We start from the raw sequence: 576,716 nt of genomic DNA, 5'->3' as shown, positions 1-576,716 counted from the left end.
AAGAAAATATCCATGAGTACTTATATTCCTATATTCATAGAATGATAAAATGGTTTGGATTGGAAGGGACCTTTAATGATCATCTAGTCCAACTACCCTGCAATAAACAGGGCCAATTTCAATTTTTCATTCATTCTCAGGGCCCTGTCCACCTTGGCCTTTGATGTTTCCAGGGGTGGTGCACTCACCTCCTTCTGGGCTGCCTGTTCCAGTGTATTAACACTCTCATTATAAAAAAAGATCCATGTATTTCCAGACATTAATTCCGACTGCTGTCCATGAGAGCAGATTTATTTATTTACTGGAAGTCTAAATTACTCTGTCTTGGTTTGCTGTATGTACCATACAGGATGTGAAATGTTAGCAGGGATGGAAGATCCATAGTAGGTTTTAAGAGATTCATAGAGCACAGAAAGCATCTAACCTGAGTTATTGCCAAACACACATAGTTCTTATCTCACAATTTAATTAAAATGGAGCATCTAAAAACCTGCAATACAGACAAAAGGTTTCAAGAGCTGGATGCTTCTTGAAAAAATGACAAGCCAATTCAGCAGAGTTTCTACATGGAATTCAGCTCTCACTTGGTAGCTTATTCTCTGAGGACATAGCTAAACATTACAAAGTTAGTCTTGAAACACTGCCATGAGAGCAAGGTTTAAATAGTGCTAACTGCATTTGCTCACAAAATTATCGTTAATCATGCAGATGCCATCTGCAGAGATACTAACATGGACAGATCTCAGCATGCTTATTTTGATGCCAATGTTCTTCTGAAGTTGACCCATTGAATTGCATTGGCAGAAGGCCTGGACAAAGTAAGAGTTTATCCTGTGAGCAAAAGCATATTGAGAATATTCATGACATTATTGTGAAACGAAATGGGAATATTATAGAATTAAATTGTGATTTAAGTTGTACTCTTGATCAGAAATAAGATAAATTGCAGTAGCTTTTGTGTTTCAAATACAGTATGAGTAAAAATTACTAAAAACTTGAAAAAGAGAAGTTACACTGATGAATAAAAATATTGGAAACAAATCCAACTAGTTGAAAGTTTATCTGGCTGAATATCCTTTCTCTGGACACCATCCTATAATGGAAATTTCAAAGACTTTTTAAACAATGGCAAAAAGAAGTTTGTATAGATGGAGGAATGCTCTCTAAACCATAAGAATATTACCATTAGTATACTCTTTTAGTCCAAAGATCAGCCTGGGCCAGTAGTACCCATCTTTTAACCATGAGTAAGTAGCAGGAGATCCTTTGGAGAAGGGAACAGGTGTATGTGAAAATTACTTTCATTATCAGTTGTTATTCTGGTCTTCAGTCCTTTGCTGTTCTTGAGCCAGAACTTTTTTCCCACAGAATTAGTAACCTCCTTTTACTAACCTCCTTTTACTGTTCCCATTCAAATCTGTTCAATCCTTTAGCATACTTAAGAGTTTCTGACAAAAGAGCTAGAATGAAGTTTATAGTAGAATATTTTAATAATTTATCTCCTATCCCATTTTTATATGTCAGTTCATCTTAGTTTGAGGGGGAAACTATGACAAAATGTTTACAGAATGAAGATTCAAATACACGAATATAAAATAAAGCTTACATGAATACTAATTTGTGTGATCTTTACTTTTGTTTGCTATTAAATATTTCTCCACTGCCATCTGATAACTCATCATTGGTAAACTAAAACAGAAAGCAGATGTTCGTGGACATTGAGCTCTTTCATGGGTGAGTATATAATTTCACTGGCTGGAATTTAACATGGTCCTTCCATGAGAGGAATTTGCAATCTAGCTTTCAATAAAACACCATTCATAGAATAAAATGCTGAGCTTACTATGCATATCACTTTAATAATTATCAATTTGGAAAGGTGGGGGACCAATTACATTAAATTATACTTAGAATAACATCATCTACTTAATCTTGCAAACATTTTGAAAGGACTTGAAAAGTATTTTGATAAACTGATTTAGGTTAAAAATGGCAATGGGTTGTGTTAGGATTGCAGGCAAATGATTATGGCACATTCTTGTCCCTGTCTGGAAGCCGAACTAACTGGCTTGGGCATGGAAAACTACTGGATATGAAACTGTTGGCCATAACAAATAAACCAGGGATGTTCTGACATAAGATATAGTTAGTACCACAAGGGCTGGCTGGAATTCATAGGTCAAAGGGAGATGCAGTCATACTGCACAGGTACTTGAACAGAAGAATTGTGGACCTGTTGGGGGGGAAGTGTTGCAAGACCAGCTGGCCAAGTAAGTGTACCAACAAGGCCATATAAGAGAGGGATTACCTAGGCAATGTTGTCAGAAGTAACAAATTTAGGCACTGTTGCAGCACAGCTGGGAAAATAACAAAAAAGTAAGCATGGCTAGATTTTAACTGGGAGGACACAAAGGCATAGAAAGAGGGTTAGAGCTACAGTGAAAATCAGGTCAAGAGATGTGAGAAAGGAACAACAAAGTATGTAGCCACATGACTGGACCTGTCTGAGAGTACCTGTGGGGCAGCCGTGTGCAGGAGACTGGAGGAATGGTTCACTGGCTCAGAACAGCCACATAGGAAGTGATAGGGGAACAGGGTGAGCTCTGCACACGTGGGATGGTGCTGGGCCTCCTCCCTTCCCCCTTGAGCCCTCTCACATGGTGCTATGTAGCGCTTGTGCGTTTGAGAAGTCAGACACTGGTTGGCATTGTAACTGGGGATAGACCTCATGGACCTGCCAGGAACATTCTGGCTCTGTGTAAAATTCAAGCACAAATTAGGCTTTGCCAAGTGCATTATCCTATCAGAATGTTCTAAATTTTGCAAATAAAGTTGTTATTGAACCCCCTGAGGCTTCTGTTGCTTTTCCTGCAATAGTCCAAAGTAAATCCAACTACCTTCCCCTAAACACACCAAACTGAGCAAGGCATTACACTTCAAGCTTAATCACCACACTTGGAGCAAGACAAGAAACCAAACCTGTTCTTCTGTACGCATAGCACAAGTGAAAAATCTTCCTGCTAACCAGAGAATGGGATTGGGAGTAGTGTGAAGGATTTCCCTGACCACAGAAAAAACATTGTGAGAGACAGTGGAATAACCAGCTACCACTGTGCTGATTGCCATTCCATGGCATTGTCTCATGGTATCAGTGGCTACTTCTTGCTTAGACTATTACCTTGTCTGTATCGCAAAGAAGAAAATAATGGGGAAAACAGTCATCTGCCCAGGTATCCATTTAGCACAGTCTCCTATCTGACTGTGACCACTGACACCAAACAGAGAAAAATTTTAAGAACAGGTCAGGAAGAAGTGTTGTTTCCTCCACTAAGCCTACTTCTCCATTTATACCTTACTTGAAAATAATATCTGCATTTCAGCTGTGAACAACCCCATTTGTGTATTAACTGTCCATCATATTGTGTGACCAAGAATCTGAAAGCTTAGCTGTGCATTGCACAAAAACCATCTTGACTTGCACAACTCGATTATCTTGATTATTGCTTCTTCAAAAAATTAAATTATGGGGATCACATTATACTGACATCTTTACTCCTATTCACATTTTTTATTGTATTTGAACGTTTTTGTATTAGAAACAAGCAAGATGTGATAGTGGTTATTTCAGATCTATCATGTGTGGAGCAATGCACTGAAGCCCACATTTGACTCCTAAAAAACTAGCCCAATTATTATCCACCAAAATCTGTAAAGAATAAGGAAACTGCTCTTTAAAAAAATCAGTAAAATATCATTTAAAACTGTGATATTTATATGTGAAAAGAGAAAATTAAATGTATCTACTTTTACATAAAGAATGAGGATGAATTACTATTTTCGGCCTAAATTAAAGCCCAGAAGACTAATTTGAAAAAAATTGATTTCTAAGACTAGAACAAAAATAATATGTATCAGACTCTTTATAAACTGAAAATAAAATACATGGTATTAGTCAATGAAGAGATTTCTCATACATGTTCAGTTTCTGGAATAATGGGAGAAAAAAGTGTGTAAATGGTGCAAGAATGTCATTATATCTGTCTGTTCCCACAGCCTCAAAATGATCAAATCTTTTTGTTGCAATATTACAGAATATGAAATGAGAAGAGAGGAACTGCAGTTATAACATCCCACAGACTTCAAGCAACTGGCTCACCAGTTTATATAAGGAGCAGCATTACAAAAAATATCAGAATATATGATGTGCAATTGTTATTACTGTCTGATAACCTTATATAAAAAGAATAGAAGTAAATCTAAGTAATTGGCAGTCAGTATATTAAAAATAATCCCAATCCCAACAAAACAAAAGTCTGCTATATGCCAAGTTTTTTTTAAAAAAAACAAAAACCAAAGAAGTAAATATCAAAGAATTTTAATTTTGCCTTCCTGACATACAACATTGATGTTAAACAAGACTTGAAGTCCATCCATACACAGAAGGAGTCTAGCTTACAAGTTAAATAGGAATATCTTTTAAAATATAATTTAGACTATTTCTCTGAGTTGTAAAGGACTGACAATGGTCTTCCCATGGCAGAAGAGCCAGTGATAAAATAAAAATGTTGCTCATGAACAACATTTCTAGTTGTGAAGTAGTGAACAGAGTTTTGACATCATTAAAAATTTAGAACTATGGTAAAATTGTAAAATATTTCAAGGAAATTTTCTTCTTATAAATATGAACAACATTATTAAAATTTAAGAGTTGTACACTAAATAAAGAGATAAGGAGAGAGACTGAGTCCTTCCAGTAAATCCTAACTCATATTCTGAAAGACAAAGAGACAGAGAGCCGACTTGTATCACTGAGAAAAAAGGATGTGAAAAGGAGCACTGCATCAAAATAGCAAAACTTATGAAATAAAATGAATTAGGGTTATTAAGTGAATATTATTAACTAGAATGCACACAAGTCAGCTTCCATATACAGCAAGGAAACAGGTAAACAAGACTGAAGTGCAGAGATGAGAATCAAAACACTCAGAGCATGAAGTCAGCCCTTCCATTTGAAACACGCAAGACTGAAAGTAACTCAAGCTGCACAATCTTATCTACGGCATGTGTCAAGCTCTGTCACCTGCTGCACGGTTTTCAGGATATTAACATATTTGCTCCTAGGAGGATGAGCTCTGAGAAAAGATGGGCTGGGTCTTGGAAAATCACTGTAATTCTGATTGAATAAAGTCCTGGCATGAGGAGAGAGTAGAAAGTACTGCATACAATTGCCACCTCTTCTCACTGTTACATCTAATTCTGTATTAGTAAAGCAAAAAAGCAAATGAAGTATTTAGAAAATAATTTCTTGTATGCTTGTTTGTAAGGGAAAGAGGCATGTATTACAGCTTCAGAGGAAGCCACAGATATTTAGAAATTCTGAAAAATTATTCTCTCCATATTTATACTTACATCTTAAAAATAATCACAAATTAACTAAAGACTAAGCAAAATTAAATCAGTTAAACAGATCCTGCAATTTGTGATCTGCAAAAGAAATTGTTTCATTTAATTCATTTCAGCTAAAATGCTTATTCTCCACCTTATGCCAAACTTATGCTAATAGCCTCTTTCAGTCCATTTCTGATCCAATCCCAAACTAATTTTCTATCTTTTATTATTCAGAATAACATCGAAAATTCAGCTATTGCCCTCAAAATAAGCTCACCTGTATCATTATCAGGCTCATAGAAGTCCTCCAAATCAAGTCTCCCTACCATTTCTTCACTGGGTTTTATAAATCTTTTTAATTTACTAGTTTCAACATCCTTAGTGCTTTGAGTTTTGAATGGTCTGTAATTCTCCCCAAGTCCTCTTACATTCTGGAATCTAGTTCCTTTTAGGTTTCTGGCAACCCTTTCTTTGCAAGCAGGAGTCTTTATTCCTGAGGTTTTGATTTTCTAGAGTTACATCTTTTGAAATGGATAAAAATAAATGGGAAGATACCTGTATTTATTTCAGTTTGCTCCTAGATGAATACATTGGGGGGGGGTGGATTTTTGATTTTTTTTTATTTTGTTGATTGCTTTGAGGGTTTTTTAGTTTGGGGGTTTTTTTGTTTTGGTTTTTTTTTTTTAGACTCTCAATTACCTTCCTTAATCATTTGTTTTCTTATTCTGTGGAGTGATTGATTCTCAGAGCTCACATGTAAAAAGTGTCATTGGTCTGAATGACCTGGGACACAGAAACAACTCAAATTCACCAAATAGGTACATGTCTGCAAAAACCTTACTTCAGAATATTATTTATTACTGTTTGATCCTATCTATCATTCATTGTTTGAAGTCTGAAACACATTTTCTTTCCCAAAAAAGCAAAACAGTTAGGGAAAAAACTGCCAGAGATGTACCTTGTTTCCTGATTACTTTGTACTGTTTAATGCCTTTCTGCAAATTTATAAGAAATCCAATAAAATATAAATAAATCTCTCAATTCCAAAATTTAGTTCACGGCCCCAGATTTCTTTGGCATATCAACACCATAGTTTTTGTCTTGTGTTCCACATGTGAAAGGTTAATAATTCTTTCAGATGTTTTATAATAAACTGGCCTTTTTTTTTCCCTTTCCATCTGGAAAACACATAATAAATTCTTCTAGAGGTTAAAAAGCCCTTGAAACTGAAGCACAAGGAGAACACAGAACACTGAGGCAGTGAAGATCTCAATGGGATATAGAACACTACAGTATGCAAATCCATATGCCTTGATTTAAATAAGATATTAGCATACTAGTTCGGCATAAGTATATAAATCAAAGAAAACTGACCCTTAACTTTATCTATTACCCTTGAATACTACAGAAACAAAACAGATGCCCTTGCAACTCCCTTTCCCAATTCCCACACACTCTTTACAAAAAGATAGAATTTTGTAAAGCAGTTAAATTTAAGACCATTCAGAGCTCAGCTACCTGGGGCTAAGCTCTGTCAGATATCAGAATTAAGCTCATTAAGTTGCTTGTAAAAGCCCTTTTCTCCTCTAGTAGGATGGTGGTGATAAATGCTTGTGTCAGAGGAACTGCAAGTGCCTTTGATAGACAGCCTGCTTCAAACGAGTTGAAGTTCTCTCTTTCTTTCCTTACCCTTCCGGCTGCTAGGGAGAACGGTGTTACAAAATGCACTCTCCTACTATTTTTTCCCATTGAAAAAACTCCTAGAAAGTGGCCTTTTTCATTTTTTAAATTTCATTTTTATGTAGGATCAGATTAAAATTAAGAATCAGCATCCTCAGACTACAAATTATATCTGAAAACATAGAAAATATGTCAAAAAAACAAGTTTCATACTGTGTATTTAAGCAAGAAAGTTTGCTTTGATCACAAGTAAGAAAAATTCATATTCTCCATTCTGGACCCATAAAGTTAAATATATTTTTGGTAATTTTCACAGCATCTCCAAATGAATGTACGTATATATACACTTAGTCCTTGAGTGCTATTAGTCTGTCAAGGCACCAGCTGTGTTTGTACAATATATTTATTTGGACAAAAAAATCTGCTTTACTTTCAAAGTCATACTATGACTTGACCGAGGAGAAATTTCAAATATGTTTTCTGAGATAAAAATGCTCTTTAGAGAAGAAGTTTTGTTTTATGAAATTTTATAAGCAAAAATGTACAAAACCAAAATTACCCTGTCTTTTTTCCAGTACTGAAAATTCACAATATGAAGGGCTGTTGGTGATGTATTACAGCCAACCATGAAACAGATTTACACAACATGATTCTAATAATGTATTTGTGAAAAAAACAAAAAAGGAGTAATAAAAGCTTAGTTTTTGGATTCCAATTTAAATTTATAACAATGGATGAAGGCAGATGGGACAGTGAAATATTTGAAGATTCCAACTACCATCTGTCCATAATTTATTATCCATCTGATTGTAGGTTATTATTGTTTTCCTGCCATCATTAAACACTTGTTATTTATCTTGTTACACCACTTCTGCATTTAACATTGAGACCTTCAAAGATTTGAGTGCTGTTATCTCCAGTGACCTATAATTTATGTAAGTCCTTTTGGTGTCCTTACTTCTATTCACCAGGCATCTAAAAGCGAATATTGCTCTCAACTTAGATTGCTGATTAATTAATTTCTACCTTCTATATCCCTGCATTGCAGCCTTGGGTTATGAGTTTAAAGTAATAATTCACCATTGCTTATATTTTGTGAAGTTAAATTCTGCAAACTTCTGAGAGAGTCCAATTTCCATGCTACATTTAATAGCTGGTCCCTTAGAAATTAATCCCTTTCTATTTGTGATTTATTTTTTCTTCTGCTTAGTGACAAAAATGGATTTCTCCCCCCAATCTGCTGTGACCTGGCTGCCTTTCCTGCAGTGTTCAGTGTAAGTGACATGACTCCATCTGCTATTTTTTTATTCCCTTGTGGAGTTCTAGCTCTGAAGATTACAATGCAAGTTGGAATGCCATAGCTATGGGTGGCAAAACTACATCAGCTCTAAATAGAGACTGGTAGCAGTGGCAAAGTTTCAGTACAAACCTAAACACTCCCTATACTTATGCAGATATGAAATCCCTCTTCCAGTCCCTAGACACAGTGTGTCCACATATCACCCAAAAGCCAGCTTTATTACTATTTTCAGTAGCTCAGTAAACTTTATTCTCATACTACTGAGCCTTTGCAATTAATTATGAATACAACGTAACCCACTACTTTCCCCTTACCACTAACATGTACAGTAAAGGTGAGCCATAAGTCCTCTAGAAATTATTCTCATTTGCTTATAATTAACCTTCCAACTTTTCCATACTTATAATAAGGGCCATAACTAAAGATCCGGATTTAAAGTACTTCTACTAACTGTGGAAGTATTTTACTTTTCAAATACTAAAGCTAATGACTGCTCTAAGAGAATGGTGTACTCAGGAAAATGAATAAACTTCGGAATATTTTGTTTGTATTTTTTGAATGAACTCTGAATACCACTACAAGCTGGACATCCTCCCAGGTTTCCAGGGTCTCAAAAGTCTCTCTCATAGAGTGATTAATCTCATTTCCCATGGTTCACTACAATAATTTCAATAAGGATAATATCACAATGAAGGAGACTTCTTTGTAACCTTCAAGCCTCATTTTCTTACTTTCAAGTCTAACAATTTTCTTGTTCCATCTTATAAACTGCTGCTTCTGTCTGTCAGCACAAACCCTTTCCCTCAAGCTTTCCATTCTTTCCCTCTAGTTCTCATTTCCATACCTCATTGCCACTCCTGATCTTCCTGTCTTCCTTTCCAAAAATGAAAACTGTCTCATTCTGCGCCAACTTCAAACAACTAAACAAGGAAAATTTCTGACCTCAATGTGCAGCACATCAGTATGCTAACATTTTTGGAACACTAAATAGAAATAGAATATAATTGTATTTGTAGACTACTGATCTTCAGATTTGATTTCTTGTCTACATTTTGCAAAAGTGAATTCTTTCCCCCAGAATTTTCTTTCTTAATTTAAAGAAAACTTCAAATGATGTTTATTCATTAACTATCAAAGTACTGACTTCAGCAGTCAGTGGCTAGTATCCCAAGCTTCATTTATTATTGTAAGGTAGGAAACTGGTTCTAAACAATTTATAACCTATCAGAGCCAGTAGACATAATGAGACTTCCCAAACCACCACACAGATTAATTCTTTAGCTAAAAATAAAGTCCTTGTTTGCTGGTAAAGTTAGGACATTTGGCAGCCAGGACTTCAAAAACCACAGAGACAGGAAAAGTTAAGAAAAGCAACAGTGATCCAAATGTTACAGCCTTTGGTTGTGGATCTCCATGCTTCTCAATCCTTGTTCCAAGATTAGCATAATTTTAACCCAATATAAATTATGTTTATACACATAGGAAGAGCTTCTAACTACATAAACCTAAACAGCTTTTGAAAAGTTGATCCTTTTATGTCTTGGTTTGGAATAGAATATAGTTTGCTTGGCAAATTATATTCTATTTTTATACAACATATTACTTGTATATATAGAGCGTTTCTATCCTCTTGCAGTTTGCAGAAAGCACACCAAGATCAAGTGATGTCAATGCAATAATGTATTGCAGTGATAATATGATGTCAGCTGTAGCGAGCATTTATGGAATACTGAGCTGAAGACTAAAATACCCTGAAAATTTGCCACTGTTTATCACAGAGTCATGGAATCATAGAAATGGTTTGGGTTGGAAGGGACCTTAAAGATCCTATAGTTACTCATGCCATGGGCAGGGACATTTCCATAGAGCAGGTTGTTCAATGCTCCACCCATCCTGGCCTTGAACAGCTCCAGGGTAGGGCAGCTACACCTTCTCTGGGCAACCTGTTCCAGAGAGTCCTGGTTTCAGCTAGGCTAGAGTTACTTTCTTCTCAGTAGCTGTTACTGTGCTGTGGTTTGGATTCAGAATGAGAATGGTGTTGATAACACACTGATGTTTTCGTCTTTTGCTAAATCATGTTTCTCCTAAGTCAAAGACTTTTTTTCCTTGCATCATGGTCTGTCAGTGAGGAGGTGTACAAAAGAAACTGGGTAGGAGCACAGCTGGGACAAGTGACCTGAAGTGATCAAAGGGATGTTCCACACCATAGAATGTCATGCCCAGTATATAAACTGGGGGGAGTCACCCAGAAGAGGGGACTGACCTCGGTTCAAGAAGAGGAGTCTGGCATCAGTGAGCAATTGCATTGTGAATCTTTTTTTTTTTTCCTGTGTAGAGGATCAACTGCACCACCCAGTTTGATGTCATACACAAATTTACTAAGGATTAATTCAATCCCACTCAGTCTCTCATGTGGAACTCTTTTATTCAATCTCCTTTTTCCCCATATTTTAATTTCTGCTTCCTCAGTCTAACCTCTCTGTTACAGTCTGTATTTCTCTTAAAATGTTGAGGTTGTTTTAGAATATCTGTCCTTGGGAATGTTCAAGAATGCCTACTGCTGGAGGTTTTCAAGGATCAAATATAGCATTCACCATACTAAATCCTGATGATTTTCAAGACCATAAATAAACTGTTCTATTTTAGGAAGCAGGTAACTGCAGGAATCCAAATACTATTTTTTTAATGCTATAAATTAAAATTGTGTTATTTTAGCCAAGTATTATAGAGCTATCTTATTTAACTCTTTTTCTGTCGTGCAATTTTTGAGCTACATTGTACATTCAGGTTCATTCAAGGTTGATTCAAGACTAATTCAGCAGCATAGGCCCATTTTACACATCCATGAAGCTTCCTTGGTTTGAAAGAACCTACTCAACTAGTACAGAATATGACAGCAAAAGGGTTACACTCTCCAGTCCTTTGGCAAAGCTGTTTCAGTTTAGATTTTTCTATAATGAAAAAATACATTCTTTTATTTCACTTTAATCTATGGCATGTATTAGTGGGCTTCTACTTTATGCTACTCTGTGCAGTTGGGGAACACTTTATATTAATAACAATTATAATAATACAGAATGGTGAAGTGTGCTTGGGGATCCATATTATGTATTCTCTGGGAAACAAATTGCAGACAGAATGGAGTCTCTCCTTGGAAAGCACTTGAGCAAATGGTGAAAAACGCTGCATTCTGGAAATAAATACAAAGCAGGTGGATGGGGCAGCAGGAAGCCCTATTGAGGAGAAATGGGCAGCTTCAGTCTCTCATTGCATATTCATCAACTCCACCTGTTTATGCAAATGACAGGCAGATATTAATACATGAATGGAAAGACTGACTTCCCATTGAAACAAAGATGCTGTTTTGAAGTTGTATATGAAATTTCCAACTCTTACTGGTAAAGATCTCTTATTTCCCTACAAAATATTTATTTTGAAGAAGAAGAAGCATGACTGCATTGTAAGGTAAACACTAAGCTATGGAAATAGTACTCTGCTGAAGCCTAGCTAAAGATCCTGTTGCTTTTTACTCTTGGCCACATTTCTCCCTTCCTTTTGCCAGGGGCAATCTGTGCTGAAATTTAGTAGGGGTGATGATATTTAACTTGTTACCACCAGTGATCTGATTGCCTTTCAAGCCTTTCCTAATCTGCATATTCACTGCATGAGTGGTATTCTTCCTGGCACAAACTTTTAGAGCAGCTGAAGCACTGGCTTCCTGAGTGCTGGTATCTCAGATTAGATTTAACTGAGCTCTGTTTACATTTAGAGTTAGGCTTTATCATTAGTCAATTAAACCAGCAGACATGGATTAGAACTCTGTATATATGTCAATTTATCCACACAGTACAGTCATTTTGTTTGTCTGCTGGTAGAGGGTTTATTCCATTTCTCACCTGAGACACCTGCTTTGCCAGTTAATTAGACAGTTATTTTAGATTAGTTTTTAAGCCACAGACATTACTTTCAACTTTCGTTAATCCAAGTTGTTTGCTTCAAAATTTTTCTAGTAAGAGATCCTAGAGTTTTCTTGGAGATTTATCCCACATCTAATTAAGAAGGTTTATGATTAATTTCTCAAGGCTGAAACACAAACAACTCTACATCAAAAATACCTTCTGGGGGAAAGTGAGGCCAAATTCCACTTACTCAGCTGAAAGAATGACTTACTAGTAACTTGGTCTGGCAGAGAAATAAAATAGGCTTAATTCTCTCAGAGCCTGGAATCAAATATTTCTGTTGTCTAGAGGCATGTTATTAATTACCCTAAATCATTAATATTTAAAAAAAAAGTCTATAAATCACCTTAAAAACCCTCAAATTAAATGATGTATAAAAGGACAACAACAAATTTTCCTTTCCTTTGGTCTTCTAGCCAAGACTTAGAGACTTCAGTGCATAGTAAGGCATTAAACCACAATCCTGAAGTCAGTTCTAATCCCATTCCTGTACCAGCCTTACCTGACCCATCTCAAGTAAATTGTACCACCCAGACTCTTGCCCCATAAACGAATTGCATGACTGAGGAAGTAAGATCAGTCTACACACCTGGCAATTTCTCAGGTATTTGAATAGAAATTAAAACATACACCATCAGAAGAAGAAAAAGTTAATAATAGAAGAAGGAAAACACATTTATTCTGCCCCACAGGCAGATGCACTCTGTGGAGGGATAGAATGTAAGAGAATAGTGCAGAAGGCAGTCTCACACCTGAGGAGTTGCAGCTGTACCGATCACCAAAGATTAGGGACAGGCTGCCCTTAACAGGCCACAGCTGTGCCCAATAAGGATGAGTGCCACAAAAGAGTTGGTTGGTTGTGCTGTGAGGAACTGTCCGTGAGAAATCACTGAGACGGTATGGAGCTTTTGCAGTAAGATGACAGCATTCCCAAGGACAGATGAAGTTCTTGTAGAAATTTGCTATTCTCTGAAAGAGGAAAGCATAATTTTTTTCTTAAATGCCATCAAAATTCCCAATGAGACCTTGAATTAAGCATATATTTTGTCATTTACAGAAACTCTATCAATTATCCAGATAAAAATAGCTAATGAGCGCTGAGGGAGGGATTCCTTTTGATATCAATTTTTCTAATAACTTCTTTCTTGTTAGGGCTAACACTATGAGACTTTCACAGAACCTGTATGTAAAATCAGTAGGAACCTTGTCTGAACTTGATGACTAAGATCAAACCTTAAGTATCTCCTTCTCTTGAAGAGCAGTATCTAAAACTACTCATTGATTTGTTTTTACCAGTCAGTAAATTAGTTATTGTATCATGATGTGCTGCCATCAGTCATTATTTAAATGAAGCTGGGTCTCTTTTATTTTTCCCTGAAGTCTATTTCTATTGCTTAGAACAATATTATATGTCATATTAACACAGCACCTTTTCTCAGTGAGAATGTCAAAGTCATGTGTATACTTTACATACAGAATATTTAATCAGATGAAGACACCCACCTTTTGAAAGTAAGGAAAGCATACCACATTCTTAATAACATTTGACATGCGAAGCTAAGAAGCTACCCTGTCAAATGGCAAGTATAGGAAAATTTACGACATTCTAGTGGGTTACAAGTTAGTAGAATTCTTGGGTTTATGAAAAATTATGAGATTTCTTATCAAGGCAATTGATAGCTCTCTTTTAACTTGCTTTCAAAAGTAAAAGACCTTAGAATTATTATCATTGTCATTACTATTATTATTGAAAATATTCTCTCACGTATTGTTTTGGTCTTATAATATGAGAAGAAACAGTGCCAGATCTGATAAATTATGAGGTAACTCTCTATTTAAATTTCTGTTTGATGGTCTTAAGTCTAAAACAGAATGTCACAGTTACTACCTGGACATGCAAGTCTAAGCATATTCATGTTTTCCTCAATGTTTCTGAAAGGTTTTCACAAAACTTCTTTTTCTGCCGAGTTCAGAAATAGAAAAGTTACCCACAGGCTGGGTCAGTTTGGAAGGAATGGCAGTGGTCATCTGGTCCAACCTCCCTGCTCAAGCGGGGTCATCCTAGAGCACATTGCACAGGATCGCATCCAGAAATTTCTTGGACAATTCCTGTAAGGGAGACTTCACACCCTCTCTGGGCAACCTGTCCCAGTACTCAGTCACCCACACAATAAAGGAATTCTTCCTCATAGTCAGGTGGAACTTCCTGTACATCAGTTTCTGCCCATTGCTTCTTGTTATTCCTTGAAACCACCAAGAAGATCTTGGCTCCATTCTCTTGGCAGAGAGAGAGTATCTTACCATTAGATACTTACAAACATTGATGGGTTCACCTCGAAGTCATCACGTCTTGAGACTGAACTGATCCAACTCTCTCAGTCTTTCCTCACAGGAGATATTCTCCAGTCTCTGAATCATCTTTGTTGTCCTCAACTGGCCTTGCTCCAGGAGCTCCATATCTCTCATTTTGAGGAGCACAGAATTAGATACAGCACTCCAGATGTGACCTCACTAGGGTTGAGTAGAGGGGGAGGATCAGTTCCTGCATTCATTGGCATCAAGATTTCATTGTCCCTGCACAAATCAATTCTTTGCTGGTATTGATGACCTGAGAAGCTTAACCCTTCTCAGCTCCCATGAGTGGCAGGAAGCTGTAAGAATATTTTTCTTAGCCATGCCAAGACCATGCACACCCATGTAACTTTGCTTATGGTAAGAAAAGGAGTTCTGGACATTAGGAGTTTTGATCATTTAAAGATCATCTTTTAAAAACAGTCTGATCCACTGTCAGATCAACTACCTTCTGTAATTTGCAATGCATTTATATTACTTGTCAGAAGTCAGTTGTTCATATGGAACTATTTATATTCTCTCAAGACTAATCCAGTACTTCCTTCTTTGTTTAAAAGATGTTACATTCCTTTTTCAAGGGGTTTATCTCAGGCTGTATTGTGTCACATCTTGTTAGATGGCACTGAACCACTTCAGTTTTACAAAATTTGGTTTTCTTAAAATTCCAAAGGTGACTGAAGAGGGTTTGTTTTTTTTTTTAATTGATGTTGGGTTTTGCTTTATATTACTCAGGAAACATATTTTCAGTTAATCCTTTATTTAAAATCCTCTCCCCCACCCCAATTTATAAGTTTCTGGGGTATTTTCATCTGATTTTTATAGTAGATAATCTCAAAAACATTCACCGAATTCGATTTGTACTTTCCAGTCTCACTTTAAACAGAAATACATAAAGCATTTTGCCTTTGAATTTTTCCATATCTATAAAATCTTTATTGTGTATTGTTATTGCAGTAATTAAATTCTGAGTCAGGTTTAAATTAAAATATTTAAAACATGGAAGGAGATGGAAAAGGAAAAAATATCACCCTTTCCTACTTAATTTAATTTTTTAGCATATGTAGCAAACACTATGTAGAATCCAAGTCCAATGTTTCAGCAAGCACCATAATGAGACTTTCTGTCCAAATGGAGTCATAATATTTTGTTCTTTTCATTTCTGGCTCAGTAAACTTGAAAATAAATAACTAGTTTTGAAAAGCAGAAAATAGTGCTTGGTTTGAATGAGCTTTTAAAAGTCTTTTTTTCTATCATGACTAACTATACTTTTCTAGCATGGCTCTTTTCCTAACTTGTGAAAAACTATTTTATAAGTTTTATTATTAACAAGGAAATACTCATATTGGTTTCAAAGAAAGCAGAGAGAAAAACTTTATGACTTAAAGATTTTAAAATCCTCATTTTTTAAAGCTTGAACTTGTATATGTAAGTGGTTATGCCAAAAACTATTCTTTAATATTCTCCCTGGCCATAAATCTCAGCAACTTTTGATATCGACAAATGGAATAATGAGGTATAATATTAGTGACTTTCATAAAATGTTTCTGTACAGAAAATTACAAACTTTCATTTTTTTCTCTTTGAACAAACAATAAAGGAAGTTTACCATTTTCATTTTTTTTTTTACACTGGCAATGAGCAATCTAAAGCAGATGGAAGCAGATAAAAATGTCCCCTCCACTGATCTATTGAAGGATCTAGACAGGGGAGAGCAAGTGGTTTAGCTTGGCTTGGTTGGCCTTGGGGTTCTTCTAGAGCCTGGGCTGCCAACATCTGCCCAGGATGTGACACCCACATTCTGATTTCCCAGAGTGAATTCAGACTTCATCTGAGTCTGCTTGTACTTCCCATCTGATCTTGAGCAGGTTACATCCAAGCCTCTGCGGCAAAGTCATCACAGCATCTCCAGGAGGGAATCAGAAATTGCTTATTGCACCCACAAAGCAGACTGATGACTAAAGTTCAATAAAGACTTTGTGGATACAGGAGCTGTGTTAGCAGTCAAAACTAGCCATGAATACATTCCTGTGGAAAAGTGATATGCAAATTTGGCTAACCTGGCCTGGAGCACTTCCTTTGAGCTGTGTGCATAGCATGACAAGCAGGGAATGGCTGATAAAAGTGATCTTATAGAAACTTCTAATAGGAAATCTGTCTTCATTCAGCTCAGGTTTTGGTAGAAAAACACAATTTCAAATGAATGTCAAAAACAAAACTGAAATAATTCATAAACTGAATGTTTCTACAGATGGTCAGAACACCCATAATTACAGAGAAAACAGAAAGAATAAGAAATAATTCTAAGCAAAACTTCCATACTTATTGACTCAATACTGCCACAATCCAAATATTTGGCAACCTGTCCCTGTTCCCCTCTCATCCCTTGTAGGGAGTTCATTTACCATCTCTCCTCTAATATCTTTCACTGAGGCAACTGATGTGTGTCACAAAAGATGAAATGATGCCCGGCTGCATGGTTCACACATCTGAGCATCAAACAATCAGTACTGTCCAACCATAATCATAGATGCCTCTGGAATGGACTCTAGAGGTCCTATAACACATCAGACTGGAAAAAAACCTACTCCTCCCACTGGAAGTAAAATTGAATAAAAAATAGTAACTGTGACTGTTCTGATGGGTAATTAAACTTTTTAAGAAAAAAATCATAAACACTTTCTTAAGCTTACAGTTTTCTACAAAACGCTTATTTTCAGGGCCTTAAAAAATATCTTTCATTACATCTAGAATTTATGTCTGCTGATATTTATTTAAGATCAAGTGGGAGAAAAAATGGACATTATGCCACAAGTAACAGATTGCATGAGTTTTTTCCAACTCTTGTCTACCCCTGACAATGTGTTGGTGGGTTTTGATTATCATATCAGTAACAGTGATCTTAACAGAAGAACAGGTACTACTCATTTTAATTGATCTCCTCTTGATCTTTTGTGTTTCTGTCTATTTTTCTGCTGAACCCATCGTTTGGTCCTAAGGTGCCTACTTATGTGATCAATAGAACATACTTCTGTTTTGGGAAGAGGCAGATAAAGCCATTTTATAACCCCAACTGTGTTTATTTTTCTGGAATCATCTGAGATGTTACAAACCTGGCAACCTGTGGCAAGTTTACTCAGAAGGTAAGAGTTCCGCTGCATATTGAATCAAATTGAGAAAGGAAATGAGTGAAAAATTGGAATTTTGAGGCTACAGAGGGAGCTTACAACACTATAATATATTTAAAATAAATATACAGTACCTGTTTGCAGTATTTGTGGTGGTTTACCACCAGCTGGGATTTAAACTCCAAATTTTTAAACTCCTTTCCCCCACCCAGCTCTGGTGAGAGAGTGCAAAGGCAGAGACTATGGGTTGAGACAACCATTTTCTGAAAGCCAACAGCAATGGAATAAGGAACTCATAGCAACAGCAAAAATATTAACAACGAAAGAACAAAAAAGAGAAGGTGCTTTTCACACAAAAGGTGTTCACCACTTTGACTTAGTTCTGCATGGCTGCTGAGACAAACACAAGACTACAGGTGCTCCTGTGGGTACCATTTCCCATCCCCAAGCTCCAGACCATGACAAACAAGGATGTATGAAGCCCCAGAGAGCTGGATCATCCACGACACATGGCACCGCTGCTTTGGAGTGCTCTGCTTGGCTGGGCCCAGGCTCAGCCTGGCTTGGCTCTTCTCACCTTGGTTTGCTGCTCTGTTTTTTCTGGAGCTGCAACTTGGATAGATTTTATAAATCTCAGAGCCACATTTTAGAGGCATGGGGAGGTCAGGGTGGCAGCAGTGGAGGAACAGAGTCTGCAGTGCTGGTCCTGAGAGTCCGCAGTGCTACCACACTTACCTTTCCTGATTGAGAGGGTGAATAAAATGCTGCACCTCTGGGGATAAGTTCCTTTGTTCTTCCCTCCAAAATCATTGCCCCCAGCTATGAGGTAAGTGGTACAGGACAGCAATCTGGCCCTGCCCACGGAGCAAATTTTGGACAGCATCTGAATGTGGTTTACTGAATATGTAAGGTTTGTTCTTGTCCCAGTATTAGCAATCTCATACCAAAAAGTCTGCAAGACCAAATAGTCTTATGAAATATTCTACTACTGGGCCTCTCATACAGTACAGTTTCCACACAAAGCCCCTGACATTAGAGATAAGCAGTAAGACTCAGATAGAATAGGATGTGGCTAATCCAAAGTCATTTAATAATTTTGACACTGCAACTCCCCAGAGTATGACTAACACAAAAATAATTTAAATTTCTCATGGTTAAGTGTACAGGCCTTGCAACTGTTAGGAAGGAATGACCTGAAACTACTGCATTTAGCCTTTCTCTCTCTGACCTGTTATCAGTGCTAAAATGAGGCAATAAAAAGTCAAGAGTGGAGTTCATTTGTGCTCAACCATTGGGCAGAGTATATCAGCTGCTTTTCTGCAGTGAACTGCCTGGTTGGAAGAAGCTAAGGCAAGATTGCCAATTTATTTTTCTTTTTTTTTTTTTTTTTTTTTTTTTGGAGTAGAAATATGGAACAGAGTATTAACTGAATTTCTTTCAAACATCTCTTGGCTGCTTTAAGTATACTCCCTGGACTCACCTTGGATCTCCACTTTCACTCCCTCCTTTCTCTTAAAGTACAAAACTGATCATTTCAAAACAATGATTTATATTCAAACCATTAATTAATTACTGTATTACAGAAGCCTTAGCTTTGCCTAAGCCCTTTTTCCAGCAGCTATTAACTTCACTCAAGTTTAAAAACATTCTTGGTTTGCATTTTCTTTGGTCACTTATCACTTTTTGGGAAAGTAGGTTCCTACCAAGAAAAGCTGCTTTGCATTGCCCGGTCAAATGCCTAATCCTTTTTCAGGAACATTACATGAGGCTCAAAGTGAGACAGCAGAAAGAGATCAAGTCAGAGAAAAGACTTGCATCTTATAATTACAAGGGGATGGTAAATAAAATTTCATTCTAAGTAGCTGGGACACTACTTAGATTATAGATTGTTTTGTTAAAGAGACATAACTGTAAACATTTTAAGGGGATCTGGACCATTCAGAAGTCAAAAGGTATTTGGGAAATCATATCGATGAATCTGAGGCCTGGCTCTTTTCACCCTTTGATATTGCTGTTTAGTTAGCTTGCTCTCTTCCTTCTGTTATTAAATTATCTGAGAGGTGAAAATGTACTTTTCACAATGCTTTTTCTTCTTTCTATCTCCTCATGCATTGCATGCAGGGTTAGATTTTATTTAGGAGTAATGGGTTTAGCCCCCACCAGAAATTTATATCCTTTGCCTCTGAGTTTTAATTCACTCTTGCAGAAGCATTAGAGCTGCTGCTGCCTGCAGGCATGTTTAGCTTCATTTTCACCAGTGTACTAACTCTTGAATCCCTGCAGTCCTTCTTCCCCTCATTACTCTGTGTTTCTCTTCTACAGCTGGTTTCAGAACTGCTGGGTTATGCATAACGATATGAGGTCCTTCCTCCTGGAAAACTAGGTCACTGGGATGTAAAATGAGTCCCTTCTACTCTTATGAGAACTCCATATGTTGAAAAATACAGCAGAGCTACTTTAAAACATTTGTTTATGGTAAACAGGATGGAAGCCTGCATTTTTATTAGTTCTGCTCTATCCCAGTCACACTTCCTTCTCCCTAGCTCTTATTTTATGGAGCAGAATCTGCACAACTGTAAAGCAGTATTTTGGTAGCAACCACAACATTTCTTCAGTTGTAATTTTAGGTTAATGGGAAATGTAGCAGCTAAGGAAATTCTGGTCAGCCCAATTACTATTAAGGTGAGACTTCAAGAAAAAAGGGGTCTCTGCAGGCCTTATCTGGCTACATGTAAACATATGTATATATATGTATGTTTGTGTATGTGATTGTGTGCATATATACCTATATATATTTATATATTCACACATAGAAATGCTGAGAACTTCCTGGAGCTGAGAATTTATCGCTTGTTTCAGACTGTCACCATGATTGCAGAAGGGCCCTAAGAGTAAAGAAAAATCTTATTCAAAGTAAATATTTTTGTCCTTTCGTGTTCATTTCCTTATAATTCACACTGTAAAATCATCCCATGCTGAGTCCATCCAATGCTCCAGGGCAGCAGTCAGCTTGTATTCTACTTAAGAGTTTCCAAGGTAGTTAGAAACACTGGCACTGCAGATTTCAGTCTAGCTCAGCACTGCAAAACCTTTAAGCACAAATAATCTTGGAAACATTATTTTCTTGCATTTAAAGATATTTTTAGTTTGTAAATCATGTGTTAAGTTTGATAGAATACTGTGAACAATGAAGAAAGCATGCCTGGAAAGTTAATAAACAACACACCTAGAAAACCTCCTGCTCTTGAAACACAATTCACGCTGATGTTTATTTACAATGGTTTTACCTCTTTCTTGTACTTTTTAGAATAGATGATCTTCTAATCAATAGCAAGACTGTCCAATGACAGAATTATCACTGCTCTAAATTCCCATCTGATTGTTGCATGGGTCAGGACTTCTTCACTTACCAACATAAATACTAGCACATAACTGTCTCTGTGAATATTAAGGGGGCTTTTCCTGTAAAACTTATTAAATCATGTAACTTGAGAAGCAAAACAACTGCTTTAACAGTTCTGCTCTCTAATACGAGACAGCAAATCCTAGCTTTCTTTGACATTTTTCAGCTTCCAAGAAAAAACTATTAATAGTCAAAAAACCAGTAATTTTTATAAGATATATAGTTGTATGGTCAGTTGTTGTAGCTGGTTTATGGTAAGAGAAAATCTAAAGAACTTCATAATACGCAGTTCTGAAGTAATATAACAAAAAGAAATTTTTCTGCTAACTTCATAAATCTGTGATAGAAGAAAAGACAAATTATTCGGGAATTTTAAAAGAATTAGTGGCAATAGGATATTCACCATAAAATCTTGTACTTTCTTTTAATTTGCAAAGCTTTTAGAAGCTACTATTGATAGATCTTGCTCCAGAATTTGCTTCTACTATTATCATAATCAAAGCTTTTCTCTCTGCTGTGGTTGAATGTTGGAACGTTTTATCTTTCCTTCTGCTCCAGCTAGGAGTTGTCTTATCTATATTTGACTAATATAAAAGAAGCTGTCTCTTAAAGAAAGGTTTTATGAAAGTGTGTATTGTTGCTCCATAACCTCTAAGCCTTAGCTACTGTAAGTTTAATAAAAGAAAATGTGGAAAAATTACTGATAAAGGTAAATTTAAGCTATGTTTACAGCTCAGCATGTAGTCATCTTCATTCACAATGCTTTTGACTTATTACTTGAACTTTACCAGAAATTATCTGTAACGTTTCTTAGAGAATTGTGGAGTTGATTTGCTGTCATCTCAAATTTCCACTGCAAGTTGGATGAACAGGAATGGTGCTCTAATTGATGCCTGCTACTCTGAAGAAGTGGTATACATACCAGGATTCATCAACTGAAGGGCCATGCTGTTATTCTTCCTAAAATAGTTGAACAGGAAAACCAAAAAGAATTTAAATTATTTATAGTTTTTAGTGCAATTGCAAGGGTTTGAGCTAATTTTTCAGCAACTAGTGAAAGTTTCTCCTTCCCTCTGAAATAGTATGAGATAACTAATAGACACTTCTGGTTAAGATGTCATCTAAATGTGCAGTGGTATCAGTATCTAAGGGATCTAGTTTCAGTGATTTCTCACTTACTGGAAATTCTGACTTTGCTAAAAGAATAAAAAATTCTTCAGTGCTCCACAACTTCATGGGAAGTGTTGCATGTGTAACATGGAGATTTTGACTTACATTACCACTCTTGTCAGCATAAATTGAAATGTGGAATATTGCATCTGTCATGTCTCTGAATCCTGTGCTCTAGGCATAAGAGTGTGTATAAGTTGTTTGGTTTATTTCTTTTTTTATTGAGTATAAAATCTCATGGGAAAATCTATGCACTGAGTTTTAATTTTCACGTAAATGTTTTTTAATGCTTGCTTTTATTCCAGTCTGTAATTTAAAAAATGTCAAAGTCTTGAATGTTACTACAAAACAGAACTGGCAAATTCTGCCAAAGTCTAATCTGGCATATTCTGTTTAAATTATGTGCAGAGGCTGGATAGTTTGGCAATAATAATCACAAAATTTTAATGGAACCAATATCTACATCTGCAGATATTTCCCAATGATAAGCCACATTTAGACCCTTAACTGTATACCAGTGTTCTGAGAAGTAACAGTCCAGGATTTATAAAACATTCATAATACAAAATTATGCATATGCTTATTATAGAGAATGTGATTTAACCATAAAAATAAACATAATCTTTTTCAACTGATCATACTGATAAAATATAAACATAGTTTTGCTTTGTATTTGGCAAAATCCTTTATTACTCTGTTGACTTACAAGTACAGTAACATATTGGAACTTGCTACAGTTTCTCACTTCATTTGACTGGATGTGAGGAGGCTTAGATAGGTTGAAAAAGTATTATAGTTATAATCCATTCAAATGTAGTATTTAATTGCTTGGGTTTAATGTCCTAATTGAATCTTGTTTATACAGTAAACAGGATAAACAGGAAAAACATGTATTTCATAGACAGAAAAATGGTATAAAAGTTAAATTAAAAAATGAGATAAATAGTATTAGTGGCCAGGGTAAATGCATCCTACACATTTTCTTGGTAACCAGACCTCTCTAAGGAGGACACACCACCTGAGAAAGTAGGAGAAGAAGCTCCTGGGATGGAATTGAGTCCTGAAAGGAAAAAGGGTTCAGACTTCCAAAGTGTTGCAAAGGAACGCCCTTCTGGAAGCCCTAGAGGAAACAGGGGAGCTGTTCATCATCTGAGAGCTGCACTGGAGAAAGTTGTTCTGAAAGGATATATGAGAGATAGAGATGTGGTGATTTATAAATGTTCTATATCTATTTGGTCTCCTTGAATTTCCTGTTATTTTACAATGTTAAATGTTTTAGTTTCTGTTCTGATGAAATCTAATCTAATTTAAAGACTCTGCCTGAACAGTCTATCCCTTCATAAGTATTTCTGGTTTTGCTTGCATGCTGGAGCCCAGATTAACATTCCCATTTTGTGGATGAGACTGTCCTTTATTGTGGATTAATACCAGTGTATCTAAGAAAGAGGAAGGAAGGAATCATCATTCTCCTTCCTTGTAATCACTTATTATGTTCACGTCTCAGGCAGTTACTAAAATCATTATATAATGAGTGTCATAATTTACACCACCACTATATTTCTGAAGTAGTTAATGAATGTTCTCTTAAATGGTTTTAACTGTTCTTAGGTGAACTAACTTGAGCTACCTGCAAAAGAGTATTCTGGAACCAGTCATTCATGGCTGCTTGTTTAAAAATCCTACTGAAACCCAATCATTAGATATCACTGTGAAGTTTTATGTTTAGCCTTCTTTTTTTCCTTTTTTTTTAAGATGCAGAAATTTTTCTACTAAAAAGTTGCAATTCCTTTTAAAATTATTTAATTATGACAGTGGAGTAGAACAGAGCAAGAAACAGAAGTGATACTACACAAAAAATCAAAAATAATACCACAAAAATTCTGTAGAGGGATTCACATAACAGTATGTTCAATATTTACCTAAAGATACAAATTAATTTGAAGGATTTGAGTGAGTGTAGTTTGAAAGTTCAGTAGCTAAAGAATTAATATCAATTATTCATTTTCAGTTACCCACATTTCTGGTTTGACACTGGAGTATTATAACTCACACTAAGTTATAATGCAATGGACTCAGTTGTCTATCTCTAGAGAGACAGCTTTACAGTCAGAGACAAGCTGATACTATTTTGACAGACAATGGAAAAGTCCAGCATACTTACTTTTAATGGGCTCAATTTTTCGTTTTTATTCTATATTATGGATATATACCATTTAATGGATAGGTTTCATATACATAGAATCCTGCAAGTTTGTTTTTCTTTTCCCCTCAAAATCTTAGTTTTGAACAATTGGTAAAAAAAACAAAAAATTCTTTTCTATCCTAAGTATGCAGGAAAAAGTTATCTTTCTGCTCTGTGAGGCATCTCATTTTCATTGGTTAATATCAACTGGAATCCATTTTACCTTGACATTTTTCAATGGATTTTGACAAAAGATAGTGGCAATAAATTACAAGCTTTCAGAACTAGGACCTTATGCAGTAGCAATAGCGTGCTTTGTATTAAACTTCAAAAAACCAAAACTCCACTTGGTATTAGTGAGGAATTCTGCAACCTCACTAATGTATGTTAGAACAATTCACCAATTCATACACACCCACTGAACTTTGTCCCTGAAAATTATCTATACATATGGACACACTGGTCACTGAGGGAAGGGAATGAATTTGGCATTGTCTTGTGCAGATTTAACTTCTCTTGCCTAAATGTTCCTCAGAAAGTTGTGCTCCTGAAAATTCATGCTTTTTTTTTCTCTTAAAAAGATTCCTTTTATTAAACTGATACTTTTAAACAAATGCTTATTTCAGACCCATCTCTTCAATTTATTTTCCCCTCCCAGCTCAATTTCTCAACCCAACCAACATCTTAAATGACTTTAAAATTCATTTGGTTTCCATGGTATTTTAAAGCAAAAGTAATGGAATATACACAAATATTTGGTATCTAATGTGAAACTTTTGTAACTTTTTTCTAATTATTTCTTATTAGCTCCCTCTGGAATCCTACTGCTCGTTGCTGTGAAGTTAAAAAGCTCAGCTTTCCAACAGGACCTAAGTAGGTAAAGACTTCACCCCTTTCAAAGACAGTATGAACTGAGCACACAGCTGAATTCATGTAGGGAGGCAACAAACTTTTTCATTAGCAATCAACCATTACTTCTGGTTATACTTCACTCATCATTTCAGCATTTCTGTTCACTCTAGCTTTAGCTAGTACTAAAGTTCACATTTGTATTCTATCAAACTTTGTCATGTATGCAGTTCAAATGCTTAATGCACAGGGTTTACTGTGATGGTGTTAGGTTACCAGAGAGCCTGTTCTGTAGCAGGTAAAAATGTTGGCAGATGTATGAGAATTTTGATGAAAATTTTCTGCTGCAATTAAAATATTTTTGAATATCTTTCAATGGCTTCCTTTAGGTATAATAAAAAAAATTAAAATAGAAGAAAAAAAAAAAAAAAAAGGTGCATTTTCATTCCAAGAGCAAAAACATTGCAGTAAAAGTTCCCAGTCATTGGTCAGCAAAAGGCTGAAGCAGAATTACTGTCCCTAGACAATTGCCCACCATGAGTTGTGCTTCTTTAAACTACGGTGAAAGCAAATCTCCTTACTCCTTGCCTTAGCCAGCATTGGTAGCACCCTCATCAGTGTTTCTTACATGCATCACTGGAAGAAGATGTAGGATCATATGCTTCTTCTAAGGATATTAATAATTTTTCTTAGCTCAACTGCTTATGTAAACCTTGGGGCTTGTCAGAACTAACGATGAAGAAGTTGATATAGGCCTGAATCTGCCTGGTAAAAAGTTCTCTGGTCACTGACAAGGTCATTCATCCAGAAAAAAAGAACAAGGGCTAGCAATGTACTTAATGGAGACAGATTGAAGTAGCTGAGGTGAGAAAAGTTGAAGATGATGTTTTTTCACGCAGGCCCAGTAAATCAACTCCTGTTTTCAGCTGATTCAGAGCAGACATTTGTATCTACTTACCAACAAGTTGGATGAATACCCTTATTGCTAAGCTGCTGAATAGAAATTTTTGGATCTGTCCTGTCTCCCTTTGTTTTTATCTCATATGCCTGAAAAATAGTAAAAAAAGGCACCTTTCTAATGGAGCTTATTTTGTTTGGCAGTCAAACTGAACCAGTACCATTTGTAGCACACATGCTGCTGATCCCTGTTGGAAGAGTTCAGATTTTTTGACCCTTCCAAGAGAGGCAATGTGAGCACATTAAGACAAGGCTCTTGCTGCAGGAATGAAGCTGTTCCACTCGCAGTAGAATAATGGGTCCAGCTGTTTGTTTATTGCAGCCCCATGTCAGAGCAATGAGATTGACAAGAAATGGAAACAGCAGGCAGTGATAAGAATTGTGTTTTTAAAAGACAGTGGTGGTAGTTGAGTTAGAAGAGAGAAGAAATTAGTCATTAGTTTTCCCACCTGTTCCTGTGCTAAATATTGGCATTAATTTGCTAGTTCCAAAATGCCAAGCAGCTGAGCACAGGAGGTTCAGTCTAAGTGGTTTAAAGTGCTACCTGGAGTTTTATAATGTTTTTCATTCAGTAAGACAGGAAACTTTATTAGGAACACTCTAAAACATACTTAGAGTTTGGTCTCTCAGTCCCATATCTTCATTAAGAGAGGATTTTCCTACTCCATGCTTTTTTGCTTTGGCTGGATTGTTTTTCACCAAATTGGCTGTCAGATTCATGATCTCTAACAAATGTGATATTTTCTTTTAATTTTATACAACGAATAATTGTTTTTGAACAAAAGCGAAATTAGCAAGAGAGTATCTCTCTTTCCCCATCATAATTCCATGTGCTTTCAATTTGGCTTACCAAAAAAGTTTTGTTGTGGTTTGTTTGGGTTTTTTTTTCCTCTGTAATTAGATTTAAACTTTTTTATTTTTGTTTTTCCCTACAAAAAAACATAAGCTGAATATCTCAAATAAGAACTTTCTCTGATCTAACTGTTATTAGTTTACAGCAGAACTCCCTCTGGCTGTTAGTCTTTCAGTATTGCATTTCTTTTCAGCGATGTTTGAAACTGAGCAATAGTCAGAGCAATAAGGATTTTCTATTCCTGACCTGAATTAAATCAATTTTTAAGTGGTTGAAATGTCATTGTGACAACACAGATGGAAATCCGCAACCCAAATTATTTGGATGAAATGCAAACAAAAAATCCTAATTGTCTAGCTTTTTCTTTATATTAAACAGAATTCAAATCTATAGGTTTTATTTCCAGAGATGTAAACTGGCACCGTTTGCATCAGACATGAATGACCTCATAATGTTGTACAGGTGCACAGACTCCCAGTATCAGTAACTTCAGAGACCAATAGACCCTACTGCCATATTTAAGCTGTGCAAAGCAGTTGTTTGATTGAATTGTGCATCTAGTGCTGCTTTCAGGAGGACACAGGGGAGTTGGGTTTTTTTTGCCACCCCTCTGTTGTTGTCATCTTTGAGTTTGCTGCTAACAAGTCTCTCATACTGAGGCACAAGTACAAAGAAATTATATATTAGTGAACAAGAAGAGGAAATAAGGAGCAACCAACCATGAATCAAAGTACTTTCTTTCCATTGTACCATAAGTGGCATACTTGGATTTGTCCTTCTAACAGATCTAGGAATTTATTAATCTGCTCTAGATGGCTTTCCTGGTTTTTTAATATTTTTTGGTTGCTTGGATGGTTGGCTCTTTGGACACCACCTGTCCAGAGAGGAAAACATTTGCTTCTACCTCCTTTGATTTTCCTTGAGGAGTGGCCATACTGCCCTACAAATACAGTGGTTATATCTGACCTCTGGGCATCAGGTAATTGTTATTTGAGGAAGAACCAATAGTTTATAATTTTCTAAAAAAATGTCCTGCCCCCACTAGTTTAATTTCTCCTGACAGTGATACAAGGAAATAAGCCATTGGAGTAGTCATTATCACGATTCATGCTGATGCTTTCAATTTTTTATTAGGCCTTTTCCCCCCAGAAAACCATATAGCCTGCCTAAAAATTATTTTATATTTTCTGCAGTGTGAGGCATGTTCATCAATGTTTGAATTAGAAGTGCAAACCTATAATTACTGTTTCCACAGACAGAAAAAGTGAAGTTTCATTTGTGATGATGAATATGCAGCTCTTTTAAAATGTTCCTCAGTTTATTTTTAGAAAATGAAGGAAAGAAAGAAACAGAGGGGGATTTGTCTGACATTTATACTAGGGAAATGGCAGTTATATTGAGACATTTTTGTCCCTTTCAGCAGCAAAACATCAAAGACTTTATATCTTTTCTTCAATGTATAGGGCATGAGAAAAGAGAGTATATATAATCTACTTATGATAACTTCATTATAAAGAACCTACCATCTATATGAAATAAAAGTGTATTAACAGCATTGAGATGTGCATTTATGTTTTTATACAGAAAATAGGAGCGTGCTTCTGTGTAAGAGTATGTTCTATCCATTGGCTAGGACTAGGAAGTTTTTAGGCATCAAGTGTGTCCAGCTTTGGGATTTGCCTTAGAGTTTTAATGTTCTGAGTGGTCTAAAGGAAGAACTATACTTCAGAGAGCTCCAGTTTCATGCTCCCATTTTCAGCTCAGAGCCTCCCTCAAGGAGGCTGCACCAGGTCTGCCCCTCACTATTGCATCCTTGATTTCAGCCAGCCAGAAGCCTTTGCAAAGCTTTGTGCTTCTCTGCCTGATCTGACAACATTGAAGTTGTTCATGCTGTACCACAGCATAAGAGATACTTTTAGACCTCAGCCATTGGGCACTGTTCTTGATTTGATCTAGAAATGAAAGCACTTAGACCACAGGTTGTCTCCATCACTCTCAGGCCCAAGCTCTGCTAAGAATTAGAATCCTCTTTGCCTGCCTTCCTTTTCTAAATCTATGCTAAGTATAACTCCAGTGACTATTCTTTTCTGGTATCCAGGAACAAGAGGTACATCTTGTTGATTTCTTCTTTGACACTATCAGTTTCAGAAATTCTGTATTAATTGTTTCCAGTATGGTGTAGTCTATTTTGTACATTTATATTTATATTTTATGTACATAAGACAGGACAAGGGGAAATGGCGCAAGTTTTTCCAGGGGAGATTTAGATTAGATTGGAACATATTGCCCAGGGAAGAGTAATGATTCTATGATTCTACTTAAATTTTATTCTGCAAATAAAAACTAAGCTGTGACCAAGCACATCCAAGATGTAGCCAAAATGAGATAGTGGAGAAAGGCTGTAGCAGAACAGGTGTGTATAGAAAATAATGCTGGTTCTACAGAGAAATTCACAGTTCACAACAGCCAGGTATGCCTGACTCCCGTGCTGTTTCCTAGTCGGCCTCTGTTAAATATGATCTGTAAGTTTCTGCTGCTTGTGATATAATGGGGAGTATGTGGGACTGAGAGGTTAATAAACAAAATGCAGTGGAAAATTAAGGTTACTGAGTAAAAAGAGTCATTGTCAACTAGGTTTATAAAAGAAAAGTTGCTGTTCATAAATAAGTGGCAGGTCCTACATCTCAGTAGGTGGAAAAGACTGTTGAAAGGGTGGACCACAATTCTTATTCATAAATTCAGAATAGTTGGAAGTCAGGCAGAAATAAACCTTGCAAAGGCAATTATAACAAGTGAGAAAGATTTTCTAGTAAATAGGGAGAAAAGTGGAATAGCAATGTGTTAAAAGTGGGTATTATCCTAAAGATAATATGGATCTGGCTCAAAAATTGAATGTTTCATCTCTGTTTTCAATATAGAGTACTCTATAATGCAGTGGCAAAAGCAGAATGGCTAATAAGAATAACTATATAGAAATGCAAATTACAATAGCTGAGGTTAAATAAAACTCAGATGACTGTTGGTGTCAGGAAGATTGAATAACCTTTATCAGAAATACTGAATAATTGACAAATGAAACTGAGATCAGTAGCATGAATTCCTATTAAACCTATCAACAAGTTTTATACTTAATTATTGAAGAAAGGCAAAATTAGTATTTGCAATTCCTCTTTTGCAATTTGCAATTGGAGAGGAATAAAATGTGGGACAGGAACTATAGAAGAGGAGCTATAAACAATTTTGGTTTGATAAAATGTGAGAGGAAGAGTATGTTAAGGAAACAATCTATTTGGCTGTAGCTATTAAAATAAATCCTGATTTACCCAAAGTGGATTTTATCCAACCATTCTGGCATTTTCCTTCAAGTTTAAATATTTGTCTTAATGAGGTTCTCAATATTAGAGCTGAATATAAAAATATAAAAATATTTTTATGAATAATCATGTAGTTTTAATAGATTTTCCCTAGTCATAACCAACATGAATAACCACCCTTATTTTATTGGCATTAACATATCACACTTTTCAACTGTACTTTTCAGCAGGCATTTTCCTCTTTGTAAACACTACCACCTCTACTCCTTTAACATTAACAGATTGTAAACTCACAGCAAAATTATAAGTATAGGAGGGAGACACCATTTCAATTTTGGAGACAACAGGCGAATTATCACAAGGTGTATAGGGAGAGATAAGAATAAGCCTAAGAGAATGGGCAAGGAAATTTCCTATGAAGAAGGATTTGAAAGAAAGATTCACTCTACTCAGTTTCTTCTCTTCTAAATCCTGCCTTCTTGCAATTGTCATACAGAAGAAGAAAGAAAACATTCTCTCCCAGTACCTTTTTTTAATTCCAAACTGATGACTTCAAAACAGCTGTATTTTTTTTTCCACTTGGGTTTGGGTACAGCAGCACTACAGTCCTCTTCTGCCAGAACTATCTGCGGATATGTACTTAGCTTCAAACTAATTCTAGTACTAATCACAGAGCAGCTGGGGAAACATAGCACTGATTCAAACACCACCTGAGAAGCTGGATTTATACTAATTTACTAATACTTCAGTGATTTCAAAAGTATCATTGTAAAGAAAAATTGAGATCACCTAAAATGAGGTTTCCACACATAGGCTAAAGTTCCACACATAGGCTACACTATCCTAAATGTAGATGTTCTGGAGTATCTTGGTTTCTAGTTGTCAGTCCAGAAGGAAATTGACATCTTAATATGTTTCATGCAAGAAATACTATTTTTTTAAATTTGCAATTTAAAATTAAATTTTTCCTTATTTATAAAATACAGAATTTGTTTCATCAGACTTGGTTCTCAAACTCACTAACACTCTCCAATTGATAACATGAGCATACTAGACATTTCTTCTATAGAAGACCAATAGAAGAAAAGCAAGTACAGAATTCTGGGAATAAATTTAGTTGAAAAATCTGCTTAAAATTTTGTAAATGGCAGTTAAACTCCTCAGAATTGTTGGGGTCTTTTCCTCAGAATTCTGAACATTCAGGGAAAATTCTAGATCTGAAATTTTGACATTTTCCAAGTAGAATACTACTTAAACTTAGGCTTGCAATTCTGCCCAGTTTGTTTTGATATTTTGAGTGTTCATTCTGAGTGTATGAGTTTTCATTTTGAAACCTGAGTACTGGAGAGTAGTGGTTAGTAACTTGAAAGCATGAAAACTGCTTACTTAAAAGGGCTGCTTTGAAAAGTTCTGTTATTCCTCTTACACTGCTTCTTACTCTTTTCCCAGATGAGGGTCTCTCGTGTGTGTGTGTGTGTAAGGGGATGTGACTGCAGCCCGGCCACAGGTTGGAGGGCCTGTGTGTCTGTGGTGGCAGCAAATGCCAAGAGCCCAGTGGATGGGTGCCAGAACCTGGAGTGGGACAGATGCCTGTGGTGCCAGCCACCGGAGCAAGCGTGTAAATTGAGTGTGTGAGTGCCAGCAAAGATCAAACCAGGCAAGCCACAACGTGAGTGTTGTGATCTGGGAGCCTGGGGGTGAATGGTTCTCTAGGAGTGAGACCACAGGGATGTGGGACAATTGTTGGGAGCCAGGAGAGCCCAAGTTCACTCCATGTGTGAAAGCATTTGTGCCAGCAGCTGGGCAGACTGGGAGTCAAGGCCCAGCTGTGGGCTTAGTCTGAACTCTGAACACGTGCAAATTTACGTTCTCCCAGTAGCAGATCTCCATCCTGCTCAGCAGAGAAGGGAGCAGGATGAGGCCATTCACATCATTTTGCTCAAGTGACTTCTCTTTCAATTTGTTGTGTTGGTATGTGTGGCCAGACCTGTAGACCTCTGCTTTTTACTTGTGCTCCACAAACCTGCACGTGTATATTCTGGAAATGAGCTCAGCCTTGCTACCTTTGAAACCTGACAACAGGGAGCTGAGAAAGCCTTGTCTCCCTCAGGCTTGCAGATCTAGTCTAATTTTCCCCTAACCAAACAAAAAAACCACCAAGTCCTACTTTTTGAAGAAATGGAAGTTTTCTTTGGCATAAGACTGAGGCTTTTCTTTTCCACAGATTAATTTGTTGTACCTGAAGTCAATACATGTGCTGCACTTGCTAATAAATAACTTTTAATTTCAATGTTGAGCTCTTCCCTTTTGTTGGTGGCTGCTTGGCATTACCAGCTGATGGAAGTGATCTTTCATTGGGCCTCTGTCTGCACCAGCACTAAAACCACAGACCAACATTAAAAGACAATAATCATACGCCAAGTGCACTTTATTTCAGTCATGTCTGGTCTCAATCAGTCAATTTTGTGCAACTAAAAGGTTGAGATTGCTGATCCCTAACCCCTTCCTTGTAAATGTATTACAACTTCTATTCTTCTTCCTAATTGCATTCTAAAAATGCAACTTTAAGTTTTGCAAGAACTTACAAACAAATGAGGAGGTTTGAAATCAAAAGACCATCAGCTGATGACAGAGCAGGCAAGTTGTTTCACCAGAACCCTTCCAGAAGAGTGTAGCAGTTGGTGGAGGTGAAAGGTTAGCATTTACTGCTCAATGCTTTTACATCTTCCTTCTTTGACATGTCAAATAGATATCACATTTACTGCCAACACACGGTGCTGGTGTTAACGGTGAAAGACTGTAGACCTAAAAGGACGTCTTCGGCTTCACTGACTGGAATGGAAATATGGAATATTTTTACAGAGTCCATTGGTATTCCAAATGGATTCAAAATATAAATAGTGTTTCTGCCACACTAGTGTCTGATTATTAAAGTAAATTTTATCTCATCTTTGCTTTTCAGAGACCTGGAATTTACAATTTGCCTTGGCTTGTTGGCAAATGCCACACCACGTTTAGAATGGATTGCAATTTTATCTTTAGAGAATTTCTTAACTGAAAAAGGGACATTTGGTATATATGGTTCAGTGGTGTCATTTTGAAGCTGCAATGTCCTTTTGAGTCTGAAATGGTTTTATATGAAAGGATTTTCAAATGGGCTCATTTATACCTCACATGCCCAATATTCTGGATTTATGCTAAGAGAGAGCCAAGGTTTCTGACTTTATAAATCTCTGTCATGGCCTTAAAATGCCAAATAGAATTCACCAGTCAAAACCTTGATTCTTCAAGACCTAGAGAATGTTTGCCATTGAGTTTAATCAGCCCCAAACTTAATCCTCCATAATATCAGCTTTCTGTTTTATGACTACATATCAAAGGTTAACAACACATTCATGCAGCAATGTTGTGTTCCATGAATATTGTTCTGAGCTATAAATTTTTCAGTTTTAAAATTATTTCTCTGCTATGTGACAGAGTAGAAAGTAAGCAGAGAAAGGAGAGAGGCAGAGAGTGCCACTTCATCAAGGGAAGATGTGTTCTAAAAAAATTCAGACTATCTCCTCTTCTGCCATAATTAAATTTACGGGACTAACAGGTACCCGTTCAGCACATATTTATCAAATTCTCAAAGTCAATTTTCATAGTTCTTTCACTCACTCAGACTCTAAAGTTCACATTTAACTTTTAATTAAATCTAGAGAATATAATATTGAATAAAAGTTACATTTATCAGTTTAATTTTGAAATGCTTACTGAATATACATTATTGCTCTGTGTTTGAATTGAATTTCATTTAAAGACCCTTTATTCCTGCTGTAACTACTTAGATTCCCATGGCTTCATGATTTCTTCAAAAAAAGGGGAGTTGATTATGTAAGCAGTAAGTGGTCTTCATTCCAACTGTAAAATATATGCTAAGATTTCTTTGACAGACTAGCCATTTTTTGTTCTATAGCTGTTCACCTGTAGACCTCTGTTGATAATAAGTTGGTCCCACTGCAATGAGAAACACATTTATGTTTTTCAAATAATTGCCACATTATCGAATAACAGACCCCCATTTTTTTGTAACATGTACTGCTGGAATCAGTAAATTAGTCATTACTGACCAGAGTTTGTAGAGAATTAGGAATGGAAATGGCAACATATAGATAAATTGTTTGCATATTTAATATTTATATTTTGTTATTTTGTATTGACTGCAGGAATGCACGGCAGCTTGCATGTATGCTATCTAGGTGAATGAAGAATGAAAAGCTAATGTTGTGCAATGGAGCATCTCTGCTGAGCAAAGAGGTACCTGAGATGCTCTAGGCTGTTGTTTTCTCTGGGCTCCACTGCATATCTCTTCTGAGACCTGTGCTGTCTTTCTCTATCTTTGCAATTTCCTTTAATAGTCGATGTACCTAAGATAAATAGAAAGATAATACTAACCAACAATAAGTATATTTCATTTTGGTCTTATGTGGAAACAAATTGGATTGTTGAAAATTACCCATATTTTGACATCACTTTCATCTTTGATGAAGTTCTGAAATTCAGTCTGAAGGTCTCTGTTGCACTTCACTCACAATACAGAATCTGCCCTGTGCTTCTGGACAAAAGCTTTGGGGAAAGAAAATAAAATTATCTTTACATCTATGTCAACAGGCTTTTTCATTTTTACCTTCTTTCCCTTTTCAAGGGCATTAAGTTCTCTCAGTACCCTTTGAATCAGAATGCCAGGTTTCATGGAAACAAATGGGATGACTTCACTCAAGTAATACCAGACTCAACCCTCTAGTCATGCTCTATTGATTAACACCCTTCTTACCTGCAGTCTCAGTGTTGCTATGAATTTGTTTCTATCAGACGTTGAACTGTGTTTATGGTTATTCCTGGTCTTTACATGTCCATAACCAAAAAGGAGGGGAAAAAAAATTGCAAAGGAAAACACCCCCAAAAAAGGCCAATGAAACAGAAAGACTACAAAAATCATGAAAGTTGCTTTTAGAGATTTTTCAATTGTCTTTTCTAAGTTACTGTTTTCAACAAAACAACAATTTAGTATCATATCCTGTACTCCAAACAGAAAATGAATGAGTCATTGTAACTCAACTGCAACAGCAGAAAGATCTGCTTCATTGAAGACTATGAAAATAGTTGAGGTAAAGAAAACAAAAGATCATCCATCCAGAAACACGTTTTCAAGGAAATAGAAAGTAAACAAAGTAGAAGAATATGTGTTCTCTGGCTGAATCTCCTCCAGATTTTAAGAATGTCTTCAGACGTGTTTTATAGATAAGAACTTTCATAATGTTTTCAATTTTTTTTTTATTTATTTTATCTCATCTTGTTCTCTAAAAAAACTATGGAAATGACTTTTGCAATAAGAAAACTGCCCACAGCAAACAAATACTCCAGAGATAGGAGGGGGTTTTTTTTTCCTTTTGGTGAGAAATGAATTTTTGTTATCCTCTGTAAATACTGAAATTGAGATCTTCATAACCTATGTGTTCAAGCTTCCTAAAATTTTAGGGTCATGATAGATGTTCAATACTAAGAACACCATAGTCAAACCATAATAACAAATCTAAATTGGTATAATTTCCACAACAAGATGTGAAGGAAAATAATTGTTTGATCAGGTCAACAGTCTTTTCTTTCACAATAAACACACAAAACACAGAAATAATGAACACTCAGTTTTCGTTGTCCCCCGCTTCTGTTTCTCCACAATTTTTTCAGTTAGTCAGGACTGGCACCAGTACATTCATGATACTTAATTTTCTGTTGCTCTGCAATATTTTGATTAGAGGAGTCATTTGTCAGCTAGCAGTTGTGAAGTCATATCTACTCTCTGCCTTGTGTTTTTGTGCTTTTCGAAAATTTAATTATTAACAAAACAAAAAAACCCTAAGTCACCTAACAAAAAAAAACCCATCAACAAAAAAACACCAAAAAACTTTCCACCACACTTTTAAAATCTCTGGCTTTGTTCATCTGTGTAATAGTAAAACTTCAGATTTTGCAAAGTGACAAAGGATAGGAAAATATTTTTTCCTATACTGCATGTTGCTGAATTTGTGGGTATTTTAACTTGTAATTAGAAGACAAAATATATCACAAAATGGACCATTAATTACTTGACTATCCACTGAAATCAGTCAGTACGTGCAAATATTCTGTCCTGCCCTACTTGAATTTTACCAGTTCCAATAGACACCCAGAGGATCTCCCTCTTTTTTTCTTTTTACACTTCAGTAACATTTCTACTTCTCATCACACCAATAAAATCCATGAATTTGAAATATGGCGTTTTAACACACATCTTCCTTTGAAGTATAAAATGATGACATTGAAAGTAACAGATAACTGGAGAAAGATGGCCAAACTATTTAGAAGTTTTGTATAATGCTGTCTTTTTTTTGTTTCTGCTTGATAAAATATGAAACACTTCTGTATTATAATCTGTCAATCACCTACTCATTGAGGGGGATTTAAATTATGTCCTTTGGAAGATCAAAAAATGTTTGCATGAGTAAAAAATACATGCTCTTAGTAATTACAGCCTAGCATATACCTCATTACTTCACCAATATTTCCTAAAAAAGTAGTTTGATTAATTAGCGTTTTTTATATTTCTTTGTTACTTATTTTTATCCTATTTGCTGATTGGATTTTTGAGGGAGTTATTGTCTTAAATGATAAATGAAGTTTTACTATTTATAATCAATACACTCACTAGTTTTCCTTAAGATTCCAGAAAACACTAAAATGACCAAGTTTTCCTCTTATTTGCATCCAGACATGTTTCTATCTAGAATAATTTTTGAATTACTTACTCTTTTTTAAAAAAATATATATTTACAGGGATGTAAAAAAGATTGTAGGCAAGATCAATTAAATCACACAACAGAAACAGACTGGCTGGAAGAATATGATAAGGGTAAAGACAGGTCTTGAGCAGCTTGACAGGTCATCATTTACCCATTCGCACACTCTTCAGACTTCATAACAGCTTTGCATGTTAACTTTTACTGAAATACATAACTCATTAAATCAGTTTTATCCAGCAGGAAGAGTTTTCCATATTAGCTGTAAGCATTGAAATCACTGACACAGTAAGTTAAGATCAGTAAAAACATTAAGGCCTTTTTGTTTGGTTTGTAATTTGGATTTTTTTTTAGTTTAATAGATTCTACTTTAAATAATAATAAATAAATAAAAATTAATTACAAATTATAAATTATAAAGAATAAATAATAATGAAAAATAATTTAGACTTTAAATAATTGTAAAATTTTTAAGCTTCTCAATATATGTTCTTTCTGGAAGAAAGGAGAAAAAAGAAAAGAGAATTAATGAACCAGCCATCACCAAGTTTTGTTTTACGTCTTTCCTAGTCAAGATAACCAAATACACTGATAGGCAGCTATAGGGAAAGCAGAAACAAACACTTTTACCAGGTGCCTGGAAAAAAATCTTTAGGAAAGCTATGATATCTGCCTCAACAAATGTATCCAAAAGGCAAAGTGGGGATGACAACTTCCAAGGCACTTGCCATTTTTCCTACTGTAGGTACTTCCCATTAGGGGGATGAGAAGAGAAAGATAAGAAATAAGCAAGCACATGTTTTATTCTTGTGACCTGAAATATATTAGTGATGAGTGGGTTGGTTGTTTTTTTTTTTTTTTCAGTTATTCAGGCCAGTTTTATGGTTCTCTAGATATTTTCAGTTCTTTCTATTCAGACCTAACCAAGTTTGTACCCTTTGATTTCTTTTACAATACAAAGGAAAAAAGTGAATAATTAAGTATTGATATTAATACGGAAAGTAAGATTTTGCTCCAAAATGTAAAAAAAAACATAGCCGTCCCTCACGTGGGTCATTTAGAACACAATTTTTGCATTTGACTAGTTGTGGTCTTTCATATATTCTTCATAAAGTTATTTCTATTCTGAAAATAAAGGGATCTGGGTCATATTTTTCCCAGTCCTTTTTTTCTGTGAATTGCTCCATTTACTGTTCCTCATCTAAAATAAGAATTTAAGTAAATTATTCCTTTTGTTCTTGTAAACTTTTAAAATAATTGCCTAATAAAATTAGTAATTATGTTTGCTTTTAACAAGTTCCTATCCTCCATGCTTAGGCCTCCTTTTAGTTTCACTTCTGTTAACACAGTCTATTAAAAAGTTATTTTCTAAAATACCGCCATGTACAAATTCCAAATATTCAGGTGATTGGTTTCCAGTTGCAGTAGCATTTTTTTGTGATTTGACAATCTAATTATTAGAGTGTTTTGAGAAAGAAAAGGAACAAAAAACACACTACTTAAATTTGTAGCTAATAATGGCTCTACCAACATGAGCAATGAAAATAAAATTTACTTGCAGAAGCATAGCTAAAGAAAATATACCACAATTTGTATTTAGGAGCTAGATGGAAGGTAGGTCATAGCTTTGAAGCAGAATTTAAAGTGAGCATAATGAAAAAAATAATTCACTTCCCATCTCTAAAGCTGCAGCATAAATACCCAAATGCAAAGGAAACCCAGCTCTTCACAAAGGACCTCCTGACCCCAGAGGATTTGGCTTCCACCTCAGCTTTGCTATGGCCCCTGTGTGATGCCTTCCCATTGAACTCTCCAAGCACATTCATGCCAGGAAAATGGAAGACCAATGGCTTAAGTCTCCTAAAGTAATTCTCATACCATGAGAAGGTGATGTTGGGTTCTTTCAAACAGTTACTCTTGAAAAGATTATAACAAATGAGAAATTTGTAATGCACGTAAAATGTAGAATTTGTTTTTATAGTTTGGGGGTTTTCTTTGATTAACTTTAAAAATCCTTCCTGCTAAAGAAGAGATTTTATGTATTATCTGGACATCTCTTAATGGCACATGACACATAAAAGGCGCAAAGGAAATATTTGCACTTACAACTTAACCTTTTTTTGACTATTAAAGCACATTTTTTCTGAAGCACTGTTATGTGAAATCTGAATTAGATCAATTGGAGCAAAATCATTATTATTATTCCATTGAATATTTTCTTATGCTATTTGAATGATGTAATTGGAGTTTCATATTCAAATGTTTTTTAAAAAATTCAAAGTTTATAGATGTTAATTGTCTTATAGAATGACCAAACTAATCAGGTATAAAACATCTGAAGTGATAAAATCGGAGGGAATAGATTATAATAGCAATTTGACAGGGATACATAGTTTTCAAACATCAAATGCAATAGTTTTCAAACATCTGCTGAAAGAACAAAACCACACCTCCACACTTGGCACACTATAAATTCATTAATTGAGAGATTAAGAACATTAAAAATTACTGCTGGATGTGACTCGCTGCTTATATTATTTTTATAAAATTTGACACTTTAAAAGCTCATGGCTTTGTGATTATTTATTAGTACTCCATGGAAACTACTGAACTAAGAAAGATATTTTTGCTGCTAATCTTAACTGTAGAGTAAACCAAGATATCTAGTAAAATTAATTTTTTCCTTTCAAAAAATAACTAAAAGTTAAATACCTGAAGTGTTCAACCAAAAAGAATACAACCTATAATCTACAACATTGCAAAAAGGAGGAAAAAATTATGCATTACTGTTAATGGAGAAAATTTTATCTTGTACTGAGTGTATTTTTGATGAAATGATAAAAGGGGGTGATAGTACTTGTGCAAGACTTCACACAGACAAAGGAAACTAAATGTAGAGTGCATCTAAGCCTTCCTCAATCTATCATCAATTTTGAATAATTTTGTGAAAACCTGCTATGAACAAAGGCACACAAAGAATGTTTGATTACATGACAGAAGGGAAGGGAGTGAGAGGAAAGCATGGAATACTTGCTTTGTTGAGAGAGAGTTAAAGGCTATTTGTGAACAAAGGAACAAAAGTGAAAAAGGTCCAAAAGAAAAAATAACAAAAACACTCACATACAAAATTGAACAAATGTAGTACCAAGACATACTTAAAGCAGCAAGTTCTTTTCCTATCATCCAGTCAATAAAGAAGGGGAAGCTGCATGAAAACCAAAAATATGCATCAGCAAGACATTTTACAGACAGATTCTGGAGATTTATTTATACCAGTTTCCCAGGCCAGGCTTCAAAGCATGTATTAGATTTGCCCTCATCCTTCTCCCTCTCTCACTCTCTCCCAACAGAACACATATTGAGGTGAATTCTTAGTACTTTTTTGTCCACCCTCACAAGTGATTTTAGTTGAGGGTCTTCTGACATTAGCGAAGAGACACTACAAGCAGGATCTAAATAACTCAAGTGAACATAGTAGGTATTTTTGGTAAACACAGGAGCTTGCTGAGACGTCAGCATGTCAGTAAGGAAGACATTAATAATCTCCATTTACCAGTGAGACAGGTGATAAGACTGGGTAGGGTTGTCAGCTGTCATTCAGGATTGAAAGAGTTGATTTTCCTTGTACTGGACTGATCTTTCATGTTGATGTAATGCTCTTTTTTGAATCACTGTTTTTCTTCTTAGGAGTTTGCTTCTTCTCATGCCAGTATTTACCTTGTGAATCCATCTGCTAACAATTCCCAACTTAGCAATTACACTTCTGTGGTTTTACTTTTCTTATACTGTGTGGTATAGTTCATGTATGCTTACAAATTTTTTTCACAATAAAACTGAGCCATGGACATATAACCATGCTTTAACAAAAAGGGGTTTGGAGCACAGACAGCTGAACTCCTGAGATGAAGGATACATGAAGAAGCCTTGCTCTGTTCCCACGTCTGTCTCCACGCTGCTGTGTAACCACTGGGGCTCAATCGCAGAAGGCTTCTTCAGTATTGAAGCTCAGACTTTGATGCTTTTAAATAAAAACATTTTACAATAACTTCATTCCTTTGGTTGTCCCATAGATTCAAAAATCCTCGGGTTCTTTATTTTTCCTGCATTTTACAGAAGCTAGCTCTGAAGGACTGAGATATAAATACATACATATTGGGTTTCACAGCCCGCTTATGATATGATTGACAGAAAACCATTCATCATTCATTTCAGAGAGCTCTTCTGACTTGCAAATGTGATAGTGCATTGGAACTGAATGCCTAGCAGATACCTAGGCTGATTTTCTAGCACTGGGGAAAGATTTATGGTTTCTAATGGAAACCAAATAGAAATCAGCGAACTTGACTCCCTGTCCTGCCATAACAGCGTCTACAAAATTACACTTGAATAAATTCAAGACATCAGGGTGGAGGATCCACCTCTATGGGTTACACTATAGTTTTCTTTGATTATCTTCTAAACACAAAGTGAAATATGAGGAAAGACCTACAAATGGAGTCCATGCAGGTCAGAGTAATAAAAGTCACAAGAAGCACCAGTGAATGTAGATTAGCAGGTTCAACATGTCTGTCATCTTGAGCTGAAAATAGTTTTTCTCCTGTATTAAATAGTATAATAGCCTCTTTTTTATTAAAAAAGAGGCAGAAAAATCTATGCGTATCAAAGAAATGTAAGTAGTGTAGTTATCTTCATATCACCTCTGAGCTTTCTCAGACTTTAGCTATAAGTTTTATATTAACAGTCACATATTTAATTTTCACTTAAAATAGCTTTAAGGAGAATTTTAGTCCCACCTTTCAATACAGGAGTAAGAGAGATTAAGAAGCAGTTATAAAATAAAGAGTTCATTACTATAAAGTACACAGTCTGCTCACAAAATAATAATAAGAAACAATCACTTCCATTTTCAGATGCAACCACTCAGTTGAAGTCTACACTTTGTTTTAGTTGGATAATATAGGTGGAAGATGCAGCATAGTTATTAAACATTTCCAGATTTAACACACACACACACATATTTTCTGAAATATTAACAGTAGTTTATACTTTGTTGTATAATCCTTTCTAAAAGTAGAGCTTGTGATCTTGAGAGTTATCATCATCGTTAGATTTCTTTTTTCCTTTCAGTTACATTACAAGAGTGTTTCCTTAAAGGTTTTTGCAAGGAATTTAATGGCTATATAATTAATTTAGCATTATAAAATATGATAGTTTATCTGACTGGAATAATAGTGTGAACAAATTGTCTAAGACACTACAAAAACATACTCTTCATCACAGAAAACTTTGAGTTCATTCCATAATAGTTGTCATCAGTGCATATATTTTCCTCTATGGAACAACTTAGAAAAGGTCTACCCTTAAAGTAGCATGTTTTAATTTCATGTTCTAAAGAACTAGGTACTTTCCGTTTCCAAAAAGAATTGTGTAGCATAACATTTTTATTCAGTGGTCTATAAGCTGATATAATTAAAACGCTGCATATTGAAAAAAACCACATGAGATGTCGGTTTCTAGAGAATAGAAGAAAAAGATTCATATCCTTGATAATTCTAATATTTTTCATATTGCAACATATTCTAGAAAAAAGAATATATGTGATGTTTATGCACAAAGAATTCCTGCAACATCTCATTTCGTCAAGTAATAATTTAGTTTTGCTGTTGATGCCAGAATGGCATTTTGGGAGGTAAGATATAGAGTCTTATCGGTATCACGTTCTCACAGGGTGTAAGATATTGCTGAAACAATCCTAAGTTATCCCAATGACCCATGTGGCTCTTTCTTGTCTCCTTCTTCCTTCAGAAATCTCATCAGTCTAACACAAAAGGAATTGCTGCACCAGCCAGTTGGTAATTTTTCTTCTTTTCTGTTACTGAATCTCTTTTTGACAGGCATCTCAGGAATCTGTGAATTCTTTTTTTAATTTTAACATATGCAGCATACCTCTGAAACTAGGATCAAAACATTTAAAATGCAGAGCACATCAATATTGCAGCAAAGTTGATATTATTGTATGAAATAAATAAGCTCTGTTATGTATATTTGAAGTCTGAGCTTATGACTTTGCATTTTTTTATACAGCACCATACCCACTTAAGAACTTTTCTTACAACACTGCCAATTATGAAATGATATTCAAAGCATAAAGTATAAAAAAGAAAAGTATTGCATGAATTTCACAAAATGTACCTATCATCATTGAAACAGAAAACTAAAGGAAGTCAAGGGTACACATACCTAGTAATTTTATAATGAATTTAAATTAAAGTATTAATTCTGGATGTTCTACATCCACATCCTCTTTAGGAGCTTCCAACAGTAGTCCAGTGCCAAAGCCAAACCACTGGACTGTTTTTATCAGATGAGCAAGATCCTAAGCCTGATCAAACCTGGTTGTCTCTATTTTATTCAGTACAAATGCATTTAGACAAAAAATTGTTCTTCACTCAGCCTCCTTAATGAACAGAGCTATCCTGACATACATGTTTAAGGCAAATCCAGGAGAAGCTCTTACCCTTGGAAGAATGGATGCACACTCCACCTGAACTTTATAACTCACATTAAAATCTTTTTCTTGTTTTTATAGTGACATGAAGGGGGCATACAATGCAGTGGAGGTTTAAGCAAAAAATATTATACAAAATAAGAACATGAATTATTCATTGTTGATATAACACTAACAGCAGAAGACTATGTACTTGCTGCTTACTGGGAAAAAACAAAATGGCCAATACTTGGTCAAGGACTTTGTAACTTTCTGGCTTCTGTTTCCCTCTTTCTGTGGGCCTTGGAATAGCAATTTTTTGCCTGGAGGGTAATGCAAAAGATAAGAACTATTTTAATTTCCTGTTCTGTAGCATTTGTTCCCTAAAATTATTTTGGCAGTATGTAAACAAACAGACATAATTAACTTATTCAAAAAAATGTTATCCTCTAAAGAAAGCAGTGTTTGGTTATTAGAAGATAAAATTTTACAAGCAGTAAAATTATTCTAATATGTCAAGGTATTTGAAATGGTGTCATTCTCTGTTATTCAAGTTTCTTTGGTCAAGTCTATTGCCCCAAGTGGCAATGTCCTAAAATTGAAGAACATAACTGTATTAGGGAAATTGAATGCAAAGAAAGCCCATAAAATGTCTATGGAACCATTATATTTCATTGGCTCACTATTAGCAATAATGCTTATTACTCCTAACCTGTTCTCACCACCTCTATTTACTGGTAACACATTCTGGGTGAATGTGACTGACAGGAGAGCTAATACTGTGCTGAGAATGTAACATGAGATTTACCGAAGAGTTTAAAATTCAAGCCTCTAGCTCCCTCAAAGCAATCACAGAAGGGTAGGAAACAATTACACTGCAATATAAACTGGATTTTTTCTCTGTATGTTGCCTTCAATTCTCCTCCAGAAGATTTGGGTCACTTTATTTCCATGTGAGACTTAAAAGCATAGAAAACAAAACAAAACTAATTTTCTGGCATGCAGGCTATGAGTGACTTAATAAAACCCAAAAGCTATGCGTTTGCTTTCGGGGTATGTCTTTAAAGCTTTTCTTTCCAGCCAGAAAATAAAATATGAGAGTATTATTTTGAAAGCAATTCATATATGTGCTGGAAAAATCATCTGAAATAAAACAAGGCTATGCAAAGAAAAGAGCTTTTCTGAATCACACAAGCCTAATGCAGAACTGTGAGAACTGCCATCTAACACAGTAAACTCTGAATTACAAAATGATTAGTTAGGATACTTCCAGTTAAAAAGAGGGAAGAGGGAATTCACAATAAACTCCTGGAAAGCAAACAAACAAAGAAAAAACACCCCACCCAAAACAAGTTCTGTTTAAAAAGTGAGGTTTTTTAAATACTTCAGCTATTTGGTTCATAGATGTGAACTCTAACTACATAGAAACATAAAGAACATTCATCACACTGGAATTTCAATCTGTCCTGCTCCAGCAGGGCAAATTCAGAATTTGCACAATGTCTTTACCCCCCTCCCTCCCTTATGTGGCTACTAATATGATATTACATTACTTACTGTGCTCAGAAAAGTCTTACAGTAAATGAAAATGCAATAATGGTAGTAAAGGTCATAGACATCATGGTAATACATGTTATGGAAAGAGCTCCAAAGAAAGACAATCAAAATAGAAAAAGGAAAGAAAAGGGAAGGAATGGGACAACAGGTACCACAAGTAATACATATCTGCATAGAAGACATTGAAACTCAAGAGGCACAGTATCAGCACTCAAGAGACAATAATCCCTAATTGCAGTGCTGCCAGTCATACTGAAATGACTGACCATTGTTAGAACAGTCTGTAAAAAACAAATACTCAGCTAAGGAAACATATCAGTGCCTCACCAGGCATTTAAATAAAACATCTATATCTGGTGAACTCACAGCAATTGTAGATAATTATATGCTCAAGTCACATGCAATTCTGCATTCAAAACTTGTGTCACGAAACATGTTTTATTCACAGACAAGGATTTTAATAAACAAACAGGCAAATAAATAAGGGAGCAATAAGTATTGTCGTTAAAATATACAGTAATAAATAATACTAAAAGATCCTCTAGTGGTATAATCCACCCTCCCACGCTTTCCAGGCCACACTGCATCTGAGAAATGATCCTTAGGCCCAGGCCTTGACAAACAGCTCCTGGGCTCACATCTTCCAGAGCTTATCAGAAACATTGTCCGCTCCCAGAAACTGCTGTCCTGGGACCCGTGCTCTCCTTATGAACAGCCTTGGAAAATATTTTCCTTGCCTAAACAGCACAACATTCCCATTTGTTGTGGTGTGTCGTTCAATTTCCCCAGTTATTTCCCCATTTTATGTATTCTCCCCCCAGTTTTCTGTAAAATGGTTCCTCCCTCCCCTGACTTTCCCGCCACTGCCTCCCTTCACAATTAGTTTCCATGGCGACCCCCTTCCCCCCCTCAACAGTCAATCTTCCCTGTTATGTAATTACCCCTCCTTCATTCTCCTTATAAGTAAGTTTTTCCTCCTCCCTGGGCCCAGTCAATCACCCCCCACTCCTCCCAGGTTTCCAGAATCTGGGGGTTGTGGTTGGCTGTGGTCCCGGGGCCCCTCCTTTATGTTGTATTTATTGGTTCATTCCCTTTGTCAGTTATGTTTGCACTCTTTCTCGATTGGCTAGTTGGGCTCCCCTCCTCTCTCCACCCCTTGTTTTTAAAACTGTACCTCCCCCCTCATTCCGGGCCACTTGCTGGTTGGCACCCTCCCTTCCTGTTCCAGCCATCGAACCCTCAATAAACTGGAGTTAGCCCCCAGCCTGTGGTCACCTCTTCCTTCGTTCCACCGCGCTTCTGTCCACACCGCGCATCCAGCTCAGCCTGAGGCCAAGACGCCGAAGGGGGCTGGCAGTGTATGCGCCGGGGGTGTCGGCCACCTCCCTCCTAACATCAGCCGGACACTTGGGCCAAATACGCCCTCGCGCACCCATTCTCACTCTTGCAAAGAAAGTGCCAATCCAAACTGTGGCCAGGATGAAACAATGTTGTAATTAAAGCCTCTCTTGTCACCCTATAAACAGCAGTCCAAAACGGGCCTGCAACCAGCAACCTCCCTCTGAGGGAGACACCTCTCAGAGTCAGCAGACTCCCACATTTGCCACGCTTGCAGCATCACCAAACAACGACAAGTCCTGGGCTGATACCCTCACATCACAGCGTAGGTCGCAGCTGAGATGGCCATGATACACAGAGTATCATCACACAATTTTAGAAACTTCAGCCCATACAGAGTAACACCATACTACATCAGAAGGCTTCAGGAGTCTGCCCATACAGAACAACATCGTGTCACCTCAGAAAGCTGCAGGTGTCCACCCTTCTTGCTCTTTAGCCCAACATTTATTCCCCTCATGTTGATGCACTGCCCTGTGTGCCCTCTGTTCCCTTTGGTGTTGGTCAGTGCCCTGGGCACTCCCTGGCTCATTGCTGTCAGTGCTGCTCACCTGCTGCTCACAGCTGTGCCCGCTGGGGATGGGCTCAGCCACAGCCCCATCCCAATCACTACCAACTGTGCACCAACACCTTCACACCTCCAGGCCCAGCCCTTCGTCTACTGGGAGATGCAAAGGCATCCAAAGTGAGTATTTCACCAACTTTCAGGGGAATTTTTCACAGATTTCTTTCTTGCACTGATTCTTTATGTCTCTGTGTGTGCACATGTGCATATGCTGCAGCAAATCTGGGAGAAATGCTGTTCTCTTACATATTAAGTACTTTAGATGTCTAAGTAAATTAGACCTCTAAGCTTGTGGCTTAAGACTTAATCTTACTTAAATGCTGCAGTCATTTTTTCCCTAGGCAGCTAAGTTTAAAGTTATTGAGTTAAGTTAAATGCTAGTAATGTTAGTTGTATGTTGTATTGTTACAGTTAAGTTATAAAATTAGGGTAGGAATTAAGTTAGATATAAGTTAGATGTTGTTCAGTTGTTAAATTATTAGGTTTAAGGTGTAAGTTATGTTAAAATACTGTTAATTTTGAGCGTTATTAAACTTTAACGCCAAATTTCTTTTTATCCCTGGCCTCACTGTCTTTTTGTCTCATGAGGCTCCTGAACACACGCAGATACAAACACACACATAGACCCACTAAATTGTCCTCAGTGCATTTCTGTTTTAATTGTGTGGATTTTGTTTGGTATTGCTGTTGCTTGTTTTTCCTTAGTAAACTTTGACTGTTTTGTAAGTAGCGGAGTGAATCTTGCCAACAAACTTTGTCTTGCTGTCACTTAATATTAAATCTGTTTTTCAGCTTATACCCTTGATTTTGTAAGCAATCTTGGGCACTCATTTGGAACAGATGCAATAGGGCAAAACACAACAGTTACCTGGCTTTTGGTTAGAAATAAACCAATCTTTGAAATTTTTAGAAAAAGAGAATTTATTATTTCTAGTATTCATCAGTCACCAACAAATAGTGATCCTTCTGCTTGCAGATCTTCAGGGTTTTTAGAAGGCAACATTTTGTGAAAGTTTTATCTTGGTGATTTTTTCTGAAAAATGGACTAGTTTTACTTTTCTCTTTGTGACCAGGCAATTATTATAGAGAAACCACATAATTTTGGCCTCAATTTCAGTTTATTGTTCCATAATTTATTATAATTACAGCCTACCATTCAGAGATTTTCAATTATTTCATTTCTACTACTGTAGTGAAGAAAAATTCTCTGTAATATTCTGTGAGCTCTACAAACTATGTAAATTATTTAATTTCTACATTTTAGCTTGATTGTATACATATCAAATATGCATACAGACATATCCAGCTCATCAAGACAGAATATACACTAAGAGGGGTTATACTAATATCATAGTGATGTTAATACTACTGGCAGCATATTCGAGTAATAAAAAATGGTGAAGAACTTTTAATAGCACACTATAATTTCTCTAAACTCTTGTTAAAATTATATAGTGGTGAGACCAGAAACATTTTGAACATCCAACTTTTGCAGCCATCTCAAACTACCTTTTTCATTGTAGGAAGCGGCTGAGGAAACCAAACTTAAGTCCTCAATATAATTTCAAACTAGGTATTTACCTTAAAGCAAGCTATTTGGGAAGAAGTGTAGGAGAGTAAGTTAGGCACTTAATTCTTCCTAAATTTCAGTCATTTTTAACTGTTTTTAAAGTCTCACAAAGAAATTCCATTCTGTTCTATGTATTACTATACAGCACCGTAGTTTTCAAAGTCTGAATGCATTGAGTACTTTTTATTCACACAGAATACTTTCAGTTCTGCAGTGAAGGAAATGGTAAACAAAATCTTCACTTTCAGCTGTTTCTTTCTTTGCTTTCACTGCAGCTTGTCATTCGTACTTATGGCCAAAATGCTCATGAAAAATTTACATGACTAATGCACAGCTTATTCAAGCAGGCATATAATATGCAAATTGTGCCTGGTGACTGATGGACTGACTAGGCCAGGATGTAAAATTAAAAATCCTTCTGCAGGTTTAAATTTTATTTATTTAAAATCAAGATCAAGAATAAACTGTTAGAATACACATACTGAACCCTTTTTGAAGAATATGCATTTATTTACTCTACACTTCAATTTCTACCCCATGCTTTGGAGCCTGGTAGATAATTGCATGAGTAGTCCTCAATCATACAAGCCTTGTAATTGAGATTTGTAAGGTGAGTTTTCCTGATTAAACTGTATTCACAGTCATTAGAGGTACATCATATTGAAAGGTCCTCTTGAAGAAAAATGCTTCCTGAAGTTAGCTGATGATTTTACTTTTTGGAACTTCCACACTGATGGTTTGGTTGTCTAAACAAACTGAAGATTTGACCTGTCATGTATATAATAAACCATGTGATTCGGAGGGAGATAGGTTCCATCTTTTGTGCAATGATTCCCAAGCTCTTGGCTTTTAACTTTCCAAAGCTTAGGTTACTTTCTATCCAGGAATCCTTGAGTGATGGCAAAAGCTGGGAGATTTTGATTAACTTCCTCACCCAGCAAAATAAGAAAGCAAGATAACATATTTATAAATAATAAATGCATTTTAAACTGAGATGGTGGCTCCCTCCTCTCTATGATAGTCAAGACTGTGGATGACTATGTGCAAAACTCTTCAGGTTTAAAGGTTTAACTGTGTTTTTTTTCAGAAACTACAAAACACCCCAAAATAACTTTCTTTCTAGCCTCTTTAGTCTTTCGAGAAGTATCTAGAGAAGACTGAAAACAAAGACTATATTCCATATCTAATTTATGCTAGCATGATAGATCATTCCCATTTCAATCAATTCAGCTATATTGCAGTAACAGGTCTTATGGGCTAAATAACACTCTAACTATCTCAAGATAAATATGGTGTAAAGAACGAAGCTAATGAGATAATGATTTTATATTACTTTATCAGACAGAAAAAGTTCCCCCATGGGTTATATTTTATCATTAATTTATTTCATTTGCTTTTGCTTTGAGTCAACTTACTTCTCTCCCTGAAAGAGGGGAAAAAATCCCTTTTGAATATGAAGAGGTAAGTACAATATTATGAGACACCATTTAAAGACACAATATGATTTTATTCAGTGAATTTCATTTGTTATGATTCTACATTTCTTTATAGATACAATAAATAATAATAAATAACTTTTCTCTATTTTCTTCTCATCTTCATCCCTCTATTGCTGCACACGAATGTCCAGAAGAGCAGAAGTTGATTTGTAAATATTGAGCAAAATCACTATTAGGCTTAGGAAAGAAAATGCAAAAGATAATTAATGTTGAGGATTTAAGAAGTTTCTTTAGTGAATGAAAAAATTATTGGGGAGAATATGTGAAGATTTTTTCAGCTAGAAGTAAAATGTCCCCATTACATATGAGATTATTCCAACACTTACTGTAACTAATATGCATTCATGATGAAGTAAAACTCAAAATCTAATTTTAAATTAAGAGATCAAAAGATATACAACACAGTATATTCTGACAGTATTCATTTTATCACTCCTTAGATAAATGCTTGGAGGTCTCTTATGTACATATATTTTCATACAGATTGATTCAAACTGTTAATTTCTTATATTCCTCTGAATATTTTGCACTGTGAGTTTTATATTACTCACCTAGAGTATGAGTTTGCAGCTTTCCATAATGTTTAAAAATTGAGATAAGTTGCCCTAAGTGATTCATACACAGGAAAAAAAAATCACCAATACAGATGGAGCAATAATATCTAACATTAACAAATTGCTGCCCCCTAGATTGAAAAATTTATTAGTATAAGATTTAGAGCAAAAGTATTTACTTTCTTCTGTGTTTGTTTTTCAGTGCATTGTAAATAAATTACTTCATATCACTGATTTTTATTCATTAAAATGTCATTAATTTATGGCAAGCATCCATTCTATTAACCTACTGTCTCCATTGCAAAACAATCTAGTTTGGAAAGAAGATTTACATTTTAAGACTTTATGTTTGTATATGCAAACTTTAAGTATGATGAATGCAGATTTTAATATCATACAGGCACAAAGATCAAATAATAAGTGCAAATCTGTACTGTTTTGTAGAGCTGGAATAGCTGAATCCAGAAGAGCAATTTCACTGAGTGCAGTTCTCAGAGACTTTGGTGTAACATGTCACTTCCATCTGCTTTCATGAAGTATCCACTTTTCATTTAGGGGAGCCATAAAGCATTGGTAAGGAAAGAACAAATCCTACATTAAAAGGAGTATCACACTTTTTCATTCAATATTTACCAATGCCATTCCAGGGACAAGGCTTTTTCCTCACTATAGGCAGGTGATTTTGTAATCATAGCAGCTGCAGACTAGGTCTAAGTCCTGCAGTATATATTTTCTTCCTTATGGATTTACCTCACCCTAAGACTGCTTAACCTATAGCAGCCCTTTATCCCTTGAGCAACTCCATGACTTTTTTTTATCCTGTGAAGCTGTTCAGCAATGGCACATTTCAAAGCATCATTTTGAGAATAAAAGAGCACTCAGATATCATTTTATTTAGGAACCATTGATTTTTCATTTTTCTTGTAGCAGTTTGCTAAGAAAGTAAACAAAACAAGAGGAGCAACAAAGTAAATGAGATGCCTTACATCCATTACCTTTATATATATATAAATATATGTATATATCACACATAACCTTAATATATGTATCAGATATATATATATGGTTTTTCTAAAAATTAAAACCACAAAACAATGAAACAGTATAGAGATACAGGTTAACTTCAAGCTTTTCAAAGGATGACTAAATGAAGTTACATTACAATTCTTTGGATACTTGAAGAATAGATTGAAAGTTTCTAAAATAAATATCATTCTCAAAATCTAACTGCAAAAAAAGCTTGAAATATTTTTTAAAAATCAGGACTTCTCTGCTGTCATTATAGGAAAAGACTCCAAAACCTTACTGTCTTCTAAGTGTGAAGAAGTATTTGGTATTATAGCAAATTTGTAGATTTTTCTTTGTTCTTTCTTAGCATTGCTGTCTACTATTTGTGTATAATGACAACATTAACAGCAAACAAGTAATTTTTTGTTCCAAGTAATGCAATATTTGGCAGTACTCCCAAAAATTCCTTTTCCTTTTAATTCTTCCACTATCCCCACCATACTGGTGATGGGCCGATTGTTTGTTTACACAAGATGAAAGAGTCAATAAGTGAGTTTTCAAATCTGCAAGCAGAGACATTTGTCATTTAAATAGGAAGTTCTGTGCCTGCAGCAGAATTCAGTTTGATCTGCTAAGGAAAAAAACTCTATTTGGTTAAATATGCTGCTGAGGATGCACATTGCCTCAGCAGAGGGAATAGATTAAGAACAGATATACACTTCAGCTCATCTGAAAATTTCAGAAAACATTATGACATATATTCTAGCAAAATACAGTCTATACGATATTTCAAGTGAAAATATTACAGAGCTCAACATTAGCATGCATCAAACACATCCTTTAAAATGGAAACAGAATGAACAGAATGGTTTTTGGTTTGATTTTTTTCCTGATGAACATATTGTCTTGAGCACTATATTTAAATTTAAGGAGATTCAGTGCTGTTCCTAAAGGAGCCAGTACTGAATCTCCATTTAAGAAAACCAGCTGCAGATTTGATTAGAACAATAAATATTGTAGTGAAGCATTGTAAATAAAGTAATGTGTTGCCTTAAACAGCTTAAATAGTACAACAGAAATCAAGCAGGGAAAATAATAGCACTCAAACCTAACTCTTGTGGAACAATATCATTCTATTTTCATTTGCATTTTCTTCAAACTGAAGTCCCATATTTCAACTTAGCATATATTTAGACTTTTTACAATCTGAGAGATTTTTCAAATACATTTAATAACACTGTTGGCTTCCAAGTGTCAGATTTAATAGAAAATATGAGGAATGTAACACCTTTTCAAGGAGATCCAAACCCCTTATTTTATCTCTTAGATTCCCTCTAGTTTACATGAAAATTAAATTAGAATGGTATTACATTAGGATTTGTGGTGTACTGTAGCATCCCATGTACAAAGCTACACAGGTGGTGTAGGTGTTTGCACAGTATTCTGTGAGTAACAAGCCTTTTGGGACTGAGGAAGACTTTAGTGTGTTTTTTGGCCATGATCTGAGTGTAGGGCTCCTCAGAAAATTCAATATTAGATTAGTAGTAAATGTGAAATAGATGTCCCTTTACATGGTTACAGAAATATACTAAAAAATGATCAATGACTACAAAATTTTAGTCTCATCCAGCCTTAGAAACTGAAATGCAAGTTTTCAGTATGCAGTTTGAAATAAGCTGCCTCTTCTCATTTACAGGTAGGGCTTAAGATTTTTATGTTTTGATATCAAAGTTAACAAAGGAGCTTTACCTACAAAGAGATCTTGAGAAGAAATTTCAATTTTCTAACTTGTGAGGAGGCATGGAAGTTGAACTCAGGGGTGTTGGGAGGGAGCAGGGAACATAAAGAAAAAGTGAGAAAAAGCCCATAGAGCTACAAACCTGAATTTCTGCTTTTCTCAGTTTTGAGATATTAGAAATAAATGCAGGAGGAAGTGACTAGTGATCTCTTCCTTTTAAATAGAAAAATGTCACTGAAGCATCATAATTTTGAAAGCTGTTTCTCCCTCAGAAAGGTCTGTAAAAATTTTTCTTGTCAGATTTACTGTCATGATCCCACAGATTAGTATGAGGGGCCATGCAGCTTCCTGGATTTAGTCCTATAGAACTCGGTATTGATCCAAAGGTGAAAAGTGATGTCTTGAGAAAAATGTACCCTGGATTTCAGTAATAACTAGGGTGATTACATCGATTGACTTCCAACCTATACATGTAAACAATAAAGCTGATGATAGTTTGAGACTAAGTAATGAATATCACTGTGATTGCTTCTGTAAAATGTAAGTGATCCCCGAACAGATAATAAAGGTCTCCACTTTGCTGGCAACTCTGCTCTCAACTGCTCTAAATTGAAATTTTGATCAAGGGAACAGAGGAAAAATACATCTTACATTTCTGTTTCTTAAAATCTGAAGCTGACCATGGAACCCTTAATGGTCTTCTTATTTTGTGTTAAACAAGGTACATCCCATCTTTAACTCTTTTTAATACCTTAAAGGAACATGGGACAGTTCAGTAAGAACTTCTCTACACATGTCATCAAAACAAGTTTAAATTAGCTAATTTAATTAGTTAATTGAAATGAACTAATGTCAATTGAAATTAAATAATAAATTATATGAAATTAACAAATGAGTTTTTCTCTTAGCTTGGAAACACTGTGTCCTGAAATCTTCACTCCCTGAAAATTCTAATAGGAAACATCTATCAGTGAATAGAATAAGACATAAACCTTGATAAATGACCCATATTTTATTTTAAGACAGTAGCATCTAAGTTTGATAAGTTTTATTGACGTGAAAAGGGGAAAACCATTAGGATGACCACCCAGTTGACCGAATCAACATGGAATAAACTAAACACAAAAGAGAAAAAATAACAATAATTTAGCTCTGAATATAAATGTCAAGAAGAATTTCACTATGTCACTATTACACGTGAAAACAATACGATATTTCATGTCCTATATATCTGCCAAGAGACTGGCTTTTAACCAGTGAGAATTTTAGCTCATAAATTGCTTATTTATGAGCATAAACTCAGTCGTGTTGATATAACTGAAAAGTAGTAGATAGAATCATATTATAAGAATATCAAAATCACAAACTAGAAATCATTTAAGAAAGCTTAAACCAAGAAAATGAGAAACAAAATAAATGTTGGGCCTTAACTTATCAACAGTTGAACTTGATGGTCTTAGAGGTCTTCACTAACCTTAATGATTCTAGTTTGGTGTAGCCTAGTCTAGTGTAGTATATCATCACCTTAACCAAAACTCAGTTCCAAATATTCTTGGATACTCACAGATTGCTACTGTAGTGGGTAAAACTGAAGCTGTGCTAAAGAAGGTGTGTGCTAAAGACCACAGCATCCCATTAGGAAAGAGATGTGCTCATTAAATACTCTTGATGAAGCAGAGTAAAAAAGCCATGAGGAACTTTAGTCTGGTAGAAGCCTGGGGTTACTGGTTCAAAGCTGCTCTTTGCAATTTGTAAATGCTTACATCAAATAATTGCTACATCTGAGGAGAATTGAGGATCTGCATACTCTGTGACTTCAATTTTACCTCAAACTTCATTCCATGAAACATAGGAATCAGATCACAGAACTATAAGTTAGTTTTTGATTGGTTCCATGGGGCTGTAACTTGTCTACATTTGCAAAGAGCCTGAAGTGCCTGTTTTATACTCTGGGGAAAATGTGCTAGTTTGTTTGCTTTAAACTCTAGGATGCTGTGACGGTTTCATAAAGTGGAAAACATAAAATAATAAGGCAGTCACACTGAGAAAGAAGATAAAACCCACCAATATAATTAATATTTGGGCGCTACTTAAAAGATTTTATTAGATTCCCCAAAACCTTCATTTTTTTCTGGTATAAATCAGCTTTTACTAAAAGACAAAGAGGAAAAAATCCAGTAAACTTCAATAAAGAGAGAACTGGAAGTACTTAGATAAAAATTTCAGAAAGCTCATAAGGAGAAAATACAGACAACTCTATGGCCAGCAGAGTAAGAGAGGATGGTGAGAATTTTACAGAAACCATTATCAATGGCTAATTACCAGATAGAAATAGGCAATTGCATCTAATAATATAATTCAATAAATGTTTTTGGGTTTTTTTTGGTAGCTGATGAAAATTCTGATTATATATGTGTGTGTGTGTGTATGTTATAAGTATTTGGAAAAGATTTCAATGTAGCAGTAATTAAGAACATGTTGAACAGCAACTATTGAAGCTGGCCATCTCTTGATCAACAAAATTGAATAAGTTTGATGTAAGAGTTTTAAACAATTGGATTATGTCTGGAAAATTAACGTTGCATTTTCAAACAAATGTCTTCAGATAATGGTGTATAGATTTCATTTATAAGTGAAAGAAACTCTGACCTTTAAACACCTATTTTTTCTCCATTTTATAAAGTGAAAAATTTGTATATTTCAAAAATATAAATAATTAAAATTACCTGCAGTAATGTCCATAGGTTTTGCTTAAATCCTTCAGTTTGCTCTTTAGTACACCTGAAATCAGTCATTAGCTAAGTTGTGATTGCTGCACTGGGAACAATGGCTTAAATAAAAGGTAGAGCACTTATCATTTTACAAACAAAAATTTCCACCAAAATCATTGTTTGGTGAATGATAAAGAATGTAGATAATCTTTTACATCTTTAAAAGATATTATTCAAAACATTTTTTAAAGAATGCATAAATAGCTTTTGGAATCTTTCCATTCAAAATTAAAGTTAATTCTGGGCAATCAGTAACTTCAGATCATAAATATGTATGCTGGTGTTAGTAAAATATAAACAGCTATGTTCTCTTTTCCAATTTAATTCTGAGGTAAGTTTTTCTCGACAGCCTGACTCTTTCTGGAGGTACCTACATTCTTCTGGTGAGTTTACTCTGAGAGTAACTTGCAGTTTCCATCTGACAGCATAGACTGAAATTAATTATAATTTTAGCAGATGCAGGTTTTGCATTGTGCAACATCTGACCTTTTCAGATGTCGACATAATTGCCTGCCATGTTTAGAACCCTTCTACATTTCATTAACAAAAATGGATGTTCAACTTTTACATTTGAGCTGCCCTGCTTCTAATTTGCTGTCTCATTTCAGATGGCCACAGTCTTACTGGCAGAACCGATAAAAACTCAAAGTTATTTTGTGTATTCATTGCATCTAAGATGCCTTAAACATGGGAATTAGCATATCACTGCAATTAATTATTACAATAAAAGATATCTTTCACATAATGAATTTTGATGTCATAAGATTCCAGACTGTAATGTGTAGCTGTGCCAATGTAGTGATACCCCAAATAAACACCAGTAGCTGCTTTAGCATGCTGAAAGTACAGCTAGCTAGATATTACTGTATCAACTTCAGCTTTCTGCTTTTTTAAATCTTGGCTTTCTTTTGTTTCTACAGTTTTCCTGAGCAGATTATAAATTTATTCCAACAGAATATTTAATATATCAGCTGCTAAATTCCTAGAAGCTTCCCCAGAACTAGTGGCCCTTTTATATTACATATTTCACAGGCTGTGGAACTTGGTAATAGCTATTGTTCTTGAGTGAGATGAGTGCATCACAGATGGCTTGTGCACCTGCAGCAAATATTTATCTCAGGCTACTCATAGTTGGACTGTTTTGTACTGAAAAAAGAATTGTGTAATGGAAGAAAGCATGCCTGACAATACCAAAGTATCACTTAATAGACTCTTTCATCTTGGAGTTTGGTGCATGCTTCTGAAAAGGGACTTTATGGGATGAGTGATATTTTTACCCTACAAAAATCTCTTGCAGAATGTAACTGAAGTTTACAGTAATTTTCTTGCAATGTTTTCCACAATTATGCATTAGAAATAACCCCTTAGTTGGATTGTAAGAGATAGTATAATAGGGAGAAACGAGAGGGGATTCATAAATGCTGCCAGATTTTTAATTTCTGCAGAATTTTACATTTCAACCTATGAGTAGATTTACGTAGTTTAAATTATGAGTTTGTGCTTGCCAAAACATGACAATGTGGTTTCTACAGATACGGATTTAGACACTGATGGTGAAGTGTTGTACAGTGTCAATTAAAGATGAGGAGCTATAACACCAAAAGAAGTTCTCTGAACACATATCCCACGGCACAATTGATGCCCTGACCTTCTGGACTGACAGATGACTTACATGATATTGTATTTATTGAGCTAAGAAAAACACAAACAAACAAATACCACAACAAAACAAAACAAACAACTACAAAAACAAAACCACAAACAAACAAACAAAACCAGAAAAAAACCCTGAAAACAACACAAAACAAAACCCAATGAAAAGCTCCACACAAAAAAATTTTGCTTACATGTTTCTGACAATTAATAAGCTTAAAAGCTCTTTAGCAAAAATCTTATTTAAGTGTAACAGAGGTTTGCCTAAGTAGAGCCAGTATAAAACAGAACACAGGTTAATTACATCCCTAAAAGTAGGTAATAAAATGGAAAGTGAAGCTCAATTGTATTGAGTGTTGGATCATATTCATATTTAGGAGTAACATATATTATTCTACAGTATTAATAATTCTAAATTTTATGTAAGAAACTATATAACTGTTCCATTAAAAATTGAAATTTTGAAAATCAGTTGTTTATCTCAAAAACACGCACAATAGTTCATTTAAAGAACCTTAAAATTATCATAATTGAACACTTATCAAATTATATTCTTTTTTCTAGTGGGGGAACTACATCAAGACTGACCAGACCAGCCTATGTATTCAATGATTTTTTTAAAATTACAATTTAAAACAAATCATGTCCCTTATCTATTTCCTTGGTATGCATCTGTGAAACAATGTTTCCTCTGGAGAATAGTGACTTACCCTGTGTAGGCTTAAATAAATTTGCACTGCTACTCAGAACTACTAAAATTATGCATCTGTATTTATTGATGCCTGTGTTAAAAGATGTTAATTTCTTTCACTATGACAGATAGTTTCCCAGAAATACAAAGATGTTCAGCTTTCACACAGTTATTGAAAAGCAAAACCAGACTGATGCAAGTTTCTTTTTTTTTTTTCATGTAATACTCACTAGTCTAGTGGACTTCAAAACTTCTAGAGGCATAAATACATGGAAGCCTTCAATTAGGAAGACCAAGAGCTCCACCACTGGAAATTTTGCTAACTTTTCATTACACCTCAAGTTTTAATAGTTCCTCTGTGACCTGTTAAAGGTATAAATCTAATCTCAGAGATTAAGTACTTTCAGAAGATTATTTCAGACAGAGATGGAAATTAAATGCTTGGCTCCAATATAGGAGAACAAAAGCTCTGCTGTAGAGACTTACAGAAAAAATATACTACATTAAGTTTCAAGAAATTTCTGTATAGGTCTGACATTCAGAGCTAAGCAAAATTTATCTCTAATATTCACTTCATTAAAGTGCATCTATTCTGTGATTCAAGCATAATTTGGATTTAGATCAGATCCCCTCGCAGTCAATTAATTTTGATACATCGGAACATAGAAACCAGGTCTCTGTCTTCTCAAAGTAACCAAGTGGCATTGCTGCTGACACAGGTTCTGTCTTGAACTTCCTCTCCAAAACAATATGTCTTGAACTCTTTTGTAACTGAGCAGGACATGGATAAGGGAAGTGCCAATGCAGGCATTATTGGGGATTGAGAAATAGATTTGCATTTACTTTAGCAGCGTAGAGCCTACAGGGAAATGGCTTCTGTCTAAATGTGTGTAATATATATATATATATATATATATATATATATATATATATATATAAGCAGAAAATCTCCTCCTTTGACTTTATTTTATCAGAAAACATTGGATTCTTCTCTTCTTGAAAGGTTGCCTTGTATGCACATCTCAAATATATGGATGTGCCCCGTAGCCTGAAGTAAATACCTAGAAATATATTAGAAATTGCTTTTAACCTCACTCTTGTGAAATGTCGTGTGCCAGGTTTTAGGTACTGACTCTTCTGAATTTCAAATGAGACTTTGAAGTCCTTGTAATGAGACAGTATCTCAAATGAGACTTTGAAGTCCTTGTAACTTATGATAATGTTTTGATCCCAACCACTGGTCATCATCTAAATCTTAGGATCATCTAGTTTAACTATTAAATATTTTATTGACCTTTATGAAATCATTACTTCCAGAAGAAGACACACACACACATATATTAAATATGATATTTAAGGACCTTTTCACGGCTAACCTTCTGACTTGTTCATTTTCATAGAACGGCTATCTCAAAAAAAACCTAATCATGGTCAGAATCTGACAATTCACCTCATCATATTTAAGCAGTTGTAAAACTTAAAAAAAGAAGAAAAACCCAGAAAATCTATTCAAACCCAGAAAATCTATTCAAATTAAGAAGGGTTTGTTCAAGGCCTTGACATGGAATGATGGTCTGACAGATCCGCTGTTATCACACTGCATTAGTGCATAGGATACAGTGAAATGTTTGTTTATTCCTGACTCTCCTAAATCCTCCTGAAGTAGCCATTTTGAATAATGATTAATAGTGTATGGGAAAGGAGCTTCTCCAGAGTGCTTTCTTTGTACTAATAACACTGCAGCTCCACTAACAATTCAGTTTGTAGCAATAGCACAAAATTTGAGTAAGTCCCTTAGCTACACCCAGTTCTGACACAGCACTTCAGTGTAGTAGACATTTTAATGTGCTCTAGCTAAAGTTCTTCAAGAAGATATTAAATGAGAGGTTTCTCTCTACCAAATGCTTTCTGTCACCCTACTCATTTTGGCTGGGGCAAGAGTTAAATTTCCTCATAGTAGCTGGTATGGGGCTGTGTTTTTGATTTGTGCTGCCAAGTTTTGATAAAAGAGATGTTTTCTTTACTGCTAAGAAGAGTTTACACAGAGTCAAGGCCTTTCATGCTTCTTACCACACCTCACCAGCAAGGAGACTGCAGGTGCAGGAGTTGGGAAGGGACAGAGCTGGGACAGTGACCACTACTGACCCAAGGGATACTCCAGAGCACATGGCATCACACTCAGCCTATAAAGGTGGAGAAGAAGAAGGAAAGAGCCAATATCTGGAGTGGAGATGTTTATCATCCCAAGTAACCATGATGTATATATAATGGAACCCTGCTCTCCTGAGGATGGCTGGACACCTGCCTGCCCATAGAAAATGATGAATTAATTCCAAGTTTTGCTTTACTCATGTGCAAACTTTTTGGTTTCCCTATTAAACTTTTTTTATATCAACAGAAAACTTTTTACCCACTATTACCCTTCTAATTAATTTCCCCATTACACTGAGGGGAGTGAGTGAGTGAGTGAGTGAGTGAGTGAGTGAGTGAGTGAGTGAGTGAGTGAGGGAGTGGCTTGTTGGCTTGGTGTCAACACATCAATCTTTCTTTTGACTTTATCAGCCACCATAAGGAGACTTTAGTCGACAGCACTAGACTGAGGATTGGCACATTTGGATGCAGACTGCCAGTAGGCATTGACTGTTTTGCTTGCCATTGACCAGGAAATTGTAGATAACAATGAAGATGTGATCTTAACTATGCATGTGTGTGAACATGTTCACAGGGGTCCCAGGATGAGGGAAGAGAGGAGAATGTTGACTCCATGTTTCAGAAGGCTTGATTTATTATTTTATGATATATGTTATATTAAAACTATACTAAAAGAATAGAAGAAAGGATTCCATCAGAAGGCTAGCTAAGAATAAAAAAGGAATGATAACAAAGGCTTGTGACTGACTGAGACAGTCTGGACAGCTGGGCTGTGATTGGCCATTAATCAGAAACAACCACATGAGACCAATCACAGATGCACCTGTTGCATTCCACAGCAGCAGATAACCATTGTTTACATTTTGTTCCTGAGGCCTCTCAGCTTCTCAGAAGAAAAAATCCTAAGGAAAGGATTTTTCATAAAACATGTCTGTGACATACGTGCATGAATATAGCAATAAAAAGGGTATTCAAAAGTTTTTCTTAAAAATGTAATCACAGGCTTATACTGTATGTTTCTATGACCTAAATGTAATAATTTAATCTATTACATTTGGAAGTCATAAAAGTAAATTTAAACTAACAGTAGGTAATTATTCACCTTACAGAGACATTATAAGTGAAAGAAACAGTTTATTTCATAGAAATAATGAGCTAAGACTACCTACCTCCTTTAAATCAGTACAATAGCTAATATTCAGCTATTTTGATTAGAATCACAGCCAGCACCATTCAGGAACTTCTTAACCTAATGGTGAAAGGTTAAAGTTATTAAAAATAAAAATAACTGTATGGATAAGCTGATTCTTGGGAATTATTTCTTCCTGTAATAAAGGAGCAATAGTTTGCTTTGACTAACTTTTCTACCTGATTTGTAGATGGAAAATAACTCTTAAAAATATTGCTTTCACTTCTTACTGACATATCGTGCAAGGACTGTTACATGTAACTGCATTACAAGTTGGAGTTCTTTTGTTTGTTGGGAAAGTTGTTACCAGAATCATTGGCAACAGGATGTCATAAGAATTAATAGAATCTTGTGAACAGTTTAAGGGAGTCATTAACTCTGTTTGTTAACCCCGTGGGAAATTTCCTGGTTCAAATAGTAGGAAAGGATAACATGGATTATAACATGGAAAATATTCTCTCTACTGTGTGATTGTTTGCTGTCATATGCAAATAATCATGAATACATCAATCTACTAATTGCTAATCAGCCCCCACGCTGTTTTAATAAATTCATCTACTAAGGTTGTTCTGTCAATATTTAATTAATGCAGTTTAATATAATGACTGTTCTTGTTAACATCTGTTCATAGCAAAAGTGCAATTCAGACATTTAGCAACACAGCATTGCTTTTCTTCACAGGCAATTGCTGTTTAAACAGTGTTTTCCTTTACGTAGCAAATATTATCTAAGATATACAACAGTTTATGACACCATCCATTTTTAATGTAGCAGGAGCTTTTATAGCAGCCTTGAAGCTGCACCATTTTGGGTACTATAAGCATACTTTTAAATCATTGATTTAGAAGTTAAGTTTATCACAAAACTTATGTTACAAGTTACATAACAAAATTATATAACAAAGAACAAGGTATTCCATGGCATAATGCAACTGTCTGAAAATGTGTGCCCATTGTTCAAAGTGCTTGTTATTTTGTCACATGGTGACCCCCCAGTTTAAATGTTCAAATAAAGCCAAATAAAAGCAAACTTTTTGTGATGTGGAATACACCAACTGACATTGGATTTACTATTTTTTTTTTAATTCACTGTGCGTCTCTTACAGTGTAATTATGCAATATCTCAGGCTATATGTATATTTGTCTATTGACCGCATTAATTCTCCACCATATGTAAGATCCTTGGGATTTTATTAATTATATTGTAAATTGGCTGGCAAACCATCAGTAAAAAGTATCAGATGTAGTTCAGTTAAAGCATATAAATGCAATTAATAGCACTTTATTGACTCCAAAGATAAGTGACCACAGGAAATCTTAAGGAATGATCATGATTTAGTTTCATTAAAAGTTTAACAATTGGAGAGCTCACAACATCTAGCACATTCAGCAGTTATTTTTGCTCTGCTAATAGAAATAGGAGTGTCTTTTGAAAATTAAGTTTGTATTTTTTCAAATACTCATAATTATAGGTGTTGTTTTTATTTAAGTACATCACCAGATTTTAATAAAGTCATAGACTATATTGTTGTTGTTATATATTCATTTTTATAAACTGATGAGACTTCATCGACCCTATGTACATGGGACCTCATCCCTCTATTTCCACATCCAGTTTCTATAAACTTTATCTTCTTTTTTATTTCTCAGTTTCAAAATAATTTGTATTCAATTTACTTTATATTGATAATGGGTATTTATTTTGTTTTTACTACAGAGTTGTTTGTTTTTTAGAACCAAGTCACAGTGCACAAATCACAGAGAAATTCCAACTTGTTTTATTTGGAAACAGGGTAGGAAAATTTCACAGAAAAACTTCTTTAAATTGTTGTTCAGACAGATGTCTGTGGAAAATTTAGACAGGCAGAAAAATAACTTTGTTACAGTTTGATAAGGGGCACAGCTGTTTGTGTTTTGCTCTGTTTTGGTTTTTTACCCTAAAGCAAGTACAATATAAAAGGTAATGAACTGACTAGGGTGCTAGTGAATGAAAGGGTAAATGAGAATATGGTTCTGCTGCCAAAAATGTCGAGTCACACAAACGCCTGTTACCCTTATCATGTGTATGCAAAATAAATACTTTCTCTGTTATATTATGTATAAAATGCTGTGTCAGTCTTGAAAAGGTGAATTGCAAGCCCTGTTAGACTCTGAAGAATCAACTAAACCAAACACATAAATAAAAGAGTCATGTCTCAGAAAAGCCTTCTGGGAGACAAAATGCCCTTTCTTCAACATTTAATTGAATTAACTGAGTTAAAAGTAAAAACAGGTAAGTTAGAGATGCTATGAAGTTCTCTGAAACACAGAAGGAGGGACGATTTGTTCTTGGAAATCCGAGCCTCCTCGGTCTCAAGTAGCAGTTCCCCTCATAGCTAGTTAAGTCACTGGACCAAGTAAAGAAGCACTGCAGGTCTTTGCTATTTTGCTTGTGGTAAGTCATTCTAATTTTGTAATAAAAAGTTAATTAAATACTGGGATAGACTTCTTCCATAAATTTAGCTGGTGTTATGTGTGATAACAGAGGTTAATTTGGGAGAATAGTGCACAGCATCTGTTCAAAACAAAGCATGAATTGAAATCAAATGTTGTTGCAGGTTAGCCTGAGATGTCTGCAATTAATTCCTTACTTGGGTGTCTCAGGAAGCACTATTTGTTTCACATCCTTTTGCAAGTGAGGATCAAGCTGTATCAACTATTAAGCTCTCCTAATAAACGTTATTCACTGGGTCAGATTAAGACAACTCAAGCAGGATATGAATGTTCAAAGAGAGATTGTATTTTTATATACATTGTGTAGGAAGCTCAGCTAGAATAAATCCTACCCCTACTCACTACATGATGACACACAGACATTTCTTCAGCTTTTCAGTTCTGCAGTCTGAGAAGTACTCATTTTAAGGCAGTATAACTTAGAATACTAACTATAGTCTCTCATGTTAAAACTTGTTAGGATTTAGCGATTTAGATGCATTTTTGAAGTAAATTTCCCAATCAACCTCTCTAACCAGATTCACAGCAAGAAATAACTTCAAAAGGTATAAGTAGGATTTCTTTCAGAGTAAACAGAGCCAGAACATGAGCTACTGGAATACAACCAGTGCATGCAAGCTTCTATGGGCTGGCATATCAGGCTGGCATGAAGAGCTAGACTTCTAGGCTATGTTCTGACAGTTTAGGATTGAAGTATGCCAGGTGTGAATCAACAGGATGTGCAAGAGCCAGAAACCCACAGGGGTTTGACTCCTAATGTATGGAAATGTTATTTTCTAATCATATGCCTGTGACCAGACACTGTCCAGTCAGAGTATTTAGTTCTATAGAGTCTCAAGAGTCAGGAAGTTTGAAGCAAATCTAAAAGCCTTTTCTTCTGTTATACTCCCATCACTGTTCTCTCTTCTTTCATCTACCATTCGTAGACATGAGAAAACATGTGAATCATATTCTTTTAAGAGAGACAAAAGAGAGAAGATTTTTTCATTAAAAAAGAAGAAGCTACTGTACACGGCCACCAGAGATGGCACAAACATTAGAACAGTCTCTTCTGCCGATATGGATGACAGCTTGCTACTCATTCAAACACAAATCTAGCAGTCCAAATTTTTTTACCTTCATCCTTTAAATGATTCTGCTTGTTCTGTTTGCTTCTCTACCTCAACCATTTTCATCTTGACATCTTTTGTTCTTTCAGAGTAGTCAACAGTAATGTGGAAGAAGAGAAAAGCTTAATTCTATGATTTTTCTATAGTTTTTTCCTTGAGCCACCACTGAAGCAAGAAAACCAGTAATTTCTCAAAGTACTTTTTTTCCCCTTTCTGAAAGAATTTTGAAGGTCTTTCTTGTTTGGTTTTGATTATTTCTTAAATCAAAGAAGCTCTAGAAGGTAGTGATAATAAAATCTAGGACTTTTCCTCTTGATGAAGGCTATCACAAGCAAAATCTTGTAGTTACAATAGCAGCCATTGGCAAGCTCTAAAGTCACTTTAATTACTAATCCTCAAGGATTGTATATAGATGAAAAGGACAAAGGACAAGTTGTACCTGTCTGCTCTCCCTGAGATCCAGTAAAATGACATCTGGCTGTGTGAAACCAGTACATAACCTCAGTACTCAGCTCATTTATATACTGCTATCAGGAAAAAAGCTTTTGGTCCCTTTGAAGTGAATCTTCTGAGATAGTGGCAGTTGATAATGCAAATTGAGGTTTCCACATACTTTTCTTCTGTGACCTGCTCATCTTTTTTTATCACCTGGAGTTATCAAGGCTGATTTTTCAAAATGTGTTTTCCTATGGTTTTTGACAATAATGAAAGCCCATAAATTAAAAGACAGAGGTTAAAAATGCAAAGAGGGCATGATTCTTAGGCAACCTAGGATGTTAATGATAGATTTAAACGTCTTTATACCTGGAGATCTTTGAGTTGATATACGACCTTGAAAAAGAGCAATTCATTACAGTTTTTCCAATGGCAGCTTCAAAAAAGTCATGCAGAACTTCTTGGCTATTAACACAAAACAGTTAGAAGAGACAGCAGATAGCATGATCTTGCAGTCAAGGAAACACTGGAAAACATGCAAGTTTCTCTCAGGGATACATATTCAATTCTGAACCAATTATCTATTCAAAGACAATTAAATAATAAAACTATTGTATTCATCTAGAGAACAAAACAATTTCTTTGACACTACCTCTGTATTGCATCTGTTACTCATATACTGTATGAAGGATGAAGTACTTCCATCTCCATTTAAATGTTCCAGGTCATTGGAATATTTGCTTAATTAGGACATCTCCTAGAGAAAGTATTTGGATGAAAGGTAAAGTGTTCTACTTAATTCTTGATATGGCTGCAACCAAAACCATATTTTTCTCACTGAAGGAAAAATTCCAGTGATCTCACTTCTTGAAGAAATGTTTATAAAGTTGATTGGGAGTGACATAATTATGAAGATTCTGTACCAAAAGAAAATGCAGGGTACTATTCAGTCAACGGACTCTTGTTTCCACTGTTGTTAGCTCACTAAATCTGATTTTTTTTCCCTGCTGAGTGAAATGATTTTGAAAATAGAAGAAAGTGTGTATCTGTGTCTGTGTGAGTTGGTTTTAGTTCTGTCATTTTTTTCTCACCATCTTTCCTTTTTTTTTTTAACAAATTAGATTAATTTCCTCAAGTCAAGTACTTTTTTACCAGTGACTGTGATTGGTAAGCAATCTCCCTTATCTCAATCCATGATGCTGTTCATCTCATTTTCTCTCTGCCCTGTTGAGGAGGGGGAGTGAGACAGTGACTGTCTGGTCATTAGCCAAGGTCAATCCACCACAAGAACAGCTAATCAAACACCTTAAAACCTGCAAGCTAAAAGAGGAGGTGATGTGAATCACCTTTTCTCCAGACTCTACCATGTGGTCTCAGGATTGCGCCCAAGGTTGTCTGGAAGTGAACCAGCTCTTCCTATCAAGCAGTCTTTTACTCAGTGTCATTGCAGACTTCATATAGGAGCTACTCTTGATATCCAATCTACCATTTAGATATTGCATTCTGAAACGTGGGACAGTTATTCAAAAAGCTCTGTGCATTAGAGATAAATTAGCTTGTAGTCCAAAGATTAGCAGTTCTCAGGTAATATTTAATTCTCACACAACTTAATTTTAAAATATCTAAGCCCATATTCCTAGAGTTACACTTTACTCATTTTCTCATTCATAGTATATCAGTGAATAACTACTACCCAGTGCCAGAGAGGACCTTGAATCAAATTTCCCAACCTAAACTGCCCTTTCTAATAAACTTCAAGCACGTCTCCATCTTACCAAGCTGTTTGCCAATTTGTCAGTTTTCCAGTTTGCCAATTGGTTTATTTGTCAAGTTTTTTTTCTCAATTTGTTCATTTGTCAATTTGTTAATTGCTTGCCACTTTCACAGTACTTACCCAGTTGAATTAATGTCTTCATTCTAGTGATTGCAGTGGAAAAAAAGCACAGATACTGGGTTCAGCCCAATACCTTAGAGTTCTGTTTAGAAGGGTATGATATTGACATGTAGTATTTTAAAAACCTCATGCTGTATGAATTTGTAAATATTTTCAGAAATGTATTTTAGTTTTTACTTTATATGAAGTTACCCAAATACACCACACAAGCAATTATTAAATCTATGACTTCTGTATATTTGCATTTTATAATTCTATATGCTTTGGCCAGTCCATTGTATGCCTCCATAGAAACTGAACTGAATCTATATTAAAAAAGAAAAATATAGAAACAAAACAACACGCTTATGACTGTAGTTATAAGACAGAATACCAAGTCGCCAGGAAATTTTAGTTTTCAATGAAAGACCCACTTTGATGTTTAGGAGAAGTAACAACAGTATAAATATTCAAAACAGAACAAGAAAGCATAGGGGAGAAGCAGAATCATTTCCTGAACATACTTGTCCAGTACTATAGATTCCAAAGCACTATTTTGTTTTTTTAAGGATAAACATTCACATCTCCTGACTCTTAAAAATGTGCTCTTGAGTTGCTCTGTTATTGTGGCATTATCAAGTTAGTCTGCTGAAGGCAGTTTCTTTGCAGAAAACAATTTAAGATTTATTGGACTTGAAAAAGCGAGTTTTACTCTATAGTGCACCAGTTATAGCCCTTGCTGTGAAAAAAAGAGATCATGGTCTGATATCTGTGCTCCCAGTCCTTGTTCTTCTGAAAAAAAAGTAAAATCCAATAATGTTTAAGTACTGTTGTGACATGTGCTTTTAGTTTTTTCTTGTTATTACTCTTTCCTTCATGTAGTGTCAATTTTTCTGAACACAGCTGTTACTCAAACTGTCTTGGCAGAAAACCTGTTTTTCATCTCATCTCAACATGACGGTCAATTTGATGACTTAAGACATTGAAACTGAGAAGCAAGATGGTTAAATTTATCGTCCTTTAATTGGTGCCTTCTGATGTCATGGCATGTAACATAGACATGCCTGGGACTGTTAGTCTTTGATGAAACAGACAATCACAGCTTAAAATTCCCCCAGATGCCTGTTTATAAGATCAAAACACCAATAAAAAGAGGGAATTAGGTAACTGTATAAGGGAGGGCTTGATATAATTTACTAATTTTTAATGAATGTTTCAAGGTTTATTAGTTACATGAAGATTAATAATCACATAAAAATTTCTGAAAAAATTAATTTTGTACACTGAAGGTAGAATGAGTGTGACAATCTTCAAATGCTCAGTCTGAGAAAAACTGCAGAACATGGCTAACCACCTTCTATTTTGTCCCTATGAATATATTATTTATATTTATATATACTATATTGTGTGGGAACAAGGAATTGATTCTTCATTGTGAATACACCAGGTTACACCTTAATTTATTGGTTTTGTTTCCTGTCCAATAATACATATGCTTATTGAATTTCTACAAAGGATATTTTCTTAATTCTGGACCATTTTTTCCCAGAAAAAAATGGCCTAGTACCTTTCTCATAACTGTAGAAATTTGATACTGCATTATTTTTTGTAGAAGATTGATTTTTCATTCCAGAATGTATTTGACATATTTAGAGAAGTACAGTCATACATATTAAGCTGTCAGATCACTTTTATCATCTGTTTGTATTCTATTTATTGCCTCTGCTCCCTTCCCTGATGCCTATTGTATGTGCAATTTACTATTTCCTTTTTAGCCTTATATTTTCAAATAATTTCCAATAATCATAAATGAGAAACACACAGCAATATTAGGTAGCAGTGCAATGACACCTGTCAGAAGAGGCTATTTTTGCAGACATAATTATCTTATTTTATGAAGGTGTGGACAAACTGTCCAATCGGTCAGTCGGCAGTCAAAGAGAAATAATCCAGTTTCTCAGAAAAGACATCACAAAGTGGGCCAGTGAGGTGAGAAAAAAGATTCTCATCATGTCCTTTAGTTCTAAGTTCCCTAGGTGTACTGTTCAAAAAGTAACACATTTATATGGGTGTCTGTCCTTTGATCATACCTCTCAGGTCTTGGTGGTGGTTGCTGGAGGATAACCTTTGTGGAATGAACCAGGAACTTCTCTGAAACAGACCTACATAACCCATCATCTGCCAAATATGATGCCAGCCCAAGGAGAATCTGTTGTTGCCACTCAGACATAATTAAGAACACCACACATCGCCTCTCCAAAGGAGCAGTGTATGATTGAGTGTAATCTGTGGCAAAAACAAAGGAAGCTGAGGAAATCAGCTACTTCATGCTTTTTTTGGCATTAGAGTAAAAAAAACCCAGTACATTTATGAACATTAATATCTGTATGAATTTAAGAAAAAAAAGTAATAGAATATAGGTTAAAAGTTTTCTGGTATAGTTTTTCTTATAGTATTTTACAAAGAAAATAATGATCTTAGCCAACTATCAGAATGGAAAATTGAGGCTTAATGATGATCAGTTATTTATTAAACATCAATTATCCAGTAGCTGGTAACACAATGTAAGTCCATTTTGTTACCTTTTATCAGCTCATCAATGTAACCACTAGTTTCAGGTATCTCTATATTAGTAAATATAACGAATATCCATGTGCCCACAATTCCCTTCATATCTGATATGGTCATGGAAAATAGACTATGTAGGAAGAAGAAGAACAAAGATTATTTTTTTTTTTTTAACTGAGGAATTGAAGCTAAATTTATAATACTGTAAAGGTTCAAGTACAGTTGAAACTGGCCAGTGCTGTGTCAGGAAACAAGAGGCTTTACAAAGTAAAATCAAGAGGTCTAAGGAAAATATTAGACTGAAACCAAGTGGTATCAGTTTCTTCTGGTTGTAGCACCAAACCTGTGCCTTGATGATGATCTCAGTCATATGGTTCACATTTAGGTACTTCTGCAACAAGCAGGGAGTTGGGCTCAATGATCCTTGTGGGTCCATTCCAACTTGACATATTCTACGATTCTATGAGTCCACGACAATAGAAACAGTGGCTTTCCATTTGTGGGCACTAAAATTCTAAGGGGTCAGTTAAATGTTCATAAGTCTGTATGGCTGGAAGGTGATACATCCCAAAGAACTTGAAGCGTTAGCAATGTTACAGCAGGAATGTTCCTTGTCTATCAAAAGTCTCGGCTGTCTGGGAAAGTCCCTGCTGACTGGAAGCTTGCCCACACTCTTCTAGTTTAAAAGAAAGCATAAGGGAAGATCCCAGAAACTATAAATCTGTTTAATTTCAGTACCTAGAAAAATTATGGAGTAGATCATATCAGGTGCTCTTAAAAGAAATTTAAAGGAGGATTCAGTCATCAGGCATGGTCAATATTGGTTCAAAAAAGGAAAATCCTGTTTAACTAATCTGATACCCTTCAATGTAAAGTCACCTCTCTAGTAATGAAGGGGAGAAAGCAGATGTAGCTTTACTAGAATTATTAATGTTTTTGATACTGACCCTCATAGTGTCGTTCTGGACAAGCTGTCCACCTGTGAGATGAATGGGTACACAGTGCACTGGGTGAAGAACTGGCTGAACAGAAGGGCTGAAAGGGTTGTGCTGATTTGCATGAAGGAGGCGAATGCACCACTAGCAAGTTTTTTGACAATAATAAACTGGGAGGTGCTGTTGACTCTTATGAGGAACAAGATGCCTTGCAGAGGGACTTAGATATATTGGATCATCGAGCAGTTGTCAATGTTCTGATATTTAACAGGAACAAATGCTAAGGGAGGGAGGATGATCAGCCAAAAATCTAGACTGAGGGAAAAGCAGCTGGAGAGCAGAAAGAGTTCTTGGGGTCCTGGTTAGCAGCAGCTCAGGAGGAGCCAGCAGGGTGCTGTGGCAGCCAGGAGGGCAAATCCCATCCTGGGGTGCATCAAACACAACATCCCCAGCTGGTCAAAGGAGTTGATTATCCCAGTGTTTATTATCCCACTGTGCTCAGTGTTGGTGCAGTATCACCTGGAGCATTGCGTGCTGTTCTGGGCCTCACAATTTAAGAAGGATGTGAAGGTTCTTAAATGTGTCCAGAGGAGGGCAGCAAAGTTGGCAACAGGGCTGGAGAGCATGTCCTGTGAGAAGCAGCTGAGGACTGTGGGTTAAACTAGTTTAGAGAAAAGGAGTCTCAAGGGCAACCTTGCTCACCACAGCTTCCTGAGAAGGGCAAGTGGAAAGAGAAGTACTGATTTCTTGTGTCTGGCAACCAGTGATAGGATGCTAGGAAAGAGTTCAAAGCTGCACCAGGGGGATTTTAGGCTGGACATTAGGAAGCATTTCTTTGCCAAGAGAGTGATCAAACAGCAAAACAGTCTTCCTAGAGTATAGCAAATACTCAATTCCTGTCAGCATTTAAGAGTCATTTGGAAAATGCACTTAATAATACACTTGAACTTTTGGTCAGGAATTGGAATGGATGACTGCTGTAATTCCTTCTAACTAGAACTATTCCATTCCATTCCATTCCATTCCATTGAATTAAATTCTTAATTGAAAAATCAAGCCATGAAAATATTTTGGCTAGATTAAAGATATTCACTGTAAAGGTAATATAGTGCTGTTGTAAATATGTCTTGTGATGAATCATCTAATTACCTCTCTCTCCTTAGGACTCCTGTCTCCACAATATCACAGTGTGTATCCCAGATCTGTTCAATAATTCACATTCTCCTCAATGTCCACTGCCTGGTCTCCTCTCACTGAACCTCTTCCTTATTTTCTCCATAAGACTTAAATCCTGGTCTGGAGAAGGAATTACTAATTTTCCCAGAAGTGTTTCTACAACAATATTAGAGAATGTGTTACTGTTTCATAAACATTAATAAATTAAATTTCACATATAGCCACTGTCACCAATTTAGAGAGAGAGAACTGAAACACCAAGGGACTAAAATTAAAAAATCTCTAGTTTGAATACCTACGACCTTATTTTTCATATTATTTGCATTAATGGATCTTCATATATTCACAGCATAGCAAATCAACTTTAATAACCTCTCTGAACAGTTGGTATTGTTGTTACTGAGGAGCAATATGTTCTAACTATAATGAACCTGCACCTTTAGAAAGTACTGCTGAAGTGATCTATCAAATACAATGAAAATCAGTAGCAGAGGCATAGACAGAATCTAGTTTCCATACAAATATTCAGCTTCTACAAATATAACATCAACGTTCATGTACTTCAGCTTTTGCAATGAACAAAGCATGACACTGTAAAAGCAACAGTCCCCCTTGTCCTTTTGCCAATCTCTTCCTCAGTTGTGAGACTCCTTACAGGTCTTGCCCCCCTTCACCCTTTGTCTCCACACTCATCCCTTCCCTGTGGACTATCTGCTATGAGATCTCAACCTCTAGAAAACTCTGCTTTTAACCATCCTTGCTTTTTCCTTCTCTGCTTCATGTCTTGTCCCCAACAATACTTCTAGGAATTTTTATTAGTATTCCAATTTACTGACCAATTCTCAGACCAAATTTACTGTAGTCTGAGCCAGTAAAATGTACAAAAACCAGGATTTAGATGGCATTTAAGTGCCTGATTCAAATTCTGAAAGCTTCAGTCTACAACCTGGAGAAAGCTAAAATGCAAAGGTACACCTTTGCATTCCTGTGCATTATTTTACTTTCCTGATTTTCTGGGACATATCCTGTGCTATAGGTGATCATAAAAGTGTTATACAGCAACAAGCAAGGAAGTTGCTGGGACTTTTCATGTACTGAAGAGTGCTGGATAATGTTATGCTATCTATGCTGGCATAAACACATTAGTGAAAACAACATTTCAAAGGAATTATCTGTACTAGATGAAAGCCATATGTACATACGTATGTACACAAATGTGCACACAAAATTTCAGTTCAAAATATCCTTTCAGGTCAGGTTTTTACCAAACATTGCAGGTATTCCCATGACCAAATCCCAGCAAGACTACTGATTAAAGTATATATTAATGTAAGGCAAATTATGTAGTCAATTAGCAAATTGAGCAATGTGTAACAATGTAATTATATAAGAAGGAAATTAGTCAAATTCAGATTTTGGAATCTGGACAGTTATTATGTCTCTTGGCTGAAGTTTGACTAGTAATATGACATCTTACTCCATTCTGCTAATTGCCATACTGTTTGAAGTCAAAAATCAAGTGACTATTCTTGCAAAATATCAGGTTGCAGCTGAAATGAAGGATTTATATTGATGGGAGGGGTAGACCTTGGTAGAAAAATTACCTAAAACCATTCACTCTAAAATCAATAAAAATATAACTGCCAATGTCTTGACAGTATAGTGGAGCTTGAGCTCAGGACTAACTGGAAGCCAGAAGATAAACTGTCCTCTACCAGTATCCCCAAGGACTTCATGCAACATTGATTACCACAGTGTAGGCTCCAGCTCTGAGATTCTGTGAGAATCGGCCTCAGGGTGCTTCAGAGATCTGTTTCCATGACTGTCTTTCATCTATTAGGTTACATTTTCAGGATATTAAGTAAATTAAAACCAAAGTATGGGCAATTCTATTACCTATATTCTCCATCAGTAATGAAAAAACTTTTTCATCTCATTCTGGTTTATTCTTCCATGATCAGTTAGGAAATTAAATGAAGAGGGTGTTTTAACCTCTGCTACTCAAGAATCTGTCTGACCCTCCCTCAAGGCTTTAAGTTCATGATTACTCAAAGATTAATGTTGAAATATCCTTTATGATCTGTGTGTTTATCATTTAGAAAATGTGTCTGGTTTAAAAGTGGTAATTGATGACATATGAAGCTGTGACTTTTACACTTCTTAGTTAATACCTAAACAGCAAATAAGAAAAGGACTTCTATGCTAATGGACCCAGGTGCAATACTTGGTTATTGGTCTTTCAGCTTTAGGTTTTTATTGAAGAAGGTAGCACATATTTCTTGTTCATTTGGTTCCTCTTTAGATTTCAAGGGTTTTTTAGGCCTCTATAAAATTATGAGTCAGAAATTGTTTGTCAGACATCATTTTATAAGAATAACCATTTTCAGTAATAAAAAGTAAATAATACAAATTTTTAAAAAATCTAAAAAAATATATAATTAACTCAGCAAAGATTTTGGGGTGGACTTGGTCTGATGTTTCACACATGATCACATCAGAATTTATGGTAAGAAATTAGCACTGGACAAATCCTTCTAGGATAAGAGTGGTTTATTATTGAATTCTCAGGAGAGAATTGTAATGGTTTAACCCCAGCCAGCAAGTTAGTACCATGCAGCTGCACATCACTCACTCCTCCAACCCACCCCACGTGGGTGAGAATCAGAAAGAAAGATAAACCTCATGGGTTGAGATAAGAAAAATTTAATAATCTAAATAAAATATTATTGCAATAATAACAACAGCAATATAGATAATAATATTCCTATGATATGATTAATAATAATATTAATTATAAGGAGAGAGAGATAGTAACAGAATCCAAAAGAAGCAATAATTGGTGGACAATAAAATTGGTCACTCCTTCCTGACTGAGAACCAGCCTATCCTTGAATACCATTGGTCCCTTCTGCTCAGCTCCCCAGATTATGTACTAGCCATGAAATTCTATGATATGGAATATACATTTTCAGTTTGGGGCAGCTCTCCTGGCCCCACTACCTCACAGTGTTTTGTTCACCTGCTCACTGACAGCATGAAACATTGAATAAGTCCTTGACTTGAGACCAGCACTACTAAGCAAACACTAAAACATTTGTGCACTATCAACGTTATTCTCATGCTAAATCCAAACTGTAACACTATACCAGATATTAAGAAAATGAACTCTGTCCCAATTCAACCAAGACAAGTATGATAGTACTCAGTGAGATGGAAAAACCCTGCACCTCATCCTTTTTGTGCCAGGTTTCATGGAATGTTTTCCTTGAAATATGGAGTTAACAATGCAGTCAAAATCAGTTAAAACTATAACAAAAAATGTAGATCTACAAATTGCAGGACATCCATGTTGATGATACTGTGTGTATACTCATTTTTGCAAGCAGTGTCAAATGTTCAGCTGAAATTTGGCCCATAACAAGCATTTAAAAGAAAAGTAATAGGGAAAAAAAATCCCAGCCCTGAAATACTATGGTTATTTTCTATTTAGAAATCACAGTGCTATAGGGAAAGTAAAATAAAAAATCAAGCTTATCTCTATTTAAAATGGATAGGGTCATGTAATGAAAGCTAAGACTTCTTTTATTTTGGCTAGTGCCTGTTGGTTAAATGCAGGGTGTCTTTTTAATAGGTTACACACTGCCTTTAGCCAATATGAATTATGTTGAGGCAATCAGGTCTTTACTGGGACATATAAGCAATAAAGTTAACAAGAGTTCCACAGTGGCAGTTATTTCCACTGACTTGAGCAGCTTGCTTTAGAAATATGCAGCACTTTGAAAGCTTTGGTGTTTTCTTGTATCCACAGTCTGGCTTCTATAAAAAATATTGTTTTTCTGATATACTACATCTGAAATATATCTTATATCAACTGCAAATTTACATATTAAAATGAATGTTGTCGCTGTAAATTTTAGCAATGTGTACAGTCTTTTACACAAATTTTTAAAAAACTTCCTTTCCCATGAAATATTTGTTCTATGGAAGCTGTATTTTATGAAGTATCTCTCAGCACTCTTGATTAAACAGGAGCCTGGCTTTCCTTTTTTCCCCCCCAAAAAAGCAGTTAATCACCAGATTGCTGCACTGCTTCAGTGATGAGTTAAAGCCAGAAGAGGCATTTCCCTCTCCACCCTGTGCTCATGAGACCACATCTGCATTCACCTGCTGCACCCAGGTCTGGGGTCCTTAGCACAAGAAAGGCACGGACCTGTGGGGTTGAGTCCAGAGGAGGCCACAGAGATGACTGGGAGGATTGTCTCCTGTGAAGGCAAACTTGACTGAGTAGAGTTGTCCAGCTTGGGGAAGAGAAGGCTTTGGGGAGGTCTCATTGTGGCCTTCCAGCATTTAAAGATGGCTTATAACAAAGAAGGATAGTGAATTTTTGCCCAGATAGATAGGATAGGGATAGGATAAACAGGAACAGTTTTAAACTAAAAAAAGAGAGATTTAGATAAGATTTTAGGAAAAAATTCTTTACTATGAGTGTGATAAGGCACTGGAACAGGCTGCTCAGAGTTGTGGTTGCCCCATCCCTAGAAGTGTTCAAGGTCATGTTCGTTTGGGCCCTGAGCAGCCTGGTTTAGTGGAAGATGTTTCTGCACATGGCAACAGGATTAGAAGTACCTGATCTTTAAGATCCCTTCCAATCCCAAACTTTCTATGATTCTGTGACCCATATTGCACAGTACAACAGCCCAGGATTTCATGGAAAGTATTATTTAGTCATATTAAATTCCTATTTAATCCTGTTTTGCTTGCACATTCTGTCAATAAAACCCAAAAAAATCTAAACCAACCAACCAACCAAAAAAAAAAAATCAAAAAAACAACCCCACAAAAGGGACAAAAGATGCTATAAAAAAGAGGTTTTCATTTTTACATAAGCAATCTCTAAACAGCATGTACTGTACTTTAAACTGTCATGGCTTTCAGAAAAATAATAATCAGCATTTAGGGGCTGTTTAGAGGCATTTAGAAGCTCTTAAAACAGATGTTTCTCCATCTTTATAATGTGATAGCTGATTTTTCTTGACTTGCTTTAGTCACTGAAACCTTTGTGAATACTGTTTGGTAGTTCAGAAGATAATTTTGAAAACAGCTGTAATGGCAACAAAATTTGGTTACTTAAGGTCTTTTCAGCACTGTTGAATTACATCTATAATCCAAAATAAATACAGATTCTATTTTGAATTAGAAAGCAGAGTAGTTCGTTTTAATTCTTTTAAGAATGTAGTCAGAAGCTAAATGAAAACAATGGAACAAAAGAAGTGATCCATAGCACTAGTAAAAAACGAAAAAAAAGAAAGCTTGTTTAGTTATGCATGAAGAATGGAGATGGATTGTGAGCAAAGGCACTGCTCCAGTGGACTTGAAAGGAAGAAGACAAGAAGTTGAAAAATGGTAATGGAAATAGGTAAATGTCAGTAACAGGTACAGTAGTTTGTAATCCATAGATATCAAAGCAGGAATAAACACAAATGGTTATTTATTTAATGAAGACTCCTGTGAAATGCAAAATTACTTACGTTGCAAATAACATAAAACTGTAAGTAATTTATACCTGTAAGCAAAAAATCAAACACTGAAACCTTTATTGCACCTCAGGGGATTAGAGCAGCTCCTTCAGCCACATCAGTTATTGCTGTGTTACTTCCATAAGAAAGAAAAGAAAAGCAGGTCTTCATGAGCAGTGTGATGTTTTGAGTGTCCCGAATATTTTTGAGAAAGGAAACTAAAATAATAAACTTCATTCAGAAATTATGAATCCACTTCTCATTGGATTACAAATATAGCAGTTCCAATATCCTCAAAAGAGGCACATTATGGCACGTGTACTTAGTACATTACAGTGCTCTGAGAACATGCATTTCTATAGTTTCTCTACGTGACACTGCAGCACACCATGTGCACATGTGCATCTACCCCAGAAATTCAAAGTACCACTCATAATCACAGTATCATGGGATAATTAAGACCAGAAGGGACTTAGGAGGTCTTTAGTTCAATGTTCTGCTCAAAGCAGAGCCAGCTCTAAGATCAGACCAGGCTGCTCAGGGCTTTATCCAGTCAGCTCTTGAAAGCCTCCAGCTGTGGAGACTGACAGCACCATCTCTCTGGGCAACCTGTTCTACTGCTTGGAGTTATGGAGTCACGGCACATGTGAAAGCCAGCCCACAGGCTGACCTCTGATATCAGCTATAATGAACCACTCTATGTACACAACTGTGAAAAACTGTTTGGTATATTACTGACCTACTTCTCAGTGTATTTCCATAAAAGAAAAAGGATAAAGGAGGAGCTGAGTGGAGAAAAAAAATTGCTGAGGGTATTCTGTGTAACATGGATCTTACTTTACAGAGCAGAAAAGCATAATTCATCAAAATTCTACTCCATGTTTTGTGTTTGGATTTTTCTAATGAGTTTGAAGGCAGGGATGCAAGGCAGGGAAAAGAATAGTAATTGGACAGCTTGAATTCAGAGGACATTTTGCATCAATTCTATCACATGGAAAACAAAAGAAACATATTGAAAATTTGTTATGTAAGTGGAATGTTCTTCTTTCAGGTTATTTTAAATACCCTTCTTTCAGGGTATTTTGAAAAAACTTTGTTTTATTTCATATTTTTTGCTTCACTGTTTATAAGCTTACAAATTATAGTTTACACAATATAAACGGCCAAGCTGGGGATTCAATTTCTGAATTTCACTTTGACCCTCAAAACCTAAGCAATATTTAAATAATGATAATCTTATGGTTTGTATTTCATTTATTATAATCTCAGAATAATGTAACTTATATTGGTCATACCACATCAGATGATTTAGACTGAAAGACTCAGTTTTGAATATATTGAATGAGAGAAGCTATATACCTTCTCATAAAAGGCCTGTGAAAAAGGAGAACATATTTTTACTATATTGCTTTTCTGTCTAGAGGGAGTTCTATATGTGCAATATATATTTTTGGAAACTCTGCTTTTTACTAAATTTATGAGCAACAGAGAGCAGTACTAACTGTACATCCAAATTTATTGCCCTCAGAGCTTACACCACCCTGAACAAAGAAAATATATGGTTCCTATGCATTAGCAATGCACTATATGTATTAAAAATATTTCAGGATAAATTTGTAAATGAAGTTTGCTGACTTATAAACAATATGCTGTTGAACTTTGTTTTTTTTTTTCCTTTCAAGACACTGTGATTTATGCTCTCTTCATATCAGTTAAGGGTCACCTATCATGCACTAGCATTACTTGCTATTGTCAACTGTATAAGGTTACTGGCGTTTTGTCATCCCTTTTTTTGCCTTCAAAATAATACAAGTAAAATAAATGTGTAAGGCCAATTGATAGGTAGTATTCTATGCAGAAATATATATAATTTTATACACTTACAGAAATGCACAGGAATGCCAACAAAAAAACTAGTTCAAACATCATCTGAACATAAAACACTGCTAGCTCAGCCTTTTTGAAGAGGTCAGGAATAACTTGTTTTGCACAGATGATCTGTGACCATGCAGGTTATGACTGTGATGTCCTCAGCAGTAGTGTCTAGGTCCTGTCTAGACTTTGAGGTCTGAGTGAACAAATTGGCTGATTCCTCTCAGGCTTCAGGGCTACTCTGATGAACACCAGTTACACATAGATTCTGCATGTTACAGAGGAATCCCATTTATATTTCCACATTATAGGTTGAAAAGCATTAAACTCAAATTTCATTCCGCACCAACTTGTAATATAAAATTTCTATCTGAATCCTTACATTTCTAGATTCTGGAGGAAATGCTTATGATATACAAATAAGTATTGATTTTTTATATAATTATTGGTCTATTAGCTGGATCTTTGAGCTGTGTTCTCTGTGTTGCGCTGACACTGTTCTTTAAGCCAATAAAATCTTCAGACCTAAGCATCCTCTGAGATTGTTTTTGGCTTTTTAACTTCAAGGATTAGTTCTTCTTTATTTTTCTTACCTAAAAGCAAATATATTTTACATGGTGATTGATGATAGATACAATATTCATGGAGATTAGGTAGCAAACAAGGAGAATTTGTTTGTGTTTTCCTAAAATGCACTTGCATTTAAAAAGGTGTATGCATTACTTTCAACAAGAGTGTGAAACATCTGTTCCCAAGTAATGAGAATTTGAAAGATGATTTTGTTTTTAATTTCTATTTAAGTGATTCACATACAGAAGAGTTCAGAATAAGCACCAGCTCTCAGACAAACTAATTTATTAACAAAGTGGGCTGAAAAACTAGAACTATTGTTCTCTTGTAGATTACACCAAATTATATTAATTTAATTAAAACAGAAAATCATGTTTATTGATTAATTTATTTTGTTGTCAGTCAGAAAGATTGAGCAGCTTCTTTAGTTCATAGGCTGAAAGCAATGTGAGATTATGTGCTGAATTAAGAGAGTAGACAAGGTAAATTGCTAATACATTGCTTATGCCTGTTTCTTGATATAGCTAATGTTAAGTATATGCCAGATTACGCACTCTCCCTAGAGGTTTCATTAGAAAAGCAGATAAATAAATACAGAAAATACATTTCTTCATATTTATCACAATTACTGTTATTCTTCAAGTTATCCACATGAGTTGCAGAACTTGATTCCTTCTCAATAACCTTTGATGTGATTTCTATCTCATCATATATTCTAGTAGGTTTCGAATATATTTTTACATAATCAGATGTAAGGGAGATCCTTAAAGGTATCAAAAGAGATCAGTAATGGCCAAAATTTGATATAAAGTGCACACAAAGGAAAAAGAAATGCACATTTCCTTGGACATTGTAATAATAACAATTACAAATTAAAAATAAATAAATAAATAAATAAATAAATAAATAAATAAATAAGGAAAGGCCAGGATACTGGGATTTGCAAGAAAAGTAGAAGACAATGACCTCTGATTATACCAAACACAGAAAACTGAAATATAATTTGTAATGACTGAATGATTGATCAGGGTATTTTAACCACTTTTACTAGGGCCTTGTTATATTTTATTTTAACACTTACTAAGGAAACAGACCTAAAGTAAACCAGTCTGTGTGTAATGGAATGTTCTCCATTAGTGGGGTTAGTGGACTGAGCATGTCACTTCCACTTCCCTTATATGTGTCCTCGGGTGACCTATTTTATCAACCAGAGTTTATGGTGCAGCATTCGAAAATCATTTTTCCTGATTCAAATAAACATTATGAACATTTTTGAGAATGCTAATAATGCTCAAAGGCAAAGTGTCCAGAAAAGAGGCTGAAAATGAAGATTATTGACCTACTTCCGCTCCTCAGATTCTGACATAAGGGAAGTAACAGCAATCCTTTGTCTTTCTTTAAATGTCTCCTCCCTAAGTAAAAGGGCTACAGCTTTTCTATTCAAGGTATAAGGGCACAAACTAAAGTGGCTCCCAAGGTCACACTACCTAGTGCATCAAAAGATCACCTCACCATCACCAATTCAGAGTTTATCCGTACCATATGGTCAGTCAGCCTTCCTGCCTATGAGTACTGGTATGAGACACCTAACGGAGAAGGTAATGTGTACTGTGGCCACAGCTCTCTTCACAGACAGCAGCAGGCACAACTCTCCCCCAGGATTTTTCCTGGGAAAGGCAGTGAGAAGCTCAGAAGAGAAAATAATTCTTATTTCTATTCACTGCTCCTGTTGTTTGGCACATGTGGAATGTGTTATGGGAATTGTTTACACAAAGTGATTTGTTAATTGGACACCTGTAAGGGTTGTTTGGATTGATTGGCCAATTGGGTCAGAGTTGTGTCTTGATGGTCTCCAGACAGTCACAGGTTTTTCTTTATCATAGTATTCATTAGTGTAGTATTCTTTAGTATAGTATCTCTTTAGTATGTAATTTAGTATAATATTAGTGTAATATAGTATAGCTTAATAAAGCAATTGTTCAGCCTTCTGAATCATAGGATCAGAGCACATTATTCCCTGCATTGGGTCTCCCTGTATCGATAATGTACATACTAGAAAAATTTATCACATTCCCAGAAAAGAGTGAGAGATGCCAATGCACAAATTATTTCTGATTCACAGTTCTGAAAATGGTATTAGACCCTATGATTTTGCATGGCTAACAAAAAAATGTAAAATTTTTAGTATTTTATCATCTTATTGCAATATTTTAAATAGCATAGAATAGGACAGAATGTTCTTTCAGTACAGTTTGGTTTTCCACTTTTTGCCCACTTTGGCCTCATTTTCTTGACCTTGTCAGTCTAAGAATAATACACTACATTAACTCAGTTGAAATTGTTTGAAGTGAAAAACTGCTCATCATTAATCTTATAGTGACAGTCCTTTTTGTAATTAAACTGCAAAGATATGTAATTCCTTGTTAAGAAAGATTTTTTTACTGTTCAGCTCACAATTCAAATTCATCTATTTTTGTATACTTTGCCATTTCATGGTAGTAAGTTGTCCCTTCTTTTACCTGAGTGCTTTAAATGAGTTGATTTTTGATGTCGTTTATGCAGCTGTGAAATTAAATCAGAAATGAAAAACCCTTGTAGGTCAGTAAATGAAAAATAGTGATTTATTGTATTTGTGAACAACTAATGCCATGAATAAGTAATAAGGCTTTCACTACCAAGATTTTAAACACATGCTCTTATAGCAGTCGTGCCATACGTATGTAGGTCACTTTTGACATTTTGATATTCTATTGCTAAAAAAGAAAAGGTGCTTCTCTATAGCAGAGAACTTCTGAAAGAAAAGGTAAGAAAGAGATAATGATGGTTCATTTCTTTAAGCCATCTGCAATGTAATCCATACACAACAGATCTCTGTGTTAAATAAATCAAGGAGTTATTGGATTCCTGAACACCAAAGAGAAAAATAAGAAGTACAATATTTTGACTTTTAAATTTACTACAATCTATGGTGGTTTTTATTTGAAATTAGCTTGTTTATTTAAAAAAAAAATGATAAGTGTATTGTCATCCTTTTTTTTCCCCCTAGCGTAGGTAGGAAATGTCAAAAAATGGCTCTTCACATTAATGTTTCTTTATTTTTCCTTGCCAGATTCTTTTATCTTTGTGGAAACAATGTGAACAGAAAGGTCATCAGCCCAGAAGATCAAGATGCATGTAACCATTCTTTCTGACAAAGACAAACTGACCTTTTATGTTCCACATACAGGTCATTAAATGTCAGGGCACCGAGGGGAGGAACGGCCCTCAACAGCCCCATCCAGGCTCCCTGGGGCTCCCACATCCCCGTTCCACGGCCCCGGGCTCTGTTTCAGCCCTGCCCAGAGCTGTCCGTGGTGCTGTAGGGGTCTGGCTCTCCAGCCACACACACAGAGCCAACCCACAGCCTGTCATCCCCATGCCCACAGAGGCACCTGGGGATGCCCCAGCTGCCTTCCTGGCCTGCCCTGCTCCCTGTCCCAGCCCCTGGAATGTGGCCTGGCTGGTGAGGCTCAGAGGGATCCCTCATGTCTCCTGGTACCTGGCTCCAGGCAGCTGCCAGCTCTCATAGCGCTGCCCAATGAATGTGTGTCATCACTAACCTTGGCAAGATTTGTGTTCCTCTCTTCTGCACAGGGGAAAATTCTCAAAGCAGAGATCTCAAACAACTCATCTACAACAGTGTGCTTAGCCCCAGTTATTTTCCTTTCATGGAACTGTGTATAGTGGTTTGTCACCTCAAAACTGACCTCAATAAAGCAATGTTGTGGTCAAGTCTTCAGGAGATCTGAGTACCACACAAGAGATAAAATCACTTTCACTTCAAGGTGCTTTGCAAGACAGGTCAGATACAACATCCATTTTTTTACAGACTAGAGTTTGGATGCGTTACTGATGTTCCACTGCACTTATCTCAAACCTTGTGTCCTGTTGGCCTGTATATTACAGGCACTCAGATTCTTGTACACATCAGCATGGTGAGGTTTTTAAAGGATAAACCTTCTTAAGTAGCACTTGAATCAACATTTACTTTTCAGGGAAACAGGATAACAGCCCTGCAAAACTCACACTAGAACAGGGAAATGCCTGTAGTGACTTGATTTGACTTCTAGCAAGTCAGAGATTCCCTTTCCAGATTTATTTTAGTTAATATGTGCCTTTCTCAATGAGGTAATTTCTCTTTTATTCCAAACTAGTGTTCTTCAGTTCTGACTTCACTTCCAACATTTTTACTTCCTGTTAATAATGAAGTTCAGGATTTAAAGTACACTACATCGACAGTGGCTTTTTCATTGGCCAATGATTCATTGCCCTATCATTTTGCTCTGAACATACCACAGCCTATAAAGAGATCAGCATTAATAGAAGCAAAAACTTTTAAAATACTTCACACCACTTAGATCTCAATGATTGAAAAGTCCTAGCTGGGGAGAGTCAAAATATCATTACATATAAATATGACTCATTAAAGGCTGAGATGAGATAATCCTATCTTTTGTAAATATGAAATGCAGGTAAGCAATGAGGGAAACCAATCTCTTTTAAATCTCTTTTAAACTGCTTAAGTATAAACAGATTTTTATTTACATATATATATATATATATATATGCATACACCTAAATATATATATATATATATATATATAAAAATATATATATGCATACACCAAAAAAATATTTATGGGCTGTTAATATGAGAAGATTGAAAATTTAATTCAGAATTTAAATTAATGTTAAATTCAGAAAATTAACAATTTTCCAGGGGAAAAATATGGTTAACATGTTAGTGGAACTATTTTTTAAATAAACTCAAGAAACCAGTATAACACGGCAGAAATTTGTTCACCTTCTTTCCATGGTTAGTAATTCCAAGTGAGACTAATGTTGGCACTTCACTAGGAACTTCATAGGTCTTGGGTGAACCCCAGAAGAGACAAAAAATGAACAAATTTTTCAAGGACAATAATTTCTGATAGATTCTGCTGATACATTAATAATACCTCTATTTTTACTTCTAATTAAACTAAATAAATTTAAATGCTTGAATGTAAAATCCAAGTGATTGTTTAACTGCTGGTATGCACCAAGACTGAATTTTTCAAACTGCATCAGAAAAATAGTAACTCCCTGAGAGTTTAGAGAAGAGACACATCCAAATTCTCAAACAGATCTGAAGAACACGATTACTGTGTCCTCACAAATGCCACTTCCCCAGTGCAATTATTATTTTGGCCCTTCTTTGACCTGGATTTCCTAACTCTCACTGTGCTTATGGGCTAAATGATGACCAGAATGGATGTGTATTGTGGGACCAGATAGCAATCAAAGCCTTTGCAAAGGAGAAATTAAACTCCTCAGAGGGGAATAGCTGCAGACAGATCAAAGATGTCACCTACTCTGATCCATGTAGTCTGGCCTGGGTATATTAATGTGGGATCCCCAGCTGCAAAGTCCAGTGCTAATTGTCTGAGGTGAGGAAAGAGACAGGCTTAGAAGTCCACCTCATCTCAGTTTAAATGTCTGTAATGTCTGATCTAGACACAGGTTGGCTAGCTTTGCAATCAAGAGAAAGAATATTTAGTTCCCAGCTGAACTTGCTGTTGCTACAAGCATGATAAAACCATTTTGCTAATCTCCATTGATTATAGTGACTAGTTGAATACCAATTTAATTAATTTTAAGCATTCTGAACTGACCCCAAGCGGTGTATAGTGCTCTCTGACGACGGAAGGAGACCCAGACATCCGTTTGATCATCACAGGCCCAATTTTATTGATCAGTACAGCGGGTTAAATACAGTTAATAATGAGCTTCATACATATTGCAAAAGTTGAGCTCAGGATTGGTCAGCTTACATATCAGCATCTACGCCTACTTCTACATTCCTATGGTTCTACTTTTGATACTTTCTACATATTCTTAGGATATTTCAGGACTAATCTCAACTCCCTTTCCTCATGTTGCAGCAAGGTCACTGCTGACCTTTCCTTTTAGCTTGCTGACTTCTGACTTTTCTCCTTCAGCTTAACCAGCGGCATTATTTCAGCGTGGCCTTTCTCAGCTAACCAATTATTAATAATACTCTCCACAGCTCTCTGTTGACTTCATAGCAAACTTCTGCTCCTAATGTAGCTGCTCTGATTTGTGCCAACGTAGCTGAAGTAGCCACATAGTGACCAGAAAATGGTAGTATGTAAAAAAGTAATTAAATTACAATTTCTTGAGCATGACGCACAATGGAATAATAGTCTGTGAAGTGCCAAGAAAGGAAATTTCTTTCTGTTAGAGGGACTCCTACAAAACTAACTTTAACGTTGCTGTAACTTTGCTGTAACTTTCTTTTGCTGCTCTTTAGACTCAGTAGAGTGCATCATATTCTTCTGAAGAACATTAGAGAGAAGGATACAAATGAACATGCTCTCAGTCATTTCTTTTGATTCTTTAGTTTCATTCTCAGGACATTATTTGTACTTAGGTCTGAGAATATAAACAAATATAAAGTAAATAAAATCAAAGAGAAATACTGCCTTCCACTCAATTGTTCAGTCTACATGCTCTGAGAATATATATGCATTCCTTTTGATTTTCTTTGCTAGGAATATACAACTATTCAACTTTTGTGATTATATATATATATATATATATATATATATATATATATATATATATTCATTTTATTCATTCTTCTTTCCTCCTTTTTCTCCTTCCTCACCATGCAGTCATGAATGAAGTGAATAGACTGAGAGTTAGTGTTTGGTCCACTGTCATGGTTTAAGTCCACTTGACAACCAAACCCCACATAGCCACTGATTCACCTCCCTGCAGTGGGATAGAGAAGAACTGGAAGAGTGGAGTGAGAAAACGCATGGGTTGAGACACAGACAGTTTAATAATATTAAGAGGGGGAAAGGTAAGGAAAAAAACCCAACAACAAAGAGGGAACAAAATAAAAATTAAGAAAAACAAGTGATGCAAAAGAAAACAATTATCCCCCACCAACAGATCGATGCTCAGTCAATCTCAGAAAAACAGCAGCTCTGGCCCACTTCCAGCCATTCCAGTTTTATTGCCGAGGAGAATGTGGTATGGAATTTTCCTTGGGCCACTTGGGTCAGCCATCCTTGCCATGTTCTCTACAAACCTCTTTTGTCCCCCAGCCTCCTTGCTGGTGGGATCAAGTGAGAAACAGATCATTCCCTGACACTGTGTGAGGACTGCTCAGCAAAAATGAAAACAGGAGTGGGTTATCAACATTATCACTGGATTTTCAACACAAATCTAAAACATAGCCCTACACAAGTTAGTACGAAAGAATTTAACTATCCCAGTCAAAACCAGTATCTAGAAAGAATCAATCAGTGTATCACCTTTTGCCTGCCTATTGGAGAATAGAATTAATCTTTTATATGTAAATGTGGTCAACACTTACAAAATATTATCATAAACAATTAATTTTAGAAAGAAATGTCATCAAGTATTATTATACTTGGACACTTTTGATATATGCATTTTTAAATTATCACTTTCATCTACAATGTCAAGATGTTTGGGTAGGAGTGTAATTATTTTACCTACTTTATAATTGAGAAATTAAAAGATGGAATCACTAAATGAATAAGTGAAGCAGTACTTACATCTTGGGCTGCATATAAATGGAAAAGGAAGGAAGGAAGGAAGTGTCAGAAGGAAGTGTCGGAAGGAAGTGTCGGAAGGAAGTGTCGGAAGGAAGTGTCGGAAGGAAGTGTCGGAAGGAAGGAAGGAAGGAAGTGTCGGAAGGAAGTGTCGGAAGGAAGGAAGGAAGGAAGGAAGGAAGGAAGGAAGGAAGGAAGGAAGGAAGGAAGGAAGGAAGGAAGGAAGTGTCGGAAGGAAGGAAGTGTCGGAAGGAAGTGTCGGAAGGAAGTGTCGGAAGGAAGGAAGGAAGGAAGTGTCGGAAGGAAGGAAGTGTCGGAAGGAAGGAAGGAAGTGGCGGAAGGAAGTGGCGGAAGGAAGTGGCGGAAGGAAGTGGCGGAAGGAAGTGGCGGAAGGAAGTGGCGGAAGGAAGTGGCGGAAGGAAGTGGCGGAAGGAAGGAAGGAAGGAAGGAAGGAAGGAAGGAAGGAAGGAAGGAAGGAAGGAAGGAAGTGGCGGAAGGAAGGAAGGAAGTGGCGGAAGGAAGTGGCGGAAGGAAGTGGCGGAAGGAAGTGGCGGAAGGAAGGAAGGAAGTGGCGGAAGGAAGTGGCGGAAGGAAGGAAGGAAGTGGCAGAAGGAAGTGGCGGAAGGAAGTGGCGGAAGGAAGTGGCGGAAGGAAGGAAGGAAGTGGCGGAAGGAAGTGGCGGAAGGAAGTGGCGGAAGGAAGTGGCGGAAGGAAGGAAGGAAGGAAGGAAGGAAGGAAGGAAGGAAGGAAGGAAGGAAGGAAGGAAGTGGCGGAAGGAAGGAAGTGGCGGAAGGAAGTGGCGGAAGGAAGTGGCGGAAGGAAGTGGCGGAAGGAAGGAAGGAAGTGGCGGAAGGAAGTGGCGGAAGGAAGTGGCGGAAGGAAGTGGCGGAAGGAAGTGGCGGAAGGAAGTGGCGGAAGTGGCGGAAGTAAGGAAGGAAGGAAGGAAGGAAGGAAGGAAGGAAGGAAGGGCCCATATGATCACAGAGAGAGTTGCTGTCCACTTCAAAATGTTTTCTATGCAGTAAAATTTGCTCATTTTCTATGGAAACAAGAAAGGTGAATTTGAAGATCTGTAACTGCTTTTCTGCAGAAAGGTTTAAAATACAAGTTATCTCAGGTTTCATGAGGGAACAGTCATAGTTCTTTGTTTAATATTCAAAGGTGAGAGCTAACAGCTTACCCTCTGTATCTTGATAACAGGTTTTAGAAAGAATGCAGACATGATTCCACTTTATCATAGCCCTTTTGATAGTGTGCATTTGATATGCTGTGAGAGTACTTAGCAGATATGAACCCTGCCACGGCTGTGTCACAGATTCAGTAGGTCACAGGCAGAAGATGCGTACTTGACCAAAGTCAGGCAATTCAGGTCACGTGCAGGTGGAGAATTCTAAAGCCTCAGTAAAAACTGGAGCAAGCTAAACAAGAATTTGCCTGCTGTAATTGACTGATCCTGGGATGGATGGCAGCTAAGTAGAAATTAACAAGGTTGCAGTTTTACAGTAAATCAACTTTTTCCTTATTTCAGTAACCCACACTTCAGAATGCAGAGACCTCAATTACTGCTAGACAATTCCCATTCAGTCAAAATGCATTAAAATTATGGTGGTCAAAAAGCTCTACATGAAAAATAGCATTTTGCTCATGGTCTAGAAAATTTCTAGTCCAGTTTAAAAGACAACTTGTAAAAAGCTTTTACTTTTTAAAATCTTATAAATAAATACTCCCTCTATTCAAATATACCAACGTAAGTCTGTTCAGTATCACTATTTTTTATTATCATATAGCAGCTTATCTTTATAGTAAAACTATAAATAATTTAGTTTTCACACAGTTCTTTTCCTTCTAAACAGATACATTTTTTTCATTCATTCCCAATAGCCAAGGTGTTTCACAAATCTTGTGTTGAATTCAAAAAAGTATCTTCTGATATTTTTATATGTACATTTGCCCACTTGACAGTTCTAGTCATCTACCACAACTTTGAGTGACTCAGATTAAAACAGAAGATATTATATTATGTGTCTTGTGTTATTTGTCCTGACTGTTCCAATAGTGGCTATCAGCAATGTTAGCACTTCTAATTATTTAGAACCTACATCCTCAGCTATTTGGTTAATTCCTTGACTGATCTAAACTCTTTTATATTATTGTGAAATGGAATATTAGAATCTACCCCGTAAAAGACTAGCATGGTATTTTAAGCAGAGAATTTTACTGTTATATAAAATGTGCATAAAACTGTTTACTCAAATGAAAAATTCAAATCTTTTTTCATATTAAAATTACAGGGTTTTTTTCTTTGCCAAAGTTTATAAACAGAAATACTCAAGCAGCCTACATGCACCTATAAAGATAATTTCTCTTAAATTAAAGAGAATTATGTGTTATGAATCAACACAGACCTGTGACCTGAAATTCTAACTGGAATTTAAAATATGCCATATGAACTTTCCTAACTAAATACATCCAAACAGCATTTTTGTTTGCACTCTGAAAAATAGCTGGACCTGAGACCAAAAGAATTTTATTTTAGTCATCATAGTTGACATTCTTCCTTCTGTTTTACCTCCATGTAGGGGGAAAACTATGATATATAAAAAGCTCTGAAGATAGCTCTGAGATTGATTTACCTCAAAAAACAGCATTCAATCACTGAGCACATCACTTTTAGAGTGTTAGGCCCAGGCTCAGTTACCTTCTGGAGCTCAAAGTAAACAGTTTAAATCCAGACCTCCTAATTTGCCCTGATCACAGAGTGCATCTCAATTTGTCAAAGTCTGTTAGAAATGCTATCCTGGACATAAAAAAAAATCTTTTTTATGAAACTTTTATTAAAAAGATAAGGATTTCTGTGAAAAGCTTTGATTTCATCAAGACAATATTTTCTTATGAAAAATATTTTGTCAAAATTACTTTCACCAGATCTTCCTTAAAGAGGGAAGATGACAATTTTCTGACATTATTTAAAAGATATCTACTATCTTGCTTCTCATTTGGCATCAGAATAACTTTAAAAGAATGTGCATGATTCTGCAGGATTTGGAAAGTATCACAGTTTCTGAGAATGACATCTTAGTTTATGGGAAATCTCACAGAGAATGTCATCTAAGTTTAAAAGTAGACCAGAAAGAGGCTAAAGTAGATGGAGTACAATTAAACTGAAAGAAATAGGTGCATTGACAGGCTTTGTTCTTGCCATATTTTGCCTGTAATGGCTTTGTAATTAGGTGAAAAATCTAGTGATTCAAAAGCTATCTCTTAAAATTATATTGGAACTAAAAGTGGCTAGACAAAAAGAAAAGACTACTGCATAGAAAAGCTTCATCCAGCACCACCGTGAATCATAAGGGAGGAGAAATAACCTCTGAGGGCATAATCAAAATATCCTGGGCAAAAAAATTCCTTTATCTTCAATTTTTATAGTTTCTGAATTTTGAAAAATGTGCACATGAGTCAAAATCTGCAGTTTTTAATCCTCAGAATTTCTCATTTTAGAATTTTAAAATATATAAGGATTTTACTCAATTTTTTCTTGAAGCCAATTCTTCTTATGACTTAAGCGCTTAAAGTATTACCCAGATCTGACATAAAGCACAGAGATCTTTGTGTGAGAGGGGGCATTTTCATTATAGTAGGTGATTTTGGGGGAGGAGCAGTACAGTGCAACTTTAAGTCACACAGATGACTGAAAGTTTCTGTCATACCAGGTATCAACACTTAGCATGCTTGAAAGAGAGCCTCTGGACATAGAGATATTCACATCTGACTTGAAGTGTCATGTTAGTTTCATGTGAGGTCCAGATAATAAACAAAGACATTGTTAAGGTCCTTCCTGCCTGACAAAGATTGTTCACACAGCTGATGAGATTTAAAAATTCATCGCAGAATGAGCATCACAGAGAAGTCCCTAATGATGAAGGACAGCAACTAGTCAAGAAATTTTTCTGATTGCCTTAACTCATGATGACACAAAAATGTGTTTGGGTTCCATTTTTATTGTCCTGCTACCCTCAGTATAAGAATAGAAGTGAATTAAAATATTCATTAGTGGTCTTGTAAGTATGTTGTTTCCTCATTTTAAGCTAAATTATTTTAAAAAATCTGTATACCTTTTTTGAGTCCAGTACCCAGAAGTGTATTAACAGATTCTGTGGCTCACGCTGCTCCAAACAGAAAACAGTTCCATTCACCTGGAGATAATATTGCAGGATATTGTCATGATAGAGGAAATTAAGCTCCATAGGAGAGCAGCAAAGCAATGTCTCAAAGAGACACACAAAATCAATATTCTCAGGCATTCATTAGCATGCCCAACAGGAGAAAGAACCAAGATGCCTTCCTAGGGTGCCAGTGAACTAGTCCTAATAAGCTGAACATGTGGCAAATAACCACTTATCAGTCTTGTGAATCAATTGGGTACAGCATCCACCTCTGGGGTCTTCAGCACTGGAAAGATGTGAACTAAATTGAGAGGGTCCAGTGGAAGGCCACAGAAACGACCAGAGGGCTGGAGCATCTCTCCCATGAGGAATGTCTGAGGGATTTGGAGCTGCTCAGCCTGGAGAAGAGAAGGCTCTGGGGGAACTTAATGTGACCTTTCAATACTTGAAGAGGGCTTATAGGAAATATGTGGTCAAATATTTTAGGAGGACCTGTTGTAATAGGACAAGAGGTAAAGGTTTTAAAATTAAGAAGGGTAGATTTAGACTAGATTTAAGTAAGAATTTTTTTTACAGTGAGGGTGTTGAAATGCTGGAACAGATTTCCCAGAGTGGCAGAGGACCCAGTCTTGAAAGCATTCAAGGTCAGGTGGGACAGAGCTTTGAGCAACCTGATCTAGTTGAAGGTGTCCCTGATTATTGTAGGAGGGTTGGACTAGATGACCTGCAAATGTCTCTTGCAGACAAAACTATTGTGTGATTCCATGAAATGTGTTTATGCCAAGTTACTACACACAGCTGAGCCATTCTTTCCTCCTACTTATAATGCTGGTATTCCACAGGTCTGAATATTACATACTTTTCTATAATGAAAAGAAATAATACTGTTATCTTGCCCTCTTGGCAGGTTTCACAAAGGGTCATCTTCTCCAGCTTCCTGCATCTATCCAGCCAGCTGCAATCAAAATTTGCACAGGATCCACAGGCATTTCATGCTGACACTCCTTTTTGCTGCTATGCCGGGTGTCCACCCCTCAGCAGCACCAAATTTGGCTCTGAAAACCCAGAACCTCACAAAGGTGAGGCAGAGATGGTGGTGTCCCCATCAGAGCTGGCACCAGTGGTGCAGTGCCACAGGTGTGGCAGAGAAAGCCTGTCTGTATTCCTGCTCATCACAGAGGCTCCAGTGTGAGGTATGGGTTCTGTGCAAACAGCAATGTATGCAGAACTTTTGTGCAGAAGTATATAGTGGTACTTAAATTGGATTGCAATAATCCCAAACACAGTGAAGAAGCATCTGACTTCTCATATTCCAGCCTGTAGATTTTAAAGGGTAAACAATGAAGCTGTGGAGAAGGCAAACAAGTTTTGGACAACTTGATTTTTTTTTTTTTTTTTTTTTATGGAAAGTATTATTTCCAATCATCTAATGAAGTGTTTGCATTAATAAAAGGCAAAAAATAGTCTGGGTAGGATAAAAAAGAATGTGAGCCTAAAGAAAGAAAATGTTCAGTGGAGTGAATAACAGTGTATTAATTATAATATTTGTTTGATCTTTTCAGAAAACACTGTTATGAATACTAATGTAAAAAATTCATTTTTTTGCTTGTTTAATGAAACCTGTCCTAGATGTAACTATTCAGAAATTTGCCACAAAGGCTACATATTTACACTAGGTGTTACTCAATTTTCAGACAAAGCATGGAAGCCAAGTCCTAGTAAATTAAGTTTTCAGATATTGGTCATTTTCAATGGCCTGTCTTTTTTGTAATTGAGCACATTATGCAGTCATAGGTAAAATTATACTAACTGTCCTGGGATCTGGCAAAAAAAGATTGGTCTCCTCTCAAGGTGAGTACCCACATAAACAGTTAGCTACAGAATCAGTTTCACTTCTATACTTTTTCCTTCTGCCCTGTAAATCTTGATTTATTACATGTGCAGCAACATTGTTTCAACAAGGAGATTGTAAGTGCCCCATTATAGAACCATTGACTGATGCAGATTTGCCCCTGGCAGAGAGGAGAACTGAACTGAGCTCCCATATGTCCTGAATAAATGTTGTAATGACTAGGAGGCCTTGAGGATGTGGTGTGACACCCATCCTATTGCCACCACTTCATTCTCCTCCAAACACAATACTTGGTTGGAAGGAAGGACTATAGGTAACAGCCTTCAGGAGTAGGTTATCCAGGTGGATAGAAAAGCACTTAGAGTCCTAATAAGAGGACAGGAGTTGCCCTTGTCCTCAGTTTTTTTAAGTGGATATCTCCATGTTATTTCTTAAGCTGTACCATTTGCTGACTTTATGGCCAGATCCTGTGCTGAGGTACCTAACCCTCATCATGCTATCTGAAAGCACAAATGTTATTTGGTGTCTTAGATAACAGTCAAATACCTTGAAAAGAGGCAAGGATAAAGAACTATAATTTTAAAATATATATTTTTATATATATTTAGCATTATCCAATTACTTTTTAAAGAGCAGTTAAAGTTGGTAAAGACCTATGAAATTTATCTAGTCTTACCTCCTTGCTCAAAGCAGGCTCAGTTACACAAGAATGTTCAGGACTTTATACAAACAGATTTTGTAAATTCCCAAGGATGGAGACTGCACAGTGTCACTGCACAATCTGTTCCAGTGTATGATCACCCTCAAAGTGAAATATTTTTTCTTATAATTAAGTGGAACTTCCTCAGTTTCAATTTGCACCTATTGTATCTTTTCTTTTCATTGGATAGGAAGAGTCTGTCCTGCCCCACCAGGACCCATTAGTAAGGCATGCACATACACACACACACAAAAACACACATATCCCCACACCCTTCTCTTTTTGATGATAAACAATCTCAGCTCTCTCCACCTGCCCTTGCACAACAGATGCTCTGATTCCTTAACCACTCTCTCAGCTCTTTGCTGTGCTGGAGAGAGAGCTGGACATACCTTTCCTGTGCTCTCCTGTACTACCTCTTGCGACAGCTCAGTACAAAGCACTCCAGGTGCTAACTAAAGGAGAAGAATCACCTTCCTTGACCTGCTGGCAACACTCTGCCTAATGAAGCCCAGGAGGCTGCTGGCTTTCTTTGCTGCAGGAGAACATTGCTGATTTCTGGTCTCCTTGATGCCTTCCAGGACTCTCAGGTCCTTTTCTGCAAAGCCACTTTCCTCATCATGGGTCCCAATCCATAGTGGTGCGTGGAGTTAATCCTCTGCAGGTGCAGGATTTCAAGTTTACCAATTTTGAATTTTAGGAGATTAGTGTTCTCTGAAAGCCAAGTATTTTACCCAAAGCAAGGCTTCAGCAGTGCCAAAATTTTGCAGGATGTACATGGAAATTACAGTTTTAGAATAAAATATGCCTACTGCCTTGTGAACAAATACCCTTCTCTAATCCAGCATTTACTGCCATCTCACCACCTCTTGTTCTCACTTCCTCTGCCCCCCATAAAAATCTCAGCCAAAGTAAAAAATCCCAAACTAAAACTTATGTTACCAGCAAGACCTCCAGTAAATTGCTCCTATTTGTAATTTACTGTTGTCTACTTCACCTTCCAGTAGCCTTTTTTTTCCTACTCTAAATCTAAAATCCTATTTTATATGATAGAAACAGATAGTGTTTGATGATGAACTGAGCACTTCATCTCACCAGAAAAACACTGGCAATTTCAACCCTTGTCTGCTCCTCAGCAGTATTGTTCAAGAGACAGCTTGTCTGCTTCTCAAAATAAGTCCATCAGGTTCACAAGTTGCAGCTTGTACGCTACAGTTTAGAGTAAACCAATAGTTTCTAATTTCCACTCAGGAAGGCAACGGTTTTTTGGAAGGCTTTCTTTGTTGCAAAAAGTTAGCTGATGTCTAAAAGACAGGATACTAATGCCAGAAACATTTCTTCCTGCTCAAAACAACACATAGTTGAACTAGCAAATGAGAGAACGCAAAGGAACTTCACTCTCTGTTAGTCTAATCAACTCTAGAGGAAAATTTCAGCTTTTAAATCTGGAGCTATGCATGGTTTGTCACAATTTATTTTCCTAAGAAGATTTCCTACTATTCACTGATCAAACATATTGCTGCATGGTGGATTTAAGAATTCAAGTATCAGCTTACACTCAGCAGGTCTAAACTTACTGCATCATAGAGATGAGTTCTTAAAAACACATTTTTTAAATGTTCGTAGGTTACCTCCCCTTCAAACAGAACACTTAAAATATTTTATCAAAATTCTCTAGATTTTTACAGAAAAAACCAAAGTAAACCTTCAGCGATGACCGCGGCCTGAGACCTGTTGACCCGGCTAGTAGAGAGGGCGGCCAACAGCCCCACTGCAGCAGGGGGTGTCAGTCCCGGTGGCAAGGCCCCAGGGCTGAAAGGGGGAGAGGAGCTGAATTCTCCTAGGGAACTCACCCCAGAGGCTCGGGTAGCTCTTGAAAAGGTACAAAAGACCATTTCGGCTAGGCAGGCCCACCGCTACCATCCAGGCCTGCCATTCAAATTAATTATTTTGGGAAAACTGCCACATCTTCACGGCCTGATACATCAGTGGGACAAGAGTCTGAAGGACCAGGGCTTGGGTGACCCCATTTAATCATAGAGTGGCTGTTCATCAGTCATCATAGGTCCAAAAGAATGACAAGGCCACAAGAGCTGATAGCCGAACTGATCTGAAAAGCAAGATCTCAGATCAGGGAGCTGGCAGGTTGTGATTTTGCACGTATTCACCTTCGGATTCAATTGGTATCGGGCCAACTCAAATTAAAGACCTTTAATGAACTGCTAGAAACCAACGAAATGCTACAATTTGCATTAGATAGCTACACTGGCCGTGTTGCAGTCGATCGGCCGGCCCATAAACTTTTCAATTCTGAGTTTAAATTATCTATCAAAGGAATTCAGAGTAGGAAGCCTCTAGATGCTCTGACAGTGTTTACTGACGCGTCTGGAGTATCCCACAAGTCAGTGATGACTTGGAAGGATCCTCAGACTCAGCGGTGGGAGGCTGATATTGCCATTGTGGAGGCTTCTCCATAAGTAGCTGAGTTGGACGCGGTCGTCCGGGCATTTGAGAAGTTTCCTGGTCCCTTCAATTTGGTTACAGATTCTGCATATGTAGCTGGTGTGGTATTTAGAGCAGAATCAGCAGTTCTACAGGAGGTCTCAAACCAAAAATTATTTAATTTGCTCTCAAGGCTAGTTGAATTGGTCTCCCACCGAGAGCATCAATTCTTTGTGGTGCATGTAAGATCACACACCGATCTGCCAGGGTTCATCACTGAGGGCAACCGTCAGGCTGATTCTTTGGCTGTGGCTGCTGTCACGGTGGGCCCGCTCCCAGATGTGTTTGGCCAGGCTAAGATCAGCCATCAGCTTTTCCATCAAAATGCGCCAGGCCTGGTCAGGCAATTCCACCTCACGCAGGACCAGGCCAAGGCGATCGTGGCCACATGTCCCCAATGCCAAGCTCATCAGATGCCTACTATCGCGGCCGGGGCGAACCCCCGGGGCCTGGCGAGCTGTGTAGTGTGGCAGACGGACGTGACACACATCCCCTCCTTTGGGAGATTGTGTTACGTCCACGTCTCCATTGACACCTTCTCGGGAGCTATCTTTGCTTCTGCCCACACAGGTGAAAGGGCTGCAGATGTCCAGAAGCATCTGCTTCTGGCGTTTGCCGTCCTGGGCATCCCTAGGGCTCTAAAAACAGACAATGGCCCAGCCTACACCTCCAAGGAACTGCGGAGCTTCCTACAGCAATGGGGAATAGAACATAAGACCGGCATCCCCTATTCCCCGACAGGCCAAGCCATGGTGGAGAGGGCCCACCAGAGCCTGAAAAAGATCTTAAAGAAACAACGAGCAGCTGTGAAGGTGGAGACCCCCCCACGTCCGGTCGTCGAGAACATTGTACACCCTCAATTTTTCTGAATTGTTCTTTCGACAACCTGAACCCTCCAGTTGTCAGACACTTCGGCAGTCACCAACAGCTGCAGCCGAAGGCCAGGCCCCCGGTTTTGGTAAGGGATCCGGAGATTTGGCGAATGGAAAGGCCCTTCGACTTAGTTACCTAGGGGAGGGGATATGCTTGCGTGTCCACTCCCTCAGGGCCAAAATAGATACCGTCAAAGTGGGTCAAGCCTTTCATCCCAAAGCAGGCGAAGATGTCCAAGGCTGTGCCGCAGGTGCAGGAGACATGTTGGCGGTGGAGGAGAAAACCTTCCACCTCTTCTCACTTTTACTTTTCTGACAAGCTCCCTCCGGCTGAGTCCTTTCCCTCACCTCCCCTGTCCCGTGCCCCTTTCCATGTGGTCTTCGAAACCCGACCCTCCTCCCCCACATCTGACTCTTCTTCGGAGCTTATTTGCTTTTCAGGGCAAAACCATCCATTTAAATAAGTTATGTCCAACTGTTATCTTTTTGTCTTTTAGTACATCTCCCCAACTTACTTTTGAATTTCACTCCCCTGATCCGCGAGCTGGTCCTGAGAAACTGACAGCGCTGAGTGCGAACGCATAACACCTTGGACCCATGGAAATGAGCAACCCCGCTTCTTTGACCTCTCTTTGGAAGCAGTGAGAGCCGCTGATGAAGAGGGGCCCACCGTTCCACCTCTTAGCCATCCATGGGCTGATGAACTTTGCCTGAAGATTGAAAGCACTTGGCAAGACCAGCCGCGGACTCCTTCGTTTTAAACCATTACTTTTAAGTTTTATATGGACTTTACCGTTCTTTTCAATTTTATTTAACAAAAAACGGGAAGATATTGTAGCGTGTTTTGTTGGTATGTTCTGTTTCTCCCCCATTTTGTTGTGATGGTTCTGTCCTCCCAGCTTACCCCGCCTCAGTTTCTGTCTATTATGTAGTTGCCATGGTTTTCCTCATGTTATATAATTTCCCCCTCCCTCCCTTTCCAAATATGTATAGTTTTCTCTCCTCCCTGGGCCCAGTCAATCACTCCCCACCCCTCCCAGTTTTCCAGAATATTCCCCTCAGTAGGGGACGTGATTGGCTGTGGTCCCGGGGCCCCTCCTATACAATGTATCTATTGGTTCTCCCTTCAAGTCTATTATGTTAAGCTCGTCCCCTGTCTCTCCCTGGTTGGTTCTCTGTAAATCCCTCCCCTAGTCACCACCTCCCTTTATAGTCTCATGCTCAACCCTTTTTCTCTGTCGCTCCCTGCTGGTCGCCCCCTGGGACATTAAACCTCTTTGGACCCCAGGAAGTGTCCGGCTCTCTGTTGCTTCGTCCAGGTTTGCAGCTCTCCCCCGAGACCTTGTCCCGCAGGTACAGCCCAAGGCCTCCGCCACCGAGGGGTGCCTGAAGCTGTCAGCCCTGGGGCCTTGCCACCAGGACTGACACCCCCTGCTGCAGTGGGGCTGTTGGCCGCCCTCTCTACTAGCCGGGTCAACAGGTCTCAGGCCGCAGTTCCCAAAATAATGAATTTAAATGGCAGGCCCGGATGGTAGCGGTGGGCCTGCCTAGCTGAAATGGTCTTTTGTATCTTCTCAAGAGCTACCCGAGCTTCTGGGGTGAGTTCCCTAGGAGAACTCAGCTCCTCTCCCCTTTTCAATAAATTGAAAAGGGGGGCTAGGTCTTCAGTTGGTATACCCAGCCAAGGTCTCACCCAGTTTAAAGACCCACAAAGCTGATAGACATCCGCAAGGGTCTGGACTGAAGTCCTAATAGCCAATTTTTGCGGCACAACGGTCCGCTTCGTGATTTCGAGGCCCAGGTACTTCCAAGGTGGCATCCTTTAAATTTTATCTGCTTGGAGCTCCAACCCTGCAGCAACCAATGCACTGGTTGTCAGGTCAAGCACATGGGCAAGCAGATCATCGGTTGGGGCGCAGACGAGGATGTCGTCCATATAGTGGTGTAACAGAATGACATCCCCGAGGGCTGTACGTACAGGAGCCAGCAGTGAAGCTACATACCACTGGCAGATCACAGGAAAATTCTTCATGCCTTGCGGAAGAACTCGCCAGTGGTAGCGCTTGGCTGGGGACTCACGGTTGATGGAGGGAACTGTGAACGCAAAACGCGGGGCATCATCCGGATGCAGAGAAATTTGAAAAAAGCAATCCTTTATATCGATGATAGCCAAATTCCAATTTTGGGGGAGCATTGTAGGGGATGGCATTCCTGGTTGGAGAGGACCCAAATCTATTATTAATTCATTAATTTGGCAGAGATCTGTCAGGAGCGGCCACTTATCTTTATTAGGCTTTTTGATGACAAACACTGGGGAGTTCCAAGGTGACGTGGTCTCCACCAGGTTGCCTTTGAGTAGCTGCTCCTGCACAAGCTCATTGAGTGCCTTCAATTTTTGTTTATTAAGTGGCCACTGTACTACCTGTACTGGTTCTTTAGATCGCCAATCCCGCTTCCAGGTAGGGCGCTCCTCAGTGGCCACTGCCCGAAAAACCTGGGGAGCCTTTGGAAGGTCAATTCTGGCTCCCCACTGGGCTAGCAGGTCCCTTCCCCACAGGCGCTCGGTATAATCTAAAACGAATGGGCGTACTGAAGCCAATTGCCCATCCAGCCCCGTAATTTGCACAATGGTCTTAGATTGTTTAGTCACTTTTAAATCCCCGACACCCTCAATGTGACCGGCTGCGTTTTGCAAATCCCAATGCGACGGCCAATCCCTAGAGGGAGTGATTGTCACATCTGCTCCTGTGTCCAGTAATCCCCGCATGATCTTGCTGTCCTTGCCCAGGGACAGCTGACAAGTCAACCTGGGCTTTTCCCTCCCCACAACCTGAACCCAAGCTACCGTTGGAGGCGAGGACCCCTCGGATGACTAGGAGCCCTTCACCTCCTCCGGCACCAGGATGGCCTGGGCGATGACTTGGCCCTTGGGGAGAGAAAGCGGGGGCCGGACACAGTACAGCCCTAATGCAAACCTGTCCTGGTCAGTTGCTACCAACCCCGGGACTATGTAAAAGTCTATTGGTGTGTATTTGGTGTCCCCAACAATGATCCACCTGCTACGTCCAAGTCTCCTCCAGCTGCCAGGATGTTGGATGTTGGCAAACACCAGGTGGAAGTCGCTATCTGTAAGATGTATATCCCTGGTCAGCTGCAGCCTAAATGGGGAAAAAGAGATGGTGGTGAGAGCAGGCTGAGGCTGTAACCAGCAGGTACAGTATGTCAAATCCGGGTAGTGTATGTCTATTCCAGTGGAAGCATGTGGCGAGCTTTTCTCTGTCCCCTCCTCCCTGCTAGATATTATATTGCCCGCCTCATTTTTGTCTTTGTGCAGGGAGGGGCTGCGCTCATTCGCTAGTTTTTTTTATGTTTACTCTCCTGCTTAGCTGCAGGACATTCCTTCTTCCGATATGTTAAAAACTCCTCCCGCAGCGGGCAGTCAGGCATCCAGTGTCCAGTCTTCCCACATAGATGACAAGGATGGGTGACTGGATTCCTCCTGGCTGCTCCTGGGGTTAAAGATCCAGCCGCTGCCGTGCTGTGGTCGTCTTCTTCCATGATGGGAAATGAAGCAAACACCACTGAGTTTCTTTTAGGTTTTGCCTTGATGTCCACTGCACCCTGCAATGGAACCTCTCGCGCCACTACCTCCATCATCTGCTCAGCAGTTGGCCGAGGGCTCCGGGGGAAGGTCCTGATGGCTTTCCGGCACTCTGCGTTGGCATTTTTATAAGCCGTTTGCCTCAGCAGGGCTTCCCTCTCCCCCTCCTCTGGGGCTTGAGTCTCTACATAACGGTAGAGCTTTTCCACGAAACTCAGGGCTCTTGAGGTCCCTGCCGGACCTCTTTCTTATCCTGCTGGGAAAAGACTGAGGGAAGTTTTAAAAATGCCCTTTCCACAGCTCTGCAGGACTCAGCGATTTGTGCTGGAAAGAGCACCTGCACCTGAACCGCCCCACCAGCCCATGCTCCGGTACCCACGAGATGGTTAGTGGACACCAACTGGCCATCTGCGTCATGTGAGGTCACCTGGCTCTCCCAGTCGACTGGGAGAACTTCAGCGACCTCCCTCCCCCACTCTACCGCCCATGCCCTAAATTCCATAGGGCCTAAAAGGCTGGAAAAGAGAGTCCTCAGGTCAGCTGGGACCAGATCTCCCGGTGCAAGGGCCGAGCAGAGGAGCCCCCGGAAATACTCCGACTCCTGGGAGTACTCTCTCTGACCCTTGCATAGTTCCTTGATCCGGTCCTGTGCAATGGGCACCCACTGGGCCTGGGAACTCCCTTTCCTGCTCAGGCAGTACATAACCGGGGCGGCTTCAAAAACCGGGGCTCGCCCTGGCTTCTGGTTATCCACCCCCCCACCCCCGGAACATGAAGCGTGGCAACCGGAAGGGAAGGCGTGGGAACCGGAAAGGAGGGAGGCAGAGGCGGGGCCTGGCATCTGGGAGGGGCAGGCTGCTGGGCGCGGCGGAACAGGGGGTGGCGACTGGAGTATCTCCACCTCCGAGGTGGAGTCCGGAGGCAGGGCAGAGTGAGGAGGCGGGACAAAGGAGGGGCTGCTGAGGGGCGGAGCGCAGGAAGGAAGAGAGAGCGGAGGCAGGGGAGAAAGGGGTGGATCCTGGGGCAGGAAGGGGTTGGACTGGGGATGCAAAGGACTGTAGGAAGAAAAAGGAGAAGTGGCAGGAAAAAACATGCGGTCGCCTCTATCTGGGGCTCCGTAGGAGCCATCTTGGGGAGATGGACGGACATTGAACCGAACTGATTTCGGGATAGTAACTGGGGACTTGGGAGGCAGGGAAGAGGGGCAGGAAAGCATACTCCGAGGAGTCTGGCCAGGATCTCCTCGGAGCCCTCCTTTTGGAGGGCCAGGTCGAGCCAATCGAGGGGAGGCAGAGGGAGGATGGAGCCTCTGCGACGAGCTGGCCTTGAGGACTCCCCTCAAGGGCTCTGACTGAGGGACACGGGGTGAGGAAGACGGGATAGGGAGAACCGAACTGGGAGAACTGGGGTTCAAATGTAACGAAGATGGGTTTTTTCTCAACTCCCCAGGCGGGGATAGCAAATTCAAAACTTTACCAGCCCAATAGGCGGCGGGATAAAGTTTTGCCTCCCCAGAGCTGACCACCTGATGTAATTTGGCCACAACGGCTTCCCAATATAACGGGTTTTTAACTTGTTCTGGGGAAGTATTGGGAAACTGAGAAAAAATCCATTTGGTTAATTTCTTTAATTCAACCTTTGGGGGATCCAACCCTCCCCCAATCAACAAACTCCTAACTTGATGATACACTCTCCTTTGAATAGTGCTCAAACGCGCACCCATCGCGTTAACGTAAGGGAAAAATGGAGAAAAAGAAGAAAAACAAGCACTACCCAGATGTTAACAGCTACCAAACCGGAATATAAAAGCAACTAAAACAAGAACTTGCACGCCGTCAGCTCCCGCGCCACTGCCTGTTTAAAGCGTTGGTCCCAGAGCAGGCATGAACCCCCCCAGAGACAGGACAGTAACAAAGGAGGTTAGGGAAGTAGGAGCTGTCCCCTAGCAGAGGTCCCAATAGGGCATGTCCACCAAGTTACTGGTCCCCAAGAAAGGGCATGAGTAAAGCTCCTACAGGAAAGGAAAAACAAGAAAGGAAGGGGTCTAGGGAAAAGAAGGGTTGGGAGCAGTCCCCAGAGCAGGGCTTTGCTCCCGGGAGAGATTAAAAAGGTGGGAGGGAAGACCCCCCAAGACAGGGGCTTACCAATCAGATGAACGACGAAAACAAAATCCGGAACAGGCAGGGCTTCGTCCTCGGAGCTCTCCCTGGGTGAAAGGAGTTGTAGCTCCGAATCCCCCGGGAGCGCCGCTCCTAGAACGGAGCCTGCTACAACCGGGGGTAGATTAGCGTCCAAAGGTCTGATGACCTTGTCTGCAGGGTCCAAGTGAAGGTGGGGGCCCCACATTGGGCGCCAATCTGCAGCGATGACTGCGGCCTGAGACCTGTTGACCCGGCTAGTAGAGAGGGCGGCCAACAGCCCCACTGCAGCAGGGGGTGTCAGTCCCGGTGGCAAGGCCCCAGGGCTGACAGCTTCAGGCACCCCTCGGTGGCGGAGGCCTCGGGCTGTGCCTGCGGGACAAGGTCTCGGGGGAGAGCTGCAAACCTGGACGAAGCAACAGAGAGCCGGACACTTCCTGGGGTCCAAAGAGGTTTAATGTCCCAGGGGGCGACCAGCAGGGAGTGACAGAGAAAAAGGGTTGAGCATGAGACTATAAAGGGAGGTGGTGACTAGGGGAGGGATTTACAGAGAACCAACCAGGGAGAGACAGGGGACGAGCTTAACATAATAGACTTGAAGGGAGAACCAATAGATACATTGTATAGGAGGGGCCCCGGGACCACAGCCAATCACGTCCCCTACTGAGGGGAATATTCTGGAAAACTGGGAGGGGTGGGGAGTGATTGACTGGGCCCAGGGAGGAGAGAAAACTATACATATTTGGAAAGGGAGGGAGGGGGAAATTATATAACATGAGGAAAACCATGGCAACTACATAATAGACAGAAACTGAGGCGGGGTAAGCTGGGAGGACAGAACCATCACAACAAAATGGGGGAGAAACAGAACATACCAACAAAACACACTACAACACAAACCAAACCAAAAAACATTAGCAATTCATGGTTCCAGCAGCAACTAAGGCAACAAGCGACATTTAAACCATTATCAACAAGCTGCTCGGAAAATCTATTGGCTTCATTATGAATAGAATTCAGCTCTCAAACATAACCCTGTACTCCACCTTGAGACAATACCATCTGTTTCTTCTCCTATAGCAAGGTTTGTTAAGAAGGGGCAAGATTTTCAGAAAAAGGCGAGAAGACATAGCCCCATATGCCTTTATGTCTCTTGTGTGTCTGTTAAAATGTCCAAGGAAATAAGGACTTACATAGCAAATCCATGGATGGCTTCAGAGAACAGGATCCTGACAAGATCCTGAAAATCCTGGCTCCCTGATAAACAGGATCATGCAGTCGCCAGATCTGCAGTGATGCTTTTTTCTCTTGAATGGGTACTTGCTCATTGTATATACAGCCAAGTATAGGATACTTTGATTTCTCTCTCCTACAGAATATTCTGCAGGGAAGCTAACAGACACAGGACAGAAAAAAATAGAGGACTGACCAAAAAAATCAGGTATTTGTGACTGTACACTTCTTAACATGTGTAAGTGTCAAGTGTGTAAGCTGTCAAATTGTGGTATGTCACTGAAGGAAAAAAAGTAAAGGGAAATTAAAGGAAAAAAAGGACAAAATGGAATACATTCCCAAGCAAGTAATATACTCTTTCCTAATTTTAAATATATTGTAAAAGAATTGCATGAGTTATTTGTCATGTAATCAAAAGCAGATTTTTCTGGACACTTTGGAACAGGCACTGCATTCAGCATCCCTCTTGTTTGATTGCACAAAATTAAACTAAACTCACAACAGATCTGATCTGATTAATAATTTATGTAGTTTCCAAGACAAAAATTTGCTCATAGTCATGATTTCATATCCCTCTCATTTTCTATCTATTTGCTGTAATGAAAGCAATTTACCATATTTGGATTTATTTGGGGTTTGTTTGCTGTTCCATGTTCTGATTTCTTTCCTAATTTTTTAAATAACTCACCTCCTAAATTATCCATGTATGCAAGTTAGTTATTTTTGTTCTTGCTGTCAAATCCAGTATATTACCTCACTGTAGCTCAGGTAATGACTCACTTCTGAATGATTTGGTAATTTGCTAAATTCCAGAAACTTTTATAACAGCATTTAAGATACCCCCCCAATTTTTTTTCTGAACTAGTAAAGGTTGCTAAGTGACAGGAATGTACTTATCTGCCACATCATTGTAGGCATTTCAATGCAAAGAAACAATTTTACACACCCACACTATAAAAAATAAACATTTTATTATTACATGCTATGAAAAGATGCAGTTCATTTTAACCCAACTTTAGATGTGATATTTGCACTTGCATGACAACAGTAAAGTGTTTTTTTTCCAATCTCTATATTTTTAGGACCTGAGAATGCTGTATTTTTACAAAAAGTTCATTTGATCTCTTTGTCATCAACAGCTAATATTTTTTTTAAAAAATGGCAGACACATTTTGAAAAGATATAATATTGGTTTCATTTTTTTTAATAAAAACTACAGATTTCTCTTTGTCACAAAGTGGAATAAAAATGCACTTTTCAGTATTTCTCTTCATTGCTTTTATTCATTTTAGTGTAAAGTCTACAAATTAAATTCAGTCAGGATGATAATGTGGATGTTGTGACATCCAATCAGCTATACAGACAGGCATAAAAATATTTTGCATTGGCAACATATTCCCACTTACACTTCCTTGCCTTTTTAAAATATTTGGCTTTACCCATAATTGGACAGGTTAATATAGCTGTCAGTGAACAACTTCATAGATTTTATTTTACAGGGTGAGGATTTCCCATAACTTATGAAAGCTTTCATATTAAATCAAAACCACATACAGCTTTTCAAATTGTATCTGTATCACACAGTATCTATAATATCTTTGGGAAGTAATTAAAATTAGGGGAAAAACCCTAAACCCAGCTAAATTAATAATGGCTAGAAAAAAGAAAACACTACTAAATGGTACCTTGTGATAGAAAGAAGATCAGTGAAAAGGCACAATCTACAAGTAACAAAGCTGTAGTTTTACATTTGTAAAAATCAACAAAAGCATTCCTCAGTGAGAATACCTGCCATGCAGACAATACAATGCAATAAAGCAACATGACTTGGATTTGGTCAACGGCTTCCCTCTAAATATATTATGACTATGCATTAATGGAATTTTTATTAAGAACCTTACCGTTACTGACCATAATAAAGGCTCTTTCATGTACATGTATCAAAATATCTCTGTACAAATTTTAAAGTACTCTGAAAATGAAGACTTTTACTGAACTAGTGGATGAGAACTAAGTTACTTATGCCACAGTTTCAGATGATGCAGTTTGCTGCCATTTAGACTTAAATACGATTTCTGTTATTTAAGAACTGAACTCTCTAAATTATAATTTCATAATGAATTAAGCATTCAAATACCCACTGACTCTCTTTCTTTCTTACTCTTTCTTTGTTCACAAATACAATAACTTTCTGCTTCTTGTAAATCAATAGCAAAAACTTACCTACTAAATAAATGGTCAATATTCTGGGCACTAAACAGGTATTTAAAAATAATTGAGGCATGTGTCTATATAAAATATATTTCCTAAAGATGGCCTAAGATCTGCAAATAAAAAGAGAGCAAATCTGGTCACTTTCTTAGTATTATGCTCTACTGCTCTTCCTTTAAAAATTCTTTTGAGATATAACAACAAGTTATATTACACAGGTCTTACAAGTAATTAATGTTTTTAACATTGTAAAAAATGTTTTAAATGCGGCTACTCTTTTACATCTTTTTTTGCTCATATATATCTCAAAATTAAGAAATCTAATCAGAAATGTCCATTCAAATATTGTGTTGTTTCCTTGAAATCAACATTTAGACTCAACTGACGATTTTTATTTGATCTGAAGCAAAAACTCAGCTGTTGGCTTGAATATTATTGATTGTTAATTCTCTCTGAAGTATTCTGAGTCAGTGCAATGCCATGTAACTTACTCACAATTTATTTAAACCTTCTATTTTCAAAGCAAATAAGCAAATTCAAAAAGAACAAAAGGTCTCTTTGTAAAGATCTGAAGAAAACGATCTACCTTCTACCATGTACATGCTTGATGCTAAATGAATGTTAAGATTTATCCTCTGCAGGTTATCCTCTCACCTGTCATAGAGGTCAATATCACTACACAGACCTCACAAGTCTGACATCCTAGCAGAGAGCAGAGATACACCCACACACATCATGGACAAACTCTGACAGAGATACAGCTTACAACAGCCTTCAAACTATGCCTTTTCTAGTCAATAGATATATTTTGTTTATAATTTTTTAGTGTGGCTAATGGCACAGCCTATCTTAGTAAAGAGCTTAAATACTATTTTAATTTCCTTGCAAATATTAACTCTTCCAATAGTAATGGCAGAATAGGAGAACTGTGTCTTTGACTATATGGGAAAAAATCTGATTTCTTAAAAGGGTGTTTCGCTTTGATATACAGCCTTTAACTTGGGTGTCTATTTTCTATTCAGCTTTCAGACGTCTGTCCATGACTTTAATCATTGTTTCTTACATTTCCGTACACACAGGTCTGAATACTGGGAATTTTTTGGGAGATTAGGGAGGCAATAAAGACAGATCTCACATATTTTCCTTGAAAATCAAAGTGTTGGGACCATATCAAGAAAGGGGTAAACAAATTAATTTGAGATCAAATTCCACCCCTTCTTCCTAAAGTAGGACTTTACATTGTGAATACTGTGAAATTACATTGTGAATAGGATTAAATACTTTTCAATACAAGACCCTGCAGAACAGTCAGGCCATTACTGGAGATCAACATGCACCTACAAAACAAATCAGCAGTGACCTAAAATTGCATTTTAAGAGTGGTTTTAAGTCTTGTCTTTGACAATCAAATCAGAATGTAATGTTTGAAAATCTTTATTAATTTAAAATTTCTTTGTAAAACTATTACAAGTAGTTGTACAAAACCACAAAGGCCTCAGTGGTTCCATATTCAGTAAATGGTGCCTTACTTTCTGAGTAACTGAGTAGTTATTTCTCCAGTGTGGGAATTAACCTGGTCTCAAGTGAAGCATGTCCGTTTTCAGAATTGTCAAAGCAAGACTTAAGCTTCTGCATGAACCTTCAAGCTCTATTTAGGTGAACAGTCATCATGATCCCCACTCCTCAGACTGAAAGCTGGATGTATTTCCAAGGGAAATCCTCTTGGAAATCCACAAGGCAAACTGTAAGTTTTACTATATAAAATTCTGTGGACTCTACTGAAAGGTATAGTTGCTTATATACATCTACAGCTGTCCCTTATGAGTTTAGAATCTCTTGATCTATACATCATACTACATATCTCATTTCAAGATACTTTTGTTTTTTCTTTATAGTAATTTTTAAAATATGCTATTTAAGTGGGCATTCATTACTTATAGCAATAATGGAAATCAAATGTTTTCATAAATACAGAAAATGCTTCATTTACGTGTTAGTCCTGGAAACACAACAAACAGCAGCACAACATGCAGTGGCATTTTTGTTGCTTAACATTTATTTACATTTAATCTGAGAAGAGGAATTTTGAAAGTCCTAGTTTTTTAAAAAAACTCATGAAGCTGTACAACTTTACATCAAATTGAAGTAATACTTCAGGATTCCAAGAGGGATGATGAATTAAAGTTGACTTAGAAGGAAAATTATAGTGCCTAAGTTAGGGATGGAAGGTGATACAAAGATTTTGACTCTACATATAAGTGTTCTTTCAAATGATACGGGGAAGGAGAATATACCTTAGCATGTTGTCTTAATGTTTGTGTTGTGCTCCATTCTAGTTTTCAAATATACTGGAAAAGAAATTCCCATGAAAATATGGGAAAAGAAAGTCACATATTGGAAGGAAATATTCTGGCACCCAAACAATAGCTAAAATTTAATCTCTAAAGTATGCTTGAACACATTAATCTATTGCCCTACCAGTTCAGGCAGAAAAATCTTCTCTAAAATCAAAGCAATTAGATTGGCAATGTCCTCATGGTGCAAAACTGAACTTAGTTACTAGTATCTAATCAAGTGCAGCTGTACCAAAAAGGTCCTTACAGCCCTGTCTTGTGAATATTGCATCATTCATATGCAATTTTAAGTTCATATGTTTAAATGGCAAACAATCAGACAGACCTGGGGCTTCTGAAGGAATAGGAATCAGCTTCTTCATGGCATTTCTATTATGCAAGTAAAACACGGGAGGAGATAATGGGACATTTTGTGACTAAGCTCCTCTTCTAGTCTGACAATCCTGCCTGTACTTGGAATGCGACTACCTTCTGCAGAACTTAAAATATTAATTTGAAGACATTGCTATGGAGACTCCGAACAGAAAAGCTGAACTACCTGGTCCCTCTTTAAATATTTAAGCTTTTAATCATAAGGGATACTGGCACACATGTGAACCCAAGTCCTCTAATGTGGGTTTCATACCGATTCGTCGCTGCCATTTCAGCGACAGAAACCGCGTGCCAACGGCAGTGCCCATAAGGACCTCAGATGGATATACAATGAGGAATTGTTTCCTTTAGCATCTGTGGTCGAGTCGAGGCGCAATACATCGTGGAGATTTCGAGCCGCACCGTGCAGGTGAGGGGACTGGGAGAGGCAATTCCCCGAGCCACTTCTTCTGCCGATACCCGGCGTCAGCCGAGAGCAGATGCCCAGAGGAGGCTCGGGGCGGGCACCGCCTCCGCTCCCATCCCCTCTGCTCCCTCCGCGCCACCTCCCGCCGTGGGCAGACGCTGGGGGCCGGAGCCGGCTCTGCCCCGCCGAGGCACAGGGCTCGCCCCTCGGCCCCAGCCCGCCGCACAGCCCGCCCTCACCGCGGCCCCGCAGGGCTGGCAGCAGCCTCCGCGGGGACAGGGACAGGGGCTGTCGCCCTGCGGCTCCTCCCTCCCTAAACCCGGCGGGCGCCGCCCCGGGAGCGGGAACGGGAGCGGAGAGCGGCGCGGGGCCGGGGGACGATGCGAGCCCCGGGGCGGGCGCGCTCCTCCGGCGGGGAGGCGAGCGGAGCGGCGGGGGAAGGACCGCTCTGCTCGGAGCACTGAGCACCTGTGGGCGTGACCGCCGGCCCCCTCCTCCTCCTCCCGCTTCCCTTTACTTGAAGGGCCAGCGCCGCTGTAGCGGCAGAGCCTGAGAGCGGAGCGGGCGGTGCTCGGAGAGGAGGAGACCCGCCGCCGACCCTCCGCCTCAAGTGTCCCGGCCCATCCCGCGCCTCCGCCCCGTCGAGCCGCAGGACCGGTCGGGAGGGCAGCTCAGGCTGGACAGGCCGTGGGGGGACAGGGCTGTCCTCGCCCTGCGGGCGCTGGGCCGGGGCGCGGATCGCCCTCTCAGCGCGGAGCTGCCCGCGGAGCCCTGCCCGGCGGGCGGCGGTGGCGCCGGGCTGCCCTCGCCCCTCGGTGGCCCCCGCGGCCATGCTGGCCTGGGCTGAGGGGCGGCCGCGCCCTGAGCGGGGGTCGCCGTAGAGCCGCGGGCGGGCGGGCGGGCTGGGGAGGCGCCGCGTTAGCACCGCCGGGGCCCGCGCTCCGCCTGCGGGGCTGCCCCCGGGACGGGGAGGCAGGGGAAGGACGGCAAGCGGAACAACTTCTGCAAATTGAAAACAGAAAAGAAAAAAATAAAAAAAAAAGAGGCTTATTCGTGGGACGTCTTCGAAGCTCAGTACCACGCGAGGCATCCCAGCCGCAGTGAGACCCTCCATGCTAGTGCATCCCACCAGAGTGACAGGAGGGAAGCTGGCTGTGGCCGCTGTTCCCAAGCTCCACTTGCGTTAGAGTCGCCTTGGCTTTCTGGCTGGAAGATGGTTCCTGCGACAGGACCATGGTGCTGATGATGAACAGCAGAGTCGTTGGAAGATGCCTTTCTTGAGGATTACACGTGGAACAAGGCCATCAGTCGAGGGGAGAGCTGGCTGGTGAAACTGTCTGACTTTCCCCCCGCTGGGGAAGTGGCTTCAATGGCTCCATCTCCCAGGAGAAGCAGTAGGAAAGATGCCAGCACCTTGCCAAGCATGTCCTCAACTTTCTGGGCTATCATGATCCTGGCTAGTCTCCTAATCGCTTACTGCAGTAAGTACATATTTGTCCTGGTGCTTTTGCTGGGCATAAATCTACACCCTTCCCATGTGAGGTAACACTTCAGGCGAGGGCCAGGCTCTGAAGCTGGCAGGCACAGGCACTGTGCCTTAGACTTGCCCCTCAGCACATCTCCCCGCATTCCCCTATGGCAAAGCAGGTAGACCGGTACTTTAATACTGCTGCTTCTCAGGAGAGTGAGCTGTCCTTAGGTTGTAAATGTGGCATTTCCAGTCCAAATAGTATCATCTCTTGGATTTTAGAAACAAACTTTCTAGCGGTAGTAGCCCTGATCCCTGTTCACTGTTTATTGTCAGATGTTACCAGATTGCTCTGAGGCTGCTCCTTCCACATACACAATCTCCTAACTCTGTCCACCTTCCATGACGGGGAGCTGGTTTGCTTATGTTCATTTTTTTAGGAAGCACATACTTCATCAAGTGGCAGATGTCTTAACATCCTGGGATCATATGTGATCCTCTGAAATTCCATAGGAGCAAATCTTGGCACTTTCTTAGCATATCCTCAGCAGTTTAGTAAGTCCATGTTGCCAGTTTTAGAGCTGCATCTCAGGTTATCAATTGAGTTTTTATATTCTTTTTTCAGGCTTGATAGATTTTCCATTAATTACAGTGTTGCAGATAAGGTATCTGTAAGAATCAAGTACTTGGACTAGAAATACTTTAAAAGGTCATTATTTTTTCCTGCCTTTTTGTTTGTTTTTGGTAATTTGTGTTTGTTTTGCTTTCAGCAAGAATCATTTTCAAACAGTTATATAATGTCAATGGAGTTAATGCCTACACTTCAAGTTAGGGAATGCAAATTAGTCCATAGCGCCAGAGTAGGAAACTTGCAAAGAGAATAGAAAAAGCAATTTTTATGCAATAATAAAAAAAAACCCCAAACAACTGCAATTTATCAGGAAGGAACCACACAGCTTTGCCAAAATGAATCTACACTGTATTTTCCCACCCTGAGCTGAATGGGGTCTGTAATTTACCCATGGTGCATATTGCTTTCATTAGCTGTAGCATAAAGGATTTTGCACTAGGCTTGTCTGGTGGAGCTGTAATAGGTGTAGGCTCTGATGAATAGGAAAGAGATGCTGGTTTGCAGGAGCATACCTGCTGCATTTCTTAACCCTCTATTCCATTTCCTCCAGCTGTATTACACTGACCATTTTTCCATGTATGTGTTCTGGGGTTTTTTTTGAAACAAGATTGTAATTGGTTAGGAAAACCTTTAATTCACTTCTGTTTTGTGTATTTCAGGGGTTCTTTATACTGATGACACTGAAAGTGAATTATGCCAAAAAGAATAACATATTTTGGATTTTGTTTTGTGATTTAGCACATTTTGCATTACACTTCTCATTAATAAAATTATATTAAACAGGCCACACTTTTAATAATATAATTTTGTACATAATGCTGTATTCAATGTGATAATGTAGAGGATATCCTAAACAACATAGTGAGTTTTAAAATAATTTATTGTATCATGGGAGTGCATATTACAGAATGAATAGTTCAGTGACAAAGGGAATTCAGTTTGGTATTAGTGATAGGAAATTTTTTGTTAACTTTGTGTTAGAAGTGTCCAAAGCATCACAGGCTTCTTATGAGAAGATATGAGATCTTCTGTGCATACATTTTCAATCACCACGGCCTCAAAAAGAGTTAACTGTGAACTCTGACACTTCAGAAATCATTTATTTTCAGCAATTAGAAGTTTGACCGTGTTTTATCCTAAGGAATGTAGTCATCCATTTGAATTGTTACATATTGTTCATTGTTTACTGATGAAAAATGCAAATGTTGGTCAATAATCTCAAGGCATTTTCTAGTGTGCTTAAAGATCAGTTTCTAATTATTTCTTTCAGAGAGGGTAGATGGTATTCCTCCAATATGTAGTACACTCTTCATTTCATATAGCACTGAAAAGCACCATGCTGCTTAAAATATGCAGTGTCAAAGCACTCCACCATTTATGTAATGCTTCACTGATTTGACAATTGCAATTCCAAATGTTAATGAAGCATCATGAACATTTTATCTAGTGGTAGTATTTGAGACATTGGAAAAAAGTGGTTTTTACTCTGTGAAAAATCAAGATAAAAAAAAGTGAAGCTATTTCTAGGTAAAGCAGCACTTCAGATTTTATGAATTCTCTTAAAAATCAGCTAGAGTTTAATCAGTCTTTTTACATCTGATGCTTGTTTTTGAAGAAAAACAAATTTGAGTTTTGGGGAGTACATGATGACTTTTAAAAATAACAGGATTGCCATATTTCTTAGGAAATAAAAGAAAAGAAATTTGACTATGTAAGGTGGTCTCTGTTTTCCCCCACACCTTATTGTCAGGAACACAGAAATATAACCATAAAGGTGAATATATTATCAAACTAATTACAGGAACTTAATATTTTGTTATCTCATTGTATCATTCTACTGAAAACAAACCCTGCAGCCTCCAAAACAAAATCTGGAAAATAACTTTTCCATTTTTCCTTTCTTAATAGCACTGTAAATACAATTTTTGATGTATCTTGCCTATTTCCATTTTTAATGTTAGTCTGAAAAGGCTTATTTCTGAATCAGTTTTTTGAACATTGCTTCTCCTTCTCCTAACTACTTTGTGAATCTTTTTTTCTGGAAGTGTATTTGTTGTACAATAGTCCTTCCTATTACTGGGAGCAACCAGTAAACACCATACTCTTAAGTTCCACTTGACAGATAAACATATTTGTAAAGAATGTTCTGGATGTAAATGTACAACCCATTAGACTTTCATTTATGCTTTAGTTTCTGAAGCCCAATGATATACCTATTGATGTGGTAAAATGATAAACTGATAATTTTTTCTTTCTTAAATGTTTAGATTATACTTAGGGATAATGGCTCCATCCTATGGTGGAAGAGAAACCTGCATCAAATCAATTAGGTTAGTTGCTATAGTGATAAATATAATGTAATATTCTCCATCTGAAGGAAAATGGTCTGATTTGATGGGCTCTCAACAGGGGAAGGCAAAAACAAAGTAGTAGAAATAGACTGTTTGTGGTCCTTAGTGTGAGCAACAAGGAGTTATTTTGCTAAGCAGAAGAATCATTAAATGCAAAAACAGCCTCAGAAGGCTCTCCTGGTAGAGGGTGGCCACCTTCATGGCAATTCAGAATTGAAAGAGTTGTGACATTTTATGATTCCATACGTGTATCTTGCATACTTGCTTAATAAACAGTGGTAAACCGGAGAGAAGTACCTACAGTGAATGCCTCACATTGTGTTTTTTACTGTTGTAAAGGTAAAATGAATAGGTTTGTTGGGGTTTTTTGTTTGGTTGGTTTTTTTTTTCTTCTTTATAACTGGAGTATTTTACCATGCTTGAAAGTTTTGTCAAATTAAGGAAATTCTATGTGGTATCACAGCTGCCTGCTACGTCAGGAATGTAAATAACATAGTTTTGATCCAGAACTACTTCTTAGTGCATTTATTCAGTTGACTTTGCTATAAATACTGAAAGGCTTTTTATATGTAAATGGTAACTTTTTAAAGTAATATAGGAATCAGCTTTTAGCAAATTTGTGGCAGTTACAAGCTTTTACTTTTCCTTTTTTATACTGTTTTCTAAGCCCAAGGAGTAGAACTTTAGAGCCCTGTGCTGTTAAGTTAATATTTATGAGGGTAAGTAAATGGATTTTTTTTAAAAGGAGCTACCAAAACTGAATGGTACTTGGAAAATTGACCTCCTTACTTTGAGTACAGTGTATGGAAGAGAGCAGTATGAAATCCAGCATTTATGCTTACTAAATAATGATAGTACTAGGAAAAAGGAATCTAAAAGTCCAAAATGCAAAGTAATTCCCATAATACTGAGATGTTTTTGCTATTGCTGAGCAGGGCTTGCACAGAACCAAGGCCTTTTCTGCTTTCCTTATTGCCACACTGGTGAGGAAACTGCAAGTACATTGCAGGTTAGGAGGAGGCACAGTCAGAGCAGGTGTCTCCTACTGACCAAGGGGATATTCCAGACCATGTGACATCATGCTCAGTGTATGAAATGGGGGGAAGAAGAAGGGGAAATTTGCAGTGATGGTGTTCATTTCCATTGCTGTACATGATGGAGCCCTGCTTTGCTGGAGACAGCGGAACACCTGCCTGCCCAGGGGAAGGGATGAGGTCATTTCTTGTTTTGCTTTGCCTGTGTGCATGAATTTTGCTTTCCCTATTAAACTATCTTTCTCTCAACCCATGAGTTTCCTGGCTTTTACCTTTCTGATTCTTTCCCCAGTCTTGCTCATGGGGAGAGAGTGAGCTGCTGCCTAGGGCTTGGTTCCTGGATGGGGTTAGACCACAAAAAAATACTATATTAACCTTACCTTAAATTGAGATCCTGCTACTTATTGGGTAGACATGGCTCATTTGAGAAATGCCTTTTCATTGTCCTGTTCTGGAGTTGCTTTCTGTCTAAAAGACATGGGCTGCTATGGTCTCCAAGTCTTATTGTTTCCTTATTTGAGACTGCTAGCAGGAATGGCAATTAACTGTGACTGTCATCTGGCCACTTCTACACCAGGGGCTACCATGTCATCATGTATAGGCTACTGAACAGCTGTTAGATGGTAAATGGTCACTGCCATTTATGTTGGATGCAAACAAGTCAGCTCTGAATGAAAGCCTACAGCTCCTGTTATTGATCTGTTATCATTCAGGTCCCTTCTGTTTTCAGAACTGAGAACCACAGATTTTTAAAAAATCTGTAATGTTAGTATATTTTTCTGCAAGAATTACTGTGTATGTATTTTTCCCATACTCTGTATGCAGAATGTGACATAGAGAAGAGCTGTTGTAAGTCAAACTTTTTTCAGTCTAATTTGTATATAGAAAGAAAGAATAATGCTTTTATGAAATTAAATAGGATATGTAAAATATTAAAATTCTGTTTCTTTATGTACTGTCCCACTTGCTCCTTTTGAAGCAGGCTCAATTTTTGTGATAAAACCAGAATTGGTTGCTTTATTGCTTAGAACTTGATGGCCTCTACAACATACTACCTGCCAATGTGGGTACCAAGTTGACACTGAGATTGTCTCAGCAGTTGTGCTGTAGTCTGTCCAGATGATGTATTACAAAGAAGTCCTTGGCATCAATGCAAGAAATGTCTTCTTACTGCTTTGAATATTGAATTTGGCCCTTTAAGACTAAGTAAACACTGTTACAATTTCTCAAATGTTTGAATTCCGGCTATTCATACTTCCATTAAAAGTATAACTACTGATGTGGATGGATGATGAGAAGTAGGTAGGGAGGGGAAATTAGAAGAAAATGGATATTTTCAATTAAATACATAGTAGAAAAGTATTCCATGTCTTTCAGCCTAATTGACAGGACAGAGATTGAGACCTCTGACAATTTTTTTGTGCTGTTTATGTAATGTACTATTTTTTCTTACCATATACTATGAAGACGGTACTGGGGCCATGGAGTAGAGCTCTACTGCTCCAACTAGAGGGTGTAAACATGAGCTGGATTAGATTTTCTTCTACTGGAGTCCCATTAATCTTTTGGTCTTTCCTTACTGATTCCACTAAAGAAGCAGTAGAAAGTCCTTCCCTGAGCCTCGCCTTTAGGAGTGTGTATTCATTCTCCTCTGCTAGAAGGGGATGGTATGAAATATCTCAGTTTTTAAGATGTAATTTAGTACTCTCTTAGAGAGTGCTCTAACCATAAGGCTATTACATGGGAAAATAAACATTGACAGCTAGTCCAGCATCTGGCATGTCAAATATTCTTTATTAAAGGTGTACATTGAATGTTGTCCATAACTCTAAAATGCACTTGGATACTGAGCTTCATATAGAAGTATTAGATACATAGGAAAATCCAGGCGGGTTTGATTAGCCACAATCTTCCTGGTCTGCATATTCTTTGTTGCTAAATTCAAACTAGAGTGTTTCCATGCTTGATCTCACATTTGATTGGGTATGTTGTTCCACTGCTGGGCTGGGAATCTATTTTTTAATTTTTTTTCTGTGTTTAAATCTAAGCTAGATTGCTTTTTGGACAGATGGTTGGCAAATATGCTTATTGTCTATGTTTTGAAAGTCATCTCTTCATGCTTTTGTGTTAGCCCTGCAAATAGGAAAATGTTATGTGGTGACTATTTGAAAATATATGACCCGTATTTAGACCATGTTTTTCCAATATTTTTGGTATAGAGGTTTATTTCAAAGAGTTTGTGCAAGTTTTTCAAAAAAGGACTGGTCATGAATAACAAGTCGAATGGTAGAGGGCTTTGCATCTATGTGATCTTTGGATCTCTTCCAAACCATGTGGCCTGTGTATTATTTTGATCTCTGAATGGACTGCTTCTTCAAACACTTGATTGCTTTCAGATAAGAAAAAATCCTCTAATTGGTGTGAGGAGTATGACTATTTTTTTTAAAGGGTCTCTGAGCAATAACCCCTTCGGTTTTCTCCTGAGTAGCATCCACTCACCTGAATATCATCTCTGCTTTTGCAGTGTTAGGAGAAGTCCTGATACTTCTCTTCATTGCCTGTGGAGCACTGCAGCAATAAGGAAGTTGCTTCTCTAGAACAAAGTGTTATTTATTTTGCCAAATTGTATCTTGTTGTTGGACAAAACATAAACTATATGTAGAGAGACCTCTAGCTTAAATTTTTCTTTTTACAGTGCCCTTCAAGACTGTCAGTTAGTGTGACTTATTTATAGTTCTGATGTTTTTTTAGTTTGTTTATATATGTTTATTTATTTTGTATATTTCTGCCTCTTCGTGTGATGGAAGGGACCTTTAATGTTCAACTAGTCCCAAACCCCCTGCCATGGTCAGGGCCACCTTCCTCTAGACCAGGTTGCTCAGAGCCCCAATCAGCCTGGCCTTGAGCAGTTCCCAGGATGAGAACTTTTCTGAGCAACCTCTTCCAGTTCCTCAACACCCTCACATTAAAGAAGTTCATCCTAATATCTAATGTGAACCTCCCCTCTTTCCATTTGAAGTTACTAATGCTTTAAAATATTGCCCCTTATCCTATCACTAAATGGCCAAATAAAAGGTCCCACTCCTAGGCTGCCTCATTCTCTTGCAGCCCAAGCTAACCCATGCCTTTATCTGCCCCTTGGCTTCAGAATTCTCCTCCACTGTCATATCCTGCTCTCCCAACAGGAGATGTTTTAACAGGGCACGATTTTATGATGTTTTTAGGATCACATACCTTACATAATAAAGCATCCTTCTGCCTTTGCTTGCAACTGACAGTAGCAATTTATGCTATGACCCCGTTGTTCATTCTAGTGTTTGGAAGGTCTGTCAGAGACAGTGGGACTGTCTCTGTTTTTGTTTTGTGTGGAGGTTAATTCCAGAACATAGTTAACAGATGTGTTCTGTTTGTATTTTCTGTACCAGAAACAGCCCAGAGTAAAAGCCAAGAACAGAATGCCTACGAGATCAGAAATATTTTAGATTGCAAGTTATATTGATTGGGTTAATTCCTGTTTTTTCATCCATTGTAGGGGAGAATTTCACTGACCAACTTTATTTAAGCATAGCTTTAGAACCTCATGAATCTGTTATGTGTCTTCTGAGAGAAGGGTCCTTAATTCTTACAGAAATGAGAAATCACTACATATGGAAAAGAAAATAATCACTACATATGACACTAGTCTAACAAAAAGTAAATTGAAATGCTTTCTGAGTTCTTGCTAATCCTAGTATAATTTATGATGGTTTTGACCTTTGCTCTTGGAACTCTTTTTTTTTTTTCTGATCATCTTATAATGCTGATCTTGACAAATGTGTTTTAAGAGATGATAAACTGACAAACAGAGATACCTTTAACCCTGAATATCTCTGTCACTCTTCATACTTTCAGCTGTCAATATTCCTTTCAGGGGATATTTAATTTTTCCATTGAACCAGACCAGTGGAAAGTTTGGCAGAACATCTTAGCCAGATGACTGAAGTGGGTTTAAGCTAAGCTGTTGTAGTGCTCATTAAATGGTTCAGTTGAACGCAGAAATGTTGAAATGCTGTGAGAACAGTGGCTTCTGGCACTTCTGGCAGACCCAGAGGAAGCCCACAGATGTGATCAGGGGGCTGAAGCCTATGAAGACCAGTAGAGAGAGCTGGAATTATTCAGCCTGGGGAAGAGAAGGCTTAGGGAATTCCTTACTTACAACCTTGCAGTATAACAAGGGGGCTTGTGAGAAAGATATTTTACCAGAGGCTGTAGTGGCAGGACAAAGAGCAATAGTTTAAACCGAAAGAGAGTAGATTCACATGGGACATAAGAAGTCTTTTACTGTGAGGGTGGTGAGACACTGGCACAGGTTGCCCAGAGCTGCTGTGGATGCCCAGTCCCTGGAAGTGTTCAAGATCGGGCAGGCTGGGGCTTTGAGCAACCTGGTCTAGTGGAAGGTGCCCCTGCCCATGGTGGTGGGGGTTGGAACTAGATAATCTTAAAGGGTCCCTTCGAAACCAAACCAGTCTATGACTTTCGTTCTCTTGCTTTAAATTAAACAAATACAAATGTAATGGATATTGAGAGTTTACCTGTTACTGATACCATTCCCTTGTATTACTGAAAGGGTTCACTAGGTTCTCACATTTTGAGCCAAAATGAACCTTCTATTTATTTAGACCTTGGGTAGACACTTTCCTTGTGTGCAACCTAAAAAATGTGGCTGTTTCTATTATTTATTTTGTATACTGAACAAATTCCAATGTAGTTCTGCATATCAGCTTGAATCAAAAAATAGAAAGTTCTTTCCTGAATTGAACTAATATAGTAACCTGAGTTATTATTGAAAATAATTTTGTTGAAAAATATCAGAAAGGTTTTACAGAGCTTTCTAAGTATCTACTGTCAGTAATGCTCTATTGAACATTCATTCTAAGGTGAGAGTATATATGGTTTTGTGTATATATGTGCTCAGTAAAAACCATATCAATATTTAAAACAAAAAAAAGAGGCTTTAAAATTTGATATCACCAAATGTTTCTGAAAGGTAATAATTTTGATGAAATGACCTGCTCTAAAGCATTTTCGTAACATGTGCTTGTAGAGCATAATATCTGGAATTATGATTCTTTTAAGGTATCATTTTAAAGAACTTCCACAGATATTTTCATTTTAAGTTACCAGCTCCAGCCAGGGAAACAAACAAACAAACAAAACCACCAAACTCAAATATACATGTTCTGAAAGTTAGATCCTTATAGATTAAAAGAAACAGCTGACAAAGAATTTCAGTTTCATCTGAACAGGACAGGTTTTTCCTTACTTTAGATTTCTGCAGTGTAGTCATTTATATTTACCATATAAAAGTCAGTGAAAGCATAAACATTTTCACAGTGCAGTTCATGTGACCTTTTTAAGATACATGATAGAGATTAGAGTTTGATGTAAATTGTGCTGCAGAAGTGCTTGTCTTTGTTGGCAGATAGACAACTTGCTAAGATTTTAACATGTATGTTATCACATTGATCCAGTCCATCATTACAACATTTTTACGATGTTGCTCTTCCTATTTTCAAGACCCACATTTAATATTAAAATGTTCAATGCCAAGTAACTGGTTCACTATTTCTATAGGGAAGAAAAACACAGAAAAATTGGCTTGTGATACAGATTGATTAAGACTATAGGTCAAGGTACTGAATTAATGCAGCAAAGGATTTGCACAATTTGAGGGATGTAGTTGGCATAAATTACTGAGATTTTCTGAGGATATCTTTGCAGTTTTAATTCCAAATATTTTTTGCAATGTTTTGTCTTTCTGTAAATTCTTCAGTTTCTTTGACAGTATTGTCACACTCTAGACACTAAAAATTGTCTTCCCCCAGAAGTTGGAACCTATGTGAATTTCAGTGTGTACCAAAGGTTATCAGCTTTACCATTCCCTTTTTTTCTTTTTTAAACCTCTTCCATATGAAACAATATTGAACACATTTTCACCATACAAACTTTTATAGTGGGGTTAAAACATTTGAAACACCTTCATCTACTAATGACTTAAGTAAGAAAAGTTTTAAAGGTGAACAATGTGTACATGTTTATAAGAAGCTGCAGGGACAAAGAAGACCTGAAATGCTTACCTTGAATATAAAAGGAGATATGAAGAAAATAGAAGCTTAATATGAAAAATGTTGTGGTTATTTTTGGAAGGATATTGAGCTTTATGACCCAAGATATTCCTTCAGTTCTCCATTCTTCAGTCTAAGTGCTATTTCTACAGTCCTTTTCATCTGGAGAGATTTGTTGCCTTCTATAGCTCATTGTTTTATAAATATGTTTTTGTTCAAGGAATATATTGCTTTTCGCCTTTTTTCACAGTAAATATATCTTCATGGATTCTTTGTCTTAAAGCTGTTCAGTTCTAGTTGTGCCTGTGTAACTAGAGACCTCTACTTTAATCCTGTCTACAAATATAGAATGCCTTACTCATCATGGTTTAGAAATGGTATTCTCCAATTTAGTACTCACAATAAAAAGACCCCAAACACTGTTCCCCCCTCCACCCCACCTCCTCTTGGAGGCACAAAACATTGTGGGTTAAGAGAAGAACAATTTACTGGAAATAGAATGAGATAAGAAATGAACAGTAACAGCAACAATGGTAATAGAAGTGTGCAAAAGAGAGTGATTCACAAGCAAAAATGGTCACTGTGGACTCTATGAGAATAAACAAGACCTGACAGTTCCCCTGCCAGCTTTTCCTGACCAGGAGGGACCCCTTCTCCCCAGAAGTGAGAGTGCCTTTCCCCTTCACCTGGCAATGACCTCGGGTGATAAGGAATAATCTCTCTGTCCTGGGCATGCCCCCTCCCAGCTACTGCTAAAAATTAGCCCTGACGTTTGATGGCAATGTGGGAATTCATTGGCATATTGTAGGTATACGTTGGAATATTCTTTGGCATGAATAGTACACTGGCTTCATAGGATTGGCATTGTACTGACACTAGGTAGTATTAAGAATCATTCTCTGTTGTTTTCTCCAATAATTAATCTCTTTATAGAGGAAAAGCTTGTCCTTTAGAATCCTCAACTTCACAGAGTGAAACTAATCTTTTCCTGTAGTATTTTAATTTAAGCATAGACACAAATATCAAATGATGCACCTGTCTCATTTTCTTAGTAAGTTTCCTGGAAATTATAGTTGTGTTGGTTTTTTTTTTTTTGTCTCCATCAAAGACCAAACATGTAGAAAACAAGAAAACATCTCCTGCATTATCTAATTAGAGCACGTTCCCAATTTATTTCACTACCTTTCCTTTCACAGTTTATATTAAATGATAACCATTTCCTTCCTGAGGGCTTCCTTTTAAATTTAGTGTTCAGTGTTGGCATTGAGTTCCAATATTAGTTTTCTATCTTTCGTACTTTTCAGTTTTGCTTCCTTATTTTTCTTATCTAAGGTCAGGTGAATTGCCCCTACTGTTTGTCTTGCCACTTTCTGAAGTGCTTTTTTGTTAGTTGGCATGACAGGTACTGCTATGTGAATCACAGTTTGTCAGTGACTTCTCAGACAAATTAACTTGATATATGTGTAGAGAATTTTTCTCCCAACTGCTAGATCTGCAGAGATTTGAGAGTTGAGCTTTTTTATCTTTTTTTTTTCTTCCTACATCAGGTTCTCTGAGCCCAATTATAAAATCTGTGATACAGCATACTGTAGTCTTGAGTCTAAGTACCTTGTTAGAATTTAGTTTAAAATTTCTTCTGCTGTTTTCAATTATTTTGGAAGTATATTAAGCAACAGATATGATTATGCACAGAAGGTTAGTAGTACTGAAATGTTGAGGAAAAAATATGCTTTCAGTGCATGTAATTTGAACAAGCCTTTTAGACTGCCAGAATGCTGGTAGATGTGATGGTTATGTACTAGTTGTCATGACAGGAGCCCCTAAATTTCTGATAGCTGTCAGTATTGCTGAGGTCCTCCTATATGTTTCATGTGACAAAGGACACCTATGGTTTGGCTGAATAGTATCCATTTTTCCAGGAACAGAAACAAATGTTTCAAAAGTGAATATCAGAAATGTAGAACTTAAATCATGGCAAGTTGGTTTTGGTCTTTGTTTGAAGGTGATGGTGACATGAAGCATATGGAATGAGAATTGCAGAGCTCTTGTGTAAAGTCAAATAGCAACATTTCTGAAGTATGCTTTTGACTAATTTTATGTTCTTACTTTGCTTCTGATTTACTTTTCTCAGTCTATATTTCTATAAATTCATATATTTAATGTAACAGTGTAACACTGTAGCTGAACTTAAGGGATCAAAATGTTGCATTTTCCCCCCACATCTCTAAATCTGCACCTTTTTTTTTCTTTCACAGAAGATCAGAGATAGTGCCGTAAGTTGGGCGTTGTTGCTTCTGTTTCAATTTTTAAGTTTCTTTAGAAGGGAAAAATACACATTTCCAGAAATTATGGAGGAGTAAAATTTTGAGTTAAATCAGGCACATGTGATGGAGAACTGTCAGAGAAAATTCTGTCATTAAATAATGAAAGTTTCTGAATCTGCACTGAAGCTTATCTGTGTGTTGGTTGCTTTCCCTCTTACCTACAAATCCCTTACCTTATGGAGATCTCTTCTATTCTCCGTCCTATCTTGGTCTCCTATTCAGTTCAACATAGTTTTTCTGACAGACTTTCACAGTTCAGATAAAAACAAAATAAACAGAGGGATAAACACATGGGAAGACCATTTGATACTCGGGATCACCCACTTCAGCTTTGCCTCATTGGAAACACAGGCACCTGAGTCTGAAACATTACTGCTCGTCAGGAAGCTGTCCCTGCTGAGAGCACACACTTGTGCCTCCTTGCTCAATGCAAGTACTCTTGTAGTGCAGGAATTAAAGTGGTTGCAATCTGTCAAAATGTTCGTTCCTACCTTTTGTAGTATTTTAGCTGAGAGACAGGAAAATCAAGACCTTACAGAATGTGTATTGGCAAATTCATTTGCTTGCTGTGTACACTTAACAGGAATCTTGGACTCAAGGTTCATGAAATGTTGCAGTGCTTGCATCTATAAAATGCAATAGTGATAACCATAAAAGTGTATTTTCTCCTGCACTGAAAGTAGTTCTTGCTGGGACTGTTCTCAGACAGAATGCATGTTTTTTAATACATTTAACACCTACATATATTAACAGTTTATATAATTCCAGGAAAAATACCACAATGCTGATTTCCTAAAAACAAGGAACTTAAGCAAGTTTAAGTTCACAAGATGAGGAATGATTCATTTTATATAAACACTTGAAAAGCCTCTCTTTAAATCGATTGCAGATGATGAAAGAGTATTAATGGTGAAAAGAGAAGACTTCTTTACTTCAATTTAAGGTGACTAATATTGAAATAACACATTGGAAACTTGCAGTGGTGTCAGAGCCACTGGAACTAACAAAGGAATAAGAGCTTCCACATATGAAATGCATACAGATAATATCAAGATATATAGCAAACTCTCAATATTTCTAACTCTGTTGAAATTAGGTATACAGCTTTTTTTTGAAAGAAGCTAGATTTCTAAAGGTAGCTTTGAGCTATTACTTTAAATGTGCTTTAGTTCTCTGTTAATTTTAGTTTCTGTACCACATTTGAAAAATTTTTCATCTAAATGTGAAACTTTTATGAATACCAGAAATTAGTAACATTTGTTTCTACAGCCTATTTTGGAGTGACTCTATTGTACCAAGTATAGTCCATATACATACAGCGTAAACATCATTTTATAGTAGAATTTCTTCCCCATTGCCTTACTAGATTCTATACAGATTAAAAAAACAGATCTATGTAAGATCACACAGAATTAGTAAGGTTGGAAAAGAATCTTGATATCATTCAGTCCAACTTATTACCTTACACCCCCTTGCCAACTAGACCTTGGCAGTGAGTGCCACATCCAGTGTTCTATTAAAGATCTCCACCAGCTCTCCAGGAACCCTGTTCCAAGGCCCAGACACTCCTTCTGCGAAGATCAGATGAGTCTCAATTCATTCAAGAAGATGAATCTCAATTTTCCATGAAGAATATTGATTTTACATTAACAAGATATTTCTAAACTTAATTTTCTTCTTATGTTTTCAATAACATTGAAGAAGAGTGGTTGCTATGTGTGTTTTTGCAGGATAGGCATAATGCAACTGCTATTTTTGCCTTTTATAAAAGATGTACTACCTCAATGAACCTAAATATTATTTTTTAAAGAGAAGAGAGTAAAAATCTATAACATAAATTCTTATGAGCAGCAAATTTGGCTGGTAGATGATCAGGCAAAAGAAACTAGTCTTTTTTTACATTTCAAGTATGAGGTACAGACTAATTATGTGAAGCTCAAAAACATGTGTCAAGGAGTTTTATGGGCCCCATTACCTTTCAGGTTCATAAAACACTGCCAACAAGCATGTCCCTCTCTCTCCTTTGGAGAATAAATAGCTCAATTAATTTATAGGAGCCTTTCCATTTTGTGTGTAAAAGAAGAAAATGAAGGTAAATTAATCTGAATAAATTGGATTTGTATTCTATTAATCTTGTGGGAATTAGTATCACTATGATGGTAATACCATCATAAAATTTTTGTTGCTTACACTTCATTGTGAAGAATGACAAACATAATTGTTTTCTTGGAATGGTAATGAGTGCAGAAGTTACTGTCGTGGATCAGTGTAGGTCTTTGAAAGTTTGAACTAATCTTTGTAGACATTTTTATTACTTAGTTGGTTCTTTTGAATTTTGTCTCTTTTGAAGCTTCATTTCCACATAAAATCACAATTCCCTCCTCCTTTCATACATGCAGCACAGATCTGGAGAAATGATTGACCAGTTCACCAGGACCAACCCATACTTGGTAAGTTCCAGTAAATCTCAGATGAAATCCAGGGAAACATGATATTCCATAGTATCTGAGCCAAAGATGAGGAAGAAAATGTATCTTTGAAGCAGTGGCCTGTTATAATGCCACAAATGTGTTTGTAAATGGAAATTATTCCAGAGAGAGTTTTTCTTGAGCACTTCTGTCATGCTTCAAACATTGTTTTGGCCTTCCTGGATTCAGTTCTCACCACCTCTTCTCTAAACAGGAGCTTTTTACAGAATTTGTTTGTGTTCATACTTGGTGCAGGGTAGAGTTGAATGCTGTGTGTGGATTCTGCTTCTTGCACTTAGCAGATCTAGATCCTGAAGAAAATTAAATAGGAGGAATGCAACCATAGTGAGAGTCTGAAGATGGTAGAGACAATGAATGCCTGTACTTTCCCATGGTTTATGGTTTGAGAAAAATGGCCCAAGTAATTTCAGACTGTTAGTGTTTGCTGTCTGCAACTGTCTTTGGGTTGAAAGTAGGAGTATTTGGAGATCAGCTATATCAAAGGTGCCAAGTCTATTAGAATTGATGTAACTGTCTTCCTTTTCCCTACAATGCAGAGGTCACCCTGCAGAGCCACAGGTGCTGTCTCAGGCCAGTGGCCTGGTCTGAAGCCCAGGTGACAGGTGGTGTTAGACAGAAGGGTTTTTTACTACTTTACTGAATATTTTGCTTAGAAAAAGGTGATCAGATTTTGGCCAGCAGCTGAGAACATTTCCAGCACTGAGACTTCAAAGTGTTGTACAGTTTAGTACCTTTAATGCCTGGCCAGCAGTCATAATCAAATGGTGAGTCTTTTTGAGTTACATAAATGTATGTTTCTGCACAGGCACATTAAAACTTGACATCGATGTCTTGTAACGGTGTTTACAGAAAAGTAGGTACTTCACTAATTAGAAAATATTGTGTCAGATTCTCTACTGGAAAATAATGGGTTTGACCTCATTTTTAAAGAATAGTACGCTTATTGAAATAGAAAAAAAGCTATTGATATTTTATTTTACTGGATTGAGATGGGAATAAAAAGAATGGAACAAAAGAGAGGGTAAGGCTTAATCTTCACTGAATCTCAGTGCTTCTTTTGTTCCTCAACTATGTAATTCTTAGAAAACTGATGGTTAAAAACCCATAATAATTTTGAGTATCTTGTTTCATTGATTAAGTTATTAGAACTTGCAATGAAAAAGAAATAATGACAGAAAGGGATGAAGTGGTAACTTTCTGTTTATACTTCAAGGCTCCCTTTCGCAAGAGTTTCCTGATAGATTTAGGTAGCTTCTAGTCACAGCTACTGGTGAGTGACTGAAGAATTTATTTTAAGCTGCAGTTGTGTATTCTTGACCACTAATATGTGTGAACAGACCAACAATTAATAATTATAAATAATTTTCACATTGAAAATTACTTAAAATTCTACTGAATTTTAATGCATTTTATTTCAATGCTTTGCTGGTAATTTTCAAACAATGAATGTACTGGCAACATCAATTATTCCCAAAGTTGAAGCCATTTTTCACTACAAATGTTGCAATTTTTTAAACAGCTGTTTCCCCTCCTGTTCTCCACATAGTAAAGTTAAGAGTACAGCTGCTTCCTACTAAATGAAAAGTATTAAGAATTTTCTTTTACATATAAAATAAGATAGCTCTTGTAATAATCTCTGTATATAGAATTTGTTGTTTGACTGGTTTCCCTAATTTAGAACAAATTATGTGGTCATGGCATTTGCTACAGTATGAGCCTGGGATGTTTTGTATTGAAGCATAGGGTGTAAGCAATATCAAGGAAGGAATTGTATCTAATTCTTGAAGAAGCAAATGCATTTAGGGTGAAAATATCTCCTTTAGCTTGCCTGTTAAAATTGTACTGATCTGTAAGAAAAAGTTTAGCACCAAGGCCATGATTAGTAAAGACTGAGAATAGAATGGGATCAACTACAGTTAGATGAAGTACAGCATGATGAGGTTCATTGAGAAGATGATGGGAGGTGATGGTGCTTCTCCACTTGGCCCTGGAGAGGCAGAGGTTCTGGCAGAGGCCACAAGGATGATTAGGGGTCTGGAGCATCTCTTTTACAAGGAAAGACTTTGGTAGCTGGGCCTGTTTAGTCTGGAGAAGGGCAGACTGAGAGGGGATCTCATCAAATATCTGAAAGGCGTGTGCCAGGAGGATGTGCTGGACTCTCTTTCATGGTGCCCTGGGAAGGATGAGAAGCAATGACAATAAACTGAAAAACAGGAAGTTCCACTTCAACATGAGGGAGAACTTCACATCAATGGTGGCAGAACTCTGGAACAGGCTGCCCAGGGAAGTTGCAGTCTCCCACTCTGGAGACATTCCAAACCCAGCTGGACATGTTCCTATGTAACCTGCTCTAGGTGACCATGCTTTGGAAGGGGATTGGAACAGAAATTCACCCAAGGACTCTTCCAACCCTAGCTATTCTGCAACTCTGTTTCTTAATTCTCAGCATGAATTTCTGTAGTAAAATGAAAGCTCATCTATCATCTTTCAGCAGCAGGGATCCTTGGCATGGTGGTTAGTTGCAGGAGAGCTGTGAATCGTTACTGGAATTGTGAAAAAGATGTGCGACCCCCAAGGTGAATTAGAAAATAGAGAAGCATTATTGTCAGTATAGACAGCATTGTTTAGCCTTGATTAGCAAAGCCATGAATAATTTCTGTTATTCAGAAACTCATACTGAACTGGGGAGAAAAACAACTGGATATTCAGAAAAATGGAATCTCCCTTCTAGAAATGAAGTTGAAAATCACTTGACTTGTTTAGGTAATAAACAACTGAGAGATATAGAGAACATCAGAAGAATAAAGAAGAAAAAAGATTAAAAAAAAAAAAAGATGTAGTGTTAGTTCATGATTAAGTGGAAGTGGAGTTTAATTGATTTAGAAATAGGATTTTATTACATAGGAGCCTGTGGTAGCAAGGCACCAGTTTTGATTACTTGAAGAGATCTCACATAGACTTCTGTTTTTCTGCTGACTCTTTTAGTCAAATTGGTTTCGGACAGATAGCTTTGAGTGCTGTGGCTGGATAAAAATGTGTAGGATAATGTGGCTGAGATTACTTCTTCCAATAAATCTTCACTTAATCATGGAATTACCTATGGATTACTGTGTTCATCTCCTGATATCTCTGACAAGTTGATTAGCTCCTTTGGACTGTTTGATAAGGCTTTTTAAATGCAAGTTTTATATTACAGATGGAATGACTTCTGTTCATCAATATGGTATGTTCTTATCTGTAGGACTTCCCCAAATGGGTCCTGGGAGAGATCCATGTCTTTTGTGTAACATTTCTTCTGTTGAGAACATTTAGGTACTCAGAGTTGTCTTGATGTAATTTATTTATCATTTTATGGGTTACAGTTCTATTTAGTTCAGTTCTTTATTTATGCTGAAACACAGGAACAAATTTACTTGGTTGCATCAACCATTTATTCAGCCCAATACTCAGAGGTAGCTGCAAATGTGTACTTAGGGAAATCTAAAGACAGAGCAGGGCTATATGGGACACTTGTCTCTAAAGTTCTCCATTCCCAAGCTGGTTTGTGTTCAGGATGTCTGCGGTTGAATGAGATTTAGGGGCATTTAGTAAATGAAAAATTAATTCCATTAACTCCATTTAGCATGACTGGTGGGAAATTAAATTATTTTTTTGCTTCTTGTATTTCCTGGAGTCACTGGACTCCACTGTGACTCGTGTGATTTAGAATGGCACAGTATACCATAAATTGTATACTGTGACAATGGACAACAAAGTATAGGAATTGGGAAAACAATGATTAACTGTGGCATTAAAGTGATTTAATGTGGTCTTTTTTCAGTATGACTGATATCTGGTTTTTTAATTCATAATCACCATGTAGCCCTTTTTATCACACACATAGCTAAAGTCTGGAATTGGAAATGAGAACATATAGTACTACGTTTTTAAATGGAAATATATGTTGTAATGATAATATCAAGCACTCATGTAATGTATTCTAGATCTTCTCCCTTTCTTTTGATAAATTGAGAGTAGCATACTGTGTGCTTGATAAAATAATTCTTATAAAGCTGTTGAGATGAAATTCTGTTCTATAGCCCTTTCTTATCATTTTCTGGTCAGTTCAGAAACAGGTTTTTTGGGACCATAAGGAAGCACTCAGTTTTGTAAGACTTTGTTACAACATTCTTTTTCTTTTTAAAAACACTTGTGAAGATAAACAACATGAAGTAATTTCTAGCTAAAATTTTTAAAAATAATTAAGTCTGTTGAACGCAGGTGTAGAATGGTGAACTTCACTAGAACTCCTTAAAATTGGGATTATGCAAAACTGATTGAATTCACTTTTCAGCTCAAAGATGTTGAAGTGAATCCCTAAATCTCTACTGTCCCTCTGGTATTACAATGAGTAATGAACACTCCATATTTCACTTGCTTAGTTGATCAAAGAAGTGGATTTCAGAAGGCTCACTGGGCTTCTGAAGGCTTCATCTTTCTTTGCTGAAATGGGGACTGAGATTAGCTTTTTAATTCTGTCTCGTTAATCAACGTGACTTTTATAAACTCCAGTTTATTTCCTTTTAGCAGGCAATCCTGTAGGATTTTGTGGTTTTAGTGTTGTTATAGCTTCTCAACAATTTTTAAATGAAAATTTGCCCAAAATTCTAGATTAAAGGAGCACTTTAGATTATGATTAAATTCTTTCACTTAGTAAGCAGATTTGAGTCAATTGAGAGGTGATTATTTGCAACTAACATCTGTCAAGCACTGGCAGTAACATAATCCTTATGCAAAAGCTTATTACATTGACCTTATAGTCAATGGGTTTAAGAGAAACATCCTTGGTGAAAAATCACATCAGAAATGTTCTTTTTGATTGGCTTAACAGTACTGTTACTATTAACTTTATGGTGTGCTACCTAAGGAATAATTAAACCAGATGGTGTGTTGAACTCAACTGAACGAATAAAGATATTTTTACTTTTAATTTGATCAAAATTAGGTAAAACAACATATGTTCATATGCATTACAATTCCTTTAACTACATATTAACTGCTTTCCTTAATATTCTTCCTGGTGATTTGAGAGCTCTGCCTCTTGAAAAAAAAACCAACAAAAACAAACCTAACAGAAATCCTGTTTGAATTATTTTTTTTCAGACTCTGTGGTCACTCACACCTCTGTGTTGCATTGTATTTTATGTAATTTAAATAAACAATTTGCACACTGCAGAATCCTCAAATTATGTGAAACCGAAATGCAGGCTATTTTGGGCCCTATTCAAATTGTGAAAATTAGGGCAGGTACATCCAAAAAAAGGATTTGGAGATTGCCTCTAAAGAAGCACAGCTTGTACAAATGAGCAAATTACATTTTATGCAACAGATGTTGAGGAGGGAATTACAAATACTCCAGTTCCTATTATATTAGTCCTGACTTGCCACCATTTCTCTTTAGCAGTGCCATGTAGGGCTAATAATACAGAATAACACACCACACCACATACATTATGACTAAAGTCTCTCTGCTGCCCATAAGTGGAGTTGTTATTTTTATTCCTCAAATAATTACTATGTTATTTTTATTCCCCATTATTCCCCAAAGCATAAAACTATTACACCTACTTTTTTCATACCAGTAACTCTTTTCATACACTGATCGTATTTCCCTCCTAAAGATTGTCTGATGAATGGAATGCATCTCATGGAAATATGCAGTCCCATTGCCTGAACTGATATAAAATTAAATGAGAGTGGAAACACACAAATGAGATTTATGTTCATAAAACATTATGGAATAATGTTTTATCTTCACAGCTGCTCCTTATCCAGGTGCTGTTAAAAGCACTGAAAATATTCATAAAATTAGCTTAACTGTATTTTGATTTTGTGAAGGATTCTGAATAATGGGCTTTCATTAGCTTGATGATTTTATATGCTTCTGTCTTCCTAGTGTAAATTACATCTTAGTCAAAACTGCCTGTTCAAACAACTCGTAGAGCAACGTTAACAGTGAGCATCTCTTCTTCTGAATGGATGAGCCATACTTTTTTCTGTGAGAGCTTCAGATGGTTGAAGTGGGAGAGAAAAATTATCTCAATATTGTATCTATAATTGCCTATTATATTCTTCAGCTCTAAATTTCTTCTAGTTATAATGAAGTCCATAGCACCAGTATGAGTTGCCAACCCATCTAACAATGTTACTGTTATAAAGTACAAAGATGAATTTAAACAAAAAGACTCTTGATCTTTTGTTTGTCTCTAAATGGAGAAGCAATATGATAAAAGGTGAATCAATATACTTTACAGATGCAGTGATTTCCTGCCAAACAGTACATTGATGTGAGTGTCTATATGAAGGCATTTGTATTAGCAGTGTTTGCATACAGATAGTGTAATACCAAACAAGTAAGTGTTGCTACTGGTACATGGAAAATAACTTTATTTTACTGGATTTAATATTCATTTAAATGGAGGATTAATAGAGTCAGCCAAAGCTAAGCCTGATGCAATTAACATTTCAATTTGATGTAGGATGTTGCTGCCTTTTTTAAATAATGCTTTGAACACGTTTATTGAATTCTGTATCTTTACTGGGCTTCAGTCACAAGTCTGCATTACAGAATCATAGATTTTCAGAACAGTTGATGTTGGAAGAGACCTCTGCGTTCATCTGGTCCAACAGCTCTATTTGAGCAGGTCCATCCAAGGCTGATTGCATAGGATTATATCCAGATTTTTTTTTTTTTGTATTTCTAAGGTTTAAGACTCCACCTGTGCCAGTACCCAGTCACCCTTACAGTGAAAAAATTGTTTCTTGATGTTCAGAGGAAACCTCCAGCGTTTGTGCCCCATTGCCTCTGGTCCTGTCATTGGGCACTACTGAAAGGACCTTGACTCTGTATTTACACACTCCCTTGATCAAATTGTATTTGATATTGAGGTATTTATCAAATTCCCCTGAGACTTCCCTAACCTGAACAGGCCAAGCTCTCTCAGAATTTCCTTACAGGAGAGAAGCTTCAGTCCCTTTACCATCTTCATGCTTTCACTGACCTACAGTATGTCCATGCCTTGTACTGAGGAGCCCAGAACTGGACACAACACTCTAGCTGTGTCCTCAGCAGGGCTGAATAGAGGGGAAGGATCACCTGCATTAACCTGCTGTCCACCATCATCTACTTTGGCCCAGGATACTGTTAACCTTTTCTGCTGCAAGGGTGCACTGTTGGCTTATAGTCATGCTGGTGCCTACTTTTCTGCCAAACTGTTTTCCAGATGATTGGTGTACAATATATACTGGTGCACTTCTTGTTGACCTTCATGAGGTTCCTGTCAGACCATTTCTTCAGGCTGTTGAAGTCTGGAGGACATCATGACCCTTTGGCATATCAGCCACTTCTCCCAGTTTTGTGTCACCTGCAAATTTGCAAAAAAACACTCTGTCCTGTCATTCAGATTGTAAATGAAGATGTTATAAGGGACTGGACCCCTTTTAAGGGTAGACCCCCACTAGCTATTTTCTTCCATCTAAGATTTGAGCCATTGATCGCGACCCACTGGGCCTGGACATTTGTTGTCATCTTATGGCAATAACACCCATACCTTCTCAGTGATTTCCCATGTGAAGCTCCTCACAGCACAGCCAACAAACTCCAGCTCTTCTTAACCAGCTAACTCACTCCTTTGTAGCACTCATCTTCTTATTGGAAACAGCTGTGGCCTATTAAGGGCAGGCTTGTTCCTAATCTTTGGTGATTGGTACAGCTGCAACTCCTCAGGTGGGAGATCACCTTCTGCACTATCTTTATTTTCTTACATTCTATCCCTCCACAGACATTCAGCTTTTGTTCAGTTCATCTTACTGTCTGCTCATCCAGCCCATTCTTCAACAGCTTCTCTGTGATGGTCTTGAGGGAGAAACTGTTAAAATCTTCACTGAAGTTAAAGTAGACAATATCCATTGCTCTCCTGTTGTCTACCAAGTCAGTAAGGTATTTTTGATTAGAAAAGAGACCTGCTCTTTTCGTTGAGCATGGATTATTGTGACTTAAAACAGTTGAGAAAGACTTAAAGGTGGAACTTTGCTAGAGGGGGATGCAAAATAAGCTATAAAAACAAAGAAGACAATGTCAAATTTTTCCTGCCTAGAAATCCCTAAAAATAAGAAAATAAGTTCTGCACAAGAAGAAATGTTATTTTAATGTAATTTGAAGAAATTTAGAGGTTTAGCCTACATAGAGATTCATAGAACCAGTAAAGGACTATATGGAAAATCTTTGCCCAAATCCTTGTTAAATTTGGCAATGATAAATGCTTTCAAATATCTGGAAATAACATGTGTTGTAAAAATCTATGAAATGAAGCAATTCTCAGGGAGTCTCCTACTCACATGCTTTCTTTTGCAGCTGATGTCCTGAAGTACAAATCTTGTCTTTTCCACTTAGAGATATCTCTGGCACATCACAGGTCATTTACCACTAGTGCATTTTCAAGCCAGTGGGTAAAGAAACGAAAAAGAGCTGTAAATAATAACAATTCCCCAAAAAATCCCACAAAAAACCAAAACAAAACATCAACAAAAAAAAAGCCAAAAAACCCCAACTCCCCCCGAAACAACACAGAACTACCTCAAAGAAAAACCAAACAAAACCTCCAAAACAAAACAAACATTACACCAAGTACAAAGTTTGCAAATTTCTAGTATGTGCTTGAAGTCAATCACCACATTTTGTTGAGGTTCCATAGAAAGTTTAATGGAGATAGAACTAACTAAAGCCTTCAGAAATTGTGTTTAAAAAGTCTTGAAATTATTTCATTATTTCATGCAACCCTCCTAGAATTCTTCATTAATATAAATCTATATTAAATTCAGCAAGACCTTTTCAGAAAAGTTTGACCTTGTGGTACTCTTAAACAAGAAATCTTGCCCCATGCTGTCTTTAGTTATTAGCAAAACCCAGTGCTTCTTATTGTTGCCATAATCAAGGAAAGCATTCAGCATCTGAAAGATACAGGGTATATTTCAAAATTGTTCTGCACTTGCACACTGAAATAGCTTCTTTCAAGCTAGTTTTTCTCCTTTGCCTTAATTTCCCAGTTTCTTTTATCAGTTCTGTTTACTTATTTAGGTTAGTCTTATGTTAGCTTTCTCTGTAAAGGATTTGACATAAAATACTCACATGAATGATACAACATGTCTTCTATAGCATTAAGTGCTGCATAATTCTGCCCTTTATGGTGTCTCAAGGTAGTTGAAATGTAAACCAATAAAGCCAATGCAAGCTTGTTCTCTACAAATGAGTCACACTGACTTCAAATAGATCCCTCCTGATTTACAAAACCAAGGTTGTTTTTAAAATATGACACGTGTAAGCAAGAGGAAAAAGTAGGGCACAGTAGCAGAGTGTCTCAAGAATTTTCTCTTAAACTCCATATTTGAAAACTGAGCTAGTGAGGGGATAATTCTTGCAGTCAGTTTCCCAGCAACTAGTACTGTCGACAGTATACAGAAGTTTTCCACATCACAGAACAATGAGATAAAGAGAAGAATAAATGCAGTGAAACCATAAGGCTAGCATGAGAAGATGAAGAAGAATTAGTATAACTTACTATAGAGATGTTTGAATCTTTCATTCCAGATATTCAGTCTTATGTATAAGATAAGGTAAGGGTGGAAAATTGAATTATTTATGTTTGTTGATGCTCTGGATTAGAAGGGTTGGAGGCAGCAAATCTTGAATAACAGGCATGCTCCCTGACTTACTGACACAGAAGTAGTTCTGTGAAAGTTCCACATAGAAGTCTTCCAGAAAATAACTCATTAAAACCACTTTTTTTTTAAATGAAAGATCAGAAAAATCCTACTATAGTAATCTCTGAATTTCCCAGGTTTGTCTAAAATGTCTGAAACATCATCAATCAATTCTTTCTAATCCTTTGAAGGTGTTGGAAATAATTCAGTGGTATAGAATCCTATAGAGTAGTCAAACCTAGAAGATAATGTTCTCATTTGAAGATAATACTTCAAAGTTGAACTTAGGAGTAACAGTATAAGAAATTCCCCTGAGAGAGACCAAGGTTCCAAATAGTCTAGTATTTTGTCTCTGACAGTGGCTGTACAACATTCAAGCCTGACCATATACTGCAGTCTGGAGTCTGTTGGTGTGATTTATTTACCCTGAGCATCTGTGTCCACAGATAGCAGGGAAGTCTGAGACTCCAAATACATATGAAAAGTTACTGCCTTTAGAGCTGTCTTCTGTCCTATCTAAGCAGCACACTATGATATTCCCCCATTTATGTGACAACACAGACTAAATATTACAAAGAGGTTGTTTTGAGTTAAAACATGATTTGAACAAATATTTCCAAACATTTGCATAATAGTGTAACTAGGAGAAAATTATCTATTATTGTTCCCCATGAATATTCACCAGTTTGTTTTGTTCAGTTTCTTAAGGCCTGATACTTGTACCACTGAGACAAAGTTCTTGCTTTAGTTCTTTCTTGGCTAGAGATGGAGGTACATGTATTCTTGACACATATAGCTGCCAGTAAATTGTACTCTTTCGAACCAGCTTAAACAGAATGCCTGAGCTTCTTGTCCTTATCAGGTTATCTTGTAACCTGAATATTTTATGGTTTCTCAGCATTTAATTTGATTTTTAATATTGGTGAAGTTTAGAAAGTTATAGAAACTTAGGTCAATGATGTTTAGGTGTAAAAAAAATTACTGGTTTGGGGTTTTTGGCACAATTTTCTGAAGTGAGTCAGGGCAGTTGTAAAGTCCCTTTGATTGGAAGAGGCTATAAACATTTAGATTTTCATAAGTTTTTGAAAGCAATCCACATTCCCACCCTCAACCTTGCTTCTGCAGGTTCTGGTAGTATTTGCAAAATCTTTTGCTTCAAAAACTGAAACACTTCATGTTCTTAGTCTTCAGGCTTTGTGCTTCAGTATGACAATACCGATACACACAGATAGAAACACAGCTATAGTCACCTTTATATTATTGTAAAGAGAACTTCTCAGAAAGGATCACTGATGTTTTTTGAATCTTGATGTAATATTTCCCTTTATAATAACAATTGATGAAATTGGTCTCAAAAGAGATGGAATTGATTCAAATTGACAAAATTACGTAAGACAGTTCTGCGTCAAGGTTCGGCCTAGGACCTAAACTTTTATTAGTTAAACTCTGATTAAGAGGGGTAGTGGAGGAACCTTTCCTCTGTGAATTTTACCTTTGCTGGTGAAAGAAAATGTTACATATAATCCATTTGCATTATTTTCAAGGAACCAATTCTCCCATGAGGTATTGAGAAAAATTTAAAAAAAAAATGAAATGCATTCAATTTCCAGGAACAAGTTGCAATCTTAAAAGTTCCTGTGTCTTCTGAAATGAACAATACTTTAACAATGTGCCCTAAATACATGACTACAGATTACTTTAAATTGAAAATCCACACTGTTTCTAAAGAGATGGCAATTTCATTCAACCTGAAATGTTATTTACTTTTTGAACTAGGACCTGAATTACTGATGTATGATGCCAAAAGGTAAATTATTTTGAGCTAGATTTTTGAGTTTCCTTGCCTTTTAATTTTAATTTCCTCGCATTTCTTATTTGACAGAAAACTTCACATTCATTTTGTTTCTTCATTTTGAGGATCTTACTCTTTTAATAATAGTGTTGCCTAATGGCCTAATCTGTTTATTACATTATAACTTAGCTTGAAAAATGCTGCTTCTGTTCAAAATAAACAGATTTGGTATGTCTGTGAAATAGATTTATGTGTAGTAGGATGCTTTACCATCTAGAAAAGCTCGGAGGTTTCTAAATTCTTAAGAAATTATAATTCCAGTAGATTTAGCATTTGTATATCTGCAGGCTCATGCTTATTCAGTTGTATCAAGGCAGCTTAAGCTAATACTTAATCTTCTTATGGAATAGTTCTTCCTGTAACAACAACAGGATTGTGCATAACAAGCTGGAACACCCATGTGGCTCTACCGTTGTGTGAAAGGCAGGGAAGGAGGAGTTGCCTAACTTTTTTTTCTTTGCCAAATGTTTGATTATCCTTGCATAGGACAGCCCAAGAGTCTTGCTGTGGTGCCATGCATTCAACTCATACAAACCAAGAACTCGTGAAGGAATCATTGCCCACTTGATGCTCTCCTTCAGGCCACTTATCCATGAAAGTGGGAAATAGACAAAAGGTGCTGAAAAATTATTTTGGTACTCTATTAGCTTAGGTATATATGACAATGGAAGAAAAAATGGATTGCATTTAGTTATCCATGTATTAGAAAAGAAAATTAGTTAAAAAAATTTAGCAATGTTTTCCTGAAAAAATGACACTAATTACATATTGATAGTCTGTTTTTGACAAAAACCCCCTACTTATGAAGCATGAAATAGAAATCTAAATGGCCTTATATTATTTCAAATTCATACTTTGTAGAAAAAAATCAGGCAACTTGGTTTTATGCAGAGATTCAGCTCACTGCTCATTTTGCTCAGCACTTTCAGTTGTACTATATTGGTAAAATTCCCTTAGGCCTCAAGGAAAAGTGTAGATCCTCTATAGTGGAAATGATAAACCAAGGGAGTTAATCACTAAAGGAACAACGTGAGTTATGAAAATCTAGAAAGAATTTCAAGGGGTGGTGTAGGGAGAAAAACAGTGTGGGGAATTGGGTAACTTTGCTTTTTGGAATGCAAAAGACTAAATGAATTTCTCTCTGGTGCATTTCATTGATCTAATTGACGAGCTGAAATAACATCACAGCAAAGAATAATCTACCTTCTGATCTACATCCAGATGTTTTCTTCTCTTTAACAAGTAGTGGAGCTAAAAGTGTCCCAGGAGAAAACCAGTAACATTCCTGTGCAGCTCCTGATCAGGTTCATTATGATCTTTCAATATAAAATTACTTAATCTGGTCCTCCTGGTTGCTTCATATACAAATCCTGTGGTTTTTTTCCCCTTCCTCTGTTTTATAAACCCATACCCATTTTTAACTGTGCTGAAACTATATTAATTAATTTTACTGTAGGATGTTAAGTTAGAAAATTCTTAAATATCGTACTTAAATTGAGAAACAAAGACAGCATAGTATGAATTTTCATGGGGTTTTTTGTAAGCTGTACTACTTTAATGGGAAGCCATAGGTTTGTGATAAAACCGATTATTTCTTTTATTAATGAGAAATGTGTAACACAAGATATATGGTGTGTTTTCTAGTGTTATATAAGAAAAGGAAGTATCATGCTACCTATAAAGTAACTTAAATGCTTTTTCCTTATTCAAAAATGTGAAAAATAAAATCAAAGATTTTGTTTATCTATTTGTGGTAGAGTTACAATTTGTCATACAAATGCAAACTGAATTTTTCAGTTTTTTTAGGAAAAAAGCAAAACATTTTCATATAATGCCTTGAAATGTTCAATGTAGAAATATCTAAGTGTAGGATAATTTCCAACAAAAATACCGACTCTACAAATAGGGTTTTTTAAAATGCTTATTTTACATATGCATCCTTATGTTGTTAATAATTTTTCCTCGAATTCAGAATTTTTCCTCTACCCAATGCATAATTAATATAGCAAAAACAAAACAAAACAAAATACATATAAGAAGCTTCTTGAAAGCAGATACTTAACATAAATTTTTCTCTTCTTACTGGGCGCTAATCAGACATCCTTTTGCATGTAGGTTTGCCTTAATTTAAATAAAACACAGTCACAATGTGCAAAAAATGAACCTCACCTTCACAATTATTGCTTCATACAGCCAGCTGGCTCCCAGTAAAATATGACTTGATTTTCTCTTAAAAATGAATTTACCAGGTTCACCCAGGTTGCTTCTTTTGTTCATAACTCAATTGGTCATGTAACCAGTTTAGAAGGCTGCAGAAAGCTTATGAATAAGCTTTGGAATCATAGAATGACTATGTTTGGAGTGCCTACAGAAAAGTTATTTGCAGCTTGCCTGACTTCTCATTCATGTAGTATTGCTGTATCTATCTCTTTTTCTCCCACATCATCAGCTTTTGTTCTTTTATTTCAAACACACTTAATTACATTTTTATTCTTATCACCCCATTGAAGGGAAAGGATAATAACAGATCCATTAGACTTCATTAAACTGATGATAAAAGCCAGAAATTCTAAAGGAATATTTACAAGATGAATAAGTTTTATTTAAAAGTATGGCTGCTTGGATCTTGTCATATCCTAATACTTCTTTAGAGCTGTAACTAAAAAACAACCAATGTTCCTAATCTAGTAAACATGAAAGTAAAAGTATGACAGAGGGATTAAAATTATAGTCAAGCTCCTTCTATTTGTTGTTTAAAAAATCATTAATTGCTCTAGGCTGTTCATTGGTGTTAATAGTTGAGATATTTTTATTTCTTTGGTTTTACAGTTTGTAACTCAGATATCTGTCTCAAATTACTTTCAGTGGGGTGAATTACAAATATAACTAATTATTATTTTTTCTTTAACTTCTAAAATTCAAAGAATGAAATCTTTGAACGTTTTGGTTCCTATTTCTTATTAGATAGTGAGAATTTAGCATCCAAATAGAGCAATAGTTGCATGCATGCTTTTGCAGATCTGGGCTTGTCATTATTACAGAGAAAAGAGGGGCAGTATATTGAGCAAAGGTGGACCAAATAAGAGCATTTAGATGCTGGAGAGCACAGTGATAGTATAAAGATGAGAACTTTTGTTTTTAATAGAGGATCTATTATGGCTTCCTCTTTCCATGCTAATGATTAAAGAATTACTGAATTTTTAACAACAATTTAAAAACCCACCAAAATTGATAAAATTATCCTCTTTTTAGACAGCCCATGATGAACCATTCAACTTAGTTCCAGAAGGAATCAAGGATATAGAAAAGTGGATTAAATTGAAACTAAGTTTGTTCTTTGGAAAATGTAAATATTGTTAATTCTAATAAAAACAAAATTAGTCTTCTAAATTCTCACAGTTTAGAAGGTAAGTCATACTAGCTAACTTCCAATAGCTATGGAGGAGCCTCCACACAGACAGTGTATTCTGCATCTGTTAGGAGCAGAATTTCCTCTTACAGAAGGTGAACCTGGCCATTGTCAGCAGTGTGGTGCTACAAGAGATGAATCGCCAGTCTAGTGACTTTCTTCTTATGTTGCAAATAAGAGAGATGCTTTATAGGATTATTGGGAGATAATAGGATGATATAGTGAGAAATCTTTTGAGGTGATAGAGGTCAGTTGGCTTAAATTTTCTCTCACTCTTGGTGTTAACTGAATATATGGGATGCACATCTGAAAGTGTAACAGTGTCAGAAGAAAGAGCAGATGTCAGATTATTTTTGAATTTCTGTAGAAGTTTTTAAAGTTCTTGAAACCTTTTGAAGTTTTTCAGGGTTTGATTCAAATTACTGTAGTTGCAAATTCTATCGCTTTTATGTTGCTATGTTGCTCTCTGTTATTTTGATTCTCTTTCATATGTGGATTTTTTTTTTCATATAATGCATGAGTCCAAAGATCATTTCAGGGGTGATATATATATTTTAGTTTTGTAGATCTCCACATTTCCTAGCTTTTCTTTCCTGACAAGTTCCATCATGCTGACCTATTGTTCTGATTCACTTTAACTATATGTGTGCTGTACTTCTTAGCAGTGCACCAGAGATATAATAGGTTTTTTTTTCTTTATCTTTGCAAGGCTCAGCTGAAAAATTGGACCCAACACTATCCTGTCTCAAAAGCTTGTATAATCTCACCTCATTGTTAGTGTAATAATAAAGAGTCTTCTAGTATAATTTTGCATTTCAGTCAGGTTAATTCTAGTCTTTCATTAAACTGCCATTGTAATCTAAGATTCTAATGGAAATTACAAAATACTTCACCACCTGCATATTTTCAGAACCATAGTTATTAGATCAGAGGTGATAGTTTCTTGCATAGGCATGAAGAATTCTTTCAAAATTTATGCTAATTGAAATTAATTTTTTTTAATTTTCAAATTTGAACTACATAATGTTTGCATTTTATGTTTAGAAATGAGATTCTCCCTAATCTTTTGCTGTCTAGAAAAGCACACAAGTTCCTTAAAGAAAGTTTTTTAACATGAAAGTAAACCTGACTAGTGTTAATGATACCAAGAGTTAGGAAATGCCATAAGGACCTCCACAAGGGGAAGAAACAAAAGATTTGGAGATGTTTAGAAGAGCAAAGAAAAGTCATGAGAGGATATAGAATTTGTGACTAGAACAGAGAAGTGAGTCAGATGTGAGGCCAGTATGTGAAAGAGTATCCCTGGTTCCTTTCATTGAAGAGGCATCATAACACAGATGTGGGAAAGTGCTCAAAGCAGGATGCATAGCTGTGATGTTTTTCTGCTGCACTTTTATGAAGCTTAGCTTTTTTATTTTCTTTGCTCCTTCTTGGGCAGATGGACCATGCTGGCCCCATTTTGCATGAGATTCTCTTGGGGCAGGAGGAAGGAATATGGAAGATGTGGCTCCATGGAGTGCGAAGTTGTGGGTCTGGGCAGGCAGGAAGATAAGATTTGGAGAGCAATGCACATTCCCTAAGGCCCTCATTATGTATGCTGCTGGTAGTAATATAAGCAGATGCTGCTACTCATTCATGTCTCAGGTTCTGCGTTCTGCATTGTGAAAGCTCTGTAACAGATGCTCAGCAAAAAAATATTCCTCAAGAGGAAGGGCTGTGACAAACCTAAGCACTGGTCTGTTAATGCCATGGTCCAAAGTGGCTCTAGCCTCATAGTCTTACTAAAAAATGATGTTTTAGGGTTTTTTTAACAGACATGCCAGGAATTGTATTTTCTTTAGAAATGTGCAATAAAAATTTACATAAATGGATGCAGAAAGCAGGAAAAAAAAAGCCAAGAATTTGGGCAAAGATGGATGTTATTCTTGTCAAATTGCATCAAATTCAAACTTGAGCTTAATTGTACTTAATGGCTCAGAAGGAGGCTCTAGTGTTAGTGACTGACAGAAACCCAGTGACTGTAACTATTAAAAACAAATTTTTAGGTTGAGTACAATTTGAATTAGAAAAAGCAATCTCTTATTTTCTGATAAAGTGATGAGTGTTTTAATGAGTTCAAATACAAAGATGAGTTAGTGAACATTTCTTTAGAACAGAGTCCAATGGTTATGATAAAAATATTTTGTTGCTCAACACATACAGTTTAAATATGAGTCTAATAAATGGCTTCTGCTCCTTGAATGGTGAATGGAGAGATTACAGGTCATTCAAGGATGTTTAACTTCCTCTAGACACTATAGTAAGTTTCCAAGGGTATTTTATCTTAAAACATACAAAATTAACAGTAGTTTAATAATTCTAGAAGCCCTTAAATATTAGAATTTCCTTCCAAATTATGGATAATCTTTGTATAAAAATGGTGGAAAAGTAACAAGTTCACATTCCTGTTACTAGACTGCCCTCATCAGAAATTGCTCAGTTTCCTAATTTATGGAAAGACTCACAGATCTTCATCCCTTGAAGCATTGAAGAATCTGGCTGTGTTCTATCAATTACTGCATCTCATTGGTGTAGTAAGAGATTAAATCACATTTTTTGGTGCTTTATTCTAACATTAGCTTTAGCTTTGTAAATACAGTGTGAATCTAATACATGTACAATTTGGGTAAGGTTTTGCTGAATGACACTGCTCAAACAGTAAAATAGTACATTAATAGTCATAATAAATTATGTTCTCAGGCTAATCTGTTCATAGGATTTCAGTAGAGGATTGCTTAGCTTCTCAGTCAGGCTTTAATTTCTTCAGAGGCTTACAAGGAATCTATGAATCTAATAATTCAGGGTGCTTGAAACTGGATTATTCAAGGATTATTGGTTGTCTGCCGTTACTTGTAATTAGCCCCCTGATTTTGGCTTTTTCTGTCTGTAGGGGAGAAAACCTAGCTGTCTTAATATTGCACAGGACTGAGACTCGAGTCCTGTTCGCTTAGCTCTCTGAGCTGTGTGTAAGTGTAAATAAGAGCATGCTTTAAAAGGCACTTGGTTTATCTGTGTGTAAGTTTCTCTGTTGGTAGCAATGGAGATCACAATGCTAAACCTTTGTAAAACATTTTGTGAGTGTCAAGAAAAGCTCTGCATAGGACCAAGGATTTTTTTTATAATATCCAATTAGCAGAAACAGACCAACTAGGACAAACATTAAAATAGAGAAAATGAATACCGCAATAAACTTGATCCATATAAACTATTCTTGATAAGAATTTAATGTTAATGAGGCCAATCTCAAGGGTACAGTTAGTGTCAAAAATATTTTTAGCTGTTGTTCTGAGCTTATTTATGCATCCATCACTATATGAGAATCACAAATATTGTGCATTAATAAGAACCCAGCATGTATAAGCCAGCACTGATGCTCTTGCATAGCATATATTTATAACTTCACCCAGCAGTCACTGCTGTAGTGTGTGCACTTCATGCAAGCTATATGGTTCAGTGATTCTTTCTAACCTTTTAGGCAGAAGTACCTCAGCACATGGGAGACAGTAATGAAGCAAGGAGAAGGGGTATCTGATCCCAACCGAACTGATTGGTGAATTGAATGACAGAATTTTCCTTAACTATGAGGCTGTCTATATACTGATGGAAAATACCTGTTATTTGCTGCACAGCTGTCTTACCAAACACATTGCCATTTTTTGTCTGCATAAGATGTAAAAATACATAAAGCTACCTGATATCTTCTGAGGAATAGATAAGCTTGGCTGTCTGCTAGAAACTGTTTAATTGTGTGTTTAGAATTTTTGAAATGACAAAGGACAGAGGATAGTCAATTAAACAGATGTAGCACTCGAAGCCAAGAAGGCAATTACTTATTTTTCAGTGATTCAAGCTACCATCTTGCCAAACTATAGAGTAATATCATCTTCTGAAACAAAATATTTTTTCTCTGAGCATTTTTAAATTAATCCTTCTTGTTCTTTCTTATGGTGTTAATCCTCTTTGGCTAGTTTAGTCTCTTCTTTCTCAGTGTCTAAGCAGAATTTAATAAAACCAATAGATTACACAAAGATAATATACATCTTGTTATTTACGATGTTTTCTGTATGGTTTTTAAGCATGTACTACATGTATTTATGCTCCAATAGCTCTCCTAGTTTAATAGCATAATTCATTACAGATACTGGCTTTTCATCTTCTGGAGAAAAATCATGAAGCTGTGTAAAGGCAAAAAAATCTGCCAAAATGGAATCACAGAATCATAGCATCATAGGGTGTACCAAGTTGGAAGGGAGCCATAAGGATCACTGAGTCCAACACTCTGATCCTTGCAGGACTACCTAAAATTAAATCATATGGCCATGAGTATTTTCCAGACACTTCTTGAACTCTGACAGGCTTGGTGCCTCAACCACTCCCTCAGGGAGACTCTTCCAGTGATTGGCCACTTCCTCAGTGGAGAACCTTTTCCTAGTGTCCAACCTGAATTTCCTCAGATGGAGCTTTATTCCATTTCCTCCTGTCCTATCACTGGTCAACAGAGAGCAGTGGTCAGCACCTGCCCCTCCACTTACCCTTCTGGGGAAACTGTAGTAACTGAAATGAGATCTTCCCTCATTCTCCTCTTCTCCAGGCCCAGCAAACCAGGTGACCTCAGCCAGTCCTCATATGGCTTCCCCTCCAGACCCTTCAGCAGCTTCTAAACCTCCTTTGGATGCTCTGTAAGAACTTTATATCCTTTGAGGCATCTAAAACTGCCCCCAGCCCTTGAGGTGAGGCAACCCCAGTGCAGAGCAGAGTGGGACAATCCCCTTCCTTGCCTGGCTGGCAATGCTGTGCCTGCTGCCCCCCGGCTCCAGGGCACTGCTGACTCATATTCAGCTTGCCAGTGACCAGGACCCCCAGGTCATTTTCTGTGAGGCTGCTCTCTGGCCTCTCATTCCCCAGTTTCAGTGTATAACCAGGAATTTTTATTCCCAGGTGGAGAATCCAGCACTTGCTCTTGTTAAATTTTATGCATTCATGTAAAGTTGTTGAAGGCTCCAGAAGATTAGACTTCCAAAGTTTAAACTGTGAATTGCTATTGCCTAGGACAAGATTTCTCTCTGGATAGTCTATGGATATTTTGCATGGGATTTGATAACTGACTCTTGTATCCCTAATGAACACTATATGAAAGAAACATTTTCTGCCCTAAACACTAGAAATGTCTGTTACTTTTGTGTTGGGTCATTACATAAACCTAAACTTTAGTTCTCTTTATAATGAAACAAAAATTTGTTCATCTGTTTTGCATGCTATTAAGTGACAAATATGTCACTTAATATAAATATTTAAAAGTCTGCCTTGTGCAAATATGTTGTGGTCGTGGAACAGTCATAGGAAGTTGATTTCATCCTAGGTACCAAACAAGTGGCAAATACAGATACTTCCTTTCAGAAAATTTACAATTCAACTGTAAGACTACAGATAAGAAAATAAATTCTGAGAGGACCAGAGGGAAATAATGTTAGTATGAGGAACGGCAGTCACAACATGCCATGCATATGCTGGAGTATTTTCTTAATACAGACTTGTAATGTTAGAAAGGGGAATGACAGTGTAGGGGCTTTTCCCATTTATTTCAGAGTATAGTATAAGGAGTTGATAATGATTTATAAGTCTCACAGAGCTTGAAACTTGACTTTCCAGAACCTGCTCCTCTGAGGCAATGCAGTTAGCAGCTTTCTAAATGGAGCTAGTAGCTTTGTGTATTTCAAGGAGGGATGATAAAGACTAAAGATCCTGAATGCAAGATTAGCATCCATTTCTCTGGTGCAGTCAGATAGATCCTCTGGACTTTCAAGGTTTGGATGCAAAATGCAATTGTCTTTTTTAGGACTTTTATTTGCATGAGGAGAGTTTATTTACAGGCATCTTGGTGGGTGAATTATATCAGTATTTTTGATGTATATTCATTTTTCATCTTAAAATTAAGCTATGAAATCTGTAACTTTATTGTTTTGAACAAATGAATTTTTTTTTTTTTAAAAATCATTTTCAAAATGAAAAGTAGGTGTATTCTAGATTCTCTTATATGATGAGATAGAATAAACACCAGGATGTGGAAGAAATATATAAGTGAGTAATCATCCTGCATACCAATCCTGCTCAGTGCCTTCACCTTATAATGAGTGATATGGAAGTTGATGAGACTCAGCATCAGTCTGGATAATCCTGTAAGTGCTTTTTATTTCCATTATCTCTCTATTAATAATTTTGTTTACAACTTTGAGATAGTCACTTTTAAGAAACTCATCCATAGAGGATAGTGAAGACAATTTCTGTGCTGCTTATTGTTACATCCTTCCTGGTCTTTACAAGATTGGACAATGTCTGGTGAATTCATTGAAATGTTGATTACACTGTCATTATGTGTCCTCTGGAGTTTTTTTGCAGGAGAAGAATGAGATGATCAATGTGGAGTACTGTGAATAGACTTAACTAGATTGCATCATGGCACTTTTATTGGAAGAGGAGATTCCATTTAAAAATGTACTATCAAATGTGTTCTTCTTAAATGCTGATTGAACTGATGATTCTTTTTATTTGGCTTTTGTTTCTTGAATGTGTAATTTAGAAAATTAACAGAGATCTGTTCGCTGGAACTGTGGTTTGACTGACAGTGAGCATTCAAAGTGTTTTAGTATTTTTTATGTTCTGCAAGGTTTTCTTCCTTCATTGGTGGATACTTCTGTATTTTGACTGTCCATCTTTTACAAAACATCTTTTTTATGAAAAGAAACTAGAAATTCAGAATCACTGCCTGTAAAAGCAATTTGAACTGGATGGAAAAGTTTTCATGAAAAAAATTTGCATTAACTTTCCAGTCCAGCACTTCAATCTCTTGCAGTTGTTCCCTAGTTGCCTTGTAGCCCTGTTCTTGTATGCTGTCTGATAGCACCTTGAGTACTGCTTAATTACCATGCAGATGAGGAGAGAGACTTTTCATAGACAGTATGCTTCCCTTAAGACACGAGCATATATCTTCAAGCATCTAAGATAAAGAAAAATAATTACTAGCTATATCTGTTTATACAGCAAGTAAAAATAAAAAAAGATTTAAAACAATCAATAGTAGTGTCAGCTTTGGGAACAAAAAGGTACGCAGGACTTCCTGCAACACCTAAGTAATTGCATATTTTAGAGAAGATAGAAGTTGCTGGAATTATTATGAGAGTTTTATGTCTTAGAGCCTGATCTTTGTTTACTCGACATCTGGAGTATTTCCCTGTAGTCTGTGGCTTCGTCAGAATTTATAGAGATGTAAGAACTAAATTTGACTTTAGAACTTTTACCTTCCTAATTCTCTTACAATGTTGCTCCTCCTAAACATGCAAGTCTTTTCAGCTGCCAGGATTTGTGAACTTCAGAAAAGGCACTTAGTGTGTGAGAATGATGTATATATTTTGTTATCTAATTGAATAGCTATGTTTGGAATTACTTAAGAGAGAGTAGATGACACTGAGATCTCTTCAGCTTGATTGGGACATCACTTCAAATGAGCTTCCATAACAAACTTTTGGTGACTTGGATGAGAGTCAGTCATTCTTGTAGGTAGATGCTTCTGTTAAATGTAGGTAAAAAGGAGGTGAAGTGGTCATGTGAGCAAGAAATGGTGACATTATTAAAGATTTTCTTATATTAGGTATGAAGCTCCTAAAAACAGTACCAGAAACAAAGAAATATTAGGGAAAGGTATTTTTAAAAGCTGGGCAGCTAGTTCACTCTTAAGCAGTTTTTTTCAGCATCATGAATGTGAGAATTATGGACAGCACCTGAAGGTTAGTAAAAAAATATCACTTTCAATCTTCATTTTAAGACATATTAATGTGTTTCAAAAAAAAAATTGGTAAGCTAACAATGCTGTGGTCTGGATGAAGTATTATTAACACCAGAAATATTAGTAGAAACATTTTTATTTCTAAAGACTGTCATTTCAGCTGGAGCATCAGGTATCTTGGTTACTGTTGCAGCTGCAAGTGCTGGTTCATTACCATCATAATAAGGAGGACACTCACACTGTAGAAAACCACTTAAAAATGCCATTTATTTGAGCTAACATGGTAAAGGAGAAGGTCTTTTGAGAATTTACAGGATTTTCTTAAAAGAAATCTATTCTAATAATAAATTACACTTATAAAAAAAAAAAAAGTGATATTCACATGAGAACTTCTTCCTGCCTTTTTTCCTAAATACAACCCCCACACTGAGTAGCTGCCCACAGGCTCCTGTGATACTGTGAGTAGGCTGTGGTTCTCCTGTAGCCAGGAAATACACACAGCACAGCACAGGTGTGATGGCACAGTGACATACATGTAGCTACCGCAGGCATCACCTGCTCAGGTTAACTGTTGCGTGGATCACTAGCTCCTCAGTTTTCAGTCGTCTTCTGGTTAAAATCACTACAGGTACAGTTCTGGAAGAGAACTCAGTTTTAGAGAACTCACTTGGTGTGGTCGTAACATAAACAAATATCATGTTATTTTGTAGAAGTGGTTAATACTATTTTTTTAAGCTGAGTTTGAGATTCAGTTTTAATCTTTCTGATAAGATCTGGACTGTGATAGTGTCTTAGTCCTGTTCTGTATGAAGGTGACTTTTTTGTTAACTCTTTCTTAGAGATGGAAACAAATGTCAGCATGTCATGTAACAATATGTGTTAGCCTTCCTTCAATTTGTTTAATATTTTGGGCTTTTACTGGGTTTTGGTGACTTGAGGACACAGATCTTCAAATTTATTTGATGGTTTCAAAGGATCAGGGTCCACACTTTCTGCATAGTAACTTATTGGGAGCTGTGGACTTGCACATCTCAAACTGAGCATAAGTGAAATATATGGGATGTATTTGCACTTTTTTCCTCTTTTTAAAAGGTAGCAGTTGCTTATGCTAGTGAGCCACAGAATTATGAAGCACCTAAAATTACAGGCTGTTGGGAGAGAGCTGTAGTGGTGTCCCAGCTCTTAAGGGTTCTTGGAGAGACAAACATTCAGTTCCTTCCTATGCCTTGAAACAGGAACTAGACTTGAAGTTCCTCCCTTTTAAGTGCCTGACCTGGTTGCTTATGCAGTCATTCACCCCTTGGACTTTCTGTTGGTGTACAGTGTTCATAGTTACTGTTGGCATCCAGTGTTCATACTGTTAGTCTGTAGTGTTTATCTGTATGGCTCAGGTGGCTTTCCTTTATTTGCTCCTTTGGTTTCTGTTCTGGAAGGCCTCACAGTTTCCTATTCTGAAAATAACCAAAGTACAAAAATGTAACTACTTTGGATCTGGACAATTTGTGGACATCAAAACATTTAAGTGTCTAATTTAAGCCATTTCTTTAGAATTTCTCTAGAGTCAATCAAAAAGAAGAGGCAGAATCAGCTCTGATATGTCCTGTTATTTTGTGCATATATCTTATGACAGAATGAATAGTTTTTTGGTGATGGTGGCCCCCAATATAACCAAAATGACTAATATCAGATAAATGTCTTTTAGACTGCTTGAGAAGCTACAGTTAAGTCTCAGCAAAATGTTTTACTGAAGAAAATTAAAAAGTCTGTGGTGAAGAAAGTGTTGATAGTCTGCATTCTTAGCAGTTTTACTGCTAGCTTGGAAAACATTTTTTTAATCATGTGTCTACCCAACCATCCTACCTACTCCTTTTCAGATAGTTGAATTTTGGTATATAACACAGAATATTTCATCTGTCTTGTTCATTTCACATTCTGTTAGTTTCTTTTATATAATGAGAACTCCTTGGCCATGACCTTTCATCAGAAGAAGACTAATCACTTGAAAAATATTCTTTGAATGCCTGAAAAAAAGCCTACCATAACTGTGCATGAAAATAATGAAATATATTTTGCAAAAGGAACCAGAGAGCAGGGCATATGCAAGGAATTTGTGACTAATTGTACAGTTTATTCTGTAAACGTATAGAAAATAAAATGTTTGTACAGTACTGAAGTACTCAAGCACTAGAATATTAATCTGATGAATAGATCTTTCAGGGAGACAGCAAAAACATCTTTGTGTCTAAACAAAATGCATGAATCATTCTTTAAAATGCAAGTAAAAAAAAGATAGCATTAGTATTGTCCCACTTTTCTTTGCAGAGGACTCACTTAAGTGCTTCAAGTTGGTAAATCCTCTGATGATCCCCAGAAGATACAGTTTAATATGTATATAATTGTTTTGTAGACTGATTTTTTTTCAGTTAAACCTATTATTCTTTTACTCTGCACTGTGCAGTTTCTACAGGTCTTTCCATGGAGGCCCTGTTTCCAAAGTCTGGAAGTGAAAACATTCATACTAAAAATAAGGCAAAAAACGTAAGTTAACAGTGAGGCTAAGAAATTTTAGTTTGTGTAACTACTCTTCTCAATGTATATAATTTTTGGCATTAGGAAGAAGTTCTTCACAGAATGGGCTGCCAGGGAGGTGTTAGAGTCATTCTCCCTGGAGGTGTTTAAGAAAGGGCTGGATGTGGCACTCAGTGCCATGGTCTAGTTGACAAGCTGGTATTAGATCATAGGTTGGACTTGATAATCTCAAAGCTCTTTTCCAACCTATCTGATTCTTTGATAATGGCAGTGATAACACAAGAATATTCCAATTTCAAGTAGTTTTTCAGAATGCATCTCATTTCATTGACATATGGGTACGGTCCGTTTAACATACAGCTACATCTTTGAATATATTTTGTTATTGGATATCTCCTAATAACTAAAATGTTCTCCAAGAGAAAATATTAAGCTCTCCATTAAATTTCATTCAATATTTTGAAGATCTGGAAGGTCAAGTTTCATGCAGTAGGCTCCTAAATCAGTTGTGTGCGTAAGAAGTGCAATTATGCCATAGATTTTTGGAATATTAACTTTTCCATCTCACACAAGATTATCTGTCATTAAACAGCTACATATTCCTCCCACTGTATCCATATTTGTCTGTTGATCAGAACATGTTGGCTAGTTTGAGCCATTAAGTTATTTGCAGTAGGTCTCAGTAGTCTCTATTTTCAGCAGTGACGGCAGAGGCTCTTTCAGGCCTGCTGTGTACACCACTAGTGTCTTACAGGAGGAGTGTGTTACTATATCATGATATATTTGGAGCAGCAAGTAAATCAGGGACTAGAGGTCTGGTTTAATCATTTCAGACTGCGGCTACAGAAGAAGTAGCAAGAGAGTAGAAGAAGAAAGGTTGACCCTAACATATTCTGTAGAGAGCATTTTTTAAGTGTGCTATTCTGTATTTTTTCTCTTTATTCCTTTAGAAAACACTCTCCTTATACATATTTGGAGATGAACAGGGATTATTACAGGATCTTCTCATGTTAAATAGGCCATAAAATGTCACCAATTGCCTCTGTACTGAACATCGTGTGTTTGCTGGATTTTTCAGATTTTGCTGAAATCTGATATGAATAATCTGTTTAGCACATCTCTAAGTGAGAAATTTTATTAACCTTGATAACTGACTTACTTCCTTGTTCAAAGAAATAGAATAAACAGGTGTAACAACAGATGCTTTTAAAAACACATAATCTTAGTTTCAATCAGTTCCTCAGTGATTATACAAATACATCAAAATTGGAATATACATGTCTTCAAATCAAAAATTTTGGAAAGTATTCCTGATTTGATTTAAAAGAGAAATTACTTTAAATATTATGATAAGATATATTACTCTAGATATGTATTTTGAATATACAATTTTTTAACTCCCTCATGCAAATTTTTATTTGAATATAATTGTAAGTTTTAAAAGATATCCTCTTCCCTTCAGCAGAAATAAAAACACTTTACATATCAAAAGAATTTTGAAATAAGCTTCCTGAATGCTCATCATAATATTGAGTATTTATGATGATGAAGAAACAACTTTTGATTATTAAAAAAAAAAAAAAAAAAAACAAACCAACCAACAAAACCTGGACCAAAGGATTAGTGAGGAAAGTAAAGAAAGCAGAAAATAAGTTCTTTACAAATTACCATTGAACATGGCAATAACAATGAATGTTATGAAATTACAATTTAATCAATCAAATTCATATAATTTCTGAAAATGTTTCAGGGGATGAAATCAGTCTTTTGATGAAATTGGACTTTTGCTAATGATGCCTTTTTGACACAGACAATACTAGTGTAGACCAGCAGTAGGAAAAGATGCTGAGGTATTGTAAATCTGCTAAGTGAACATTCAGATAGAAAAGCTAAAGAAAAGTACTGCTCCACTTAAGATGATTGGGGGAACAATGTGGACAAGGGAATGGAGACATTTAAAAACTACCTACCATCTGCCTCAGACAATCCCAGAGCCTATTTCTCCTAATTTGTGACCTTGTGCATTGCAGATACCTCAGCAGCTGGGAAGAGCAAAGAAGAACATGGAATCAGCCTTTCTCAACAGTATTTCAAGGTGTTATTGGTGTAGCATGAAATACATAGATGAAGAAAAGCAACCAAACTTAAAAGCTTTTTAATGTGAAAATATTTTGAATACCCACAGTTGAATGTATCATTCATGGCATGAAGAGTGGCGATTAAGATAACCTTGATTCAATTTTGCAAGCTTTTTTGCAACTATCTTGCACAGGCAAAAACGAGGCTGAAAGCAGACAGCAATCAGACAAAAGTGCTCCACTTATGTTTTAACATTTCATTAAAGCCCAGTAGAGTTGTTTTTATCAGCTGTTCAAAGGGGAAATGTTTGTTTGGTATACAGAAGAACTAGTGCTCCTCTAGGTACAATTGGAAGGCACCACCGAACAAGGCATGGATAGATTTACAAAGACAAAACATTTCAGACATTTGTCAAAAATTATTTTTTTTTTTATTTAAAATTTTTTATTTTCCATTCTAGTTGTCATCTAATGTGCTGCTATCCAGCTCCAAGGCCCTACCAGAAACCTGTTGTCCTGTGTTTTGATGCAGCCGACACTTTTCTGTACATCCAGAACGTGGGTTTCCAATTGCAATTGGCTGCTTACAGAATTGCATCACCAAAAAGGTCTTCTGTTCCTCCCACCCCTCTGTAAATCTGTATCTCTTCAACAGCCATCTAACCACGCCGTGAAAGAATGAAATGGCTAAGGTTTAATTTTTATGGGACAGAATACTCCACATGTAATATATACAATAAATTTATAATATTGAAGCATCAGACTAATAGTTATAAAATAGGGTATTTTTATGTAGGTGAAAAAGACTAATTTAAATACTGTTTTTTGAGGAGATGTTTTGCTAATTGAAAGAAAAAGGTGGACACATTATTCAAGACGTTTTTTCAAATCAAATTTGACAAACTTTGCATAGAATGCAAGGGTATAAGAAAATTGACTAACACAAAGTCTTTAGATTGAGAAAATACATTTTTTATGGAAAAAACTCCCAAACAAGCTAAATTAAGCATAGATAAATATTTCCAATATGTAATAACAATAAACTTCTTAAAGGAGCCGTGATCTTAAGGATCTTTCCTAATAAATTGAAAAAATTAAAGGTCTTTAGAGCAGCATGATCCCAACATTTTTTTTTTTATTGTATTCACATGTATACAGGTATATATAATTTTTTCTCCCCCACAGCTATTATTTCAAATATCAGGATAATGTTTAGACATTCCAGAATATTTCTTATAATTGTATTTCTCATCATGTATGTCAGCTTCTAAACCATAGACAAGCAGCACCTACCTGGCTACATCTTGAGCTGTTAAGAGGATCTTCCATGATAAATGTTTTGTGCAAAACGTGTATGAACCATATGGAAAGTTGCTTTGGCATGTCACATAAATTTTCCAGTCTGAGTAGCCATCTCATTATATTATGACCATTCTCTATCATCCCTATTAGATATACTGGTCAGATGCAGAAGAAAATTTTTAAAACTGTCATTTATTTAAGGTAGGCCTAAATTAATTACTACACATGTATAATAGGGCTTTCCTAAACTGCAGTTTGTTAAGCGCGACTTCCATGAAAACTAGAACCAAGAGTTTCTTTGTATCTTGTCATAACTTTCTAAGGGTTTCCTCACAAATAATTGACTTTCTTCCCCCCTCTAGTGTAATTTTTGAAGAGGCTTGAGAAAGAAGAAATCCTGAAACCAGCATTACAGCTATGAAAATAAAAAGAGATAGAAGATGTAAATAGTGTAGATAAAAGGAGTTTATTTTGTAAACATAAATAAATAAACATAAACATTTTTGTAAACTTAAAATGTATTTACATTAATGTAGGTCAGGAGGTTTACAGTCCTTACATTGCAGGATGGTCTTGAAGCTTGTAAATCGTATTCCTTTCAGAAGGAGTTCAAAAGATGTGCAACCAGGGTTCATCTGATCAGGAATAGAAAATTTTCAGGGGGATTTAATATGGATAAGATATTTATTACCATCTGTTCTGCAATACAAGTCTTCTTTCCTATCCTGGTTGCTCCTGTGGATCACTCTCTAATCCTCTTTGACATTCTCTGACTGTTCAGTTCTCTGTAACTCCTCCGCTGGTGACACAGCTCCTCAAGAGCAGCACACCTGCTGAGGAGAGGGAACACCTCTCCAGCCCCAGGAGAGGCCCCAAGGATTCCCTGGAGCCTGGGACTCACGGGCTGCCCCCACTGTCTGGAGCTCTGTTGGGGTTGAAGCCTCTGCCCTGGTGGAGGTGGCTGCTCCACCACCTGAGGGAACCTGTGCTGTGGCACCTGCCTGTACCTGAAAGCACGTAGGGCGGTCTGAACTGAGATGGGACCCCCTCTTTGTACTTCTGCATCCATTAGCTACACTCTGCTTCAGCCCTGGCCCCTCCCAGCCACACTTAAAGGGTCTCTGACACCCCCTCGTTGGGGGCATCTGTACCACAGGCGCTGGGTATGCTTGGGGCTGGTTCAGCTTGTTAGAAGCTGCCGGAGCTTTCTCATGCTCACACACACAGCCTTACCTTCTCCTTATCTGGCAGCAGATTCTCAGAGAGTTCCCAAGGGTCCTCTGAGGATCCTGGATCCAGGAGCTCTTAAAGCAGAATTCAGCTAGGAATTTCAAAATTTGCTGCTGAACAGTATTTTTTTGACAATGATGAATCTTGATTGATACAGTCATTCTCATAGAGCAGTTAGAACAGGAGAATAAGAATGCAGGTTTTTATATAAAGTAATCCACTGTGGTGTTTTTGAAATATTGTACTCTAAAAAATAACCAGGCAGGTGAGCACTAATACAGAAGTGCTTCTAAGCCAGCACTTAATTTGGGAACATGAAACATGAATGCCATCATAAAACCACCTCTCTGAAAGAGTGGGGCAACAATTTTTACTTGTTTTGGATTTATTTTGGATATTAAGTTTTAGAGGTGAAAAACCAACATAATGGCATTTAAATAATAACAAGGATACCACCTGTATGTAGTTTAGCATCAAGTTCAGCATTTTGACTTGATGGAGTCAGCATTTTTATCCATTAGTAAGTTTTTCATAGTAGATTTTTGAACCAAAATTATTCAATAACTCATTTTCTTTGTGATACCTCAGTTTCTACTGCTATCTGTGTAACTTTAGCAACCCTCTGTTCTCATGCATTAGACATTAGACATCGTTCCCATTAGACATTTTCCTTGCCTTTCAAAGATATGTGATTTTCTCTGACATCTGAGTGATCCTTGAGGGGAGAAAGGAGATGAAGAAGCAGGAAAGGGCAATAGTATTGTTTTATTCAATTGCCAGTGTGTAGTAAATTCAAAACATATTTAATCAAGGAATTCTTTGTGGCTTTTCCAAAATGAGGTAGTGGAAATAGCATTTATTCCACTTCTCTGAAGCAACTTATGATAATGTAAAAAACATTGCCCCTATTATTCAAAGGTGAAAACTGAAGTTGTAAGGAATTAAGTGATGTTTTCTGAAATCAAACATTATTCAATATAACATAAAATTAGTTCATCTTGTTCTGATTCTAGTGCACAGTTCAACATACCCCAGTGATAACCCAGCCTCAATAAGACTTGGGGGGAAAATAGGTTCAGTAATTCAGGATTTTTCTAGTTTTTCTTCTATTTTTAGATACTTAGTTTATACAGGTTTCTTACGTGTTTTGTTGTACCTTCTAAGCTGTTCTATGCAACTTTGCCAATTTGCATGTCTTTCATCTTTGCTAGCAAATAAATAATTATTAAAAATAAAAAAAAATCTTAAGGGAAGATTAAAAATAGCAACTAAAATCTCAAGAGATGAGAACTTCCTTAAAGTTTTTGGTTTTGTTTTTTTTTTTTCTTCCTAAGGAGAATAGATGGAGAAGGCAAATAGAGGATGTGTTTGTCAGGAAGATTATGTGTTTAGTACTAAAGGGTTTTATGTGGAGAATTTCTGAAATGCTGTCCCAGAAGTGATTACTTACTGGTAAAAGCTTTATATGAGACCCCATGAAAACAGAACTTTAATCTTTCAAGCTAATCTAAATAATTTAGACAGGTTTATTTACAGAAGGATTTTCACAGAACACAATAAAGTTTCTGGAAACAGATTGCTCATGGTCTCTTTTGGTTTGGGCTAGATTTTTAGATGTCATTTAAAATGTATGTCCTTTTTTGTTTTGTTTTAGTGGAATAACTTCCCCTAATTCCTTGATCATTTTTTTCCCTGAAAAAATGGGTTGTTTCCTTTCAGGCATATCATAATATTTTTTTGCTTTTCTGAAACTCAATTCTGAAGAAAAAAGAGAATGAAATAGTTTGGTGAAAATAAAGTGAAAGAAATGTGATAGATATCCTGCTGGCAGACAAGAGAATTAAATGACAGAGTTGTGTGAGCTTGTCTGCTTTCTCTTGGGGGAAACCATCTTGCAGTTCATTGATGTGGCATATCCTTTTTCTAAACATTCCCAGAGCACATATGTTCAGACCTTTGTACCTTGCTTTTCTAAATTTGGGCCCTGGAGCTTGTTTTGCAAACATACGAGAAGCAGAAGCTTTCGCTCATATGTCCCACTTTCAGAGTCACATGCAATCCAATTTCTAAGCTGTTATCATTGCTGCTGTATTATCCTGGTAAAGTACAATTTAAACAGGCAGTAAATTTTGTTGATCATCATTGCCAGAAGAAAGTACAACAATAGTAAAGTTTCCAGTAAAGATGAGTAAGAATGGCATTTTTTCAAAAGGCCTTGTAACAGAGAATAGTCTTGTTACAACCTGCCCCGGGAGGTGGGGTAACTGAGGTTCTCATTGATAATACATCCCTTGGGGAGGATTTGAGTGAAATGACACTAAATCATGGTGTTTATAAATATACACATGGCAGGTTTATTTCAGAACAACTTGGTTGCAATAGAAAGTAGGTATGTAGCCTTTTTGGTTATTATCTGTAGAAATATAGCAATATAAAAGCATAAAAATAACACTTAGACCATGAATTTAGCTTCCTCATACTTTCCCTTCCCAAAACATTCTTATTAGTTTTCCTAGTGACACCTGATGACTGAATTAACTGAGTGAGCCAAATTTATTACTATTTTAGAAAGATGGATGCAATACCAGGTGCTGCTTTAAAGTTCTGAATTATTTTGCCAATAGTAACCCTGGACCACTCTCTGGTCAGTTTATTTATATTTAAACTTTGACAAGAAAGAACGTTTTGGTGGGTTGTTTTCTGTTATGTACCAAGACAATAATTTTTTGGCATCAAAATTCTTAAAGGATAGAATAATACTTGGTTTGTCTTAAATTTTAACTTTTCATTTATTTTTCCAAGGCCTGCACATGCTTACTGCACGCATCATGATGGTTTAGCCATTTGTCCCCAGAAAACTGCCAAGTGTTCCCTGGTGCAAATATTAACTTAATGTCCTGTATGTCAATGTACGTTTTACTCATGAAGCAGGATTAGGTAACATCCATCTTCTTTTTAGTGCTCTTAAATTATATTGCAGGTCAAAACTTCAGCTGATGGCTTACCCAGCTAAGCATCTAATCAAATTAACTTTCTTCTGCAAGAAAGAAAAATGCTTCAACCTGTCAGTCTTTCTAAACATGGATGATAAATCCCAACATCATTAACTCCTATTCAGTCTCTAAAGAGTTAATCTAGAAGGCTATGTAGAATAATCGAGGTTTTTGTTTTTTTTTTTTTTTTAAAAAAAAGATACTTTGAAAGTAATTCTAACCTTATGTTGTTTAGTGCATTTTTTATGTTGCTCTACTGGTATTTTATTTCTTCATAAAGACAAGGTACATTTCAGGAACTCTACATTTAAATGTTAAGCAGCCAAAGTAGCAAAAATGATCCTTCCTTCCCAGAGTAAAAGCTCTGCCAAAACTATTGAAGAGTCTACTTTCTCTTAATAAAATTATGTACATATTACTTCAGTTGATTGAGTTGCATGTGCATTTCAAGACAAAGAAAATTTCTAAGGAAGACTGGTGATATTTTTTCTGATATAGTTTTATATGATTACATATCTGGATGAGAATTACTAAGCAGCTTGTTCACAGATTTCTATTATCATCACTTGTAAGTGTGACAATACATGGACCTTGGATTGGAAAGGGAAGTATTGTTCTAGTGTCATTCACACTTAACTGCAGCAGTTGTTTTCTGTCTTTTCCAAAGACAATGATTGGTTGCAGATCCTCTCTTAGGCATTTGGATAGTGCCATTTCTTTTTCTATTGTTGGATTACAGTATTGTGGTGCTGTTCATGCCAATCGCCTTAGGCAAAGAAAATGATGAGAAATATTGCTTTTTACACTTAGGAGCTTTGCACGGAGATCTGCAAACGGAAAGTTTCAGATCTTGAAATCTGTTTCCCAAATTTTAAATACAGCTGGTACTAGACACAATCTTTTCTTCATATGTTGTAAAATAAAATACTCCTGTGTGGCATAGATTTTGGCAAAAATAAAAAAAAAGAAGAAAGTAAGACAACCATGATGTCCTTATCTCTGAAGGTAGAAGGCATTTTAAGAATCAATATTCAACAATAGATTGAAGGGGATTTAGTATGTCTGTACTTCACTGTACTTCAGTAGACTGTTTTCCTTGTGAATTATCATAAAATGCTGGTGTCCTGGAGATATTTCTGCCTCTAGAAACCCAGTGGTACTGAAGCAGAAATTACTTACTAGTGCAATTTTCATTCCTTCTTCCCACCTCGAAAAATCATGTATAATTCCTTCCTAGTTCTGCCAAATCTGTAGTGGTACAACTCTCTCTTCTCCATCTAGACCATTGCCACTTTCTTGTAAGTCTTGTAAGAGGAGACAATTAAATGTTTATCTCCTATTTTTAAGTTAACTGATTTCCAGTTCAAGTTGTTTCACCACACAGATTGATTCTGGAGATAATAAGACTTCACTGAGCCTGTATGTTATATCTCTGTCCCTTACCAGACCTTGAATACCGTGTCTGGTATTCACCGTTTTGCTACAGCAGCCATTCATAAGAGATTTGATGGAAAATCTGCAGGCATGCTTCTCTGGCTGATTTCATAGAGGAACTGCCGTTCATTTGAGCCAATTTTAGAGAGCGCTGAGAGCAGATGAAACAGCTGAGCTAAGCATAAGTCAATTAGTAACAGTGCTATTTCTTTTTCTTTATAAAACAACTAAGTATCTACTGGCATATCAAGATGGACAGGTGGTTTTTTTTGGGGTTTTTTTTTGTTTTTTTTTGGGGGGAAATTAGTCAGAGCTAGAATTTTTATAACTGCCTTTTAGGGAAAAGTGTGACTAGCAGAAATTTACATTTCTGGGTACATTAAAGTGAAAACTATTATAAACAGTTGTGGCTATGTGCAAACAAGGAGCTGAATTTAACTTCTGTTTGAGCACAGTGAAGCTAGATGAGCATCTGTAAAACCCAAGTGATACTTCTGACAAAAATAACTGGATGTCTAAAATCAGAGTTTTACATGAAAATGTTGATGTTTTTCCTCCAGTGTGCTGTCCAAGGAATTCGAAGAACTTCTGCTTTGTACTACAGTGCAGTGTAGACATATGGCTTTGCTCAGCCACTGAAGATGATGTGTTGTCAAATACTCATACCAGCACTTGTTTCATCAAATAGTTTGCTATCTGATTATCAAATTTTGATGTTTTGAAAGAGCATGAGAAATTTTTAACTGTTATGTTTCCATGACAACAGCTTTTCTTTTTTTCCAGTTGTCTTTATGATTTATCTTTGTCATTTGCTACATGAAAGGAAAGATTTTGTCAAACCTTTTGTGTTTGATTAGTCTGTCAGTGCCCCAGGAAAGGCACCCCTACGGGGTAGAATACAGGTTCTCATTGACTGATCCCAGCAGTTATGATGTAGCCTTCCCTAACTACTCCCCATTTTTACTTACTTTTATGCTAAGTTTGCATTTAGGTGGAGCTTGTGTAACTCTGGTCATACATGATGTTCAGTGGTGAAAGCCTGGAGGTGGATAATACCAGTATTACATCTGAGGTAGCCTTTAGGATCGAGATGTATATCTGTGATCTTGCCCCATGTGCTGATTCAACAGCAAGAAATCTCCTTTCTTCCCTTGTTTGACAGCTGCCATGTGGCTTATCACTTGCAAGATACCACCAAGTTCTCCCTCTTGCAAGGATTTTAGCAGAGTCCTGCTGTGGTGTCTCCACTCTGTTCCACCCTCCCTTTAGTCCTCCTTTGCATGGATTGTGTGTGGGAAGTTGGCATGGCTTCATTCTGTCCAGGGAGTAGCAACTGTATTTTAGCCTGTAATTTCTGTACTGTTATAACTTGTTAGAATATGAATCTTCCCAGTTTTCTCTATTTTTTTGCCTTCAGGCATTTTGCCACACCCTTCATGAAATTACAAAGTATACTGTTTTATATTTAATCATCACGAGACTTTCTTGCCTCATCTTCACTGCAGAATATGCACACAACTGCAATTACTGCACTGTGCAAATTGTATAGAAGATAAACTATCTATCTGCTGAGGCCAGAATATTTTTTATGTAATCAACATGATTAAATGATAATCAGGCTTCAGTGATACTTTATGTCATCAATTAGATAAGTAAACTTCTAAAATAGGTGATATAAGAACAACACTAAGAACACAGGTAAATTTTCTGTTCTTCACTGTGAATATACAAGTAATTGTAAACCAAAGTATTGGGTTGTTTTGAGTTTCTCTGATTTTGGATGATTAGTTTCAGGTACTGAATAATTTTCATAGACCTAAGGAACTTTAGGTCTCATTTAAAAGACTTTGAAAGTACAAACATAGACTATCTGTCTGTCCTAATAAATATAATAATTTAATACTCTTCTAACCAGAGAAAATCACAGTGAAGTAACCAATCTTCTTCAAATTCACATAGAAAACCCCGATAAACAAACAAAAAAACCCACATCCATGAAAATGGGGAGAAAGTGTCATTTGTGCTCCTTCTGTAGTCACCATTGTTTCCCTGCACCAAGCTTGCTAAACTATCCCCTCTGCAAGACAAAAGAAGAAATCAGATGTGTCTGTAGAGCTGAATACATTACCACCTGAAGGTGCCTTGAGCAGGTGATACAGGCACAGGTGCAGGGAACTCCTGTTGTCCCTGAGTGAAGACAAAGCTCCATTTCCCATGCAGTCAGAAGCTACTTTGTATTAGAATGGGAAATACTTTTCCTCTCTGGATTATGTGCACTTTGCATGTACATATAAAAGATCAAAAATACCTGTTTACTCTTTCTCCAGTGCTTTAGGATTAGATTTCTGTGGTGACAGTGAATAAAAGTAGGTGGAAAACAGTTTGTTCCCTGAGAAGTGGGACAAACAACAAGTGAGTTTGTTAGGGACTTGTATTCCATATCCCTAATCTTTTTTTCCTTCCTGCTGCAGTAAGTAAAGCTCTCTCCTGTGGGAGTAGCTCTAGGCAAGAGGCAGCACTGGGGTTCATTTAGACCTGTTCATATATTGATCATCTGGCCAATACACATATCTGACGGCCGGCTGCTTGCTGTCAGTCTGTTACGGGCTCTGCTCTCCCTGCATCTCATTTTTAGTAAGACTCTCTACCTAACAACCCACTTTTAGGAAACTTCAAGACAAGCAATGGACTATGTCTGATAGATGGACAGAAATTATCCAAATGTTTGAAAAGGTCCACCAAATGGAAAATCAAATATTCAAAGCAATTATTTATGTCTTGTTCCTCTAAGAAATAAACGAAAAATATATTTCATCAATGTTATTCATGTCTCAATTTCAAGTACTCCAAAATTAAAAGATATAACAATTAAGATGGTCTTTGTAGAGTGATTTTAACAATTTTGTGAATATGCTTTCTTTTTTAAAGATACTTGTTTTCCATCTTTACCTTGAATTTAGGTAATTATGAGGACTGCAACTTGTTGAAATATGCTATAGATATTTCTCTGAGATTTACACACAAAGGTCAAAGTCCCAGATTCAGGTCCTACCAGTTGCTTGTGCTTGTGAACATGAGCACAGACACAAACACTTGCACAAACAAAATCTTGTCAGTGTTTTTTTTAAGTACCAGTACTTCTTGCAGAGATATTTAAGATTAGTAGCTATTGATTGGGCTTGTTTCTGCTCTCATTTAATTGACGGAAACAGGGGTTAGACTAACTTAAATCAATAGGGAGCACTGACCTATATTAGGTTGTTTTACATAGAGTTTAAACACTGAATGCTGATTATTTTCATAATTTTCATGTGAATGGCAATATGTTTTACAGTGATAAGTAGGTATAGGCCTTTGGAATATAGGTTGCAAAGCCTAAGATTAATTCTAATGTTGTAAGGTCATTGTGAGACAATAATGGTAAAAGTGGTAGCTGTCTTTGCAAGTAGGACACTTATGCATCCCACTTCAGGTATCCTTTTAAGAAAAAAAGCCTCTTGGGGATAAAATTTATCTTTTGTTATTCTTCACTTTTAAGTAAATTATTAAATATAAGTATTTAAGTATTTAAGATCTATCTATACTGAGTGGAGTTTCCAAGTAAAGAATTTAAATGACAAATATTAGACTGTTTAAATCAACTGCAGCATTTTGAATTTGATCCACTTGTACCCTGATGTGTAAACCATTGCTTCTAATTTAGCTGATCTAAGAGGGAAATAAATTTCTTACTTGCCTCACCCTCTGAGCTCTCCATCATGTAATCTGGTAGATTTTGGCACCTGATAGGTGTAATGTCAGGTATTTCAGTGAGGTCTTCAGGCAATGACTGACAGTCTCTGTCCTACTAGTGTATGTAAAAAAATATAGTTCCTTGAAGCAAATATGATTTCCTCCCATAAAAAACATGTATCTTTCTGAAATTACATTCATCCATTCCTTGTTCCATTTTCCATTAAAATAGATACAAGAGAAATGATCAGGTTTATAATTCAAATTGACATTGAAAAATACAGTGGCCGAATTTTCTGTGCAGAGACAATTTCATATTTAAGAAAAAAATGAAGGTGGAAAGGGATAAAGCCATGTCCTGTTCTTAGATACAGAGATGTTTAGAAGATTTCTCTAATGGATGATAATTGTTTGATGAATGGGACCTCTACATCTGGAGACAACAAATATTAGTAACTGTAGACTCCACTGTAGGTTTAACATATGAAAGTGATGAGAACAAAATGAGCTTGAGTCTCATCTTTCACTTGGGGAAAATTGAGAGTAGTTCTCCTGAAATCAGTAGAATTATATCAAAACAAAGATTTCATCTGTAGGAGAGAAATAGAACAGAAGAAGTTATTCTGCTGTAATTATTTCCAAATAATTCCCACATGGACCTTCTGTTCATGGAAAAAATGTTATTGTATAAGGAATAATTCTAGTAATTATTTTCAGGTAAGCTAGGCATAATGCTTTAATATCAGAATTTTTTTAATCTGAGGAGATCAAGTGGTTTAAGCATTAGCATTATGATACAGAGGTTTGGATATTGAGTTACTGACTTAATTCTAAAATATATTCTCTTAGTCAGGAGCTTTTTGCTGACTCAGCTGGTAGGCTCAATCTGTTACAGTATACTTCCTCTGAACCACTTAATATTTAGTACCCTACTTGATGGAATAAATTAATAAAAGATTTGTTTTTCATCACTGAAAAAGATATATAGTCTGGAATATAAGTGATCACAGACATTATCTATCTGTAAAATTTTGATAAATGGAAAGTCATATCTTTTATTTTCCACTATTTTTGAATCATGGTTAAACAAATTAAAACTTTGTTTTATAGAGACATCTCTATAAGAGAAAAAATTAATACCTAGAGAGAAAAGAAAAGCTGTAAGGAGGCTGTTTACATCCCTTCCTTCTTACGACCTTTTAAAACTTTGGGATGTCAGTATGGGTTGTCAGGTTATGGTATCTCCTCACACTTCTTCAGGGGCTGACTGATTTCAAGAATATGACATTGTCTGTGTGCCAAGCTTTGTCTTACTCTTTAGTAGGCATTATTAAAACTGTCTTTTATAGTACCTGCACTGGCAAAACAATCCTCAGTGTGGCAGTGAGACTCTGGGCTCTTTAGACAATTTTAGACACATGATCTACACTGGTTCAATAGAAAAGTGTAGGGGCAGATGAGCTTCATATCACCTAACACAGCAATCACATGTACATTTTTACATCTGAGCTATTTGTCTATGTTTTCTCTTTAACTGATGAAAGCAAAGGTCCTTCTGAGGGCAATTCACATAACCTTTCCCAGACATGCCTTGTGAGAAGTGGTAAGTGGCATTTCCAAAAAAATCCATTTCTCTCCATTGGTTGTCAATTGAATCTTGGCAGGTAAGATATTTAAATATCTATACTGTGGAAGTTTCAATTTACATGCGAAAACTTAATTTGAGTGTTACAATTTCACCCTTAAGATCATCCTCTCTTGCTTTGTGAGCTGATGACTTTGGAGACAGCCAGAGCAAGGTACAAGCCAGAAGAGGCAGATGTGTCAGGTGTGCATGGTGGGCTTAGAGCCACTGTGAGAACGGTTCGTGCAGAGCAGCACTGGCAAGGCCAGCAGGTCAGGTGCAGGCAGGGAGGATGCCTCTGTCCTACCAGGTGCTGTCCCTGTGCATTAAGTACCAAATTCTGCTGCTGTGCTGATCTTTTTCAGTGGTTAGCATACTTGTGGATAGGTATCTATTTATTTCCTAACTCCAATCAGGGAGAAAGGAGTCTTCTATAGTTGTAACATGTGTTTTGCATAGATCTGGCTGCAAAGAATTCGATTCTCCTGTGTTGTACTGACTAACTGCCAGAATTTGTCTTCTGCCTTGCTTTGTCTATGTAGTTGAAGACCTGAACCTATCAGATTTTCCAACTGATCAGTTTGCTACTGACTCAGTATCATCAAAGTAAAATATTGTAAAATTAGCCCTACAACCTCCATACAAGTGTATTTCAGTATTGAGCCATGTTATCTAATGCATTTTAGATTTTTAGACTGTAGTACCCTGATCTGAAAACGTGTTTTGCAATTCATAGAAAAAGGATCTATCTGAGTGGAGTTGAAACACTACCTTTCATGAAAAAAATCAAACAACTTTTCTGAGGAGACGTAATACTGAATGGACCAATGGGATGACACACAGACAATAAAAAAGCAGTACTGTAGTTATTGAGGAATCATTTGTTTGATGAGTTTAAAGATTTCTTTGGGCATTAGCAAATTAATTTGAAACAGAGTGGATCTATAAGAAATTAGTCAATCTAAATGTGCAAAAGGAGGAAGTTTAGACATTAGACAGTCATCTGCTAGGGTGCTCAGATTTGTTAGTTCACCCATGGAAATGAACATAACTTGCTAAGGATGTTTTATATGACTTGTAAAAGATGGCTTTAAATTTAATCGCAAGACTATTTCTCAGTTTGTAAAGTGGAAGTATACATCACTTTAAAACCTTTGCTCCAAAATATACATAATAAAAGATGTCATATGAAAACCTGGTGGAAGTAGGCCAATGGGTAATGAATTCATTTACAGCTTGACTATACTGAGGTTTAGGGAATGTCTTTTAATAGTTACATGCCAACTAAACCTAGCATGGAAGAAAAATAAATACATAAATAACTATAGATTAGGTACTAAAGATGACCAAATTACATTTCAGTTGCTTTTTTTTTCAGTATATTCAACTTTTTAATTGCAAGTATTTCATACGTATTCAGAATTAGAACATTATGGTAGCAGAATGCAATCAAAACCTTATTTAATTATCCATGTAGACTCAATGCAAGTCTGTGTTAATTGAGCCATACTTCCTTGTATATTAATGTAATCTGTAGAAAAGGGATCTTAGAATGAAGCAATAGAGGATTAGAGCATTAATTACATATTTTTAAGAATTTTATACATTTAGAAATTAATTTATGAAATTCAAAAATTCCTTTACCACATAATTGGCAAGTGATTCTCACCAAGAGGGTGGAATCAATGCTCGCTTGTCAAGGTCTGTTCTCCACTGATGTCTGCCCTGACAACACATGTTCATCTTGGCAAGGCTTTGGAAGCAGTGTGATAGTGATGCTTTCTGTCCCAGAGTTGCAAATGGCGCTGCAATTGATGCATTGTTAACTGTGATGGCAGTCCTGGACTACTACCATGGCTTTATTCTTCTGGCTGCATGTTCCAGGATGAAGGAGCTGGATGTTGTACACATCCATATCTGTGTCTCTGTGTGTACACTCCTTAGCTGTTGGCACACAATTGCGTTTGAAGCACGCAGATGGGCAGCTCAGTTCCATTTACCTCTGGTGTGCATTCTGTCATTGGCAGCTGATACGAGGAAGCCACAGGGACACATCTCCATACAAATGTGATTTTAAAAAGGCAATTTTCCTTTTTTATGGTGGCTTTACAGAGTTTTCACAAAATTTAATGTGCAGATGACTTGCTGCAGCATATTGAAAGTCAAAAGGCCTCATTCAACTTTTGTGTTTAACAGATTACATGATGTCTCAAAATTAAAATAGCTGCAATTATAAAATATTATTTGTAGTAAGAGACAGTGGACTTCTTTGCAGAGCTTGTATTTAATCATGCAAGATGCTCAGCTGCTCTGAAGAAAATAAATTAGGCAGATATTAAAAACAATCAGTATAATTACTATTTAAATGCAGGTTTAAGATTTTAATGCTTTTGAATTATAGTTCATTATCCTTACAGTGAGAGCAGCCTGTAAATTGCAAGAAAGATTGAGAATCTTTGTTAGTGTATTTATTGCTGTGCTTTAGCACTGTTGCTCTCTCTGCTGAGCAGTGCTCGAGCACAAAGTTCATGTAACACCATCTCTGGAGAGGGGACACTCCATGGGCCAAGGCAGTGCTGCGTCCCCCTTGCCTCCCCTGTGCTGGGCTGGGCACAAGCTGAGAGAGCCTTCCTGTCCTTAATGCAGTCAGTGTCAGGAGATGCAAAACTGCTTCAGCACTAATGGGGCTCTGGGCCAGGGGAAAGCACATTCTATGCTAAGTTGTGTCCACTTCTGCAGCACTCATTCCATGAATATTGCAGGATAGCAGGTGAAAGAGAAGCATGTATTGGCCCATAGATGATCATGTTCACTGCACTGATTTATGATTACTAAAACTAACTGAAAAGAAATTGAAAAATAGAGACATGAAAATTTCCATAAGTACTCAAATACTTACAAATTCATTTTAAAGCCTTCAGTTAACTAAGCTATATGTACCTACAAAGTCTCAGTAGTCTGTGGATTTAAACAGTTTGCTGATAAAAGAAATAATATACTTACTCCTTAAAACTTTCAGGTGCTTTTCAAATTTCACTCTTCTTAACCCTGCACCATATCCAAAATGATAAATCCTTGTCATTCCTCATACTAGAGAATTCTTACTTTTCCAAACACTTTCCACTTGAACTAGTGTTTGATAGTGATTTTATTGATTTGAATCATAGTTCTAATAGAAGAAACAATAAAATTACTCAAAGATGTTTATGAAATTATTCTTTAAATGAAAAATATTACAAAAATTGAATACATGGAATTGCAAACAATAATTGAAATAATATGATTAAATAATTCTCAGTTCTTCTCAGCATGATGGAAAGAATTGTCTTTGACATTTTTGAATGATGAGTAAATTTTATTAAGTTAAATAAAGGGAATAGTGTTTCAATGAAAATGGCTTGTAGTAGAACCCTAAGTATACTATTCCTAAATTTTACAATTCACATTAGTTATTTTAATGTCCCAAATTGCCTTAAGTTTTATATTGAACAATTTATAGGATCCGTTATAAACATTTTGTTATTAACTTTTTATTTTCTATTTTTCTTTCTAAATAGTTTAATGGCTACAGACCTTTGCTGGGGATTCGTTTTTGCTGACATCAACATAGCTGTTCATCATTCCCATCATTCCAATCAAGCTTTGAAGATTCCAGAGATTTAAATGATTTTGATGTACTGGTAGTTATAGCTGCAATAATTATGTGTGATACTTTTGTATATAGACAAGTTAATAAAAAGAAAAATTCTTTAAAATGATAGTCACCTGTATAATAGCATCTAATTAAATGTGAAGGCATCAAGGACAATTTTTTATAAATTCATTTCTCAAGATAAAATGTATTACAAAATCATCCCCAAAAGACATAAAATTATCTTTTACTTGCAGGTGTTTATGTTTTGCATTCATAGTGCTTGATATGAACTTCTTTTCCACATGTGTTTAAAAGAGCATCTTACTACATGGGATATTGGACTCATTTGCCTTGTTTTGAAAACCTTGCTACCCCTCACAAATTGTTTCCTCTTCCCATTTTAAATATTTTTAATTCTGTCACTTGTTCATGTAAATATTGGCTCTGGACAAATTTAGATCTTATTTAGATGATTCAGCTTTAGAGAAAATGATTCAATAAATAGATACCACTTGGAACTGGAAATCTTCAAGGTTTTTCACTTTTTTTTGCCTTGCCTTTACAACTGGCAAATCAGTGAATTGGGAAAGAAGTAAAAATAAATCAGTGTAAATAATCCCTTTATAATGACATTTCAAGTTTTATGATTTCAAATTTTACCAGAAAAGGATATCGCTGAGCATTCTTTAGTTGGGAAATTCCAGTCCCAGCTCTGCTGGCCACCTGCTGTATGATAGCCAAGTCGCTTCTCTTCTTCAGGTTTTCTGTCTGAAAATGGAGGTACTGATACTGCCTTCCACACTAGAGGGTGAGATCTAGAGATATGCAGTCACAGAGTCTTAGAACATCCAAGGCTGGTAGCAATCTCAAAAGATCCTTTGGTCCATGATTTCATGGAAAAGGGACTGCCCAAGGTTTTATTGGGCTGAGTGCTGTATATTGTCAGACATGACATTAATGTCATCAATGACATCAATGTCATCAATGACATCAATGACATTATGTAGCACTCAGTCCAATAAAACCTTGAGCAGTCCCTTGAAACCCAGTCCCTTGAAAACCTTGAGCAATTGGGACTCTACCATATCCACGGGGAAGTTGCTGCAGGGAATAATTGTTTTCGCTGTGAAAAAATATATTCCTTATGTTGAGTTGAGACCTCTCCTGGTGCAACTTTTTCCTGCCACCCCTTGTCCTCTCCATATGGCTCCTTGTGAAGTGAGAGCCTCTGTCTTCTTGCAGCTGCTGTCACTGTCATTGTTAATAATTAACCACTTTTGCAAATTCTCTGTATTGTGGATTATCTCATGTAGGGAAATCTTTCTGACAAGATTTACAGAACATAGATCAAATGGAAATGTGACTAATCTTTCAAATTCCAGAAAAGTAAAATTCCATCTTCAAGTTATTGAAGTACTTGCTGTGAAGATACACCAAAAGAAATGAAGGACCATCAAATAATTTGTCAGGCTTCTTACATTTTACACTGTCATTACCAGTGGATCAGAACTGTGGACAGACAATTTAGTTGTGATATGCGTAACAAATAAATTTAACATTAGTTTACGCAGATTCCTTGGGTTATTGTTTTAATAATATCTACCCATATTATAATTACAAAATGTAGCCTAATTTCTCAATATTGGTAAAAGTTATTGGAAAAACCTCAGTATGTCTTATCACAACTCCTTTTATCTTTAATTTTTTTATCATTTTATGATTCTGCAACTCAGTTTCAATTTTGGTTATTCAAATTCTTATTGTAATCTGAAGTTCACATTTTTAAAATCCCAAATATCCACAGCCACCCTAGGATAATGTTGTCTCACTGACTTATAAATCATGTGGTCTTTGAAACACTATCTAACATTATCATGAAACAGCATTTTAAGAGGATATAATTAAAATAATAAAGTCATGTCATGGACCATGCCTTATTCATTTTAGTCAATGATTTTTAATTGTTCCAGGAAAATAATTCAGAATAATTCAGTTTCTTGGCATGGCTTCCCTTTTCACATTCTGCTTTTTTTTTTTTTAATCTATTATTAAATTTCTATATTTTTAGTTTTATTCCTGATCAATTATAGCTATGCATTTTGTTCCAAATGGCCAACATTAGAGATTCTTTCCCAGTCTTTTGTAAGGCTTCTGTAGGTTTGACAGTTTATCTTCCAAATCTTTAGTGCATAGGTTCATTTGGATCTATTTCAGTACAAACTAAGGTTGAGCTAAGGGATTGTTATTTTTTTGAAACAAGAATGAAATGAAACATTAGATTTACTGTAATAATTTAGATTGTTTTGTTGTAAAATTACAGATATTAAAGGTAAAGAAGGAAGCCTGTATCTAGAGCCATTAATGCCATAAAAAAATTATTCAGAGGAGTCAAGGAAACCATGTGCCAAGTTTAGAACAATTTCCCATATATTGTAATGAATTTAGACCTGGAAAATGATGAAGCATCACAAAAAATGTGCTATAAGAATAAAGGAGGAATAATTTTGGTACTTCAAATACTGTCAGTCAAAAAAAGTACTGTTTTATGTAACACATTTTTGTGATGAACTACCCAACCAAAATTCAAAGTGGACTGTGTCCTGGACAACAGAAGAGCCAATTTTCTGCCCACCTGACAAAAGAAAAACCTTTCCCTGATTGAGAGTCCTATGTCTGATTAAGCCCTGAGCATGTAAGACAAAGTACTTCAGAGGATATCTGCCAAAGTACCAGCATGATCTGCTTTATCTTCTCTTTCATGGTAATCAATGCCCACTGGTTCAAGGGAATGCAGTATCTAGGAACCACATAGTGTACCAAGAAAAAAATAAATTTTGGACCCTTGCAAGTAGCAGAAGTATTGAAATGTTCATAAAATATAAACATATAAAAATGTAAACAAGCACAAGGAAATATAAAGCAGTATTGCTGATTTCTTATGCTTGGTTTCTTTTTTGTGCTGTAAAATCCAACATGAGATCAGTTTTTACTGTGGTGTCCTGAGATTTCAAGGGGTAAGCGAGGTCTCAAAAGGTGCAAGGATGGTGAGGTATCTCGGAGCAGAAAATGTTGTATCGAGCTATGCTACAATCATGTTACCTGTTATGAAATGATACGAATTCCAAAGAAGCAAGGACCAAAGATGAAATTGTGGTTTCAAAAACACCTATGATTTTGTGCCAGTACATATTAATGCTAGCAAAATTAGACCCATATAAAGTGCTGTGGAGGGTACTGCACCATGTATGCTCTATAGATGGTATTACTTCTTTGTGGGCTACACCACTCTGAACTGATGAATTAAAGTAAACCCATATTTTTGTTAATTTACTCACAAGCAGTGTATATACTAAGTGCCCTATTTCTATTGTTTAAAATTACTTTTTAACATGGACCTGTTATGCAGGTATGCTTTAACATGCACTCATATGCATCTTTAGAAGCTTTCAGTTCTTCATGTCTTTGAAGTGTACTTCTCCGAGTATAAATGTTTTGTTGCTTACAAAGAGAAGTTATTTAAACCTGAACTCATGTTTGCACGTGAGGTAAAGAGATGGAGTTACTTTCCTTTAAGGTTAAGTTACACTTGCTTACACTGAATAGGGAAGAAGCAAATGTTACCATTTTAATGAGCAGCACGAGGGGTCAGGTTGTGTTCTCTTTGCTGCCTAAATAACCCACTCCTCTTTTTACTTACCAGCATCCATCAGTACTCTGAAGTTTCTATCTACCTGTCATAATGAATTTATTTTTTGGCAGTAATCCTCTCTTGATTTTTTACTTAAATCAGTATTTTTCATGTACTAGGCAAATAAAAAGCAGTTACTAATTGTCATGTCTGGGACAGTACCATTTTTAAGGGGTTAAACATTATGTAGTGATACAAAATAGGCTTAATGATGTTGGTTATTTGGTGCCTGACTTCAGACACTATGGTCATGCACTTCATTTTACATCTATTCCTGGATGAAAAAGGAAAGAAGCAGCAGCTGAATTGATCCCACTGTTGGTTCAGCATCAAACACTTTGTTCACACTTCTGCAAAGACAACAATCTCTGAGATTGTTGCAGGCAACATTATTCCATTCCATCCACATCCAGCTCCTCAAAGGGAAAAGTGTCAGCTGTGAACATGATTAAACCTATCCCATCATTTTTCCTTGGTCATTCTACAAACACTAGCCAGAAATTTCCAACTGTTCTAGCACCCATCTCCAGTAACCCTCAACATTTTAGGAGTTGAGTTTCAGGAGCCAAGCAACTGTCTTCAGTTCCTTAAGGAAGTATGTGAAGAACACTGTTTCAAACATATATTTAGTATGAGAATTGTAGACAATCTTCACATCTATCAGCATCATTCCACAGAGAACTGAGAAAATCTCAGTCATGATGACTTTTGCACCATTGCAACTGAAAGTGGAATCTTATTCTCCAGTCAGTGTGCAATGAAAACCTTTCAGCAACCAAAACTCAGTTGTGTTATTCTTCAGACAGGTGAAGCATAAGCCAGAAAGAGGTCAGTTTTCTGTCTAAGATCACTTAATAAGGACAGAAGTTCTTACTAGGATGTGAAAATCATTATAGTGACTTCAGCCTACTGAATCCTCCCCCCACCCCATAACTTTTCTAACAGAGAAAACTGGTAAACAGAAAAATGGTTATTGTTTATTCTTAAAATGTTTTGAGTTGGAATTTTTTCACTAATGGGTTCTGCAGATTTGCCCTCAACTTTACATTAATTTTTTAGCAAAGTGCTGTGGTACTGGAATAAATTGAATTAAATATGATTTTTTTTAAAGCAAGAACTAGGAGAAAATTCCTTGTTTTTTCCCTATGCCGAAACATTCTCTATGTTCAGAATGAAACTGAAATTTCAACACGATAGACCATTAAGTATGGTCTCTAAGACTGAGAGTAAAATAGTACATAGTTAAGAGAATATTCATGCTGGTTTTCCTATGAAACTGGCATAATGGTTATTAATGGTGTAATGACACAATTTAGAAGAACTTTTTGCCATTTTCGAACATTTATCATAAAGACTGGAATTAGGGTTGATCTTCTGTAAATTTTTAGGAGTATGTATTTAAGCATACTGAGGTGTTCTTTTAACATGGTTCATATGAGGGTTTTTTAAATAACTCCAAATAATTTTGCTTACTTTTTAAAATGAAACTTTTTTTAAGACTGCCATTTCATTTTAATGTATCAATGACATCAGTGCTTCAGGTTGTGCTTTTAAAGTGGCAAGTTTCAATAATGCACTTTCATCATCAAACAAATGGTCTGTAATAGTGTTGAAAATTATGATCTTTTTAATTCCCCTTAAGTGATTTATTTTGTTTAACTGTTTTATCGGCCAGCACTAAGTACTACATATGAGATAAATCTGTTTCTGAAGAGGCAAGGAAGGCTCCTTTTCTTCTGCTTGGATGGCTGTAGATGTGTACTGGCATTTGCAAAACTGCTGAAATTTTCAGTGCTCCTTTCAGAGATTAATTTCTTTTTAGATTTTTCTGTGTATTCAATGGTGCATTCAGCCTAATTTTCTCCACTTTTGATTTTGTTGGTAACAATGAACAGGATTACAGGGAGAAAGTCTGCCAAATCTCCAGCTACCTTGGAGGGCGAGTGGTGTGACAAAATATATAATTAACATCTGCATTAGTTTACTTACTAGCTGTGCTGGTAAGCAAATGGAATTCTGAATTCAATAGATAAGTCAACTATGCCACTTCCTTTGTTAATTTTACCGTCTCTTGTTGAGTGTATGCATTTTTTAATCACTCCCTGTCTTGGTCAGTATTTTTCACACACTCTCATGTATTATGCCTGCTAGTTTTAGCAGGATATTACAGCTATGGTTGCAGGTCATAATAGAAACCTTCTTTGGTGTTCAGACCAATAAATAAATTAGAAGAAGGGCTTTAAGCTCTGTATGATAAAATGAACTGAAAGTAGGGCAGAGAAAGAACAACCTTTGTAAGGAGCCTAGCCTGGGGCTAAAAGTTCATTGTGTATTTCAGAACGTGGTGCAACAACCACATGAAAAGTTAGTGACTGAGGATTTTCACTGCCTCAGGATACTGGTGATTCAGCTGCATATAATGATAGGGAATGCTAAGAATGCTCTAAATAAATCCCGTGTCCATAACTTGTAATTTCTTACTGGAGCTGTGGGCAGGATGAAAGGCCTGACAAGGGTTCATAGGCAGCAGGATGCAGTATAGATCTTGTTGCTGTACTTGCTCACTGGGGAACACAGAGTGTATTTTATTAGTGTGATTTTATAAAAAGATGGAAAAAAACCCACATGAGAAATAAGGCATGAATTGATGACATATAAAATATTTACTGGTAGACTAAGAAAAGCATGAAATTTGCAAATAGTAGCACTATATTCTCCTGAAAATCAGGTCTTTAAACCACCTTTCATTTGAGAACCCTCATAATTCAGCATTCTGCTTGTTTCTGAAGTACGTTTCAAGATGTCCTATCAGACCCTTCTTTCTGCTCTGTATGTTTTACTTGTCAAACCATGGCAAACAGAATTTATGTGTCTACATAAAACAATTTGAAAAACTATTAAGTGGTTCATTTTTATTTATATGCTTTATATGCAATTTTCAGAAAAATTAATATGTTTGCACTTCTTTATTAGGACTACATTTCTAATCTGAACTATTTGCTTAGGATTTTACTGGGGTGTGATGTTTCACCCTTTTCTGTTTTTTTTTCTAATTTCTCTGATGTTGGTTTTCTACTTCTTTCTTGGACCTCTCAAACTATTAAATATTGTATTGAAAATGTTATTACTAGGTTAAAATACAGGAATACTTAACATGTAAATACTGCTTTGAACAATTGACATATGAACTACAGTATTTTAAATTATAAGTGATTGGCATTTCCTCTTTCACTAATGTGATCTCTGTGGAAAAATAACAGTTACTTGGACACTGAGGAGTTCCATGTATATAATTCACAGTAGTGGCAATGTTAATGCTGTTCATGATGATTTTTCCTTAGAGTTTGAGTGAAATAGCCTGCAAGTATATGGTTATAATTTAGTTACACATGTGAAAAACATAAACCACTCTCCCTGCCCAATGCCCTAGTAGAAAAATTTCCCCCTGATTAAGATGTTCATTGAAAATGAAAAGAATCCTTCTGGTTCCATTACTATAAATAATTGATTTACTTAAATTGAGATGCTGTTTATTCCTCTCCCTATTCCAGTATTTCTCCTCTCAGCTTCCTTAACATGAAATCCATAGCACCATCTCACCTAGAAATGTAAAATTCCACCATGTGAAGTGCCCTTTCTAACCTGCTGCTACACTTTAGCACAAATGTCCATCAACTTTTCAAAACAATTCCTGGGGCAGCTGACATTAGGCAGGCAGCCTACTTAGATTTACCAGGTAAATTAAAGAATTCCTCTGACACGAAACAAAGCTATTAATCTGTGAGAAAATCTTTGTTGGATCTTTAAACTTCAAAATGTAGTGGCTCCTGATAAGAAATGCTATACTTGGAATGTCAGTTAACTCCATAAGGAGGTGGAGGAAAGGTTTTTGCATTTTATGGTATAACTACGCTCGCACAGGTCCTGGTGTCAGGAGTACAAATGCTCCTGGTCAGTGGGTGAGAATCAGGCTTTCAACAGCCAGCAGGCTGCGCATGGAGATGAAAGATGCTGGGACACAGGTGAGCCTTGCACAGCAGTGCCACTCTGCACTCTAAACCTGCCCTAAACCTTCAGCCCAGCCTGCAGCCTGTCTGTTCAGCTATGCCAGTCCCACAGCTGTGTTCCTTGAAATGTAAATTTGGAAATTTATATCTGAATTTATGTACTTTCATGGCTGTCTTTGATCCAAATAATCCATGCTTTATTTCTTAAATAGTTTGTGTGAAACGTGTGCTCTCCATTTGCATTTGTTCTCTTATTCTGGTTTGAAGAGAGCTTTTAAGCCCACCTAAAACTGCTCCAAACAGTGGCCCTGTAAAATGGTCTTGATGGAGGGGAAGAGGGATGAAAATGTCCCTGTGCAAAACAGGGCTACAGAGGCTTTTGGCAAAGAAGAAGCAGGTGACATACAGATTTTGTCCTTGCTCCAAGTAGTGTCTGTCCAGAGCCTATGAAATGTAGGATGCGTAACCATATCCCTGAATATCCTTACGAGGGAGATCATGCATATTTTCTTAGGGCTACATCTAGGCACTAACTAGCTCTAACCTGTCTAAGAGAAGAGATTTTACTGGGTTTCCTACAGTTGTATGTGGCCAGGAGTCACATACAGAGTCTGAAAAGCTGGGCAAATACTTATCTGCTATGTAGTTTATGCTGAGGTCTGGCTTCTGAGACTGTGTTAATTATACAATGTTTGAAGTCATTTAGGTTATGGCCTTGTGAGCTGTTCAGTAATTAAAATGCAGGAAGTACCCTAGATCAATTCTGAAAACAAGATATATTCTCTGTCACTTTGGTACTTCCAGAAAGAGTTTCTCTCAAGTCCTTCATGAAAAATCTTCTTATTTTCAGTTAACATAATACTCAATTTTTCTTCTTTAACTTTAGACTGATCCTGAGTTAAAGCACATTTAGTTTTGAGTTAAATTAACCATACTCATATTGTATCTTGGATAGTAATTCTTAAATATCTGGACATTTCCTAAATAGCTGGACATTTCATTATAGTGCTGCTTTATCTATCAGATAAAAAACTTCATCAATAGAAATTATGCTTACAAGTGCTAAATTTCCTTTATTAATATCCATGGAGGGTAAAAATATAAATCACAGAAAGCAAAATGCAAAAAGCAACTTTCAACAAGATTATAATAATGTGTTGAGAAGCCCCTCATAGATGTTTCTAAACTAATGATAAAAAGGCAAAAAACTGGGAAGGGAAATATTTCCATCATGATCAAAAGGAGACAAGGATTTGTGTGTTTACATTTACAAGATGCAGTATTTATTATATACTGAGTTTAATGCTAAGCAGTTTACCAACCTTCTTTGTTATCCTAATTTCTCAGCAAGATAATAATGTTTTGATTCATGTTTGTGGTTTTTAGAACATTGAGTCAACACAGCAGGGAGCACTTTAAGAGGAAATGGTTGCCTCCTCCTAAATTGCTTTGTTAAGAAGAAAGGTATTGGTTGCCTTTCTGCACATATTACTTCCAGTAACCATCCTTCCCCAAGTCTGGAAATGGTGAGTCACTGCTCTTTGGACCAACAGTCAAAGGGGGGCCGTTTCCTAAGGCAGGATGGGGAGAAGCCATTGCTGCCAGGAATTTGTCCTTTTCCAGTGGGCTCATTTTTCAGCAGATTTGCAACATTTCTGTGCTAAGACCAGAAAGTCACAGTAGTTATTTTGTGCCTCATTTACCTCCAATATCTCCTAATTGTTGCTGTAGGGTTCTAAAATAGATACATGGCAATAAAGGAATGCACATAACTTTTTTTTGTTTCTAATGGGGTAATAATAATATATTTAGTATTTATTGCATTAATGGCTGGTAAAGGATAACTCAATTATTTCAGACTCCATTTATTAGGACATCATTCAAATGGGTAACTCAAACGGCTCATAACTTAAAAGATTAGAAGATGACAACAGATAAAACTAAAAGAAAGGAGAGTGGATAACGAAGATAATTAGAGGGTTTAGCACAAAAAAAAAAGTGTAGTGAAATACTTGGTTATTAAGCCTTTTATTACCCAATTTCTGCCACTGTGTATGCCAGCATGAGAAACTTAAGAGTGAAGGAGATGCTGGTATCAGAGACTCTGACTGGGAAGTCTTTGCATGTAGTAAAATTTGATTTTTTTACTTACTGTGACTGGCAGACAAAACATAAGGACTGGCCTTGAAGGAAGATCATATGATAGGAAAAGTACAAGTAATTTTGTGAGAGCTTTGCAATTTAGGAAAAGAAGTACCGGGTTCAAAAGGTAGAAGTGAGATGAAGTGAAGGTAAAGAAACTTGAAAAAATTAAGTGGGTGCTAATATAGAAAATTATTTTACTTAACAGAATTTTAAAATAATTAAAATAGAAGTAATCTGAGAGTATGTTAAGCACTTGAGACATCACGGTCAGTAAGAAATTGATGACTAACTATTAGATAATAATTCTTGCTAAATTAAATTAAATTTAAAAAAAAAACCAGGGAGAAGCATTGAGATTTGAAAAGTTGGGATTCTTTCCCAGAGAAAGCAATGGAGGAAACCATTGCTTTCTCTGGGAAAGAATCCTTGCTTTTTACTCTACAAAATACTCTGTAGTATTTTACTCTGTAGCTAATTAATGGCCTACATTAAATTGTTTTAGTTAATTATCTGCTTATTAGTATTCCACAAAGCAGGATGTTTGGTTTCAGTACAAAAACTCCTGCAAAGAAAGATTCCAGTTTGATTACCATGAACACTAAAGCAAGAATGAAAAATCATTGTTAATTATATTTAAGACCACAGCAATTTCTTCCTATCTTTCTGCAAAGAGAAACGTCATGGTATATGTTAGGGTTTATTGTCATGAGTTACAACAATATTTTTTTTTGTGCTGTTACAGGCAGCTTTCCTTTCTGCTCTTGGATCAAACTTCTCAAACTGGTATTTTGAGTATTTTGTAGGGTTCGCTTCCTTTAAAGAAAGTCTAGGTATTTGTATATTAGCATTTATATTTGTATCTTATAGATTAAAAAATAAAAAACATAATCACAATGCCACTAACTAAAATAAAACTTTCATTTAAACTAAAAAGGCAAAATGGGCTTTAATAATATTTTTGTCCATTTAAGTCTCACTTAAAAATTAGATTAGGATATTCACTTTAGGATTAGATAAGAGATCAATGCTGAACCATGTACAAAACTTGTGTTCAGACTAGTTACTACTGGAGTCCTCTGGATTGTTTTTAAAAGAATTTTATTAACTTGGCTTGAAAATAAGCATGCACAGAACTGACACAGAGTCAAAACTGAAGGGACAAATTGGTCTGAGAATTATCCTGTTCTTATTTATCTCGACCTTCCTGTATTTGATTTAAGATTCCAGTGACTATCTTATCTTGCAAGGTTTGTATATCATGTACAGGCATTATTTTAATGCCTATTCAGTTATGTATCTTGCCTCTTGGTTGGGGACAATTAAATAAGAAGGGCATATTCCAAATGATAAACTCTACATTCACGCCTAGAGTACAAGAAATTTAGTGATAAATCAGAACTTTTATCTTTCAACTGTGTTTCCTGTGATTCATTTTTTAAGTTTCTATAATATATGAAGTCTACACAAATATTGTATATACTGTGGGGGAAAAAAAGCCCTGTAGGATTTTGTATCTTTCCTTAGTAAACTGTCTTCTAAACCATTAAAAACTTGTCACTGATGTAAAAATACATAAAATCAAGAAAATATTGGAGTATTTTGGGTAATCATTAAATACAGTTGGATGAATCTATTTACTGGCAATACAGATGTAGTCTGCAAAAATAGTCCTTTATACAGTTTTAGGTTGTTTTTTTTCCATGACATCGGGGCTAATTTATTAATATAGTCATTACTTTTTATTATTGAGAGGGATTTATGATTCTATTTATTACTAAGAGATTATTATTAATCTTCTCCCTAGTAATCTTTGCCTCCAAAAAGTGCTGACGTGAGATCAGTTTGGCCAATTTTGTCAGTGCAGTGCAGTGCAGTGCAGTTGAGTCCTACTCTTGTTGGCTTTGGCTTAAGTGAAACACAGTTCAAAAGAGAGGTGATTTAACCCAAGCTTAAAAGCTTGTTGTGTCTCAGTCATTGATCTGGCAAGACGAGATCCCTCAGAATGCAGACTACACTGAACTGACCTAAAGAAGAATGCAGTTCTTCTCAGTGTTATATCTGTGTAAGTACACACAGCTAGGCCCTTCTTCCCATCTCTGAAAAACATGAGGGTGAAGGGTTGTCTCCTCTGTTCTGCTCAGAAATCACTCTCATGTGTTAGGAGACTGGATTGTATCCTGGAAGTGCCAAAACACTTCAGGAAATTGTGTTTTCTATTTGTTAGATTTCTTTTAGATGACAAAAGTGAAATTAGAAAGTTACTTTTTTTTTTTGAAAGCTTATGTGATCCAATGTAAATGAAATTTCTATGAATACTATGTCCAGTGCTTATGGAAGAGATTATCCTGCAAATAATTGGTGTTTTATTAGACAAGGCATTAGTATCCCATTGTGGAGAAGGTGACAAATCATTGGATAAATTTGTAGGAAAGTTAATGAAACAAACCAAACTTCCTTACTGGTCATAATTACTGTGTATTTATGCTTACTAGAGTATTGGATGAAGAACTAATTAGAGAAGGCAGTTTCTGAGTGCTTTCTAAGATTAGTTTATTCTCTCTTTTTTAAAAATTGATCAAAATGAGAGATTGTTCTCATATCACCTCAAATTTAAACATACAGCAGCAAAATAATTGCTCAATAACATGTTGTACAAGTTACACCAGTATTCCCAAAATCCCCTGAATAGGTTTGGAGTGGATCCTGTAAATATAGAAGTAATACTTTGCATCCCCTATTCTTGGTATCTTCTTAAGATCGTGGTTAATTCCTTGGTTACCATAATTTTATTTATAAAAGATAAGCTGTTTAAAGAACTGATTCACTAAACTAAGTGATGTTTCCATCCTTTGTCATCTGGTGGTATTTAGGAATGCTGAGAATTCTTACTAACATGTTATCAATTTGTCTGAATTAAAGGAAATGCAATGTGATAAAAACCATCTGGTGATACTGCAGGTATAAAAAAATTGCCATATATATTTTTTTCTCAATAAAATCTATCATGTTAGAATTTTTTTAAGAAATAATATTGATTTAGTTTTTTGAATAAAGAAAAAATAAAATACATCCAAGAGGTGACCATTTCTCAGTGCTAAACAGTGGACCACTTCAGTAAAAATTATGTTTAAGTCTTTGCAAGAAATTTTAATGTTATTTTTAATTTTTTTAAAGGATTTTCAAAATAGGATTTTCTCAACTTGACATGTCTGATAGAGTCTGTTACATAGGCAGGAAAATTCAACCTCTTTTCAAAGCAAGGAAAGGAATTCAAGAGGATAAAGAATGAAATTTTATTCTTGAAATGTCTGAAACGGGAAATATATAAATGCATTCTCTTTTTAGTGTGAAATCTTATTCTTTAGTGCCTTCTGTGAAAAAGCTGGATATCATGAAAATTTTTAAAATGGCTCCTAATGATGTTAACTGTAGCACATGCCTTTCTATAGCCCAGAATGTAGAGGCAAATGTGAAAGGGAAGATTCTGGGATGGCCCTGGTTAAAGGGCTGAGATCCAATCTCTAGAGAGAGGTTCCTGTACCCAATTTAAGGCGCAAACGAGACCCTGTGCTGAAGCCAGTAGAATGGATTTTATTTAACCGTTAATGTGAGATACAAAGAGAGACAGAGAGAAATAGAAAAAAAAGAGAGTATGAGAGAGACAGAAGTAGAACAGCAGTCACCACCACTGTGGATCCAACAGTTGGTCCTCTTGGTTGTGGGGGTCCCACAAAACATAGAGTTTAGTGGGTTAATATACTTCAGATATTCAAGGGAATGTCCAGCCAGCTCCGCTGTGGGGAGGGATGCTTTACATCATCTTTTGTAATACTGGGTCTTCCCAACATTTGTGGCTCATGTGAGGTCCTCTTGTGGAAGGTCTCAGAAATGAGTCTGGAGCTGCTTCAGGGTGTCTGATGGTTTATGGCCCCTTCTGAGATGTTACAGCTGCCTCTCAGGTCAGCGTGGCTGAGTCAGTTTTGCCCCATCAGAAGGGATGAGCACCTTCCTGACTGTCTGTGAATGTGAATGTCCTGTGTGAATTTGACATTCATTAATTGAATGTCCTGTGTGAATTTGACATTCATTAATTCTTCTGGAAGTCTGTATGTCTTACAAGGTGAAGTCATGAGATCTAGTCATTTGGGCTTTTGGGGGCTGGAAAACAGCACTTTTCAGTGTTTTGCACTTTAGGCATCACTGGTATACACATTTCTGTTGCCTTACTGCCTTAGTCATTTACCCTTTACTTTCTTCTCTGCTCAGTCATGCATATTGAATTAGTTAGAATTTGTTGAGTACATTTAGCATGGGCTTAATCAGGTCAATCATTTCAGATACTCTATCAGCATTTTTGCCAAGAACATGATGCCGAAAATAGTTTCAGGATGTTCTAATATCTGTTGTGAACCTATTTGGGTGTTGTGCTGTTTCGGTATTTTTTAATTAAGATGTTTGTCAAGTTTGAATTTTGTTATAGGAATTGATATAAAAGAAAGAGACTTAAAAAAATTTCAGTCACTTGCCTATTTTTATAATTTTTAAAGAGCAAATAATTTTTTTAATGAAGTGTTTATATTTGACTTGTCTAGATCCTTCAAACTATGTGATGCACTAGAAATAGCTTCTATATTCTTTAAAAAAAAATTTAAAGATGGATGTCAAAGTAGACCTGATGCAAAGCTACTACATTTGTCTTTCTTTAACTCTGATTGTCTTTTTAAGTTGAATACTCTGCAAATTTTCTGTCAGTAAAAGTAATGTGAACTCAAAATTAGGAATACTGTCATTCTTTACAGCACCAGAAGCCATCTGAATAGATTTTTTTCATATAGTTCATTTATCAGCATGCAAATAGAAATAAGATTTAATTTGTTTTGGTATATGAAAAGGCTATGATTCTGAAGAAAAAATTATCTGTTCTTTTTCCTTAAGAAAAATTTAACACACTGCAGCTATAGGGAGACATAATCCTAGATTCCAGTGTGATTCAGATAGATGTGATGTCACGTCCTTTTTAAAGAATTCCTACTTGCTGATATCAAAGATCCTTTAAAATAATTCTATTAATCTTAGTGCATGAAAATACACAATATTTGCACTAGATGTTGAGTCTTACTGAACCACAGAAAACTGTTGTATCTGGGGCTTTATCTTTAAAATTGTGTCTTCTTTGACCTGTGTTTGAGGAGATCTATTCCTTTATGAAATAAGGCTCAGTAAATTAGTTTTGGCAAATTGCTTAGCTTAACTTGCCATTAAAAAGCCATATTAAATACTTAAACAAACATAGTTAAATGCACATAAAAAATAGGAGTACAGAATTTACCACAATTCAGAATATCAAAGTAGTTTATATTATCCATAATAATAACTGCCTTGGCCACTTTTAATGCTATTCCAGTATTTTTCTCTTAATTTACCTTGATTTAGAAAAAAATAAAATTAATCCATAATCTTCAATTTAAAGAAAGGTAATTGTATATATCATAACCTCTTGTTTGTATCCATTTAAATATGTTATATATATAAAGATAAATATAAATATAGATACTTGTACACCTGTTTATATATTTATTAATTATATGTTTAATTATATATATTTCTATATAAAATTATATATGCTTATATGTTACAGGTTAAACATTGGTTTTAGACCAGATAATTGTTCTTGAGGAAGACTTTAGAAAGACTTGAGTAGAATTGTATTACAAATATGAAAAGATGAGACTGAAACCCAGCTTTAATGAGAATGCAAATGAGAATTACTAAGGTTCAGTGAAGGTCATAGCAGCTTAATCATCAATTTATGTCAGCAACTTCTCACAAGTAACAAATGAGTTTTAATAAAAACTGTTGTCTTAATGGATTAAATGACAAAATCATGATTGCTCTAGAATTTGACCAGCACACATGCAGTTTTATGTGTTTGACTCTTATCTACAAATTCAAGATTAATCTATTTAGCGATTGTTTTTATTTTTAAAATGAACATTTTATTGACTTTGTATGGCCTTCTAAAAGGAGTTCTAAAAGCATGTTCTGGCTGTGCCTAAAGTAGAATTTTTTCCTGAAAAAAAAAGTTTAACATTCTCAGATGCAACTGTAAATTATTTGTTTCAATTAAAAATAGGGAGGTTACAAGGATATGCTTCTTTTATGTTGAATAAAAAAATCCTGAATTTCCTAGGCAAAAATCACTTCACAAAAATTTAACTTGGACCTCTTTCTACCTTGTAAATACATGCTTAAAACTATATAATTTTCAAGAATAGAAAGTTATCCGGAGAAGGAAAATAGAAAATAATCTTCTTTGTATCTCACTAGGAATGTGGCCAGTTAAAGCTTCCTGATCTTATAATAAGTCAATTATGTCATGGTTCCCATGATTTGTACTTTTTTGGGTATCTAGAGAACAAGGTAAGAGGAAGGAGTCATTAGCACAGCATAGTCCTTGGCAAATGTGCTTGTAGGGTGGGCTGTACTTATGACACACTTTCTACACCAAACTGTTCAGACAAGTCAACAAAATAGTGTGCAAAGAACCAAATTAAGAGAAAATTTAATTTTTCTTGAGAAACTTTCTGGTATCAGATAATCATACTTAAGTACCACTTGCTATATTAGAAATTGAGAAAAAGTGAAATCTAGTAATACTAGTGTCTGTATAAGGCAAAGACCCCAAAGACCTTTTCCTTGTAATATCAAGATCTGGAATCTAAATCTAGAATTTTAACTTCATAGTGCATGAAACCTCCCTATGGGTAGTGTTAAATAATAATAAAAATTTATGTGAAAGGAAACTTCAAACTATGAAATGGATGAAAAATCTAGAAAACATATGACACATTACAGCTGGGCATTTACAAACAAGTTTAAATTAAGAATTTAAACAATGCTATCAATATTACTGATTTTAGTTCAGGGTTAAGTAAGAACAAAGTAGGGCAAATCTTCATCGTGTGAAAAAATGCACATTTCAAAAGCAGGGAAAAATCCTATTAGAGAACAGGTAGCAACACCTGATTTGTCAAATGAGTTGCAGTTGTCAAATGAGTTGCATAGTATGGCAGTAGTTTTATGTGTGTGCATGCACAGTGGTGTAAGTCAGAAAGAAGATCTGAGGTCAGTGTCCTGTTGTTCAAACTGTACATCACTTGCCCATGACTGAGCAAAGCTTGCTTCAGTATTTGATACACGTTGGATTGGTTGGTTGGTAGGTGAGGATATTACAATCCTCTCTCCACCTCATTACTACCACATAGACCTTTATTTCTTATAATGGGCTATGGAATTTATTGCTGTGAAGTCTTTTCTTACTGTCCAAGTACTGCGGTCAGTGCTTCTTTAATCTTCATTTCTGTGTGCCTTAAACAGCAGCAGGATGTTGTTGCTGCTGCCTTTTCAGCTGAGGTTGTATAATGTATGTCAGTAACTACAGAAGTTTGTCTTCCTTTGCAAGAATGTGCAGTGGTGCTTTGAAGTTCCATACCACCGTGCTCACTCGGCGTGACTCACCTCATCTTTCCCTGGTTCCAGCTGGGGTCTCGCTTGAGCTGAAGAATGCATGAAGGCAGACATGATAACATCCACCAAATGCAGCACTAACTTTGAAATACTTACATTCTAGACCAATTACTTAGAATACTCTAAACACACATTTCAACTCCCAATCTTTGCTTCATCCATGTTCTTAGAGTACTTAGGTACAGCAGCACAGCTAAACATCTGGGCTTTGCTTGAGGAGGCACGTGGTTGTCTTCACGTAGGAGTCAAACACAGAGTAAAACCACTTATGGTGCCACCTACCTCTAAGGTTTAGATGAAGGAGACTAGGCATTTATGCTTTACAAAGCTCAAAAGTTTGGTGAGATTAATCTTGTTTGTACCAGTTCACTTTTATCAGAGTTGAATAGTAAAAAACTTTATGCTTTTCATTATATCTCCTTTGTAGTTTAGCTCTTCTGAAATTTATGAAGTTTGCTTATAGAAATGATCTGACTGTAAAATTGAATTTTTAAGACAGGGTCTCTAATTGAATCTATCTCTCTATTTATATATTTTTTTTCACTTTATCTCTTTCTAATTTCATACTTTACATCATATGTGATTAAATTATTATTTACTTGCACCATTTGATTCTCTCTTACTAACTTCACATTAGATCAGTAATGGCTGAAACACCCTAAATTGCTTCTAGAACCATCATACTGTGTGTATAAAGTTAGTTCCTTCAATCTGTCATTTTAACAGTGGTTAGCCAGGGTTATATTTGTCAACTATGCACAAACTTGTGGTGGAGTGCCTAGATAACCATGAGCTAATCTTAAATTTTGTGCTTACATTTAAAATAATATAAATATTTCACATTTAAAGCAATGCTGATAGGACTTTTGAGATGTACACCTTATATAATAATAATGGTTTTAATTATATTAGCCTACCTGTCTTAGGAGTTTACATTTTAATTTTTTCTTTAAAAGAACTTTTGTATTGAATTGCATTATAGATTACTATCCGTGCCTTACTTGCAGTGAATTTTTATTTGGTGTATTTAAATGCAGCTACTGGAATGGCAGTTGGTCTATTTTAGCTGAGTAGAAATATACCTCTGGTGCCATTAGTAATTGAATTAATACTGTTTTTATCAAGTTACATTTCCCATTGAAAGTGCTCAATTGAGTGTAATACTCTATATTAAAAAAAATCTTGAATACTAGAATTTCACATCTGATTTCAATATTATTTCTAAAATATCTCTCCACTGTACTATTAATTTTATTCTAATTTAACTTATTTAATTCTTTAGTTTTTAACCCATTCCTTATTTCTAATAACTCTATAGCAGTACTTGGAAAGCAAATCACCTTGCTAGTTTTTGTGGTATCTTCTAATATGTGGGAAAAGAAAATGATTGAAGATGGGATCATTCCCTGATTTAATTTTAACCCCCCTCCCTTATTAGGGACATCAGAGAGCAGCAAGAATGGGCTGCTTCATGAGGAGAAGCAAGCTGGGTGCTGAGTGTGAAGCGAGGTGCCAGCAGTGCCCTCACCAGCAAGGGCCTGATCCTACAGTACCCAAAGCCGATGAGCAAAGCAGGTTTGGTTGCATTAGTGAGTCTGAGGAGAGTCTAAAGCACCAGGCAAAACTGGAGTGATGAAGGGTGTCCCAGGTCAAGCTGAGAAGTCAAGTCAGCAAGTGTGGATCAGGTCCACTGACAGAACAAAGCTCAGTCCCACTGCAGGGATCCCAGGCAGCTCTGGGGTGAGCAGGCAGCTCAAGGTTTTGAAGTGCAAGCCAGGAGATCAAGTTTCCAGGTCAGGATCTGGATCAGCAGGGTACATCTCCAGGCACAGACATGGTAATACTGAAGCTCAGTCAGCAGCCAAGGACAAGACCCCGAGCTCAAACTTCTCAGCAAAGGAGGGGGGAGGCAGCTGCTTCTCACAGCAGTCTGAGCTGAGGTTATGCAGCTGTGCCATATCAGCACTCCAGCACAAGTGATCAAACTCAAGGAGGAAAAAGTGTACCTAGGACCTGAGGAAATCACATGTAATTACAAGTACATTTGTTGTATTTTGCTGTTTTATCTCTGAGCTGGAGGTATGGAAAATAGATATTGATTTTATTTAATGGATAGCTGGGAGAAGTAATTAATTTTGACATCTTAATTTCTTTCATGTGTTGTTTTTAACTTGTTAAGTGCTTGAAACTTAGCACTTAGAAAGACAACCTATTAGCCTCTCATAACCATAAGTGTTTTTACAATTCATGCTTTGTAGCTTATATATAAAATCAGCTATGGTTTATTCCTTCATTTCTTTGTCTTTCATGTTTTCCTTCTTTAAATAAATGAGATTCAACTTAAACCCCTAACCTGCTTTCTATATTCATATCTACATTTCTACTTACTGAACAACCTGTATCCACTGCAATCAATAACTCTAGATGTCAAGATATAAAACACAAATATTAATTATACTTTCAAGATTTGTGGACAGTTTGCATTTTTCTGAGTTAGAGAACTCCCTTTTGACTGTGTATCCAGAAGGACATTAAGTTCATTCTTAGAGAATCATAGAATCTTTCAGATTGGAAAAAACTCTACGATCATCAAGTCAAACTATTAACCCAGCACTGCCAAGTCCACCACTAAAATACATTCCTAAGTGTCACATCTACAGGTGCTCTCTTCCAAGGATGGTGATTTAACCACCTGCATGGATAGTCTGTTCTGATGCTTGATAGCCCTTTCTCCTCAAGAATTTTTTTCCTAATATGTCCCCTGTTACTCCTTGAAGACAGTTCCTCTTGTCCTGCCACTTGCTTTCTGGGAGAAAATGCCAAAACCACCTGGCTACAGCCTCCTTTCAGGCAGTTGTACAGCACAAGGTCTCCCCTGAGCTTCTGTTTCTCCAGTCTAAACACTCCCAGCTCCCTCATCCACTTCTCACCAGGCTTGGGCTCCAGACCCTTCCCCAGCTCCACTGCCATCCTCTGGACACCCTCCAGCACCTCAGTGTCTTTCTTGCAGTGAGAGGCCCAAACTGAGCACAGGATTTGAGGTGTGGCCTCACCAGTGCCGAGTACAGGGTGACAATCACTGCCCTTGTCCTGCTGGTGTATTCTGACCCATGCCAGGATGCCCTTGGCCTTCTTGGCCACATGGGCACACACTGGCTCATGTTCAGCTGCTGTTTACCAGCACCCCAGCTGTTTTCCTGCCAGGTAGCTTTCTAGCCATGCTGCCCCAAACTTTTTCTTCCAGTCCATAGGAAATTATCAAAAATAACTTCTCAGGCAGTGAAGATCCTATCTGCTGACTTTTTGGAGGGGAGTGATTGTACTTACAGAACTCTTCTTTTGCTTAATAGCTAATGATTAAAATAGTCTGTTAGGTGAAATACATTAAATTTAGTATTTCAAATTTCTGGCAAGTGTAATAACCAGGCTACAGGGCCATGGATAAGGATACTGATTATTCTAGAAGTTGAATCTGTATGCCAACAAAGGATGAAATGGTCAGAACAGAAGGTAGTAAATATCTTATTTTAGTCTAATGGAATGAGCAATGAATTTGCAGGAGCTATAGATTTGGTTCCAGATGCAGTTCCTTGAATACAAATCCATTTTAGCTTAGTCATTAAACAAATAAATGCATTTCTGCTTTTAGTCACTACTAGTTTAGAATCAGTGTTGCTTGCTCTCCTGATTACTCAGTGGCCTAGTTTCAAATAATCACACATGGTGATTGCTATGGATATCTTGTGAGATAGAGATTCAGTATTGCTGAGTCAAGTAGAGATGGAAACCCATCTCACAATGCCAGTATGAACATTGTAACACAAAGATGGTTTATATGACAACAAATAAGTACTTGCTGCTAAGTCAGATATTTTATTCTTCAGAGAGACACAGACAGTGTGGACCTAGGCCAAGAATGGATGTAAGGGAATGAATGGACAATGGATGTAAAGGAATCTATGGATGTAAAGGAATCTATTGGACTAGAAGTTATGAACATGGGCAAACATCCTAATGAGGTTAAATTACAGTATACCTACTAAAATAATTTAATAAAATTTTAGAAGTTGAAATCCTGATATAGGGAAAATTCTTCTGAATTATTCTGAGTCACTTTGTGTAAATGAATCAAATACAACCATAAAACACTTAAGCATCTCAAGTGATTTATTGCTTATGCATTATAAGCCATAGAGGAGGGATATGTATGATCTGTTTTAAAAATAAAATTATTTGAATAGGTATCATTTGGGACATGGTACTCCCAAATGAACTTGTTGTAAAGAGCTTACTCATAATAAAATTCCCCTCTATTGTACTATGAAAGTCTAATGTTTCTCATTTAATTAATTTTGCCAAAGAAGAAGGATTCCCAAATGTTTTCAACAAACTTTATATCATAGCAATTTTTAAAGCACTTAACATTTATGATTAGCTTCGTTAGGCATATCTAACAATGCAAGTTCCATTTGCCCCCTTTCTGCTCTGTCTGGGGGTTGTATCTCTGGGGAAAATGCAAAGTCTGGGTCAGTTTATTGATTTAAATTTATTTATAATCTTTTTAACTCTTAGAAAACAGCTTTTTTAATTTATTCAGTCTATCCAAAGTGTAGAATCCATGCATAGAATTAGTCCAAGTATTAGATGAATTTTTTTAATAAGAAAACCTGAGGTTTTATGAACAAAAATTCTTTATGAATTTATTTTTGCAATATGTATTTACTTAAGTGTATGACATAAAACATAATGTTGTTCTGATTTTCTGTTTACATTATTTTTACAGCATTTTTGAAGCATTTACATCTGTTTGAAAGTAATGTTAATAGTATAACATTAAATGCTATAACACTTTTGTTAAAATCAGAAATGTACTCTCTCTTTTAAGAACAATCTACAAGTATGGATGATGTTTTGAAAATGAAATATGAATTTCACAAATCCTCTTTGAAGTACTGTAAACAATTCAGTCATGGAAATGGTCTGTTGAATTGGAGGATACAGGAGCAAACTGAAGCTGCTTAATAACCTTTGATCATAAACCCAATCTAATGTATTTCTCAATATGACTAAAAAGCAAATCTTTTGGAATCTAAGATGTAAATGTAATAGTAAAAAAAATAAAAGTTGCATCTTACACAGCAGCGAAGAAATAAATATCTGTTTTAGTGTAACAACCTCAATAGCCAAACATTGGGAAAGTAGATAATCTGACTCAGAAGGGAGTAGATAATCTGACACAGAACTCCCTTGCACAGAAGGGAGTTCTACATACAAATCAAAACCAGCAAAAAGTTAAATGTGAGATTAGATACCAGCAATGTTATTTATTTCCAATAATACAAAACTGAATACCTCAATTTTCAGAAAATTATTTATCTGTGCCCTAGAAAACTGATTTACCCACTTTTTGCACCACCCTGGAACTTTCCTTGCATTCAGAATAAGAAGAGTCAGCTAAACACAATTTATCATGTATACCATGGGCCAAGATCTGATCTTGGACTACAACTGCTCTAAGATCTCTACTTTTTTTAATTTATCAAAGATGAGTGAAAGTGGCAGCCAAAAAATTGGTTTAGATCTTAAATGTAAGTAATTATTTTTAGTATGGTGCTTACTGCAAAAGGCCACAGAAAGTGTAGTATTCTAGGATGAAATCACAATTGGCTTCCATGCTGCTGCATCATTATGACAATCAGGCTTTCCCTATAGGGACATCAGAGATCTATTGAAAATATATTGTGAGAAGAAAAGTATGGCAGTATGTAAGCGACTTGCAACATAGATCATTAATACACCAATTATATTTCCAATAAAAGTGAAAATGCATTTTGGATGATTTGCCATGCTAATCATATACTAACAAACAGGAGTACTTAAAATGTAGTCTCCTGAATAGACTAAAAATGGCTGCATTCTTTGGTATGTAAAGGTACTCTTTACATTAAAAGGATATTGTACAAACTATGCTGATTTTGGCAGGGGTAGAGTTAATTTTCTTCATTGCAGCTAGTATGGAGCTATGATTTGGATTTGTGCTGAAAATAATGTTAATAATATAAAGATGTTTTCAGTATTGCTGAGCAGTGCTTACACAGAGCCAAGTCTTTTTCTGCTTTTTGTATCATATCACCAAGGAGGAGCCTGGGAGTGCACGAGTATTTGGGAGGGGACACAGCTGTGACCTCAGCTGATCCAAGGCATATTCTATACTGTACGTCATCATAAAGGCTGGGGGAAACTGGGTGAAGAAGAAGAAAACAAAGGACTCTTGGAGTGATGGTGTTTGTCTTCCCCAGTAGCCATTATGTGTAATAGAGCCCTGATTTCTGGGGATGGCTGAACACCTGCCCACTCATGGGAATGGTGAATGATTCCCTTGTTTGGCTTGGCCTGTGTGCAGTTTTTGCTTTACCTATTTAAGTATCTTTATCTCACCCCATGAATTTTTTCACTTTTACCTTACCAATTCCCTCCCCCATCCCTCTGGTGGGGGAGTAAGCAAGAGGCTGGCTGTGTGGGGCTTGGTTGCCAGATGGTCATAAACCACAACGTAAGTGTAAAATGTTTAGGAAAACGTGGGGGTTTGTTTAATTCGCTTATTTATGGCAAAGAAACTGGAATATTTTAAGCAAGACTGCAAGAACCTGAAAATGACCACATGAGTTCAGCTCAATTGTCCATCTCCTCCCATCTCCAACAACACTCATTTGTTGATATTCAAGGGGACTGAAAACAGGACAAGCATATATGGTATGTCATATATACAACTATTTCAGTTTTTCCCATATTAGGTGTTTTTTCTGTGATGTGATTTCTTACATTACTGTCAGCTGAAATTTCTTCTCCATACTTACCCTGTCTTCTCTTGAATCCACAACATCACAAGGTGTTTGTTTTGAGAATCATGTACTTTTGTTACCCTAGAGCATGACTGCTGCTAGCTTTATGTGAAACCCCCAAGTTCTTGTAGCTTTATTTGATACTCCCTAAATAACTTTTCATGATATTTTCTTTTATTTTTTTCTTTCTTTCCAGGTTATAAATTGATGGGATAGTAGAATTGATGGTATAATCAGAGGCTGTTTTTAAAAAGTGCTGATATTTGCCTAGCTGCTATTTACATGATAAATGTTCCTGCATATCATTGTTGCTATGGACTTAGTGACTAAGCCTTACAATAATACCAGCTACCAGTGTTTGAGCCTTTAGGCTAATAGCAAGAAATGTGCATCAGAAAACTTTCAATTAGCACTATTTGTAGTGTTGTAACCTATGCTAGAGATATTCTGGTACTGACCTAGGAGTTGGGGACACTTCCCATATCACCCTATTTGTATGACTTTCTTGGAAGACATTATATACTGGGCTCTATCATTCAGGGCTCAGTAGGATTTCTTTCTTTAGCGCTCTTAGAGTGAACCTGCCTCTTCCCCTTTTAAGATATGAAAACCTCAAGTGTCTTCCTCTAATTCAGCCAGATGGTTGAGAGCTGTATATTGGGAGAAATTTGAGTTTCCTTTGATTTCTTACCTAAAAATGTGAATTAGGATTATCCTCCTAAAGTTTAGTTGGTTTTTGGTTGGTTGGTTTCTTTCCATTGAAGTGCTCTTCTAAGTCATGTGAATATGTAAAGGGCATGTAAAGGCAGAGAAGTTACATTCCATTATTGCTCATGTTGTCACATATTGTTAGTTCACTGGTGTACAAAACTCTACACCTTAATGCTGTGCTTTTGTAGTAGAGATTTTACATAGTGGCTGTTGGACACCAACACAGTACCACTGCTATTAAAGCAGCATGGAAGACTTTGAGTTTTTAAAAATTACTGAAATGTGAACAAAGCATTATTTATTAACTTTTTATAAGCCCATATGTATGTTCACATGCATTTTCTGAGCAAGTATTGTTTTCTATAAGAGTGATTTCCTTTGGATTTTATATTTCCAAAGAGAATTGTAGCATTTTCTTGTGCAGAATTCTGGTTTGGCACACTGCTAACAGCAGTAGGTGTTTGCTAGTATCTCTTACCCTTCCCTGCCAACAACCACAAATGGAATGTTTGTATCTGCTTTGAGCCATGCACCGAATTGGAAACAGTTGTCGTGCTTATATTGTGCCTTCACAATTGTCTGATGACAGCTACCCTGCAGAGTATTGGGGGGGTTTTATGTCTAATTATTTTTACTGCAGCACTGGGAACTTTAAAAAAATGCAGTGAACAAATCTTTGACATCTTGAAGTCAGGAATAATTGTGTAGTGATGAAAATTGAAAAAAAGACAAAAATTTGTTTAGTGTCCAAAAACAACTTTTCAGAAGTACATTCACTTTTTCACCTGGAATATTCTAAATGTTTGAGAAGGACTGATTTCTATTTTTATTTTCATTTCCTTGGTAATTACTATAAATGCTGCAGTTGGTACTACATTTTCCCATGACATTTTCAAATGACCTTTTCCGGTACCTCCTCCTCCTTTCCTGGAAATAAAAAGGGTTGTTATGCATTATATTTGGCTTCTTGGTACTATGCCTAGGAATTTTCTACCAAAAAGAAAGCATAACCTTTAGAATTGACACCTTTTTTTCCACATAAATTCTATTCGTTTAATCAAATAATTAAGAAGAGAAAGAATTTTTTTACAGGTTTACTTTTCTTTAAAAATATACTACAGTTCATCTATCTATAACACATATCAGAAACCACAGATAGTAAGATTAAACCAGATTTTGTATCAAAGCTTTTAATCATAAACTCTGCTATTTGCAATCAAGGTACAATATCTAAAACAAAATATTGTTTTCTTTTTTCAACATTAAACTACTAAATTAGCAAGTATTATTATTGCAAGTATTAGCAACTTATCTTTATTCAGTAGGTACGTAATTTGGCTTCAAAGAAACTTGAAATTTTTGTAAAAAAAATTCTCCTGATGTATTCCTATATAATATATATATAAAATTCAGAAATATTTTTTAAAATGTAGCCATAATTAACCTGTGTGTTGGTTTCTGTGGTTGCTCGTTTAAGTCTAAATAAAGCCATTCTACACTATAAGTAATTTTAAAGTTTTCATCCACAAGCAGGCATACTTACTGCTTCTTGGAAATGAGATCATACCCAAGTGAGAAGTTGATTTGATGAGATAACATATTTTAAAGGGAAAAGTATCTGAGTTTGAATGAAGCTGCTTTAGGAATAGTACTCTAATGTATTGCTGTGCTTTATTGCCTGTATTTTTTCACAAAAGGGAAAGGTGCCTGTGGCTGTAGCCATATATATCAGAAATATTTGATAAATTGGACAAAAAAATTGGTGTCTGGAAAATGAAAGTCATATACACAGTGCCACAAGTATTTTGCATGAATATCCTTACAAATATTGAATTGCAAAAGTTGGACTTAAATTCTCATGACTATGAACAGTTCTGACTACCCGAGAATGTTAAATACTGTATGCAAATAATCAATGCGTTTACATAATTAATTGTTGTAAGTTGTTGGCTGGCTTTGTTGTTGGTAGTTCACAAAAGAATACACAGATTTTGAAACAGATACTACTTAAAAACTTTCATAGGAAATGCAATTTAAGATTATTGAGAAAGTCATACAGTTTTTTCTAAAAATGTAGAAGGAAAAGTAGTGTGCACTTCATCATAAACACTGTGTGGGATTTCTTACATGTCTAATTAAAATTCTTTCTTTATACATCTGCTTTTTAGAATTTCTTAATTTCTTTTGTTCAGCAAATTTCAACAAAAACCAAAAATTCTGCTTACAGAACTTTGTTTAGATTTTAATGGGTTTGATTTCATTTTGCAGTGGAATTTCTTCTGTAAAGTATATTTCCTTGGACTACTTCTGTATTTTTTCCTAATGTGAGGGATTGCCAACAACACTGACTAATGGTGCCGAGCAAGGCACAAATGGTGGCTTCACAAAGAACACAAAGAACCAAAGGCAGAATCTTGCAATCAGCAAGTGGTAGTCCTCAGCCGAGCTCCTTGGCTCTTGGCAGATGAGTGGAATCCCTGAAGAGCTAAAAAAAAAAAAAAAAAAAAAAATGTGTAGAAATTGTTGTAGAAAATCTGCTCATACCAAATTAACACAAATGAAAACAAGTACTTTACATGGACTCTGATAATTGTATCATGTAGGAATTTGGCTGTGAGAAAGGCATATAGCCTGAGATTCTTCCAGAAAACAATTTCTCACTTAGAAATTGACCCTAAGTTATTGCCAATAGCTTCCCTCTCTAAAACTCATTGTATCATAAAAGTTGTAATAAAACATTAAGTGCTGTCACACACAGAGTGCATACATAAACCATCCTTAAAAGTGGACATTCGAAATACCATAACAAAAATAATACATTTACAAGCTATGGGAAGCCATCAGACCCAAGAAGATAATAACCAAGTATAGGGCTTTACTTGCTGTCCTCTACTCCCAGAGAGAATGAGCATAAAAAGTAGAAAAGTTACATGGGTATCTGGTGAATTTTGAACGTGGAAATCCTGAAAATAAGAGAGAGAAATTCCAAATGAAACGCCTGCCTATTTTTCTAAAGCCAGGATAGCTCTGTGGGCATGTTGGGAGTAGGAACCTGAGGGAAAAGATAAGACTGAAAGGAGAGGAGATCTAGGAAACCTCTTATTTCCCTGGTGACTGAGGTACATAAATCTGCAAATTTAGATGTTTGGGTTTTGGAGAAGTCTTGGTATTATGTGCTTTTTTGCTTGTCTGTTCTGGCTAATATCTATTATACTCCAATAATTCGTACAATGAGCTCAGTTTTAATTCAGGTGCCTTCCTATTACAAAAGTTCCATACACCCTCAGTGGTTTCTCATGGTCAGATCCTTGCAACACTGACTCCTTCTTCTTCACAGCACAGCCAACCAACACCAACATCTCTTCTCCACCAGCTACCCCACTCTTTTGTAGCACTCATCCTTATTGGGCACAGCTGTGGCCTGTTAAGGGCAGGGCTGTCCCTAATCTTTGGTGATCGGTACAGCTGCAACTCCTCAGGTGTGAGACTGCCTTCTGCACTCTCTTTCTTACATTCTAGCACTCCACAGCAGGGTACATTGATCAGTATAGGAACCAAAGGAAGATAAAAAAAGTATTTAATTTCTTCTACTAAAACATTTATTTTCTTACAGAGTTCTGCTGCAATTGCACACATAAGTTTGGCAGGCCTTTATTCTGATTTCTTTGTATAGCACAGAATAATGGTAGCAACAGTTCATTAAGAGGCTACCATGCTAAAAATTAATGAAATCTTAGTATTTTTATAGAAGCATTGTAGATTTTATTCTCTTCTGGTGGGTAAATATTTTATACTATCATGGTCTAAATGTTTATAGCTGTCTGCAACCCCTGAATATAAGCTATTTATTGCTTTTGCTACTAGTTTCATGTCAGGATAGAAATGTACCAGTGGGTATGTCTTGTGTATTAGGATGATGCAGATTTGTTTATAGTTATGGAATAATTTTAAGAGCCTGGTGGTGGTCCATGAGGGTATACTCCAGGGTCAGATATGAACTCATTTATTTGTTGAATAGGCTTGGTCCTTGTTTTTTAAGCTTTACACAATGGTTTTCTGAAATACTAGCAAGTCAGGGGTACACAGTGCTTCTGTGCAGACATGCTTTTAGTGTGAGCTGTTGAGGCACAGTGTTCTCTGGTGTACAGTAAACACAGGAATACATTTCTAAGACTATTTCTAATTTCCTTTCTAAGAAGATTAGCATAGAATCATAGAATATAATCATAGAATATGCTGAGTTGGAAGGGACCATCAGGACCATCGAGTCCTGGCCCTGAGCAGAGGGCCCCAAGAATCACACCATGTGCCTGGGAGAGTTGGCAAAACGTGTCTTGAACTCTGTCAGAGTACCTTTACTTTGCTATCAGCACCCTACTTCTGCAGGGGACTCCTGGTGGCATAGAAGGGAGTACAAAGGACAAATTGATGATGTCTTCTTGTGTTTGTATGTGATATGTAGAGCTATTCAAATCTCTTGCAACAAATTGATACTTCCAGTAAAAAAGGAATATCTGATCAGGAATTAGGGTTTGTTACTTACACTGAACAGCTGTGGATTGCTGGCAGTTAACACTGGGTTTTTTACCTTATTCATTTCTGTGACTGAAGATGTACAAGAATTGGCCTCTTCCCCGGAAAAAGACTTCCTGTGGCATGGTAATGATTTTTCCAAGTAAAATAATTAGTTAAACAGTGTAAACAAACAAACAAAGACACCAAACAAGTATTTTTACTATAAATTAGTAGCATTTTTGGTGTTTTTTTTAATAACTTTGATAATTCATTTTATGCTTTCTACAAAGATACATCAGCAGTAGATATATGATTCTCAGTTACAAGTCAGCAGTATAATAAAAGGAAACAGGGATCCTCAAAATGCATTGTGCTCTCACCAAAAATAAACAGATAAATCAGAGCATCAGTGGAATTCTATGAATTTGGAATAGTTACTTGCTTGGCCAACTTGTCACCCTTAAACCTCTTTTTCTGCAGGATAATGAAAAATGAAACCACAACACTCTGATTAAAATGGTAGTGCCTGGAACTTTTTGTTAATATAAGCATATGAATGTTTCAGCTTCTGTACATCAGACTGATGCTATGACCAATTTGTTTTAATTTGAGGGAAAATTCTAAATGCTCATGTACTTAGATATTGTTTTAGAAATTAAAATCATGGATCTTTTGCTAGTAGATTATTAGCTTTTCATAGAGAAACATAGAGTGATGGAATTTATGTTGTTGATTATCAGGTATTTATTGCAGTCTGTGGTGGGAGATGGTCAGTCTGGATTTCCTTAAACAATTCAAGTCCAGCAGAATGCTTGGCATTTGTTGCTAGCTTCAGGCATTTGTCTTGACAGAAGGAGCAGAGCAGTGATGAAAGCCTATCTGCACAGTGAATATTACACGTTGTAATGTTCTGTAATTTTTTTTTTCCCAAATAAAGACATCCTTATACAGTGTTTCTTTGCCCCACAGTTTAAGTGAATTTGAAAGGTTCTTCAACTAAACCTTAACAGAATTTATTCACTGTAGTTCAAACCTGAAGTTCTCCTGCTTTTTTGGTTGCATCTCAGTATTCCTTTCCATCTCCCCAGTTTTCAACTTACAGTTAAAATTACCACCACAAGGTGGAGTTCTGAACTTTCCAGCACGGACAATCTCCTCATTACATCAAAAAGGAGCAAATGTAAATTCTTCTTAACTATTACACTGCAGCCACAGTGTCTGTCATAGTGGTTGGAACAGCTGCAGGGCCTGTTGTTGTCTCATTGTCAGATTTAGAGAACTTCTTTTTCTCCTGCAGGTACTGAGCAGTGTTGACTATGGCTCAATAAACCTGGGCCAGGCCCCAACACATGGCAGTGATTTGGATTCTCTTTGGAGTGCCAGGTGCCAGGACACTTAAAAAAAAATTTACTCGTTTTTCTGGCTTCTGGACTTATTCAGAGGTCAGGTGCAAACATGTTGGAGGTACCAACTGCCCTGGGTACTTCTCCATACAATCCCACACACCCCACAACTCTGAAATATCCAGCTTTTCAGCATATACCTCTGGATAATAATCTTAGTTATTTTTATGACCTTAAAGAAGAACTGAACCATACAGAACAACATGCTCCTAACAAAAAAATAACAAAACAAAGCAATTTGGTTTCAAGGGTAGTCAAAGGATATCCAAAATCTTTAAAATTCTGAACTACTGTAATCAGCCTGCAGGACAAGAGAGGAAAAAAAGAGGGGAGAAAAAAATTAAGAAGGTGTCTTCCCAACAGATAGTTCCTCTGCAGAGAAAACAACAAAGATGTGGCTGTTAATCATTCCCAGGAGATGGCTCCCAAAGCACAGAGTGCCTGCATTCCTGGATGCAGACACCACACTGGTGTCCCAGCCAGCAGCACTGTCACACCATTAGCTAATCCTATGAAATCCACCACTGAGAACATGCACTGCAAGGAGTGTATTACTGGTATAGTACACACAAAAAGCCACAAATAGGGGAGCAAATACATCCACATTGTAAGTAGCAACTGTTAAACAAATGCAATGAATGTTCCTATTAATTTTCTTTTAACATCCCCTGGTCAGATCTGTCCTTATCTCAACCCTTTGAGCTTCACAGTGGGTGCCAAAAAGGACTGTTGTTTTAAGCTCAGCTGGAGATAAAACACCACACAGCCACATTCTCAAACCTCAAACCCCCTCCCTTGATGGGGAGGTGAATTGAAGTAAAACTTTTACATTGAGGTAAGAACACTTTAATAATTGAAAATACAGTAAAAAACAACGATAATGGTAAATAATAAGAAGAATTATAGTAAAAAGAAGAAAAAAAACCACAACCAACCAACCAAGTGATGCACAATGCAATTGCTCACCACCTGCTGACAGATTCCAGACCTTCCTTCCTGAACCCAGGTTGGACTCCCCTTCTGAGTAACTCTTCCAGTTTATATAATGGACGTGATGTTCTCTGGTATGGAATAACCCTTTGGTCTCTTTGGGTCACCTGTCCCAGCCAGGCTCCCAGCCAGTTTCTTCTGTACTCACTGCATAAGCATGAGAATAGGAAAAAGAAGTCTTTGACTAAGGATAAACACAGCTTCTTAGAAAAACAAAACTTCTGTGTGCTATGATCACCATTCTCATTCTGAACCTGAAATGCAGCACTGTAACAGGTACTGAGAAGAAATGAACTACACCCTAGCTGAACCCAAGACATTGAGTTACATCTGAAATTTGCAAGTGCATTTATAGGTATAAACATATTGTAGAAGACAATAACTTTGTGGCTATTGAAATAGTCTCTCTAGAGTTTAATGCATTTACTGCTGGTTTTAAACCTGGACTTTTAATGTAATCTCGTCATGTATATGCATAGGTTGCAGTCGCAGATTTTTTTTCCATTTTTTCTATTGACTAACAAACACAAAATACATTGTTTCATATGATCTTTTTCGTGCTTACAGAGAAGGAATTTTGTATCATATAGACACTCAAGTGTTTTGGAAAGAAAATATACACTTATTACCCATATAAAAAAATGAAGTTTTATAAAGTGGGATTTAGTAAAATTAGTTGGCTGTTTAGGAATTCTATTATGCATGCTTAGTTGTTGAGAAGAAATTATTTCTTGCTTTGAAATTCTGACAGGATTTTCAAGCACATATAGATTTATCAAATATATAGTTTTGAAGGAATTTCTTTGTCTTTTCTACAAGTACTGGTTTATAAAATTACCAGTGTTTATAGTTTCTTCTAAATGACTAATTTTACATATGCATAATTCCGAACTCAATTTGAATAGTTTGATTTATGTCTCTTAAACACATATCCCTAGAGTCTGAATAGGATGGCAGCACTCTTCTTTCACGAGACAATTAACTGATGGAGTTGATTGGAAGGCTTTGAGTCGTTGAGCAGCTGCTGTGGTGGTTGTGGTGCTGAAGGGACAGCTCATGGCAGGGCGAGGCAGCAGCGCTGCAGCAGGAGGACAGGGCAGGGGCCATAGAAGGCATTAGAATACATTAATTATATTGAAATTGTCAGAGAAGAGTTTTTGAAAGTCCTTTTATCATAAATATAATTGATTATAAACAATTCTTTGTAGGTTCTTCTTTATGGAACACGCTACATTCTAGGATCATGGAGACATTTAGGAGGGTTGTGATTAAGTCCTTGCTCAAAATGAATCTGCTTTATTGCTTAGGAGAAAGCAAACCAAGATATTGGGTACTGGGGCTTTGTTATTTATGTTATTTATGTATCTTCTTTTTCCCTTTATTTTGTTTTTTAAAAAAAAAAAAAAAAAAAAAAAGCATGATGTGATATTGTCTCTCAGCTTCCCTGCAATACCTCTTTTTGTAATGTCTGGAATGTGATTTTACCCTGTTATCTTACTCATTATTGAGGAAGAGTTCAAACTATTAATCTTTAATTAAACAAAATAAAATCAGCAGAATTTTAAAGATGCAATTAACACTTTGCTCTTATTTTCCTTAACCTCTTTACTCAGTCATTAAGAATTTAATCTCTGATAATTTGAGCAAAGTTTGAAAATCCTATTGATATTTTCATTTTTATATGCTATATGCATGCATTTAAAAATGTTCCTTTAAACTTTGTTTTAGCAATAAATACTGTAAGCTGCCTTAGCTCTAACTTTTGTTGGTGTTTTGCAAATATCTATTTCTTAGAAATAGACCACCAAGTAGGTGTCATTGTTGTCCTTATCAAATAACATAAATTCTAGATAAAGATTTGGAGCAAGAAAACATTATCCATGTTGCTCATTGTCAGGATTCTTGTGGAGCTGACTGCAGTAAAATTTCTGTGGATGTGGAAGCTCATGGAACACATCTTTGCCATGGTGGTCTGTAGACCCATGTGTTAATTAGTATTGCATGCTACTGCTCAGCTGAACAGCAACAGCTTCTGTCACTCCCTTCTCTCAGAAAGAGTCTCCTTCCATTTTGGTTGAGTTTTGACTAAATTATTATGATGAGTCAAGATAAAATGGGCACAAATTGAAATACAATTTAAATTTTTAAATATTATTAAGGGTGTTTGGACACTAGAAGAGGATGTTCACCAGGGTTCGGTGCTCTACATCCTCACAGAAAATTCTGAGTTACCTGTATCCCCAGCTGACCCTGATCTGAGCAGGGAGATTTGACTAACTGATCTCCAGAAGTTTCTTCTAACTTCAACTAGTCTGTGACTCAAAGACTGTAAAATGAGAGGAAATTATCTCTGTTACCAAGTGAAATGAAGCTACATGAAGCAGAATCATGTTTTCATTTGAGATTCTAGGTGATAGCTAGCAGTGATTCTTCAAACCTTTCTCACTCATTGGGCTCTTGTTTTTTGTGTGAAAGTCAGAAAGGCCCTGTGTTTTCCAGCAGTCAAGCACTGACACAAAATAAACCAAGCAAAATCAAAAGTAACAGAACATTACTCCACAACTAAATTTCTGACTGTATTTTAGCATTGTCATATTATATCAGAGATTATTAACACAAAGAATAAAAGTATCACCTTCCACAAGAGTGAATGTGCTTCACATGCCATTCTCTAAGATCTTCCCCCCTCTATGCTGTTGACAGTCTGTTAGCTCCTGATAAAATTAGCACAATGCTGATCATGACCAAATGCCAAGAGACATTTTATGTGTTTGGGGTTTTTTTTCACTGAGTCATCATGACTCCCTTCACTGATTTTGTTGATGGTAGTTGTCCATTTTAAGTGAAGCCATCCATTTTAACTGATACAATTCTGAGACTCTTCTCATTGATATGATCATCCTGTGAGGAATGACGAGTGCTATTGTCTAAACCATCACCACTATCTTGGGCTCCTGCAGCTTGCCTAGATCCATATGTTCATATTTAACTGCTTAACTTTCAGTTTCCAGTATGGGATTCCTGTGGCTTTCTTCATTAGTGTTTGGCCAGGCACTCCACACACTTCACAGCAGAGGGCCCTTGCTAACATCTTGTAAGTGGGCTCTCTGGTACCCGCTGTAACTTCTGTAGTCTTTCTTTCCAGATTGTCTGAAAAGCGTCCTGCAGGCTCCTGCACATTCTAGGCAAAGGCTGATTTTCTCATCAAGTAAGGATTTTTCTTCATGTGTGCACTTCTTGACTTGCCAGACATGTGAGCTTTTAGTCAATCCTTTATATTGTCCCTTCTAAACTGCACATAAATATAGCTATTCTAATAACCTCTGTGCCAGTGAATATGGATTTTTTGTATAGGGGACTGTACTCCTTCTTAGTGGGAGATATGCAGACTGCTATTTCAAAAAGTCAAAACACATTTATTGATACTATTATGGCCTTTGTATAATTTCAGATAACAGAACAGTTTTCCCCAGTCAGCTTATGTATGTGGGAACAAAGTAGGGCAAAGAACCTGTTCTAACCAGATAACATGGCCTGATTTCAGCATTAGGAAATAGTCCCAGGGGGGATTATATCTCCAAGAGGGTGCTCTAAGTGGAAAGTCTTCCTTTAGTCCTTTGTTAGAAACAATTCCTACACTCCTGTTTGACTGCATTTCACCTGGAATTAGGAACTATTAAATCCTATCATCCTTTCATTTGAATGCACTTCCATTTATCTCTACCCAATCCCTGTGTCAACAGTGTCAAAAGGAATAAAAGGAGACAAATTTATGGTACAGGACATGTCTTTTGTCTTTCACACTGGTTTTTTCTTTGACATTGGTTTTTATGAAACAGAATGACCCACAGGTTTAATAAGAGAAAGTTTTGTGCATGTGCAAACATGAACAGATAGTTATGATGGTAGTGAACAGGCAAAAAAATCTGACCCTGTGCTTGGGAGAACCAGAGAAAATGAGAAACTATTCCTGCAACTGAGCTGAGCACCTAAGCTCTTCAGTATCAAGAGTCTCTTTTTCTCTAACCTGATAATTTTGCTAATGTACAGTCTATCTTCCTATTACTTTGGTAATAAAAATGATAATAAAAATTACCCAGAAGTACCAACGCATTGCAGTTTTCTGGTCCTGTAGTGAGAGTATGAGCAGCTTAAAGAATATTTTATCTAAATTTAGACCTTGATGTAGTCTGTAGGGAACACATATCTGATCTCTAAGAATAGGATGTTCCTTAACATGCTAAGGTTGCTAAAGGCAGACATCTCAGGAATTTCCAGTCCAAATAAGGATGTGTGACTTTAAGTGCGCACGGAAAGGACAGAGGGAGGGTTGAAAGACAGACAATTGATGGGGGAAAGAAGAAGAAAGAAAAGAAAAGAAAAGAAAAGAAAAGAAAAGAAAAGAAAAGAAAAGAAAAGAAAAGAAAAGAAAAGAAAAGAAAAGAAAAGAAAAGAAAAGAAAAGAAAAGAAAAGAAAAGAAAAGAAAAGAAAAGAAAAGAAAAGAAAAGAAAAGAGAAAAGAAAAGAAAAGAAAAGAAAAGAAAAGAAAAGAAAAGAAAAGAAAAGAAAAGAAAAGAAAAGAAAAGAAAAGAAAAGAAAAGAAAAGAAAAGAAATAGAGATGGGGAGAGAGGTGATAGGAGATTCTGCAATAGGAGTTTTTGAACAATAAGTGATCTGAATAATTGTTTGAACAGTGATCAAATGCGTTAGGCTCAAGTGGATCTGAGGACACTGTCTAGCCTATCCTCTTATGAGAATTAGGATCACCTCAATGGGATTAATTTATTCTTAAACATGTGTTGAAATGTGGATTCACTATCAATAATAAACAGCTCCATTATTTATTTAATTTTCCTGACAGATGAGCTAACAGTTTTCAGTTAGTATCTAATGTAAACCCCCTTTCCTATCTGGTAGCTCTAATTAAAACCAGGTCTAATTTATCTGCATCTTTCTTAAAAGATGAAGCCATGAACTGAGAAAAGTGCTGTTGTTGGAAATTCAGGAGATACTACTTACCTTGTTTTCTGTTTCTGCCAATAAATTCCAATATTATATTTCACTTTGTTACAATAATACTGTATTTTTTGGATCACTATTCACTTAGTGATCCACCATACCATCATACCATTTTCTATTATTTATGCAGTTGTCCACAATTTTCTCTTTTTTAATTGTTTGGCACTTGAGAAAAAAAATTAATGTCTGTGCTTCCCCTTTGCCAAAAAAAAAGACAAATTGCTGTGTTCCTAATTTAGAGTAATCCTGTTATCATTTGTTCAGATCTATTAATCCATTAAATGACTGCAAAACGATTCTATCTATCTATCTATCTATCTATCTATCTATCTATCTATCTATCTATCATGTCTCAATATCATATATTTACATGATAATAATATCGAATATATGCCATATTCTCTTCTCTGATATTCAGGTGTAAATACACTTACTGCAGTTGTCCCTCCAGATCTGACCTCATTACAACTAGAAATACAGTGTGTGTCCTTTTATTGCAGAAATAGTTTACCCACAAGAAACTATTTGGGGAATACAGCAAGCCTTTCTTTTTGTTTTTTTTTGTTTTTTTTTTCTTCCCTTTGTTCTCAAAACAAGACTTCTCTGTATAATGTACATTATCTGAAGGAAAATATTTAGGTATCAAAGTCATGTTCTGGATATGATGCCTTCTGTTCTGAATGAGATGATCAGGGAATTCTCTTTCATTGCTCTCATATATCAGTACCAGTTATGGTCCATATAACTGTCATTGTTTGAGTAACCTGCAAATTTGTTGCTGTAATGAAGCTTCCAGATAACAAAGTTATTTTTCTTTATTACGTCAGTGGTTGGATCTGCAGCTGAACAGAAAGGCTTATTGTGTAAAGATCTGAGGTTATATGTAACAAATTTTGAAATGCTGTATATGGATAGGAGAATATAGTCATGGTTACAGCAGTGGGCAGGAAATCACAGTTTTGAGTCTTGGCTGTGCCACAGACTTTCTGTGTGACTTTGGACAAGCTACCCTTTGTGCATTAGCTAATAATACTATCTCTATCTCCCAGGGGTGTTGTGAGAATACATTCATTAATGTTTGTAAGGCACTTGGATGCTATAGCAATGAGGCCATATAAGCACTTAGAGAAACAATCCATTTTTGCAACAATGTGCATCTCCCTGACTAAGGACTTTTTTGTTGGAAGTTTTTCATAGATGCTTGTTATGAATAAATGCACTTTATAATGATACAGTGAGGTTAAACTGCATTTTGGCATGCAGTTTCACTTTAGTATTCAGAACAGGTGTAAACAGTCATAAGTTAGAAAGCTGTTCCCAAAGAAAGAGAATACCATTTTTAGTCAGACATTTGAATAAAAAAGATATCTCTCCTGATTCATCTAGCTCAAAACATGGAGGATTATTTACATCTGTATCTGTCTTGCAAACAGTTTATTCTATTTTAAGCACTTCTCATTACATTGTCTAAACTACCTCCTCAGGCAAGTAATTTCATTGCCTAATTGCCTTTAAAGTTAAACAGTTGGCTCAAATGTCTACTCTACTTTTTCCTTGTGGATATAGGCTGTTCTTTCAGTCTGTCCTTTCTTTCTGAAATAACCTTCACTCACATGTGTGACTTCAGACACACCACACAGTTACACCAGGCTAACAAGGTGCTCATGGGAGGTAAATTGGTAAGCCACTATAACTTCATTTTAAATTTCCTGGCTGAATGCTGGTCAGTGTTAAAATCTGAATGTGGGGCTCAGGACATAAGCATCAAGGAACAGAAAAAGAGTATACAATATTCCCAAGGCTTTTGGAAAGGACTTGGTGAGAGATTTCCAAACTAGGGCTTGTTTTGTTCTTATTTGTAGACAGTAGTAGCAGCAGACACACTGCACAAGTAAGAGATTTGGAAGAATGTGAGCTGTCAGTAAGGACAATGAAGAGGGCTCTGCAACTTTTGATGCTCAGAAAAACAGATATCTGTTGTGCTTCCATGCAAAGCTTTCTAATTTAGTGGTTGAGTGCAACAAAAATGCTTATGAAATAATCATTAGAAGATATAGAGACTCTGTAAATGTCCCAATGGTGGGCACATACTATGTCCTTTCCTACTGCATTAAATGTAGAGAATTGACATGGTCTTGAAAAGTATTGAACTGTAGGAATTCAGTTAATTGCACTTAAATAGAAGATGTAAACATACAAAAGAACAGGCCTCATTCAGGCTGGGGTTCATGAGGTTGCTTTCTTGCCATGAAGTCCATCCCTCCACTATTGTTGTTTGAATATGCAGTGAATAGAATTGCTTTTAATAACATTCCCATAAGAGTGACAGTGTAAATGCTTCTCAAGATGAGTATTATATTCTGCTATGGTTGAGGCTTTCCTCACAATGCAAGAGAGAAGAGCTTTGTAATTTTTTTTTTCCTTTTCTCTCTGAGTATTGGGGATTGAATAGGGTTGATGTCCTCTATTATGCACATACATAACATACACTATTCTGGATAGAGGAAGTATAAAATAAAAGAATATACCATTGCAGTCTTGTAAAAGCTTACCACAAAAGGAGCCACAAGCATCAACTCCCAATCTTCACTTGAATTCACAACCATCAGGCTGCTCCCAGTGCCATGTGTTCTTATTTTCTGGATTTAGCAAAACACTCAGTACCATCTTGTCTTTCAGATTTTCCATAAATGCAGGACCTTATTCTTAATCAGAATTCAAGATTCTGTAATTCAAATTGATGCATTATTAGAGAAAAAATTATCAATGAAGTCAAGAGAGGAAGCTTCATTTCACAACTGTTAGTGGGCCAGTATTTTGTCTCAGTAGTTGTACACTCTAACACCTTTTCAATTTTTGGTTTATTCATGTCTCTGGTTATTGAACATTATTTTAGTAAAATCCATTGTTACCAGAAATTTCCTGTAAAAATACTTTGTCATAGTGCAGCAACACTAAAATATCTACCAAAATATTCAGGAAAACTGTGACTCAAAGGAATATTTTTATCTTCTCAAAAAATAGGAAATATTTTATATTTTGTGTCAAATTAATCCTCTTTAAGACATGGTATGAATAACATAAAAATAATTGGGATGCTAAAGATTATTGTAGTGTGGGGAAAAAAATTAAAAGGAAAGGATACCTGTTTTCAAAACTCAGTTCTGGCAGTCAACCAATTAAAAAGTATCGCCACTAACAATGGAAAATTCAAATTTCTGTTAAAGTATTTTTGTTCTATGTTGTGTCTGTCAGAAAGAAGATGACACATATTTGGTAGTATACCTGGAAAGAGAAAATAAAACAGTAAAAAGTAATGGAACTGTTACTGTATTCCTCTTTTTTTTAAGGACTGCCTTCTTGAGAATGCTTTTCTGTATGAGAAGCAGCAGGGTACATAATCTGGAAAGAGTAAGGCCTTTCTCTTTTGGCAAAGTAAATTGCAGCTATTTCTCACAAAAGGAGGTCATTGGTCGTATAGGGATTCTATACATTTTGATAGGACATGATTGATAAAGATCTTCATACCTTTGGAATGTCTTTAGGATTGATGCCAGTTGCACATGTTTACTTCAACCAAATAACTTCTGATTACTTGCAGATCGCCTTGCTGATCCCTCAGGGGATACTTAATATACAATTAGATGTTATCTTGCTCATACTATTTGATATTTCAGTTTACTACATAAAGCACACACCTGCTTCTTATATCCCCCCATTTATTGCTCTGAAGTGATTTTGAAAACAAAGTATTTTAAAACCTTATGGTTCCTAATGGAACAAAATAAAGATTTGTTATGTGTAGGCAAAGAAAAAACAATTTAAAAAGTAGTTGTCATTCAAAATAAATCCAAGATGGCCTTTTTAACCATAACAATTATTTTACTAATTATACTGCTTTTTACTAGTCCCTCGATTATAGAAGCAATTGTCATGTGTTTTGGGAATTCCATCTGGTCTGACAGTAAAGAATTCAATTAGTTTTCTGTTGGAAAAAAAGAATTCCAATCAAATTTCTTCATAAAATTAAAAAAAAAAAAATCACAAAGCTGCACTTGGATCCAGTATTTAGCCTGTATGTTTTTATTTAAAACAGTTTTACTATGAAGGCTATGACTAGGTAGGTGCTATGTACTATACTATAACTACTTCATAGGAGAGATATAAACACTTAAAGTCTTTCAAAGAGAAAAGAAGGTGGGGAGAGAGCCTCTACCAAGCTTCAGTTGTGTCAGAGGTGACTGGATGTTTTTGTTTACATCTGAAATGGTGTAAAATAACTCTTCTAACCAACAGTAAAGGTCAATTTTGTAAGTACTGTTCTCAGCATCTTGAATTAGCTTTCTCATAGAGTAGGATGACTGCAAGGGAAACACCAAAGTCTTCAATTCTAGACCTTCAGGTGTGCACACTGTTAGACCCACTAATGTTATAGCTTGTTCTGTGTTCATTTCCTTTTGCATTTTCAGCCATGATTTCAATTGAATCATTTATGGTTCTTCCATTCAGATTATAACAGCTATTTTGGAGCGGATAACCCTCAATGGCTGTATATGAGACATTGCCCGGGGTGCCTCCAAGATGCTTTTGAGCTGGGTAAGGAAATCACTGAGTGTTGACACATTCTCAAAGCACTATGGCATGGATTGAGAGCAGAGTTTATAAACTGTGTTACTGACCTATTATTCTGTTGTTTACTGACAGAATAGACTTCAGTTACCTCTGAAATTTTAAACGAAACAAAATAAATATTTTTCTTTTAAAAAATGGTAACAAGTATTTTAAAAAATTAATACAGTATCTAATCTGTATGTGGTAATTCATGCATAAAAACTTCAATTCATCATTGCCCACTTCTGATAGGTCTACTTTAAATATAGTAGCCATTCAATGTATAATATTATGCTAATCTAACATCTATTACCCCTGTACATTAGTACACTGGTGTGGTAAATAAGACAGATTTTTATTGTGACTTTAAGGTCAAAGCTGATTCTGCAGGCATGTCTTAACCAATCTGCTAGTTTAAGATTTATACTCAATTCAAGCTGTAATGCCTGTATCATCCTTACTATCTATATATTACCTTGCACACCCCTGTTCAGTCAGGAACAATTAGTTATCATGGCTCATCTCCCCTTTCATTTATGTACAGACAACTGAAAACTTAAGGGCTTGTGAACTTTCACCTGTGGAGTACATAGGTTGTTGATGTGGGACTTTCACTGAGTGTACTCTAAGAAATCAGAGAAAGCTTTTTATCTCTTGTTTAAAAGCCTGAAAATGAGTATGATGATGATTGAGACATTCCAGCACAGGTGTGATGCTAAAACCTCCAGGACTTGGCACTCTATTCCTTCTCTGTTTAAGGTTAAGCAGTGTCCAAGGAGAGAGTATATTCTGCTGTAGAGAAGGATGTTTTATTTCTTACAATATTTGTATAATGCTCTTTGTAATGCTTTGGCTGAAATGCAGCTGAATCAGCTACAATATCTCCATGATTTTTACAGAAGTTAGTTCAGGCTGTGCACTGTCACTGCCCCATGACCCAGGGGTCATATTTTAGTACTGGTTTTTTGTTAAATGCCAAAAATCCAAGATGCTCCATTTCATGTGGTAATTAAAGCTTTCTATTTCAAAATAATGTAAGCATGCAGAAATGTTTCCTATTAGAACAGCAGGATTTAAAACAAAATCAAAGAGGTTGTTTGGCACTTCAAGTATGTTTAGGTTTTGTGAAAAAGGTTCTACGCAGTGGCTACTTTCTCAAATACAGTGAGTTATAGGACTCCTGATAGAAGTAAATTTCCTACAAAAACAGACAAGCAAATAACGAATAGGTTGTGCATGCAAGAGAAAGTTCTATTAACCTACAGTTCCTGCCATTATCCTAGCCAGGTGTAAATACAGAGGCCTCCAGTGTGTTAATTCCACAGCGTCCAATAAAAACCTGAGATTACCTTTCAATAATACAATTTCTTCCAACTGAAAAAAAAAATGTCTTATACCATTTAGTATTAACTGGCCACATTTAATAATAGCTAGAGATTTTCACTAATACTTTTTCTTTACTATCAAGTGGACTATATTATACATGAATGGCTTGTAAAATTATTGTTTTATATTTCAGAATGACAAACAAATTTCTATACTCAGATTAAAGATTTATATTTAACAACCACTTCACCTTTACTTATTCCTGAATACAGACCAAGAAGAAACTTTTTATAAAATTCTCTCTTTTAATGTCATAGTCTGCTAATCTCTTGAAAACACGAGAATTATTAGGTTAAAAAGTGCCATAGTGGTAAACCCATTTTAATTTATATGTAAAATGTAATAACTGTTAATTCTGTGCATGTAACAATTTTAACTGTTTATTTAAGATTTTGAATAATTTTAAACCATCTGCACTTAACATTTGTCTGAAAAAATATTTGTTTCCCCTTTACCAGCTTAATAACAACCAAAGATTACTTCTCTCAGTAGTATCACCCAATGTGCTCAAATATTAGAGTCAGTTGTTGTCTCTTCCCTGTATGTTCAGAACCCGTTCTACCTTACTGTGGAGGAGCCTGGTGGTGTTCAGGATATGCACCACTTTTGCTGCAGCTCCCTTTTATACATACTACAATAAGAATTGCTAATGGAAAGAATTCAAGTGGCATAACTTCAGCTCCTGATCAATTTTTGTAACATTCAGATTTTGAAGAATGTGGAAAGTCAAAATCTAAAGAAATGCAAAGGAGGTTCTCTGGTTAAAGTTAAAACTACAGGTCAAAGAGTTCATTGCTTGAGTTGCCAGTGAGTATGAGTTTGTATAGCAGAATTCATTTCCGTAGAATTGTTTTTGTTTTTGGTTTTTTTTTTCATTTTCCCCCTCCACTAAGATGGAGGAAAACAGCAGACATTACAAATCTGTTAGCTTATTCACTTTTCCATGCAACACTGGTGTTGGCCATTCTATAAAGGCTTGCTGTGACACGGCTCATAGAGTTTGTGTGTATTCAGCCTGGCTTTCTCTGTGGGTCTCATTCTCAATTAAGAACTTACTCCCTGAATGTTGCAGCATTTTAGTTGTGTGTTTTTAAGCTAGACCCTCAAGAATTGATGCTGGAAACATGGATCATAACCACATTCCCTTAATTTCATGTGGTTAATCATCACAGTTAAAATACAAATCCCTTTTCTGAAAATAAGACTGAACACTTTTAATTCAAGAAGTGTTTAAAAGCCCAGATGATCTTAAAATATATAAAAAGTAAAAATATCAAGATAAGCCCTCTGAGTTTAATTGAGATTTTTGTGAATAGCCCTACAGTCATTGGAATGTTTGAGCCAATGCCTTGCACAGTCTTAACTGTGAGTTTCAAGAGTTTGATGCTCTCTCTGAATTATCATAAACTCACAGAATGGTTTGGGTTGGGAGAGACTTCCAAAGATCACTAGTCCAAGCTCTCTGCCATGGTTAGGGACATCTTTCACTACATCATGTTGTTCAAAGCCCCATCCAACCTCATCTTGAAAACTTCATTTTCATTTCAAGACAATAATCTTAAAACGGAAGGCAGATAGAAAGGTCCTTAAGACCTTGTCCAGTCTCTCTTTGAGATTAGTAGTTCTCTTTGTTGCTGTAGTCTGCTATTTAGGGTGAATAAAAGCACAGTTTGAAGACAGGAATGGATGAAAGCCATAGATAAACGAGAGAAAAAACAAGAAGCAGAAAAAGGATGGGCGGACACTTGTGCAGTAATACAAGTTCTCCATTAAGATACACAGGGATATTTCCATTAAATTCCAAGTTTCTTCTTCTGCTCAAATATAAAACTAGCCACAGGCAGCCATAGCATATGTAATAATGTATAATAGAAATCAAATCACGACTTTCTTAAGACATCAGAATATTTCTTTCTGAACAGGTTGTATGACAACTTGGTACATCTTGAATTTAAAAAATAAAATAGTCCATACTTTGGAAGGCAAGAATGAGTTTCAGAACTGCAGATTCTTCACAGAAGAAATGCTGCCTGTCTCCCTCCTCATTGGCACTTCATTCATCACAGCTCACGTATTTTCTCATATGCATACTGGCATTAGAGTTCCTTAGGATCTGTAATGGTGGCAAATACCATCAATGTACAAGCTGGATTTTAAGGCTCTAAATTTTTCAATCCCAGATGCAAAGAGGTTTTTTGTGTAGAAAATTCCCCAGGTCATAATGCTGTCGTTGTTCTCAGTAGGAAACCTTAATTGCAGAGCTAGTTGGATAGGAGTTGGATTAGCTGGCAGAGTGTTGTCTGGAAAATCTTTCAGCTGTGCAATGTTATCACTTCCCCTACGTCCCTCCGCCCCCACCCCTGAGGATTCCTAGCCTACTGCATTTGGTGAGATACATATGTTTTCCCCAGCTACAGGAGCTGTGAAGGGTTCCTCTGGGATATCTAAGTATAAATACCCAAGTGTGTCTTCAGTTGCTAGGTTATTTTTAGTCAATGGGTGGTTACCAAGTCATCTATAATTGTGCTGTTAAATGTGTCAGAGCAGCTTCTGCAAATTGAGGTGCTTCCTGTAACAGGTGGAGCATATAAAGCAAAATGAGAGAGGACAAAAGCAACATTTCAGAACTGAACTGATTTATATAAGGGGAGATTTCTTGGTAGGCAGATGTGAGGATGATGATCCAGTATGGATGAAGGAATATGGTAGCAGTGTTTGACTGCATGTGGTGGCCTAACACCTGCTGATAATTAAACCTCAAATAAGCCACTCCCCTTTCTCCAGCCCCCATCTGGTGAGAGAGGGAGAAAAACAGACTGTGAGTTGAGACAACAATTTACTGAAAGCAAAGAGCAGTGGCTTAAGAAATGCACAGTAGCAGCAGCAATATTAATAACAAAAGTATTTGGAAGAGATGGTTCTTTACACACAAAGGGTGTTCACTACCACCTCAGTTTAGTTCCACGTGGCTGCTGAGACAAAGACAAGATGGGGAATGTTCCTGCAGCTCAGAAGCAGCTCACAATTATTCTTGAGACTAAGGCAAGGTGGCGGACACTCCACAGCCAGCATTCCCCAACCCTGAGCCTGAGACAATGAAAAGCAATGATGGACAAACCCCCAAAATCCTCTCCATCATGCTGCCTGCTTTCTGCACTGCTGGGGTTGACTGTGGCCAGCAATGCTTGGCTCAGCTCCTGCCTGCGCAGCCCAGGCTTGGCTCAGCTTGGGCTCAGCTCAGGCTCTGCTGCTCCATTCCCCCGGCTGCTTCTCGCACTGATGCCGTGGCACAGACTCGACGGGGCTTTGGAAGAAACAGAACAAAATGGTGAATTTCTGGAGTTTCTTCCCTTTTTTCCTTCCCCCGGAACGAACCGCCCTGGCAGCGATGGTGTGAGCACTACACAATAGCAATGTGGCCAGGCCCCAGGGCTCTGGGGGCCTCCATGAGCAAACCTAGCACACTACACTTACACACAGTGCCTGTGCTGGAGCATTGTGTGATTTCAGATATGTGTTTTGGGAGAATTCAGGGGTTCAAGGGATCAGAGTGGTCTCACAGGACCTCTAACTTAGCTCCTTTTTTGGTAGTGGCCAAAAGCTGTTGCCAAATGGTGACTGCTGTGTGGGAGAATGTTCAGTGAGTTCCCAGTGGAAAACTGTCTACATTTGGCTGGCCCAAATCTTTATAAACAGAAAAGAGGAAGAAAATCATATGTGAATAGAAAGCCAATAAGATGGTAGGAAGAAGACATGAACAGCAAAATAATGCCACTGAGAAGCAAAATTAAACAAAATTATTTAAAAAAAAAAACCCTAAACTGTCAAAAGTTCTAAGTAAACACACACTGTTAGCAAGGAGATTACACAGTGGTAATTCTAAATTAACTATGCTGTGCTATCCCTTTTATGAATCTGCCACTTGGAGACAAGACAGGAAGCAGCATATAATCTGTCAAAAATATTAAAGATATATTAAGTATCACCTACTCTGGTAAGTCAAGGGAAAAAAATGAAAATTTTAGGTGTTCATGGAAAGAGATAATCAAATGTATGTGTGATTCCTATGGTAGCCGCATCATGTCACGAACCAGAGATCAATAGCATCTCTTTAGATGTTAATTTCTACTTCTGTGGCAGTTACCCAGCATCAGCTGAAGACCAGGAATAAAATTTTGAGGACTGCTGTAGTTGTGCCTAGCTCAAAAGTAAAGAAATGCCAGCCAGCCATTGGTATGCAGAGAAAAGAAGAGGGAAAAAAATGCTTAAATGCTGCTAAAACTAATTGGTGGAAATATAATTGTCTGTACTCATTCCTATATATTCAATATATCTTATATTCTGGTTAGATTCAAAATGGAAAAGGATTTATTATGCTACTGCAGGCTTATGTGAAAGATGAACTGGGTGAATTTCAACAAAATAAAATGTTAAACTTAGCATCAAAAGAAACATTCCAGCTGAGAGAACCACTGGGCTGGAATAATCACCTCAAGTGGCTGGTGACAGACTATTGCCTGAGTAACTCAAAAGTGACAAAAATGAAATCCAGTGGGCATTGGCAAAAGTTTGGTCTAGATAACCTAATAATAGCTATTGTCTTATTTTTTTTTTCCAAAGCCAGAAGTAGTTTCCAAATTCATTACTTAAAATAGGCTAACGTCACATCTTGTGCTCCTGCATTTAGATCTGCATTGGCCATGCATAATTTGGGGGTTTATTGCATGAACAGGAGTAAAATGGTTATGCAAAAGGCATTTGATACAGCTGGAAATAGTAGGACTTTATTTCTAGGTATGTGGAATACAATCTGATCATGATTGTTTTCCAGGAATTTTAGCACATCTTTATTTATAAAATATCTCAGTAGTGAAGAATAAATCTTACAGAGTCTGGTAGAATCTTTTCACAAAATTAAATGCAGAGTATGGATAATTTTTTCAAGTCTCTATACTTGAGCAAAGGCTGCTGTTTTTGCTACTGAGTTCCAGTTTTAGTAATTCTGTAGAACTCAACTGAATTTTTTGTAAAAAGAAAAAATGAGCTCTAATTCCAAAAGAGAACACACATTTGAAAATCATGCACTTATTTTTCTGCTGCTTTCTTGTAAGATCTCAGAAGATCTTCTATGTCTTACAGATTTGTTCTTGCTCCCTGATCACCAGGAAAATGTATTCCTTACTTCTCTTCCCAGCTGCAAAAGCCTTCTATATCAGAAATATCTGCTAATGCCATCACCATCCTTTACCAGCTTTCAGGTGCTGAGCATTGCTCCTTCAGCTTGAAAAGATAATGGGGAAAACCCCTGTGGAGTGGTTCCCTAGAAAGAGCTACTGCTAGGATCACAGCTTTTTGCCTCTGTATTGCTGGAGATGAATGGGGTCAGCACAAAACCTGGAAGTGCAGAGATAGGTCTGCAAATCTGTTATGGCCTAAGCAGTTTAGAAGTCGTTTGACAGGTGTTATTCCATTGGTTGGGGATGCAAATCTTAATCGGCTGAAAGATAAGGGGGAATTTTTATCAGTGGAATTTATTCAGAAAAGTCTTCCTGAAAAGTCTACATGGGTAGCTTGAGTTATCTTTAATATTTTATAAATCTTTATGCAGGTAACAAGTAAAGAAATTGAAGATGGATATTTTTGACTAGGACTCACCCTGTTTGAAAAGTCCAAAGCTATTTAGAAGACACAAAACTGAGAGTGAACCATATGTAGTACAGCAAGTGGCGTTGCCAGGTACCACTGTCCTCTCAAATGGGAAGTCTTCTGGAGTTCTTTGTTGCTATGAGACTAAATATGTCCGTACAGTGAGTGCTGAACCAGATTTGCTCCCATTTCCACTAGTGTGCAAGTAGAGTGACTCTGCTGTGGCCAGGGAACACAATGCCATGTTCTGATGTTTTGTTTATGAAGGGTCTGACCTAAAGGCCACAGAAACCCAGGCGTATTTGTCTAATTCAGAAGCTCAGAGAAGACAAGTTTAAAATGAGAGAAAGCACCATCTTGCACCTCAAAAAGAGCAAGGAACATGCTGTTGAGGGTTCTGACCCATTGACAATGGATCTTCATGTGCTTTTAGTTAAAAAAGAAAGCAATGAGTAAAATTTTTCAGAGGATTTTTCTCTAAATGTTTTCAGACTAAAAGATACTTACTGTGGACTGTGTAAACTCTGAAGTTTGACACTTTTAAAATCCTATGGATTTTAAAGTTACCTGTGGATTTTAAAGCTGGTATGTCGGTGGGGGGCAGGGGGGGAGAGAGATTTGTTTGCCTAAGTATAAAATGTGTGAATTTTCTTTAGCTACTCGACACTTTTTTCTTTCACCCAGAAGACAAATAAACAAACAAAACACAACTTGAACTGTGCCCAAGCATGGCAAATTTCTCACCAAAGTGTACATTTCGGAATGAAAGATTTACAGTGGAATTCCTCTAGTGTAGCTATGACATTGCTTTAACATTGCATTGCTGTAATCTTCAAATATAGTAAATGCAATACATGGGTTTATAGGGATTTGTGTGAAGTTTAAAATTCAAAAAATGATTGTTTTTAATGTTTCTCTGAGCTATCCGTGAAAAACGAAAAGGCATAGGGATGAGTTTAAGACACATCATCAACAGCATGGGAGATGTTTGCCCAATAAAAATACTGATCTTTTATTAATTTGTCCTTTCAAATATCTAGGAACCCTTTCCTGGTTTCTTAAAATTAAGCAAATACTTAAATATAAAAAACAAATCAAAAAACCAAAAACAAAAACCCAAAACAAACAATAAACCAAAAAACCAAAACAGCAATCCACATCATAAATGCAGATGTAACCAAGATGCTATGAAAACAAAGCTCTCAGCGGTCAAGTATTCCCTGACTTGGTTTAAACCTCCAAAACTATGGATGTCTGTCCCGGAGAAGCCGGGGTATCTCACTGGCCGTCGGTGCGTGACCGTGCTTGTCACTGTTGTGCACCGAGCCTACGGCCAGCCCGAGCAGCCCCGCAACTTGCAGCGTGTGGCGGAGCGCACGGCGGGCGGCCCCTCCGCCGTGCCGGCCGTGGCACCGTCCCTCCGTGCCGAGCCCGCTGTGGCCGCCAGCCCTGTGCTCGCAGGCTCCGCGGGCAGCGAACCGCGCCTGCCCTGCGCCGCCGAGCCCCTCTCCCCGCCCGCGTTCTGCTCCGCGCTCCGCCCGCGGGACACGGGCGACCGCGGAGGTTGCGCGGCGTTTGAACACGAGAGGCGCGGAGCCTGCGCGGGCAGAGGGCACCGGGAGGGAGCGCGGCTCGGGCGGCCCCCCTGTACGGCCGGCAGCACTTCGGTATGCGGCTGTTAACCCTGCCCTGCCCCGCACCGCCGAGCCGAGCCGCCTGCGCGCACCGAGCTCGGAGCCCCGGCCGGCAGCCCCGGCCGTCGGGGCGGGCCCCGGGTGCGGAGCGCCGCGCCTGTCCCTGCCCGCGGCGACACCGCGTCCCATCGAGCGCGCAGTCCCCGCGGAGCGGCCCCGCATCGCAGCACCGCCCCGGCCTGCCCGCCCCCCCGCCCGGCTGCTCTACGGCAGCCGCGGCCGCGGCAGGCTCCTTCCCCTGGAGTGGGAGGGCGGCAGCAAAATCACAGCCTTGGTGTTCCGGGTTTGGGTTTTTTTTTTTTTTTTTTTTTTTTATTGTAGGCTGTGTTTTTTCTTTTTTTTTTTTTTCTTTTTTTCTCACGCTGATTTATTAGATTCTTTCATTTGCGCTCCTGTTTTCCGCGGGGATTGCTGCAGCAGAGGCATCAACCTGTAGACTGAGGGAGCCCGCCGTAGCCCGGCGCGGCTGCTCGGAGGGCGCGCTGCGGTGCCACCGCCGGGGCGCGGCCCCGGGACGGGGTCGACCTCGCGGGCGGACGGCGGGCGAGGGAGCGGGGCCAGCCACGGCGCCTGGGGGACCTCGGGGGGCCGGGAGACGAGGAGCCCCGGCGGCGGAGGTGCGAGCCCGAAGGCAGACCAGCGATCTGTGCGAGAGCCCCCGAGCGGCCCCGCGTTTGCCAGGGACGGCGGGCTGAACTGACTTCCCTCCCGCCCCTCGCACCCGCACTGGAGAGCATCTCCGAGCCGGGGGAGGAGGAAGGGGGTGCAACAAATTGCCGCCAGCCGGGAGAAGTTGCAGTAAAGAGAGATCCCTCCCTCCCGCTCCCTCCCCTCCCCGCTCGCTCTCTCCTCCCCGAGCCGTGGCAGCGAGCAGCGGAGCAGCGGCCCGACGAGCGAGCGGCACCCGCAGCCCGGCGATGCTGCAGCGGCTCCCGCGGAGCCTCGGCGGGGAGGGCCCGGCCCCTGCGCGCCCCGCGCCGGCCGGCGGCGGCGCGCCCTGAGCGGCGGCCCCGCGCCCCCGCGGCGCAGCGGGCGCTGTTGCGCAACCCTGCCCGGCGCTGCCGGCTCCCTGCCCCCGCCGCCGGCTCGCCGCGGCTCCCGCGGAGACGGAGCGCTGATTCATGGGGCCCCGCGCCGGCCGCCTCGGCGAGGAGAGCGCGGCGCTGCCGCTGCCCCCGCGCGGGGTGTGAAGCCCCGGCCCCTCCTCCGCAGCCCCGGGCTCGCCCGCCCTGCTCGGGAGCGTGGTCCCTGCCGGGAGCCGCCGCGCCTGGCGCACAGAGGGAAGCGTTGATGCATCGCTGTGGAAATTCATTGTGTGACTTTCTGGGTATTTACTGAGTTTCAGACCGAGATGCAGCTCTTGAAAGCTTTATGGGCACTAGCAGGAGCAGCGATCTGCTGTTTTCTTATATTTGTCATCCACTCACAGTTTCTTAAAGAAGGTAATTGTATGTGCATGTCTACATATCCTGTTCTTTAATACTAAGATCTTTACGAGGTGCCTTAATTATTTTTACTGTTTCCAGTATGTTCTATTTACAGCAGTGCTTCCACGCTATTTTTCCTTTCCGTTAAAGCCTGCTCAGTTTTGTTGCTTTAGGTAATAGGTAGGCTTAGACTTACATCTTTGCTAAATGTATATATATTATATGTGTATATAAATATATATATATATATATGAAATCTGTATGATGTTTATATTCGATGTTTTAGCTGACGTCTCATTTCTTTATGGGGCACGTATAGTGTATAGAAAATATTTGTTGCTATCAGATGACCACAAAACAGTAGTCATCATGGGAATATTAATAAACCAAAAAAAACCCTTAACAAGTAAACGTCTTATTTTTATACCAAATCAATAGGCATCCTTTGCCTCTTCCTTATTCAGTACATTTTCAATAGATGGCACTAAAGTTCTATGGAAGGGGCAGGGCAGAGCAAATCCTGGGCATTCAGCGTCTTCCTTCTCTTCGCTGCCCCGATACGGGAAAAGGCCTTTGCGTGGCTTCAAGGCTCCTGTTTTTTCCACCTTCTGGTCAGAAAACTGTGATTACACTTTTTAGGAGAAAATAATTTGAATTGTCGGACAGGCCTTCCTCTTTTTTTTTTTTCTTATTTTTTTTTTTTTTTTCCTACTTGAATTGGGTGAAAAAAAATGTTTGATTAAGTGAGTAGAGGGATTTTTCCTGGGGAGTAACCTTTGTATTGCTCCTTTTTTTGTTTTGTTTTCTTTCCTCAGGAAATTAGTATTTTCTTTTATTCTTCTACTGCTAAAATAACTAGTCCATTTGTTACTTGTATAGCAAACTCTAGTCTGAGATTCAAGTGTGAATCCAGAAAAATGTATACATATTTTGTGGTGTATGAGAAAGTCCAGTCTTTTTTTTTAAGCAGTATTAACTAAAATAAAAACAATATGGGGTTTTGGTGAATCCATTTTTTCTTTTTTTACCATTGTAGTTGAGAATATAGCTAGAGGAAAAAGGAGCTAGGCTTAGCTTGGAGTGCTGGCTGTGTAAAGCAGGGAAAAAACTTTTCTGTGACTGGGACAAAGTTTCACTCAAGGCTGGGCAAAGTGACTGCCTTGCAACCTCTGAAGCATCAGTACTGATTTTAATTTGGTGTCAGGCTAAGCAAAGCATGAGACTCTTATGTTTTCACAGATATTTTTTTCTGAAATTAACAAACTCTGTTTGGTTAATTTAGGAACATCATTCAGATACCTCCAGTGCTAAAGATTTCTCCTTTAAGAAACCTATCCTTGCTGTAATTGCATTGTGTGCAATGCCTCCCACATAGTAACTTATTTAACATTCTTTTAAAATGCTCAGACAACTGTATTTTTATGTATCTGTCTATTGACAGGGCCTGTTTTGAGGAGATTTTGCAGACTTTCAGGCTATTTTTTTACTCTATTTGCCATTATACTGCTTTTTTTCTTCTTTGGTCTTTTAGGGCTTGAGGTCTGTGTTACTGTAAAAAATCCTCAAAAGAAGAAGCATTTTGTTTCCCTTAAAATATTTCATCCTGCCTCGTGGGAATAGAAAGCTAGCAAATGAAAGCAGAACCCATGGCGGTACCTGAAGGACTTTTAACACATTTAACATTTTTGTAGCAATTATAACCATTTTTAATATGGACTGCAGACAGCAAACTGAAGCTCTTTATCTTGCTGGATAACTTAATTGGATCAGTTTGTTTATATTTGTTCCTGAACCATTTCTTCTTTCTTTAGCAATGAAAACTATATACTGACTGTAAATTGCATATATTGGGACAGCTGTCAGACTTTTCTTGACAGGTGCTAATCTCCACGATAGCATTTTGGCCCTTTCCATGCAATTACTTCAGCAGTGTATGTATTCCTTCCTCCCTGTGGTTTCAATAAAGACAGGAAATAGTTTGGTGGAGTTGAATGAAGATATGCATGGTATGACTGAGCTTTTTTTTTAAATGAAGAACTTTTAATATCCAATAAAAGTGAATTATTTAAGCATAAGATATCTAAATGAAGGCATATAAAATAATGAGAAATAGATAACACTGGATTTAAACTATATATTGTAAGCAATTTGCAAAATAAGATTTACTTTTACTTTTTTTTCCATTTTTGAACCTGATGTTTTATGTTACTTTAAATAAGAAAACAAAAAGTGTGAGGAAAGAACTAGCAAATAATTTAACCATATGCCTACCACATTTGTTTATTAAGTAAATATGTACAAGGAAGGAAACATGTGAGATTACCTCACTACCTTCATAAGATTTGAAATAGTTTTCTGATGCCAGAGTTTCCCTTTACATTATAATTTTATAAAAAGTCAGGAATGCTATGTCTCATTGCACATGATGTTAGACTGTTGATTTCCTGGCCAAAAGATTAATTTCCCATTGGAGCCTAATGAGCTACACAGGCTTGCTGTTTGTAACTCAGCTGTGTGGTCAAATTCCTAAGTTAAATGCTTGGACATGTTAATTTGATTATTGCTTGTGCAGAAGGATAATTTTCTGTTGTCCCAAAGAACATTCAAATAAGCCACCAGTTTGAGTAGCTTGATCAGATTAGCTGATGACACCTATCTCCTGAGACAAGTTGATGGTACAAGTCCATACACCAGGCATCTCTGTCGTATGCAAGACAATTGATTTCAGAAGAATGACATGTAAAATTAATTAAAGTTCAAGCCTGATTTATTAATGCATATTCTTTCAAATTTTGCATCTTTCAAAATATTTACTGCGTGGTATTTTTCCATAGCTAGATTTTAACAGAAAACTGACATAATATTCACTTCATTCAAAGTTATATAATTACTATATATATTTTTCTGTGTTCATTTTCATTTTACTCACTTGGAATTACTGATGTTATGTGGTAGGTTATGGTCTGGTGGTCTATTAACACATTGTATTTTTTATAATTTCAGTTGTACTGTGTGGCTACAGTGTGTAGAACTCCCATGACAGCCAGCTGAAACTTAATACCAGAACCAAACCCTCGTTCAGTCCCATTCATAAATATGAGATTGTATGTTGCAATAGCCAACTGAGATTTTTTTTTCATAATTTTCAAGTTGATTTCAGTTAAGTTCCTGTGCTGAAGTGGGCCTGTCTTAATTCCTAAATATTTTTATATACATTTGTGGATTGAGGCAGTTTGGTAGTAGCATTACATTGCTACCATATAAATGGTGTTGAGAAACAATGAACGCTTGTTCTGAGATGAGTGGGAAAGAGCTGTTGAAATGTCTATTTCCATGAATATGTTTTTTTCAGGAAGTGAAGAATGGGTAACACAGGGTGCCATTTTTCCACACTTAGGCTTTTGTGTGGAAATACAGGTCGTCCTGTGGCTAATCCGTTCCCCTATGTCCAATCTGTCCTTCAGTGTTTCTAAAAGATGAATAGAGCTGTGAACCCAGAAAAGGGTATTGTGATATATAATTGCAGTCCCATGCCTGTCTGATCTTCAAGCAAAGCAGTTTAACATACTCTAGTCAGCTGCAGTCAGTATGAAAGAGTGTTTAAAATTTCAGTATCTAAAACTTTTTTGCATAACTATTGAAAATGAAAAGTAACCAAGTTTATTCACTACCCACGTCTGATTTTAGGTGATTCATTATCTAATATTGTTTAACACATTCAAAGAGAAATTAAAAAACATTTGAGTTGATGTTACACTCCATCAATTGTGGGAACTTCTTTGCCCCTGACAAGGACCTCTTTCATGTAGAGAGAGTTTTAACCATTCAGACACTGCAGTGATGGGGAAAGGTAAAGGATACAGTTATACAGTTTCCAAATGTGTCTTTGAGTCTCATGGAAAGTAGGGCGATTATGGAGTAACTTGGGGAGGGTGTGTGTACATGGCAGCCAAGGTGTGTTACAGCTCTGGATATACTTCAAAGCTTTCCTGCTAGCTCATTGGGGGATAGAAATGTCTAATTTATCAAAAGGTGTGTTGATGTTTTGAATGGTTTAGGAGATTTGGCTGATGTTAGCTTTGTTTGGAGAGAGACTGAGCAGAAGCAGATTAAATCTCAAGAATCTTTCTTAAAGTGTAGAGGATTGGAATATTCAGATCTCAAAACTAGATTCCTAATCTGTTGCATAGATGTTCAGTAAGATCTGTAAAATAAGCTCTGATTTTCTGTTGATACATTGCAGTAGTAGACACAAGAGAATTCCAGTGGTTCTTTTATAACCAGATGATTATGGCTATAAACAAAAATTTAGTATAATTTGTGCAGCTTTACTGTATACTTATGTATATGAATAAGGTATCTGTTTAGCAAATTTTTCATAGTTACCTTTTTTTTTCTCCTCAGGCAAAAATTAGCAATTATTGGTTACACTTGTAGGCACTTCTGTGTCAATTCTCTTTATAGAAGTTAGTGTCACAATAGTGAAAAATATAACCTGGCTAACTTTTATACTTAATATCTTTTTTCTGTCACTTTTTATACAGATTTAAATACTTTATCCTGCTCTAAAACTACAGAAAAACTTTTTGCATATTTTTGTTTTTAGCATGTACGCTTTGACACTGACAATAACAGGGCATATATTTTATTTAGCTGTGTAACCCCGAAGAACTCTGCTGCTTCTTCTGCTAATGTTTGAAAATGTCTACTGACAGTATACCCAAGATGATTTTTAAAGAGCTTTCTGCTCATATAACCTGATGGCTTGAGGAAGCTGGTATTGCTAATGTTTATTGCTGTGTAAAACCTTTTGAGGAAAGGAGCTGTTATCTTCTAAAATGTTTTGAGTCTTTGGCCCTCAAAATTTTCCTAGAAAGAACTTGAATGTGACTTAGTATGACAGATAATATTGCTATCTTTTAATTTTTCTTCTATCTTTAAAACATTAAAAAATATTTGAACCAGTTAAATGCAGAAGGATAATTGCTTTTAAGAATGTGGGAGGGTAAAAAAGGTTTTGTTTTGTTTTATTGTTTCAGTTTTCTCTTTTATGCTTTACCTGTGTCTCAAAACAGTAAGATACCTTGCATACCAGATGTGCTGCATATGTTACCTATATATAGTAAAACCGAGTTGAGGACGGTGTGTCCGAGCTGCAAATTTGCTGAAGGGTTTGTTACATTTAATGCACTGTAGTAGAATTTTTTTCTACTGTCTCCCATACACTTTTTGGAGGGGTGCTGTCAAGAGGCAGATATGAATGATATTTTCAGTGCAGGACATCAGCGTAGAGGGAAGCACAGAATGAAGAAGTGAAAAGTTTGGTCTTCCCATCCAGGAAACAGAATTGGTGGTTGAAAAGCCCTAAGCTTGAATAAGGGCTATATAGGAAAAAAAATGTGAAAAGTATCCAATCTCTCTTTTCATTTTTGATATAGTTTTATGGCAACTAAATAGAATAAAGACTCAGTTCAGTGGCTGTGTGATGGTGTGTGGCACATTGGAGCTGCAGAAAAATAAGAGGAGGTCCCGCTTTGAGATAAAATATCTTTGTATTTGAAATTTTTTTATGTTTCCAGTCCGTTGTTTTTTGTTTGCTTGTTTGTTTCAATAGGATTAGAGAGGTGTAGCAGTGAATGGAAGCAATGCAAACAAAATTCTCAATCATTTTCTTTTCAGGGAGGCAGGAAAAATGTTCTCTGTGTGAATCTGCTGTGCTGGGATGTACCAAGAGGGGGAGTCTGACAGGTTTTCTGCCCATGGGAGGAAGCTTTGAAATAGTCTTTCACTTTGGGTGTTAAATATGAACGACTTGTCTGTCTTCACAGGGAACTGCACCATCGATGGTATAAATCTCCCAGTTTTCCCCACTGAGCAACTTAAAAAAAGCCATTAGCAAGAGATTTTTCAGTAGCCTTTTTAGGATTGCCTGTTTTCATAGCCCAGGAGCACAAGTGATGAATTATTGACCTTTCTCAGCATTTATCAGCACTACCTGTTCCTAAAGGCAGTGCTATAGACTGGAGTGAGTCACATCATACAAAAGTGCATGCTTTTTAGATCTGTTGGTTAATATTTATTTTTCTTGTTTCTTAGCAGGCATACATTGTATCAAATATTAAACTGCCCAAACAAGATACACACAACTGAGACTTTTTGAAACTGAACTAAAAATGCCAAATGAAAAAAAAAAAAGCATGTATTTACAAGTTGAGTTCAATATAATATTGCTGATAGAAGCCATATTTTTTTTAAATTCACTTGTCAAAATATAGATAAAATTATTCTCTTAGTGTATATATTTTAAAAATGTTCTTTATAATCACACGAAGAAAAGACACAACTCAGTTGTACTAACTAAAATAACAGTATTTGTTTTCTGGTAGTATTTAGATATCCCAGTTGGAATTGATCATTCAGCCAAGTATGACTGGCCAACTGGGGTATCTGTTCCACCCAATATTGCATTTTAGCTAAGATTTATTTTTCTTACAAATTACATCCACGTGCTACTTATAACCCATAGTGATAATAGCTTCTGTTTAAAAAAACTCATTTATCTGCCTAAATGTGCTTTGTATGCTTATTCTAGAAATCCAACACAATATAGTGAATCTGCCTATTCATTATATTTTACCTTTGGCACCACATCAGTTCACAAGTAAATCTTACTCAGAGCAATAGATCTTCCTACTAATTTTGTTAGTCTTGTGAGAAGCAATGAGTAGCATGTTTGGAATATGTCCAAACAGGAAATTAATATAGAAATAAACAGTACTAATATTTTCTAAAGGCAGACTGCGTACTAATGTGTGTTTTCACATGAGTGATGTATTATTTTTGACCATATAAAGGAAAGGAGATTGTATTAATTTATCAGGTGAAAAAATTATTTGTAATGGGCAAGTATTTTCTGAACCTCAGCTTTTTTCTAACGTTCCATAAGGCTGTGTGGTGTTTGAAAGTCTGCATGTTTAATTGTAGTCACACATGAGAAAAGATTAAGTGGATCCACAGGAGAACAAAGGGAATAGCTAAATCTTTAGGAGATATGACCTAGAAAAAAGAACTAAAGACACTAGTATTACCAAGTTTAGAGAAGAGATTACTAGCATGATAAAAGATTTCAGTGGGTAAAATTTTTTCTTGAGAATAACAAACCATCCTCTCTGTAAAGTGGGGAGATCAAAAGAAGCAATGAATGCAAGCCGATTTGAGGGAAATTTAAGCTAGACATTGGGAAAGGTTGCAGCAGGACAGATTTGTGGTAGTGCTGTAGGGAGAACTTGCTATTGGCAAGAACAGTTAAGCATTGAGATAGATTTTCTTGAGAAGTTGTGGAATAGGAGAGTTTTATTTTCAGATCACAATCTTGTCTGTTGGGAACAGTATTCTTAAATTGAACCAGACAGATGGACTAGGTGATTTCTTGAAGCCCGATTCTCTGAAATGTGCGTTTACCTAAAACTTACGAAGGTGAAAGATATTTAAACATCTAACTTCAGGGCAATTTTCTGTTGGCTGCTGAAGTCAATAGGCTCATGAGAAATTATCCTAGGGTCTGAAAGTATCAGAGAACAAAAAAAAATTCCAAAAAATCAGCTAGTGTTTTAATTATTTTATTAACTGAACCATACATTTTGTTTTAGTCGCAGATGTAATTTAAAAACAAACAATAAAAAAAAGTAACAGAAAATATCATGATTCATGTAAATGAAGATTACTTTTTAAGTAGTGTTTGTCTTGCAAGCTATTTAGGACTCAAAGGTGTCCCGAATCAGGACTGTGCTCTGTTAGCACTTCTTCATATGCAATGAGCAGTGAAATGGAGATATTAGTCTAATTCACATTCTGGTATTCCTTATAAGATGTGGATTTGTGTTAAAGATTGATTGTTTCTGACAGTCTGCTCTTGTTACCCTAGCATGTGAAGGGCTTTTATCTCCAGGTTATCCCTTGGCTACTCTGATATTGGAAACACAGAACCTGCCCCACAATAGGGTGAGCTGCAAATGGCTTTGTAAAGTTCTCTGCTAACATGTGCCTGTTTGGTCCTATGGGTTGTTAAAAGCTTTGTTTTCATTGCAGTCTGCAGTGATGTTTATCTGGATGCAGTACTGTCCAATTTTTAGATGTCTGTGTAGTTCCAAATCTGTTGGCAAAAGGAGAATTAGCAAGTTGTGCTGACAGAAATGCTTCTGGGTTGATATAAGGACAGGGAGAGATCACTCACTAATTACCATCACAGACAAATTCTTCTTAATAAAGAAATAATTCAGGGAAGAATTAATTTAATTTATTGCCAATGAAAATCAGAGTAGAGTCACAAGAAACCAACCCAAATCTTAAAAGACTTTCACCCCCTGACTCTCTTCTTCTGAGCTTCACTTTACTCCCAATTTTTCTGCCTTCTCCCCTGAGTGGTGCAGGGGGATGGGGAGGAGGGGTTGCAGTCAGTTCATCAAACATTGTCTCTGTTGCTCCTTCCTCTTCGTACTCTTCCTTGTCTCTAGCATGGGGTCCCTCCCATGGAAGACACTCCTGCACAAAGTTCTCCAGCATGGGTCCTTCCATGGGGTTAGTCAGTCAGGGGCAGGCTGCTGCAGTGTGGGCTCCTTTCTCCCTGGATCCACAGGTCTTGCCAGGGGCCTGCTTCATTGTAGGCTTCCTGTGAGGCCACAGCCTGCCTTGGCCATGCATCTATCCTTCTGTTTTAGCATGGAGGAGTCCTTCAGAGGCTGCAGGGGGATCTCTGCTCTACTGTGGATCCCCATGGACTGCTGGGGGGCAGCTGCTCACCATGGTCTTCACCGGAATCTCTGCTCTGACACCTGGAGCACCTTCTCCCCTTCTTCATTGGCCTTGGTGTCAGTAGGGCTGTCTGCTTCTCTCCCATATTCTCATTCCTCTTTTTTGAATGCTGCTGGTGCTGCACAGATCCTCCCCACCCCCTTAAATATGTAGTCACAGAGGTGCTACCACCTTCACTGAAGGACTCGGTTCTGGCCACCAGTGTGTCCATCCTGGAACCGCTCGGCATTGGCTTCCTTGGACACAGAGGAGGCTTCCAGCAGCTTCTCACAGAAGACATCCCTAAAACCCCCCATTTCTCCCCAGACATTGCCATGCAAACCAAATATATTCATGGTCCACAGCTTGTGCTGGAGCAAGCTTTGTGTGGAATTATTTTGTGTCTGTGGAACAGTTATGCACTACCGAGTTTTTCTACTTAGAGATGTAGAGGAACTGGATACTCGTTCTTGCTTTCTTGAGCAGTACTAATGTTTCTTAAAAGACAAGAAATAAAAGTTTTTTGAAGTTACTATATGACAAGTTAAAATTTCTTTGTCCCTCTCTACACTAGCTTTTGTAAAAGCACTTGCATTTTATGTGGCTTTGTGTTGACTGCTAATTAATCCTGCAAATGATCTTATATCTTTTGAAATTTGCTACTGTCTTTATTGTATTAAATGACTTTTTTTTTCCAGCATTATTCTTTCAATACAAATTTATTTCTCTAAGGAAGAAAAAACCAAACCTCTGCTCCATTACTCAGACTTGCACATGTTTTGGAGATGTGCATTGTGAATCTGGGAATAGATTTAGCCTCAAGAGAATCAAACAGTTGTTTGAAATGGTCAATGCTTGAGTATCACCTTGCTTATGGCTATGAACTAATTGAGATTAAACTAAAATGGTTGTGAAGATGCTTTTTCTTCTTGTGCATCAGCAGGTCCCATTATCTGTTAATCCTTTAAAAGTATTATTTAGTCATTAGGAGAAATGAATGTTCTTTTTTATTCCTCTTTTGTTCTAGCTTTTGCCTTTGTTTTTATAATGCATGCTGGTAGAGGAAGTAAAGAGGCTTCAGCTTCATTTATTGTGAAAAGATCTTGTAACTGTTTGAACCATTTTTGTGTACTTGGCTATAAAACTATATAGATTGTACCAGATGCTGCCTTATCTTATTTTATAGAATTATAATGGATGCTGATGAGTTTTAGATGCAAGCCTTTAAAGATAAAAATCACTTTGCTGTGTGTTATTTTCTTTGGTAGAATATAGTAAGAGCCCCATTTTGTTGACTCTTTTCAACTTTCCATTATTTTGATTAACATTTTAGTAAAACTTCTTGCATTTTATTATTCTAAGAAGTTTTGTGTCTTCCCTAAAGACTGTTAAAACATTAAATGTGTATTTTACCTGTTATTTAGCAAATAGTGACATGAGACTTTACTTGGTATATTTTTGCCTTGGTTTATTGAACATCTGTAGGGTGTGTGAGGTAAATATCTTTGGAAGATAATCCATGCTGAAACTCTTTCAAAACAACTGATTGAAGCATATATTTAACTGGGAAGGTTCTGCTCCACGCCACAGTTCCTTGTTCCATACTTGGGCACTGCAGCTCCTGATGACACTGTTTTCTGATGGTGAAGTGAGGCTATTTTCCTTATTCCACAGGCCCTAAAAATGATGGCTGTTGTGCAACTTCATACTCCAATGCAGTGAATTATTAGTGTTAGTAGTATGTGCTTCTACTTAATTATGCACTTAGGCCTTATCTGGAGCCAGAACCGTATCCTTGCAGTCACTTAACAAGTCTAGAGATGCTCGCTGTTCGCAGAAGTGCAAGAAAGAGATTCTTCAATTATACATGAGCAAGTAGTTAAAATAACAGAAGTTATGAAATATCATTTCTCCTCAGTGTCTCTTCACAGGCATTTTCATCATCTAGATGCTGAATTTCTTTAATAGTTCTTGTCTACTTTTAGTTTCTCTCTTGCATGCTCTCCAAAGAGAATGCAGCTTCCTCCTGCATGCACCCATAGGAACATCGGCAAAGAAGGAGATGGTCAAGGGATCCCATGATTCTGAATACTGTGGGGTTTTTTCACTTAGTTTCTAGGCTCTCTTAGAAATAAATTCCATGTTCCCTCTGCCTGTGTGCTTATATAACTACAAGTATAGCCTTGACTGTCCCTTCACCCATGATAAAATTGTGACAGTCTGGGTTTTAGCTTAGAATAGGGCTGGCTGCATAATCTAGTTCACTGGGCATTAGGGTTTTGTGTACTAGCTAACGAATTACCAGTATCCTGATTTAATTTTGTTGGAATATAGTCTGATTTTTTATTTCTAATACTGACAGAGAACTAGGATGAACAGGGGCTCTGTGCCCTTTTTATAAGTCATTTGTCTTTGCTAGATGGTTATTTTGCTCTAGATTACTTGGTTGCAAACTTCTGGGCAACTGTTCCCTGAGGAAGACAGCACAGATCACAGAGTCTTAGAGTGGTTTGGGTTGGAAGGGATGATTTATTTCAATAAATAAATATATATATAAATCTATAAATAGATATAGATAAATCTTCCAAATAGGTATAAATATGATCTATTTCAATCTCCTTCTATGGGCAGGGACACCTTTTACTAGAGCAGGTTGCTTAGATGCCCATGGTGGGGAGACCAAGTTTTGTGTATTGTTAACCTCCAACGTGTTCATGTGTGTTTTATTGTATTGTCATGTTTTAAAGTTTTCTTCCTCACTTTTCTGAGCTCCATTATGATAAAAGCTAAAATGAATTAGATTTATAAGAATTTTTAATATTAAGCTCAGCTGATAGAAATTATATATGTTTAGTAATGGTGTAAAAGGAATTGAAAGTCTCTATTTATTGCAGGTATTTTAATGAGTAGATTGAAAATTCTTGTCAGTTGACAAGTTGAGATTTGCTATTTTCTTTTTTTCAGCAGACAAGAAATGAGAGTCAAATTAAAAGGAGTAGTTTTTCTTTCAGATTCATTCTGATGCTATGACTCTCTGACATGGTGATGAAGATGTCACATCTATCTCTGGGCTTACATAATTCCTGTAATGCTCACTGTAACAGGAACTGCAGATACCTGAGCATTTTAAGGCAGGCAGGTTCTTGAATTCAGTAAGCCTGTCCAGAACCAGAGAGGCATATCAAAACACAATTTTCTTCATTAAAAAACAGAGCAGTCATACTTTCTTTTCCAGATGTTTTAAATTTTTGTTACAAAAAAGTGACTAAAAACCTAGTAAAATGGGTTTTCAATGGAATTAGCAGTAAAAAAGAGCAAGAAAAGGACTGAAATTTGCAGCACATTTTCATTTTCTAGATGTTTATAATTGTACAAGCCAAATTAAGAAACCTTTGCCATAAAACTCATTTGTTTGATTGCTTTCTCCTGCATTTATTTATTGTTGTGGTTTAAAAGTCAAGGTTAAGCAGAGATGTGCTTACAAACTGATTTAATCCCAACTTGTACTCACCGTAACTTCATTTTTTAATATAAAATGTAGCCATTTGAAGTAAAAAGCTATTCTGATTCTATATATGAGAAGAAATTATGTACAAACACAAAGGAAATAAAGAGTTTGTAATGAAGCCTCAAAGTTAATTTACATTTTAAGGAAACAAAAAAGTTGCCATAGTAACACGTAGGTTGCAAAAATGTTCTGAATCTGATGCATTAGACTGAGGAAACTCTTAACTTGCATGACATGTTTCTCTAGTTTTGTGAATAAGAGCATAATTCTGTGTATTTGTCTACAAATTTGTGCAAAACATAAAAAATTACGCAGACATTAGTAAGTTATGCAAACGGAGTCTTTTCCAATCAGCTTTCTAATTATGTTGTTCCTAAGATAATTGTTGTTTTGAATCTTTTTCCCTAAAAAAAAGTGGAATATATAGGTGCTTTTCAGTATAAGATTTTGTTGCATCTCTGTTGCTCAGCAACTGTGCAGTTAATATTGATGATTTTTAAACATGCTGGGCACTATATTCTGTCCCCATAAATTCTTTTTAATTCTGTGGAGGGATAGAATGTAAGATAATAGTGCAGAAGGCAGTTTCACCCCTGAGGAGTTGCAGCTGTACCAATCACCAAAGATTAGGAACAGGCTGCCCTTAATAGGCCACAGCTGTGTCCAATAAGAAGATGAGTGCTACAAAAGAGTGGGTTAGCTGGGTGAGGAGGCTTGGGGTTTGTTGGCTGTGCTGTGGAGAAGAAGGAGTCAGTGCTGCAAGGAGATGCCCATGAGAAATCACCGAGAAGGTATGGAACTTTTGGAATAAGATTACAGCATACTTCTATTCAATTGGTTAGCTTTTTTTCTCCAGAAAAAACTTACCAAGAATATTTTTATATTTAACAGGGCTTTGCTGAACAGATGAAAAGATAGAGTTTAATGATGGGATTCTTTTTTTGCTATTTTAAAAGGCCAGTTTTAATACTGTGCACTGTGACTATTGCAAACTGTAGTTCTGAGTGCCATGGGCTGTTCTGTTGCCTTTCTAACTCCATGTGCAGCCAAACTGAGCAAATAACTTTTATGGAGCTATATGTAGTATCAATTTTTTTACTAATTAATTTCCTGCATGTCTCAGGTCTCAGCAAACAGCCAATTTTTATTTTCAGTGCTACATATATATTTAAAACTGATTAGGAATTATGTATGAAATAATGTTTTTACTCAACCATTGTCTAATGCCTTTAAGTATTGTTGTGTTGGGCCCATCCCTACTGATGGTTGCCAATGACCTTTTGACTTGTGGAAGGTCTGAGCTATGTAACTTTTTAAGGTGAAGTTTTTGCTGATGTCTGATACAGTTGAGTGTTATGGCTTGGGTAATTCTTCCAATGGTGTGTTAGATTTGAAAATAGCTCTCATTTTTACATATGTTAAATGTAATAACAGGAAGAACTCATGACTAGATAGCACTAATGTATACCACCATTGCCCTTTTTCAGCTTCAGTTCTATTGCAAAGTCTCCTTTCCCATTATAAGTATTTAGTATATATTTTTTTAAATTAGCATTTATTCTTTCCCATAGTATCATAAAAAATAAGTCAAAAAGCACACAGCAGATCTGAGTACACCTGGGCCATTATTTTGCTTTCAGCCCTCTCATGATGGAGATTCTACAGCTTTCCCAGATTTTCATGCTGCACTCATCTGTTATGTCTGCATTTACTCTTGAGTGGTTGCTGTGGTATCAATCATTTTGTCATGTGGGAAGGCTGGAGCAGAAAGCACACACACACATAAAGAGCTTTTTGAAATCCTAACATACTTAACCCAATTAAATTGTAAAGATAGTACTTTATGTATGATTGCTGGGTTGAAGTTGCAGAATGTAGTGAGCAGCAAATCAAAAAGCAGTGTTCAGTCTCTGCTGGGGAGGAGGAAGACTTGCTGAGACCCCAGTGGTGAGCTGTGGCATCCCTTACAGAGAAGGAACATGGACAATCCCATTATTCCTTGGCCTCTGCCCCTGAAGAAGCAGCAGCCATTTTCTATGGCTATTTATTTTATTTTTTGCACCTCATACAAGGGTGTTTTACATGTGTGAGATGTATGCTCCCTGTTTTTCCTTGTTATGCTGTTTCTACTGAACTTGCAAAGCTAACATTCCTTCAGTAACCAGTAACTGGCCATGATTGGTGTTTCTGCTCCCATCCTCAAGATTTTATGTCCTGGGAGGCCCCTACTTCTCATCACTTTAGTATCAAAATGGCTTCTTGTACTGCCCTGGGTACTCATCCTCTGCTTTCCCAAAACATCCCAGGTCAGCAGACCACTAGTGGTTTTAGAGGCTGCCAATTTAATTTCCTATTTAATGATACTCCAGAGTTTTTAAACACAAGTCTGTGCATTTACTGTTTAGGAGTAGCATCTATGAAGCTCTGACCACCCCTGTGGTTGTCCAGGACTTGCAACATGACTTGTGAGCACAGTTCATAGCAATTCATTTGATATTGTGACTAATGTTTTTGTGCTAATGTTTTGCTTCTCATGGAAAGGTGAATGTACAAGGGGGAATTTTACTGATTTTTTTTTTCCCCTGTTTTTAAAAATACATGAGTTCCTCTTCAATTTGAGGTATTGAAGGTATTCAAAGCAGCGCTTTGAAGGTACTCAAAACTACAAATTACTGAAGGTATTCAAAACAGGAAATCTTGCTCTCCTCAGAGTTTTGAAGGAGGTCACTAGTAAATCTTTGTCCAATGGGATATAAAAATTCATGTTTGAAATCCATTTTTATGGAAACATTTGGTACTTGGGAATATTTAGGGCACACAGTTGCTACTGTTGACAATCTTGAGTATTTTTGAAAATCATCCATCTCTAATTGATGCTCTGTGCAGCCTCACTTTGTCTTTCTGTTTTCTAAAGTCTTGGCAAATATGTAGCTTGTTTCTTTATGATAGAGATGGAGTCTAAATTTCATTTTAGGGAGCAGGCCTGGGTCCTGGGCACCAGTTCCCTCCCTGGGAACAGGAGAGGCCCGGCTGGGCAGGGAAGGGCTGGAGACCAGTCCTGCTGTGGCATTGCTGTGATGGCCCTGTGGGCTGGAATGAGGTCCTAGGATGTGGGCAGGGTGTGCCAAGCAGGGACATTGGAACCTTCAGGGCCCTGATGTTGGATCTGCTTTTGCGGCTGATCCACAGAGAAAGTCCCTTGTGTGCGCTATAAATGCATCAGGAGCCTACCAGAATTCATTGGCACACTGCCTTTTGCATGTTATGTGGCAGATATATACTTGTCTCTTGAAGGCCATGCACATTACTCTGTGGATGGGGTAATGGGCCCTGAACGAGCTCAGTGTGGACTGGCACTTGGAGATAAATTGAGCCCAGTGCTTGGGGTGATTGATACATTGCTGCACCATGTCAGTTCTTTGGGGAAGTGGGATCTGTGCTTCTGAAAATGTCACTTCTTCGGAAGAATAGAAAAGGAATTCAAGAATGGAGGGTTAATACTGAATTGAATTGTATTGGGCTTCCTTTAATGTTATCTAACTGATGTTATCAGTTAGGTCCTCCTTCTCTAAACTGTGTTAAAATGAAAGGTTTGCTGTGTTTTAATAGTACCTAAAACTCGTAGAAAGGTATGAAGTTGTCTTGTGTGGATGTGGCTTTGTGAAGCATTTTGGGATGCAGGAGTCACTGCAGGATACTTTTAAACTAGTACTTTTATCTCCTTTCCATTTTCCTTTATTCCACCTGATGCTTCAGACAATGAATAACATTGAATATGGGACAGCATAGTTACATCTACAATGAATGGACTGTGTTGCCATGACACAGAATTTAGGAATCATTTTAGTATCACAGAGAAGAACACATTTAAAAGTAGAACAAATACGTAGTTTTACATTGCAATCTTAAACTGTAGAAATTAGACACAAAATATGCATGGTTGAATTGTTGTTTTCCTCTCTCTATATTGCTTGTTGTTATGTTATAACAATAGGACTTGCATCCCCTCAAGTAAAGTAATACTTGACTGTACTTGTGATTGTGATAAGTAGCTTATATTTCAGGTATTGTATGCTTAAGTCATATAGAAACATATTGATTCATTAAAACTGCAGCAATACAAAGCGCCCTTTGTATTACTGTATGCAAAAGACAGGCTGCAATGTCAATGAGACCCACACTGTCCTTCTGGGACATAATTTACATAGTCTGCAATTATGATTTCTCAAAGGACATTTGATAGCACTGTGCTATGCTGCAGGTAAATGAGTAACCAGAACTCTTAGAAATTAATTCAGCTTGAACAGTGTGTACTCTTCTTAAATTCTGCAAGTATCTCAGCTCATATCTGTGTGCAGTGAATGTGCAATATACAGTGAAGCTTTGCTGGTCATCCCTCTCTGCCAAGGCTTTACTTTGTATTTTGATTGTATCACAGTCCAGCTGTCCTGCAGGTTTGTGTACAGTTTTGAGGCTTGAGGCTTGACAGGCTTAAATGCACATTTGTGCATGTTAGTTTGACCAAATTTCAGTTTAGCTGCAAGAGTGACTGCTAGCAGCAGAGTGGATGTGCTTTACTTGTAAGACATCTTCCTTGCATGTTCTTTGCATCTCAGAATATGAAATGTGCTTTTGGTTTTCAGTTGTATATAATGACTGAAATTTGGGTTTTGGATGAAAATGTGTGTGATGAAAATGCATGTGATCACATAAAAGTATTGAATTTTTAGTGAAAGAAAAAAGAAAGTGATGAAAGGTTTATTTATAGTTGGGATGCATGCTTTCCATATTTTACACAGGCAAAAACATTTATATATCTTTACTTTTCTGTGATGAAACTTGAGTTTACATGTTTGAAGTGTACCTTTATGTTCTGAGGTATTAGGTGTACATATACTGGGAACATGAAACTTAAAAATATGTCATAAATACTGTATGGAAGGGACTTGAATGTTATTACTAGATAGTTATTAGTATATGTCATTAGTTTTAATGAGCTTGTTTTACAAAGGTTTGTAACAAGGGGTGGAAGATGGAGACTAATTCTGGCCTTGCTGGCTAGTCAAAGACAATTGCTGCCTATAGTCAGTCAGCTCTGAACTTTCACACTGAAGCATTTGTTGGCAAAAAGCCCTAACTATAAGTATAGTGTTTCCTTACAAATGTGAAGTTAATAGTCTTAAACACTGTAGGTCCCATCTCTCTTTTGATCAGCTCTACAACTGTTCTGTTGCTCAAGCCCTTTTGCTCTCTTTTGCCCTTTCCCTACATTTACTCATCTAATTAAATTTTTCAAGTTGAGCACCAGAACTTTGTAGGCCATAACAGTCAACTACATTACATTCTGTCTATAAACTGAGTTTGTTGAAGATCTTTTCACTTCTTAATCCCGTCATAGGCTGTTTCAGGTTTTTGTTGCTGTTTTTAATGGAAATCTGTGCGTTTTTTTCCACTTTAATTTATTTGTTATATGGGTCCATTTGTTATTTTACACTTTCCCTCCTTCCAGTATGTGTACCCATTTTAAATTATTAATAGAGGGTAATTAATTAATAATTAAATTATTTTAATTTAATTATTAATTAATGTTTTTCCTTCTTAGCCTTTATTTTGTCCTGCTGAAGAAAAATATACATATTTCCAGCTTTACTTCAGAATGTGCGCATGTACCCTTGTCATGCTTTTTTCCCCACAAACGGTGGCTTGAAAAAGTATGATCTTACCTTTAGCTGTCTTGCAGTGGTGTTGAGCACTAATACTTACCTCCTTTTTTTTAGCATTGCCTCTCCCGTTCCCATTTGTCAGGGTAGCAGCTGTCCTTTCACAGCCACATAAGGGTGATGGTGCACCATGAATCTGTCATCAGTTCATGGTTTCAGTCCTTTTTTTCTCCTCTGTCATTTTCAACCAGTAAATTCCCAAATTTTTCATATGAATTATTTTTAGCTCCTACCTACTTGGCTTTCCACTTCATTGTTCTCATCCCACTTCTGTTAAACCTGTCATCAGAAAGGCATTCAGTTCTTCCTATGTTATATTTTAAGCTTTTATTGTTTTAACAATACATCCAGAATTTGTGTTTCAGAATTATTTTGAGCTTCTAATTGAGGTACAATCAGAAGAATTCAGTAACCACATTTGCAGTAATTTTTTTTTTGCGCATAAAAAAGAGCTGGGAAAAAAAGCAAAATTTAAAATTATATGGGTTTAAACTGGCATTTGGGGTTTAGATTTCCAAACTAAAGTTGTTGTCTACATATCTCAAGACTTGATCAACAGTAGTATATGATGGTATTATTAGATCACTTTTTTAGATCTTCCATCTTATAATATTCCAGGCTTTCATAATTAAATTAGAAAACCATGTTCTTTTTCTTATTTTTTTTTGAAATTAACTCAGTGGTTGGTTTAGTTATGTCAATTAATATTTAATTAATCAACTCTCATTTTATGCTCTGCATTTTGATTACCTGCATGTACTTATAAAATTGTTCAAAATGTGTAATGGTTTTCACTTAGTGGGTTTAGGAAAAGGTATGAAGAGCAGAATTAGTGGGGTTATTTGTTCTCTGGCAGTTGCACAACAATATTTTCCTTTCTTCTTTGATACCTGCTGTTTGAGAAATGTAGTTTGGAATTGCTACGGCTTTTATGTCTACAAAGAAAGGCTTAGTGTCTTGTGAATTACACTGCATATTTTCCAGTGTATTAGGGACATAGGCTTTTCAAGTTGTTCTTTTATTTTTCAGTGTTTTTACTGTAAATAGATAAGGGTGTAGGAGAGAAGGGAGAGGAATAATTTCCGAGTTTTGCTATTTTTTTTCAATTAAGAACTCCTGTAAAGTTGCCTAGGCTTGAAAGGACCCTACTGAATAAAGTGGAAACAGTTATAGATGAGTTGTGGTAGAAAAGCTTTGGGTTTTGGTAACGAAATACCTGTCTTGATTAAAAAAAAAAAACAAACAAACAAAAAGCCATAAACAAACAAATCCCCCAAAATAAACTCTCACCATTTTCATCATTTTTAGCAATTGAGTGGGTGAAATTAGATTCCCAAATACTGTGTTTTTTTCCTAAGGATGACTGTTTCACTTTATTTGCCTCTTTCATTTGTGAAGGAGCATCTCAACTTTTTTTTCAGACAAGTTGGAGTGACTACAAATACTGACTTTTTACTGGCTTTGAAGTGGAAGGGTAGAGCAGTTGTATGGTGTGAAACTAGTTTCCATTTTTTATAGGAAGCACTTAACTGACTTAATTTCAGAGAAAGGTTAACAGAAGTTCATGATTCTTTTAGGTGAACCATGACTCAGCCTTGAACCAAACCATATATCAAGGAGATGTTTCTGATTTTATTCAATACCAGTAAAAATTGGATCATCTGAGATCTTGAGATGTTTAACCCTGAAATTAACTGCAGAATTTAGGGTATGAACTCACATGACCTACACTGAGGGGAGAGAAAAAACAAAAAACAAGTGTTATCCTGTAAGCTGTTTTTCTTGTCTAATTTTCTCATGCAATATGTCCTTTATCCTATGGACTGGCCTCAAAATTGTGTCCTGATCCCTTGTGTCAGAGAGAGTGATGAAAGTGTTATGTCCTGCTGGCCCTTCTATCCTTCCATTTCCCCTCAGGAGGTTTTTGGAGGCATGTGCTTTACAAATGGCTTCTTCTCTCTTCTGAAAATTGTTAATACACTTTTAAAAGGAACAGACTTAACGCATTTACAGCACCATGTGAACTATAAACTTGATTTATATGAAAGTACATATTTTACTGGAGAAGGAAATGTACCCCAGCTGCCTATAAGCTGACTGTAAATATACAGGATTTTTTTTTTTTTTGTTATTACAAACTCAACTAGAATTGTGATTTTCAGAAAAGGAACTATTTTGGCTGAGTTGTGTGACCCTCTTTCATCTGTAAATACATTAGGACTTACATTGCTCCACAGTAATTGCTGACTAAGGGTTTCTATTTTAGGCTGGGATTTTTACTGTAATGTATGTTTTTCAAATACTGCAGCAAAAGCTGGAGATACCACTATGCCTTTCAAATGTTGGGTTTTGTTTGTTTATTTTTTTTCTGTTGAAACCTTAGAAGAAAGCAAAACTATTATAGAGTTTAGAACCTGCAAGGATGATTTGTATATGCCATGGCTTTTTCATTATTTACTAAGTTGAGATGCTATAAATCTTATCCTCCAAATCAAAATATTCTCAGTGGCTGCAGCAGCAGCAGTGCTTAGACAGCAAGTAGCGAGTTCAGCTGACAAGATTCTGGCGTGTGTTTCTCTAACACAAACACGGCTCATAGAAAATGGATACACAGACTAATTCTGGCAGTAGCAAGAGCTCTCTCAGGAAGGGATTCTGTGCAGGTTGGAGAGCTGTGCAACTGATCTAAACACTGCTCATCCGAGCCACCAAACAGGCTGGGTTAAAACTCCTCAAATGTAAATAAGATTTATCAGTTTCAGCAAGCAAACCTGCAGAATTTGATAAATGTCTACAGAAGACATTTAAAAAGATAGCTAGAAAGCTTTCTTGGCCTGAAATTCAACCAGCTTTGAACGTATCAATATACTGTTTAATTAATGTCTTTGCGGAGCAACATTAAAATAATACTGTGCTCTAATCCTCTAAGAAGTAAGGCTGTCTCAGAACTGCAGCTGAACTACATGCTGCATAAATTAAAATTTGCAGTGCACAGTATCTTTCTGTAGCTTTATTAAGTGGTGTGATTATGCAAAAATGGGAAATATGAAAATGGACATTTCCAAATAGTCATTAGTGCTGTTATCTTACTTTTTTTTTAACATTTAAGTTCCTTTCCACTTAGAATTAACAGTTTTTCAATTTTTTAATGTATTACTGTTAAGAAGGCCGTGCTCCACAGTTTTTGCCATACATCTGTATTTTTTTTTTCCTAAATTCAATGTGCTTAATAGAGGAGAAAGCAGTCATTTATTTCAACATGTCATTAATTTTCTCAATTTACTCTGCTTCTTGGTCAATAGAATAGGCTTTTCAATGTAGTGTAAACTAATTCCAGTCAGAAGAAAGTGATATTAACACAAATGGCATGTTTTTAAATAAGAAATATTACCAAATACTCAGCGTATTTAGTCTGCACAGGACTGGGCTTTGAATAATTTTGGAATATAGCTGGCATATTAACACTGCTTGTCAAGCAGAAAGAGGGAAAGGCTGTCCTTCAGAGATGGGGTTAATTTAATCTAAACTGCCTGATGGTCTTCAGTTGGGCAGCTCCATGTTGCCTGCTGGCAGAGCAGAGGTGAGCCATCGCCCTGTCCCCTGCCTGTCCTGTTCCAGCAGGGCTGGCTCTGCAGGAGGCTGCATCACACAGCTCCCAGGGCATGAGGCACTCGGGGCAAAGGGCTGCTGAGGGTCCTGACAGCACCTGTGCTGCTGTGCCAACAATCTGCAGCAAAACAGCAGCCCGTGGGAAAAAAAACATATAAATTAGCCCCATTGCTATGAAATCAATAGGGTTGGAGATTCACCTCCCTGGAGGGCTTCTTTTTTTGTTTGATGGTGAACAGTACGAACTAAGTTTAGCTTATTAAAACTGAGATTATCCTCCTTTTTCATTTAACTCTTGGAGAAAAGCTGACTCCAGCCCCAGTGAAAACAAGTATCCAAGATCTACTTGTGAACAAAGATCTTGATTACTCCTCTACATCACAGACATCAACTCCATGGCCTTTGTGTTGCCCTTGCCAGGGACTGAGGCTGGCAGGGCAGCTGCTAAAATGTAATCAAAGATACCATCAATTGTCTGGAAAACCTGAAAGAATTTCTGACAGGCCCAGGTTCTTCTGTTCTCCATGGAAAACAATGATGCATGTGGGGAAGGATCTTTGTATACATCGATCTGATACTAAATAATCTGAGAATGGTGCCTATTTACTCTTTGGTACAGTCATGCTATTAGCAAGAAATACTTTGATCTGTTAGATAGGTTTGTAATACTGTGTTGTTTGGGTTTTTTTAAATCTATGATCCTTTACTACAAATGTTTTAAGAAACAGTCTCAGGCTCAAGAGAATGAGCATTGAATATATTAACATTGCTTGCTTTACAAGTTGAAGCCTTATTGCTTGTGCATACAGTATAGAGCATTCAGACCCACTGCTGAGAGGATTATAAATATTTCACGTATGGCACCATGAGACCTTGTGTATGAGTTCAGATAATTCAGAGATTGCTCCATTTCTCACAGCCTTCTTGGAAGAATGTATTATGTCAGTGAGTATCAGCATTACATACTGTGCTTTGTCCTTCCTTTCTTCTGACTCATCTAGTGTTAAAGGAGAACTTAGATTGGACTGGGTCTAAGGTTTCCCTTGTGTAAGCAGGGAGAATAATTAAAAAGTCTCAGTTAATTAGTATTTGTGAGTGGTTCAGACTTTACAGTGATAAGGTCCATAAAAATGCCAAGATCAAAAATAAAAATTATTTACTTGAAGGTCATGATCCTCTCTGCACTTTGTCAATATTTGTTCTGTAAATTGTTATAGTTTCATAGCAGTACAATATTTTTTCTGCAGCATTCCTCTTTTGAAAAATTCATAGTACTTTATAATGAATGAACTAATTATCACAATACCCTTTGAAGTGGTGTATGGTCTTTTTATTATAATGCTTTGAGAGTTTAAATTACAATATATGCAGGTTAGTTGTCCATGGGAGGCCTATGTGGAGCTAAAAGTAGAACACAAGTCAGTTGAAATGGTTGGGCTCTGATTTTGCTCTTTTGCTATGATTTATGATGAGAGAAATTAGTGCTATCAGATACTGTCTACTAAAGAGAGTCTAAGGAGCACTGGAGCATAAAGAATGAATATGCAGTTAGAGGCTGTGGGTTCAGGGATTTACCTTGAATTTGTGGCTCTACTTGTTTTGGTTACTTAAAAGTATAACCTAGAAGTCTGATGCTAATGATAGTGTCTCATCCTGGAGTGCTTGTTCATCATTCAGGTGCATAGGCTCTGTAGAATGGTTCTGATGTCTTTACTGGAGATCTGGCTGATGCTTTCAGGGATGGCACCACTCCAGCAAGATTTACTATAAGACTTTCTTAGGTGTGCTGGTCTTGACCTGCTCTCTACAGCCCTTGAGTCGTACAGTTCTCTGGAGATCTGATAACTGCTGCAACTGACTTGGCACGAATTTTCTTATTACAATCATAGTGTAAGCCAATCGGGTATTAACAATGGAAGAAAAGGGCTGGAAGTGGAGCACTGAGGGCTGAGCCCATCAGTGACAGAGGTGGCACCTCTGGGCATTGTTAAGGAGAGAAAAAGTTACTGCACAGAGGTAAATTGCAGCTGGAGAAGAGAGGAGTGGGAATATGTGAAACAGTCCTGCAGACACCCAGGACAGTGGAGAAGGAGGGGAGGAGGTGCTGCAGGCAGTGGAGCAGACATTCCCCTGCAGCCATAGAAGGTGGCTGCCCAAAGGAAGCTGTGGCTCTGTGGGAAAGGCTGTGACCCTGTGCTAGAGTAGGCTCCCTGTGAATGCATGGAAATAAGAGCCCAGACTGGAGCAGATTTTCTGTAACCCTACAAGAGATGGTTTTGAAGGACTGTGCCCCATGGAAGAGACTCATTCTTGAGCAGTTTGTGCAGAACTGCACCCTGAGGGGAGGATACACATTAGAGAAGTTTGTGGAGATCTATTTTCCATGGGAAGCATCCCACACTCGAGCAGGGGAAGAGGGTGAGGAGTCCTCTCCCTGAAGACAAAGGTCCAGCAGAGAAAATTTGAGATGAACTGACAGCAGCTCCCATTTTCCATCCCCCAGCACAACTCAGGGGAGAAAGCAGAGAAAATGGGGAGCAAAATTAAGGAAGAGGGTGGGGTGAGGAGAAGATCTTTTAAAGATTTGGTTTTATTTCTCAAATTCCTCCTCTGATTTGATTGATGGTAAATTAATTTTCTCTAAGATGAGTCTGTTTTGCATGTAATGGTGACTGCTTAGTGATCTCTCCTTATCCTTATCTCAACCCATGAGCCGTTCTCTATTTTCTCTGTCTGGTTGAGAAAGGGAGTGACAGAACAGCTTTGGTGGGCTCCTGGCATCCATGCAAGGTCAACCCACCACAGCCATATTGATCTCTGAAGAGTCTCGCGCAGCACTGTAAAACTTTGTGACTGTGTTACAGGCTGTCCATATTTCTGGCAAACCCTTTGGGATCAGACATGAAATAACCGCCCACTGACTGATAATTTTTAAACGTGCAAGATAACCTTGGTGGCTCTTTGTGATTAATTGCCCTTGACATGAGGGAAGGTTGCACATTTGTTTCTCGTTCTGAATCAGAGCCCAGAAGCAGAAAGGAATTGTGCTCTGGAAGCTCGCCATAACCAGGCTTGTGCCAGTCTGTAGCACAGCAGTTCTGCAGTGAGTCTGCATGGGTATCATTGTCATTACACTCATCCTCTACAAAGTACTATTTCCCCTGGTTGCTGTCTCAGGAATCATTAGAGTCTTGCTGCATGCATATCAGAAATATCCTTGACCAAATCCAATGTTCACTTCATGACCTTGTTGATCACTGGCAATATCTTCTACCTGTCTGAGTTTTGCCTGGACTATTAGGTATTTTTTGTTTTTCTTTTTTACAATTTTTAAAATTTGTTGGTTTGGTTTTGGTTTTCCCCCCAGGGATATATATAAATTGAACATCTATCTTGTGACAATACCTACCTGCTTTGCTGGTTTTGCTTAAGCAGCCAAATTCTCATGAATTGTAGTGTCCAAAAGGTCTTGAGCCACATCATTGAGCCACTTGTTGTCCAGAGACTGGGCCTTTTACAGCTGAAGATTGGCCTTTAAAAGAAAGTGTTCAGCCCATCCTGTCCTGAGAAGATAGCTACCCTTTTATTACAGTTAATAAAACTGACATTTTCCAGGTACCTTCCAAGCAACTGCTTCCCCTCTTTTCCCACAGCTGCTGTTTTGACTGTTTTAGTTACTGACAATCTAAGGATTTCTTTGATTTCTTGTTTGGGTGCTTTCCCTCTCCTGTAAACCCTGGATAGGGACAGCTTGTGAGGGTGTACTGTCAGCAGAGAGGAGAAATAAATACCACTGTGGCCCTGGCAGAGCATGGACGTGGAGACAGTGAAGCTCCCTTCAGTGCTCGGCTGCCTGTGTTGGTTCACTCAAGTGCTAGAGTATTCTCAGATACTCCTTGGATGGTCACTGGTGTTCCTCTAATTGTCATTTGCCTCAGTATTCTTTCATAGCAATGTTTTCTGTGGCCTGATTGTCTCTGCATGAGTCAGGTTCTGCATGCTTTGGTGAGTGGGTTTCCAATGCAGAGAGAGCAAGGGCAGTGTGGTCTGAGCTAATCCTGGTTCTCCATCTGAAAAAATTGCCTGTAGGAAACCTGGGCAGGACTAGCTTTTCTGGCTTTGTTTGCTCATGTGCTTTGATTGTCTGGGGGGTTCTGCCATGCTTCCATTCATATTTTTTCTGGATCAATGCAGGTTGTCTGTGAAGAACAAAAACTATTAGTTGCATGTGCTGTAGTGGAAAGCATATTATGTGGTGTTCTCCCCAGGGCTTTAGGGGTGTGTTAATTGGAAACAAGGATGAACCTTGGAGATGGGCAATCTGCTGAAGATGCACTGCAGCTATGCAGCATGAACAGTGGGACTCTGACTCCTTGTTTTCCTCTGAAGGTGTTCCCAGAGAGCAGTGTATATGTTGGCTATAGAGCTAAGTATGTATTAAGTGGAGAGCTGAACAAAAAGTGAAGTGGATATTAATGCATAAGAATGGAGTTGAAGAAGAACAGGAGGAAGATTATGCCATTGTTTGAGATTGATTTAGCTGAGTTTTAATATTAAACTTTTATTTCTGCGGCCCTCAAGAATTAAAGGATACCATAATTCATGTTCAATGCAGTCTGCTTTACAGCTAATACTTAATATTTTTATGAGACAGTTATATTTTCAAAGTATGTTACATTTCCAAGGAGTTGCAATGGACTGTATATGAATCATTAAAAATTCCTTAATTAAACTAGTAGGTGTGTATCAGGGTGCATGCATTGCCAACATCTGCATCTATTCACAATTTTGAACCTGTTCTAGAGAAATAATGTTAAATTAGTTTGTGTACTCTATATCTACCAAGAAGTTGCATCCAGGCAGGATCTTGTTGTGTTTTTGTGTGGTTTGGAGGTGTATCTGCTCTCTACTGGAAGTAGAGTCCATACTAAAAAGGCATAAAAGTTTCCATGGCTTGAAACAATATATTGTGCTTGGAACCTTTGTTTTCAGAAGCAAATCTGAGAAATAAAGTTTCTTTACTTAATTTGGGTTAGACCCAGTGAATGTAGCCTTTATTCCATCTTGGACTAGTTTTTCTATGTAAACGTCTTCTCGTGTTTTATTACCATTTATTTTGGGATGTCATGGTGTCACTGGGTAAATTTGAATCATGAACGTAGGAGAAGAGCTCTGTTAGATGGCACGTACTTGGTAGAAGTTTCCAAGAATGCTCCTTTTTTTTCCTCTTAAGGGCATTTTACTAGCTCCTCTTTGCCTTTCAGAAAAGGAGTTATTTTTAAAACTAAAATGAAAACGTGTGGAGAAGCAAAGTGCAGTTCTTTCCATTTAATTGAAGAATTTAGTTTTGAACTTAATTAATATATTGCCAATTTTTTTTTTTGTTTTGTTTTCATTAATCTATAAAGAGTTTTTGATATATCTGGATGTGGTTTTCTAAATAGAACCTTGGCAGGCTTCCACTGCAAGCTCATTTTAGTGCTATTTCATTAGCTGACTTATCAAAATACTGTAATCAATGCCTGTCATAACATAAGTACATGACCCTTTTGAATAACCCAAGTGGCTATATTTGCTTCTCTCTGAAAGGAGTATTAATTCCAAAGGGAAACAGGAGGTCAAATCAACATTGGCAAACTTACCTTCTATCAGTTTGTCTATATGGTTTAGAAATATTGATTTTTTTTTTTTTGTAAGAGGCTCATTTTTCATAAATTTCCTTGTAAGGTACCTGGGGACATACTGCTGTGTTTTTTTTTTTTCTTTTTTAAAATTTTCTAATAATGCGATTCTGATGAGGCAAGAACACACCATAGTATATGAAGACACAGGAATCAATGGATGGTTCTGAGTGAGATGTTTGACTTCTGTTGTAAAAATTTGCCATAATCTTGTTAACTATCATGTGTCTGGACAAATTAAAAGAAGTTGCAGTTCTACAAAGACTCCTCTAACATTAAGACAATGAGTAGCAGGCTGAGTTGTTATCTAATAAGATCTTTTAGCAGATAATTGATATATTGTTTTGATTTGTGTTGTAGGATAACAGGGAAATGAACTGGATTTTTCATAAAATTTTTGTATCTGATCTGTTATTTCTGTAGTCTGTTTTAGGTTTGACAAGGTTGAGCTTACCTTTGAATTTTTTTGAATAATCTGCGTACTATAGAAAAGAAGTTCTTGTTTTGCTTGGTTTGGTTTTTAAAACTTCCCAGTGAAACTTCCCTTTTACAAATTTATTTATGTAATATATTCTATGTGAAATACAAAGTCACAAAGTTAATATTATTTTGCTAGTTTGAGTGTATATGTGGGTACATTAGATGGAAATAAATTGATTTTTGTAAGAGTACATATTTTTAACACAAATTTTCTGACATTAACTCAGGTAATTAATAGCGTAGCATCATTAATATTAGCTTAGCCTAGGTATTTGAAATTTGCTTTTTGATTACATGTATCATATGATTTTACACATCTGTTTCTTTTTCTGTGAAAAAAATTAACTCTTCAGCTATAAAGCTCTTCATGGGAGCTGCTTTCTGTAAGTGTCTGAGGGGACTCTGGGGACATTTTAGAGTGTGAGGTACCAATATATGTTTCGGTGGTGAACACTGTTAAGCTGTTTTTAAAAAAACCACCAGACTCTTGCTAATCACTTTTTGCTTTTTGAATGTTAACACACTTTATGGAAAGAAAGTTGCTCTCTGACATTTTTTGTTTGTGGACTGGTTCATTAATAATGTTAGACCACAGCTGTAGGAATCAAATAAGGTAGTTTTATCAGTAGTATCTATATAAGGAAAAATGTCAGCATTTTATTGATCTTGGATTGTTTTGGTTTGCCTTGTTTTTTTTTTTTTTTTTTTTTTTTTGCTTTTTTGGGGGTTTTTTGGTTTGTTTGATTTTTTTGGTTTTGTGGGTTTGTTTTGTTTTATCTGCTGAAAAACACAATCAAAAAGCATATCCTGTATTTTTTCCAAATCTTTGAAAGATTTGTAAACATGTAGTCAAGAGATGCAAATTACATCTTATATGTATTTGTTTTAGTGCATATCTGAAGCAAATACAAAGAAAAATTAATTATATTTTAAAAAAATCAATAGCAGAAGCTACAAAACATGGAAAACACATATAGGTTACACCATTGGATTATTCTTATGTCAGCATGGAACATGTCCTCAGAATCACACCTGAGTAGTTAAAAGTGAAGAAATTTCTAGGTACTATAATTTAAATATAGTGTTTATTTTTTGACTTTTTTTTCTTTATGGGACTATGTATTTTTTCAACTACTGAAAAACATGCTGTCTTGTTTAATTCTTTCTTTGTTTTGCTCTTCTTGGCATAAGAAGAGCAAAATTAATTTTTTTAAAAGCCTGACAATTCTGAATCTGACTGCCTCTTTCTCATCCTGCCATCTTTATAATGGGACAGACGGTTGACTTTAACAAATTCTTATTTTATTGCTTATCTTATATCTTTTGTTGTTGTTATCCACAGTGGCATAAAATAGCTGATCAAATTGTGTTGAATAACATCACAAAATTGAAAGTTAGTGGCTTTCACAGTGTGAAACCAATAAAGAGCTGCAATATTGCCGTTCACAACTGCACTACTACTGAGTTTTTGGGAACCTTCCTATATGTCTATTAGCGTGCTCCATTTGGAGAAGAAACTTGTTATTGGGTTGTGTGATATCTACAATTAAAGTTTCAGTGTGATCTGTTCTAAGCACATGATTATCTCATTTATCTTAATTGCATAGGCATTACATTGCCAAAATCAAACACGCATTTATAAAGTCAGAATACATTCCTGAGGGCTTGTCAGAATTTTTTGGTAACTTATTATTATGTTTTTCTAACAGAGCATATAACAAGCACATAGAATGATTATTTTTTAAAATATTCCTGGTAGGAGAGCATCTTATACTATACAAGGAAATCCTAAGTGATCATGGAAAATAGAGACAATACTGAAAGTTTTAGGAAGAAGTTTTAAGAAATTTTTGGAAGTTTTAGAATTGTCTGCTAGAATTTTAGGGTTCCCTCTGTGATCATCCCTCTAAGGATATTATTTGATTCCTAATTTCCACTGATCTTTTTATGCAATACATCTAATTCAGAAGAAGCTTGATATAGCTATAAGGTTCTGTTCCCATTTTGAGAATGGGAAGTTTGTTGTGTCTTGAAATTTTTTGAGAGATATGGAATCTAGTAAAACAAACAAGACTGGCTGTAACAATGCTATAAAAATAGAAAACTCTTTACAATAATTTCTTTCATTGGCTCTTGCTAAATAGACAAATTCAGTTGACCATCAGGGTAAATTGTCTCTCTGTGTTAAATTTTTCTTTTAGAACTCATTAGTCCATTGCATAGAAATAAAAAGAGAAATTGCGTATCCTGGTTTTTTTAGATAAAAAAGAAATATGTGCATTTCCCACTTGGCTCAGCAAAAAGACAAGTAACAATACATGTGGCAGTGGGAGGCGGTAATCAGATACCACTGACATTTCCTGACTGCAAACTTTGTCTGGTGCTTTTGCCAAAGATCTAAAAAAGTCTAGAAGGATGTATTTCTGCTGCTTTTGCCTTCTTTGCATTTCACAGAAGACACAAGAGGCAGCAGATTTTTTTTTTTTCTTTTTAGAAATTGGAAAAGTTTTTACTTTGGATAAAGATGTCTAGAAAAGACTTCATTTAAGGCTGGTATTACATTTTTTTTAACTGGAAATTGCTATTTCTAGGGACTTGAATATTTAGGTTTAATAATAAATATTATTGAGATTCTGTTGCAGTTAAAGATAGGAAATCTATATGAACATTTACCAGTGTGTTTTATTAAGCTTGGAGATACGCAGTAATTTCATTCTTGTGCATGTGGGTAAAGACAGGAGGTGTAGCACTAGAACAGGATCTGCATTTGTTGAATTTTTGTTTTTTGCAATCTCTCTCCAAAACTGAAACCTACAAGTTTCCCGCATGCTACTGGCATTTCTGTGTAGTAATGGGGCAAGAAGATCCAAGAGGGAAAAAGAAATGGTAAAAATTGTGTTGAAAATGAAGTATTGGGAGACCTTCTCTTCTAGTGATGTTTAATGTCTGTAGAAGAAGTGAAGTATTCCCTAGCTCATGTGGAAATTGAAACCTTGAGGTGAGATATGCAGAGTTAGGTGCATGTAAGGGAGTTCTAAAGAACAACACCTTAGCTGAACTCCCTGTGCCCCTCCTGTCATTCACAGCTCAAAAGGAAATAGAGACTTCAGGCATAGTACTTGGGGCTCTCATTTATGGAAACCTTTCTCTTAGCTTTACTCTTTGTTCTCTGGCAGGGATTGCCATTCTGCCTACTGATGTGTAGCTGTCTGCATATCTGTGGAGCTGCTTTAAAATACAAACCTGGACTTGGCCATCCTAATCTATAAATTTAATCCTACCCTGAATATCTGATAATGTTTTCAGTGTTGGAAAGTTGAATAAGGTTTGGCAACAACAAGAGTGAGTCAGAAAAAGAAAGAACAAGACTCTCTTTAGGCTTTAGCACCTATAGAGAAGATGTCAGCTAATTTATGCAGGTAGATTTACTAGGATGTCTGTACACTTGCTGATAAAAATGACTAAGTGCATTTGTAAATTGATCAAGCCTCAGCAGAGATGACCAAAGGAGAATGCCTAGGCTATATGTCAGGCTCTTTGTTTTTTGTTTGTGTCTTCTGGAGTACTTATCTGAGCAAACCTTAGAGTAGCCCCTGAAGGAAGGGTTTGTGTCTCTCTGCACACAAGATTAGACCAGCTTCCTAATCACACCCCTCAGCCTGTGAAGGAGAGACTAAATCCCTGAAGGCACCCCTTGTGCCTGTTGAAACCGAACCCCAGTGAAACCAGGGATTGAGGGATTTTTGAAACAGAAAAAGTTCATAAAGGTCACAAGATCTCAGACTAGTGATTCAAGAAGTCTTTTGAAGAGACTGAAATCAGCTTTGGTGCCTGATCCTGCAGTGTTCTCATGCAATGTATCATTGCACAAACACAGAGGTTGTCCAGGGATTAGTTCTGATAAGAGTTTGGAGAATTCATATCTGTGGGTAAGTGGGACACATACAGTGTTTGCTTCATTGTGTATTTTCCTATTGATTAGTTGTTTCAGTTAATAGAAATCTTAATATTTACATTCCAGGGTTTACTCATATTGAATAGTAATATTGCTCTGTTTAAAAAACACACAATACATATTTTCCACAGCTTGAAAAGAAACTTACTGTGATGGAAACTTCCATAACTCCCTAAATGAGTGATAACTAGTTAATTAGCTAGTCCAAAGGGTCAATATTTAAAGTCAAGAAAAAGCAGTACAGAGAAGAATTGGTATACTCCACTAAATTACCAAAAACAACTTTTGGGTAAACTAAGTGCAGCCCATTGGAATTAAAAACTCATTTGCTTTCCTGTTACTGTCATACTGCTCCTGTGCAAACATGCAATTTCCTTCTGTCATCCATAGTATTCCTTTAATTTTTAATATGCTTCAAGAAACAGGTGTCTAACAGCAAGGCTAGATTTTAATTATTTATGTGTACTCATATCTTTAGCATATACAGGCTAAACATCCACAGGTTTTTCTGTCACTTTTCATTTATGCATTCTAAATTAGAATTAGTTACACGTGGTAGTTCTGTACAGATGTGGTCAATGTGTCACAGTAGATTCTGCATGCTAGATCCTGGTGTTTAGGGACAGGACTATATCTAGTACTTTATGGATGTAAGGGCTGTGTAGTTTCACCAGAAATATGAGGATTCATGGCCATTCCTTCCCTCTCATTCAAATACAAAGCATTACTCCATGAAGGCTAAATGGAAAGTGTTTCTGTGTTCACTGTAAGTTAATGCTTTGCTGAGAGCACAGACTCATTAAAAGCTTTCCCAAACCCATTTTGTTACACTTTGTACTGCTTATGTGTGCTCTCGTAGAAGTTTGTTACTGCTGCTGATGTCATTCTAACTTAGGGTTTCCTTTTTATTTCTATGGAGGCAGTGTCTTAACCCAGCAGGGTTTTTCAGTTACTATTTCCTACTGTGGGATCCTGGAATGGTACTGGCTCAAAGCCCTTGCCCTTTGTGGAGGAGCCAGGGTGCTTTTCCTGTGGCAGGGTTTGCTCCCCCAAGGGCAGGAGGTGAGTTTAGAGTGTGTGATGCCAAAACCTCTGATCGACGTAGGACAGAGGGCTGAACCCTCACCCCCAAAGAGAGTCTCTGGGTTTTCAGCCAGATAAAATAGAAGGCTGATCAAAAGCAGACCATGAGGAGGCAGGGTAGTTAATTATAAGTTTTAATGATTTCATCTGAGAATTTTTTTTTTCTTCTGTTGTACCAAAAATAAATGATGACCTCTTACAGGCAAAATGTTATTCTGGGCAAAAGGAAAAATGCTTTAACATAGACCCAAAAATTTATTACTGCTCTATTTAAATCTTAATAACCTAATAAAAAAGACAGCAAGGAGGTTCAAAATATGAGTCTAATACAGCAAAGCATTTCTAATCAAAGTGCTCTATGTAGACTGAGTTTTGTCTTGGGTGATTTGTCTTTGAGTTCTGAGAATGTCCCTGAAAATCAAGCAACTATGTTTCAACATCTTTTCTTCAAGCAGTACGACAATATAGAACAAAGTTTACATGTAACTTGTTTCATAATAACCTGATCTCTTCCTGATGTTTAACTCTTCAGTTTGCAAATTCACATTACAATCAAATCTATTAGAGTGTCTTAACACACTGGAGGGTACTGTTCTTTAATGATTTTTGTTGCACCAGCATTTGGTTTTGCCCAGTTTCCAGGTCTCCATTCCTTTAACCAACTCAGTACATTCTATGCCCCCACTATTGAGATCTCTGTTACCATATCATGCCTCTGTTCCTCTGTGTTACACCATTAAACTGGCCTAATATTTCTGCCTTCAGAAAATTACTCGTTACTCCTGACTGTAAAAATTATGAATATCCCACAAAATTATTCAAACACAAATCAGGCTGTAGCCACCTGAACCTTAGAAAATTTGTTTTTCCACCAAGAAAAGGTAAAGCAAAGCTCCAGGCAGACCAAGACAAGCCCAGTCAGAGCAAGTCTGACAGGTGTCAGTCCCAAGGCCATGCAAAGGTGGTTTCAAAGGCAGCGTGGCTTGTTCCTAGCAGGAGCAATATGGTGTTTGCTGGGCTGCAGAGGTTCACAGGGATAAGAGATAAGTACAGGATGACAAAGAGAAGTGACATTTGACAAGGTCCTGCTGTTTCCATTGCAGGAATAAGCCCTTACTTTACTGCTCGCATCCCGACTTTCACAATTTCAGTCTGTTTCTTGTTTGGCACAAAAACTTTGTTGCTTAAAAGGTGGTAATAAAGTATCTTCACTGAAGCCAGTGCAGTCACTGCTGACCCTGTGTTGAACTCGGCTCAGTGATCATTCTGGCTGCGGTTATACATGCTTTCTGACAGACAGCAGGGCCATTTACTACAAAATGTTCTCAATAATTTTGACAGAAAGATGTTCTCCAAATTTATCATGCAAAACATGAGCTAGAAATTTTATAGTGGATTGGATTTCTGTAAATTTTTAAGGAACAAAATAATCTATTTACTCTTGTCTTTTCTGCGGATATTCTGCCTAAATTCCTGCATACAAAAAATGGTGAAAATAAAAAAAATGGGATCTTTGGTCAATTAACTTGTTCATTTTTGGAGTGTGAACTCTTCCAATGTATTACAATGGGAATTTGTGGTTTTAGTGTATCTTTTCTGTTCTTTAACAGAATATAACAAAATCTATTGAGATAGATCTGAGCTAAAAGCACTAGAGAAAGTTCTTGAAAAAGCTTCAAGTATGACTAGGCAAAAGATGTAAAAATTTTCAGAATAGGAATGCTAATAAACTCATTTTACAGCTGAGGGAGGGATTGTGTTATAACTGGATGCAGGAAAATTGTCAAGCATAAGTTCATTGTTATTGGAATAACATAATGGCTTTTCCACACTGAGAGCTTTTTCTCTGTCTGAGATATTTCTCTGAAGCGTGTTTGTCGTCATATATTATGGGTCTGGGACACTTGCCTGTGATTATATGATTGCTCATGAATGCTCTGCTAATGGTATTTTTCCTGAAGAAAAATATTGACTCATTTGTTTTGAACTCCTACTCCACCCACATGTGGTAGTGTAGAATTATGTAAATTTAGTAAATGAGAAAAGTAAAATTCTACCAAGTGTAATAGCATTTATTCAAATGGGGGTATCTCTTATTTTAGTGTGTTTTCAGAGTAAGTGTTATGTTGTAACTCATGAACATCTAGGTTATTATATTTGATCCTTAAAAGTATTGTCTTATAAGAAATCATACTGAAAATTGACATTAGATCTTTTAGCTGTAATTAAGCAAACTAAGCCTTACTTCCATTTATCCAATTTAGATTTACTCTATTAAAAGTTACAGGTTTTCATTTTAGAGTTTCATTGCTATGGTTTTATAGAAAATATCTAGCCTTAAAAATTTTTTTTTATCAAATTGAGACTGGCAAATGTAAAAGGGATTTTCTGTTAATTTTGGCCTATTCCAGCATACTTTGTGCTTGTGGAGTTTCTATTCTTTTCCTTGGTAAGAATAGCAATTCGATCTAAACCTGTCCTGCCTGTTTTAAGCCATCCCTTCATTTGTTTCAAACTCCTTATGGATAGTAAAGACTGTGTATTATAACTTATTTAAAGTTAAAAAAAAAAATATAGAAGAATTGGAAATGCTGTATTGCACAACCTATCCTCCGCACAAACAACCCTGGGAATAACATTGTAAGGATTTCAGCAAAAGAATGCTGTGTTGTCCACTTTTAGGACAACAAATTGTTTTTAAAATCTATTTTAAAATCTATATTGGTTATACTGTATTTTTGTTATTGATGATTTGTTTTTCTTCATAGTAGTTACACTTGTGAAAGACTGTGAACTTAACTACAGAGAATTAAGTACAGCACATTGTATTCCAGGAGTGCAGTGGTACCCATGCAAAGCTTAAATGAATATGCATTAAACTACTGCAGATCTAAGTCTTGTCATAGCAATATTTGAAAAATCCCTACATTTTCCTGAACAGGACTTTATGAGTTTGGAAATTTTGAGGAGTTAATAAACAGAATTAATTAATAGCAAAAAAAAAGAAAAAATTGTTCTGAAATTCATCTTGTTTTCTCATTGCTAATTTTTTCCTTTGTTTAAATTTTATGAGCAAAAAATGGTTCTTGGGTTTTGGTATTGGTGTTCTTGATAGTCATGATTTTTGCCATTCTTGATTTTTCATTTTCAATGAAGAACTAGCAAATCAATGAAAAACACTTGAAAACATATGGGTTTAGAAGTCAAAAGTCTTTTGAAATTGAATTGCAAACTTTTTTAGAGCACCGACTTTCTGTAGAGTACAGGATTTGTGATGTTTTGTTTAAAAATTGTAAAGATAAAATTTTGGTATATAAGTCTCCTTGATTTAATTCTTAAATACTTTAAAAGTTTACTTTTATCCTAGGAAATGTCTTTCTGATGTATGGCTTTAGTGCCTAAGGGAATCAGCAGGTATGAATCACACCAGGTGATAGAGATATGATGGAGAAGATTGAAACAGTGATTAGGATTCTTAATTAGCAAGAATCTACAGACTATAAATTAGTGCCAGCAGAAGTAATTAAACTACTTTATTTGAATAAAGTGAAAACCATGCTTAGTTTTAGGAGACAAACTTAATGTGAAGATTAAAAGAACAAGATATTTGTGTGTGAGGTGCAATACACATATTTCAAACACGTTTGAAACAAACAAGACCAACTCATTTTTTTCTGCTTTTTTTATAAGAAGCATCTATTTGTTATTCATGAAGTGATTTTTTTTTTCTTTTTCTGTTTCTTTTTGAATATGTGTACAGTATTTGCTTTTCTTTTTTTTTTCTTCTTGCTATTTTTCTATTTTGATAAGGGCAGCTGTAAAGGAATTGGAATCAGACATGTAGGGGATAATGCTTGTACCTGGTGTAGCTGCTTTTACAGCCACTTTATGGGCAAACATCTCCTGGGTTCAGAGAGGCAAATTATTCTTTCAAGGTATCCCTGGTCAGAGAGGCCCATGGCTTTTCACAGTTCTTTTGTGTGTCTGTGTCTGTTACACCAGTTCACTCTAGTGAATATGAAGCTTCTGGGCATCACACAGTTTGCAAATAGGCTGTGCCCCTGTCCTTGAGCAAATGTTTGGTCATTAGGGATCTCTAGGACCTTCAAAGTTTTTTGTTTTTATTTTTTAATTAATTAAATGGGATCGTTATCCTGATTCTCTGTATAGCACTATTACAGGAACTATTACAGGAAAGAGTCCTTTTGGGGTGTGGTATGCCAGTAGGCATTAAAATTTACTTGGACTTTTTTTTTTGATTGATATTTTATCTCATTCTAAGTAGTTGGTGAGCAGAAGAGTGTGGAGGGATAAAATGTAAGAAAATAAAGACAGTGCAGAAGGTAATCTCACCCTTGAAGAGTTGCAGCTGTACCAATCACCAAAGATTAGGAACAGGCTGCCCTTAATAGGGTACAGCTGTGTCCAGTAAGAAGACGAGTGCTACAAAACATTGGGTTAGCTGGGTGAAGAGAGTTGGAGTTGGTTGGCTGTGCTGTGAAGAAGGAGGAATTGGTGCTGTGAGGTGATGACCATGAGAAATCAGTGAGATGGTATGGGAGCTTTCACAATGAGATGACAACAGAAAAGGGTTTGGGTTTTTTTGCCTGTTTTTTGGTTTGTTGTGTTTGGGGTTTTTTTTGTGGGTGTTTTTTTTTTTTTTCTGACTAGTAAACTTTATACATTATACCCATAACTTCTTTCCCTCCTGTCTCTAAGAAGGTAAATAATAATTTTTAATAGATTCCTTTTTGCTTTCTTGTCTTGAAAACTTACTGTAATCCTGCCATCTGATCTGACCATAGGAGATAGAAAGCTCTATTACCTGTAGTATCTATACATGACCTCCCCTGATGCTTACATCCAGCCTACTTCTGATTCCTTGTATATCATCCATGTAGCATAATCTATTGTTCATATATTTGATTAGAGTCTTCTTGATGGATAATATATCTAGAGTTTGTTGAATCTGTCTCTGAAGATGAGTCAGTTTTATTCCTCTTCCCTCTCCTACTCCTCCTGACATTTCTGCATCAGAAGGAGTAATATTCTGAGCTTTTTTTTTTCTTTTGGAGATCAAAGGGAATTCAGTTGGAGGAAACCATATCCACATGCATCAAACAGGAAACTTTCAGAGTATTAGTGCAACCTATTGAACATTTTTGTGACCCCTTACTTTCTGGCTTCTGACGGCTTCCTTGGAAGTTTCTTCCCCTCCTTATCTCTTTGGTTCATGAATCAGTAGATCTCAAAAGCAGAGTGCTAAGGAGACTGTTCCTTTTGATTAATAAGTGAATAGATTTGCTGTAGAGCCAAGAATGGAACATCTTGTAACTGTTGGCAACATTACTAAAAGAATAAGTATCCTCATGGAAGGGGCAGAGCATAAAAAGAGTTTTGATCAAGAGGAAAGAAGAGTCTTAGGCTTTCAAGAGTTTTTGCATTAATGTAAACAGTTATTTTATTGATGTTGTCCGGTGACCAGAGGAACCAAAAAAGTTATTTTCAGGGTCATATGATTTTGAAACAGGACAGGTTTTTGGTTATTTGACTTCCTTTCCTCCTTTCTGGCAGAGCCAGCCTGACTTTGTATGTCTGATGCCAGAGAGTGGCATTCATATTTTTTAGCTCAGGAGGTTGCCATTGCAAATCTACATGAGATGACTCTTTTCTTTTTTCCACTCTGAGGTGCTCATATCTGTACTGCTAAAGAACACTGGAGTATATCATGAAAGACATTTAGGGAAGCTGTTTCAGTCAGTTCATCCCAGGATTAGCAGTTCCCCACTGGAACATCTCCCATTCAGAGAAGATGAGCCATGCAGGGCGGCTCCCTTTTTTAATTTCTCTGATGGCAGTAGAGTTGGTCAGCGCTAGTCATCATTCTCTACTCCTGTGAAGAAGATGCCAGGGAAGTAGCTGGAGCACAGCATTCTCTGGCTGCCTCCCTAGTTGTGTTATGACTGCATGTTATTCCTGATTGTGACAAGTAAAGGCATTTCCTTGTTTAGGCCTTGTATTCTTTAAGCCTGGGACAGAAAATACTTCCTGGCTGCATCCCATCATAGATCTGCTGCATCCAACAGACTTTTGGTGCTGCAGAAAATCTGTCAGTCTGTGTAGATTCACAATCTGCTCCTAAAAGCCAAAGATTACTATGCATGAAAGAAGCTTTACTATCGAGGAAATAATTTCTCCAGGGTCTACTTATATCAACAGTTTCAGCCATTTTGTTCCCCTGCCCAAGACAAGAGAAGGAGATAAACATACAAGGACACAATTACTTTGGTCAAAATCAACCTTGAGTTCTGTGGATTGTTTATATTCTGACTGCAATGTTTGTCCCTTGGACACAGAGGTTCCTCCTGAGTCACAGGCATCAGTACAGTCTTGGTACTCAAATGCAGCGATAGAAAGCATTTCTTGGACCAAGGTCCCCTGATCAGAGGGATTCTAGAGCTTGTATACAAATTTCAGTGAACATGAAGGAATTTCATTACTTTCTGCTTTTCTGACTGATTTGAAAAGCAGTGAGTATAATCTAAAGCAAAGTTCTTTGTAGTATTGAGAGATGTCCAAACTGATTCTGTGTGTTGGAAGGGAGTACACATAATACAGTCTGTGGGAATAAGTGTGTATATGCACATTTATTTATGTATCTTTCAGGACCTGGGCAAAACTAATTTGGCATGCATCCTGTTATTCTAATAACTGGTTGTTGTGGTAAGGTTCCTTTCTAGATTGGAGGATGTAATTACCAAAGGAATGATGTTAGGTCTGCCACTGGGTGATTCAAAGGGAGGTTTGGCACAACAACTCTTGTCAAGATTTCTTCCTGTCTAATCAACATAATATTTGGGAGAAATTTTTAAATAACTCTTAAAAAAAGTAAAATATCCATGTAACACAAACTTCTAAGATGATGTCAGAATTCCAGAAAGGAGGTACTTTTCTTTCTTTTTTTGCAACGGATACACAGTCATTGAATATCACATATATATATATAAACCCAAAAGTTATAATTATGATAAACTATATAATCAATCATATAATTATAAGCTACAGATCTATTAAATATATATACAGTAATTTATAAAATATTATATCTGTATACCTATATTTTTATATATAAATATGCCTTATATATAAATAAGACATATTTCTGAGTTTTTCTTTAGTCATCTTACTGAAAAGTTTTTGCATTTGGTTTTCTAAGCTTTATTCATTTTGAAAACGTTTTGATGTAAGGATACATCATAAATATCATTTTTTCCTGCTGTGTGATGATCTATGGCAAAAGAGAAGGTTACTTGATTTTTCTATTATTATGTGACTAATTGGAGGCAGAGCACACGGAGGACCATTAGTATATAACATGAGCCACATTACTGGTCTCGTAACCTGAGTCGGAAGACAAGTGACATTTCCCAGATCAGGACTTTAAGCATGTGCCAACTTTATTAAAATTGTGAGACTGTCATGAATTTTGCCCCATGAACACTAACGTTTCACTGACAAGGAATCTGATGACTCCAAGCGCGCCTGGAGGCCGTTTCCGCTGGGCCACGAGGGCTCTGGCTCCGACTGCCGCTCTTCAGGCGCTGCAGACCTGTCCCTTCCAGGCTGGAGGCTGCTCTGCTCAGCTGCTGGGCTGGGGCTGGAGCTGGAACTGGGCCCTGCAGAGGCAGCCAGGGCTGCTGTGATGCTGCCAGGGCTGCGCACTGTCCTCTCGCTGCTAGGAAGGGCATGGATGCTCGGAGGACATGACTCCTGCTTGCTCACAAGGAACAAAGATCCGGTTTCTGCACTGACAGGAACGCAGTGTCTTGGATTTGGGGTGGGTGTTTTGTTTCCTGCTTGGGGCAGAATTTCTGTGTCCTTTGGCAGATAGCAAAGACAAGGGATCTGCTCCCTGAAGTGGTGGAACATCACTGTGTCTTCTGGCTGATAGTCCAAGGCTTGATTATTACTGGCTTTGAGGAGGGGAGAAAATAGGAAGGAAAGCTTCTAGTTTTTGAGTTGACACTGAAATACTTAATTTGTAGGTAGACAGGTTCCTGATGTGTATAAAATAATATCCAACCCTGGTAAAACATGTTATTAATTTCAGTTGAAAATGCCTTAGCATCACCAAAAGGCTGAAAGGAAAATTAAAACCTGACTAATATGCGTTCTGCAAACATTCTTGTTTTGTTCATGATCTTCTCTAAACAGATCTTTTGATCTGATTTTATCATCAAATTTTATTAATCTTACGGTTTTCCTTTCAAATGTCTAGCCCTTCATAGGGTGTCTAAATGTTGCTGTGTAACAAAATTAAAAATTTGTGAAAAACATCTACTAGCTATAACAATAATAATAATAAATCCCCCATATCTGCTTAGGGAGTTGACTGTGCTTGTGAAAATTTAGACTTGTCTTTATAGCAAATGATGGCTGTGAATTGCTTTGGAATATTATCTTCTGTGGACTTACAATGTCATTAGTTTAATATTTATTATGCTTCATTAACCATATACAAGTTGCTAAATGATTTAATTTTCATAAATGTAAGCTATCTTTGAATAATTCTAATAATTAGAATATTTTACTTAGAACTTTGCACTGTCTCAAAGTCAGAGAGAAGAAATTGCCTGTAAATGAGAAAACGTGCTACTATTAGAGATATTTCACATAGTTTTGTATTTTTCTTGGGGCCCAAGCAGATGTTGAAGGAAGTGAAAACAATAAGATTTTATATTTGTAAATACTAATGCTCTCATTTTGGGTAAACTAAGCAAATTCTTATATTGCAAACCCATTTTGTCAGCAATCTTGTTTCCTTGAATTAGGAGTTGCAGTCTTCTGATAACAGTTCAAGTTGAAAACACACCTGTCACAATAAACAAAGTACAAGCTCAGATGTTTAAATAGACTGTTACAGACATGCTTTGCTTTTAAATGGGTTATATTTGTACCTGTTGTATTTAACATGAAATATTGGGATTTCTCTACATGGGAGCAGTCATATTTGAATAAAAGTATCTCAGGGTGAAGTACCAGCATCTTTAATCATGACTGAAAACAGGGCTATTCTTGGCTCTCTTACACATAATTTCTTTTAACTAAATTTTACCAGTCAACACATGATGAGCAGCTTGACATTTCTTGTTAATAAGCACAGCAAATAGCTGTGAGAGTACAGAAACTTTAAGTCTGCAGTCACACCTACATCTGTTTGCTGGGAGAGCAGATCAAGAGCTGCTTGGAATAATCACAGTGGTTAGTGAAGTGTGAAGGGACACCCATCACCCCAAGTCAGATGTCAGTAAGGAGTTTCTGTGTATCAAAGGATTAGTCAATATCAGTTATAACTGAATGTATTTTAGTTTATTTAAAATTTCACCTGTTAAAAAGGGCTAGTATATGATAAAAAATGGCTAGACAAGCCTTAGCATGTGGGCTGAATATATAATGCAAAAAATATAGAAATCAATTAGATGACAAAATGAGTTTTATTGTGGTTTCAGTAATTCAGAAGAATAATAACATAGGGAGAAACCCTTTAAAAATGAGGAATTTTTGATTTACTATTTCTCTACAAAGCATAGTTTATTTCTGCTAGCCTCCAGCTGAGTTATAGACCAAGGAGGATAAGCACCAAGGACTGCAATTGTACAGAATGTCCTTGCTGAGATACTGTTTCATCTCTTTTAGATCAGGCTGTATAATACTTAGGCTCAAATAACCTTTAAAATGCTTCTACTCTGAAATCAGCAATGGTAAAGTCAGTGCTTTCTCATGTTTTGTTATATGTCGTTTTCTTCTCATTTTTGAACTATACTGAGATATATTTTAAATGTGTGAGTACTCTTCCCATCTAATTCATATATGCTCCTCTCCTTTCTCCTACCCCATGTCCCCCACACCCCATTTGAGCTTTAGAACAAACAACGTGCTTTGGCAAAGGATGAACATTTTGCTTACTTGTGGTCTTGTCACTAATAACTCATTTTCTGGACGTAACAGAATAATCAAAACCTTTACATTGGTAATTGGAGGTATCTTAGACTTCTGGGAAGAGGACCAGAACAGATGTCCAGATGTGGAAGAGTGATGCTTGCAGAGCTTTTTGAAGGATAGACCTTTAATGGGATCTTGGAAGTCATGGTGTCACTGATATTTCAATATGAGTCTGTGCAGAAATTTGCAAACTTAGTTACTTGGTTTAATAGTCATGCTGGCTTGCTATTTCAGTAACTATGCTGTAAAAAATAACTGCCCTTAAAAGACACTCTTTAGGAGTAAAATGTTTCATTAGTTCCCTTTAAGTGATTTAAAATAGAAATTATTTTAAGCAAAGTAAACCAAAAAATGAGTTAATGGAAAAATGAATCTGTCATGAGCACATCATGGCCCTCATGCCTTCTTAAGTATCACGAACCACTTTGAAAGAGAAAAAGCCCTGAGGGCCAGCCTCTTGATTTTAGCCTTATCTTTCCCATAAGAGTATTTATTATATGAAACTGAATTTTTTTTCTTTCTTTCTTTCTTTTTTTAAAACATGAATTATTTGATGTGGTTTTCCTAGAGAGACCTCTTGAAGTTTGTGGTAAGCTACTGGTTTCTTAAAATTTACTCCTTTTTATACCCTGTTAGAATTTTAGCTGACCTTATTATAGCTTCCATTAGATAGTATTAATGTATTTTCCTTTGTCTAGTCCATCATAAGTGTGGAAGCAAAATTCTTTTTTGCTTCCCATTATGTTGAACTCACTGATGGCTCTTGCTTTCTTCCTTTCCTGTGCTATGAGCTCCTTGAACCAAGTTTATTTTATGAGAGCCTCCAATTCCTTACTTATTTACTTTCTGGTAAAAAGCCAATTTAAGACAGCTGGTCCAATATGTTAGTTGGATGTTGCACATTTTCCTTTATGTAGTTTTGTGCTTGTCTAGTGTATTTTTCCTGAAAGGTTTGAAGTCACAATCAACAGAATTAAAAAAAAAAAAAACCAAAACAAAATATTTTTTTAATTATGAAACTGAATGCTTAAATTCAAGTTCCATTCTCACATTTTTCCCTTGCTCCAGCATGGATCCTCCACACAGCTTAGAGTCTTTCAGGATAAACCTATTCCAACATGGGCTCTCTGTGGGCCACATTCCTTAAGGGATATCCACCTGCTCTGGCATGGGGCTCTTCCATGGGCTGCAGTGTGGATATCTGTTCCACTGTGGTCTTTTCCCTGGGCTGTTGAGTGTTGATCTTGCTTTGCTGGATCCCTTTCCAGGCACTGCAGAGGAATCCCTGCTCTGGTGCCTGAAGCGCCTCTTCCCTCTCCTTCACTGACCCTGGTGTCTGCAGGGCTGTTTCTCGTACTTTTTTCCTGGTCCTACTTCACTTGTGGTGGTTTTGCTCTTAAATACAAGTTCCCGGAGGTGCTGCCTCTGTGGGCAAGGGGCTCAGTCATGCCGTGTGGTGGGTGGCATGGAGTCATGTGGAACTGACCATGTCCAGCCCAGGGCAATCCCAGCCTCCATCACAGACCCCCAAGGCCTGGGCACCGACTGTTCAGTGAACCAGGACTGGTTCTGTCCAATAGCAGTGGTAAGTGATTTGTCATCTTTCCTTCTCTGTCCTTGGTTCCTGATGCATGTTCTAGGCCATTATCCTGTGCCACTGGAGGTGACAGTGGCCCTTGGTGAAACCACCACAGTGATGGGAGCCTTGTGCTACATATGAACCTCCCAGAGTATAGCAGAGTCTTAATTTCATTCTACATTTTCCCAGCTGAGAGTGCTGAAAGAAGCCCTCCTGAAAGGCCCTGGAGATACATCCCTCTAAAGAGTAGTGCTGCCGTGGAAACTGCTGAGCTCTCTTGCCTCACGCAGTCATGTAACAGTTTGTTGGTCACTGAGCATCTTGATTCATTAACAGTTTTCAGCCCTGATATCACTAAGGAAGAACTAATTATTTTATGGGTTTGGCTTGGGATTTTTTTTGTTTGTGTTGTTTTGTTCTTGGATTTTTGGGGGGGGGGCTGTTTTTTCGTTGGTTTAGTTCAGAGGTTTTTTTGTTGGTCTTTTTGTTTTGTGTTGATTTGGGTGTTTTTTTGTTTTGTTTTGGTTTTGAAATGCAGACAAGACATAGGCAGAACTAGGGAAAACACCCAAACCTAACCCAACCAGCCAAGAAAACCTTCTCAGTCCTTGAAGCATCAAATTACTTTTGATCCAGTAGGATACTTCTGCTTTCTCTAAGAATTGATTTTTTTGTCCTACATGGAAGGACATAAGCTTGACCCTTGAGTAAAATTTAGTTTGATAAAATTCTAACATGTTTCATTCAGTGGGATTTTTGAGCCTATATGAGTATGTTGCATTTTTATGCAAATATATTAAAAGTTTTGGGGACTAGAATAAGAGTAAGTACTGAAAATTGAACCTGGTGATAAGGAGGTGATAAAAGTATACTGTAATTGAATTAGCAGACTGAACCTTTATTTATCAGGTTTTTTAGGATGCTTGGGACTGAGATTTTGTGTACATTCTCGATAATCTTTTTTTCAAAATTAAGTACCTAAGTCTCATATAGCTGAAGAGATAAAAATTCTGATTTTTTTTTTCTTTTAATAGAGTAATATATAGTGTTATTTTGCAGCAGAGGGTGGAATTAACAGCATTTCTAGTAGGTTTTGTGTGCGTATGTATGTGTGTGTGTCTGGCTCAGTTTTCTGTGGTGATCTATTTTTCCACATCTCTCCAGACCCTGACCTTCAGGGCAGGTGCTGGGGGGATGAAGTGCCCCCCATTGTAGAGGAAGATCACATTTGAATCCACCTTGAAGGTTTGTAAGTCCATGGGACCCAGTGAGATGCGTCCCAGGGTCCTGAGGGAACTGGCTGTTGTAGTTGTTAAACCATTCACTTCAAAAATTGTGGTACTCACTGAAGTTGTAAATAAGCCTGTCTCTTTAAAGGGAAAGTGTAGATGGCTTACACAAACACTACATTTAAAAGATATTTTCTATTGCCTTCAAAAAGTTGGGTAAATAAATGCATTGATACAGGTGATACCTTTGGGATAAACAAAAATAAAAAGGAGTCGTCACTTACCCCTGGTCTTTTATCTACTTAAAGCAATGATTCTGAACCCCCTCTGTGTTTCTTTATCCCTGTTACCCTTCAACATGGAAGGAATTTTTAAATGAATTATACTTTGAAAATGGTGGCTCAGAAAAAGAGGATTCTCTCTATGTGTCTGTATCATGACAACCCAGATTTGCAGACAGATTTCTGTGTACATGCTACAAAACGCTGATTTCAGCTAAGAACTTGAATAAAGATTTGTTTTTGTGATCTATTTAGGAAAAGCATTAATATAATAACTTGTCTCTAACATCAACTTCCAATCAAGAGTAGTTGCTTGGACTACTTTCTGTAACCTACAAAGCCACATTTTTATGAAACATTAACCACTTTTCCCTCCCTTCCTTTTCTTTCCCTTTTGAATGTCAGTGCTAGAAACCAAAAAAAAATCTTTATTAAATATACTCATCATTAAATAGAAATTGAGAAATTTATTCTTTAAACTTGGAATTAAAGCTCAAAATAATTTTTAATTACAATATTTCTTTGACATTTTTTACATTTGTTTCCTTTGTTTAGATGTGTGGCTAATGCAGAATTTAAATAATAATTATTAGAAAAAAAGGCAATTACTTTGTACAGCTTAGAAATCTAGCCTGGTTGATCTTTTCATAAAATGTATTGATAAAGGAATGTTATCATTATTCATGTTCTGGTAAGACTCGGTGATTTTTAAAATTGAGTAACCATGGAAACACAACTGGGTAACATAAGGAAGAAAGTGTAGGGGTAAATTTATGGTTAGTCTTTTAAGAAAAATTTATTTCTGTTTTTACAGTATGATGTAGCTCAGTTTTTTATCTAATCTCTTACCCATTTGTGTGTGCAGGTATATTATACATATGTATATGCATGCACATATTGAACATATTGAATGAAAGAAAATAAAGATTTAAATTTTTTTACCTAATTTCTAGTGTTTTGGATTTTTTTTTTTTGTTTGGGTTTTTTTTTGTTTGGTTGGGGTTTTGTTTTGGCATTTTTGTTTGGGTTTTGTTTTTTTTATTTTTATTTTTTATTTCAGTAAATTATAGCCAGAAAACTCACTAGCTTCTCCCCCTTTATTTTTTGTTTTGTGTATTTTTTATTCCTAAATGAGAGTTTGAGTAATCTTCCTAAGTTATAAGTTAGTTTTAAAAGGCAAATTTCTAAAGCATTGTGGTAGAATACTCTAGTAGTCAAGGCTTCAGAAGGATCACAGATGGATTATTGGACCAAAGTGTAATAAAAATGCTACAAATGTAAGGTAAAGTCAGTTACTTGTTACTGTGGAAAGCATATGTTGTTTTTAATGTGATAAATCACAGAACTCGTAGGGGTTTGCGTAGTATTTGGCACACATTCTGGTGTCTTTTATATTGCTTGTGAACGTGGACTAAAATATGTATTTGCTTTATTAGAAAATATTCCCCAGGTGTTTCTGGACTATGCTTTCATATAATGACCTGCTGGGTGAGGCTTTCTCTTCTGTACATCACTGTGAACCTCAGCTGCTATTTTTCCTTAACATTTCTAATCCACATGAGGATAGGCATCTTGGTATGATGGAAGGTGTGTTGAATTCTGTGGTGTTAATAGCAGATTTTTAAAATTATACTTGCTTTCTCTCAATATCTAAAAACCTTCAAATATTTTAAGCAAAAAGCCAAGGAGTTTTGAGGTTTTTTTACTTTTGAAAGTTGTAGTTTGTGACTTTCTTTGAAGTGAGTACTTATCTTTCCAATCAGCATTTCTTGTGAAAGAGGTATCTCTTTTCCTGAATCTATTTCTTTTTTTGCCCACATTTCCTACACTCACCTTCTACTATCACATAGAGGAAGCTGAATGGGAAGCTAAGTCCCAAAATGTATTCTCTTTGTTCTGATGCAACCTCTAAAATGCATCAGATGTCAAGCTATGCCCACTGTGAGCAATTCATGAAGAAATTGCCTCAACATTTTGATCACAGTCAGGCTTTTATTATGAAAGTAACTGGCATAGAAAGACACCTTTAGAAGTGTGAAAACAAGCAACACAATGAAGTAAAAAATGATGAAATTGAGCACAGCTCTGGCACAGTACAGCTGCTGTCCCTGGCAGTGGCTGTGGCCTTCAACAATAGTCTATGACTGCCAGGAAAGTCCCACTCACTACGGGGAAGTAATTTCTGTTGGTTAATGTTCATTTTAATATCAATGAAGAGTTCAAGCCAGAATCCCATCTGTGAAAAACTCTGAAATTGGGTAGTTTTTTGTGTTCATGGAATGGTTGTATCAAGCTGCTTTATTTTTAAGATTTGTGTAAAGGTACACTTTACCTTGTTTGACTTCATAAGTGATTTTCTATATATTCTGAATCACTATTAGAGACAGTGTTTTGCAATCAAAAGAATATATTCAGCACTTCAAGGAAGACAAAAAATAATGTTAAGTGAACATGGAAATAATTTGCACTAGAGAAGGTAAAATTGCTTTTTCCTTCCCTGTAGTTTGTATGGTAAAGGAGAGACTGCACCTTCAGTGGAATTTTCAGTGTGCAGTATGGTAATACAAGATCACAAGTACTGTCTTTGTTTCCCATCATTTTCCTAGTAGAGTTTATACACTGAAACTTACTTCCACCTGCATCTTGCTGAAGGATGAATTCAAGTCCATCAGATGTTGCATGTCTTGCAGTATTCTGAAGTTCTGCAACTCAGAGTCACCAGACTCAGTAGCATTATCCTGTCACTTGCAAACTGGCTCATGTGCTTCCCTCATTTGGACTCAGTAGTTACCATGGACCCAATTATCTATTGCCTACCACCTCTCATGGTCATTCATAGCTATGTGAGAAAGTGTGGAATACTACATTATTTAAAGTTCTTTCCTCCCTGACATGCTTATATGACTAAACTATGAATCTATGGAGTATCAAGCAATTGATATGTGATATCAGGCTTTCAGTGTTGCAGGAATTCCAAAGTTAAACTTGGTGAGTGTTTAGCCCTTGAAGGACCTAGAACCTTTCTTGTTTTATTTTAGTCTTCTAATGAGCTTGGAGAGGTGAGGAACAAAAGAGTGCTCATTAACAACAGCATAAAGTCTTTATAAAGATAGTTCTTGAAAAAGGCCACCCTAGTGTTTTTTCTCTAGTCCTGTGCTCAGTCTTCAAGGCTCCCTTTGGGTTTCCTGGTTGATGATTTATGGCTTCTCCTAGCCCACAGTTAGTACAGGGGCTGTCATGAGGGTTTTGCTGAGCAAGCTGTGATGTTCATGATGAGAATCCCCACCTCTTCACCTCTGGGACCTGTTTGGGTTTATTTTCATGTGTTTCCTTGCCCAGGCTGCTGCCTTCTGGAGGCTTTCAGCTCAGGGCACAGTTAGTAGGCCTTTACTAGGGCTGACAGAAGTTGTTACTGGGCTACTCTTTATTTTAAAAGTGGTTTTGTATAGAGTCAGCCACATCGATTTCAGTGAGGATGAATCTATATCTTCAAGCAAAACATCTATCCCAATGCTTCAGATAGTCAGGTTTATATCTCCAAGACATTTTGGATTATTTGTTCCAGGTGTCATGGTCTTTCTTACCATTCCCTCCAAATATGAGATCTTAACACTGGAAATAGCTGAGTAGTTTTAATTTATGGCAGCAGCTTATTTTTCTGCTGAACCTGAGTGTATGAGTTGCCTGTAAGCACTCTTTGCAGCCTGAGAAATGGGAAATAGAAGATGGGAACTGCAAGGAATACTGAAATCCTTATGAAAGCTTCATGGCAAGTGGGAGCAGCAATGTGTGGGTTGCTGACAGGACATGGATTTAGGTATGAGCAAGGGAGGAACCGAGGTCAGTGATACAGGTACAGGATGAAAGAGGGTGGATAGCAATTCAGTGCTGCTGAAGCAATGAAGGCAAGGAGTACTTGGGGATGGCTGGGGGTGCAGGCTGTTGTTACCGAATCAGGATTTGATGCGTGTGTGTGCATGTAGGGAATTTGCAATAGCACTGACACGCAGAAGTTCTTGTGCCGTTTTGAGATGTGTGGAACTGGAAAGAGCTCTAAATAAGAGCTGTAGCTTCAGATGCAGCAGAGCACAGCCTGCCTGTCTCTTCATGCCACATGAGCTTCCATCTTTGTGTAAGATCCCCAGGTTTTTCTTTATTGCTTAATCATATGAAAGTAACTGGCATAGAATCATTTGGCAGCTCTAGTTAATAGCCCTAATACAGGATGGCAAAGAGTCAGGTCAGCAATAGGAGATGATGGCATTTTTCGGAACTTAATGGTGAACAGTGGAGTCTCTTGTGGAAAAGCCACATACGTGCATGTTAGAGTGCATTAAAATTTGATTTTTCAACCTGAAGCTATTGTATATATATAGTGATAGACAAGATGAGCAGAGATGAAAAAAATGTGAGGTAGATTAACCCTTCTCTTAGAATAATTTTGTCTTCTGTGAAGAAAAAATGTCATGAGTTGGGGTCAGTCTTTTAGGGAGTAAGAGTCAATGTATGACTTTTTGTGGAGTTCTGGAAATGCTATTTATATTTTCCTTAAGTATAATACACTGAAATAGTTGTCCTGGATCAGAAAGAATTATTCTCATTAACTGTTAAGACTCCTTGTGTGACTCGCACCTCTGAATCTCAAGAGACAAGCAGAACAGGATATGCTGTCCTAAAATATATAATTGATTGTAGCCTTGTGCAAAAAAGAAACTGGTATGTAAAAACTTTGTTCTTTATATATGAACTGATGACTTAAAGTTGATTTTTCAAGCCAGAATGCTTATCTTCTTTGAGCCATGGTTTTTTTCCCGGTTTTCCAATGCTTATTTAGCTCCTACAATTTGCTTGTAAAGAGGAAGCCTTGGTTTAAAGTTTTGTTTCAAAATGGGAATAATACTGAGAAAAATCTGAGAATCTGAGAGATTCTTTAAATTGGGAATCACTTGTTAGTTAGCTTTAGTTTTGCACTGAGCAACACCAGTGCTTTCCTCAGTCTCAGTTTTGAAGGGGAAATTATTATGAAGAAACATTCTTCTGAAAGTGGTCTGTCATTCTCTCAGCAGACAGAAAGAAATGATATTTTGCCTCTTAAAATTTGCACACATTTTTTTTCATTATTTTTTATTTTTCCATTCAAGAGAGGTAGGTAGGAAAATTTATCAGAATCCCAGAGTGGTTTTGATAGAGCTGTAGCATATCTCTATCCATCCTTGCCCTCAGAAGTAACAGCTTCAGAACATGACAGTGGCAGCTTTCCGTTGCTGCACTGCACTGCAGTATCAGCTCCTTTCCAAGCAACAGCTGATCACTGCACCCTGCTCAGTGCGTGGTGGAAAAATCCATGTGCTTGTGTAGGTGGAAACATGTGTCAGCCTATTGTGCCACTACCCAATTCTAATAGTAATAGATGAGGCTTTGCTGTTCATTTATTAGTAAGTGCTGAATTATGGAGAAATATTAAGGATCAATGATCCATCAAATGCAAGACCTGAGTTTCCTAGAAAACTGCTAATTTGCTTACCGCTTATTCATACTGAGGTTTTTCCTGTATTCATATATTTCTATGTATTAACTGCTCTTTGGCTCCCCATGTTGGAACAATTTTTTTTTACTTCTTAACTTGTGAAATGCTTGAATTGTCAATTCCAGAACTGTTTCACTCAGTAGTTACAGAATGCATCATTTATAGTAATTTTGAAATGCTTAATGTCAAAAACTTTGAATCCTCCTCTTCGATTTGGAAAGTAAACAGGTTTGCTATGAGAGGAAGGGTTTGAAGATGGCTGCCAATGATCAGTGTCTATGAACTGTTCTAAGCAATTATTTCTACTGTTGATTGAGTTGACTTATGTTTTGCCATGAATATGAGCTGGGGTGTTGGGTTTCCATTTGGCTTATGCATAGTAGAACTGGCAGAATGTATTTGCATCTATTTTCGATACTGCCAAGCTTCAGTTGCCCACCTATAAAAGCATTTTTTCAGTGAGTCTTTATTCCACAAGAAGTAGATTGTATGACTCTGTTTATATACCTAGTGATACAGCTGAGGGCGCATCATGAAAACAGAATATTTTCTTGTAAGTCTTGATGATAATGCGAGTCTTCAGAAAATACTTGGAAAAGTGTAGAGGAAGGATGATACTATAGATGATGAAGAGATTTAGGATTTTAAATAGCTCCATCCTTTCATAATCATTGTGTGAGACTGGACAAGGCACACTGTCTGTCAATCCATTTATAAAGTGGTACAAACTATAGTTACCTGGTAGAGATTTAGTAAATTAATCATATTTGGATGGAGTTTTGGGAGATTTGGACCAAAACCACTATCAGTTACTGTAAGTGTTGCATAAGATTTAGAGTGTAGGAATGTTTATTGCAGTATACTGCACTCACTGGCAAGACAGCATTTTGGCTTATTTATATGCATTCTTTTTTAATTTGTTCTAATTATGTTCTTCATCCTTTTTTTTTTTTTTTTTTTTTTTTTTCAGCAGTTCAAAAATCTTTTAACATACCCTTTTATTTAGTTAAATTTCCTTGTCCAGTTGTTACACCTCACTTTTTCCTGCTGACCTTCCTGGACCAACATTCCTTTTCTGGGAGATGATGTGGCTGACAGCTGTGAATGAATTTCATGAATTATCTCCTCCTGTCCCTAGCTCCTCTTCTATCCCTTCTCTGCCTGGAGCTGTACCATTATGAAAGAAACTCAAGACTGTGAAAAATCATCATTTACACTTTCTTCTCTTTAAAATGTGTTTTTCCTTAATATGAAAAGCCTTATCTATATCAATAGATATTTTTCCCAGAAATTATGTGCTGAATTCATGTCCCTGTATTTTTTAAGTATTTATTTTAAAATCTGAGGGTAGTACACAGTTTTCCCGGAATCTACTTTGAAGAACTCTTGATCTCTAATTGTGGATTTTGTGAAAGATTTGTGGAATTTCCTGTATACAGCTGCTCTTTGTTTCCTCTTGATATTTTTTCCAATGGATTTTTGTCTTTATCAGGGATTTTTTAGTCAGTTTTTGTTTAGCAGTGTGTTTTCATGTAGTAAGTCATAGCAGTTTCTTTTCTTTGTGATAACCTATGATTTCTGAGGGTTTTTTATTTCTTCTTCTTTACAATATTTTGTTTATTTTTAAGTTCAATTATCTTTGGTTTTAAAGTTTTTAATCATTCCTCTTTCCAGTACTGTATGAACATTTTTGGTAAGAGATTGAATATATGCACCTTATTTAGAAAATGAACTAAACTGTGATCATAAAGTTTATTAAACCTAGAGAACTGTATAATCCATTTGATCCACGAGTATAATAAGATATAATTAGAGAATGTTGCAAACAAAGGATCTCTTCACCAGAAAGCAATTTTATTGTTTTGATAGCATGGAGGTGCTAAGTGTACTAAGCACTTAGTCTTAGATCAAAATGAGTGGAGGAATGTTTTTCAGTCAGTGAGATGAAGATCAATGAAAATAAATGCAAACTACTAAATTTAGAAATGAGGAATCAAATGTTTGCGTTAAAAATAGGAAATCAATGTGTAGACATCAGTAGTGTATAAATGTATCTGGGTGTTAGAAAAACCACCAATTGAAATTAATTAATGATGTGATTCTTGTGCATAAAAAAAAGAGAAAATTGCCCTGGGACATGCAGACAGGAATGTTATTTGCAACACATGGGAGTTGCTACTAAGCTTATTTTTTCATTGAGTGGAATATCACAGAAGCAATTTGCCTGGTCTTGGGCATTAGGCTGAAAGAAAGAAACAGATGAATTGGATGGCCTCCAGAGGAGACAAACAATAATCAGCAGCAGATATTAGAAGGACAAAAGAACGTTTCTTAGTACTCAGTAGAAAGGTTGACAGGTGTATATATCAATATCATTGGAAAAAAAGTTTATCTTCTAATGTAGGAAAGATTAGCATGAGCAATGATTGTTCTGTTTCCCAAATGATAAATTGAAAAAAAATAATCACCATGCTCCATAACATTGGGAATCTGGGACAAGAAAACTCTTTATGTAACAGCTAAATACTTGGAAAAACTCTAGGATGTCTCTGTCTCGGGATGCTTAAAATAGGTAAGGCAAATCTGTATTAAGAATATTCAAAGGGTGTGGTGCCCGCCCCCAGAGTAAGGGGGATGCATAAGTTATGCCTTAGGGTTTAGCTTTTATATTTTTCAAATCCTGTACTGCTTTAGTGTATACTTCTGAGCTTCATATTAGCTCTTTACACAGAGTAGGTAGACAAAACAATTCCTTTTCTAGCTGGGAACCAAGGATAAATGATTCAAATCTCAGGTCCAAGAGCATATAAACAAGGGTGGACTGAAGAGAGAAAAACAATAAGGATGGGACATCATAATCTAAAGCTATAATTGGATAATTAACTCCAATATGCTAATGGACCAAAACTTATAAAAGTGTGAGACCCTGTGACCGGTCATCCATTTTGTGACCATTTTGAGTTCATCTTGGGTGTAGCCCTGGCTGGGCTCTTGTGCTGCCCAAGGTGTATCCATTGAGGCCTTCTAATAAATACCTACTCTATCCTTTAGCTATGTCTAGCCTCTGTTCTAGGTCAGCCTTCAGAAGGCATCGAAAGTGAGCTGTGTTTGACCTTGTCTGGAGGCCAGGTAGGCAGCAGACTCCTGCCACTGCTACCACGGACTCCTATCACTCTTCTCCTCAGCTGGACAGAGTAGAGAAAATGCAACAAAAGGCTCATGGGTTAATATAAAGACAAGGAAAGCTGTCAGTCATCAGTTACTGTCACAGACAAAAACAGACTCGGCTTGGGGAAATTAATTGCATTTATTGCCAGCAAAAATCAGAGCAGGATAATAAGTAACACAAATATTGAAAACACCTTCCCCCCCCACCCCTCCTCCCTTTTTGGGCTATACTTTCCTCTCCCAGCAACACAGGGAGATGGGGAATGGGAGTTCTTTTCAGTCCATTGCAAGTTGTTTTTGTTGCTGTTCAGAAAGAGTTCTTCCCCTGCTCCAGCATGAGTCCATCCCACGAGAGACAATTCTTCACTAAATTGACCAGTGTGAATCATTCCCATGATGAGGCTGCACTTCTTCATGAACTGCTCCAGAGTGGGTACATTTTCATAGGTGCAGTCCTTCAAGGACAGGTTGCTCTAGCATGTATCACCCACAAGGTCACAAATCCTACCAGAAAACTTGCTCTAGTGTGGGCTCCTCTCTCCACCCCTCTGTAGGTTCCTGACATGAGCCTGCTCCAGTGCAGGCTTCCCATGGGGTCATCTCCTCCTGTTGAGCACCCACTTGCTCTGGCATGGGTCTACTCCATGGGCTGCAGGTGGATTTCTGCCTTCCTGGGGACTTCTATGGGCTGCAGCAGCACAGCTGTTTCACCATGGTCTATGGAGGAATCCCTGCCTGGAGCACCTCATCTCCCTCCTCTATTGGCCTCGGTGTCTACATTGTTGTTCATCTCACGTATTCTCACCCTGCTCTTCTCGGGCCACAATTACAAAAGCACAATAACTTTTTTTTTTTACCTTCTTAAGTGTGTTATCGCAGAGGCAGTACCATCATTCCTGACTGGACCAGCCTTGACCAGCAGTGGGTCCATCCTGGAGCTGGCTGGCATTGGCTCTGATGGACAATGAGGAAGCTTCCAGCAGCTTCTCACAGAAGCCACTGCTGTAGTCCCCCCTACTATCAAAACCTGGCCACACAAGCCAAATAAAATGAGATTTAATGAGGTTTTAAATTTTAATGATTCTTATCTTTTCTTGTCTATTGTAGCCAGTACATTTTTCTGAGATGTTATAATGTAAGCTTTGAAAATATTGTAATGATTTTATAAGACAAAGTTTTTAGGAAGATGTAATAAGACATTTTACACATATATATATTAAAATACATAAATAAGCACATACATTATAATGTGTAAGTATATATTAATAAGTCTTCATTATATATGTTTGGATAGATGTGTGTGTGTGGGCATTTGAGCTTTATAAGCAAGAGATGTTGGAAAAATAAGCCAGTTCCTGCATACAAAACCATCTCTTCAAAACTGAAAAAAACCCACTACATGTTGAAAATAGTTTCTCAGTTTAATTTACTTATGTTAATTTAATATACAGTTTGAGAAACAATGGAAAGGGTTTTTTTTTTTTTTCCTGTGGGACAGTGGAAGCTGCTAGCAAGACTGAAGGTATTCAAGTTGTTAGCTCTGTAGGATGAAAAGAGACAGGTAATTATTACCTGTGGAACATGGAGAAGTTATCTAGGGAGAAGATGTGAGTGTGATAACAATGTATCATTGTTAGATCAGTGATTTTTAGTATCTGGAAAAGCTATAAGTTTTAGTCCCAAAGCTTATCTTTTCAAATTATTTTGTATGTCTCTGTTGAGAAAGAGGTTGAATGATCAACCTGAAATGTAAGAAATGTTTTGTGAAAATTGTTCTTCCATTAAGTGGATGTCTTGTTTTTTACTGTTTCATATGTGAGTTCTGCTGCTATAGGAAGGTCTCTTCACTTGGCCCTGCATAACTTTATACCAGTGTTGGTGCCTTCCATGTGTGTGTGCACAGGATCCATGCATTGATGACTCTGTTATGTGAGGTGTTTATGCCAGTTGTGAAAGGGCCCATTTTATATTTTTCATTCTGGTGAAGATGTGTTTACTGCAGCATATGTTGATGGCAATTTTGATGATAAGTATGCTAGGGTGGAGGGTTGTTTTAAAATTAGACAGATGAGAGGAGGTTTGGGTTCCCAGCTTGTTCTTCAGTTACACTGAACCTTTTGCACTGAGGAAATTCTTTCAGTTTTTGAAAATTGGACCACAAGTTCTTAGGTAGACAATCTTTAAATCAAGTTTAGTTGTTATTGAAAGTACTAATTCATTGTGGCTATTCCAGCAGTTTAGTAACAGAAGTGGTTTAAGCCTTCTCATCTTCTGAAAGAATGTTTTTTACAGTAGTAAATATCAACTTTTGCACATATTTTAACACAGCAAAAATAAAACCAATCCTAGCCTAAAGATATATAAAATATAAAGTTCTAAGTATTGATTTCAAAATGTAGCTGTAATCTGTTGCAGAAGGTATTTCATGCATAGATTAGGAACCTTTGATCTGAGGATCATAGAAGTTTTGATTATTTGCTCTTCCAGTCATAATAAATGCAAAAGTCATTCTGGCTAAATGGCAGAAGGATATTGCTTTCCAAATAGTATAAATCACTATAATGCTAATAGGGGAAATACACTATCCAAATATGATGGGTGCTGTAATAGCTTTCTGTATGAACATTGGAAAATGATTGTCAGTTCTGAGAGTAGGTGTGTAGCTGTGCTGCCGTTAGCATGCCTGGAGATGAAGGATGGAGTGAGAGAGAGAAAAGGTAGCTCTGTATGCCCCACTGCAAGGACACAGCTACCACTGTCAGCTGTAAATGCTACAGCATCTCTGCTTCAGCCAAAGGGGCCTGTTGGATTTGCTAATGGAATACCACTTTGAGACAAAAGAAGGACTTAGTGTTCTAACCCAGTGTTAGCAGCCATCACTGCATATAAAAAGCTGTCTCTGCTTTATCTGGACAGGATTGGCCTTTCTGAAAACCTTGAAGTGAGCAAACACTTCCTGTGATATTTTCTAGAGAAACTAGAACTGTCATTTATATTGCCATAACTCAGAGGAAAGCTTATATAACACAGGCTGGATTTAAGTATAAGATTAGGAAGCTTAGGTAAGCATGTAGGCTTTTTTGTTATTTTAAACTAATTTGCTAAAATGTTTTTTCTGATTTGGCAAAAAAAATAAAGCTTCTAGGTTCACTTGCTGACTGGGTTTAAAAAGGCTACTTGTCTATGCCATGGCCACCTGAAGGAGAGAAGGGTTTGCACTTAAGCCTTCATGGTAATACGTGCTTTGATAGACAAGTTAAAGTAAATGTGTCTGCACCCTTGTAAAATGTTATAGCTCTCAGGTATTAAAAGGCTTCTTTTGGAAGTTACTGCTTATTGCATCAAAATTGGTGGTGCAGAACACAGACCAATCACACCAGTCCTGTATTTCAGCTATGCCAGCAACTTCCTTGGCATTTTAGCTTAAAACATCAAACAGAGGCAGGCTTGCATTAAGGTATGTTGTGATCTGGAAGGGCGGGCATGTCCACAGGCATTCGGGTTTGCTGTGGCCAGTGTACCAGCAGGCTGGGTGCAATCCTGTACTGCCCCAGAAACATTTCTGGGTGTTTTAATGTGAAAAATGTAAAAACTGGTTTAAGGGCAAGTGAGGCAGTGACTTGTTTGCGCAGCCACATGCAATTTAAATGTGATGCTAGGCACACTTTAAAGACAAGCTTAAGTATGACATCCACACTACTTCTGCACTCATGAAGGCTGTTGAATTTTGGGTACTGTAACCACTGGTTCATTCTCCAAATAATCTTGTTGGAATTAGACAGATATTCAGGGTATGGCCAGGGAATTTAGGGAAAAATGTCCTACTAACATGTTAATCAACCATTTGAGGAGGTCTTCCTATGCCACAGAATGGGCAGCTGAGTGTAGGTATTTTATCATCTTTGTCCTAGGTACTGTTGGATGAGTACAAACAACACTGGCAATGCAGCTTAGCAGCACCAGATGTACTTCTGCAATGAAAATAAACCCTAAGAATTACAGATTTTAAAAACACAAACGGAGAGAGAAGAGCAGAGCCTGAAATGCCAACACAGAGAGTGAAAATAGGACTCCACTGCTTAACAATTAACAGTTTTGGAGGAAGTTTATTCTGCAGTTGTGTGATTATGACTCTTTCATGAGTTTCCATTTCTGAGAACTGATTTAAAGGCATTGTGTTTATTTATAGTATTGTGCATAAACATTGCAAATTTTTTCAGATTTTATGCATAGTCCTGGTGAATTTGTGGTTTTGCCCATCATGGGTATACATGAGACAAATCTGTGTGTAAATCACATGCTGTGCATATGACAGCTACACTCCTGATCGTGAAATTTATGAAGTGCAGGAAGAATGGCTGACTTAGCCTGTGTTGTACCATGACTCACAGGAGTGTTCCCATTTGCCTTATGAATGTCTGTAGGGAGAGGATGCTGGCTGCATCTTCTGAATTATAGAGCCAAGTATTGGAAGAGAGGATCTTTTCTAGAGCTGCTCATGCCTGTGAGTCTTTAGAGACAGCTGTTTAAAAAGCAAAACAAAACAAAAAATACTGGCAGCATTAAATGTAAGGACTCAGAAAGGAAATTGCCTAGTGTTCAGTTTGATAATAAGTGCCATCAATTTTGGACGTTCACAGGATTATGTTCTATGTCTCTACAATTAAAAAGAAAATAAGAAAAAGCATCAGAGAACATTAGCATAATTGTCATAGTGCAAAGGCTTTGCATGAAGTCTATTAGTATTTTCCTATCTGTTAATTAGCAAAGGAACAATTTCTACACGGTTTCTTAGATAAGCGCTGCACTTCAGAACCCATATTGGCAGAAATAAGACCAGAGGCTCTCCAGCATATGAAAGGAAACAAACTCCTTGAATTTTCTGTAAAATAAGTACATGAGTGGAAGAATTTTTTGTGAAAGATAAATTGATTTGAGAGATGCAGAAAGAGACAACTGGAAAGATGATCATCTTCAAATCATAAAATCGTAGAATCATTTAATTTGGATGTAAACTGTAAGATCATCAAGTTTTACCATGAACCTACCATTGCCAAGTCCACCACCAAAGCATGTCCTTAAGCCCCACATCAGCTTGTCTGTTAAATACCTCCAGGAATGCTGACTTGACCACTTTCCTATGCAGCTTGTTCCAGTGCTTGATGACTCTTTCAGTGAAGAAATTTTTACCATTATCCAATCTTCACACACTCATTCCCAGCAAACTTGAGGCCATTTCCTCTTGTCCTATTTCTTCTGACTTGGGAAAAGATACCAACCCCAGGCTACAACCTCTTTTCAGGTAGCTGTAGGGTGATAAGGTCTCCCCTGAGCCTCATTTTGTCCAGGCTGAACACCCCCAACTCCCTCAGCTGCTCCTTATGAGGCTTGTGCTCCAGACCCTTCACCAGCTCTGTTGCTTTCTATGGACGCACTCCAGCACCTCAGTGTCTCATTCTAAGGGGCCCAGAACCGAACCCAGCACTCGAGGTGTGCCTTCACCATGTCAGGTAAAAGGGGACAGTCACTGCCCTGCTTCTGCTGGTTACCTGATACAGGCCAGGATGCCATTGGCCCATTTGGCCACCTAGGCCCACGCTGGCCCATGTCCAACTGGTGCCAGCCAGCACCTCCAGATGTCTTTCTGCCAGGCAGCTTTCCAGCCATGTGCTCCCAGTCTGCAGCATTCCATGGAGTTGTCATGACCCAAGTGCAGGATCTGGCTCTTGGCCTTGTTGAACTTCATCCAGTTGTTCTTGGCATTGATCCAGTCTGTCAAGGTCCCTCTGCAGAGCTTTCCTACCCCACAGATGAGTGTTCCTGCCCATCTTGGTGTCATCTGTAAAATGACTGATTTGATCCCCTTGTCCATATGATGATACGAGATACAAAGGCCTCTCAAATCTTATGCTTAAACTAATTTTGAATACTCATACAGGTGATATGAGTACTGATCAAAGTATAACCACAGCAGCAGGCAACTTGGCTTCCACTAGGCTCAAAAATATTTGTCTGAACCTGAAAGCTTTTAAGCCTGAACTGGACTTCCCATTATCTGTCTCACCATATTTTTGAGTTGGGTAGTGTCAACACTGCCTGATTCTGTCTACAGGAACTGTGACGTCTCAGGGACTGTCATAGCTGGATGCTGAAGTGTCCAAAATAAATGAATACACAAACAACACTAATCTGAATATGTACTCCCCAATGGGTCATTTTTTAATCTGCAAACTGCGGCTGTGTTTAAGGCCTGTCCGAAAGATATCTATTGGTACTATAACATTGTCACATGTTATGCATCTTTGGCTACACTCCCTCTATTTACACAAATGAAGATCAGTATATGTGGGTATTTTGATAGGGTTTTTTTGCTGTCATTTTGTTGATGTCTGGTATATTTTTATTTGCATTAGAAAACCAAACATTACAATCCAGTTGGTAGAGAGAGATAGTAAACATAGAGAGATGTCAGCATGCATTGTTGGCTTGAACACCCCAGCACAGTGTCATTAAATCTCATTCTGGTTGGGGATGATTCCCATTCAGCTGTTGTGCAGTGCAGTCAGAATGAGTTCAGTGTCTGTCCACATCTGTGCAGATATTCAAATTGCCAAAAAGAGTGAAAGAGAAGGAAGGCGAAGGAGGAGGAGGAGGGAAATATGCCTGAGGTTACAGACTGAATTACCGGTGAAGCTGCTGTGTTAGTTTAGTCCTTTTTCAGGGATGCCACATTGCCTTCTACTGCCTTTTAACTCTCCTGACCTTTACAAAAATTCGGTCATGGGATACCCTTAGGAGTGGTTAGCTCTTTGATTGCTGTATTCTGTTACACAGCTGTTTTGCACTCAATGTTTTCTCATACCTCTAGGTTTTGTATTGTAGCATTTGATTTACTTTGTAAGACAAAACCACTTGTAAATCAGCCTTACAGCTGTATTCAATTTTGTTTTTCTAGTTTTAATATCCTTATGTTGCCCAGGTTAGTTTACTTCTTAATAAAATTTTCTTAAATAATTTTGACAGTATCATCCAAAATTGTCATAATTTGGGTTTTTTTTTTTTTGTGGTTTTTTGTTTGTTTTGTTTTTTGGTTAATTTTTTTGTTTGAGTGGGTTTTTTTACTCAGATAGTATATTTTTCCTGGAGAAAGTTCTTAAGAAGTCATACTTAAAGAAAAGTGATTAGTCTTTTCAAGTCTGCAAAGTATAGACTGTGTTGCTATGTGTATGTTTATTACATAGATAATACAATGTTGATCTAGTAAATCCTAGTAAGTCTATTCAAATAAATGTAATAATTTACTGTATGCTTTCTTCTGAACAGCAAAATTCTTGAAGTCATGGTAGAAAATGTATGCATATTAATGCATATATATTTCTCTAAAATCATACTTCAGCTCAAACTCTGACATTAAATTTTATTCCTGAATAATAGGATTTATTCTGTAATGCTATATTGCTAGTGCCCAGTCTTGGACTCAAATCTTTTTCTGCTGTGCTAAAGCAGGACAAAAAGAAAACTCCTGCCCCAAAGATCTGACAGTCCCAGGTCTGAGCAGAGAGATAAGAAGAGTTGAAGGAGGCAGGATGGTGTTACAGCACGTTCTCATCTTACCCTCACTTGTGGGGTTCTTTGCTGAAAGAAGGAAAGGTGTCTCTTACTAGAGTAACTGATAAACCTGGAAAAATCCTCCAGAATTTCACACACGTGGCAGATCTGAAACAGATTCTAAATACATCCTGAAATAATTTGCTCTTGACTTTAATTTATCAAATTATTTGAGAAGCAACAGTAGGTATTTCTGTTGAGCATTTTTTTACATTACATTACCAAAAGAAAGAGAGGGCATTCTAGCAAGACAGTTTTAAGCCTGTGTTTCAAGGAGCATAATAAAGTTTTGGAATGAAAACATCTGACAGCTGTTATGAGAGTCAGCAAGGTGTATGTTGGAATCTTTGAGCTTGTTGAAGGCATGTAAACCAGCAAGAGTTCCTATTCCAATTTGAAAATGTGGTCTTACCTTCACATTGGTGTGCCTGATATTTGCAAACTAGCATGTGAAAAGTTACAGTAGGTGCTCTGGAAATGTTTAGAAGGGCTTTAATGGGATGGGAGATACTTTATTCTGAGACAGACAGCATGTGGCCTCCTCGGTGCTTTCTGAAGCCGGTAGAATTCTTTCTGCCTGAATAAGGCAGATTGAGGTTGGATTACCTTGGGGAAACAAGGTCCACAAAAATTTATACAGTTTGATTATGATATATATTTTTCTCTCCATTTCTGGTTTCTAGAATTTATTTTATCTGTGGATTTTTGGATTTTGATTGTGTGGGTTTTTTTCTGCTTGTTTTTTTTGTTGTGTTTTGTTGTTTTTTTTGTTTGGCTGTTCTGGATTTTTTTATTATTGGTCGTTTTGTCGCTTTATTTTACGAAAGTATTTTATTGAGTGTTGCTGGAATATTGGATGTAGTTTAATGTCCATGTTAACCCTTTACCGTCATTATTTTATTTTTTTTTTTACCACCTCAAATTATCATAGAAACAGAAAAGTTAGGTCTTTTGGCCAGTCTGAATTGCTGCCAGAGCTGCTTCCCAGGTGCTCTAGGGGTCTTGGTGCCTGGAAAAAGTAGTGTAAGTGTCCCTGTTGTTGGCCAGGGGCTGGTTGCCTGTAAGAGCTGGCCAGATATGCAGGTAGGAGATTCAGGAAGGGAATCAGCTGTGTCTTAGTTCAACATGTATTTGCTGAGGAGGCAAACACTCTTCTTGGAGGCCTGGCTGCCCTTCGTCCTTACTGAGCCAGAAACCTCAGGAGCTCTGCTCCACGTCAGTGCTTTTGGCAGCCTTGTGCAGAAAGAGGAAACACTGGACAGACAGACCAGCTGCCAGAGCTACCGGTGGAAATAATCCTGATTCTGGCCTTAGACTTTAAAATATAAATAGATATTTTTTGAAAATTTTGCATATATTGGACCAATATTCTTTACTGGGAAAATCTTACCCAAAAGATTATTGGACGTTTCCAGTTAGAATAAGGCACCAAAGAAAGTAATTACCATCTCTCTTTAGAATATGGAGAATTTCCCATGGCGCAGTGCTGCACTGGGAGAGGAAATCAATGAAGATTTGATATTAATGTTTTAATTTTTGTGCAACCACTTCTCTTTATTTCACGATCACTCTAAATTCTTCTATTTCTCTTGTGCCTCTACTTGTATGTCCAGTGGAGATACAATTTCATGCCAAGAATAAAGGAATAGATCTTTATCTTATTTTCATTTCAGCAGTCAGTAGAGCACCTCTGTGAGGTGCATATACACTAAGATAGACTAAAAATTCCATGTTGTCTTTTCCCTTTCTCTTTTGTATTTCGTTTTTTGTGGGAGGGTTTATTTGGCTTTGGGGTTCTTTGTTTTTTTGGTGTTTTTTTTTTTTTTTGGTGTTTTTTGGGTTTTTTTTGGTTTTCCTTTTATTTGGTTTTTGGTTTTGTTTTTTTTTTTTACATGCAGAGTTCATGGAAATCACTAGTTACAACACAAAGGGATTGAATGTGTTTTTAGTTTCCTAAAGTCCCGTTCTTGCCTTGTGTGTAGGAAAATGCCTGATTTATTAAACTGGGAATTCCAAATGTAAGTATAGGTTGAAAAGCAGGCTTCATATCTTGCAATACTCTAGGATCTGTGTGGATTCCCATTTTTTGGTAGAAATTCCAGGATTGTTTGAATGTTGAAGTACTATGATTTTTTAAATAACTATGATTTTTTGAATAACTTTAGAAAGGTTTTAGGGTTTTATACTGGTCTTCTGAATGTTAAAAAACCCTCAGCATTAAATATTTTCTGTAGAGCAACTCTTATCTCATGTGATGGCTCAAAATATTAAGACTTTATGTTAGCAGAACTACTTTTTTTCTGATATCTTCATATCAGAAGAATATATAAAGAATAGAAATAAGGTAGGACATCTTACAGTATTGAAGATATAATGAATAATCAGCAGTCATAGAATCATAGAATTGCTAAGGTTGGAAAAAACCTTTAGGATCATCAAGTCTGACCATCTGCTCAGCACCACCACAATGTTCACCATGTCCTCAAGTTCCAGTGAGTGATTTGGAAAAAATGGACCTAATTATTTTACATTTGGAGTTGAAATTTATTGAATTTCCAATGGAGTGAGTTAAACAGGTTTTGACATGAGTAGAAAGATATACTAAGCCAGTAAGACTCAAATATTTCTTCTCATCAACTAATTAAATGACATTTTATTAAACTCATTATGCTCTCCTTCGAGAACAGGAAAAAAAACCGTTTCTTAGGAGTGTTCCACATGTCTCAATGAAATCCATTGACATGTTTTAAATCTGGCTATGAGTGTTCACATACTACAAGTCACTGCACAGTTCTATGTGTTCCATAAATAGAATGAATATTTTTAAATGGTACATGTGTGGATTTGGAAGAAAAACTGAGCTGTCACTAACAGAAAATTTATGCTGGCAACTGTGATAAAGTATCACATTTAAAAGGATTTGTGGGGAGGTTGTTTTGTTATTTTGACTTAGAGATTGTGTGACGATGAGAACCATTGAAGCATATTGCACTGATTAAATGTAGTATTTGTCTCAAATGTCACAAAGCATATGGAATACCAGGAACATTCATCACTGTTTGAAGGGACCATCTAAAGCCTTGATAGCCTGGTCCAACAATAGTGCCAGTAAATTCTGGTAACATAAAAACAAGTGAAATAATGTTAGAAGCAAGAGAGTTAGACTGCTACAAATTTACAGCTCCTTCTTCCTCCTGCATATTCTCGTCCTCCTCTTCTGAAGGAAGAGCTAAGACTGTGTTTAGGAAAAGCCATACCAGTGCTATTAGCTTTAACCTAGCAATAAACAGACATTGAATCTGCATATATATTTAGGATTACAAAAAACCCCAAATTTTCTATGCAAGAGGGGACGGACACAAAATTTATTTCACCTGAGTTTTGCTAAATCAGATGTGGTTTTTTCCTCAGTAAATGATAACAGTGATCAGTCTAATTTTAGTGGAGCAGGGAAACACTGTTATGACAACTTGATTTTTAAAATATCTGTAAGATAGTGTTAAGGGAGAGGAGAAGGTAGCTTCCTGGAACCAGTCCACTAATCTAAATAGGTTGGTTGCTCACTTGCAAGGCCTTATTTTAAATGCATTTAAGATGGAATGGAGACTGGGAATTGTCAAATGTTTGAAGTCCTTAAAAGAGTCAGTTTCTTTAAAGTGTACTTATTCCTCTTCCTTTTAATATCAAACATTGAAGCTTCATGTGATGTAATGGCAAACCTAATTTACCATTCTGGGAGACAGACCTAGACTTACTGTTTAATGTAAAAAATAGCTTTTATCAAAAAGAGAAAAAAATATGAGAAAATCTCACCATTGCAAGATACTATATGAAGAATTTAAAAAATAAGGTAACTAGCAAATTTCAGTGCTTAATCATGTCATATTTCTCAGAGTGATCTGACAAAGAAGAAGGGCTCTATCAGACATTAGGTGTTACATTGGTGTTGCAGGGCTTGCAAGGGTTGCAGGGTGAAGAGAGGCGAGAATCTTGACCTCATGTTCAGAAGGCTTGATTTATTATTTTATGCTATATATTACATTATAAGTATACTAATAGGAATAGAGAGAAAAGTTCTCAGAAGCTGCTAAGCTAAGAATAGAAAAGGAATGAATCAACAAAGGAGCTCTCTCTGATTCTGTCCCAGAGAGAGCTCGGCCTTTGATTTGCCCTTAATTGTAAACATGGAACATGAGCCAATCACAGGTGCACCTGTTCCATTCCACAGCAGCAGATAACCATTGTTTACATTCTTTTTCTGGACCCTCAGCTTCCCATAAGAGGGAAAAATCATAAAGAAAGGATTTTTCACAAAAGATGTCTGTGACACATTGGAGCGCCAAATGTCCCCCCCTTCCTCCCTCTTCCCCCAGCTTTTATTGCTGGACACAGATGCCAAATGGTCTGAACACCCCTTGGCCAGTTGGGTTGGCTGTCCTGGCTGAGTCCCCTCCCAGCTTCCTGAGCAGCCCCAGCTCCTGCTGGCAGCGCAGCCTGAGGAGCAGAAAAGGCCCTGGTGCTGCCTGTGCCCTGCTCAGCCGTTCCTAAATCATCCCTGTGCTATCAGCACTCTTCATCACAAATCTAAAACACGTCCCTGTACCAGCAACTGTGATGGAATTTCAAGAGACCCAACCAAAGCCAGTATGGCTTTTCCTTAATCTCTAAGATTTAGAGATTAAAACTTCCGTGCAGGAGCACTCTTCAACAGAAATATGTCTCTTTAATAATTCCCCAAGTGCTATTTTGTTTGTGATATTCAGTTGCAATTGATTTTTTTAATTCCATGAGACAATGCTACCTTATCTTTTTTTGATGAAGTTTTTATGGAAAAAAAAACTCTTCAGACTAAGTAGCCTTAGATTTAGTATACACAAAGAAGCAAAAATGTATTTTGATGACTGAAACTTCAGGGATAAAAAGAAACATACTTATTGCATGTCAGTTGCACAACAAACATAAGTAAGTAGTAAAAAACCAGTAGCTTTAAGACACGTAATTCAGGTGGAAACGATGCACTTTTATAGGTTAAAATTGTTTTTATCAAGAATAAGACATAATTGCCTATTTTGGTTTCCCTGTATTATGTAGGTGTAGCACAAAACTTTTTATATTCACTTATTAAGTGTTGTGAGTTTAAATTACACTTCAAAGATGCTACATAAAAGGAGAAAAGTGCACTTTGAATTAAAATAATTTCTAAATATACTGTATTTATTGACTACATTCTAACATGCAATTTAACAAAAAATGTTGTGCATAGCTAATGGTTGCCTTTTTAATTTTCCCACAGAGAAACCAATTTTCTCCCTTCTTTTCCCAGAAATATATCTCTAAATTTTTCTGTATCTGGAACTAGCTAATGTTTTTTGGGTTATGGGGGAGTAGATGTCAGAAAATTGTTTTACATAATTTTTGAACAATTTAGGAAAAAAATTGCCTATTACATGTCTTTGTTAGATATGTATGGCATTATTTGAAGATCCAAACATAGTTCTTGAATATTTACAGATTCAAAACATTGTTCTGGTTTATGTAGCATAAATTATTGTCATCTACGCATTGAATAAATCAAAGCACCAAGTGATAAAATGATTATTTTGAGCTTTATAATGAAGTCTTGTCTATACACTGAACCTGTTGCACTATAGGCTGGCATATGAAATTTAAAAATGGTGAGTATTCCATGCTGTCTTCAGTTAAACTAAAGTGAACTAAATTACCTGAACATAGAAATTTTTGGACTAATGGAATAAGAGTGTCTGTAGGAGAAACTATTATAGGTTGTTTTCCCTGGGCAGATAAGCTCAGAGCCAGTGGAGGAGCTGGGTTGAATCTGGGTCATCTGACTCCTGCTTGTATAGCCAGTTTTCCCTACTAAAAGCCTCATCTTGTGGAATTACGTGGTGTTTTCTACATTTTCACTGTGTTGTTAAAGATTATTATGGGATATCTGTTGTTATGATTTTATAGTGTCCTACTGAGACATCTACTCAGCGAATAAGTTGCCGTTACTAAAAAACAAATTAATGTCCCACTGTTGTTTTGTGCTTTTAGAATACATGTTCTATATTTTCATTGTTTGACATAGGCAAAGAATTTTTTTTTTTTTTTCTATCATCCTTGTTATCTTTTGGAGTAAAAGTCTTGCATGTTTCCTTTTTGAAAGCTGGGTAACAATCCTATTTTGTGGCAGTTCAGGACTGAACAGATGATGTAGACTTCAGGAGACAAAATACACTTGTGAAATCTGTAGCTAGGTCATGTAGATCTTGTTGCAAATTTTTAGACATGACAGTTGCCAGGTAAATTTAAAAAAATAAAAATGTAAAATTCACGGTTGACTATTAGTGGAAACCAGTTTCAAGGTAGAGGACAAGATTCTAATAGCTGAATAAGAAACCTATATTACAATTCCTAGACTTTTTGTATGTTTTGGGGGAAAAATAGGTGCCTTGGATGAAGTCTAAAGGAAACTGATAACTACCTGCCTAGCCTGCCTGGTACTATCTGCAAAAAGCCTGTAGGAAATTATAAACACAGCTGGTTTGTCTGAAACTCCTATTCTCCCTAGAGATCAAGCTCCTTTTCCAGATTATCACAGTATGCTCAGGATGGCACCTTCCTCCATTTGCCATCTGCAACCCGATAGGTACAACAGAACTTGTGCAACCCTGATCAATTCTTATTGTTGCTCTTAACTGGAAGGAGATATGGATGTACGTTAGTGTGAGATGGTGAGTGGCACCTGCATTTTCTGTCTTGGAGATTATGGCTTTTCTCACCTTGAGGGGGTTCAGTGGCAGCTCTGGGGACGGGGCTGGCACCTGGGTGCCGTGTGAGCTGCAGTGGGCAGTCCCAGCACCTCTGCAAAGGCACTTGTTCCTCTGCACAGCCAGGAGCTGCCAAGCTGGGGAGCAGAGAGGGGTGAGCAGCGTCATGAGTCAGTGTCTGCTGATTGGGGTTTTCACCCGGGCTGTGGGAGGTCTGGCTTCAATTCCTGTTCCAGCAGCCACAGCTTAGGTGTAGTCTCTGGGGGAATTAATGTAAGGATAGAAACTTTCTGACTGAAGCAGTGGTAGAAAAAAAAGGAGAAACTCTAGGTGTCCATAGGTTATGGGATAATGATAGAGTAAAAATCCTGCACGCCCAGAGAGCACTACACTGAAAAATAAGATACTGTGCCATATAGATAGAGCCTTTTGACATGTGTATTTATTTGGGCACCAAATTCCTGACCTACTACATAGTTTAAATGCATCCTTGTATCAAATATTTTTTTTTTATTATATAAATACACATTAAAACTTTCCTTAATGACTAGTTAGTTCTGCCAAAATAATCAAAACCACTTCCTTGGTCACTCAGGGTTATTGAATTTAGACAAACTTCTAGAAATTCTGGACTTTTGTTACTAATTCTTGTTTTTCTTGCAAATGTTTTCCAGAAGGACCAGGTATTGCAGATAAAGGGGAAAAAAAAAGCTGATTGTTCCTTAAGCTCTCTTCTGAATCACTGTAAGCTTTCTGTGACAAAGTTTTCACTTCTCCTATATGATATTTCAAAGACAAAAGCTTTGTTCTTTTGAGCTTACTGCAGCCAATCTGTTAAACTACACAGATACTCGCATTAATTCAGGAAAATAGAATATTTTTAAAACACAGCAGCGAGAGAGGGAAAAAAAAAGTTAAGAAAGAGTGTATATAGTTGCATAACTCTGCTATGAAACAGCAGTTGTATCTGGGAGTCCATAAGTTGGTTTTGACATCTACAAATATAACATGTATTTGGACACTAGGCAACTTTCCTTCAGTGTATGCCTTGCAAATTTATTGTATATTGCTGTTTATATTGATTTATTATCATTTTTTGAGATTATAAACACTATTATATTTTGGATAACTTCCTATAATTCTGAATTTATGAATTAAAATAATCTATTCTGGTTTAATATTAAGATACGATTAAATAATTTCATTACTGTGTCCTGAGAGATACTTAGGGTTTTTTAAGCATTGTATCTTTTTTTGGACTGATCTTACCATCTGGGATAGGATTTATTAAGAAAAAACTGTATAAAACTTTTTGTTTAGCTAATATACTGAAAATAAACTTGACTACTGAGAGGCAATGTTGAGAACTAGAAGACCAAAAATGGTCTTAGACTCATTGAATTGTGTAGGCTGAAAGGAAACTCCATATGCCATCTTTTCCAGCTAGTTGTACAAAGCCAGTGCAGTTACATCAAATACTTCAGGGCCATGTCCAGAATCTGAGTATCTCCCACCCTGGAGATCCTGCGTGGAGATCTCTGGGTCATGTTCCACTGTTTGAGCTTTTGCAGGATAGTTTTTTCCTCCTTGTATCTAATTGGAGCTTCCATTGACTCTTGCTCTGCACACTTTGTATTCTGTGCCCTCCGCCTCAGTAGGTGCAGACTCCCAAGCCTTCTCCTGGCCAGGCTGAGCAGATGCAGCTCCCAGCCTCTGCTCTATGTCCTGTGTTCATCTCCTTGACCAGCTTGGTGACTCCCAGCAGGTTCATTTCACTACATCTATTTCTTTGTTGTACCAGGGAGGTCAAAACTGGGCTCAGCACTCCAGATGGAGTCTCACATATGGTAAATAGGCTGGAAGGATCATTTCCTTATCTCTGATAGTTATATGAATATAGCCCAGGAGGCTGCTGGCCTTCTTTGCTCCAGGGGTACACTGCTGACTCATGTCCATTTTTTTTTGTCCAGCAGGACCCCACATTTTTGTATACAAAGTTGTTTTCTAGGCAATCAGTCCTTCATCTGTCATACTGTATGGAATTATTTCTGCCTAGGTAAAAGATATTTGCCTAGGACTTGTGTATATCTTTCATGTAATTGCGGAATTGTTTGGGTTGGAAGACACCTTTATAGGCATTCTAATCCAGTCCCTGTGAATGAGCAGGGACATTTTCAACTGCATCAGGTTTTCAGAGCCCCATCCAAAGAGACTGTAGATGTTTCCAGGGATGGGGTATGTATTACCTCTTTGGGCTACCTATGTGAGTCTTTCACTATCCTCACCATAAAAAATTTCTTCTTGATATCTGGACTGAATCTACCATTCTTTATTATGAAACCATTAACCCTTGATAACAGGCCCTATAAAGGTATGTGCCCATCTTTCTTATAAGCCTTCTTTAAGTGTTGAAAAGCCACAGTAAGATCTCCCCAGAGCCTTCTCTTCTAAAGGCTGAACAACCCCAATTCTCTCAGCTTGTCTTCATAGGAGAGCTGTTACAGCCCTCCTATCATTTTTGTGACCCTCCTGTGGACTCCAGCAAGTCCTTGCTTTTCTGGTTCTGAGCACTCCAGCAGTGGATGCAGCACTCCAGGTAAGCTGTTGTGAAAGCAGAGCAGAGGAGCAGAATCACCTCCCTCGACCTGCTGGCCACATTTCTTTGATGCAGTCCAGGGTAAGATTGGCTCTCTGCTGCAAGTGCACATTGCCAGGTCATGTCCAGCTTTTCATCCACCAGCGCTACCAAGTGCTTCTCAGCAGGGCTGCTCTCAATTCCTCCTTCCTCCAGCCTGTGTTGATACCAGAGGCTGCCCTGAGCCAGGAGCATTGCCTTGTTTTTGGCCTTGTTGAACTTCAGGAGATTCTCATCAGCCCACTTCTCCAGTTTTTAGAGCAGCATGTGATATTTCAATGTAATGCTGCTCACAGATAAAACTGTTTGTATCTTAAAAACTCACCAGCACTAACTTGTTTTTATGTAGTAAATGATAGCACAAAGAGTATTCTCTGGACATTGTTTGCAAACAAAATGAGGTTATTTTGTGTTTGTGCTTATATGTTTATTGCACTCATTAAAGCTACAAGATTCAATAGTTAGCAAATTAGTAATGCCCTATCAGAATCTTATTTTGAGGATAGGTTCACAGTGACAGTTTTCTGGTCCCAGTGGCAGTATTTTTCCACAAAAAGCCCATGTTTTTGGGCTCAGAAAACAAGGACTTGGAATTAAAATCACTTGAAAACTTTACAAGCATTTGGTTGACAGAATTAGGGTAGTCTTCAAATACCTGTGTTCCCTAACTGCTTGTTTTGTTTGAAAAGAAAAGGAAATAAAAAGACATTTTATTATCTTAGACTTACAAAGAAAATAGACATTTTTCATGACAGGCCTTCCGAAGGAATGCTGTTTAGATCAAGTGTGATCAAAAATAATTTTGATAAAGAATTTTGGTTCTTTATTGACTTAGATGACAGAGGTTTGTTTTTGTCTCTTGCTTAGTAAACTGAAGGAGCTGAAAAGCACATTGCATTTGATTTTGAATAAGCTCCTTTCCTAAGTAACCTGAGAATCTTAGAATTACTTTCTTTGTGACAGGTTTTTACATATGGTGTTCTTGCGCCCATTTCTGGTAATACAATTGGTTACCATATAGAAACTCAGAAGATGACTGAAATATTTTTGTCATATGCACAATAAATATTAAAAAAAACCCCCAGTTTTTTATTGTAACATCTCTGTTCAAATCAGGACATAAATTCTAAAATAGTGGAATTACTAAGATAAGAATTAAGGTAAATAAGATAAAATGATGCTATGGAGTTGCACTGCACATTAGAGTCTTCTTAAAGAGGTAATCTAGAAATAAAACTAAGAAGGAGAGTTGCTACATGAGAGCTTTTTATATTATTCTAGTTTCAGTTTTAAAATATGCCAGTCAAATGTTTGTAAAATTTACACTTTCTTTGCTACTTTGAAGTAAATTTTCATAGCCCAATTGGCTTGCACTATTTGTCTGCTGATAAATCTTTCAGTATGGGAAAGACTAGGTTCACTTACTGAATTTTACATAGATCAACCCCTGTACAATAGTGTTACAATTCTAAATGTATTTGGCCAGCAAAGCTGGGAATAAGGAGGTAATTGTTCACTGCCTGGTACTATGGGGAAGATCAGGAGAACACTGACAAAGGTTGGCTCTCGTCAGGTCTTTTGTGTGCGTCACATGGTTGGAAAACAAATTATTTCTCTGCATGGGTGTGCATTTTCATCAATTTTGCTGTTTATTGACGTGTTTTTCATGGGTTTTGGTGTTTTTCATAATTGTGGACCAAAAATGCTACATCACTGTTCACTGCAGGATGAAAAACTTGTGTATGTGTAATCATAGCTTTTATTATTCAGTAGAATCATTGAATGACTTCCTAGCCCTGCTGAGCCTTGCTTTGCAGAACGTTCTTTAGGTCAGTTCTGCTGCAAGCTTCAAGCACGCAGCCTGTATATGCAGAGCATGAAGGCAAATACAGGGGCAAATATTTTAAGTCAATGTGTGATTTTTGTTATCTCATTGTTTTATGTAGTGCCTCATAAAGAAGGTGCCCTTACTGTTTTCACAAGTTTGTAAGCTTTTAACATGTTTAGCTTTGTTATTGAAAATATTAGTTGATCTTTCTTCCTAAGGTTTTCTGGGTTAACCTATAGTTAATTCTTGAATTGTTTTAAAATATTATTTTATTTTCTTTCCCAATGAAGGAAAGTATGTGCTTGTGTCTGCATGTGTGTGTGCCTGCAGGTTTGTGTGCTAAAAACAGGAGCAAAATGTCTGGTGTCTATTACAAACTGATGTGGGATATGGTTTTTTTGGATTTAAAAAAAAAATTGTTTCAAGCAGATAATAGTCACTCCTGGGGATTCTTGGCAAATACTTACAATACTTTAGGCTGTAGCTTCCCACGAAAATCAGGGTTTCCTTCATGAATTTCCTATCTCATTTTGAAAGTTATGTAGTTGAGCAGAACAGGCATAATTGTTTCTCTCCTCTTAACTGAGGCACAGCTACTCTTACACTTCACAGCTTTCACATTTTCTGTGCTGATCCCTAGGAGAACTTTACATTGTGATGTTTCACTGTGAAAATAGCTTTGTTTTGCAGACAGGGCCTAACCACTATCAGTATTTTTTTCTCAGTGATCTGCCTATGCCAGAGAAACTTTTTGTAAAATTTTAGTTTCTGGATGACAGGACTAGCACAACTTTACTAATCCTTTTTGCAGAACAATAGAAGAATGATGTTTACAAAATGTTGAATAATTTAAATCTTTTCCTGGGTTTGAGACTTGTTTCATTCTACAGCACTGACTACATTCTGAACTTGTGACCAAACAAAAATAACTACTCCCCATGACTGGGGAAGAGGCATCTGCTGCTTGCCCAAGTAGGCCAGATTTAGGAAACGTGGTGTAAACCAAAGTATCAGTAGAAGGGATAAATCTCCTTTCTTCAGTTTCATTTCCCTTGGCAAGACTTGGAATTGGAAGGCGAATCAAACATGTTTTAATGTTGCTGTCATTAGGCAAAGGGAATTTATCCATTTCTTCTCATAGAAGGTAGAGGAGAAAATTAACATAGAGGTAAAACAAAGGTTAAAGAAAAAATTAATTTCATGTTGATTTAAGACTTTTGCAGCACGTAGAGGCATTCAAGAGATAGGTCTAAAGGAAGAATGAGATTTTTTGGATACACATGTAAACTAACCTTTCTTTTCAATGAATGAATACCACAACAAATACAATCAGAAAATGCTAGCAGAGCTCACGTTTTCAATCTTTTGTGTAGATTTAAAATAAAATGATTCTTCCTGTTGAGGTATTCTATGGATTTCAAATTATTAAACTTTAACTCTTTCACAACCTGAGTTACACTCAGATGGAGAATGGGTTTTCACGTCTGTGATAACATTTTGCTTCACTTTTTGCTTCAAAGAAAGAAAGGTGCTAAATATGCAAGACCCAGCTTTTCTAAATTTTCCAACTGCCTGAATTTTTCAGCATTTTGTGTTTTGCCTAGTCAGTCTTCACTGACTGGAGGTCTACAGTGGTAATACAATTGTCATGCATATATTTAGGCTGCAAAGGGTCTAAGCCAGATCACTAAGGGTCAGGTGAGGATGAGGGGGGAAAAATTGGATTGTTGTTTTAATTAGCAGTTCAAGAGAATTAATAATTTCTTAATTTCCAACCCCCCCCCACGGACACTAAATAGTTAAAATTAGATGAGTTATCTTTTAATTCCATCACTTTGATAATGTCTTCTTATGAATATTGGAACTGTTATCTTGAAGTATTATTCTCTGCACTTCTGTAAAAATTACAGTCTACTGCATTAGAACATACTTATGAGGAAACTAGGAAAGATTTAACACAAGAGGACTATGGTAATAGATAAAGTTAGAGAACTGCATAATGAATGTGATAAATAGCAATTTTCTGCTGTAAAAATACTCATGTAAAATTCACATATTCTTCTCAGACCAACGATATTCTTATTCGTAGTGCAGTAACTAGACATATATTCCATTGAGATGATATTTTGAAATATGATTTCCTTATACCACAGTAATTTCCTGATTACAGGCTGGGATTCTTTTCTCCTCTCAGTAACGTTGTGAAGAAGCAATCTACTGAAGCCTCAGTTGTACCTTTATAAAACAGTAAAGCTGAGGACCGGCCTCTCATCCCATTTCTGTCCCCAAAGCTTACCTGTTATTCCTAATGCCTTGAAAAATACATTCTTTATTTTCTACCAGTGTGAGTTAATGGAATGACCGTCATATAAAAAGGGGCAAATAAAGGTAATTTCATGGTGCATAATCTGTATTCAAGCTGATGTAGTCAACAGTGCTGCTGGATAAGTGTTCCCCCTCCTATGGCCTCGGACAGCGTCCCCTTCCTCCCTGGCTGAAGATATCAGGATCTGTTTATGTTAATACTCTGCTCACAACCTGCAACCCAGATGTTCTCATGATATCACCAATGGGAACTTAGAGAATTTATTCAGACTGAAAAACTTAATTTGAAAATTACAGCATGTTTTCTACATGTCTTATTTTCTGTCATTTAGCAGGATTCTCATTTCCTGAATCATCTTCATAGGTCTATAATTCTATAATTATCTGTTTTTTTTATCATAGACAATTCTATCTATCTAAAAGATAGATAATTCTATCTATCTTTTTTTTTATCATAGGTAATTTTATGTTTATCTGTTTTTCAGGCATAGCAACCTCCATGGTTGCATCACAGGGAAATCTGCTGCAGAAGTACCTTTGTGTTTTGGGGGTATTCTTTTCTTCATATATCTTCTCTCCCAAAAAGTAACATTGATGTATTGTGTTGATTTACTATGGGGAATGTTTGCATAATAACTTTAATAACAAAATGAAAGTGATCCTCAGTACTGAACAGATATAATATTAATAGTTTTAGTCGGTGCATTTTTCACATTTTTATTACTTCTTGAATCTTCATCTCTAGAATAGGATTGTCTTTACTAAAATAAATAGCATGTTACAAGTTGCTTTTATTGAACTCTGTTTTAATTTTAATGAACTGAAACATAATTAGAAGTGTTGGTTATATTATGCCAACAAAGTACCAGTCATGAACTGAAGACTGACATTGGAGTGGATAGTTTGTGATTATAAATCTGTGTCAAGATCTTCATTAATATGCACATTAACTAAACATAATTGACTGTGAGGGAGCTGGACAGTGGTAAAATATTTAGTAATGAACCTCTTCACTGCAGTATTTTCTGCCTCAAGGAGAACAATAAAAGTGTCCATATTTTCTTTTAATGCCCTTTAGTAAATGCTGCCATATTAGCAAGCAAAATTATGTGATCACATGAGGGCTTCATTTTTTTCTGCTTCTCCAGTCTTCTAGGGCTATGAATTCCAATACTGAAAATTTATGAAGGAAATAGAGCAAAGAATTCACAGTAGAAGAGGTTACTTGTGCCTGTTTCACTTATAATCAGAATTTCAAAACAAAAATAATAGCTGATTTTATTCCATTAAAAGTTGGACTCAAATAGGAATTTTCAATTTGTTACAAGGAGCAGTGCATCTTTTCAGGAAATAACTGCTATCCATCTTAACAAAAGCTTCATTTGGTCAGCATTTTTAAAAGAAAAAATTAAATGAGGGAAAATATCTCATACTTTTTTTTCATTATTTTTGTAAGTATTCCAAAGGTAAGTGATCTCACAGTGATGTTTCTGAGATTTCTGATTGTTTTTAGCCACCAAACTGGTTTCATTTTTTCTTGCCAAGTGTATGAATTTACCTTTTAGGGATAAGGTACTTAAAGATATACAAAACATCTTAAATTTATGATGTGTAATCTAGTAGCTGTTTTAGATGTATCTTCAAAGTAATGTATTTTTAAAATATGAATTTTTGTGAACTTTTCATCACATCATATCTGTAGAATATAATGTAGAACAGATTTATGATTATTGCCTTTTTGGATTATGTAAGATTTGAACCTCTCAACAGCAAAGGAATGAAGATCTCAATTTTCTTTAGGAATCATAATTACATAATTGCACATAAAAAGTCTGTCCCAACAAATGAGAAACAATATAGTAGTGTTGTTTTTATTATCACCAATTTGTACCATAATCTCCCTTATGCACTTTCATTATAAAGTGTTAACAGCCTAATATACTCGAGAATAGGAATGGCTGTAGTCGCATAAAGTATTTGGTGTTATTGCCCCTCTAGCTCTTTTTACATAGATCTGTTGAGGCCTTTGCTTCACACAGGCTTAAAATATTCCAGTGTTAAGTACAGAATAAGCAAATTTCCTTTGATGGAGTGATTTCAGGATACATAACTCAATTTGGTACTGTGATATTTGAGTGGCTTTTGTTGGACTTTATAACTTGATATATTTTAAAATTTGATGGGCAACATTTATTCCTTTAGATACAGACAGCTGTTATCACTAATTTATTTATTTATTATTATGTGAGTTGTTTTCTCTGGCTTCAAAAAACAAAAGCATATCACTTCTGTTAATTTAGATTTTTGAGAACATATATAGCTCCTGAAAAAGATTTTTCTTGGTGTTTCATGCGACTTGATGTAAGTAGTTCTATTTAGTACAGATATTATGAAAAAAAAACCCAAAAGGTGTTGATTTTCTTCTTGCTTTATTATTCCTTGAGTTCAGAAGCTTCAGCTCAGATGTACCATCTGCTGGGTATTTTCCACCTTTTTTTTAGCTAAATTTTCCCCCTAAACTATAAGGTTTTCTGATTTAGTTCTTTTGGGTTTTTTTCAGTAAAAAAATCCAGATACATTAGCTCCAGTTCATGAGTTAGCAGCAAAAGATTACAGAATAGTCTTACTTTTTTGTTTGTTTGTTTGTTTGGGTTCTTTTTTTTTATGCCTTTTGTTGACAATCCGTACAGTCTTTCTCAAGTATGCAGCAACATATTTTGACAACCTTCACACACAGCTATCCTCTCTTTCAGCACATTATTACTGTCATTATGCCATTAACATAAATAGTCAGGTCTGAAAGAATTCAGAGTAGCTTCCTTAACCAGTAGAAACAATGATTTTTTTTTTATATATATATATATGATCCTGTATTGTCATATATAATGTCTTTTTTTAATTATATATTATGACATTTAGGTATTGAATTCTTAGAAAATGTTTTTCTTGTAACAAATTGCTATTTTTTTAAAATAGCAGCTTTTTATCTCTGGCTTGCATTAGACAACCTGAGTCAGCAGTTACCTAAGTCAACTTTATAGGAATGGAAAAGGTTTTATTTCTTGGCATTTTGTCTGATAAATGTTCTCACTACTTGCATGGAAGTCAGAGGAGATGACTTCTCCTCTTCCCAAGGAAGTTTATGAAGGATTATGTAAAGTTCTTCTCTTTCTGTCAGTTCTTCCCTGTGAAAGCCTAATACGATACATTTCCCATCACTGCTTCAGCACGAGGACTCTCCACTGAAGGCACAGACAGCCCCAAATTCTGCCATAGGACAATTCAATCTGTGTTGCACCCATGCAAACCAGCAGCAAAAGCTGGGTCATGTGAATCAAATGGAGTAGTAGCATTTGAGAAAGGAAAAATATAGTAGTAGTTACACTAGAACTTCAATTTCCATAGCTCCCAGATAAACAGTTCCTTAAAACACAATGTTTGCTTGTGCTCTTGTTTGAGTGGTACCCTTCAAAACACTGTATGACCTTGCCTTGAAGAGAGAACCAAAATATGAGAGTTTGTATCAAAGGAGCAACCTGATTTCTGCTCATGTTGTTTGAATAACCAAATGAAGGTTTAAAAACCCCACTTATCTGTGCCATGGAGCAAAAAGGGGGCTTTTCATCTTCTATCTCCTACTAATCTCAGGAGTAGCTGTCCTGATTCCATCCTTGAAAGGCTGGCCTTTTCTTCAGGTAGACATGTTCTATCTATATGAATGAATTAAAGAGCCCCAGAACACAAACAAATTACCCATTGCAGAAAGCAACAGAAATGTCCAGAAATAGCTTTATGATTACATAATTGCACTCTTGAGTCTATTAATTGTCCAGTGTTTATTTGGTTTGTTCATTGTTATTCTATTTTTTTTGATAATATTTTTACTGTACCAATATTATGATAATCTCTTTAAACAGTTGATTCTCAATGACCTAATTTTTAAACTGCTGAGCATTCATTGCTCATACTGAAGAAAATCTGGTTAAGAAAATTTCTGTTTTGCAACTCAGTGGGGTGAGAATGTTTGTGGCGTTGTATGTGTACCTGACTGTCCCTTGTAAATGCCCCCTTGTACATCGTTACTGAGATTGGGTTCATAGCGTGTCTTCTTTTCTTGTAAGAAGCAAGGAAGTCGTGCTTCTGTTCTGAAAAGTATAACATCATTTTGGGAAGAAAAAAGAGCAACTTTTCGAATTGTTGATTGATAATTTAGTTGCTACTGACCTAGCAGAGCCGCTCCCGCTCCTGTGCTCGCTGCTGCTGTCCCAGTGCTGCCCTGAGAGCAGGGCACACCCTGCAGCCTGGGGCTGGCACCGGGCTGGCAGCACCTGCAGAGCCACCTTGGGGCAGAGCGAGCTTGGAGACACCATGGCTTTCTGCTGGGGGTCACCATTGCTCCCTGGTTGAGCTGACAGCGATTCATTGTCTTCCTTTAATTATTCTCTTCTTGTAATAATTTATTGCAGTGAAGAATTGAAATAAATACGACTGAAATGCTGCCTTATTTTGTTATTATATAATTTGTGGAACATATTTTTAAGAATATGTGAAAGGCATCTATCAGTAGTTTTGTATTTGCATAGTGTTTGCATATTTTAATAATGTGTTCTATATGAACGCATATTTGCAGTTTTATGTTGGTATAGTGAAGTGGACTATGGACAGCAAAACCTGTTCTGTTAGTACGGGTTTTAAGATGACATTCTTAGATCTTTTTGGAATGCAGTGTGGGAGGTAATGCTTACTGCTATTAAATTTATCTGGCAATGTAGATAATGCTTGTATTAAAAGTCACTTTTTTGTGAAGGTCTAGGACAGTAGATCTTGGGAGAAAAATACACTATTTTTTTGTTAATTGTGGCACAATTTATTGAGAAAGTCTTGCTCTTTTCTGTCAAGTTGGTTCATAGACTATGAATTTTTCTTATGAGAACTACATCTCTTTCCAAAATTACCAGTACAGTCAGTAAACACCGGCTAATGTTAGACATTATAGTATTATATAGAGAATTCTCTTTTAAACCTGTGTTTCTAGGTACAATTTAAGTACTTAAATCATTACTACAACTACTTTTACATGGTTCCATAAACAGCACTGAATATATCTAATAGTTGTTTAATAAAAATATAAAAATTCTAGCATGGGCACATTTTTCATTTTCACCTTGCCATGCTTAATAACCAACTACTAAATCATTTATAAATCCTTTTAAGTAAAGCAACAAACCAGAATCAATAACATAGAATTATTAGTAGCCTGCTCCTTTGTAGAAATTGCTGGTCAAGGAAACAAAACTCCTTTTTTCCTTCCATGGAAAATTAATTTCACCTATGCCTGATTTTCAATTTATTTAGGGTTTTTTTTATTATTTTTATTGTTTTTAGTTCTGGCAAAGCTATATTTGTAAGAGGAAACTATTTTTTTGCTTTTGATAGGGAAAATCTATGAATGAGAGGAGTGAAAAATCAACAATGATTGCCAGACCCAGATACCATATTGTATGATTTCCCTTCCATCAGTTTCCACATGAAGGTGACCACAGCTTCAGTGTACACAATATAACAAATCTTGGTCGAGCAACCAGATTAATGATGTCTGGCATGTAATTATGAACATTACAGAAACATTTTATTTTCTTTCTTTACATATTTTCTGTACATATTATTACATAGTTTATAGGAAGGTATTGTTAGTTTATGATGTAATTTTGCATCCAGGAAGCACTGTAATCATAAAGGACTTCTGTGATAGCACAAAAAAATTGCTGTGTAGTCTGAATAATACTTCTGCAGATCATAAAGAGAAATGTTCACTTAGTTAATGATTGTCTGAACCATTCCTCCTCCATCTCAGGTTTAAAAAAGATTAGATTAATCTTTCACTAGAGGTGCTTTTAGAAGTATTTAAAGTAAAAAATTATAAACAAAACTTATCACATATTTAGGACTCTTTACACATTAAACACAGTTGTGTTATATTTAATGGTATACTGTATTTAACAGAAATACTTGCCATGTCTACGTTACTATCTTCTTGTCCTGAGGATGATGTATCTGAGCAATGCACGCCTTAAAATTTATGGATAGTTATCAGCCATGATAATTATTTGGGTAAGGGTATCTTCAACCTCATGACTTTCTTCTTTGATAGAGCCCACAGCACCAGAAGACAGAAGGAGTCAACATTTCTGAATGTTTCAAGTGAGAGGTAGTTTCTTGATTGATTCATTTGGTATTACTTGTGGACAAAATAACAGTCTGTGTAATACGAGACTGAAATAAATAGAGACTTAAGGGGAAATTTTACAGTTTAGAAAGAGTAGCTGACTTTTCTAGGCAGTTAACATTTCACCTATGAATTTATTTTTCTTGAAATAACAAGATTGGTTGATGTATGGCAATGCAAATGTAGCATAATGAGCTATGTAAATGTTTACTGACATGCCAGCCCAAATCAGTTGCTGATCATATGCAGACTTTTTAAATGCAGAATCCATTGCTCAGTGAGGCAGTAAACATTTTGGGGAGGGAGATTTGAAATAAAGGGAAGATATCAGTGGTAAGTCTTTAAATTAGGCTACTTCTTTATAATTTCAAATTACTTCAGAATGAACATCAACAGTGACAACAGAGTAATTGAGCTATCTGAGTAAGTAGAGCAAAGTAATAAATAAATATTGTGGAGTTATTTTACCTCAGTGGCAGAACTAATACTTGGTTGCAGTTGTTCTTTTTCATACTGAAAATAAAGAGTGAAGAAAAGAGCCCTAAAGCTGAGCTCTTGGTAGGAGAAAATGATGTACAGTTTCAGATGCATCTGAATACATTTAGCTTATCATAGATATGATTGAGAGGTGGTTTGCTAACTGTGTCTAAAACACTTAGTAATAAAAGGCTTTTTAATTTAGCAAAGCAAGTTAGTAGAAGCTGAAGCCAAAATTCAAATTAAATATGTGGCAAACACTTTCAGTAGGGAGGTGATTAACTGCTGGGACAAATTGCCAAGAGAAACAAGTGATTTTTCCATCACATGAGGTTGTCAAATTAGAACTAAATAACTCTCAGGAAATTATTTGACTCTTGCCAAGAACAAATTATTGGTCTCAGTTCATTGTTAACCAGATCAAATTTTAAAGCAGGTGGTTGAGATAGTGGATCAAATAATTCCTTAGTTTTGTAATGTAAAATCATAAGGAATACTTTACTTGACTTGCATTTGTTAAATTATCATCAACATCAGGAACTTTACTGTAATATGGTATAATTTCAAGTTGATAGTGTGTTGTTTTTTCATGGCATATTCCCAGTCATGCTGTAACATTCAGGAGATGCTCACTTGTTATCTACTTCATCGCATCTGGTTTCCATGATGAACTCTTATTTGTTGTTCGTTATTTAAAAGCAAATGTTTGGAAAGAGTCAATAGCTCTGTCAGTAAAACTAAAGTCAGTAATTTATGCCATAGCAATATATTAAATTCTGTCTTAGTGGAGCAGAATAACTGAGTATCACAAAAATTTATTTAGTGGGTCAAATGGGAGGTACATGCCTTTGAACTTAGGGAATTGTCTTGGTTACTATATGTGGCATGCACACATCTTACTGCAATATGCAAGCACATGATGCAGAAATAACTGAGAGAATTAGTGCAGAAATCCTGCAGTCCCTTTTCAACTCTCCTTTTGTGGTTAGATGTATATTTTAGTTGGCTGTCTTTGGGCTTTCTTCAGTGCTTCCACCTAAATGCTGCAATGTAAGTTAAGGATATTTAACTGCCTGAGAGATTGATTGAAGGAGTCTTTACTAAGTGCATGAGAATATTTAAAAGGTGATGGTACTGTATTGGCAATCACTTGGGAAATTCCAGACTGAGCTAGTCTGTGGAGAAGTGTGTGTCATTTAGCACATGCCTCGTGTCTGCGGATTGTGAACATGCAGTGGGAGTGACCTCAGCAGGACACTGTGTAGGTTGATCTTAGTGATGCTTCAGCAGGCATTGTAAGACTATTTTGAGTCTCAGTTTCACTGTAAGGGTTTAATTAACAGGGCTTAATTTCTCTACAATTTAAGTTCAGAGCATAATTTCAAATATAGTTTTATGTTTCAGAGATGCTACAATGTTGTACCATATTGAAGGGAAAGTGATGCAAAGTGAATTGGATTGATCTGCCAGCCTTAGCACATATGCCTGTGCTTTCCAAGCTATTAGAAAAATTAATAAACTCACTTCTTGAATTAATGGATGGGTTGCAGGACACCATCAGACATAAATTTTGAAGCTGAATTATATTTACATTGCTATTTGTACTGTAAAATTAGTAAAGGTTATTAATTCTATCTGATCTTGATATCATCAGTTTTATACCATAATTTCATGCACAGACACACACAACCTCTCGAGAGGAGTGCTGAAACGCAGATACTTAAAAGTACATGAAGGGCTGAAGCAAATGTTCACAAGTTACCCTATCTGTCAGTTTTAGATTTTTTTGTCTTTACCTGTTGGTCCTACTACTTATCTTGATTCCAGGATGTGATCCCTACATTTTCTGTGATTATGCAGTACCCCTCAGAGTGCAAGGAGTTTCTGTCCCAGCATTTTCAAGACAGAACCTGACAGTGACAAAATCAGACCCACTGTGGTGCCTCTGGGTCTCTGCTGCAGAGATTTTCAGGCTGCCTAAGGTTCCTAATACCACTTTTTCTTAGCATACAAAAAGATGGGAGTGATGGTGCAGTTCTTGTCTCACCAGTGATGACATCATGCTGGACAAGATATGAAATGTTGTGAACAGTGCCATCATGTGCACGTCTGACAGATATTACTATGAGTGAAGAGGTGTGTATGGAAACAGTGAAATGGAACATCATCTGTAGGACATACATATTCTGAATGTGTTTTCACATTCTATTTAGGTTTTTGTCTTGGATTTTTTTTGGGGGGAGGGGAGTTTGGTGCTTTGGTTTGCTTTGGTTTTGTTTCGTAGGTTTTTTCTTTAGAATCTAGTGGAGATTTTTTTTCTCAGCTGTGAAACACAGACTCCTCCAAACCTCTGTCTGTATGTTCCTTTACTTCTTGGCTTTTCTGTTGGCTTAGAAGAAGATTCCAGCCTCCTATTAACTGCCAAAATATCTTTTAGTAACTATTTATTTTTAATAACCCATTTCATGGACTTTAAGATCACTTTTAGAGAACGATGCTCCTCAGATTGCAGAAAATCCAGGAAAATTAAATTTGAACATAACTTTCTATCATTGAGTTGATATTTTAGAAATCTATTCTTGTTTGAATCATAGTCTTTTATATTGCTTCACTTACAGTGTGGTAAGTATATTTACTGGTCTTTAAGGATCTGCTTTCTGCAGAGTGACTAGCAGGACAAACAGTGTCCCAAATTAGGAATATCCTCTCTTTCATCACTTGACGTGTCCTTATTATTGTAAGAGGTGTACTGAAGAACTGAAGAAAGATCTGAATTTGCAATTCTGGTTTCTTTTTTTGGCATTTACACCAGGGTAACTGAAAGTAGATCATACCCTGCAGAAATTAAAGATGAAAGTTACTAGATTTTTCAGTTCACTTCCTACCACATATTTTCTCCTTTTAAATCTCCCCAGGGAAGATGCTTCTACTGCCTGTATCATGAAATTATAGCATAAATTTTATTAGTTATCTTAAACAATGAATCTTTTTAGCATTATACTATTTTGTAGCATTATACTGTTTTTAAAACACTGTATTATTATTTTTTTCTGTGTTATTTTAGATGTTCATACTTTCAACCTATGGCATAGTTGCCAAATTGTATCCAATTCTGTACTTGACATAAGACAAAGGAGCACAGATATAACAAACACATGTTGTTTTTCAAATCTTGTTTTAAGATGAGATGGGCATTTTTTATAGGTAGTGTGTTCATTGGTTTTTATCCCATGGCAAATAGAAGTACAGCTCAAAGTCTATGCAGCTACCATCAGTGTACATAGTTTGCCAGTCTTTAATGTGACTAATTCCTAGCCAGAAAATGTCCTGCATTTTCAGTGAATCATAACTGAAAAATTATTATGGTGACAGGAAATTTAAACAAAAATGTCATTTTATATAGCTGTTGAAAAGTCCGTTTCAGTGACATTTTTAGAATTATCAGTGAGAAGACATCAATCTGTGGTGACAAGAATCGAACAGAAGTGTAATCATGAAAGTGTTTTGGGTTATTTGTTTAACAGCAGGGGTTGTTAGGATGATCTATAGGTGTAAAATGTTGAAAAAATATATTTATTAGTAATAAATAGTTGCTTGATGGCAATGAGACTTGTTGATATAGGAGTTTCCAGTGGAAACATTGTGGAAAACACATCTTAAAAGGTTTTTTTCTTGGTGAGCATAGAAGACTTTCTTTTCTCTCTGAAATACCCAGAGAACCTAAATTTGAAGTCCTAGAGAGTAGTGTTTTTTGCCATTAGTGGAAATGAAAGTGCATACCACATCCTCAGTTCTTTTCAACTACCTCATTTAGATTGTGCAGATTGTAAAGTACTAGTAATACAGGCTTAATCTACCATTTCTTCCACTGTTCCTCAAACTGTACTCACAGTAATTGCTTATTCTGCCTTAGAGACTGGTGTGATTCAATCAAATCCCACCATTTAGGTTGGATTTAAATTTTGGATAGTACAGATTCTGAGAATATCTACTGAGAAAACATGCAAACAACTGTGATGAAATTTAGTAATTAGTTAAGTTCTGCCTCAGTTCTTAGATCTTTCAAGAAGCCTTTGGTAAGTAGTGTCTCCAAGAACACGCTAATGGGGGAAAATGCTCCCCAAATCACTGTTCAAATGGGTGGGCATCCTGCTCCCCCCAGGTTGCCAGTACAGATGGACTTGTGAAGAACTCTGCAAGATTTCCCTATGGGTGGCACATAGTGGCATCAGTTCCGCTTACCTTTTTTTAGGTTAGTAGTGATTAATTCTGCCTCCCTTGGATGGGTATTTCACTTCAGTGATCTCAGAGATTGGAGGCTGCAGTTGACCTTGAAGTTCAGTATATACGTCACTGTCTTGAAGCTCACGCTAATGAGATGTGTCAGGCTTTCTGTCCCTGTGTAGAAAGGAGTTCAGCTACAAATAATGTAGACAAAACGCATATTTTGCTGCTTGCCCTACAGAGAGAAAAATGACATGAACTTCTTTTTGGTGATCTGGCTCAGTACAAACTGCAGTCAGATTTCCGTCACCATACAACTAAATCAGGAGTTTGTAAACACAATTAAGTAACTGTAAACTCTGTGAGCTCCTTCAAACAGGAACATAAAGGAAGGGTAAAGAAGGAGGAGGCACATCTTGAAATCCCTGCTTTTGACTGGAGTACCAAAAGGAAATAAAAAGATCCAGACCAGCTTCAGGCCAAAACATTCTTGTGAATCTGCAATCGGAGAAACTAGTATTTATTCCTCCAGTATAAACAGTCATTACCTTAACTTATTGTTAGATTTGAGATGGGTCAGTGCTTTGAGCCTTCAAAAACTTTAGCCTATGTCATCTTTCCTTAAAGATATTCCTTTCAACCAAAAGAGGGGGGGGGAATTCTGGATTTCTGCAGTTGAATCTTTATAATCCAATATGGTGTATACACATATTTACAGCCTCCTCCTCTTCATTTTTCTGTGATATGTTATCCTCAGAAAACACCCTTTATTTTTTAAGGCACTGGATTTTATTTAAGCCAAGGCTTCCTATCTTTGCCCCAGTGTATATACTAGTTCTTCTTACACTTTTCCAGGCAAGCTGTCTCTTTTTATATTGCCAGGATGAGGCCTTTCAGGAAGAATCCGTGTTTGTCCATATGACAACAAAGTGAGCTAGAAATCAGCTGTTTCAACAGATTGTCTTACTGGATAGCTAAGCATGTGGGAAGCAGTTTGTCTGCTGAACTGGAGCCACCTTAGATTAACATAGCTGTCTTATTTTCTTCAGATGCCTCCATCCCTAGCATATGGAGTCTGCACATCTAGTTGCCACCTAGAGCTTAGTTCTGAAATCCACCAAGCTTGCAACAAATGCACCTACCTGGTGTGGGGCTGCTTTTGTAGGAGACCTTTTTCAGTCCTTATTCAACTCTAAATCTTAAGATTTTTTCAAATGTATGGTGTTTTGCGGGTACTGCTACACTGAGTAGGAGCAGCATGGGAGGAAGAAGGATCGCATGACTGTAGCAGTCCTTCCTCAGGAATTTATCTGACTGCACATTCATAACTTTTCCTTTTTCTGCTTAGATGTTTCAAACCTAACACCAGGGTAGAGTTCTGATTCACAACCAGTACTGTGGAGAGGTGGAGCTGTGTGACTTCTGAAGCCACGTGAACTCTACACAAAAAATATTAAAAAATTTTTTGAAGCAGGAATTACAGAGTGACTTACCTTTATTATACTTTGCTGCAGGATTATGAATGAGAAATCAACTGAATATATATATATATATATACACACACACATATATATATACACATATATATATATTCCTTCCAAGTTAGAAAAGGCCCTCTGGGCTGCTTTATTTTGTCTCATCTCGTGTGTACTAGCAGAATGGAATGATCTTAACTGAAAGAGGTCGGCATATGCTCCATCTAATCATGGGTGTCAGTAGAGCTCTTGTAATGCTGTTATAAAGTACTTTGATATCTCAAAGATGTGCTCTCTCTCTTTCTCTGTAGGCCATGTAAGCTGAATCAGTTCAGAATATGTGTTTAAACAATTCTTATTCCTTCCTACATCTAAGCAGAGTCAGGATACAGATTAATTATGCTTTGGTTCACAATTTAACGTTGTGTCCTAAGTAATTTATTTCTTTCAAAATAGATTATTTAAAAGCAAGTGACAAGGGCAAGATTGTTCTCTTCCACATAAATCCCTTTAATTGCTCCCATAACATATAAGGCATGTATTGAATTTTGTATTAAAGAGCAAACAGAATACTTCTGAATCTTTAAGTTACTTACAATATCAGAGATATACATATAGCATTCATATTTACAAATATTATTTGTTTATTTTGTGAACCACTATGTGTAGACAGTCTGACAAAGAAAAGTTTGTGTTTCACCATAGCGATTTCTCTCATACAATTAACAAACAACCCCAAGAATTTTGTAAAATATATTGTAGAATGGCTCTTAACTGAGTTACGAAACTGTAGTATCTTTTTACTATCTGGTGCAGCTGGGGGAGCAGTCTGAAATTCATTACATTTTTGAACTGAAGGCTACTTTTCTTGCCTTGTTGTTGGGTTGGGTTTTTCCCCCTTTGTTTTTAGCTTGAATAAGATGGACAGATTCAAATGGCAGTCCTCAGAACACTGACTAGCCCAAAGGCATGTTTCCTACTGAAATAAACTCGTTCAGCAATAACCTTAAATTTCAAAAATCTCAAACAAAGCTATTAAAATACTGGGCATTTGTCTATAAGTCAATATCTCTATGTATTTTTTGTTCACAACATCTTTTCCTGAGCATTTGCTCAGTTACTTGCTGTACAAACCTATATAGGTAACTGTATAGAAGTGCAGGTTCTCTTATTTCTCAAACCTGTGTTTAATTACTGCATGCATTTGTGTTCATTTCATTTCACTCTTTTGTTTGCCTAGACTATGCATTATAACAGTTAAACCCCAAAGTAATCTTTAGAATGTAATTAAATGATACATGCTTAAGAAAATACGATTCCACTATTTGAAAATGTTCAAGATAAATTACTTACATATACAAAAACCCTAAAAATTGAATCTGAACATAATCATCCAAGGGAATGGATTTATGTGATAGAAAAGTAAGAAAAGGAAATTTGTTCAAGACAAATTAGGGAGTAGGAGCTCAAAATAAATGCACTAGAGGCCTTCAGAACCCAGACACTAAATTTACCAGAGAAAAGTAATAACAAGTCATAAAAAACATTGCCAAAAGTGATAGCTGCATTCTATCCAAAGACTGTAATCGTGCATTTTTGAAACAGAATTATAAACCAAAATGACTATTCAATGCTGCTGGAAAGATTTATTTTCAGCAGTTCAGCAGAATTTTTAAAGTACTGTTTTTGTTAGTCAAAATTGGCTGACATATAAATGCAACAAGTATTAAAGGTCAAGAAAGCATAGACCATATCTTTACAAAGATAGGTTTAATCCTGAAGCACACACATATATTTTCAGATTAATTAAACCTTTCCCTCAAAGGATAGGATTTTTAGTTTTGTAATTTTTTTTTTTAGTGAAGTGCCACTAACACCAGACAGAATTGGTCACAACTTCCTCAAAATTGGTTGCAAATCTTTAAGTAACATGGAGAAAGATAAAGTTTTCAATATATTCTTGTCTAGTGTATTGCCCAGAAAAGAAGACTAGGATAATCTGTTACCTGCTGCTAAATGATCTTATTGTTGATAATCTTTTATTTTTTATATTCAGGAAATGCATAAAGTATATTCACTCAGTGTTTTCATGAAAACTGTAGGTTTCTCCTCAAGATAATAATAACTGAATTTGTCATAACATAATAAATAGAAGATCAAGTTTTCTTCTAAGTCCTTGATTTAAAGCTTTATTCTATAAAACCCTTTGAAGGATAGTAGTGATGGGATTAGCCCCATTTAGGATAGATTTGAAATATAATTTTTCATGTAAGAATGGCTAATGTACATATTATTAAACTGCTGTTGGGGAAAAGAAAAAAGGAAAAAAAACACACAGAAAAGATGAGCGATTTGAAATTTTTTATGCCTTAAGTCTCATGAAACAGTAAAGTATTTGTAAGATTTGTACTCTATGTGACTTTTGAATAAATTTGGAGAGCAGTACTCAGTGAGATGCACACTAGCATATGGTTTTATGGCAAGCATGTAGCTGGATTTGCAGCTGCAATGCCTTTCAGGCATTTTGCAAAATTTTATTTCCTTTTATGCTTCTTGTTTCTGAAAAGTATTTGGGATAGTTTTTGTTGATGAAAGAACTGTTCATTGATGATATTGGCAGTTTTAAAGGCTGTCATTCCATAGCACAATTTTTGTAAAACAGTATTTTTGTTTGCTAGGATGAAGTGATCCCGGACAGCATTTAGGAAGTGCAAAACTCACATGGGCTATCTCACTCTGATAAGAAATTTGTTGCATAAGCCATCATACCATGTATTTTCCGTATTTTTTCCTACATGGTGTGTATAAATGTTGCCACATCATCAGTCCTTTGCCTAAGGAATTTCCTTAACATCAGCTAATTTCTGAAACTGAGCACCAGATTCAATAACTCAGCAATAAAATGTTCTGTATTATTATTTCATGGCAAGGGGATTGCCTGATTTTATATCAAATTCTGCAAAACCTGACCCATGTTCTGAATGAACTTTTTGTGGTAGGCTTACACTTTTGGTGTACTGTGTTTTTGCAGAGAATTTTGTAGAGTACAGTGAGAAATTAGTCCGAACAATCTGGAAATTTCTGGTTTAAGTTCTTCAGTAGAGCTGTTTCAGTGTCACAGATGAAAGGTAAATACATTTCTTGCTTTGCATTTCACAATCAATGGAACACACAGTTTGAGGAGTCAGTTTTCATACTTCTTTGTCTGCACTTGTAGAGCATTGTGAATAATTAGGGTAACGGTATGTGGTTTGAACTATTGTGCCAAACTGTCATGTGTCTTGTTCCATTGTTACCTAGGGACAGCAAAGTTTTCTGAAAAGCAGAGTATCAGTGTTAGGAAGGACAACTGATCTTTCTTAATTAAATTAGTGTAACAAAATCACATTAGGGGCTGCTTATATTTCCATGTAATATAATCATTGCCTTATGTGTACCTGATTTCTCCAAGGAGCGTCGCAAATGCACTCCCTGTTCCTTAATGTTATATTTTACATTTGGATCTGTGATTTAGATGACAAATGTGAAAAACCACATGTTGCCAGAGAACTTTCAAGAGACAAGCTGTGAAGTCTAAAGAACACAGGTTATTCCAGCTAAGGTTGGCAGCAGCTTCCGCTTAAAAGTTTTTCTCCTAGCATGTGGTCTTCAAACTTATACCTGCAGAATATAGGTTAGCATTTGACTGATACAGATTTTTATTTTCTGGCTTATTACAGAGAGATGGAAGTTTTATTTTCGCTCTTCCTCTTCTGATCAGGCACTGAAGCAGTAGAGAGTAGTCTGAACAGTTGCAGAACAAGATCACATTCAAATTCCACCATTTTGGTGATCTTTTCAAACTGTTTATGGGGACATGTAAATTACTACCATAGAAGGATCTCTTAAAAATTACACTAAACCATTTGTGTTGGAGGTGTGAATCTCTCAACACTGAATTTGGACTAGTTTACATGAGCAGACAGTAATATCATGCTGGGCCTTACAATCCTTTCTGAAGTCAGTGGAAAGACCCTGCTGTGTTCTCAAGCAATACTGTGGAACATTCTGGTCTCTGAGTTTCTTATTCAATTCACCAAAGCTTGTTTTAAGACATCTGACTTGATAGTTCTCTGATAAGCATGTGTCTTTGTGCTGTGTCTTACACAAATTAGTTCCTTAGCTTTGTGTAGCTAATTAAGTCAGCAACACAAGTTTATTTCAAACATCTCTCGTGTCATTGGTATTGATATTGACATGTCTGTGCAATGCTGGTTGAAATTCAGACTGATGTCATTTGTGGCTCTTGACATCCAAAAAGACAACATGACGAATAAGACCACATGCCTGAATTGTATTAAAAGGGGGGAAATGTTTTTGTTGATGAGTTAGTTTATTTTAAAGGCAGAATAGGTGTCTAAATTTCAGTGGAGCAGTGATGTATGTTTTAGAAAAACACACCATCTTCCTAAAACATTAAAAAAAAAAAAAACCCTAACAGAAGAGCAGTAAAAAACCACCAAAACTTCTCAGCTAAAATCAAAAGAAACATTTCAGACACCAACAATCATCAGCTAACTCTAAATTCTGGTAAGTTTACCCACAGTAATACTAACTTACTGTTCTCTTAATATATAATTTCTTAAGTCAGCATAAAAAAAATAGAACTAAGTACTGCAGATGAAAGTAATGATGCCTCATTGAGCCAATTTCTATTAGCTTTGTTTAAGCAACTTCAGTGAGATTGAGAGTAGCAAGTGCAAAACACTGAATAAAATTTGTTTCTTGCTTCCTCAGTAAGGTACAAGGCAAAATGTAGACAGTATTACATTTTCATTCAAGCTACACCTCCAAGGACATTTCTTCAAATCCTCATTAAACTCATTCAGAGTGATTTCCTTTTTAACCAAGGTCAGGATGGTTGTCTTGCAAATCTTTGGACACTCTGAATGGGAATTCATAAATCCTGACATTGGGAAGCAAGGTTGCACTTGCCCTACATTTAATGAGGAAAAGAAGTAAGATGAAAAAAAAAAAGAGTAGGCTTTTTTGCGTGATGTTGCTAAAAGTAAGATCTAACTTCACTGTAATTAAAAAAAATATTATTTTATTTTTAATTTTTTTTAAGCGGGTCACAATGCACTGATGATGTCTTCTATGATATTCATCATTTATATTTCCAGTAAGGTGCTATGTTGCCTGCAATCACTTGTCAGCTTTCCTTTTCTATGGTCTGTTTAGTCTGTTAGCCCACCAGTTAAAATATATCGTGAATAATTTCTACATTAAATATAAGAACAGCCAATAGAATGGTTTCTTTAGGAGACATATGTCTCATGAGAAAAGAATTTTTTTTTTCATAGCTGTTATAAATAAATCAGATTGTGCACCCTATTGACAATTTTGGGGGTTTTTTTCTCCTTTTGTTTGCTTTTTATTTGTTTGGTTTTGTTTCCTTTTGGTAGTACATTAAACTTCTTGTCAGGAAATATGTTGTTTTTAATTAAGAAGAAATTATTTGAATTAAGCAGTCAGTATGAACATTTTGAAGAGTACCCTGGAACTTGTGGTGGCTTTGTACCAATGAAATTCTGTTTTTAAATAAATAATAAAAAAATCATAATGTGAGCTGGTATAGTCAAATAATTAAATATTGTCAACCAACTGCTGCTAGTGAATGGTTATTTTCAGGAAAGATAGAACAGTCACAGTAAGAAATATACTGGTATCAGTCTTTGGCTGACATCTCCATGTATTTGCACTACAGTGTGGATGTAGTCATCCTAGCTCCCTTTTCCATAATGACATACAGGCAGTGAGATTAATCCGTCTCACTGTGTGTTGTGTTCCTTTGTTGTTGCTGCTTAGAAGATTTTCATGTCTCACATGATGGGCCATTTTTTTTTTTTTTTCATATTCAAGGGTTTGTGGTTTTTTTCCTGATTTAAGTGAATAACAAATGAAACCTGATCCTTAAAAGTATGGTAAAAATGCTTAGGAGGAAGGTGCTGGATTGTTTCCTGCTACTTAAGTACAGCACAGAATTTGCCTTGTCTTGTGGAGACTGATTTTAGGTCCTGTTCTTTAGATGGCATTGCAGTTGATGAAAAACTTTTTTTCCTTAAAGTATTTATTTTAGCTATTCCAAGGATATTTCTGCATCTCTCTGGGAACCTGCAAAGTTCATCTATCTCCTTCTCTCATTGATCTGTTTGCTGTCTCCAGATTTCAATCAATTGCTCTTTTTACTTAGTTGAGAGAGATGGTGTTGCAGGTTGCCTGAAAAGGGTGTAGGTGTTTTTTTTTCTCTTTATTCATTTTCATTATGTTGAATGCTCAGTAAGAGAAAAGGCATCTTCATATCAATAACAGGCACTGTATTGCCAGTCTTCTGCAGAGCTCTATCCCACTTACCTCTGGACATTTAGGAATGGCCACGTGCCTTCAGTCAGCAAAACTGCAGACACTTTCCCATATCGGAGTGGAGAGTGTTAAATAGGTTCTTTATAGTGTTTTGTTTGTCATAAGAGTATCTTTTTTATTTAATTAGAACTATTATAGTGATCATACAGCATCAATTTCAGTAAAAAATGAGTGAAAAGCAGGTAGTTTGGTGTAGCAGATTTGTGGATTCAAGGAGTCTGGCATACTGAGCAGAAGTCAGCCCAACTTCTGTTAGTAGACTAGGCAGATTTTCCCAAAACTCTTAGGCATTTTAATATGAGGAAGGACTAATATAAAATAGAAGTTGTTTTTTGATACCAGTGTCACTCCACTCTAATAGTTGCTACCCAGTTGCTTGTGCTTACTGGGTTTATGTATAACTCATTATGTTACTGGAGGTTGTTTATGGTACCAATTAGGCCTTGAGGTGTTCAGGACCCTTTGAACCCAGTGGCTGCAAAGCCAAGGCAGATTTGAGGCACTGGGGATATGGAACTGTATATGGGCTCTTCTTGTCAAGATAAGTGATGTACAGCAAAAAATAAAAATAATAATAAAAAACCAAAACAGAAAAGAAACCAAACAAAAGCCCCATTATGGAGTAACAAACTGCATTATCTTTAAAATCAGAATTTTTTTAGCACCAGTAATGTTAGAATTCTATATAATGCCATTATACCAGTTTTACCTTTCCCATACCCAGGCATTTGTTGGTTTTTTTTTTTTTTGGGGGGGATGTGGGGGGAGGGTAGGGAAGAAGGGGGTGGAACCAAAACCACAAAGAAAGAAAAAAACCAAACCTGGTGATCTTAAATACATAACAAACATACACACAGCAATCATGGGATTCCAAGAGAGGGTGGGCAAGGAAGAAATGTCAGAATGTTTATCATACAGCTGTGCCAAAAGTAAATGCTGAATGAATGAGATGGAGATTAAAGCCAGTAGTTCTGAGCCTGTATTCAATCACTGCAGTCACTCTGTTTGCCTCCTGCATGCTGATGAAGTGTCATGAATGGTCCCATGTACTTTCATTCCAATATATTTCAGGCAGTAGTGATTATTGCTTGTACTCAGCTAAAGCTTGAAATAACTGGCAAACTCTTGCTTAGCAACAGAAGGGCTCATCTTCTCTCCCTTGGGACTGCTAACTCAAAAATGTGCTACTTCTTTTGAAAGTTAAAGTTGGAAGGGGTAGATGCTTTATATTTACTTTTTCCTATGTTAATTTAAAGGAGAAACCCCAAACTAAAGCCAGCAAATTACTTTGTTCCATAAATAATTATTGACTAGTTTGTGAAGTCCGCACCCAATTTCCTTTATAACACATTAAACTGTCGTGTAGTTGGACAATTTTTATACAGGTATAGCTTTTATATGTGCTGAGAAAATAGAATCACTTTACTTCCTTTAAACAAAAGATCTCATAGTGTGTTTTGGAAAGTTCTTTGGAAGTCATTCATGCAGCATTAAATCATTTAATGTTTGCACTTAATTTTAATGTTTAGACAAGAGTTTATATTTTCCAGTGATCTCAATCTTAAAAGGAAAATGACTGCACATTTGTTAAATAAATGAAAAAATGCATAATGTGGTTTGAGTTGTAGATTTCCAGCAAGTGCACTGAAGAATTCATTAAAAAATACAGCAGCATTATTCTAGTGTGAATTATATGCTGCTCTGTAGGTTTCTATTTTTGGTTACCACAAGATGGCAAAGCAATGAGCACACAAATGCAAGGACGAGTGAGTTTCATAATAATGTGTTCTGCATTCACACTTTATGCACATCAAGAGAGAATCCAAGCACAGCAGGGGTGACAATCACTACAACAGTCTTTTGAAATCAAAGTACTTCCTCAAGAATGTCTTTCCAGTGCTAATTACACTCTTCTATTGTGGCTCTTGTATTGTGCAAACTAAAATGTTTACACTGTCACTAGGTACAGCCCCATCACTGGAGAAATAGAAGGTAAAATTGATCAGATTATTAAATAGATTTGTTTGTTTTTATGTTTTTCTGATTCTACTTTGTGTTTAGGGATTAAATATCAAAATCCGTTTCTTTGTCACTAAGGGACTTTGGCAAAGATTCTAATTTTTCACCAACTACAGGAAAGTCTCTTTACTTGAAAGTTGTTGCAATGTGGAAAGGATTGGTTGCCTAGACAGCTTGAGGGTTTTCTCTTTTTTACTGTTTCCTTTTTTTTTTTTTTCCCAGTTGCATACTGATCATGCAGTAACTATTATCAGTGGATTTTCTAATATGAGGGAGGCAAAAGAACGTGAGACATGACTTATCTCAGATGGGATGTGCATCTGTGTTTGTGTGTATAGCCATGAATTTCATGTGTGTAAGAATGTATACAATCTCAGCAAGCATTATGAGACTCTCTCTGTGTAGGAGAGGATATAAGATATCAGTTATGTAATGTTTAAGAGAGGAGAAAAGGTGGCTAGGTTGTATAACATTTGCCTGACAGCACATAAGTTTATGTGAAGGGTTAAGCAACACATCCAGTCTTGACTTTTATTTTTGTCTTTACTGCTAGGCTTGGTGAAAAAGCTAATTAGTGGGAAGTGGAAAAGGGAACCATTAAGTGCCATTTTCCATGGCATTCTGGAAAAGCTGGCAGCCCACAGGTAGCCCCTTTATTGGGTTAAGAACTCTCTGGATGGCTGGTCCCAGAAAGTGGTGGTGAATGGCATTGCATCCCGTTGGCATCCTATCTCTAGTGGTGTCTCGCAGGGATCAGTGTTGGGCCTAGCTCTGTTCAGCATCTTTACTGATGACCTGGATGATGGGACCAAGTGTAAATTCACAGATGACACCAAGCTGAGTTAGTATCAATTTGCTGGGGAGTAGGAAGGTTCTACAGAGGGATCAGGACAGACTAAATCTGGATCTGTGCATCTCTAAATTTTTTGAGTATGGAATATACTGCTACAATTCCTAGGTATCCACAATTTGTATTCTGCATTATACATACAGATACTACATATATACAGTATTTAGATAATTGACACGTAGTTCTGTATTCTCTTAAGGATTTTACATTTTCAGAAATAGTTTATTTGTATACTTTACTCTTATTAAATCTTTGGATCAATTACTGTGTTTGCTTCTCCAACAGTGACCAGCTTCATTTGATTGAAGATACCAGAAAGCAGGTATTAAATGTAATAACTTTGGAATACACTTATCTCATATCAACAGAGCAGTTGTGTTACAGAAAATTGATATGAATATCTGAAATTGGGAAGCAGTAGCAAATAGAAACTGTCTACTTGAAATTGCTAGAATAGATATGGTGTATCTAAGGTGTTTTCAAGACTAAAATGTCAACAGCTATGCATAGAGGAGTGTAGATACTGTGTGTGCTCGTTTATAACCGCAGTGTATGCTAGAGTGTTCTGGGACATTGTTATAGTCATTTCATCATAGAATGATTAATGTTGGAATGGGTGCCTGGAAGGTATCTAGTACAAAGAAAAAAAAATAGGCTCTAAAATTTAGAGTTGCCATACAGTTCACAGCCAAGTGCAACACTGAACAAGTGTGCACTGACACCTCTGACACCTCTGCCTCCTGATCTCATGGCACCTTCTGAGCTGCTGCCAGGACTTGTGGTACATGCAAAGTCATACAAAGTGAATAGTTCTTACAATAGAGCTTTCAGTTGGCTTAAGAATTAATTTGTCATATGTCCTTGGTTAGAATGACAGTTATGTGAGATGTAACACAAATTAGCTAAAGGACTGGTGCTGGGAGTGTGGAGACTTTTATGCTGCCGGTTCTTTTTCCTCCATGTAGTTAGTGGTAAAACTTCCATTGATTTTATTGGGAATGGGATTAGTCATTGTGAAAAGATTCATGTTGTACAGAAAATGTACTAATGTTTTCACTTAAGAGTAGGGAAGGATTGTTCTTTAATTCATTAGGTTTTAGCAGATTAGAAAAACTGAATTTTGATTAATACTGCATCCTTATGGCTTCAGCTCTAGGCTACTGTGAGTTTGATGGTAGTGTAGTTTCACTGCAAACAGTGCTCTGTAATCCTGTTAACCAGAGCAAAATGGCTAGCTAGTACAGAAGACCTATGACAACTTCAGAAACTGAATCCTATTCTTTTGACTGCCATACCTGTTTAGAACCAAGACTATGTAATCATTCTTTAATACATTTCTTAAGTTCAGTGATAAAAAACACAGTCACTGCTTTCTGTATATAAATAGGCTCATGTTTCTCTTGCAATGTGGTTGTGATGTTCTCCTTATTACAAAATTACTGTGTCTCTCTTCTGTTGTCCACCTCATATCAGACCAAAATATCCACGTTTATGCATCAACATACACACAAATAATGTTATGCATACTTACAGCTGTGATTAATCATTCAGTTCACTACGCTTACTTGCCCCTTAGGTAATACATACTTGTGTTGGCCTATTTTCTGCAAAGATAGCCTGCCCAATCTTTGATCTGAATGATTGGATTTGTCTTAGTGTCATAATCACTCTCTCTTTAGCTGTTGCTGTATAAATTCTGATTATCTATACCTAATTAAAATAACTGTATTTTGTTTGAAGCTAATACATTTTGGATTTGAGGCATTTAGACAAAAGGTTATATGGTCTTTCAGAAACCCTTTTTTAATGAAATATTATTGCTAGCTTTTCTGTTCTTGTTCCTATCAGCTTATCCTCGGTTTTCATTCAGGTTTCTATATTGCCATTGGGAAAATTAAAATAAGAAGGGCAGGCCATAAGTGATCAACATGACTATGTATATCTCATATATGTACATTAGTTGCTTGACATCATTCAAGTTTTATTACATCTGGTGAGTGCAAACATTCATTCAATAAATCTTGCTTTACTGCTGTGTTACTCATCCCTGTGGGATCATTCTCCTCTCTGTGAGTTTTATACTTTCTCCTGCTTACGTGCCATTACCACAGGAGCACAATATCAGTACCACTGATCTAAACTGAAATATACTCACCAATAGGAAGGCAGAAAATGCTAATGCTTCTCCATTATGTTAACAGTTTTCCTTCAGCTTTTCCTCTGTTTGAGGAGCAGCATTTAGTTACACTCAGTGCTCTTTACCTTGAGAATTTTCTTTTTGTCCTCTGCTCCAGAAAATTCTGGTTGATGCTACTTCAGTGTGACCCATGGAGTTGATCAAATCTCACATGTTAGTTTGTCTTATTAGAGTCTTAGCTGATGAAAGATAGAATATAGTTTATAATGATTTCTGATGCACTTAATCTCAAATTTAAGAGGAAAATTTAGTGTCATCTACCAGACACACTCAGAACACTGAAACATGGTCTGCAGTCAGCATTGTGATGTTAAAGTTCTAGCAGGTAGATGGGAACAAACAATGCAAAGTATAGCCAACACAAGACTCAGACCTGGCTTTTTTTATTTTTGCATTCCCTTAGAAATAAGTGGCAAGTCTTACACAGGTAGTTTCTGCTATGAATTTTTCCTCTGGGTTGGACTTAGAGTTGTATATTTTAAAGTAAAGATATTGCACCATTGACTATGGTATGCCAAAGAGCAGGCTTAATGATCCACTCTGTGTTATTAGTATAGCAGTATTGTGTGAGGAACCATGGAAAATAGCTGATGTCTTATGGTCAATATCAGAACCAATGCCTTCAATGCATAATCTTCAACACACCCTGCTGTGAAGAATATCTGTATGTGTGTAAATTTATGCAAGTTTGCTTATGTTTAGAAAACTTAACTACAGTCTATTCTACATCTTAGAAAACATATTTCATGATGATACACCATGGGTAATAGCAAATTTAGTTCATCAAAATGCTGAGCAAAGTGGTGTCAGGCCTCATTTTTATTCCTTTTTATTAAAGGACCTTGAACTAAGGAAGTATTATTTATTAGGCATTCATTGGGAAATTGATGGCATAATTTAACTTTTTATTAGCTAGTAAAACTGATAAGCAGTACATAAAAAGATGAACCTTGCTTTAGAGGGAATAATAATAATAATAAATGTTCATTTAAAGTTTTTAAAAGGTCATCAGTGTATAAAGTCTTTGTGACATTGCTTTCTATGATATGAGCCAATATCATGCCATATAATTTTTGCTTCTCTTGATAGATTTGTCTGTGTTTATTTTACAGGCACTAAGTCCAAAAGAAAATGAATTTGTACAGTTAAGATATTTTCAGGTTTTCAGTAACTTGAGATTAATTCTAGAACTAGTGTGAACACACATGACATACTTTAAGCAGAAGTCCTTCCATATGTTGTAGAGTTGAAATAATGGAATTGTGCGTGTGCAATGGTTGAACATTTAGGTATGCAAATGGAAGGTATTGTTCCTGGTTAGTGGGACACAGGAGGAGATATTTTGTATGTCTCTAATCTTGGGCTCTTTACTGATTGGTAAAGGTGGGTGGGATGACAGTCATCCTCGTTAACCGCTCTCTCTTTGAGTAGCCTTGGATACATGAGCAACTTAAAAACTCTTTTTCTGACACCCTCCTCTGAGTTGTGCAGAAGAGAATCTTATCCCATAAATGGTTATATTTCTAGTCTTGGAGGACTAGAAATAAGGATATAAAAATCATGGATTTTATCCATGAAAACTTTTCATTTCGGCATGCACCTGTTTCATAAGTCATTTTGAGCAAAACAGATAAAAATGGAAAATGCAGCAGTGAAGCTGGCCCAGATAGAAAATCACTCCTCCAAGTCTGCAGAACATCTGAGAATAATAGCCAGCATACTCATGCTTCTCTGTCACACTTGCGTAAGACCCTGTTCCCAAACTTTTAAAATGAAAGCCATCACTCAGAATAATCAGTTAAGAAGCCTGGTCTGAAGTTCACTCCTTCTGGTTGGGGCTGAAGTTCTGTATTAGCCTAACAGAAAGGACATAATTCTTTTGCATACTATATCTGTTTTTTAACTCTTACCTTGGTGCTGTCCCTGCAGTAGTGGGGCCGGTGTGCTGAATGTCGCCATGGGCTCAGCAGAGCCCCTGAATGAGGGCCTCCCTGTGCCCTGCTGTGCACCCGGAGGAACTGCTCTGCTGGGAGCAGTGACACCAGGGAGGGCAAAGCAGGTACTAGCTGTTCTGCTCTGCTCCTGATGATGAGCTTGAACTGAGCGCTCCTGCTAGCATCCAGATTAGTTGAACACATGCACCATAAACTTCCTTTGTGATCACTGCAGACACACTACAAGAGATGCAAATTCTGCCTGTTGGAGCTTTGGGCTTGAGGATCCTTTGTCTCCTCAAGATTTCCCAGCATGAGACTGATTTGGATTCATCCATAATACTTCTAATTAATGTCATATATTTTCAGTGGGACTAGTTCTTCTCAGGTATAGTAAGACATTAAAAATTGTTGAGATTTGTTTCCTTCTTGGATAGCTTTTTTTTTTTTGTTTGTTTTTTCCAGTGTTTACTTTTGCTGTGTTACTAAGATAAATTTTTATTTCCCTGTGGTTATGTGTGAGCTGTTGTACCTATATGTTCACAGCAAGTGCAGCATAACCAAGTCTTGAGAGACTTTATTTTAAATGGAGAATGTTTATGGACCTTTTCCATAAACAAAAAAGATGGCAAAATAATTGCCTTAGCTACTAGAACATTTTGTCTGCTATGTAGTGACTTCAGGGTAAGCCTGCCATCTAGATTACCAAAAAAACAACTGCATTTCAGAGCCATTACTAAAAAGAAAATGTTTTAGGGTTTTTTTGTCGTAGTCTTTTGAGAAAAGGGAAGAGCAATGTTATAGGCAGTAGTGAAAATAAACAGCCTTATTTTAAAGATATCATTTAGACATACTTAACAGGAGAGTAGGTTATGTACTGTGATAATAGTTATCCTACAAAAATGACAGAAAATTTTCATAATCTGAATTTTTTATTCATACATAGGTATGAGTTAGCATATGGCATGTTAACAAGGCTGGATAGTGTTAGGTAGTTGTTGTCTTCAGCAGCTTACTTTGGCCTTCAGGTTTTGAAACCTGCTACAGGCATGGAATTATGACACAGTTCTTTTTACTTAGGATACAACTTAGTTCCTGGTGGATGGTAATTAGACTTTGGGGTTATTGTTTCTGCAGTTTAAGGACTGAGACATATCAACAGGATTGAAGAAAACAAAATTTCAGTATGTTAGTTCTTTCCTGCACGGCCCTTACTGGACTTTTACCCAAAACCTGCTCACCTTTTGAACTCAGAATCTTGCAGTGCATTCCTTGATACAAGTAGGGTGGCTACTTGTATGATGAGTTTTTAAAGGCTGTTCATTTGTAAGTTTTCAAATCCTTCTAGAATAGCAATGAGCTAATCCTAGGATAACGGTTTGATAGCGCAAAGTAAAGCCTGAGAAGTTAAAAACACTGTTTACCTGAGCAGCTACATTATATCTACTTCTGATATATGACTTTATCTGCATGTTCTTTCAAACTGATTTCATGCTCCCTGCAGTGACATATTTTGCTAACACAACAGACTTGTTCCTTCCTGACATACAGCTTCTGGCTCCAACAAATGTCAGTAGCTTTTTAGACAAACCTGTGCTTTTTATTCCTGTCTTTCTCAAGAGGAATATCAGCATCCCTCCAATAACATTTTTTCCCCTATGGCTATTATGTTGGTTTTATAAACAGGCTAGGTTTATTTTACATGTGGAGGCTGGTAAAGACATAGAAGGATTATTTTTTTACTTTTTCTTTTTTTTTTTTTAAGTTTTCTTTTTCATTTTATTTTCCTTTTGCTTTTTTCCCCCCTCTTTTTCTTCCTTCTTTTTTTTAACATCTTTTAATATTTTTAGTAAATAATAGAATAACAGCCACTTCCTGGCTTATGCAAATAAGCAAAGCTTTGTTCAATCCTGAATTCCTGCAGTTATTTCCATTCTGTAACCAACTGGGGCCTCCAGAAGCAATTAACCAACCCCTTGGAGCTGCAGGTCCTCCTTGGAGCAGCTCTGTGGAGCTGAGATTTGCAGTTCACACTGACTTACACAGAGGCAGAAATTATTTAAAGAAAAAGCACTCAAACACCTTGTCATTTCTACATATGGAGTATGAAATATGTTTTAAAGTAATAAAGGAGGAAAAATTGGTTACAACTAGGTTCCTATGCACAAATGACTTGTTTCTATATTTATTCATACATCCTTGACTTTTTGATCTTCTTCTGGTCTGGAATTCCCCTTTGTGTACCAATTCTGATTGAGAATCCCATTTGCAATCTGAAATCTTGCAGTTTGTTTTTACTGCAGTTGGGTTTTACATTTATTTTTCTTTCTCTTGTGTTTTTAATAGTCAGATAGAGGGGAAATTATTCTTAATTATACAACAAAACATTAAGCAATTGCATGCAATAGCAGAATCAGGTGCAATAAGTTAGGGCATTACTCTTATCTGGGAAAAAATGAAATCTCAAAATGGGCCCTGAATGTATCTTGAATCTCCACAGACTTGATTTTCTTTCCTGTGCAACTACTTAGAAGACTAGGATCTATCTTAATTAAAATTTACTGCTTATTTCAGAATGGAGGAGCTGAAAACTATTTTCCTAATGTCTGTGCTGTTTATGTGCTTGAGATGGCTAAGTGGTAGTCTGAAAATTGCAGTAAGATTAGTAATTACTAGGAAGACATAATACACTGTTTCATTGCAGTGGAACTCTGAAAAATATTTAAACTAAGTATTTAAAGGAGAAGGCATTAATCATATTTTTCTCATTATTCATAAATTTTACCTAATTAAGTTCTACAGTGATTTTTTTCTTCATAAAACGGGCACTCAAGCCACACCTTTTAAGGGACATCTTCTTCAATACCACTAAAATTCAAAATGACTTCTTTTAGGATTGAGAAGCTACAAAGGTCACATTGTAGTGTTGACTCTCATCAAGTATAGCTCTGAACCTGTAATGAAGTAAATGTAAGGACTCTTCTGGCAAAACCTGTACTGCTTTTTACTCTACTGGGCACCTGTGGGTTACACCAATAGATTAGGATTATCTAAATTAATTAGTTTTTTGTTTCATTGGTCTTGTCTTCCACTGACATAATCATGCCCTCAAGAAAAACTGGTAAGGACTGTTTTAAACAGGTTGTCAAATTCTACTAGCATGAGGAATTGTTTTGTGTAGCCTTGTTACTTAAACAGACAAAACATTTGTTTCAATGAAATGAATATAAGGTCCAAATGATATATGAAACATCTTGGAAAGAAATGCTTTTAATGTCACTGACTTTGAAAAGAGGAAAGGGAAATAGCTTATTTGTTTAAACATAATCTATTAAAAAAATGAAATGCCTTTGTATCACATAACTTAACAATGGAAACAATATTCTTATTTGGTAGTTATTCTGAAATGGTGCTGATTAATTTGAAAAATTAAAATTTTTCCCCATACTGGCTAAGCCAATTCTGCTCTTATTTACTTTATTACTTTATTTTAAATACTTTTTTTTTTTTTTTTCCCAGAAGCATCCTAGAACCTGCTCTTATTTAATGCTAGTTGCATTTTCACAGATTCTGCTATTGCAGCTTAAACATGAGTTTGGTTCTTTGAGGAAAACCAATTCCTTGCCATAATCTCCCTCATTATGAACGAAAGTTTAAAAAGAAAACGTAATTGGACTGTCTGGAATTGGATCATGTTCAGTGTAAGAGATCTTCTTTCAGGATATTTTCTTTGAGGAAGGATATATGACAAAAAATTGAGTTCCACTTAAACATAAGCTTTTTATATTTTAAATTGAGTTATATTTAAATATTTTTACTCAGGTTAATGTCAAACCGCAGATAATGAGTGACACTAAGTACTTCAGTTGCCCCTTATTTCAGTAGGAATTGTTGATCCTCAGGAGTTGGCATGGCTCTGTTGTCAGAAAGACTTCAATATTGTAATAGAAAACTAATGAATGTATTCCTATGATCTGATTTTGAAACAACTCCTGCATTGTGTTCACTTACAAAAGCATATCTGAATCCAGCCAAGAATTTTAATACCATCTAACTTAATGCATTTTAAACTAAAAGAGCTTGTGTTGCTAGGCATCAAATTGGTGATGCAAGGAAAAATTGTTCACTGAAACTATAATATAGGCCTGCATATACAAATCACAAGTGAGTTTTCTGGATGAGTATAAAATCTAAACTCCTGCAAAAATCTGTATATTTAGATCAAGACTTACTTTCACTGTATCAACAGATTCCATTAATTCATAATTTGATTTTGTTTCTTTAAATTAATTAAAGGTAAAGCCTTCAGCTTTACGATAAGCATAAATTTTAAAAAAATCTGTAGCTTGATTTCTGTAGGTAAGGTTGATAATTAGTTAAAGAAGTAATTTTTAGCCACAGAAAATTAAAATATTATCCCAAGTACCCTCCATGTAATACCAATATATCTATTATTTAAGGCTTTTAACTATTGCAGAAAATAAAGATTTTTCAAAATCTTTGTTCTTTCAACAATGACATTTAGTTTACAGAAGAGTCCTAGTGGTAAACATGAAAAATGCCCTCTGTTCTTAAGCTTTTCAATAACAAATTGTTTTCTTTCAAGAATGCAAGTACTAAAGATCTTTTAAAAATATGCTCTTTTTGCTTGAGATATTTCCTGCACATTTGCTAAATATATATGCCAATACTCATGATTCCTACACTTCCATGAAAGTCTCACAAAGAACAGTTTGAGGACTGATCACAAATGGATTTCATTTAGAATAAACAAAAAAAAGTGATGTATACATCAGTTACTGTAAACAATTTCACAAGCCACGAGCCCAGTCCTGTTTTACTTAAAATTTTAGCAAGTTGTGATTTTTTTTTTAATTTTTGTTTACTTTGACTTGCATTTTTAATTCTGAATTCTGTTTTTTTTCCTTTTTCTGAAATAATTCCATATAAAAGCATTTGTGTTTGTGGTGGGAGAGAGTGGGGAGAGATCTACTGGCATTTTAAGAATGCAGTGCTACACTATAAAATAGCATTAAAGAGCTGAAACTTTTCTCTGTTTAGTAATCAGATGGTGACAACTAAAAATTAAATAAGTTTCCATGAGGTCTTAATTATAAAAGAAATATTTAATATATTTGCATATATATATAATAACAGTAACAACAACAAAGAAATATCTACTAATTAACTTGAAAAGCTCCAGTTTTATGGTACTTGTAAAATAATCCTCATGTTTGATTCCTAAAACAGTAAACCCAAAAATTTTCTTGGAAGAAAACTTCCAAACAAGGCTAATATGACTCTATTCTTTAATGATGCTTGTATTTCTTTTTCCACCAAGATTATTTTGTTTAGGTTGGAGGATGGTGAGTTGCTTTGTGTGCTGCAAATACATAAAGAAATTATAATGAAAGCGTGGAGCCTTTATGACCGTTCATGGGCTGTGGCTCTTAATCCCTCAACTGGAAAATCTCCAGTGAAACTCCAGCCATTGCTGCCTTGAGATTTCTTCTCTGGCTTTAGGAGTGAAGTGGAGCATGTTCAGAGGCTCACCAGTGAACAGCCTTTTTTCATTAGCATCTCTGAAAGAGGTCACTGTGTTAACTTCCCTGAAAATGAAAGGCATCCTAATTTTTGCAATTCAGTACTAGCAAGAAGCATATTCATTTAGATCCATTACCTTGTACCTTATATTTCTAGATTAAATTGCTAAAAAGCCAATATAGCACACATCATCTAAGTCTACTTCTGTAGACTTACTCTCTACCTAAAGAAAGACTGAGAGGACATGTTTTACACCAGGATGACTTTCTCTCTGGAGATGGCCTTCCATAACCTTAATTAATGCATTTCATGCTTTACAGCTATCTAAAGCCAAGTAACACTGGATGTACTCTCTGTTGCAGTGCTTCATATGCTTGCAATCTTTGCAGCCTGTGACACAATCGGGAAGAAATATTTATGTCATATATGTAAGAGCTCCTGTACCTCTACAACAGCTTACAATTTTCTTCTGCTATAGAAAAAAGAAAGGCAACAGACAAAATTGTATAGCAAATTCTTGTGTAGGTATCCTAGTTTTGAAAATTCATAAAGAAAATTAGGTTACTATGCCTGGAAGAAATTATCATTTCTGGAAACCAAAGCAGAACTAAAATTCTACAGGTCCAAAAGCAGAAAATACCATTAGCTGTTCTTATTGATACTCATTGCTTGCAGTCCCTGGAAAACTCATTGCCTTCACAAATTATCTTGACATAGAGCTTCATTGTTTTTATTCTCTGAATATGGTCATTATTTGCCTTCACTGTGCTGTAAGTCTGGTTCCTTTCCTCTGAAATGAGATTTTATACAATTATTCCCCTAGATTGTATGATTTATCATAGCTTTTAATGAAAGAAATAGACTCATGGATAGTTGAGAGTATGGAAAGCTGTACACTTGTCTTACTTACGCTTCCACTTTTTTGTGGCCTAAGGCATCAGGATCTAAATGCAATTCTGATTATCTTTTTTTTTTTCACATGATCTAACAAGACAGCTATATTCCTTAGGAGCAATACATCTCCTGCAACCCAGAACGAAATATGTTAGCGCCAAGGCAAATGATTTGGGATGTTTTTTTCAGTTCAACATGTTTGAATGTAGCAGGATCTCCCTTGTCTTTTTCTGGAAAATTTTGTGCCACTATCTTTCTTGCTAAACCTTTGCATCTAATCCAATATTTTTGAATGAATAAAGAAAAAACGCAGCATATAAAAGAGTGAAGTCCTCTAATTAATATGTTTATCCTAAGATGTTTTTATTAACAGACGGGTGGAAAAGAGTAGAAACACAGGACTGACCATAGGCTCATGAGTCCAGTTGCCAGCAGCCTTTAAACACTGGGGTGATAATGTTCACTATTGTGAATATAATATATGTGTTTATAAGTGCCTGATGTATATTACTTACATATGTCATATATTTGTAAGAACTTGTAGTACCTTGTTCCATACCCATCTTTGAGATCTAATTTTTGTCATTTTGTAATTGACTGCAGTGTAAGAGTCACAGAAACATAAAATTTAGGTGCCTTAGCAGTGAATGAGACACAATGCTGGTGACAGTCTGCAATATTTTGCTGTTCCACACAACAAGCATTTTAACTGCTTCTGAGAAGAATAGACCGGGTAAACTTGTATTCTGAATGCAAAAAGAAAGGAGCATGGAAAAATAGCATTGCACCTGTTGGCTTAAAGGCCGTTCATATATATTTTAGGTTGATTTGTTTGTTTGTTTGTTTTTTTTTTAGTTTTGATTTTATTATAGAATTTTTTTCCTTTTTTTTATTTCTACAGCACAAAATGATTTGCTGTGACTATTATTTAAACTGCATTTTTTTTCTAAAAAAAATATGGAATTTTTCTTTTTTAATAATAAAAACTAAAACATGGAAAGATTATGATTTGCACATGGTGTTGCATATGTTTACTACTGTACTATAAACCACCGAAGTTGTATGTAATGCAGAGTAGTAATTGGGAAATTTTTTTTGGTCTTTCTACACATTGAAATTCAAGAGTGTATCTTTCCTGCCTGTAAAAGGTAATATTTTGATATTCCACTAGCCTACTATTGGTTGTACCAGAGGAAGTGCATTGCTTTAAAAGTATAACATGAACTTCAAACTAATGTTATTCATAAAATAATTTTTTGGATTTTTTTTTTGGTTGTTTCTCATAACATTGTCCACATTCAGAATTAGGTGGTGTGAATTTCTTTAGTACTTAGTAAAAGCTACCTATATTGGACAAGTCAATTAAAAGGAAGTAATTTCTGAGCTAAGGGTGTGGTGTCATTTAAGACATTTGGCAGTTACATAGTAAATTTAGTAAAAGAAAAAGAAGAAAATTATAACGACATCAAATATGCATCAGGGAGAGAATTAATTACCTTTCAATTTAGATGAAGCAAGAGCCAAAGGACTGACAGTTTGTCAAATGTGGGCATGCTTTGAAAGGCACTCCTTCAAAAGCAACGCAAAGCAGTTAGGACTTCATTGTATTCATGGAAATTTGGGGAAGTTTTTATTTGCTGTATGCTTTATAATTTCTTTTCTGAAAATGTGAAAGAGCATACCATTTAAATTCCATTGCTGTGACAGTTTCTTCCTTTACTTAGCCAACATAAGTAAAAGTAACCTGTGTAACCTCAACTCTCTGGCTTTTGTGGAACATTATTTTCTGACAGAACCAGCGCGCAGGGTTTTCATATGTCCACCACAAAGAAAAATTGTATGTCATCTCACTTTTATTATATCCATCGGCTGGCTGCCCATTTGTTGTGGAGTGTCTGCTGTGACTTAGGGCCGTGGCTCTATTTGGCTGTAATAGATTTCCTGTAGTGCACTCAGTGACTCCGGTACCTGTTGCTGGTTTCTTTTCCAGGTCAGCTGGCTGCAGGTACATGTGAGATTGTTACTTTGGACAGAGATAGCAGTCAGCCCCGAAGGACTATAGCCCGACAAACAGCTCGCTGTGCATGTAAAAAAGGACAGATTGCCGGTACAACAAGAGCAAGGCCAGCATGTGTTGATGGTAAGAAGCAAAAATCTATTCAATCAGTGTCTGCCAATATAAGAATTGTGTCTCACAAGAAAACCCCAAGAAACCATAAAAACTCTATAGAAGAAATTTTCATGTTGTCCCAACTAACAATGGCAATAGCATTGAAATTCAACCAAAGGGTAATACCGACTAATAGTATAGATATTACAATTTCATTTTTTTCATTGGAAATTTCACTTTTTGTTTTAACTTGATAGGCAGTTGAATGTTAAGGGCATGGTGCTGTTATATTCTGCATGTGATTACAGAATCAGCAGTGAAATGGCATTCTTTTTTCCTCTACTTTTTATTCCTTAAGACATTAAAAAATGCAGCAAGCAAGCCTCAAAGGTCTTATGCCACTGGGAGGCTAATGTGACTGCTCCTGTGTGATATTTAATGCTGTTGAAGAAAGCACTGATGCTATAATTGGAATACAGTATCTGAATGTACATCACATGTCCAGTATTTCTTCTCTCTTTAAAATGATATTCTGTATGATTCACTGCAGATGCACTGATAGCATGTAGCTGGAAAACTGCTCACATGCAGGGAGGTATGAAAATGTTTCACTTTGAAATAATATTTTGAGACAAATGAAATTCTCTGGTATGTTAACAGTGGGAGAGTCTTCAAGAGAGGTCTGCCTTGCAGGGCTTTTAGCAAGCATTAATATTAAAAATGAAATTGGAGACATGTTGAAAATAATGATGTAGAATTATATGTTTTGATCTAGTCTCCATTAACAGAAGTAAAACAAAAAAGTATGCTTATGTATAGAACTATAATAAATATGGATTACCTTTGAATACTGGCTGGTTTAAGTCCTCAGATAAAAATATTATGGAGAACACCCTACTGTTGCCTCAGAATTTGGTTGTACCAGTGATTATCAAAGACAGCTCAAAAGGAGATTTCAGAGCCAACCCACAAAGCTAAATATAGAACATCATGCACATTCTATTTTTGCATTTTTCTTTCACTGTTTTTCTTATTCTGTAAGATAGTTTCTTAGCTGTCGCTTTCATAATATAATACTATATCCAGTAGTTCTCCTTTCATGTTTTATTGTTAGATCATAAGATATAATTGCTTAAGAAAGGAATGATTTTATTGTGTCATTTATAGTTGCAATTCTAGGAAAAATGCTTACTACTAATTAAAATGCTCAACATGTTTCCTATTTTAAAACAGCAAAGTTCTAAGCAAGAAAAAGAATTTTGCACCAGCTGGGAACAAAATATAATTTTTAGTCAGTCAGTTTTGGCCTATGGTTAGATTGATTTGCTGTAACTTGGATATCCAAAGGTAGCTGCTAGCAACTCCAGTTTTTCTTTATGCCCAATAAAGAGCAAAATAGACCTTCTCAGAGTAATTTATCTCATCTTAACTCCTGAGGATAAGTCAGAAGCCTCTATTTTACACACTGTTTTTCTGCCTTGCCTTGATACACCTGTGAGTGTCTTAAGATGAAACTTAGCTGGAATGTAAATGTCACTAAGACATGACTGCACTTCATCCTTTGATTATTACATTAGATTGTTTTCAAATGGAAGCTTTGAGTTAATTTGATATTTGAAAATATTTTTTCTTTCTTTACTTATTTCTTGGGGGAAACTCATGAAGAAAGTCTCTTTCAAATTCTATTTGTGCTTTCAATGTGCTTGATCATCATTTTATGAAAACAGAGAATTAAATGACAGGATCCATGGTTTGAGATCATGTAGTCAGAGAAGGTTCTTTATGAAATACTTCACATTTGAAAAATAAGTGGGAAGTTCATCAGTTGAAAAATAAAGCTTCCCTTTAACATTTGTGTCTTAATACCCTAATTATTTATTTTTAAATCTGCCAAGGAGTCACATGGAAACATGAGGGATAATGCGTACAAGTTTCTTCTGTGGATATTCCAATTAGACACAAAATGGTAAATTTTCAAAATGAGAAAAAACATCATTTGAAACACACCAGGAAGCTGGTGGATCCCCCAGTACTGTACACTTAAGATTCAGTTGGACAGGGTGCTGGGCCATTTTGTCTAGACTGGCATTTTTGCCAAAAAAGGTTGGACCAGATGATCCTTGAGGTTCCCTTCCTACCTGGTATTCTTTGATTCTGTGACATATTAAGATATAATAACATGCTTTTTCATTATTTTCTGAAATGTTTATAGTTAGGATGGTCAGCCCTTTGCTGAGAATAACTACGAGATATGTAGGACATGCTACTTTATTTTCCTCAGCAGTGCTGGGGATGTTTTGCAATGAGAGCTCAAAATGGTTAGTAATACCTAGAACTGTACATCAAGTCTCCAGACTAAAATGAAGGCAAAAATCAAACCTTTGATAAAAGTAGGTTTTTGTAATGAATGAAGTTAAAAAATTAGTTTTACATAACTTTAACACAATTATATAGGAAAGAATAAACAAGCATTTTATCTTGTCTCTAACCTTCTTGCAAGTAAAGCTGGCAGATAAATTGGTCACTGACTGGCAAGTATCCATCTGTGAATTTACCAGGTTCATAGTTTAAAGAATTAGCACTGAATTCTTCCATATTTTTATATACATTTCTGGAGTAAATCTTTTTCAAACACAAATACTCAAAGCTTTATTCTGAACATGACATGAATGCTACATAAAATTATGTAGCAGAAAGCTGGTTTTGTCTCCAATATCGAGTCAAACACTTCTGGTTTAGGAATGTAACAACCAAACATAATTTTGGTTTTCTTTGGGTTTTTTTTTGGGTTTTTTTTTGTTTGTTTGTTTGTTTGTTTGTTTTTTTACGGTAAAGAGTCCCATTTTTCAAACAAATAAATCCTTCCCTGAGCTTTCTTAAATAGGATGTAGAATGTACTTTTGCAAATTTTTCATCATCTGTACTATAGTTGATGTTAAGTACATAATTGCTATTTGACATTTCATTTTTGCTGTCCAAAAACCCTCAAAAATTTGGTCTATTTCATTCTTTATATAGTCTTGATTTTGAAGAAATTATTTCTAAAGTGAAGGTGGACCTTAGACCTTTAATACAAAGTCATATGTGAAGGAAGCAGGCATAGTAAGTGTGACCTGCTAACCCAATAGTGAGAAAATATTAGCTAACAATTTTGTTGCATCTTCTAACAAGAGAGTGGTTTAAGAATTCAGCGTCAAAGCTGGTAATTTTTACAACCTTAAAATGGATCATGTTGTACCTTGCTACCATTTTTACAATGTTCAATGGAGAGAAGCACCTTAGAATATATTCAATTGTGTAGTATATTTCCTGGAGCTTTGAAATGCAAGTGTCAATTCTTGCAGGAAAAGGAGTAGGTAATTTAAGGGCTCTTAAACTTTACAAACATTGGGTGAGATTGCACTTGTCAACATCGCTCTTAGAGTAAGTCCTGAGTTGATTATCAAAATCCACTCTGCTTTCAACTGCTGTATCGCTGAAGGTTTTTCCTAAGAAAGGAAACACAGTGAATGTCAGATAGATAAAAATGGAATTCTTAGAAATGGAAATAGAGTGTTTAGAACTTGGTCTGAGCAGTAGATGAAGAACAGAGATTTTCTTGAAATATTTCCATGTGATGGAGAAGGTTGATTTGATTTGTATTTTTTTCTAGCAGTCTTTAACTATGGCAGATTGCTAATGTATTCTGAAAAAATGGCATGATATTCACCCTGATTTAAAGCTTGATTTAGTGTTGATTGCTTCATTTCTACACCCACAGATTCATAATGTGTATTTGGGATGTTTTGTTATGATGTAATTTTTATTCATGAATGTAGGGTTTGTGATATTATGACAGCAGTTTGCCTGCACTTTTCATTATATTATTTTTATTTGCAATTGGTGTTCCCTAGTCCCATTTTAGATCAAATTCCATAGCAATGACCTCAGTTGCATTAGTTTGATAAGATATTTTATTTCAACATAGCATCTGGTTTATCACCAGTGTAATTTCCCTGTGTGTTGGTTAAGCTTCATCAGTTTTTTAAGCTGGAACCAGTGAGAGATTGGAAGATAGCAATTATTCCTTGGTTTTGTTCAGAACCTTTGCTAATTTAAATTTGTTTAAAAGTAAGTGATGAAAAGTCTTTGATAAAAATTTGTGGACAGATGCACCCATGATTTTTGTTCTTTCACAAGAATTGTATAAATATGAAAAGATTTGTTATGCCAAAGCATATCCTTAGAATACAAGGATAGTATCCTGAGAAGTGTGCGAAGAACTTTAAAATGTTTAATAATTCCAGTACTTATGTTGAGTATACATTTATAGAAAAATGAAATAAATTATAATTTTGTTCAGAAAATAGAAATCATCGATGAGAGGAAAAATGGTATGAGAGAATTTGTTTATTTACCAGAGGAAATTAGGATGGCAATTATTAATTTGCTTACCTGAATTCTGTGATTACAAGACTCTTATGCTCTGAATTTGAGTACCAGTAACTTTTTTGTCCACTAAGTGCTATGAAAAATGCCAGGAGATCAATCCCAATATCCAAAAAGTCTTAAATTTGAACAGTTGTATGTACGGTAAGTGAATTCAGAGTGTTCAGACACCTTTTGTTACAAATCAAAGTACAGTTTGATTGGTTTTTTGTTTGTTTGCTTTTTACTTTTTAGAGTTTTAGTAATATTTAATTGCTTTTGCAAGCACTGTAGCAATATTGGTTTTTATAGGATGTTAGCATATATAAGTTGTTCATACATTATGATTAACATGCTTTTCAGTTGGCACTGATTGATTTTGTTTAACACAGACACTCAGGATCTACAAGGAAGCCACATTAGTTTCAATCAATAATTCCCTGTTCTTCTTATTATCTCTGGGACTCTATAGGGAGGTGTAGAGGTCAGAACTGATCATTAATAGCATCCTAGGTCATGCACTTCAAACAAAACTTTTTAATAACTGGAAAGCTTCATCATTCTAAAGAATCTTAGACATATTGCAGGGAGTAAAGAGGAGAAAAGAAGAAAACAGCACTATAATTACTTTAAGAAATGAAAAATTTTACTTTTACATTTAGAGTATTTAATATGCTTGTTATTGCAATATTTGTTATTTTATACTTATTTTATTGTAGATTGATATTTCAAATCTTCCTTCGCTGTAGTTATACTTAATTGCATTTAAGAAATGTCTCTTTAAAACAAATAAAACCAAAAGGAAAACTAGTATGCATATCAAACATATTTTTCGACATGGCTTGAAGAAATAATAATAATAATTTTCTTCCTTTCCTCATCACAACTCCCACATATGCAATCACAGATGCATCTGTCTGTATAGATGCACCAAGGCATGTACAAGGCTTTATTTTCTTTCAACTACCTCTAGACAATGCCATCAGAACTACAGATTTTCCTACTTACTGATATGGAAGTAAAATTGTTTCTATTACTCATCAGCTTCCCTTTCCTACGCATGCAGTCTGACAATTTCCACCTTGCAGGTCACTTTTCATTTGGAAACACACAGGAGGTTTCATTTCAGTTACTTTGCTTTCAGCTCCAAACTGAGGACGATATGTGACATTCCAAAAGAAGTTGAATGAAATTTCTTGTCTCAATAATATCACAAACTTAGCAAAATCATGTAAGCATATTCACATTGAATACCTTTGTTCTCTGATAATGAATGTCAAGTGTCAGTTAGAGATTGAAGTGTTCCTGGGGAAGAAATGTCGCTGTTCAACCTTAAGACAGAAATTGAACAGTGTTAAATGGAACTTATCAATAGCTGCACCATCAATGGCAACAAAGATGTGTTCTTAAGAAATACAGGGAAGTAAGTTAGGTTTCCTCTCTTGACTGAGAATGCATAAAAGGAGTAATCAAACACAAGACATGAAAAGCAAGCAACCAATGAAAAATAAAACCAAAGCCCTGCCAAGGAAGGTGGCACGCAGATTGATAACTATCCTAAAGGAATACTTTACCGAAGCAGGGTAGGTAAGGGTTTCACTATGTTCTGAAATATTTGGTACCTAAACTCAAACAACTGAGGACCCATCTTGAATACTGTGGCAGTTTTGGGTGCCTCAATATAAGATGGACATCAGGCTGTTGTAGTGTGTCTTGGAGAGTGACCAAGATAATGAAATGTCTTGAGGGCAAGACTTAACAAGAGGCAACTGAGGTCACTTTGTTTTTTCAGCTTGGAGAAGTCTGAGGGGTGACCTCATCTCAGTCTACAACTTCATCAAAATGGGCAGCAGAGGCGAAGATCCCATCTCTTTGGTGGCTAGTGTTAGGACCCAAGGAAATTCAGTGAAACAGCATCAAGGAAAAGTCAGATTGGACATTTGGAAAAGGTTCTTCACTGAGAGCATGGTCAGGCAATGAAACAGGTTTCTTTGGGAAATGGTCTCAGCACCAAACTGGTGCCTCACCAGTGAGCCAGGACTGTTGGTAAATAATGGGGAGTGTCTTCACAAGCTCATCACCAAATAACAAGAACTCTGTACTTTCATTATCACTCTGCCCCTAGTGGCCCCCAACCACCACATGTCCCACCAGCCCATCTCTATCTGCAAACAACAGATCTAACATAGCCCCTCCCCTAGTGCACTCACTCACCAGCTGCAACAAAAAGCTGTCCTCCACATGCTCTAAGAACATCCTGGACTGCCTCTTTGCTGCTGTATTAAGTTCCCTGCAGATGTTCTTGTAGGTTCAAGTCACCTACAGGAACAAGGGCTGGTGATCCTGAAACATTCTCCAGCTGCTTATGGAGTAAGTTGCCCTTCCTGATTGGGTGGACAATAACAGACTCCCAGTAGGATATCAGCTTTGTTGGTCTTCCCTTTAGTTCTTACCCACAGACATTCAACTTCATCATCATTAGTTTTAATACCCATGGCATCAAAAGCCTCCCTAATATAAAGGGCCATGTCTCCACCTCTTCCACCTTTCCTGTCTCTTCTGAAGAGCTTGTAGCCATTCAGGGCAGTGCTCCAGCCCTGTGAGTCATCCCACCATGTTTCCATGATAGCAATTATATCATAGCTCTGCTGTTGCTCCATGGCCTCCAGCTCTCCATGTTTGTCACTGATGCTGTGTGCATTAGTGTGCACACACTTCAGCTGGGCTACTGATTTCACCCCTAACTCAGGCTCACCACCCTTGGGCCTGCTTCCAGACAGCCCAGCTGCATCCCCTTCCCCCTTCAACCCTAGTTGAGAGCCTTCTCAATGAGTTCCACCAGTTTTAGTTCCTGAATTAAAATCCTTATGCTTTTAACAGAGAAATGGAGCCCATCCTGTTCCAGCAGGCCAGGTGCTGTAAAAGTTGCCCCATGATCAAAGAACCCAAAATTCTGCAGATGACACCAACTCTTGAGGCACTCATTGATCACGTGGGCTCTCCTATTCCTTTCATCATTTTTCGCTGCCACCAAAGGGACTGAGCAGAACACTACCTGTGCTCCTGCCCTTGACCCAATGGCCTAAAGTCCCTTTTAATTGCCCTGATGCTCCTCTTTTCAATCTCATTGCTGCCAGCCTGGAGTATCAGCAGTGGGTCAGGTCAACCCTTCAATCAGAAGGTTGAATCTGCCCAGGAGCCTCAGTAACATCCTGTACCCGGGCCCCAGGGAGGCAGCAGACCTCCCTGTGGGTTGGGTCTGGTCGACATATGGGGCCCTCTGTTCTCCTCAGAAGGGAATCATCTGCCACAATTACCATTGTTTCCTTTTTGATGTTAGAGGTGGTGATCTGTCTGACAGATGAAGCAAAATTTGTCATCTGATTTTCTCAAGCTCTGAGAGGAGCAGGGATTGGACTTGATGATCCTTACAGGTCCTTTCCAGCTTGAGATATTCAATGATTCTATCGTTCAGTGACTGGACCTGGCATAAAGCTGCAGACCAACATTTTACATAATGTTAGCATTTTCCACAGAACAGTTCATTCATAGCAATCAAGTAGCAGGGAGTGAGTACTGATCACAGCTTACAAGTTGGGCACAGTATAGATTTATGGTAAGGGAAATAATGCCAGGATAAGAGTGAATAAAATGTCATTGAAAATAAAATACTTCTTGTATTTATAACAGAGACCTGGAAACACTTTTCACTTATAAGCGTCCTACTTTGAGGCTACACCTGGTATCAATATACTATTTCAAGTGAAGAGATGGCTGCCTTTTTAAATTATAGGGCAGGAAAATATTTAGGAAAGCAGAATTATTTATGTGATTTGGAAGGTGGCCAGGAACCAGGGGTTAGCACTGATACTGTGCAAAGAGTGCTGAGAGAACTTTAATAGCCTCTAATGCTTAGTGCCTTGCTTTCACATTTCATCTGGAAGACAACACCTTCAGCCTCCTGGTGTTTGATTGGATGCATTAGTTCATCAATGCTAACAGCTTCGTTTCCTTTAGTTCCTTGACATTCCTATGCAGCCACCCATGTAGTCTAATCCTCTTTCATCTATGTGCTCTGATGGCAGTTCCAGCACAGAAAAATGGTTAGAGGTTATGTGACATTAGATTGTGAAACCATTTTCTGAGGAAGTGACTAGAAGCCTAATTACTACAGACATTTTAAATTAAAGTGGACAAAATAACTGGAGAACATTTTATGCATTAGCATAAGCATGCACTGAATCACTGGGTAGAGTTTTCTGTGCTTGATATCTTGCGGCAGGGCGCTATCAACAACCACAGCAGTCTGATTGCAGTCTGATTCATTACCTAACTTCAGGCAATAGGTCAACATGACATTCCTAAATTCAGCAGTTAGGTCACTGTAAGCTCCCTCTGCACCTCCCTCTGCAGAGGGGGCTGTGATGAGCATTTCAGAGATCACATAGTGTGAATATTGGAATTACTTCTGAAAACTTGTCTCTTTTTCTTTTATGGCATTTAAGAGAACATGGGATGGCTAGCAGATAGGTTTTCTGCTTGAATGTAATGTGAGTAAATATTTGAGGCCATCAGCTGCTCAGATTGCCTTCTGGAAAAGCCACTGTCTTCACTGATTAGAGGCAATTTTTAACAAAAATGTATGTAACATATTTATATTACCCCCTCTGGTTGTTAGCCTACCTTCCAGTTATCCCCAGAAGAGTGGGAAAAGAGAAACTTCCAAAATTATTCATGTGTGAAGGTGGGCTTCTGCCAGGGCAACATGTTTGTCTCCAGTGAGTCTAAGAGAATATAGACAGATGAATCTTTGTAAATACCCCTGCCATCAATGGGTGAGGTATAACTATAGCTAAATGACATTTCAGACACTATGTGAAAGTAGCATGGTCAAGGAATATTCCCCCCAGTAATCCCATTAAGCATAAAGAACTGTAAAAAACAACAAAAAAAGTTTCATAAAAGTGAAGCAAGAAAGGCTATAACATGGTTAGAAATGGCATTTTAAAACTATGTACCACTTTTATTTTAACTTGCTTTTAAAACTTAGATTTAATATCTGTAGTGATAGATGATGTGTCAGAAGAGTCCTAGAAAATGTTAAAATTGATTTCTAAATTAATGACAACATTAATAGCTCTACTGTGTCCAACACCTGAGACAGTGTAGTTAATGCTGCATTTTTGTATATCTCTTTCAAAATAGTCTGCACAGTGCTGATTCAGTGAATTTTTTTTTCTGAAGACAGAACCTTAGAAAGCCACATATTTATGGTGATACGGAGGAGTTGTGCTTCCCTGGCAGGAGAAGAAAAATATATTTGTATCATAAAAACTGGCACTTTCATATGAGAAATTAACTTTATTATGTCTTTATTTTTTATTTCTCTAACTTGTTTTGCTTGTGTTTTGCTGCTGTGTTATTTTAGGTTATCACAGACTTGTACTTCATAAGCCAGTCTCACACAGTCCTAGACTAAAAGCTCTTGCAGTCTAAGGATAGACCTCACTGGAGATACAGGGCAGTAAGGATGTGTAGCTGCTTCTTCTTGTTAATTAGGGAGTAGGATCAGGAGGAAAGCCCTCACAGCTTCTTTGTACTCTCAGATGAGGTGGAAGTGGAAAAGTAGAATTTCCATCCACTTGTTTCAGAGCATGTATTTTGAGAGTTTCAGGGTTTCATCTAGCATCCTTCTGAGAAGGGCATACACAGAGAACTTCCACCCAGGAGAGGGCAAGGTTCAGCCCTAATTGAATATGAAGGAAGATTTATCAGTCTAGACTGTGCATCACAAAGGAGAAATAAATTCTTATTTGGGATAGGAAAAAAAAATTTCACATAAAAAATAGAACTGATTTGGAGTTTGATTTTTTAAGGAAGGAAACGCCTATGAATTTTTTTTCAGTTGTTGTTGGATAGTTTTGGTGCACTAACTAGCAGTGGCATTACAATAACAATAACCAATGGAAATAATCACCTGTTTTCTCTCCAATTATATCATGTAACCGTCTACAAAATTGAAAAACTCAGTCCTCCTGACCTTGAGAATATATTTCTTTTTATTTTATTTCTTATTGGATGTTAAAGCTTACTGTCTGGGGTACATGCAATACAGATTAAAATAATTCAAGAAAAGGCTTTCTTTGGTAGGATAGACATCTTCTGCACAAAGCAGCAAGCATATTTTAAATTTCAAGCTTCAGCTTTGAATGCCTTACTGAATTTTTAATTTTGTTAAGCATAAAAAATTGAGGGTTTGCTAAGAATATTGACGAATTCTAAGCAGCTTTTCAAAAGTAAGTAGTTACCCTAGACACAGTATTGACACTCTTGCTTTAACAGCCTTAAGTCAGAATTTTGATGTAAGTTTTGGAAGTCAAATCATTACATATAAGCATAAAGCCAAGGGAAATGCCAGCCTTGGAAAAGAAGGCTGCAACTCTGAGTGTGGGTGCCAGCATAGCCCTGCCCAAAAGATAAATGACCCAGATTCAGTGTCACCTGGTCATGTACACTGACACATCCCCTGCTGCCCTGCAATGTGTTTATGTGGGGACACTACCTGATGGGAGCCCTCTAGAACCTGTTGCCTGTCTTGAGAGCTTCAGCAACTTGTTCCCAGCTGAAGTTTAATCTTCCTTCAGAAGACATCATGCTATCTACAAGTGCCTGGAACCCAATTTTATGGTTCTCTTTCTTTGTGAAACTGAATCAGGAACGTATCATGTTTTAGCTAATAATATCAAGGTTTTCTCTGTGCATTTAATCTCAGGGAAGTTCAGGAACTCCCACAGATGTCTGTCTCTTTGAATCTGTATTTTTATATAGATTCTATCTGAATTTTTATTTTCAACTGCAGGCAGCCTGCTTAGTAACTTCAATGTGAATGTTAGAAGCTCCTTGTTGAAGTGGTGGGCTGCAGGCAGATAAACTGCCTCACAGTCTTGGGGTAGGAGGACATTTGGGTTTAAAACAGCTTGGTAGGTCTTCACTGTTAGAAAATACTGCTGGGTTTTTAGTACCAGATTTCCTGAAGAGATATTATGCTAATGAACTGGGTTTTGCAATTTTGCATTTGTCACATGTCAGAAGTGGAAGTCTTGATCTGTATGAATGTTTTAAGTACCTGACCTCCGTTCATTTGAATTCGCATCACACTTTAATTTTTGTGGTTTCACCATCCTACACTAAAATGTGCTGAGTTAGTGTTGTCTTCCTATACCAGTGATATGAATGGCATTATCTGCACTGGTTGGTGTTAAGCCCCAGACTTGTTTGAAGAGTTTCTTAAAGGGGCTTAGGTTTTTATATCCTGAGGCAGGGGCACAGGAGAACATGACATTCTCGGGAGGTTTGTACAACAAACTTTTACTGTCAAACTTTAGAAAACAAGACTACTTGGCAAATTTTAAAGCAAATATTCAATCCAAATAAAGCATTTTGCATGGCATTGACTTAGAAACCTCTAACCCATCCAACTTTAAGCTACCCAGATTTTGAGAGGAGGAAATTAGGAGAACAGAGAGCAGAGTGGGAGTGACAGAGAAAGGTTAATAATCACGGCTTGAATTCCAGTGCAATTGTAGCTACTGTAAAATCCAAATGCTGGGCCTTGCCCACGTGTGACTTTGTGCAACTGCTCTCATCTGCTTTGGTCTCCTGGGGCACTCCCCTCCAGGTGGGGCCTCTGGTGTGCCAGTGGCTGGCATCCTTCTGGGCTGGACAAGAGGCTCCAGGGGATGCGATGTGGAACAGTGCATGCCTCGCTTTTCGCAGAATTTGCCCTGCCTCTTGTTCTTTTAGGTAACCTGAGGGCAGCTAATTTTGAACCTCTTTGCACAGTTTAAAACCCTTTGGTTAACGTGGAAACAAAATGTTTATGCTGATTATTGTGTTGACTTCAGTTCTGTAGGTAATGTGCCTAGCGTAAGATTTTATTTTCTGGTAATAATATAGTGGTTTTCATATTTATCTCTATCTTATAGTTGTGTATATATATATCTATATCCATCTATATCTATCTATATCTATCTATCTATCTTGTTTATATATAAATATATAGAAAATCCCTTTATATTTATATTATTATGTGGCATTGGAGTGAATAAATTAGAAGCTGAAAGGCCAAAACATAAAATTCTTCCCCAACATTTAGTGCTTCTCCTCCAATATTACTTTCTTGGTCAAGGATGACTTTGTGAGTAAAAAATCCTCATGGTTGTACAAAGCTACCTAGCAATTGTAATTGTCCTAAGCTGGTAATTACACCCATGAGAGTAGTTTCCAGGACAAGCCAGAGGACTCAAGTCAGGTTTAAGCCAGTGTAAGAGCCCATCCATCTATTACAATGTCTAAACTAATTTATTATGAATTAAGTGGTGCCAGTTCTTTGTGTAGGAAATTCTACAATGACATTGTGTTCAGCATGCAAATAAAGATTACGGAAAGGTTTCTGTACTTGAAGTAGTTTTTGCTTCTCTTTCAGATGTTGATGACTATATCTGAAACATGAGTCTAGATCCTATTATAGAATTAATAAAATAGCCTACCCAGACAGAGAGACATGATTCCTATCTTGATATTCTTATAATTTAAGGTTCACATACTTTAACCTCTTAGTCAAATTAAGAATGCTATTGAAGCTAATGAACCTGTTTCCTTGAAGTTGCATTTACCGGATCAGTACTCTTCTGGATAGCTAGATATAATAAAAAAGAAAAATAATGGGATCAGTGCAGTGACAAGCTTCCCGTAAGAAAGAAATTTGAAGAAGATGTTCAGATTCATGTAAGAGTAATTTAAAATTCTTTGTATAAGTGGTTTCCCTTTTTTTCTGTTTTTATATAACAATTGCTTTAAATAGTGTACTTTTCACTGTAATCTAGTAATAATCTACTGCAGGCTTTTATTTGGAATAGAAAATTTTATATGAGAAAGACTAACTGCTTTTCAGTTTGCACTGGATTTTTTCTGTACTCTGAATTTGTTGGTTTTTTTAAAAATTATATTATGGACTGTTAGCATAAAGAGTTGCTTCTATTTAATTTTTTAAATTTATTTTGGATTGAGTTTGCCTATTAAAATAATGAAAAATAATGTTCCTTTGATCTTTGAATTCATATCATAATATGATGAGATTTAGAGGTGTAACATCCTGTTAGAGTGCCCCTGCTAGCTTCAATATTATACCTAACTGTGGGGTATTCTTCGAAGTTATGGTACTTCACTTATATGTTAATTTGCACAATATTCAATATTCAAATTTTTACTTCCTCAGAATACTGTGGCTACATAGTATTTTCCATGTATAACATGTTGGTTTTTATTTTTATTTTTCCATAAAATAAAATATTGAGATTTTCTGCACTGAAAAACAGTGGAATAACATATTTGGACATAAATGAAAAATTACAGAAAAGTTATATGTGATAATACGATGCTCACAGGCTATCAATTATTGAAATTCATCAGAATATGTATATACACATGATAAGCATAAAGTAAAAAAAGGAGGTAAAGATTGAAGTTAAAGCAGTATACATTTCTTGTGATGTCTGTAAAAGTGAGGTTTAAGAAAATTATGAGAATATTTGTAAGTATGCTCAAATATATTAAAAAATTGGATTAGCAACAGATTATTTTTTCAATCTGAATTTAGACATTTGTGTTTTTCTTTCCTAGGTTTTACCTTTATTATGTAAAGCTTACTCCACTTGAATGATTTTCAAAAGATTTTGCCAATTGACAAAAAAAATATTCAAGAGAATGGAAATGGGGTAGACACTCTTTTCCCTCTCCTTACCCTCTGCCCCTCTTTTCCATATCCTTTGCATGCCCTGATTTGAACAGAAAAGGCTTCCACCGAGTACTAGATTATGCTTTCTTCTAAGTTATTTGTGTCCCAGATTTGTTGACTCTAAATACTGTATGATATCAGCTAGAAAATCAGCTACAGTCTTGGTGTTCAGCAATCTGCAGCCCTGATAGCCATCTGTGTCCATAATACTTTCATTAATAGGATGTACTATCATCACACCAGAATTTCATTAGGCTGCAGAGGCACAGCAGCTGAGTAAGGAGAGATAACCAGTAGCTTGCAAGAGTTGCATTAAGAACAGTCATAGACATTTTGAGAAAAATAAGGCATAACTACCTCTGAAGGCCTCTTCTGTTTTCTATAAAATTACCAGTAGCTACTGAAACCAAATTTTTGTGTTTTTTCAATACATTTAGTTAGGATTCGTTATCTACCAAAGTATTTAATCATTGATCTCATTAGAGCAGTACTGATATCTGTTTCAGATATAGCTACCATTTCCTGGTAGACATTCAGTAACAGAGTTGCAGATGTAATCAGAATAAAGATATTTTCTGAAAATTGGTTGTTGCTGCTGGATTAATAAACATAAAAAGAAAATAACATTTTCCATACCCTGACCAAAAAAAAAAAAAAAAGAGATCTCTGATATTGTTCAGTGGCCTATTTACCTATTTACATTGTTTTTTGTAACGGCATTTTAGGGAAAAATATAATGTGTTCCTAGTTTACCATTTTTATATTCTTTCATCACCAAAAGTATATCACATCCTCAATAGTAAAATGAGACTGGGCTCATGTCAAGAACTTTGACTTCTTAGGTCAGTCAAAATTAGTGTGATTAGAAAAAAAATTGATAGATCTATAAAAGATGATTGGTGAGATTCTTTTTATTACTTCTCATGGCTGTCATGGTAGTGTGCAAGGACAGTCATAGTTCTTTATTATGCTGCAAACTGTAGAAACTCAAAATAAAAGTTAATCCCATTCCTGAAAATTAGACAGAAATAAGAGGGGGAAAGGGCGAAAACTTACTAGAGAAAATATGAGACCAAATAATCTTGGTCCATGCTTGTTCGATTTTGTTAATTTCTGTAGGGTGTAGCAGAATTAAGTTGTGCTGAGAGCTGATAGAGCCAGATGAAAACAATTTATGATGGAAAGAGATTCTGAAAGGAAAAGGTGTGAAGGAGATACAGCCATAGAGAGGACCCTGAGAAGTTTGGGTATGCACAGAAGCATGTGTAAGACAACAAAGAGTGAAGGGCCAGAGCAAGTCAACACAGAGTAGAGGAAGTCCTATCCGCATTTTAACAACATTGAGCTTCCAAAAATATTTTCTTTTGGTCATTAAATATGTACTTATGCTAGTTTTAGGATATTATCCGAGACTGTGTTTTTTTGTGAAATTTACTTTTTGAGTTTTGCTTTGTTTTCTTTTGGTTATTGATTGGTTCATTGGTGGTTTGGTGTTTTTTTTGGTTTGTTTTTTTTTTTTTTTTTTTGGGTTTTTTTTTTTTTTTTTTGGTTTTTTTTTTTTTTTTATTTTAGTAGTGGTTTTGCATGCTTGACTACTGGATCTATGAAAAGAAGCAGGAGTGTAGAAGAAAGCAAGAAGACATAGAGGGACATAAAGGATGAGGAGAGGGTGGAGTCAAGGACAAGAAGCTAAACACTGTGGCCTGGTTAAGTAAAATTAGAGGTTGGCTAATGAGGTGAATCAAAAGGCAATACAGAGGAACTGAATAATTGTAGTGGTAATAGCATGCCTTTCCAAGTGAGTAAAAGCTGTAATTAGCTCTGAATTTAGCAGGAATAAAAAGAACAGGTATAGATTCACCTGAAGATAGAAACAGAAACCCATTTTGTTCTCATATTTGTGAGGGATGGTAGAACCTGAACCAGGAAGGTGAAACAGAAGTTAATATTGCTATATATCTCTGAATATATCCTTACTTTTCCTTTCTCTTGAGCTGCTTTTAAATTTTTTAGTATAAGAGAAACAGTATTTGATTTTACCAATAATGTGGTCTTTAATCAAATAGATTAATTAAACTCCTAAAGGAAGACATTAGTGAACAAGTGGAGTTAGTCATGTTGCTCACTTCCTCAACCTTTAGCACTTTCTCACAAATCCATTAACAGATATTCATCGGTTATTCATCCTCTTACAAAAAGAACTTGGAAATACCAGCCATCACCTAAAACACAAGATAAATATGCCTGCCATCCAGAGTTACTTGACATCCAAATTGGTGTAGGACTTTTAATTGCATTTCTTCTCTTCGTATGTTCAATGATAAAGTGTCTTCGACATTTTGATGAGGAAACCTTTTCTCCTGCAAGTAACTGCTGTGCAGAGGTTTCTTCAGCTACTTTTCTCTCCCATTTATCTTGGGTAGACTGTTCAGACCAGGGTGCCCTTATTTTTGTTGTAAAGTAGTTAATCATATTTCTAAATATAATGTGAATTAAAATATGAATAAATCTGTTCCTCATTGCTTGTGTAGTAGGACAAGGACAGTATAGATAATGTTTTCATAGACATTCATCTTCTTGACCCATTTTTATCCTCAATGTATGCTTTATACATATGTGTATAAATTTTTGGTTTAAAAATATGGATAGTTCCTGAGCTTCATGAGACAAGGTGAGTGGATGGAGTGTTTAGAGTGGAGAAGACTGAGGTTGGCTCAATGTCAGGATGGGTAAAATAGAAGATATGATGCTAAATATCTCATATGGAGAGATAGGTAATTAAATAGAAAACTATTTGCAGTTTTGCAAATGAGAGAAAAGTGACATGTCATATTTGCTTCAGAGTAAATGTTTGCTTGCTGATAACTCCAAAATTGTTAATCAAATGCTAAAATCCATTTATCTTCATCCTTCTGCCCTGTCATAATACTGACTAATCATATTTTCAGGAGTTTACAATAAAGTTCACAGAAGTCTTATTGGTGAGGATTGAAAGGTGTCCAGTAATGGTCATATTACATTAGCTTAGAAGGCAAAGTTAGAAGATGGCAGCTCTTTGTATTCCATTTTTCTGTTATGCTGGAGAGAATGAAGCTAATGAGGGCAGCAAGAATTTAGCCCTATTCCTTTAACACTAGCGCTTTCAAACAACTTACTGGTAAAGGCATTGCATCCTCTGCTAGGCCTTCAGCCATTTGGTTGTCTCTTCAAAGTCTTCAAAGTTTGTTGTGTCAGTAAATTTTGCATTAAGTCCTTTGTTCTTTTGTTGTGTCTTGTCTAAGCAACGGCTGACTTTTCCTGTGGTGCTCATAATTGTGGATGTATATATAAATACATGTCCTCATGAGGTTTTCCAGTAATAAGACCTTATTTGTTCCGTTCTGTGAACACTTTTCTTTCAACTGCATCTTTTCAGTTTTAAAACTGCCAAGGTGGATACTGGGGCTTATGTAGCTTTGCAATGGTGTGCTTTTATTTTTCCTGTTTTGTTCTCTGTTCTTTTTTTGGTAACTTGTATCATTCTGTTTCCAAATCTGACAGTTTCTGAGCCCTTGCTTGATATTTACTTTGAAACATTTCTGGTTTGATTTCCAGATCTCTCTCTGAGATGATAATAGCTAAATTAGAGTACATTCCTGTATATCTATAGCTAGAACTATTTTTTTTCCATGTGCATTACTTTGTTTTTGTTGACATTGAGTTTCAGCTGCCAGTTTATAATCTGATTTCACAGAAGTATAAGATCTCTTTGCAGCTTTCACAATTTTCTTTCTACCACTCAGAATAATGTATTGACATCAGCATATATACCTCGCAGTTCCTGCTCAGTAAAAGCTCCAGCATCACAGTTTCCAGGCTTTGGAGATTCTGATTCCTGTTCATCTGTATTTTGTGTTCTTTATTAACCCTAAACAAGTGTCACAGTTTTGCAGTTTTCTCTGAATAGGACTATTAAAATTCAGGTTGTCCTTGACTTTCTTAAATTTACTCTTTCTGATTTCCATGCCCCTTTGTAGGAATGCAAAAAGCAAAGAGACCATGCCTATGATAAGTTAATTCATGAAACATAAAATAATAGTATCACTCACTGTTGTTTGGAAAATAACATTTCTGTTGGGTTGGGAGTTGTTATCAGTATATTGGGTCTTTTTTCTAGCCTGATGCCAGTAGTCAATTACTTCTGGAAAGTTTATTTTTATTGTAGAATAATCAGTTTACTTTGCTGACCAGCACTTAAACTGATTGCTTTCCACATTTTGATTTTTTAAAAAATTTTCCTTCCCATTTGTTTTTTTTTCTTAATATAAACTTTAATTTATTGCAAGCTGAAAACTTGTTATGATTATCAAGTGGTTGGAAATGTAATTGAGGCTGCCTTTTACATCTAGTATTAGTTCATGCAAATTCACGCAAAAAATGTGCACTGCCTGCTTACAAGAATCCTTTACCCTTAATAAAAACACTATTCCTGACAATTCGTTACAACATGAGTCAGTTCAAACTCTTAGGAGTCAAGATGGTTTATTTTCTCTCAAGTCAATACACACTAAAACAGTAGAATATTTTAGCATCAGCAAATATAAATAATCTCACAATCTCTTAAATGCCTTTGTAAAATAATTGACTGTAAATCTGAGCTTCTAGCCAAAATTACTTATGACCTCATATCTCTGAGATGGCATGTTTGATGCAAGCTGAAGAAAATAGTTATTTTGACAGCTTATTTACTTTGGGTTTTGTGTGTGACATGTTAAAACAACTCTCTGATGATCATCTGAACCAAAAATAAGGAAAGTTTTTGGATTATTCAAACATTCAAGTGAATTTTGGGATAAGAAACAGAAAAAAAGTTCAGTTTGGAAATTCATATTCTTAAATAATTATCTTTCTTTGGCATTGTAAAACCTTTTCTTGGTTTAGTGTTTTTTATATTTTGTATTTTTTTATCTAGATTATATATTTTTTGCAGCTGTAGAAAAAATTTTAATTCAATTAGAGTAAAATGCCAGCTTTTTTGATGTATAGGTGTTTCATTCTTCATTCTTATTGGATATTTGTACTTCTTTTACAGATATTTAGGTGCTAAGTGCTTTTATGTTCATTACTGAATTAGTGCCAGAACAAGTTGGTTTAGTTTTGTTTGAAGCTTTTTAAGAGAATATAAAACCTATTATCTTTGAGGTTTCTTCATTCACTGCTGTTGATTAGCAAAGATTAATAGCATTTTAAATTGTAATTTAATTAGATCTATCAAATAATTCAAACAGGAAATTACTTCATTATATATGCAGGTAATGGAACTGAATGTCAAGCTCATTATATGGTATTAAAATTTTGCCACATTTAGGGTAGCTTTAAGAAGAAATACTTGAAATAATTGGGATTCTCAGTACATATAGTGTCTCTGCCTTTAGGCATAGCCTAAGGCTCTGAACATTTTTAGCAAGTGGAACTCTATTAGAATCCATTTTCATAAATAAAAACAGAATTTAAGTTATTCTTCCCAGGGATTAGCTATCTGGGACTATTCAGGAATGTATTTATATTAGTGTTAATTTCCTTAGCATGCTAATTTGATTTTATTTCACATTTGTATGCTCAAGTACAAACTCCTCCAGGACCATCCCTATGTCAATCAGCACATGCAAATACTTCTTTTTGGTTCCATTTAAGCTATGCTTGAAAGAAATTCACAGAAGTAGATCTATGAAGCATTTCCAAGGGATTTCACTTCTCAACAGTTAGCTTCACGTTTGCTATCCATATTAACAAAGTAACATAATCACAGGTCCCTATAAACTTATCTTAATTTTACATATGAAGTAAAAAACATGAGTCTCTTAAGGCATTATTAGAATACCTTACATTTCATAGCAGATAGGAAATATCAGTACTATGAATTCTCTTCCAACTATTGTATCCTGGTATAAATCCCTTTGGAATCCCATTTTTCCAGCAATGAGGACAATTTGTACAGGATACAGTTAAGTTTCTGGATTTCAAGCAATTTTTTCTTTGGTGGATACATTTCTTTTGTCTTTTTTTTTTAACTGACTAGTGGTACTTATAGGTCTTTTTTTAGAAGAGTATGTTTGTTGAGGAAGGTACAAGAAAACCAGTGAAGGTGGAGAAAGTAACTTTTACAAAGAGTAGTAGTTAAATCATGCTGTTCAGAAAGCATGTATTATGTCACATATATGCACCAGGCTTGTTCTTTAGGAGTGTGTGAGCATTCCTCAGGTGCAGATGATCTCAGTGAGTAAGCAAACAAGAAATGGACTGATAATGTATTAGCACTAAATAGCATGATAAGGTGAACACCAGTATTTTGTTTCTATGAACTGCCAAGTATGTGGATTTAGTGGCATGATTGAAAGGACTGGTAGTGAAGTTATTTTTCAATATTTTCTTCAGTATTTCATATTCTAATAGCTTTTAATACTTCTTGTTTTGCAAGTAGAATTTACGTAAATTTTTCAAAGACCATCTTTTCTACATAAAAGTTGCCATTGCAGTTAGTCTTCTTCAGGAGTTGTTGGCATGCCTGTTTCTCTGGCTTTAGTTCCACCTTCTGTCCAAGACAAGACCCATGTTCTTCACAGTCTCCTCTGAGTGTTCAGATAATCCAGTCCCAGTCATTCACAGCATGAACTCCTATGTGTGTGCTGTTGAAGGGCAGTCAGACCTATCTTGTAGTTTTCTACATTATGACCAAAACTGCTGCAGTTTCTTCTGTGCTATAATGTATTATGTTTTCATGACACATTCTTGTCTGCTCTTTGACAAAATCTCACCTGAAGACTGACAGTCAGCCCTTCAGGCAGTGGTACAGTAGAGTTTCCTCCCAATTAGTTCTTTATTTCTCACATAGTTTTATGTCCTGGAAAATGTCATAAAACTAAATTATTACTTTTAAGTTTTGTAGTGAAGCAGGGAGAAGCTTTATTTAAAATAAATTTTTAGTTCAGGAAGGAAAAGCAAAGTCTTATCTCCATGCTATCCTTAAAAATTCATAAATATATTTTAAAGATTTCACTAGTTTAATTTTCTTCAAAGATCCTGTAATTTTTTTTTAGAATCAGATGATTGGATAACAAATGTCGTCATCTATAGAAGTCCAGTTCTGCCAGATGTTTTGTTGCAGGAGACCTTTGTTTGAGGAAGTTCATGACATTTTTTCATAAAATGAAAACATTGTTTTCTGTAATGTTTCAATGAGTTCTGTCACTTGAAGAAGACTTACAGCTGAAATGCTGGTTTGGAAATGTTAGTCTTTTTCTATAAGATAATACCCTTTGATCTTTGAAAATACTGACTTAGGAAATTACTGTGCAGTGTGTCCTTAAGTATATGATAAGCTTTTCTTATAGACTGTAATCTTATTACGAAAAATTTCAAAGCGTGGACTGGTCTTCACTTCAGCAAAGCCTCCTTTTTAGGCTTGTATGTAATGAAGAGATTCCTATGTGCAAATCCCATTTCTTGTGCAGTAGAATGCATAAACCTTTTCTTAAACCTATGAAATCCATAATTCATAGGTAGGAATAATGGGGACTTGTTTTCTGGTCATCACTTTTTAAGGTAATTCCTGATTTTTTTGGGGCTGTGGTTCAAATATCAGACGGGTGACTGCTGACCATATTCTGCAACATAGTTTATTTCCATATTATAAAATACTAGGCTAAAAATGCTATTATAAATTCTAAATAATGTAAAAATGTAACATTTAAAGATTTGAGGCTTCTGTAAATTTTGCTCAGTTTGTAGGACTTTCCTGATTTAAGAGGCACCTGTAAGGTTTTTTTTCTATATGAAGATAAAGGGTGTATTCTTTGAAGAATGGTAAGATCTGTATATGGCCATTAGCTGCAAGAATGTTATAATTTTCCCTTGAGTCCCAACACAGGGTAATTGTCTCAGATCGTGGTTTGCCAATTATATGGATTACTACAATACCACTGCCATGTTTGGTTGTTTGTGACATCATAACAATCTCTCAATTAATTATCAAGATTAATCAGTCAAAATGAACCAGAGCTCTTAGTGCATAAAAAATACTAGCATAATTTTAAAAGCTGCAGTCTCTTTAATGTTTTTCATATTTTATCTTTCTTTTACAGAGTTAATATTTTGAATTGCTTCTGTAGCAAATTAATTATGGTTTGTTCCACAGAGCGTACAAGTGTAAGAATGAACTAAGCTTAACACCCTAATAGAGCCCAATCACATATAATATTTGTTTCTTTGAGTATACAGTACCTAAATTTTATCTGTACATGAGCAGTACTTACAGCCTTTATTCATGCTGCTACATTATGCTTTAGAATTCAAGATTTTAGGATTTGACAGTTTATAGGACATGACAGTACAGAACATAATTCCTTTTGATTAGTAACTTTCAGCAGTTGAGATGAGAGTGCCTGGGATAAATGTGGATGTCTTGTAGCTGACATCGTGCTGCTGGGGTTACCAGAACTGGTATTACAATGCTGGAACAAAATGTTTGATCAGAGCAGATACCTCACTTCCGGATCAGGACAGCAACTCAAAACACTTGTCAGGAGTCGTTTATTCAATTTTCATTTCTCCAAAGAGTTATTTAAACAGGAGGGAAGGAATATAAATTGTCTGCAATTCTTTGTGCTAGTGTAGAAGAACAAGAACACCTACTTGCACTTAGTAATGTAATGAGCACTGGTGCTCATCACTGCCATAGCACAATTTGGGTTTGTTACCAAAAAATAGTAGGTGTGTTTCGTGTCCTGCTATACTGTTTCAGCTCCTTAATGTCTAAATGGAGTATCAACACTTAGTGTATGTTAGAAAACAGGTGGCAGCAAGGGCAAGGATATTTTTGTTGTCACAGCTAGTAATGAGTGATAAAAATATCTCCGATTTTAATACTATATTTTGTTAGATGGCATAGGAAGAATTGTGTTAGTCAGCTGAGTCATTGGGTAGATTGAAATGTCACTTAAACTTCACAGATTTTCAGAAAAGTTGCTTGGGTTAAGAAGACATCAAAGGAGTTTGGGGGAAGGGGCAAGTGAAGTAGCAGTAAATGCAGCAAAGTCCCCTTGTACAAGATGCTGCTGCCCGTCCTGGCATTGTCTAGACTAGCACACAGCTCATCTCATACCCTGCTTAAACACAGCAGAGTGCACCCTGCTGCTTCTTCTGCTGCAGACCATAACACCAAGAAAGGCAGCAAGGCAGCTGAAGCCATTCAGTTAAACATCTCATCTAACCTTTGCCAGAGGTGCCCCATAAACAGAATAGAATTGGGAAGAATTAGAAAAACAATAAAATCCTATTTAAACAATTTATTTGTGAAGTCTACAGCAATGTTGTTATTTTTACACACCACTGATGGCATTAACTATGAGGGATGAATGTAAAAATTGCTGTGCTTCCAAATGAGAGTAGGATTACTATAGATTGCATGAGAAAACAGCACTTTCATTCGACTTGCACAGTGCCATCTTTACTCATTTTAATATTGATTCTATTTAGTATGATGCTTATGCCTAACATCTGCATTTTGTGATTGAAAACTAAAATATATGTACAATGTTCTAACATAATATGTTACTGATAATATAATGGCTATTCAGAGGCATCATCAGATACAAAACTCAGTTAAAGTAGGAATTCCTGTTATAAGAATAAAAAAATATTTCCTTCCATGTCCAATATGCTCTAAGATAATTTTCATTCATTCTGCTTATGAGAAAACAAATGAGCTTTTTTTATATATGTCAAGCTACAAGGAAATATTTATTATTCATGGGGTTTTTTCACATATTGTCAAGTGAAGCAGCTACATATACCACAAAACCACTGGTTTCTTATGCAGATTGTTACAGGCAAGTTGCAGAGAGACAGGTTTTATTACTTCAATTTGTTGTTAATTTCATATTCCAAAAATGAATGAAATAGTCCCTTTGCATAATTGTATTACTGTGTTCTCCATGGAATCACATTCCATGATGCGAACAGAAATTCAGCATTGGATTAAATAATTGCAATATCCTCATAGCTTGGTGGTAAACTCAGTCTGAGGTGAAAGTATGCCTTTAAGTATTGTTAGCTTCAGCAAATCAGGCTGAACCAGGCTAAACTGCTAATCAGCTTTTTGTTTTATGACTTTGTGTATGTGGAGATGGTATTTCCTGAACAGCCTAGTAATTTATGATCGGCTTAAGTCATTTCAAAGAAGCTAGGAAAAAAATGGATATGACAAGACAAAAAACCACATAGTAATTCCCCTTGCTAATGAAAGTCTCAGTAATCACTTCCTATTAAAAGCTTTTCTGTGCTATCTCAAATGTGAAAATAGCTTGTATGGAAACTTTCTACCTTTGATTGTCTGAATTTCTCTGCCAGGGAAGGGCTGTAGAACACTGAGAATCACTACAGAGCTCTAGGATGGAAGGACCTGGGGGCCCAGATGCTCCCTCTTCAATCCTTCTGGTATAAAAGAAAAGCTTAAGTGGGAGCAGATGACTCTTGCAGGATAACACCTAGTTCAACAGCTTGTGCCAACAGGGATTTGGCTTTTATGGCCGTGAGATTCACTCTGAGCACTGAGGACTCCAGAGCAGAGAGACAGGATCCACCTGAAAGTGGGGCAAGAACATCCTTGTCAACAGTAAATATCCTTGTCAACATCCTTGTCAACAGTCTGGCCAACATGGTAACAAGATTCTTCTAAACCAGGAATTTGGGGGACAAGTGAGGATGTAGCGATCAAGAAAGCAAATGTTTCTGAATTATGTGAAGAAGAGGGACCTCAGAAATGACAAAAAATAGCAAATGGATATCTGCCTCAAGTGCAAGTACAGAAAAACATGGAATCTGGTAAATAGGGAGGAGGAACCAGAGCACCATATGTGGTCATGAAATGCAGATATCTGTGGACAGTCTTGTTAACACCTTTATTAATTATCTGGAGGAGCCAATGGTCAAGTCTACAGATACCACTAGATTGAGAGGATCATTGGTAGAATCACAGAATCATTTGAGGTTGGAGAAGGTGTCCAAGATCATTGTTTCCAACCATTAATTTAACACTGCCTAATTCACCACTAAAACACTTCTTTAACTGCCACATCTATATGACTTATAAATACTTTCAGGGATGGTGACTCCACCACTTCCTTGGGCAGCCTCTTTCAATTCTTAGTAACCCTTTTGCCTTTTGGTGAGGAAAGAAATATTACCTAATATCCAATATAAACATGCTTTGGTGCAAGTTGAGGAAATTTGTTTTTATCCTGTTGCTTTCTGAATGAAAAGACTCATCAACACCAGTTTGAACACTGTTGAAAACTAAAGTTGCGTTAAATTTTTAAGTGACATTTTGAGGAATTTCTCTGTCATTTTATGAAGAATGGGAAAGTAAAAGTCTGGGATAATCTATTTAGAGCATGTTAATATATTTTCTTTTTCTGTTTAAGCATATTAAATTTTTTGTAATACAGAAGTATGAAAACAGATTTTAAAACTGATTATTACATTGCTCAGTGACAAATCTTTTGATTTTAAATCTGAACCCCGGAGTTTGGAAAATGAAAGGAATAATATTAATATTTTTGTTTTGAAAGCATATAGTAAACATATTTTTCAGGTTTTGTGATTATTATATTTTCTTTCCCCATTAAATAGCCTATAGATCAGAGGAAAATATCCTGTATGCATGTATAAACTAGGCATTAAAATTCGCAGACATTGAATCACATAAGAATATATCTTATGTAGTAGTAAGTTATTTCAAAGTTATTAAGAAAAAAAGTAACAAGTATAATAAATAAGATATTTAGAAATAGAAATGTTACTTCCCATCTTGCTTTGCATCTAAATGCAATTCCATATTTGAATTTTCGGTGGTTTAACTCAGTGAAATTCACCACAAATTCAGTGGATTAGAGCTATAGACATCTTTGAAATTATTTGTTAGTCATAAGATTGTACCAGTCTCACCATAGCTTTGGAGATGAAAACATTGGTGTTGCTGACATTATACTAACATTCTCTTCTGCAGAAAATGCCATACTGAATGTAATCATGTGTAAAAGGTTACAGAGGCCGGACACAAAAAAATGTACCATTTGTTAAAGCAAATTGCCATAGAACTTAAAAAAATAATTACTGAGAATCAGGTTGTTACCCAAGAAACCTCCTTGTTATATCCTGTAGAAAGGTTTTAGGAACGCAACTAATGCTTAACACAAAACCATTATAACCATTCCATTATAGAAATTAGGCAGTAAAACAGATCCAAAAATAGTAGGTTAAAAAGTTGATCTGTTTTCTGTCACTTTTTTTGTTACAGTTTACCTCCTGAGTTTTAACAAAACATTCCTCAGGAAACTCTCATTCTTTCAAGTTTTTCAACATCTTCATCAGAGCAATTATACCATAGGACATGACTGGTCACAAGTAGCTGTATATAATGCATTTCTCACAAGGTGAGAATCTTATTTAAATGCAAGAGTAAAACCATATTTTCCTCTCTTCTTAACCTCCCATTTTGAGTCCAATTTCAGGACATAAGAAAAATGGGTCTGTTTGTCGCTTCTGTGGACAGTACTCCACATCATAAAACATCATGAATTATTCAGTTAAACTGGCAGGCTTTTGGCACGCCAGTCTAAATCCCAGCCAGCAGACAAGCTGATTTACTTCATGGTGCATTCTGGACACCTGTAGAATTATGATATTTAATGTACTGCTGAAAAAGCTTACCCTTTCTTATCAGCTGAGTAGAATATGGATAAATAAAATATTTGGTGTTCAGTATTCATAGCTTTTTAAAATCTTCATTAAAAAGAAATTCCTAAGTTCCTGGCTCCTGGCTGATTTCTCCCTACTTAATATTTAAGATCGTAAAGCAAAAAATTTTATTGAAACCTGTGTGAGATTTCTTGTTTTAGTTGTTGTCTGCCCTTCATTAATTCTACAGATTATCAACTAAAAGCACATAAAAATCTTAAGCGTACCTCAGAAGAGAGGGGTTTCCTAGTAAAGCAGTTAAATGTCTTGTTTGTTTCCCATCTTCAATTTGTCTTCCCACTGTCTTGCTAAAAGACACTGCCTTCATCTGTCTTTATAAGATATCTAGCAGTAAGAGGTGCTGATCAAATCAGCACTGAACGTGCTGCAGTTAAGAAGGGATGAAAGAAAACACTGAAGTCCATAAAAACATTAGAACAATCATTTGGACGCAAGAACATGTTTCTGTCTAAATCCCAAACAGTTTTTCTCTTTTAAGATGTCATATTTAAATCTTAGAATAGAATGTATAATTGATGAAATATTTATAATATTTCTATTTCTGTGGTCTATTCCAAAACATAAAGGTAAGATAGAATAAAGATATTAAAGCAAAGTCAGACTGGTGAGGCAGGTTTTACATGAGACAGAGCTATCCTTATAAAGTAGAATTGTCAGAGCAGGTGCACACAGAACAATCTAGAGTTCTATGGATGACATTTTTAAGTGTCCAAAAGCATTTCTATCACTATTATTGTTAAGTACTACATTTATTAATATGCTACTTTTTTATCTAACTTGCAGAAAACTTGTTACCTGATGATGAGAGACATAAATGTAACTTATGATTTTTTTTGCCTTTGTTTTCTTTTCCCTGTCAGATGTTAACCATAATGGAAAAACTGCTGAATACTCATGGAATTCAAATTTATTATGTCTCTTTAGAGAACTTCCAGGTTACATGGGTTTAACTCAACAAACAGAATGCAATTAACAAGGTGTCATAATTAAAATAAGCCATGCAATATTATGCAGGGAGCATAAAATAGTAGAGGAGCTGGTGTGATATTTTTTCACTAGATGAGAAGCCACTGCTGCCACCGTTCTCCATAGAGCTGGCCTTAAAAGACTGGGGAGATCAGAGAGTCCAGAAAACAGATGGCTGGCTGTTGCACACACAGGCTCTAGAGAGATGGGTACGGTATGGGTTACCTGCAACATCTGCCTGCCAGCTTTAGACCTATTGGATAGACACAACATACTGTGCACCAGAAACAGGATATTTTATGAAGTGCAGTTAGTAATAACATCTCAAAGAGTAGATATATATATATATATATATATATATATATATATGTTGTATAAATTCAGATTTCATATTATCCCAAAGTAATATATCCAGTGCAGGGTTGTGGGAGAAGACTTTTATGTCTCCCCCCATTATTTATATTTCTTCGTAAGGTCTGCATTGGCTTTAATTTTGCCATTTTTGTTACACCCATGAAAACAAGGAGTCAGTGTTAGTGTCCTTTCTTTCAGACGTAACTAACAAGTATGATGCTCATCTGGAGCCGTCACAGCCTGTATCTGTGTGACCTCTACTCTTTGTGAGGCACACAGAGGAGCTGCCAGCACTGAGTTCAGGTAGTGGAAGCCAGTTAACTGTGTCAGTGTGAGTTTAATTTATCAAAATTATCAACATCAGGATCTTTGTTCTTAGGGTTTCCTGCAAATACCCTGCAGAGCTGGGATGGAATCCCACATCCCACAGCATGACTTTTTAAATTCTCCTAGTCTAAAAACGGCTTGTGATTTCATATGTCCAGTCTGAGGAACACTGAAGGAAACTTAACTTCCTAAATGTCTTGAATAGCAGCTGTCTGAAGTTTATCACCAGTGCCAGTAGTCAAGGATCTGACAGTTGACCAGAGCAAGGTCCACATTCTGAAATTGTCATTTTATTTTTGCATCTGCATCCTGGTAACACTGACATTTCAGGCACTGTGAAATACAGGAGTTGGAAGTCTAAATCTTAGACAAGTCATTAGCTAAAAGGCATGTGAGTTCTAAACCAAGAATTTATTTCATTTTAATCTATCATTCCCCCCCCCCCCCATGATAAGGAATACACCTGTCTGAAGTCCTTAGATGAGTTGCAGTGTGTGAATCTTTCTGTTAAAGTGCACCAATGCTCATCTATGCTGTTTAACCTGGAATTAGTATGAAGTAAAAATGTTCTTTATGGAATCTAGGACTTCACTTTAAAAGCATTTTAGTTTTGAAGTTGTTATAGTCTCTTTTTATATTTTTAAGGAAATACCAAATTAGGACTTGACTATTTGTATATCACATTAGAGAACACAAGTTCCACAGTAGGTAATAACAAAGGGCACATTTTCAGTTAATCAGATCCTGATACTTTGATGTGTCCTTCCTACTAAGAAAGCTCATCTGTACAAATTTGCTGGTTTTCTTTTTTTTCTTTTGGACCAAAAGTGCTTTGAAACAGATGAGTACTGCATACAACATGGATGTGATCCCCTAAGCAAATTTTTGATCATTCATGCATAATATTTTCAAGATTTATGTTGGATCTGTCTCACACATGGGACTGTCTTGCCCTTCATAGATCTTGTGCACACCCCGGATTTCATTTGCTTCATTGTTGTTTTTGGTCTTCATTAACTAGGAGGATGAGAAACAACACTGTTTCTTAATGCTCAGGTTATTTACCAAGGTTGATCTTAGTCTGCTCTCAGAAGTGAAACATTTTCACATCATCACAGAATCATTTTCCTAGTTCTGGTAACAGGACACGTTTTGTTGATTTTTGGTTTTTTAATTTTTCTTTTCTAATTTTAAAGTCTTTAAAAAAATAAAATTAAACTTTTCATGTTTCTCTCTTAATTCTCATGTTAACAGAATTGGGTCCTGAAGTGTGAAGAGCATAAAAAAGATAATTCAAAAATGCCAGCATGGGGAAGGGTTGGCAATTATCATCATATAATTCTAACAAGCTAATGTAATCACTAAATAACTGTCTAACATTGGCTGATGATAAGCATATGTGTTGGTAAATGTTGGCATGCAAACCTGTACAACTGATAAAAATGTTTTAACAGGATATGTTTGTAAAATGGCTTGAGAGTCTAGGGCACAAATGGAATATTTACTAACAAAACATGATTATTGTTAATGTCTTTTCCAGTTAGTCTTCCTGTTCAAATATTTTTTTTCTCCCAAACTTTGCAACAAATAATCTTTCAAAGCAGAGAGGAGCAAACTTCAGTGTGAGAATTGTTTAAAGAATATTGAGTTGAAAAAAGCTTGATCTGTTTTACTTTGTTCTCTGCATTTTGACTGCATTTTTTATATCAAAAGTCTGTCATAGAGAAAGAAAAGTTTTAAAGTTTTTTATATTTTATGAGGGATTTGGTAAGAAATAGTCTCAGAGCTTCTGGGGGGTTTTATTTAGATTTGAGTTTGTCACATGTATAGAAAATATATTCAAAATAATTCCAAGTATTCTTCTGTTTTAGAATTTATCTTTTCAAACTAATAACTCCATCATCCCCTGAATTTATAAAGTTGTGTGAAAGATGAAGCTGGTTTACATACAGAGAAGTCAGATCTGAGTTCACAAATACTGTTTCACATCCGACCATTTCTGCCACATGAACAGATGTATCTGGAGGTTTTCAGTCAGTCAGCATATAAAGCACTGGCTTTTATAGATTACTTTAAGGCTATAACAGGAAAAAATAGCACAGATTCTTTGAAATGCTCTTTAGCTACATTTGGATGTTGAAAATCCCCTGTCCTGCAACAGACCTAACAAAATATTTTCCTATTTGGTTCTCTTTCAATAAAACAGTTTGTCTCCACATTTATTTCTGTTGCTATAATAGCTTGTTTCTCCACACTAAAAAAAAAAAAAAAAAAAAATGAAGACATGAACTCATTTATCTTTTTTGAAATCGCAAATGCATTTCTGGGATTCTCCTGGAGCCCCATTCACTATTTTTCAGGTTTCTTATTTGAACTTTTTAGTGCTTGCCTTGAGCATACTCTAAATAGATTATAGCAATAATTAAGAAACAGCAATAATCAACATAATAGTAAGGAAAAAAATAAAATTCCCAGCAGTTTACTGTGTGAAATAGAACTTTCTGGTTTTTTCTTCATACTCACAATGATGTCATCAACAACCTCTGAAAAAATTGTAGATTAGGACAAGGCATTATAGGAGTGTATTTAAAACAGTGAATTTTCTAAACATTAATTAACATTCAAATATTTTGAATGGTAATCAGTCATTAATTAATAGCAGCTGCACTTATAACAATTATATGTGCAATACTCAACTGAAGCAAAGTACAAATGAAAAACAATCTTTTTCTCAAATGCTTCTCCTTTATGGAAGGGATTTTTTTCCCTTGACTTTTTTTTCTTCTTTATTTTTTCCTGTCTGTTACAGATTTTTGAGTAGTTATAAATCTTCTTATAAACTTATGGTTTTTATTCACAATAATTAATGAATGTTTATAGTGTATGTTTGCTGCTTTCTCATGCATTCCATACAACAGTGAATGAGGTAGTTACAAGCTCTCAGAACATATGACATCACTTTATTTTCCAACTTAGGTTACAGGGAACATATTTGGTTTATATTTTGAAAGTTTTCTTATTCATTACATTATTGTATATTATATAGTATTTAAAGGAGAATGCTTGTGTTTTAGTTTTAAAATTTGTTCTGGTACTCAGAAGTACAAGAATACAACTTAGATACAGTAGTAGTGCTTATAAAGGCCTCAACTTATCCTGTAAATTCTTGATGCACTTTCATATCCTTCCACAATTACAGTAGGTAATATTTTGAGATAAAGAATTTGCAATTGTCCAACTGGTACCATTCATGCAATGTTAAAGAATTTATCTAATATTACAAAGTTTATTGAATATTACAGATAGTGCTTCTTATCATTTAGTCACCTTTCAACAATTTCTTTGTGTAATCTGGTTTATGAGGTAGTCTTGGCAGATTCATTGAAGTACAGATTGCCTGGGAGAAAATGAAAATGGATCATGTAGACAATTTCCATCCTATATCTCATTAGCATGTTCTGAAAAGAAAGAGATACTTTTCTCAATATATATCACAGTTTAAATATTGTTTTCAGAATATAATTATAACCACTGTCTCATAACACCCAAGGACAGCACATTGTAAACCTTGTCATTACTGTTGTCTGTATGTACTCACTAAGGCAGCAGCAAAGTTCCTTTGGTTGAATCTTAGATATCCAAAATAGCATTCACACTACCTCACACAAATTTGCACATTTGTCACATGGAGGGCTTTAGCTCTCAGATACTCCATTAACTTGATAGCTTTATATATGAACTATTTAATTTTGAAACTTTTAAGCTTTAAAAGTTTTTTTAATTTACAAGAACTAGAGTATTTATTTTATAGAACCAGGCTACTGCTCTCTGCTTTAGCTTTCACCTTAAGTACTGACACGAAACTCATAATTTAAAAGATTAAAACTAAAGGTTTGTGCAGTACAACTCATGTCATTGCCTTGTGCAAATCAATGATAGCTATAAATTTCTTACTTCTGTAATAATAATTTTGCATTTTCAAATATGAGCTTAAACTGTTGTCTTACATCGCATAGTTATAAAAATTCATTTTCTTCAAAGATTCTCCAGTCCTTATAAAGGTCTTTGTTTTCCAGATCTTGGTTTTGCTGCCATATGAGACTGGACTTAGCATGTGATTTTACCATTATTTTAGGAACAGTGGTCTCAATCTTGGAAAAATTATAGTTCTATTTTCTATAGTTTGTATAAGTGTGTCAAAAAGGAAAGAAACATTGTGGTTTGCTTCTGCTGAGGTGTTTTTCTTTTCTCCTTTTTTTCAAAGTAAGTTATCTCAATTTTTATGTCAAAGCTGCCATATCTCTCCTATTTAGTGGCACATCCAACAACATGCTGAAGAGGAAATGAGGTTATTTATTTTCCAGTGTCCAAAGGTCCCCTGGCTTGAGAAGAATTACAGGGCAGGGTTCAGAGTATTAGGTGACCTGTGAGGCAGGAAATGTTTGGGGTTTTCATTTTGATTAGGTCATCTCATTCTATGTTTTTTTTTCTTTTTACTTTTTTCTTTTTTGCCAAGTGTTCAAAATATGCCCAGCATTGGTATGTTTGCAACTGTTTTTCTAAGATAATTTTAGTCTCAAAAATATAAATCTTTTTAATGAGGCTGCACTGCCAAATAGATGTCAGGCATGGTTGGATTTTGGGGAGTTTGTTTCTTTATTTTGAGTATGCAAAAGGCTGTCTGTATTATATACACATCTTTTAGTTGTCTACCACAAAGATGGATATTTGGTTTTGATTGTTTCTAACTTTATTAAACTTTCTAGTTTTGGACTGATATTTTTTTTATTACATCTGCTTGCTTGAGGCTAAATATGGTTCATCTGTTTCCAAGAAAGAAACTGGGGAAATAATGCATTCTTCTCTGTTAAGCATGGGCCCAGAATGGATAGGAAAGGGAAGAAACTGGTGGAAGTCAATTGAGAGAAGATGGGAACGAAGCAGAAAGGGGCTACAGTGAAGAGCTAGCAATTAATAAAACAGTTTGGAATGACATTGCTGGAAGACAGACATCAATGGATGGATTCAATGGTCCTTGTGATTCCCTTCCAACTCTGCCTATTCTGTGGTTCTGTGTCTCTGATATGGGCTTAATTTGGAAAAAAACAGTTAGGGGGATTATCCCATACAAACATGATTTCCAAACTTTAGTGTTCTTTCTTTGTTAGTAAAAATCAGTGAAACCCTTTGGACAGTTTGTCCGCATCCAACTCTTCTATCTCCCATCTCTGTGTCCTGCTGGCTCTGTAGCAGGGATATTTATAACAAGTGAAACAGGGTCAGAGCACCAGCTTGGGCCCTGACCTGCACTCATCCAGCCCTCTTATCAGCATGGTCCCTGGCACATCTGTGGTCTGGGACAGTCAGTGCTCTTTGAGACATTGCCTGAGAGAGTAAATGGCAAAGACTGTTCCTGAAGAGGCATTGTGAACAAGATAAAATAAAATTTGGATCCCTCCACAGTTTTCCATAACTATCTCAACATGTATTCACCACCAAATACTCCCATGTGCTGCCATTTCTTATCCTAGAGTATGTCACAGAAGTAGTTGCATACTATAAAAAATACCACCATTAGCAGCTGCAGTCAACTCTTCTATTATTTCAGACACTTCAAACCAGGAAATAAAACCAGCAATCAAAAATTCCCTGTGTCTGGAATGTGAATTTTCTGAACCAGTGGAAAAGGTGGTGAACTCCAAAAGAAGCATTACAAAATAGTAAATACACACAATCTGCACTTAGAAATTATTGCAGGTTTCTGAGAGTTCTTCTCTCCTGCTGATTTCTGTTTAGAGGAAGGCTTTTCTTAACAATTTGTCTTTTCTCTTTACCAGTCTTTATAGTGCATCTCCTAATTGTTTATTATGGCTGTGACTCAGGTGCTCATCAGAGTGTGCCTCTTTCCACTGAAATACCTCAGAAACTTCAGTACTTCTCTACTCTAAAATGCTGTAAACAAAGTGTCTTAGAGGCCAACCTCTGTTCAGATGACTTAAAAACCCATCCTATTCTAGTAAGACAAATGAGAATTTCTGTAGGGTTTTTTTCTTTTTTTCTCTATTTTTTCCCTTTTTTCCTAGTTTTCCCCTCCTTTTTCTTTTTTTTTTTTTTTTTTCCTTTTAAGGAAGAAGAGGGGCTCTGAAAATTTCTAAATTTGAGGATGATATCTTAGTCCAACTGAAATACTGAAATGATTTAACATTTTGGATTTTTTTTTAATGACTATAATTTAACACTTCAGATTTTTGTGACATGTGATGGTTTTTATTTTTTCATCCATTAAAACTTCTCAAAATAGTGGAACTAATGTTTTCACCCGATGGATATTACTGAAGTGGCAGTCCACTGCTTTTATGTGCATATGATGAGTGTTCTAAGATTAATAGAAAAACAAAGCAATGTTAAGAATAGTGGGTATATTTATAATTAAAACTTCTGAAATTCCTTTGAGCGTGATATGCTATTCACCTGCTTCAGATTCAGGTTAAAAATAAAGTTGTCTAAAACAAATGCTGAATTAGAATATGAAGGATATTTCCTGTATTCTGTTATGTTCTAATTGCAATTTGTTAGCAAGTTACATGTGTTTATATATGCTTTATTAAAAACACTGATTTCACCTATAGGGAGTACCTAAAGAAATAAAAATTCCAGATAAGGCAATATCCATCTGAGTGCATTATTGGTTTAATAGATGTACAGCATCTTCCTTAAACCTGAATAGCTCATTAGAAAAATGTAGTTTTAGTGAGGATTTTTTTTACAGAGTATTTGCTGGAGATATAAAATGTATTTTAAAGTGTCCTATATTTTAAAACTCTACTGGATGCAGAATTTGGTCGTTCTGAACTTCTTTGATATTTAAAGTTTTGCAAGAGACTCCTGTGCTACAAGCAGTTAATTTTATTATCAATCATATTTCATCATTGCTTTATCAGTCATTTTTTCATACATACAATAACTGCTACTATTGTGCAGTTTTGGAAACTTTTTAGTTGACCATGTTCAGAAGCAGCAAAATAGGTTTCTTATGTGTGAGGGAAAAGATGAAAACTGGGGTAGTCCTGTAACTGCACTCATTATTTTGATGTGTTTGTTCTGTATTCGTGTTTTCACCACTGATACTACTCTCAATTTACTTACTCTAGGTCACTGACCTATATTTATATTGCAAACATTGCTTGACTAGAAATGTTCTTCACTGCTTGTACACTGAACTGGAGTAATTTAGTTGTATTTTTTTATATTCTTGTATAGCTGACAACCTAATTCTTTCTAACCTCATTCTTGCAGTTAGTAATGCAAAGTTTAAATTGGAAACTTGGATCCTTGTCTCCTAAAAATAATTCCCTAATATTTAAGATCTACTAATCAGGTTATCAGAAAGGGCATATTAAGGACTGTGATGTGGCATCATTCTGTTTTCATTATTAACTTGCCTTACCAGGTTTTCAAGGAGATTCTGCTGCAGATGAGGTCTACAGCATTAACTTTAATGGATTAATCAAGATGAGAGAGAGAGTGATGTGACCAAATGTGCATTGATTTGTCTCAAAACCTGTTAAAATGAGAATGCTACCAAAAGCCCAGCAGTTGTAGATTTATCAGTATATAAAACCTGAGAGACCCAATTCATTCAACATTGTCAGATTAGCGGATCAGATGCCATTTTCAAACCCAATTAGATGTGTTCCTCAAACAAGGAGAAAGTCATTTCTCTAAGGGCAGATTTTATCAAGTGCTTCTCAATAGTTTCTGGATTAATGCTAAGTAATAAGTAGATTTATCACATTATTAACTTACTAATACCATATCAAACAAGCATCGCTCTCCTTTGCCCTACTGTAATAGCTACATTTCTGATGTCACGCTTATTTTTGTTTAAAATTTTAATTAAAATTCCAGACATAAAGAAGACAAAGTGCTTTGGGCTTCTTAGGTTGTATTTTTATTTTAGTTTTAACACCAATTTTCTTGTAATATATATATATATATATATATATATATATATATATATATATAAAACAAGAAAATTGTATATAAATATATATATAAAATATATATCTTATATATAATATATATATTATATATATATATTTATATATATATATATATAAATCTTTTTATTATTATTTTATATAATAAAATCTTTTTATTATTTTTTTTTCTCTAATGAGGAGCAGCTAAGGTAACTGGGATTGTTTAGCCTGGAGAAAAGGAGTCTCAAATGTGATTTTATTATTCTCTCCAACCACCTAAAAGAAGATTGTAATCCAGTGAGGATCAGCCTCTTCTCCCAAGTAGCAAGTGATAGGATAGGAGAAATGGTCCTCAACTTGCACCAGGGAGGTTTAGATTAGATATGAGGAAACATTTCCTCACAGAAAAGGTTGTCAAGCACTGGAATGGGGAAGTGCTGTAGTAAGCATTCCTGGAGGTGTTCAAAAGACATGTGACTACATTTAGGGATACAGCTTAGTGGTGGACTTGGTTAATGTTGGACTCAGTGATCTTAAAGGTCTTTTCCAATCTAAAAGCTTCAAGACTCTAGATATCTATGACCTCTCTGTGTTTGCACTTTTGAATATCTATTTTTGATTTTCTGCAGGCAGGTGGCTACCTTTCACTGCCTGTGAGATCCTCTCTTGAAACACAAGCTCAGAGCCAGCCAGTACTCAGAAGTTACATATTCTTGGTATAAAATCTTGCCTGGTTTCCAAAGGAATAGGATGGATAGAAAGACCATTTCTTTCATAGTATTCATATGAGGCAGAGTACTACAGTTGCACTGCCTAGTCTTTGATTCCAATGTGGTGTCTAAAAAGAGATGCTTCTGGGAATCGGGAGCTCTAGTGTTATTCCAGTGTTGATGCTGTTATTCCATGACTTCATGAGGCTGCACAACTTGGGTAGAAGCCTCTCCTTACAATATCACTTGTTTGGATCTATCCCAGTGAGGCTTTAGGTTACTCTTAGGGCACTTTGTCTCAGTCTCTTTTTGTTTTTTTTCTGAAGCGTAAACTTTCCTCTGAGACTTTCATTTGTAAAGATTATACATCATTATCCTCATTAAGAAACCAACAGGGAACCTGCTCAAAAACAAGCTCAAATGGATGAATTATCATAATTATTAATTTATTTTATGCTTGAAGAGTGTGTTACCCCCCTGTCTTTTTAGAGAACAGCGGTTGGCTTCTATTTGCTTTGTCTGTTTATTTTTCTTAAGGAGCTGTACAGAATTGTAAGCCATTTTGTTTTCTGTATAGCAGCACTGTAAATCTCTATGTCTTTATACTTAAGCTTGAGTCTCGTTTCTTTGCATGAGTCTTATTTTTAATGTACAACATCTTAATGCCTGGTGCTGGAAATGCCTGATTTATTTGTGATAGTTTGCTGCAGTCTAGGATTTTATTAGCTATACTAATAGAAGCTAGTCACCTTTACCTTTGCTGTGGGAGGTGAAAGAGCTTAATTCTCTCTGACTCAAACAGTACTAATCTGCAAACACAACTGAGCCAGGAGATGTTGCTTGTCATTTCTCTGTATAAACTCAGACTGAAATATATATATATATATATATATAAAAATTTTATATATATAAAAATATTTTATTTATACCATACATATATATATGGTATAAAAATGCTTAACAAGGACATTATATATTTTCTCTTCTGTTTCTCTGAGGGATATAAAAGTATGTTCTATTATACAGCATTTATGGTTTTGCTTTTTTACATATTACCTTGACATTAGGTGTAGTAATAACCTAAAGGTCAGTAAATAAAAATCTTTTACATATTCCTAATTAGCCAATGACAATTCTGTCCTCTCAAAGGCTTTTCCAGTATGGTGAGAGTGGAAACGTCAATTTTTATACAGTTTGTTTGGGGTTTTTTTTGACTTGTCTATTTTATGGAATAAAACTGACTATGGACAAGTTACAAATAGAACGATACATGATTGTAAGTGTAATTAATTTTCAAAGGGAAAGCAGAGTAGGATGTAGAAAATGAAAGAGTAGAAGGGAATCAAACTTACATTGTGTAAAAAACCACATTGGTTTTGGACACATAATGTCTCACCAGGTATACAGTCGAGATTTCTTTTATGTCTCCTTAAAGTCTAATTTTCCTGTTGACTATAAATGTGACAGATTCTTTGCTGACTCTGTGGTCTCTTGTGATGGGCTGCTGGCTCACTTATGAGCTGCCTTACTTCACTTGATTCCTCCTGCAGAGCTCCTGTTCACCTTTGCTTTCATAGAATGTTATCCCAGAGAATTGATTTGAGTAAACAGAAGAGACTGCCTTCAGAGAACTGGAGGGAAAAAAGCATTTCTCACAGTGTATTAGAATAGTGAGAAATTGTCAAAAGGAGTGGGCCATAAATGCACAGTTCAGATAACCTCAGTTACTCGTGTGAATGACAATTGAGTAGCAGTATTGAATTGGCTTCTTGTGGAAGTTACACTCCTACCTTATTACTAGAGTGCTCTGTTTATTTTATCGACATATACATTTTGCAAGTCTGCATTTATTTGTGCATTGATATTTTGACTAATCCATATTAATGAAATTATATACAGAAAACTGTAACTTAATTACATTGTAAGCAGGAGTGACGCATTGCAAAGTCATCTTAATGTACTTGCACTTCCCTGGAGACTATTGGCAGCATCTGTTAAGCTACTCACCATTGTATTAGACGTGATTAGCAAAACCAGCAAAAAGCCAAGACCTCCCTCCTATCAGTCACACAGCTGTAAGAATGTATTGCATTTCACTTTACATTGGGAAGAAATTTGAACTAGAAGTCTATGATATATAGATAATGGAAGAATAAAACTCTTAGTGTGTGTTCGAAAACATCCTATAACCATCCTATATTTTTATTTTGCCTTTGAAATTTTCACTGTTTGGTAGTCAGAAATTATGGATAAAACTAGTAAGAACTACTGCACACATCCTTCAGTCTTCCAAAACACACCTCCAAAGAATGGCAGAACTAGGAAACTGCTTTTTCTTCCTTTAGCACTGAACAAAACCTGGTTCAAATCACAGCAGTGGTCAGGAAATTAGAATTATTCTACTACTTCTCTTCAACATATACATCATTTTATGAAGATAAGAATAGTTTTGATGTCTATGGTATTTGCATTTGAGCATGTGTTTCATCACAATACAGACTTTCCAGTTTGATGGTACATTCCCAATCTGATCATTGCATTGCAAAGTCATACATTAAAAGAAAAAAATATAGAGGCAAGAATATGTGTAAAAAGACATAGAAAAATCTGTGTGCTTTTCAGCATATACTGTAATTCTAGAAGTAACTTCAATTGCAATTGAAACTGATAAACAGAGGGAAATTTATTATTCTCCTACTTGAATTACAGGAATTGGATAATGTTTATTCTCTCTCTCTTGTCTTGCTTTTTCTTTTTTTTTGTGGGGGGGAAGGGTAGGAGTGGGGATAAGTCTTGGGAATTGTAACCTAAAAGCGACAGTAAAAGAAATCCTGTTTACAAAAGGGAAATTATAGCCTGTGATTTATGAACCTTATTGATTAACAATCATCCTGTAATACTAAAATGTACACTTGAGAACAGTTTTAGTATTTTGAAGGTTTAGAGTTCTGGGGAGAGCTGGATTGGTGATGGGAGTGTATTTCTTTGTCAAAAGAACAAGGAAAAAAAGTCTCAAATGATAGGCCATCTAGCAAATTATAGTCCATCCATCACATAATATGGCATGCTATGTTGCTTCTAGAAGAAAAGTATTTTAAAAAATCCTTGCAGTACTATCTTCTGTTTATACATTTATTCCTTGATCAGGCCCCTTCAATGCTTTTAATCCCTTCTAATCACTTCTGTATATTGCAGTATTCAAAGTGATTCTGAGGGTAAATCAAGGTAAGTGAAATGAAGAGGATGCTTATGATGGCATTCAGCTTCTATAGAAGTGAGTGTGCATGTGAGTCTAAATTAAATTCTCGTTATACAAGCAGAACATGCTGTTTTGAGTTGCTAGAAATAATCGTGAGGACTGGGAATGTTATTCATTCCAGAACAGTTACAGTGTTTTAGTGTACAGAAATACTGCATATTTCTTCTCTTTTTGAGGAAATTGGAGATTTTCTGAGACTGAATACACCTACAGCTTTTAGTTCTATTACCTATTGTGGGCAGGCGTTCTTGTGATAAATATAGTTTAGAGAAGACAGGTATTTAATTGGTTCAGAAACCTATTCTCAGCTTCTAGTACAGGTGGGCTTCCTGAGAAATAAGGAAGATGGTAGGTGCAACCTCTTTATGCTATTTCTTTATAAACTAAATTGTTCCTGTGTAAGATTTTTGAAAAGCTTTCATCCTTTTTTATCCCTGTTAGATAGCACAATTGTAGCCTTCTGGTCTTTCTGGTAGCTTTTAGCATAGAAACTCTTTGAGAAGTGTCAGGAGAAAAAGTGAGGACATATCTTTGCTTCACCAGTATGTACCACGTCCTGGTGAGAGAAAGAGAGGGTTATGCCATGGCCATCAAGAAATTCTGGAGAACCTGATGCTAGAACAACTACAAGCAGTGTAACTCCATATCAGTCAGTCCCTATTAAGATTGTCATAACATATTGTTAAAGGAAAAACACTGTTTAAAAAACTAAAAGATTAACACAAGGCATTTGATATTTGTATCAAATGGCCAGTTTATGCCTTATGCCAGTCAAGATTGGATTTGTCACAATTGTCCTTGCTCAGCTTTTGCATCTCATTTGCAAAATGTAGCGTTGTTAACTGTAAAATGTGAACCCCTGCAATGACAGCTGCAGAGAAAGCATCTGTGCAGGAAAGAGATGCTTAGAATTTGTTTATGTTTTCAAGTAAAATGCAGCCCTTTTTCTTCTTTAGAAAACACAGGTAGAAGAATATAAGGGCTTTCAAGAAGATGAAACAAAGCAAACAATACACTGTTCAAAAATACATGTAAATAATTTCTAACCTTAAGAGTGGATGTGACCAATACAGAAGTTTTCATTTTCAGTCATTTACTCTGTTATAGTGTTCTATAAGGCTAAGAAAGTAACTAATAAAAGAAAACAAACAGCAACAACAAAAACAAACAAATAAAAAAAACCACAAAAAACAATGCAAAAAAGCAACTTTTTTTTTTTTAAACTATTAATTTTTAGGTTGTTATTATAAGTGCCTAGTATGAACTGGAACTTAAAGTTTTCCTGTGTTGGCCATTAGGACAACCTTATGCTAATAGGAGATGCATTTTCACCTGAGAAGGACAGTACGTATTATAAATAATAGTTTGAGAGCTGGAGATCAAAGTAGATAAATACTTGTGCAATTCTAGCCTTATCTTTATTTCATCTATTGTTTGGTGCTTTCAAATGGGCTGTTCAACTCATTTTCAAAGGTCTAGATCATGGAATGTACCAAGAGCAAAAAATACAAGTTAACCTATTATCAGGTTTTGATATGGATCCACTGATGCACGTTTTTGCATAAAGTACCATTATCTGAGTCAAGAGGAAGCATTGTTCAGTGTTATAGAGACTTTCTTTGTCATTAGACAAGCCAACCGTCAATGGCTCAATTAACAATATTTAGATCCCTTCTTTCTGGACAACTCTAAATAAGTACTAATAAATATTCACATATTCATCATTTGACTCTTCATTTTGATTATGTTAAAAGTAATAAGTGGTCCTAGATGCAGAGAGATCTCAAATCTGTGTGTATAATTTTAAAAACCTGCAAACATTTTTTAACTGCACTTCCTTCTTAAGGAGCTGATTATTTTAAAAAAATGAATTAATAACATAAACCATAACTGTGGGATCTAAAGTTTTCAAGGGTGTTACAATATTTTATATCAAATGGGACCCTGAAGACATCCATAAAAAAAAATTTTCTTTCAGTTCATAAGAACAAAATACAACATTAACCATTCTTCATTAGTCTGACAAATCTATTTCATCACTTTATTTCTCAGATATTCCAGAATAAAAAATCTAAACCTGAGATGTGAGTGGAAATGTATTTTCAGGCTACTTTGCTGGCCTTGGACAGCTGGACTTGGATTCACCTTCCTCAATTCAGATGACTGCATCTCAGCTAACCATCCTAAACTCCTCTACTCATTGGAGACAAATAGGCACTACTGGACTTGGTTCATCAGAATTGCTTTAGACAGCCAATTTTAGATGAGAAAAATATCTGAAGTTGCTCAAGATATATTCCATTCCCTTTGTTGCATTGCCCTTCTGGGAAATGAAGATGGTGCTGTTCTGTAGCTGCCATACTGACATAAAAGGAAGGATAAATAATAGCAAAAGGTGATGAAACTGGATAGTCCATCAACCCCAAAGATTCTGATTTATCTGCCCCCATAAATGTGCAGCAATGTGGATAATGAGTCAAACAAGAAGGAATATACAGAAATGGGATGAGTAATACATGACTGTAGACGCTGAGATTGATCTGAAGTGTTGATGCGCTCCATGAAGCATAGGAGGATGGGAAAGCTGAAAACTAACACAAGGCAGAATCATCTCACCAAATGAGGATTATTTTGAATTAAAGAGATTTTTTTCATATGCATATACACCATGCAATTTGTATAATCTTATTGCTTTTATTAACATGTGCTTAACCAAACCAGGTCACGAAGCTTTTGCTATAATAAAAACTGTAGTGTAGCTAAACTTTTTGCCACTCAGGTAAGGCCTAACAAAGTGAGAGGAATGGAAAGAATAAGAAAAGATGATTTTTTTCCTCTTCTTTCTTTCTTCTATACAATTGAAAAATAAACTGAGTGCTTAGTTAAGGTTGCTAAAACTGCCTTCTTGACATTGATTGACTGACTCTATTGTAGCTGGTTGGTTATATTTCAAGACTTAAATTGAAGCTTCTCTGGAGAGTATGTGAATTAGGTCTGTATAGGTAGTGAGCCAAGGATTAAAATTTAATAGATATTATATTCTTTCCCATGAAAAAGAAATGTTTCTCCAGATGCACTTGAAGGTATATGAATAGTCTTTTTATTGTTGTTAGGAAATTCAGAAAGTAGTTTATCGGATATTTTCTTCACTAAGAGTATGAGCAGGAGAAAATTCAGTAACATGCAATCAAAGTGTCAGATTAGCAGAAACAGAAATTGGACTAATCATGGTAGGAAAAAAAATAGCCTAAAGCCTAAAATCAAATAGTTTCTTAGCTTCTGCCAATAGGAACTTTCTCACTGAATCAAATGAAACCAAGCTTTTCTATGCTGCTTTCTCAGAGAATAAGCAATGTCAGTTTATTTCATTTGTTGTCATAGTCTACCAGAATTTGTTTTGAACTATAGGTATCATTTGAACTAATGCTGTTTGGTTTTTTCCCCTATCCAACAACATTATAATAATTACTGTATTTGAGTCTTTTAAGGTCTGCGTTGATTACATTGGTCATACTACATGAATTTAAATAATCAGGTTTTGTGTTATTATTAGAGTTAAAATATTTTATTTTTTTTTCCACATTATAAAATTCTTAGCAGAATTTAGGAAAGAGTATACCCATAAAATTATTTACTGCTATCCCGCATGAAGATGTGATTACTTTATTCCATCAAAATGCTCTTTTTACTCTAAGAGGATATACAAAACAGTGTTCTGATGGTATTTCCCTTTAGTATTATATCTGGCAGCCTTTTAGCATAATTTCATAAGTTATACAGTTCCTGCAGTAAGTGTGATTATTCACTCATCATACTGTTCACTGTTCACTTAAGCAAATAGCCTCTAGTCATCATTTTGAAAGTAGATGTGAAGAAGATTGCATTTCCATAATTAAAAATAAAAATCAAATCCCTCTTCTGTCTTCATTTTTAAATTGCTGCTGTCAAACTGTACAAATTTACCAGAGAAAAATGATTGAAATACCTAAAAAAAATAATTCATAATACTTAGTCTTGGATGAATAATAAAAAAGGTAGTATGTTACAAATTGTTATTACCTCATTCTAATTAGATTATACAAATCCTCGATGCTTTACATGAGTATATGATGGTATGGCAATCATAAATCCCTTGCGTTTTACCCTACTAAGCATATGGGATTGTGAATAGGTAGCTCAACAATCAATTTAATCATGCAATTTAATCTTTAAAATTAGTATATATTCATGGTAACAACTTTAAAAAATAATAATCATCCGGATAATGCTCATTTAAATTCAACTAGCTTCCATTATTTGTCTTTTCTTCTGTGAAGATGGAGCCTGACTGTTTGGTAATGCTCTTCCTTCTTGGATCTACTTGTTACTGAGTTACAGATTGAAAATGCTTTTTCTTTGCATATTTTATTTTACTCATGATATTTTCTTTGACTTCCAATTAACATTTATTCAACATTTCAGAGCTCACTGATATGTCCTTTTAAAACAATTGCAAGTTTAATAGGGCACAGAGCTGACATTTCTCTACGGATCAAACCAATTTCACAGGCAGAATTTTTATTTGAATTTATATCGTCTGAATGCAATCATCTTGTCTATCTCTACACTTTAGCTTTAGGAATTCTGTACCAGAGACAGGAAAGTTCTGATGCATGTCTGTGTGTGTTTTTTATAGTTGATGCAGCTTTAGGAACTACATGTATGCTTGGTGATGTTTTCTTGAATAGAAAGACATCACAAATGATATCTCTCAAGCAATACATGTTACCATAGCTATGCTAAGGTTAGTAAAGATGTAGCCATTTAAGCCAGCTGCAATTCTGGCCAATAAGGATAACGAGCAATCCTTTCTTTCATGCTTTATTGCTTAGTGCACAGGGAAGCAGCCAGCACTAGGATTTAATGTTGACCATGGCAGCAATGGCCTCATGACTGACAGATATGGTCAGTCACAGATGGTCCCTCACCCACAAATGCTGAGACTTGCATAGACTTTCATCTGTTGGCATCTTCAAAATTGAAAACCTAGGTTTTAATTATATAAATTTAATATTAGAGTCCACATCCTCTACTTTATTCCATCATAATTATCATATATTCAACTTTAGATTTTTAATGTCAAGTAGAGTGTTTATAAAAAATATTTCTTGCTATTTTAAATAAGAAACATGTCTGAAATTAATACTATAAAAATGAAAAAAAAAAAAACAACATGAAGATTCCTGCAACATATCGACAAACGTGCCATATAATTTTCTTATCTCCTTCAACTGTTGGTATGATGTAATGTAAATTTCCATAAAATGATTGTAATATATAGATAATGATGTACTCAAAGTACAAATCTCACAAGCATTTGAAGCAGAGATGTCAATTAGTTTTAGGAGTCCAGCCTCACAGATCTCCCAGCTGGGGACCCAACTGCAACAGCTTTGCCCAGAGTAGGCACTGGGATAATTAATGCTCCAAAGAAAGTTGTTTCAGTGTGTTGAATCCTGTGATTTCTTTCATAGTAGGCAGGGTAACATTCAGGGTGTCTGTCTATGAGCATTTCCTTACTCAAGTCTCATATAAAGCTACATTCTATGAATACAAAAATAGATCTTAATTGAATGGTGTTATTGGATATTCCAGTACTATTTCCATCTAATCACCTAGGCAAAACCAGAAATAAGAAGGCAGATGCATGAAGTAAGTAATAATGGCCTAATTATTTTATTATATTGATATCAGTAAATTTCCCTGGATATTCTCATGACAAGGTTGTACTATTGATAAACCACTCAAGAGGAAAACTTGTGTTCATCTCAAAGCATTTGGATTCATTAGTAATATATGATTACCATCAAATTACTCATGTTTTGAGTGACATGTTTGAAAACAGTGTCAAAATATAGGAAGAGGAAAGGGTATATATCTATTCAAATTTTTCATGCACTTTCTGTCTAAATTGCTAAGCAATTATTAGAAAATAAAAACCAACATAAAGGAAAAAAAAAAACCAACAAAGAAACAGCTTCTCTCAAAAAACCCCCAAACAAACAAACAACAAAAAACCTCACCAGTAAGTAAAATCTCAGAGAAATGCAAATGAATCTTTTATCTGACTGACAAAAAGAAGCTTTATGTGTAAATACAGTACAGTTGCTAACACCTGTAGTATGAAGCTTTTGTCCCTTCTGACAAAAGTATACCCAGCTCCTCTGTAGTGTTCAAGCTGAACAAAAAGTGTTTCAACAGATACGTATTGCTTCTTTTGCATCTGTTTGCCTTTATTTTGATTTATCTACCTATTTATGTACATGCATGAACACAAATAAGCATGGGGCAGGAGAAAGAGATAAATAAAGAAATTTTTTTTCTTAGCCAGGCAGAGCACATATATTTCACTACTGCAACTCCTTTAAACTTCCAGTTTGATTTTCAGTTTTGTTATATCAACACAAGTTCTCCATCTCAGGCTGTGAGCCCCCTGTTATGAAGTGGAAGCAGAGGACTTCCAAAGATAAGCTCTTATGTGGCAACTCTAATCCAGTGGACTTTCCATCTCAGGTGATTTCTCCTGTGAGTCTTTTTGCTGCCATTCCCATTTGCAGGTCCAGCTTGTGGCAGGGCTGGCATGCATTACAGAGGTGTTTGTCAGGCACACAGGGGTGAACCTGTGCACACCCCCACACACAGTGTAAGGCACAGCCAGGCACATGGAAAAGAAACCAAACCATGCCCAAGTGACACCCTTGTAAACACCCGCAGTGATCCCTCATTCAGCTGATGAGAAAAGAGCTTGCTGGTGTTCTGTCCTACATCCATACCCAAACTTAGAACCTCTAAACCCATTACCTAGGTAATCTTGATCTGTTATGGCATTCCTTGATATTGCTTTGTGGGGCTCTTCTCTCCACAAAAGGTCTCCGGTTCTGCCCTTCAAGTACACATGCAGTTTGGTTGTTCTCATGGGACTCCTCTCATCACCACTACTCTGCCCTTTTTGTCACCTTTTCATGCTGTTCTTTACCAGCTCCAACAATTCCTTGCACTGTGTTCAGTAATTTCTTGTGGCTGGCTGAGTCAGCTGCATTTCAGGCCAGGATGTCTGTCTGTGTTCCATAACACCCTGACTCTGCGTGGTTGTGTATAGATCATGTATGTGGTCTGTATGTTGTTTGATTTACTTGGATGCTGCCTTGGGGACTTGCCCCTTTTCTTCTACGCTGAGGCGTTGCAGAGTGGTGTATTACAGACTATTCCACTGTTATTTCCATCATCAGTATTAGGATCCTGGTTTTTTACTGATTCATTTCATGTTTGATGCCAGAGCACTCCTTTCTTTTCCTTTTCCCTTTTTAAGCAGTTTCTCTGCTTTGCTTACTCTTGACTCCAATCATCTTGTAGCTTGGTCCCAGCCAACTGACAACTGTCAGCAATTATGAAATCAGTGAGAATATGCTTGCCAAAGCTGAAATTTATTGAGGACGCTCTGCACTCTTCCTGCAATATATGCTAACCTACCACTATCCCAAATTCCTCCTACACAGAAAATATTCAAAGGATTAGGACCACTTGTACAATTTTGACATGATTGCTTTCCTGTTCTCTGATAAAGAGGCATAGTTAGAAAAAAGGAGCCATTGCTGGTGGTGGTTTTAGTCAGTCTGACACTTTGGCAAGGAGACATAAATTTTAACACCTTGAGTCCTTTCTAACCTATTTTGAAGTCCAACTCAGTAAACAAGTACTCTTAGAAAGGAGATGGAAATACAAAATGACTTAAATTTACTTTTCTGTGAGCAGATTTCAACTTCTGGGCCCAATACATTAATTCTAGGCAGGTTTAACTAAATCGTGTCTCTTTGTGTTGATGAAAAGTTTTATAAAATTAAACATACATTTTAGCACTTTCAGGTACACTGAGATAGTGCCACTTCAATTTAGAGCTAGAGGATATTTCAGACAAACCCTGTGCTTTGGTTATTCTGTGATTAAAAATACTTCGTGAATCTTGCTTCTCTTTACTTTCCCAGGACTGAAATAAGGTGGATCTAAAACTATTAAGTTTTTTTTTTTATGAACTATAAAGTTATTTACATTGGTTAGGAACAATATTTCAGCTGTATACAGAGTTCAGAATAAATATTTTTTACACTAGCAATATGGTACTTAGAGTCAGAAGAGCTTTCTTTCTTTCAAAGCTCACTTTGTGAGGTATGGCCTGAGGAAGAACTGTGATGCCGTGAAAAATTCTATGCAATCAAATATATATGCATTCTGACCTCATTTTCCAAGTTTTTGATTAATCCAAATCAAAGTTAAAATTGTTTATAATAATTTCTTACAGACAGTAAGTCATGTATGAGATTTAAGGGATTTAGAGAAAAGTTTAGAATTCTTTTTGATCTTTTGAGGTATTCCATGAAGAGGACACAGGGCATGCTGTATCACAAAAATGCTTTTATGGAAAATGAGGAACTTAGGGATAACCTGACACTGTCAAAACATGTTGCATTGATTTATATATCCATTGGCTCTGAAAAGTTAAAATATTGCCTAAGATGGAGTTTGCCTGAAGATATTACTTCTAAGACCTATCATGTTAACCCTAGCCCTGTGTCATACCTTTTGTGAATCTTACTGTGAAGAAACAAATAACCATCCACCCTGAGGAAGTTAAAAGTCAGCAATAGGAAGTTTGTATTTACCTCCAGTGTTACCTCCAAATTTCCTGGCTGGAAAAGTAAAACATCATAATAATTTCTGCCATCATTACTTTAGATACTTTCAAACTTTTGACAAGATTACAATAGCTACTTAATGTAACATAAACATCTAGCTTGCTATGGAAACTTGGCAAGGTAAAATAGAAAGGCTGAAATAAATATAATTTGTTAGGGTTTTTTTAATAAATGTTCATATACTCTCATAGTGGCCTTACTGATTCAGAATGGGTCATGGGAGATAGTCACAGTTTGAGATCCCACAAGTGGGGTCATACACAGTTTATGTGTGTGCCTATGTATGGTAAATGACTAGAAAAGTAAATGACATTTGGGAAGGCAAGAGTCCAATGGAAATTATTTTAATCAGTTTTCTTTTCTGCCTATTCACATTTATTTTTTCAAGACACTATTGCATTCATAGTCAGATCTCCATCTTCATTACACCTTCATTAACCTTTTAAATCTCCTGTCTGTATACAGGAGCCTTTCTTTCGCTTAATTATCTATTTAAAATTCACAAATGGTAGTTGCTGCCATTTTGACTTTTTGACATTTTTTCCTTCAGACTGTAAGAAACAGATTTAAGAGTCTGGTTCTGCTGGTTTATGTTGCATCCTGATTTTAGCTGAAATACTCGAGCTGAAATTCAGTCATTCATTGTCATTCAGGAGCTGTCTGAGTTGGGCTTTTCTGCTTTGTGGGGTCAGCAGACCTCAGCTGAGTTACAGTCTTGAATTTTGTTTTCCAACCATGTATTATTTTCCTTGTCCTGTCCCTGTTTCTTCCTTTTCAGTACAATCATAAAATATCCCAGTTTGGACATTTTATGTGGGGATTCCATTTCTTTTGCTTGTAGATAGGATCACTTGGTTTGCAAGTGAGTCAGTTCTCTTATCATCAGTCGATCTATACTTTTTAAGTCATACTTGTCACTCTGCTTTCTAGCACACTGCTACCTTCCAGCAAATATGAGATAGAAGTATTTATCACACCAAGTATTTATTGCACTATCTGATGTACTTCATTCCTTTATTCTTTGTAGTCATCAACAGGATTTTCAGTTGCATTTCCTAGGACATCAGGTATAAGATATGCATGGCCAGAATAAAATGTTTCTGTTACTTTTTAGTCGTTCAAGCAGTTCTTTCTTTCCTCCTAATCATATTATTAACACTTAATAGCAGTTGCTATGGGAGCTGCAGAACCAAACAGAGTCTGAGGCTCTGTGGCATTACATCTGTGTTAAATGTAACATCTGGTCCTTACCCCCTTGAAGGCAACAGAAGTGGTGAAAGGAATTTCAAATACTCATTCTTGCACTAGCGTGAACCTCAGTACACAGTATGATTCACTGCTAGGGGAGAAGTGGTGTTACCAAGCTTCTGCTATCACATGCAAGGATTAGAAAGATAGGAGGCAGACTGAATTTCTGTCATGGCTCCTGTCTAAAGTAAGATGATAAAAAGAACACATGGTGCCTTTCCTGCCTGTCTGGTTTATTCATTAATGCTACCACTCTTTGGCTCATAATCTGCCTTCTTCAAACACGCTTTCTGTTATAAGAAACTCAGCCTGTCTGAAAAAGTCCCTGTCAAAATCTGCCCTTCATCATCTTTGTCAACTTTCTGCGTATTCCCAGCATGCTGCCTTCCTCATAGTCAGTCCTTATTATAACACGTAGGCACACTGCTTGCCAGAATTCCCATGAGGTAAAACCTTAGCCTTCTTTTACAGGTATCAAATGTCTCTTCACTATTCTTCTTTAATTCTGATAGTGCATCTCTCTGGGTGCAGTTCCTTGAAAATTATGCTTTAATAGTTTTGAATGTCTGCTAAAGAACTCCAAAGTTTGACTCCTCTAATATCCATCAAAAACTCTAGCAGAAGAGAAGTATCTTTTTAACTGTCAGGCTGGCAGAGATTTCTCAGAGGTGCATTTGTTTCTTTGTCCCTTGTACTTTCTTTTTTTTGTGTGTGTAATAATAATACTGGAATACGTAAAAATGTGAACTATGCTAGCTAAAATAATTCTTTGTTGTCATGCTATGGTCTTTGAATCACAATTTCTACAGGATGTGGTGTCAGTTGACAACCTCATCATTATAAACAAGCTTTTATGTTATACTTAAAAGCTTTCAGTCTTGTTGTCATACCAATTATTTTTTACTTAGACAAAAGTGTATAATTTTATAGGAAAATATCTGGCAGATTAATAATATTTCACATGCCCACAGTCCCATTATAGGAATTGCTTGGTACTTTACACACATTAATGAATTAAACTTTCCAGTAACCTTATGAGGAACTGTTAATATTATAGAGACATGGAAACAGTGGCACAGAGAAAATAAAAATAAGTTCTGGCAGCCTATTTGGAGCAAGAAAGAGAACAAATTCCACAGTCTTAGTCTTCCATTCTTACCACTAGGTCATAACTTTTTTTCAAAGAGAGGAAGTTTAACCCTTTTCTTTGTCATCTTGGCTTAAGTAAACAATGTTTTCTCATATTTTTCTCATCTCATTGTTAAGGGAAGGGTAATCTTTCTCTAGTAATCTAGATCCCTGTCCCTGCTCAAACGGCTAAGGAAGAAGTCAACAGAAAAAAGAAGAGTGTGACAGGAAGACTTCAAGTCTTGTAGATAGATGCACATCTGTCTGTATGGCTCAGTTCCTTTCTTTTCTTTTCCCTCCTTCTTCAGTCTTCTAAATCCTGCTTAAATTTATAGGTTGAACAGGCAGCCTTTCAGAACTTGAAGACTTAAGGTACTTGTAGTACGAACTCTTTCAGATTGTTTGGACAACCTTGTATGAAGTTTCAGGAGATTCGTGCCATTGCCTTATGCAGCCCCTTACACATGCCAGCAGTGCTTGGGGCCAAGGTTGATCCCACCTATCTTCTGATATTTTTCAAAGTCCCCAGTGTCAGGATCTAAGTCTCTTTAAACACCTTTCATCATCAGCAGAGAGACAAAAGAATCTCCAAAGAGAAGTTATCAGTCGTGCTGAGTTTCTTTCTAAGGAGAAAAGGGTCTCCCTTCACACATGACAAAGGAAACTTGGTTGACCATGCTCTTCATTTAGTGTAATTAGTGAAATATGTGAAATCAGAGATGCTGTAGCAGGGATTTAGTGCCAAGAGCTGACTGAATGTGTATGAAAAACATTATGGAACATGCAATGAAGGCTAAGTCTGAGCTGATGTTTGACAATGGAAACAGATGTGCCAGTATGTCAGTACAGGTATGTAGCACCTTCCTCCTCTGAACTGCTGGGTTTTTTTCAGTACATATTTAGGTTAACTTTGTGGGGGGAAACGACAAGCTGAATTACATCAGGCACTTAGGTTTTCTGTTTTAACTCTGAGGCATAGGATGATGCAAAACCAGCATTGTGGATGAGCGGGAAGATGTGCAGAGATCAACAGATGAGTAAATCACAAAGCGTGAAAAATCATAGGGTAGCACTCCTTCTGTAAAACTGCTAAGACACTGTAAATTAGATTTCTAGGTTATATTAGTGGCTGTTGTTTACCTGTGGTCTGAGAATTAATGCTGCAATCTCACATCCATATTTTTAGAATACTTTGAAGATATGTCCTGTGTAATATTTTACTCTAAACTTAAACAATTCTTCAAAGGCAGTGTAATCAGAAGTGCTGAATTTACCATTAGAACCACTTTTTTCTTAGCTATCTTTCCTTGAAATTTAATATTGAATCTCAGGAGACGAATTCTGTATTTTCTACCTTATTAAAAACAAAATTAAGAAAAGTTTAAAAATACAGAACATACCTTCCCTTTGTTGCTGTACTCAGGCTTTTATATTCATAACTTTTTGCTCTTCCTGCTGCCTGCAGTGGATATGCATGTATGTCATTGATTGGATTACCACAGGTGTGTCAGAACAGGACAAGCTGCAATGGAATGTTCTTGTTCATTTAGTCAAAACTATTTGGTTCACTCTGCCACAGGCAGCTGTCAACTGATGAAACTCAGCTTAGTCAGAAGAAGAAATGAAAGACTAAACAGACATGGGGCAGGAAATCTGTACTAATTTTATTACTTTAAAAAAGACAAAACAGGATTTCTTAGAGGTCCTGGTTTGAGGCAATTAGAAATTATTTTAAATGGAAGTTTCACTTTTTGAATACCATCAGTTTTCAGTGATAAGAAATTTAATTTTTTTATTTGTGTTGAAAGAGTTGCTTAGTGCATGTCATAATTGCAGTTCTTACTCTTGTCAATCTTATTCTCTAACATAATATCAGTATTTGCACTTGAGCTGATTTTTAATGATGTGATTTGTGATTCTGAGAGTCAAGTGAAATTTGATGAATATTTGAAACATTCTGGTACTTTATATAAAAAAATTGTTCTTCTGAAATTTACCATTAATGTAAATTACATTATATACCATCATCAAAGTCAGAAATCACTAATATATTGGAAATGTTGCTGAAAACTGTCCAAGAATATATTTTTAAAAAGAACAACATTTCATGCAAATCAAGAAAAATTTTCTTGACTAAAATCCAAGTAAATCTCGATGATCTAGTAATTTTATGCATGTATTTACCCCAAAAATTTAGCCAGTGTGTGGCAAAACATGATATTGATTTGTGTGTGTCCTAACAATAATTTCAGAGAATTAGGTCATTATGTTTGACCTAGAGAAGAAGCTGCAGATAGAAACAGTATGAGAATATAAGCTGTTATTTGCAGAAGGCTGAATGAATTCTGTACTGTAGTTTCAGTAAGTGAGCACATGGAGTTTAAACAAGTTTTTAGAATTGTTTTTTTCTTCTTTATTTTTCCTTCTTTTGACATTTTACGGTTTTGTAAGCCCTCCTATAACACAGTTAAGCATTTATTTTTTATTTTTACGAAGCAGTAATTTACACAAACCATATCTGTATTGAGAAGACAAATCAGGCCCTTTCTGTTAAATGTATAGGTTCTTTTAGTCTTACAGAAAAGGAGGGGTATTTATTTACCCCTTGGTTGTAACAGAATAAAGCAAAATTGGGTTTTTTTCATTTATGGAAAAGAAAAATTAGATTAACAATTGATTCATGTAATCAATTAAAAGGAATTCAAACTGTGTGGTTAATAATTTACAGGTTTCTGTGTATAAGATACACTTACAGGAGAGGAATAGCATCAGTCACTTTTCCCGATGTCCAATAAGTTGCAGGAACAGTGCAGAGACCATTCCTGTGCATCCTTCTATTTTAGTTTCTGCCTAGTTTCAGTCTTTTAGCTGATCTTACTATTATTATTTTCCAATAAAGTTAAATTGAAGTAGGCAGCATGAATGAGGCTTGTCTTCCATATCAGTCATTAATGTACTAATACTTCACTATACAGAAGAACCAGTAATGAACATGTAGTATGCTTACTCTCTCATGCCAAGAGTTCTATGTTCGTGGAAATTTACCTAAGACATGTTGATAGATAGTTACAATTCTATAATGAAAACATCTGGGTAAATTAACTTCCAGTTTTACTGCTTTGAAAGGGGTTTTTGCTCCATTCTAGACTCTTACCATGACACGTTTCAGACTGGGCTCAAAGCCTTTTCATGGTCAATTCTTTGTTTTTGTTATGCAGCCGCTGATTTCATCACCAGTCTCTGACAATATGGGCCAGAGCCTTGGCCAGTCAAAGATGACAGAAACTTATTTATACTTATAGCCAAAAGTTTGGAGCAGCAGTTTCTGAAACTTTTCCTGTTGTCACACCACTTCAGGCTGATAATTTATCATGATTGTAAAAACTAAATAGCATATGACATTACCTAGGTTTGCAACTCTTTTGTACCTTTACAAAATCACACCAGGTCTGAGCAGAGGGAATTATTTGGAGGACCAGGTAGGAAGGAGATGAAAAGGAAATAGCCACATATGATGAATAGGTAGCACGTAGGAGGATCTTGAAGAGATTGTGTCTTGATTAAGGGTTGTCAGAAGATGAAGTCCAAGGAACAGTATAAGGTGTTGAAAGTAATAGGAAAGAGATCTTCAACAGAGATTTTGAGGTTAATGAGGAAAGGAGAGGGGATAAGGACAAAGAAGGAAAAAAATAATGATAAATGGCCTCAATTAGCTCTTTTAAAAATTCTCTGAGATACTTGACAGAGATGGAAAGAAAAGCTAAAAGTGCAGAACAGCTCTTACAGGTCTGTGTCTCTGAGAGAAAAGCTTTAATAGCTGAAGTAACATTTATTATCTCAATTTTAGTGGTGTGCTTGACATACAAGCAGTGAAACCACAGTTATATCAGGTTGGCCTAACAGTCAGTAGTGTACATGAAAGATGAGTGCTCATTACTTTGCTTTTTAAAAAATCTTTCCAAGTGAGCTGCTTTTGATCAAAGACACATAATTAAAGAATTAAACAAGTTTACATCTAATAGACTGCCTGCAGTTCTCCATTACATATTTACCAAGTGATAGTCTACTTTACATGATTGTCTATTATACTCATTAGGAAACTAAGCAAGCTGATTGTGTTTCTCTGAGAGGAAAGTAAATGTAAGCTAGAAAAGGTGTGTGATGCTTTAATGAGATGAGTATGGTGCATACTCAGAGCCAGCTTTCCTTCATTTAGCACATGCATCAAACTCTAATTATTTCACACAGCACAATGTCTGTTTGCCATTCTGATTGTGCTGCACTCAGTGTTGGCCAGTCATGGAGATGGCTGGTGTTCTGGAAGAGGCTTTTTTCTCCCTGACAACAAAAGTAACAGTGATTAGTTCAGCTTCTTATTTGGGGCTCTGTGCTATAACCCAGCTTTACATCATAAAGGCAACATTTTTTTCCGGTTTTTTACTTTCCTTTTTCTTCTTTCTCTCTCCCTTCTGTCTCTTCTGGAATGCTTTCTGAGCAAATTCTTTGCTTGAGGAGGAATGTGACATTCTCTTGCACTGGTTGATAAATATTTATGCCTGAGAACAGCATAAAGCTCTCTTTTGGATGCTTTCCCATTTTACACTGTGCTGGCTTCTGGCCTGATCTCTGTATTTAGAAAACACTGTGTATTACCTGCATGCTTTCTTGACTCAATTTCCTATTTCTAATGGGTCTGCAGCCAGTACTGCATAAGAACTGTATTGCAATATTTTCAGTGAATTGTCAGGATACTTGAATAAAGCCAAATGAAAAATAGGTGGCTTCTTTTCTAGGTGTATAAGCACATTTTAAGGAGAACTTTATAGATATGCCTGGAAAGGATATAGTACACAAAGCATAAAAAACATTTTTAAGCACTTTAATACTCTGGTAAAACTGAACAACTATGAATGGAATTAGAAATGGCAAAACATTAGAACTCCTGTGGCAGTATTAATACAATCCCATTTCACAATTGCGGGGGGTTTTCCCACCCTTTTACTACAATGTATTTCTGAGGGTTTTTTTGTTGGTAAACAAGCTCTGTGTACATGCAGTGAAAAATATTTTAATTATTAAAGAAATTGTTCTGCCAATTTGCAGATCATTTGCAGAATATTTGTAGATCTCCAGAGCTCAGGACATTGCTGTGGGTCAGCATGCATTGACAGAGCTGATGAGGGATCTCCCCTAGCTTCAGACCAATGTTTGATGCCAACCAGCTTGGCTGCAAGGGAGATTAGGCTTGCTAGCCTTTGTGGCTGCATGAGCCACATTTCCAACATCTCAATGTGGGCAAGATTCAGAGTGCTGTTTGCTTAGTGGGGCACCTTTGAAGGCTTACTCTGAAAGCAGCCCTCAATTGGACTATTAAAATACTCCTTATTTGCGCTGTGGCACAGGACTGGGTTAGGTGTCCAGCTCAGTACTGGAGTGGGCAGCAGTGTTGCTCCCACAACCTGGCTGCTTCACTTGCTCTAACAGAGAATTTGGATCATTTCAAAATCTTCATGTCAACAGACTGGCCTCATACTGCAGTCCCAGCACGGGAACCAGATGTGAATTGCTCGTTGACTGTAGGTGGCTACCAGTTTGTCATCTTTCACTAGTGCTGATCACTGACAGTGCTGTGAAAACTTTGTGATTATGAACATAATGGACAGTGTGATCTGTGTGTGCGTACACACAAACATATTCATATACTCCTAAAAATAGCTTACAGGTTTCAGACTTTATTTAAAGATCAAAGACTTTGACTTTAATGTTGGATGTACAGTGTGACTGCGGGGGCAGGAATCTTCATGTCAGCATTTAGATTTAAAGAAAGTGTTAGCAGAAAATTTCTGTTAATATAATTGGTTTTATATTTTTATTTATATTTTTTCCCAGGATATGAGAAAACAGAAATGGTTTTGCTTATACAATTTAATCATCACAGAATCACCAACTGACAGATTATTTGGGGTTAGAAGGGATTCCTGGAGATCATCTAGTCCAATCTCCCTGGTAAAGGAGGTTCACCTAGAGCTGATAGCACAGGATTTTGTCCAGGCAGGTTGTGAGTATCTACAGAGAAAGAGACTCAGAAACCTCTCTAGGCAGCCTGTCCTAGTGCTCTGTTCCCCATAAAGAAAAGCAGTTTTTTCTCATATTCAGATGGAACTTCATGCTTTTCAGTTTATGCCTTCTTCCATTTGTCCTTTCACTGGGCGCCAATGAAAAGAGCTTGGCTTTATTCTCTTGACATCTACACTTAACATGTTTGTGTGCATTGCTAGGATTTCCTATGTCATCTCTTCCCCAGGATAAACAAGCCCAACTGTCTCAGCCTTTTCTTAAAAGAGAGGTACTCCAGTTCCTTAATCATTTTTGTTACCCTCCACTGGACTGTTTCCAATAGTTTCTTGTCCTTCTCAGAATGAGCAGCCCCAAACTGGACACAGTGCTCTGGGTGTGATCACAGCAGGGCTGAGTAGAGGGGCAGGATCACCTCCCATGACCCTCTGATAATGCTCTTCCTGGGGTACCACTGGCCTTGCTTTGTGGACAGCCTGTTGCTCACCAGGACTCCCAGGTCTTTCTCCACAGAACTGCCTTCCAGCAGGTCAGCACTGTTCTGGCACATGCGGTTGTTCTTCCCTGCATTCAGGGTCCTACACTTGCCTTTGTTGAGCTTCCATAGAGTCCTCTCCACCCAGATTTCCATCCTGCCCTGGTCTCAATGTCAAAGGTAACCATCTTAATTGGGGATGAAATTATCATTTTACTGTGACAACTGATTGGAGTTGGAGTGAAATTTCAACTTTTTACTAATGTTTATTTTTTGCTGGTTAACTTGATTGCTAAGTTTATTTCACTTTGGAAGAATCATTGAATAAGCTGAGTTGGAAGGGACCTGTCAAGATCACCATTATCATCTCATGTCCCTGCACAGGACTTCCCAAGAATCGCACCATATGCCTCAGATCATTGTCCAAATGCTTCTTGAACTTTGTCAGGCTGGTGCTGTGACTACTGCCTGGGGAACCTGTTCCACTGGTCTGGAACTACCAGACCAGATGAAAAACTTTCTCCTGTTATCTAACCTAAACCACCCCATATATCATATATCATATTCCTGTTATCTAACCTAAACCACCCCCAAGGTTTAGTTTCATGCTGTTTCTTTGGGTGCTTTCACTGATCACAAGAGTGAAAACATTGCTACTTGCTCTTCCACTTCCCTTCATGGGGATGTTGAAGACTCCAATGAGGTCCCACTTCAGAGCAGGTTAATAGGGCAAGATGCATATCTATGTATGCTGTAATGAAAATATTATTCCAGATAGAAAACAAAAAAGTTAATTTAGAAATAGAATAAGTATGTACAAAAACAAAGCATGGAAATACTTTAAGATTACTTGATCACTCATTATTATTTTCTGTGTTGCATTTTTCCCTGTATCTGATGCAAAAGAAGTGTTGGTCTATTTCTTTATTGCAGATCATGGCTCTGTGTTTCAGTGACTCAATTAAAATTTGCCTCATGCAAATTGTTTCAGGAGCAGATGTGCCTGCCAAACTGGGCAGAGAAAAATGTTCAGTGAGGTCACAAAGAAGATGGTTCTTCATTATGCTCTGCCAAAATCTTAGCAGATCATCACAGAGCATGTCCAGATGTGAAATTTCAGTCACTGTCTGTTTTATTTTTTGCATTGTATTTTTCGATTTCCTGCATTCTAGTCTCTAATGATGGGTGAAATAAGTTCTTCCCCTGTCAGCCAAGCAGAGTATCAAGTTGATGACTCTTGCTTATAACAAGTTGGGGTTTTTTTGGTTATTTGAAGGAATTTTTTGGGGTTTTTTTGTTTGGTTTTGTTTTTTTGGTTTGGTTTTTTTTTGTTGTTGTTTTGTTGGGTTTTTTTTGTTGGAGTATTTTAGTTGTTGTTGTTTTTTTTTTTTTTTTCTGGAAAGAAAATAGTGTAGACATGCTGTATATGCATTTTTAAATCAGGATAGAGTCTTCTGTTAGCCAGGCTGATACTGAGGGCTTGAGAGAGATACTGTATAGTATAGAGCAGTTTGTACATAATCTGCTGTGGTTTATTCATTATAAATCTCTGCTAATTATGTGTTTTCATCCCTCCCAATCACTGTCTTTTGTCATCTCAAATTGGTGAGGAAGACTTTTCTCGGTTTTTTTAATTACTTTTGGGCTGAGAATGAGCTCTGGCAGTTTAAACTGAAGATGAATTTTTAAAAACATTAAAATCTGGAAACAAGGGGAAACCTTTTAGCAATTTTAAATGGTCAGCAGTAGCTTAAAAAAAAATCACTTCTGAAAAATAAGTACCTAAAGATCAGCTATGATATTAGCAACTAGAGAAGATCTGAGGAAAAAAAAAGCCCTTCTCAGTCTCTTGTCTTTCAGCAACCTCATATATCATGTGTAATATTTTCCTGCTTTCTTAAGGGTACAATCTTTAGGGGAAAAAAAAAAAAAAAAAAAAAAAAAAAAAAAAAAAAAAAAAAAAAAAAAAAAAAGCCAACCAACCTGCCAACCAACTCAACCAAAACCAAACCAACCATCTAAAACCAACCAACCAAAACCAAATCAACCAAAAACACCTAAAAAATTCCAGACATCAAGTTCTGGCAGAGTTGGTAGAAGCAGTAAATATCTACTCTTTTTTTAGCCATTGTTTAGTTGTCACTTGCAGCAAGAATTCTTGTAGGTAAATAAATGCAAAACAGAGATTTTATTATTACTTCAATGCTTTAAATCTTACTTGTAGAAACACTTGGTTTTAGTACACATAGTTTTTCGGGCAGCCTTCAGATTTTTTAGGTACTGTAATGTATCTGAGAGAAAAATAAATGCTATCTGAAACATTGAAAACCATGCCTGCTTGTATTAGGAAATACACTTTTCATCTTCAAACTTTATGCACATATGAGTTAATTAAGAGTGTAATATGGAATAAATTCATGGCAGTGCAGTTTTTTTAGTTACAAGAGGAATAACTTGTGGTTTTTTGTAGGTTTTTAGAAGAATAAATTTGAATCTGAGGCACTGGTCATGAGCTAATTTATACTGGAAAATATATCACCAGAGGAAAAACATGCAAACAAGCAGGGAAACAAGCCTATATACTTCCTGACTTTTTTTCTATTGTTTGCTCTGCTTTTTCAGACCACTTAAGATTGATAAATAATTTTTGTTCCCTTCTCATCTGAGATGCATTTTATATTGATTGAATGACTGTCCATTGAATAAAAGAAATATCGTTGGCAGAATTTCTAGCTAGATATCTTGCTGTTGACTAGAAGACAGTCTGATTGTATCTGTCAGATTAAGAAATAGACTTTGTGTTTCCAATGTAGTTTCATCTTGGACTATTATTTCTTCATTAACTTGTTAAAAGAGAAAAAGCATCTATGAGCTGGGATTTTTTCACCTCAGGCATCCATGTACAAAACGAATATGGGCCAAAACGGGAAAAAGGAAGAGTGAAGGGAAGAAAAAGAACTAGTGAACAGGGAAATGAGTAAATTATACACAAAGCATATCAGTATTTTTGCATTTTGTACATGATTTCAAAAATCAGAAATGACCTTCTAAAAGCTGAAATGAGTAGGCATCTTCAACAAGGTTCATTTGAGGAAAAAATGGGCAGTTAACAAAACAGAGTTGCAGTGGCTATGCAATAGCTCCTCAGGGACTTCTGATGAAGTCATGCAAGATAATTTTATATTATATAAAGAATATTAGATCAAATCTTCTGGGTTAAATATCTTGCGACTCTTATTAAGTATTTTTTCCCCTGTATGAGTGTGGAATGCGTGACTGATCACCTTTCTTGTAGCAGACTAGAACTCAGATGGTTTTTAGAAAGGCCCTTAGGGCTATGAAGCTGTTTCTGTTTGACAGTCATGGGCTGGATTCCCTCATTTATATTTAACTGTAATCATCAGCTTTGAGAAGAGTTTCTAATTTTAAACTCATGGTAGTCCCTCCACCCCCTCCTTTTGTCCTCAGGAAAGCTGTAATTTGCTTTGGTGCATCTCTATTTTAACTACAAATATATTTGAGCTCCTGAGTGGCATTCACACATGAAAACTGTGCTCAGAAACTGCACTCAGAAACTGCTACTTTCTTGTCTTTTTGTTTGTTTGTGATTGCTCATTTTTTTCTTTTTCATTTTAAAAATTACTTCCTCCAGGATCCTGAGTATCATCCAAGCCAATTTGTACTCTTGACTTAAATTGCCTTGATAAAATATCATCACTTTGGTATGAGTATCATGATACCTACTGTCTTTCTTACAAAAATTATCTCAAAGTTGAACTAATAATTGCTTGAACAACACATTAGAAATGCAATGAATTGCCATTTCTTGAACTGATATAGACTCAGTGGGATGTCTCTTCTTGAACTATATTTGAAATAGAGGGATTAAAACAAAAACCCACAACCAAAACTAATCAACCAAAAAACTACATCCACATCAAAATCCATATTTGTGCTAGCAATGTTTTATCCAAACTTAGGTCAGATACCCACTGCTTTAATAATTGACTACAAATCAATAAAAGATTATGTATAAATAAAACTGTACTGCAAAATTATAGCATTTACTTAGGCATCTATATATTTAAACAGCAAAAGGCTTTGTAAACTGTCTGCCTTTACTCTTGGTACAATGCTAATCCCAGAGGGAGGGAAGAATGAAGGGCAACAGGGTTTGTTTGTGTTTGTACAGAATGTTATCCTTTTAACAAAGACCAACACAAAACATACAAATCCATATGTTTGGATTTGTTGCTGCCACATTAATTATTCATGTGTTCATAGTGTGACACAGTGGGAAATAATCTAAAATGATACAAAAAAGAATTTCAGGACTGGCATCTCTTTCTCTGGTTAGAAATCCTAAATTCTAAGCTGACTTGAGAGTATCTTTTGCTTAACTGTTTGTGAGAAAGACCATTCAGGAAACCCTTCCCTACTATTACTTTCACTAATGTCCCTAAAATTTTATGTCAACCACAGAATTGCAAACCAGAAGTGAGGGTTTCCAGATCTGTGAAAAAATTTCATTTATTTAATTTTTTTTTTTGGCAACCATTTTGATAATTATATCATGGATAAATCTGCCTCAGAACATAGATTGGCATCTTAATGCCTATTCTGTAGTCAAGAAAACCTAGACAGCCATTCCACATAAAATAAATGCATTTATTTGATCAGGTGAATAACTCCCTAAACTCTTTGTATTGCATGAACAAAAGGTTCTACTCTATCTCCCAATAGCCACCTAACACACCTGAGTTGCTCTGTAATGTCAAAAGCATCAACCTGAGGCCTGCAGTTTTGACAGCAAACTTGCCTTTTTTGAATCACCAGCTGGAGGTTAGGGAACCTCATGGCACTTCAGAAAGCACTATATACCTGTGAGCACTATATACCTACTGAACAGGACTATGGACTCAGATGTCAAAATTTAGTCTGGAGGATGAGGTCATATCTAACCCTGCCTAAACACAGGTTGTTGTGAGGTGTCTGGTTCTGTTCATACTTGTTGGGATCATTGATGTCTGTTGTTTTTTAAGACCATCCAGTCATTAGCCCTGATAACTTGAAAATAAGCAACCATTCCCTCACCTGCATAATAAATTGAAGCCCTGTGGTTGCTTTGGCATCTCACTGATGGCTGAACATATGTTTTGTAATGCTGTTCTGCCAGAGGTGAAGCAACATTTCAAACCTGAAAATCTGAGGCTCAGTTTTCTCAGTTTTCAGAAGGCATTTGTTTTGGTGAAAGGCTGTCCCAGTCCTTTCTGCTGCAGATATTCCACTTGGTGATAGGTTTTTTAATAGTAATTTGAATAAAGAAAACTACAGAGATGATGCATGTCTTACAGCTTCAGTGCTGAGGCATTCACAGTCTGGATTCAGGCTCTGCTTCATGCTAGCACATAAACCTGAAAACAGGCATCCTACTTCTTTTTCTGACTCTTCCTCTTGTGGAGTCATTGGCTGTTGTGTATGTGCTAACAAACAAGTTCACAGGTAGTCTGCTCCTGCTGCCAAAACTATTCCAGCATCTATTTTTACCTATATTTCCTCAAATGTGATAACTTTTGAGATGCAAAAGAAATGAACTGGCTGATCTCCTGGCATCTGAGCACCAGACATTTTTGGCATATCAAGAATTTGTTGCATGCTTGTTATTCAGCGAAAATGTGACTTCTCTGTGGCTTCAGATCATGAAGGGATTAGGCAGTAATATAACAGGACTTCTGAGCATCCCATTGGCATCTTCTTATTATGGATTCAGACTTTGCAAAAGTAAGTGTACACACAAATGATACCTTCTATTTCTGCTGCAGCTTCTAAATCCCACTATACTTAAGGAAATGCATAAGAGATACGTATTTGCAGATCTGGTCTTTGAAGACCCTGAGAAATTGTGCTCATATAGATATAAGACTTGTGAAAAATAATCAATTATCATGAGAAGTGTGGGTTCTCAAAGAATTGGGGCACCTGAAATAAGTATAATGCCTCTTTATGCAATTAAGGGATTACCTTTAGTTGGTTCCACTTGCAAAACATTATCCTGAAAGATATCTTTTTTTTATTTCCCCATTGGTAATAATAACATGCTGTTTTGATGACCTTTATAAATATTTAACTTATTTTACAGAGACATGTAATAGTATAAGTGAATACAGTAACAAAATGCCTTTCTACAGAGATGTACAGGAAACTTTACATGACTGTACCAAATGTCCTTGAGGTCTTTCTGCTGATCAAAGTGCTACTTGTATTTGTTAGTGGAGAGAATTCACAACATACATCATTAAACTTCATCATCTGTCTAACCAAAGAAATCATTTAAGCAGACAGAAAGTGTTCAGGTTTTTCATTGTTACTAGGGGCAATTTTTATTGGAACCATCATAGGGTATCCACAGGCCTGAGAAATTCATTTTTCTGTCAAACAGCATGTGTAAGTGAAGTAGAATTTTCTTGTAAAGATTACTGCAAATTGATATAAATTAAGGTCTGCCTTCTGAGAAGAACAAAGTTAATCGAAGTGGGATTAAAGCTATAGGTCCCTTTCATTTAGCAGAGGTGCTTCACTGATTTGTTAAGTAATGGGTTATTTGATGTACTGTATGGAGAGTGATGTAGGTCACTTTCAGCATGCAGTGCTGAAGATTTAAAGAAAAAAAAAAAGGGAAAATACTGGTGCTCTCTAGTTTTCAAATATCATGTAAAAATACTTGTAATGAATACATCTCTTCTACCACTCACTCTCCAACTTCATTGCATTATTTCAAGGTATGAGTTTCTTTTTATACTTTCCTTATGTCACAGCCCTAGCATTCAGTTAGAAAAATCTCTCAGGAAGACAGCTTTTGTTTTGTTTCTTATCAGAAATTATGTTATCACCATCCCATTTGACCAGGAAATTTGGTTTTTGGTAAGTATGAACCTGGATTTTATTTCATATGACAGTGAAGTGTATTTCTGTTGATGGGTTCAGAATATTTAAGTGATATTGTCCTTCCATGTGTTTTGTCTGTCTTGTTTTGGTTTGTGTTTTTATGCTTGCTGATTCCATGCATTTCTATACAATTTTATTACTCTTGAAAAAGATCCTTCCATGGTTTTAAAAAGCAACACAGTGCCTAAAGTTTCTGACTTTAAAAGATTATTACCACTCCTGGAGCTTTTTTAAAGTTATCCGCTTCTGTTCAAATCCAATTTATCATATATAAGTCTCAAAATGCATCCACATGATATGAAAGAATGAAAGGTCAGTTAAATGGCTAGAGAAAACAAGAGTAGGTCCCAGCTCTCACTCAAAAAATATCTGTACTAAAGTATTTAAATTCAAGTATCTCTATGTCAGCAGGTGTCTAACTTACAGTTATCATTGATGGAGGTCTAGCATTTGACTTAGTTACCCAGTCGTGGGCATTTCTTGCCATGATACTCAAATGTTCAAACATTCTGTGGCTGATATGAGATAAAATGGGCAAGACTTTTGCCCTTTGAGAGGGTCAGAGGGAGGGTAGGCAGAACTCCCTGTGCTATTACAGAATTTGCAGGATGTTTTTGTGTGAAAAGTGAAGCAAACCCTACTCTAGTCAATGCAGTACAAGAACAAACTTTTACCCAGTGTTAACTGCCTACTTTAGGGTGAGCTGAACTGCCTTGAACATTCTGGCTGTATTTATTACATTTCCACTGACTATGGTGGGGACACTGGATCTTACACTAGAACACACTGTAAGACATTTTGCATTTCTGATAATGCAAATTTGAACTTTTGGCTGTTTCAGCAGAGAGGCAAAGGCTGGCTATGCAGTTTTAGCACAGAGGGATGCAAGGGATTTTTAGCAAGGGATTAAGCTGATAACAAAATTACCCTCTTGCATCCAGATAAATGTTCAAATGCAGTAGTAAATGTTATATAGCAGTTTGTCAGTGGCCACATCTCTTTTGTTGGGTAAAGAATCTAATTCACACAGGAGTAATTTATAGAATCAGAATCATAGGATCAAGTTTGTTTGAAGAGACCTTTAAGATTATCAAGTCCGACCATTAACTAAGCACTTCCAAGTCCACCACTAAACCATGCCCCTAAGTGCCACTCCTATTTATCTTTCACATACCTCAACCACCAACGATATGTGCTTCCTTTTGTTCAGGAACATTCTTTGACTCAGTATTTGACTCAGTTTTAAGATCTGTAATGTAAAATCTTTGTATGTTTACTGAACTGATTTTCCTGAATTAGCAATATATTTGTTATGAGAAAGCAATAATTTTCTTGTGCAATCAACCAGTACATGTTCTAAAGGAGTCACTTATATATGGAATTCTTAATGTAAAGGCTACCAATGGAAATATCCTCCAAGATTTTATACCCCTAGAATGTTTTATAAAATAACAATTAAAAAATGAAAGTAATCAATATTTGTAAATACATGATTTAAAAAGAAATAAGCCACCAGTTTGGTATAAACAAAAAATTGAATTTCACACACCTGTTTAAATGAGGTCTGTAAATTAATTAGAGTCTGATTTATTTGAAAATATTTCTAATCTGGACAATTATTCTATCAAGGTTCCTTTCATATCAGGGTAAAGAGAACCTGAAAAACCTTAGCTTGAAAATATATATTTTTTTAATTATATTAAATATTAAGGAACTTTGCTACACATAAAATAATACCAAAAACCTATTGCCAGAGAAGCTGCTCTGCCTTAAGTATGTATTCATGCAAACTCATATCAGATGGTACACAAATTACAGAGCATTCTTATCTCTTACAGGGTGATTGCAGAGATTAATATCTTATACTGACAATTTATATCGAGGTATATAAAATAATTCAATTTGCCTTAAAATAAAAAGGTTATGAGTGGGCTATATTGAGAGCTGTATACAGTGCATTGCCTTTCTTTAATGTTTAAAAACATTCTTGTTTGGTCACACATAATTATTTCAGTTTTGAATGCATCCTGACTAGCACATGGTATTTTATGGTAAAAGACTCAAAATGGGCCTATCTAAATAAGTCTACTTTTACATTAAATTGTTTCTGGAAACACAGCCTAATTAATACATGACCTTTCTAGGTGTTTTCAGGCAAAGTGATACTGACTGTAAATGGCCATTTTAATCTAGGAATTGGAAAACTAACATGGTTTGAAAACAAAATTAACATCATCAGTTTAGAAGTCATTTGCAGAATGGCATGGAGAAATTTATCATCAGAAAAAAAAAGTCTTTGTGGCAGTCCTGCTCAGTGGGAGCTGAACAGTTGCCCCAAGCTTGGTGAAAGGATGGGCATTTCTCTTTTCCCTGCTAGAGTGAATTGTATCTTCTTCACTGATGAGAATTATCATCAGTGGATGATAACTAAGGACTGCTGTTACTAATGGCAATTGCTGTCTGGTGTTGGTCAAGGTCTGAGGTGATAATAATGAGATTGTGTTCATTATGAAACAAAGTGCAAGTTGGCAAAAGACTCCATACTCACCTCAGCGTAGGGATAGTCTTTCCTTCTTTATTCACAGCAGCAAAGTCTTACTGGGCTATTTCATTGCCACATTGTGACACTGTTAGGATTCATAGTAAATGCTCTGGTTTTCTATGCCACTGAAATTGTATACCAATAGTCATGGTTCACAATAGCTACATCATACAATTTCATCCATTGAAAAGTCTCACGTCCCTGAGAGGATGGACAAAACCTTCCAATTAAGATAAATATAAGGAAGATTTATTCACCTGATTGGAGTGTACAAAAACTTCAGCATATCTTTTGGTTAGTTGCAATGATTATGGATCAAATTTCATACATATTAAAATTCAGAATCTAGGATAGAGTTAGTATCCCTCCATGTTTACATGTAAATATAAAGATACTCTGTCTTACTGAATGTGAATGGATGTGAACTTTGATTTACAGTGTGCGAAAACCACCATGTTTAATGGGTTTATTTGCATATTCATAATCTAGTCAAAGACTGAGTTGTCAATTCACCCCATAACCAGTAGTTTTGAAAACAAACCACTTCTTTTTCTGCAAAGAATTCTGAAGGGTTATAAAAGATAGCTTTCTTCTTACTGAAATTATTTACTTAACATAAGTCAAATCTTTCACTTGCTCTTTACTTTTGTATGCAAAAGAAGCAGTTTAATTTTACTACAACTCCCATAGGTCAGGTCTAGAACAATTTAAATAGAGTAGATCTTTACTGCCTCTTTGATTGCTCCCAGAGTACATCTGTAATGGTAAGGTGCTATGTGTTACAAAGAAGGTACACGGTGCCCTCTGTTTTCTTCCCTGTATTCTCTTACCATGAACCTCTGGTGTAGAGAGAAGAGTTGTTCTCCCTCCCTTGAGTAACCCATACATGAATTTGGATGATGTCCACTTGGTCACTCCCCAGCCACAGTTCTCATTCCTCTCATATTTCCTTGGCACTTCTTGCTTTTCTCCCCCTTCTTCTCTGATGACTCTCCCCAAGTCCTCTGTCCCTGATCCAAAGCTTGCCCCTATTTTTAATTTTTCACTTCTCTTTTTTTTTGAACAGCATGGTGAGAAAAAAAATGCCTGTCCCATCAAATTTGCACTTATTTTGTAATGATCTAAGGCTGTGATTATTTTCATTGATGTCCTACTCATTTTGGTCTGCTATAACCACTGATTTCCTGGTTTCGACTGCCCATGGCCACTTGGCCATCAGCTGTGGAGGAAGCCCTGCTGGGGTGTGTGCCTGGAGGGGAACTGCTGCCTTTTGTGGCTGCTAATTCATTGTGGAGGGATGTTCATATTACAGGCATGATGTTGATGTGTCTTCCCAAGGTATTAGGGATGTCCTGCCTGAGTCCACTGGCATGCATTCTCACTCAGGCAGGTCTTTCCATCACTTCTTAAGCATCATTGTCCACAACTGATGTTTTGCTGATGTGAAAAACATGTCTTATTTTGAGATGAATTAATGTATTTTTTAACTAGACCAAAATCAGGTTATAGTTTATACTCTGAGTGAAAGCCACAGGTAGATCAGTTTAATTAAGATGACAGTCACATTTAGGATTACTTGCAAAAGCTGGAGAAAAACAATAGATTATTATTTCTAGTTACTAATATGTGTAATAACAATTTTTAAAAAATCAGTATTTTTAGTAGTTAGTAGTAGTTAGTATGCTTACTTGATCAAGATTCTTTCAAAGACCGAAAGCAAAGCTTTAAAATAATTTTCATAACTGTTTTGCTTTGACACTAACTATGTGGAGTTCCCAAACCCATCGCGCATTTCAGAGTTCATGGGTAAAAAAGTCATCTGAGGCCCTTCTGTTTTGAATGAAAGTAAGCTACTAAAAATGCCCAAATCTTGTTTTCATTAATGATTTTCAGAGATCCTAAAGCAATATGAAATGCCAGGGTTATGAATCAAATATTCTAATGTCAAGAAAGGTAATGAGCACATCCTGTAAGTGATGATTGCTGCCGCTACACATTTCCTTTCCCACAAACCTCTTCCCTGCTCTCTATAAAAGGCATGGTCTATAAAAAGAATGTGGTCTTCACATGGGTTAAAAATTATGGAAGAATCCATGGGGTCTGTGCCACACTTTTTCTGTGTTAAAGATTTGATTAAAAGCAAGGGATTTCAAGTGGGTTGGGTGAGAGAAGAGCACCCTCAAGGCAAGGGCAGTAAAAAAGGGTACTGGATCATTTTCCTGCTAGTGCTACAAGTTTCCTAGATATTGCAAAGTAATCTTTGATACAAAGTGACTGGTGACAATCTTAGATTATTTGTATCAGCCCCTAGAAATACATGACACATTTTTCTGTTGTTTCAGGACATTTGCCAGTAGAAGGCTTCTTGAGTTTAATAAGGCAATATCCTGCTTTGGTTTCATGTCCACCTGGTGTCTCTTGCCCACCTCGGTCTTTCCTGCGCTGACTTATTCCACTGCCTTGTGCCAGTTTTCTCTCTTTTAGATTTCAATAATAACAGCAAACTGTGAGGAAAATTCTCCATTGTAATGAAGTTGTTATCCTGTGTCATAAAAGAGCTCTGCTCAGAGATCATTAATAGGTAGGGAGATCATGAAAGAAACGGAAAGGAAGCATGTTTGGTAACTTTAGAGAATTTAGCTGCCAAACCTTTAATTTGCTAAATTTTTTTTTTGTAGATTACTTTTTGTTTCTTTGCTTGCTTATTTGTTCCCCCCCCCCCCCCCCCCCCCCCGGTAGGACATCTCAGAGAGTTATAAAGTCTGAACCCATTACAGCTGCCAGTTGAGGAGCACAGAAGTATTAGAAATTGCCCAGAAAAAAATCAAGGACATTTTTCTTTCTTAATACAGACAAAACTGGTATGATTTGGTTTGGTTGGTTTGGTTTAATTTTCCTAATTTCATTCTTAGATACATTTGAAATAATCTTTTAAAACTTTCCTGACTTAATCAGCCCTAGGCACTTAAGCAATAATATTGAATATTTTATAGTAAAATATTTGTTGTAATAAAATATTTTATCAACATAGTAAAATATGGAATACTTCATAAAGATCCTGAGCCCTTACATTGGGTCATTGTGATTTGAGATGTTTAAATTTGCTTTGAATTGCAGGGTATTTTTTTCTGGACCAATTCTACGATCCAGTTATTAGTACCACCAGAACAATAGAAGTAAGTCTTTTTTGAAGGGAGAGGAAATTAGTCCTTGAGACAGAATCATTTCTCATTCTCAGATAGCTCAGATATTCTCAGATAACATCTAAGAAAGAATTCCACATTGAGGGAGGAAAACTTATGGAGGAGGCTAGAACAGACTGAGATTTGTTTACATTTTAAAAGTCATGATACAGAGTAAAATTTGAAATATATCCTATGTATATATGTCTGTTCAGAGCTGGTTGGAATTACTTACACAGGAATTTTACTTTGCTTTTTGAAAAACTCATTTTTTTCTTATCTTTCTGAATTCTATAATCAGATAAATATCTTATATTGTGAAGCTGGAAAGTCTAGATTATCACTGGGACTAAGGCTTCCTCTACTACAGACACCTCCTGCTGCTAGCTCTTTACCTCCTCAGTTGTCTGTTTTTGAACTATTAGCAGTTTCTTCAGTGTTATAGTTAGACACAGTGATATGCCAGAATTATTCTGCTGATTCTCTAGTTTTCAATTTGCATTCAAAAATATTTTATTTTCTCTCTTTCTCTTTTGTTTTTGTTGTTTTTTTTTTTCTTCCTCTGGGGATATATATTGTAATTTGTATATATTTGTGTAATGTTATACAAGTAGAAATAAGTCCAAATGTACTTGTGATTTTCCAGCATAATTGAGTTAGTTAGGGATATGCTTTCTATTTTTCAACTCACACTACAGACAAGGTTGTAGGTAAAACTACATGTCTGCTTTTCGCTGATAGAATTTATGCCAGTCAGAGCAGCCTCTTGCTTTTAATGGGTGCTAGATTGGTAAAAGTGTTCTGTAACAGGAACACTGATTCAAACTTTGATTGTTTTCAATATTCAAGTGTATTTATAAGCCAAAATGTTTTCTGGTGTAGACAAGGTTCCAGTCTCTGGTTTCGAAAGCGTTTGTGATCTCACTGGCGTTAGTGAAACGATCAGGATGGACAAACACAACTCTTGCAGGATGGAGGCTCAAGTTAAAGCATTTGGTACTTGTGCATAAATACAGTTTAAAATCACCTTGTTACTGCTGTCTGTCTGATATTAGAGACATTCATTTTTTTACTTCTTTGTCATTCTTTCCATATTTCAATAGAAGTCATGAAACACAAAGAAATAGGCTGAATTCATTTTTGTAGAAAGCTGCCCTAAAGTGGTGTTTCCAGGGAATGTGGCCCATTAAGTTTTCACATTATTGCTGTCTTTGAACTTATTTCCTTTAGTGTTTGTAGTTTCAGAAGATGAATTATTTTTTGTCTTTATTTTTAAGCATACATTGTCCAAATGTTGTTACAGGCAACAGCTTGAAATAGGAGTTTGTTGTATCTAATAACAAGAGCATATTTTCATACTGAAGACTGGGATGACACAGCAGTTAATCTCGTTTTAGGTGTGAAATTTTAAGATACTGCAGATTTGTTTGTTATTTACTTTCTGGGTAAAATTCTTTACTCATTAAGTAATCAGACATTTTTGTGTTGTCTTAAAAGGGATTAGGCTCTTTATCAAAAACAGATCAAATAAGGAGGAACACTTCTGATTGCTGCTTTAGAAAATGTTCATAAATTCCAGGAAAAAATATGTTTGTGATAGATCTTTATAGCATTAATAGTAAGCTTGGCATCTCATTATTTAATATTATTGAATTAAAAATTTGTTAATCGTGAACTTTTGTTGTTAATAGCTATCACAAAAGACAAAATGTGATTAGTAAATGTCTTCATAGATTTGTCTGTTATCCACACTAGAATATCTTCATTTTCCAATGATGATGTGCCTAGTTTTCACAAAAGATCAAAAATTATCCAACAACCTCAGCTGTGTGAAGAAGCATTCTTACAACTTTCAAATAAATTACCTTTAAAAACTGTTGAGGCTGTATCATCTATTTACTTATGATATAATCTTAGTTATTCTTTAAGATATTAAAAATACAATTAAGATGCAAACAAACACACTTAGAAATGCAAAGAAGCAATTTTTGGTAAGAATATTCTAAGTAGTGTAAGGAAGCATAATCTATTTCTAATCAAATAACTGTAGTCCATACAATAGCCAGCATATACATAAACTCTTTTCCAATAGGAAAGCATCATCTCCTTTACCATGACCTTCCTGTCATATAAATTTCTGCTGGAAATTTCTCAATTTTATAATTTAGCTCTAATGACAACATAAACATTGAAAAGTTGTGACTTTGGTGAATGAAAATGGTTCAGAATATTTTGTTTATCAGAAAAATGTCTACTACCTATTTATTTTATGTCACTGTTGATAGAAAAACAAATGCATGTGTTTGGGGGATTTCTTAGAACTATTGTGGAACATCACTAAATGTCACTTCTTTAGAGTGGTCCTGTCTATTCTGTCCTTATTTCAAAAGAAAAGAGCATGATAGGTTTGGAGGGGTTTTTTTTATGTTAAGTTCTTGCATAGATTAGAAGGCTTATAAGACGAATGGAGAGTATTCTAGTTCTTGTTAAACAAGAACTTACTAAAAAAGTAAGGAGTTAGTTGGTATTTAGTCTAGTGCCACATCGGATTCTGTCACATAATGAATAAAGATTAAAGGAATGACATCTTTAGTTGGTCTAATGAAAGAAAAAACAAACCAAGCAACTCACTAGCTTGTAGTCTGTTAAATTACCACTTTGATTAGAATGATTTGTCTCTTTAGGTAGAGCAAACTACAATTGATTTATTTTTGGCCATTTGCTAAGACAAGCTGATGTAGCACTCAATTGGAGGTGTGAAAACCTTTCCTCTTTCCCTCACAGTTAGTGGTGAAACTGTACCAGCAAATTAGAAACCATTTAAAGGGACTTTTAGTGGGAAAAGATATGGCTGCAACTAATGAAACAAGAGTGGAAAAGAAATTAATAATTATCTGTTATTTAGAGCTATAACATTTCCTAGCTACACAATAATCTCATCTCAATACTGAATGGGCCCAAAATATCAGGACTACAAAATAAAGCAGTGGCTGTCCTCACCCACCTTTCACCTAACAGCAATTGCATCACTGATCTAAGTAATACAGATTCAGAGTCTTCTTCACAGAGTCTGTGAAGTTTTGAATTGATATCAAAAGAGAAATCACTATTCCCTAGTTTTTAGGGCATTGTGGTATAATAAAAACATCTACCAATTGTACTCTATGAGACTTAGCTGCCTTGCTGTCAAAAATGCCAGAGGTTGATAATGCTGCTAAGAATGCTCCAAATTGAATTATAATTTAATAAAATAAATTATTATGAACACTGCTATTTGGACTTGGCTACTGGTAGGTTTTAATTCAGAGAAAACATATCTGAAATTTACTGATAGCCAGTATGTGATAAGAGACATAAACTAACTGCAGTTGTGGTATCTTGGTTTTCTTAAGTCAAGAAAGCAGTATCAGCAGTGCACCAATAAAATTATGAGCACACATCATGAGGTCTGCCTTCTATTCATTAAAATAAAAAACATTTCCAAGGAGTCAAACAAAAACACTTGTAATCTTTTTAAAATATTAATTTGAAAGATTAGAGTCTGGTTTGAAGTGTCATATTATATTGATGGATTACAGGGGATAAAAAGTTACTGGAATTACATCTGAAATGCAGGTTTGAAGCACTGATTTTTAGCAAGTTGCTTGTAAACCAAGGTGGTTTTTTCCCTTTATTCCTTATATTTTTTCTTAAATTGACAGCTACCTGATAAAAGTCAAGGGCTGCCCCACATTAGATCTACTCCTCACTGAAGGAAATGCCTGTTATTTCTGAGCCATAAGTGTGTTGTATTTTGTTATGCAGCTCTTTTGTATCACTGTGAAATATATTTTCACAAAAATCTTTAAAGCTTTATGGTGTGTTACTCTATACCTATAAAAGCAAATAAAAAGTGTGGATTTCTGAAGGCCTTAGAATTCACTTTTCATTGCTGCTTTGCTTTCAAGTTGTTGATTTTACAGCTGTTCTTGATTTTACAGGAAGTCTTGATTTGAAAGTGATCCTAGCAGTTGTTAGAAAAAGAAAACACTGAATTTTATTTGCACTGCAGCTCTTTTGCAGTTGCCACAGTATGAAGCAATGCAACTCTGCATGAACTGCATTCCAAGGCTGGTGCCTCTTTGCAGAATGGAACAGTGAAGTTCTAGTGTAAATCCAAGTTGAATTCAAATGAGTATTTTTTGTGGTCCTGTATTGTTCCAAAGAAAAGGTTTCAAGTCTGCTAGCTTGTCTAGATAAGTTCAAACAACAGGGCTAATAGAATATATTGCTTCTCACTACCAAGCTTGCTTTGTTTAAATGCTATATGGCATTCCAGGCAGCCTGCTTTGTCCTTAAGCAGTGAAGTAGTTCCTGAGTGATGGAAGCATAGTTCAGAGAAACTGAAGAGCTCACAAATGCAGAGAAAAGTCAGAAGGAAAAGAAAAACCTCTGTATTTCATTGGAATATAGTGAATATTTAAAAAGGAATACTTCATAGAAATTGTTCAATTTGGCCAAAATATCTCTAATAAATTATACTGGCAAATTGTCAGTATGGAAATCTGTGTTTGTGAGAGAGATTACAGCATTTCAGGAGCTGGCCTTTTAACCTAGAACTTCTGTGCAAACTGCTCCAGGGCTTTCACATCCAATAAATGCATCCCTTTTAAATGAACATTTCAGTATTTGAATTTTCTTCTTCTTAATCACATTGAAATTAGATTTTGGACTATAAGATTCCCTCATGAAATGGAGTGACCTTCTGGATAGATAAAATAGGGAATAATATTGTAATACAGGAGAGCACTGTAATTTGCAGCAGCTGTTAAACTTTTCAAAGGTGTCTCCTTTCACTGCTATCTCATACAGGGTCTGATGGGGCTCCCCATCAAAGACGTGCTGTTCACTAGTTAGGCTGCTGACAGCCAAGTACCTGTTTCAGTGCGGCGTGTAAGCATCCTAATCATGACTTTCAGATTGCTTTATCAATCTTTTCTTAGGTGACTGTATTTGCCACAATACTGAAAGTATCTTCAATTAAATGTGATAAAAATCAAGTCAGATTTTGTTCTTCTGCAGGTTGGTGAAGGTAGGAATAGTGGCAGAGGCACTAGAGCTGGCTCTTGTGAGCATTACAGAGTCACGGCAATATCCCTTTACACTCTGGGCACGTTTGTGTGGCAGGTGCTACAAAAGAGGCCCAGAATTGTTGCTTCTCTTTCAATTAAAAAGGAGATCCTTCAGAGTTTGCACTAAGAAAGAGGTTGCACCAAAGGTGCACGCAGGTGAGTGAATAATGAATAATTCACACCAAGTCTTGATGTAATTTTTTGTCATTGTTTTATTTACATGTTCAACTACATTATCATAGTACAAACAGTGTGAATAGTAAGAATGTCAGCAGTTTCCTTGACTTACAGGTGTGTGTGAATATGAGCATGTGTGATACATCTGCTAGTGAACCAAAAGGAGAAGACGATGCAGGAGAGACTATAAGTAATCTATTAATTACCTCTGATTATACCTGTAAATCTTTAAAAAAGTGAGAAAGCTTGGCAAATGTCTTTTTATACCCAAATCTAGACGCCGTTGAAACTGTTATCTTTTCTTGTGCGGTCTCAGTTTTCTGTCTTCAGTGTCAGAGAGAAAACTTGGGGCTGATACTGTGTGTTTGTGCACTACCCATGTATTGGAAAATGGAAAGTGAGCTTTCTGTATTGCCTTTCTAACCTTTTCTGAGGAAAAGGGAAAAAATAGCAAGGTGACTTTATAGGCTCTGCTATTTGGCAATGTTAGAAGAAATATTTGTAGTTTTGAACTTCTAACAATGGGTGCAAATTTTCCATACCTTTAAGAAAAATAATGGCAGTTTTGCTATTTATGGCATATATGAATTAAGCAGTGTGCAATGGTACATGCAGGACTTCAGTGCAGTCTCACAGGTCTTTTTCTAGGTGATTCATTTTTTCCAGCAGTTGGTTAAAGTAAGCAGATTCATGTGTTAACAGAAACCAAGAAACAGCAAACTCCAGGGGGACAGGTTCAATTTGCATAGCATGATGAAATATAGCGTTGCTTTGAAAACCATTCATTTTCCAGTCCAGAAGTATTTATGTCTTTACTATATTTCCAACATATTTATTTAATGCACTTTTACTGAATTGCATTCTGGTAATTTTAAAGAACAGAGAAAGGCATAGCTCTTCTGTAAACAGAGAGCTGAGGAGAAGCCCAGTTGCAGCCTTGGCCTGTGGTGTGGAAATACGTACCATCACAGACAGTAAAACTACTTGGGTGGGGAAATTTAAACCTTAGATTCCTTCTCTCTTTGGCATTCCTGTGTCCAAGGAATGTATCTGTGAGAACCATATTTTGTCACAGGTTCAAAACATCTATGTTACTTTATGGATTTGTACAAATTCAACTTTCTGTTAATGCGATGTACTTCATATTGCCAATAACTTGGTGGCAGGGATTCATAGAAGTGCAGGATAATGTGGTATTATATGGGAAAAGCTTCCATTACAGTGGAAAATTGTTCTGGGACAGAAAGATTAACCAGTGACAGGAAAGGATAAGCAAATATTCTGATGAAGAAATGCAGAAGATTAGTAGGGTGTATATACAAGTAGTACAGCAGCCTGAATATCTCATTCAGTTGTTCTGGGTATTTTTCCCCACAAATTACAACAAATGGGCATACAAAGAACACATGATCATAAACTTCCTGATCTTGGTTCTCACTCTCACTCATATACTTGCATATTTTGCTCCTGAATAAAATGGAAACATCCCCATTGTCTGGGAAATGGGATCAGGAAGGATGTTCTGTTGCTGTTATCTGTATTCAGTTAAGCAATTTGGATTAGTTCAAGGTTTTTTTATTTATTGATATATTTTTACAATGCAAAACATGAGTTTTAAGGTAGGATTCTAAAGCAAGTTTTTTATTTCAGTAAAGCTTTCCTTGCTGTCCGTCTGTCACAGGGTCCTTCTGAACAAAATGTCCAGAACACAACAGCTGGATAAGCCCATCATGGGATGGGTGAGCAGCTGGTTCATGGGTTGGACATAAAGGTTATAGGGAATGTGATGACATCAGACTGGAGAACTGTCACCAGTGGGGTTCTATAGGGATCCATCCTCATTCCTGTGCCCTTCAAAATCTTCACAAACAACTTGGACAGAGAAATTGAGGGTATATTAATAAGTTTTCAGATGACAGTAAATTGAGAGGAACTCTTGACTCCCTCAAAGGCAAAGAGGCCCTGCAGAGAGACCTCAACAAATGAGAGGGCTGTGCTATCTCCAGCCAGATGATCAAAAGCAAGTGCTGGCTTCTGCAACTGGAACAAGGCAAACCTGAATTCCATACAGACTGGGAAATGAGATGCTGGAGATGGGCGCCACAGGAAGAGACCTGGGGAGTTTTGAGAGGAAGAAAAATCTCTTTTAAAAGCCTGAATGCTGCTGTACTTGAATTCCTGATAAATAATCTGTCCAACCTAATCTAAAATCTAATTGTTCCACTTAGATATTTGGGATTTGCCCCCTTGTGAGAAATTAAAACTCCAGCAAAATATATAATTTGGAAGATTTTCTTACCCCTCCCAATCAGACTGTTTACTGTCTTAAAATATGCTGAAACAGTAGGAGAATCCAGAAACTAATGAGCCATTCTGAAAAAAAGAGAAGCTTTAAATCTACCACAAATACATACCAGACTAAATTCTGGACATCTAATTTTTCAGTATTCTGGGCTTAATTAACATTTTTGCTTCAATTTCCCCATTAAAAAATGAGAAGCAATAAAATGCTTACCTTTATAGTCATAGGGATGCTCTGTTGGTAATTAGATGCTGTCAGACAGAATTACTGTAAATTACAGTAATTACTGTTCATTAATTAATTCTGTCAGTTTTATGTTTTATTGTAATGCACTGTCAAAGTGCTATAGTGTTTAAATTGGATGCATTTAAAATGAACATTCACATTAAAAAGGAGTGAAAGAGAACCTTTTATTGAAATTAAAAAAAGTTCCAAAGAAATATTTTATTATGATCTAATTTTGGCTGTGGAATTCTGAAGCTGAAAAGTACTTCATAATAGTAATTGCATGTAGTATTATAATTAAAAATGATGCAAAAAATATGAAGAGACATTCAGTATTTAAATTGAGCTGCTTATTTTAGAGCAGAATTCAGTATTTAATTGTAACATTCTCTGTTGAACCAGGTGTATTTCCAGGGAATGTTTCGTGCCAAAGAGAATTAAGGCAGGAAAGTTGACATTTCCCTTGGGAGAAAAAGACTAAATATTAAATCTGCATCTCCTACTGCTGGAAGAAAGGCTTCCTTTGGCTCATACTGCACTGAAATATTGTAAATATTGGTTTATTGTACTAGTGTAATTTGCACTATTGCAATGAAACAATGATAATTGTGCTAGTTCTATATCCTCTGAAGTTCTGTAAAGATTTTATCTGTGTTACTGACATGTAAATAAACGGAGAAGAGGATCTGCTCTTTCCACTCCCAGGTTAAGGCATGGTTGGCAGAATATGTGCTCCTCCTAAGGTGGCCCAGGCTACCAATAACCCTCTTGGCTACAAGGACACATTGCTGGCTCACGATCAGATTGTTCTCTACCAGCACCTTCACATCCTGTTCTACCAAGCTGTTCTCCGTCTGGATATCCTCCAGCATTTACTGGGTTTTTTTCCCCAGGTTTAGAGCTTTCCACTTGCCTTTTGTTAAGCTTCATGAGGCCCCTGTTAGCCCATCTCTCCAGCCTGTCAAGGTAAAAACTCACTGAAGTTATTCCACTGAAAAGGAGAGCTAGAAGAAAGGTCACTTTAGTCTAAAAACAGTGAACAGGGATAGCTTTATTTACAAGCATCTCAAGTTTCACCCAGCCATTCAGACTTTTGTGTTTTAAGAGGTTTTTGGTTGTTTTTTTGGAGTTTTTTTGGGGCTTGTTTTGTTTTGTTTTTCCTGGGTAGTTTATTATTCTAGTAAAACACACCTGCAGGGAATAAAAGTAAAGTGTCATTTGATGGATCCACTTCAAGAAGGCAAGGCAGGCAAAGGTAATTCTGCTTCAAGGGTCTGGTTGGTTTGGGTTCCACATAGCAGAAAGTTCCCATTAAAAGCAGTGTATTGACACTCAGTTTTCTTTAAAGCGGGAAGAATTTAGGTTAAGCTTCTCTGTTGATACCAGCTGTGGTATTGCTTCAAGTAGATTGAACAGAGCACATCTGGAGCTTTTTTGTATCAAAGCTCCCTTTAAGTTAAAACCAAAGTGGAAACTGTGCAGGTCATGAAATCCTGGAGTCATACTGGGACTGTACAACCCTATTACCCAAGTCAAATGGCACTTTTTTGCTCTGATTTACTTTCTAAATTGATCAAAAGTCAAAGCATTGATTTGAGTGTAGGTAGCTGTGGCTATGTGGATATGAAGCCCTAGTACAGTAAAGACAAATACTGAAGTGCATTCTAGAATATTACTTTTCTGTTCAATCCTCTTAAAGGAGCTGGTAAACAGTCTTCAGCAGTCAGTGGGAATATCTTGAGAGCTGTCTCAAATGTGAAAGCAAAGTAGGTCAATAGTTTTAATTTTTTAATATATTCCAAATTATTAGAACAATTTTACACTTTTCATTCAATTTTTATCCAAATAAAAAATATTTAATCTAAAGTATATTTTTCTACACAGGAACCTGGTTTTTGGCTTTTTTCATTTGTTTTCTTATTACTGTTTTGTTTTCCAAACTGGTATGAGCCTGCTATGCTAAAGATTATGTATCTTTTATTAAAAGCTTCCCCAAAGCTTTGTTTTGATGTCAGGTGATGAAATAAATTACTACTTCACTAGTTTTAAAGAGGACCGTGTTGCCTAATTTGAAAGCAAAATTATATTGAATAATAATAAAAGCAAATCCTTTTGGTAATCTGAGATTTTCTCAAAGGTACCTTTTCAGAGGCTGCTTGAGAAACTTGCAGAGTCTGGTCTGTTTGAGCCTATGCAAGACAAAGTTTTTTATGGTTTATAGAATCTGCTTTTTAAGGTGTCTGCTGAGTGAAATGGAAGGCATTTTTATATTTGTGTTTGTTGCTTTGAATTACATTATTTGCATGTATCAAGCAATGAATGGCAGATAAATTAGTTTCCTTTGTGGGTATGTAAACAATGGTATTTGGCTACTTAATCTGATCAAACAATATTTACTTTGGATTTTGTTTTTTTTTCCTTAACAAATTATGCTTTCACCATAAATGCTGTCTCAGCTACTGAATAAACTCAATGTCTCTCTCAGTGTATCTGTTATAATTATAGCAGTCCTTTAAATTGAAAAACTTCTTTTTTTACATCTAGAATTATGTAAAAAGAAAACATCACATTACATGAAGATGATAGCAATGAAATACTTCATTACAGCAGCAATGGAGCTGCTTAATTTGAAAATAGTAGTAGTAAATACCTTTTTCTTAGACTAAAGAATACCCAGGTAAAGACTCTTCTTTGAATGTCAGTATGGTACTTAGGAAATCAAGGAAATATGGAAAATGGCCAGGGACAGCTCGAAAGAATTTGTGGTTATTTTTGCTTGATAATCTAGTGGCAGCTTGGGACAAACAGTGGAATGTTTAGTACAAACATGATTGCTTAATTCCAATAGGTGAAAAGATAATCCCAGATGAAAAAAATGCCTATATCTCTAACAAGTCAAAGGACTACTTGTGTCAGTGATTATTTTATGGAGCTCTTATACAGTGTTTCTGAAATTCTTTAGTCTTAAGCATGAAAATTATTCTGTAAAGATGGAAGCATATTTACTTCAATCTGCATATCAAAAATAAGATAATGAGGTGAGTTAAATTTGCAGATCTTTTGGGCTAGTTTAAATTGCAGATTTTCAGCTAGTATACTATTTTTTTCCAAAGCAATTGCATTTTTATGTAATAATGGTACTAGTGTTAATATAATGTACTTCCTCATTGGACACAAAAATTGGAAGCAAAGAAGAACAATGTACAATTAAAAATAACCATGCCACATAATAAGTGAAAAGAGTCATTAATTAGCAGATCAGTAAGTAAATGTAAATTGAGTGTCACATCAAACAGCTGTATTTTTAAGTGGATCTTTTAATGTGTAGTGGCTAATATTTGTTCTTAACTTGGGAGAAAATGTAAGGTCACTTTTGGTGTTTGTGAATGATTCACAAACTAAAAGGAGGTATAAAAAGCATCAATGGCTACAGTAGTTCTAATGGCTTTACCCATCCTGCTGTGTTAGATAACTTTATGTAACCCCTGTGGTGGCACTTCGTGCTAAAGTAGCTATTTACATTCCTACTGCAAGCCCTTAAGGTGACCCCAGTCCCTGCATTCTGCAAAGGAAAGCTTTTAAGAGTGACATATGTCCCAAATGCCATTGCTGCCAGTTCAACACAGTCTTTCCAGAACTTTCCCCTCCCCTGGATCCCCTGAATACATCAAGCTCTCCCTGACATGCCTCTGTGGATATCTGGTTTGTGCTTAGTTTACCTGTGTCTGCTGGCAGACCCAGACAAGCACCAGGAGCAGGCAGCACCAGGCACTGGGTCCATAGGCATCTCATGTATGGACCAAATAGGCACCTTTTCTGTTCACTTTTCTCTGCTGGGTGTTGTATCAGCATTGGACAGGGCAGCTGGCTGTCAAAAGTCAGATTGCGCGTCCAGCTGGCTTCTGGTTGCTGGCACCAGGAGCCAAGGTTGAGCAGGCACCATGCGCATCTGTCTTCTGTAGCTGCCAAGGAACAAGATGATGCCATGGGAAATAGCAAACACACTGCAATGACCTTGTAATGAGTGCTTACATGGGTGGTTGCTAGACAGATTTGAGTTGCCTGGGAAACCCCTATTTCAGCTCTCAACCTACAATGTCGGGGCAAGAGCCCAAGACTAGCATTTATAGAAGCTAAGCGAAGCATTTGTAGAACCTAAGTGCTGGAAGGTGTGAGGTTGCTCTATTCTTAGTGATCATCATGGGCACTTCTTATAGCTTGTGGCTCTAATTGTGGCTGCACACGGAGTGTTTTTCCTGTGCAGTATCGTGCTGTGTTGGGCTCTTACAAGTAAGATTTTTACTACATTTTGCCCCTGAAAAGATAAACCATCTGTGAAGTCATAATGAGATGGAAGAATGATATGGAAAGAAAGTTGTGTGGGATCTGCTGCATTGCACTGGAGGATTATGCCTCCATGAACTCAAGCAGCTCTAAGAAGCCACTTCTGACCATGAAGTGCTCTACAAAGTAGACAGCATAAATTACTGTAAAGACTACACAAAATCATTTTTTTCAAAATGTTCCAAAGGCCAAGACTGGGAATTATGCACTAAAGTGTTGTGGTGTGCTGTAATGCCCCATTTTGGACTTCCATGTCCCTTCCCCAGGTGTGCCTATACCTCTCTCCCTTCCCCCTTGCCCCCATGCTGAGTGAGCCCTGTCAATCAGGCTTAACATTCCAGCAAGGTGTCGTATCAAGTTCAAAAGATGCCCCTATGCCCAGAGGTCATTGCCTGTCTGGGTGTCATCCTCCCCTGAGACCCTGCCCCTCTCACCTGGTTGGTGGCTCACCTGTACCTCCCCTCCCCCTGCCCCTGAGCTTAAAAGGTGAATCAGACCATGCGGTCGAAATTCTGTTGGAGCAGTTGCTCATGTTCAGACCTCTGTAACCACGGAATAAACCTCTGGACATTAAACCCTCCAGCAGAATCCATCCTTTTTCTCTTCACCATCGCCTGAAGCTATTCTTCCTGAGGTAAACGGGGTTCCAACAAGCCTGGACTTGTTCAGTGCCCAGCTGCAATCTCCAGCAAGCCAAGGTATCTCTGGGGTGATACACCGCAGTTGCTGCCTTTGGCCCGGCAGCGAGGGGCAGACTGGCCCAGGCACAATCTAACTGGTAATATTGGGAGCCTTATTCCAATACTAAAGCTTCAGGGGTGTTGTCCAGTGGTACAGTGTGTGTAACCATGTGAACTGTATCTTTTACTAGGCTGTATTGGGTTAATCACAGCCAGTAACTTAGGCAGCTACCATCTGCTTGCTTACTGACTCCCACTCCCAGTCCCTGCAACAGAATAAGGGAGAAAAGAGCAAAAGTAAAAAAAAAAATTAAATACTGAGAGTCAAGATAAAGACAGTTAAAAGTGATAGCAAGAGTGGGAGGTAGCAATGCAAAGGCAGTTGCACACCACCTCCCCCAAACAAAGCAATGCCCAGCCAGCTTGTCTACCTTGGAAAAACTACCCCATGCCTTTTATTGACAGGAGTGACATTGTATGACATGCAATATCCATTTGGTCAGTTTGGATCAGCTGTTAGAATCACAGAATCATAGAACATTCTGTGCTGGAAGGCTGTCCCCTCACAACTCTTGTCCATCCCCAGCCTGCTTTCTTTGGGGAGGGCAGAATGAAAAGCAGAGCAAGCCTTGGTGCTTTGCAGCACTGCTCAGGAATAACTAAACCATCAGTGTGTTGACATTTGTCAACAACAAGTCTAAAGTACCACGACAGTTGCTATGAAGAAAACTACCTCCAGCCCAGCCAGATCCAGTACATACGCTGCAATAAAAGATTTGGAAGAAGAAAAATGCTCAGAAAATTGAATATCTTAGAGAAAAAAGTCTGGAAAAGCTCGGGTGAATATAGGAAAATCCATTGTTGAACTTTCAAGACATTGGACATATTTTAATATATTAGTATGGTCAATTCTTATGCTCCCAACTCAATAAATATATTGAAAAATTTAAAAGAGTTCAGAGAGCAGTCTTGGTGATAGTGAAAGTAACATGCTTTACTATATGAAGTTTGTGCTAATCAAGACATTGGTTAAGAGTTAAGAGAATTAGAAATCTCTTGAGGCCTCTTCCATCCCTAACTCTGGAGTACAGATTTTAAGGCACCAATGTTGTAATTTCGACTTTAAAAAATGCAGAACAAGCACAATATTTTTTTCTATTCACAGTTGCCATTGTCCTTTGGGATATGTCACTGAAATTGTGGTTTAAAAATTTTAAACTCAGGATTTTCTGTTTTCCAAACAGTTCTCTAGTTCTATGAGAACTACTGCTAGCTCTGGTGAATAGAGTGATGAATGTAGAGAATTCCATTGGGTAACATTGTACAGGAGGTCAGAATATAGAATTACAATGATTCTTGCTGGTTTTACAATCTGCCATCCATAAAATAAATTAGCAACTCTTGTGTTTTCCAGTTTCAGATTTTTTATCTCAAATTGTATTGCTTTTTTATTTTCAAATACATATTTATATACATTATTTTTTCATTATAACCTAGTTAGGTTCGCACATTAAAATGATTGAGATAATTTACAGTTTGGCATGAACCTGATTCCTGCCTTTATTTCCTGTATTAGGAACAACTGTTGCAGCTAAGATGTGAAGTACAGGCTTTAATTTTATTTCAAGTAACACGGATTTTGAATTTTCTTGTTTCCAACAGCAACTACAAGTTTTTCAATTGTAAGATATGCTCACATGCATTTATAAATATAAAATCTCAATAAAAAATCTCAATGCTTAATAAACAGAAACAGAAGCAGTTCTACATTTAGTATTAATGTAAACTGATTTATTTTGTTCAGTGGTATTATTTTGGTTTATACCACTTAAAAAAAAGACACAATACTCTTTATATTGGTAATAATAGCTATCTAATTTACATCATGCTCTAGTATCTTGCTAAAAGAAATAAAAAAGGATATAAAAGCAGAGATCTTAAAAACTCTTGTTGGAAACTTTGGAATTATACTTCAGTGATTCTTACTGTGAGATAGCAATTGAGAATTTTATTTCTGGCAAGCCTTTGATGTTAAATCAGAGTTGGTAAAAATATGCATTTTTCCTAACAAGGGTTTATTTTTATCCATTCCTATATAGACGCATTTCTCTTTATATTATTTTAACAGTAATATTTCAACATTCTTTTCCAAGGTTACTCCTGGCCCATTGTTTTAATGAGTCAGTTTTATAATGACAGGTTACTTATGTTGTTGACTGTATGAGTTAAGACCACAGCTAGTTTAATCATATTTGACTGAAGCATAATCCTAAAACCTTTGAAAAAAATCTTCCAATGAAATGTGGTTTTGGCAACATACATTTCTGCAAGACAAACAAGCTGATTTGTTTGCTAGTGCCTGCATCACCAGAAGATGTTAAATCTATTTTACATTTTACACCATAACTTAAAGGAACTGAGTGATGTAGCCAGTGCAGTCAGAGTACCTAGAGGAGGTTCTCAGTTTGACTCCAGCTTCACAAAAAGCTGTGGAAGCAGGAGCTCTACATGTTCACAAAAGGTGATGGAAGGAGTACAGGCTTGTGAGGTGTTCTAAACTGCTTGTAATTAATTTAATGTGTATTGTCCCTGCCAAGCTGTCGGGACAAGGCAGAGGCTACACATTTCTTAGTATGAATATAATGTTAATTTTCTGACTGGCATATGTGAATATTTGTCATGATCTATGTATGAACTGCACAAAAATGATATGAAACTATAGCAGTAAGACTGAAAGAATGTACTAAAGGGTGTGAGTGTGATTACCAGCGATTCTGCTAAGCAGAACCAATTCCTCATTTTTATAGATTTTAGTCTATAGAATCAGAAAAAAATAATAAAGAGACTTCCTTAACTCCAGTTAGTTCCTCTCTTTTAAGTAATAAGGTAGACCACTAGCACCCCAAATAGGTAACACACTGGAGTAACGTCCAGTATGAAGCTGGATATTAGCATTCAGAATTCTTTCAATATTCTCTTTTCATGTTCCAAATGTAACACTTTGCTTTATAATAAATGTGGGTTTGTGTTTAAAATTGTCCAGTATTAAGGGTAGGTGCCAGAGAGCCTGATGAAAGCAGTTGTCATATTTCTTCTGAAGCAATGAATTTAAATAGAATAGTCTTTCAGATATCTGAAATGTGGGTTATATTTAGGAACTTCAGGAAATGAATGTGATTTCTTAAATTTAGAACTATTTTGAGAGCTGCTATGGAAGAGAGGATAAATGTTTAAAGAAGTGTCTTGAAGTTAATATAATTAAACATGTATTTATTGACAAGAGAGGGCAGGAATGAGAGTACATTCAGCAGCCTCCTTTGGCATGTGGCTGTAAAAAGGAAAGCAGTCCATGGCCTAACTTCAACTGAAATAAATTTTTCAAAGAGCTAAGGATAAGATTCAGCACTTTCCACTCTAAGTTCAGGATTTGTTTTATTGGCTTGTTTTCCCTAACTTTATGTATATGTATATGTGTATGTGTATGTGTATGTATATTCACATTAAGAAAAAGAGAAGCAACGAAATGTTGGACAAAGCATTTACCTCATATAATTGTCCTGGGAGTGAGAGTACACATGATAAATGAGAGCCACATTGCTCATATCCTACCAAGAGGCTCTTGGGTCCAGCTGAGTGCTGTGTAAAAAGCTGAATGGAACAGAACAGTGTATCAGAAAATCAAGCTTATTTAGGAAAGATTTTTATTGGGGTCGAGGTGAAATAATGTGCCGTCGGTATTACAATGAATGGAATACCTTGCAGATTCCATTGTGAAGGAAATTTTTATATTTTATGCCAGGAAATGTATGCAGTATGGATGATTTTCATCTAATATGTAGGGGAAGATGAAGCAGAAAAAATCAGACAGTTTTCTTTTTTAACAGCTTCATGATGAAGCTATATATTCACACGTTTTTCTGAAGTGTTAATGGCAAATACAGCAGTTAATGAGGTATAGAGGCCTGATGCTGTATTATATCTCAGGCAAAAGCATGTGTGATTTATCATATTTGTTTTTCTGTGTCCTTAATTTATCTGTGATTAATGTGTGATGCATATGCAGTGCTTTCTGTATTTTAATGGAAAAAATTATAGTGGGTTTTTTTCCCCTCAAACTGGCAATGAAAAATCCTTAAAAAAATAAAAAACAAAAAACAAGAGGCACTTTCAAACACAACTGTATGAACATTTTTAATGCTATCAATTTAGATCTATTATGGTAAATTCTCCTTGGAATAATTTATGGCATTATGGCTTACCATACACCTCAGGGAATCAAGTACAAAGTTAATTGTTCCTCTGAGATGTACAATTTCCACCCTTTGCCCCTCAATCAACAGCTTGCAAAGCAGTAACTGAGAAACGAATCTGGGTGTATTAAGTTATTTCTTCTTAGACCAGTTCTTGCAAGAACATTCAGAAATAGGGGCAGCTGGCTGGTGCTGGGTTCTTACACATCCCTCTGGCTACTTGCAGAGGCAGGATGTTAGACTAGACTGATTCAGGTCTGATCCAGTATAGTAATTTCTGTGTTGCTTACTCTTAGCCTTTGTTATTCTGGGTCAGTTGATCAACACATTAGGAGCTGTATCCAAGAGTCTACCCATGTTTTGACCAACTGGTAAGAAAAAGCTCAGCAGCAGGGTGTACTGTGCCTGCTTATTCAGTGTGAAATAAAGGCACACAAGAGCCTTTGAGGGGTCGTTTCTTTTTTGTTTCTTGTTTTATGAGTGTGTGTTGTGCTAGTGGGAACTCAGGGTAACACATTCTAGACAATGTTACAGCTGTTCCTGAATGATTGAGTTTATTAACATGTCACAGGGTTGTGTAGTTCAGGTATGGGAAATATTGTGACTGATATTGAAGATGTTTTGGGGCAGTTAGAGTCTCATATCTATCTTTACATTACTGTAAAATACTTTTATATTTCCTATATGCCGTTATTGCAAATGTGTTTGTCATCTCTGTTTTTCTGGCCAACCCTGTGCTACTCACTCTTTTGTGTTGCAAAATTGCCTATAAATTATAATTATTATTAGGAGGAATTATAAAACATTTCCACTTTCTCTTGTTCATCTCTAATTAATATGATCATTGCATCTACAACACACACATAAAGAAACAATCTTACCTCATGGGAAACCTCAGTGTTTGTCTTAGTGCCAATGTGGCAACTTGATATAGTATTGGCAATAAAACCCACCGATTCCTAGCATGATATAGCTGCAGATTCTTCCTGCTTCCCATTTACTGCTCAGTGTTAGCAATATTTTGGGAATGATGGCTGTGAATGACTCAAGGCTAATTACTGTCCTTTCTTGTTCTTGTTGATCATACTTAGGACAAACCTAAAAGTGCTTTTCCTATCCTTTACAGCAGATAAAAATTAGGAAAAAACAACCTGTGGAAGGACTGTGCCATTTCCACACAAAATCTGCTTCTATTTGTTAATATGTAATTCCCAACACCATGAACTTTCATAGAGGTTAGAAATGAGAAAGATCTTTCAGGTCACCTTGTCCTCCCCTCAGTTGTATGTAAATTCACATAAGGCACAGCCATGTCCCCTCTGCACTGAAAGGGAGCATTCTTTTCACATGGCATGAGTGCTTCACTGATACTGGAAAGAGGAGAAAAGACCTTTTTACTGTAAAGGGTGTGTGAGATGAAGTTGTAGCACGTTGGCATAAAAGGCTCTTTGTTAATTGCTATTGTGCTAATGGTGCTTTGAATATGAATGTTTTGTAAGCAAGAAACAGGCAATGACTCAGATGAGCACTGCCTCAAAGAAAACTTGAGCAGGGCTGGAAGTGAATGTAAGTCTTTGGCATTTTGCAGTCTGTTTTTTAATGGATTGCACAGATTCAAGTAGTCAAGACCATACATGTAATAAACAGAGCACTGAAGCTGTATCATCCACTACAATTTTGTTTAAAAAACCCCAAAAAACAACAAAACCCACAAAAAAACCCGATCATTCATATTACAGCAAAGCTGCTGAACAATTTGCTAACAAATTTATATCTGTGTGTGTTATACATACCTCTGTCACATGTGCTCTGAGGTTGATTTTCAGAAAACTGAAGTGCCTGCTTGTGTACATGGTAGAAATTGCAAGTCTCTATGCTATCAGACTATGTATCTGTTTTTGTGAAATTATTCTCCCAGATTTTGAATATCTGGTGAATATTTCTAAGTTGATAAGCTGAGAAATCTTTGTAACAGGCAGCTAAAAACATCTGCCTTTTCACTAGCCAATATTTAGGAATTGGAAGATTACTTTAGAATACACAAAATGCTGATAGTGGCATAAGATAGCTGAATAATTTTATGTTTACTAATATTATAAGGAAGAAAAATATCATGTACTAATATATACATATTTCCCTTCTTGAACATAAAGGAATTTTTAACAAGTGTAAATAGGCTCTACACTTATGGAATTATGAAAGTTTTTTTTTTCAGTTCCACAGGAGAAAGTGTGAACATTATTCTACTCTTTAATACAAAGTATTCTATTACTCCAATATAACTAAAGTGGTTGAACAGGGTATCCTGCTGACCAGAGTAAAACACTGCAGTGATGTAGTAACAGCAGCTCTTATTCTTGATATTGTAGATGCATAAATACATGCATACATGCTTAATGCCATTATTAGGCATACTGGGATAATTTAAAGGGCCATTTTGCTGTGTGAAAATATATTAAAAAAAAAAAAAAAAAGTTGAGTTTCCCTGGGGGGATTTCTTGAAGATATTTTTTTGTATGTTTAAAATGTTGAGTCTAAATGAATACCTAAATAGTTCAGTATTGTACTTAAGAGAAGCATAGAGAACTAGCAGTTGTTATTTCTTAATCTGCAAGGGGCTATTTCCAAGCTGCAGACTCAGTCAAGCAGTGCTTTGTTCAGAAGAACTCTCAAGAAACCCATTGTAGGTTTTGCCTGAGTCAGGACTGTGAACTTGTAGTGTTTGCAGTGTTACAATTTGTAGATATTTCTAATGAGGTTTCCCCATTGCTCTTACAGAGTGAGAGTCACTTGAGAAAGCTCTTTTTCAGACAGTTACTGTTAAAAGAAAACAATTACATTCCTGCAGATGGAGTATTCTAACTTGCTTCTATTCCAGTTAATTTTGTGGGTTATTATCTCCTGTTTGTCCAGTGTTGATGCCTAATTTGTTTTATTTTCCATAAGATACTTTTGAATGTTAAAAAAAAAAAAAAAGGAAAAGCAGGAGATTTAAAATTTGCATTATTAACCTTCAGAAACACAGTGTTTTGTTAGAGATGTGACTTTACTATAGCTGACAGAAGACTACTCAATCATTTGGAGTTTAGTAAATGAAGCCAAGTACAACCCTATGAGAGTTAAATGAGTCCTATAGGAACAATACTGAAATCTATAGAACTGAGAAGTTTTGCCTTTGCCATTGAATTGTATAAGCTGCCTTAAGAGTTTTTAGAAATGTGAGCATTCTCTGAAAGTTAGCACTGGATGCCTTTCTAAAAGTTATGTTTTATGTCAACCAGAAATTTTTGAAATTGTTATAGAACTTGCTGGAATAAATTTTATGACCTTCAAAAAACTTGTTGTTTCTGTCACTAAAATATATGACTCTATCATATTTCCTGTAAAGAAGTACAATGCAGAAAAGTAGTTTTAACTCTCAATGTACTGACCTGATCAACTGCTTTGTGCCTGGTGGTCTGATTTTTAACAATTGGTGCAGTTGCTACAGAGCCAAAAATAATTACAGCCCCTAATTTTAAGAATTCATGCTTTAGATAAGTAAGTCAGAGTAGATTTTCTGTGCTATTACTGTGTCCTTTGGCCCAACCAGCCTCCACTGTGCAGCTTTTGACAGGGACAGGCCTCCTGCTTGCCAAGAGAGTGGCTGCAGCATGGGAGCAGATGCAGTGCCTGCCCTAGGAGAGATGCAGCATTTTCCCTTTTCACCTTGTGGCCAGTCCTTCTAATCTGATTTAACAAAAATAATTTTGAAAATTTAAAGTTAGGTGTTCTGATGGTGAAAAAGATAGCAATATCAAGAAGACATGAGATTTGCCAGACGTGTTCCAATACATCAAATTATTGCCTCTTAGGTCAAGAAAGACTATTCCTTCTAATCAGTGATTATTTCTGGTATAGAGCTCCTTCTGAACTGTAGTGGTAATAATTTTTATGTAGTAGAATCTAGAAGATCTTTGAAAATCCATTTTTTGTTCCATTAGTTATACAAAGTAAAAATGCATGCGCTGAGATTTAGAGATGCATTGTCTTTTTAAGGTATCTGTCTCCCAATTTTATGTGCATTATAAATGAAAATAGGAACCTAAGGGGAAGGCATTCATTTGTACTTTAGTTTTTATTCTTACAAAATACTGAGAGAAGGTTTACAGAGAAATCTTGACTAAGTAATGAGACAAACAGTTGCCAAATGAGGTACAAATTTGGGAAAATTGTATAAGATCATAAAATTTTGGGGTAAGGAACAGTAATATTTTTGTACAGATGAAAAGCCACCTTAAAAAAATTCACATGACCTAACCTGTCAGTCAAAAATCATTCTGCACAGCCATAATATCAAACTGTTGTCTGACAAGATGTGTGATTGACTGCGCAGCTGAGATATAGCACATCCACCTGTAACAGGGTCTCACCATGGACAGTGTATCAATACAATGCATGTTATATAAACTAACATTGCTGTATTTTAACACTCTTTTCCCTCTGTTGGTCAAACACTGGCTGGTGAAAGCAGAAGTCATAAGGAAAGGCCAGTTTGCAAGCTATCTAATGCTCAACATCACAGTTTCCTATGGCAAGTTTCCTGGCTCACTTGCACAAGTGTCAAAAGAATCACAAGTGCTTATATTAATTGTACTCTCATTATGAAAAGCGATACCATAAAAATGGTTCCCTTTTTCTTTATTTTCACCGGTTTCACTAGTTTTATTAGGATTTTTTCTTGATCTTCATTCTTGAAGCATCAATTTGTGTCAAAATCCCCAGTGTAATTGTAGCTTATTTTTAATATTTGATGAAAGCAAAAAGTCATGGGCTTACCCCAAAAAGCATACAGTTTACTGTAACACAGCCTCTAGTCATGTGGAATAGGGGGAAAGCTCTTTGGGTAGGAGATATGTTCCGCTTCACTGCTGAGTTCCATTTTCTAGTACTTTTAATTGTTCTCACAGCACCATCTTAGTCTGTTTCTGTGTTGGTCTTTGAGCTCATTTTAACTCAATTTTCTTCCATCTTCTCATCATACATATGTGACAAAAGGAGGGCAGAGTTTCCCATTGCTCTGGTTGTTGACAAAGTAAGCCCATTTTACTTGAGAACAGCTGAATTATTATCTCTTTCAGTGTACAATAAAATGTCACCACCATGTCACAGCTGCAGTACACATGCTGACACTAGACTTGGAAAGTACTAAAAGCAGTGAGGGCCACAGCAGAACCACTCAGCTAAATGCCTGTCCTTTGAATTCACATGAAGAACATTAACTAAAATTCCCAGAAACAGCTGTCAAAAGATTAAAGACTAACAAATTTCTGTCCTCAGGCACATGAAATCTCATATTCTGATTCTCATTGTTTTGCCTGAACAAAATCAATTGTCAAATGGAGAGTGCTTATTGTTTTCTTTTTTCTTTTTTTTTTTGTTTTTTTCTTTCTTTTTAAATTTTCCTCACTAAGCATGTACAGAGTTCATTAAGGTACCCAGTAAGACTGGGTACATGAATGCTTTACAGCTGGAGTCCCAAGAAGGACCTTGATCCTTGGCTATAATTTCAGTGTGTCTTTACTGTTTTGTGAAAACTCTGACCATGTAACCTAGAGCAAGTTTAATTATTACTGTACTGTCCTCCTTAAAATTCTTACTTCACTGTATATTTAGTGGTTACTTTTGTATGTTCACATGTTTCAGAGCTATGAGAATTCTGAGGGTCCTTCTCCCTCTTCCACAGCTGCCCAGCCTTCTCTGCATAATGTGGGGATGGCAGTGAGGAGCGGGTCAGTTCTCATTTGACTTTTAACCATAGTGAATCTGGTCTTCCACTGCAGTTCTCTGCTCATATGATCAGGAGGAATGAAGCTGGTGTACTTAAGAGGAGAAAGCTCAATATGTTCTGGTCTTTTTCCTTTACTTACCTTCATTGTCATACTGACTCCACTGAACAAGTTCCTCAAGTTTTTGACCTTGCCCGTTAGCTTCAGTAGTTACTACATATAAATGGGGTTTGTCCTCTTTTTCCTTCCTTTCTTGCCTATTTCTTTTCCTAGTATCTGTTTTCCCACTACTTCCCATTTTAGCCCTTGTCTATTCTTTGCTGCGATCTTCAAATTCTCTTCTTTGGGTCTGAAATTGCTGTCCCTCTCCAGTGAAATTTGCTGTTCTCAGTGTGCTGGCAGTAAAGTGAAATGTGATGAAAACCTGATCTCGGAAGGATTCTTTGCTGGCATATCACTGATCAGATTTTTAGTAATTTTTACTTTGCTTACAGCGCACTAATTGAATACAGCAGAGCAGAACAGCAGGGGACAGAAACAGAAAACACTGAGTCCTGACAAAGGCTTTCTCTAGGGTAGGTGCTCTATTAGCATCTCTTATTAGATGGCAAATGCTAACTACCCACAGACAACAAAGCAGTAAGATCATTCACAGATTGAAAACCATTGAATATGCACATCTGTGGGTATTCAGACAAATACTGAAATCCTGGGCAAAGTTGTAGGCCAAGTTGCCTATTCAAAAGACTGACATTTTTAATGTTTAGTTAGAAAATGCTGGTTTTGAAGAGACTAGAAGCACATGTATTGTCCCTAAATCAATTTCAACATGTAAATTTTATCAGTATTCATCATTTATTATAGCTGTCAGGATGCTTGTTGTGACCCTGTAAAATGTATTAAATGATAATAATTTTTTTTTCTGTTTCTGTTTGACTGCTTTGTAGGCAGTTGGAAAATATGTGTTATATTTGCTGCATTACTTTTCCAAGTGAGCAATTTTGCCACTGAGAGTGCTATTTGCCAGTGAGAGGCTGAGGAGTTGAGAACAAATGCAGAGATGTATTATAATTTCAAATGAGAGCAATTAGAAGAATACTGGCCCTTGAAAAGTAAAATGGAAACAGTGAAACTGATTTGTAGAACACTTTCAGTATTAGGATAATGCTTCTGTCATACAAATATTTGAACATCTGGATGTTGACTAATGTAAGGAACCTATCACTATATCATTGAGTCACATAGTATTAAAGTTTTCCAAGAACTGAAAAGACAGAGGCCAGAAAAATACATTCTAGTTTCTACACTACAAACAGGTATCATGTTCTTTTGCATTTGGTCTCACATGCTTTTCACTGTTTATTTATTTACTGTCTGGTGTATCATAATGAGGAAATTCTTCTATTTGAAGGGAAAAAAAGATAAGAGCTATTGAATTTCATGAGAGTGCTCCTAGAATCTGGATTGTACTTCAGGTTTTTTTTGTGTAATTATTTTTAAGCTGTCAGTATATATTTATTTCAGAGTCTTATGAAGATACGGAAAACAATAAGTAAGTCATAAAATTAAACAAATACAATAATGCCTTTCTAAATGCAGTAGTTTAAGTTTGGTCTTACTTTTTCAAAGTGTTTTCAAGTAGTTTTTGTATCAGTGGTTTACCAAGCTTCCTGCTTTCACTCAGTTTAACCCAACAACTTCTTATACCAGGTAAATCAGCTAAATTCCTAGGGACCACTCATGTAACTGACAGTGATGTCTCTTAAGGAGTCTTTGTTTGGGATAATATGGATGGCTATATAATTTAGGGATTGTCTCCTAGGTATTATTCTGCTCCTCCTAAATACATGTTGTACAAGGTGCAATCTGAATAATTCCTGATAAAGCCAGATTGTCATTCTTTTCTGGGATACAGGTGAACAGTGATGGTATTTTCACAGCCCAGGGGTTGCAATAAGATTTATCGCTCAGTGGAACTATGATTGGATGAGCTGCAGGAGAAGCCTCTGCCCTGTCATTCAATCTTTTACTCATGATCTAGTTACCTGGTCCCAATTTTCCTGGTCTTTGTAGCCCACAGGAGATCACTATTTCCCATATATTTCTCAACCTCAGCTAAAGCATCCCTCCCATTCTTGACAGCAAGAGCTAAATGATAAAATAGGTGTCTAGACATTGCTATATTGCTGTTCTTAGAACTAAATAGTCTTTGGTCTAGATGCCCTATAAATAATTGAGACAGTCTAACTCTTTGTGAATTAGCAGAGCTTCAATTCTTTTTAAGGAAGCAGAATGACTGCTGTAAATGGTATCCAAGCTCTGTGATGTTTCCTTGTTGTAAAGTAGAATGACATTTGGGGCTTCTACGCTATTACAGTCAAATTGCTGCTCTAAAGACAGTTCATGATTGCAGTATCTTAGAGTGGTGTGATTCAGTTTGTCTTTCAGATGGCCTTTATCCTGCTGCTGCAATTTAACTGAGATATGTTTTTGAAAGAATAATACTTTGAATATTTTTATTGTTGTTTAATTTCTTTATGTATACATATTAAAGTACACTCTGTCTCTGAAGGAAGAGGGGTCACAGAAAGGTCTCCAGTCTAGTGATCACTAAGAATTCAGAGGTTTTGTTTCCAGCTGTGCAACAAATTCTTGTGTGACCTTGGTCAAGATGATTAACCTCTGTGCACAATGGGGACAATGAACAGCGTTTACCAGTCATCGATAAAACTATGCTAAACATAGGAAGTTCTGCAAGATATTTGGGGATCTTTGATAGGTAGATAGTGTATATATACTGAGTCAGGCAGAGGAGGGAAATGGTCAGAGAAAAAAGCTAGGGTTGAAAAAAAATGGAAAAAGGAAAAATATCAGATAAAAATTTAAAAAGGGTAGGAGATGAGTGGGATTATGAAACCAATTGGGATCATTTGAAGGTGAATAATTATAAAAGATGTGGTCCTATTCAGTGTTAATAGGACAAGCAAAATACACCAAGATTAATGCATTTTTCTATGTACTTCTAAAGTGGTGAGGCCAAAGGCCTTTCTGAACCTTGGGAATTTTGCTGATCAGCTTTCTTCAAAGCTCAAGGAAAGCCACTGTGAAATAATATATGAAATTCAAAGAGGAAATATTTTTTCCAATGTATATTTTACAACTTGCATTAAATGCTAAAAATTACCATTGAATAAAACATAATGTGAAGAAGAACATCATTCAGGAAAAAGTATAGTTGAGCTAAGTTCTCATTGAAGAAGTATGTTTCAAAATATGTTTTGCTGGGGAAAAATTCTCCCTAGTCCTTACTTCAGTGTATCTCCTTTGCTGCTTCTTTTTTACTTTATTTAGGCTCATGCATCATGGTTTGGATTATACTTCATAAATACATGAAAAAATTATAAATATTCACTTTGCACACCACTTTTTATGCAGAGAAGCATAATTAATTCTAAAATCATAAGTATCAGTATCCAAATGCTGTCTCAATCAGTATTCTTATTTAGGGAAAATAAAGTACATTTTTACTTTTGTTTCCCTAATTCGTTCCCCAACATTAAAAAAAAAAAAGACAACAAACTGCAACAATCTGAGTGTTCTAATTTACCATATTTTAGATGACTGTAAGTTTTTGTATTTACTGCTGCTGAACAAGACTTAGTTTTTTGCTATCACAAACAGTTGATGATTTTCAGTTAAAAGATTGACTAAAGATGCTGAGATTGATAATTCCCTGAGTGTGGGTTGAATCTGGGAAAAGAATATTAGAAGATAAACTTGATTTTCCATGGGAAATATATATATATATTAATAGATATATATATTAATTATATAATATTTCCATAGAGAATATATTAATATTATTACATTAATATATTGTTAAACCAGGTGAGAGGCCTGACAAAGCTTATATAGTTGCAGTATTTAGCAGAAAACAATCTGTGGTGTTCTGAAACACTACTCAGTTGAGCAGACTTATATTAGACTGTACTGATCATGAATGGAGACTTTTTCTACAAATAACTGGATTACAAGTTTTTCTGTCTGACAAAACAGTTAAGATCACATTGGTAGGTAGTTTGTCATGATGTTGATACAACATCTGCTTGCATCCAATGCCTCAAGACCGTTTTCATGAAAAGCCCTTGGATAGAGTCCATTTGTTCTCCAGTTCAAATGGCTCTACCCAGGAAAGCAGTTCTACCATGTGCTGAGCAGCGTCAGTGCCTGTTCTCTCCAGTCTGAGTGAAGAGGCACAGCCCTTCTTAGGGGATGCAAGGTAGTGTCAGCACAGATTCTAAAGCTGAAATTCCCTTCTTTGCAGAAGCTCTGGACAAAGCCTGTGCATCATTTAATTCTTCATAATGGAGCTCAGAGTAGATTTGAAGAAGCTGATAGGCTTTTTGCTCTCTTGTCTGCAGAGGGCTGAATTACGCCCCTGGTGAATACACACAATAAAAAGGCAACTATAGTGCCTCAGGAAACACACTATATCCCTTTGCTTTGACTCGTATAACTCAGTTTCAATTACTGATGAAAATTCTTTGATATTATGCTGATAAAAATTGTTGTACCTTTTGCTCCCTTCCTATATTATACATTGAGCCTCGCTCTCGTACTGTGATACAATGTGCAAACTGAAAAGTGAAAATGCAAAAATAGATGTAGTCCTGCAGACAAGAACAGGCCTCCCTCATGGCACTGTGAGTGAGGCTCTCTGTGTTGGTGAGGCTCCTGAAGCAAAGCAATGGGTGGGTGAAAAGCAGAATTAAAGGGACATAAAACCAGTAATGGGGAGGAGATCTCAGCAGGAAGCAGGATTGGAAGAGGAAGTGGAGGCTGAGGAGGCACAGTTTTGATACTGATTAGCTTTAAATCAGGTGAGCTAGCTAGATTTTCCCTACAAAAGAAGTTCTGATTCTCAAGCCTAAATGCGTGAGCTGCTCTATACACAGCACAGAAATGTTTTAGAATTTATGTTTTGTAAAATACCCTTGGTGTGTTTTAAATTTGTGTGGATATAGCCAATATATCAGAGCAAGGCCCCCATGGATTTGTGATAATATCAATAGCAACTAAGCAAACACGAAGAGTAATTCAGAGATACTTTTTTGGAATAAAATTACTTCAAGTCATGTTTCCAGGAAAACCTCCTAGCTGAGATAGTAAAGCAATCTAGTGGATATTTCTGAATTTAGCTTACTGTTCAGTCTTTCAGTGATTCCTCATATTGTTGAAACATTTATAGAAATAGCCATTTTGATATGTGAATTAAGAAAGATATGCATGCAAGTAGGTCAGATTTGGTGTTAGCATTTTACTGAGGTTTTCCTGTTAAGCCTGTAACTGGATGCAGACCTTCACTGAAAGGATGAGGCTTTTATCTGATACAAAGGAGGAGTTATTCTCAAAAACTGATATGATCCAGTTATCAGTAGAGCAGTACCTCTGGTGCCCAAGTAGAATCCACATTTCTGTGTATTATGTGCTAAACAGCCTAACAGAGTTGCTTCAAAAAAAATGTAGTTATGAATAATTTCACCATTGATTTATATGTTGACTAATGAACAGTGCAAATTCCTATGTAGACATTTCGGTGCTAAAGAGGTTTTATAATTAAAATATTAATATGAATTCCAGATTGAGCTTCCACTGAAAGAAATGAGGTTTTGTTATATTACTAGAGCTTACCAACAATTATACCAGAGCTGAGGACACAAGTTGTTTTGTGACGAAATATTAGAAAGGGTTTTATTAAAAACTTTAAATTGCACTTCTCTTTCTTGCCATGATTCAGTGGCATTGGGAATTGTATTCTTAAGTAGCTCCAGACAGAAGAAGTCAGGCTGAATCACACGTTCAGGTGAGCATAAACCTGCAGCTGCCACTGGGATAAATGCCTAATTTTAGTCTCCTTGGACCCCAAATTAATTTGGTTCAGCATAAGCTTCTTGTACTCTTATTTCACTAAGTAGTTCTCCTGTAGTTCTCTTTTTGTTGGGCTTATGATTACTGAAGGATTTTTATGTGTATTGGTGTCACACATCAACATAGAGGAAGGCATGATCTGTGTCCCTCTATGTGGGACAAGTTCTGGCCTTGCATGCTAGGACACATGTATAAATTGAAGTGCTGAAGCTTTCCTATAGTGCAGCTAAGAACTGGTGAGATGATCCGTGGAGGGACAGGACCATTTTCTGCAGATTGAAAGCCTTAAAGTTTGAGCAAAAGTTAGTCTGGGAGACCTTACTTTGTTTAGCATGAGTATATGGCACCGTGCAAGTGTCTCTCTGTATATGTATTTTGTGAAAAGTATGCTAAATATTCCACTGTACAATATTGTCTTCAGTGAAGAGTGAAAGAATAACAGAATACCAGATATTAGTAATATTGTTTGCTATTCTATGAGAAGGAACCCAGATACTGCAAAGGTGAATTCAAAAGAAGTAGTATTATAGTCCAGAAAGAGGTCTACAGGTATTAAAGCTCCTTCTCTTCCTACCTTGAGGAAAAAATTCTCCTCACAACTCCTTTGCTTTTACTTTATTGCAGTCAGGGCTCTGTTGTTCCAAGACTACATGCTGTGTATGACCTTGTGGAAATTTTGCAGAACTGGCTTGCCAGAGACACAAGCATTGAGGGTAGACACGAAACATGTATCACACCAGCTTTCTGTCAGAAACCTTCCTAACTAGGCTTCTTTTCCCTTGGAGTAATAGGCTGTTTGGTCCTGTCTTTTCCCTCAGCTTATTGTCTCCCTCCCCGTAGTTTCTCAACCTTGGCTTCATTCAGTACCTGTCCTTCTTATGTTCCTAGTTTCTGCCCTTGACTACACCCCACTATTGCAAGTATCACAGAATTTCTCAATAGCTGTCATTAAACCGACCCCTCTGTTTATTATAGCTTTTCTCTTTCCCCTGCATGCTTCTGCCTGTCTATTTTCAGTGTAAGCACTTCAGGATAAGGATTATCTTCTGTTTGGAGAGAGTCTAACACAATGGATCACAGGTGTGGGGCACCAAAATGATTAGTTAGGATAGTAGGTCTCCAATTATTAATCCTCCCCAACAATGTTTCCTTCATTGGAAGGAATATAAAATTAGAAAAAGAGCGATTTTCTATGTTCTTTTGATTTATAATAAAGCTGTCTTTTGGTTTTTTTTGTTGGTTTTTAAGTTTGAAATTAAATTTTTTGGCACAGGAGGTGTTGTAAATAATTTTGTAAACTGCCTAGGGCTGTCTACATCATAAACTATTGCTGAATTATCGGATAATGCAAATAGACAATTCAAATGAGAAAGTGTTTAGAGATAAGTAAAATGTGAATTCTCCTGCCAATTGTTTTTGTTTTTTTTTTTTCTTCTTCCTTTTCTTTTTCATAGCACGAATTATCAAAACAAAACAGTGGTGTGAAATGCTTCCATGTTTAGAAGGAGAAGGCTGTGATTTGCTAATCAATAAATCAGGCTGGACCTGTACGCAACCAGGAGGACGGATAAAGACAACCACGGTAGGTGACTTCTCTGTTCTATACTTCTTCAATTTCTTGCTCACTTTGCTTTGTTGAAAAGTGAGATTTTTAATTGTTTTTCAGCACTTTTATGTAAAGTTTATTGCCTCATAATTAATCTGTGTGCCCAAGTGTGCATGCTGAAATACACAGCAATATTATCACAAAGTACAACACTGGAAAAGATAACAAAGGAAAATGTATCATTCCCATGGTTTCTAAGAGTAATTCCCATTGTTACTAAGAGTAGCTATTATATCAAGGTTTTCTGGTAAGACACCAGTGGCTTAACTAACATTTGTATCCAGCCTGAAGACATTATCTCATTGTTTCAACATACACAAACTTACGCTGTGTTAGTGTAGGGTGTAAAACTCACTGTGTGGTCTAACAGGGTGAAAAGAAAGCTTTCTCTAGGAGTTCCAAAGAAAATATTTTTGCAATTCCGGCTCTACTGGAAAAACAAGTTGCTCAGATAGATCTTTGGTTTTCAGTGAGATCTACAGAAAATATAGCAAAAGATCCCTTTTCCCAGCTTGCTTTGGCCCTGGTTTGTATTACTTCTCAGTTCTCTGATTAGGTATCTTGGGGTATATGCTTGTGGTGAAGCTGAAAGTATATATAATTGTAACAGTTTCTAGGGCTTATAATGTATCAGATTTCTAGAAAATGTTCTCAAATGCCAGTAATTCTTTGACTTAATAAATGGAAAAAATCTGAAGAAGTATAATATAGCAATTTTCTGCTAACTTGCTAGGCCTCTTGAAATTATTTCCCGTCCTTATAATCTTTTTTTAGATTTACAGGGAGCTTGAGTATAATTTAAATAAGTACAATTTCAAGAATATTTAGTCTTAAAAGTACTTATCAGTGAGGACTAAATTAATGCCCATCATCCCCTGAACAATTTCTCTGTCTGAGCAGGAGACAGACAGCAGTATAAAAACTCTTATTGTTTAGAATGCCTTTTTTTAAAAAAATAATGTTATTTCATTTTTTTTAAAGGAGATTTGATCATACTTTATAAGATACCTGCAAAACAAATTTTATGTCTTGTGATCACAGCTTTTATGCTTCTGTATTTATCAGATATGATATTCCTTATGGACAGGGCTATAAAACTTAACTTGTCTCTCAGGTTTTACTTAAATATAGTTTGCCTTTAGATCTTTTGTATTCAAGCTATGTAAATATTTTGCATTCAAGTTATGTAAGAGTGGCATTAAAAAAAAAAACAAAACAAAAAACAAGGGAAGGAAAAAGTTTTTAAACATTATTGCCAACATTCAAGGGCGAGGAGGTCTAATACCATAAGGTTGTCATACTTGGACTGTAGTCTTAAATCTTGTTAATTCAGGGGTGTTTTCTGTATCTGAGGTAAACGGAAAATCCTTGTACTGTGACACATTGCCAGCTGTCATTTTTGCTCTTTATTTGATGTTTAATGCTAATGGCATGACTGAGTAATGCAAAGTAAGCAGAGGATCTATCCTTCAGTTTCTGTCTTTAATGAAGTGATTCAGATATGCTTTTACATTGAACACCAGAAGCCTGATTCTGAACTCTTACTTGTCTCTATAGATCTATAATGCTATTGACATGAATGGAATGACTCATGAATTTGATTAATGTAAATGAAATCATAATCATGCCCCATCAGTAAAATTAAGACCACGGCAAGTGTAATATTGTAAAACAGACTCTCCCCACACAGATACATCATTGTCATTGGTAAGGAAAGATTTTGCCAGAGAGACAACTGTAGAACAGCTCTGAGCATAAGCCCTCATCTAGCATCAAGCAGTCTTCAACAGTTGGTATCACACATGCAGACACACAACAAACACACAGTACTTTCCAGTCAAGCCAGACTAGCAACTCAGAATGCTTACAGAAGCTCTGAATGTAGAAGCGGAAGAGGGGAAAAAAGACAAGAAGAAAAACAAATGCAAAACCCTGCAATAAATTCTAGCCTATAGTACATTATTAGTAAAATATTAAGAATTTTTTTAAAATGTTCTTTGGCTGCTTGGTTGAGGAGTAAGCTTTGGACTATGGTAGTAGATTTGGAAACTGTGTCATAAGATGGCTCCATGAAATTCATGACTGTGATTAAACGAAAGAAAAAAATTCCAACATAAACACTAAGAGGCATTATTTACTGTAGCAATATTCTCAGCTCAACAGCTGCTAATGCAGTAACTGCTGTTTCTGCTCCTAATCAACACATGAGTTGCCATGCACTATCGTGCCATCATGGTATTTAAGAGTGGAAGGAAGGACATCTGGCTGGGAAGGGCCAGAAAAATGACCACAAGATAATATGGGGAAAAAAATGTCCAGACATAGTGAATTAGTTACTGTATCCTGTTCTGAAGTAGAAATAATTTTTGACCACATCTCCAGCAACATCCAGATTAGGTCCTTCATTTTTTTAACTGTCAATTTTGTTAAAACACATTCATTAATCCAATATCAACAGCCCTTTCCTGCTGATACAGCTTGCATCTCAAAGATGTTTTTGGTAGTAGTTACTGAGCTATCATACTGATAGTAGGTCGTATAGCAGAGATACCACTGATCAATGCTGACAGTAATTTGTCACCCATACTAAAGTCAGAACAGTGTTGAACTCTGATGGACTGAGACCAGCTGTTGTGATAATACCAGCTTTTCACATTGATTCCAGGAGGTTTTGTAGAAATGCAACCTTTTAAGTACTGGGTTTAGAAGCAGCATGTGGGAAGATACGACTTGTAGAGATCTTATAGATGACATGAGCTCCCTTTTAAGTGAGAATATACTTTTGGACTCATAGTTAAATATGGTTCTTAAAAAGAAAGGAAGAAATAAGATTTGTTTTCTGTAGATGAGTTAAGCATTTAGTATTCTTTCTATGAGAATTCCAAGCAAATAGCAAGTGAACATACCCATCGCTGAAAAAAAAGTGCAATTTATGTAAAATGTTTGGAAAGGGCTGCTGCTTTTTACTTTATATTTTGTGTCAAAATTGTTTACACTTTCTATGCAGAGCCAGATTTTTCAACTGGCTGGCACTTTTTGTGATCACCTCTGGAAATAATGCAACCAAATCAGAATTCTCTCCTCACATGAGTAGCAGTGTTTTATATCCATTTTGTGCTCACTTTGCAAAGCTATAAATGACTACACAAGGTGCAAGGCAAAGGAAAATCAGACTCAAAGTGTACTCTAAATGGATCTGGATGTCACTTCTGCCCTGTTGTTCTTTCTACAAGGTGTGAATGAACCAAAGATTTTTCATCTGTTAAGAGGCTTTTAGAATTGAGGACCGACTGGGCTAACTGCCAATCTGTGTATTAAGAGGCTGACTGTCAATACAAGGAAACAATATGGCAGCTTGCAAAAGAAGATAGCAAGAGAATACTACAAAATTGTTAGCAATTTTAACATACTAAGTGCTTTCATATAACAAATGTCCTTACAGTCACTTAAAGATCTCCTGCCCTTAAAAATTTCTTCTCCTTTTGCTATCGTCGTTACTTTTGCAATCAATTACTAAAATTAAGCTATATGATTTTTAAAAATATTTAATAGTTTTAATAGTGCCAGAAGATGTGCCTCTTTTTTTTTTTTTAATAAGTTGCTGAAGGGCCTTTCCATTTTATATTTCAAGTGTAAAACTTGCTTGTGTATAGATGAGAAGATGCAGAATGTATTGTTTTTACAGGGGAAATTAATTTTTAGCACCCAAGTGTAGATATGTTGTCAATGATCCATCGCTACCTAATTGTTACTTAATTAATTCCTTCTTCTACATAATGTGATTTCAATGCACGGAGCTTAACAGAACATTCATGCGCCAGTTCCTCGGCAGCTAACCTTTTAAACCTTTGTGGTTTTACTGCTAAATTAGCTGAAGTGGGAAATTAAGGAATGTGGAGAAGCTAAGAGAGAGCTCACAGTGGATAAAAGGTGTAATTACTCTGACATGGAGCTCAGTGCTTAGCTAGTAAAATTTACTAAGGATCTAGCTCCACCAAGGGACCTGACTTTCTTAATAGAGTTTACTTACACACAGAGCAACTTATCATTAATATGAATGCCTCACCATTAATATAAATGACATGCTGGCTGGGTTGGAAAGGCAATTTGTTCCTTACCCTGAAAAATACAATACATATTTGTATTGGCTGTAATTTAAATCACAATTTTTTTCAGCAAAGCTTTATCATACATATATGTATGATTAAGGTAACTCAGATAAAATATACTGGTATGATTTTCAGCACTGACTTATGAGCAATGTGTTTTCACTCATATCCTTACATTCAGGTAAAAAGTATATATATATATATATATATATATATATATATATATACAGATATAAATATACATATATATCTATATATGTTACATATTTGTAACATACTTGAGAATTTACTTTTTTTTAGACTGAAGATCAGCTGGATATATCCTGAGGCCATGATCTAGTGGTCTGAGCTTGGGAACTGGGAGCCAGAAACTCCTGAGCTCTAATCCTTGCTCTGACAGTGACTACCTCTGTGGCCTTGGGTAAGTCACTGAACCTCTCTGCCTCAGTTTCCCCAGCAGTAGAAGTAAGATTAACAATTCTTAGCTCCATAGGTCAGTGAATTTGGGAGTCCTGACTTAATATTTTAAGAAGCTTATCAGTTCAGATTAACTTACAAATAAAAATATTGTTATGTATAAATGTCCTTATTGGTAATATTCCTGCTGTTGTTAGGTATTCACATAACACTGGTGTTCCTGTATTTGGCCTCACCTACATTCCGGCTCTGAGTCTTTCTAAATGTGCATTTCACATCTCCACAGCTCAACTGATTTCATTTGGTTAAGCTGGTTTTGGAAGTATTTTGACATCCTGCCAGTTCTAGTTCTGTGTCATTCCAGGATACAATACCTACCAAAACAAGCTTTCAGGCAGCACCAGATTAAAGCAGTGAAATGTTGCATGCATGCCATGCCAAATTAATTTTCACCCCTCCCTTTTGTCAGAAGTGGTCAACTTATGAAACAGATACAATAATACCAATTCTTTACACGTCATAGCCATGTGCTTCAGTGTCCACTCTATAGATCTGTCAGCAATTCATCTGCTAAGCTCCTTCACCGTCCAAATTGTAACAGGAGCACTACATATGGACCAAGATTACAGAGGACACTTTTCCACGGCCTGGTTTATCCCCTCACTCCAAGCCAAGTATTAGCTTTCAGAAACAAGATGGAAATTAGGATCCTGAATTTTTCATTGTTTGTAGTCAACTGTTGGAGAATCAGGATCTTTGTCTGTATTTAACCTATGGGACTGTCTTTGCTTCAAATCCCATGAGTTTATAAAACTTGAATCCCTATGTCTTCTCTGTCTTTTCTGTGTGTCCCTCTTCATGATGGCATGCCTGCCACTGTCTTGTGGGAGATCTTAACAGCAGCTGAAAGGGCTCTCACAAATACACTTTTGTGGTGAAATAGATCATCAACTCTTTTGGGTCATGCTCAGATATACTCACTCTTAGTTTCTAGTTGGTTGTCTGGAAATCTGGTTTAAGAAAACCTCTGTCTTTATTTCCACAAAGAATCATTTGCATTCTTAAGTCCCTCTGACAGCCAGTTTTCTGAGCTCTGAGTCCATTGCTTCACCAAGCATTATGCATCACAAAGTCTTTTAAAACTAACTCATGTCTCAGTAGTGTTCTTCTGAAATTGACATTTGATTAAGATTTTCCGAGACCACACCACATAACTGGAAGTTAGCCTGAAATAACTTATGTATGTTAAAACATTGATGTGTTCTACTTTTCATATATACACACCAAACTGAGAAAGGGTAGAACATGAACACTTTCTGCAGAATAACTTTGGCAGTCTTGTTGAGATCAAAAAGTCATGATATCTGTATCTGTTACTGTACATATGAACTGGCAGAATTAGGTTACTTTTAATTAGCATCTCGTTCTAATGCAACAGCATATCTATAGAATCAGTCCTAGTCATTGTACAGTGCTTTAACTGAGCCTTTAAATAGTTTTGTATTAATTTGATGTTCTTGGTAGTACTAACATAAATTATGAGAGAAAAATACCAGTTCTTTACATGATATAACCACATGCTTCAATGGCCACTCTATAGATGTGTGCCACAAGGCCTGGATTCAACCTATTTATTTCCTTGGCTTACAAGATATTTTAATGCTTTGAGGAGTTTCCATTATTCTCATTGTTTACAAAAGCTATCCTAATCTGCAAATGTGTCATCATTGACAGTGTTGGAAATAGATTCTTTGCTGTTAATTTCCAAGAAAGGTAGTGTGAGAATTGGATGTCGTAATTCTCTGAAAAGTTAAATATCATGTTTCTAATTCTTGTATTAGAGAAGAATAACCCCTTTAGACAATTTACAAGCACAGTGGTAGGATGCCTTTGTGGCCCCATGTCTTAAGGACTACATGCCCAAAGAAATCTAAATAGAAATAAAATCCTCATGAAGCTGAAGCATTTCATGAAGGGGCTGTACTATTCCTTCAAAATACACAGGTTTTCTTGCATGTTAGTAATGCTTCAGCTAGTACAGTCTTTTCAAAGCTGTGCACTTCTTTGTCATACCAATATGTTGAAACCTCCACATTCTATTCTCTGTTATCCTTATCAAAATACACTTCTTCATGTCAAATAAGTAATCTTCAAGTCCTAAGCCAAAATGCTAGCAAAGATTTTGTGATTTTTGTAGACTTTAGGTTGAAAGGAGCTGTCAGATACTTAAAGAACTACCTTAAAGAGATTAACCGCCTTCCGCTGTCATGAATGCTGAATACTGATTCTATTGATATTCACTGATCCACACTGCTTAAAAAGAGACCAAAATTTGTGCCAAAAATGACTTGTAGTAAAATGGCATGCAAAGTGAAATCATAATTTGTTAACATCTCAAATAAATAATTGGAAGAAATTAGGTAAACTCAAGTTTTATTCTTCACTTTTAGACTATGTATTTTCAGATTGTAATGAAATATAGTATACTAATTTCTTTTGTCTTTTTAAATTTACAGACAATATGAATGCTCACTTCTGCATGGGCTATTTCAAAGATATTGCAATTATTGTGCAAATAAATAAACAATTTTTTGAAAGATAAGAATTTCAGACATAAATTTTCCTTCATGTTTCATATTACTTAACTCATATTCATATTGGGTTTTCTAGCATTCAGTCCAATTTTACTATGCTAACTTAGAGACAGGCCAGCTTTAGATTCAGTGAGGTAAATCTAGTTTCTGATTAAAGCTTATGAACTTTGGCTTTTCTTTGTTATATAGATTAATCAATATTTGAAAGCAGTTACTGCACTGTAAAATGAGCTATGTTTTGATCAATTTGAGGTCTGAACTGTCAGTTTGAGGAAGTAAACAAAAACTATTTCTACCCAAGGCAATAATAGTAATTTTCAATAATCTATTTAATGGGTTTGAGCAAACACCAATCAAAGCCTTTGGGTTTTTTTTTTTCCTATACTTTGAAATCAGAAGTCTGAAATGTAAATAAAACCACATCTGTAACTTGGCAAGTTCATTGACTACTATATGATTGTATGAATGCACACAATAAATTGCAAATGTATTGTGAATTGAAAGAAGATTCAAGTGTTCAGAGGCTTTAAAAGCTGCATTTTAAGGAATGTCTAAATTGTTAAATTGGTCCTGATAAACAGAATTTAATCTGATAAACAAAAAACACTTTCATTTTAAATTCTTTCTAAATTGAATCCTTTTCCAAGACATCAGTACAAAATTATGTTTTTATATGGGGCTAGGATTCTCTTTCATCTTCCCAAAATAAATTTTAAAAAATAGTATAAATTTAAAAATGCAAGGCTTGGGGCATAAAAATTTCACACCTATATTGGATGGTTCAGGCATCTACTGGGAAAATTTGCAGGCCCATCAAAGAGTGTATGTGAATATTGATACTTTTTTTTTTATTATTATTTTTTAACACCCTGGTCACCATTTGCATTTAAATAAACCTTTCCAAATACTGAAATAGTATGGTAACTGGTCTAAGAAATAAGCATGTTAAGAATTAATACTGAGATGGACTAAAAGCATCAGATAAACCAATTCCCTATCAATAATGGTAACATTGGGGCTTTTTGTGTTTTGACAATTCTAAGCAAAACAGACATTCTAATTGTGATTTAGTTTTTCTCAACTTATCATTTTAGTGCCTTCAGGTACTTAAGGGTGTTGATGGCTTCTTGCACAGAGTGAGCATCTGTAAGATAGAACCTACAGACCACTGCCCTTGTGGGGTGTCAGCTGGAAGCCAGGCAGAAGGTGCTGCTTCACTTATGGTCTGTGTTAAGCAAATAAATCTCATTCCTCGTCTGCTAGATCAGATAATTTGAGACAGTGCTGTCTGCTCCTACCATGTATGCTTCATGATAGATTGATATTGTCTGAAGCTACTGATTTCTTGCATGAATATGGAAAAAAATCAATTTTCATTTAATAAGTGACTGCAAAGAGAGACTATCTGAGGAAACAAATGTGGAGACTATTGCAATTTCTTGCATTAAGTAGCACAATGCACTGTAAGAAGGGATTCAGTAGATGCTGAGTGCCATGTATTTGAGCCAAAGGGGACTACAGGATACTCTGCACGTGTAAAAAAAGATTTGATAATGCAAACAAGGAAGAAAAAAAGATTTGATAATGCAAACAAGGAAGAAAGCTGGAAAGAATAACGCAGAACTTGGTATATAGTTTAAAACGTTTTTTTTGTGGGCATGTAACGTAAACTTATGAAGGCTGCAAACTGGTATGTGATATCAATCCCAAGAATTTAAAATGCTAAAATTCTTACACACCCTTTTTGCACAATGAAAATGTTCATGACACAAGTGTTAGAAACTGAAGTTGTTGCACACGTATATCAATTTTGGAACATTTCCTTTTTTAAGAATGGCGATGAAGATTTCTCTTAAGTCATGCAAAGCAAGCTAGATTTCTTGGACTTAAAAAAACGAGCAGTGAATAAAGAAAATGAAAAAATGTTTTAGCTCAGGGATTTTTATAATAACATTTGACAGATTATTTCTTAAAACCATACTTGAAAGTTAATTCAGAAAGGCCTGTCATATTGAAAACTGTCATTTCAACAAGATACTGATGAAGAACCTGTGAACAGTGCATAATAACACTTAACAGGAGTGTATTGATCTAGGTTGAGGTGGCCCAGAAAGTGACAGACTTGTGAAAAGTCTAACAGTACTTTATTAGGAATGGTTTCAAAGGCATAAAAAGTATTAAGCTGTTAAGTGTTATTGAAAATCTGTGAAAGGTAGACACGGACCAGACACTCCTATTTTTCAATATTCCCCTGCTATATTTTCATTAAACATTTGGAATAGAAATATTCAGTAGCATTATGTCTGCACATAAGTTTCTTTACCTTGGAGGCAGACCTTAAGGATAAAGTTGCCATTTTTCTGTTCTATTTAGCTCCTGTCTATGAGGAGTTTTCAGCTGTTTGTTTTCAACTACTCCTCCTGGCCACTTGCATATGAGCATGCAGGGGTGTGCAGAACAACAACTCAGTTTACATTGTCATGGGAAAGTGATAACCCAAAGCTTGAGCTATTCCTGTTTTTCATTAGATCTTATCAATCTCATTACATGGATGAATCAAGAGATTGGAAGTGTGTAAAACTGACTGATCCTTGATCCAAATAAAGCCAGGCAAGGGTGGGACAGTAAAATCAGTCAGCCACATATACCATAAGACCTTTTCTTTTGACTGATAGTGCAGCTTTGTGGTACTCTAAACCAATATAAAGCCAGACTGTCCCATTACTCTTCTCCCACTTCACTCCGTCTGTGTATGTCTGACCTCTGTTTTGGCCAGGCACTAAGTGCTCATGGAAGTGTTTGGGATGCCAAAATAGGCATCGTTTTTTGCCAGGTTAGTTTTTAGCCACATCAGTTTCTGATTGCAATACTGCAGATTAAATTATACTAGGCCAAAATCTGTGGAGTCTGTCTGTCTTTATTAAATAGTTCCAATGCCTTTGGGCCATCAACAATTGCTGATGGACACCTTGTTAGCTTTTTTTCAGCCAACCCTGCTATTCTTCCCCATTTGCACTAACCAAAGACTTCTAAAGTTGCCTCTGAAGTAAAGACAAAGTGCATTAAATTCCTCACTTATGTGAAATACACCAGTGTACCATGTCCTAAAGTCCATGTCCTAATCTGTGGAGGATGTTGTACTTTTCTGAACTAGAAATTTTAAAGGTAGCATCTCTGTTTTCTAATGCATTTACTTTTTTTTTTTTTTCTTGAATTTCTTTCCTCTTTTATTCTTTTCTTTTTTGTTCCTACCTCTTTTCCTTTTTCTCCATGAAGTCCTGAGAGTTTTCCCTTACCGAACAATTCTTAGGATTGTTCTAGCCACAGAAGAAAGAGACATTTTGTAGTGTGACAATGTCAAATGTGTAAACAACAAAACAAAGTTGTCAGGGCTATGGGAAGACTGATACTTAGTTCTTATAATAGCAGAGGTAGCATGTGAAAGATCAGGTACAAGCCAATTACTGTATTTTTCACAAGGACATGAGCAAATGTGGCCAACTTTACTATCCAGTCAGAACAGTGGGTACCTATCCAGATGTCCACCAGGACACAGAAATTTCTGTCCCCAGTGCCTTTGCAGTCAGATTAGGGATCTCCAGAAGAAAATTAAATCTCTTCAAACTGTTTTTTATCCCATGTCAATTAAAAAATGTATCTATGTTTCATGGGCAGAGGTCTGTATCTTCTGTTCTTTCCCCTGATGAGTGTCAACTATTGAGTTTGAACAATATCTCCTCAGATCTCCATGTGACTTCAGGTTTTCTGCATAGTGCTTTAGTTTTTGAAAAGGGACTGATAAAATGTTCTGATTTGAGATATTTGCCTGGTGATCATGGCATTTTCCTGGAATGCAGAAATAGGAGATTCAATCACCCTTATCATAAATAGATCTAGATGCATCCCAGATGATTGGCCTACCTACTAGACTGATATGCAAATAATGGATTGTCCTATTGTTATCATCCTTGCTTGAGGTACTGCCAGGTCTTCCCTGATTGATCCTGGTGGTTTAGCCAGACTTCATATTCTTATCTGCCTAAATCTGGAAAATAGTAGAGGGGTCTCAGTTTAGAATGTGAATGAACTTTTTTTATTTAATACTAGCTTCAGAGAGATCTAATAAATGTAAATTCTAAAAGACATGCAAATTAAAAGATTGAATTTGGAAAGTTTAGATGCTTATCATGTAACCTTTTAGGTGGCTTGCCTTTTCCTCTCATGTTACTTGCTAAGTGATCATGGCAATCATTGCAGAATTTTCTACTGACTTTTGAAATTTTTCCATAGTAAGTTGCTATTTGTAGAAAAATAAGAACTTGGAGCCATTAAGGAATCTGAACAGAGGCTGTGGATATCTTGGCTATTGCAGGCAATCCAGAGGATCAGATTTACCCATATAGTGCTGAGGTAAACATGTTCAGTGAATGCTGGGGGAGCAATGCAAAATGCACTTGAGGGAGGAAGCTTCCAAACATTTAGGTTTGATGCCTAGCTTTATTTTTATAGTCACATTTTATGTTTTTATATTTAAATCAAATCATCCCATTACTCTCATTCCAGAACACAATTTGACACCAACAGCAGCACTGTTTTCGCCTCCATTTCATTAAATGCATACTTGCATTTAATCATCTGATTTTCAGTAGGCTTTGTTATGTTAAAAATTTTACCTTTCATCTTTGTTTTTCCTTTGTGAACTGCTGTTTTCTTTAGTCTTATTCTTGATGTAACTAACTCTTCTGAAATCAATTATATAACTTGAAGAATAAATATGTGTTTATATAATAATGTTAGATAGAAGGTCCTCCAATTACAGTGTGAATACTTTCTCAAATGTCTGTATTTCATCAGTAATTTCTTAGTCCTTCTTATAATAAATGATAAAAAATATAAGACCACTGGCAGATGTTTAATATCAAATCAAGAATTCTTTGGTAGCATACTGTGCAGCTGTTCTGCTCAAGGAAGTGTGAAAATGTCTCTACCTGCATTGCTGAAATAGTCATAGTGTTCTCATTGTGTTGTCATCAGGCTCTTATGAGAGCAATGTATATACTTAGTAATGTAGGAATCCACTCCTTTTCTATCCCCTAGAAGTCATATTTTATTTTTCATTTAGGAACATCAAAATTGAACTGGGTCAAAACATCTTCTTACAGTGTTATGTGCCAAGCTTTTATTTATTTTTGATTCTAACACTAACAAAATAATAGTTGTCTTTTTAATGGTGAACTGTTGTATTGCACTAAATGTGAACTTGAAGGAAAAAAAGGGTACTGAAAAAATCACATTCTCTGCAATATAAACATTCAATGAAAGCCAGAAATGCATGATTTTATAACACATTTTTATTTTAAATGCTTCAAATTAATGAATTTCAAAATGAAACAAATTTTGAAGCATCTCCTAAAGTGTTGCAGATGTTGTTGACAAAGCAGTCTGTATTTGAGTACTATTCCTGTTGAAAGATACAGTACTGAGCGTATTTGTCAGCTCTTCACAAAATTATTGAAGTACAGGGAATTTGCATAGACATAACACAATTTTTTAAAGGAAACAAAAATATCATGCACAAAACATCTGCCATATAAATGTCTGTGTATATGCAGACTTGTGCCATGAAACTGAACATTGCATAAAAATTTGGCACCATAGCTTAGAAGAGTATTGTAGCTAGGTTGTAAAGAGTGAAATATCTGCACAGCAGGGTTTATATGGCTTTTCAAGGAAATCTTCATTACAGTATTATTCATCTTAAACCAAAATCTGAATAAAACAGCAAAAAAGATCTAAACAAAAAATAAGGGGAAAAAAAAAACCAAACTGAAACCAACCAACCAACCAAATTGCCCCAACCCTGCCCCCCACAAAAAAAAAAACAAAAAAAAAACAAAAAAAAAACCCAAACCAAAAACCAAGAGAGCCACACTTACTTGCATGCCAGGGAAATTAAGGATAACAGAAGGGCCTCTATAGATATGTTGCAAGCAAGAAAGACTAGGGATAAATGTGGACCCTCTCCAGAAGGAAATGAGAGACCTTACTACCCTGGAAAAAGAGAGTGCTGAGTTTCTCAATGATTTCTGTGTTTCAGTCTTCAACAGCAAGTGCTCCAGTCATGCCACCCAGCTTGAAAAAGGCAAATGCAGAGACTGGGAGAATGAAGGCCCTCTGTAAGGGAGGGTCGGGTTCAATAGCATCCAAGGAACCTGAATGTGCACAATTCCATGGAACCTGATGAGATTTGTCCGTGTGTCCTGAGGGAGCTGGCAGACAAAGCTGTTAAGCCACTATCCATGTGGCAGTTCGGTGAAGTCTGTGATGACTAAAAAAGGGAGGTATAAGGGGCCCATTTTTAAAATGGGAAAAGCAGAAGAGCTGGGGAACTACAGAGCAGTCAGTCTCAGCTCTGTGCCAGGCAAGATCATGGAGCAGATTCTCCTGGAAACTGCTGAGGCTCATGGAAGGCAAAGAGATGACTGGTAAGAGCCAACCTGGCTTGACAAAGGGGAAATCATGTCTGCCAACCCTGGTGACCTTCTATGACAGGGCTACTGCACTGGGGGATAGGGGCAGAACAACTGACATTGTCTACCTGCACTCATGCAAAGACTTTGACACCATGCCATGTGAACATCTTTGTCTCCAAACTGGACAGACGTGGATTTGATGGATGGACCATGCACAGGATAAAGAACTGGCTGGAGGGCTGCACACAGAGAGCTGTGGCCAGGGGCTCATTTTCCACAAGTCAAGTGGTGCCCCTCAGGGGTCACAACTGCAGCCAATGCTGTTCAACACCCTTGTTTTGGTTATGGACAGTGGGATCAAGTGCACCCTTGGCAAATCTGCTGCTGACACCAAGCTCTCTGGGGCAGTCAACACACTGGAGGAAGGGGATAATGCCATCCAGAGGGATCTGGACAGGATTGAGAAGTGGGCCTGTGTAAACATCATGAAGGTCAACAAGGCAAAGTGCAAGGTCCTACACCTGGGTCGGAGCAGTCCTAGGCACAAACACAGTCTGGATGAAGGAGTGGTTGAAAGCAGGCCTGCAGAGAAAGAATTGGGGGTGTTGGTTGATGGGAAACTCAACATGAGCCACCAATGTGCACTCACAGTCCAGAGAGCCAGTCTGGTCTGCATGAAAAGGAGCATGGCCAGCAGGTCAAAGGAGGTGATTGTCCCCCTGTGCTCTACTCTTGTGAGACCCCACCTGTATTACTGCATGCAGCTCAGGTGTCCCCAACATAAGAACTGTTGTAGTAAGTCCAGAAGAGAGGCACAAAACTGATAAGAGGATTGGAGCAGCTCTCTTACAAAGGCTGAGAAAGCTGAGGCTGTTCAGGCTGGAGAAGTTTGTGTGGACACCTCATAGGATCTGCCCAGTATTAGAAAGGGGCCTGCCAGGAAACTGGAAAGGGACTGAACATCAGGAACTGTAGTGACAGGACAGAAAGTAAATGGGTACAAATTGAAAGAGGGGAGATTTAGGTTAGATATTAGGAAGAAATTTTTTACTGTGGTGGTTGTTAGATACTGGAACAGGTTGCCCAGGGAGTTTGTGGGTTCCCCAACCCTGGCAGTGTTCAAGGGCAGAATGATAAGGCCTTGATGAGCATGGTTGAGTGGGAGGGGTCCACGTGGAAGGGGCAGTTGGGATCAGATGATGCTTAAGGTCCATTTCAACCCTTTAGCAGTCTAATTCTATCTCCCACAGACTGAAAAGTGGATAGTTTGAGAAGAGACTAGTAAACCTCATGATTAAAAACCAAGTTAGGAGTGCTAAGTAATAAAGTTAGTGTGTTATTGCTGATGTTTTCAGACAGATTTTTATTGATTGATTTTGTACATATCACATGTTTCTAAAATCTGAGGTTGTTACAGCTTTACTGGAAAAATGATACACTGGAAAGATATGACAGAGCTCACAAGAGTTCTATAAATAATTCAGCAATTCCTTCTATTTTTGGGGTTTTCTTTTCCCTTTTTTTTTTTTTTTTTATTGTTTTGTTTTGTTTTTAATGAGGCCTTGATTCAGGCACAGGTCTACTTACAAATCATGTACATGTTGTGAAAATTTTGCTAGTATCAACAAGAATGAAAACATACTCTATTCACTACAGCATCAAGTATGAATTCTTGGTACATGTTTTAAATTGTCTTCATGCTGTATTAAAAAATTGCATTGAATTCTCTGTCCATTAGTTCAAGAATAGTCCACTAATTCATATTCAGTGAGAAGAATGTTCCCTAATAAACTTTCTCCCTTCCTTTTCAGTGTCAGTTTTGTTCCTACTTACAAATGCAGGGGTAGACAATTGTTATGACAGGAATGATAAAATCATAGAATCATAGACACATTTGCACTGGAACAGACCTTTGAGATTATTGAGTCCATTATCATAGCACTTCCAAGTTCACCACTAAATCATGTCTCTAAGTGCCACATTTACACATATTTTTAATGCCTCTGGGGTAGTGACTCTACCACTTCCCTGGTTAGTCTCTCCCAATGCTTCACAACACTTTTGGTGAAGATGTTTTACCTAACATTCAATCTAACATGCACACATTCCCCTACCGTCCTGCCACTTTAGTGGAACTTGAGGCCATTTTCTCTTGTTCTATGACTTGTCAAAAGAGACCAGCCACCCCCTGAATCTCCTTTCAGATAGTTGCAGGGAGTGATAAGGTTTTTCCTCAGCCCCCTTTACTCCAGGCTAATAAAGACCTTTGTCTCTCACCATATATTTCTGTGCATGAGGGCACCTTCAAGGCTCAGGATTAGCCAGCTTCCACTCCTCACAGCTGCCTCTGGCCGACAGTGTGATCCAGCCCTAGAAGACTTGACCCTTATGTGGGGCTTGTGCTTCCAGGGAAGCCAGCAATTGAAGCAGAAGTGATTTGTGTGACTTTTCCTCAGCAGGGTGAAATTTTCCTATTTTTTTTTTTCTTTTTCCATGATAGTAGGACTGAAACCCCAATCATGTCTCTTATTTGCTGATGGTGGTGAGGTTTTTTTTCTGACTTTTGTTAAACATAGAAAATCGTAACTTATTGAGCTGGATTCTGTTGACCAGCACTACGTATGTATATTTCATCATATAGCTCCTTATAATTATAATATTATAATTATAATTATAAGGAGCAGTATGATGAAATTTAAATTTATAATATTATAATTTATTGTATAATGTAAGTAAAATCTGGGGTTTTGACTGCTAGTATATAATGGCAGAAGCAATTAAATTGCTGGTGGTATGGCAGAAGTTTTTTGTTCATAGAATGTGTGTAAAGTTCTGTTGCTGTGAATAAAGAAACACTTTAACAGTCTTTAACCTGTTCAGTAAATGAACAACATCCATAAAAATAAAACTGAGTTCTGTAAAAGCCCATAAGATAGAGATACTATTTCTCACATGTTATTTCCAAGTGAGTTATTCTTAAGGGGCCTAATATAAGTGCAGAAAGAAACTAATAGGTTGTATTTCTTAAATCTCTGATACTATCTGGAACAATATCCTTTAAAAATGGTATTCCATTACGAGACAATAAAAAGATGAAAGAATGAGATAACTGCACTAAAGATTATTAACCCCGTAAAATAGGATGCATTTCTGGTTTTGTAGTGTTGATACTAGATGCTCCAGTAGAATATTTTGGTCCAACTGTGCCTCTTAAAACCAGAAATCTTCCCATATCTCTTACAATTACCACCATAAAGTTATGTACTTTCCTGCACTAGGCCTCTAGAGGGGACTCCATAGTATAGATGACAAGAGTCAGAAGTGAACTGAGAGTTTTGAAAGGGGCAAAAAGTATTGATACATTAATACAAAAGTTATTACTACAACTACACATGCCAATGCCCTCTTAAAACTTCTGGAAAAATCTCTGTGAAAGTTTCCTGCAAAATCTTAGATTTCTTTGCTTCTGCTGTTATCCCTGCAGTGTCACGTGCCAGCTCAGTCAGGTTTCAGGTGAGATGGTTATTGCCCAGACAGACGGTGCTGCTTCAGTTAAGGTCGTGCTGTAGATCCCCATTGCTGCTTAATGATGAACTGCATCTTCAATATCAGAAATTGCATGAACAGCTCTGAGTCGTCTGAAGATAACACAGACCTGAAAAGGGTTATTCAAAGAGTTTTCATCTACAGTGAGTGGCTAGTCACTTGGGTCATTTGAATTAGGTCTTCCTACAGAGGGGACAGTGACCCAATGACCCAGTGATCTAAGGGGCTGCTGCTCTTGGCGTTCTCTGCCTCCCACAGAGCCAGAGCAAGCTGAATTACTTGACTTGATCACAGGAGCAATTTGATCTTTCTAGGAGGAATGGTTTGTCTTTTATAATCTTATGGAACCATTTCCTCCAAAAATTAGGGTGAACATGAAAAATGCAGAAAGCACAAGAAATATATAACCCATATGAGACATCCAGCCACTGCAGTTCCTTTTATTTTGAAAAAAGTTAATTTTGCTATTTTATTTGCTCTATTGAAGCTGCCTTTCTCTTGCCTAGTGGTGCAGAGTGATCTGTTGTTAGTGATGGAGATTTTACTGCTGATAGCATTTTCTGAAGTAGAAATTTCAAAATAATCTGTTATAAAGGGCCCATCATTAATTACAATTATTTTAGTAAAAGTGCTTGTTAAAACAGCAGACAAGGATGTATCTTATATGTCATTAGTAATGCATGGTAAAAAAGGCAAATAAGGAAGAATTTTATGAGCCAAGGACTAGGTCTTCCATTAATTTATGCAAGGAATGACACATACATATTAAAATTGTTTTTGGTGTGCATTTCATTTTTCGTCCTTGGAAAAGTATGTGATGTATCTGAAAGATAATTTTAAAAAAGAAAAACCCTAAGTTACCAAAGATAAGTAGTTGAAAAATCCATAACAGTAATAAATTGTTTTTCAGACTGATCTTATGATTAGACATTAGCTTTGTGGGTTATTTTAATGTATGGTAATAGTTCTTTACCTGGGAAGTGTGTGGGAGAAGGTGTGGAATCCCACACCTGATAGGGTGTGGAATAGACACATGGAGATGGCTCGGAAGAGACCATTCTGAGATGGTTTCAATTGAATGGAAGGGAAAGGTGGGCAAGGAGCAGAACAAGTAGAAAAATCAGTGTCTGATCAACAACCTGCTCAATACTCACTTCACTATATGCCCCTGCAATGCTGACAGCTGCAGAGGCTCATGGAAAAGTGGTTCTGTACAAGGTGTCTCTGGCCTTTTTTTGTTTCAGAACTAGTTTAAGGTTAAGAGCTTAAAGTCTCAGTGGTTTGGTTTCAGTCTCCTGAATCTAAGTGCTCACTTTTGGCACAGTGGCCTTGTTGGATTTGGAAGCTTGCAAATGCATAACATTTTGCATTCAGGTTTTCTGAAATGCAAGCAGTTCATTTATGTGCAGCAGAAAAATGCCTGGGGCAAAGGATGTGGACAATAGAAAAGAGCAAAGAGACGAAAAACCTTATGGATGATAGATTGCTGCCACATGGCTCTGTGGGAATAAAGAACTGCAAATTAAGAGGTTGTCAACAGTTATTAGTCTGTAGGACTTTGCAGAGGAGGGTTGTTTCCAAGGACTTAATATTTTGTTGAATGAACATTTGCAGCTCTGAAATGGATCTGAACTATCTGTTTTAAAAATGTTCAGATGGGCAGACTATAGAATCAAATCAGAGATCTGTTACTATTAGGTAAGTTGTACACTCTACTCTCATTAGGGGAAGACTAAAGTTGGTTTATCAAGCTGAATAAGGACTAGAATTTAATTTAATAATACAAATGGATATTGAGTAAAACAGTTCAACTGATGCAAAAATCTGGCAGCTGAGTATTAAGCTGAGATTTCGTAAGGTTTGAATAGATGATGCTTATTGTATCTTTGTGCAAGCACACTATGGATATAATTGTAATATAATTTCATTTTGCATCAAGAAATGACACCCTTCAGAATATATTTTCATTTTTGGCAGATTTTTGTTTTCCTCTTAAGAGTCAAGAAAACATTTTCCCAGTTAAAAGTTAGCCAGACAACAATGTCCATCTAAATAAACAAGGACTTAATATTTGTCACAAATAGTCTACAGCAGTGGTTTCAGAACCTTCTGCATGTTAGTGTACATGCAGAAGTATGTCTTTCATCAGCTTTAATATATTGTTCCTTGTTTAAAATTCCACTGTTCAGTATGGATGAATGAAATGAAGAAAGGTGAAAAATACCAAGGGAGGTTTTTCATCTTGGAGCCTCCCAGAACAATGAATGACTGTCTGATGGAGGTAATTTCTTGTTTTAGGGTCTGGGCTAACAGATTACTTGAATGGCTCAGCATCATATTTCAATCTTCCCCCTTTTCATGTTCTATGCTGATATGCTGTAATAACACTCATTGGCTTCTCGTTAAATGCAAAATAAGTGAAATACACGGTTTTATTTATTGTACCAAATGAAGCAAAAAAAAAATTTAAAAAGACTTTTATTCTTCATGATGTGAAAGATGTTGAGGGGTTCTAAATCACTGCAGATGTTAGCAGATTTGTGCCATGTAAATTGGGTATGTTAATGATGTTACAAAATGTTCTAATCAGTGTTTATTCTGTCATATTTTATTTATATTTGTTTTTCAAAATATATGTGCATATGGTACAGGAACCTTGAAAAATCATAAGGCAGTCAGATTGAAATACAGGCTTTAGATTAAATACAGATATATGTGTTTTAATTAAAGTGGTTTATAAATATATATTATGGATACTCTGAGAAATCCCTCTAATTTTTTTTTAACACAGTAGTACTTTAAAATATTCAGAATGATAACAGAAGTCTCTTTCAGCACAAACTGGCCAGTGTGCTTGCTAATGATCCAGGAAAAATACACTGATATTCTTTAAAAATACCTAAGAAATAATATTTACAATTTTTTATTCAAACTTCTAAGCTGGGCTCTTGGAAACTTTTCAATATGATTGAGGCTGTGAATATAAACTTTTATAGCTTAGATTGCAAGGAATATGGATGATACCCATTAGGTTTCTTCCTAGGAGTTAAACACTGTGTTTTCCCTTGCTTTTTAGACTGAGACTGACTGTAGAAGTGTTTGCATTTTTCTGGGGAGTTAAGTGGAATTTAGGTTAGGCACAGTAGATCATAGAGAAGCTTAGGCAGAAGAAGGACAGGATCCTCCCCAGAGCACGTTCTTCCCAGTGAATCAGTGTCAGTGTACACACACTGATATTTAATATAAAAACAAAGGGAAAGTTGAGATCAAACTGAGAACTGGGCAGAGAGTGAAATGCTTTAAGGACTAGGTAAAGCTGGATATTAAGATATATCCAGTGTAAGATATCTGAATATCATTTCAGGCATTAATTTTTTTAGTCTACTATTACTAGAAAGAGAAGTATTTCATTTTGTATTCAGAGTATTATTGCACAGCTATAGGTTTGAATCTCTTCCACAGGCATTGAATCACAGTAAGCCTGTCATACACAATTCATACACAGATCTTGCTAGTAAGTTATGTCATCCTAGAAATGTTTTTTTGAAAAAGAAACAACCAGTAAAGACTTCAGCATTGTTCAACATTTTTTGTACTCAGCTTTAACACAGAAGTACAGAGTATATATTTCTGGCCAAAAAGAAAAAATATGTTTCTTCTCATTTAATGGGCAAGTATGTTACACATTGCAGTTTGAAATCTATTCTGTTTTTTGTGAAAGAAATTTTTTACTCTTTGCTTCCTCATATATGCAGCTCTGTTGGAGGATAGGAAGGGGTTTTTTGTTGGCTTTGGGGTTTGTTTGTTTATTTTCTATCTTTGTATTCTTTATCAAGAGCTTATTTTAAGTGTTTTCCTAAAGATTATCTACATAACTGTCATTTATTAGGTTTTTTGGGGTTTTTTAACTGTACAAGGTAATTTACTGGGAATTAATGTATGGAACTTGGTCAGGGCATGTGATAACAGGATTTATGTTGCAAACCCTAGAGATGTGTTTATTTATAGAGTCTGTGAATTAAACCAGGGTACCACAGAAATCAGAGGAAGTCTACCTGTTCCCTTCATTAAAATCAGAGCCTTACCTGAGACTGAAGAGCAGTATAGTCCATCCAGTGTCATGTTGTATTTGTCTTTGTGAGGCAACTGAAGGTGTGGTATTAAAATTAAATATGTCAATAATGGTGTTTAAGAAAAAAAACTAATGGGGAGATGGATTTGCTGAAACCAGATTGCAGTCACAGAGACTAGACTGAAGCAGGAATTGGCAGAACTGAACTAGCTGTTTAAAAGCCTGTCTATGAGAAAGTCATGTTTTTTCTTCTGCAAGTTTGATATAACAGTTATAGCCATCTTTGGATCTCTCCTGAGCTAACAGTGACTACAGTCACTTGTTCAGCAGATAACCTCTGCAGAGCAGGACTTTAAAAACATTTCAAAGGTAATATTTGTATAAGGATGAACACTTCTGTAACAATTTCCCCAGTGAATGAGAAGCACACTGTTTTCTCAGACCATTTGCATTGTTTGGTTTCAAACAGAAGTATCTTTCTAATCAACGAATGAAGATTAATGCACTATTTTGAATTTTTTGGTTGTCTTCTTTATTTTTGATTTTTGCTAGTTTGGACTTCTTTTGTTACATTGGAGAAACATCTTTGGATGTTTCTAATTGAGGGGTTTTAGTATAACCATCATTGCTCTTAACATAGTGAAGGGAAAATGCAAATAAATACCTCTAATAAGCCTCTTTGTTTTTTTCTGTATACCAAACAGATTCTCATTCTGTACTATTTACTACTGTACTACTGCTCCACAGCTCTCTTCTGTATAACAGGAGATGAAAAATCACACATCATATTGTGGGAGAGTGGCTTTAGGAATACTTGAGAGAGAACATGAAAATATTAAAAAATCCAGGCTAATCACATAAGCAGTACATGATCTAAGTGCTTCTCCTAGAATTCCAGATAATTTTGTTTGCTCATGTCAGCTGTTAAGATGAGTTTGAGTACTTAATTTCCTAGGAAAGAATAGTACTCTCTAGAGATTTCATTCATGGTTTCTCATCTTTGTGAATAGAGGTTGGCTTTCCTTACCTTAACATGTAAAGGTATGGTCCCCTGGCACCAACCCAAACTGGCAATATCCTGGAATTTTGGTAGAACTTAGAATTATCTGCAAGGTGCTGTGATTTTTTTTGCCTATTCTTCTGTTTGTTAATAAGTGAACTTATAGAGATGTTGGTACAACACTTTCAAGCAAATAGACAAATACCAGGTTCCAATTCTCTTGTTTTAATTTCCAGTTGTCACTATTGTGTTTTTGATACATATTTAGAGCATTTTAGTATTCCATTGGCCAACTCAGTCCTGCATAACAACTAGAAATGAAATAAGCAATGAACTGAAGTCTGGAAAATTTGAAATGCGGTCTTCTACATGAGGAAATACCTTGGTTGTTTGTTCTCCACAACTGTCAATTTGAAAACCTTAAAACTTTTTTCTCATGATGCGAAGAATTTGCACATTAACAATAGAGAGAATTCATTTTCTAATACATTTTTGATTTTTTTTTTTCTGTGTGTCATCATGGGGTTTCACTGCAAATTTTGATCTTGACAACGATATCACAATTGCAAAGAGAGTGTAAGTGTTTAGAGAACAGTATTTTATTACTGCAGAGCACACAGTTTGGGGAATTGATCATTTTTCTTCTCTCCCCCTGCGGTTCAGCTTTTGGCAGGTCGTCTTGCTGCACACAGAGACTGATTGATCTCTCACCACGTGAAAATGGCAGGTGCTTGTTAGGCCCCCAGTGGGACTTACTTCAGTCTGCAGCGATTCCTTTCTTCATACGGTATTGTTAATAGATGCCATCTTTTGGTCTCTTAATCTTTAACCAGCAAACAGACTTGAATCTGTTAAATAGATCCAGCATTCCATCTTTTAAGTATGGTGCTTTAGTGCACGATTGCAGTGAGTGCACTGGAGTTTAAAAGCAAACTAGTATTTCCCAAGAGACAGGAGATTTTGCGGTTTAAATTATCTGTAGTCCACATCCTATAGAAAACAAAAGCCTGAATAGACAAGATTTTAACTCAGCATATTACCTTCCCAAATAACAAAATTAGAATGGATGCTATGTTTTTAAAAAACTGTGGACTCATGAATAAAGAAACATACTTTTTGACCCAAGAGGAATGAACCTCTGTTTAGGAGCTTTTGCAAAAATATGTTAAAATCATAGATCTGTTCATGAAATATGGGTTTCTGATGCTCTTTTTTTCATTTAGATTGTTGGTGACTTAGCCTTGTAGTTTCTCTGAATCATTCACTGAATTAATTTACCCTCTAATATTAGAAGCACTAATTATCAATAAAGTTGTTCTGTAGGTTATCAGTTTGGAAAAGACCATCATGTTATTAAACAATGCTCTAAAAAGCATTATTTTAAATCATCAGGTGGGGAGACTCAAAAGTAATACTACATAAATGGTTCTAAAAGACATTGCTTAGAAAATTTAATTACACTCCTGAGGTAAACTTGTCTATCCTCAATGCCATCACTGCCAGTCATGGGATCTTATTATACCTTTTCTGGATAGGAAAATGCAAGATAAAAACCTGTAGATCTTTACAGGCTGTGACTAAGTCCCTTCTTCCCCATTATTCTTTTCCTTTGATCAGGCAAGTTGGACTCTGAATTGCACAGAAGGCCTATTTTCATTCCTTTAATTATTTTCTCTAATATTTTCTGAAACCTCTCAATTTGATTGGTGCTATTCCAGTTTTAGCAGAACTGAACAGACTTTTTGAAAATTAACTGTGTCTTGGACTGTACTGCTCTATTGACTCAATAGTGAAGATCCTCCCTTTATATGCATTTGAGATAAGTCTCTTACAGGAAAGTGATATTCAGCCCAGTCCCAGTCTCACAGCACTTTGCAGAGCTTTTGTACCCCAGAATCTAGTTTAACATCCTTCATCAATGCCATTCATTCTTTCTTCATATAGATATAATCTTATACTAATTTTCCTTTTTTTTTCAAACCTGAAATTTTTCCTGTTAACAGTTTATCAACCAGTCACAATTGCTCTTTAGCAGGGATCAGACCTGCTCATTTACCAAGCTGTACTCTTTGTGTTACCGTATATCTTATACCCCATGTATACCGCAGGTGATGTTAGATGTGCTTGTGTTGCAAGTTTCTTACATTTATGGTTAAAATTCATGTGGCCAAGAAGTGACCTATTTGCAAGAGAAATAGGTTAAAATGTTTCTAGAAGCAGTCAATGAGACTCCTCTGTTTATATTTGCAATTCTTTTAGGTAGCCATCTAGCTAGTTTTAATAAGTTCTTTTTTTGGTTGATTTTTAACCTTTATTGCTTTTTAAAATCTAGATATCCTTCAAATAAACCCAAGATCCAAACTGAATATTATCACTATTTTGATTGTATTGGGGATTCCTTTGCATGCATGGAAAAAATGTTAATGCTATGAAACAAAAGTTCATGTACAGTGTATATTTCTTTATGATCTGATTTAAGAGCCAGCTGGGTAGGAACACAGTTACATTTAAAAATATCGTCTTCTACTTTTTGGAAGCTGTTAGAAGGAACTTCTTCCTTTGTAAAATTAAAAAAAAACAACTATGATTTTAGTAATTAAGAATGTGAGAGAACAGTTATGATTGGTTGCAGGCTGTTAATATTTTCTCCATGAGGTTTTTAGGTATAATTGATACGTATAAAAGCTTCATATAATGACTAAGAGGAATCTAGTTCTACAAGTGGCACTCCTTTCTAAGATTCTAAGTTTAGATTTTCCTATTTTTGATATAAAGAACAGATTTTTAGACCTCTACATTAATATTGATAAAATAGTTAAGCTTTTAGTTTTGCAGTTGGAGTACCTCATGACTTCAGCAGAATTTTACAACTTATCACACACTGGGTTTTTTTGATGGCAAGTAATAGAAAAAAATCAGAGCATTAGTCCGTGATAGATATTTTCTACATTCTTAGTGTTGCAGTAGAAGTAGAGAAAAATCTGTGCAAAATTCTTGAAGACTAAGGGAATCTTGGCATTCTTATGCCTGGAAAATCTATATCTTTAGATGGCTACCCATGACTGTAAGAAAGTCAATAAAAAATATAAGTTAATCTACCAGATCAAAGGTAAGACAATGTGAAACTTCACAAATTCAACTTGCAGTTAAAACATAAAGAATTGAAAGACCTCTTCAATGGGGCTCATCCTTTCATGAGGATTAGTCTCACTTTCTTGAAGAGGAATAACAGGAGGAAATATTTCTCTTACTTTGCAAAAGGCATTTGCTATCAAATTATGACATTTGAAATGTCTGCCTGCAGACTTTCAGGTTAACACCACTGAAGGTCAGAGTCACAACCATTGTTGCTGTCATTCTTATCTACTTATGTGCACAGAACTCCTCTATGGAATTTCTGCACAAGGTCAGTCATGAAACTGAAATTCATCATTCTCTTCCATGACCCAAAATATGCAAAATAACAACCACTTCTGCCATCAATTAAGCCCAAAGTATACTTGCAGAGTGAGTAACATTTTGAATATTACTACAGATTTGTAAACATTTGGTATTGAAGAGAAACACAGACATGCAAAAGCATGTAGAAAGACTGATATTCTTCAATGAAACAAAAAAGCCAAACCTTGGCACACATAATTACAAATCCTACTAAGCCAGATTTTTAGATCTTGTCTTGATTTAATTCATGCTAGTGCTCATGAGAACTGGCCTGAATGAGGGCAACCTATAGTTGGAGTTTTCTCTTTGAAATCTGTTCCCTTTTCATCTACTAAATCAAATAAATGAATCTGGATTTTCTTTCTTATGATTTGTGTCAATTTTTAGGTACCTGAGCTCCAGGGTTTTGCTGCTAGTAGGATTTCTGCGTGCCAGCTTTTTTGACTCCACAGTATCTTAAATTCTTAGAACAGAAATTAGATTTAAAATGGATAATGAGGACATGCCTTGATCTTAGGACTGAAATCCTTTTGTAAGTTATGGAGAAAGGACTTTTTTTCAGCGCAGAAAAGACTGGGATAGAATGAGCTCTGTTCAGGCTAATGTGAAGACACTTTTCCTGAATTTTTGAAAATTTCCTGGTTTAACTGAAGTATTTCTCTGTAGCTGCATTTCAAGTACAAACCTTCTATTGACAAAGTAAAAGAAATGCCATTATTTTGATTTAATAACACATCATTTGAGTAGTAGATTAGTGTTTTAATACCACAGAGGCTGCTGTAGCAATAAAATAAAATATATGTTTTAAAACCCTTGACTCATATGATGTCCATCTCCAGTGACCACACAGTTACAGTATCAAGTAAGTTTTCTCATTTTTAGCAAACAAAGTCAGTATTTTTACCTTTCATTTGCAATTGCTGTGGCTTTTAAAAAATCTTTTGTTTTCCTTGGATTAACAAAGAGTTTATGATTCTATGAATTACATTCTTTATTTAGATAAAAATACAAGTTTAGAGTATTTTGAGTATTAAGAAAAACCCAGAGATTTTTACTTTTTGGGTGAAAATCTCACCTGAATGTGATTGATCAAGCTGGCATCCATCAATGCACCAATTTGGGACAACAGAGGAGTTGAGAAGTTTTGTCACTACATTCCCAAAGGCTATATATGGTAATTGACAACATTAGTATCAATTCGTCACAAAAGTGTGTTTCTTACAACCATTTTAAATGCATAAATGGTAAATAATTAAAATATATTACAGCATACATATCACTTCATTCATCAGCAGCCTTTTTCAATACAAGCTCTTTTATTTCGTGCTAGACAAGGCAATGCCTCTAAAGTGCTTAGCTCAGTAAATAAAGAGGGATGATCTTCTACAGGAAAGTAAATCTTGCTTTAAGGTATAATCAGTACTATATTGTTAGGGCAAATCCAGCTTATGTGCAACAATACTGGAATCTAGTCAGCTCGCTGGTCCCTTCAAATATAAGACCTTTTTCAGCTACAAAAGGAACAGCTCTTAATAATTTTATCCCCCTAATCTTTTGAGTCTGCCTCAAAAACGCCAGGTACATTTCTATTTTAACAAATGCACAAGATGGGCAGTAAATGTGCTCAACATGCTGCACTCTGCAGTGCCATTAGGACACATCTGTATGGGAGAACACACATATTCTTTGCAGTACTGGGAATTTATTTTGATTTCACCTGAGGCAGCAGGATTGTATTCTGGAAAAAATTAGAATGTTAAGTCATTTGATTTTCATCCCCTTTGAGCACTGTATAGTCAGGAATTGTTAGTGGTGTTCATTTTAAAGCTGAACAGTGGGATTAAAAGTACTTCATGTCAAACACTGGGATTGCTTTCACAAAACAGAAACAAAACGATGTGATTCCAAACTAATTTCTGAAATCAGGAGAACAAACAAAGTTTTTTAGAAAGTGAAACTACCTTTGAAATGTAATGAAATTTTATTGTTTGAAGCTTAAATCCTGATAATTTTTTCATTCTATTTTACCTACTTGCACTGTTTCTGTGCTTATTATGAACAGAAGTCACCCTTAAGAGATCAAGACTTGCCAATACTTCTAAATACAGCAGCATATCATAATTGCTTTTCTAATCTAGGTGTAGAATTGGGCTTTAACTGCTGGCAAATTCAGATTTTTAATGGTGCCTCCTCTAAGTAGCAGCCTTTCAATTTTATGCACTAGGAAAAAGCTGCTGATATCCTGTTCTAGCAACCTAGGTATAAAAGAGCATTTTGAAGTGCCACATGAAATAAGATAGTAGTGAATAATAAGCTAGAAAATATGCTTAAGGAATCACTTTACTATCGTTGCCATGTACAAACTACACAGGAAGAGCTGAGGGCTGGCATCTGTTTTTCAGCTTACTTCTGTGCACTGCAAGCTTAGTATTGTTGTTTGCCTACAGCTATTTTTTGCACTTATTAAGAATCAGTCAATCATACAGTTCCTAAACAAAAGAAAACCATTTGGTGACTGAATTTACTCAGATGACTCTCCAAAAGTTCAAATAATAGTTTTCATAACCAAGGTGAAAAAAAATTAACTTCCTACATTTCTTCTAACATGAAATAATTTTTAAATCTCGCAATATGCCACTAATAATGCTTTGTAATTTAACAGATTGACTCATGAGAAGGAGGTTTGATGTTAGATAATCAACTACATTTCTTGTTTGAAATTGCCTTGAATTGTATATTGCCATAGGTTTGCTTTATCAGTATTTACCCAGGAATATCATCTAGGAGATACTGATGTAAATTACATCCAAGTAATCTATCCTGGCTCCAATAAATTTTTGCTTTTTCATTGGTTCTTCCTGAATAGAGCAGACTTGAGAGGTTAGAAGGTGCCATACATTTTCAGTACTTTAAATTTTGAAAATATTTTTGAGAACATTATTGCCTGATGTTCGGTCATAGAATTTCAGGCTTTTTCTGGTGAGATGGGTGAGCCATGTGGTTATCCACATGAAATGCAAGGTTATAACCACCTCTGATCTTTCAATTCTGTAAACTGCAAACTGAACAAACCTCATATGCAGGATGTATATACTAAAATTATACTGCCTCACTAATGACTCTTAAAAATATCTCTTTACATTGAACCTAAGCTAAGCCCAAAGACCTTTAGGTGGGAAAGGCAACAGAAGTAGATTCTATTTAAAATTCTCAGTACTGTTGGCTTGCAGTATAATTCAAATTCCCCACTTTCCTGGACCTCAACATCACAATTTGTCTGCTCAGTCCCTGTCTTCCTAGAGTGATGGAGAAATCTCCTCAAGAGCTGATGTATCAGGGAAAAGTGATACTATGATTTGGAGAGCTCCTTCAGCTGCCGTTCAATGTGACAGTTTCTTTCTAAACAGTCTGGCTTTTGTTTTCAAATGTGAATCAGAAAGAACTGCAATCCTGAAATCAGCATGGTTAAATTGCCTAATTAAATATGATATACGGGTTTAGTTTTCAGTTGTTGACTAGACTCCTGTAGAGTGATAGAGACATGGTTTAATTGCACATTAGGCAAGTTGTGGATGAAAAAGACAGACAAGGAATTGTACTCACTGAAGTGTAGATATCAAGAATTACATTTAAATTCTATGGAGCAAAACCAACCATAACAGTGAGTGATTTCTCTCATCTTTAAAGTACCTATTGTATGTGTGTAAATTAATAGTTTCCTGTTAGTTTTTGGCTGCAGAGGGAGCCTGAGTGTGACTATCGGAGAATAGAAATACAGTATAGATAATGCGACATATAACTCTAGGCAAAATATAATGAAATACATCATGTAGAAGACACCCATAGTTCTTCCAAAATATCTTAGATGGAAAAAGGTGCAGCACAGGTATATTAATCTACAAATCAGAGTTGTATAGGCAAAACAATGCAAGGGCTGAAGCTGACATCCCTGATGACATGATGACATGTCCAGAGAAGAGACGGACTAGATTTAATAGAGACTAGCATGACTGCTGTGCAGATCCAGCACTTTAAGAAATCTAATAAAAATAAACCTGGGAAGATTTTTTTTAATTAGATCAATATCCAGGCCTTAGAAAGTTTAACTGCTTTTCACTGTCTTTAATGATTCTAATGCTGATGAGCACAAGGATGAAATAACTGGTGCTACTTTGTGAAGAATAAGAGATAAAATGTCAATACGTTTAATGAAAAACAAAGCATCCTGCAATTTCTCACTTATGACATGTTTTCAAATAAATGGAAACATTTTTCTTGACATCATGATTAAAACAGGACATGATTCTTTGGCCCTCACTAATGATTAACTGTTCTGCTGGTAAAGAAGATTTTCTTATTTTCTGCTAGAGTAAAAAACAGGAATTTGGTTTAAGCTTAACATTAATAGTGTCAAGAAAGAAAAAATTATTTAACATAGACTTTACTATGACTTATTATATTGTCATTTCTTAAAGACTTAACCAAATTATGCTTTTATTTGAACTGAAAGCAATGAAGGAACAGAATGATTATGCAAAAGAAGGTTGTTCTGTGCAGAAAATAAAGACTGAAGATCCAGAACAATTTTTTTCCCCTCTCTGAGATTATAACTTCAAATATTCTTTTCAAGAGTAATTGCTAAAAACAGTTCATACAAAAGCATGGATTTTACATTGGAATGATTCCTTTAAATGACGACTTTTAAAGAGGAAATATGATGGAAACATACATTATAATCATGTTGATAACGTTAAAATCTATGCATGATCATGGCAGTCAGAAATTAGAAGGTTAGAAACTAAATTAGTCAAATCTTCCTGCTCATATTCTTAACATTTTTGCATTTTGCAGTGACAGCTTTGGTTTAGAGAAGGAAAACACACAGCAGACAAACCATTCAGAGGTAGAGTGCTGAAGAAAAGCTGCATTAATCAGGGGAAAAGACAGCCTTTATAGAAACCTGTGGGTTTCAATACAATTCAAAGGTGTTTTGCTATTGATGCTGCAATATCTAGTTCAAAAGAAAAGGGGTGTCAAGAAAGGAATTGTTATTTCGAAGTCACAGAATCATCCATTGCCCACGGCACTGGGGGCTGCTGTGTGTGTGGCTGCAAGGAGAGCTGCAGCCTCAGGATGCAGCCATGCAGCTGCTCATCGTGCCACAGAACACCTGTGATCAGCAGGAAAAGTGCAAGCCCTTATCTGACTCCAGGTTGGTCTGAAAAAGCCATTTTGGTCCAAGGAAAATAACGTGCTGTCCTGTACTCTCTCAACAAAGGAGCATAGCAATAGTAGAAATCAACAACCTTTCTCTGCCGCATCAACTTATGTTCCTATGACATAAAAAAATAAAAAGCTAACAAAATGCACTAATCAGTCCTGCTCAGGTGGAAGCAATGACAGGCAAGTGTTTACATGGATTGCTTGATGATAGAACTGGAAGGAAAACAGTGTAGAGTTCACACCAATGAAGAAAGCAAGAACAAAGGGAAATTGATTTACTGAAAATGTTATTGGTGATTTTTAAAAAAACCTTGCAGTGTCTTAAAATCAAGGAGGAATTTGAGGAGTTATTGGAAACACTTGGATACACCAGAATACCAGATCCTATCGGTGTAAGCTTTTTAACTTGCAATATTTGTGAAAGCAGTTTGCGTTTGCTTTTGTTTGGGGTATTGGTTTGTTTTTTTTGGTTTTTTTTTTAGTTTTGAGGTGAGTTATTTTTGTGGGTTTTTTTTTTGGGGGGGGCGTTGTTTTGTTGTTGTTGTTTTTTTTCATATGTGAATGCAGAATATGCTTTAGCAGGAATAAAGTTGAAAACACAGTAAGATCCTCAAACACTGTCCTTTTCCACTAGTTATGTTTGGTGAGTTTATTTTTTTCTTAGAGATTTACATTTCTAAGTGTAAGGTTCTTTTTCAAGTTGCTTAAAAAAAATATATATGGCCTCATAGAAATCCTGTAATATGTTGTGACATATATTACATCATCTGCTTTGTCCTTCAGTAATATTCTACCAAGGACAGTAAAAATACAAAAAGAAATGCACAGCCCTTCTGCATCACTGCAATAATTAAGTCCAGCAAAGTGGCTGCTAAGATTGCCTTACTTATGCCAGGGGCCAGTTTGGTTCCCAGCAGCCTTAAAAAGTTAAGAAGAGAAGGTGACAAAAAGGTGGAGAAAAGCATGCATGACTTCAAATGATAGGCCTATCTCAGCAGGCTGCTTTTGGCATTCCGGGGTCTGTATTGCACCAGCTGACCTCTCCTCAACAGGAGTCACAGCTCTGGAGAGGGCATGCCAGAGGGGGAGCTCTGTCATTCTTTGAAAGGGTTATTGGAGGCCACTTCAGTGGATGGAAAAATGAATGAGAATTTCAGAACCTGGCTTAATGGGGTGATTTGTGTGACAATTACTCTTAAGAAAATATTTTTGAGGAAAAAACATTCCAGAAGGAGTCTAGTCTGATATAATTCCATCATAAAACTGTACTTTGGATCAGAACTTCTTTCCACAAGTAAAAGCATTTATAATTTTAGCCATAAGTGTTTACAAAATCTATGGGGTGCAAGAATAGTTATTTCTTATTTTTTCCTTTACATAGAAATTTCCACTTGACCGTGTTGTTCCTTTAACTAGCATACCTATATCTTTATAATTCAATTCTTTTTTCAAAAACCCCTGACAGTCTTGTAAAATAATCTATACTTTAATTACAAGTGAGTTTCATGCTATGATTTTAATGTATGAGCTATCACTGGACCTTAAACTGCCAATGGCAATACAAACATTTTTCAATGACTAGTGCAAATTATAAAAACAGCCACTTTTCTACATTTGCTTTAGAAAAAATAATCTAAATTCACCAGCTTCAGTTCTTTTCTCTCTTTGCTGAAAGCAACCACAACATGAACTCTTAAAAGTAATTAAAGTATCATGGAAAAAGTAGTTCATATTAAGGAAACTTTAAAATCAGGCCTAATATATGTGGTATGTGTGAACAAAATCGAGATATATTAAAGGTACTGAATTTGACTGGATGTAGGAATAGTGAATATTTATCACATGAGATTTATAAAATATTACAGAAATAGCTTAAAATTATGGCAACTAAATATAAAACTTTTTGACGCAGTGGGTAAGGGAACTAAAAACTAAAATAAGACAGCAAATAAAAGGCATGCCTTAAACTGGGGGAAGGCTGCTATTGGAGGTGCATTTGTATTTTGAATACCAGGGATCAAAGAAGAGCTGAGCACCATCACAACTGTATTTAGTAGAAATTTAGTATTAATATTTTCTTAAAATGAGAATGCACAAGGCATTAAGAGTGAATTTTTGTGAAGCAAGCAAACATATTCAGCATAAAGAGAACATCAAATACTCCTCAGTCTGTGATTGGCCACAGATATGGAGAGAGATGTGACCCTTTCTCCCAGGCATTACTTGGTGCAACAGATGGATGAATTGCTCTTTGAAGCAATTTTGCCATTCCAATTTATTGGGGTGACTTAAAAAAAAATGGATTAATTGACCTCCTGATGGCTATAATGAATGGAAGTATTAATCTTGTGAAGTTTAAGAAAGGAAAATACTGAGTTTTGCAGCAAAAGAAACACGGCACCATGCATCTGTACAGGCTGGGGACTGACTGGCTGGAAAACTGCTTTGCAGAATTGAGGAATTCTTGATGGGCAGCAAATCGTGCCTGAGCCAGCTGAGCTCTTGCAGTGAGGACCAAGAGCCTTCTGGGCTGCATTAGACTGGGCATTGCCAGCCGGTCAGAAGGAGCTGCCTTCATCTCTGGTGACACTGAAAGACAAATCAGGAGTGCTGTGTCCAGTCCTGGTTTTCCCATTAAGAGGGAAATGTGGACTTACTCGGGCAAGTCCAGCAAAGGACCACAAAGATTTAAAGGGCTTGTGGCATCTGTCCTATTTAGCCTGGAGATAAGAAAGCTCAGAATCTTATCCATTTCTGGAGGTGCTTGTTGGGAGGGCTCTAAGGAAGACAGAGCCTGATTCGCCTCAGTGGTGCCCAGTGAAAGGGCAAGAGACAATGGACAGAAATTTAATTACTGGAAATTTCACTTATGCAGAAGAATTTTTTTTTCTTTGAGAGTGGTCAAACACAGTGGGATTGTGTGAGATATTCACAACCTACCTGGACACAGCTCTGGGCAATCTGCTCTAGCTGTTCTGAGTGTAGGTGTTAAAGGATTTCCAGACATTCACACCAAGCTCAACCACTGAGATTTTGTGATTCCTTGATGAAGTCTAGGGAAAAGGAGAAGAGGACAAGCAGAGAGGTACATTTTTTAACTTGCATTGGTCATTTGGGTTTGTGCTGATTTCTCTGACAACTGTCATCAAAAATGTAGATATACAAGCCTCAGATATCTATCCTGTCTCCTACCTGTAAATTACACAGAGAAATGAGCACTTACCAATGTGCTGACCTATCTCAGATGCTTATTGGAAAATAATATTGATTGCTCTCTGGATGAGTGCTTTTTTCTCCCTCCAGTGACTGCAGTGTAAGCTTAGTGTCCAGTTTGTTCCGAGGTATTTAAAAGTCAGGTATCAGGAAAATTATTCAGTCAAGAAAAAATGTTCAACTATTCCATTTAACATCTACTGTAATACTTTTTTCATACTAAAAGATATCTAAGACATTACCTTTTCCAGTATGTAGAGTATTAAAAAAGAATAAAAATAAAATATTGGAACAACTGAAAGACATTGGTATCTAATGGTTAAAATTCACAAACTGTTGATCCAAGAACTGTTCCATGAAGTTTATATAAAGTCACAATGCACATCTTCCTAATTTAATGAGACATTAAATGCTGGAGTCATTCTGAGCATACCCTAAAAACTGGAGGTGTATTCATTATGCAGATGCAAACATCTGTATTTGTGTGTAAATCCAGGGTCTGAATATTTGAACGTGACAACTGCATGCACTGTGTTATGCTAGAGGGAACAAGAGACAAAGAGGAGCCCTGCAACAGCAGAATTCCCTCAAGGAATACTCTCTGATTCATCTGTCACATACTGAAGCCTTTTCAGAGGGTGCCAGACCTCTGGAGAGGGGATGCTGGAGGAGGAGTTCAGCCACAGTTTGAAATGATTCAGAGCTTGTTTTTCACTGCTCAGCTCAATTCTGCTAACCTCGACTGCCCTCCCCAGTATTCCTGTGGCTCTCACCTGCAAGAGTAAATTTTTCTGTCGTCTGGCCACTAACATATCAGCCACAGCCAGGAGAGTATTTAATATTTTCTTTATGCTGAACATGCCTGATTAAATGCATCATCAGTATAATATCACTGAATTCAATACCATTTGTGTTTAGCCTATTCTACCTTGTAATCATCCATGTAGCATCTAAAACCACAGTTTTTAGCCACAGGAGCCACCGGAGGATTTTTGAATGATGCCGATTTCATCCCCATATTTTGCTCTCTAGAGCAATTAGTCCTCTAAAGAGAATTAATTTTAAAAACCACATCCAGCAACATTGTTGTTCTGACAATCAAGGTTGATCTGCAAGAATAATAAATAGGAAAGTGGTGATAATGTTGAGCATCAATAGAAATGAAAGCCTAGAGAAAAAATACTCAAATCATAATGTGTTCTCCAAATGGAAAATAACACGTATTTGAAATCATTCAACCCTTGATTTTAAGCAAAAGAGAAAGAAACCCTTTGAAAATGTAACTGAGACAATCAACAGTTGTGTTTCATTCTACCAAGATAACATTAAATAACTTAAAGAGATGCAAACATTGCGTAATTTTATTGTAGTTTGTTCCTGTTTTCAACTACAACGAAGTCAGTGCCCTTATTTTAGTATAACCGGTCTCAGTCAGCAAGGTAGAGCCAAAAGAAGGGGATCTGTTTGTCAGCTATTATTTTTAGTTGCACTTTAGTTTTTTTGTAAAACAGATTTTTCAAATCATTACTGCCATTATTACTAGGTCTTCAGTTTAGCTACAAGGGTTATTACAAGTCTATGCTTTATATATACACCTATAGGTTGGTGTGTGTATAAAGCATATATATTTGTAATATGTATCCTGCAGCTGTTTGGTGGGGCTTTTTTTGTTTATGTGTACCAGGAGCAGATATAAGTGGGGAAAAAAGGAGGGATGTGGGATGGTGGAAGGCATTTCCTTCAAAACTTACATTATTTTCAATTAATGTAATTTACACGAACTGGCTAGACAAAAATCTAGCTTACATACATACATATATATATATGATTGCAAAAGTAATGGAATAAAAGAAACAGTACAATTTTATTACAAATTTTTGTAGTAGCTAAAATCCTGAACTTCATTTAAGAAAGCCAGTAAAAGATGGGTTAATAAAAATTTCATTCCATTTACAAAAATTGCATTATAAGCAATAGCAGGAAATATTGCCGTTCCCCTCCCCCTGCCCCTCTGTCTTGGGTAAGACCTATTTTTGAGCTGTTCTCATTCAGAGAACGAGTTGCTCCTTTTGGCTTTGTTCCCAGAGTACTGCATACTTGGTGGTGTGTGAGGCATTGCCTCCTGGGGAAAAGGGAGGAGGGGGACTGAATCACAGCACTTAATTCTTAATGATTGTTCTGTGTGGTCAAGAGGACACAGAGCAGGCAATGCTCTTTATTCTTTACTTACTGTTATAGCTATTGGCAGCCAGCCCTTTTAATTTAGTTATCAATACTCAATGCCCTTAATCTTTTACTCTAAAGCTAGTCCAAAATAAGTAGTAGCCAAGGAGCATCTGCTAAACAGAAATATTGGTGGGTAGATATGATTTAAGGCAGCATGCTACGGGCCTACCAATTGAATTCTGAGTAAGGGTTATTTGGTATTCTCTTGACAAATCTTGTTTCTTTTTCAGGATAGTTGCTTTCCTGACAAAATATCTGACAACTAATAGTGTGTGGAAAAAATCATAGGTGTTGCTAATAGATGAGCTTCTCAGATTATCCTATCTGTCTCCCTGTTGATATAGGACACTCTCCTAAAGCACATTTTCTATTACAAAATTGAGTTTGGTTTTCAGTATCCTGTGAAGTGGGATTTCTATATTTCAGAGGTTACTGAACAACTAAAAAAGTATCACTGACTGGGAAGTTTCTCTTTATATTTCTTGTCTTTGTTTTCTAAATACACCCCTAAGTACTGCATACTATCATCCCCTTCTTTCCTAAGAAGTTGTACTATATTGAGCTGATACTATTCTTCCTTTCCATCACTTGTCTGTGGTTGTTGGAGCACTTAGTTCTTTGGAATATTTAAGTGATTTAATAAGTAAAAATTGAGGTATTTATTCCTAATTCTTTTGTTCTCTGAAGAACTCCTTCCCATTTGCCAATCTGTTTCTAAGAATGTAGTTCCTTCATTTGAATGAAATATTCCAAATAGAGTGGCTTCATATGACAAGACAATAATGCTCTTTCTTTCCAGTGATTTACCTGCTAGATTGTAAAAGTTAGTGCTGTGGGAGTTCACTTGGTTAATAATGAATCCAAGGCTTGGCTCATTTGTAGAACATGTGCACTGCAGAATAATGTTTAACCAACCACTTAATATGTATGCATAAGAGAAAGTAGATGCACATTACTTAATTCATAGTTCTAATTTTATCCTGGCCCTCTGCAGGGGCATGTAGGGATCAGCTCATTTCATCTGCTGAAGATGTCCATTTTGGAGGGGCTTAAATAGCCCTTTGGATCCATTGATCAAATGGCTTTGTTCCAGTTGTCCAAGCACAGAGGTCGAATTTATGGGCGATACCTCAGTTATTCTTGCCTACTCTCCAGCCTCTTCTTCACAAGAGTGTCCTTGAAATCCTCTGTGATATTTACCAGTCCCATGGGGTTTTCTCTGATACTCTAAAAAGGTATTTTCAATTGGAAGACATTTTAAATGGGAAGGCAATACTGTGACTGAAACTACAGTTTTTTACTGACTGGGCTGAGGTCTTGGATATGTAAGTCCCATGTAGATACATAAATTTGGTGTTTCAAACCTGTGAGGTAAATCTCATTGTCCTCAATGTCTATATCTGAATGAGAAGAATCTCATCTCCAGAGGAGGTGATCTTTTGCTTTCTGAACTCAAATATCCTGTAGATATTAAGTAGAACAAGGAATGTTTAGAAGAGAAGGGTTTATCATCTCACTTTTTTTTTTGTTGCCTTGTTTTCCATGATCAAAATTTGCAATTAAGTAGTATTTTTGTACATTGTGTTATTATTATAGGTACTATGTTTTGTTCTCTTGTTTGCTGATTTTATAAAAAACTACTCTGTAGGTGAGGTCAAACATGACTACTATGCCAGTTTAATAGTATAATCTGTCATAAACTGGGATGTAATTACACTCCCATTGTTCTTGTCAAAATCATGTCTTCACATTGAATGGGTTTCTCTAGTAGATTAAAGCCATGCTTTTTGCAGCAATTCCAATAGCTGTATTGCAGATTATTTTTCTCTGACTTCTACCAGTATATTTATTTGTCCATTTCTTTTCTGACAACCAATTTCTTTTTCCCTTAGTGAGTTCAGTACTATCAGTTTGGACCCATAAAGGACTTAATAGCATCTTCACTCAACATTTACTATAATCAGAAAAGCAGTTTTCACCACACCAAAGGGAAATTTCAGGATTCCCATTAAAAGTCTTGTTTTTCTTTAAAAGCTCTATAACATCTTCACATTCCTGATGGACTGCAAACAGAAGAAGAAAACACCAGTTTGCTGTTAGATCACCTGTGAAAAGTTATCTCAAAACCACAAAGATTAGGAAAAAATTCAGTGAATGTGTGGTGCTACAGAACCTGATTGTTGTCTCATGAGAACATTTTCTAATTTCCATGGTTCATTTGAATTTTCAAGGTATCTTGTCTGGATTTTTTTACTTTGAATCCAGGCCATTAACAGTGACTCTGGCATCTTTGGGAGTACTTTAGCCATGAATTGAGTCTTATGCCCTGTTTCATACACTTCTGGACTCCACAGTGTAGCTAGTCTGTCCCAGCTGATTAACTGATGATGAAGGATGGAGTTCAAGGAAGCACATATTTAAAATCTTGTGTAAAATGTCATTTAAACATGTTTCCCGTTGTATTCTTCAATTTACTTAAAATAGGTCTTTCTGTTTAGCATATTTAAACAGCATAAGGATGTATCAGATCACTAGCTGCATCACAGGATAAATAAAATACTGGTGTTTTTAGATAGATATAAAGATTAACAACTCAGTTGTGCTTCAGTTTGTGTTCACTGATTCTTTTCCCAGCATTAACACCTTTTTTTTCTACATTTCTGTTTTAAATGTCACAAGTATCAAATATGACCTCCAGCAGAACTTCTTTGGCAGAATGTCATTAGCTGTTAGTCCCTCTTCAGACAGGGACAGCTAACTAGGCCTGTGAGTGTCACCAGACAATTCTTTTTAAAGAAAGATTCTTTGTATGATGTTTGTTCGAGTTGATTTTTTTTCTATTCAATATTTATCTAAGTTAGAATAATCATGGATGGCTTCTGTAAATACCAGACAGACATTATCAGTTTTAAACTTCATGACTGCACTGAATTTTCCCTTTAAAGAATTCCTAAAATTTTACCTACTACCCTTTTTAGAGAGTGAAAATGTACAGTTAGTCTAAAACTTTCTCATACACACAGCTTTTTTTGTCCTTCCTGCTTATATACCTCTGTGCATCTTCTGCAGCAGAAAGTAAAAGAAGTAATGATAGCACACCCAAGAGAAGCTGACAGAAGCTATTTTTTTATAGATACACAAACATTTTCTTAGGAAAATGTTTCTTAAAATGTTTTAAATTTTTTAAAAGTATCCATTAATGAAAAAAAATGTCAGTCACCATAAAGTGTAATGGGGTTGTGACCTGTCAGCTTCAGTCTCTGTTTCCTTGGCTGCTCTGATAGAAAGAACTTATGCATAATGCTGCAGCAACCATGCCTTGGGAGTCTCAGGGTTACCACAGACAGGGCTTGTAAATAACTGCACAGAGGCTGACATTTATGGCAGCAGAAGCCAGTGGGCATTCTGCAGCTGGCTCTGCAGCTCGCGTGGCTTGACTGCCCTCTAGTTAGGAGTTGACTTCTTCCCCTTTATGGAAAAGGGGATCTGGTGACCCACAGTCCCAGGAATTATGGCAAATATGTCATGATAAAACCATCCAAAATTCTCCTTCCCAAATGACTACTTTCCCACCTGTGACAGACTTCCTCATTGCAGTGTCCAGTTCAAAGAGTTCAGCCCTAAACAGCTGACAATGAACAGCTTCTTTTTTAATGCAGCTCAAATAATAGTGCTTGTAAAGGTAAGTGCTTCTAACAGAAGTATTCATTGAAGTCTGAGAGATATTTTAAATTAGATAACCCTTTCTTTAGTAACAGCAAAAATCAGTATGGTTTGAAGCAGTTAGTATTTAATATGCTTGTTCACTGTGTTAATTTTCCCCAAGTCAATTTTTAAAGCTAAAATAATCTCCCTTTGGCTTTGTATAGCCAGCATTATAACCACAGTAATTTTTAAATTAAGCTCCCTTATTGTCTATGTTTATGTGAAGTAGGTGATATTACACAAAAAGCATGGGCTACATTAGCTTGATACAAATGCATATTTAAGAGCTTAACAAGCCTGCAAGAAAAATAATGGTCTTGATAAACATTAGTGTGGCTCACTTGTAAGCGTTTTTGTTTAGTTGCATTTTCCTACTTGCACATTCAAAGGAGTGATGAAATGCACTGAGTAAATAAAAAAAGCCTATTATAATGTCCCAATAGTAGGGAAAAGTTGATTTTAGTTACACTAACAAGTATAAAAACTATTGAATTATTAGATTTACTGTGAATTAAAGTACACAATGACTATTTAAAAAAAAAGGAGAGATTCTGTTAAGCAAGTTGAGATCTGGTATGCTACATATATGCATCTATACTTATAGAAGAAGTCTTTCTCTAACCATCCTAACTATATTGCTGATTGTGAAATGTAGAATCCTACTGTGTATGTGTAATTTTGTCTGGACTTGTGTTACAGTCGGTAATTGAATAGCACAGTGATGGGCTTATTGCAAGTGTGAGAAAGTGCTAAGCAAAACAGAAATTATAATGAAATTTGAGATGTCAGTGACAATTAGCTGTGGTATGAATATTCATTTCATATTCATTCTGGATAGTGCCATTTTTCACTATCTTTAATAACTGAATAGTGTTTCAAGAAATAGAGATATAAATAATAGTCATGTGATAATTAACATGGTTTTTTCTGAGTGTTATAGCAATTGTCAAGTGCCATGTGGGCTGGAGTAATGACTAGAAAGTTAATTTTCAAGCATGGCCAGTTTTGTGTGTTTAGCAGAACCATTTGACTTTCTTGCAGAATTGTTAATTTACAGGAAGATAAAAATCTGCTTGTGCATGATTTTACTTGGGCTGAAATCTCATTAGAAAGACTGAGTGCTACACTAGAATTACAGAAATATAAACCAGGACCCCACACGAGAAGTGAAAAGAAATGGAGTTACAGTGAAGCAATGCCCTCAAATAACAGTCACCACTAAGTAATGCTGGGGAATGTGATTTACTGTCCTGCTTTCAGACTGGTACATGCACATTGACAGAAAACTGAGTATGTGCTTCAATGCTCTTTTTTTCAGTCAGGATGAAGGGATCCAGGAAAATTAAAGGGGGAGTATTCACTGTGCAAAAGGTAGTCTTCGAATATGAGGTTTTAACCATTTTGAATACTTCTTAACATTGCTAGTGTTCTGCTAGTGTCCCCTACAAAGGTATGACCTCCCAGTGTTGTCCTAAAAAGCACTCGTGCTCTCATACTGATGAAATGCAGTGAATCTTTCATTCAGTACCAATATATGAAGCCACACAGTCCATGGAACAATAATGGGATCTTCCCTGAGTCTGACTGAATTTTTTGAAAAGAATGTCGTGGTTTCCAAAGAAAAATTATTTAGCTGAAACCAAAAAGACCCTCAGAGAAAGAGCATAATAGAAATTTTCCTTTTAGATTACAAAGCAATGCAAAAGAGCAGAACATTTGTTAAATTAGTTCTAGAGGACCTCCTTTGTGTAAGCCTGGTATGAAAATAAGTAAGACAAATGTATTACTGCCACTCCTTCTGCATCTCACAGGCACCCAGTGCCTTTTATTTAATATCCAGTTTCATCTGGCATGTGAGAGAATTTGAAACAGCTTTGAAATTACTTTGTCACAGAATGGCTATTAAAAAAAAGCTGATAATTCATATGTGTTAGTTGATTATTTCCATAGTCTTTATTAATTAAAACTCAGACTTATAATTTATAGTTTATTCAAATATATCAGTTTTCATTGGTTCAAAGAGAAAAAGAAAAATGAAAAAAAAAGAAGATAGCAATAGGGGGAACATACCTTTTTTAGGAACATGTTCTTGATTTGCAATGTAAAAAAAATAAAGAAGCAAAGTGTTATAGAAGTGAAACTGCACCTGGTTGTTAAAGAACAGTGTAAATAGAGCCCCTTCAATATTGCTCTGAGCATCCCAGATGCTCCACTGTCCTGGAGTGTTCCAGAACCTTGTCTGTGAGGCAGATGCCTCAAAGGAGCTTACCTGTCCTGAAACAGTTTCATGTCACCACACTCTTGAGAGTAAATATGCAAAATCTTGTCAAGTGTGCACCTTTGGAAAATCATGTGCAGCAGATTTTGGTCACCTGTCTAGAGCTGCTGACCACAAGCTACTCATAAAGCATGTGCTCCCTCAGAATACAGAAATTGTCTTGCTTCCACCAATGAAACAACAAAGCTCATTTGCCTATAAAATTGGATTTTTAAGTAGTGAGAACAAAATGTCAGTTGTAGAAAAAAGACTTGGATTGCATGGTCATAAGGCAGTTGACAATCATTTAAGTAAAAGAGTAAATCGAGGCATGTAGTAAAGGATATCAGTTTTGAAGAGACACACTAAGATAAACAAAATTCATTAGTTACTCATACAGCCAGCAGAACTCAGACCCATATTTGACTTGGATATGAAAGAGGCCTGGAACTCCTTTGTTTTGAATGTCCAGAAATGTTCTTGAACACCTATCCCAAGCAGAGAGCTAGAAGACATTACAGAAAAGCTCAAAACTGGATAAATAACCAGTACAAATGAGACATTAAGATTAAACAGGGAAACTGCAAAGGATGTAATACCTTACTTCTTTTAGAATAAAATCAAGATTTCCAGAGAGCAAACTGAAACAAAACTTTTATGGGGTATTAAGGTTGACAATGTGCTTATTGACCATGCAATTACAAAATTAAATAAGGAAAAGTGAAAAAACACCACCCATTTATAGGGACATTCAAACTACTCCAACTGTTGCCCTCAAATTAAATTACTTTGGCCTTGATTTCAGCACAAGTAATGCCGAAGAGCAATTGTAAGATGTCTCAAAGTTTCAGTGTCCAGACAGAAAGCTTTATGTGCTCAAATTGTTTTGTTTGAGAAATGAAGTTAAACCCTAGTGAGCACTATATCCTTATTAGAATCACTGGTGGCTAATCAATCCATGAGCATATTGGAAGACACTAAGGAAAGAACTTACAAGTGTCTGACTCCTGCTTTCAATTATATCCTCATAAACACAATGCAGAAATGTTTCCATCCTTGATTATTTGGTTTAAACTACTTAGCTAATCTTCTTTATTCATTTCTAACTGTAATAACTCTTATTTCCCAGTTTGCTAGTTGTCTTTTCCCAAGGCTAAAACAAATATTATTTTAATCTAGCTTATCTGACCCAAAGTCTTACCAACAGCATTTGTCTTTTATTTGTTTCTTTTTATTCTTTTAACCAAAGTTAATAATCTTATTGTAATAGTTTCCTCTAACTCCTCAGGAGTACACTCAGTTCTTAAGCTTTTCTTTTGTTATTAACTCTATCACTTCTGCATCAGGCCTTCCAACAAATGTGAGTTGTGATAAGTTAAATGTTACCAGCCCTTGGAAGCACCAGAAGAAGCACATCCTGAAGTAATAATGTATTGTATAAGACACAAATGAAACTTCATATAGAATCCTAAGTTTAGTTTTACTCACCATTCAAGGTTATTTCAAAGCTGAGCATGTAAAAAAATGGGCTACTGAATAAATCAGATTAAAGCACTTTTGTAAAATAAGCTGGGGATTTTTTCCTTAAAACAAAAACAAAAACAAAAACAAAAAACCAAACCCCAAAACAAAAGCAAACAACCGCCCCCTCCACAGCCCTGCAAAAAACAAAAACAAAAAAAAACAAACAAACAAAAAAACGCAAAAAAACCCCCACAAGAGACTTTGTGCTTTGTGGCCCTGTCTGGAGAACAAGCCTGTGAAGGTAGATTATTGCAAGATAGGCATAGGCTAGGAAGTAAATACCAAAGGGAAAGATTGTTTACACTGGTACAAGATCAACTGGATAATAGCAGTAGCCATGGACAATTGAGATCTTAAAATTGTTTCTGATCAATAATGGAAGCAGGCTTTGGATTAGCTTGTTAATAAGAGAATGAAGCTAAGATGATATAATGAATTTTAATATATATTGTGATGGGTGCTACTGGTGTATGATAGGGATGAAATTGATATAATCAGGGGTGGGGTGGATCTTTACTGTGCTGTATTGCTTTGCTCTTTTTAAAAGGTACAATTTGTTTTCCTTAAACATTGGCCTTTCTCGTTGCATATACTGCATAAAAAAGTTGTGTGGGTTTAGGGTTTTGGTTTCTTTTTGTTTTGTTTTGTTTTTTAATTTTCTCATCAAATTGAAAAAAATCAAGACACAGAGACAACTGAAACAGAATGATTAATTTTTTTGCCATTGTATTATTCTTATTTGAGGGAGAAGGAAAATGTTTTACTTGGTGTTTTATTTTGAAGTGTGGAGTAAATGTAGTCAAGAAATCCAAATTACCTATCCTAGTAGTTTTGGTCTCTTCTGGATTGTATTTCTGAGTGACATTAATAAAAAACGTCACCTAACTCCACTGCTGACCATGGCCTTAGATCCTTTTTTGACACTCAGTGTTTCTATAAATATTAAATACAAAAGTTGTGCACATTCAGAGCTCTACTAAATCAGGGATGAAATTGTGTCTTGTGTCTGCCCCTTGACTGAATGCTCAAGAAAGCAGGAGGAGTTCCTTGTATCCTTTTGTCTGATTCACTGCAAGCCCATGCAAAGCCAGATGCAATCTAGCCCAGATTTATCATCTCTCCTTCATGTACCAGGGGGCAACACTAGGAAAGAATAACAGATGTAGCCTTGTGGATAGTATCAAATGGGAAATTACTCTGAGAAATGTTTTGCATTTAACTAAAACGTTAAAAGAATCAGTTGAATGACTGTCACGCAGAAGGTCATTCAATCCTTGGAGAAACAAGGGAAAATGTCCTATGTTGTGTCTGGAGATAGCTGAGGTACAGATGGTACTTGAAGTGAGCTCTCTGACATAGGGCTCAAAGTCTAGATTGAACCTGACTCCCAGACCTAAATATTTTCCTTTCAGTCTAATAGGGCTTGCAAGATGGGATGTATGTATGTTAGAATCCAGGAGAGCCCTACATCAGACATTGCCACAGACAGTGCATGCCAAATATGCTTCCTATGCATATCTAATAAATCCAGTTGTCTAAAAGTTGAAAATTATTCTTATATGCCAGAATGTATTTTATATTATCTGGATACACGTGGAAAATTGAGAGCTTGCAGATTTTTTCAAGCCTATGAGGACATTTTAAGGACAGAGCAAAATTACAGTTGTGCATTAAGAGAAATATAAAGCTTTTCTCCAATTTCATTTGATATTCTGTGAATTGGGAGTAAGGTCTGGTAGTGGTTCAGCTGACAGGGACTGGTATCCCTAGCACCCTACTATGTCAGAAGGGCATAATGAGGAGCAATTGGTACAACAGCAAGGGAGAGAGGGGGATGAGGGAGCAGCTAAATAGTGCTTATTTTCCAGCTGGGCTCAATGGCAGGCTGGCAGGCTGATACAGGGAAGGAACACCATGAAACTCTGCCCATGGAGGAAGCTCAGGTGTACTGTCTGCAGGAGCAGTGAATCAGCTGCCATAGCAGAAATGTCAGCCTGAAATGTTACGGTACAAAATGCGGCAGAGCCAAAGCTCAGGAGGTTGCCATTGAGCAGTGTAAGAACAGCAACAACAAAGCTGTGTGGTCAAAATCTCAGTGATGTATGCAGGGACCTGTACACTTAACAGCTGACACTGTCAGGCTGGCAAGGCAGAAATCATAAATGGTCATTGCAGTAATCAAATTTCCACATGACTAGGCACAACCACAGTATTCTATACCAATATTCCTAGAAAAGTCATGACTTGATCATCCAAAAAAACCCCAAAAACTATGTTCTTTTCTTATTACTCTGTTCCCATAATCTCCTTATTTTTCTGTGTTTACAGTATTAGTGTTCTTTTTATCTTTGCTCACTTTGCTAATAGCGCCTCACAGTTTGTATTACAGAAAGCTGGTGCTATTAAAATCTCTGTTATTTTGCATATTCATCTCCAGTTTATTTCTTCCACAATTTTGTTTTCATATTTTGTTTCTACACTTTCTGTGTCCAACTCTGAAGATTTTGCTATTTTTTAATTTAAGTGTATATGACCTTTCCAGAGAAATTATAGTCCAACCAAAATGGTTAATGTTCTCTTAAGAGATATTCCATTGTGCAAAATTCCAAAACATCACAGACTGATCAAAGGAAAATTCACCAGAAAACCTTTTATCCTTTTTTTTACAATAGACATTTTTTCTGTATTGACAATTTGCCAAGACTTTTTTTGCAAACTGTGGACTAAAACTAGTAATTAATGGAGTATGCACTAGACAGCTTGCATTTTTCCAGTTAGAAAAATAATATGACCAAGTCAGAAGGAGTAATGCAGAATGAAGGGAGTGAGCAAGCCAACAAAACTGTTAGAAGGTACAGGCTCATTATAAAGAACAAAGATTGTTAAGATACTTTTATTGCTAATTATGATGCTTTGATAGAAACTGTGCTGCACAAAGATTTTTCTCTTACATTAGGTCATGATATCAAGAAAAGCAATGGTCCTATGTAAAAAAAATTAATTGTTAAAGAAATTATAAATTTAATACTGAATAATATAAAAGTAATAATGTGTGGAGATGAATTTACTATGTAGATATAATACCGTTTAAAATTTAGTTTGGAATAGAGCATCTCACATTCAAAGGGTAGAAGAAACTGTCCATAAAATTGTGTGTGCTTATGCAACAGACATTTTGATAACTTTTCCTTTCTGCTTACCTTATGTGCACTGAATTAGTGATGAGAGATAATAAAATTTCAAAAATTAGGACTGTAGTAAAAAAATAAGAAGGAGCTCTCTGGCCAGCAATCTGCACAGCTGGAGGAAATCTATCAAAAGGCTCCATGGCAGCTGTCTTTTCTTGTTATAGCACCCTTTACTCAAACCACCAGTGAAATGGCAGGGCTGCCATTTTATAACTCAGGACCTGGAGCATGGAAATGAAAGTTTTTTTCTTCTCCTTTGTATCCATGATCTGCGATGGAGAGAAGGAGACATGGAAATGTTGATCTATCTTTCCTACCCACCTCCTCCAATGAGAGGTATAAGAACAATACAGGTGTTTACATTTTTATCTTGATTAGTGACAGATCTTAAGGTACCACTGAGGGACCACAGCCCCCCTTTCTTACCATGGCTATACAACACAATGTGGTTTTTGCAGAAGCCTTTTGGTACAATTACAGATGTTACAGACCCAAATATAATCAACCACACCTGTCCCTACCATGCATTACCCACGGGACTGGATACAAAAGCGCTAAAGCTCATTTCCAGCTTCAGATGCAGTGTGGCATCAATGGAATCTTTTCAGCAGTCCCTGTGAGATATCTCCCTTCCTGCTTAGAGGTTGGTTGATGCTGTGCCATCACAATGCCGAGCCAGAAGCATGTTGTTTGCCATGACCTGGTGTATTTTGGCCATGGGCTCATCCTCTGCCACAGCTGAAGTGAAGCAGAGAAAACGACAACAAGGTCTGTGTATGAGGTGTGCATCCAAATCTGTGTCACTTTTCCATGACAAGGCACCTGCCATGAAATTCTCTTCCCTAGATGACAAAGGGAAAGGGAAGGAAAAAAGAAGAGGGCCAGGACACAAAGTAGAGAGAGATGCACTTCATCTCTCAATATTCTTCCAGGCTGGGGGGGCTCATCATCACCATTTTCTGTCCTTCTGCTTCCTCTCACAGCTCTGCTGTCAGTTCTCAAAGTTAGATTTGATTAGCAGGAGCTCATTATCTCAGGCATAATTTGTCTCAGTGGAGTGAGTTACCCAGAGAAGCAGGTACAGGTTAAAGCATCTGGTTCTACACTAAAAGAATGACTATGGGATAAAAGCTAAAGTGAATACCCATTTTTGAAAAGCTGGTTGTGCGTCAGGCATCCATAAAAGTCAAGCCCTCTTTTCGGTGAGTGCCATTATTTCAGCTACCAGCAATCCCACTCTTGAACTATTTTTAGAGCATGCTAAATCCTGAAAACCGTTGCACCTGTGCTAGAAGGTGCTGCCAACTTGCGATGTCATCAGTCTCCTTGGAGTCTATGTGCAATTCAGGGTTGCCCAGTTACCCCAGAAGCTCCACCCTCTCTTGGTCAAAGCAGCATTTCTTCTGATCAGCACAGCCAGCACTGCTGCAAGTCATTGAAAATGCTGTTAATAAATACCTCTCAAGAGGTGCCGACACCTGGAAGTCATGAAGGTACACCATACCATAACTATGAAGAATGCCCTTGGGAACAGCATTTACAGAATACTGGAATTTTGAAGAGGCTGAAAGGCATCAGAGGATGGCCCCTTATAAATCATAGTGGCTCCTTATAAATCCACCATAGAGGGCAGCGGAGCCCACTGCAGATGTTCAGAGCACTTCAGAGCGAGAGGCAAGGAGTCCTGGTTCTTCACTCTGATGTCCTTCTGCTTCCTGTAACTCATGCAGAGGCAGAGTCTCCCATGCTTCTTTGTGAAAAAATGCCAACAGGGGACCCAGAGAATAAGTGGAACCAGTACACCAGATTGTTCTTGAGATACTCCTCAAGAGCTTCTGACCCAGATTCTGACTAAGCAGAGGGGATGCCAGAGAGCCCCTTCTGAGTGGGGGGAGTCACGGGTGACATTCTTATACCACTGGAATGGTGAAAAGTGTTTTTCTATTAGACATGGGAAGTGTGGAAAGCAGCACTTCTGTAATTCCTAACATGGTTATAGCACACAGTCTGTGTGCATGTATCTAACCAAGATATCTCCCTCAAACTAGAAAGATACTGGGGTGATAAAAATGTTTGTTACCTGGGTAAATCCATTACTTTGAGCACATTAAAAATGCTAAATCTAGATATGCACATTAAATCCTCTAAAACACCTTCTAAAATATCCCTAAAGAAGCCTGAGTGGCCTTGTTGGGATGCTGGCAAACAATATATGGTAGAGATAGGTAACCTATAGAAATGAGTATGTCACCTCAGCTATTAGTGCAATCTGAATAAAATGCAGGAAAAAACAGTAGTGAAATATACAGAAATGAATGATAACAGAGGTCTGCTAATATAATAATATTCTACCTCCTTGGTCAGCCTAATATACCTTGCCTAATATACCTCCCAGAAAATCCTTATTTATGATGTACAATATAGACTGGATGTAATAATGTGTAAAAACATCATCTTGAAAAGTACCATTGAACTGGAACACCAAATGCACCCATTGTAATGTCTAATACTCACAGCACTCATTACAACTTATCATGACCATGTTGTATGTGCCTTTCAGACTTCCTGGCACTTTGTTCTGTTTGAGGGGTGATTTGGAAAGGGAGCATTTTCTAAAAAAGACAAAGACAAATTGTTCCAATGATAGGCCAGGGGAAAAAAAATGGAAATGCAGGAATATGATGACAAATACAATGTTTGGCTTTGCTTCAGTCACTTCCATACGACAGTATGTAGCATGTTCAGAACTGCCAGCTTCTGAAAGAATGGAGATTTCAGCATTGTCACAGTATTTAAAAACCAGACATCTGACAGCAAACAAAACAAACAAATATATCCTCAATATTTTTCATTTTTGGTGGAACAACAAAATTTAATTATTTAAACTGGCACTGGCAACACAAATGTGCTACAGGTGTTTTCTTTGGTGTTTCTATGTCTGGCATTCATGTAAGGCATGTGCCATTCCAGTCCATCCTGTCTCAAAATGTAGAATGGTTTCTAAATTTTTGCAGCCTGAAGCAGCTGTTGAATTAAGAACAATGTATTTTTTAAAGAACAATATTTTGTGGCATGGAAGGAAAATATAGTTGATCTTGTATGCATGGAAGCTAGTTTCATAGTAGTGAAACTACTCAGTGAGTAAACTCAGTGAGTAAACTTAGAGCCAAAGTTCTCATTTGAAGTTTCTTTTAAAAGCAGTTTCCTTTTTTTGGAAGAAAGTACAAGTGAAATGTTTCAACTAACAGGCAAAATGTTAGTGTCTTTAGGTGATATGACAGTAAATTCTTCTGTAAATATATACTACTCCCCAAATTGTAGCACGTATGAGTAGTAAACTGATTACATGTATTAAAAAGCATCTTCTCCAGAGGTAATACCAAGTTTTTGTGCTAAGCATATCAAAAGAAGAATGGAAATGGTCATTCATATTCCTATTTCATAATATTAATTCCTTGTAGTAAGACTAGCAATGAACTTTGCTAAAGGTTATGTGATGTATTCTTAACTGTATTTATTGCTTTGTCAGGACAAGAGTTCTTTCCAATACAAATGCCTCTTTTGAATGTAAAGATAATACAAATACTTTTAAGGGAAGAAATGTTCATTTTCATGCTTGATCAGCCATGTTCTCTTTCTTTTTGCTGCTTGTATTCATCTGGTGTGTTTACCCAGATATCTTGGGTAAAGTGGGGTGTGCTGTACAGCAAAACTGTAGTAGCCATCAAACTACTTGGAAATTAGTTTTCTTTAGAGCAAAGAAACTATGGGCTTCTCTTAGCTCAACCTATAGGGAGGGAACTGAAGAGCCCTCTGGAAAATAGAATGAACTCATTGGTCATAATCTGAGGGAACTTCAGAGGCAACTGTGGGAGTGTTTTAACTCTTGATCTCCATAGTGGAAAGAGGTTATACATTAATCCTTTCTTTCCAGGAGCTGTGGAAACTGCAGTACAGGTTGAGCCATTGCAAAAATAGCTGACAAGCTTGACCTCTGATAAGAAAATAGATTCAAAGTTCTTTAGCTAGGAGCTGGATATGCTTAGTCTGTCTCTGAAGAAAGATTTTCCAGCTTAAACTGTAAACATTTTATCCAATTTTATCTAATTTAAATCAAAATGTTCTCAGAGCTGGCCAGGAAAGTGAAGCATTGTTAGCTCATTAAATAAAAAGGGCTGAAGGCCAACACCTCTCTTTATCATTAAATTTTATTTGGAACATGTTGCATAGATGGTGGACGACTTGTGAATCCTTTTTAAAATTACAAATTAACTTCTTGAACCTTGGTATCAGCCGTTGCTTTTCCTATTAATACAAACAAAATCAACACAGATTTATATAGAAATAATCTAAAATGATTAGCAACTGTTATTTCGGCTCTTGTACACATATGTCATGAGATATTATTTGTCTTCAAAACTTTCAGTTTCAAATTTATGGGAAGCAATTTGCCAGATAAAGAAAAGAAAGGAGATAAGTAAAAGCTAAGAAGACTACTTACCTTTGTAGAGTTGAGTTAATATTAGTTAAGTAATGATTATACTGTGAAACATTAAGTAGTCTGCATATAGCTGGCTGATCCCTGGGAAGATGAGAACCACAGTTGTCATGGAAAAGGCATTGTTTGAAATCATATAATAAATACTTCAAATATAGTAAAAGCTTCTGCATAAAGTTATTGTTCTTAGCCCAATTCAAATATGGCAGACCTACAGACCTGATAAAATGGTCTACTTTGAGTCCTGTGTATTCAAAGTCTCTATAGAAGCAGTCATATTTTGCGTATGTCAAAGCATCAAGACAAGTTTTAATCACTAAGTTTTCGTATCATATCACACCTAGTCATTAGCCTGATTTTTATCTTTCTCAGGACTCACTGTGAGATTGTACCTGATGCAGTACAGCTATACATTGCCCCTGAAAAGTAGGCTCTTCCAGGCCTGGCTGGAAATTCATGTCCATTTCTTACAATGAGCAGTTGTGTGCATAAATCAGTTGAGCTCACTGCTCTGACAGAAAGTCTTTTTTCCCCTTTTTTTAATGAGTTAATTTTCTATCAGATCGTTGAACTGTTCCACTTCCTTCTTTGATTGCACCATAATTAGATTTGAAACAAGTGGATAAGCAACTGTGTATGGTGCAAGAAAGCTGGAGAAGAATTGAATAGACTAGGAGTGAACTATGGCATAGAGTATAATGAAACCACACCTTTATTTCTACATCTAGAAAATTTACTAATCAAAGTGAAAGAGCTACCAGATTAACAATGGCTTTACTATTGCAATCAATTGCCCTGTTTCATCCTTTTGCTTTATTTTACATGTGCCCTCTTTTGTCTGAAGATGGTGAGGGATCGCTCACTTCAAATTATAGTAACAAAACAAAATACTGCAACAAACATTTCCATACCCTTAATCTGTTTGGATTTCCTTTCAATAACACAGAAAAAAACCCCACATTATGGAAGCATAATGTTTTTGTTACAGGATCCTGTAGGAATCCTGCTGGCAGCAACAACCCTGTGCAGCAAAGATCAGTGTTATTTTCCATGGGGTTACTAGTTTGTCTCAAAAATGTCTTAGGTTTCACCCTATCCATATCACTGGTCACAAGTAGCCCTTAGTTTGTACTGTGAAATCAGGTACAAAGTTTGCTGGCCTTGTTCCATGCCAAAAATCATGCATGATTTCCATTCATATAAACCACTTCCGGGTGAATCAGCCTCATGATGCCTTTGATTATGTGACAGTATTGTGTTTGAGCCCGAATTTACCAATTTACCAGCCAGCTATTTGTTAGAAAGGAAATTATTATTATTATTATCATCATCATCATCATCATCAACACCAACAACAACAACAACAAGAACCATTATCACCAGACTTCCTTTTAATGGCTGATGGTTGAGAGCCAAGGAGATGTGTCCGTTCTTACTGTAGAGCGATTAGACTTTGAGCAAATTAAAACCATCACATATGTTTGGACTATCAAAGGAATTAATGTTACTTTGTCTATCACTGTTTTCAGATGTTTTAATCCTGTATTTCCATAATAAACTAGGCAGATGTAACAATTTGTTTAAGACTGGGAGTAGGGAAAATGCTTTAATTTCCAGTCATAGTTTAACCCAGTTCCCTCCTTTTGTTGATGTCAATTTCCATTGTGGGGACAAGTATAAAAGTGTTCATGCTTTGTTTCAGTCTTCTCTTTTAGAACAAAATTATTATGATTTGCACAAATCAGTAGACATTGGAAGGTTTTAGTACAGGATCTCAAGAGCAAGCAGAGACTGCACTTTCAGTTCAGGTCCCTGAAAAAGGAAGATGTGGCAATGAAGATGATCATGTACTGACAACATTCAGGCAGTAGCTATTTGTGAGCTAGTAGCAGTCCTGTTTTAAATTAAATTATTGCACATAATATCATTAATCCATTCTTTCCAAATGGGAATTAAAATTATATTTTCTAGTATTATAAATCAAGCAGCTTTGAAATTACCTTTTATTAATTAAAAATAATTTTTTAATTATTTAAAATGTGATATTATGGACAGTATCAAGCAATGCAAGGGATGAATTGACTAGTTCAATTTTCTTTTATTTCTCTAAAACTCGTCTCAGGGTAGCATTACATGCTACATATAGTGTGACTTTCCATTTTTATGGATCCTCTTGCAGTGTCATCTATTTTGGTCTAAACAAAGGCTAGGAATACATAATTGCTGCTGAAGATATACACATGCCTTCATTTTAAATTTCCCTGTTATTTTGCTGCATATTTTTATAAGTAATAAAGAGATTTTCCTGACTTGTTTTTCAACACACAAGACTAGGGAAAAATAATGGTTTAATCATCTTAGAAAAAAACAAGAGTAGTAACAAAATTTATAAATATATTAAAGGAAGAAAATGTTTGGAAAATATCTATTAAAATATATTTCCCTTGGGAAATACAATTTCAACTTGCATTATTAATTTACAGTGTTTCAAGGATTCACTGAAACCCATCTTAAACTTCCTTATATGATCAATTCTGTTTTATTGCTGTGAGATTTATGCAATAAAGCAAATAAACAGTTGATTTATCTCACTGTTCCACTTGTGGGACAAAGCATGAGAGAAGCAATGAAGAGAGATGAAATCAACTGATGTACAGAAAAGAATTTATTGCATGCTAATGTTGTTTAGATTTGTGAAGGTAGTTTAGATTTTTTTTTTGGTGTTTTCTTAACATATTAGGAACACCAAAAAAGTTATTAAAAAAATTATCTTTGTATTCAAACTTGAATATGATGTGTGTATATAGTTCCAATGCCTTAGAAAGTTCAAAAATTCTGCCTTTTGAATGGAAACTGACATTTTCTGTTTAGGCCATGGGTACACAGCAGAATGGAAATACATTATAATCTTCAGGAGTGCAGTTCAAAGTGCCTGAAAATGTTGTGATGATACCATCACTAAGAATGACAGAGTTATCTACTTTCTCCAGAAATATAACTCACAATAGCATTTTTTAATTCTGACAGAAAAAATACCCAAGAATGAGTGGGGATGATCCTTGTATAAGATACAACCCAAAATTAAATCCAGAAAACATGAAAGTCTGAGAAAGACACTGTATAAGAATATTTGGACGGCTTATTTTATAGAATGAATGCATTTTCTCTATGAAATTGATTTTAAAAAGGAATATTTGTAATATCTTTTTCCTGAATTTGTAATCAACACTAATGGTAATAGGCACTGTAGTCACTGTTTGTGGATACCAAAAAAACCTTCTTAATAGTGACATATCCTTAGGTTGCTGCCATGAATTTTACTGATGTCAATATTGTATATATTCGTCTGCCAGTAGAAGGTTTTGTAGATCTTGATCCTTCAGTGTATAGCACATGACAACATGTTTGTACATAACCTTTCCCCATTTACAGCCAAAGTCAGAATCAACAAAACTTCAGATATGACCAGAAAGTTCAACACACAGCTCCTCACAGGTACAAGAATCAATGGACAACCATTGGATGCCATCTTGGCATCTCATTTATTTTCATCTACAACTGAAGGTTGGCTGTTTTTTTAATAGGAGTAAGGAAGTTTGGCCCAAGTTTTTCTGATGATCATCAGGGATCATAGAAACATAGAATCATTTAAACTGAAAAAGTTCTTTGAGTCCAACCATAAGCCAGAACAGCCAAGTCCACCACTAAACCATGTCTTTAAGTGCTGCATCTACACATCATTTAAATGACTCCAGGACTGGTGACTGAACTTTTTCCCTGGGCAGCCTCTTCCAATGCCTGAAACCCATCCGGTGAAGAAATTTTCCCCAACATCTTATATAAACCTCCCCAGATGCAACTTAAAGCCATTTCCTCTCATCCTGTCAGTTGTTATTTGGGAGAAGAGACTGATCCCCCACCATATCCAAAACCACTAAGAAACTTTTGGTGCATCTGCTGCCCTTGATAGCTACTCACCCACAAAAAATGCCTTAAATTTCACCTTTCTTCTTTCCAAGAGGAAAATAAATGGATTAGCATGCCTCTGAAACTAAGATAATAGGTTTTTAAATCATAGGAGAAGGTTTTAAATTTGGGATTTTTTTCCTTTTTAGGATTTTTAAAGCTTGTCTTAGTGGCCAGTCAGTCACGCACCTTTTATGGCTTTAATTTTTCATAAGGAGTTATATGACTTCCATTTGCTTCCCTGTAACCAGCCATGGGCTGATGCAGTGGCTGGAGTGAAGGTGTTTTTCTGGGTCATAGGTTTTTTTTTTTCGATCATCCCCTATCTGTCCTGTTGAGCGGGGATATTTGGTACACTTCATGGGCATTTAACTGATGGGCAGTACTGGCCCCAAATTAGCTTCAGAAATAAATTGGGGATTGGCTGTGTTGTGGTATGAAACAGGCCTCAGTGAGAGGGAAAGCTGTGTGAAGCTGGAAGGTGCTATAAGAAGAGCTGTGCCACAAACACATGAACTCCTTGTGACTCTGGGGTGGACCATGACAGGCAGTACTTTACTTCAGGCAGCTGTATGAGACAGAACAATACTCACCTCCTTTTGTGAAGTATCACCCATTGCTGGTTGATATTGCAATGCAAAATAAGATCTTAGATGCTACATACACTCCAGTGGAATGAACTAGAGGTTAGGGAATTTTAAAATATATTTGTTTGAAAAGACAGAACAAGAAATTGGCAGCACTTCTTTTTATTGTCCCTTTCCTTTGTATTTTCAAGTATTCATTTTTCATGAGTACAGGTAATACACAAAAAGTACTAAAAATATATGGGTTTTTTAGAGCTAAAAATCATCAGGATCATACTATCAATATTACAGAGTATGCATTAGTGTAGTCCTCTGACAGTTTGATACATTTATGAAAGTTTCTATCATTTTTGTTGTCACATATCAGTGTTTCCAGAACATCTTATAGAGTTTGTTGAGAGCATCTGGCTGAGCTCTAAGGGAAGGTCTGACCTTAGGCATTCTAGTTAGTCCCACATGCCTACAGTGAAACTTTGTTAAAAAAGACATTTGCAGAGTGGCATTACTGATTTCTGCTCTGCATCCTACTGCAATTCCAAAGCAACTTAACTCTTTTAAGAAAGGGAAACAAGGTCTCCTTCAGAATTAATTCTTTGTGAGAAACATCTTTGGTGGAGGCATCCTTCAAAGACAACATGGAGAGTGGCACTGGCGAATAGTGAGGATGAAGAGATGTGCAGTATGATATCTGCTCCCTCATGTGAAAAGCCTGTCATCATTCCTTGTCCCTAGAGTAGACATTCATTCGAGTTTTGTGATGCTGTATTTATCATATTTCCACTGGAAGGCACCTGACTGATATTTACTGAATAAAAGTTCTACTATGCCAAAGCATTCAAAATGTCCAGGATCATTTTCATAAGCAGTTTAAAGCCCATGGGGACTAGAACCCACTCAGCTTTATCTCCTCTGACTTATTTTTGATAATTCCTGAGGAATATTGCCCGTGGTTGATATTGAGGTGAGAGTTTTCTGACAGTGAGGTCAAAAGGTGAGCTCAAAAATGGTTGCCAATACATTTGGTGTGCTGATTAGGGCACAAACGTAAATGGAAACAGATTATCAGACAGAAAAAGGGAAATAGGCTTTCTTGAATGGAGCCATGTTCTACTTGAATACTCTAGTGCAATATATTTGTGTTCATGCTGTTCCTGTTTTATTGATGAGTTTTAAATCCAAGATGGTGTTCAATACGTGGTCTGCCTCGTATCTTTGTCATTGTAATTTTATAAACAACATATTCTTTCCCAGTAACGTTACTCAGAGGCGTATAATTTCACTTCTGCATGCACCCCATGGTCTGGCTACTGTGGCAAAATGGAGAAATTTAGTGCTGCCTTGAGGTTAAGCATGTTTGATATCCTCTAAGTGCAAGCTCCCTTGTTTAATTCTGAAGTGATCCTGTGCATATTGTTACTCTGGGTTTCTACACAAAGCACTGGATCCAAAAGCTGTTTTCTAAAAAAGTAGAATAGGAGAAAAATGCACCAGCCATGTTTTTGTAAGAATACCATGGAGGACTCAAAGTGAAAACCAGGACCCAATCTGTCGGAGGTTTCATGGAGTTTGAGCATTGTTTTGCAAGTTAGCTGCCTGGGGACTAATAGTTCTAGGAACCTCTGAGGTTTGCGGCTGTCCAAACTTCTACTGAGTCAATTTATCAGAAGTCAGGTATTCTGCTCTACTTCTCCCTGTGCAGAATTTTGTCACATAATATCTGTAAGGCAGAAGATTGTACAAAATTGAATTTTTTCAACGAAGTGGCTCATCTGCTGCAATTTATTCCTATGTGAGATAGTTCCCACAGCTGCCCACCTGTCTTCCTACTAGGAGATACAGTACTTGGTGAGGAAATATACGCAGGTATCCATGGTCACTGGAGCCTGACCAGGTCCATCAGCACTCAATACACTGAGGCATCTAAACATGGCATGCTGGGGTTAATGAATTGAACCCATAGACTTAGTGGTTAGACCTAATAGAAAATAATTACTGTTGAGGCAAGAAACTCGTGTTCCGCTCTCTTTTCAGTGTAGGAATTGAAATCTACTTGGTCTCTAGTCTAGAGTAAGGACAAAAGGGAGAAAATGAACACTCAATCTTTCTTGTGTAGATGCACCACAGTGCAGCCAGGAACATTGGAAGGAGCGAGGGAGAATTTGGAACTGCAATCTAGCAAAGAAGACAGTCTTTTGAATGGTTCCTTAGGAAGAAAAAATGTAGAAAGAAAAAAACCCAAAAAACTATTTGAGTAGTTCTTTACTCATCATCTGATTAAAAATAGACCTGAATCTGTGAACAGGTTCACATTGTGCTTTGAGACAGTAACCAGAACCTGCAGATTCATACAATTCAGCTAAGTGCTTCTCTGATGTTATAAAATTTAATAAATCTGCTGTGCTAATGGCCATACTGCTTTCAAATACTGATATACTAATTATATCCTTCATCCCCTTATCTCTTTCTGTGACTGAAAGTGTTACAGATATGTGTACCTTATCCTGTCTTCAGAATCTCAGTGAATAACATTCTTCTCAGTTTCTGGGTGGTAGTTGTGAGCTATGTTTAAGGTAAAGTGTGGCAGTTAGCCAGTGCTTTAGATCTTACATCAGACTCTGTGCCTTATTGCACTAGGAACCAAACTGTGAGAACTACAGTTATTGTTTGTACAGTTGACCAGTCATAAATTATATTATAGATAATAAAAAGCAGGGATTTAATTGACAATAAATCATTATATTTATTTGGCAAAAGGACCAAGGAGCTTTTTTTCATTTGTCTTTTTTTAAGCTTTAAGGACTTAGCCAAGAGTTCAGTTTACCTTTCGAATCTTGAGATTGGAACAGTTCTTTCCCTTAACTCACAAATTTGACAGACAAAAGTGTTCTACCACATTTTTCACTTTAGGATACTATATGTTATATTTTCTATGAGCCAAATACCCTTTACAGATATGTCTGGGAAATAAGCCAGTTATAATGATCTCAGGAGAATCAGCAGGATTTCTGTAAAACAAAAAAATGTATATTTAAGTGCATGCATGTCTCGAATTAGCCCAGCAAATGGCAATTGACAGCTTTTGATGAATCTTGGCACTATTTTCTGATCAAACCATGTATGAGGCTTTAAATGAAAATGTATTTTTTCTTCATTGACATTATAAAGGTCTAAATCTGTAGCTTCTGAATTATGTCTACTTATAATTATTGCCAGTTTTGTCCACACAGAGTTTGTGTCATTTTGGCCTATCAGGCTACTGTATATCTAAAAAGTGAGCAAAGCAGTGTCATTGCTAGGAGTGACAGCATTATTTTCAAGTCACTCTGTTAATTTTGATGGCAAGGTGCTCAATTTCAGTTTATATGGTTTTTGCCAAGGTTAGTTGGTCCATCTTTGGGAAAGATGCCCTCTGGCAAATATTGATTTTTTTTTTTTCCATTTGGAGGTAGCCCAAAGTGCTCCAGATGTCAGAGCTCTGACTTACAATCATGCCAGATTTTGAACGAAAATTCCCGGGAGCAGAGCTTGTTGGGGGAATATGCAGATACTCTGCTATTTATAGAAGAACACTAGTGTAATCAAATATCAATGTAAGTGCACCTTTAAATAGAAAATTATGGTGAAAATGTCATCTATTACACATTGATATAGCTGTTCTGCATTTTCTAAGTCTTTATCAAGAATAAGTACTGTTGGTTAATTAAGCACACTTTATTGGAGTAAATTTAAAGACTTGATGGTGCATATATTGTAAAAAAGTAAACCCTCCTGACCCCTACCTTTTAGTCAGATGGTGTGTTGGCATGGAATTTTTAAAAGGAAAGGGAGGAGATTTGGGAATAATTTCAAATTTTTCTGCCCAAATGTTAAATCAACAGTCAGATGAACAACTAACAATATTTGCTACAACTTAGAATTTTCTCTTATTTTTTGATATTTAAGTATATTTACTTTTATTTTTTTTAATATTTTTACTTTCAGAATCCAAAAGAAACTTCAGTTCTATCACAATGTTTCTCATTAGCATTAGAGTTCAGGCATTTTTATATGGCCTATCCATAGCAATTACAATGTTCTCAATTCCTGCTGATGTGTTATAAGGGAATGTCTTGATCCAATCAATTTTAGGTGCTCATAAAAAAAAATATATGTGTGTATATATATATATATATATATATATATATATATATGCACTTATTTGTGTATACATATATATGTTCATTTAAATACATATATAATTCTTAAATTATTGGGGCCTGATGCTACTTAAAGCTGATTAAAACATTTAGATCAAAGTGTTCCCTGTCTGTGCTGTAATGAAAAGAAGCTAAGCATCAAATGTACTAATTAGAAAGGCAGCTGTTTTCTTGTTAATATCTTAGCTTGAAATAATTTTTTGCTGGGAAGATGAAAATGTCATCTTATCTTTAGAAGTTGCATAGCATGCAGTTGGGGGTTTTTGTGTAGTTTTTGCTGTGATTTCTTTATTTTTTAATAAAAAAACAAAATAAAACCAAGGAACATGATTTTTAAAATATCAAAGAAATAATTTGTGACATCCAGATTCATTTTTCCTTATAAGGCATTTAACACCTACATGACTCCAGAAAAGATTTGCTGTAGTCAATGAGACCAACAAAATTGTAAGTTGGGCTTTTAAATGCCCAGAGGTGAATAGGATAATATTTGCAGACCAGGTTTTTATTTCTCTATTGGAATTTTTGTCTACTTTTCAAAACAATTCATATCATATTGCACATTACTACTTCTGGAATGCAAAATTAAAAATTAATTATGTAACTTTTAAATGGAAGTTTAATTTTTTGGATTTTTTTTCTTAAACAAAATTATTTAAAATAGTTTTTAACTGTTTTTGTATCTATTGAGTCTGGGAGTGATAAAAGATTTTGTGATCAAGAGTTAATAATTGCATATGGAAAAGAATTGCAGCTAAGCTTTCCAAAGGCATGTGATTGCTGGGACAAACATACTTTTACCTTGCAAGGTTGTCTTTCAGTAGCATTTTCCTGCCTATGTTGTCATTCCCGCAGTGGTCCCTGCGAATCTTACAGAATCTGTAGAGCACACCCACATTGTCTCCTACACAGACCAGATTTCTGCTCCTACTTGAGGGGGAAAAAAAAGTGCCTTTCTTTTTTTTCATTTCTGATTAATTAGTGAAAAATGGCCAGTGTCAGAGAAACACAAACTATTCCTTGCTAATTAACCCTGATACACTGATATCCAAGAAACTCTTAGTCCAAGCCAAGACCTAGTATGAGGATAATATACAAGTATCCTTCTACAGCAGAAACTCAAAACATGCCATGTCAGTTTTGCACCAGTCCTGTTCTATATGGCACGTTATTCCTGACCTCAAGGGAAAGATTGATCATGACTTCTTCCATCTGATATTTATGAAATGTTGCCTAGCATGTCTGGCAGAGTCAGTAATACATTTTCCTCTTTTTCTGTTTTGTCTCTTGTTTCTATAGCATCTGAGTTTTGTGTGATTTCTCATTAAACATTCTCAAGTTTCACCCACACAGGCCATCTGGACTATAGTTAATATTTTAGGACCTATCCCCTTAACTTCGATGTACTTTCTTGTAACTGCTAAAACATGGTGATATCTCTTCCTTCTGTCTTGAGAACCTCCTCCTCACATACCCAGACATACCAGAGGAACCAAGGGCTTGATACTGTCAGCAGCTGAACTCTTTCAGATCTCTTCTATATTTTTTCAAATCTGGGAAAATCTATGATGGGAAAAAGAAACCTGTGAATTCTCAGCAGCAAAAATCTTACCATGATGAAAGGCCTAAAGTCCTAAAGCATAAAATATTTTATTAAAAATAAGTTTCATATCAGTGGTTCCTGAAGCTGATTTGTTGCATTAGATTATGAACACCAAAATGGTACTCTGATGACCAGCACAGGAACAGTGTGACCCAATAAAATGGATTCACTAATGACACTGTCAACACTATAGCTTGATCCCTGTCTTCACCTGAAGCTTATTTCCCTCTCAGGTTCATTGCATTTCATCGGAGTAACTGTTTTATGAACCAACAACTTCTATTCCACACCTATGATTGGAGCAAGCATTTTACTCTGATTTAACCCAGAAGTATCTCTCAAATAGCTCAGTCACTTTTGAAATAGTCTTAGGGTCTGATGTTACTATTTGTCATTCTTATAAATGTGAAAACAAGCTTGGAAGATAACAAAGGTCAGATAAACGCTTTTAAAAAAGAAACTGACAGCTCTTATAATACTTGTGCTTCATGTAATAAGACACTTATCTGTGATCTCATCTTCCTGATCATGTGGGATTGCTGTAATGACATTTCTTTCTTAAAGATGGACCCACAGAAATGTTTCATGGTCTGTCCCATAATGTTGACTAACTGAACCCCAATCACTTGCTTCTTGAACACAGCGACTGATCATTATTGGTATCTTCTTCCCTGTTGTTCATCATTCAACCCAGACAAAATGCTCAGTCACAAGGACATGGTTTGGGCATTGATGCATGTGCAGAGGGTCACTCATGACTAAAGGAGGCTCACTGAGCCACAAGCAGGAACAGCTTGGAATTTTTCGGCTTGTGAAAAGAGAGTAAGGGCAGAATTCTGTTCCCCTTATTCATATGTCCAGGGCAGCCTATATATTCCAGAAGTCTAAGACATATTCAGGAGTGCAATTCAGGGGTTTTAAGTAGCATCTGTAGAAAAAGAGACATACCCAAGCACGTCCAATAGACACTGAGCACCTATGCTTATGTAGAATTGAGCTCTAGATTTTGTTGATCCTGACTGAGATCACAATCATCACATACAATACCTACATTCAGGTGTCATAACCTCTGAATTTGACCCAAGGAGCTGTAATAATGGGGAGTTTAAGGGCTGTCATGGAAGGTACACTGCATTAGGCATCTCTAAAATCTAGTTGAGAAAGGTTTTACAAGGTAGGGGTTTCATCCCACTTCTAGGAGAAGCACATGAGACTCATATCTTTGAAAGAAGATAAGATTTACTTCCTCTTCTGCTCCCCAAAAGTTTTATTGAAGCTGCTTTTATATAGTTCTGTGTTCTGTCTGTATAAATTTATTGCAAATTACAGAAAATTCCTTGAAATTTGCCACAGTTTATTTTTTCCTCTTTTGTTGTTTGTTTTCAGAGTACTGCAGAAATCTGATCACCACAGAACCGCTTGCCAAAACAGCACAGAAACAGGGTAGAGAGAGTAACAGTGATCTTGCCAAAGAATTTTGATCCGATATTCTGCGCAGTGCACAGAGTGCTCTGCCTCAGTAGTCATTGAAACACTGGTTGTTTCTGAGACACTGCATCCATAACCTGTGTTAAGCTTAAATATAATTGCACTGTCAATCAGAATGCTACACAGTATAATGCATTTAGGTGTCTGCTATGCCTAAATGTGTTTCTCTAGGGGAATCAAATAGTCTTAATTGGCTAGTTTGGGATAATGATCCTTAAATTCCGTGTCTCATCCTTCTTCCCACTTCTTTGCTATATCATCCACAACTTAAAACTGGAGGATGAGCATAGGTGTGCAAAAGGACATTTTATTGGGGATTATAAGAATATATAACAAAACAAACATAAACCTTTCCTGGAGTGAAGAAAACTAGGACATGAAAGTTTGTAAGGTGTATGGATACATTGTCATTAAACAGAAGATCAGCATATGTTGCTGTATGCGCAATTCCCTACATCTGTCAATTTTCCCCTTACCCTGTCAAGAAATATTCTCTCCCTCCTCAAAATGTGAAGAAAACACTGTAACTACATTTCCCACTGTCCTTTCAGAATGTCTATGGTTGAATGATGGATTGAAGAAAGAAAACCTTGGCTTTAATCTGATAGAAAATGATAGTTGACTTTTTTGAAGAATATCTATTTCACTTTCCTGAAGAACCTCACTCTTTCTGTGGTGAGGTGTTTTAGGGAAAAATTTTTCTTATTTTGAAAATCATCTTTAGGGCCAGAAACTAAATCTCATGAGTCTGTTAACCTGTTAAGCATGTAACAATCTGTTAATCCAGGACTTTTTCGGTTTTCACTGAAAGTGAATAGGATCAAGGTTTAAAAAATTGAACTATTTTATGCTATTATATGCTTATTTTTATTTTCCATGTACATATTAGAGGACTGTCTAATAATTCAGTTTTAGAAAATTTTACCTTCAGAGGAGTTTCCCTTTGCAGAGAATGTAAGGACTAAGAGCAGTAATGGACTTTCTTCTCTTTTCTTATCTACCTACATGTGAGCTGTGTTGAAGACCATACTTGCTGTTCTGCTTTCAGTGAATGTCCGTGTGTTATTTCTAATGAAAAATATTGTGTATGTTCCTGCTTTTGTTTTCAAACATGTCTCTTAGACAATAAAAACCCTCCTGCATTCTTCTTATTTCACATATACATATTCCTCCTCTACTCTGTTTTCCCATAATTGTCCACTTACGACTTTCTCCTCAAGTTCTAGACAAAGGCTAAGCAGAATAATTTCAAAAATTTATTTCCAATACAAAAAAATATTTATAAAATTGCTTGTTGGAAGTAATTTACATTGCTGCCTTGCTTTCTGGAATGATGTGCAACGTGACTACTTTCTTAAACAGTCATTTTCAAACGGAGTACATAAAGCAAAGTATCTCACTGGTGAACATTGGCTATGCAGTTCCTTCACTACCAGTTGAACTTACAGTTTAAAGCTCATGGTTTTAAAGTCAGAATTAGCTTTTTTAATGGGTGAAATATCCTAAGTATTGTCTTTAAGAGCATGTTGGACTATTGATGTATTATTCAACTTTTTTCACAATCAGTCTGAGTAAAACACTTCCAGTTTTTACTGTGTATGAGACTAACCTTGCTTCAGCCCAACTGCCTGTTGGCTGAACTGACACTATCAATCAGATAGTACTCCCAGATGTCCTTGAACAATCTTCTTCTTTTAATTAGAAAAGAAAACTTAAATTTTTATTTGTGTGTGGACTTCAGTGCTGGCTGATGCTCTTCTTCATATTTTTTTCCTTTTGTTCCCATGATGCAGACTAGTAAATTTAACTATAAAGATTATTTTTTAAACTTTATAATTGAAATCACATCACTCTCTTAATAAAATACTCTTCTATTGTTTCAATAAAAGCATTATTTTATTGAAGATAATTGTATTGCATAGATTTATTAGCACACAGAAATATTTAAATCACTTTTTTTCACAAGAAGATTTAATTTAATAAAGCTTAAAACTTTAAGATTTGTTAGTCTATAAAGAGTATGCTTTGAATATAGATATATACGTATAAACATTCATAATTCAGTAAAAATTGTTATTGCATTTAAAAATTTATTTAAAATTATTTAAAAAAAATCTTAGATACAATGATAATTTTATCTGAACCTGTCTCCTACCTTAGAGAAAAGTGTCAGAAATATACATATAAATTTAAATAAATATAAAAATATAAAACAATTCCTGTTATTTTTTCAGTATCCTGAGGAAAGCCCATGGCTATTCTTAGACACTTTTAATCATGCTAATATTGCTGTTGTTTTTTTTATTTAAAGAGTAAAAAAGGTGACAGAAAAGTAGCAATTTTTCAAGTTTACAATTCCTTACCAGTTACAAATTGTCCTTAGTTTTATCTGTGTTAACCTTCATATATGTGCAGATCTCTAACCAACTTAAAAGAGCATAAAGAAATCATATAACATTCAGTTACTTGCTCAAGGTCTTTAGCTGGAGTTATTTTGAGGATATTTAACATTTTAGCCATTTTAGCTACTAGTGAGAGGTGAAAACATCCTATTTGCATTGTTGTGCCTTATAAGATGTGTGGTCCTCTTCATCCTTCCCTCTTTCCACCCATGATGCTTGAAGGAGCTGATTTTAGACATTCACAGGGGGAAAAATGAGGCCTGCCTTGCTCTTTTGTTATCCACAACAGTTTTAAATGCTACTGTGAGCAAAAATCTCCCATGATCACCTTTGTATCCAAGGGCTTTGAATCTGCTGAAGAGAGATATTCTTGCCGCTCTCTTTCTCTTCTGCACCAATGTTGACATTGGCTGCGAGTCCACAGCTGGCTGAACACGAGTCAGCAGTGAGCTCAGGTGGCCAATAAGGCCAGTGTCATCCTGGTCAATAAAAGTGTGGCCAGCAGGACCTGGCAGTGTTTGTCCTCCTGTACTCAGCACTGGTGAGCCATACTTGAATCTTGTGTTCGGTTCTGGGCCACTCACTGCAAGAAAGATACTGAGGTGCTGGAGCATGTCCAGAGAAAGGCATGGAGCAGGTGAGGGAGCTGGAGCACGAGGAGCTCCTTGTGAGGAGCAGCTGAGGGAGCTGGGGGTGTTTAGCCTGGAGAAAGGGAGGCTCAGGAGTGACCTTATTGCTCTCTACAATACCTGAAAGGAGGCTGTAGAAAGGAAGGGATCACCCTCCCGAGCAGCTAGTGATAGGAGAGGACACAGCTTCAAGCTGCACCCGGTGAGGCTCAGGTTTGCTGACAGGAGGAATTGGTTCACAGAAGGGTTGTCAAGCATTGGAACAGGTTGTGCAGGGAGGTGGTGGAGTCACCACGTCTGGAGGTGTTTGAGAAAAAACTTCACGAGGTACTCAGGGCCATAGTCTAGCTGACAAGGTGATGATGAAAGATTGGAGCTGGTGACCTTTGGAGGCCTTTTTCAACCTAAATGAGTCTGTGATTCTGTCACCTCCATTGCTTTTCCTTAGCATGTGTTCAGATGCCACAAACCAAACTTGTGTAATTATACATGCTTAAGGCTGAGCTCTTAAACAAGGCTTACCTGCATGACCCAGGTTCAAATGTATTTCAGCTGGTTTACAACAAGTGGTTCTAACATTTTCAGTCATTGTGAGGATTATCTAACTATAACAGCAATCCCACTTCCTTCACTGCTAATGCTTATGAAGTAATAGGCAATTCAGAAAAAGGAGTGTATGATCTGACCCAGTGTATTCCAAGATCTTGTAAGTTAAAAAATGGTAATATGAGACAAAAAGGGTTTTAACAGAAAAGGAAATTAATGATCATGATGATAGTCCTGACAGATGGTCAGAGGAAGTTGAGAAGATAGGCCTAGAGGTGTTATTTAAGGGGAAATGAGACTTTTTTGGGTTTTTTTTGAGACAGACTGATATTAAAATAGTTATTGTGAAAAACATATGCAAAGAGTCTCAGACTGGGAATAAATACTTCTTTCTGTGTCAGGCTGAATAGTGGAAGTGAAAAGAAACATGCAATGTGTGTTAAAAGGCATCTTCTTTTTGAAGGGCACTGGTAATAGGATTCTGCTATCTGTAACTCAGGAATGCTACTTTGTTGGAGTGCAGCACAGGAAAATATACCTGCATATACACTACCTAATAAATTAGACTTCTTTTAATAAATATTCATCCAGAAGCACAGACACTAAAATTGTTCAATATTATAACTCCTAATTCTGTAGGTACTGTGGTTTGAACTCTGAAATTCCTCTTCCTGTGGCTAGCTCAGTGAGACATAATACAGCATTAAGTAGGATAGCTTTCATGTTTCTTTTTCTTATTCCTAATAGCTGCAGATACTTTAGAGTTAGATTAACTTGTCTTTTTTTTCTGAAGACTAAGGAATTCAGTTATTCATATATGAACAGCGTGGAGGAAAGGAGAGGAAGGGAGGGAAACAAAATAAATTTTCAGAAGGGACTATGGGAGTTCTCATGAATGAAACAGATCATTGCTGCTCCTTGGATCATCACCTGAAATTTACATTTTTATTCCCATAAAGCAGGAGGTATCTTGCAAGGCAGTGTAAGGCTTTCCTAGGGCATTTTAATGCTTTTACATCTTTCTTTCTGCATCATATATGCTTAGTTGTTTAGGGACCTAGAACTGAGAGCCACAGAAGCAGAGGGGAAAGACATGCTGTTTATCTGACTTGCAGTCAGTTGGTAAAAGGTTTGGAACTGTTTCTATTATGAGTAATTTGTGAGTCAGAGGCAGGTACAACCAGCATCCATCTCTTTCTTAGGTAAAAAGAACCCAAACAAAAAAAAGCTGTTTGCACTCATGGGTGCTGCACAAAATCCTAAGAATCACAGAGGCATAAGACTGTAGTTGAAAGTACAAAACACACAATTTAGACAAGTAGTTCAGCTCTCAAGCAACACTGACCAATTACTTTGACCAATTACTTTGTAGGTATCCAGAAAATTTCCAAAAATCAATTCTGGAAAAATTATAGAATTGTCATCAAAGAGTGCCAATGTGACTGCAATAGGTAGTCATGTAAGAGCACGTGGCTACTGTAGCAAAAACCAGAACTTTGGTGAACTCTTTATTCTAAAAACAGAGTGAAAAACAGATGAAACTGCTAAAGTTTTATCAGGCTTGACATGGAATTGTTGGTATTTATGTGGATTCCATATAAAGTGAAAGGTCAAGACATACTTGAAACTCAATCCTAACTGAAAATATTTGCCACTTGCAGTAAGCCTGGATCAACTTTCTGGTTGTGATGAGAAATTCAAACATTTTTGTCACTCAGTTAAATCCTAGATGCTACACTGAAAGAGAGGTTTTTATGGGGATTTCTTTTGATAGAAAGCCTGTGTAAGTCAGCAGTGCCATATATTCTTATCTTCTCAAGGTGACTTGCATAGCTTTTTTTTCCTTTGTTTTGACCATAAAAATAAAGAAATAAAATATTTTGTGTACCATTAGGGCACAGCTGGGGCTAGAGTGACCCTTATTCTACTTCCTCCAGAGTAAGACAAATTAAGTGGAATGTGTTATAATTGCTCTAATAAGCCAAACACTCTTGGGACATATTCAAGCCACCCAAGAACAACAGTAAGATATATATAGTCATGTGAATTGTATTGCTTCTTATGTTTTGGATTATTAGCAGGAAAATTTGTTTTCCTCTTGAGCACACAGGGAATTTGTTTTTCTCTTGGAACACACAAGGGCTTGGACTTCCACCACGTAAGCAGTCAGAAAACATACAGTAATATTTTAGTCTCTGGTACTAGATGCCTGCTCAGTACCTCAAATTTGAAGAAACTCAAACTAACAGTCCAAATATTTGGCTCCTTCCAAAGGAAGCAGAACCTGCTGTCTGAAGAGCTGGGAAGAAATTCTGACTTCAGTGAAGTCAGTGACAAACAGACATGTGCTTTGGTACCTAGAAATGACATGAGTTCTGTGTATGAACAGAAGAAATGTTGTTCTATGTGATGGTTATGTAGCCTTTCTTTAATTTGATGCTGCTACAAATTTCCTTAGTGAAGGGAAAAAAGAACCAAATCAATGCAAAAACCAATTTCCCTGGTTTGAAGCAGTTTTATGTAAGTATTTATTTAATTTACAGTTATTATTGCAAGCTGATGAGCTAATTAATATTCTAAAAATTACTGCCAAACAGCCATCAAAAGCACCATTTTACTTTAAACTTGCCTGTTAGGGAAGTGGTACTTTCATGTGTTTCAATTCACGTTTTGAATTCTTAGAGAAGTAAAGAGGGAGGTCAGCAGAACTGCCACCTTGGGCTTCCATGCCGTAGGTTATAGGCCTCTCAGCCTGACTTTGGTGCCAGGGAAGGTCATGGAGTGTCATCCTGTCTTGAGTGTCATCCTGTGGCACGTGCACAGGGCATCAGGCCCAGCCAACATGGCTTTATGAAAGGCATTCACCTGCTGGACCAACCTCAACTAATGCCAAGGCTACCTACTCAATGAAAGGCTGCAGATGTTGTCTACCTGAACTTTAGTAAAGCCTTTAACACTGTTTTCCACAGCATTCTCCTGGCAAAATTGGCTGCTTTGATAGGTGCGCCCTTCACTGGATAAAAAAAAAAAATTCTGGGTGGTTGAGCCCAGAGAGTTGTGGTGAATACAATTGAATCTGGCTAGCAGACAGTCACTACTGGTGTTCCCCAGGGCTCAGTGTTGCGACAGTTCTGCTTAATACCTTCATCAATGATCTGGACAAGTTAACAAATGACACCAAGTCGGATGGAAATGTTTATCTGCTGGAGGGTAGAAGGACTCTGCAGAGGGCTCTGAATAGGCTGGATTGGTGGGTTGAGGACAATATAGGAGGTTCTACAAGGTGAAATGGTGAGTCCTGCACTTGGGTCACAACAACCCCATGCAGTGCTAGAGGGCTGGGGAAGAGTGGATGTAAAACAACCCAGCAGAAAAAGACTGGAGAATGCTGATCAACAGTAGCTGAACATGAGCCAGCTGTGCCCAGGCAGCCAGAGAAGCCAATGGAATCCTTGCTTGTACCCACAACAGTCAGCAGGACTGGGTAGTGATTTTCCCCCTGCGCTTGGCACAGGTGAGGCCACATCTCAAATCCTGTGTTCAGTTTTGGGCCTCTCACTTAAATGAAAGACATTGAAGTGCTGGAGCATGTCCAAAGAAGGGCAACAAAGCTGGGAAAAGGTCTGGAGCAGAAGATTTTTGAGGAGTGGCTGAGGCAGCTGAGGTTGTTTAGCCTGGAGAAAGGGAGGAGCAGAGACACATTATCACTCTGAAAGGAGGTTATAGCCAGAAGGGGGTCAGTCTGTTTTCACAAGTAACAAGTGACAGAATGAGTGATATCACCCTCAAGTTGCACTGGTGAGGCTTATATTGGATATTAGTCAAAATTTTTTCACTAAAAGGGTTGTCAAGCTTTGGAAAAGGCTACACAGGGAAGTGATTGAATCACCATCCCTGGAAGTATTTAAAATATTTGTGGTGGTCCTTATGGACATGGTTTAGTGGTGGACTTGGCAGTGCTAGGGTGAACTTGATGGTCTTAAAAGTATTTTTCAACCTAATTGATTCTATGATTCTATTCTATGGATTGAACTATTACTATAAATAGTAAAATAGTCCTTTTTGTTTTTTTTAGGCGTCCCTCTTTTCTCTTATTTGATCTGTCTGTTTTTCTGGGGAGTGATTAATTTACCTGTAATGAGGAACGAAAGGGAAAAAACAGGAGGTGGGAGGGTAGGTGTGCATTCTCTTCCTCTTCTCTGGACTCATCATGCTCTCTCCTATCTTCTCTCTCCTTTTTATCTGTTAATCTTATTACCTATCTTACTTCTTTTTCATGCCTTCATTAATAAGTGATGTTTATACTTCCCTTGCTAACATAGGCTTTTTCCCCCCTTTCATTTAATTATTTCCTGTCATTGTCCAAAGTTGTAAATTCACTTCCTGTTCTCTAATCTGTTCCTCTTCCTGTCATCACTTTATTTCAAGCCTGCTCTGTGCCCTTCCTCAGCATTTTTAAAGTGCATCATTTTCTCCCCTCTTCTCGTCTCCTTTTAAAGTGTTAATACCATATTCATGTGGCAGGGGTGTTCAAGGTGGAGACAGGGATGGCAAGGAAGGAAAGAAGGAGGTTTCTATCCCCATGAAGGGACAAAGCAGAAGGTTATCTCTGAATGTATGTTGTTGTACCTGAATTCTCTCTTCTTCCTGGGACCAGTGTGGTAGAGAAGCATACACTGAACATGCAGTCCATCAGCAGTTCACACTGTTGCTTTTAGCTGTGGGCCATTCTGGCATTATAAAGGAAAGATGGAGCTATGTCAAGCTAATTCTTAACACATAGTTTACTTTCAGACCTAATAAACCATGAATTGTTTGCTTTGTGTCTTGCAACCTAAAAAGTATTACTACCTTAAAATTTGTGTTCTTTTCTAATGGGAAGAAAAATAGGGGGCATAGCAGGAAGGCCAAGAAAGAGTTTAAAGAGGAAAGAGGGCAATTAATAGAAGCAAAACATTATTTCTCTTGCTGAAAGTGTATTTAAGAAGGGGAATATATCACAATAATCAACCAGGTTTTTTGCCTTCAGCCTGTCTGAGGCCATGTGGTTTGGAGATCTGATCACTAGTCCGAAAAGAAAAGGCTGTTTGCAAGATTTCCGGGGTGTTTTTTCCTGGAAAAGGTGAGAGGACAAAAGCAGAAATCTATGACGTACACTTTATGCCTTGTAAGGAAAGTATTCATCTGTCTATCTGCCTCTCTTTCTCTCTCTTTCTTTCTTTCTACATGCATATATATAGAGATCCATATGTTTCAAGCTGTCACAAAATTGATTTGGAGGCAGATTTTTCTTTCATGTACTGCTCTGAAGATTAGGTTAAAAATTCAATATATGGCTTAAACCAATTGAATTGTGTTTTCTTATTTGTTTGCTCTTTTACATTCACTGTTCAGTATTTTATGGAGTTTTGCATGGTATTTCCATCAGTAATAACAGTTCTGACTACTTGGAGACAGAACAATGCCAAAGCAGAAGATACTGTTTGAAAATGCAAACAGCATTTTGTAACAAGCATGCTTGCTTAATACACCCCACAACATTTTGGTGTATACAGAATCTGTGGAATTTTTAAACCATTTCTAAACTCATATTTTGGGTGAGCATGAGTAGCTAGCTCTTTGTTGTATAAATAAGTCATTATTTTCTCATTTGTGTTTGTGCTGTCTTCCAGTACTCTTGTTTTCTTTAATAGTGTGAACTTTGGTTCTGCTTCTCTTTAGAAATGCTGCTTCCATTCAATTTTCTTTGCAACAGGTTCATTGGGCAGTACTTTTCCCATTTTTATTATATTCTGTGGGGTTTTGTGAAGTTTTTTTTTCTTTTTTTTTTTTTTTCTGGTGCGTAACTAAAACAATTTTCTGATTAAATTGACTATTAATAGCAATTATTTACATTAATTTGCACTTGTAATAGCATCGCTAGAGGGCAGTATTGATTAAATTAGTCACACTCTAGTGCTCTTTGGAAACAACTGCAGAAAAGCCTCCAGTACAAACATCTTTGCATTTTTAATACATTGTCATGGCTTTCAAGTCCATTTTTCATTACATCCTGAACATAAAAAGTAAAAGTAATCTTAATCACCATGTATATTTGGCATTGTTATTTGTAACTTTAATGTGTGTAAAAGAACATTCTGTGATATTTATGAGAAGAAATATGCTTGAAACTTAGTAGAAATTAGATGGCATTGAAGTTATTGTAAGCTATATATTATTAGAAATAATTATTAAAGCATAAAGTTTTTATAATAAAATGTATGCTTTTGAATATGTTTTTTCTCAGGGAAAATGCTGTGCAAAATAAATATCTTCTAATTCATTAACTGTCTCCTTGAAAAATCTCAGTACAGTATATTTTATGATAATGGACAGCAAAGACAAGCAGAATTGTAAATTAAAACACTGACTCATTTGTTCTTATTGATTTACAGGTCTCCTGACAAATGCAGCAACACAGAATCCTCGTAGGAGTGGTTTAGGCTCTCTGTGAGCTACTTAACTTAGTCAAGTTACACTGCTGTTGATCATCATCTGTTATATGTCATCAACTCAACTGTCTGTTTCTCTGTATCTCATGAATGACAGCATAATTCCTCTGCATTATGAGCTAAAGTTTGTTCTACCATTCTAAGGATCACTGGACTAAGGAATATAGAAAAAGAGATATGCTTGGGCATTAGCAATACAAAAAGTTCATGGTTAACGTTTCATCTGCGTTATACACCACTGCTGGACTTGCTGTTACCTACATGTTTCAATCCGAAGAGTCTGCTACAATGAAGAGTATCATCCCAATCAGCCTTAGAGAAGACTGTTTTGCCTATGGGAGGACACTGAGGTGCAAAAGAGAAACTCTTCTTGTGCCCTAAACTGTCTGAATTGCTTTTATTTTCTTATACTTTCAGTATTTACAATAGACCAAAGAGCAAAATCTATTTTAAAGTGGACACAATCTTACTCTTAAGAGAGTTATGTCATTAAAATGAAGGTCTCCACAAAGACATGATTCCAGCTTTCACAAAGCTGAAATGTTGTCCAGCAGAAGTCTTTATGGAAAGCTGAAGTAAAAACTAACTCAGAGACCTGCTCTTGAAATGCCATGTTCAAGAGAGCATAACGGAGCACTGAGAAAAAATGACCTATGTTTGAAAAACTTGGACAAAAAGAATACAAACTGTCTACACAGCACCTTTATTCCTCTGTACTTAGATTGACTTTCTCGTACTAAAATAATTTTCCGTTTTAACCAGTTAAACATGCCTCTTCTACAGTTCCATTTTTGATAGTTAAAGTTGGATAATACAGTATTTGCAAAGAGCATGTTTGGTCATCTGTGGCCTATGTCTCATCTGATACACCATTTAGCACCAGAAAGCAAATTAAAGAGAAAACAAAAGTAACACTTGTTTGAAAGAGATCATTAAATGTATTTTGAAAAGCCTAAAGTTATATATTTAACAGTTTTTATATGTTGTATATTTGTAGAAAATCCTATTTAACAATTAACGTGATAACTCTGACAGTCATGAAAAGTGGTTCAGAGTTAAGTTGTGTTTTATTACTTCAGTTGTCTCTGAAGTGACCGGTGTCGTTTGCTTTCTTCCATTGGGACATTCTGGATGTAAAGCATGACCAGAGAGGACTGTGTAGAAAAAGCAAAGAATAATGTTGTTTATATTACATAAATGCATTCAACCATTGCACTGTTGGAAGGCATTTTTTATTTTAATTTTATTTTTTTTTTGTCTTTATGTACTGATAAAAATAGAGTGTAAAATATTTTACTCATTGCTCTTCATAGCAAGGTTTTCCTTCCTTCCTTCCTTCCTTCCTTCCTTCCTTCCTTCCTTCCTTCCTTCCTTCCTTCCGACACTTCCTTCCGACACTTCCTTCCGACACTTCCTTCCGACACTTCCTTCCGACACTTCCTTCCGACACTTCCTTCCGACACTTCCTTCCTTCCTTCCTTCCGACACTTCCTTCCAACACTTCCTTCCTTCCTTCCTTCCGACACTTCCTTCCGACACTTCCTTCCTTCCTTCCGACACTTCCTTCCGACACTTCCTTCCGACACTTCCTTCCTTCCTTCCTTCCTTCCTTCCTTCCTTCCTTCCTTCCGACACTTCCTTCCTTCCGACACTTCCTTCCTTCCTTCCTTCCGACACTTCCTTCCGACACTTCCTTCCTTCCTTCCGACACTTCCTTCCGACACTTCCTTCCGACACTTCCTTCCTTCCTTCCGACACTTCCTTCCGACACTTCCTTCATTCTGACACTTCCTTCCTTCCTCCCTCCCTCCCTCCCTCCCTCCCTCCCTCCTCTTCCCTACTTTTATGTAAGGTACAATTTAAAGCCTGTTCCTTAATCCCGTTTTCAGTGTTTTACCTCATTGTTAGAAAGCCCACTTTTTCAGCATTATTGGTTAGTGAAAATTTAGCAAAGACAGCATAGACAAGGGAGAAATTATGATAAAACAAAAAAAAAGCCCTGTTCTTTTTACTGTACCTTTTGGCATATAAGTTTAGTACATACTGGTATGATACAATCAACAAGGGAGCTTAATTTCTTCCTGGCAAATGTATCACGGTTCCAAGTATACTACCTAATACTCCAATTAACTTTTAGTGTTATGCTAGTTCTATTCTACTAAAGAAAAAGAAATAGAGATTATTCAAGTGACCATAGATGAAAGATACAAAAACAAAAAGTTAATTAAAGAATTTTTTTTAAAGCCTACTCAAACACTGAGGCTTATATAATGCAGAGGTTGCAGGAAAATATGAACTATGGATCATTTTGTCTTCAAACAAAATAAATATATACAAAATTCTTATTTAATCATAGGATTTTGACCAGTATCAAAGTAGCAATTAAAGCCCAGCCACTTGTAAAGTGTTATGGACTGACTGCACTATAAATGACCAATGTCAGGTTTAAAATGTCATGCAATAAATGATGGTAAATAGATTTACTGTACATGTAGACCTCAAGAGCCAGATCCTTCACTCTACCAACTCTCTGTTTTGATTTATTTTAAAGGGAGCTTCGTAGCCTTATTTAGTAAACACAGAAAAAATGAAAGATGTTGCATCATTTTTGTTGCTTTACAGTATTTAGTTTTGTGTTGGTTCAGCTAAATTATGAAAAATAAAGAAAATCCTTTTATAAGTGAGACTTGTTCCCTGAGCATGACATCACCAAAGGAATTTCACCAGATGATAAGAAATGTGGGAACACAGAGAGGAAGACGGAATTGGAAATTGAGGACATGAACTGTGTTTTGTAGTTTTACCCTTCCATTTTCATGTCTTGGGTACCTTCATTTTGGTGTGTTCAGTTACAGATCATATTACAGTCATTTGTTTTCAGGAAAATGGATGCTCTAAGAACAAGAGGATCTAAGAATGGACATCTGAAATATTTACATCTAGAATCATACAGTCCAATCAGTTCTGAATATGCAACCTTATGTCTCTGTTTTCTAATTACGTTATATTCTCAAAAAGAAAAAGGGTAGATGTACATGGTTATAAGGTCTACTCTGGATGAGAACTATCAAAGAAAAAAGATTCTGATTACTCTTCAGAGATGCGTTCTAGTCTCTGAGTCTCTTGTGTACAACAGACACTTCAAGGCACTTAAAATGTGTTCTGTGCATTTCCGTCCTCCCCCAGAATGTATAGTTTTAAACAAACAAAATATACTGGCTGCCTTTGTCACTGTGAATTACTACTCTAAGAGCAGTGGTGAAATGTTTCTCTCTCAGGAACAATATGTTTTCAGAATATTGTGAACTTTAATTTTACAAAACTAAGTTACATAAAAAAATTGTTTGTTTCTGAAAGTATTTTATGTGCCTCTTCCAAAGCAGAATTTGAAACACAGAGGGTAATGTCTTATTTGAATGCTATTAAATATCTGTCATTTCTCAGCTTGCACACAAGTAACTTTTTCAAAACATGCTTGAAAAGGAACAGAATAATACATAAAAACACATAATAGACTAATAAAAGTAACCTCCAGAAATGCAGTAAACCTTCAAAAATTTTTTGAAAAAAGCTTCTCTGTAGCTTTCTGTTAGCCCGGGCAAGGACACATTTAAGTACTGCTTTTAACATCTGGGATATCAAATGGAGCAAACATTAGCACACTATAGCAATCAATGTGACACATCATTCACCAATTTCATAATTATGCTTTTAGCCTTTTTTTTTTTTTTTTTTTTTTTGCCAATTCATTTCTTCTTAGCAGCAGCTCAGGTTTTATGTGGTATTCTCAATCATCCACTTGTTTACTGAAATTGTACCCATGTGCTGTTGCATAAATCTTTAAGCCAGGCAGTTACTATCTCATATAGCCTACTCATCACAATCCTGATTACTAATTAGAGTTTCGAGAAGAAAATAAAGAATTCAACACTGTGTCTGAAAAGCCTCTATAGCTGTGAGGAACAGCTGAACTAGAAGGTGGTAAATGATTGGATGACAGAAAAATCATAGCACTGAATGCCTGGGGAACTGAACTAGTGGAAAGAAAAAATGAACAAGCCAGCAGTGGATGTAGCACAAGAAGCCCAGAAAAAAACCCAAAAAGCAAAAAACCCACAACAACAACCAAACAAACAAAAAACTAACCAACCAACCAAGAACAACAACAACAACAACAACAACAAAAAAAAAAAAAAAAACCAAAAAAAAAAAAAACCACAAAAAAACGCAAACCAAAATTGAAATATTTATTATAATTAATCAAAGGAGAAAAACCCCACCCAGCACCAGCTCTTTCATCACATAAACCTAGATATATGCAGTATCTTTTTCAATTAAAAAAATACATAAGAATGCATTTCCTTTTAAACATCTTTGTATGATGTATACAAAGAATAACATATACATAAGTAACAGACAAAGACAGGAATGGCTTGACTATTTTTTTTTTTCTGACATCACAGAATTGATCCTACATTGAAGTAATGAGTCTCTCACACTGGGCATAAGCAAATAAAGATGGACAGAAATCACAATATTCTACTTCTTTCAGACTGGGGCTTGAGCAGAGAAAGGAGGTCAAGAAAGAAACTGAAGAAAAGAACAACCAAGACCAGAGAAAAATAAAATTTTTCATTTCAGAGTATGTAGTGTTTAATAAGTGCTTTTTAGTATTCAATACATGGTAGGGGAGTCAAAAGGAGTATTATTTGAAACAAGGAAATAAGAAAGGAAATACTATTTTAACTGCAGAGATGAGAATTTTACTGATAATATGGTTGTCTTCTTTTGAGATATAAATTCCATTAAACTTAGAGACCCACGGGTAATATATAAAAGGTAATTCTGTTACTGATTAAAAATAAACTAAAAGCTGGGAACTAAACTAAAAAGTTGAAATGACAATAAGCCAGAATAGATAGTGACTAATAATGAGCCATTCTGTGGGAGGATCGACACAAGTTCCTGTACTGCTTCCGACTATGAATGAAATATAAATACTGAGATTGCACAGTTTGTTAGTATCAGTAAATTACACAGATTAGTGAAGATATGGGAGGCATATGAAGACATGCAGAGACAAAATGGATCACCAAATATTAGCAGAAAATGGAAAACTGAAAATTGGGAGTCTCAATTTATTATTTCTTACACCATCAAAGTAATTGCAGCTTCAACTATGTCCAGTTTTTGGAAATATGTGAAAAAGGACTTCTGCTCTTGAAATAGATACTAATGTTGGTTTCAAGCTACTCAGTCAAGGTCAAGTCACTGGTTTCATATGGTAATCCTATGTTATTTATGACTTTTCAGAGCTCCAACAAGCCTTTGGAGTACCCTTACAATCTGCATCTGTAATCACAAAGCACAATGTGCTCATGGCACTGATGTCCTCCACATCTGGCTTGCACAGACCATGCCCACAATTTTCTAAGTTTGATGTTGCCAGTATCAGGATAGTGAAAGTGACACTAAAACACTATATTGTGCGCAGTGATGCAAAAACACCAGTGCAAATGAATTAAGTTGATTAACATATTATCAAAACGCAATTTCTCTAAAAGTATTAATAAGTAGCATGCAAAGAACAGCTTCAACACATGAGGACTGTTAATGTAAAAAAGAAAACAAACAAACAAACAAAACAAAGAATAAAAAAGGAACATTTCTGCACATCTTTGTTTAGGAGCAAAAACTCCAAAGGTATTTCTATTAGTATAGAGTCTGACATAACAGAAGGACATTGTTGGCATGTACAGAGAGCAGTTTACATTATCTAAGGAGCTTGAGCACTACCTCAAAACCATTGTATAAAGCACTGTGAGCTGTGTCTGTCCTCCACTGCACTGGAAGAAGCTGATGTGTACATTTCTATGTTCCCAAGAGGAGAGGCAGATGCTATAGTATGGGTTTCACACAGGTATAACAATACACCCACCTCAGGCAGAGGCTATGATGACAGGAAAGGTTGACATCTGCTGTCAACCAGAATTTTTTACTGAATTGTGAAGGTGCTAACAAAAAGTGGGTAGTAGAAGCCTGATGTGTTTGTTAATGTGTTTGTACATTAACAGCCTGGCTATGTTAATGTACAAACACATTGCACAAAACAGCTCACAGATCCCCAGTGGCAGTGCCTTCCCAGCACAAAGACTAAAGCAAGTGCAAGTGCAAGGGTCATATTTTTCTCCCTGTATATGCAGACAATCTCCACCTGGATAGATGAAAATTAATGTGGCTCCTTCTGTCTACACTCTCTATTCACTCTACAAAGATATAGACTCCAAAGCAGAAATTCTACATGGATGGCAACTTTAAAACATATAAGCCTAAATGGCGTGCTATTAGCAAGCAAAAATGCACATTGGTCCTTGAAGATAATTATATTTAATTTGACACAACTTAAAATTTCTGCCTCAATGAAGCCATGAAACACTTGGTTTTCTCCACAGACAGATTTATTTCTTCTCAGAATATTGAAGAACACAACATGAGAGTGATAATGTAACTTTCAGCCCATGCAAGACAAATCAAAGCTCTGGAGGTGAGCTCTAGAGTGGCTAAAATTCTAGCTAAGTAAATAACAATGACCACATTGTGCACAGGAAACTCACACCCCTGAAAATGACACAGACAGTTCTTGAGAAGAGCAAATGGCCACGTCTTTTTCTTGAGATGAAGGCTTTTCTGGGAACCTACATGTGTTGCTGTAGAGTTTCTTCCAAACTAGGAACACATGAAAACTGTCTAAACCCAAAGACAAACAAAGCAAGTTAGAGGGAACAGTTATTGTGAAATCTTTGTGTTTAATTGTACACATCAGGTTAATGTTTCCTGTACTTTATTACTTGTTCTTCATGGATTAACAAAATATCCTTGGAGGAAATCTTTGTCACTGACCCCATGGCAAGGCCATTTTATGTTATTTAGATGGTGACTGTAGTCAGTCACTTTAGGCATTTTGACAAACTCTGCAAGCTTCCTCTCCTCTCCTTTTTTTCCCATTTGTTGCACCCTGTAGTGCTGTGTAGACATGTCCACTCCAATGGTAACCAGCATTCCTAAAGGAATTATTTTAAGGTTAGTCATCAGATTTGGCTACCGGTGTGGGTTTGGCAGTGTGTGATGCAGTACCAACTGAAAGCCCAGCTTTTAGTTGCCTCTAGCTGAGCACTTGGATGCCAGGTGGCAACTGGCCCTCAGGTTTGTACTCTTGAGGGGATTTTGTATAGGCTGCATAATATGAAACCCTGCAATTTGAATAGCTTTCTGAGATGAACAGGAATGAAAGATTTCTTCAGTATCTCTCTCCACTTAAAAATGTTTGCTTTTTCAGAAGTCTTTTATCATTCTTTTACTGTCTTGTGAAGAATTATAAGTACAAGAATTATAAGTACTACAAGTACAAAGTCTAGATAGATAGCTTGTTCACTTTCTACTTGTAAAGATGTGTTGGTCTAGAAACAAGGCAATCAGCTTGTAAAACAGCTATTTACATCCAACAATACTTCTCTGTGCTCTAAAAATAATTCTTCCTGAAGAAAAAACTTGAACCAGAAGTAAAAATATTGCAATTCATTCCACTTTTTAGGATAATGCCTTAGCTTATATTCATAATTGAGAAGCTTCCCAAATTTAAACATTTGGTTACTCAGTGAAATATTTCAGAGGTCTTTGTCGAATGATGCCATCTCGTGACACCTGTCATAATGATAGCTAACCTTGTCTGTTATTTTTCCAAACAAATAAAAAAGCTATAAAGTGGCTTCATCAAATAATCAATGCTAAAAAGAAATATTGACATATATAAGGAGGAATATCTTGCTGAGCCTTCTAATGTTATTAATGAGAGATGTATGTGTATGAGAACAGTTCTGCTTTCATTGTACCTTAAAAAACGTCCTTACAACAAGGCACACCTCTTATAGGAGTATGAAGAATGTATTAATTTCTTAGACAGTGAGTTGGCTGCAGGGAATATTGCTGCACAGTGATCTATTGCTCAGCTGTAGCAAGGCTCCAAGGCAATGCTCTATTGCTATTTTCATTTTATTGAAAGGTTTCCCCTACTAGAGTGCATTGACCAATATTTCAGTCCTACTATGAGCTAAACCAGCATTACTGCTGTACTGAAGTAATTAATTCAAAATATGAAAAAATAAAACAAACATACATTTATTTATTAAGAAGTCCAGCAGAGAACTTACAGTGACAGATGAAATTAGCCTATAAGCCTTTATAAGTTACACGGTAATAAAATGGGGTTACGTTTTTGAATTAAATTGATAACATGACCAAATCGATTTCATTAGTGTATCTGTCATATTTGCTGTTAATGATGGCTAGCAGTGGAATAGAAACTGACAACAATCCCTGAAAAACTGTGCAGATCAAAATTATATTATACTGGCATTCATGAATTTTAATAACCTTTTTTATAATGAATTTTGAACTCCCTTTTTAAATTCGAAGCTCACAAGAGAGAAGAGAATTAAACTTTCTACACCTGTCTCAGCTCCTATTATTTCTATTGTTACAAGTTAATAGGCTCAAGAATAGAAGACATTTCCACTAACTAAAACAAACTCTTGTTTGAGAGTCTCTTGTGAGTGGTTATAGAGGAATGGATATTTCTTTGCTGCTAAAGTGTTGACATCAGAGTAATTTCTCCTGAATGACTAGAGAGCTTTAGGACACCCAAATTGCTGTTTAGAAGACTGTTTGTGGAAGATGCTACTCGTATTAATAGACGTTGGTACTCTAGTGTGTAACTCCCTTTAATGATAATGGAAGTTCTGCAAAAATCTACAGGACAGTATGCCTACTGCCAGGAAACATCATAACTCTCTAATTCCATTAGCAGGGCTTTAATAAGTGTGAGTTTAAAGTGGACAAGTATTGAAATGCTACACCTTGCAGCACCATTTGAGAATATCAAAATGCTCTTATGTAATGAGACACCTTGGTCCCTCTGCTACCTGAAAATGTGGTAAGATATTAAATATGTGTCAAATTAACTGAAAGACCAAATACTCTTTCCTATTTCAACGCCCTGAATACAACATCTTTCTTGGGTTAAAATCATATGAAAATAGATAACTAAAAGGAAAAAAACCCTGTGGGGTAATCTTGGCACAGGTAAATGAAACAATTATTAATAAAATGGTAAAGACAAAGTTATCTTAAATATATTAGATAAATGTATGTGTATGTATGTAGTGAAGTACACTGTGTCTGGTTTGAGCTTATTGTCTTTCTTGCTCTCATAGATGTTACACTCAGGAGCTATGACAGCAACATTGGTAAAAAAAAATTAAAGATTTAGTCTGCAGAGCTTATGTGGTAGAGGGAGAAATTAATTTAGTCTTCCATATATGAGCGTTCTTCTGGCCTTTTGAAGATGCTGATCTTTACAACAGAAACTTTTTCTTCACATCTTCTGTGGTACTGTTAACAAAAGTTGAGTACTTTAGTGAGATTCTTCCTGTACTGCACATACTATACAGCTATATACATATATTCATAGGCAACAGACTCTTCACAGAATCTGTCCACATGTTGACAGTGAATTAAAAAATATTGCTGCTCCTGATATTCAAGGTAACTTCCTTTGGATTTTATACCAAGGTGGATTAACCTTGGCCTGCAGCCAGATACCTATACAGCCTTGCTTTCACTCCTGCTCCTCAACTGGACAGTGGAAGAAAATGAGACAGGCACAGGGAGATAACCTATGAATTAATCTTAAAAGAAAAACAGACTGAACTTGGGAGAATTTCTCCAAGGTATTGACAATAAATTGATGTTGATAGTAAGAAAAAAGACAATATTTAAAGATCAACTATTTTCTCCTCTTTTTCCCAAAGTTCAACTTCACTACTTCATTCCAAATTCCTCCTCCTACTGTGCTCAGGAGGCACAGGGAGGAGGTGGGGTGGGAGAGTAGTGATGAGTCCATAAAAGCCTCTTTGCTGCTCTTGCCTCCCGAGACTTTTCCTTGCTTCTGCACAGTTACTTCCAAGGGGCTGCAGTCCTCAAGGGAAAACCAGCTCTGAGTGGATCTTTCACATGCTTTGGTTCCTTCAGACCATACCCACTGTGGTGGTTTAGGAATAGTATTCCCTAATTAATTTCTCCCACTAAAAAGCAAACCACAAGCTTCTCCCCTTCTCCCAATCTCTCTGGTGAGAGAGACAAAAGAGAGATCCTGAGTTAAGAATCATTTACAAGAAAACAAATGGAAGCAGAATCAATATTAATAATAACAAAAGTATACAAAATGAGGGTGGTTTATATGCAAAAGATGCTCACTGACCAATCCAGCACCTAATGACCCCTGAAATAAGGAATGAAGTGGCAGCAGACCCCTCCACAGGCCATCTTTTCCTTCACAAGTACCAGTCACACTCCCCTCCTTGGAGTGAGAATCCCTTACTTTCTCTCTCTGGAAGTGAAGTGAGTGATGTAGAATAACAACCTCCACACATCCACACGGGTTCAGCGTCCACCCTCTTACAGCTACAGTGGAAAAATTCACTATCCTGGCCAAAACCAGGATATCCACCTCCACCATCCCATGTGTCATCTCCTGCAGGCTAGAGTGTGGATATCTGCTCCAGCAGCATCTCTCCAAGGGCTGCAAGGAAACACCTGCTCCACCATGGTCTCCTCCACAGGCTGCAGGTGAATCTTATCTCTGGCACCTGCAGCACCTCCCTTCTTCCTTTTTTATTGACCCAGGTGTCTGCAGGACTCCCAGTGCTTTACCTCACTTTTCACTACTGTGCAGTGTTTTGACCTTTGTTAAATTTGTTTTCCCAGTGGTGTTTCCATCTTGGCCAAGCTGAATGGAGCTGGCCTAGGGCAGCCCTGATCCTCACTGAGGTCCCTGGAAGTTGATTTTCTTTTTCCTTGTAATTGTTTGGGCTTTTTTAAACTAATATGTTTCTTTAATAATTGCAAGGGATGTAGTCTCTAATCCAGCTCATTTTAAAAACAAAACAACCTAAACCAAACAAACCAACCACCCAAAACAACCCAAAAAACCCAAGCCAAAATTCCACTGATCCTCAAAGCCACTTAAGTCAGTAAAAAAAAAAAAAATTCAAACTACAAACATAAATGTAAAAAGAAGTACAGTACTGTTTCTCAACAAAGGTGATGAGGCCTGAAGGAAATCACGAAATAAGTAAATTAGTAAAGCCAATAGAGCCTGACAAGACACCTTTCTTGGCAATCTCTTGTTGGACCGAGAAAAATTCCCTTTTCCCAAGTCTCTTTCATCTCCTGTCTCTGGGGATAATTATATTTTCAGCGGATTAAAGAAGGCAAAGCAAATGCCTTTGACATTGTATTTATGGCTGTCTCCTGTTTGCAGCCAGCTAAAGATATCTGAGGTTTTGGAATCACTTTGACAGAACATTGCAGGCCATGGAGAACTGTAGTGCACTTACTAATACACAACTGCAACCCATGACTTCCCAGTGGCTTGTGTTTACTGAAGAAGAGCCGCTCCATTAAGGCAGTTCCATTCAGACCATCTCACTGAGTTTATTTTAAGATGCAGCACTTCTGCCCATTGCTGTACCCATTTGCTGAGAAGTCACCAGCAACAGACAGTCCATAAGAGAAACGGCTGGATGAACCTTTTTCGATCTTCTTCTCCACATCCTCCCCTCCTCCAAAATCCTTCCTATAACTTAGGTTTGGTGGTGCTCTGGGAGGAAGGAAGAGAAGTAGATTGCATGGCATGTGGAATGGAGTGCAATGAATAGTATTTTAACTGAAAGAAACAAAAAGAGATTTGCTAAATCTCAAGAAACTTTACTTTTTAAAATTTTTTAAATTTTTTTTTATTTTAAACTAGATGGTTTTGAATGGGAAGCATTGTAACACGAGTGGCTTGCTGAGTTTTTTGATCCGTCCTATCATGCGGGACTGTAACCCACTTTTAAAAAAATAAATATCAAGTTTTGATCCTCTAGTTGAAAATACTTGGAAGGTCTGTCATCATCATATTCATGCAACATCTCTTCAAAGAGTGTATATATATATATATATATATATATATATATATATAATTATATATTAAAAAGCAGCTGATTTATTCATAAAATGTATGTCTTTTGGCAGAATAGTTTAACTTGGCAGGGACTGGTGGAGCTTGTCAGCTAAAGCAGGTTTCTCAGGACCTTCATTAATCAGGTTTGAGTGCTTTGAACAATGCAACTTATCTCAGCAATTTATTCCACTGTTTGATGATCCTACCATTGAAAAAAGTAATAGTAAAAGAGAAATTGTTGTTTTAATATGGAATTTTATGTTCTTCAATTTGCCTCTTGTCCTGTTTGCCACCACTGAGAAGAGTGTACTTCATTGCTACTCTGCACCACTATCTAACAGAATGGGAAATCCAAATCGGTAACTTTAATTACATGCCCTATATTTCATTTCAGGTGCATACTTTCATGTATTTGTTTTTAACATCATTGAAGTGATGATGTTTTGAGATTAACAGAGCATAACAATGTGAAGTGAACCAATATAGAATTGTCCCTGTGTGAAATTCTTGTCTCTCTGCACCAAACTTGAATTTAGCCTATCTTACCAGATAGCTAGGGTCACCTGTGTGCCAGGAACTAGCATAGCACCCTGTGCCATGTAATTGCAGTTTTATAACACAGATGTCTTGCTAATAAGTCTTTCCAGAATTCAAAGCATGCAGGAGAATTATCCAGACTGCTCAGTGCTCAGGTGTGCTGCTGTTCTGGCAAATCATAGGAGCCTGTGATCAGGCTGTTGATGTGGTCTAGTGTAGGAGAGAGCTTGTTTTACAGAGAGCAGTCCCCATGTGACAACAGATCTAAGCTGAAAAACTCTGCTGGACTCCCATCAGCTTTGTGAAGGATAATTTAGTGAGGTACCACTGTGTGTGTAAAATGGAGGGGCACGTTTGCTTGTTTGCATGGTATTGGCTTGACAGATGCTGATGCAGCGACAACCATGGCATAACAAAAGGACAAAAACCCTGACCATATTGGTGTCCTGGTTAGCTTTCATCGTCTATTCTCTGATTATGCATTCAAAAGTGCATTCTATTTTTTTTAATGTTAATTTTTAAGAAAATTTGCAATGTCACAAAAAACATGTTTCCAATGCATAAAATTCCCAATCACTCAGTTTGGCTCATATCTCAAAATCTACATAGATACAGTTCAGGCCATCATTTCATGTATACTGTCACAAGATACAATAGCATTATTTACAATCTAAAACTAATTAAAGGGTATGCAGGAATGAGAAAGGGATCAATATCTAATAATTTTTTTTCCATCTGCTTTCCTCATCACTGCTAACATGTCAGACAAATAGCCAATAATTTGATCTCATGCATGTGTTCTGTTGCTTTTCCACTGACATACCCAAGGTCAGTTGAGATATAGGATGCTCTAAATTCTCCATTTATTTCCCTAATTAGCTGGTGGTCATGTGACAGCATATTCGGAAATATGACAGAAAATATAAATATAAATGATAACTATAAATATAACTATAAATATAAATATATTTCAATACCAACTGTGGAATATCGTTAAATAAAAATACATCTTTGGTTTTAAGCACAGAAGCATCACCTGAATATCTGGGAAAATGTTGAACAGTTCAGACATTAAATACTTGTTGGATGTGTTTACAATAAAGACATCTAAAAGCCGTCATTTTTATAATAAAATTATATTAATGTAGTTTCACAATAAATCTAGACAAACTCCAGTGGAAATCTTCCTGTAGTACAGCAGAGAGTTTATTGAGGAGACAGCAACATAATCTTGTTCAAAAACTTGCAGTTGACAGTCTTGAGAGTGGTAATTAAACTTTCCTTCATGCTAACGTATGTTTTAGTTAGACTGAGCTCTTATCCCAATTGGGCAGAGGTTTGTATGATTGTTTCATGATAAAATGCTATTAAGGATGACTTGTGGTCACACAGAAACAAGAAATATTACCTGCTGTAATGTGATTTCCTCCACTTGCATTTCCTTCCGTTCCTTCAGTTTGAATGGCATCCTACTTCTAGACTGTCAATGTTTCTATTTGTTCAGTGTTAAACTCTTTGCTATTTTCAACACAACAGAGCAAATATTTTTTGAATGAGATGCAATGTTTATTGAGAATTAAAAATGTCCCTGGAGGGCAGGAGGAATGCAAAGATATGAAAAAAATATATGGAAACTAATTGAATGTTGTAGAAGCTGGCTGACTGTGCCTAAAATGTCTAAGACTTCAGATGAATTATTCTGAAAAAGGCCAGGATTTCATTCTTCATTTAGACTTCCCTTTGAATAATACAACCAGAATGAAATGCTTGTCATAGTGAAGTTCTACACTGAACACGGGACTAGCACTAAAAATTGTCTGCCAAACTTTCTGTGGTAAACAATCCATGAAAGGCAAAAGAACACAAATAAGGTGAAGTTCAATATAAAAATATAGGAGTATACAGAAAATTAATCAATCTGTTTTCACAGTAGACTCATCTACCCATGAGGTTGTAATGGGTATGAAATAATAAAATGCACCATTTGACTTTATTTACTTATAACCCTGGCCTTCAACAAAAACCTTATAACAACTTATTTGCAAACCTATTTTATCCTCCATGGAGTGTTTTTACAATAATTTCAGGTGACCAAATGTTTTATTTTTAACATTTTCTACTCTTATACTGAAGTCAAATCTATAGTCTTAGAAAAGGCAAGTATGTACCCACATCATGACTTTTTCCCCAAATATCTATAGAACATACTGACTAAATGAATACTTTACAGTCTTGGTGGAATTTTTATTAAAAATATAGTAGATATTGACATTTTCTAAAGTTTTGTTCCTGTTATACCTCAATTTCTGAAAATAAATAAAAATCAATCAAATAATACTACTCTGAAATAAATTGTGTTTAATTAAATCTTTTATGAATGTAGCCTTAAGTATTGTAACTGAATTAAGCTTTAAAATTTAAACACATGGAAAGAAAATTAAACATTCACGCTGTTAATATAATGTGAGTGTTGATGTATCAGTGATATAAAACTGTAAGAAATAAGTAAAAATAGGAATCACGTTATATGATAATCATATAAAAATTTACAAGATAATGGGGACAGAAATGTCTAGTGGGAAATTATTGATAGGCAAAGTTTATCTTACCTAAATTTTTATGCCTAAAAGTTAAGTGTCTTGAATAGAATTTTTTGCCTTGGCTTTCACTGCCTCAAGCACAGGCAACTTTTCTCAGATCTTCCATATAGTTTGTGGAGAACTTGTAAGCACTGTTAATAGTGTTCTGAGAGCAATTCACCTTATCCTAAGGGAGGCACAAGCATTTGACCCTCTGAACAACTTATAAATCATGAACTTAATTTCTATTGACTTGTGAGAGCTTAAAAACCTATATATGTAGCTGCTTGCATTCTATATTACTAAAATGAGGCCACAATTTTCCTATGCTATAAGCTGTTTATAACCCTTTTACAGCCAATAAATCAACTCCAGAAGATAAGTTATGTATTCCAGTATAGAATACGTGCCAATGGTCAGAGAACTGAATCTCTTTGTAGAGAGTACACAGGAAGCATAAGTCTGTTACTGAAATCAGGTATCTTGCTTGCATTATTGTACTTCTGCATTTCAAGATTGGTAGGTGAAATAAAACAGGACAATTCTCTTCTGCATTAGAGTGTCTCAATTTCCACAAGTATTCACTTTGCTCTATAAGGTAAAACCCTCTGATTCTGTGTTTGACTTTATAAGGTAAAACCTTATGATTCTGTGTTTGACTTTCCTAACTAGTCACCTTTAAATTGTTAAATGGATGATATAAAATCTATAAAATATAGAAAGTAATCCATGACTATTAATTTCTACCATGTTTGGGTTTTTTAAATGATTGTAAGATGAAGCATACTTTTGTATCCATGAAATTCATGAGGTACTGGGGAATATACATTATATACAATACTAATTTTATCCATCAAGCAGTTCAATTAAAGGAGAAAAAAGGGTAATATTCTATATAGAGATTCTGTAACTCCTTCCATTGATCTCAGAGGGGCTGTGGGTGACTGATATGTTTAGCTTTAGGCCCATAAACATGGGCTTTAGGATTTTTCTTTCCCGTTTTTTAGTTTAAATGTTCTAGTATAAGTTTTTTTCCATAGAATTCTGAAGGTGAAGGATGGATTTCTGAGCAGCATGCACACGTGCATGCACACACACACATACAAGCCCCAAGCCCAGCCTTGTGAAAATCTCTTGTTTTGTTCTTGTAAATTACTTGCAAGAATCATGGTAGGATAATAGCTTAGATTGTGAGGATACCACAGAACCACTGCACCCAGAAACATGAAGTGTCTTTTTTTGCCTTCAAAATTTACTTCTCTAGTGTTATAATAGTAACAGAACACACCTAGGGGCCCAGATCCTGAAATGTTTTACATGTGTTATTTAACTTTAGAAGCAATGGTGACTTCAACAGAAATGTTTTCAAAATTGAGCAATTGCTAAGACCCCACCTGGATAAGAATTCAAGAGCTGATCGTGACGAAGAAAAACATCTAGTTTGACAAAAATTGCCTCTTCCCACTCTCAATTTCCAGCCAGCTGATGAGACATAATGTATCTAGCCAAAAGAAATTGCTTTTTATTTCTTTTGTGTCACTTAGTCGAATGAGGTAAACTTGGAATATGTTGGACACATCACTGGACTTCACCATAAGAGTCTTCCATAAGTTCCTATTACTTCTAAAGGCAGTGGAAAATGTCCCACAGACAACTAAGGACATAAGCCTTTCACTCTCATGGTCAGTGGTTTGCATGGGAATTCTTTGTGCAAATGTGTTGTTTAATCAAATGTATAATCTAAGATTCAAACAGAAACATATAAAACAATCCCCCCTCTCCATGAGTATTAAATAGAAATGTAAATCAGAGGCTTCTGAATCAAATAACATGTGTGCTTTTCTCTTTGAAAACTGAAATAAATGAACATGAGGTCAAAAGCTTCACTAAGGTGAAGCTAAGGTGGTGATTTGAGAATAATTTATTGTGTAAAAGAGTAAATAGTCAAACAATGTTAATTATAACACTGTTAAAAGCTGAAATGCCTAAATTTAAATAATTTAGAAGTTATGTGATAGATATTAAACACCTCTGAAAAGGAAAAATGCTTTAGGCAAGAGTTCCTAATAAGTCTAGTTTAGTTAATTATTGCCTGAAGCATTTCTGAACTAATTATTTACCTCCAAAGTGGGTTCCATGTTTTCAGCATTGAAGTGCCAGATATTGATTTTCTTTAATTGTCGGGGTATAGTACTAGACAGACCACACAAAGCTGAAGGTTAAGCCATTTATAGAGAGTGATAGCCACGTCCTCCAGTGTCACACACTGCGTCAGTGTGAAAGGGAGACCAAGGCCCTGAAACTTGGCACTTCCAGGGAAAAGGGTTGTTTGTCTCTGTCATCTGCCCTTTATGGTTCATTTAACATCTTACATAGCCTGTGTAAATTAAGTGAGTTTAGTAGCTGCCCAACTTCCAAGTCAAAGAGAGTGTTCTGCTCAACGGGGGAAGTGGAGTATTTTATCCTTCTAGTTAACAAGATGTATATGGCTCAACAAATAATGGACATTGAATTATTTGTAAACCTGTGTTAGCATAGATGGCTTAAAAATTAGTTAAAGATGCTTTTTCATTTTATGAACACTTTTCTCCCCAATCCTTTCTTAGTGAGTGAATATAAATATTTCACAAAGGTTATTCATTTGAATTTCTCAGTAGGGTCTGGGTGCTTAGAGAATTTTTGCCTATCTGGATGGATGTAGTTTTCTTTGGCTGCAATTTTGGATGTTTGAAATATTACAAGTCCCAGCATACTTGAAATCATCATCACCTTTATAGCTCATCAAACCCCATGTGTGGACAAACATTTGCCAATTGGCTAGAGAAATTTCAGCCTACTGCAACATAAAAATAATATAAAACATAATAAATGAAACACAGCCTCTTAATTCACAACCCACAGTGCTATCTCTGCTCATTTGAATTTATAAATAGAAAGAAAAGCTTTTTCTTGTTTTGAATTCTTTGTAATTTGTTGCATTTTTCTTTGGTTCTTCAGTTTCCTCTTTGCAATTTTTCTCTTCCCCGGTGATTAACTTGTGCTTAATCTTTTCTTGTTCATGTTCATAATTTTTTTTCCCGATTAGACATCTATTAATTTCTATGTCTTACTATTTTTGTCACTTTGTCTGTCTCTTTCTTAAGATCAAGGACACCTACAGGAATAAAGTGGCATACCTTGTCTGGGAGCAAGGGTTGTCCCTGGGGTGAACAGTGTGAGACAAACCACCAGAAGACGACTTGGTTCTTAGGTGGGGTAAATTGCCTTCTGAAGGTTCCTGTCTCTAATTTGTTTTTCTGTGCAGGGAGCCTAGAGTGACTGATAGTCCTAACTTAGCAGGCTATCTCAAGTTAAGTGGAATGAATCCAGACCTCGTTCATCTCACTTCTTTTTTTTTCTTGTTGCAGACCATTTTTTTCATTTTTTCGCTCTTTTTTTTTTTTTTTTTTTTTTTTTTCCCTTCTTCTGTAATTCTTCTTATGTGCTCAGACTGCAGAAACCCACATGCCCAAACAGGGCACCATCATCACTGAACTGAGTTTTCTTCAGTTCCTATGGAGAAAGATAGACTTAGAGAACAATTCAAATCACAGATTATAATGACTGCATCTATTTGCTGGTCCCATAAATAAACACTAAAGTGTTTGTGATTATGGTTTAAACAGACTGTTTTGATATTATTAATTCCCCCCCAATTTGTAATGACACTTATTTTCCTGTGCTCTATTAAAATGGAAAATTTGTTGAAGAAAATATATCTAATCTCTATCATTTAAATTTTAACCAGTTCCACTCTTAAAGGGAAAAAAATTCCATATATTAAATGTAGAGATACTGCATTTACAAATAATACAATAATTTCTACAAATAAACAAATCTAAAAAAATACCCTAAAATGCATTTCCTTGCTAAGGACATAGCGTTTGAAATAAAAAATTAACATGGCAAATTTTGTACAGTATTTTTCTAAAATAATGACTAATCTACTACTACTACTATTATTATTATATTATTTTATTTCTGCCTCATAAACTCATTTAATTACTGGTTTTATTTCCTCATCATCTCAGAGTAAATCCTGTTGAAAGAGATTCCTATTAAAAAATATTAGCTTTGCTAACCATATACATAGATATATCCCACCCCTCAGATTTATTTTTGTTTTTAGTGCTGATACTAATTGGAACCACTTTTTTCTTTTGATCAGTTCAGGACTTTTTAAATGAAGAAGATACAAAGTAAATAGAAAAACACTGCATAAAAGCAGTCATTTATTCTTTCCCATTCCTTTAAATTGAGAAGTACAGCTACATTTTATGGTCATTGCAATATAAAAAAATTGGTTTTGTTAAGTTGTCATTTATCTATTCTTTAAAATAGAAAATGATGAAGAGTATATATTTTTCTGTTCTTTTTGGGATATAAAATATGTTTATGTGAAAAAATGTGCTATATATAAAGCACACTAACTTCAACCCAAACCCAAGGCCTGTTTTGAAAAACTTTGGATTTAGTTCTAATTTTACTTTTGCGTCTGGGGTCCATCTTGACTTTATAGTGCAGGCGTTTGCGTAAATGAAATCTAAATACTACTATATGCTGAAATTACAGCATCTTAGAAAATGTTGAATCTCTTTAGTGGCAAACAATAGTGTCTTTGACATTTCTTCTACAACTTCTAGAAGTTTAAATTAAAAACAATAAAATGGGTTGTAAGCATCATGTTTATTGGCTTATGAAGAATATTCACTGTTCTTAGGTAGCCATTACCATCATGGAAAAGCAGATTGCAGAAAAGCAGATTCTGATTTGTCCTACGAAATGTATGAGTTTCTTTTCAAACTGTTAAATTCAATGTAAGTTCAACTTCTTTTTTTTTTTTAATGTATTCAAGTTTGTTGATTTTCATTCTCGTTCACTGAGGTACCCACTATATTCACTTACAATACCAAGATTAAGAATTCAACATGCTCTATTGCAAAGTGATGATATAATTGCAGAGATTGTTCTCATAAAAAGGGTGGTTTACATACCCCTGAAAAAAAGGTGTTTTTCGACTGAAATGTTTCAAATAACCTTAGGAGCTTCAGCAAAGAGGCCCATACTGGTCTCATGATAATTGACTTTTTTCTCTAAATACTTCTAAAGATTACTCATTGTTCTATTTCCTCATACACCAGCTAAAAAAGGCATTTTTTAGCTGGTGTATGAGGAAATAGAGCAATGCATAAGAAATGTCTCACGTTGTCAGTATATGTAAACTAAAGTAGATATGGCATGGTGGTTATCAAATCTGCTAGGTGCATGGCATGTTGTTGAGAGCATGAAACATGGCATGTTTCTTTTTTTCATATAGTATAAAATAATATATAAAACCCTCTTTGTTGATCTCTGAGCAATCATTTTTAGGAAATGATAGTAAGAAAAGTGAAGAGTAGCCACATGTACTTTCTTAGAGAAAGACTATCCCAGTTGTGAATTAAAGTGTACAAGAAGGTTTCAGATTTCAGCACAAGTATTCACATGAATATAAAAATGAACTACTATAAACTGAATAATAAAATGAATTATATATTCACATGAATATATAAAATACCTCAAACCAAGTAAAATTCACTGTTTTCTTGGATATTTCATTTTCTGTAACTGAGTACTGCACAGTGTGCAAAGTGTTTGGGTTTGGTTCTCTGTTTTCATGCTGATTTGTTGCGTGGGTAGTGAAGGCAGGTTTTAATTTAGAATCAAGTGTAACAAAGTGAATATAAACAACCAAGAGATCAACCAATAGCAGCAGTCATTCAGCAAAAAATAAACTGAAGTGAAACAATCATGAGTTGCTCACCAACAGTTTGGGACCAGGAAAAGAAGCAACATCCGAATGAGTTATAAGTCACAAATATTCAAAACATGAGTGTCTGAAGGCAAAATACCTCCTTCCACCCCCAAATATTCTGTTGCCTTTCTCTCATGTTTTATGAGGCATGTCCATAAATGATTTCAAAATTTTTGCTTTTGATATCTCTGTATTGATTATTCTTCTCAGAAAATTCCTGAGTTTCATGGATATAATTATTTTTCCAGCACTCTCTTCCTTTAACTACAATATAGTTTGGGACTTTATTTCTATTGTTGTTTTATTTTTGTTTTGTTTCATTTAAATTTAAAATAATAGAACTAATTTTTGAAGAATATGTGTCTGAAGTATAAGACAGTTTCAAAATTGTCTCCACTAATATCCATTAATTCTTAAGAGCTACAATTGTTCAAAAGACAGAAAGAGTTTTATATAATGTGGGCTAACACTGACGAAATTTTTTGAAAAAATTATTAGTTAATATCTTCAATATTAAATGTTAGATCAACACTACCTGAAATAGATATCCAAATTAAAAATTAAAATCTGAATGTTAAACTTCTTTCCCCCACTCTTTCTTGTCTGCTCTTCCATTTGTTATCTAATTTAATTTCCATTTAATAGCGCAGCAGCAGTAAGCAGATGTTAACATGTTACTTTAAAAATAAAATACACTTCGACCTTCTTTGTAGAGCTTCCTCTTGTCTCACTCTCCAGGGCCCATTTTATTTGGGAGTGGAACTGAGGAGTGGCGATTTCTTCTTCTAACACTGGGTGGCGACCGATTAACTGCTGAAATCTGCGGCCGGGCGTCTCAAACGTTCCGGGGTCTTCGAGGTGCTTGTGCACAGACAAAATAACCAGAGCAGGCCTAAGAGAAGAAACAGAGATTTTTTTTTCCCCTTCCTTTAATTATAAGGAAGGAAATTATTATAATTATTGTGTATACGCAATGTAAAGGCAAAGAGGTAAAATCTTTCTAACCTTCATGCATATTTAGGAGATCTCTATGGAAATAAATTGGGAAGAGGTGAATGCCATTATTCTAGTGATGAAGCTTTCTCTATAAAATATTTTATTGAAAATGTGTATGTAGTGTAATGCCTTTCAAGTGTGTCTAATTTTACTATGATAAGGCTCCAAAATATTAACTTTGTAAATAGTCAGATTGAATTACTAAGTGCAATCAGGGAAATATAATAACATATTATAAATTTGTTTATTAAGAATTTGTAAGACTTAAAGCTGCTGACCTGAAAGATCCAAAGAACTCTGAGGGCTCCTGTTCACTAAGGTGATTCTTAGCATGCAAATAATTTGCCTAATAATTTTAGAACTTATTTCAGTTCTCCTTAGATATATGCTTACCCCTGGAAATTACATAAATAAATTATTTGGGAAATTGGGAATGATATTCTTGTGTTTGAGATTGCTCTTGATTGTTCTTCCGTTACTGACGGTGGTGAATTGACCTTGGCCAACTGCCAGATGCCCACCTGGCTGCTGTCTCACTCCCCTTCCTCAACAGGACAGGACACAAGATTAAAAAAACCTTGTACACAAGATAAAAAAAAACCTTGTAGGTCAAGGAGAAGACACGTGAACCACTTACCAATTTCTGTTATGTACAAAACAGACTTGACTTGGGAAAGCAAATTTAATTTCTTGCCTATTAAAATAGACTTGGATGGTGAGAAACACGGACAAAATTAAAAAATCACTTTCATCTTTCCCAGATTCACCTTCACTCCTTCCTTCCTAACTCCTCTATCTCCTCCCCTGTCCCCTCAAGCAGCAAAATATGGATGGGAGGGGAATGATCAACTCCTCTCTGCTGCTCACAGTGTACACCTCACACTGAGGTGTATCTCAGACCAACAGTCTGACTGTGAGTGAAGTCAAGATTTGGTCAATAGAGGAACTTACACATCCTTGTGCTTATTTAGGGAGTCAAAACCACTGGGCAGTTTAGAGCATGGTACTTCAGTTAGGTGTATCTGATCTGCTCTGCTCTCTGCAGTTAAGTAATTCAGTATTACAATGTAATGGAATAGAGATTTAATATATACATGACATTTATTTCACAATTATCTTCTTAAGGTATTTATATGAAACATATAATGTTTCTTTTTGTAGACTAGAGTTGTTCCCATGAATTTCATTCCACACTTTAAGAGAAGCCAGAATAAAAAGAAGGCCATATCAATACAGTGCACTGTTTAGGCCTTTTAGATTCAGCTCTAAGCTATCTCCTGGGTTAGCACAGCTCCATGACAAGATGTCTGTTCTGGTTTTGAAAGCTATATTTCCACATTAAACTGCTATTGAGGATAATTAAAGATTGAATGAATCCTATGCTATTCACACAGCTATGGTGATATGAGAAGAAGGACTTGCTGTAACAAAAGATGTGATCATACATTCTTCAAAGTGTTATTTGACAGGGGAAAAATATAGAAACCACAAATGTTAGTCTCTAGAAATGAAGTTAAATTGCTGCAGAAAATAATTTTGGGAATAAAAATGTTTCACTACTTGTTTTAAAACAGGTATTCACAAAATAACAAAAGGAAAAGCAGATCTGTGTTTTTGTAATTATGTACCATCTCATCCGTGGCGCAGAACATTTGTTAACAAAACAGTCCCTTGAACTGTGTGCTCAATAGCAGAGTCTTTATATGTGTAATCAGCTGTATAAAGCAATGAGAAGTGAATTCCTAAACACTGAACTGCTGAGATATTTCTGGAACATGAAATGAAACTACATAATGGGGTGTGCAAACATGCCTTCTTGCACAGGCTCGGCTCGTTTCTCCGGGGTAAGGGAGGGAGTTGACACCATAGCTGGCCTTATTAGCACGTACTCAGAGAGCTGATGGGCTCAAGCTAATGCTGGACATAAGCTGGATGAGCTTCAGAGGTATTCTAATTTGTGAATACTCTTTCAAGTATACTACCTTCAAGTAGGTGATCTTAAAGCCAAGATTCTTGAAGTAAATAATGAAATGTGCTTTTCCAAGTTCCTTAAAAACCTGTGCCAGGCTAGTTATAGGGAGACACTACCTCGAAGAAATGCCAAAGATGCATGAAATATTATAAATATTACTTAGACACAATGCAGCAGTTCTCCAAATCCATTAGAATTATCTGTCTTTTCAGTTGTCTGAGAAAAAAAATCTTAGTGCACTTTAAAAGCAACATTTGATTTACAGCTATGCAATCATTGTGTTCTGTGTGTGTCACAGGATCCACAGATCTAAAGAGTATTGAGAATGCTGCGTACTATATGCATAGCTGGAAGGCTAATGCCAAAAATATAACTTTTATCTGTTCAAAATTGTATACATGTGAAAACTAAATGTATATATACATGCTCTCCCTGTACTTTTTTTCACTAGAAGTACACAAAGAGATGTGAGAGACTGCAGTCTTGCTACATGTTACAAAATGTGCTCTTCATAATGATTTGTTTACTTTTTTGTTCGAGTCCTTGTGGGTATAAATAACATGAAGATTGAGGAACAAATGTTGCATGAAAATAATCTATAATATCTATCACTATTGGCTTAGATCTGTTTGAAATTAATGAGAATAACATAATGTCATAAAGAGAACTATATATACAACTATGTATATTTCTCTCTCTATATATTTCTCTATTTCAAATAGGTCTGCTTCTAAGTGAAGGATAGTAGTGTATGATATAGTCTTTGCACTGTAACCCCTCATTGCAATGGAGCTCTCATGTTTCACCAATTTTGTTCTATGGAGCTTTGTATCATTCTCTTTTCTCTTTGTGTTAAGTCTTGTTCTTTCACAGCTTTAAGTGAATTCAATGTCTCACACCTTCATGCCATCATTCTTAGTAGAAACTACGGGTGTTGTATTCCTGACGCTTTGTCCTGCTTTGTCCTTGGTACAACCTCCCTTATGTGATCTTTTGAACCAAAGTTGACAGACCTGCTGCAAGTTACTAGAAACAATATATTCCACCAGTCCATAAGTTATTTTAGACATATGCAAAAGAAAAAAACATTTAATGGGCTATCAGGTCAAACTGGTTAGTGGCTGTTGATGAAATTGTCATTGCAAATGTTCTTGCATACTCTGCATGCACAGCCCTGTAGGTGAGTGTGGTTACCCCAGATCCAACAGAAGGGGCATTGGCATTCAAGCTCTTAATTCTTTCTGATTATGCTGTAACCACCCTAGTGGGAATCCTGTAGTGGCTTTTCTTCGCTCTTTAATATAAGTCCTGTTTATGTAAAAATTTGATCATAGCCCAGTCACCAGACTGTATGCTTAGTTGTTCATTCTTTTTAGTCTGATAAGTATATACTTACAAAAAGTAACATATGTTCATAAAGATAGGATTTTTGAAGGTGTTTATCTCATAATCTGATGTTTGTAGAACTCATTTGGGATGATGATGTATGTTTTTGCTTGTAGGTAATCCACATCTCCTCTATCATCTGATAATTGTCCTAATAATTGGACTATCTCTGTTACCTAGATTGTTATTTATAGATTTTTTAAAAGAAAAATTATTTGTCTAAGTAGATGATCTAATGCTCATTTATGTCCATCTTGTTGGCTAGGTTAATGAAAGCAAGTAAGGGGCAAGCAATCGTTTTGGCCTTAGGCTTATAAGAAGCTGTGTTTGGCATAATTAAAAACCTAGCAGACTAAGTAATTATTAAAAAAAATTAAAACTGTGTATGCATATCTTGCTGTCTGTCTTTCTCTCTCTAGAAACATTTTTACCTGTAGTTAGCTGATGCCAAAAAAATTTTTATTAGCTTTGAATAGAAATCACTTGACTGAAATTGCTGAACAGCAGGGAACAACATAGCAATGTGGGTTACAAAACTGAATTTGACATTGAAGAGTAATAACACTAAGGACTCATAAGGAAACTTATAAAAGAAGATGTTTTTGAGTTTAGCCAAATGCAATCAAATTAAATTCAAGAAGCCTGAAGTAAAGTGGAGAAGATAACTGAAACTAAGTAAGGAAATTACAAAGAGAGATGGAAGAGATTGAAAGATAAGAGAAGAAATATTCTGTTCTTGCTAGAATTACAAGGAGTCCATTTCTTTGTGCGAGCCTTGTGCACAATTACATCAGCAACATTAGTGAATATGCAAGTAAATTTGAAGTGTATAAAATCTACCCATGTGATGCTTTATTCTTTGCTGAGGTATTTATCTGAGATCCTGTTCTACTAAATTGAAGACATTTTCAAGAGCTACAGTAGTTATTTTTGCATTTATTTATCTTACTCCTCTTTCTACTAATTCAAAGTTTAGCAATTTTTGTGGTTAATCAAGAAGGAAGATGAGCTAGCAATTATCTTAATATATATTGATAATAGATTATAAATCACTGACTGAGCAACAAGTGCATTAGGATGCTCCTTCTACCTTCAGAGAACATCAGATTGAGAGAAATAACTTTCTAAGGTGAATTTGCTCTTCCATAGGTGCACATATATGGATTCCATCCAGAGTCAATGTCAGAGGAAAAGTGTTAGAAAATATTTCATTCTGCCTTAAAATAATGAAGATACAAAATTAACAGTGAATGAGGGGATGTCAAACTCTCCCTTCTCTGTGGCTGGACTGTGGAGATTAGTTTCAGTTACACAACTGGTTTGGAGATGGTTAAAATTAGGCTAAAATTATCAACAAAGTTTAAATGGTTTCAGAGACTTTTACATTAAGCTGTTTCTCATTTCCCACTTTCATCTTCATCTACTGTTATATCTCCATTTAGTGCCATGTTTAAGCTCAAAATGTCACAACTATACAAATTAAATAGGGCCTTGTGTCTATTTATTAGGAAGTATACCACAATAAACCAAAAAAAAAAAAAGGTCCTCAAAGACATAAAACAGAACCACTCGCCCAACCCAGCAAACAAAAAGACTCTACAAAACCCAAAACCCACCCAAAAAAATTCAACAAAACTTAAACTTCCAAGTTTTAAAAATTCAGTGAAAGCAAACTTCATAGGAATTGGCTGTAGTCTTAATATTCAAGCTTTCTGAGCCCCTAATTTGGCAAGCAAATCAGTGGGACTTCTCTCTGCCCTTTGGTGCACGCTGTGGAGTGCCTTATCTCTTCCGTGTCCTGATCAGGAGCCGGCTCAAACCTGCTCCCCTTCCTACTGTTCTGTGATTCCAGATTTATTTCCCAGGGAAATGAAGGTCTTGGATGGGAAATGTGATAGGAAGATTTCAATCTTGGCTTTATATGGGGTAGGGATACAACTAAAACAGTGACCAAACTCCAAGACTCTTTCAAGCTTTTTATGTAATGGTTTTGCGCTGCCATTGCTTTAGACTATCATTTACATTGGAAAAGAAAGATGAGCAAGATCCAACCATCAGCTTAATTAAAAATATACAATTTCTTGAGCAATCTTCCCTATCTTGTCAAAATCACTCAGATTGTTTGATTAAAATTTATTGATTCAAAGTCTACTAAATGCAGCTATTTGTGAGACAATTCTTTATCTTTTACTACTGTTTTGCTCTTGTGTTTCACAGCATAAATATGGTTCTTTTTTTACTTTAAAGTGTATCATTTTCAACAAAAATGGGCATAAAATATAACAAATGCACATGTAAAATTTGATCTGTTCCTGTGCCCATTCTAGTCAACCCTTAGGTGAAACATATTGTAATATATGTTCTATATGTTAGCACATTTTCAATTTATTTAATTTTTTTGAGGTATCATGATGAATACTGCAAAGGAACAAAACATATTATGTGCCTCAAAATGGCTGGAACTGTTGCCAAGAAAACAGCAGATGTTCATTCAATTGACAGCAAGAAAACTGATATTCAACATGTAGAGAACTTATTTCAGAGAATTTATGATTTTTTTTACTGGGGATTTTGGAGACAATGTGAACTGAAAGACAAGTGACATTCTATTTTTGTTTTTGTTGTGACTTGCTGTGTGGTCTCTGAGCAGCTACTTCACCTTTCTCTGTCTCCATTTTTTGTTTCCCTCTTTGTCTCTTCTCTTTAGAATTTAGGGTTTTCAAAAGAGTGTATTACACATTTGTAGCATGCACAATGAAACCACTGCAATATAAATAATAATTATAATAAGGCCAATTTTAACTCTGTCTTCAGCACACAAATGACAGAAAATTCCTCATTTTCTGTAATTTCAGAAAAAATACTTGTTATTAATGTTCTTGTGAACACAACAGGAGGAACTGGAGATCGATCAGGCTCATGTCTTCATTCTATAAACTTTTTGGATGGTTTTAGTGAAATCAGCTCACAGCCAAGCTGGAGTCCAACCAACCGACAGAAAAGACAGGCTTTTAATCAGGCTTCTCTACAATGGAGCACATCCATTTGATAAATGAACTAATTAAGCAAATGAATAAGTATAACCTACCACTGTGAATGACACTATGAAAAACCTTCATATCCATATTAATAGTTCTAGAAAACCAGAAAAAAAGAATGGGAAAAATACAAGTTCAATTCACGAAGCACATTTATGTAAATGAAATTTTACCATGGGCAGTGGTCTGGTATAATGCATGCTCTGTGTGTATAAAGATGACAAGGGGTAAAGAAGTCTGAAATAAGGTTATTTCGCTTCTGAGGTTTTCTTAATATCAGCCATTTCACAGGCAGAAGAATGTAGCAATGATTCATGCTCTTTCTGAATGTCCCTTTGTAAAAGTAATTGGAATGCCATAATACCTGTATCCTGTTTTTTCCTTTACTGTCCAAAATCTATGCATAACCTCCCTAGCAAAAAACCCAAAACCTCTCATCATGAAAAAAAAAAAAGAACAAGAAAAAAAGAACATGAAAAAAAGAACTCAGACTCATTTAATAAAATCTCAGATCCATTTTTCCCGCTTTGTCTGATTAAAGGTCTCTAGGATTGATTTGTCAGCTTTGGAAACAACATAAGCCATTTCCTTGGTTTTAAGGAAATAGCAGTGATCCCTGAGACTGCAGGAAGTTTTTTAATGTCCTGTCTCTCCCATACATACCCTTGAGACTCTGGCTTTCTCTCAAAAATATTATATGTAAATAAGACCAAAAGAATGACCACTCAGATAGCCAAAATCATGTGAAAAGGTAAAAGTTAGTTATTAGAAATGAAAATTTGAATTTGTATTCCTATGATACAAATGTTATATGCTCCTCATCTTCAGCTGTCTAATCTTCAACTGGTTGTCCAATTCAAGGTGCTTTTTATTTCAGTATTATTTAATGAGTTGCTTTTTCTCCTACAGTAATTATTACCTTTTAGAGAATTGTCATGAGGTTTTTTTTTCTATAACACACAGTACACATATTAATAATTTGTGTGACAATATCTATTCCCAGGACCTGTTTTTTTTTCATTATGAGATTAAGAATCATTGACTTATGTACAAGGAACAGAAATCCAGTCAGTGAGAGCCTCTGAACTGAACCTGTTGAAAAATTGCCTTTTCTAGCTAGTTATGAAATCTTTTGCAAAGAAGAGTTTTGTTCATTTTACACCTACTATAAGAATTAAAGCAAGCAGTAAAACAATAAAAAAGAAGGGCATTCATCAGGAAAGACACTGTGGTAGCACAGATAGTACTTTGTTAAGATTCATTCCTATGATAAGTCAAATCCTTTACCATTGAGTTTATTGTAATATAGAACCACAGAATCAAGCAATGGTTTGGGTTAGAAGGGACTTTAGCAATCATTGAGTTCCAAGCCCACTGTCATGGGCACGGACACCAGCACTGGACCAGGTTACCCAAAGCTCCACCCATCCCAGTTTTCCATGCTTTCAGGGATAGGGCACCCACAACTTCCCTGGGCAACCTGTGCCAGTGCCTCGCTACTCTCACAGCAAAGAATTTATACCTAACATACAATCGAAATTTCTCTCTCATTGAAGATACTCCCCCTTGTCCTATCACTACGAACCCTTCTACCAAGTTCCTCTCCAGATTTTCTCTAAGCTGTGTGGGTCCCGGAAAGTTGTTTTAATGTATTAGTATAGTGGTAACCTGTTGAAACAACTGCAGCAAGTGGGAGTGTGTTTTACAGTTGATAAATAGAAATTTAAAGCAGGTTAAATTGACTGTAAAGGTGCTTTATGGGTTATTAGCTATACAAAATGAATGAATATGAGAAATTAAAAAGAGTCCTGTAAAGTCACTTGATATGTATGGAATAATAATGACTTTCTGTAGTTATCCTGCAGAACCTCCCATAAAGAACTACAAATTCATTAAGTACAGTTGTGTAATAAATAATTCTTACATATGCTACTTTGGAAAAATGACAAGTATCTCTGAGAGAGTTACAGATTTTTCATACCAAATGTAGATTACTGCAATTATCTCTCTTGTAGTATTTTTCGAACTTGACTTTTTTAAGCCTGTGATGTGAATCTGCACATAGTACATGGCTTACTGACCTTGCATTCTGGGATGTACAATCAGACAATGCCTTGGGTTGGAAGGAACCTTTAAGACCATCTAATTTCAAGTCCCTTACGATGTCAGGGACACCTTCTACTAGACCTGGTTCCTCAGGGCTCCATCCAAGCTGAACTTGAACACTTCCAGGGACAGAGCATCTTCAACTTCTCTGGATAACCTGTTCTGGTGCCTCACCGCCCTTATTGTGAAGAATTTTTATTTGGTATCTAATCTGTATTTTCTGTGAGTTGGACGTCATTACCCCTTTTCTTATCACTACATGTGCTTGTACAAAGCCCTCTCAAGCTTCCCTGAAGGTCTCCTTCAGGTAATAAAAGCTGCTGTAAGATCTTCCTGGAGCCTTCTCCAGGCTGCAACAGCAATGTCTCTCAGCCTGTCTTCCTATGAAAAGTGAGATCCAGTCCTCTGATGACCTTTATGACACTCCTCTGGACTCTCTCCAACATGTTCACGTGCTTCTTATGTTGGTGGCCCGAGAGCTGGATGAATTACTCCAAATGTGGCCTTGCTTGAGTGGAGAACAGGGAGATAATCAACTCCCTCAACCTGCTGGCCCTATGCTTCTTTTTATTCAGTCCATGATACATTTGGCTTTCTGGGCTGTGATTGCACATTTCTGGGTCATGTCAAGCTTCTCATCAATCAAAACCCCCCAAGTCCTTCTCCTCGGGGCTCAATCCATTTTCTGCCCAGCCTGTGCCTGTGCTTTGGATTGACCTAAGGCACTTGCAGGACTTGGCCTTGTTGATGTTCATGAGGTCTGCAGGAGCCCACCTCTCAAGCCTGTATATGCATACCAGAATTAGAAATAGTTGAAGTTTTACTTTTTGTTTCTTATAAGTGCTTTTATGGAAAATGCCTGTTGAGTTTTAATTAGTAAATACAAATTACTGTTGTATCTATGATTATTCCTTGTATTTGAATTTATTTTAATTTTATATTTACAAGAAATCCTTTTATTCATTGCCCTTAGAAATGAAAAGGGAACATGAAGCTATTTTAACTCCACTTCTCCTGTATTGAAGAAGTTCTTTTCATTTCCTGGGACATCCTGATTTCTAAAAAGAAGGTAATGATCTGACCTTGAAAAACAGGTTCTCTTTTTTAGAGTTAGCTTGTTCCTTTTCTCTTGTACTGCATCTCTGGTATATCAGGTTATGCTAATCTCTGTTGTAGTATATTTATCTTTCTGCAAACTTCCCCATGCCATTGGACCGAAGGATAAGAAATCAACATTGTACTTTCTGCTCAGTGCTTCCATGGTCCTTTAACACATATGTCACAGGGTTCCTGGTGTAAAATTCCATCAAGCTAAAATGGGTAATAGTGTAGAGAAATCAGAGTTGGAAACAATCAAAATGTTGTCTTGCAAGCTGAGAGCAATGCTCTTTTGGGAGAAAGAAAAGGAATGTAAAATACTAGGAAAAGTCACTTAGAAATTTCAAGACCGCTGTGATGCATTCAATAATATCACAGGGGAAAGGAATTTTCTTTACAAGAAACAGGCTGCCAGTTGAGACTATTAGCCATTCTGTTACCTCTACATAATAAAGCTAAATCGTGTAAGCTGTGCAGATAACAGATGGACCAGCAGAGACAAATTATTTGTGATGTAACTGATAACTAGGTCGAAGCTGAATTATTGTGTACTTTAAGAGAGCACTGAATAGTTTGCAAGATTAGGGAAAACGTGACTTCCCAAATGAAAACAGTGAGAGAAATGAAATACATCTTGTTATGAGCATAAAGACAAAATGCTGGGGTGAATGGATGACAGAGAACAGATTTCTTGGTAATAAATGGAAAGGCAATCACAGCAAAACACAGTTGTCCAGTGTCAAGGACACACAGTCATGGTAACAATTACATCCATCTCCTGTAGATATATGTAATTTTCTGGACAAATGAAAATGTACAAAACTAATTATTTTTTATTTCTTGCTTTGTATATGTACAGTTTTATAACTAATTTTTGAATACGTCAGTGGTCATCTTAGATCTTGAAACAGATGAACAGACACACCTGATTGCTTGATTTAGAATGACTGATAGAAAACAAACATTGGAGATGATCAAAGCATGACTTCAGGGAAGAAATGGAAAAGACAATATTAATCTGATAATAATATTGAAAACCTTCGCACTTTGCAGAGAAGAATCAATTAGTGATTCTATTTTTTTCAGTATATTCTATTTCTTTGTCATTTAAATATCATTATTACTTGTATTTTTTGTGGGGGTAAACACAACAGTGATTGCTAAAATCTTTTTGTCATTGGACAAAATATTTTAATAATTTCTAACTGTTTTTATGTTAATAAATAAAGTCTAATTCTTTCTAGCTTTCCTAGTTATCACAATTTTTTCTTTGCTGATCTGCGTAGGATGAAATTTTCCCAGACTCCAAAGATGGACATAAGTTTTCTTCGGGGTAAGAACTGACTGTTCTGAAGCCTGCCAGTTTTATTCAAATCCTTTTTTTTTTTTATTGAGCTAACTCTGTGTTTTAGTGATTTTTACTCAGAATATCCCAAAACCCTCACTCAAACCAATAATCATGTGTTGATAGGTGAAATTAGTTTCAGAATTCTAATGAAGCTCAGCAGCTGGGAGACAGACAGCTCATCTGAAGATTAAATGAGAAAAATTGCCACTTTTGCTGGTTCCTTTAGGAACTCATTTACATTCTGTCAGCTCCCATTAGGGATGGGAACTGCGAATATTGAGGGAAATATGCATGAATTCAGTGCTGAAATGGCCAATCGTGATCAGTTTCTTCCTGCTTACGAAGCTGCCAGAAGATTTTATGTAGGTATGGGTGATAATCTGCTTGCTTTCAACTGTCTCTTAAAATTTTGAATTTAACATAAACAAAAAACCCAATCTCCAGCATAACAAGGAGAACACATGATAAAAATGTAATCCTAAATTTTAAAATTAAAACTCCTGGAGTCTTTTATACGGTATTCTGTTCCTTTTGCTTTTCTTGCCTTTTCTTTCAACCATGGGTCTGTAAAGTTTCAGTATTTCTTTTTATGTGACAGTACCAACAGCAATGACAAGAAAGCTACCACACAATTCATCTTTCCCTTGTTATAGCCCTGAATTTCTGTGTACTTGGATCCTCATCATATTGACAAGTCTTCATGAGGTCTGCTGACAGAGCCAACAGCAGACAAGGAATCTATAACATGAAGGTGTTATCCACTTTTCCACTGGCTTTGGTTATATTTGTATGGATCACAAGTAGAGGTGACTGTGTCAATGAAAGAAATGCATTTAAGTATTTAACCAGGAATGCAAAAGGCAATGCATAAGTGAGTACAGAAAGAGAATGCTACTTTAAACATGGGAAAGTGTGATGCTGTTGTGTTGCACATTCTTGTTTTCAATTTTCTTTAAATAAGAGTTGCAGAAGATTAATAAGGGCATGGGAAGGTGGCATAAGATGCTCAATAAATGTTTTTCTACTGCACCTGCAGGAGAGTTTGATGACAAATTCATAGTTTCAATGAAAAAGACATATTTTCTGTTTCAGAAATATTAAGGGAAATTCTAAATGGAAAACTATTTTTTGTTAGATCTATAGGTTTGAGTAACTTATTCCTAACAATTCTAAGAGAAAATAAGATCCCTAATGCTGTTGATTTTTAATAAAGCTGAGTAGATTACTATGAATAGTCTTGTACTCTGAAGAACACACTAGAATAATTGAAATGGAACAAGTCAGTTCTACAGGACATGCTAAATGGCTTGAATCACACAGGTAGAAATGTAGCATTTGCATTACACTTACAAGGAAAGGATTACAAAAAGCAAATTATTTTGCAAAAGCAGAAATAAACAGCTTCGTTTATCATACATTTTGAAAGTGATGCTGCACAACTCTATGATGATACTAAATGTGAATACAGAGATTGCAAAGACTGAGAATGATTACAGATGTTAAAGAATACTTCATACATCTGCAGATACAGATTTTCAGCTGGTGCAAGGTTTTCAATGTATCACCTGATAATCCTTGCTTCCTTGCTCCTGACTTCCACTCCTCTAAAGTATATAGAAAAATATTTCAGGATATGAAAAGAGCTATAAGAGTGACACAAGTTTTGGAAACCCTATTTCAAAGCTTTAGAGTAAAAGGCTTAACGAACTGACTTTATAAAGTAGTTCAAAGAATTTCATTATAACCTATTTACAACTACTTAAAACACTAGAGAAACCAGGAAAATAAAAATCTCATTAAACACTCTACAGAATCAGATATTATTTCAAATGCATGAAACTAACACAAATTAAAAGCAGAAAGCAGATTAATTTAGTGTCAAGAAACAGCACACAGTATCAATCACTGAAATAGCCAGTTTCAGACTCTTCTGAAATCTAAAGTATCCTTGTAAAAAAGTATGCAGTACTTTCCATAACACCTGTGTCAAAAAGTATTTAATAAAATACTAGTAACATTTATTTATATGCTTAGCATTTCAAAAATTTGAAATGTGTAATAATTCAAATGTCCAAAATTTATAATTTATATAAAAAATAAGTTTGTGGGAGCTACTGTCCGAACAGCTTTGTCTTTATCTCCAGTAATACCATGGAACAGATTCCTGTGGCATCTATGTCCAGGCATGTGAATGCCAGAGGTGATCAAAACCACCAAGAATATTTTCATAAAGGGAAAATTGTGCCTGAGTAATCTGGTGTAATCAGTCCATCATAGATTGGACCACATTGGTGGATGAGGGAAGAGCCGTGGATGTCACGTACTTTGACTTCTGTAAGGCCCTTGAAGTGTTCCCACACAACATTCTTGTCTCTAAATGGGAGAGATATGGGTTTGATGGATGGAATAAAATATAAAATTGATAAGGAATTGAACAGATAGCAGTTTCTAAAGACATACAGTCAACAGCACTTTGTCCATTAGGAGATTAGTAACAAGTGGTATCAGAGGTCTATACTAGAACCAATATTAACCAATGTATTTATTAACACACACTGGGGTTGAGTGGACCCTCAGCAGGTTTGCAGATGACAGCAAGCTGAGCCGTGCAGCTGATTCACATGAAGGAAGGATCCAGAGGGGCCTTTTGAGCCTGGAGGAGTAAGCCTATATGAACTTTATAAAGCTCAATAAGTCCAAGGTCCTGCACTTGTCTTAGTATTAAGACATAATTAGGATGACCTCAGAAATCAGATCTGATACTGATTTTAATTACACTTGAATCTATGTGTGAGAATTGTTTTAGAAGGTTCATGACTGGTAGATCTTAATTTTTAAATATTACCCTAAATAATAATGAATAATACTTGAAGATCATTTTCTTGTTTCCCTGATTTGTTTAATGATTTCCAGAGTGATTGCTGGAAAAAGGAGTCTAATTTATTGATTTTTTTCTGGGATTTCATGTATATAGAAGAGATTTACATAAATAAATGTTATGTATTTGCATTGCTGTCATGTCTCATTTTTTTTTCACTGGCAGTCTTAAGTTAAGAAGCTTTCTTCATTAATTTCCTTACAGGTCAATGACCTGTATAACAGCTCTGTAGTGTAAGCGCTCTTATACTCTATAAATTGCCTTACATATTAAAAATATCATCTCCACATAGCAAACTATCTGTTAATGAATAGCTGAATGACTAAAATGCATGTTGAGAAATGGATAAAGATTTTGTAAGGCAATTAAGCTTAGCATTATGCTTACATTACTCTGGTATTTGCATTACAAAAGAGTTTTGTACAGTAGAAAAGTGATATGAAGACAGATATGTTATTATTGTGAAACTCAACAGCCTTCATAACTCCCCTGTTCTGTTTATACCATGCTGAAAAATAATTTGTTTTGAAGCTATAACATTCAGTATGTCAAAAGTAAACATTTATAAATGTACTACTGATTTACAAGGGAGGCTAATACTAATGTGAAAATGTATTGACCATTGGAACCAGATAACTATTTTACAAGACAGAAAAAATGAACCTGTCATAAAACAAGCAAATATATAATCCTTTTTCCAGTAAGAGCCCAAGTTTCTTCTGACATAATTTTGCATGAAATCTTTGTTACTGCTATTCAACATCCACATCTAAGTATTGCCTGAACCAGAACTCAGTGCACTATAGGGTGCATAAAATAGAATTACACTATCTATCATATAGTATTTATTTGAAAAGAAAAATTATAGAGGAGTGAGGAGATGGAAGTCCAATGAGGGCTTTGAGGTATAGAAACAGGTTGAACCAAAGCATCAGGTACATACTAATTTGGTGTCATATTATCCCAAGCACAGTAATTTTTTTATTTTTATTTTAGGAATTCTATAAGAAAATAATTTGATGCAAATCTTGTAAGTTTTGTAAATCAGCCCTAAATATATGGCATGCTAAGGCTCCTGGCAATTGAGGTGCACAATCCATCAGCAGTTTTGGCTTCCTAGGAGTGCAGTTCTGTAAGAGTGGCTCTGCATGGTGCCCAGAGCCATGCTCTTGTGCTGAACAAGCAAGACCTCGAAATGAATTCAGTATAACTTTGAATATATTGCTTTGGGATTTGTGCTAATGTATCTGCATGGTGTTCCAGTGTGCACTGGTGACGTTTCGGAGATAGATTTGCTGAGGGAGATAACTTGGCTGATGCAGCTGCCAGACACTTTGATTGCCACAGGGCTGAGGATCCCACAGCACCCTAGTATTGTAACACCAAGCAATTTTTCCATATTGTCTAGTCTTGAACCATGTGGATTGAACCCAGAAACATGGATTCTGGGTCTTCTAGGGTGCAAACTTTTTAGACAACCCACATCTTCCACTCTTTTAACAGGGCTCTGTTTTCTTTCCCCCAAAATAAATGGTTATTTGGTTGCAATTTTTATTTCATAACATAATTTCACAATATACATTCTTTGATAAAATGGAGTTGTCCATCTCTTCATAGTTCTAATTAGGTATGAAGAATAGAAGGAAAGAGGAAGCGATGAGAAGGTTAATGATGAATTCTTGCTACCTCAGACCCTCTAGCAGCTACCTTCTTTCAAGCTGTGAGGTAGAAAATGAGAATTCTAGCAATGAAAAAAAGAGACCATAACAAAAAACTGTTATTAGTTCCCCTAAAGCAACATTTTTCAGCCTTTCTAAGTACATGTCTGATTATTCAAAATTAAATTTTCATTACCATCTCCCTTACAGTTGTTGTAAAAGCAAGTTCAAACATGTATCAGTGAGAAGTCAATAGTCAATTTACTTGTGTAACTCCGGAAAGGTTGTCAGACAATACTTTCTCCTGAGATTACAGGGTTAAGGAGCAGGCAAGAGAGATCATCTTCATTTCAGATGGTAGTTATAGCACTTCAGAAGCACTCAGTTGCCTCTTCTGACACCATAACTCTGGGAAGGTAAAATGAAGTACCTTTCCTGTACTTTTATCTATTAGATCGTATACTGTGATCCACACGTGTTTGGCAATATGCTAAACCTATAAAACATTATTAATCCGGTCATTTAAAAAGAACAAATCTTTTTTTTTCACTGTCATTTAAAACTTCTAGGAGGTTTGAACGGTTTGGCCTCACAGAAGCCATACTCTATTGGGCTATAATTGCATGAATGCTGTCTTTAATTAAATTTGAAACCAGTTTCCTTGGAGCAAATATGAGACCTACTGGTCTGCAATGCCAAGGGTCATATATGGCTTTTTTATTTTATTTTTAACCTAAGATAACAACTTCCCCATCTTTGGGAACAGTGTGTGGTTTATTAAGGATCTATTGCATATCTTCATTGCTACCTCTGCTATTTCACACTTCAGTTCCTACAGAATTCTTTCATCAGCACCATCTGGTCCCAGTGATTTACTGCCCCGGATTTTTTTTTGAGTTGCTCAGTACCATCTTTCTTAGAGGCATCAACCTTTGTTAAGTCCACTCATTAATTCTTTATAAAAATTATCTTTGACTCAAGAAATTTCCTCATTGCCCTTCACAGCAAATAAGGGTATAGAAAGCTCCTTTTCATTTTGCCTTGCTTTGATTCCTTTGTTCATTAGTTGATAATTCAAAGGACTAGTAGTTATGCTGAGGTTTTTTGCTGGTTTTCGAAAAAGCTTTAGGTTTCTTCCTGCCTCTTGAAGATGTTTTGATGATCTTAGTCAAACTTCTTCCTCCCTTATTTTCTTCCCTAATTATCGTATTATTTTTCCTTTTATGCACATTTCTTCTGAGCTTAATGGTAGGACTACGTTATTGTTGATGTGTAGTTATATTATGTTAATAAGCTCTCAAGAAAATGAAGATTGGGTACATTTTGAAGCTGTATAGTATGAAGAATTAGCATATTATTACAAATTTCCTGTGCAGAATGAATAATTCTGTGGTAAGTGGGGTGTGATTTTGCGCCTACATTTTTTACCAAGTGCCTGGGTAAATGAACGTAAAAATGTCCACCTTCAGTAAGTTGGTGCATATGGGCTTATGAACAACATGGTGCAGGGAGGAGAGTCTAAGGCAAGACCTCTGGATGGGCAATGCTTGATCCCTAAAGAACATCCTTGGTCTTTGTCTCTGACCCCTGCAATTCATAAGGAGTGCAAGGGGAGCTTGCATAGCCTGACCAATAAGGTTTGTCAGTCCTGCTGAGAACTCACACACTCCTGAGCTGCAAGTGCTGGTCTCAGAGCTGCGGCTCACCTTGGCAGGAGCTGCCCTGGGCTGGTTGCAGCTCTGGCCTTGGAGCCACGTGCTTGTTACCTTCCTGTCTGAGCCTGAGGCACTCTGCTGGTGCCTCCACCGGTAGGGTCTGCCACAGCCAGGGGGTCGCTGTCCAAATAAGAAGATTCCCTGTGGCTGGGCCTGGGGAGGCTGCAGGGCCACACTCACGCTCAGCTGGGAGCAGCCAAAAGGCAGGAGCCCAGGGTAAGGAAGAACATATAAACTGCCTGAGCAGGAGCCCCCAAGGCTCAGTGGAGGGGCCTCTCACCGTGAGCATCATATTCCTCCCTGTGAAAGTCTTAGATTATTAACAACATATGCATCATCTGCTTACAGACACCCAGTGCTTTTCTGGAAAGAGAAAATTTTAAACTCAAGATCTAGAGGAAAGGTGAACATAAACTAGGAACAGTGGTGGTTTGTTAACATACAATTTTAGTTGAATTATTAACATAGTTTTTTCTGTTACAATATGATAATTTACTCTTTTAGACCGTTAAAACACTAACAGACAATAAATTCCTTGCTCCATACATCTGGTTTCCTTTTGCCATAACAAAATTGTGGATGTAAAATTTTCAAGCCTGAAGGCTTGGCCCAAAAATTTCTGGCTGTGTCTGCTTTGCAACAAAGTCTACATAATCCCTACTCAACCCCTCTCTGCTGAGCCTGGTCCCTGGTTCATTTTAGCAAAGTCCACCTTTCTCTGTGTACTTCAGGTTCCACCCTTATTGTCATTCCATGTCCTTGTCCTACCCTTTCATTTTCCAAATGTGAACAACTCCTCTCTCACCTCCACCTTCTGGAGGATTTGGGTGACTCAGACTGCAACAGCTGAAGCACAGAAAATGTGTGACTTTCTCCAGATGACCTAGCTGCAGCCTGCTAGGGAAACAAAGCCCACTGGAATGAGTCACCACAACAAGCAGCAATGGCAAAATGATGAGGTCCTAGGATCCTTCTGCAGTTCATTTCATATTCAGACTCACATTGTTCCCTAAGAAAGCTTTTTCTCTTAACCAATAATTTCTAACTGTAGGGTGGAAATTTTCATAATATCTGAGAAATGTACTGACTATCCTGATTCAGATAGATGTGCTACAAGGATGCAAATTGCTTTCCTTTGATTGTATCACTTTATGAAAAGATACTGTCAAGAGAAACATTGATGTTCCTACTGTGGCTTTTTTTGACAAGGAAAACATGAGATTCCTAAAAGCTAATTAAATATGTTATGTTTTATATGTAAAACATACATAACAATTGCCCAAGTTCAATCCAGGCATATAGGAAACAATGGAAAGTGCTAGCATACACTGTGATAGATGACCTTTTTTTTTGATATGAACACAAGTTATTTGGCCCATTAGCATGCTTATTTATTCATTATGATACAAAAAACACATTGCAATGCAAATGGGTAATTATTATGGCCTATTTGGAATTGATGCCTATTTGTTCACATTCTATGTAATGTCAGCACAGAAGCCTACTACTATTTCTTCTCTATTAAAATAGTTTCTTTATTCTACACAGTGTTGACAGTTAATTTAAAAATAAATATCACCTTTGAATTCACTTATTAAATTTGAAAAGAAATGACAATGTGATAGTTTGATCCATTATTATGAGCATAATGTCCAAAATTAGGCTTTACTGAGTAGCTTTTAAGGACTTAAATGTTAAAAATATTATTGTAATTCTAAGCAGCTAAAAAATAGACTCCACCTGGTTGTATTTTGTACAGAGATATTAATAAATACATCTATGCAATTTGTTGGTGCTGACACAGCTATTTGCAGACATAAAAAACTATATCTATCTTGTTGTTTCTATGTTTTTGTATAATCATATACTGACAGCATTAAAAATGAAAGTATGGAAAAGAACAGTATATGTAAACAATACACACATATACACACTTCAGATAAATAAAAGTCTTTGTATTTTTCATGCTTGGCTGTATCTTGATGTGACAGGCAAAAGTCCAATGACACTCTTCAAACATACTGAAAACAGTACTCAAGTGGAAGGTTAGATTTAAAATGTAAACCAGGTAAATTCTGGAAAGACATATAAAAATATGTACACATGCACATACGTACACACATATATAGATATTGCTGTGGCCTCAGATGAAGTTCAGTACTTCATTGTACTATACAATGGACCATTAGAAGGAAGAGTTCTAACATCTAGCTCTGAATTTTAAACTGAATTCATGTTCAAAAATTTGTGAAAATTTGTGAAAACCTGTCTTTTGCCTGCAATCTTGACCTAGTAAAAAATATATGCCTATGTACAGAGCATACATATAGTCATTGGTTAGTTCACAGAACAGTCTGTTCACAAGTGTAATACACTCTATTATATTCAAATTTAAAAAAATAATACTCTGCACTCATGCAATTCATAGTGCTATCTGTAAGTGAAAAGAATCATAGAAAAGTCACAAATAGCTAGTCCCATCTATTTTGCACCCAGTCAAAGCTTGATTTTTCTCTATAACTTTGATCTATGCATTTTAATTTTAAATGATAAGGTGTAAGCGTTTCACTCTGTCTGGTGGGAGATCACTTCAAACACTGCACAGCCTAGGCATTAGAGAATCATCTTCCTATTCATCCTCACCTTTATATGATTTTAGGGGTTGTTCCAGATATGCACAAAGAATTTTCTTTTTCCGTATAGCTGTTGTATCTTTGCTTGACTATTTAGCAAAGTTTAATATATTTAGATATAAAATCTATTTCAAATTGATTTGTTGCTTTAATACTGAAATTTGTAGAACTACCCATAATGTGCAGCACGATCACATATTTGTTTTGCTGTGAAGATTAATTGTTCCTATATTGTAAAATAGGGAATCTAAAACAAACAGTAGAGTTATTTAGGTAAGACGAAAATAGCAGGCATAAATGGGCATTGGTGAAAAATTTCAAATGATCTTTCTTTTTTTTCAAAGAAAACAAAAATGCTTCACATTCCTAGAAGAATTAGCATTTTCTTAAAACCATATGCTCTTGGATTATCCCAACATTAGCTACTGCAACATTTTTACAGCTCTACCAAACCTTAATACAAAAAGGTGACCTGAATCTGAATCACATCCAAGTTTTCTACCCAAATATTGCAAATCCACCAGAATCACCATCACTAATTCTTTAATAGAATAGATATTTTATGAAACCTGACAACATTAGTAGAGATTTTTTAAAATTGCAGATTAAGCTTTTTATGGAGAATCACAAATGACATTCAGGTTCAATAGAACAAAGATTTCATCTAATATTAGTTTCTGGCAAGTCAATTTGCAAGATTATTTTTGCAGATTAAATTAGCTATATTGGGAGGTCACCCTTTTACTTCTAAATCAAGAAAGAGAGACAGTTGCGTAATAGCATAATGCTGTAGATATATTAAATGCTGTAGATATATTATTAACTAATCTTTCACAATAAGGAAATTAGCTATTCACCAAGAAGGGGTGAATAAAATAAGAAGGTGTTTTATAAGACAATGAATATCTCCTGGAAGAAGCTAGGGAAAGGCCAGCTGAATATCACTAAGAGTGCCACCTGTCTCTATTTTAGATTTCAATCTCTGGAAAATGTAAGAATTTAGCTTAGAGTCAGAGAAGGAAAATGCCACCATTTAAAGTGGTTTACAAACTATCTATTCTGGGCTGCATGATGCATTTGTATCTGCATCTTGAAAAGGTGATTTCTGGCTTTGGAGTACTTAATTAATCAGAAGATATCACTCTATCAGTAGTTGGTGACTTATAACATCCAGGGAAAGCAATTAATTTGGGTTTGAAAATTGCCACAAAGTTTAAAATGAGTCCTAATGTTTTATGTATATTTATATACACAAGCAGTGTGTTAATCAAAGTAAATATAATAACTGACATGCTTTTTCCTCACAAAAGCATTTGATGTTTCATCTGAAAGTGCAAATGAACACACACACTAGGGAAAGGTTTCCTGTTTTATAACAATGTTTGGACAGTGACATTATTTCTCCTCCTACTTTCCTACCTCTCTGTACAGATCATTTTTAGACTCCTTTCCTATATCATGGATGCCCCATCTCTGGCATTGTTCAAGACCTGGTTGGATGGGGCTTCGAGCGCCTTGGTGTAGTGGAAGCTGTCCCTGCCCATGGATGAGGGATTGGAACTTGATAATTTCCCCTTCCAATCCAAACGGTTATAGAGTCTTTAACTCACTTATTCAGAAGACTTTCTCTGATTAATAGAAACCTCTCCAACAGTGTGTTTTCTTCTCTAATGCCTTGTGACTGCAGCTCCTGATTAGCAGGTGGTGAGTAATGGATTGTTTTATTTTGAAAGTAAATGTGCATAATCAGGGTGTTCTTGTTTCTGATGGCAAAATCCATGGGGAACTAAGGGCCCAAATAGTAGCAAATGCAGTATCTACAAATTTTACTAGCTGGAAGCAGTAACAAATAGAAATACAAAGCTCAACTAGCTTTTGGAATGAACCATAAGTTGTCCTTTTAAGACCATCTTAGGCATGGACTGCTGACCACTGCAGAAGAAAATTAAGCACCAGAATTTTTGAAAGAACCAGAAAAATGAGGAGATGGGAAAGAGGAACAGTAATGAACACATGGAAGATTTTTTAAGCAACATTTAGTCAATTATATACTTCATCCTTCTAATTTTGTTGCACTTTTCAGATTTCTCTTTAAAAGACAATTTTCCCTTTACTGCTTCAAGCTAATTTTTGTGTTGTACCTTCTATTGGTTATGTGTCTCACATACTTCAGTTCTCATTTCTTTCATTATCTTCTTGTTCATTGAGCTATTCTTCCTATTAATTTAATTATCTGCTTTTGCTTTCCTTTCATTCAGATTTATCTTCACTTGTCTTTATAGTCTTGTGCCATGTCAGTTCCCTTCTGTTTAATTCTTACTCCTTTCCAGCACAGGCAAAGGAAGCGATTGCCTTGAATTCAGTGAGCTTTGGAAGGACCTTCAGCTATCACTAAGGTCCTAAATGATACTGGACCTGCTACTAAGCAGGTCCTTGAAAGCCAGAGTCCCAGACAGTGATCTTTCATGCTTGTCCTGATTCCCTTTAAAGTTCTAGCACATTTTGGTGACTTTGGAGAAGCAGCAGAGCAACCTAATAATAGTGAAACTGGAATTAGGATCCAGGCCTTTGGAGTTTCATTCCTATTGCTATGTACTTTGAAGAAAATAGGGAAATTAAGTCTCAAGTACACTAAATTGCAATTTCTTTGTTTGATCTATCTGGAAAGAACAACCTAAGACACTGGCTGGGTAATTTTCTGTCAAAGCAATAAATGATGACTTTACACATATGCACACACACAAATATATAGCCAGATATTGAATGGTTTGACTGATCTCAAACTGTACAGCTCAGAAGGAACTCCTAACGATGTAACTGGTTTGTCTTCAATATCTGGATATTTAGTGGAACTAAGTAAGAGGCAGAGTGCCATCAAAAATTACTAACAACAAAAATAGATCCACCAGTAAACAGGCTGGATGCTAACCAAATCTTTTCTCCCCTACCCTAGTCACGGATCTTAACTTATTCTTGGATGAATATCAAAGCTAATCATCATTTTACTACTTCAACATTTTACTACTTCAACATTGCATAAGAGCTAGAAGTCTGAATTTGTATGAAGTTGTCATTTGGACTGACAGCCATGTGAGTAGATTACTCATTTGACAATCATGATTTACAGAATTTATCTAAGTTCTGTTGAGCTTTGTTCGCATAATTTGTTTCATAGGACAAAATAAATAAATTCATGAGTAGAAAATATTTTACTTCCCCCCCCCCCCTTAAGTCAACCTCCTGAATTATGAAATTTTATCCCTGGATTTTCAGTCAAATATCTGGAATGAGTGAATAATCTTTTTCACTGTTACCTTTCTCCTGATTTCCTTCACTGCTTAACTCTCCACAGAAAACTAGAGAAACTTGTGCTGTGAAGTGCAGCTGGGAACAGAGTAGCCTAAGTAGGATGGTCACTTTATTTTCCTCCTGATAATACAGCAGAGAAGGAAAGTGAATTGCAGTTAATAATGTGCCTTGTGTGAGTACTTGTTCCACCCTTGCTGCTGTGGTACCCTTTACCTTGCATGCTTTTAATGCTGATACAGCTTACTTATGAGTTAAAATCATATCCAGAACAGTCATGTCTATTTTCAGTAGTAAAAGATACAAAATGTCAATTTTCTTCTAAGTCATTATATTTGCAGACCCATAAGAAACTAAAACTCAGATGGGACACTAAATTGCAGAGATTAATTTCATCAGTTGATACATGCAATGTGCTGGATTTTAAGATAAATAACTAGAGACCAAGGTCTAGAAAATCTGATGTTACCCCATAAAATGTTAATATATGCACTTCTTTCAATAATAGATTTACTTCATGTTCCAATCACACTATTGATGTTGTCCTCCCTAGGGCATTTTAGAGTTTTATCCAATAATGAGAGTCACACTTTATCCTTAAATTTGCTTATTGCCCCAACCCCACTCCCATATCCCCCTTGTTTCCCTGACACTCTCCCCACAGCATCAGCATCATGAAGTTTTTCTGTGTCAAAAAACTGGCAGAAATAGTGGTCTGAACACCTAAAAAGCCAATTATTCACTGAAACAGCCTACAGAGAAGTGTTTATATCACAGCTTTGCAAAAAGAGAAATTGTTAAAGAAACATGAAGTGTCGTATCCAGTACCACGGAGCTGCCAAAGTTAGTGCCAAGGTTGGATTCACTCATGCTTCATATCCCTGTCCTCAAAACACAAGAAGATATCACTTAAGATCCATGAAAGCTCCTGACTGCAAAAAAAAAAGGAAACCAGCATGTTTCTGCAAAGTCACATAACATTCTAAAACTTTGGGGAGCAGAGAAAGACAGGACCTAATGTAGGTATGAAAGCCATGGTTAAGTCATAAACAGGAACAGCTGCTTGGGTCAAAATCTTGCATTTGAAAATGAAGCAGCACAAGGCAGAAGCATATGAGGCTCCGCAGGAAACTGCAAGTTAAAAAAAATTAATGCAAAGGATAAAGAAATCCAAGAAAATTCTCATAAAGTATTTGGCATTTACATTTGGAAGCTGGCTTGGGTTTAAAGTAGAATTTATCCTGGACTTCAACAAGGACAAAGGATGTGATTTAATACTGTGTCTTCCTTGAAATTTACCAGTCATAATTCAGCTGGCTATTTCTATTTCTCACTTCCATCTAAGTGAGTTTTTTTGTTAATTCTACTTCAGATCCTCTCTTCCAGTCTTCTCTTTTAAGTCATATAGATTTTCCAATGCACCTAGCTGCTTTGCATTTTAAATATCTTCAAGTTTTAGGGGTCTTCAAGTTTAATTAACTCGCTATTTCCATTGTTTACTTAGAGCTGCATTAGGTTTTTGAATTTCTTACTTTTTGCCATCTGCTTCAATTTCTGGACTTAAATAATATCAGTCTGATATCAAATTTTTAATCACTCTTATCTCAGACATCTATTTTTACTTCTTGCTTTAAATCACATCAACTTTCATACTGATGTAAGTTATATATTCTAATACTTGCTCTTGGCATATTTACTTATAAAGGATTTCCAATTTGTATAAATGTCTGTATGTTTGTTATGTTTATGTGTCATGTAGAATTAAAAATGAAATTGAAAATTATTTTCCATATGAAAATATTTTAACTGGTAATATAGAAGTCTTAAAATAGAATGTTTTTCCTTAACAAAGACCTAAAACAAATCTGAAATTAATGGGAGTCTTTCCAAGTAGCATTTAGCAAAAATACAAAGATAGCATTTTAAAAGAAATATACTCCCACATTACTAAATTCAGATCCATTTTCACAGGAAAGATCAAATATAAGATAAATTTAGGATAGAAGATAAATTTTAAAATAGACATAAATTATAAACTGATGCTATTTTAGTAACACCTTTTTCTAAATGACAAGATAAGTAATGTAAGCAAATATAGCTTACCAAGATGATCCAAAAGAAGGAAGACAAGACCACTTTTGGCTTTGACTTAATCAGAAAGGCAGAAAAGAGCTGAATAGCTCTGCTACAGTTGCTTCTGCAGAAAAGAAATATATCTGCCTTTTCTTCTGACCCTAAAGACAAAGAATACAGGGTCAATGTTCTAGCAATCTTAATCAGTCTCAACTTTCAGCCATGCACTTACTACCTGCTGTATAGTTGCATTTTTCAAGTTAAACATGGAGATGTTAGAATCTTATTACTCAGCTACACAGAAAAATAGATTGACACGCAGGCAACACTGTTTCAGTTTGAGGGACTTTCTGCAATTATGCTGTATTAGGCATCAAGTTCGGTGTCTTGTTAAATACAGGTACCTCAGCTAGTTACCTTCAGAGGCAATGGAAAGAAAATGGTGTGGCATGTTATGCCTCACCTCATCAGTTGAATGACACCCTAAAAACTTCTATCCTTTTTGTGAACAAAAGGTAATGACTGACCAAATCCTAAGGCAATTAGCTGAGCCATGGAATTCTGCACTGTAGCTATCCTCAGCTAAGCAAGATGCAACCCAGCTGTTGTGCATAGAACGTGCTGCAAACAGTTCCTCCCACAGGATGAGTGTTTCCATTGTGATCTGGCATAAAATGATGTGGCAATGTGACTGATGGCTTTTGCTGATCACAGATATTAAGTGACATTAATTTGATCCATTAATATGTAAGAATAATCAGCATCCATACACAAAAAGATTCAGATAAATCCTAATTGGTATTAAATGGAAAATGGCTAAATACCAAAATCAAATAAATAAATAAACAAAAGCAATGGTTTTCAAATTCATCTGTTGATCATAAATGAGAACAGCCCAGACTTCCAAGAATGAGATTATTCAAAATTTGCATAGTACTTATATGACCAATAACATATATAGGTACTTTGTAGTACTGTGATGACATAGCCAAATAAAATGTACAGAAGTTTTGCACAAATACATATGCAACGTGTCAACACAGAGAGAAAAATGAATATTTGTCTAGTTGGTCCTTGGAAGTATCCAATCAGGGTTCTTTCAAGTTAGAGAACAAAGAAGAAGGTAAGCACAAAAGACTGTGAATAAGCAGCACTTATTACTAAGTCCATGAAGATGACTGGGAAAAGAAAAACAAACAATCAGCAGCATCAGGAGCAAATAAAAGCTCCTTTTGGAGTGGAGGATTGAGTAGTATAAGTGCATCTGGAATAAGTGAGAAAGATGGAGAAAGATCACAATTTCACTTAATTGTCTGACTTCTCATGTCAAAGACCTGTTAAGCCTGCTCACCTTGGTTACAGGAACTTGGCATCACCAAGGGCCATAGTTATTGTTGCTAACCATGCAGAAAAAACTCCACAGACCTGTTATTTTTTGGTCTTAGCATCATTCCCAACACAATTTCTAATTCCTGAAATGATACAAATCTTAACCTATAGACAAATATATTCAGTTGCAATACTTGCAAATTCAGCATATAAATTATTATCACTTTGAAATAGATATGTCCAGAGACTCATTCAAAATAGCAAAAAAACCCCTAAAGCTAAAATATGTGAATTACAACTGCTACAGTTTTCTGTGTCTCAGAAATTTCTTAATGTGTCTCAGAAATTTCTTGAAAGGAAACATGGTATATTTCAAAATTATCTCCTTAAAATTGGAGGCTTAAAATAATTATAATAATAATTATAACTAAATGACAAATTGTTGTCATTATACTGCATAAATGCAAATGTACAAGAAATCTACCATAATACAAAATATTCCTAACCATGACAATGTTTCCAATCAACAGTATAAAAATTTTAATAATAACATTTTTTCAGGGACTATAAGAAATTTTTCAGTGACTTAGGAAATTTGTCTAATTAGTGAGTTTTCTGAAGGAGAAAAAGACTTTTTAACAGACTTTTTAACTTTTTAACTTTTTAACTTCTTGTGGTATAAACAATGAAGTTTCTATTGCCTAAAGTAAATGGGAAAGAAGATACAGAAAGAACAAGATTTTTAGGACAGATTCTTTGTCCTTTTAATACAAAGATATTTCCTCTTCCTCTTTTTTCTTTCTGCATCCTTTCACCTCTTCCCTAGGAAAAGGAAAAGGTGATCAAAAGGCTTTGAAACTTACTTTTTCTTCAGTCTTGGATCAGAGTCCAAGAAAGTCCTGCTGTAAACAATTCCTTCTGCCCCTGACTCTAGGAGACAGGATGGAAAATTTGGTTGGGAAGAGAAGTGAATCCACCACTAACCAGCTGATGAAAAAGTGATTGATGTAGGACTTACATATAAAAATGGAATCTGTGAAGTAGGTAGAATAGCTGAGAAACTGCGAGAACTGGACAGCTTAATTGATGAAATGAAAAGGAATTATGATCTGAAGGGACAGAATCATTTTGAGGAACAGGTCTAATTCCAGAGGATCAGCATGAACAAATCCTTCAAGGCTGTCAGGGTGCTAAGCCAGGACCAAAGTCTGACACATGCAAGGCAAATTTTATTGTTACATAAATCACTTCTGGAATAACCAGGAATTCCAGAAGCAGAAGACAAAAAAAGGAGAAATCCCCATGAAACTCCTCAGCTGTATGTTCATCTCCTTTCGTCAACCTAATATTAAAAATAGAGTAAATGGCAACATCTGTTAGAGCTGATTCTGACCTTGGTGTGGGATTGACCAGACTCGGACAAATGGGCTCTGGTCAGATCAGCATCGAGTTCTATAGCTTCTTGCCAACTGGGGGATTTCTGTACTTTTATTACCTGTTTCATTAGACTACAGATTTTCACAAAAGTTGTAGGAACTTTAGAAGAGATTCAGTTGCCCAAATTTAAATCTGTAGCTCCATTTTAGACACTCAGTCTGGCAGATACGATGGAAGTAGTAAATCATTGTGTATCCTTCTGCAGAGGCTGCTGGAGACTTGGTGATGTGATACCTGTACTTAAGGATCTTGAAAACACAGGCACAGGACAATATGGAGGCTCCAGAGTGTAAACCACCTATCAGTGATCAACCACCTTTTATCATTGAAGTAGTGTGATAACACAACAAAAAACATGTATCCAACATAAGAGAAACACATCATAGACAACAAATTCACATCTATGTAGACTTGCAGACAATTGAAGCATGAGTAAGGTGTAAAGTGTATTAGCAAACATAAAACATTCCTAAAAACTCCTGGAGGTAAGAAGGAAATCACCACGACCACCATCATAGTCTCCAAAAATGTGAGGAGTCTAATATAATAATATAATAAATATAATAAATATAATAAATATAATATAATATAATATAATATAATATAATAAATATAATAAATATAATAAATATAATATAATATAATATAATATAATATAATATAATATAATATAATAAATATAATATAATATAATATAATATAATATAATATAATATAATATAATATAATATAATGATATTTTTATATATTTCCCATTCTGCCTTGTGCACTGAAATTGAATGGTGCAGATGTGTATAGAATATATGAGCAATACACCAAGTACAGTTAGTATTTATCTTTTTAAAGTCACATATTTTGAATTATAATTGTTATATAATTGTTAGTATGATTATACCTGGAGTAGATATAATTCTTTGGTTAGTTTGTTAGATCTAACACTACAGATATGCTGTTGGTTTTGAGTTTAAAGTGAGTTCAATTTACTCCTAACATACTTTTGAATGGGATTTGGGCAGGGATTGGATAAAGGAAAGCTATTACACTCTACAAGTGACAAAAAAAAAGAAAAGAAAGACCCCCTTTGGTTGAATGAGTACTGTTTGGAAAGACATCTTAATCTTAACTAATCAAATTATTTTGGATGTAGAGTTGGGATAGAACAATATTTTGTGAGTAGGTGAGTCAGGACCTTTTGACCCAAGAAAAGCAAGAACTCTTCATGTCTAATCCTGGGGGCAAGACCTGCTGAAGAAGTTTAAAATTTTTATGTGCAAAGACAGGAAACAGAGAACTTGGGTTAAAATACAACCAGGTTTTATTCTATATTCACTGTAAGATTCCTGATTTTTTAACACCTGACAGCTATTTTGTCTGGAATAGGAAACTTTATTATAAATTTAAATGTACCATGTTCTTCTACCACACTTTCTCTGAAGATGTGTGGCAGAATTTTCAACGTATATACCATTGCTCAGATGGATTTGGGTTTTTGTGCACAATATATTTCAAATTTGTAACTATAAAGATTTTTTTACACTGAATTAATTCCTAAATCCACAAATGCTTCCATAAATTTCCCGACTTTACATTATTTTAATTCCATAACCTTTCTAAAAGCATCTTTGCTAATTAGACTGAGGCAGCTATAGAAGAAGAAAGTTTTTATTGTTGTGATTATGCACTCTTTAGGAATGACAAAATCATGGAATCATTGAAGTTGGAAGAGACCTTCAAGATCATCTAGCCAATGATCGACCCAGCACCAGCACAATCACCACTAAACCATGCACCCAAGGGCCACATCCAGACCCCTCTTGAATGCTCTACCAACTCCCTGGGCAAATTATTCTAATGTCTAATCACACTTTTAGTGGACAAAAAAAAAATAAATCTAGTATCTAATCTGAACCTCTCCTGGCACAAGTTAAGGCCATTTCCTTTTGTGTTTTTACTTGAGACTGGGCAGAAGTTTTTCAGATAGTAGAGAAAGATCAATGAGGTACCCCATGAGCCTCTTTTTCTCCAGACTAAACAATGATCTTTCTGCAGACTTTAAGGAATGAAAATCTTTAAGAGCCCAGAGGAGCACAGACATTTGACATCAGCACCTTATATACAGCAAGGACAATTTCAAAACACTTGAATTCTGACAGCAAAAAAGAGATGACAAAACTTAATGTAAAGTTTTTCAGCTTGTTAAGAACAGTGCTCAAATGGCCTATAGATAGATTCTGGTTCTAACTTTTGTGAATAACTTAGACATTGTTCAGTTATAATGTTGAGGAAAGATAAATTTGTACACTTCCCTTTACAATTTAGAGAGAGGCTTTAGCTCATTATTTTTAATCACACCTCTACTTTGGTTACAGTTTAAAATCTATCATCCAGAAATCCCTCAAGCTTACAGTGTTTCTTAGTTTGCTGAAAATACTTTTGCCTTTGGCTGCCCTTAGGGTTGAGGCTAGAAAAGCACAGGGAAGTATGCCAAGACGGATGCACAAAGAACTCTGCTGGGTCTGTAGCACTTTAAAACATTTTCCTTGAAGGAGGGCAAATAATATCAGAGTGTTTGAATACTGGGAAAAAAGCCTCCAACAATTTCAGTGAGAAAAAATAATAAAATTGAAAGTACTTGTATTGCTTTAAAGCACTTGTATTCGACATCTGGGCAAAAATGCTCAACTCTTTTTATTAAAAATATAACACCACTGACAATATAATCTATGAATGAACTGTTAATAATTACTTTGCTCGAAACAAAAAAATCCTCCTCCTGGTTTTACTAGCTTCTAGGTATTATAGTAAATTTGTTTTCATTAGAATCACCAATAACTTTTACACTTCCTTATGGAGCAATTTTTCTACTTTATTTTCCTCTCTTCATCTTTAATCTTGGTTAAAACTAAAAAGGGCAGAATCCAAAAGGTAAGTGAAACATCACTATTTTCCTCAGCTCTACAGCATGCAATTTGATCAATGTAAAGTTGTGCTCTGTCATTTTTAGTGAACATTACTGTATATATTCAGCAATCTGAAGGGTGTTAGAGCAGCAGCTGAGACTGTGCTCATTGTATGGTAACTTCAATTCTGTTTTCTGTCTGACACAGCTCAGATGAGCTGATTTTTCATCTAATAAGGGATGAAAAAATCAAGACCAGGATCAAAAGGCTGGTACTATGTTGGTTTCTCGGCTGTTTAGGTGACCTGGAAAGGCCCGGGGTGGCCTTGGACAGCCCGCGCTTCAAAGGACGAGAAGAGGCTTCAGGGTTTTTCTCGGTCTCGGTGTTTATTAATTGTTTATCTAAAAGATTTTCTCTTGGCCCGACAGAGGTCTGCACAGCAAGCCAGCCATGAGCACACTGAGAGCCCCCGGGGCGGTCACCTATCTTTATACTTGAAGTTATGTATACAATATTTATCATTTTTCCCCAATACCTTTTACCCTTATTGACCAGTGCACTTTTAGTAATAACCAATCCCAAAGTGCCAACATCACCACAGAAGATGGAGGCCAAGAAGAAGAAGAAGAAGAAGAACAGGACACGCCCCAATTCCTCCATCTTACTTCTTTAGACCCCCCTGCACCGAAATCCTAAACCCTGTGTCTTACACTCTAATTAACTTATCCCTTCACCATTTACCCCAGTGAAATCCTCCCATCCTCATACAGGTGTCGTCTCCCGTGTAGGATCAAAGTCCAGCCACCAGACACTTCTGGCAACATTCCAGGACCTCCGAGCCCCCCAAGGGTGGTCTCGGTCACTCTGCACATCAGTCCTGAGGTGCTGAGATCCCATAGTATCAAAATTGTAGCTAGCTACAAAGATAAAAACCAAATGCAAGGTCAAATTATACTAATGCTCTTTTTGAAGCATTGATTTTCAAAAAAGTACCTACTGAAGTAAACATTTTTATGGAAATAAATATAGGTGATATTTTTATTAGGAAATAATATTTTATTATTTTAAAGGAAGCCTTAGAGTGCTGAACATCAAAAAAATAAACATACAGCTTGGCTCTACTAAAGGGAGCCTGGTTTTCCAGGTACTTTGATCTTCCTTAGGGCACTGTATCACTTTGTAGTCTTAGAACTAAATTAAGCTTTGATGTTCAGAGTTACTGAGGCTCCTTGCATCTCCTTGAGTGAATCTGGTCATTGTTCTTTAAATAAATTAATCAAAATGTATTAATTACATCCTAAAACTTGAATGTTTACTGCAACTCTATGGTAGACCAAGTGTTCTGATTCCTTGAGATGCTGGATTTTACTGAAATCATCACAGTCACTGTAAAGGTGATGATCTCCGCATGAACAGGAAAAAAATAAGCTTGGCACAAGCACCAGTAAACAAAATATAGCAGCAGGCCAGAGTAGGAGAAGGACCAAAATAGATAAAGCAAGCTGAGAACATAAACATGACCTAGCATGTCATTCTAAAAATGACACACTCAGGACTGTTAACTATTTACCAGTCCTGCAATTTGATAAATTTGATGACTTTGAAAAGGAACAGTACAAAGCTCAGGGATCTAGAGCAATGTGAGCAGTGTAGATGTGCTATGCTACTACTCTGCAGAGAAATTATTGTTTTCAATTCAAGAAAAAAAAATGGATGTGATGAGCTTGTCAAACTGGGAATTTCTCCTTTATATTTGCTTCAGAATAAACAGTCATGGACAGCTGAGCTTCTGGATATGTATGTTATACAAGATCTGAGGATTTTTTGTGTTTTTGTTATGCCTCAGCTGGGTTTGTTGACAAGTTAAAGTGAACATCATAGGGATGCACATTGAAATACACTGCTGGAACATATAGGCAGTAAAATGAATTAGGGTGTATTCTGATATTGCATTCTGATATTGCATACATTGGAAAGTTCAAGAATGAACAGAAAACATTCCTCATAGGAAATGAGAATTTTAGAAAAAAAAATCTACTCTTTGTGTTTATCATATTATGGCAATGGTTATTTCAATGTAGGTAGAGTGTGATGCATATATATTTGAATCTCATGGTTTGTTGAGCCCCATGTGATAAACTCAGTGAATCACTTTATTTGCAGCCTTGAGAAGAATTAATTATAATCACATATCCACAACAAGCTTTAAACATTTTAATTTGCATAGAAAATGCAAAAGCATTTTCCAGATCATGACTGTCTCTGAAATATAAATAATTGAATTTTCAGTGGGAAGAAGTTGGTATTTTGCTTATCTGTCATATGGTAGAGTAGTGACTTCCTCCATCTCTACTGATTGTACAAGTGAACATTATGATCTTTTTTCTTCAGTCTTTCTTCTCAGTCTGTCCTCTTAAGGTAACAGAGATACCACCCTTATTAGTTACTTGGTAACTTAAAATATTGTAGATATACTGTTTGGAGTCACATGAGTCAGCTGTGATAAGGTAAAAAATGCCAGCAACTTCCATACCCTGTGCCTGTGTTTTATAGTATATTTTCTAGATGAAAACATCTAGAAATATCTGCATAAACCAAAATACCCATAAATTAGTGATATACCAATTCTTTTTTCTTTTAACAGTTTAGCAACAGATTTATTTAAATGGATGTGTGTTTAAAATTTTTCTGCATACAAGTAGGTTATAATTTCTTCCTGTTTCTCTTGATCAAATTCAGATAAATAATCAGGACTCAATCTTTTTCTTTGTGCTGTTTTCAGCATATGATACTATTGAAGAAATTTTCAGCCAAGAGGAACACAAAAATAAAGGATGTAAAAGTGTAGAAAAACAATCATGAATATATCATATTAGCTATTTTAGGATATCATAGATGTTCTTCAATTTAAAAATGCATTACTGTGTTGCCACATCACTTCATATAATGGTTCATACAATTTTCTCTGATGTAAATGCACCATGAACAAAGATTCCTGATTGGATTTTTCATATATTTCTATGGAGCTCAGCAATAATGATGGCTGTATAATGAACAGAAATTTGCAAATTCATTTTTTTCTTTATTTACTCTTCTGATTGTTATCTGTATACAAATATAAAACAACACTGAGTCAGCAGTAGTTAAATTTTCTTCAGTACATAGGAGAGTTAAGCATATTATGCAGTTGGACTAGAAATGTTGGTAATTAGAGTTATTGAATCTGGCTGGAAACAATTACATTAATTTCCATTGATTTTATCCCAGTGCTCAAAAACGTTATCAAACATAAAGATAAATGTATGAAATCCCATTAATATAAGGTTTTATTAAGGCCATAAAACAAAGCAAGTCAATGAATGAGAGAATGTAAAATACCTAATATTTTTAATGGTGTCTCTTTTTTTTTCTCTAAGCTCATGATGAGAGGATGTAGGCCTGGATTCAACCTTGGTGTAACTCCACTGAAGTTAGCTGGGATACACCAAATGTGGTTTTGCCCCAGAGGATTTTAGGTTCATTTATTTTAAATGAAGTCTATACATATTTTAAAATGAGCATTGCCCTTCAGAATGCCAAAGTAGTGAGTGTAAAAAGAAAGACATCCTGAAAGATAAATAAAATGTGTGTGATATGAAATATTTTAGGACAGAAAGTCAAACAATTTAACCACATTTCCAGCCTCATTCATCTGACTTATTTTTCTTATGCAATGCCTGGGAATTAAACTCTGGTAAAGGCAGAGAGGACAGATCACATGACCCTTGTGCTTCTGATTGACTTGGAACCTTCCTAAAAGTAACCACATCATTCACTTGTTGGGCATGCTGTCTTCCTCAGAAAAATAGAAAGAGATGTTGTCTTTAGATGTGGTATGCCATCCTCCAAGAAAAAAGGGTAGAGCCTTTAGTTCATTTTTTTTAATACATTTACACCAATACAACTGCTGTCTGAAGAAAGCTACAGGCTGCATAGAGATGTGCATGTTCAATCCTTACCCCAAATCTCCTTTTCCAGTGTATAGAAAGGTGGAAGAAAAGGCAGCAGTTTTGGAATGCTATGTTACTCTGCTGTCAGAGATGGAAGTTAATTTTTAAAGGGATGTAGGATCAGTTGCTGTGTTCATATTGCACATGAATTGCAGATCTAGCAATGAACTTCAAAGTGTTCAGAGTCCCCTCTTCCATCTACTCTGTTTTTTAGCCAGGTGTGTGCCCTAGCATCCCTCTCTTGGCTTCCATCTGCTGCTTCAAAAGACTGCTTGTCTCCTGAAACTCCTGGATTGTGTCTGAAAGCTTCATATTAACATATGAGACGTCATAGGGAAAAAAAAGGCTGTAGCTGGCTGTGTATGAGCTACTGTACCTCCTTCTATAAAACACAAGGACAATATCACTACCATTTGCTGAAGTGTGCGTGGAATGGAGAGAAGAGCATAAAATGTTTCCTTTCTGCTATGAGTTGAAAGGACTGAATCTACTTGCATGTGAGGCTACAGTAGAAACCATATCTCCATATCAACCATAGTTACAGGACTCTTTCCCTGAGGCAAACAGTGAATATGAATTCTTGCTACTTGTGAGAGGTTAATAAGGGAATAGAATTGCTCTGAAAAATAAGGAGCTTTTTTTTTGGTTTTGTTTGTGTGTTTTTGTGCTTATGCAAGCCTATTCTCTTGTGGCATGTTCAGCAGGATTAAGCTTTCCTTAAGTAAAGGCAGTGTTTTAGGAATCATGGTAGGCAGATTTACAAATATGTACATTATATCTAAACAGGGAAGAAGAAGATGTCTGTTGGGCTGTAGCCAGCCTCCCTCACCAGTGAGCACATATACTACTCTCAGCATGAAATTGCAGCCAGCTAGGATGTGTGAACATGCTGCTTCTGTTTTACACAAGAAATTCTGAGATGTTCTTCAATATGCCCTGCCTGGAAGAATCACTATGAAGGAGTCAAATCACTTACCTACGCTAATGACATGAATTTAGTTGTATATTTGAATACCTATAGTTTACAAATGCTACATATTTTGTTGGCTATGTTTTTACTTGCATTAATCAATTAATTATAAATAGTTACAGCAATTACAAGGAACCTACAAGTCAGTACTGAGACGTCAGGCCCTGGATATACAAATGTTAGAAATTCACTGTTAATTCACTAGGGACTAAATTTTTCATGTTACTTCTGCTACAGGCTGAAAAGTGGGTGACCTAATGTGCCAAAGGAGAGGAATTTTAGATTCTGACAGTAGAACACAATAAAAAGAAAGGTTATAGTTAACATATGTGCCATAAATATGGCTCTTTCCTTTGCAAAGATAGTAAGCTGATATATTGGGTTAGGCACTCAGGTAAGATTTGGTTTCAGACCAGAAGATCTCTCACATAGGTATTTCATTTAGTCTGTTGCAACAGTTCAATTATGTCTCTCCCATAGAACAGTCTGGATTTTGATCCAAAGACATTATACAGAATGAAAGATGTATTTTTTTTTCCTTAGATACCTATCAGTTTCTTCTGACTTCTATAATTAGTTTGGAAAAAGATCACAGTAACACAGGGATCGTTACACAGCTATTTTGGGATGAGATTTTGCAGACTATGTTTATGCTGGCATGCTTCTGGAGCAGCAGGTATGGACACGAATGACTGGGAGACTACCAGCTATGCTGAATGCATGCAGAAAAATACCTCTTCCTTCTCATATTCCTAATTTTTTATTTGGAAGATTGATACTGGCTTCTTATGTTAAGTATTATAGATACATTAAGAGCCAGAAACTCTTAGCGAATGACTTCCTTTCAACATAAAGAGGTGCGTAAACTAATTTCATCTGATCTGCAGACAGACTCTGCTTATATTATCAGTCTCTCACTATACCTTTTCTCTTTAACTGCAGTGTTTATTTTGATTCCATTAGTGGTAAAAAGAGAGTAATCTTTAATCTGTTACATAAATCTAAACTGTATTATTCTTAGATTGAGGAACGCTATACTGTTTATCATTTATTAAAATAACAGTGCTATTACAGAACTAAAGCAGATGTTAACACCAATCTAACATAGTTAATTGGCTCATCTATTTTAATATTTAGAGTTAAACCTCAACAGAAATAATAATTTGGAGATGAAGAGCTAAGATCTGAACACATATTTAGATAGATGATCAGATACCAGCACTTGTTGGGAGTTAGAATTTTATTGGGGGAGGAGATTCCTTTGGTTTTGTTTGTTTGCTTTTGTTAAGTAGCTCTGTAAATTGCTAATTTTTACTTTCTAAGGAAAAAAGGAAAAAGAGGTTGTACTTTAGGTTTTCTTAAATTAAAAATGCCTACAGTCAGTTCTCTCAATCTTTCACTGAGGGCAGTGCACAGCCCTGTAGGTGTTCTTTATAAGCAGCACACAATTACTGCTGTGTGCTGTATTCTGACCTTTTTATTGGTGCCCTGTATGTCCTTTGCACTACATCTGGGATATGCTAATCAGACTCCTGACACAGACTGAGATTTATTGATTGCATTATCCCTGAAATGTTTTTGGGGTTGTTTTTTTGCGCTGGCTCTTTGCGATCCCTCTTCCTTATGCTGATTAAAAAATGCGATTCCACACCAAACAGTGCATGTCTTTAGTTGGCATTAGCTTATGAATCCATGCCCTGAGTCAAACAGTTGTTGGAAAAAGTCCTGCTTCTCTGCTGTGATTCTCTTTGTGCAGCATACACTATTTATGCTTTGTTGAAGTCTCTGAAGATCGTGAAAGTTTCAGAACACCCACCTTCTGTTTTGATGAGTGGGAGGAAAATGACAAATGCTGGAAGGATTAAGAAATTTGTTTTCTGATAGTCTAGATCCACCTAGTGAGCGTCATTTACTCTGATTTATAACTAACTTCTAATTTTTATATATATACTTTTTTTTTTTTCCCTTAATGGAGGAATCTCTAAAAAGAAAAAAAGAATTGTACTTCTCTGCCAAACAAAATTATTCTGGGCAACTTTTATGAATGACAAGATAAGGGATTCAGAAAGGTCAAATGTGACTTGGAAACATCTTAACTCCTTTCTCCACTCCTGAGGCCTTTCAGCAGGTCACTGACATTCTGGTCCTAAGGCAAGAGAATGTTCTATTGGCTTGCTGATAGGCATTTCCATTATATCCTTATATTTGCAGGTTCCTTGAGATGCTCTTTGTATGCTCTACATGAGACACCATACCATGCACATTTTTTATAGTTAATGCAATTTTGGAAATAAGTTTTTTCCTAGATTGCAGCTAAGGGAAAAGTGTCAGCTTTCTAACTAAATGCTCCCTTATTTCATAAAATGAACCTTTAGTTTCTACACAAATCTGAGCCATTCAAAAACAATACACAAGTAGTCTTTGCTCTAAGATTAAAGTCACACAAAAATTATTTATCCAGTGGATTTCCATAATTTCAAAAGAAAATTTCACAGATAGTTAATTAAGTATAAGGAGAAAGACACAATCTTAACTTATCACTGAAGATAGAATCATGAACCTATTTTTGTACTGAATCCATTTAGATATCTAGAAATATTTTTGACTTTATATTATGTTCCTTTCATTTCCATATTGTGAAAGTCAAATTTGAAAAGAAAATGAATAGTTTGATTTAGAATCAAATCAAGTCTGGACATGTGTTTGGCTCCTTGGTTAAAAAGCCTTACAACTAACAGGCTCATTGACTTATATGTTACTACAGACTGAGTATCAAGACTGGTGCTGTTTAACAATCTTTTATCCACAAAGGGTGTATCATTTTATATTTTCATAGCAAAATAGAGATTAAAAAAATAGTTCTACATATGCAAACAATTTATCATACTGCTTTCTTTTAATCTTTATCTGAGAGAAAAAAGAGAAGGCTAAAATTACATTATTAGCTTCAGGTACAATGTTAAGACTCTTTTCTACCTTAATAGCAGCCTATTAATAAAAACTTATTGGTAAGTATTGCAGCATCACTTACAAATACATATTAACAACGTACAGGTTTTTCAACTAAAAACTGCACTGATTTAAAGGGTGTAGTATTTCCTTCAATAAGTTTAATAAAGAAATTCTGCTGAACTGCATGCATGCCATGTTAAGAGACGTTAAAATGATGGCCCTGCACATTGCCTCACCAGCTGCCATAGTCCCACTGACCTCCTCCCATGTACCAAAAACCAATGTTCTGATTTGCCTGCAGATTCCTGAGAGCGCATCATTTAGTGCTAATGACCAGGTATCGTTCCTGTTCTCTTTGTAAACATTAACTGCTCAGGTTTTATGTCTGTGTGTTCTCTTCCTCTCCTTCCTTATCCTTCCAACTGAATAGAGGAACATTCTCACCCTCCATATGCCCTTGGGATTTGGGTGACTAACCACAATTGTTTGTATCACAACCCCTGCTATCTCTGTGGTCAGGTTTGTCTCTGTGTGCTCTTGTTTATGGCTCCTTTGACAAGATAACCTTAATGGCACAGACAAGCCCCTTACACTTACCCTCATTTATTATTTTCAACCACACTAAAGCTGCTTCAGAGGAGAAAACACATGTAAATCACATAAAACAAAAAAAAAAAACCAACCAAACAAAAAACCCCAGAAGAAACACAAGGAAGGAATATGATTGAAGGTGTCTTTTTATGAAAACAATTTGAATTAATGTTATCTTATATAAAGCAGACTCATCCTACAGTTAATGATGCATAAGGAGGAGTACCATAAACAGAGGAGGAAGAGGTTCTAGAAAGGTTTACAAATAACTCCTTTGTTAAATCTCTCAAATGAACTTATTCTTTCTCATATGTGCAAAATCCTGAAGAGCACTAGAAGGGCTGCATTTACAGATTAAAATCACAGCTGTAAATTAATACACAATATACAGTTGGTTTAACCCAGACTTTGTATTTATATTTAAACATACAATTTTAAATATAAATGCTTAGCCAATATTTTTTTTCAATAGTCTTTTATGACTGAGTAATTATGTCAGAAAGAGATTCTGCTATTTCCTACAGGAATTTTTCTTTGAAACTCAAAATTAGAAGAAAAAACCACCTTTATGAAGTAAACCTGTGAGCTGCTGCTCATGCAAGGATCTACTCTAAATATTCTCATTTAGGGAATAAAAATGTATTTATGCCTTAAGTGTTGATAAAGCAGAGTAACAGTAATTTCCTTTTGTTTTCTGATCTCTGATATAGTCTTTCATTTGTTCCTTAAAGAATATACCTTTAATGAGTCTCTTTATCTCATTTCATTGTCCTTTCTTCTGTTACTCTTGGATTTCACTGTTATATAGATTGTTATTTTCTTTTCCACAGCTATAACTTCAGAAGCAGAATCTTCTGCTGTGCTCCCAAGGGTCTAGTTATATCCCTTATAGTGATGTCCCTGGTGACTATTTCGTTTAAACTTGGAGCATATCTGTTTTGCTTTTGTGTTTTCTCAGTGAAAAAATGGTATCAGTCACAGCAACAATAGCAATATTGCAAACTTGTAGGGAAAAATGATTAAATCCACTACAGACAGGTCAATGAGAAAAATCCAGGATGACATTTTAGCCCCAATTATTGAATATTGCAATATCCAGATGCAAATTTGTAGGTTGAAATAAATTAAGATGAAGCAACCTCTTATTAGTTTGCACTGTGATCCTGCAATGAGTTAGAAATGGAAATTTTCCCACACTTATTCTTGAGCTGACACTTTTTTAGGAATTGTAAATTAGAACCTCCTTTTTATTTGAGTAGAAGTCAAATATGTGAGTGGGAAAGCCTGTGCATTGCATGGAGAAATAAGATATTTCAAAATACATGTGTTGATTAGGGATTTAGGAAATACAGAGGACCAGAGAGTTAGTACCTGAAATCCTATTGCTTTTTAGTCTCAGGACTCTGACAAATCTGCAGGTAGGTATGCTCATCAAATTAAAAAGAAATGACTGTAGACTATCTAAGCATCTATAATAAATTACTGCCCATGGGCCACTATTTCCTGCCAACTTTATATAGAGGGTTTTATGAATTATGCAAGAAATTGGTGATAAAGATAAAATATCCATTTCAGTCCAGCAGTTTCAGATCCATATCTCACCATGACCACTTGTTATAGGCTAATTATATAACAAAGCTGCATCACTGTGCAAATCAAAGTGTATGATTCATGAGATCAGGGCAAAAAAGAACAAAGTGGGAGCACAGCTGAAGTGCAATTGTTACAAAAGATAGCTTAGGAAGAAGGCTGATCAGCTTTTGATTGTACTGGTTTCCAAGCCAGCTTTTTGCTGGACCCAGACAGCCAGTTATTGCAGCATTTCATTCCCAGATGTATCAAAGCTGTGAAAAGCTGGGCTCCCTTTGCTGCCAGCTCCAAAATGAGAAGCTGGGACAACAGCCTCTGCAGAGGGAGAAGACCCTCCCTATCTGAAGCTGTCAGTTCTCTTCTTTCTTGGTCTTTCTCCCCCTGGCTGTGCTGTGGAAACCACGAGCTTTGTACATCCACTATGTCATTTCTGTGGCACAACTGGCCCAGCCCTTGGTCTTCTCTCTTGCAGTAGAAAAACAACTCTTCACTCAAAAACTCATGAGACAGCTTAAGAAGTCATCCAGCGTTTCAGTCCCTGCTCAGTGGGATGTTAATGCCTTTTATACTGGTAACAGTTTAAAATTTCTGAGCTCTTGCAACCTGCTACTCTCAAAAAATTCATTTGAAATCATTCAGACAGTGTTTCAAACTAAAGTGTAAAGGCAGCTACCAAAATTTTAATAGTTCCAAAAAAAGAAAGCTTTCTGGGGTTATAATTTTCATTTTTATTGAGAGCACATGAGACACAATATCAGCTGGCTGTTGGCTATTTATGTACAAATATCTGTGTTTGTCAGTTAAAGAAGGATTTTTTTGTAAGACTGAAATCAGAAAAGTATTTTCATTTGTATGTTATTTAGAACAGGTATTCACTTTTTGTAGCTCTTGGTTATTTAAAAAATATCCAATAGGTACTAGTAAGTATAGTCTCTGTTACTAAGAAAAAGATATTTTTATTGTTTTAAATAAATAAAGGTCTACAAACCAAAGCAGAGATATCCTTTATTATTGATTCCTGATGTATAAGTTTCTTTAAGCCCTGGGAGGTTGCATTAGTCACAGTAACAGCATATCAAATCTGAAATAGTAAGGAAACAAAGTAGGAAACTCACCAGCATGTGTAATGAATAGAACCAATTTATCTATTTATTTTATAATTCTTTAAAGGAGCAATCTATTTGAACGACGTACTGGGAATGTTTTAAAACATTTTTAAGGGATCTGCACATTTTCCTCTATTGTACAGCAAGCTGCTGCTACTCAGATGTTTTGGGGCCAATTGCTGGTTCACATGATAGAAGTGTTACCAGTATCATAAAATAGATGCAAACATATGTTATGAACTTAATGCTAAGATAGAAACAGATTGGGCTGACAACATCCTGGAGACTGCATTAATGAATCATTTGCATAAAGTCACTTCAGTGGAAACTTTATATTCAGTTTACTAATTTTCTCAGCCTGAAGAGAGGTAATTTAAAATAGTAGTGAAAAGAAAATATCCCAAGAACTGGTACTATAGCATTTCCTCTACTATGACTCAGTATGTCCTCTACTATGACTATGACTTCTCTGTATCTTCTCTGTACTCTCTTTCATTGCCTTTCTAAGTTCTAATTTCCTTTTTTTTTTTTTTTTTGTTTTGATACAGAGAGCGAGATTATGCCCTTTCAAATAACATGCTTCTATCTCAGTTTTCCTCCCAGTTTAGAGGACCTTCTAACTTAAAGAGTTTTTGCAATGAACTGTGTGTATGTGTATAGTTTCTACCAGAAATTCTAGACTTGACAATTTTGAAGCCAAATAGACAAAATTATAATTTTTATAATGGTTATTTCTTTGTTGTTTGTCTTTCCTTTTATCTAAATGCTTGCATATTTATAGACAAAGACAATAAAAAATATTTTGTAACATATGTACCACTTTAAACAAGTGCTTTTCTGATACCAATTTTATTATTTTCTGGGGGGAAATAAAAGTTTCTTTTACAAAACATTCTGTAGTTTCTTTGCAGATAGCTGGCCATCTACTTAGGAATTTTTTTTTCAAAACAATAGGCATCTAAAATTGGAATGGTCTGGAATTTCCTTATTTCAAAATTTTCCATGAAGATATGTAGTTTGTTGTATTATACAGAGTTATGATAATGCATAAGCTTGTTACTAACAAATTGTTTTTGCTGACTAAAGCCACCTGGAAAGTGTGGAAGTAAATAATAATATTTATCTGTTGATTTTACAGTGCTGTCTATTGCCTGCTAATTATGGCTCTGGCCTCTCTTTTTTTTTAAAGAAAATTCTAAATAATTGTCAACAACTCTTTGGTTTATTCAAGAAAAATTCCTTCCACAATATTTTCAAAATTTAGGATGTGTCTCTATTTAAAAGGCTGCAGCCAGGGATATTACCAAAGAAAAGTATCTCCAGTGAAATAACTTGGGGAAGATTAATATTCTCTTACTGAGATTTAAATTGAGTGACATAAAGAAAATTTCTCTTCAGAAATCTGAAGCAAAATACATCAAATATCAATACTTGAAAAAAAATGGGAGGGTTTTCCAGGAAGACGCAGCTTGACATGAAAAGGTATTGCAAAATATGCACAAAACAGAATAAGAATATAACAGTGTTATTCAGAAAAGAATGAGGCTCCTAAGTCAAAGAAGTATGATTTCCACAAAATTAGAGATGAAATAAAAAATTAATTCATCGTGTATTTAACGTGTGAAAATTCCAAGGAAGAAAAACATTTTCTGTACAGTTTCACTCTGAAGAATTATTAGATTGAATTTTGATTTAATTACCATGCATTTAAATCTCTGTGATGAAACAGTTCCCATGTGTATACTGAAGTACCTTTCTTCGGGCCAGATTAAAAAATAAAAAACAAAAAAATAAATTTGAACACTGTTATGAGAAAAGGGCACCAACTTTTTTTGAAGGGAAACCTTAGCGCATCTCGTAGCTGTTTATAGCTTTCAGCTCTGAAATGGAGTATTCACTTCAGGCTGCCACGCCATGGCCACCTCTGTTGGCTGCCAGTGGAACTCTGTCACTGGACAGGATGCAGAATAATTCAAATTTCCAAAGTGGAATGAGAAAACTAGCAAACACTCCCCTTAGGTATTACTTATAGTCCTAAAGTGACTTAGTTAAACAAGTCTGCTCACTCTCTTTAAAAATAAATTCTGTATTTACCCAATGTCTTCTCCTTTCTGTATGTTTACTTCTTGTGAAATATTATTTGCTTTCTGAGATACCATTCAAGTTGAAACTTTTGGTACTGCTATAAGTATAAATTCAAAATAAACAAGTTAAAAAATAAACAGAGTTTAATGTAAAATGTGGACAATTTAAGACCTTTTTTCCCCTGAAAAACAGTCATTATCTGAATTCCTACAAATAACAAATATCCAAAATTTAGGACACATTGATTCCAGTAGTATGACACTCTTTATTTTCTATGAGACAAGAAATAAAGAGTATTAGTAGGTCTTATATTTTACATATTTTATGAAATCCATCCAGAAATAACAGAGTCACATTTTAATTTTAGACCATTTCTCTTCCATGTAAACGAATATTGAAAGCAGGAAATAATTATATGGTCCTGACTCTTTGATGATCGTTGTAAGGTGACAAGGAGAAAATACAACAGAAAGTAAAAGCTTATTCTCAGAAAGGCATCTATAGCCATGACTGAAATTTTACCATCAGATTTTATAATAATTTTGCATTATTTGATACTGAGAAGACCTTTCAGAGCTTTGGGATGTGACCAACTAATCCACTTAATACTTATTTAATTATCTCAGCACTCTGTTTTACAATTCTCAATGAACTACTTAGATGTGAACTGATACCTTCTCATCACAGATCTTAGAATACAACCTTCACAAAATTTAATCAAGGGGAAATTAAATTAGAGCAATCTTAAAAAAAATATGCTAATAATTTTGTTCATTTAAAGTTATTCACAGAACATACACGAATAATATTTTACATATAAACCTCAATTTTGTGATAAATTTGGAAGATAAAAAGGCTCTCAATAATTGAAATATCAAGCATAATTGTACATGGAAGATAGAGGAAATCATAATGGCAATAGTTTATATATATATTAATACAGGATATATTGAATAGCAAGACTACATATTTTTTAGGAAGTATATATTATCTTCAGGATCTTGACCTCTTACAGTTAAATTATAAGGTCAATAGTAAACACTGTAAGAGCACTCTGTGAGTGATACTGATGTGATTAACCCTGTTAATTATAATAGGAAGTACACCTAATACAGACATTGAAGAGGGATATATTGGGTAGATGTCAAGTGTTTGACCACAGCTTCAGCAATAAATGCTGGATTGACATGAAATTATGTACACCATGTGCTGGAGACCCACAGGAACTCTATGATGGGGAAGAGTAATCTCAAGTAATGCAGATTTCATGAACTTTTGTAACTGTTGTAGTTTAATTAAGATAAATTGTGTATTGCAATGATGTTTTTAACATACTAATGTTTGTAAGACTATTCTATCATTCTGTCTTTAGGTGACAAAAAAATAATCACCTCTTAAAAGTTATATTCCCTCCACCCCTTGTCATCCTATCTTCATTAAGAACAACTAAGAACATGTAGTTTTAGAGATGAGACAAGAGTCCCATTTAAAACTTTAGTTTAAAAAACACTAAACCCTAAGATTTTTGGTTTACGTTTTTTTTTTTTTATGACTATGAAATTGAAGTTGAAACCTTTGTCATCACTGTCGAAACCAAACTGACTTAATTTCACTGGTGAACTACTTATGAATTATTGTTAAAATATAAAAGGTGCTGCATAACTTCCATGATTTGAATCTTACTTACATTATTTTTCTTATGTTCAATAGGAGTGACTTGATATTATCTGGAATATGCAGCTTCAGGAACTGTTCTTCCATCTTCATCTCCTTCTTTCAAGAGCCTCAGAACTATAAGATTCCTCTATTTGTGTTCATATTTGAGAAACAAGTATTTGTTACATATTCCTAACAGTTTAAAGTATGAAGAATTTGTATTTGTTGATGTTTTCCTCCCACACTGGTCTTGCTCATACTTGGGGTTTATTTTGCCCCCAAAAAAAAAATTCAGTGCATATGTAGATGATAAGATGATCAATCTATTTAAACTGGAAATGTACCTTTTTCAGATCCCAAATGAATTTTTTTGGTTTCATTATGTAGTATACTGTTTTTCCCCCTGTATTACTGTTTTTAAAATCCTGATTGGGTAACGTTTGGAGTTGCTGGCTGGAGTTACTTTTACTCTTGTAACTCTCCCAGGGGAGAAATGCACCAGGGGGAAATGAGCAGGTGGCTAATTAGGGTTAAACCAAGACATTCCTTACAGAAGATAGAGAAGTTGCCATATTCTGTAGATCATGAAAACGTTTCCTGGATAGTTGAAAACGTTTCCTGGATATCCTGAAATCATCATCAAATGAGGGTGTGCAAGCATACTGTAACTCATGGAGATAAGTGTATGCAGCAAAAATTCCAATTGTGACCATAAGAGGTATTTGCTCTGGAAAGTATTTTTATTTGTGACTGCCAAAACAAAAGTTGATTTTTTGTTTCTCTACTGTAATAAGTGAAGTCAAAGGTAATGTCTTTTCATATGGGATGGTCAAAATATTTAGAGCAGAAAATTCAGACAATGATCATAAAAAGAAAGAAATTCCCTACATAATCTCTCTTTACACATCTGTTTTAGTGGTTTTTTTAATTTTTATTTTCCTTTATTCCAAGAATTATCCTGCTTGAAATGTCCACTATCTCAGAGTCATTCCTCACTGTGTGGACTATGTGTCCTTTCTTGTCTACATCCAAATGGTGCAGCACTGCATCTGTAAACGCTGTGTCAGAACAACCTTGCAGAACCATAAATGACACTGAACTTGAATGCTAAGCTCTTATTATTGTTTCTTTCATCCTGAAGTTAAGACACCAGCTTTCATTGATAACTACCTCAATCCTGCATGTAAGCTGTCCTTGATTGTGCAAACAAATTCCCTATGCTGTGTAAGGCTTCTCTTTTGTGTGTTGATCAAAATCTTGATCATAGCCATGAATGTTATCAAACATCTTACCAAGGCTTCCCTCATTCCAAACACCTTATTATAGGAACATATCCTAAATTCTGAAACTTTGGACCTGGTATAACTTTTTCTGTTCTTGAGCTTAACAATATTTTTTTACAGAAGAATTGGATAAAAAAACACATATAAACTGATTTTACATACATCTGATTTCTCTCAATCACATACAATAGAACTTACATATTTAAAATAGTCTTTACTAACTATTTGTATTCAACAAAATATACAAGTTTTTCATACTTCATTAAAGTGAGAGAATGTTTAGCATTAGGAGACCTAGTTTTAAAAAAAATTGAAAGTATTGGACTATGCGCTAGATTCCATAATTTTCAAAATTCAAGTTATTTTTTCTCTTAGTTATCATATGGCACTGAAAGAGTTAATTAAAGCAAGGAATTAAAGAATATAAGCTTATTCTCTGAGGAGAGAGTGACCTATCAAGAGAAAGAGTTGTATGAATCTATTTATTTTAAGTGCTTGACAAGAGCTCCATTTAAAAAATAATGAGCCACACGTGCCACTATTTTTAAAGAAAAACTGGAATCCCTTGGATGGGAGCACTGGAAACAGACTGTCTACATTTGACCCCATGAGAGCTGTGCATTATTT

The 576,716-nt window shown here is 36.3% G+C and overlaps 1 protein-coding gene across 2 annotated transcripts; it reads left to right on the top strand.

The window, feature by feature from the left end:
* Positions 1-111,764: 111,764 nt before the first annotated feature.
* On the top strand, positions 111,765-507,033 carry TAFA5 (TAFA chemokine like family member 5). 2 transcript variants are annotated; one of them, XM_058805781.1, is made up of 4 exons: positions 111,765-112,240; positions 332,160-332,309; positions 433,439-433,566; positions 506,928-507,033. In XM_058805781.1, exons 1-4 carry the CDS (start codon positions 112,129-112,131, stop codon positions 506,934-506,936), a joined length of 399 nt encoding a protein of 132 aa, XP_058661764.1. In that variant the 5' UTR covers positions 111,765-112,128; the 3' UTR covers positions 506,937-507,033. The 2 variants fall into 2 exon arrangements, with proteins under 2 accessions (XP_058661764.1, XP_058661765.1); XM_058805782.1 differs by lacking the exon at positions 111,765-112,240 and adding an exon at positions 221,959-222,161.
* Positions 507,034-576,716: the final 69,683 nt, after the last annotated feature.

This window comes from Ammospiza caudacuta, chromosome 5 (genome assembly GCF_027887145.1).
Source record: "Ammospiza caudacuta isolate bAmmCau1 chromosome 5, bAmmCau1.pri, whole genome shotgun sequence".
NCBI classification, from domain to species: Eukaryota; Metazoa; Chordata; class Aves; order Passeriformes; family Passerellidae; genus Ammospiza; species Ammospiza caudacuta.
Note: the sequence above shows the minus strand (reverse complement) of the source record. Positions and strands in the feature narration are given on the sequence as shown.

Excerpts from the sequence above, each read along its gene's own strand:
- TAFA5 (XM_058805781.1), top strand. The coding sequence starts at position 112,129 with ATGGCTCCATCTCCCAGGAGAAGCAGTAGGAAAGATGCCAGCACCTTG. Across the intron at positions 112,241-332,159 it reads TCTCCTAATCGCTTACTGCA|GTCAGCTGGCTGCAGGTACA; the intron begins GTAAGTACATAT and ends TTTCTTTTCCAG. Across the intron at positions 332,310-433,438 it reads AAGGCCAGCATGTGTTGATG|CACGAATTATCAAAACAAAA; the intron begins GTAAGAAGCAAA and ends TCTTTTTCATAG.